At 40.5% G+C, this 508659-nt stretch overlaps 3 protein-coding genes across 13 annotated transcripts; 1 reads left to right on the forward strand and 2 right to left on the reverse strand.

The window, feature by feature from the left end:
* The first annotated feature begins 59231 nt into the window (after nt 1-59231).
* IMPG1 (interphotoreceptor matrix proteoglycan 1) lies at nt 59232-190831 on the forward strand. 7 transcript variants are annotated; one of them, XM_089530885.1, is made up of 20 exons: nt 59232-59798; nt 74021-74086; nt 83090-83323; nt 103910-104076; nt 104388-104416; nt 106264-106331; nt 110482-110540; nt 114049-114204; nt 127617-127675; nt 137298-137318; nt 143720-143967; nt 145142-145206; nt 147323-147404; nt 175271-175806; nt 178339-178558; nt 183636-183846; nt 186453-186620; nt 186737-186918; nt 187233-187309; nt 188613-190831. In XM_089530885.1, the coding sequence occupies exons 1-19, from the start codon at nt 59732-59734 to the stop codon at nt 187256-187258; spliced, it is 2664 nt and encodes an 887-aa protein (XP_089387011.1). In that variant the 5' UTR covers nt 59232-59731; the 3' UTR covers nt 187259-187309; nt 188613-190831. The 7 variants fall into 7 exon arrangements, with proteins under 7 accessions (XP_089387011.1, XP_089387012.1, XP_089387013.1 ...); XM_089530886.1 differs by having other exon boundaries at nt 188619-190831; XM_089530887.1 differs by having other exon boundaries at nt 110485-110540.
* Nucleotides 190832-191723: 892 nt separating this feature from the next.
* MYO6 (myosin VI) lies at nt 191724-352524 on the reverse strand. Of its 3 annotated transcripts, XM_089530893.1 has the most exons (35): nt 352477-352524; nt 299870-300002; nt 288055-288124; nt 286260-286333; nt 284009-284138; nt 283173-283278; nt 282194-282249; nt 276835-276932; nt 274193-274357; nt 272393-272473; nt 267555-267735; nt 263937-264081; nt 258616-258773; nt 257805-257896; nt 253119-253191; nt 251150-251277; nt 248860-248955; nt 242210-242383; nt 239384-239422; nt 237227-237320; nt 227112-227242; nt 225606-225683; nt 224231-224360; nt 223219-223309; nt 222168-222318; nt 220036-220244; nt 219155-219233; nt 213938-214098; nt 212882-212911; nt 212382-212420; nt 207224-207327; nt 203873-204004; nt 201344-201370; nt 198503-198724; nt 191724-197496 (listed from the first exon to the last, which is right to left on the reverse strand). In XM_089530893.1, exons 2-35 carry the CDS (start codon nt 299984-299986, stop codon nt 197297-197299), a joined length of 3861 nt encoding a protein of 1286 aa, XP_089387019.1. In that variant the 5' UTR covers nt 299987-300002; nt 352477-352524; the 3' UTR covers nt 191724-197296. The 3 variants fall into 3 exon arrangements, with proteins under 3 accessions (XP_089387019.1, XP_089387020.1, XP_089387021.1); XM_089530894.1 differs by lacking the exons at nt 212382-212420; nt 212882-212911; XM_089530895.1 differs by lacking the exons at nt 201344-201370; nt 212382-212420; nt 212882-212911.
* Nucleotides 352525-360599: 8075 nt separating this feature from the next.
* Nucleotides 360600-468142, reverse strand: SENP6 (SUMO specific peptidase 6). 3 transcript variants are annotated; one of them, XM_089530898.1, is made up of 24 exons: nt 467430-468142; nt 453906-453999; nt 446306-446369; nt 444076-444215; nt 443040-443141; nt 439312-439332; nt 430460-430530; nt 425279-425424; nt 413424-413802; nt 412110-412342; nt 409422-409589; nt 407467-407500; nt 404968-405153; nt 403181-403407; nt 402096-402178; nt 401898-402014; nt 399918-400040; nt 393930-394022; nt 392685-392938; nt 390609-390712; nt 370860-370957; nt 365297-365365; nt 365064-365214; nt 360600-364474 (listed from the first exon to the last, which is right to left on the reverse strand). In XM_089530898.1, exons 1-24 carry the CDS (start codon nt 467521-467523, stop codon nt 364265-364267), a joined length of 3261 nt encoding a protein of 1086 aa, XP_089387024.1. In that variant the 5' UTR covers nt 467524-468142; the 3' UTR covers nt 360600-364264. The 3 variants fall into 3 exon arrangements, with proteins under 3 accessions (XP_089387024.1, XP_089387022.1, XP_089387023.1); XM_089530896.1 differs by having other exon boundaries at nt 392505-392938; XM_089530897.1 differs by lacking the exon at nt 439312-439332 and having other exon boundaries at nt 392505-392938.
* Between the last annotated feature and the right edge of the window lie 40517 nt (nt 468143-508659).

Below are 508659 nucleotides of genomic sequence, written 5' to 3' on the forward strand. Positions count from 1 at the left end.
TGGCTACACTGAAGACTGTATTTCTAAAAGGGTGTCTAATGAAAGAAATTGGTCAGGTGCAAGACTGTCACTTTCCTTATCTTCTAATATGGATAGGGAATCTTAGTTCTCTAGAGATTTGGACTGCAGTTCCCACAATCCCTTACCATCAGCCATATTGAATGCTTGTGAATAGAAAGAAAGATACTAAGGAGTTTATCACACTAGCAAGATCCTGCAGGAAAACGGGAGTTAAACACGATTTAAAGTACATTTGAATGTAAATAAAACTTTCAAATTTGGTGAGTTTATCACACCAAATTGCTTCTAAACCGAAATAATGTGAAGTTAAACCACAGTTAAAAAGGAGAAAGGGGGCATCTTTTTACTTTTGGGATGTTCTAGAGGTAAAAAGATGCCATTTTTCTCCACTTTAACTGCGATTTAACCTTGCATTATTTCACGTTAACTGCCATGTCGTGTGATAAACTTCAGGCATTTCTGGGTTTTCTTCACTTCAAATCGTGTTTAAATCCCATTTGCCCACTGGATCTCACTAGTGTGATAAAGTCCGAAGAAACTGAGCCTAGGCCATAAGGAAGACAGTTTTAGCCACACTGATGAGCAGCTTAATAGCTCATAGGAAGGGTATTTTCTAGCTTGCAGGCTGAGGTCTAATCTATACTGCAGAAGCAATGTAGTTTGACACTGCTTTAACCGCCATGGCTCACTGGTAAGGAATCCTGTTGGAGTACCAGACCTCTTATAAAGAAAGCTAAGTATCTCACAGAACTACAAATCCAAGAATTCCACAGTCACAGCAGTTAAAGTGATGTCAAACTATCATTTCTGATATTCAGTAATGAATATCTTGTATAGTCAGACAGAAGAGGTGGTTGCAGACAGTACACACCTCTCTGTGTTTTGGGGAATGTTAAGTAGCAGTGGCCTCACAGCATCTAATCTGAATGCATTCTTTCCCTTTCATCCATTTTTAATTCTTCCACTAAATCTCCCCCACTATTATAATGATGGGAATTTTGCTCTCGATATGTAAGCACATTCAATGTCTAAAATCATTTTATATCTCCTGTGAAGTAGGACATTATTACTTTTATTGTACATAGTAGGAGTCTGAGTTAATGAGACCATTACCTTTTCATGCCTGCTTGCTAAGTCCAAGACTCACCATGTGAGTAAGTGAAGACACAAGCTAATTGTATATGGTGTAGGGTAATTGATAGAGAGGCTGTGTGAATCTTCACAAACACAAAACCTTTGTGAAGCTTTGAAAGTCACCCTTTGCTACCTCTGCCTTGTTTTATTAGCACAGAAAGGCACTGTTTCTTTCTCTTCAGGGGTAGGCAAAGTGCAACTTTGAGAATACATGTGGCCCCCCAAGTTGCTTTTGTGGCCCTGTGATAAATGGGAGTCCCTCCATTTATCAGAACCTTCTCCCCAGATAACAAAGAGTTAAATGTGGGAGGAGGTACAGTTAGATTTTAATAAAGGTCTACATTACAAGTGATGAGATAGCAACTGTCCCATGTGATGGGCAGTGGGGGAGAAATGCAAACCTTCAAGATGGTTCTGAGCAGAGGTTTTTAAAACATTGGGAGCAACAGGAGGCTTTTGGTCAGTCTGTCTACCTTCGTCTCTGTCTCGGTCTTGGCAGACCATGAGGAGCTTCTAACCAGAAGCTCTGGCAGTGGGAGGCTGGTGGAGCTGGACAATGGAGTCCAAATTCCCAGATCGCAGAAATATCAAGGACTATAAATCCAATATGTGAGTAAGATTATGAAAATGTACCAGTCAGTGGCATTAAGGATTGTGATTTCCTTTTGGACTGAATTGATTTGGCTCTGTAACTTTTACTTTCTGTCTGTGCCTGGAAGGCAAGCTGGACCTTCATGTAGTAATATCCTTTTGCTATAGAATTTTCCTACTTAGAATAAAGTTTTTCTTTAAGGTACTCTGTCTCTCTTGTACTCCTTTTTCACATGCCTTAGCTTGGTCAGTTCTTAGCAAGGTCAGCAAGGGAAATGCCTGGGGAATTGCTAAGGTGGGAAGGAGTTGATCATCAGGTGGTAAGTTCTTTAGATAAAATATGGTCTCAAGAGGTCTCATCCAGCTCAGGCAAGAGAAGGGAAGGGGAACTCAGAGAAACTCCTCAAAGGCCCACAGGCCCCCTCCCATTGTTTCACATCAATTCACAAACTTGTATGCCATTTATTTGTGATTCCTCTCCCCATGTTTTTTTCTTCACAGTTTATATTAACCCTAGAGGGTTTCAGGGAAAAGAAATGGGTTCCCAGACCTGCTGAAATGGCCATGTTCTTGTGCATGTACACATAATTTGAACTATCTTCTAAATACACTAACATTAATTATTTAATTAATTCATTAATATTTATTAATGCAACTTGCTTAGGTCTGGGGGATGCTCAATATACAGACATTAGGGTGTCAAAGAACTGGGTTTTTCATATACATGGATATAAATAGATAGATAAAAATACATATATGCCAGAATCTGTTGGGTATTATGTATGCGCAAACACTGTACTTAAAGTACTATACAGTGAATCCTGTCCCAATCTCTCAAATTCACGCTACTTTACAGAATCTGCTTCAATTGGTGGGGGTCTGTCCCCTGTTATTTAGGAAGCAACTGGCTGTCATTTCCACCATCTCCAATGAGTGATCTCTGGCATGACAGGCAAAAACAGGGTCCATCTGGTACTAGAGATCACTCACATGACGGGAGGTGGGACAGTCAGTCAGCTGTTTCCTGATCCACAGGGGAAGAGACCCTCCCCCATTTATTGCAACAGCTGCTTTCAAATAAGTGGGGACTGGGGAATTTCCATGGTCCCTACATAGCCCCTAATCTAGGGGCTACATAGGGGTTAATAAATACAAATAGTCATGAGTGCATAAGTCTAGGTTACACATTCATAAATGCCCAACAGAATTATAGCCATAGATACACCATATATACTCAGCTATAAATCAACTTCACGTATAAGTTGAGGGAAGAGTTTGGGGCCAAAATTATGGATTTTGATATAATAATAATAATAACAATAATAATAATAATAATAATAATAATAATAATAAATTTTATTTTTATCCCACTTTTCCGCAATGATCAAAGTGGCATACAGATTAAAATTCCAACATAAAAATACATACGTGTCAATATAAGTAATTAACATATCATATTAAAAACTATTACACAGCCAGCTAAGTTGAAGATCCAAAAAACATTGCAAAAGTCAGTGCAAGTAGGGGGGAAAGGGCATAATATCACATCTCATGGGGGGAAAGCTTGGTGAAAGAAAAAGGTCTTAAGGTTCTTTTTGAAAAGACCCAGGGAGGTGGTGGAACGGAGCTCGTCTTACCCAAGGATAAGTCAAGAGTAAAACGTAGCAGTACATAACAAAAGATGTAAAGGATGAAGCAAAAGAAAATGATGCTAAAGAACTTATTTTTTTCTGACAAGCATAACTGTACTCACCCGCTGGATGGATGAGACAGTAAAGGGGATTGATGCTTCTTTTAGGTGCTCTGAGAAGGGATTAAGCTCTCACCTTTCACCAGGGGATGATTCCTTTTTTTGATAAGAGTTAAAGTACAGTACTTACATTGACCTGTGGATAAGTGGATCCAGGTTTTGGGGGCCAATTTTTTGACTAAAATTTCTAGACTTATGCATGAGTATATACAGTAGATATCATTATCATCATATTTATTTCTTACTCGTCTCTTCCTGTGGAATGAGGCAGGGAACAACAAATTAAAATAAAGCAACAAAAAGACACATAAGAGTTAAAAGATGAACACCAATTAAAATAAATAATCAGTTAAAGAAATATTGGCATCCGTTTAAAAAAGCATACATATTAAAAAACAATTTATAATTTAAAAATAATCTTGATAGGCCTGCCAAAAGAGTATGTCTTTAATGTTGTTTTAAACTCAGACAAAGTATATAGCTGTTGAATCTCTTCCAGCAGATCATTCCACAATTTAAGGGTGGCTGAAGAAAAAGTCTTCCGTTTAACAGTTGCCAAATGTTTGTTTGTTTGTTTGTTTGTTTGTTTGTTTGTTTGTTTCAATTGTGTGCCTCTTTTCTCCCAGAAGGGACCTAAGGTGGCTCACAGAGAAAAGACATTTTAAAAATTCAATAACATTCAAAACCATTAAAATAATCTATAAATTCACATTAAAATATACAAAAGTTAAAAGCATAACTAAAACCTACTTGCTCCATAAAAACCACCCTGATATCAAATGCCTGCTTAAATAAATAAGTCTTGGGTTACCTAGGAAAAGCAAGTGGGGAAGGGGCCAGCCTAGCTTCCCATGGAAGAACATTCCAGAGAGTAGGAGCAGCCACCGAGAAGCCTCCTCTCATGTCCTCACCAAGTGAGCCTGTGATCTTGGTGGGACCAAGAGAATCCTCCTGGAGATCTTAGGGCTCTGACTGGTTCGTATGGGAAGATACAGTCTCTCAGCCAGACTAGTCCTGGCTGGCTGAGGTAAATGTCCCCCAGAAGACCAGAGTGTACAAGGTGGGTTATATGGAAGGTGATCTGGTAAGTAGCTTGGACCCAAGCCACATAGAGCACATAGAGCAACAACCCACACTTTGTACCTTGTCCAGGTATATAATCAATATTTTATATAAATCAATATATATCTAAAATGTTCTAGTTTTATCTTTTGAGTGGAACAACAAAGGTGGTCTCACAAATTTGTTTCAGATCTTTTGCTTACTATAAGGCAAGGAATTCTTAAGTGAGAATCATATATGTCTCCTAATGGGAAACATTTGGTGGCTGTGAGATCCCCATGTTTTCAAGTTACTTTAACTGGGGCAGAGGACAGAGAATTCAGACAGTGGGGAGTTACAGATGAAATATTTTCTTATTGCCATGCTGAGGAAAGAAATTTACATACACTTGAGACCAGAAGAATAAGATCATCCTAAAAGTAATGAATGGTATAAAGCAGTGGGTAGAACAATTGTCTAAAACTATTGGACAGATTGCCAGTAAACAGCAGCCGCTTGTCTCTGATTCTCACTCTTCTACTGATTTCACTTCAGTGCAGACTTCCCATTCATTGGCTTTACAGCCTATTTACCTCTCTGTCTCAGCATTCTTCAAACTACAGTCCATTTAAGCATTTGTAAATTAGTTGCAGAAATAACACTATATAATGAACATTGGTTGCATAATTGCTCATGCACACATACTCTACCTCTGAGGAGAAAACAGATATATTGATAGTGTGAAATGTGAAACACATTCCAAAATTGTTTCAATCAGTGCAATTTAAATATATTTGATTTTGATTGCACCTCCAAATTAACAAAAGTAAGATTTCCTTCAATAGTAGCCCTTTCACATTACACAATTATAGCACTATGGGTCTTATCACACAGCTAAATAAATTGCCTTATGCTGCTGAATTCAATTTGAATTCAAGATACATCCGGATTTTACCACACACGTTTTTGCCACTGATGCCACTGGGCATGTGCATCCCGGGTAACATTAGGCTAGAATCCGATGACTTTGAAAATTGGCCTGCTGAACTCAGATTCTAGCTGGATGTTACCTGGGATGCATGTGCCCAGTGGAGTCAGTGGCAAAAATGTGTGCAGTAAAATCTGGATTTATCCCGAATTTGAATTAAATTTGGCAGTGGTAAAGCAATTTATTTAGCTGTGCAATAAGCCCCTATGATTCTATTTTAACTGCAATACTCTATTCTATGGGATCCTGGGATTTGCAGTTACTGCAGAAGCATATTTAGGATTCTCAGTCAGAGAACTCCTCTTGTGCCTCTGGCAGTTAAAGTGGAAGCATAGTGCTATAAATGTTTAGTATGAAAGGATTGCAGATCAGTAGGGAGAGTGCTGGAGATCCTGAGTATGTGAAGGGACAAGTGTTCCCACTTCCAGCATGACAGCAAGAATTATCACTTAACTAGGCAAGTCAAGAGTGGGAAATATGCAGCGTTCCAGAACGTGTTAGCTGCCAGTCCTCCAAGAATATCTAGAGAGTCACATATTGTCCTACCTCTGTTGCAAGGTCAACAGAACTATGGGGGAAATGGAGCAAAGACTGAAAAGTAGAAAGGCCAGTGATGCACAGAATCAGAGTATACTTCAAAGACCTATGTGCCAATGAAAAATAAGCCTTCAACATGAGTAATGTGGAAATGGTCTGTGTGTTTCTCGTGTAGTATATTCAGTCTTTGTGTTGTTGTGTTTTTTATGTAAAATTAACTGTAACTTCATCCCAGTCCTAAAATCATCTTAAATCCAGGTTATTTGAAGGCCTATTATCTCTCTTATAAACCTGCCCTCCTCTCTTTCCCTCAACCTCAGAGGTATATTTGGTGGAAACATGAAAGAAGGGCTTCTGCATGGCTGTTTCCAGGCTCAGGAACTTCCTTCTCAGAAAGACATGCATCCTCCTTACTATCTTTCTACAGCAACGTATTGTTCTGGCAGGTCTTTAAGAACTGGAATTTTATGTGGAACCAGGCCTTGTACAACACACTGGATTTTTAAATTTGTTTTTAATGGTTTATGTTTTTCCACTGTTTTTTATATTTTGATATTCCAATTACCTTTACATTTTTGTATACTCTGAATTTTTTTCATCTATGTTTGTTTCCAAATGTTGTAAGCCACCATGAGTCCATGAGAAAAAAGGTGAGATGATAACAACAACAATAATAACAGCCTATTCCATGGAGCTTCATGAAGAATAGGTGACTGATGCTTTTAGGAGTCTGTAGAAGGAGGGAGAGAAGAAACTCTTGAGAAGGAGGCTGGTTCTACCAATTGCCTATAGGTCTGTTTTTATAATCTAAAATATTTTTGTTCACCTGTAAATGTTAAGATGGCTTTTAAACTACTCTGCAGCAGATAAAAATGGGGCAACGTATGAATCTCAGTGTACCTAAACTAGATAAGACTAGTTGTGCTTTGCCTGCTTTGACAGCAAGTAAGTGTTATAAATAGGTTTACCAACTGCTGTGAAAATCTGCAGGGCAATGCCCACAATGACACAAAGCTAACCGTGAAAAATCACAGGTCAAGATTAGAACAGCTGAAAGGCAATCCACAGGGGCTTACTGAAATGTATGTTACAAATTTTAATTTAAATTAAAAAAAGCTTCCCTTCCTCCCAAGTCACAATTTGTACTGCTACTAGGCTTCTCTCACTGAATACTCCAAACATATCATACTATTTGTGTTAAGACATTCACCTTTAAAATGAATGTTCACTACAAACATTTAAGAAGCAGTTTTCACTTTTCCAAAACTAGTGATCAGAAGTAGTGTTCTCAGTGTGAGATGGAGGTGTTTTCTCCCTCTAAATCATGAAATTATATTTCACCAATATAGAGATGTGTTTATGGTATGAGCACTTGTTTTTTAGATATTCTTCTCACATGACACTAAGAATGGAAATAATGTTGAAAAGGTTTTTTTAAAACAAGTTTTATGAAAAACAAATTTCATATACAGAAAACAAGCTTTCTATGCAGAAAGCAGAATTTTTTGTTTTGCTGTTTTATGAGCAGAAAATGTTGCCTGTGTGAAAAATGCATTTTTCTACCCTATGTGCATTTTATTTACAGAATAACTTGAAATAGTCCTCAGAAACTGGTTTTCAATTATTTTATTGCAGCAAGAAGAAAATGATAAAATGCTTCTTTCTTGACTGCATGAAGACTATAAAGATTTGTATCCTACATGATACAGAAAGTAGGGAACTAGTCTGGATGCAGGTGTGTGACAAAGAGAGACAAAAAGGCACCAAAAATTACCAAGAAAGATGAAGAGAAGAAAGGGAAAATGGAGCAGATTGTGCAAAGGTGATATCAAATAAGAAGTGATATGAAAGGGAACAAGAGAAAGCAATTCCCAGCCCCCTTTTCAGTCTTTATGGAGTTTCCTTTAGGGATGTTTGAGGTGCAGAGATACAGGTTGGGTCCAGCTCAGGATCTGCTGCCTCCTGGGATAGCAGGAAAATTACACACACACTGTGCATCATGTGGGTTCCTTGGTCTCCATCCTTCAGTGGCCTTGTCATGTGGGTTAGAGCAGACACCCTGATCACATGACACTATGGGGTTTACCACACAGAGCTCCAAACGTCGCAAACATCATCAAAATGGGGCAGAAGCGTCAGCAATGTGATCATGCCTGGCACTTCTAAAGTGAAATGGAAGAGTTATCACCATGGAATCATCAGCGGAGAAGCCCTTTTCTTATTATTAATGGATTAATCTGTTAATAAGAAAAGGGCTGTTTCCCTGACAATTCCATGGTGATTCCATGGTGACAACGCTTCTGTTCCACTTTAGGAGCCCCTGTGGCATAATCACACCGGTGACGTTTCCCCCCATTTGATGACGTTTGGGCGAGGGAAGCACCGCGTGTGATAAACTCCATGCAGGTGTAGCAATAAAAGTTGTAGTCTTTTTATTCCCAGCTTGTGCTGTCTGCAAATCTTGTGTGGCTATTCCCTCTGTCAGTGCCAGCCTTTCAATACTAGACCTGCACGCTACTTTTTTGGATTTTAACTCTCAGAATCTCTCACCTGCCATGGTCACTCTAACCTGGGAGTTACAATCTCCCCCCCCCCCAAAAAAAAAAAAACATTTTCAAACTCTTGTTTTGGAGTTGGCCTATTACTGCAAACATAGGGGACTTGTGGCCCTCTATATGTTGCTGGATACCAATGACAGGCTTGGCCCATGCTCAAACATGATTCTAGCTGGAGTCCAATGATATAGTCTCCCAAATTCTATGGTACACTGTAGCTAACAACACTTTGTCCAGGCTCAGACCTATGTTTAAGTTGCCATTTGTTAAACACAGAATCAAGTACTTCTAATCTCCTATATTTAGAGAAGGATACTCTCAGGCTCTTTCACATGACAATAATAAACCATAGATTATTATTACAAGTAATGTTATTATTACAAAGATAAAAGCAAAGTTAAATTTGCATGCATGCCTGTCTTGCTCACCTCTTTGCCCCCTCCCCATGAATATAGGTTTTTAAAACCTAAAAGCTTTTTCTGCTGAATATCTTGATGTTTAGTTGCTTAAAAGCATCTTTACTTCTTATGCAGCAAAAAATAAAAGAAATATAGGGAGCTTTTATAAATATTACTAAGATAATGAAGAAACCTTCTCATCCATAATGTATCACAGTACAATGGAAAATAACAAAGAAGTCAATCCTAACTCTGAAACTTTTCTTTCAAGTATAAATTCAGTCCCTGTCCCACCTTCTAAATACAAGGTTTCAGTGCTTCCAATTAAATATTGATATAAGTATCTAATCGGGTCCTTACCAGAAAATGTGTCTGTATACAATAGAGTGGTTCTTCCATATGGTGCTCAGAGCTTAAGCAGCTTTATATTGTATCTTCCTCCCTCTCCCCTTCCCACCAAAAATATTTTTGCAATATTGAGGGAAATCGAGCATTGCCATCCTTGTAGTGTCAGCTGCCTTACAGACAACATGAGAGCCTTTCAGTTTGGTACAATGTACCAAAATTTGAATAACAGAAACAGCTATGCAGTGAGTTTTAACTGTGAAAAAGAGAGAGATTTTTTTTTCATGCATAAGTCATGTTTTCCTGATAGCTGTTGAAATTATGCTATATTAACCTATGCTTCCCCCTCCTACTTTGTATGCAATATATGACTGGGGAAGGATATTGCTTTAGCATATTGACTGTTTCCTACTAGAAGTACTGAGGGCTTTCTGAGCAGAGCCAGGAAATACATGTTCATAATTCTCCAGATGTTGTTGGACTGCAGCTCCCAGCAGCCCTGATCTATTGCTGATGGGAAACAGTAGTCTAGCAACATCTGGAGAACCATATGTTACTATCCTTTGTTGGGGACCAAACATCATTTAAACAAATTTTATATCATCAAGTTTCTTGGTTTCTTTGGGAAAAAAATTATCCTAACATGTCAGAGATTTTAATCCCAAAAAAGATATGCACCAAGTTTCAGCTGCAATCCTACACACACCTACCTGAGAGTAGTTTACGCTCTCTTAAACTTGTTTCTGAATAAACATATGTAGGATTGCCCTCTGCAGTTTCTCTCAGTTTACTTACTTACCAAATACCAACCAACCTACTTGTCTCATGCTTGCCATGGAAACACCCCAAGGGATGACAACATGTTTTAAAATATGTGCAACGTGTTGTAATTCACAGTGTGCCAAGAGCGTGTGTTGACTTTGTTGTGTGAATGCAATGACATTGCAAAAGTGGTTGGTGGAGCTGCATTAAAAATAAGGCTGCTGTCATATTGGATTCACTCATCAGAGAAATGTATTAAACCTTTTAATGTTGCAGTTTGTCTCTGCTCTGGAATATACAGCAAAGGTCAAAGCAAATATAATTCCCCCACGAGGTCTGTCACCCTCTTCTTTATAACCCCTCCTTATATTGCGTGAGATAGCAGCTCTTCTTGGCAACTTGTTCTGAGACAATTTCAGTTCATGTGGAGACAGCACATTCTGAGAAAATTCAGTACTCTGTACCCTTCTGATCCATACATATTAATTCTAACATCAGCAATAAGTTGAGGTGAATTTTCATCCCAGCTATTTGGCCTGGACAGTGCTGATTATTTCTCCCCAGTCCCACTTGTTCACCTTCTTTTAAAATGTCCCAGTTTCTCTCTCCTCCTCCCACATTTCCTCTTTGTCCTCTGTTTAATTCCATTGCTGCAAACTGAGTTCAAAGCACAAAAGTAGTTTGCACTCAATTAACTCATCTGAGGGGAAGAGAGAGGAGGAGGTGGAGTAAAGCTTGAATGGAGTAGTTGTCTCAGGCAAACGGAAATTGCTGCACCTTCTCCTAATTTGTGTCTTCTTCCTCATTCATACATTTTGCCATATTGACCACACTCATTTTAATTCATTTTAAAAGTGATGAATGTTAGTGGTCATATCCACTCATTGATTGTAAATTTCACATGTTAAATATGGATTCTGCACCCTTTTATACTCCTTCAGACTCTTCTCAAATAAACATTATTAAGTCCCTCAGAATTCAGTGGTAATTACTTTCAAATAAGTATTACAGTCCTAAATGGGTAGATTATACTGTAACTGCATTTAAGATGAAGTTGGATGCCACTGATCTTAGATATGTGGCTCTTATTCCACGTGAGTTCTGTGCCACTCATTTCTATTTTATTGTTGAATTAATACTGCTTGCTGGCTAGGAAACCAACCATTGTAACTCAGTTTCATGACATATTGCTATTCCATTCACTTTACATTCTCCAGAGTCTCTCCCAAGTACCTTATGTGCTCTCTCTATGAAAGAATTTCATTAAATTTGTATCATGCACTGAGAATGATGAAATAATTTTTGTGTTCTGAGATACTGATGAGTTTTCTACTTTGTAAAATGCTGTTGCAATACAGTTAGACACATAGGAAAACACTTTCCTCTGAAAATAAAACACATTTAAACATTTTCTAAGAAATAGTTTTAAAAACAAGTACCCATTAGCAGATATATACTATTTATCTGCTACATTACAACTACCCGTCTTTTTCCTTTCAACTGCCTTTTCCGAGCTCCCCCCAAATATATCAAAGCTATCCACCTGCAGCCTGTGTATTCAATAAGGAATTGCCTTCATTTGAGGGAAATGAGCACACATGCCTTGCCACACAGGGAAGACCAGCCAAAAAAGTCTTCATCAGTTCAGTAAATTTCACCATCTTTGAAATAAAGAGCATGTAAATATTTTAAGGCTATTTTTCAGAGGCCCTGAACAACATGCAGTCAGGACTTGCAAAGTGGTACTGAGCAGCCAGTGAGTGAGAACTATACTTACAGCAGAACATCTATCAGCTGAAGCTCAAATGTCTAGGGCAGGAGTGCAGAAAGTGTGATCTATATACCCCCAACTCCCCTCTTTTTTGCACCCCCACAAAGCCAAGAACATTATCCAATCCCCTAGACTTCCCCCATTAATTCCCCCCCCCCATGATACTTTGCCCTACATTTGTGGGAGGGGGGGAGAGACACTGGGAAAATACCATAATTTTCTTTCCATCTCCCTCAAACCTAAACAAAATTAAGAAAATTGACACACATCCCATCCCCTCCACAAAAAAAAAAAAAAAAACCCTAGATGTTATGTCACATCGCTTCCAGTTTTTGCATTGTGGTGTAGTGTGCCCTATCAGGAAGGCAGGATATGTGTGAAAAACACTGTCCAAGCACTGTAGAACACCCCTACTTTAGGGGGTATATGGAACTGTTCTCCAGCTGGAGTAGACCCAGGGAACTGATGGAACTTATATAACTATTGATCCATCAAAATTCCCTTTGATTTCCCTTTGCTGGAAAAAGTGAAGTCTGCAGGCCCTATATGTCCCCAAGGCTATTTTTGTGCCCCCTCAGACTCCCCAGGGTCAAACATTTCCCTAAAGTGCCCTCTAGGGTGCAGTGACATTTTCAGCACTTTTTTTGCCCCTCTCTGGGATAATTTAGGCACAGAAGACACTCTTTTTTGAAGCCAAGAGTGACTTCTGCTCACTTTATTCTTGCCTCTCCTTGGCCTAAAATGGTCCCAGGGACTGAAAATACAGCACAAACAGGGGGTATTTGGGAGCACTTAGGGTTAAATCTGGGGGGGTCTCAACCCTTCAAAGTTTCCAGGCAGGGGGCTAATGTGGCTCCCTAGTCTCCCACAGTTGCCCACCTGTGGTTTGATGTGTCTACTCTTGTTGGGACTAAAATTTGGATTTATGACTAGAATAGCTTAACCTAACTGCCCAACTAAATATTGGCCAACAACAACAAAAAAGATGACGGAGGAAGAGGGTAGGCCCTTGTTATCAGTGTCACATCTTGGTTAATTTTTATCTTACTTTATGGTTTAATGTCTGGTGTGTGCTAATGATTCACTAAGCAGCTGAAGCTTCATTTAGTATTTGAGACATGGAACATGGACATGGAATTCAGTTAATTCTGGTCAGCAGATCTTTCAAGCCAGGTGAGGGAAGCCTGGGTTGCATGTCCTTGTGCCCTTCCAGCATTAATGGCTGCTACTACACCGCAGAATGAATGCAATTTGATACCACTTTAACTGCTATGGCTCCATCCAACGGAATCCTAGGATTTGTAGTTTGTTGTGGCACCAGAGCTCTCTGGAGACTAACATTTCACAAAACTACAAACCCAGAATTTCATAACATTGAGCCATGGCAGTTAATGTGGTATTAAACTGCATTAATTCTGCAGTATGGCAGCCAACATGTTCAGCTAAAGGTCTAAATAGAGCCAACGTGTTTAAACTATACATGTTAACCTTTTTTAATTATAATTAGGAAGTCTTAAAACATTTGTTTCTCTTCACACAGAAGACCAACTTCTGAATGGAGTGGCTTACAGTTTCCATGTGCCTTCAGAACGAGATGTTTTCCATCAATATGCTGACTCAAATGTCTATGGTAAAATGGTTCCAAAAAATACCTTAGCATGAAAGAACATGTATTTGTGGTGCTCCAGCTGTAGAGGATATTATACATATCTGGTTTGACTGTTGTTTATATGATAAGGAGAGATCCCATTTCTTACAACCATTTTTTGTTAGAATGACCAACTGGGATCCTATTGTTAAATTGTCCCATTTTCTTTCTGGTGAGAATTTATATCTAGTGTGATGTGTAGCAAAATTTATTGTTAAAGCTGCTTGTCTGAGAGATCAATTTATCTTACAAAATGGGGTCCCGTGCCATGGAGATGAGTTTATTTAAATACTCCTACTGATTTCCTCCACCCTGTTTTAGATGGTTTTACTTTATTTAATTTATTCTGTATCCTATCCTATTAAATCTGCTTTTATTCAATTTTCTATTTGTTTTAACTTCCTAGTTAAAAAAAATTTATGCGCCTCAAGCGTGATCAAGTTTTTAACTTTGTATGTATTTTGATACCCTGATATTTTGTACTTTGTTTTTCATTGATATGGCCTGTTGACTAATCAATAAATTTTGTTGTTGACTCAAATGTCCTTAGTTACTCTTTCAGTCTCAGAATTCAGAGCTGACTGTTTCTGTTTCCTATGGCGTGCCCTTTTCAGATGAATTAATCCCAAGGATTTTTAAAAACCTAAGCCTTACAGAATGGATATTAAAGAGTTTTGCTTTTGGGGTTTTTCCCCCTCTGAACTATCAGTCCTTCTGTGTCTCTTGACTTGATGTGATCTGATTTAGCTTCTGAGCAATCTAGGTCAATAGAAATATACAGCTTTCTTGTTTACAGTTTATTTTAAAAATGCATTGTTGGCATATTGGTAAATAAATAATGGTAACTTTTTTTAAAAAAAAAAAGTTCCCAATTCAAGGTTGAATATTCAAAATGTCAAGAACAATACCCAGGAGTAGACAGCACAGCCAGTAATCCTGGACCATCTGTATATTCTTTTCATTTTCCATTGTATGCATTTTTCCTTCTAGAATCCCTGGTGGACACAAGCAAATGACTTCTGGAGTCCACAGACAAAAGTAACAGCAGCCTTGCCACATTTTTCTTCTTTTGCTTCTATAGAATTCCATTTATCCAATTTGACTAAATTGGATAAATATAAATGTTCTATTACATAATAGATACAAGATAGCTACTGCAACTGGTCACACATTTCACGTTATCTCTTTTCCATCCCATAATGCCCAGGAACTCCTTTTTATTCTATAATGCATCGGGAAGGGGAGATTTTTTTAAAATACCCAATCCTCCTCCACAATACTGAATAAATTCACAACTAAGTCAGAGTCTGGAAAGTTATTTTTGAGAAGCAAATAGTTGCAGTCACTGTTCCAAGCTCCCAGTCCCATTGTAGTCAGTCATTGCTACATACAACTGCATTTTTAAAAAAGAATTTAGTTTCACATTTCTCAAAAGTAGATAGAACATATGCTTTTAGATACACAAAAAATCTGAATGCTGCAAACTTAAGGCCTACACAACAAGCATATTCTTCTCCCATCCACATGTTGTCACCTCAATACCACAAAAGAGCATGAGGCGGCAGCATATGCCATGTTATATCCTTCTTCTACTGCTTAGTTATGTCAGACTCCATATTTGTACAAGTAACTAGAAAGTGCATTTACACTGCAAAAGCCCTGAAACCATTTGGCATGAATCCTAGTGTTAATTCCAACTAGTCCCATTGAATGAATGTGATTTATCTTCTCTTTCTTTGGACATTATCACGTGAGCCCTGTTCTCCCCATGATCACGCTAATTAACAAAATTGAAAACATATTGGATTGAGAGCCGACATTATTGAATGTCATCACAATCATGCAACTGCAGCTGCTGGGGTCATCACACTCTGTTCCCCACTCCCCCTTAACCTTGCTTCCCTGCCCTGTATCCTATCCTATCTATTTCAGTTTTTTCATTTTATTTTATTTTTTACTTTTTTACTACAGTTCAAATAATAATAGGAATCAGGCTGCTTAGGAATAGCAAGAGGGAGGAAGGAACAATAGGAGAGGAGGAGACTGTGACATGTTGTGACTGTCAGTATTGGAAGTCCCACAGCAGTGATGTTTTGCACATGAAAAGTACTGGCACTACTGTGTGATAGGGAGCTATTGATAGGTTTTCCCATCAATGAAAAGGGACATCCTAACCATCCATCACAGACACACAGCAGCTACAGATTGGAGGTGACATTATGTGATAAGTATCATCATAGGCTCTATTTTAAACCTCTAATTGTGGTTTAAAGCTGTGCATGATAATGCCCTTTCTTTCATTTTTATCCACCTTTTCCCTCAGAAGAGACCCAAAGCAGCTCACAACCTACTTTAACAGTTAAAAACATTCTGAAATACAATGTTCTTACAAAAATAAGCATTAAATACAAGCCACTTAAAACATTAGTTTAAAACAATTAAAAAGCAAACTAAAGCCTACCCACTGTACTACCCCAACCAGTTAAAAACTGAAGGCTTGTTTAAGTAGAAAAGTGTATGACTCGCCATTCACCAATTGATTTTATGGTTCTACACTAATTTTGATTAGCCATTAGGATTCCAGCTATTATTTGTCATTAAATTTCAAATTTAGCCCTCAAAGCCAACATCTCTTCATTTTCATGTAAATATCCATATGTGAACCTACTTTGAGCTATATATCACTTACTATAAAGCTCACACAGCCATACCATGCTACAAGATGAACATGCAGGATCAGAGAAGGTTTGGCTACCTCCTTGCAATAGCCAGACACATAATTTTGACATCAGCGCGGAGATCCACAGGGATCACCCAGGGATCTCAGTGCTTTTGTGACCATTGTGCATTTGACAGGGGTGGGGAATAACGCTCTGATCTTGCCTGCTCAGCTTGGGCTTCACAGTAAGTTGGGAAGGGTGCTCTGGCTACTGCACAGAGAGGATGGGAATGCAAACTCCTACAGCAGCTAAAAAAGCACATCCACATTCATAAAGGTCACTTATATGGGTCACAACTTGGGAGAAAGGCGGGATAAAAATAAATAAATATATATATATATACTCTGGGTATACCTTAAATTAATGGGGGGAAGCAATTACTAGTGGTAATTTACGGGTTTTAGTACCAAACTAAGTATTTGGTACTACAGGTTGTACAGTGAGCCCATGCCATATGTGGGCTTCACTTCCATGGCTTTTAGGATATGCTGAAGCCACGGGACAATCTAGTGAATGGTTCGCGAGCACAAGCATACGTGATTTTCCCCTTACACAGGAGGGAGGGAGTCCAGAATGGATTTCCCACGTAAGTGAAGAGACGACCGTATCACGCTCAACCAAAATGCTTAGAACTCAAGTATTTTTATTTGGTTGGTTGTTGTTTTTTTGTTTTGTTTGTTTGTTTGTTTTGAAATACCTGTACACTGGTACCTCGGGTTACGAAATTAATTCGTTCTGCTATTCCTTTCGTAAGCCGAAAATTTCGTAACCCGAAACACATTTTCCATTGAAAATAACTAATGCGTTCTATGACCTCAGACTGAACCTGCAAGTCAAAACAAAGGCACAATAGAGGCCTATTAAGCTAAGTACCCTACAATACAAGTTGCCTGAGGCACTAAAGAGCTTAACAATGACTGGCAGGTCCATTCTAAACTTTCTAATGATCTTAACAATGACTGGCAGGTCCATTCTAAACTTTCTAATGATCTTAACAATGACTGGCAGGTCCATTCTAAACTTTCTAAAGGATAAAGAAAAAAAGTTTTTTTCTTATCTTTGATGGTTCTGGCATCTCAGAGTGAGGCAGGAGGAGGAGGAGGAGCTCTCAAATCATCACACCCATGACCAAAGCAACCCCATGGTCACACTCTCTGGCCCACATCAAATCAAGGCCAAACATGCAAACCTCACATCCCACACTCTCAAATCATCACAGCCATGACCAAACCACCCCAGAACCCAAACCCAAAGGCCAGAAACCCCAAATCTGAACATGCAACCCCATGGTCACACTCTCTGGCCCACATCAAATCAAGGCCAAACATGCAAACCTCACATCCCACACTCTCAAATCATCACAGCCATGACCAAACCACCCCAGAACCCAAACTCAAAGGCCAGAAACCCCAAATCTAAAAAAGCAACCCCATGGTCACACTCTCTGGCCCACATCAAATCAAGGCCAAACATGCAAACCTCACATCCCACACTCTCAAATCATCACAGCCATGACCAAACCACCCCAGAACCCAAACTCAAAGGCCAGAAACCCCAAATCTAAAAAAGCAACCCCATGGTCACACTCTCTGGCCCACATCAAATCAAGGCCAAACATGCAAACCTCACATCCCACACTCTCAAATCATCACAGCCATGACCAAACCACCCCAGAACCCAAACTCAAAGGCCAGAAACCCCAAATCTGAAAATGCCACCCCATGGTCACACTCTCTGGCCCACATCAAATCAAGGCCAAACTTGCAAAAATCGATGCCCACACTTTCAAATCATCACACCCATGACCAAACCACCCCAGAACCCAAACCCAAAGGCCAGAAACCCCAAATCTAAAAAAGCAACCCCATGGTCAGGCCCATTCTAAAGGATAAAGAAAAAAAGTGTTTTTCTTATCTTTGCTGGTCTTGGCATCAGAGTGAGGCAGGAGAAGGAGGAGCTCTCAAATCATCATAGCCATGACCAAAGCAACCCCAAATCTAAAAATGCCACCCCATGGTCACACTCTCTGGCCCACATCAAATCAAGGCCAAACTTGCAAAAATCGATGCCCACACTTTCAAATCATCACACCCATGACCAAACCACCCCAGAACCCAAACTCAAAGGCCAGAAACCCCAAATCTGAAAATGCCACCCCATGGTCACACTCTCTGGCCCACATCAAATCAAGGCCAAACATGCAAACCTCACATCCCACACTCTCAAATCATCACACCCATGACCAAACCACCCCAGAACCCAAACTCAAAGGCCAGAAACCCCAAATCTAAAAAAGCAACCCCATGGTCACACTCTCTGGCCCACATCAAATCAAGGCCAAACATGCAAACCTCACATCCCACACTCTCAAATCATCACAGCCATGACCAAACCACCCCAGAACCCAAACTCAAAGGCCAGAAACCCCAAATCTAAAAAAGCAACCCCATGGTCACACTCTCTGGCCCACATCAAATCAAGGCCAAACATGCAAACCTCACATCTCACACTCTCAAATCATCACACCCATGACCATACAAAAGTGTTTTTCTTATCTTTGCTGGTCTTGGCATCTGGTCCTGGCATCTCGGAGTGAGGCAGGAGGAGGAGGAGGAGGAGAGGGGCAGCCCAAAAAGCCAAATTTAAACCAATTCAAGCAATTTAACCACTTCAGCCAATTCAAGCAATTTAACCACTTCAGCCAATTTATCCAATTCAAGCAATTTAACCAATTCAGCCAATTTAGCCAATTCAAGCAATTTAACCAATTCAGCCAATTTAGCCAATTCAAGCAATTTAACCAATTCAGCCAATTTAGCCAATGCCACCAATTTAACAAAGTTAACCTTTTTTTTTAAAAGAATTTGGTGTTTTTTTTAAGGGTCACCTTTTTTTTAAGGGTCACCTTTTGCCTTCTTGGATGACGGTTCTCCCTCTCTAGTGAAGAACTGGTCCAAGGATGTCTGCTTTTGCCGGCCCTTAAGCAGGTTCTTAAAATGGCTAAGGCAGACATTATCAAAATGGGCAATGGCATGGCTGGTGAGCACCTTCTCAGGGTGGTGCTTCTCCACATATGAAGACACATTGTGGAATTGCCGCAAAATGTCTTTAATTTCTGCCGTTGGCAAAGATGCCCCCGCAGCCTCCTCCTCCTGGCCCCTGTCGAAATGGAGCACGTCTTCATCCACGGCCGAGTGTTGCATCGCCGCCAAGGCCTTCAGGTCCTCTGTTGTCAGGTCCTCGTTGTGCTCCTCGATGAGTTCCTCCACGTCCTCGTTGTCCACGTCGAGTCCCAGGGACCTTGCGATGGAGACGATCTCGTGCACCTCTTCCTCTTCACCTGGCTCAGCACCCTCGGACTGTGACCCTTCCAAGGAAGAAGCATCAGGCCACAGCTTCCTCCACGCAGCAATCAGGTTGCGCCTGGTGATCTCCTGCCAGGCCAAGTCCACCATCTTCAAGCACACCACGATATCAAAATGCTGCTTCCAGAACTCTCGAAGGGTCAGCTGTGTGCTCTCCGTCACATCGAAGCAACGCTTGAACATGTGCTTGGTGTAGATCTTCTTGAAGTTGGCGATCACCTGCTGGTCCATGGGTTGCAAGAGGGAGGTCGTGTTGGGTGGCAGAAACTGGACCTTGATGAAGGAGAACTCCGCGAGGATGTCCTTCTCCAGGCCATGCGGGTGCGCAGGAGCATTGTCCAAGAGGAGGAGGCACTTCAAGGGCAAATCTTCTTCCTCCAGGTACCGCTTCACTGTCGGGGCGAAGACACTGTTGATCCACTCGACGAAAAGGAGGCGTGTGACCCATGCGCGGCCATTGGAGCGCCACATCACTGGCAACCTGTCCTTCTGGATGTTGTGTGCCTTGAAAGCCCTTGGATTTTCGGAGTGGTACACCAACAGGGGCTTGACCTTACAGTCCCCGCTGGCATTGGCACACAACGCAAGTGTGAAGCGGTCCTTCATAGGCTTGTGGCCTGGCTGTCTCCTCTCCTCCTGGGTGATGTAGGTGCGGCGAGGCATCTTCTTCCAGAAGAGGCCCGTCTCGTCGCAATTGAAGACTTGCTGCGGGACGTAGCCTTCCTCCTCCACCATGGCCTTGAACTCGACGACGAATGCTTCGGCGGCCTGGTGGTCTGCGCTGGACGCCTCGCCGTGACGGACGACAGAGTGGATCCCGGTCCTCCTCTTGAACTTCTCGAACCAGCCACGTGATGCTTTGAAGTCCGGGGTGGCTGGCTCCTCCTGCGAAGAAGTTCCTTCGCCTGCCTCCCTGCTGGCCAGGTCTTCGAAAATGGTGATGGCCTTCTCGCAGATGACCGAGGTGGTCACAGTGTCCCCGACTCGCTCCTTTTCCTTGATCCAGAGGAGAAGCAGGCGCTCCATCTCCTCGTGCTTCGGTGTCCTCTGCTTGGCAATCGTCGTCACGCCTTTCGCTGGAGCCACAACAGCTCTGATGGCCTCCTTCTGCTTGAGGACAGTGCCAATTGTCGAAGGGTTTCGTCCATACTCCTTGGCAATGTCCACCAAGCGCACGCCCCTCTCGTGCTTGGCGATGATGTCCTTCTTGTCCTCCAAGGACAAGGGAGCCCTCTTCTTTTTCTCACCGCTTGGCTTGGGAGCCATAGCTCAAGCCTAAAAAGGACAAAAGGCACAGGCACTGAGCAAAAGCCACAATTGGAAACCACCCCCACCCCCATGGTCACACTCTCTGGCCCAAACTTGCAAAAGTCCCACCCCACACTCTCAAATCATCACAGCCATGGCCAAAGCACACAAGAACACAAGCCCATAGGCCAGAAACCCAAAATCTGAAAATGCCACCCCTATGGTGGGACTCTCTGGCCCACATGGGACCATGGCCAAAGTTTCAAAACCCACACTCCACACTTTGAAAACAGAAAAAAAAACCCAGCACGTCAAGCCCATAATCCACACATCTGAACATGCCACCCTAAAAGGAAAAGAAGCCAAAAAAGGCAAGCCAGCATGTGAAGCCCATAATCCACACATCTGAACATGCCACCCTAAAAGGAAAAAAAGCCAAAAAAGGCAAGCCAGCATGTGAAGCCCATAATCCACACATCTGAACATGCCACCCTAAAAGGAAAAAAAGCCAAAAAAGGCAAGCCAGCATGTCAAGCCCATAATCCACACATCTGAACATGCCACCCTAAAAGGGAAAAAAGCCAAAAAAGGCAAGCCAGCATGTCAAGCCCATAATCCACACATCTGAACATGCCACCCTAAAAGGAAAAAAAGCTAAAAAAGGCAAGCCAGCATGTCAAGCCCATAATCCACACATCTGAACATGCCACCCTAAAAGGAAAAAAAGCTAAAAAAGGCAAGCCAGCATGTCAAGCCCATAATCCACACATCTGAACATGCCACCCTAAAAGGAAAAAAAGCCAAAAAAGGCAAGCCAGCATGTCAAGCCCATAATCCACACATCTGAACATGCCACCCTAAAAGGAAAAAAAGCCAAAAAAGGCAAGCCAGCATGTCAAGCCCATAATCCACACATCTGAACATGCCACCCTAAAAGGAAAAAAAGCCAAAAAAGGCAAGCCAGCATGTCAAGCCCATAATCCACACATCTGAACATGCCACCCTAAAAGGAAAAAAAGCCAAAAAAGGCAAGCCAGCATGTCAAGCCCATAATCCACACATCTGAACATGCCACCCTAAAAGGAAAAAAAGCCAAAAAAGGCAAGCCAGCATGTCAAGCCCATAATCCACACATCTGAACATGCCACCCTAAAAGGAAAAAAAGCCAAAAAAGGCAAGCCAGCATGTCAAGCCCATAATCCACACATCTGAACATGCCACCCTAAAAGGAAAAAAAGCCAAAAAAGGCAAGCCAGCATGTCAAGCCCATAATCCACACATCTGAACATGCCACCCTAAAAGGAAAAAAAGCCAAAAAAGGCAAGCCAGCATGTCAAGCCCATAATCCACACATCTGAACATGCCACCCTAAAAGGAAAAAAAGCCAAAAAAGGCAAGCCAGCATGTCAAGCCCATAATCCACACATCTGAACATGCCACCCTAAAAGGAAAAAAAGCCAAAAAAGGCAAGCTAGCATGTCAAGCCCATAATCCACACATCTGAACATGCCACCCTAAAAGGAAAAAAAGCCAAAAAAAGCAAGCTAGCATGTCAAGCCCATAATCCACACATCTGAACATGCCACCCTAAAAGGAAAAAAAGCCAAAAAAGGCAAGCCAGCACGTCAAGCCCATAATCCACACATCTGAACATGCCACCCTAAAAGGAAAAAAAGCCAAAAAAGGCAAGCCAGCACGTCAAGCCCATAATCCACACATCTGAACATGCCACCCTAAAAGGAAAAAAAGCCAAAAAAGGCAAGCCAGCATGTCAAGCCCATAATCCACACATCTGAACATGCCACCCTAAAAGGAAAAAAAGCCAAAAAAGGCAAGCCAGCATGTCAAGCCCATAATCCACACATCTGAACATGCCACCCTAAAAGGAAAAAAAGCCAAAAAAGGCAAGCTAGCATGTCAAGCCCATAATCCACACATCTGAACATGCCACCCTAAAAGGAAAAAAAGCCAAAAAAAGCAAGCTAGCATGTCAAGCCCATAATCCACACATCTGAACATGCCAGTAGCAAAACCCACAATCCACACTTTGAAAACACAAAAAAAAAAAACAAAACAAAAAACCCAGCACCCCACAGCAAAAGCATGGTCACACTGTCTCACCCCAGCCCACCCCACAAGAAGAAGGTAAAAATCCATCAACCTACCTGTAGAGAAATTCCTGATGGCCGGTCTTGATCCGAAGATACACCTGGCAAAGGCAGCAAAAGTCCAAAGCCAGGCAAAGTCCGAACCGCAAGTGAACCCAAGAGTCAGAGCTCAAAATATCAACTCTTCCTCACACAGTCCACAGGGCCAGACAAAGGAGCAGATCAATGGAAGCCGGCTTTTGTACCTCAAGCCAGGCCACCCCCCCCAATTTCGTTAGCCAATACAGTTGATCAGCTTGATTTCTCAAGCCAATCACTGCTGCTAACGAAATTCAAAATTCGCGCCAAAGCTAACCCCTAACCCAGCCCCCTTAGGTTTCCGTTAGCCCTGGAAATCCCTGGAAAATCTGTACGTTGCACTTTGCATCATTTGAATTTCGCGCCAAAACGAATTTCGTAACCCGAAAAATAATTCGTAACCCGAAACAGTTTTTTCCAATCCACGTTTTTCGTATCCCGAAAATTTCGTAACCTGGGTATTTCGTATCCCGAGGTACCAGTGTATTTGTATATTCATAGATAATGAGATATCATGGAGATGGGACCCAAACTTAAACACAAAATTCATTGATGTTTCATGCTCACCTTGTACATATAGCCTGAAGGTAATTTTATACAATATTTTAATTGCATGAAACTAGGTTTGTCTACACTGAACCATCAGAAAGGAAAGATGTCACTCATGAAAAAAGTTTTGATTTTTTAAATATTTCAGATTTTGGAATTCCAGATAAGGGATACTCAACCTGAGCTTACTTCAAAGCTCTACACTAAATAACCAACTTCCTCAGCCACTACTGCTGTACAACAATTGCATTATTGTGCTAGACTGCTAAGAATCAAAGTTATGTAATCAGGAAGTTACTTATCTAGCCCTTGAGCTCAGCAATCTCATTCTATTGTACTACAGAAAGGGAAAATTACTAATTTCCTAACTGTTCTATGTTTTATTTACAAAACAAGCAAGCATAACATGGTTTTCTCAGTTGTTTATCTCTCACACTCACCCTGCAGTCATGAATCTACACAGGCACCATGTTGTTCATCACAGTGTTTAAAACGACTTGCAGTTTGCAACAGGAAATGAAAATGCTTATCCTGAATATTTTCTTCTCATACAGACATCCTCTATAAACACTGGGAGCCTTTTTTTTCCCCTGTCCTTTCATGCTGTGAACTTACTTCTATGCAGTGCCATCTTCTCCTACCATTCAAAGGTAACACAAAACATCCACAGTCCATTTGGGAGAAGCCACCATATGAAGGTCCCCAACATAATTTGGGATTTCTGGCCTTCTCGTGCAAGTGGGCATACTCTCCAGATGTCCTGATTTGGCAGGGACAATCCCGATTAATCCTCTGTCCCACTTTCTCCATAGTGTAGGGTCACATGTGGATATTTTTAAAATATTTACTTCACTTAGAATCATAGAATCATAGTTGGAAGAGACCACTAGGGCCATCCAGTCCAACCCCTGCCATGCAGTAACTCTCAAGCAAAGCATCCTTGACAGATAGCCATCAAGCCTCTGCTTAAAGACCTCCAAGGGGGGAGACTCCACCACTCTCCAAGGGAGTGTGTTCCACTGTCGAACAGCCCGTACTATCAGGAAGTTCCTCCTAATGTTGAGGTGGAATCTCTTTACCTGCGGCTTGGATCCATTGTTCCAGGTCCTGTTCTCTGGAGCAGCAGAAAACAAGCTTGTTCGCTCCTCAATGACATCCCTTCAAATATTTAAACAGGGCTATCATATCACCTCTTAACCTCCTCTTCTCCAGCTCCCTAAGTCGTTCCTCATAGGTCATGGTTTGCAGACCTTTCACCATTTTAGTCGCCCTCCTTTGGACACACTCCAGTTTCCCAATATCCTTTTTGAATTGTGGTGCCCAGAACTGGACACAATATTCCAAGTGGGGCCTGACCAGAGCAGAATACAGTGGCACTATTACTTCTCTTGATCTAGACACTATATTTTTATTGATGCAGCCTAAAACTGCATCAGCCTTTTTAGCTGCCACATCATACTGTTGACTCATGTTCAACTTGTGGTCTACATGGACTCCTAGATCCTTTTCACATGTAGTCTCGTTCATCCAGGTGTCCCCCATCCTATATCTGTGCATTTCATTTTTCCGCTCTAAGTGCAGTACCTTACATTTCTCCCTGTTGAATTTCATTTTGTTAGCTTTGGCCCAGCTTTCTAGTCTATTCAAGTCGTTTTGAATTTTGATCCTGTCCTCTGGAGTATTAGCTCTTCCTCCTAATTTGGTGTCATCTGCAAATTTGATAAGTATGCCCCCAATTCTTTCATCCAAGTCATTGATAAAGATGTTGAATAACACTGGCCCCAGAAGAGAGCCCTGTGGGATGCCACTGGTCACTTCTCTCCAGGATGAAGAGGAGCCATTACTGAGCACCCTTTGGGTTCGGCCAGTCAACCAATTACAAATCCATATAACAGTTACCTTGTCTAGCCCACATTTTACAAGCTTGTTTGCAAGAATGTCATGGGAAACTTTGTCAAAGGCCTTACTGAAATCAAGATATACTATATCCACAGAAAACAGTGCAAACAGAGTTCAAACTACAGACGTCATTTCCGCTGACTTAACCTACTGGGGAGAATGGGTAGGAGGCAGTAGAATCTTGCCTTTCTCAGTATGCTCAGGAAAAAGCAAACTGTTGCAACCACTCCAACTTATATGTCCTTCTTCATAAATAACTTCTGCCGTCTTGCCCACACACACGTGTGGAGAGTATTAGAGGGCCTTACAGAGTTTGCCATTTCCCATCAGCACGGGACCAATTTTCTCAAGTGGAAGTTGTGTCATGGGAAGGTGCTGCAATCTGCACTTCTTCCATGTGACTCTGGGCTGCTTCTTCATAGCATGGGACTGCTCCAGGCTTTCAGATATTGTGCAGGTAATGTGCTTAGGGGAACGAGGCATGTATGAATGTTAGCTTAGGTGACATATTGAGAAAAAACCCAAAAATTATTAGAACAACTCAACTACTTTTTACTGATGGTTGTACTATGATTCATTTCTGCATTGCTTTTTTTATAAAAACTCCCTTTGCATCATTATTCATGGGCACAAACCTTGACTCATATAGTGATTGCAGGAAAAGATGAACACGAATAGTATAAATTGGACTACCTGCTAGGCATTATAAACTTATATGCATTCACCCATTTTGTTCCAAAGAAAACGTTGTCATTCTCCTATAATTGCCACAAAATAGCTTGCATAAGAAACTCAACAGTGAGTAGGTAAGATTATTCCCCACCTATTGCCAAAATCTCAATATGATACTAGAACTGCATTCACTTTTATGGGAAGATGTGTATTTGCATAATGGATTTTTCTATCCATGGTAGGGAAGTCTTGGGTAATATAAGTGTCATCTGCTTATGTATGATAGGGAAACACTAATTATATGGGGGGGGGGATATTTTTTTTATCGTTCTTATAGATGAGAAGTTTATCCCAATGCACAGAGATAAATTACTGCCATGACAAATGATTGCTTGAACAAACAAGCAGTTCAATCTAAGTCCTTCCTCAGTAGGCAGCAAGGATTCCGATTGTGAAGAGTGTTGAAGTGGTTTCTTTCAGAGCTGGGTAGCGCTTCCTGTAATTAGTTCCCAGCTGCACCAGACTGTGAAACTCATAATTTCTTAAAGTGGCTCTGCATGTGTGTGTGTGTGCTTATGTTATGTTCCTTCAAATCATTTCTGACTTATGGTGATACTAAGGCAAACCAATCATGGGGTTTTCTTGGCAAGATTTTTTTTCAGAGGTTTGCCAATGCTTTCCCCTGAGGCTGAGAGCATGTGACTTGCTCAAGGTCACCCAGTGAGTTTCATGACTGAATGGGAATCAAACTCTGTAATTCAGAATAATAGTCCAACACTCAAACTACTATGCCACGCTGGCTCACGCTGTCTGGCAAAAACATTACTCCTGTGCATGAATCTCTGATGGCTTGTCTACACTGCTGAACAAAATCATACTCACATCATACAGTGGGCACTCTTGATGTTTCACTTTAAATGCAATTCTTTTTGGTGCTTGTGGGCCTTAATATGACTTTTAGAAACTTTCCTTTTACCTCACACTTTATGAGAAAATCTGGATAATCAATTGTGTGGCTGGCTCTCTGAGGTAACATCGCTGTGAAGCCAAAAGGAGGAGTTTTTGGTGGGCAGAACAGGTTGGTGGGCAGTGACCTGAGTCACTTGGTCATGGCCTGATCATCATTGGTAAAAGCTCTCCTATAAAAATGCAGATGCATGGGACAAAAAAGGCATTTGGCTCCTTACACTTTAAGTGGAAATACATATATTCACATGTATGACAGGAAGGGGGGGAAGCCATGGAAATGCTGCTATCTGGCCAAAAATAATGTGAAGGATCAGAGATATTAAATACCCCTTTGCACTAAAGCAAGTTCACCAGGGGAAAATGAGTGGCTGGTAATGCTGATCTCACCTTAATTTGTGTGGTGTTAAATGGAGTCATTGCAGACTAAGCAAATATGATGCAAAACAGAATTTTTTTGGTCAATGTAGACAATCTCCAAGCGATGTTAAAGTACAACTCTGAAAGTGCTACTGTAGGTAGCAACTCAACTAGGATTACCATAAATTACCAACTTTTTCTCAGATGTGTCCTCTTTCTCACAGGTAAAATTACTGTGTGGGGAGGGGGCTTTTTCAAATGTGTAGGTTTTGTAAACCTTTGTAAATCTAGTTCTTGTGAATGCATGAAGTGCCATATGGATAATATTCTCCCACTTAGAATGACCAAATTTATATTTTGTGAATCCTCCCCCCCACCCCCCACCCCCCCGGTAATTTAACATCATCACTTTACTCTGGTGGGACTCATGGAGAGAGAGGCAAGCGGGATGGTCTAACTCAGCTCCCTCCTGCCCCGAACCAGATCCTTGAACCTTCCAAGGCCTGCTGTGACCGATTTAACAACTTCTTCGCGGATAAAATCTCTCGGATAAGCAAAGGTATGGATGCCAGTATTAGAGCAGAAACCAGAGTAGAGGCGTCCAGAGCTTCCGTGGACCTGGTTAAACTGGATCACTTTGAGTCTGTAAGTACCGAGGATGTGGACAGGATCCTTAGGAGTGTTAGGAAGACGACCTGCTCTCTCGATCCCTGTCCCTCATGGCTGGCGGCTCAGGGGGGACCGGTAGTAACTTCAATGTTACACCGGATTATTAATACATCTTTCAGGGATGGGCAATTTCCTTCGAATTTAAAATTGGCCACTGTAAGACCTTTATTAAAAAAGCCCTCCCTTGACCCCCTGATGCATAATAATTATCGGCCTGTATCGCTGTTGCCATTTTTGGGTAAGGTGATCGAGAGGGCGGTTGCGATCCAGCTCCAATCGATCCTGGATGAAACGGATTATCTAGACCCATTTCAAACCGGCTTTCGGGAGGGTTACGGGGTTGAGACTGCCATGGTCGCCTTGGTCGATGACCTCCGTCTGGGCATTGACGGGGAAGCGTGTCCCTGTTGGTGCTCTTGGACATCTCACCGGCTTTCGATACCATAGACCATGGTATCCTTCTGGAGCGCCTGGTAGAGGTGGGAGTCGGGGGCACTGCGCTCCAGTGGTTCTGGTCCTACCTCTCTGGGAGGTTCCAGATGGTGCAGCTGGGAGACGTGTGCTCCGACAAGAGACCCCTAACATCTGGGGTCCCTCAAGGAGCCATTCTGTCTCCCATGCTTTTCAACATTTACATGAAACCGCTGGGAGAGATCATCCGGAGACATGGGGCACGGGGTTATCAGTACGCTGATGACACCCAAATAATTTTCTCTATGTCTCCGACTGATGCAGTGACCGGGGATGGCATCTCTCCTCTCGTGGCCTGTTTGGAGTCGGTAATGGGCTGGATGAGGGAAAACAGACTCAGCTTGAATCCAGAGAAAACGGAAGTACTTGTGATAGGTTCTCCTGGCCCTGGGATGGCGGTGGTTCCACCTGTCCTGAATGGGATCACGCTTCCCATGAGGGACTCTGTACGCAGTCTGGGGGTGCTCCTCGACTCGTCGCTCCACCTTACATCTCAGGTGGACGCGACGGTCAGGAGCACCTGTTATCAGCTTCGGCGGATACGCCAGCTGCGTCCCTACCTGAGCCAGGGGGACCTAGAAACAGTGGTACACGCTCTGGTAACCTCTCGGTTGGATTTCTGCAATGCGCTCTACATGGGGCAACCCTTGTACCATACCCGGAAGCTGCAATTAGTTTAGAATATGGCAGCAAGACTGGTCACCAATACATCTAGGACCAGTCATATAACACCGGTCTTAAAAGACCTACATTGGCTGCCTATTCGCTTCCGGGCGCAATACAAGGTGTTGGTTATAACCTATAAAGCCCTAAATGGCTTGGGCCCAGGGTACTTAAAGGACCGCCTCTCTCCGTACAATCCGCCCCGCACACTCAGATCCACCGGGCAGCATTTGTTAAGAGTTCCAGAGGCTAGATTGGTTAACACCACTAGAAGGGCCTTTTCCATCTCGGCCCCCACCCTCTGGAACTTGCTGCCCATCGAGCTCCGTTCAGCAACCTCCCTGGCCCAATTTAAGAAGGGGCTAAAAACATTCTTTTTCAAGCAGGCTTACCCCTGATTCTTTGCCCTGAGAGTCCTCTTCCCCCCTCTGTCAGTTATTTGTGATCTGGCACAAGTTCTTTTATTACTGTTTTAATGGTATTGTTTTTATAAATTGTATTGAATATTGCTGTTAACCGCCCTGATGTTTCGAAGGGCGGTATATAAATAAAGTTATTTATTTTATTTATTTAAATGGTCTGATTCAATTCACAATTCAGTTGAATCTCTGGCACAATTCTGCTACCAATACCAATCTCCTTGAGGGTATATGAGAGAAGGGGGCATAATGTTTTCATTCACCATAATTTAATATTATGCCTGAAGACAGCCACTGTTAGCCATTCTTGTTCACTTTCTAAAAACCAGCATGTTTTATTAAGTGAAGAAAACAGTGGTTGCAATTATTTCCATATAAGTTTCCATTCTGTGCTGTAAAAACAGCAGCTCTATACCCATCTCCAGTGGGTATAAAGAGAGCACTTAAACACTGTTTAAGGATGTAAACAGTTGGATAAATACACACTTAATAAAATGTGAAAGTACAGGTTTATTGGTCCATCCATCGAACAGCAATAATGGTAATCTCCAAAATTACTAAATAGCAGCTGGAGTCTGCTTTTATGAGGGAAAACAAAGGCTATAACTAGCAATGGACAATTATGTGTTGGAAGGTGCAGGCTACCCTTCATCAACATTGTGTCATCCCAATGTTTGTAACTATAGCTCTCATCTTAACTGAACTTTGGCTATGTTGGTTGTGGCTGAGAGTTACTGAATTCTAAAACATTTGGAAAATACCAGGATGCAGAAGGCTGGCATAGCATGGGTGTGTGCCTATTTGATTCTTCCTTCTTTTTTATTGTAGAAATTTTGTTGCTGCTCATTTTGCAAAATTCTGCTGTGTTTACTGTTACCAAAAATATTTTGGCAACAGAAAACGGTGCACAATAGGGACTTAATCTGTTGACCCATAAATTTAGTCCAGTAAATTAAGGTTGTGAGCACATTTTGACTTTTGAAAATGGCACTGGAAGTGCACATTGGAATTAACTATGCTGAGTGGGTTTAAAGTTTAGTCTGCATTACAGCTGTTTACTGGGATTTTTTCTTGCATCACTGAAATACATCAGTTTTGATTAAGCTAGCTGGTACATAAGTGTGGTTAGCTTTTTTTTATTGTGGATGAGTCCCTGTAAATCCAAATCAGAAGCCTCAGATCCTGCACAAATATACATACCCTTTATGTTGTTAGGTAACTGAGTCTGTGTGGCATGTAAAACATTTTAGAACATCCTTTGGACTGCCTCTCCTATCATATCTCACTAGTGAAAATGTAGGCTGGCATTTATGGGAACTGTAGCCCAAAACATTTGCAGTGCAGGTGATTGGGAAAAGCTGTTTTAGAAGATTTAGGTTCTCACCAGATTTTTCTGTCAGGGTGTAACAGGCCTATGGAGATTATCACACTCCTTTTAAACTGACTTATCCCTGACAGAATAAAGTTGAATTTAAATTTAAAAGTGGTGTTTTCACACTGAACCAGAGCTGGGCAAGTGCAACACATCTGCAGCCTGGACCCCAGCTGCGGTTATTCAGAGGGTTTTCAAAAACAGCAAGCTCCTGTTTTGAAAAATCTCTGGATAAGTGTGGGTGGGATCTGGGTTGCAGTTGGGTTGCACTCACCCAGCCCCGGCTGAGTGTGATAACACCTGCTTTTAAATTTAAATTCAACTTTATATTGTTGGGAATGTCAATTTAAAAGGAGTGCAATAATCTTCTATATATTTCTGTAATAAAGTTGACATCGCAGTGCCTCAAAGCTCTTAACTTCAAATTTCTTCTTGATTCCCTTAAATATTAGAGATCTTGGGCTGATGATATTGTCTCTGAAGCAGCCCTGGCTCTGCAAATCCCAAATGTTGGTTCAGCCATCTTCTGTCTCCACCAGACATGTTCTGCCTTTTTAAAAAATAGACTTTAGTTGTAAATCCTGTTGGCTGGCATAATTACAGCACCATAGATGGTATAGGTAGGGCAACAGCATAGGTAGCTGCATTTAAAGTTAATGACATAGGAAGCAATCTCTATTAAGAAAGAAAAGTACCCAGAGAATGCAACTTGCATAGCGGATGTGAAGGTTGAATGTGGTAGCTCTGCCCTTATTGCCTCTGCACACTTGGATAGAATCATAGAGCTGGAAGAGACCTCAAGGGCCATCCAGTCCAACCCCATTCTGCAGGAGCTCACAATCAGATGGCCATCCAGCCCCTGTTTAAAGACCTCCAAAGAAAGAGACTCCACCACACTCCGAAGGAGTGTGAAAAGCCCTTACTGTCAGGAAGCTCCTCCTAATATTTAGGTGGAATCTCTTTTCCTATAGCTTGCATCCATTGCTCTGTGTTCTAATCTCTGGAGTAGCAGAAAACAAGCTTATTCCATCCTCATTATGACACCCTTTCAAATACTTAAACAGGGCTATCATACCATATTTTAACCATCTCTTCTCCAGGCTAAACATATCCAGCTCCCTAATTCTCTCCTCATAAAGCATGGTTTCCAGCTCCTTCACCATTTTTGTTGCCTTTCTCTGGACCCACTCCAGCTTGTCAACATCCTTTTTGAATTGTGGTGCCCCAAATTGGACACAGTATTCTAGGTAAGGCCTGACCAAAGCAGAATAAAGTGACATTATTACTGTCCTTGATCTAGACACTATCTTTCTATTGATGCAGCCTAGAATCACATTGGCCTTTTTAGCTGCTGCATCACATTTTTGGCTCATGTTCAACTTATGGCCTACTAGGACTCCTAGATCCCTTTCACATGTACTGTTGTCAAGCCAGGTGTCCCCCATCCTATATCTGTGCATTTCATTTTATTCTGCCAAAGTGCAGTATATTAAATTTCTTTCTGCTCAAATTCATTTTGTTAGTTTTGGCCCAGCTTTCTAATCTGTTATGGTCATTTTTAATTTTGATCCCCTCCTCTGGGGATATTAGCTATTCCTCCTAATTTGGTGTCATCTGCAAACATGATAAGCATGCCCCTATTCTTTCATTCAAGTCATTGATAAAGATGTTGAATAGCACTGTACATGCTGTCTTCTCTTTGCTCCCTTTATCCACACAGCAACCCTGTGAGGTAGTTCACCCAGCGATTTTCATGGCCTGTTCTTGGGAGTTGAACATCAGCCACGGAATCCAACACTGTACCCCCATTGGCTCTCATATGTTTGGGAGAAAATAATGTAGCTCTGGTGCATTACAGACCGCCCAAAACGGGCGGTCTTGCACCGCTGCCGGTTGCTATGTCCAGGAACCGCAGCAGCCAAACCGCGCGGTTTCCGGGCACAGCAAGAAAAAGCGCCAAAATGGCACTTCTTCCTGCGACCCAGAAGAGGCGCCACAAGGTGCGAGGCATGCACTCGCGGCGCCATTTCTGGTGCACGATGTCCAGACACTGTGCATCCGCGACGTCAAAATGGCAGTGCCCATCTGTATGTGGCGCCGCCATTTTGACGTACTCATTACACGTGAGGGGCAAGGCGCATCAGGAAGTGCCGCCCCTCACGCGTAACGACGGCGCCCCATAGGGACCATCCGGAACGCACCTCAGTTTCCTTTATTGACTATGAATGAAATGGATAAATCCATTAAATGATTTCTCATATGAATATTTGAGTTTAATAAACAGCATGCTAATTTAAATTACTCTAGATAGATCACTTGCTGGTTGCCAGTTAAACAGTTGCCAATAATAACAGGGAAGGTATATGCACTTCTTTTGTTAACAAAATCAAAATTGCAGCAGGTCTTTGTATCATTATCAAAATAATCCTCTTTCTCATTAATAGATCTGGCCAAAACAAAGTAATTTGTCATCATTTGGGCTATTTGAATATTGGTTATTAGATGCCTACTGTTTTTGTATGAATTTTAAATGAATACAATTAGAGGCGATGGGGACACTTTAAATTTCTATGGATGGTATCATAAAACATTCAGAAACCTTGTCATTTTGAAAAGCAATACATAAATACATGCTGACAAGCATTATCAAGACTCATAACTTAATCCTGCATTTGAGTTTACAAGTTCTGACATAAGGAAATAAGTTGCAATCTTTTCACAATATATGGGATTTTTAAAATATGGAACTGCATAATCCATAGCTTTACAAACATTAGTAGGATCCCTGGGGAACTGGCATCTGCATTTATTTGGCATATAAGACTATTTTAGTGCCTAGGCAAATATTGCTTACATCAAAAGTTTTCCAAAGATCTACTTGAACCTGTCCTCCTTCTCCCTGCTGCCCCCTCCCCAAAAAATCTTTAGATTAATACATATGATGATGCCTGAAGCTAAGAATGAAATGATATCCCCTTTCCATTCCATATACTAGCTGGACTTCCTCTTAAGACTTACATCAACAATGGAATAATATCACCCAGCCCACCTGAGGCATCAGGTTAGTTTAGGGGTCATGAGTAATAATAATAAAAATAAAAATAATATGATAATAATATTTATTTCTTACCTGTCTCTCCCCATGGAGCAAGGTGGGGAACAACAATAATTAACAAATACATGATGTCCGTTAAAAACAGTTAAAATACACATCAGTTTTAATGGACAAATAAGATGTACACATACAAAAAACAATCTATATTGAAAATGCATCATTTAAAATTCACAATTGAAAATCATCTGGATAAGCCTGCTGGAAGAGACTGGTCTTTAATGCTCTTTTAAATTCAGACCGCGTATTCAGATGTTGAATCTCTTCTGGGAGGTCATTCCGCAGTCTAGGAGTAAGCTATGTGGCATAAAGAACTATGGGCTGATACAGGGGCAGCTTGACACATCCCCTTTGAGTGCCAGATTGGGGCTGCGGCAACCACATGCCATGGCCCCAATCGGGCTTTTTTCCAATGCAAAAAGAGGTGGCAAAATGCCGTTCCTTTTAGCAGCAGAAAAGGGGTGGCTTTTCTACCATCTCCTTAAATAAATGAATAGTTTAATAAGATATGGTATTTGGTTTTGATTATGAAACTGATGTAATTTCAGCTGTCTGATAACATGAAACCACAAGAACCCACTGACTCAAGGGGGAAAATATTTTTTTTAAAGATAAATGTTGATTCCATATTTTTCCTATATCAGCTGTTTGCAGTAGCATAATCAATGTATACAAAACCTCTTTGCTACCAATACATAAATTTTCAATTGAGAATTGGTATAGGTTATCTATTGTAAATGTTACATTTTGTAAAGTATGCTGTTAAAGTGTTCAGTTATATTAATATAGAAAGAGAAATGACCTTCTGCAACAGTTAAGAAAAACTAGAAAATAACCTTTAAGAATTATAACTTCAGATAGTTGTGTTTAAGATCAGCATTAAATCAGAGTATCAGGTTGGTTGCTGTTTGGTTTGTGGTTTTTGTTTTTCAATCAGTGATATGTTCTGTTTTTCTGAGTAACTCTTGTTTCTGTTTAGCACTTCTTTGTTTACCTCTTGGTCATTATTGAGTTAGAAGCTTACTAAACCAGCAAATTACATTTCATTATGTATAATGCAAAGAAAGGCATGTAGAACATTAGAAAGCCAGAGGAGCTGTATAAGAGAAATCTATATAGAATGGCATCAAGTGAAATACTGACTGCCTGTTTAAAGAAATAGAGCAGCAATTAGATTTGGGCTCCAGGCTGAAATCTATTTGCCCTGCCCTCTTGTTTAAAAGTGGTAAAACATAACTAACCATAGGAGTTTTGAGGCTATGTTTTTGGTCTACAGGTGGGTAGGACTCAAGTTTTGGTGCTGATAGGCTGCACTACCCAATTTGGGGGAACTCCGGAGAACCACAGCACATGACATTGGCTGCCATTTCTGGTGACTGGCAGTGGTGTCACCAGTGGAGCCATTAAGGTGGATGGCAACGAGTACATAACTCATGGTGTGACACACATCCCAGTAATGGTCCGTTAAGAGATACATGACAATAAGTGTGTGTGTGCGCGCAAGGGGAATTCAGGGGTGTTGGCAGAACATTCATTGCAAATACCACACCATATAGTAATGTCCTTAGTAATGTTTTTTGTACTAATCTTACTCATAAATTGTAATTCCCATAGATCATTAGATGTAATGGCAATAGTTGTGACACAAACAATTAGCAAAATTAAAATTATATCTTTAAATTGCAATATTGTATGCACAGCCTAAATGTATTTACATAGTTCCATGTAGTTAAAGTGAATATCTGGTAAGATGTGATGTTTTTAAAAGATTTTTTTTAAGGGGTGGTGGTAAAAATTGAGGTCTTTTTTCCTCTTGGTGAGCCTCACTCCATTCAGCCTTCTCATCTGCTGAGATACAGGGTTTTAAAGGAACACAGCCCAATAACATATCCCATTTCTGCCAAAAAGCAGACATTAGGGGAGTAGTAGTATCGTTCCCATTAGGATGTCATTTGACATAGCCTGCACCTCCCTAGTGATGCTCCTAGTGCTCCCTCTGGCCGTCCCTTTCTTCTAATCTGTACAGACCCTATGTGTGTTTTATTGTACTCTCTGCCTTTTTGTAAGCCACCTTGAGTCCCATCTTGAGAGGGGGGGGGTATAAATAAAGAAATGGGAGGGAGGGATGTGAGGAATATCCTAGAGCTGCTTTGTTTAGGTAACAGGGTTACCAAAAAGCAGAGTTTTTTCAGCTAGATCTGTTTTTCAGGATAGCAGCCAGGAGGGGGAGGTTAAAGGGAAACCTGGCTCCATATGATCTGAAAACCATATTTTATCCACCCTTGGATTTTGAAAATGATCCTTCAGAGATTGCACCTAGACATGGGCCCGGAACAAATGGGCCTTTGAGGCGCCCTCATCACATGTGAGGGCTGCCTGCTGGTTGGAGTGCCCACACGCCCGGCAACCCTCACATGTGATGAGGGCACTGCAGCTATGGCGCACCCACCAGGCATTCCACATAACGGTGACATCACAGCTGTGCCACCTCCAAACGGTGGCACTTTGGGGCGGCAGAATTGCTCCACAAAAAGGAGCGCTCCTTTTTTACTCCACAGCAGCGCTGTGCAATTTGGTTGCTGCGGCGCTCCTGCGGAGCAAAGAGAGGCACCGGGGATGCGCCTCTTTCTGGCGGTCTGTGCCCCACCATAGAGGCTTAGATGTATAGATGCTGGCAGAAGATATTTGCTGTCTAATGCAGAGAACAACATGGTGAACACACACACACACCTTTGATGTACAGAATTTCATGGGACTGGCAGTTGAAATCTTTCTTAAATACTGCCAATGGGAGAGCATCCTTTGCTGCATCTGAAGATAGCAGATTAGCTGAGGAAGCTGAGAGAAAGCTAATGCAGGGCTATCTCCTCTGACACCTTTCTGCTGCCTCCCAGTATCTGCTGTCTGAGGGGACTGAGGTTTAAAGTAGTGGAATGCAACTGTTGGGGGTGAGGATCCCAGGAGAGTGGCATGGATCTTCCTGCAAAACTATTTTTAAATTTTTGTGCCACAAATTCTCCAAACCGTCCTCTGGGGGCACAATTCTGCCAAGGAAGGCTTTTTTTAATATAATATTAAGTAACCTTGCAATCAACTTACAGTTCAATTAGTCTTACAAAAAAAGTCTCCTCTTTGTCAGAAATATGGCAAAACTGCACCGACATGTTTGGGTGCATTTGGGAGCAAACGTTTTTTTAAAAACTGGACTTAGAGCCATAAAAGTGGCCTATAGACCATACTTTCCCCATCCTTGGCCTAAGCACAGGACTACCCCCAATGTGTATGGAGAACTATGCTGTCTTCCAGAACTCCCTACCTATTTCACAGAGGTGCATGCATAGAGTTTTCTTCTGCATTAAAATAAATGGCTTATACATGGGAGCTCTGTGTGTTCTCGGTGGAGTGTATGTTATCTGGATAGGTACCACTTGAGCATCCACAGATGGCAAGTCCATGTTGTCCCCAATGGTGGCACATGCACATGGTGTAACTAAGAACCACTAGGGGAATTTTATTAGCTCAAGTAGTGGACTGAGTTACAAGCACTCCTGGGATCTTCCCACCTGTATACCAAGGTATAGAGACGAGGATTACAGAGGATTGCACCACTGGAGAGGCAGGATTCTCTTTATGAATTATGTTTATTAAGGGGGGAAACACACACACAAATGCACATACACACACACTTGCACAAGAGCTGAGAAATAAAGAGGTGAGCATTGGAATAGATTCAAAGGCTCCCCTAACTGTGATAATTACCAAAGATGTGGTTGCTCAGGGCTACGTGACCTGATGCTTTGAGGCTTATGGCTGCTATTTAAGGTACATTTAGGGTCATGGAGGGGCGCACACACACCACAGAATTGGAAGACTTCCTGTAATTGTAACAAAGGCTGCACCGCCATTAGGAACACCCCCATTGTCCTCAGTGGCGGTGCATGCATGTGGCCTTGCCACCATTGGAGACAACAGGACTTCACTCTAATGGCAGCGCTGCCATGTGCACACACTGCCATTGGGTACAATGCAGGCTTGAGCATCTGCAGATTTTGGTATCTTTTTGGAATGGATCCCCTGCAGATACCGAAGTCCCACTATATGTATGTGTGTATGTGTATGTGTATATATAATTTATTTACCTTTTAAAAATCTTTACCTATGTTTGTAGATTGGTTAATAAAAGGAATGTGGATTACTATTACAGAATATAGCTAGATCAGATAAGGATAATAACAATCAAGGGAGATAATAATTTGAGAATATGTGGGAAGTCTTATGCTTTTTTTAATTTTTATTTTCTTTTTAATGGGGAGAGGAAGAGGAAGGGATTGAAATTTGAATAGTCATGTGTTTAGATGTCCAAATATGTGTTGTTAGGTTTCTTTTTGTATATGTCTCATCAAGACATATCATTGATTGTGCCTTCCCAAGATCATCTGAAATATGTATATATACAGAAATGCTACAGTGTCTGTTCCCTTTATCTCTATGGTCCTGTATTTTGGAAAATGTTCACAACTCCAGTGAATTCTTTTGAAGGGTATGTATTACTTTGTTTAGAACTATATGAATATTTTTGTATCACAATTTGATAAGTGTTGTCCTGTCTTTTTATATATTATATCTTAAGTGTATTTATATTGTTTTCATTCCCTGAGGAAGGCCTAGGGCGGCCAAAATGTGTTGGGCTTTTTAAACACTAATAAAAAGTTGACCATCTTTTAGCATGTGGAGTTTGTCTCCTCATTGTTTACTCCTTTTATTATATGCATGTTGGTGTAGTGTTTTTCTCTGTGTTTATGAATTTAACCAAGTGTTAAATAAAATAAAAAAGAGAAGAAATATAGAAGAAGATGACAGAAGTAGTTACATATGTTCATTTCTCTACATACAAGTTTTAGGAAAATTTGTGGTGAAGAAAGAAGGCATGGCAAATGAAGTATCCTACCAATATTTTAAAATTTAATAAAGCAACATGCAGGATGTTGATGAATGACAAGGGATTCCTGATATCAGATGGCTTTTCTAACAGATATCTCTGCGAAATTCATATATGTAGTTGTGGCGGGGGGGGGGGGTGTCCTGTAACCCCTGTGAAAGATATTAAAAATGAAGCGATAAAACAAGGTGTGTTGTGTTGTTTTAACATCCCATTCCCTTGAAATACCTTGTAGCAATTCCCACTGATGGTAAAGCAATTCCTTTTGGTGGACAGAATTGACTGGCTGTAAGACACTGTCATGCTGTCTGATAGTATTCTACTCAGCCAACCTGGAGCTTACAGTTTTAAGCTGACATTTCTGATTCTTTGTGAATGAAAGCCTCAAGGAACCTTCTCTTTTGCTCACAGAAACAGATGTTACAAACTCACTAATCCACAGTTTGAACAGATTATTCTGCCAAATGAGATTATCAGTTGGGAGTGAAAACAAACTTATTTGACTGAAGAGAGCAGAAAGCAGGAGCTTAACTCTACATGTTACCAGCAGTGACAAGACTTTGGGGGAAATGTCCTTGATCCCATCCAACAGGTGAGAGTAAACCTTCACATTTAGAAGGAAGTACAGTGGGCCCTTGCTATCAACTGGGGTTTGGTTCCAGGACTCCCCATGGATACTAAAATCCTTAGGTGCTCAAGTAATTAAATATAGTGGGATAGTGAAATTGAATCCCTTATGTAAAATGGAAAAATCAAGGTTTGCTTTTAGAAATTTATATATTTTTGGACTATTTTCAAACAGTGGATGCTTGAATTCGTAGATAATCTGTAAATATGGAGGGACAACTGTAGTGCATACTAGCATTTAAATAGAAAGGCCATAAATTCATTACATCCAGTCTAAAACTACTCAGTCAAGTCCTTTTGGCATGTATATGGGCAATCAGGAATGGCCTAAGATATTTTGCTGTTCAAGTCAAAAGACAAGATGGCAGCTCTCCCCAGTCACCCACCCAGCTGCCATTCCAATACAATGATCAGACAGGGCTATGAATTTAACAATAGCAATAGGGCAGAGTCCTCCACTGCAGCCACAGGCACCAGGATAGGTTAGTAGTCACACGTAGCTGGCCAGATGGCCCACAATTCTCTTTCATCTCTCTGCCCTTGGATATCTACAACCAAAAGTGGCTATCTGATTCTGAAGTTGGGCTGAGCTAGCTTTATATGCCTATTTTCTCCATTATCCTGAAGAAAAGGGAGAAGTCATTCTGTTTTGTTCTCTATGTATTATAGATATGGGAGTGTTGCTGAAGATGAAAGCAAGTGACTCAGCTAGAGGCCCACTGTGAACACCTCAGATGGAATTCCTGCTGCTTGTGATCTCAGCATCCTATTCCTGGTCTCAAAACAGCAAAATATCATGCGGCATGATTTTACATTCTGCAACTAGGGCAACGTGGGGAGAGTGTTCTCTCTGTCGTTGCAGAGACAAGTGACAGAACACAGACAAGGCAGCAGGAGCAAGAGAGGAAGGCCATCACGTCTATCCTAAGTTGCATCCCTCCTCTTCCTATTATTATTATTATTATTATTATTATGACTTTTGGTTTCAATATATACTGTTGGTGATCTTAAAGACTTTTCTTTTAGCATTTTTATATTACTGGGCAACATGTGTACACTGCCAGAGAATTTTGGTTATTGGTTGGCTCTGAAGTGTAATGGATAGATCAATTTTTTTATTATTTCATTCCTACAAGAATGAATAATTTCATAAATTTTCTTCCCATTCAGTTAGATTATGAGGGTTTCTGTGTGATTTTTGAGCACCACTAATAATGCAAAAATTTATTTGGGAAAATCTCTTTGTACAGAAATACAAGGGTTGGGAGTTGCATGAGAAAGATCCTTTCAGACAAAAAATGTGTTTCCTGTACAAACAATGCTATTATTGTTTATGAGACACTGGTTAATGTGTATTTGTGCAAACTACATAAATATTCTGGTATCCAAATAGGAAATATGTTTCTTGTGCAAAAAAGTAAAAAGTAATGTGCAGGAGTCTTTGTAGCTGATGCAGAAATGCTGTTTGTTTGTTTTTTGCCCAGGAAATATGTTTTCTGTCCACACACACACACAAAAAAAAGCTTTCTGCACAGACAAACCATGTATATCTTTGTACAAACTAATTTTCTCCAACAAAGTATCAAACTGCAAAAAAATCATGACCATTCTCCTTTTCCTTGGCCTAGTGTTTCAAGTGTTGAGACACTTCTGTTTCATTGAGAATGTGAATATTAAGAAGTATTCTTCATGTCTTCAGTTCAGATTACCGATAGAATTCAAGTCTCAACCTGTTAAAAGGGATGTGGGTATAAGCAATGTAAAAATAAGATAGCTATACCCATTTTTAAAGGGGAATGGACTTCTATATTATCAACAAAGGGTTCCTGTTCCCCCAGTTATGCCCAGTGTGTGAACTGATTTATTTATATGTGCAAATGAATTACTTCCTATGTGGGATTATAGAAAAGCTATTCATTAATAACATACACAGCTAAACTGACAACCATATTTGCTTAGAATTATCTACACAAGAAAATGCAATTGTGCAAACAGCAATAAAACTGAAGATATTTTTATATGTATTAGATACCAATGCTGCAGTCTAAAGTGTATGAATTTGAAGTTAGCTTCACAAACAACAACTGGCTTTCCCTCTGAATAAACACCATTATCATTAGCCTACAAATTGCATTTAGGAACAGGGCAAGTAGTAGGCTTGCCAAATATCTACCCATTTACCTATCTATCTATCGTTAAATGGCTCCCTCTGGAAGTGATTAAAATGCAATCTAGCAAGTCAGGGCAGCCAGGTTAAAACTTCATGGGTTATGAGAAGAGCAGATGAAGAGCAATGAGTTGGCAGAATATGGTGTTTCTGAACTTCAGACCCCAATAGTGGCTTATTAGTCAAACCAGTCAAGGAGTTGCTGGTTAGAAAAGGTGGGAAAGAGGATTGCCAGCTGTTCAAGAGGCTGCTATAATTCATGAGATTTTCCCAACAAATCCCATCCTTGTCCAAAGATAAAGCTACAGGAAAGATTTAGAAAGATGTTGATTGTAACCTTAATGAAAATCACCTATTTATATTGTTCCATTAAATTCATGGTGATTTCAATCAATTGCTTATATTAGTGATTCAATCCACCTTCATTGTAATCAATGCAGCTTGGTTAGGAGGCAACCAAGGAAGAAAATGTCCCTGATTTGAACACCAGTTATGAAAAAGAACTCTTGCTTTTGCATACAAGACTAGTGTGCCTGTTTTGTTGACATATATCAGCAGATGTCACTCCAGCCTCCTGGATTATGCAAATGATGACCCTCCCCAAGTCACTCCACTTATTCATGCTGTCATTTTCAATGTTCCAACCATTTAAAAAGGGGGGAGAGTTGTCTGATTTTATTTGGTTCCAAGCATATGGCACTTGTGCTTCCATCCCCTTTGTTTCATTTTGCATACTCAAAATCATTCCCTATATAAACTGAATAACTTTTTCTACATGAGAGAACTAGAATTTTGCTTGCCATGGCCCATGTACATAAAACCATATCTTCTTTTGCTCTGTCTTCAAAGGGCCTTTGAAGAAGGTGAAAGTGTGAAAGCTTCATTACTACTATAGGCTTTCTGTAACTGTGTTATGCTAACCTATGAACCTGCCTTCTGGCTAAGACCACTTGAAACCTTTGGTCTGACCAAGCAGGACTCTTCATACATTCTAATGAGTCAAAATGGTTGAGTGAACTATATTATATTTGTTTCAAATGTCATCTCTTCTCATTCAAGTCATGGACATGAATCTCAGCTCAAGGAAAGCACAAGAAGCACCCCCAAGTTTGTGAGAGTATCTTGGACAGCAAGAGCCTTCAATGAAAAAACATTTTCAGTACTTCTACAGGGCCCTCTAGTCTGTAGAATAACTGCATATGGTGTTCATGCAAGACCATCTCCACATTTGTGAAGGCTCCCAGAGAAGTGTTCTCTATCAGCTGAGCACCAATACCAGGTGAGAAAGCCAAGCTGAGAGATAGTACCCAGACAAAAATTAGCTTCTTCATTTATATCCCTCTTTATCCCAAAGCAAATACTCAAGGCAATGTACAAATACAAATAAATGCAACATAATGAAAACATATGAGAGAATAACATTATAATGAAATTAAATTATTAATAACATTAACACAAATTTTAAAAATACAATTAAAATGATTTTAAAAATCAGTTGAAATAGCCATACAATTAAAACAGTAAAAGCTGTGGCCAGAATCCTGTTAGGCAATAATAATAATAATAATTTTATTTATATCTTCCCACCTCTCCCAGGTGGATCGAAGCGGGATTACAACATAATTAACATACAGAACAGTAATAAAATACAATAAAAATTTAACAATAATCCATTAAAACAGATTCTATCAAAAAGCGATGGTGGAATAGAAATATAGAGATATAGATCATAATCAAGAAGAAAGGATAATATTTCTTATATAAGGTCAGGTGCATAAGCTCGCCGGAAGAGATCCATCTTTACTGCCTTCTTAAAAGCATCCAAGGAGGTAATAAGACGGATCTCTTCCAGGAGACTGTTCCACAATTTTGGAGCTGCTAAGGTGAAAGTTCTCTGGGAAGTAGAAACTAACGTAGTTGTCTGTGCTTCTAACAAATTCTTCCCACTTAATCTGAGAGTGTGGGGTGGATTATGTAGGGAGAGGCGTTCCCGCAAGTAACTCAGGCCCAAGCCACGTAGGACTTTAAAGGTAATAACCAACACCTTGTATTGTGCCCGGAAGCTAATTGGTAGCCAGTGAAGATCTTTTAAAACTGGTGTAATATTGTCGGTCCTTAAGGAGCCTGTGACCAACCTGGCTGCCATGTTTTGAACTAACCGAACTTGGTACAAGGGTACCAAGACAAGAGATTACCAGTGCATGTACCACAGCTTCAAGGTCCTTTTGGTCCAGATAGGGAAGCAGTTGGCGTATCCAACGGAGTTGATACCAAGCACTCCTGGCTGTTGCATCCACTTGAGATGACAATTGTAGGGACATGTCCAGGAGTACTCCCAAGCTGCGAACTTCATCCTTTAGGGGAAATGTGACCCTGTCCAGGACTGGTGTATAAATCTCCTTCCCTGGACTAAGGGTACCTATCACAAGTACCTCCTTTTTCTCTGGATTCAGCTTGAGTTTGTTTTCTCTCATTCAGCCCATTACTGACTCAAGGCAAACATTCAGAGGAGAGACGCCATCCTTAGTCACTGCAAGAATCGGAGACATAGAGAAACATATTTGGGTGTCATCAGCAACCTGATAACACCACGCCCCATGTCTCCGGACGATTTCACCCAGCGGCTTCATGGGTAGTAGTTTTGCATGGTGTAGTAGTTTTGAGCACTGGACTATGACTCTGGAGAACAGGGTTCAAATTCCTGCTCAGCCATGAAACCCATTGGGTGACCCTGACAACTCACATGCACTCATCCTCAGATGATGGCAATGACAACCCCCCTCTGAAGAAACTTGCCAAGAAATCCCCATGATAGATTCACCTTAGGGTCATCATAAATTGGAAATGGCTTGAAGGCATACAATAACAACAATCTACCTTATGGTTTTTTGTGGGGGTTTTGGGCTATGTGGCCATGTTCTAGAAGAGTTTCTTCTTGATGTTTCACCAGCATCTGTGGCTGGCATCTTCAGTGACTCCACAATCTACCTTATGCTTTTATAACTTTAATATTAATGATTCCTAAATAGCCCCTAGTAAAAATCCCCGAAATCCCACTTACTGCTAAGCAGCCACTGGGATCAATGGGGGTCCGTTCCCCTGTTGATCAAAAAGCAGCTGCCTGATGTTCTCACCCACCCCTCGCACAAGTGATACCTGGGCTGAAGGGGATTTGCAACTGGCCTCCTTTTTATGCCTGTTTCTATGGTTTCTATGAACCAGAAAGGTGCATCCCATTCATTGTACAAGGCAACGTTCTAGTTCACTTTCTGTCACTCTAGACATTCTTGTGAGGAACCAGTATTTTGCAGTAATGATTCCAAGTAAATCTTGGAAGACTTCCTTTTTGGGGGAATGACAACCAAACTTTTCCAAGCTCAGGGGGTGGGTTTGTACAGTCATTTTCCTAGGAATGTTTGCAATTGTTCCTGTACTGACCTCAGCAGTCATTGCCCTCCTATAAGTATAGGGACCCTTTAACATCTTGCTCTGGAGCTAATGAGATCTGCTTGTTGAAACACATGGACTGATACATACTTCTAAGACACAAAAGTTTATTTATTTGTTATTTTACATAAATAAATTTGATAGGACTTTTCAGCATGTAATCTGTTTAGATCTGAAGGCACAGGGAGCGAGTATCTCAATCGTTTCAACTTCTTCTAGGAACATAGGGTCGCACTGCCTGACTGTGAGCAGCAGATGGTGCCCAAAATCAAGGTCCAGATTTTACAGGCAAAACCTGCTGATAGAGGGTTTGGAAAATGGAAGGGGAATCCAGGCTGGGAGATCTCCAAGACAAGGAGAAGAGAGGACACTAGAACCAACACCAAGAAGGTAAGCGTGTGCATTCCTTCATCCCAATAAAAGAAAGGGGAAGGCTGTGCTGAAGGAACAGCCTTGAAATGGAGGATGCATCTAAGCTTTCATGTCTGGGTTCTTTGTTGGTCCACTGCTGAACAAAGGGAGGTATTTCTCAACAAGTACCAGGAAGTTAAGACATTACTACAGGATTTCCTAGGTCACGTTAACCATCCATTAAAAACTGTGAAAGTTCAACTAAGAGAGGAGCGGGAGGGAGAGAAGTGACCCCAGAATTTTCTTTCATATGCACACAATGAAGAAGCATAGCTGGATTTTGAATCTGTTACTGATTTCACAGAGAAATTCAGGTATTCATTGCCACTTCTGGGCTGCACTGTGATTAAACAATAAGCCCAGCTTAACCTGGATGCTACCAATGACAGCTCACTGAGGGAACCCTCCACCACCATTCAGTCCACAAGCTGCCTCTGGATGCTACTGATGTCAGTATTTTAGTTTATCTGAATAGTTGTACCTTTAATGGATTGATTTATAGCAATTAGCAGGTTTCTGTGTATCAGGTCTCTGCATATTGAACTCAGAGCTTGGAATAGTTACTAGTGAGGAAGCAACAACAGCAGCCATGCTGGCTGGAGGATCTGGGGAGCTATAAAGATAACAAGGGGCTCATTCCCACTATGAAGATTTTCACACCTGGGTGCATTGCTGCTATAACATCATCCAAACATCCCTAAAAGGTGGGGGAAGCATCTGTGTCTGAAAGCCAGGCACACTTCCTGAATCCCCATGGAAACGTGCCTCCCTCCTTTACATCCCTGAATCGTTGCTCTCTCCAGGAACAGTTCAGGGATGCAAAGGAGGGAGGCACATTTCTATGGCAATTCAGGAAGCGTGCCTGGCTTTCAGACACAGGTGCTTCCCCCCACCTTTTAGGGATGTTTCAATGACGTTTTAGCAGCAATGCAGCCAGGTGTGAAAATCTCCTATGATTTAAAGGAAATTACTGATCACTTTATATGAATGTTGTTCCCATTTTAAACTGGTTCCAATCCAAAATACATCCAGAGATGACTTGTTCTTTCACTAGCTTTGATTTTTCTTGTGATTTTCTCTTTGGGGGCCAGGCTTATGTTTTCAACAGGTTAAGGTAGCTGGGGAGGCAGGATTATCTGCTCTGCTCTTTCTGTGTTGTTGTACTTTGCATGCTCAGAAAGGGATTCTGGAGACAGCAGCTGCTTACCTTGCTTGCTATGAACAGGACCACCAACATCTATAAGGTCAGCAACATTAAAATCCCATTCTTTTAGTTTTTCACGCCACCTTTATTTTTACTGCATTGTTCCCTCTAGATACTCTGCTGCATCCCCACACTGAAAATCTGGGATTCTCCAGCCTTCCTTCATCATTTACCCAGTGCTGAGTCTGCTACTAAACTTCTAGCTACACAGAAGACGAGGAGAAAAAGTAGGGGCTGGGTTGGTGTTTAAAAAATTGTAAAAAGCAGCTTCATTGTCAGAGGCTTTGTTAACAGAGCTATGCCTGTTGAAGGCTTCTGTAGTTACCATGCACATGTGTCCGTTTCACCTCACATAAATCCAACATAGTAATTTCTTCCCTTTGAACTGTGCCTTCTCTGCACAGTATCAAGGAAGATAATGCTCACTGGAGAAAGAGGATTTGAGTAAGACAATAGTCTGGCAGGTCTTACGTTTGGCTCTATAGCCACATAATTATGTCACAAAGAACAGGCTCATCTTCCCTTCCTCTGGTAAACTGGAACACCGGTTATGTAGCAAACGTAATCCAACTTCCTTCAGCCTCTAATAATGTATCTATGTGTGCCTATTATCTCCCTTTTACATTTCTGTTCTCTCTTTCCTCTAATGCTGAAAGAAGGAAGTGTTTGTTACAACAGCTAAAGCTGCCCAGTAAAGTTGCAATCTAAAAGCTCAAACAAATGGAAAAACTATTCCATGTTAGAAGTACCCATGCATCTTTTGAAACTGATGGCTATCAGCATTTGTAAATGGATGAGCACAACAGTGTTTTTTGAGTTTTTATGTGCTAAACAATTAGGATTTATGAGTTAGGAATATTTTAGAAATGGTGATTTATCTTATGGGTGTATTTTAGCAGTTGTTCTTGTTTTTATGCCTATATACTATGAGCTGCTTTCCCCAACACCCCATTTGGGGATGAAAATTCTACATGAAAACGGAGGGGGAGAATACTTACTAAGCAAATACAAAAAAGGTAGCTGATAATAAATCAATTATTTACAAGATCTTCAAGCATCACAAGGAGATCTTTAAAACGTCAAACCTAGAAATCCCATGAACCTTTGAAAGGCTTAAAGCCTTCAGAAGCTCCTAAAACCTTTTATTTTTTTAGGCCTTGGAAAATTACCTTGAGCCACATAGAATACAGAAAGAGTACAGACTCAGGGGAAGAGACACAACTATGTTAAAAATAGAATAGTAAAATATATTAAAACAATGGGATCATGAACAAAATATGGGAACCATATGACAGAGGGAGGACACATACATTAGAACAGTCAACCCAAATAATGTTGGGTAGTTATAAGTGCATAACCAAGAGTTACACATTTGTACTTACTTCGTATTCACGATCCCTACATAGCCTGTTATTTAGGGGCAACATAAAGATCATGAAAGTCCTACAGTTCCCATTTACTAGTGAACAGCCACTGTGACTGACAGGGGTCTGTTCTCCTGTCACTCAAGAAGTGGCTAACTGATATTCTCACTCTTCCTCATGTGAGCAATATCCACTGTAAAAGGGGATTACAACATGGCCCCTGCTTCTGCCTATCTCAATGAATATCACTTGTACAAGGAGGTGGGAATGTTAGTCTACCACTTCATGGGCAACAGGGGAGCAGACTGCCACTGAATGCAGCAGCTGCTGACTGGTAAGTGGGAATTGCAGGTGTTGCACCAGGATTCACTATGTAGCTACATAACTAATGTGGTTTCAACATATTGCATAGAGGATTCTAGCCATCTTCTCCAGTCTGATACCCTCCACTTGTGTTGCACTACAACTATCATCATCCCTCAGACAACATCAACTTGAGAAAAACTGGACTGGCAAAACACTAGGAAAGATGTATGCAGTACTTTGAATGTAATGCTGATAACCAAAATACATTTAAAAAAATAATCAGGTGTTGCACATCTATCATTTAATTAAATTGGTGAAAGGTAGAAAAAGATGTGCCACTTGATGTGGGCACTCAGTACATATTGACACAGCCTACATTACTATTCTGAATCTTGGTCAGCATCCCAGGCTTCACATCTGAAAGGACACTCGGAAGAACATTAATAGGATTTAAGATATAAATACCTCCATGTGCCATCACTTTGCTGGCTTCAGGAACATGAATAACAAGCACACTAGCACTAAGATCTAGGATAAAATAAATTTAATTAATAATGATATATCAGAGATCTGGAAAACTAAATATCTATCTGGATTTATGCTAATACCACTTTGAGGAAAGCAATAATGAAGTTTAGTGGTGATACAACAACCTAATCTCAAGGTTAACAGGGTCACATCTCAAAAGCAAACAGAAATGTGGAAATAAAAGTAGACTACAGAAATATATAAGCTACTGGTATGACTGGAACGATAGGAAGTTTTAGCTTATTTGAAGAGAAATTAAAATGGAAAATATTATTCTACATGGAGATGGAGAATGCTGGGTAACTAGAATCTGCAAAATTAAAACAGAGAGTATTTCACACAAACCTTTGATGGATCAAGTGTTTTGTGTAATTTCCACAGTGTAGGTCTGTGATTCTTAACCTTGGGTTCCCCAACCTTGGAAATATTCACACTTCTACAGTTTTCATAGATGGGCTCCAGAGGGCCCATGAATTGGGTGCAAAAGGTGTTTTTTCCTTTCAGTTTTGTTAATATTGTGTTAATTTTTAGGTAAAAAATCAAGTGTACTATGAAATCATTTCTTATGTGAAGGAAAGAAATATTCATTGCAATAAAATAAATTGTTTGCAAATTTTTATGGGCTTATTTTTATGTGTATTTTTCAGGAGTGGCAGTCCATACATTTCTTCAGATTCTCCAAGGTTCTGTGAGCTAAAAAAAAATAAGGTGAAGAACCACTACTGTTGATTTGCCATCTTAAATCAGCTGATGGGAAGAGAAAACACACACATTTCATATAAAGCAAAAGATAAGAAAACATTTTTCACGTAATATTTGCAAAAATGTGCAAAGGAAAGGGTTGCTAAGGCCAAAATCCAAAATCTTTTGCAACTTATCAAGACAGCTGATGCAGGGGAAGGATCATAGTAGCATCAGCATCACGCAGCATTCCAGTGAACAACACAGGATCAGAGGCCAGGACTCATATGCTGTCATCTATGTTGACAAGTCTCAGCAACTCATGAAATCACTCACACACAACAGTTATTAGACTGATCAGTGGAGACATGTCCCTGGCAGATGGAAAGTAGAAATCCCATAGGCCAACCTTGCTAGTAGGCTTTTAGTTGTAGTCCCAGCTAGTATAGACCCATTAAATCAACGAGATTTATCAAAATATTGTCTCTCTGTTAAATAAACAACTGGTTAAATGGGTCTATTGTAGTAAGGACTACCACAAGGATTTGTTCAGTTACAACAGAATAATGGGGGGCGGGAGATAGAGATCAGTGCGATCTTATACATGTCTACTCAGATGTTTATTCCAATGGAACTTAGGATGCAAGTACACTGCAGAATGAATACAATTTGACTCCACTTTAACTGCCATGAGTTCATCCAATGAATACTAGGATTTGTAGTTTGTTGTGGCACCATAGCTCTCTGACTGTGAAAGCTAAGTATCTCACAAAACTGCAAATCCCAGAATTCTGTAGCATTGAGCCATGGCAGTTAAAGTAGCCAGACAGCATGGCATAGTCATTTGATCTATAACTCTGGAGACAAGGGTTTGATTCCACACTCAGCCATGAAACCACTGGGTAGCCTTGGGCAAGTCATTTGCTCTCAGCCTCAGGGCAAAGCAATGGCAAACCCCCTTTGAACAAATCTTGCCAAGAAAATCCCATGATTGACCTTAAGCCAGAAATGACTTGAAGGCATACAACACAGAGAGAGAGAGTTAAAGCAGTGTCAAACTGCATTAATTCTTCAGTGTAGATGCAGCCTTATTCCCATTGACAGTATCCTCAATAATCTTTTATTATTATTATTTGCCTATGCACAGTTAGGCCATGTACAACTTTTCCCTTTTTGCTCTTTGTTATTCTCACCACTGCAGATTAGCACTACTTAACTGGAATGTCATATAACCATCCAATAAGTGCTAATAAAAATACCTCCACTGCTGCAAAAGAGGAATAAATAGCAGTTGAAGCAGTCTTCGAACACTCAGAGAAACATCTTCTGGTTCATTAGTTACCTTATATTTATAAACATGTCTTGAAATGACACAGCTGTCAAGAAGGTTTGTAGGGGGAAATGAAAATCTATACAAATAACCAAATAAGCATTTTCACTACAGAAAACATGAGCGGGCACCATGACCTATTCAAAATTAAGTCTCTTTGAATTCAAAGATACTTACCTTCATTTGGTAAGGGGGTATAGGATTGTAGGCTGAAATAGACAATCTGCTTAAATTAGACAATCTGCTAAATGTCTATTTCCAAACTTTAAGGGACATTCTTGACAACTGCCATTTAAAGTCTGACACAACACACCAGTTAGCTGTCACATAGTATCCTTTTTCTCTTCCCCACTAAGTTTGGTTTCTGCTTAGTTAATGCATACAATGTGGTGATGGAGAAATATCAGCTGTTGAATATCTCAGTTAGTTGCAAAATTATTAAGAGCACAAAAGCTGAGAACAAAAGGTGACAATTTGACTTCATATTTGATGGTTGTCTCCAATCAACAAGTTGTTAGGCATTAGCAAATAATAGCTGTGCGCTGAAAATTCTCTTCCCATACCTTCCTGCAGTAACTTCATGCTAGAAAAATAAAAGGTAACTGTGTTAAATCTCTTGAAGTGTATTATTCAAGCTTCAGCAGTTCAGTATGACTTAGGATGTTGATAAGGAGCAATAATTAATATAATGTTATGGAACAGAAATGTTAATGAACAGAAATGTGCTTATATGTTTAGTGCCTTTTGCAATTATGTGAATACCAGTTTGCATCCTAATGCGTTGCAACAGGCAAGAAAGATAAAACGGCGTCAAAAGCTCTGTTGCTAAATGTTCTTTTCCAGTCATCCTTTTTAAGGCATCACATCATATTCATATGTTCATATGTCCTTTCATATGTTCTTGTGGTAGGTATAATGAATATATCTGTCAAGACACCAGAGTTATGCTAGCTTTGCCTTCTGCCTCATGGCCAATGCGTGCTGAGGATGAACTTTTTCAGTGGTGAGGCTCTTCCTGACCATGGGGAAAGTTATTTTTTGGGGGAGTGACAACACCAAGAATCTCTCAGCATGGCCATGGTGCTTGCAAGATTCTGAGAGTTGTAAACCAAGAAAGTCATTTTCTCAAGTCCTGGCCTTTTCCCTTCACATTATAATATTTCTTGTCATTTAAATTAAAATTCAGAGCCAGCATGACAGAGTGGCTTGATCATTGGACTATGACTGGAGACCATGGTTTGATTCCTGCCTCAGCCATGAAAGCCACTTGGGCAAATCACATGATCTCAGCCTCAGGGGCAGGCAAGGGGAAACACTAACCTCCTCTGTATCAATCTTGCCAAGAAAACCCCATGATAGATTCACCTTAGGACCATCGTAAATCAGAAACGACTTAAAGGCACACAACAATAACTCTCAAATTATCTGGGCACCTGGAATAATAGGAAACGCTCTCCGACCCCATATGTGGAGGGTGATCAGAGAGCAGACAAAACTAATAGGCTCATCCCTGCTCTCCCTTCTCGTGTGTTCATTGTCACTACGGCAAGAGCACAAACCTAGGATGAGCATTTGCCCTGCTAAAGGAAAGTTTTAATTCTCCTTTTACTCCTGCTGCATAGTGCATTAGCACTCCCCAACCCTTCATATATTTGAAATATATTTCATATAGTCATAGAAGATTTTCACACAACATCATTATATCGTTCCTTTATCGTCCCAAAGTGTAGTGGAATTGTCATAACAGATAGACAATTCCAAAAGATTTTCACATGGGGCTGTTAGTGTTCTTAAAACATTGATATATCAGAATTCAACAATTCAGCTGTTTTGAAATCATTTTGTAATCTTTAATGCTGAATTCTGATATATCAATAAGAACACCAACAGCCTCATGTGAAAATATTTTGGAATCGTCTATCTGTTCTGACAATTCCACTACATTTTGGGATGATAAAGGAACAATATAACGAAGGTGTGTGAAAATCTTCATACTCTCTACTGACTGATAAATAATACCACTTGATGACCAGATGGTCATAATTAAATTATTTAACTCTTTTCCAACTCTGAGTCAGATTACTTAATGAGTGAAATGATCCTTATATATTAGTGTTTCCCCTTGATTCAGAACTCTGCCTGTCAATTTATGAATGACTGTTGTAACCTGCAGAGGGAGAGAAGAAATGCAACGGAAGACATTGTTCTTGCTACCTCTGATGCAGGAGGGTTTCTACAAACCATTGACAAAAATGCCCAGAGATGTACCTCAATATAATTCCGGTATACTGTTGTTTAATAAATAAAAATTAATACATCACAAGCATATCTCAGTTAACAAAGTGTCTGACAGATAAGCTCCTTTTTACACAGTCTTTTTACACATATCCAGCCTCCCTTTGTCTTCCTTGTCCTCTGTGTAGCTGGATAATTTTTAGCAGCATTGACACTGGGAGCATGGTGAAGGAGGGCTGAAGAAACTCAGATGTTTGGTATCAGGTTGTAGCAATCTGCAGCGTTACCCAAAAGGGGGGGCTTGGGGTCCCACCAACAGTGACAGAATCTCCTTGGTATTTGGGGGAATTTAGCTGAAAAGTAGTCCTGTAAGAAGTTGGGTAACTTTAAGGGATGTTTTAACCTATATATACCAGAACCATTCATTCTTTCTTGCACCATGGTGCACCTCAGGGAGGGAGAGGGGCCAGTGCCCCCCATCCCTGCACCAGCAGCTTTACTTGCAAGTAAAACCACGTGGGAGAGGGCCTGGAGCCCCCTGTCCCTGCCTCAAGTGGTTTTACTCATGAGGGAATTGGGTGGGTGCCCTTTTGGCTCCACCCCTGAAGCCCCACCCCCCTGCACCAGGTGATGCCCTGGTATGGAATGCCACTGACACTGTAGAACCTTAGCTCAAACCTGGCTCACCAAGGCATGAACAAAAGCTCTGAAATGGGTATTCCATGCTTTTTGTGAATAGGCAATGTCTAGGTGAGGATTCCTCTACATTAAGCAATCAATCCTGTCACACATAAATGGAGGGCATAAAGCTACATTTCCTTTGATTATTGCTTTTGTCATTGCTAACTGCTGCCAAGTCAACTTTGACTTATGGTGACCTTATGAATGAGAAAGGAAAGATAAAATGGTAACTTGGACAGCACAAGTGAGAAGAATGGCTACTTACCAGAGCCTGGTAAATTTCTTTGAAGACAGTTCCCTCTATCTGTCAGTGTCCATTACAATCATAGCTTATTGGGAGGTGTAATCCAAAAAGAAATTTTCTCTATATATATTTTTTCTAACTACTGGATAGACTCATATATAAGTCTAGAAATTTTAGTCAAAAAATCAACCCACAAAACTTGGGTCAACTCATCCATGGGTCCATGTAGTAAAGACTGTACCTTAACTCTCATCAAAAATGGAACCAGGACAGTTCTCTGACTAGAGTGGTGAAAGCAAGAACTTAGTCCATCCCAGGAACACTTAAAAGTGGCACGGACCCCTCTACTCCCTCTGATGCACTGTTGCTTCTGAGTTCTTTGAATGCCAAGGCAGAAAAATGTCAGGTCACTGGCACTTCTCCTCAAAGAAGCACTGAGAGAGTAGACATGTGAGCATTTTGTTACCCCCACCCATAACTGCTCTCTCTCTCTCTTTCTCTCTCTCTCTCTCTCACTCACACACACACACACACATATTGCACAGCCACCTTTTACTATTGTACATTCCTCATTTAGCCAGCCTTTAAACACAAACAGTTATGCCTGCCAGAATTTTGTAAGTTCTTTGGCATTGTTTTCCTTTTCTTCATCCTTTATATTCTTTGTTACATGCCCCTAGATTTTACTCTTGGTTTATCAATGGGTCATATCAAAACCCATAATATTGGTCCCAAAGCCTGCCTTCAACTTATATATGAGGTCAACACAATTATATACAGTACTTTCAGGTGTTGGTCAGTTGGGACATAGATGACAATAAATGTGTGTGTGTGCAAGTTCAGGGGAAAGTCGGGGCACTGTCAGGACATCAAATGCAAATTATGTGATCCTACATCATAGGACTAGTTACAAATGTGTAACTATCCTTCATCTCACAACCTGACTCTGCAGATCTACCTTAACAGCCAACAGCTACACTGATCCACAGAGGTCTGTTCTGTTGGCAACTAGGTTGCAGCAGGATAATGTTTCAGCCCCCTGGAAAGGCTTGAGAGGACATTTGAAATAGTGTCAATAGTGCTGTGTTTGTGAATAGAGAGGATAGCTGAATATGGAGCGGTTGCAGATATGTAACTCTAGGCCGCAAATCCATAACTGCACTGTAGGATGCCAGTCAATATATTTGGCAAGGAATCAGATTTGCTATAGGTTTCTCAAATGTCACCCCCTACACTATGCATCTTAGTGTCTTTATTATCTTATATGCATAGCTGGTATTACCACATCACCACTTTGAGATGGTATTTTTACTTTTCAGATGCACAGAAACATGAAAACAGAGGACAAGCTGCTACACATTTCCCACCCTGTTTCTGCACAGTTCTGTTACTAGTTATTTATTTTTATTGATTGATTGATTGATTGATTGATTGATTGATGGTATTTATACCCCGCTCTTCATGTAAAGGCTCTCAGAGCAGCTTACAGATAGTTATGCTAGATATTAATTATGAAACCCCATATCCAGCAAGAGGGGTGTAGAGTATGCTAACAACACTGCTGAATTAATGCAGTTTAATACCACTTTAACTGCCATGGCTCAATGCTATGGAATTCTGGGATTTTTAGTTTTGCGAGATATTTAGCTATCTCTGTCAAACAGCTCTGGTACCACAGCCATTCCTTCTAGACCCTTTCTGTCCAATTCTGCTTTAATTGCCATGGCTCCATCCTGGAGTTTGTAGTCTGGGGAGCCCCTAGAATACTACTTCCAAGAATTCTAAGTGCTCTTCCCTAATCAGCAAATCCCAGGATATCATAAGATTTTGCTATAGCAATTAAAAGTGGGATCATGTTGCTCTATATTGCTATAATTGTGTAGCGTGTAAAGGCCCCAGGTGACGACAAGACAACCTTGTATCTGAATTTGAAATGCTTCTCTGGCTGAAAAATAAATACAAAACTACTTTGTGTGAGCATGTGATTGTTGCAGGTATATCTTATTTGAGCAATGTAGCTCCATTCTCCACAGTGAGAAGTGAAATGCTCCAGCATTCTGGCCATGTCCCCCTCTTGGATGAATGGGTGCCTCAGCTCAAAGCATGGTCCTTTTCTGCTTCTCTTGTAAGTTTATGAAGCGTTATTGAAATGCAGCAAATTCTTTTTTTTAATGCCTCTTTTAAGATTATATAATTGTTTTCGACAGCAAACCGTCTAGAAGAAGCACTTCTGGATTAATTAACAGTGACCTATAATTAAACACAGCAGTACTTAGAGAAGCAACAGTCCCCTGATAGCATTGCTTTAGCTATAATGAGTATTTGTCATCCTTGTTTGCTTCCACAGTGGCAGTTATCAACTTTGGTTGCCACATTTTTAATTAAGTGGAACTACAGATAAGGCACCGCAATATATTCATGATTTACAGATAGCTCTCAAGGCACAAATCCTATCAGGAAAACATATGTGAGGTTCAATGCTACCCATGTTTATCAAGGGATAAGCCTCACTGAGTTCAGTGGGGTTCATTTCTATGTATATTTGCACCCCAGGCTCTCATTAGCTGTGAATTGTAAGTCAGCAGTATAAACATTTTGCAGAGTATTTTCTTGGGTTTTGTGCCATGATACTACACTTAAAATCTTAAAGACAGAGTTTCTCTGGCATATACCAGTGCAAGGATTTTTGTGTGATACCATATATAATACAGACAATTTATTATAGGCAGGTTTTCTCTTGTAAACATCTATTGAGTAAACATGTTCAGTGGGCCTTTGGTATCTGCTAGGGCTTGGTTCCAGGACCCCCTGTGGATACCAAAATCTGTGGATGCTTAAGTCCCATTATATACAGTGGTGTAGTAAAATGGTGTCCCTTATATAAAATGGCAAAATCAAGGTTTGTTTTTTTAGGATTTTTTAAAATACTTTCAAGTAATAGATGGCTGAATCCATGGATAAAGAATCTGTGGATACAGAGGGCCAATTGTATTATAATGATTAAGTGTGTAAGTTAATATATCACACATTATGTTTTCATTATGTTTTGCTTTTTTCTTGTTAACCATGATAATGTTCCCCTGATTTGTTCATTATCTTTTCATAATTGATGTCTTGGCTACAGGGCAAAGGAAGACAAGAAAAAAATAACTGAATTGAATTATATTTACCAATCTCAGTCCATTAGCAAAGGTATGAACAAAGAGAATGGCTTCATGGCACACTACATATATTCACAGAAAAGTCCTCACTACTGTAACAAAAGGTATCTTCTCATCCAAGGAACTGACTTTTGGTAAGCAAGTGTACCCTAACTGACCACTGTAAAGATCTGAAACACCTGTATATCTGCACACAGCCCTTTGAGAATGTAGGACAAATGTCATAATTTCCATCCTTTTGAATCCTATCACACTTCACTGAAGTGTGTGTGTGTGTGTGTGTGTATATATATATATATATATATATATATATATATATGCTTTACACCTAAACATTTATTATCACTCTGTAAGCATCCAAAGAAGTAGGTTTATATGCATGAAAGCTCATTCAAAAACAAAAACCAGTAAGTCTTAAAAGTGTTGCTACATTCCTTTTCCCTCTCTTCCTTTTTACATAGCGATAGTGATGATGATATTATTCGCTTGCCTTAGAATACATCTAGAGCTGTTTTGTTCAGGTTTTCTGATTTGCTGGAACAGACATTTCTCTTTATATCCAGAAGGTTGTAAGAAATGTTTGCTAGGGAAATAAAAATCAATACCCCTAAAAACTATTTTAAAAAGCACATGCAGAGAGATAAACCAATAGGAAAGAAAGGCAGGTCAAATGTTGGTCTCAGTCAGCAGCTTTGCAATTGTGGCTCCAAGCAGATAGAAGAGGAAGATCTTTGTTTTCTTTTGCCATTGTTTAAATCCCAGGTAAAAAATAGAACCCTGACCGGGTTCAAATGAAGGTTGCTCTTAGAGCAACTTCTTCCTGCAGAGCTAGGGAAGGGTTTTGCTGGCAGTGAATAACCTCACAGTGTGAAGCCTGCTTATGACAAAGAAGATATGCAAGAAACGGAAAACGCCAGTTCCATGGTTATCCCTGATTATCTGGAAAATGTGCAACCCATTTTTGATCAAACCAAACTGAGAGACCTAGTATGATGGAAACACACACACACACACATTGCAATAGTCCTACTTATAATTATTCACTGAGATATTCAAAGGCATAGTTGTATTTGTCAGTATCAGTATACAAAGGGATCTTGTAGCACCTTTGAAATGGAGAGAAAGACATCTGTAGAATAAGCTTTCATAGACTCAGTTGCTCCATCAGATGGATCTGATAGAGTAGACCAAGTCCACGAAAGTTTATTTTATAAATTTCTTTTTCTCAATTAGTTTCAAAGGTACTACAAGATCCCTTTGTTCACTGGAATGTTTATTTATGGAAGGAAATGCTTATTTTGAGTAGTTGTTTTTTGTTTCTGTTTTCTTGTGTTTTATATTCTGCAATGCATCCAGCTAATGCAAGGTACATTTCTTTCACTATCATTGCTCTCCCCTCCCCTCCAGGCCCCACTCATGCATCCGTATCCCCCATCTCTCCCTTCCCACTTCTGTAATCTAATTTGGAATTGGATGTTCCAAGTTGTGATTATTACAGAACTTTCCTGCTGAGTAATGACATTGCTTGTTTGGACGTTGCGAAAGCAGCCTTTTCAGAGTTTTCAAACCGCAAGCCTCCGCACCATTAGCTTACCAAAGGAAAGTTCATGAGTAATGAATGCATCTCATCGAAGTAAGCAAACTCAGCTGCTGTCCTTTAATGATGCATCTCAGTGTGGCATAGGCCACATGACTAGAATGTCCAAATGGCAAGGGTTGAGAAGTAATGGTCAGGAGAAGAAGACTTCTGTTGTTTACCATGGTGCTACTGAACGTCTTCTGGGGCTGACAGATGCCACTCCAGAAGGTTAATAAGATGAAGGCAGCTCTCCCAGCTGGACCATAAGAGGGATTATGTCTGAGCAGCAGATAAACAGCTTATTCCAGAAACAGACACTGCTTTTTTTGTTGTTGTTTAAACTTCGTCACTCTTCTCAGAATTCTCACTCCAGTCCTACTTTCGTTCTCTTTGGGTGAGAGGTGGGATGAGCTGGAGGGTTTGTTCAACTCTTGGATCCTCCATCTGTTGCTACATAGCGAATGAGAGGACATTCTGAACACCTTGGTTTTGGGACACAGCTGGTACGACATTTGAGTGGTGTCAACTCCTTAAAAACAACTTATTCAGCCAAACCTACTTCTTCATAGCCTGCATAACCATCCTTGAAAACTGTGAATGGTTTAAAAAAGCACCATGAATTTAAAAACAGGATTCATATTTCTCATAGTTTGCCTAGCACTCCAAGTCCAAGGAAGTACAGGTAAGTGTCCTTTAAAATGTATTGTTGCTTGACATTGCTTCATCGGTCAATGGGTGGGTGGAATTTCAGCAGGAGAATTAAGGGAACAGAAAATGACATGATTCACTTCTTAGAGCTGCATGACTATAAAAATAAAGCTTTTATCCTAGCCCTGAACCTTTCTGCTTTAAACTAAGAGTAATCATTACAATAGAATTTAACAGATGTTTATATTAGTTATGATTATTCCATATATATTTTATGCTGCCCTTCATTAAAAATTCCCAGGGTGATTCTGAGTACACATAGGATGATTGCTTTATATAGGCATAAGAGTTGTATAGCTTGACTCAAGTAGATTGGCCTCTGAAGAATACACATTGCAGTTTAGATTTCTCAGTAATACTCTTGCAATTTCATACATACAGACACACCAAAAACAACACACCTGAGCCAAAAAGTAAGTATGCATGACTTTTCAGAAGTTCAGCTAGAGGTAGCAAATGACTACATACCATTACAAACATTTGCCTTTGGTTTCTACAGAAAGTTATGCTCATATTTAGCTGGATTGGGACCCCTGCACAATGTGTTTCTCCTTCATGAACTGACACTTCTGTAGATTAAAATTTAAAAAGATGTACTTAAAAGCAAAAAGTGAATACACACATGCACACATTTGTAAATAACAGTAATAATAAATCAGCAGAGCACAGGAAGTATAAAAATATTGGTTTGTATCTGGATTTAGCCATGGTAATTATCAATGGGATTCATACAGAATCTTGTCTAATTTAAGTCCCATTGATTTCACTGAGCCTGTTTAAAGTATGACCAAATCTAGAGTCAATCCACTGTGATGGTGTTTGCTGAAAAAGACAAGAATTTTGGTGAAGATAATAGAATGGTATGAGTATGTAGGGGTTTTGTGATGAAGTAATGTGTACAAACACTGAAATGAAGGATCACTTTGTTATGTTATCTAGCATAGAACCATTTCATGGTATTAAATATGCTTCAGAAATGAATATTTTCCCGTTCTGGTTTTCTGAAAAATCTCACACAGCCTGATGTCATTTCTCTACTAAGTAATATGTATGTGTTGCATTGTTATATTTTACTATTGCTTTTTTGGCAGAAAATTGTCATATTTAGGGTGGGATACTGTTTGCTTTGCTACTGAGCTAATTTTCCTTTTATCCTTTTTCTTAAAAATCATCCCACTCTAAATGAACATATTAGGTCTCAAATATCCAGCAGGTTCCTGCCAAAACAAAACAAAAATTGAAGTAATCTAGAAATACATATTCACTACTTATATTTCATATATCCAGATAAAATTCAAAAGTCAAATACATTCTTATTGCCATTTCAGAATGAGTAGAGATATATGAACAATGAGATTGTATTGACAACAGTATTTTAAAAACATGTTTGCAGATGGAGTTGTGTACCCATTAGGTTTTGTTTTTTTAAGATGCCCGTTAGGTAATGAGAAATGATTTAATCAACTGTGGAGGCCATTTGTTGAGAGGAGAGTATAATTTGGCTAAGTGATAAGGACATTTATAGCTGACTTTTTAGGCCATTGTTTGTTATTCTTTCTTTCATTTTTTAGAATCCCTTTAATGTAATCCTTTAATACTATTTTAAAAATTGGGACATATGGGTGGCAAGGAAAAGTGAATGTTTATCTGTGGCAAGAACTCAAAGCAAAACGTGGCTAGGAAGCTAATGCCTTTGCATTTACATGGATATTTTACAGCAATTAAGATGCACTTACTTGACAGACTGAGAGTCAACCATAGTATAAATTATATATTAGCCAAGATTAAGAAAAAAGGGAAGTTACTACACGGAAATAAATGGCTGATCATTCTCTCCCTCCGTGTTGTTGGTGGGAATATCAGCTCAATCAAAACCAGATGTAATTAGATGCGGTGGGCGGGGGGTTGGAAGAAGGATTCATGATGCAAGAGGTGGGAATTAAGAGGCTGGACTGGATAGCTCTTATGGTCTGTTCTAACTCTATGATTCCATGTTTCTATATGGCTCTCCAGATGTTGGTGAACTGAAATATCCAGTAGACCTAGCCAGCATAACCAATATTGAGGAATGCTAGGAGATGCAGTTGAAGAACATTTGAAGGGTCACACAGAGCCCACCACTGGGTTAAAGACAAGCAGCAATGGCGCAGCTGCTATTGAATGAACTCTAATATGGATTGCCTTCTCACACACCTGTCTGTGGACGGTTTCTATACCAGCAGTGGTAATAATAATAATAATAAAATTTATTTTTATACCGCTCTTCCAGAAGACCAAAGCGGTGTACACAAAACTCAAAACCAGTTACAAACACATCATAAAATAAAATAGATAAAACCAATAACACAATATACAATATACAAATCTAAAACAATCATTCGAAAGGGTGAGGCAGAAGGTTGATGGAATCAAAATACACAACTTCATTTTCCAGAGGGGAAGGCTTGACAGTAGAGGAAAGTTTTTAGCCTCTTTTTGAATGTTTCTAGGGGGGTGATCAGGCGGAGTTCCTCGGGAAGACTGTTCCAGATTTGTGGGGCCGCTACTGAGAAGGCCCTCTGGGATGTAGTAGCATATTTAGGTGATGGAATTTCTAGCAAGTTCTTCCCGGTTTTTCTGAGTATGCGGGGTGGATTATATAGGGAGATGTGGTCCCTCAAGTAACTCGGGCCCAACTCGGGCAGATGTTCTGATAGGTTCCAGAACATCTGCCAGTGATTTGTACATTGCCAATGGGATGTGAAGTATCCACATGGCAAACCACATCAGATGCCATAAGGGTTATGGCAAAGTTGCTATTGAAGTAAAGTGGTGTGCAGACTACTTTATAACAAGAGAAAAATATTGCAATCTAAAATATAATCTAGAAGTCACTTCCTCATGTTGAGGTTACCTATCATTTTTGCTAACCATTGGCTTTATAATTTATTTATTCAGTTAGTTAGTTAGTTTATGTAATATTTAATATCACACATTTTCCCCATATTGTACCGAAGGCAGTTCTCAGTTAAAATAAAAGCCAGTTAAAACAATGGATAATACAGAGGTTTAAAAACAGATATTAAACAATCATATTAAAAATATTAATTTAAAACAGTTTTACATATGTCATTAAAATATCATAAAATGATCTTACAATAGAAGTCAATACACCCCAATTAAATGACCTTCTGCAACAGACAGTTAATTTTTATTTCATTGTATTTTATTGTATTGGTTTTGGAACTCAGTTGCCCTTAGAAATGGTCTTACAGCTTTCAGCCTTCCAAGAGGAATTTGACATGCACCTTTGCAGGGGGAAAATGCACACCTATTGTGTTATTTTATGGCTGCATCAAATTTTTGAAGCACAGTTACAAGAGAAATGCATTCTCCAATCCTATACCATCCAAGTGCTAGCAAGGCATAAATGTGCTTCTTTTATTATAAATAAAATTTCAGAATATTAAATGCTATATAACCACTGGGGTGTAGTTTTTAAGCACTGGACTACAACTCTAGGGTTCAATTCCCCACTCAGCCATCGAAACCCAATGGGTAACCTTGGCCAAGTCACACTCTCAACCCCAGAAACCCCCATGATAAGTTCTCTTTAGGGTTGCCATAAGTTGGAAATGGCTTGAAGGCACATAACAACAATAATATAGATTGTTATATTTCCAACAGCATGCAGAAGACATTCTCTTGTGAAGGGGTAGACAGCTTCCAGGGCCCAGGGATATTTTATTCTGCTCCACCCCCAGGATCTATTCTGATTTGACATCCCCTTCTGGTTTATTTGGAAATGGTGGAGCAATTGGTGGGAAATTGCTATTGCTAGAAAATGAGCTTTGGGTCGAGGAACGATTGTGGGAGACCTGGAGGAGTCAACCACATTTTCCCCTCCCATACAGTAGCACTTCCCACCTTTACTTCATCAAGAAAAACTTGGGCTCTCATTTTGTGGCAGCCAGAAATGGACATTTCATCCATCTCTTCTAAGTGTCATAAAAATGCTGTATCACATAGTTTCTTGGCTTGAAGGCAACACTTCAATGATTTTCCAAATGCCAGCATAAGTTGGATCTTACTTATCCAAAATGGTTGGGGCCAGAAGTGTTAAGGATTTTGGATTTTGTAAAATTTGGAATACCTATGTTTGTTTATACATAAAGATGGGATCCAAGTCTATAAACACCACACTAATTTATGTTTCATAACCTTATACACATACCCTGAAGGAAATTTTATATGCAATATTTGTAATAATTTTGTGTATGAAGCAGAGTTTGTGTATATTGAACCATCAGAAAGCAAAAATATCACTCTCTCAGCCACCCATGAATAAAGTTTTGGAAGATTTTTAATTTCGGCATTCTGGATAAGGGACACTAAACCTGTACCAGGATATAAAGAAACTAGGCTTTCTCTTGTGTTTTGTAGTTCCCCTCCAAGCAATCATCTCATCTCATCCATTTATTAATACACATATGTCCCACATTTCTGCTAAAAAAATGATACTCAGGTTAACTAACTGTAATAGCATTCAAAATAAAACAAATATAAATAAAATATATTTTTAAAATTAAAACGTATGAATAAAAATAAATAAATAAGAACACCCAATCATGAAGATCCCTTGAATGGTAAAAAACCAAGGACCTGCCACAGTCAAAAGTCCTTCAGGTGCCATGCCAGTGTAAACCATACTGCTTAAGAAAGTGAAAGAAATATCCCATTCTTAGAATATTTCTGGATGATTTCACTCACATTAGGAATGTAGGGCTACATCTTACATCAAGAACACAGGTCTTTGATACTATCTATCCTAACTGTCAGTGCTGACATGGGGGGGAGGGGGCAATTCTCAATCCTACTTGAAGATGCCACAAATTGAACGTATACCTTTCTGTCTGGAAACTGTATCCTCTGTTACTGAGTTATGTGATCCATCTTTCCTTGGTCTAGACTATGGTGGGGGGGGGGGGGAATCTATTAATATTACCTTTTATATTTGGAGTACTTGTCAAAACACAGCTGAATTGTTTGGTCAAAACCAAATGGCTCAAACTACCAAGGGTGTACAGAAATGAAAGGGCACACATTCCCACCACCATTTGCTTCTATGGATACAGTGCCAGGGCTTGCCCCACCATTACACAAAGGGAAGTAACAGTCTGGTGTAAGACATTTTGGATTTCAAGAAAAGGTATTTAATTTATTGCCAGAGATGGGGAGAGGTGCTTGTACAATATTTATTTGTTCATTCATTCATTCATTCATTCATTCATTCGGGCCTCCCATTCTAAAACCATTTACCTGGCTTTAGGTAATGACTTGGGAGAGTCAGGATGCAGACAAGGCAGCAAAATGTCTTGTGCCACCCCTGACAGTGTGTGTGTGTGTGTGTGTGTGTGAGAGAGAGAGAGAGAGAGAGAGAGAGATTGGCAATGAATGCCAAGCTTCAAGGTGCCACTCATGGGGCAAATAGGCAAAATCTCTGTAACAGTGCTACATTTACTCCATAGAACATGCCAATGCCTTAAGGACCACTTGAAATTTACCAAATGTAAATAGTTCTGTTATAATATATAATGGTGAAAACATGTATTCATTAATGGAACTTTCAATTACATATCATGCACAATTCAACCATTTACTGATGTCTCATCACTTGATGATTTATCAGAAACTGACCAGTTTCCTCTGAAAAATCTTAAGGCATGGCATGCCATCCAAGGTTTTGGCTGACATTTGTTCCAAATGTTGTCTTTTCTGGGATAGCACTTCCTGAGTAATGAATACAAATGTGTGGCGTTTTCCTTTGCCTAATTTTCTTATGCCTTGAGATCATCTCCTTCTTACTCTTTTCAGAAAGAATAGGAGGGCCATGCAACATTTATTAACAGAGGCATAATGTGGATTTTAGTTCAGAGAATAGATATTCACCAGTTTATTCAGTCAGACAGACAAAAGCTTTCTATGTGCTCTGAGAAATCATCCTAATTACTTCTGGCTTTCCACTTCCCATCATCATGCTCTAACTCAGCTGTGTGTAGCAACTATTAAAGATCTCTGTTTATATAACTGGCCTGGAGTAGAAGGTTAAATATATTTGTACCAAGACATCCTCAACCAGAATTTTTTCTTGGTTTTTCCATGCCATAGAGATTTAAATTGCCCCGAGTTGGTTTATGAGTTAAATTTTCTCCTCACAAGTGAAATGCTGTCAGCAAGAGAATTTGCTAAATTACATACATGGAACCACTTCTATGTTATAAGAATTAGGACCGACTTGTCTGTTTTCTTGAATTGTGACTTCTGGAAATGTCCCCATCTCTGAGAAAGGGAATGAACTGGCCATAATGATGTATCTTATAATAATATTTAAACCAGTAATCTGCTGGAAAAGTCTTTAAATATTTAAAACCATTTTTACAGATATGGAATATGTCTGTACAGTCTCTGTTTAGCAACTACTTTAGACAGATATGGCTATATTGTGTGTTGATACCTTGATACTACAATGTTTCCTGCTTTATGGTTCTGAGAAAAATAGGGTATATAACAGCAGAGAAAACTAAAAGAAAAGAAAGCAGTCTGGAGAGCAGGACAGTTACCACCAGTAAAGGGCTCTCTGCCCAGTAATGTTCCAAATTAATAGGTCACAATCAAATGATGGTGTCCTAAATTACTGTACTCTTGGCAGAAAACTGCTGTTGCTCACTATGTTCTTGATTATACTGTCTGTGTTTAAAACTGATAATTTTAAGAGTTTCTGAGTTTTCAGCGGGGTGTGAAGGAATGTGACTGTCACATTTAGTGTGCTTTTTCACCAAGGCAATATGTGCATTTAATGTAGATTTGGTTTAAGCTATTTTTTACACATATAAAAACATGACAGCTTGGGTCATAAGATAATTTGACTCAGGCTACACCCCTATGGATGCCAGGATGTGTTTCTAGGGCCACAGGACTGAGGGTAAATCTTGCTCGAAGGAAGGGGAAGCCTGCTCTCAAGGGTCCCTCCTGTCCATACCCAGCATTATAGAGGTTTCTACAGAGACTCTGACCTCAGAGGGGAGATCAGATCATAGTCTCCCTTCTGTCTTATCCCTGGCACTGTAAGTGTTTCTCCAGGGCCTTTCTGCTTTGATCCTAGAACAATGGTTCCCAACATTTGGTCTTCCAGGTGATTTGGACTTCAGCTCCTATAATTCCTGACAGTTGGCCAAGTTGGCTGGGGCTTCTGGGAGCAGTAGCTCAAAATAAATGGAGGTCCAAAGGTGCACCCTGGAACAGAACTTCAGCCTCATGGAGGGAAAAAGAGGAGGAACAAGTGTCTACTGAGGTGCAGTAGTCAGGCAAGAAAGTGAATCATACCAGCTTCCAATCTCATTTCCAAAAACCAAGGTTCATCTGAATGAATTCTACCCCACTGCTTCCATCTTGTTGGCAGCCATGCAGAGATTTGTGTGTTGATTTCAAGCCATTTCTAGATCAAGCCTGTAGTCAATTTAATGTGGCACATTGTTAGTAAGAGACACCAGTGATGATTTGTAAGACTAAGGTTAAATGGTTGCCCTCATACCCTTACTATACTATTCAATGGCTGCAGTGTGTGTAGACTGAGTAGAGAGAATTTCACTCTGCAGGTTCCAGCTAAGGCTGATAAAGGAAGATAATAAATAATAGAAGTCATGTAAAGTTATCAAAATGAGCATAAACAGTTTCCCAAAACAGAATTACTTGTAGTAAAATTAATGTAGTTAATCTGTCTCCTGTGCCTTCCCCTATTTTTCATCCAAAAAAAGGAAAGATGCTTGTGATGCACTGTTCTTAGACTGAGCAGGACTCCTTGAGACCTCAACACTGGTCTTATATTTCCCCTTAGTATCTGAAACATTAAGGTCTATCTGATGGCCTGTTGCTTCAGCACATCTAGTTGAGCTGAGGACTAGCTATGTAAAATGGAAGGTTTAACCATCTGTCCATCCAGAGAAGCAGGGTTAAATATTTATAAGGCTGGCTTGACATCTTAGTTCTAATCTGGCCGGTCCATTGAATGTCACAGGTACAAAGCTCTAAACAAGGAGAAGCACAGGCATTAACTTTGAAGTTTATCGCATGGGGCATAAACCGTTCCCCAGCGCGTTCTAACGGGGACGAGCGTGGGCGCGCATGGAGCGCGATGGGCACCGGTTGGGGCCCAAAACGCGACTTTATCGCACGGAGGAACGCCGCCACCGCCGCACGTTCCCATTGCGTCCCAATTCTGTTCCAGGAACGGGGAACGGTTTATGCCCCATGCGATAAACTTCTTTGAATGGGAATATCTGGGCATGAAGCTTCTCCCTCCATTGGATTGAACAGGGAACACACTTATCCTATAACTAGGAATACAAGAGCAAACTGGAGTAGCCACTGAACCCAAAATGAGCAGTTTCATTTAGCATATGATTAGCACTGGTATGTGTTCTTTTTCAGCAGGCAGGTTCATGTATTATCTCTTTGTTCAGGCTCTGTTCCAGGGTGCATATTGTAATATAAGCATATGCTTGATTGGATATATCCATCTACCATATTTAAATACCAATCTGAATTTAATTATTTTGCCTTCTTGGTATAAATATCAGCAGTACCTTGCTGAAAATTTAATTCTGGTTTTCAGATTGCTTGGTCGCAAGTATAAAAAAGGTAATAAAATTATCCACTTGATAATTGTTATAAAAGGGGGATTGTGATCCAATACTGCTTTTCTCCCTGAATTTATCTAACTTGTCAAATGTGTTACTGGTCTTCTCAAAAAGCAATCTGACACATTTATCAATCAAGCATTCCCCTCTGTAACTTGAAAGTATCTTATAGTATAGAAATAATGTGCTTTTCCCATAGCTTTCCATCCTTGGATTAATTTTCAGAAAATTATTCCCCTTTTCCTCTAGAATTATTCAGTACCAGTGCACTCATTTTACCCTCTTGCTTATTGCAAATTATGGTATTCCTCTACATTACCTGCATATGTATTATCACTCTTTATGCTATAACTCATATTTCAGTCTAACCAGGTATGAAAGCTCAGTGCAAAAGCTCACTACACAGTTGTAACACCATGATTCCACTTTAACTGGTGTGGTTGAATCCTGCTGAATCCTGGCATTAGTAATTTGAAGAGATGCTAGACAAGCTCTCTGGCTGAGAATTCTAAATTCCTCTCTCTAAACTTCAAACCCCGGGATTTAACAGGATGATATTAAGGCAGTTAAAGTGGAACCAAGATGTTACAATTGCATTGTGTGAAAGAGTCCTAGGAACATCCTGTTCTGGTGAGACATAAACTCAACTTTTCTGAAGCCTTCCAGGAGAAGGAAATGGCCCTCTCTTTTGGAGTGGGGCTTTTGGCAGGGACAAAGGGCCACAGAAATGGGCTTGGGATCACAAACAACCTAGGGACTGCACTGCCCACCCCAGCTTTAGCCCCTAAAGGCATTTATCTGCATACATGAGGGTTAAAACTGTGGACTGGGGGCACAGGTGTAGATGCAAGCCCTAGTATAGCAGCTTTTCTAAAGACATTTCTGTGTTGAGCAGGAAAAATTCATGAAGGGATTTTTACTCATGTCAGCCAAGCATACTTAGAAGTCTCTGCATAATCTAAAAGTCTAATAAGGCAGGGAAGATGGAAAGTTTGGAAAAGAAAAGATTGGCAGCTAAACAGGTCAATCTCCTGCCTCCATGTAGAGTTGCAAATCATCACATTGTTTATTCTTGTTTGCAAGAATGAAAAATTCCTGAAATATCTGGATGAGAACATGAAGATTTTAGTGCAGTTTCTGATCACTGTTTGTGCTTCAGAAAGTATTAATCTTTATAAAAATATGTTTTTTTCCTATGCAGAAACATACTTTCTATGCAGAAAACATGCTTTCTGTCCAATATGCATGACTTTTCTGCACAGAAATAATATTCTATCCATCCATCCATGTCTCCAAATTCTCACACATATTAGAATGTATCCAGGAGTTTAATTGGCTCATAAAGGTGCAAAAGATGCATCCCTGCCTTTACAACCCAAGGAGAGGGCTGCCTAATTTTGTTCTGATTTGTAAAGCCCCTTGAGAAAGCTAGGCTCCAGTAGCTCAGATGTTGAAGAATGTGTCCCATTGAATTTGCCATAAATTACTGTCATAAATTGCATACACTATGCACTGAAGATGCCAGCCACAGATGCTGGCGAAACGTCAGGAAGAAACTTTTCTAGAACATGGCCACATAGCCCGAAAAACCCACAAAAAACTATGCATACACTATGTTTGTCCTAAAGTACCCACCTAGGACACCTAGGATGGCTGGCAGTTATCTCAGTTTCTGATATAAATAGAATGCTAATATTGAGGGCTGTTGACCAAAGAAAATGGCTGACTCTGGTACTGGACAGCACTGTATGTGGCAGGAGTTAGCATTGAGGGGAAATAGTGAATTAATATTTACACAGAAATGTGAAGAATAAAAAAATAAAATGACAAAAATGTTCAGTATTAAAGGATGACTGGAGTGTGACAGATGTCTGGTTATCTACAATTGAAGAATAATGAAAAGGTGGTATATGTCTACAGTTTTTGCACAGCAAAAAACAAACAACAAAAAACTGTTACCTGCTACTGCAGCAGTTGTTATAAAGTAAAATAGAATATTTGTTCTAAGTTTCACATCCAGACTGGGGGGGGGGGGGGGATCAAGTCAACTATTAATGCTTCTGGGGTTATTACTTACTGGAAAATAGGAGTGTTCCTTTACATGGTGCTTCAGAAACAGGAATGCTGAGGCCCAGGATTGATTGGAAGACCTGTCATTAGCTATAGAAACACCAAGGTAGAGGTTGGGTGGTGGTGATGGAGTTCAGCTGTGATTATTCAGTACAGGATACCCAGATAAAATTTTATTTATTATTACTTTACATCAGGAGAAAGAACTGTGCCATTCCCTGGATGTTATTGGATTGCAACTTCCAGCATACCTCACCATTGGCTATGTTGGCAAGGGCTGATTCGAGCTGCAGCCCAACAACATCTGAAGGGCTGCATGATGCCCATCCATACTTCACATGTTCCATGATTCAACCCTTGTCCTAAAACTAGGTTCTACAACTGTCCAGATATGAATGACGCCACGTTTGCTTAGAATATAATTTAATCTTTAAGTAATATTTTCAAAGGGTCAGCCCAGCCATTAGGCAAAATAAGACAAATGGTGGTGTAGTAGTAACAGCCTTCACTCTTCCCAAAGCATTTCCATCCCTTTGACCCTTGGTGAGTACTGCTCTGTGTGCTTCATGGTCTGGCCTATACTGCTAAGCTAGTTTACTATCTTGAGGTGCATTAAAGAACTCTGTCCTCTTGGCACAAAGAGTGAACTGCCCTTTTTAATTTTTTTAATTTTTATTTTATTTTTTTGCTTCTGTATCTGGAATAGAAGAGGGTGTGATCTTGCCCTTTACCTCAGGCAGAAAAAGGTCTTGGTCTGACCCGAAACTTTCCTAGAGCATAAGTGTCTTAGCCATAGCTATGGAATGTGTCCATGTTCAGGAGATAGCAGTGATGTATTCAAGTCTGTTACTCCAGGTCTCAAGTCATGTCTCAAATCTGGGAGCCAACTTTAACAGAAAAAAGGAGGTAGGGTGCATTCCTCAGAGGGGAACAGCAAACACATTGGGCAATGGGCTTGAGGCAGGGGTTGAGGTCTACTTGACAATCTAATCCTGCTATACATTGGAGAAGAATGGCAGTGCATGCCTTATTTTTGAACCATTACAAATTCAGGTGCTACCAATCCAGCTCTCATTATAATATTTCCCCAAATCAGTGGCATACCAATATATTTGACACCCAGTGCGAATCATTTTTAAATACCTCCATCCTCTCTTCAACAGCCTTTTCTGGGTCTGGCAGAGCTATTGGTCATGTGGGACAAGGAGGCAATTCTCCTTAGCACCTGGCCAGCAGAGCCACCAGACCCAGAAGGCAGCCAAGTCCCGCCAGCAGCCACTGGTGAGAGTAAGCTGCTCCTGCTGCCCTGAAGCCTTTTCTGAGTCTGGTGGAGCTGCTGAGTGTGGGAGAAGACTTGCTTTCTCCAGGTGACCAGCAGAGCTACCAGACCCAGAAGGTAGCCCTTTCCCACCAGCACAACAGATGATACCACCCTCTGATGTGTCACCTGATGTAGTCAGCACCCTCCTCTACTGAAACCCCTGCCCCACTTTAACAGTCTTACTAGGTAAGTACCAGCAGTTCCCCAATGGTTTAAAAAAAAATTTATATGAAAGGTTTCTTTTTCTTAACATCTAGTGCCTGCCATATTGCCAGGACACAAGGTCCACAGGTGTCTTGGGAAGTGCAGTTTCCTCAAGGGCTGTCACGAAGGAAAGGAATGGAGGGGGGGTGAGACCTCCCTGTTTTATTCTTCCTACTGCTACTGAGGCACCACGACTATATTGCCACCATGGCTTATTGCCAAGAGGGGGGTTATTTGATGGGTTAAGTTGCCAAGTCTCAGAGCCTTTCCCTCTTCTCCAGTCTTTGTGGTAAAGGAGATGAATCAAAGGGTAAAAGTGCAGCCATTAGATTTGTGGTTATACAGTCATACCTTTCCATCTGTGGGCTTACTATCTGTTGAGTGGAGCATCCGCAGATGTTCCCAATGGCAGTGCATGCATGTGGCCACACTAAGATACCCATCACATGTGCTACCATTGAAAAGAATGGGACTTGAAGTCCCATGATATTTGGCATCCACAGGGGGGTGAAGTCTGGAATGGAACCCCCTCGGATATAAAGGGCCAACTGTATATTTTTTCCTTAGTTGCTATACTTGGTGGTTTTCAGTTGGATGATGCTAAATGTATCATATCTAGAGGCATCACTAGGGGCTGCCTCTTTTTAAAGTCACCAAAAATCACCAGGGCCAACCTCTTGTGGCATCACAAGGGGCTTGGCCCAGAAATCTGAAGGCTTAACATAGTCCTGACCTGGTTATGGGGGCTGACCAAATTGGGGGGGGGGGACATAAATTTGGAAACATACATCTGGATCTAAAGCATGGTGAATTCCCTTGGCCCCCCTGTAATCAAATCCTGGTTGTTTGCTTCCCGTAAATTGGAAAATAATGTTATTCTAAGCAGTCCTTACAGAGTTGGCATAGAGTAGTGGATAGAGTGTTGGACTACAAACCTGGAGACCAGATTTCGATTCCCTGCTCAGCCGTGGAAACCCATTGGGTGACCTTGGGAGAATCACACACTCTTAGCCCAAGAAACAACTTGAAGGCACACAGCAACAATCAACATTAACCTGATTCAGCAACATATTTCATCTTGTTCTGATTTATTTATTTGTTATTTTATTTATTTGCTGGATTTATATCCTGCCTTCCTCCACAATGGGATTCAAGACAGGCTTTCTTACTACGTATAAATGCCATTTCTGCATACTGACTGTCTACTTCATATTTCAGTATCAGTTGATATTGCTCTGGGAAAAATGGAGTTCCTGGAAATAACTTCCCTGTCCTATCTGTCTACTTTGAGAACCATTCAAAATTCTGCCTCCACCTGAATTGTTGTTGTTGTTGTTTCTATTATTATTATCATTATCATAATTATCATTAGCAATCCCTCTCCCCCCCCCCCCCAAAAAAAAAACAACCCCTCAGGATGGAATGAGATGAACTGTAGTAAAGCAGGGCAAGGGGGAAAGAGGAGTTTCTCAAAATCAAGCAGGTACACCTTGTGAAGCTCCCACTTGTGGAAGATGCCTCCACACAATTTTGGGACATCCCGCTCTCCCCCTGAATTCCTTGTTCCACAAGCTGTCCCCACTCAGAATGCGATCCTGACTTTTTGTATAACAGCTGGTGAGGCTTCTTTGGGCTGCTAAGGGAAGGGAATGGGTAACATTAGTTTCTCTGCCAGTGTGGAAATGCCCTCCTTCACATTATCCCTGCATGGTACTACACTTGTCCCTGTGATTGTGTCACTCTGATCTAGGTGGAATATGTGAACAAAGAGTGGGCTCTGTTCCACCAGTATATTTTACAGGATAGCCATTTGGTCTTTCCCAGCTTTTGAATGAAACTTGTTTAGCTGACCTTAGAACATAGAATGAGTGTATTATTTGTTTGTTTATTAATTTTTTTATCTTTTTATCCCATCTTCACTCCAAGATGCTCAAGACAACCCACACAACTGTCCTCTTCTCCACTTTACCAGACATCAGGCCTGTGAAGTAGGTGAGGCTGAGAGAGGCCAATGTACCCTAAAGATCCACCAGAATATTTACACCAGGATAAGAGCAGTGGGTGCCCTAGGCAGCATGTGGAAACCATGCCCTATGAGAAGAGGCCTAGGGAGCTGGGTAGGTTTAGCCTGGAGAAGAAAAGGTTAAGAGGTGATATGATAACCTTGTTTAAATATTTGAAAAGATGTCATATTGAAGATGAAGCAAGTTTGTCTTCTTCTGCTCCAGAGACTATAACCTGGAGCAATGGATTCAAACTACAGGAAAAGAGATTTCTCCGCCACATTTGGAAGAATTTCCTGACAGTAAGAGCTGTTCAACAATGGGATCTGCTGCCTCAGAGTGTGGTGGAGTCTCCTTCTTCTGAGGTTTTTAAACAGAGGCTGAATGGCCATCTGTCAGGGGTGCTTAGGTTCTGTATTCCTGCATGGCAAGGGGTTGAATTTGATGGACCTTGAGGTCTCTTCTGTGATTCTATGGTCTCAGTTGTGCAACAAGGAGAAAGGAAGAGTGTTCATTTTCCCAGATCTCCACACTAGCATACTCTGGAGGTTCCAGGGGGTAGGTTGGTGGCTGTTCCATTCTTCTGGCTTTTTATTGCAGCTAGATCCTGCTTCAGCACCCCACATGCACACACAGACACCTGCCCCTGGCCACTATTCCAAAGACATGAAAGTATGTCTTGGAAGCTATCATTTTGCAGTTGTGTGAACTGAGCAAGGAGGTACTGCAGAAATCCTATAGTGTGCTATCTTGACCTCTGGATGTGTCATGCATACACCACTTCCAGGATTTCAGCAACACTGCAGCTGGGCCAAGGCCATATGGTGACTTTCATGGCTCAGTGGGGAGTAGAACCTACATCTCTCAGGTGCCAGACCAATACCCTAATAACAACATTACACTGCCTTATTTCTAATATGTAATATTATGTAAGAGAATGGTTTGCAGACACATGACTATTTTTCTTCCTCTAGCCGACACATCTTTTTAAAATTATTTTGTGGTGCCTTGTACAAATGGGAATGGATCACCAGTTCCCATCTAATAAACTCCTGTTGACTCAATATAAAGCAAAGGTATTGAACTTCACCTGTCAAATGTTGGAGTGGTTGGGAGCTGTGTGAAGCTAAGATGAGTCAACTGTAATTGCTTACAGAGGGAATGAAAGGGAAGACGTATAGGAGAAAGAGCAATTTTCATGTCACAAGACTTCTTAAAAGATATATTGTTATTGAACAGCTATAGAACATGGCAAGGAAGAAATTTTAAAAGGTTTCAGCATGGTGGCAAAGATTTTAAAAAGTTTGCACATCTTATTCATTTTGCTCTTTGGCAAAATTGCTAAATGTGTTACTAAGAACTGCCATAATGGTAAGATGTAGAGAGCTCTAATAAGCGAACAATTTTCAAAAAGAATGAGGTAGCCTTCCATCATTGTCCCACAAACCATAGAAAATGTGAAGGCATGAGATGCAAATATACCTCGGTTAATTTAGTAGATGTATTCCTGGGCATGACTTCTTTAACAGAAACTTTGGTACTAGAGACAGAAATTGCATGGAAAGATTAGGGATAAGTTCCTCTATTATAAGAAAGAAGAGCAGTCTGACATCTTTCAGCAAAATTCTTCAAAACTAACATTATGCACATGTGAAAGGAAACAACCAGATCAAGTAAGCCATTCATCAGTAAACAAAAGCATTTTGAATCTTCTAGAGACACTTAAATACTTCTTCCAAAATGCATCCTAGGATGACTTTCTTCTCCTTCAACAGTCTCCAGTTGTCTAATGACTTGATCTAGGATTTTCCAACATGTCAGGGTAGCTGGTGAGGCAAGCTAATTGGCTTTTGCCTTTTCTTTCTGTTTTGTTTTTCACACATACAGCCAGCCCTTATATCCAAGAATTCCATATCCATGGATTAATATCTACAACTTGAAAATATATTTCAAAATACATAAATATAAAATACACCATTTCACTATGCCATTTTGTTGAAAGGCTCTTGAGCATCCATGGATTTTGGTATCCGTGAAGGGGGGGGGGCAGTTTCCTAGAACCAAACCTCAGTGGAAAGCAAGGACCCACTGTATTCAGTAAGTTATTCTGGAGGCATCTGTTTATCATGCCTGTTGTATGTAAGCACCCACAGCTAAAAATAGATCACTTAGGGTAGAATGTCATTCTCTCCCAGGTCAGGCTTTACTGTATTGTTTTCTGTAGATGCACTACTACAATTCAGTCCTGAAACTCTGTTTTTCTTACCATCCTCCCAATGCCAATGCTGGAAAAAATAGTCATAATAAATAAAACTTCAGGTTAGGCAGAAGGCAATAAAAAAGTGTTTGGACTGTCTTTTGTACATCTCTTTTCATCCTCAGTTATGGCAGCTGAAGCATCTAAAAATAAAAAGTCCAGTAACATTTGGTGATTCAGGGCTGTGAATGACTCTAGTAGATGAAGGTTGTTCTTGCTGTGATGGGAAATCGAGATGTAATTACAGAAATAGGTTGCAGCAGAGATGAGAGTGATGTGGCACTCCAGACATCATAGGACTTCAAGTCCCAACATTTCTCACCATTGGCTATGTTGGCTTCGGTTACTGGACCTGAAGTCCAACAAGAATCAGGGACCACATGATTCCCATTTCTATTTTATGGATGAAGTGTGAGTCTCTGTTGGTGTACTTAAGGAAGGTGACTCTCTTCCTGGCTCTTTCTCTTTGACTACAAGACAAGTTGGAAGAGCTCTGGGTACAGTTCCCCTTTCCTGGCCACTTACCAGCCACAGAAGTGTGCCCGAGCTTGCTCTAGATGCTCTTGAGCATGGAGTGAAAAGGGAATAAACTTCCAGGCCCTTTGTATTCAAGAGCAGCTGAAACAAATCTGGTTACACATCCCACAGCTGATCAGGGGCTAGGGAGAGGGAGCTTGGCTAGCTGTTCTTGCATGCCAGACAGAGGCCATGTGGAAGGAGAACTGACATCCCTTTCAGCAAGGTCTGAAAACGTCCTTACACCGGCACTATCCCCAGTTATGCCTGCAAATGCCACCAAATGAGTGCCAGCCATGATGTCCCTGAAAGATGGGCAAAGCAAGGTAGCAGAGGCAAAGGGAAAGTTGTGAAACAGCTAAGTAGTCGTGTCCTCCAACTGTCCCAATTTGACAGGGATGGTCTCAATTAAGTCTCTGCTCTTCCCCTTTTTCCAGCTGTTTTTAAAATGTCCCATTTTCTTCCTCTTCTTCCCATTTCCCTCTTTGGTCTCACCTTACTTCAGCTGCTGCAAACTGAAACCAAAGTTCAAATGTAGTTTGCACTCAGTTAGCCCAGCCGGAGAAAGAGAGGAGAAGGGGTGGAGTCTTGCTGTTCCCTGCAAGCTCCAGTAAAAAGAAACTGCTACATCCTCTTCTAGCTTGTGTGTTCTTCCTCATGTATAGCTTTTCTCACCTTGACTACACTCTGATGTTGTTTGATCACACATCTCCTGGTTTTTATTCATATAATGTTGTAGGGTATGAGTAGTACAGGCAGAGCCCTGCCGTCAGTTACCTTCTTTATGGTTATTCTGCCATACAGTTTGGCAAGTACTTCCATGTTGATGCTATGGAGCTCTGTGTTCCAGCAGTTCTGTTCACTAGTCTGCTTCAGGCTTCTTTCTCAGTAGAACTGCAACACAGGAAAAGTACTCAAGTAGTGGGGATCTCTTTCTGTCCCATGTCCTGAAAGGGCACAACACCAATGGCAAGACCAAAATAAATACATTCAAGATAATATTTTATAAAAAATAAATAAATATGGATTTTTAGAAGCTGCAGTTTAGATAATGACATTTTGACAAATACCATGATGGCTGGTGGATCCAGATGTAATCCAAGAAGTAACTTGCTCAGACTCTGAGAAAAATAAGGAAGAAATAAACAGAATAGATTATCTCTTCCCTCTGGACAAAGGAAGTAGGTGCTAGACAAAGGAAGTAGGTGAGGTACGCTGTCACACTGCTATACAGATGGCTAAACAGCATAAAAACAGGAGTTAACAACCCTGCTGCAAATCAGTTTAGGGATTCACAAAATTGCCCATGCTTTAGTCCTTCATTCCACCCTTGGCACTTTCTGTTCCACATTAGTGTCTTGTGGCTAAAACATATTGCACAGTGCTTCTTTTCCAGCTTGTACACTTAAACTGTTAAACAGAAAATTCACTCCTGTTAAAAACATACCCAATTTTTGATCGGCATTTGTTGAAAATCTAATCTGTTTCTGCCTGCTAAGAATTTTGTATATTTTGGTACAAAATGTTTGACCATTTTACCTTGTCACAGATTAGTGACAAACAAGAAGTGATCAATGGAAATGGAACTAGTAGATACGTTAGGTCATTTTGCTGCTTTCTTGCTGACAATTTGGTATTAGGAACTCAATGTATAAATAAAACATTTGCCCCCTTGCAACTGACAGAACCCTTTTTGCAACTTGCAGGAAAGAATCGTTATGAACCACTTTCATTTTCATGTGTTTTATTTCCTTCATGCAAGAGTGCTTACAGCATGTGCTTTCTAAAATAGATTTGCTACAAAGCCATGTAATAACTGTTCCCAGCTTTTGTGCTTTGAGAAGGACAGTTCACTGGAATGTTAATTAGAAATTCCTACAATAGGCTGACGTAGAACAGGGGCTACTTATTCTCTATCATCTTGCTAGAAGAGGCTCTTCTTTTCCTTTTCTTTGTCTGCTCAGATTCAGTTCAGTCAGTTCCAAATTGTCAGGATGAACCATCTTTCCTCTCTTATTTTCTTTTCATCTGTTTAACAACTCTCGACATAATAATTAATGTTTATGGCTTTGCTCGAAGCTATATTCCTCATTTCACGGAAGAAAAAGAAACAGACGCAAATTATTCCTGCTACATTGAAACTTGTCATGCTCCACTAAATATTTAGCCCTTAATTTTTGTAATATTCTTATTCTTTTGTAAGCTGATTCTCTTGAAAGACATTTGATTTCTTTTCAACGCCCCTTGGTGAAATTCTATCTTTTCCAAACACAATTGCTATCTACAATCAGATGATCAGAATCCAAGCTATATTCATTTTCTTGGCCTCTTACAAAAAATATTTTCTGTCTCAGAAAGTTTACAAATCATCTACACATTTCACCACTTTCTTTTAACAATTCTTTAAACAAACCCTTTATTTTGTTTACCTTTTGGTTCTTTTCAAGTTGCTTGTAAAAGAGAAAAGATGCACACAACATGTAACTACAGAAATGCTTCCAAAACATCTTGAAAAGTTCATTTAACATCAACATTATAATTGCTTTAATGCTGCCAAAACATCTTGAAAAGTTCATTTAAAATCAACATAATTTCTTTAAGCATTAGTGAATAGAAGTTAAAATATAATTACTTCACCAACTGCTCTTTCATTATCTCCATGAAAATGAATTTGTTGCTTTCTTTTCAAGTTATTGAAATTCAAAGCTTTCAGGGGTTCCTTTGCTGTTAGCTTTCATAAAATTTCGAATTGTTGTGTCATGTAAAATGATGTAAAGCATAATATTCTTGGCCAGCGAAACAGACAGTGCAAATTTTACTCTCATCAAATGAAAGCAGTTTGATGATCTAATTTGCCACACAATGTATGGAGAGCACCATATATTTCTCTGTATTTTACTAATGTATTTTGGCCCTATATTCATATTTTTTATAAATATCAGCACATTCTATCTTTTGGGAATACATCTAAAATGTAAAATGTATCTACAACAAATGACGACCAATTCCCAGAAAGCATGTGTGGACACAGAGGTAGCCTATGGTGTGTTAGTGTTCTGGGTGGGGAACAAAGCTGAGAAGAATGCATTAAAGGCCTAGACCTTAGAAATTCATGCTTTTGCTCCACAACGATGCAGAAAAGTGTTGGATCTGTGATTTTTTGTGATTGTGGTCTGTAATCTAATAGGGTTTGGGGGAATCCACATTTTAAAAAATCTTCTTCAAGGGACCAGTTTTACTGGACCAAACTCTTACCTCTGCTTGTCCATATGTGTGCACTTTGCTTTGCTCTCACCTTGCTACTCTTCCCTCCCAACTTGTCAATGCAGTTACTCTCCCCCTTTCACACCCAAACACATCATGCTCTCACTCTCTCAAACTTTGCTCTCTATCCCTTCTGATTCCCTTGCCATCCCACCTTTTCCTCTCCCACTCCTTAGTCACTCTTCTTTCTCTTATTGCCTCCATTCCCATGTCATTGTACTTTTTATCCTCTCCATGCCACTTCTAGGGAGATGTCTACACAGGCCAAATGAACTGGTTTCCCACTGCCCTCACCATAACTTGTCTTTACAATGCAGAGCCAAAGCCCCAATTTGACCACACTCTGTCTTCATGACTTGAGGCCAGTTTCCCATTGAATTTGAACCATGCCTGCCTTAAACTGCATTAAAAAGACTTACCTTCTTCTCCATATTTTCCAGGAAAATCCTGAGCACTTTGTAGCAATGCTGGGTGACTGTTTACATAGTGTCCTGCTGTACAATATGGGTACATCACCATTGGTGGGAGTGATGATGCACATCATCCATTGAAATCACAACAAGGTGTTCAGCCATGTGATCGACACTGAGCACCTTGTTTTGAACTTCAGTGTGGCAGTCCCAGATGGAATAGCGGGATGTGTGTGTGTGTGTGTGTGTGTGTGTGTGTGTGTGTGTGTGTCATGGGCCTTCAAATCATTTCTGACTTATGGTGACCCAAGATGAACCTAAGATGGAGTTTTCTTGGCAGGTTTTGTTCAAAGGAGGTTTGTCCTAATCTTCCCCTGAAGCTGAGAGAATGCGACTTTCCCAGGGGTTTCATGGCTGAGCAGGGTCTCCAGAGTCTTAGCCCAAGACTCAAACCACTGCAACATGCTGGCTCCTAAGAAATAATAATGTATTAATAGAAGGGACAAGGCCCTTGTGGCCACTTAAAGAAAAATGTATTGCTGCATCGGAAAAGGTTGTCTTAGGATATATCTGTATCACAAGGTTGTATCTGGTCCATCTTATCTGTCATTTCTCCATCCTAAAGAAGCCAGTAGTTTGGTGAGGTACTTAGAATGCTCTGCCATAATATTCCAACGGCTATGAAAAATATAACTACCTCACCAAATACAAATCCTAAGATTCCATAAGATTTGTGTGTTCCGTGCTTTCAAGTCATTTTCAATTTATGGCAACCCTAAGATAAACCTATCATGGGGTTTTCTTGGCAAGATTTGTTCAGAGGAGGTTTTGTCATTGCCTTCCCCTGAGGCTGAGAGCAAGTGACTTGCCCAAGTTCACCCAGTGGGTTTCATGGCTCAGCTGGGATACTGTCATGATAATTAAAATACTCTAAGGAATGAAGCCGACAGGCAGGAAGGAGTGTACAAAAGCTGCTCCCAGCCCAATTGCCATGGGACCATGGCAAACACACACCATGGCCCTGAAGGTACTTCCTGATCTAATCCCCAAAGGAGCAGAAAAGATCTTCTCCTTTTGGGGCTGATTTTGGGCTGCTTTAGGTGGCACTGGGACAGCCCTGGGCAGCTTCTAGTCACTCTGGGGGTGTGCGTCATGTAAACTCCATGCCCCCAGAAAGGCCAGAAGCTAACCCCATCTACACGTCTGTTTCAGGCCTAAATCTGCTATAACTGTGTCATGCAGATGTGTCCCTTATACAGGGCAGGGGGCATGTGTCCCCTTTCAAATATGCAAGATCCAATTATCCAATGATATAATCATGAACCTCTGAGCCCTAATGAAAGAAGCATATGTGTACATTAGGAAGTAAAACGTGTGGAGAACAAACAGTTTGATATGACTCAAGCCAGGAAGCCTGGCAGAAGCTACAGCAGTAGTTCTCAACCTGTGGGTTGCGATCCCTTTGGGGGTTGAATGACCCTTTCACAGGGATCACCTAAGACCATTGGAAAACACATATTTTTCATGGTCTTTGGAACCGATTTTATGGTTGGGGGTCACCACAAGATGAGGAACTGTATTAAAGGGTCACGGCATTAGGAAGGTTGAGAATCACTGAGCTACAGAATGAAACAACAGGCAAGCTCCTTCTGCAGAGAGAGACAGGGAACTGCTTTCAGCCTTTTTAAAATCATGGAGAAGGAACTGTTCTATCTGAGAAACCACTAAATTATGGAGACTTTAGTGGAAGTGTAAAAAATATTATTCCAACCAAGATAAAAAAACAACAACAACAGGTATTCCAATAGTTGGGAACCCCTGTCAAGAATAACTGAACAACAGAACTTTTGCACAATTTTCTCCTGTTATTCAAGGTCCAGAAATTTTGTGGGGGAATTATTATATGTACAAACAACAACCTACCCCCATTCTGTTTTCTGTGCAGAAAACAGTATTTCTTTGACAGAAAACATTTTCCTTCTTCACAGAAAGCAAGTTTTGCACAAAACCCACATATTTTTCACAGGGGAATAATTCCTGTGCGGCACTTTGGGAAGTTTGAATATGGTGAAAATGCTGCAAAAGAACATTTGTTTTTTCTTGCAGCATGGAGAAAGCTACTATTCATCATGCAAGGACAAAAAGTCAAGGGGAAGGGACCATGGCCATCTGTGATCACCCAGAGGGCTGGGTTGGGACCCCATGAGTGCCAGACTTGTGATCTGTTTACATTACATAATTAATTGTGTAATTAACTATAACTGAATAGTCTGAAAGGGTCCCTGGCCTCAGGTTCTGATACTACCTACATTTAGTTTAGGGGTTTGACTTGAAGGGAAATTCATTTCTAACTCTTGTAAATCTTAGAACATATTCTGTCACTGAAAATTATTCAGTACCTGGTTCTTTACAGAAGAGGCAAATTGTGTTTGTCATGCCATCAATATTTTGCGGTCTTGGTCTACTCTTTAGAAAAAATAAATAATCTATTTTCTGTTTCGTAGCTAACTGAACAGTCTGTTTCTCTTCATCTTTCCTCTTGCAGAAACTCCAAATAAAATTAATCACGATGAAGCCAAACTTCTTGCAGATGCTTCTGGGTCTGAAAAGTCGGAGAGAACTACAAAGAGGTCTAGAGTATCAACTATTCGGAGAATATTTGATATGGCCAAGCATCGAACAAAGAGATCTTCTTTTTTCCCAACTGGAGTGAAGGTTTGCCCTCAAGAGTCAGTGAAGCAGATTTTAGCAAGCCATCAAGCTTATTATCGGCTAAGAGGTGAGATACAATTATTTCCTTCCTGCTCTTTCCATAGCCTTTCTTTATTTCTGTCACAGTCACTCACAACCTCTTGACCAATAATTTGTTTTTTCTTGCATTAAAGAAATTCAGCCACTGCTCCTTAGTTGGTGGATGGCTTTAGGCATGTGACTGTAAATTAGATTCAATCAAGAGTTCACAGGGCTCTTTCATTTACTGCAAGTTTTTTTTTTTAAATCTCCATTCCTCAAAAGAGGAATGCTCTAAAAATTACAATAAAGCTCTATTCCATGAACAGTTTTTCAAAAAGACTCTGAGGGTTGTTAACAAGGGTGTCTGTTCATTTATCCCCCACTACAAAAATCCTATGGAGTAGGTTAGGCTGATATGGTAAGTGACTGACACTGTGCTGTTTTCTGCACTGAAAATGCTGTAGTTTAAGAGTATTCTGCACAAAAATATCTTTTGCACAATTTGCACTGAATAAGTCCCAAACTGTCAATTCTTTTTTAAAACTGCAAAGTTTTTGAGTACTTTGTTATAGTGAGAAGAAAATTTCTCAGAATGACCACTGTTTCCTATGAGAGCAATATTGTTGAAGAAATACATCCCTGCAGCTCACTAGTGTGTTTTCTCTATTTGTAGACTTGGATGAAATTTGCCAATATGGAAACCCCTTAGTAAGACACACAATAGGTATAGTGAGTTTTGTGCTACATGACTGTAATTTGGATTTTTAAAAAGGGGGTTACCATTGGTAAATTATTTTTATTTCATGGTGTAAGTGGATGAAATTTGGGGGGGTGGTATTTGCCCGTCCTGAGAAAATCAAGCCTCCCAAGTTTCAGAAGAATAGATTTAGGAAGCTTTATACCAAAACATTCTTAAGGTTTGGAGGTTTCCAAAGCAGGACATTCTTACCATCACCCTTACAATTTTATACACATAACAGACTATTATGAAAATGATAGCATGGTGTTAGTGGTGCTTCTCATTGATAAACCTGAAAGCATAGTGGTGCTTCTCATCAAAAAATCTGAAAACGTACAAGTATAACAACAGCATTTTTGTGGAAAGGAAATGTTTAATTTAATGTTTATGAAGGACCAATGATTACCTGTCTATTAGTCCACTCCATGTGGTTTTTGACAATTTATATTAAAATGAAGTATCACATAGAGCCAGCCCTAGGTAAGAAATTTGCAAAATTTCAGAGAGATGGTTGCAAGGACTGAGGGGTAATAATAAATGGGAAAAGATGTTAAGACTTTTTAGCTGCCTTGAGTCCCATATGAGAAGAAAGGTGGGATAAACAGATAATATTTCACTCTATGTTTGGGACCAGTATCTCAGCAAGAATGATAACACAAGAGGTATGGAGCCTACAGTGACAGAGGTAGAAGTACTTGAAGATCCTATATTTTCCAGATAAGCAGCCAATGCCCCCCAAGTCCACAAGGTCAACCCAAACTGTTTTGCCATCAGTAATCTCCGAAGGGAAACCCACCAAAGTGGCCTACTGAGCCCTAGAGAGGTTCTCAGATCCATTTCTGCAATATCTTTTCCTCAAAAGCACTCAGATTGGAGTGTCATTGTGAAACCATTGATTGTAATTAGAAGCTGAAACTACCAGTCAGCAGCAACAACAAAAAACCTTCTTCTTTTCCTTCTCTCCTCATTGTGTTCCACTTATGAAGAGTCTGCAAAGGGGTTTTGGAGATAGACTGTATGTGCTAGTGTGACCCTCGGCATTCAAATGGCTTACAAATTTTTGGAAGTGTCTAGTTTCAGATTAAGGACACTCTTGTGTTCTTGTATGCTTTGATTGTGATTTCCTGCATGGCAGGGGGTTGGACTGGATGGCCCTTGTGGTCTCTTCCAACTCTATGATTCTATGATTCTAAACATTTCCAATACCTGACTGAATCAGTCCAATTTTGTTTGGGATTTGGCCAAATCTAAGGCACACCTCTTTTCTTTTCTTTTTTTAATGGAATGTATGTGTTAGTATTCAGAGAAACCACTGTTCCATATTTGGAGCAGATGAACATATTGGCCTTCATCAAGACAACAATGTAGCCATGCCAATGTAGTTACATCTTCCGAAGTACCTTTTAAGCCATGCAGCCCCTACTGGGTTGTGGAGACTGGGGCAGTGAACCATGATGTATCCAGCCCTCGGATTGAATGCAACCCAAGGGCTGGATACAATGGTGCAAAGGGCAGTTGCAACAAGATCCCATAGGGGTTCCTACCATTGCCTACCACAGCGCATCACACTTACTGAGAGAAGTAGTGTAGCATCATCACTCACCATCCTTTCCATATCTCAAGTTTTTCCCAAGTCTTCCACTTTCAGTATATCAAATTTCCTGCTTGTACTTCTTGGTTTATAAAGTTTTCACTGTTTTTTGAAGTCATTAAATGAGTTTAAAACCTGTAAATATGTACAATATTTTTATACTTGAGTGGATGTAAATTGTGATGCCAATATATATTTGAAAGAAATTGGTTTTATATATTTAGAGTGCCAACACTTATGAAGATTTGTATATATAGTTGTAACTACTTTAATGCAGTTATTTTGCCCACTTTGTCTCTTCCTTTTTTCTTTTCATACGGCAGGCTTACAACATTGTAGTTATTGAACAGGATGGCAACTCATATTTTTGTTAAGCATTACTCTACATGCTTTCAAAGACAAATTTGACTTACTAACTCAAAGCACGCTTTTCACTGTGTGAAATGCATGCTGATGGCCTCTAGGCTAGATAATTTCAGAAGGAAATCATACAATTTGATACAGATGGCTTCTAAAGTGGCATCGAAGACCAGTGGCAACTATTTATGATAACTCTATAAGGGGCAGCTTACTCATCAAATAACAATTGCAGCAACAGAAGAAGGCTATTGAGTCCATATCTTCCTTGTGGGTTTCCCCAGTGGAAAACAGGATTCTGGACTAGAACTAGAATAAGATGAGGGACCTTTAGCCTTCCAGATGAAGTTTTCTTCATATCATACCTCACCATTGGCCAGGCTGTAGTTCACTAGTGCCTAGAGAGCCCAAATCAACCCAGCACTAAATGGACCCTCAGTCTGATTCAGCAAAGTCATCTTAAATTTTTATATACTTGTATTGCAACGTAATCTATTCTAGAAGATGCTGTATTACACTGTACAGGCAACATGTGACCCTCCAGGTGTTGTTGTATTGCAGCTCTCTCATCAGTCCTACCCAGTTGCCTATACTAAACATAATCCAAGAGCTTGTTTATGTACATATAATCCCTCCAGAACACTTTGAGATGTTCAAAGAGAAAAATGCACAAAACTGTCACTGGTCTATCGTTCTTCCAGACAGGTTTTCTTCTCCATTGAAAACCCAATATTTTAACCTGGCCAAAAAAAAAAAAAAAATTCTACTAATTTCCATCTCTACCAATCATAAAAACAAAATCCAAATTCTGTATAATGGTGATATCTTTGTTAGATCATCCAAAGGGCACAAAATTACACTGGTTTTCAGACTTCTTCATTCATAGTAAAAGGGGGAAAATACAGTAATAATAAAAATAAAAAAGAAATATACAGAGGAAAGAAAATGCCAGCATTAGCATCATGGAGTATATTTTTTCCTTGGAGATATTGTAGAGGAAGGGTCTCCATAGACGATAAAATCTGGTCACAAATTCCAATGGCCATCAGCTGTTTGGGAAGAATAGTAAGAGAAAGACAACAAAGCCCAGCTGACTCATGTCCATTGTAGTTCATGGCCTAAGTCTGTAGTCTACACAGACTGTATGAACTTTATGTGGATTAATACAGAACCTAGACAGTAAGGAAACTGAAATAGTCAAAGAATTCCGATATCTAGGGAACACACTCCCTCGGAGTGTAGTGGAATCTCCCTCCTTGGAGGTCTTTAAACAGAGGCTGGATGGCCATTTGTCGGGGATGCTTTGATTTGGATTTCCTGCGTGGCAGAATGGGGTTGGACTGGATGACCCTTGTGGTCCCTTCCAATTCTATTATTCTATGATTCTATGAAACATTGACCAGAGTGGTGACTGCAGTCAAGAAATAAGTAGAAGACTAGGAATGGGTAGGCAGCTATGAAAAAACTAGAAAAGATCCTGAAGAGTAAAGATATACAAATGATCACTAAAGTCAGAATCGTTCACGCCATTATATTCCCCATCGCCATGTACAGATGTGAGAGTTGGACAGTAAAGGAAGCAGACAGAAAGAAAATCAATGCATTTGAGATGTGGTTCTGGAGAAGAGTGCTGAGGATACTGTGGATATCCAAAAAGACAAACAAATGGGTTCTTGAACAGATCAAACTAGAAGTCTTGAAAATCAAGATGATCAAACTAAGGCTGTTGTACTTTGGCCACATAATGAGAAAGCATAGATAACTAGAAAAAACAATAATGCTATGAAAGGTAGAGGGCAGAAGAAGGAGAGGAATACCACATGCCAGATAGATGGACTCAGTCAGGGGTGTTACAGGCAGAGGTTTGCAGGGCCTGAGCAAAGCAGTGGAAGACAAGGTGTCTTGGAGGCATTTCATCCACAAGGTCACCATGAGAGAGTTGACTTGAAGGTTGCTAACAACAAACAACAATATAGAAACTGGATATTAATCAAAACATATTTAACAGGGTTTAGTGAAACTAGCTGAGTTAATCTATTAGGTATGAGAAATTGAATGTCTCTTTCAGAGCATCAGAAAGTACAAAGAACTGACCATCCACTTCCCTAGATTTATGCATCTTTTTCATACTTTCATGTACGTGAGAATGTAAAAATCCTTTGTAAAAATATGTGTAGATTGTATGTCACATATATCCAGAATAATGCACCAGTAGTGGTGATATAAGTTTGGTGAAACATAAGTTTTGAAACAAGATTCAAATTGTCCATACTTGCCAAGAATGTAAACTGTTTGCATGGTCTCCTAACGAATAAATGCTTTTGTTACTATATTTGGAGAAAGGAGTCAATTTAATCAAGATGCAAACAAACAAAACTAGTAACTTACAGGATATGGTGTATGTTTGGAGTGTTAGTGGATATGTCTAAACTATTTTGTTAGACAGAAAGTGGGCTGAGATTTGGTTCAAATTCCAAAAATGAATTGTGTTAATGCATCAGAAGCCATGTGGTTTCAGTGTGCCAATATTGTGCCTTGGTTAGAGTATTGGACTAGGGTTGGTGAGATCTGAGTTTAAGGCCCCATACAGACAGGCCAAAATAAAGCTGCTTCTAGTCACTTTGGAGGTATGCTGTTTAAATGATGCATGCGTACTAAGAGTCTGGAAGCTGCTCCAAAGCTGTGCTCCAGTCCTTAGGACTGGATCATGGCTTTGGTGTGGCTTCCGGACTCTTAGTACACATGCATCATTTAAACAGCATACCTCCAAAGTGACTCGAAGCAGCTTTATTTTGGCCTGTCTGTATGGGGCCTAAGCTCTCCAAAGTGACTTTGGAACTGACTGAGTGAACTTTGGCTAATAACCGTTTCCAACCTAACCTACTTTACAGTGTTGTTGTAAGGATAAAAATGGGGAGGGAGATAATCTACCACATATTGAATTCTTGTGGGGAAGGTAGAATATAACAGGATAACACAAAGAAATAAGTACTTCGGAAATAAATATTTCCTAAAGGTGCTGCTTAGGTGAATTATTGAAACAAATAAGTTTGAAGCTTATAAATATTTTAAGGCTTCCTGCAGGAAGCTATACAAAGGATAATGTGTATGTACATAATAAAAGATCATAAAGTATAAAACCATTTTGATCGTTGTCAGTTGCACATAGTCTGGACATATTTACATAAAGCAAAGGTCTGTGGAATTTTTTGCTTCAGTAAACACCAGAATTATTTACTGGCAAAATAATTTAGTGGTAAATAATTTACTGATAAATGATTTTGGAATTTTCTTGTTTAGAAATTTCCTTTAATTGTCTTCAGGCTATGTGCCATGCACAAGGATCAAAAAGATGTGTGTGTGTTTGTGTGTGTGTGTGTGTGGGTGGGTGGGTGGGTGGGTAGGCCTTTGCGTTGTTTTTTGTTTTCGCTATATACTCCCCCTTGCAGAAGACTACATTCTAAAATATATCAAGCTTTTTAGCTAATAAACATCAGCCAAGATTCTGCATCAAGAGACATCGCTCCAGAAATGTCTCCTGCTGATATGCTCCAAAATGCTACCACTGAAGCCTCACACTGTCCCTTTAACTGGTCAAAACAACTATTGGAGATCAGTGTGATGAGTAAGGACAAGTCCAGCCCTCTCCTAGTAATGGAGCACACTGACATAGACAGCTGCTGAGGCCTCTGGGAGTACTTTTTGGATCCTATCTCAGCACACCCTGAAACCAGGAGAGGGCTAGATGTTTTATCATTCACTACTGCACTCTTCAGCACTCTTGGGCATGGCTGTGTTGCAGGACTCTGAGGCTTCAAAGGCAGGATTTGAGGGGCACTCTTGGCCATTCCGGTTGTGCAATGACAAAAAATCAGGATAATTTTAGCCAGGATTACAGCATTGTAGTTACTGAACAGAATGCCAAATATTATTTTTCCTCCACTTTATGAAGTGTGCCCCCTCCCTCTCATGTGTTTTATTCATTGGTCTTTAATTTTATTTATTTTTTCCTTTTGAGAAAAAGTCTAGGTCAGCTTTTCCTCACAGTGCAATGGCCTGCTAAAACGTTGCCCTAGACAACTATTTAGTGTCATTCAGAGGTGTTAGACAGCAACACTCATTGACTATGCTAGATGTGGATGATGCAAATTGTAGTCTAACTCACCTGGAGTGCCCTAAAATAACCTAATAAATGAGTTTGTGGTTATGATCCCCAGTAATAAACATGATTTGACCCCCAAATTCCCTTCTTCCCTCAATGTCCCTAAAACCTTTTTTTTCCCCATAGCCAGCTCTCCCCCAGGCACTTGGCCAACTTCACTTTTTGATCAGTACCCAGAGGTTGCCTCCTCTTCTGCCACATGCTTCTCAGGCAATCCTGGCCAGCCAGATATATTCAGGAGCTGTTCTGGGGGCAGAGATGTTGGAGAAGAATTGGGAGAGCTGCTCACTCCGCCCATGGAGGGGGGAGCACTACCGCTGCTGCTGCTGCTGCTGCTGTGCTCTTCCTCCTCTTCATCTGAGCAGCTGAGGCCACAGTGGTCTGATCACCTCCAGTTCTCTGTTTCTGCTGGTGAGCTAACAATTATTGTTCAGTAACAGAACTCATACAAAAAAATTAGGGAGCAGTAGAGGGGGGGTTGTATTTCATCACAATCATCCCATGAATATTTGTCCAATATAGTAATCTTAGAAGTTTATTGCACAGCCTTTTTTGCCCCATCTGGGCACAGAACGGGGTCAGGCTTGAATGACCTTGAATGGGTGTTATTGCACACAAAAAAGCAGACTGTGTTGCTGAGTGACTACAAGCCTCCCCCCCCCCCAGCCACACTTAGCCAGTCAATTTTGAGGAATGGAAAGCATTTGTCCCTCAAAATCAGGTGACTAAGCGCAGCTGGGGGACAGCTTGTAGTCGCCCTGCAACAAAGGGCCTGGACAGACTGGCACTTTGTGCTGGCCTGGGCCCAAACTAGGGTTGTGCGGAGAAACCCTACTGTGCACCCTGGGTGCCATCTTGACATGTTTCCGTACAGACAGAGCGCACCATGTTGACACCACTCGTGTGCAGCACTTAAATGGCACTGCATATGAGGGGCATCATAAGGGCGTGCCGTGGCGCTTATGGCACCCATTCCAGGGCACAAATAGGAGCTGTGTTTCACGGCTTCTACTTGTACCAGGTTGGGGGTGTGATGTGTGGCTGCCATGTCCCTGACCCATTTAGGGGTGGCATAAATGGATTGCCTGTCCCTGAACGGATTGCCTGTCGAGCCCCAAAGTCTGCTTTTTTGTATGAGATGACACCTGTTCAAAGCCATTCAAGCCCAATCCCATAAATTATCCCATAAATAAAATCATTATACCATAAATAAAGAGGAATTCTAGCACTGCTTTTCATTCACAGGAATGTCTTGAGAATAAAAAGTGGCGCTAGAATTCCTCTTTATTAGCAGGATAATAACCGATAATAAATCAGGATAATAAATTCTATCACTTTTGCCTGTGGGAAAATCTCCTTCCTCATAGAACATGGCTTCATGAGGGAGCTGGGTATGTTTAGCCTGGAGAAGAGATGGTTAGGAAGTGGCATGATAGCCATGTCTAAATATTTGAAGGAACCTCATATTGTGAATCGAGAAATCTTGTTTTCCATGGCTCAAGAGATTAGGACAAGGAGCAATGGATGTAAACTACAGGAAAAGTGATCATCTAAACATTAGGAAGAACTTCCGATGGTAAGAGCTGTTTGACAGTGGAATACACTGCTTCAGGGTGTGGTAGAAACTTCTCCTTTGGAGGTTTTTAAACATAGGCTGGATGGCCAACTTTTGGGGTTACTTTGACTGTGTTTTCCTGCATGATAGGGGGTTGGACTTGATGGCCCTTGTGGTGTTATCCAACTCTATGATTCTATGAAAATTTCAGTAAAAAAACCCCAAATATGGAAAAAGCTTGCAGTGCTTGCCCAGTTTTATGGAGAGTCTTGATGTACCAGTGTGTTAAGAGAGAAACCCTATCTTGTCAATGATGAAAAGATGTCTTCTTTACAATTCTGCAGTTCACTAATAGGAAAGTGACCTTTCCTGTCTAACAGTGATGTAAGAATATGATCCTACCTAAAACATTTTTCTAAGCAGTAATGACATATATGTATCAAGTTGACTATATTAAAATTTGTTGTTTATCTGGTATTCTGGCAGTTTTTTAAAGAAAATTATAAATGTACACAGCATTCTCATTAAAACTTGTCACGTTGGTGCTATTTTTTACCTGTTGTCTTATTTATATTAATAAGCATGCATCTGTTCAGTTTTTCCTCTTTGTTATTTTTCCAGAGTAAATCCAGTTTCTTTTACAATCCTTTTCTCTTTCTACTCTGTTAATGCATGAATATATAAATCAATTGGATATCTTTTCCTTTTCGCTCCTCGTATTTCCCTATCTTTTCATTGTTCCCTTTCTTGATGTAAGTTACTTTAATTGTAGAAATTTATTGTCCATGTTTATTGGGTCTGTTTTGGAAGTATTCTGTTTCTCAAGCTCCTTAGTTTTAGTTTTTCCATATGCCTGTGTGTCATAATATTTTGTATTGTGGTTGATCTTATACCATTCTGCTGTATTTCACCCCTACAGCCTTCCCTTACCATCTCAGGAAATTGACCTCAGGTTTGAGTGTAGTATGTTGAGTGTTGAACTACAGCTCTGGCGACCAGAGTTAGATTCAGCCATGGAGACCCACTGGGTGACCTTGGGTGAGTCACACATTCTTGGTCCCAAAAAACTCCATGATAAGTTCACCTTAGGGTCACCATAAGTCAGAAACAACATGAAGGCACAGAACAACTCTCATTTCTCTAACAATATCAAAGGTTGTGGAGTTTCTCAGACCAGCTGTCCTTTTCAGATGTGTCTTTTCAGCTGTGTCTTTAAAAAACATATCTAGCTTTCCAACACATCACATAAAACTGGGGATATGTGATGAGCAAAACTTGAATTCGTCTTAAGCTCCCACTTCTGCCTTTAATTTCATTCTCACCCAGGTTCACAAAGGGCTGTGGCATGTGTTTTCTCTACTTCCCAAAATTCATACGTATTCCTCTGCACCTTTTTCCAAATAGCAGATTTTGGTACACATTGTTAATATATATTTTTCCTCCCACTTATGAAAGTATCTTTATGTGCATGTTTTAAGTGTGTTGCATACATTTCTACAATATACACATTCATCATGTATATTGGCCAAGATCCTGCATCAGGAGACACACTATGTTATGACTTTTCCTGATGCTACCCTCCAAAATCTTACTTTTGAAGCCACGCAGCCTCCACCCCAACACAGCCATGTCCAAGACACCGGAGAGCAGGACAGTAAGCCCTCTCCAGCTCATGGGGCATAGTGAGGAAGCTTAAGAATCCTAGGACCCTATTACAGGTGCCTGTCTCAGAGCTCTCTGGGATGGTGAGATGGTTGAATATGGCATTACTCGCTGCCCCACTTTCCATTGGCTTAAAAATACTTTTTGTTGGGCTACAAGGTTTCAAAGGTAGGATTTGGGGAAGGCACTTTGGGTCATAGTGATTGTGCAACAACTATAAACATGATTTGGAATAATTATAGTGTTATTAGTCAGGCTCACAACAACATAATTACTGAACAGGATGCCAGCCTGCATTTATTTAGAAATCAGATTGCAGGCTTGTAAATTTTCCATCACAAATTAAATTTGGATTTGTGTTCCGTTTCAGGAGTTCATATACAACTCAGACCCAATGAATTTGTCCTCCATGCATATGTAAAACTCATTCAAAGGTGCCCATTTCTAGTCAGTCTAGTCAAGCAGCATTATTTGTACAGCACAGGCTGCATCGACACTGCACAATTAATGGAATTTGACACCTTATTAACAGCCATGGCTCAATGCTATAGGATTCTGGGATTTGTAGTTTTGTGAGATTGAAAGCTCTGGTGCGACAACATACTACAAATCCCAGCATCTCATCGTATGGAGCCATGGTAGTTAAAGCGGTGTCAAGCTGCATTGATTCGGCAGTGTGGCAGCAGCCACAGCAATAATCTTTGAGAACTCCTGGATAACAGGAGAAGTCCCAGCAGACAGGAGGAGGGCAAACGTTGCCCCGATCTTCAAAAAAAAAAGGGGGGGGAGAGGATCCCAACAATTATTATCCAGTTAGTCTGGCATCAATTCCAGGAAAGATTCTAGAGCAGATCATTAAACAGAGAGTCTGTGAACATTTAGAAGGCAATTCCATAATCACAAAAAGTAAATATGGGTTTCAGAGAAACAAGTCATGCCAGAGAAATCTTATCTTTCTTTGATAAAATTACCAGCTTGGTAAATGAAGGGAAAGCTGTGGATATAGTATATCTTCATTTCAGTAAGGACTTTGACAAGGTTCCCCATGACATTCTTGCAAACAAGCTAGAGAAATGTGGGCTAGACAAAGTAGCGGTTACATGGATTTGAAATTGGTTGACTGGCTGAACCCAAAGGGTGCTCAACAATGGCTCCTTTTATCCTGGAGAGAAGTGACCAGTGGGGTCCCACAGGGATCTGTCCTGGGCTCAGTGCTATTCAACATCTTTATCAATGACTTGGAGGACAAAATTGGGAGCATACTTATCAAATTTGCAGATGACACCAAATTAGGAGGCATAGCTAATACTCCAGAGGACAGAATCAAAATTCAAAATGACCTGAATAGACTAGAAAGCTGGGCCAAAGCTAATAAAATGAAATTCAGCAGGGTGGAAAATGAAATGCACAGATATAGGATGGGGGACACTTGGCTTAAGGAGACTACATGTGAAAGGGATCTAGGAGTCCAAGTAGACCACAAGTTGAACATGAGTCAACAGTGTGATGCGGCAGCTAACAAGGCCAATGCAATTTTAGGCTGCATCAATAGAAGTATAGTGTCTAGATCAAGGGAAGTAATAGTGTCAGTCTATTCTGCTCTGGTCAGGCCCCACCTGGAATATTGGGTCCAGTTCTGGGCACTACAATTCAAAAAGGACATTGAGAAACTAGACCGTGTCCAAAAGTGGGTGACTAAAATGGTGAAGGATCTGGAAACCATGCCCTATGAGGAAAGACTCAGGGAGCTGGGGATGTTTAGTCTAGAGAAGAGAAGGTTAAGAGGTGATATGATAGCCCTGTTTAAATATTTGAAGGGATGTCATATTGAGAAGGGAGCAAGCTTGTTTTCTGCTGCTCCAGAGACTAGGGAGATTACCACACTGCGTTCTGAGAACATTCTCAGAACGTGATGAGAACGGAACATATTTAAGAATACCGCACATCTGTGTTCCAATCGGGTTCTCAGAACATTCTAAATGTGTTCTACATGTGTTCCAGGAGGGGACGGATTGAATGTGTTCCCAGTGAGCTGTAATGTGATGAGAACGTTCCAACAGAGGTCTGTGCGGTATTCTTATCCGTTCTCAAATCCGTTCTCTCATTCCTCCGTCTCCTGATTGGCTGAAAGAATGACAGGCAGGGAGGCAGGAAGGCGAGCAACTGCAGTGAGGGAAGGGGTGTGTGTGTGAGGGGGGAAAGAAGGAGGGAGGGAAGGGAGGAAAGTTGGGACAAGGGAGAGAAGAGGAAAGGAGCGAAAGAGAAAGAGAGAGGGAAACAGGGGGCCAGGGCAGAGAGCAAGAGGGAGAGGGTCTGGCTGCTTCTGTGGGGGGGGGCCTCTGGTGTCATGTCCAGCGGGGCTCCTGTGCTGGCAGCCTGCAGGAGGCAGGGATGGCAGGGATGCCCAGGACCTTCTCCTCCTTCCCTCCATGAAGGAACCCACAAAAGCTCCTCTGTTTGGAGCACCACACAAAAGCAAGCAAACAACTCCTAGAATTCCATAGCAAAGAGCCAGACAAGAATTAAAGCGGGGAGGGAAGCTCACAGGCCCCACCTGGAATATTGTGTCCAGTTCTGGGCACCACAATTCAAAAAGGACACTGAGAAACTGGAGCGTGTCCAAAGGAGGGCGAGTAAAATGGTGAAAGGTCTGGAAACCATGCCCTACGAGGAATGACTTAGGGAGCTGGGGATGTTTAGTCTGGAGAAGAGAAGATTAAGAGGTGATATGATAGCCCTGTTTAAATATTTGAAGGGATGTCATATTGAGGAGGGAGCAAGCTTGTTTTCTACTGCTCCAGAGACTAGGACCCAGAGCAATGGATGCAAGCTACAGGAAAAGAGATTCCAGCTCAACATTAGGAGGAACTTCCTGACAGTAAGGGCTGTTCGACAGTGGAACAAACTCCCCCAGAGTGTAGTGGAGTCTCCTTCCTTGGAGGTCTTCAAACGAAGGCTGGATGGCCATCTGTCGGGGATGCTTTGATTGTGATTTCCTGCATGGCAGAATGGGGTTGGACTGGATGGCCCTTGTGGTCTCTTCCAACTCTATGATTCTATGATTCTATGAAGGCACACATTACATGCGCACACACACAGGAGGCAAAAGGGTGACAAGCTGCCAAAAAGGGGAATTGAGATGACAGCAGAGGACTCTTCTTTTCTAACCGGTTTAAAGAGCTGCTATGGCTGCCCGGGCTCTGCCCTTGGCCCAGTCCCCTCCCTGGCAACTTGCTTTCCTTCAGCTTGAAGAGACCTGCATGGAGCTCCTCCTTCTTTCCTCCCTCTCTCTCTCACACACACACCTTCCCTCACTGCAGTCGTTCGCCCGCCTGCCTCCCTGCCTGTCATTCTTTCAGCCAATCAGGAGACGGAGGAATGAGAGAATGGATTTCTCTCGGCCTTGGTGGAATATGTTCTGGGAACGGTTTCAAGAAAAAGGAAGCGCTGTGCGGTAAAATGCGTTCTCATCACGTTCTGATCATGTTCTAGTTTGCTAATGCGGTAATATCCGTTCCAGGAACGTTCTCATCACGTTACGACATGGAACGTTCTCAGAACGCAGTGCGGTAATCTCCTAGGACCCGGAGCAGTGGATGCAAGCTACAGGAAAAGAAATTCCACCTCAACATTAGGAGGAACGTCCTGACATTAAGGGCTGTTCGACAGTGGAACACACTCCCTTGGAGTGTAGTGGAGTCTCCTTCCTTGGAGGTCTTTAAGCAGAGGCTGGATGGCCATCTGTCGGGGATACTTTGATTGTGAGTTCCTGCATGGCAGGGGGTTGGACTGAAAGGTCCTTGTGGTCTCTTCCAACGCTATAATTCTCTGATTCTCTGATTCTCTGAAATGTTTCTTCACATTCTTTGTATAGTTTTATTGAGTGGGAGGGAGAATAAATGTCATATCTTTACTTGTTGTCCATTTAGGGCCTTTCAGATTATCATTTTAGTGTGTACTGAGTGTAAAGCAAGGAAGAAGGTTTTTTCCCCCCTCAGTTACTAAAGGGTTGATTTAATCATTGCTTCTTCCCATCATTCAAGCAGCAAAGTATTACTGCTGGTGCTTCCCTTCTTGTTAGCAGTCTGGTACAATGAATACAAGTAGTGCAAGCAGGGCCAGCAGACACACAAAGGTTTCACTGCCTACTGTGCAAAATCAAACACTTCTCCCAGGCAGGTTGGTGGTTTGGGAGTGCTATGTAGAAATACCTGTATAAGTATCATACTATTTTATTGTACAAGCCTAACACTATATTACAGATGCTTTGGCCTAAATCTAATTAGCCGTCATAGCTACTGTAAATCTATCGAAACAATCATAGGTCTACACTTATGTAAATTCCTTTTTAATGGGTATCTTCCTGACAATATAAATAACAAATGTCTGCATGTAATTGGTAGTGCCACCTAGAATAGACCCATTCAATCAATTGCAGAATAAGTCACCACTTATGTAAATCCTATTGGTTTAGTTGATATACTCTATCTAGGACTAACCATTGGATTTAGGCCCTTATCAACTGGTGTCTTGTTGACAACAAGAGTAGCAAACAATGCATTCTCTTGCACCAACTTTGTGGATTCCCCTCTTTAGGGTTTTGTTCTAGGCTGTGTTTGCTTTTCTTCCGATAGTGTTGCATGTCATTTAATTTTTTTAATTCGCATCACAGCCAAAGCATGGTTGTTCCCCTCCAGCCAACTGTCCTTGACATACCAAGGTAAAAGGAGCTAGGGCCTCTTCACACTATACAGTAATGCTGCTAGGCTGCTGCCACACTGCAGAAATAAATCAGTTTGACACCACGTTAACTGTCATGACTCAATGCCTTTAAATTCTGGGGTTTGTAGTTTAGTAAGACATTTAGCCTTCCCTGTCTGCGAACTTTGGTGACCCACCAAACTACAAATTCCATAATTCCATAGCATTAAGCTAGGGTCGTTAAAGTGCTATCAAAGTGCTTTATTTCTGCGGTGTGGGATCAGCTTGTTATTACATTTTAATGGCCATGGTTCCATTCTTTGGAAGCCTGGGGTTGCTGATTTATGGAGAGGCACTTGCAATTCTCAACCAGGAGGCTCCTCTAGGACCTCAAAAAACTCCCAGTCCCAGGATTCCATAGGATGGAATCATGGCAATTAAAGGGGAATAACAACACTATAATTACCAGTAGGACCCAGCTGGCATATAATGGAAAAGATCTTTGCTTATGACCCTGGAGATCATAAGCAAATGAACCTGGAGATTCCTTGTCATAAAAGCAGATCATGCTGCAGGCCAGTCCCAGGATTTTTTGCTGCTAGAGATGCCATTTTCTATTATACACATCAGGTTCTTGTATATTCTTTCAGCTCTGGTGATGACATAAGGTGCATCTCCACTGCTAAAAGAATGTGCTTTAATAATAATAATAATAATTTGTTTTATTTATATACCACTATTCCAAAGATCATAGCGGTGAACAGCAAGTAAGCTAATTAGCAAGTAAGCTAATTTGCCCCCAACAGTCTGGGTACTCATTTTAGCGACCTTGGAAGGATGCAAGCCTGAGTCGAGCTTGGGCCCTTTTGCTGGTCTTGAACTCGCAACCTTGTGGTTTTGAGTGATACCACTTTAACTGGTCTAGCTCCGTCCTGTAGGATTTGGAGCTTTACAAGGTCTTTAGCCTTCTCTGCCAAAGAGTGCTTGTGCCTCACCAAACTATAAATCTCAAGGTTCTGTAGGAAGGAGCCATGGCAGTAAAATGTCAAACTGCACTATTTCTACAGTGGAGATGTACCCATAATATGCTGCACACCCCTTGAAACTTGCACTTAGGTTAGAGGTTACAGGATATAGAGATCACTCTCCTCCAATGTCCTTTGAGTACCTCCCAGTGCCAGCCACTGAAGCTCACCCTGCAGATTTTACTGGGGAATAGCCTTTAATATATTTTTAGCATTTGTATATCTTCATGTAATATAAACAGAGCTTTTTTTTTCTTTAAAAAGGAGGATTAGATTTGTTTTCATTTTGGTCCCCTTCAAAAGTCCCTTAGACCCCTAGACTTGTTGGGCTCATTAAATTCTGCCAGTGAAGTGCCTGCCTCCCTCTTCAAACAATTCAAGCTGGTCCAAGAGATATAGCACAAAAACAAACAAACAAAAAAGCAAAATGCACTGTTTTCTTTCATTTGGAATGGATTAATAGGCTTGTATGGTCTGACGTGCACGTATCCCGTTCTGAACAGCAGGCTGTTAAATATGTGCACGCACTTTAGTCCTCCTTGTATTAATTGCACGAGACTGTGAACAGAGTCCAGCGAGCGGAGGGAACTATTGGCAGCATTCCATGTGGCCCTGAGATTTCAACCTACTGAGTGTTTGTTCTGAAGTCTGTTTTCAGCCTTATTAGCTGTGTGCGCTTGCATGTGTTTGCTTTTATTTCCCCAAATGATACAGATGCTGGCAGTTGTTCCACAGCTGTGAAGGCTATTATATTGCACCATCATTTGGGCTGTTTTGGCTTGCAGTTGAGTTGTTCATCATCAGGAGCACTTTAACTTGTAACAAACTAGAACCAAGAGAGAAAAGAAGAGAGCTGTTTCCATGGGGACTCTGGCTAAACTAAAGTAGAATTCTGTTTTTTCTTTCTCTTTTTTCTATAGAATCATTTGAGGGGGGGGGACTCTATTCTGCTTTGTTCAAACCTCACCTGAACACTGTGTCCAATTCTGGGTCCACAATTCAAAAAGAATGTTGACAAGCTGGAACATGTCCAGAGGAGGGATCTGGGTATGTTTTGCCCAGAGAGATAAGGTTATGAGGTGATATGATAGTCCTGTTTAAATATTTAAAGGGATGTCATACTGAAGATGGAGCAAGCTTGTTTTCTGCTGACTAGGACACCGAGCAAGGGATGCAAGCTACAGGAAAAGAAATTCCACCTCAACATTAGGAAGAACCTCTTGACAATAAGAGCTGTTCAACACTGGAGCACATTCCCTCGAAGTGTGGTGGAGTTTTCCTCTTTGGGGGTTTATAAACAGAGGCTGGATGGCCATCTGTTGGGGGTGCTTTAATTATGTATTCCTGCATGGCAGGGGGTTGGATTCGATGGCCCTTCAGGCATCGTCAAACTCTAGGAATCGATGATTCTATTATTCTAATCTTAGAAGCCAAGGCCCAGTTCACGCTACATTTTAAACTGGGCTCCAAACTGCTTTAAATTGGGATCGTTCACACTTAAGCTGGGTTTTCCTGACCCGAATTAGGGAGTCGTTCAGTTGGTAATCATGGTGTGAGGAGGATGGCATATCCACCCCCTCCTGTCAGTAAGCAAGGTCCTGAGTCTAATTGTCATTGCCTCACTCACTCAATCCAGCTGCAGGCTGTTAGTGTGGAGTTTGGGAAGATCTGGCCAGAACACATTAGATAAGTAACTGGTGTAGAATGCCTACATAAAAACAAATACCTTGAAATAGTGTAGAATATCAACAAACATCTTGAAATAGTGGCTGCTTCCTTTATTGGAGTGAGTGGCTTTGCATTATTAAAGGGTTGTATGGGCACCCATGGGGATTTGTAGATAGGTACTGACAATTCAATGTAGTTTTAAAAATTATTTTAAAATAATTCCAAATATGATTTGGGCAGTGAGTGTGAGATTTTACTTTCACTAAGTGTGTAAGTTTTATTCCCAGTGTAGACCAAACAGGATTACACCCATTTATTTCACTAGAACTGGTATATTATGTTATTTATGTTAGCAACCAATTCCAGCTTTTATAGAGTACAGTCTGATATCCTGAAAACATGATTTCATCAAAATACAAAAACTGAATGAGTGTATGTACTCAAGATGCATTTACAAAATTGTCTCCAGATATCGTGGACAGGGAGATATATCTGTGTACAGCCCACATCTCTTTATGTGCTTTTTGTAATCATTTTGCCCTACCTGAACAGTGCAGCTCTTTGCAAATAGCAGTCTTGTTTATACAAATCTCTGACTATTTAAATATTTTGGATTTCCTGATCTGAACAAATACACCATTTACAATCGTAGGAAAATAAGGCATGTTTTGAGTAAGATGTGAATTAGTTTTATAATCAGCACCGTAATTATTGTTAGAAAGCCTGTACCTAAAAGCAGCGTGTTAGGTAGAATATAATAGGTAAAGCATTTCCCATGACTGCATTTCCATGCGAGGAAATGCTCTATCTATGACATCTCTTTGCCACTGTCTTTCTGTGGATAAACTTACAGCCATAGGTCTTTTTCTTTTCACCATGTATCTTCTCTTATTCATTTCCCTTACAGTAGACTTTATGTACTAGTTACTGTTAGCAAAGGATGCCAGCAATCTCTGGTCCAGTGCCTTTCACCATAGGTTGACCTGAAGATAATAGCAGGACATGATTTCCAAGGCTTGAAAATAATAACCAGCTAATTCAGAGATGACAAACATGGCCTTGTTCTTTTTTTTATTTATCATGAAAAATACTGTGTTCCATGACTTCTACCTGCTGAGCTGGAGTGTCATTCCAAGAAACAATATTTTAAAAGAAATGGCTAACAAAGTAGAGTTGCATTTTCAAGCAATCATAATAAAGGAGAAAGAGAGACTACACTTCTAGGCACATTTCCTTTACTATAAGTTGAATTGGGAAGCTTTCCAACTATTTTGGACTTCAATACCCCAAAAACCCAACCAGCATTGCCAGGATTCTGACAGATGTAGTCCAAAACAACTCAAAACAGTTTCCCCCCAAAACAAAGTTCCCCACATCTCCTATAAGCCCTATGGAAGGAGGAGACTTTCTCGGAATCTCTCTTTTAGGCTTTCACTCCTAAACATATCTCATAGAGATTAAGTTATATTGAATGGCTTGTGACCTGCACACTTCAAGGGCAAATATTTTCCATGTATTTTTACACGTCTTCTCAAAGTTATAGCTATTCCTAAAGGCTTTTATTTTTTTTTTCTTTTGGTTTTGTTATTTTAGTCCTGTTCCTCCAAATATAGATATATTCTGCTACTTGATTTTTGTTTCTTTAAATTTACTTTTTAAATTGTATTTTGAATACACTAGAACCTGTGTCATCTAGTGAATGGCAGTGCATCTTTAAACTGCAGGATTTAATGCTTCAGGATGTAGTGATGGCTGCCAATTTAGATGGATTAGAAGAGGGATTAGACAGGTAAATGGAGGCTAAGGCTAACAGTGGCTACAAATCATGATAGATATGAATTATCTTCACTATCATGGGAAATATGATGCTGAACACCAGTTGTTCAGGAAGAAGTCTGATGCCATCAAATCCATGGGCATTACTTGATAATCATGGGAGCAGAATGTTGCACTAGATAGGGCTTTTGGTTTTACCCAACAGGATGGTTCTTAGGTTTGTAGGTATTGCACAATGTTTATTTGCTGTAAGATACTTTGAGATCAACTGTGAAAACAATATGGGCCAGGATCCTGCATCAAGCATCTAATCATAATGTCTTAGCTATGCTTTTAACTTGTCAGCCAGCCTCTGAAACCAATGTTAAAAGCTAGTCAGCTATTCAGAGCAATGAATAGCTCCCTCAGAGCTCCCTCAGAGGGAGCGACCAGGCAGACCCAGCAACATCAGGGACTGCCTGAAGGAAGAGGCCCCTCCCTCCTTAACTGTCATCTTGGCCTCAGAGGGAGCGATCAGGCAGACCCAGCAACATCAGGGACTGCCTGAAGGACGAGACTTCTCCCTGCTTTAACTGTCACCTTGTATTTTGTATTGTATTACAATTTTTACTGTACACCGCTATGATCATCGCGGAATAGCGGTCTATAAATAAAACTTATTATTATTATTATTATTATTATTATTATTATTGGAGGTCTGTACTGCTGCTGCTGAGTGGGATATTGCAGGATGACCTGACCAGCCTCCTCTCACCAGTGAGTGATGCTAGATGGGGCTGGTCATGTTCTTCTGCAATATCTCACTCAGTGGCAGCACAGACCTCAATTACTCAGGATGGCTGACTGGCTTTTAAGGTGGGTTTCAGCAAATGACAATATGAAACACATACTGTATGATATCCTAAATCTAATTTAGGACATCTTAACTGACTACAGATGCCAGCCATCATATGGTAAATATATGGCATACATTTTCAAAGTGAAATAAAATCAAAAATCATACTTTGTGTTTATGATCACACTGCACATTTATTTCTGAAATGAAAAGAGTGGATATGGATCCCTCAGCCTAGATTTCCAGTTGCTGAACAGTTCTGAGATAAAGGAAGGCCCCTGATTCTCCTTCTCCTTCACAAAATAGGTGATACTAGGAGGCCATTGGCTATCTGTCAGATAGTGATTTGACTGCATGGAATAGAAGAGATGAAAAGCCCCTTTGTGGGACACAGAGCTTCATGTGGCCCAACAAAACTAATACACACAAAACAGAATGAATCACTTATTGAGATGCCATAATTGCTTTGGAAATCTTCATAAAATTTATTATGAAACTAAGACTAAAGAACTCTGTTCAGTAAAATGCATATGGGTTTGTTTGTTTTTTCTTTTGCCTTAGTTTGCCAAGAAGCCGTATGGGAAGCTTTCCGAATTTTTCTGGATCGGATTCCAGATGCAACAGAATATCAGAATTGGGTCACTGCCTGTCAGCGGGAAACATTTTGTATATTCGATATTGGGAAAAATTTCAGTAATTCTCAGGAGCATCTAGAAATAATTCAACGGGTAAGGCCTGAAGAATTCATTTTCTAACATGTAGCAAACTTCATTTTTAAAAGACCAGATATATCAGAAGTCATTAAAAGGTTCACTGAGAAGGAAAAATGTAACAATAAAAGTAGACAAGAGAGCTATTATATAATAAATGTTTTACTACCAAAGTAATAATAATAATACCTCATCATCATAACAACATAATAAAATAGTAGAATATTATTATCATGTAATAATAATTGTAGGTGAAAGAAAGAATGTTTTTCATTTTGTGGCTGAATTAACTTTGGGATGATCATTTGCCTCTCTGTATATTTTTGCAGCGAGTAAAACACAGAACCTTCCAGGATAGGTAAGTAAACCAAAAATAGAGTACTCACCAGTTGCTACTGCTGCCTTTCATTAGCAAAATGTAAGAGGTATGTGAGGATTTATTAAAGTTTTTCCATTGTGACATACTGTGACATATGAATCTTGTACCTTTTCAGTTTTGGTTAAGAAGAGTGCCAAAATGCCCCTAGATCTGAAACCCATAAGTACTTGGTCATTACACAATTCTATCTAGACTGCAAAAACTGTCCATAATACTCATTCTTGTCCCTGCTCCATCTTTCCACCATTAGACACAGAGCTTTGTGGAGTGAGCATTTAGTAGAGTATTCAGCCCTTTGCATTTCTACACTGAATGAATGATCGCTTTCAGATTTAAACAGGCTGAAAATTTAACAAATGAACTGAAATATATAAGCTGAAGGCCATTGTTAATGTCAAATTTCCTACTTCTGACTGCATGTACGTGGGTTTTTCCCCTCACCTGCATGAAATTAGACCAAGGCCCATAGCTTCCTAACCCAGATGTAAAAAATAGAAACTACCTTGTACATTTTCTAAAAATAACTATTCCAAGATTTCATTACCAATACAGCTGAGAATTAAGTGAGGTGTATTATGTATGTGAATCTACCACGTTTCTATAAGTCTTTACAGCTTTGCCTCACCTGATCTTTCTGCCCTTATTTCTCACTATATTCCTGTGTCTTACCTTTCACTTCTGCCATCCTCAGCTGCTTAAAGTGTCAGACGTATAGTGGGGGAGTTGCCCATGTTTCTTTATTGCCCCTAGGACTGAATTCTTTCCTTGGATATGTATATAGCTCTGCCACTTAAAACTCTTTCATCCTTCAGATCCCTTCTTAAAAAACAAAAGCAAAACCCCTTTCCTGTTTCATAAGATATTTGGCTGAACCCCTAAATGTTGCTCCCCAGCCATAGCCTAGCTTGAGTCCATTTAACAGTATTTGCTCACATTTAATCCTTATTGTCCCTTTCTTTCTCTGCCCTCTTTTCGTTGGCTTCTCCAATGCTGAATTTAGACAGGAGACCCCTGGATAAAGGGACCAATCTGTTTTATTTATGAAACTCTCAAATAATAATATATGTACACATTATTAAACACCAATAATGGCAATACAGATTAAGTCTCCCTTATCCAAAATGCTTCGACTCAGAAGAATTTTGGGTTTTGCAGTTTTTCAAATTTCGGAATATTTTCATATACATAATGAGATATCTTGGAGATGGGACCCAAGTCTAAACTTAAAATTCATTTCTGTTTCATCTACACCTTTTACATATAGCCTGAAGGAAAGGTTATACACAATGTTTTTAATACTTTTGTTCATGAAACAAAAATTATGTACACTGAATCATCAGGAAGCAAAAATGTCACTATCTCAAGCCACTCATTCTGAGGAAGTAGACTGAAGTCTACAAAAGTTCATTCTGCCAACTTCTTCTTTTCAGTTAGTCTCAAAGTGCTACAAATCTCTCTACAAACTCAAGCCACTCATGTGGACATTTTTGCAATATTTTGGATTTTAGAATTCAAACCTGTACGTTTTCTTGTTGGCTTCTGAAAGGAACAAAAAGTGGTGGCTTGGTTTTGGAAACAATGTCATATAAAAATGTGAAATATTTATTTGATTTCTTAGGCAAATTTTATAGATCTAAATCTCGATAGACACACACCTAAGCAGTTTAAATTCCCCAAATTTCATTGTGGGTGGTTTTATCAGAAGATTAATTTTATATTGAAAGCAATATATCTTGGGCCATATGTTTAAGTTAGAGAAAAATTAATCCCTGATCTTTTCATGTTCCTGGCACAATTTACAGTGTTCCTTATTTCTTTCTTGATAGAAAAGAGGAAATTTCTACAGAGAAAACCAGTGGCAAAAAACCTGAAGAATCGCCTTCCCTTGCTACAGGTAAAATTAAACATGTGTTGTGCTTCTTTCCCTTAAAACTGGGGTAGCCAGTTGTGAGGTGTCTGAGGCTACAGTAATTGTGTGCCTCAGGACAGGAACCCCAGAATTGTTTTTAATGGGGGGTGCTCAACATTGACAAGCAGAACGTTATTCATCTTTCTTAATTTGTAAGGTACTTTTTTTTTTTTACAAAACAATGACATTTAATGCATTGCATTAAAATAACAGCAACAACCAACTGAAACAGGAAGCAATTTGACTACAATGAAAACAGCAGCAATATAATAAAAATAAATAATAAAATAAAATAAATAAAATAAATATTATAAAATAATAATAAAAAACACCCCACACTTGATATATCAAGCATATACAGTACACACACACACACACACACATTCTATTAGGTGAATGCAAATATGCCTACAGTGTGCCCTTAGTATCTGCTGGGGTTTGGTTCCAGGACCCCCTGTGGATACCAACATTTGTGGATGCTAAAGTCTCATTAAATACAATGGCACAATAAAATTGTGTCCCTTATATAAAATAGCAAAATCAAGGTTTGCTTTAGATGTGTGTGTGTGTGTGTGTGTGTGTGTGTATTAAAGTTGTGGATAGTTGAATCCATGGATAAAGAATCCATGGATACGGAGAAACACCTGTACAAGATCCCCTATCATATCTCTCCCTTTACTACACTACTTTAAAAATAACAGCTTCAGAGACATGTCGGAAGACATAGTATTTACAGACATAATACTCTCAAAAGAAAATGTGAAAATATGTTTATCTACCAAGGTTGAAATGGTGGAGAATCAGGTGTAGGGTACAGTCAGGGGAGGGCAAATTATGTCTCCTGTCTGTTATCATTCACTCGTTCTTAAATATGAAAACTTTTACAAACACAAATGTCTACTTAGAACTGTCCTCCATGTGTTCAGTATAGCGTACTCCCAAGCAAGCATACATACATAGTGTAGAATGAAGGCAGCTTTTGTTATTCCTGGGAGGGTTATTAATCTACAATAACTGCCCGAAATTTTGTGTGTATGTTCTCAGTGGTGTCACCAGCTAGGGTATCAACTGATGTGGTGGGCTGTCAGTGGTGGTGGTGGGTTGCCTGCCCCATTCCCTCCTGCTAAACTCCCCACCTGGGGAGGGAGTACAGGTGAGCAAGTTAACAGTAGGAGATAGGGTGGGCCACCCCCTCTGCCAGCAGTCCTCCACATTGGGTGACATCATAGCTGTTGAAACCACTGAAAACATACACATAAGGTGGCTGGGCAAGTGATGCAGTGGGAGGGAACAGCAGGGGCACGTTCACCCCTCCTGCTCCACCATTGCCAGAGAGAAAGCTTAGTGATGGAGCAGCCTAGAAGGACACACATTTGCCCCTCCTGCTCCTCTCTCTGGGTTCCTCAAGAGGCAAGTGACACAGTGGGATGAAACAGAAAGGGCACATGCTGCCTCTCTACATCTTCTGCTTAGCCTTCCTCCTCACAAAGCATGCCAGAGCAGCAGGTACCAGGTGTGCACACATACACACTGAAGGAGGAGGAGGGCCCAAACAGGTGTCACCCCCTCCTCTCGAGTATCCGGTGCGGTCTGAAACACCATACCACACCACACACACACACACACACACACACACAGTCATGCCACTGTAAGTTCTTGATCATTCAGTACACTTCTGATTCCTCAGAGGGCTCAATGACAGAAACGGGCAGGGGGGATGTGCAACCTATTTAAAAAGTGAATTGCTACTCCTTGAGACTTCCAGGAAAGATAATACACTCTTTTTTTCAGAAAATGGGCAGTATAGGCAGTACAGAGGGATTTAAGAACTGCAAAAATAGCTTAGAGAAGCAGTTGTACTTTGCTTACCTAGCTACTCCTCTTAACACTGAAGAATGTGATCTTGTTGTCATCACTATATAGTATTCAGAACAAAGCTTAGAAATGTTAGTGTTAAGGCAGTAATGCTAATTCATCAAAATAAGTTGATTTGTTCAGATCAAACAGTTAAGAAAAGTTTATAAAATGAATTTCTTGATTAATTTGCTAAGTTGTTAAATTAAATGCACTTTTAAAAAATTACCAGTATCATCTCACAGTAATGAGAACCATTAATCGTTCCTGAAAAATATTCCTGTTGCTATGTAACAATTCATTTTAAAAAATTAAATTGTAAAAAAATTAAAGGTAACCAAATGTTACATAGTTAGATTTGTTGGCATGTAACAAATTTTAATTGTTACATGGCAACAGGATTATTTTTCAGGGATGATTAATGATTTTCATTACTGTGAGTTAACACTGGTGGTGGAGCTTTTAGTAATTTTAAGTCCATTTAATTTTAACTGAAAATTTCAAAAATTGATGGAGCAAGAGGTTAATTTCCATGCTCTGTTCAGAATTCTGAAACATAACAAAATGATGGATGTCATCCTGTTTATTTGTCCTAGCTAGAATAGACTAATTCAGTCATTGAATGGTGATCCAACATGCAGCTAAATCTCATGGATTCAAGACGAACAACAGGATGTAGGCCAAAATGAGTTAACGAGTTGTTAAACACATTTCCAGAGAGCAGCTAAAGTATAATAACAGAAATGAGCAGACAAGAAATGGGCAACATTCCGTTTTGAAGTATGATACTCTTACCACATGAAAACATGCATTCATTCTGTATGATACTGTAAAATTCTTTCACCCACAAGCAAAGACTGTATGTAAAGGAATGGCATTGCAGGGCCAAAGTAGATAGAAAAGTATTAATGTAATGTAAATAGCAGGTTCAGTGTGGGTTCTTGTTTGGATCAGGGCCAGAGGAAGGAAGGGAGCATTACCGCTGTGCTCTCTGTTGTTGTCCCAGCCTGAATCACATATAGCTCATATTTTCTTATGCTTTTAAAAAGCTTTTTTTTAAAAAAAAAATCCAATAGTCTTGCTTTCTGAAGGATTGTGGGAGTTGTATTTCAAAGAGGGAACTTTTCCAGATCATGACTGTATGCAGTGGACGACGGGTTTCCATTTTTTACAGATGAAATTTTAACTTCAGATGCAAACAAACCTGCAGTGTCTATCTCCTCCCTCCCTAAAATTGCGGCCCCAGTATCCGCTGTTTATTTTATTTTTTTCAAATCACCAATTGTTAATTGTATGAATGACACCATGGAGTTTATCACATGGAGGCAGAAACTAGATTTAAAGTCAAAACAACCTGCTTTTGCATATGACATTCAGGGTTAATCAGAACAGAAAGTAGGAAAAACCTGCAAATGCAGGTTATTTTTCAGACGACATTTGGATGAAAGAGAAATGACAGAAAAATAAACCAAACTTCGGAAAGTAAAAAGGAGTGGGCTTTGGCGACTTTCTGTTCAGGTTAATGTCATGTTATTTCTTCTTTACACAAACACATCTGAAAAACAACCCGCGTTTGCAGATTTTTTACAGACTTTTGAACCCTGTTTCTGCATGGGATTTAAGCAATTTGTCTCCGTGTGATAAACTCCTATGTCTAGTTTTGGTCCTTAGCAATGTGCACATTTACTCAGAACTAACTCCAAGTGAATTCAAGAGGGCTTACTCAACAATAAGTGTGTATGTGATTGGACACCCAAATTGTGCCTTTGTAGCATTATTATTATTATTATTATACAGAAAACAAAATCTGGGTTTATTATTTTGTTTTCATTGAAGATTTACAGACCAGCACTTAAGCGCTTGTAAAATGCTGCTAAATCGTTTAGGAAGCGCATGTGTGTGAAAGCCTGACTTGCTTCCTAACCATGAGGGGATCATCGGCTCCCCACCAGCATCCCTGCATCGTTCAGGTAGAGGCAAATTCTTATGAACAGAAACTTTGCATTCATAGGAATTTGCCTCTCCCTGAATGATTTAGGGATGCTGGAGGGGAGCCGATGATCCCCTGACATTTAGGAAACACATCAGGCTTTCACACATGTGTGCTTCCTAAACGATTTAGCAGCATTTTACCAGTGCTTAAGTGCTGGTCTGAAAATCTTCATTGTTTCAGACAGAAATTCTTCGGTTTTGTTATTTTGTTATGCTGTTGATACTGGGCGCATGCATACTCACAAAATTAAACTCCATCTTCTTCATCCCTCTCTACCTTTGTACCCAGCAGCCCCTACAGGCACCCTGGTGAATGAAATCGTCAATGACACCAAGATTCCTGTGAAGGTGAGGAAGTATTTTTACATTCCATCTAGCTAGGCAATTGCTCCTGGTTTTCTGACTCAGTAACTTGCAGAGTGCTTTCATTCAATGCCATTAGGCTTTCTTTACATCCACTTCAGTTATGATGTAAATGTTTTATTAGTGTCTTTCCACTGAGCTAATTGTGAATGATGTTTCCTGCCCAGGCTTATGGAAAATAAATGGCACTTTGAGGTGTCTGTAAAGCAAAGATTCTGTTCACATCTGTTAATCACCTCTTTAAGTCCCATAATCTATTTCCATTACGCAATAGGAATTCATGTGTTGTTTTAGAAGTATTGGGGATAATATTTCTAAGGTTTTCTAAGGAAAGTATTAAGAGCAGTGTACTGGTTTTACTGGTTTGTTGAGGGGGGGGGAGTTCTTCCAGGCACTAACTCTCTGCAAGACCTTACAGGCTGAAAGTTTTAAAAGTGTAACCAAGTGAGAATGAGGTAGAAGGACAAGCTGATTTTACAACAAAACCAATTATTTCTTTAAAATTAAAAAGACAGAAAAAGATAGCAGCAGAAACCAACAAAAGTCTGTACTCGATACTTTTCTCAAAGTAAAAGAAGAGTTCAGCAGCATAGAAGCCAAAACTCTACTGATGAACCTAAGTGGGCTAGAGAGGTGTAGCTAAGTTTAAGGGATTACACATAGATTTTCTCACCCTCCAATGTGAAGAAGGTAACTGGAGATTGGAACAGCAGAGGCAAGTCTCAGAGAGAGACTCTCTGTCTCTGTATTTAACCTAACCTGAAGGCTGTTAAAGGGAACACCTTTAAGTGGAGCAAAACATGACCTCAGCGCTGTTCTATGGAAGATTAAAACAAAAACAAAAAGCATGTGCAGAGGTGAACAACCCTTTCAGGCACTGGCAAAGACTTTTAGATGGTCTGGCCAGTACAGAACAATGGGCTGCATGCACAAGACAAAAGCCAATTAAGTATAAATATATACCCTCTTTCAAATCTAGATGGATTTCTCAACCTCTCTGGATGCTGCACAGTCCCTCACAATGGGAGGTGTACCAGTCTGAGCCAGTTTCACAGATTTCCATTTAGTGGAGGGAAACAAGACAGTTAAGGATCGATTGCTGTCAATAATGAAACTATTTCCTTGTCATCAATAGGGAAGGAGTTGGAAAGAATATCCAGTTAGCACTTTAACATAAGGCTTGGCTTTTTTTTTCCAAAGATGGACAAGGGTCCAGACCACCAGCAGCCCTATCTGTCCGGTATGCTTTTTTAACAGTTCATATGGATTCTGGCAACAGACAGCTTTCCTGCTATATGCATCAAAGTCTAATACTCATATTTATTGAGTATAACATGTACGAGAAGGAGAAAGATTAAGGAAGAAATGGGTAGACCAAGGATGGGCAACAGTGAGAGGGGCCAATATTTATCACAACAGAAGTCTACACTATCACATTTTTGACTAACAATTAGCCAAAAGTCAGAAGCAGAAGCCACTTGTATTTCTGATTTCCAAGTGTGTTGGCAAGTTTTTGAAGGTTTGTTTTTAATAAATCTACGCTTCCAGGATTAATGATTGATACTTAGAATCATAGAATCGTAGAGTTGAAAGAGACCCCAAGGGCCATCCAGTCCAACCCCCTGCCATGCAAGAAATCTCAATCAAAGCACCCCCAACAGATGGCAATCCAGCCTCTGTTTAAAGACTTCTAAGGAAGCAGACTCCACTACACTCTGAGGGAGTGTATTCCACTCTCAAACAACCATTACTGTCAGGAAGTTCCTCCTAATGTTGAGGTGGAATCTCTTTTCCTGTAGCTTGCATCCATTGCTCCAGGTCCTGTTCTCTGGAGCAGCAGAAAACAAGCTTGCTCCCTTCTCAATATGACATCCTTTTTGCGGGGAGAGGGTTCACCTGCAAGAATTTGTGGGTGTAGAAGTTTTGGAAGCTGTCAGAGGGCTTGGGGGGCAGTCCTGGGGTTGCGTGCAGCTCATGGGCCACAGTTTACCTACCCCTGGTGTAGAATGCGAGACTCCTATCAAGATCATTTCGATGCTGTTTTTACACCACTGAAGACTAAAATACTGTATGTTTTAGAGGCTCAACTCGCACTGTAAACTGATCCTCTAAAATATATTTTAATCCATGGATGGTCCTCCAGAAGATTTGGCTTTTAGCTTCCAACACAATGCTAAGAGATTGTGGGAGTTTCAGTCCAAAACATCTGGAGGACCACAGTTCATGACCAGCCATACTGTACATGTGATCCATACAATTACTTGAGGGGGGTTTGTGGGAAAGATAACAGATCTCTAGCCACACTGGCCTTAAGACAAATTCCCAAAATACATAATGTGGTAATATTTTTGTTGTCTTTTGTTGCCTTCAGATCACCTAATGACTTATTAGACCAACAAAAAAAAAAGGGGGGGGGGATATTTGCAGGTTTTCAAAAATCTCCAGCCTTCTTCATCACACAACATGTTACCAAAATCATGGGGGGAAGGACAGTGGTGTGGGGACTGGAGCTAAAGTCACATAATCTGCATGTTGCCTTGAGATGTATTGAGCTGAAAAATTCTGCAAACTGTCAAAGGGGGTATTGCCTTTTTTCCTAGGTGAGTCCATAGGTTTGCTGGGAGCAGGAAAACAGCAACATGTGATTTTCTAGTTTGAAAATACGTTACTCCACTGTAAACACTCCATATTGAGGAAAGCTGTCAAGGTCCATTCTCATTGGGAAATAGATTAGCCAGCCTTTATATTGACAAAGCTGGAGATAATTTGAGGTGATGGTTTATGGAAAGATTGTTCATATGACCCAAATCGGGTAGCCTTACCTAATGAGATTGGAAGAGTGGAAAGCATATAGCCTCTAGGCCCTGTGTGGCCCCAAACCCGATTTTCTGATACTTGAGAAATAGCTGCATATTCTGATGGTTCACTCAGGAATTAGGATTTCCCCCCTTCTATATGGGGCAAATTATGGTGGAGCAGAATATCTTAACAAATCTCTTCAGGGACAGCCTCATCCCTGTGTAAGAAGGAAGACGAGAGAGCAAAGCATTCTCAAGAAAGGGAGTCCCATTTATATCCAGGAAGTATAGCTCTGGATCAAAATGAACTTCTCCACCAAAACAGAATTATGTTGCCCCAGTGTAATTGTTTCTTTAGTTCCCATATTTCTAGCATTTGTGACAGTGAAACAATGAACATTCTTTACACCTCAAACTCCTCTATTGGCCGTGTTCGCATTCCCTGAGTTACTTTGCCCTCCCATTTTCTTTGGATGCCTACATTCTGTTTCTAGATGCTCAACTGATGTTGTTACTGCACTATCAGAAATCTGGGATATCTGATTAGTGATTCATGATCCTCTTCCCCAGCTAGGATGAGCAGGAATTTAGGAGTCTCAATAAAAACTGACACTTGGAGAATTAATTTACTTGCATGTGGGATATTAGCCTTTTATTTAATGGGATGCAAACTTTTTTTCCTCCTATTCTCTCAGGAGATAAAGCCAGAGGTTCCAAACATAGTTTCTGAACATCCTGTGGAACAGATGGTGGAATTCAGTGTCACCCTCACCAACCAGGAATACACCCCCGAACTGAGTGACCCTACAACTCCTCAGTACCAGAAACTAGCTGCAAAATTCCAGCTTCAAGTAAGAGCACACACTTATCTCATAGCAACAAAAGCTACACAAAAGCTATGCTTGTTTGATGAGATGGTCAGTTGGTTAGTCTAGTAATGGTAGAACATTAAAGACACACTGCAGTGTATTTAATACAAATAAAACAGCTGCTGTCTGCTTAGAAATAACAATTACATAATGTTTAATAAGAAAGGTGGAATTATACTTTAGAACAGTGATTTCCACCCAGAGTTTGGGAATCTCTGTTTTAGACAGTAATCCTATGGGTGTGGCCCATTAAACTCCATGAACAGCTGAAGAAGCATGCTAAGACTAAGGTTTATGAATGCTTTAGGTTTCCAAATAAGTATAAAAAATAAAGGGAGGGGGAGAGGGCCATCCAGCCAAAGTTAATGACCTCTCAATCCCACTATTGATTCAACATGGGAAATCCATGAGCTTCAATCTCTCCCACTGATACAAGTAGCACTACTAACTTGTTGTGATTCAGATCCTGTCATCAGTTTCATACATAATTCATTCTTATGAGTTGCCTCCTAAAATGTCATGCTGGTATCTTTACGCTAAGTACCATAGAACCTTTACCTTGACTTCAACACTGTGCCATCTGCCTAAAAGGGATATATTCACATGGTCTCCCAACATATGTGTCATAGTCTATCAGGTCCGTTGCAAGAGTTGGCCATGTGCTTCTCTACTGCCTGTGCTACAAGGACATTCATCCTTTACAAATTGCTCAGTTTTAGCAGCTTTTCTGGGCAAATCCAATAATTTTTATTGTACTTCATTCAGATTTTGTTAATGAAAAAAAAATGTTTTGTATATTCCAATAATAGCCAGCTGATTAAACCTGCTTAGTAATTTGATCAGTAGTAGCAGGCTCCACTAGGTTTATTATGGAATACACCAATATTTCTGTTGTGGGCCTGGTACATACCGGCCTTTCAGGTGCCTTTGTCACGTGCAAGGGTTGCCTGTGGGGCAGAGCTCCCACACACCCCGCAACCCTTGCACGTTACAAGGGTGTAACAATGGCAGCGCCCTGTTTTCATGGGCGCCGCCATTGTTACGTAAGTGATGCGCAGCATCTGAACGGCACTTATGTAATGAGTGCGCCAGTGGCGCACTCGTTACGCTGCCGCCACGGCTTCAAAAGAACCCGCTTTTTGCGAGTTCTTTTTCCACTGGTGGGAAGCCTCGCCATTTGGCGGCTGAGGCTTCCCTCTGGCAGAAAAACAGGCGCCAGCAGGCTGCCCTTTTTGGGTGGTCTGTACCATGCCATAGTTATGCACATGTGCTGGACATTTCCTGGACTTGTAATATGTATCTGGGCAATTTGTATTTGTTTGTTTTCTAAGTATAAAAGCTGGTCTATAACTGTACTAAAATTATGTATGTAGTGTTAGCAAAACACCATTCTCACATTCACTGCACTGAAAAGCCAGGAGCATATCAAACCAGTGGCAGAGGTTGAATCAACAAGTTATAGAAACAGGTTTCACTCTACTGATGGGGCCATATTTGTTATGAACAGGTGCAGTAACAGTGATGGTGTTGGTGTTCTTCCCATATTATGATTTCAAGAGAGATGGCTGTGTTAGGCTTTACTTTGCTAGAAGACTATTTGTTGTATTCACTGCAAAAGACAAACAGATTTATTATGGTAGAAATGTTCATAGATACCTTATCAGATGCTTGAACATTGTCATATGTTACAGGTATATGCACGTATATTGTTGGGTAACGAGCATAAACAATGATGTCAAGAGAAAAAAATGCAGGAACTACAGGCAGTGATTTGTAATTTTCTCTAGCGGGGGGCAGGGGACAGGATATAAATGGATGATGGATGGAGGCATGATAATTATGTTATTAATAGTAGCCTTTGTGAAAAGTGGGGAAAACTTGTTAATGATGGCATAAGTATCCTGGCACTGGTAAACCAAATTATACTTCTAGTGATTAAAAACAAAACTATAACCTTCAAATGAGACTTTTAAAATACAATCACCCTGTGTCATTCATAGAATTTAATAAGACCCAGATGACATTGTATTTCATCTGTATGTTTTCTCATTACTTCTTTCATCATCTTCTTGCCCTACCACAATCTGTGGCTGTACTATCTGTTGGTTGTATTCAGTGTTGTGAGATATAAGATGTGCAAGTCTATGCTAAAAACAGGAAATGTAAATCCTTCATGGTTGCCCACGTGGAAGGGGGCAGGGAGAGATGCTATGCACATTACAAAAGGGGTGGACAAAGTGGAGCCTCCCAGTGGCTGTAATGCAGCCTGTGAGGTCCCTGGCCCTTTCCACCCTGACACATACACATACACCTTTGAAAATAACAACTTGCACTTGTTGGGGGGCATGGCATGGCATTTTGCAGTATTTTCATGTGTAGCAGCATCTATGAGGCTGATGTAGGGCCTCCCCCCCCCCCCCCCCGAAAAAAAGTGGAAATAACCCTCCAATTATTCCTGATTTTGCAGGAAAGGCATCTACAGGTTAAATTAAGTAGTGGGTGAAATGAAGATGCTAATTTTGTCCCTGGAGGGTGTAACAAGCAATTTGGGATGTCCCCAAATTTAAGGGATAGGGGCTCAGAGGGGTGGGTGAAGATCATTGAGGTCCTGGTGGGATGACTCTAGAAGCTACTGAGCCCTGACTTCCAGGAGGAGAAATGAACTGACACTGAAGGATCTCACAATGACCCACTTCATTTCTGCCATAGTAGCAAGGCAATGGTAGATTCAGTTCTACAATGTGGACCAGTCAGTTCCTATGGTGTGATATTCCATTGTGTTTTAGGAAAACTGGCCCAAACAAAAGTTTTATAAGTGCCAACTTAAGAGCCACAAAGATATACTAGTAATATGTAAGCGTGATACATATTAAGATTAAATAAATAAAATGTAAAATAATTCTCCATATAATTATAACCCTTAAGAGTTACAGTACTTCTATGGGACAATCTCTCTATATATGTTTGGGGAAGCTTGCACATCAAGGAAGAAGCTTGTCGCTTCAGCCGTTAAGTGCATTCTGAGATGTTAACAGGCCTATGAGAAGCCTAAATATTACTCAGTTGTACACCATCTCCAATGTTCTTGGCTGAGCAGTGGAAGTTGGTGGCTCTGACATCAGTGGAGTTGCGAATCTGCATTGCATTTTAGGCTTGACTTTACAAGTGTTATCCAAGGTTCTGAATCTAAAACATATTCACCACCTTGGATAGTTCCTTTAAAGTTTGGCTGGGTGTGACATCTGTTCCCCCACTGGACTAAAGAGCATTTCCAGGATCTCTTCAGCAACATAAGGCAGACTGCAGAGATACCCAGTCAGCAGACAGCATGAGCCATACCACACACCATTAAGAAAAGTCATTTGAGTCTAATCAGGAGTTAATGGACAGTACTTTGTAGTGATTTCATTTCAACAATAAATATAATGAGCAATTTAAATACAAATGCTGAATGAAATTAACCACTGTTGTCTGAGCTACTTTTCAAAGAGAGCTACCAAGGGACCCAAAAGCATGCAATCTCCTCTAGTCATTTGGGCATTATCCCTCTTCCCTAAGAGTTAGAGCAGCAAAGGCATGTTTATATCATTACCACATCTAACTGCATGCTTCATTAGCTATTTAGTAGTCAGCAATTAATGATCTGAAGGTTGCTTAGTTGAAAGTTAAGCAAAAGTCAGCATGGCAAGTAGGGAGAGCAAGAATGCAGGAATGCTCCTTGGAGTATTCTCTTTGCCTTTTGAATTCTAACATCAATTGCACATGTAATGCTCATCCCAGGAGCACTGAAAGAACTATCAGATAATCTTTTCCTGAGCCATAACATGAATTTTCATGCAATGTTATGAGCAATGGCCTGTATCCGACTGGTGTTGTAGTTGTTAACTGCCTTTGTGCCGATCTTGACCCATAGCAACCCTATGGATGAGACATGTCCGGGTCTCCATGTCCTCTACTGCTCTGCCCAGCTCCTGCACCCTCATATTTGTGGTCTCTTTAATAAAGTCCATCCACCTAGCATATGGCCTTCCTCTCTTTCTACATCCCTCCACCTTTCCTAATATTATTGCCTTTTCCAATGATTCATTCCTTCTCATGTGTCCAAAGTATGACAGCCTAAGTCTTGTCATCTTGGTTTCTAGTGATATTTCTGACTTGATCTGCTCTAGGACCCATTTGTTTGTTGTTTTGGCTGCACCACATCTCAAATGAACTAATTTTCCTCTTCTTTCTTGACTGTCCAGCTCTCACATCCATACATGGTAATAGGGAATACAATGACTTGTATGATTCTGACTTTTGTGCTGAGTTGTATGTCTTTGCATTTTAGGGTCTTTTCTAGTTATTTGTTCTTTTTGCTGTCCATGGTATCATCAGCACTCTTATACTTGGGATCATAAATCAGAATGGGGACTGCAGTCAAGAAATCAGAAAAAGACTAAGAATGGGGAGGACAGCCATAAAAGAACTAGAAAAGGTCCTAAAGAGCAAAGACATACAACCAAGCATGAAAGTCAGAATCGTACAAACAATTGTATTCCCCATTACCATGTATGGATGTGAGAGTTGGACAATTAAGAAAATGGACAAAAAGAAAATAAATTAATAATAATAATAATAGTTTTTATTTTTACCCCGCCTTTCCAATTGCATGATCAAGGCGGCTTACAGGACAAAGAATAATAAAATACAGTTAAAAACATTACAATATAAATTTAAAAACATCATTACAAGGGGTATGAACGGGAATCTATAAAAATCGCAATTCACTAGGGGCAAGAAATGGACAATATATTGCACTAGTCTGGGGTCGAAAAACAAAGAACAAGGAGCAGAGAAAAAACACTATTACCTAAAGTGAAAAAGCCAGCTGGAATAGATGCGTTTTTAATTGTTTCTTGAAAGAAACTAAAGATGCAGAGGAACGGAGCTCTACAGGGAGCTTATTCCACAATGAGGGGGCGACGATAGTAAAAGCCCTCTGTGAGGTCCTCGCCAAGTGGGATTTAGGGACCTCCATCAAATTTGTCCCAGATGTTCTGAGTGTGCGGGGCGGATTATATGGGGAGAGACGGTCCTCCAAGTACCCTGGGCTCAAGCCATTTAGGGCTTTATAGGTCAAAACCAACACCTTGTTGTTGTTTTTTTGTTTTGTTTTTTTTTTAAATCTTTATTTGAAATATAAAAGACAAATATACATATATGTACAAAAAGATATATATACAAACATAAGTCAAAAATAACACATAATTATACCAATTATTCATCTTACTATCCACCAACTTCCAAATCTCCCTTCCAATACCAGGTTACATATATTCCACAAGAGGTTCACTCAAAACTAATAAAAAGAAAAACCCTCCATTGACTACATCATTTTGATTCAAAAAAAGTAACACCAATAATTGCGAAAAGAGGAAAACATTAATAAATAAAAAAGCAAAATTTTTAAATTGCTGGTGTATGCCTATAAAGTACTTATTATATACATATATTCAAATATTGATCTACATGATACCATTCTTCTATCACATTTTCCATCGCCTTATCCTGCAAAGCGGCTGTTAACAAATCAAGATTTCTTGTTTCTCTCAACTTAGATAACCAAACTTCTATTTTAGGACATTGTGGATTTTTCCAACATTGTGCAAATAATAATCTAGCTAATGTAATCATATATAAGATTATCCTAGAGTATTTCTTCTCTATCACATTATCTAATTTATTGGTCATATTAAGCAAAAATAATAACGGATCCAAAGGGATATTGGTACATAATATCTCCACCATTTTCTCATAAATATTTTTCCAGTATTCTATAGATATTGAACAAGCCCACCATATATGAAAGAAAGTGCCTTCTTTAACCCCACATTTCCAACATTTAACGCATCCTGTTTTATAAATCTTATTAATCTTGGTAGGAGTCATATACCACCTGAATAGCATCTTCATATAATTCTCCTTATAATTTTGACAGGCGGTAAATTTTTTTGTTACCCTCCAGGATTTTTCCCAGTTTTCCAATTTGATAGGGCTCCCCACATCTTGAGCCCATCTTATCATTGAGTGTTTTATGATCTCATTCTCTAAGTCCCTTTCTTTAAGAGATTTATAATACTTTGACAGATGTTTCCCTTTTTTATCTTCAACAATGTTATCCACAGTAGTAAAACCCATTTTATCTGAGTCAGTTTTAAATCTACTACATAATTGGAAATACAAATACCAATCAATCTCGAATCCCAATCAACTTAATTGTTCCCTGGTTTTCATGACCAATACCCTTTTATTATTCATTTCTAATAAATCTCCATATTTTAACCATTCTGTCGAATTAGCCTTGGTCCTATTATAGAAAGCTTCTTGGGGAGATACCCAATAAGGCAATTTAACATAGTACATTTTTTTAATTCTGGTCCATACCCATAACAGGGACCTTCTAATAAAATGATGTCCAAACTCTCTGTTTTCATTACTTTTTCCAAACCATAAATAAGCATGTAAACCATATCTCAAGTCACAGCTTTCTAAATTCAGCATTTTATCATTAGTTAAGGAAATCCAATTCTCTAACCAACATAAACATGCAGCAAAATAATATAGTTTGAGATTTGGGAGTGCACAACCCCCTCTTTCCCAATCATCTGTCAAAATTTTCCATTTTACTCTAGCGCGTTTCCCTTCCCACAAAAATTTAGAGTGTTCCTTCTGCCATGTTGCAAAAAAGTTTTCAGCTGAGATAATCGGGAGATTTAGAAAGAGATATATAAATCTTGGGAGAATATTCATTTTTATGGCAGCTATTCTACCAGAAAGAGAAAGGTGCAGCTTAGACCAAGTAATCAAATCACTTTTAATATTCTTCCAAAGTTTACCATAATTATTAGGAAACAGATCAATATTCCTATTAGTCAGTTATATTCCTAAATATTTTGCTTTTTTACTCACTTTAAAACCTGATAAATTAGTTAACACACTGTCCTCCTCAGCTGAAAGATTTTTGGTTATAAATGTGGTTTTTGCCTGATTAATTTTTAAGCCTGAATAGCCTGCAAAGATCTCTAATGTCTTTTTAAGGTGTTCAACACAATATAACGGATCTTCCAAAAAGCAAATCAAGTCGTCCGCAAATGCCCTTACTTTATACGTGAAATTTTTGATTTTTACTCCCTTTATTAAAGAGTCCTCTCTGATTATATTAAGCAGGACTTCGAAAGCCATAATAAATAAAATAGGAGACAAAGGACATCCCTGTCTAGTGCCACGTTCAATACTGAAAGCTTCTGTTTTTTCATTATTCACAAGGAGTTGAGCTCTTTGTTTCTGATATATTGAGGAGATCCACATATACATATTTGGCCCCAAATTTATATTATTCAACAATTCAAGTAAAAAAGGCCAACTTAGCCTATCAAAAGCTTTTTCCTCGTCTATTAATAATAATGCTAATTTTTTATCATTGTGACGCTCGAAATAATCTATAATATTTATTACCACCCTCACATTATCTTTAATCTGATGTTTAGGAAGGAACCCACATTGGTCCTCGTGGATGTGATTGACTAATACTTTCTTGAGTCTTTCCGCCAGCACCTTGGTATAAATTTTGTAGTCTGAGTTAGTTAGGGAGATTGGCCTATAATTACCTAATTCAGATTTGTTAACCTCGCTTTTGGAAATTAAAGTGATTGTCGCATCTTTCCAAGAATCAGGTATACCATTTATATGGATATCATTTATGGTCTCTTTTAAATAAGGGACGAGGATCTCTTCCATCTTTTTATAGTAGGTCATTGATAACCCATCAGGTCCGGGGGCTTTATCAGTTTTCATACTCCTAATTACAGAGGAGATTTCTTCTGCTGTAATCTCTAAGTCTAGGTAATTCCTTTCAAATTCATTCAATTTCATCATTTTTTGTTTCTTAATATAATCCTTAATATTCTCTCTTTTACCCTGATCAAATTCAAAGTTACCATAAATTCCTTCATAATAGTTCTTAAACAATTTCTTAATGTCCTCTTGATGTGTATAAGTTTTACCTGAATGCTTAATTTCCGTTATAATTCTATTATCCCTCAATTTTCTTAACTTAGAGGCTAATAACTTCCCAGCTTTATCTCCACTCTCAAAATATTTTTGTCTCACATAGAGTAGCTTTTTCTTTACCTCCTCAATTTCCAATACTTTCAGATCTTGCTTAATTGCTTCAACTTTAATTTTTAGATTTTTATCACCACTAAGTTTCCAGTGTTTCTCAATCTCTTCTAAAGCTTCTTTTAGATCTATAATCCTTTTAAGATTTTTCTTCCTTTTTTCCGAATTTAATTGAATTAAAATACCCCGTATAACCGCCTTGCTAGCATCCCATAAAATATTACTTCTAATGTTCTCCGTCTTATTTTCTTTGAAATATAATTTCAGCGATTGCTTAACCTTCTCATTAACGACCTCATCATTCAATAGATCCCTTGGTAGTTTCCAAAAATATTCTGTTCTTTTTTCAAAAAGTCTCATATTTAATAGATTGTGGTCAGAGAGAGTGTTTGGTTCAATATCCATGGCTTGGATATAAGGAAGAATCTTTTTGGACGCTAACATAAGATCAATTCTAGACCACGAATCGTGTACCTCTGAGTAGTAAGTATAGTTTTTACTTTCTTGATATTTGTACCTCCAAATATCTTCCATCTCGTAATCATCTTTAAGACAAAAAAAAGACTTAGGTAATCTACCTTGATTTTTCTTAATCATATTATTTCTATTTGATTTCCTATCAACCTCTGGACAAATCACAGCATTAAAGTCTCCCAGCATAAGGACATTTTCATAGTCAATTTGCTTCAGGTCTTTATGTAATCTTGCATAAAAGTTATCTTTATTATCGCTTGGGCCATAAACTCCGACAACCAAAGCTGTCATACCCTTTAACTTAACTTCTACGGCTACATACGATCCATTATTATCCTTGAAAATCTCTTTTGATTCTAATTTTTTATTAACAAAGATTGTGATTCCTCTTCTCTTACCATCTAATAAAGAACAAAAACAGCTCCCTAACTTGGGGTTTCTTAAAAGTCGTTCTTCCTTCTTTTTAATTTTAATTTCCTGTATACAGATTATATCTCCCTTAAGTTTTTCCAATGCATGAAATACACGGCTTCTTTTAAATTTTGAATTAATTCCTTTAACATTCCAAGAAATGATTTTTATCGCCATTTTAGATAATACTTACTAATCAAATAATGACCAGCAAAGGAAAAAAGTAGAAGAAAAAAATTTTTTTATTAGAAAAGTAAAATTACTTATCAACTCAACACAATTCCTTCTTACAGTCTTCTGAGAGCTTCTTTTGGAGAATTAGTTAATTAAATCAAGAATTGGAGATCTAAAAAGTACTTCCTTTAAGTCTCTTATTATTCCTTCTTAAAAAGTTCCTAATAAGTTTCCACTTGTTTCCAATGTGCCTATTTCTTTATTATCCTGACTCTCTTGATCTTTAGTGTTCTCTAGATCGTTTCCACTGCTACTTCCCTCTTTAGGTTCAGTATTACATACTTGTATTGAGCTCGGAAGCGAACGGGTAGCCAGTGGCGATCTTTTAAAATAGGTGTGATGTGGTCCATCCTGGAACTACCAGCGACCAGTCTGGCTGCGATATTCTGCACCAGTTGAAGCTTCTGGGTTTGGTACAAGGGTTGCCCCATGTAGAGCGCATTGCAGAAATCCAATCGAGAGGTTACCAAAGCATGTACAACAGTTTCAAGGTCCCGATGGTCCAGGTAGGGGCGCAGCTGGCGTATCAGCCGAAGCTGATGACAAGCACTCCTGACCGTCGCATCCACCTGAGATGTTAGCTGGAGCGACGAATCAAGGAGTACTCCCAAGCTGTGCACCGAGTCCCTCAAGGGGAGCGTGACCCCATTCAGGACAGGCTGACAAACCTCACCACCTGGAACCGAGGGACCTATCACCAGTACTTCCATTTTCCCTGGATTCACACTGAGTTTGTTCTCCCTCATCCAGCCCATTACCGACGCCAAGCAGGCATCTAGAGGAGAGATGCCATCCTTAGTTACTGCATCAGTCGGAGACACAGAGAAAATTATTTGGGTGTCATCAGCGTACTGATAACACCGCGCCCCGTGTCTCCGGATGATCTCTCCCAGCGGTTTCATGTAGATGTTAAAAAGCATAGGGGACAAAATCGCTCCCTGAGGGACACCAGATGTAAGGGCCCTCTTATCGGAGCGACAGTCCCCCAGCTCCACCATCTGGAATCTACCTGAGAGGTAGGACCGGAACCACTGCAAAGCAGTGCCCCCGATACCCAACTCCCCCAGGCGTTCCAGAAGGATACCATGGTCGATGGTATCGAAAGCCGCTGAGATGTCCAAGAGCACTAACAGGGACACGCTTCCCCTGTCCATGCTCAGACGGAGGTCATCAACTAAGGCGACCATGGCAGTCTCAACTCCATAGCCCGCCCGGAAGCCAGTTTGAAATGGGTCCAGAAAATCGGTGTCATCCAAGATCGATTGAAGCTGGAAGGCGACTGCTCTCTCGATCACCTTCCCCAAAAAAGGTAGCAGCGAGATGGGCCGATAGTTGTTATGAATCAGGGGGTCTAAGGAGGGTTTCTTGAGCAAGGGTTTAACCACTGCCACTTTCAATTTGGATGGAAACCGACCCTCTCTTAGAGATGTGTTAACGATGCGGTGCAACATAGTCAACACCGCGTCTCCCCCCTGAGCTGCCAACCATGAGGGACAGGGATCAAGAGAGCATGTCGTCTTCCTAACGCTTTGAAGGATCTTGTCCACTTCATCGGTACTAACAAACTCAAAGTGATCCAGTATAACTGGGGCCACGGACGCTTTGGACGCTTCTCTTACAGGATCTGCATAAGTACTGGCGTCAAGATCAGCCCTAATCTGAGAGATTTTATCCGCAAAGAAGTTGTTAAAATCGTCACAGCAGGCTTTAGATGGTACCAGAATAGGGCTCAGGGAGGGAGGGAGCTGAGTCAGCTCTCTCACAACCCTGAACAGCTCTGCTGGACGCGACTCTGCGGATGCAATACGTGCAGCATAGAACGAATTCTTAGCTGCACCTATTGCCACTCCATAGGCCTTCAAATGAGAGCGAAGGAGTGTCCTGTCAGATAAGCGCTGATATCTTCGCCAGTTACGCTCTAGTCGTTGCACAGCCCGCTTCCTTACCCTGAGGTCTTCCGTATACCAAGGTTGTTTACTGGGAGCAGGCCGGTAAGGACGCTTGGGAGCGACACTGTGTATAGCCCTGGAAAGATTATTATCCCAGATGTTAGCCAGGGCATCAACAGAATCGCCGTCAGCACCAGTCGTATACCCCTCTAGGGCTTCTTGGAACCTTTTGGGTTCCATCAGCCTTCGAGGGTGGACCATCCTAATGGGTCCGCCACCCCCGGGGGAGCTTAAGGTAGAAGCCTTGATTCGAGCCTCAACCAAGAAGTGATCCGTCCATGACAAGGGAGAGATGTTTGAGATCTCTACCCACGGAGCCTCCATGTCCGTACTAAAGATCACATCAAGGGTATTACCAGCGCAGTGCGTAGGCCCTGAGACTAGTTGAGACAGGCCCATGGCTGTCATGGTAGTCATGAACTCCCGAGCAGCACCTGTTGGAACTTCACTGGCCTCGAAAGGGATGTTGAGGTCTCCCAAGACAAGAAGTCTTGGGGACTCCAACACCAGTTCCGAGACCAGCTGTGTGAGCTCGGCCAGGGAGTCTGTTAGCGCACGGGGTGGCCTGTAGACCAACAGGATCCCCAGACTGTCTCTAGCCCTCAGGGACAGGTAAATGCACTCGATGTGATCCGTTTTCCGGACTGGGATCCTGGTTAAGGAGAAGGTGTTTTTATGGACCAAGGCAACACCGCCCCCCCGTCCACCTAACCTGATCTGGTCCTTAACTGAGAACTGAGAATTCATTTGAGATGTGGTGCCGCAGAAGAGTGCTGAGGATACCATGGACAGCAAAAAAAACACAAATAGGTTGGTCCTAGAGCAGATCAAGCCTGAAATTTCCCTGGAGGCAAAGATGACTAAACTGAGGCTGTCCTACTTTGGTCACATCATGAGAAGACACAACTCAGTAAAGAAAATATTGTTGGGCAAAATGGAGGGAGTTAGGAAGAGAGGAAGATCACATGTTAGATGGATGGACTGAATTAAGGAGGTCACAGGTATGAATCTGCAGAAACTGGGAAGAATAGTGGAGGATAGGGGGTCTTGGAGATGTCTCATCCACAGGGTTGCTCTGAGGTGAGATTGACTTGAAGATAGTTAACAACAACAACAAAGTAGAGAGAAGGGGAACTGTTTTAACTGGAATATTCCCTCCATGATACTTATATGTGATAATAATGGCATAAATACGTTTTTTGGACTACAATTGGACCACAAACTCGCCAATCAGCACGACAAGCAGCCATGTTAGTTGGAAGATTCTTGGAGTTATAGTTCCAGAAGGAAGGTTTCCAGGCTCTACATGAATCACCAGAGGGGGTGGCTGCACTTCTTTTGACCATTCAATGGTATAGTAATTATCTGTAGTGTTTGACAGAATGACACTGCCTGATCTAGACCATTATATGGATGGGAGGGAATGTGTTCCTGCATGCCCTACTCCAACCCTGTAATCTCTCCCTGTGCAGGCTGGATCAGAACATCCCAATATCAACAGGATGACAATAGCATATCAAGAGCACAGGTCAATGGCACTGTTGATTGTTAGGTTCCTCCTGCTTGGTGACTGACAATGTGATTTTGACCTAGTTGTGTTGAATTATGCACACACAAACCTAAATTTAGACATTTGGCATTTAGATGTACATATGGATGCAGTGGATGGTAAGTGTATGGGATGGCAAAGATCCTATGTATAGAAGTCAAAATTAAACAGTTTAATATTAGTTCCATGACCACTATCCTTGGTGATTGACCATTTTATCCTGATCTACTTTCTTTGTTTTTGGCTGTCTTTGGCTGTCTTGTCTCCATATGGATGTTTGGGATGGCAGTGGCAAGTAGGCTGATACACAATCAACCTGAACCAGGTTCATAGGATGTGCCCCAAACTCATTTGGTGGGAAGAGATGAAACATTGTCTAGGTTTTTATCCATTAATCCAAGCAATATTTAAGCATGTTTGCATTAAAATGCTAAATTAAAATCTCTACCAGGTGTAAGGCTGTTGTGAATTTTCCAATGTTCTTCCAAAGTACCACAGTTTTGTTTCACAAATGCTAGAACAGAACATTTGTTAATTTCTGTGTCAGAAAAAATGAATATATGATTAAAGCAATCCTACTGTCCCACTGACTTCTTGTCTTTCTTTCTCTCTAACAGATGCAAAAAATATTTGAGAAACTTGCAGGATTCAAAGAAATCCGTGTGTTAGGATTTAGGTAAGTGCTAACATAATTCCAGGTAAAGATAAATATCCTCTCATATCACTAAGACAACAAATAAAATACTGTTATAGAGCAACATTTGAGAATTCCCTGGGAATGAGGGGAGGTTGGCCTGGGAGACATTATGGTGGTTGCATAGCTAAGTAGTTGGTTGTGAATTCTGGCCTATATCTCCAGCTTTAAAAAAAAAGTTTATTTTTTTCAGTCATGATCTGTCACAGAATCCCTAATGACCTCCCAGGGAAGCTTGAGTTCCAGTGAACCCTGGCTAAGAAACCATGACTTAATATATTTGCTATATCTAACTGCTGTTATTGTATTTTGTAGAATGTACGTCATTGGCAGGTTTCATTTTTATAGATTTTAGTATTTGTATTTACAGCAGTATGTAAATCTACAGCACTATATAAATAAAGTATAATAATAATAATATTCTATTGTGGTCAAAAAGCACAAATACTTTTTGAATACACACATAAAAAAGTCACAAATGAAGCCAGCCCTATATTCCTCTGGAGATAAACCATAGGTTTGTAGCAGGTGCCCACCCTAATGTGACTATGCAGAATAAGTCATGTACATGAAGCACACTTTTGTAGTAAAATTAAAAACTATTCATAACCCAAGTGTAATTTGGAAAAGCAGGGGAGGAAAAGAGCAACCATTAATCACCCTCATTATCATTCCAGTCAGTGGGCATGATGTAGAATCTAGATGGTGCCCTCTGCTTGAGGAAAAAGAGTTCATAGAGCCAGTGGGAAAGCAACTACGCCAATATGCAATGGTCTATATTGAAAGGGGGATGAAACTGCTTCCATCACCTGAATATGAAGTGGGAATGATTTCCACTTCCCATTGCAAACCCTCTTGATCTGATTTTTGGATGGCTGAAGGCTGTAGAAGGGTGGAGTGGAAGAGAAAGCTCCTTCTGCTGGATCTACACTGCCAATACGGCATTTGCCAGTATGACAACATCAATGGTTTTAAGCAAGTTCCTTTTCTACAGAGGGAAGCATTCCCTAAGCAGTAGCCTTTAAGTTGACTCCAACCTATGGCAACCCTATCATTCAATTTTCTCTATGGAGGAGGTTTGCCATTTCCATCTTCTTAAACTGAGAGAGTGTGGCTTACCCAAGGTCACCCAGTTTCTATGGTTTCTATGGCCGAGCAGGGATTTGAATCCTGGTCTCTTAAAATCCTAGTATAACACTGAAATCACTACACCATGCTGGCTCATTGAGCAGTATTCATAAAGTTTCCACTGGTAGAAAAGATAGATAAACAATCTTTACAGTTCCTCCTTCATATCCAGGCCATATTGCTATCTCCCCCATATTGCTATCTCCTGATGCCCCTCCAAAGAAGATTGGAGATGGCATAGAGGACATATAGGGGGTGAGAGAGCAACATTGCCCCCTTCTCCATTCTGCCACTGGAGCAGAAGCATATTGACATTAGAAGGAACCCCGGGAGACAGTTTCTGGATCATTTTTCCTTCTGTTATGCTTCCTTTCATAGACAGGAAAGAAAAATCCTCTACAGATTAAAGTTTCTGGTTTATATACTTAACATTCCACATGATGTTCATTGAAACAGATTTTTTCATTATATTATTCAGTCAAATCACTTATTCTATGTTAGGGTGATGTATTTAAATGATATACTAAAATGGGAAATGTTTGAGTAGGTGAACTGAAGATTGCAGGTTTGCTTTGAAAGGAGGCACAACACAACTTGTATTGAACATTTGAGCACTCTCTCTATATGTCTGTGTGTGTGTGTGTGTGTGTGTGTTACTAAGATCAACAAAATGATTTTCCCATATTCCCACCCTTTTTTCCACTTAAAGAAACAGCCAACCATTTCACAGTCATATATGTGAAAACATGCTTCTAAGTTCCACTTTCATATCACATCTTAGCATCACATTCTGATATGAACAAGAAAAGGACACTATGCTTTAGCTAACCAGATAATCGATAATCATAGAATGTTTTCAATGTTTCCATAAAATATTATGGGACAATGATGTGGATCCTATTGGTTAATTCCACCTATAGTATACAATTTCATCAGCTGTTGATTGGTAAACTGACATGCAGATGAATCGAACTCACTAAATAAATATTCTCTAGTTGGAAAGATCAATAGGAACTAAGTGCTGGTAGAGGATTTCCAAACGATTCCTTGCATAAAGGAAAGAGGGAAAGCTGATTCTCTGTGGCCATTTGGCTGGGTGAGTTCTTAAACCTTTTAGACTGAGTCACTTCTGTGGGTCACTGGGGAGGCAGAGCTAGAAGCCAAGTTCTATATAACTTCTGGCAGAGAATTTTTTTATATATAGTCAAGGAGGCTTTGGAGTACAGAGGATAAGGTGACCTAGGGACAGTGTTCTCCTTTAATTTTTCACTTTTTCTCATTCACTTTTTTCCTTAAGGGGCTTGTGGGGACTTTTGCTCAGAGGAAGTGAGTCAGAGATTTCCCTCCAGAAGGAGCTAGTAGCCAGGAGCTCTCTAGATAACTATAGGCCCAGTTGATTGAGTTCACTAACAGAGCTTGGGGACAAAAGCCAAGTCAACAGGGGTCCTTTATGATGGTGCTTAACAAGGGAAGCCCATAGTTGAAGGGGAATCCCACAGTCTTGTGTCAGTGTCTTTTTAAGATTTCTCAGTATGGATACTGAGGGACCTTCTGCAATCACGTGCAACACTTGTGGGATGTCTGTCTTCTTGCCTATGGATGTGGGGAATCTCACCTGCACCAAGTGCAAATTGGTAGTCCTCTTGCAAGAGAAAGTCCAGCAGTTGGAAATTGGAAAGTCCAGCAGCTGGAGATACACTTCAGCATCTTAGGGAGCAAGAGGCTTTCCTAGACAGGACAGACTAGATAGTCTTGGATGGGAAACACACAGAGGAAGTTGCTGGGAAGGGGGTCAATTCACATACAACAGAGGTAGATAGTTGGAGGAACGTCACATACAAAAGTGGGGAAACCAGGGATCGTTCTGTGAGCTTGCAGCTATAGAATCAATTTGAAGCTCTCTCCCTTATCAGGGATGATGAGGAACAATAGCAGGGACAGGCTTCAGGGACAGAGCAGGGGAGCCTGAAAGTACCACCAAAGGGTATAGTCACTGCTAAGCCTCAGAAGAGGCATGTGGTTCTGGTGGGGGACTCCTTGCTAAGGGGTACAGAAGCAGTGGTTTGTGGCCCTGACAAGATGTCTCGGAAGTTGTGTTGTCTCCCTGGGGCAAAAATCTGTGATGTGACAAGAGAGGCTGACAAGACTTGTCAAGCCTACAGATCATTACTCCTTCCTTTTGGTCCTTATGAGAACTAATGATACTGCAAGGCACAGCCTTCAGAATATCATAAGGGATTATGAGGCTCTGGGTAGAAAGCTGAAAGAGCTGGATGCACAGGTTTGTCATCTCATCTCTTCTCCTAGTTGAAAGGCATGGTCCAGGAAGGAAGAGGAAAATAGCAGATATAAATAACTGGCTCCACAGATGGTGCTGCCAAGAACTATTTGGATTCTTGGATCATGGTCTGTGGTACCAGGAGGAGGACTTCTGGCAAGGGATATGTTGCATCTCATACCAGTTGGCAGAAACGTTCTTGCCAGTAGTCTCAAAAATCTGATCAGGAGGGCTTTAAACTGAGTTATGTGGGGGAGGGAGACAGTATTCTAGAATGCAAAAGGGCTGGAGAAAATAGTCATACTGTAATAGAGGAAACAAGGCCAACAGTGCAAGGACCCAACAGTGGAAGGCAAAAAAAAAAAAAAAAAAAAGGCAGCAAGTAGTGGGGGGCACATGGTCTTAGATGTCTCCACACTAATGCACAGAGCATAGAAAATGAGCAAGATGAATTTGAACTCCTAGCACATCAAAGCAAATATGATACAGTGAGCCCTTGGTATACATGGGGGATCAGTTCCGCCTACCCCCCCCCCCCGCACATACCAAACTCCGCGTATGCTCAAGTCCCATTGTCACCAATGGCGGCGTGCGTGCATGTGCGCCGCCATTGGGGACAACTTCCCTCCCCTCCCCAAATCTTTCCTTCCCTCCCTCCCTCCCTCCCTCCCTCCTTACTTACATTTTCTTCGCCGGTGCCATGGAACTGCCTCGTGGCTGCTGCTGCCGCCGCCACCTCAACCATAGCCAGGGGAAAGGCCGGGTGGGGGTTTTGGAGGCCAAGAAGCCTCCAGCCTGCCACCTGGCCCTAGCGCAGAGGTGGCGGCGGCAGCGGCAGCAGAGGACCAGCGCCAAAGGCCTCCTTGGCCTCCTCTCAGCCGCTGCCACCGGCACTTCCGCACAGGGGCCGAGTGACGGGTTGGAGGCCAAGAGGCCTCCAACACCCTCACCCGGCCCTTCTGTGGCAGCGGTGGTGGCGAGGAGGCCAAGGAGGCCTCTGGCACTGGTCCTCCGCCGCCTTGGCCTCCTCGCTGCCGCTACAGCCAGGGGAAAGGCCGGGTGCTGCTCCTGGAAGCCTCCAGGAGCAGCACCCAGCCTTTCCTCCAGCAGTGGCGGCAGAGAGGAGGCGGAGGACGAGTGCCTGAGGCCTCCTCCGCCTCCTCTCCTCCGCCGCCACCAGCACCTCTGTGCAAGGGCCGGGTGGTGGGCTGGAGGCCTCTTGGCCTCCAGTCCGCCACTTGGCCCCTACACCGAGGTGCTGGCGGCGGTGGCGGCGGCAGCGGCGGTGAAGAGGAGGTGGAGGACGATCGCCTGAGGCCTCCTCAGCATCCTCTCCGCTGGCGCCACCTCTGCAGAAAGGCCGGGTGCTGCTCCTGGAGGCCTCCAGGCGCAGCACCCGGCCTTTCCCCTGGCTGTAGCGGCGGCGAGGTGGCTGAGGAGGCCTCTGGTGCTGGTCTTCCGCCACCTTGGCCTCCTCTCCACTGCCACTGCCAGGGGAAAGGCCAGGTGCTGCTCCTGGAGGCCTCCAGGAGCAGCACCCGGCCTTTCCCCTGGCTGTAGCCGCAGCAAGGAGGCCGAGGCAGCGGAGGACCAGTGCCAGAGGCCTCCTCAACCTCCTCGCCGCCACCACTGCCGCAGAAGGGCTGGGTGAGGGTGTTGGAGGCCTCTTGCAGGTGCCGGTGGCAGCGGCAGAGAGGAGGCCAAGGAGGTCTCTGGTGTTGGTCCTCTGCTGCCGCCGCCGCTGCCACCTCTGCGCAAGGGCCGGGTGGCAGGCTGGCAGCTTCTTGGCCTCCAAACCCCCCACCCGGCCTTGCCCCCGGCTATGGCTGAGGTGGTGGTGGCGGCGGCAGCGACGAGACAGTTCTACGGCACCAGCGAAGAAAAGGTAAGTAGGGAGGGAGGGAGGGAGGGAGGGAGGGAAAGAGTTGGGGAGGAGGGGAGGGGAGGGGAGGGAAGTTGTTCCCAATGGTGGCTCGCGTGCATGCACACCACCATTGGGGACAACTTCCGGATTTGCCATGCACGTATGCTCAAATCCACGCATGGCAAATCTGCGTATAAAGAGGGCTGACTGTATAACAGACATCATGGAAACCTGGTGGGATGAGTCTAATGATTGGAATGTAGTAATAGAGGGGTATAACCTTTTTAAAAGAAATGGGCCAATCAGGAGGAATAGCATTATATGTCAAGGATATTTACATCAGTGAAGAGATACAGGACATCAGTCCTGGAAGCCAGGTGGAGAGCATCTGGATAAAAATTAAAGGAGAGGGAAACAATAAAAAGGGCTTTTTTTGGGTATGTCCACAGAAAAAGGAAGAAAAAGGAAAGGGTAGGGCCGCTGTGTGGAGAAGATGGCAAAATGCTAACAGGGGACAGAAAAGGCAGAATTACTCAACACCTTTTTTGCTTCAGTCTTCTCAGAAGAGGAAAAGGGTGGTCAAGCTGAGGAAAATGGAGCAGAGGATGGAATAGAGGAAATTCAGTACATAATAAATAAAGACATGATACGAATACCTGGTTAATCTAAATGAATATAAGTCTCCAGGACCAGATGAATTACACCCAAGGATATTAAAAGAACTGGCAAATGTAATATCGGAGCCATTGGCAATAATCTTTGAGAACTCCTGGAGAACAGGAGAAGTCCCAGCAGACTGGAGGAAGGCAAACATTGTCCCCATCTTCAAAAAGGGGGAAAGAGAGGATCCCAACAATTATCGTCCAGTTAGGCTGACATCAATACCAGGAAAGATTCTAGAGCAGATCATTAAATAGAGAGTCTGTGAACATCTAGAAGGCAATTCCATAATCACAAAAAGTCAACATGGGTTTCAGACAAACAAGTCATGACAGACAAATCTCTTTTTTTGAGCAATTTATCAGTTTAGTAGATGAAGAGAATGCTGTGGATATAGCATATCTTCATTTCAGTAAGGCCTTTGACAAGGTTTCCCATGACATTTTTGCAAACAAGCTTGTAAAATGTGGGTTAGACAAGGTAACTGTTACATGGATTAGTAATTGATTTACTGGCTGAACCCAAAGGGTGCTCAATAATGGCTCTTTTTCAGCCTGGAGAGAAGTGACCAGTGGGGTCCCAAAGGGCTCTGTCCTGGGCCCAGTGTTATTCAACATCTTTATCAATGACTTGGATGACAGAATTGGGAGCATACTCAATTTGCAGATGACACCAAATTAGGAGGAATAGCTAATACCCCAGAGGACAGGATCAAAATTCAAAATGACCTGAATAAACTAGAAAGCTGGGCCAAAGCTAACAAAATGAAATTCAACACGGAGAAATGTAAGGTACTACACTTAGGGCGAAAAAATGAAATGCACAGATATAGGATGGGGGACACCTGGCTGAATGAAACTACATGTGAAAGGGATCTGGGAGTCCAAGTAGACCACAAGTTGAACATGAGTCAACAGTGCGATGTGGCAGCTAAAAGGACCAATGCAATTTTATGCTGTATCTATAGAAATATAGTATCTAGACCAAGAGAAGTAATAGTGTCACTGTATACTTCTTTAGTCATGCCTCACCTAGAATACTGTGTCCAGTTCTGAGCACCACAATTCAAAAAAGACGTTGAGAAACTGGAGCATGTCCAAAGGAAGGTGACTAAAATGGTGAAGGTTTTGGAAACCATGCCCTATGAGGAACAACTTAAGGAGCTGAGGATGTATAGCCTGGTAAAGAGAATTTTAAGAAGTGATATGATAGCCTTGTTTAAATATTTGAAGGGATGTCATAGTCAGGAGGGAGCAAGCTTGTTTTCTACTGCTCTGGAGAACAGAACAATGGCTGCAAGCTACAGGAAAAGACATTCCACCTAAACATTAGGAGGGACTTCCTGACGGTAAGGGCTATTTGACAGTGGAACACACTCCCGCAGAGTATGGTGGAGACCCCTTTCTTGGAGGTCTTTAAACAGAGGCTGGATGGCCATCTGTTGGGTATGCTTTGATTCAGAGTTCCTGCATGGCAGGGAGGTAGTTTAGATGGCCCTTGTGGTATTTTCCAGCTCTATGATTGTATGATTCTATCAATATCAACAGATTTTAGACTACAATGGACCCACTGGGGTTTGGTTCCAGGATCCCCCAGATACCAAAATCCATGGGTGCTCAAGTCCCATTAAATACAATGGCATAGTAAATTTGATAAAATCAAGGTTTGCATTTTCTAATTTATATATTTTAGAATATTTTCTGGATACAGAATTTGTGGATATGGAGGGCCAACTGTACAAAACTATTAGGAGAATAGAAAGACCTGTTGTAAGAACTTGGAAATCCAAGCTATGTATAATGTATTTTCCAGTTATAAATTACTTTTTGGGGTGGAAGATAATTAGAGTAGAACAGAATTAAATTTCAAAATTTTACATAATGACAAGCTGGGAAAACTGAAGCTGGCATCCAGTTAGTGATTTATATGTGCATAAGTGAAGCATATTATTATTATTATTATTATTATTATTATTATTATTATTATTCATTGTTGTTGTTGTTGTTACATTTCTTACAGTTACACCACTTAGTGTCAATCTGCATTATTTCCACAATGTAAATGCACTCTATATGTACATAGCTATGCAAAGACTGAGGATCTGAGCCTGTATCTCTCAGCTACCATTTCTCCTAGCCATTCCTCATAGTGTTTTTTTTCCAAACCCCTCACCATCTTGATCACCCTTCTATGGACAGATTCTAGCTTCATGATAACCTTCTTAAACTGTGATGCCCAGAACTGAACAGTTCATAGTTCTTCTCTATAATAGCAATACATAGCAGTGTGTTCTTGGCTATTTCTTTCAAAGTGAAGAGAGTGGGAGAGTAAGGCAGTGGAAAACAAGTGTAGTTACTATGGAGCAAAGACCAATCCCTGGTTTCCTGGTCTTGTCACAGTTATACAGTAAGGCAGGGTGTTAATACTAGTAGGGAGGGTTGACAATATCCAGCACATCTTGGGTGCAACTTCTCTGGCACGCTGATTATTTTCTAATATTTTACTGAAGAACATAACCTCTTGCAGCAGCATCTGTTTCTCTGCCCCTTTTTGGTTTTGAAATGAGTGGTTTGTTAAGGTTCCTGAGACTGTATTTATATGCCTTTCATTTCAACACACACAAAGATTGTTCTGTTCGGAGAACATAAAAGAACTGTAAGTGAATGTCATAAAGGTGATTTTCTTTTGAATCACAAGTAAAGCAGAAACATCTGCTGTTGTCTTCTTCTTTTGGGGCATGCTGTTGCTTAGCATTTTGTGTAAACTTAGAACAAGTGGATTTAAGAAGGAGGAGGAGGAGGAGGAGGAGGAGGAGATAGTACCCTTGCATTCCACTCAAGCTTGCAACCAAGAAGCCAAGCTGCAATAACAAAGAAGAGAAGAGCTTTTAAGCTTAGCCAGATGTGATATAGTAAGAAGAAATAATCATGACGTTTTACCAAACTGATCCCCAGGGAGTCATCTGATGTTGCAACTATTACCTGAAGCCTCAACTAATTTTAATAAATCATTGCCAAATGGAAATGATATGTATGTTTAGGGAAGAGTGCTTCAGTTGCGATGAAGATTCTCATAGCAGATGGTGCATATTATTTATTTATTGGTGACATTTATATCCCGCCTCAGTTGGTACAGGCAAAGTTGTTCTCCTAAGGCAGTGGGTGTATGCATAGGCAACTAAATAACTCCATATTTGGCATGTAAGAGCCATGAGGCAAACAAAGAGAGGACAGTATTACAAAGTGTCACTGCAGGACATGGCCTCGAGAGAAGTGTGCATCGTCAGTATAATTATTAGGTCAGGTTACTATGGCCTCAATTTGAATGACAGCCAAGCCAAGTCGATCCCAGCTTCTTCATGGGCACGGGAAAGGAACAGATTAGCAGCCTCTGTGATGCAAATGGTGACTCTGGATGGGGAGGGGGACTGGACGAAAGAGGAGAAAACATCTAAAGAGCTTCTGTTTCATGGAAAGTTTGCTACAGGAAGGGGGTGGAGACAGTTATAAAGAATTGTAATGAGGGTATCCATTGAAATAGCAATGAGGAATAGTAAAGAGTATATCAGTAAGTTGATATGTTTTATAAATGCTTACTTTTGTTGAATTTTTCTCTCTCTCCTTTCCCATTTCTGAAATGCTGCAACTTGTCTTTCTTTAAATGCTGAACTGAAGACAGAAGAAGGAAAAAGATGGGTAATGTTTCCTGTTTGCTTAAATATATGATAGTCAATATAATATGAAATGTTCTGTAAAAACAACCGTGTCAAGGTAAAATAATTTTCCTAATGTTAAGATACATATCCTAGAAAGCACAGGTAGGCCACTTTACCCTAAGACTCTTGACAGTGTGTGCAGAATTATACTGATATGAACAGCAAAATAGACATTGGCCAGGTTCACATGTGATATTAAGCCACCGTTTTGTGCAGTGTGGATGAACATTTGTGTGCCTCAGCTCATGCTGAAATAGCAATAGCAAGTACATATCTATACTGCTTATCAGTGCACTTAAGCACTCCCTAAGCGGTTTACAATGTGTAAGCTAATTTCCCCCAATAACCACAGTTGTGACCATTCCTTGAAGTGTGGTTGAACAGGCACTGGAGCCTTTTTTCTGTTCAATCCTACCAAGAAGCAAGGAAGCCAAGAAATCTACTTTTATGGTAGGCTTTCCTGGCATGGACTCTTCACTGCCTGGCTGCCCATCCTCAGTTGTCTGCAGCCAGTTTGCCTGTCTTCTTGCGGAGGAAGAGAAGGAGGATGAGGCAGCAAGCAAGTGGGCAGGTAGTGAAGAGTTCATCTAGGAAGAGCTGACTATAAAAGAAGCACCAACACATATTCACCAGCCTTGGCAGTGGCTCTTTCGGAGTTCACTGCTGAGGCAGGGAGTGGGTGATTAGTGTTTCTGTTAAAGAAGCACCAATTCCCCCCCTCCCTGCTTCTTTTGGAACACCCTCTGCTCTCTCCACCATGGCAGAGAAATCCGAAAGTGCCGCTGCCATTTTTCTGGTCAGTATTACCATATTGACATCTCTATAAGTCAACCCATGATTCTAGGGTCAGTTTTTGGCATAAATATTTTGATTTATAGATTAGTATTTACAGTATTCAAAGAATCTAGGGGGTTTATTTGTTTGTTTGTTTGTTTAATTGCTTTTTTAGCAATAGGCAATGAAGATTGCCAGTTTCCATGTCAATGAATCAGTGAATCCACCCTGCGTTTTAGACTGAAATTTAAAGGTGCTATCCAAGGGGCTGAACCTGTTTTGGAAAATGGTTTCAGCAGATCTGATAGCTCCTATAAAGTTCAAACCAAACTCCAGAGTGGATACACTATCCCATTGTCATGGATAATGTTCTTTAAACCATGGTTCCTACTTTGTATGGAGCAAAAAGATCAAAACCAAAGAAAGCAAATCTAATTGTGAGTAAGTTCTCCTCCTTCTCAACAATACAGGAGGTGGGGCAGAAGGGGGAGGAGAACATGTCAACCCTGAACTTTGGCAGGGCTTGCATTTATATTAATTTGAAAATGCCTGATTCCCCAACCCCACCCCTTTTTTAATTATATGGTCACACACACACAAATCACAAAACACTTCTAATATACACCGTGTGTTCAGGTTAAGTTTACAAGCACTAACAATGAGAAACAACCAAGATAAATATATGTATAGACCTCCTTAGAACATGCGTTGCTAGGAAAGAAATGGATTTCCAGGCTACCTTTGAAATGGAAGGTGAATTCTCATTTGACTCACAAGAGGAATTGTTCAAGAGAAAGAGGCTGGTTTTTTCCCAGAGCTCTTAGGTGCCTACCAAGTAACTATTGATTTACAATGTATGATATAAGTCTGAATTATTTTTCAAGCTTGCTTTTTCTCTCTCAGCAACAGCAAGATTTTTGTCATGGAGTGCAAGAAACATAGCACATTCTAGTGTCTCCCCCTCCCTTCTGATGATTGCCATTGCAGAGAAATTTAAAACAAAAGTAATTAAGGCAAGAAAAAAGCCTAGGTATTTCTGTTCTAACTGAGAAGTATAGAAATTAAACGGCTTGACATTTCAATTAATGTAATTGCTTGTGAGACTGATATGATTGCAACCCTGACATGGTGGCACATTTCATACTGTTCTACACTGGCTGTTTAATCTGGGGCCAGTCCACACCATTATGCCCTGGACTGGCCTCAGACCAACCACAGTAGCAACCACATGCTGAATCTGTTGCAATGCCACATTGTGCACACAGGCCAACCAGGCCAACACCACAATGGCCCTACTGGCCCATTCTCTTGTCTCTGGTACCGATGCTGGCACTGCCTTGCTGACCAAGCAACTCCCTGAAAGATACTGGCTGGTGCCATCACTTTTGCTAAGATCAGAACCTTAGACTTCCTTAACTTTTAAAAGAAGTCTTGCCACTTTCCTGGAATCCTTTATCTGTATAAATCATATTTTATGGCTGGATATGATTATTTAGTGGTTAAAATTATCATATTCACTCTTTCCTAACAGGACCAATACAAGGAATTTAGCTGCATAAGGTCACCTTAATGAAATTGAAGGTGCATTGTACCTCGGCTTGCCATATCCCGCCTGGGGGGCGGGACTTTCCCGGTTTGGGGCGGGTCCACACAGTCCCGCCCCGGTTTGGCCCCGCCCCCGGGACACCCCCCCTCCCAGCGAGGCCCTGGAGGCTGGGGCTTGGGAGAAGCTGTCCCCAGGCCCCTTTGGAGGCCGTGGAAGCGGCTCCGCGATTGCGGAGCACTCCTCCAAGGCCTCTGGGGCTTGGGAGAAGCTGTCCCCAGGCCCCTTTGGAGGCCGTGGAAGCGGCTCCGCAATTGCGGAGCACTCCTCCAAGGCCTCTGGGGCTTGGGAGAAGCTGTCCCCAGGCCCCAGGGAGGCCTTGGAAGCGGCTCCGCGATCGCAGAGCACTCCTCCAAGGCCTCTGGGGCTTGAGAGAAGCTGTCCCCAGGCCCCTGTGGAGGCCAAGGAAGCGGCTCCGCGATCGCGGAGCACTCCTCCAACGCCTCTGGGGCTTGGGAGAAGCTGTCCCCAGGCCCCATTGGAGGCCCTGGAAGCGGCTCCACGGTCAGAGCTCCGGCTGCGGGGTCCTCCAAGGCCTCTGCAAGGCCGAGGAGGAGGCTGCTTGCCACTGCGGCGATGGCCGTGATGACAGGCGGCCCCCACGCTCCTTCCCGGCCTGGGAGCAGGCCGAGGCTTCCTCCCAAGCCGGGAAGGAGAAGGAGGACAAGGTTCAAAAATGTGGGACCTTTTTTTTAAATTTCCTGGCCAGGAAATTTTTTTTAAAAAGGTCCTACATTTTTGAACCTTGTCCTACATTTGTCCCGGTTTGGAGGTCCTCAGCTATGGCAACCCTAATTGTACCCCAAGCCAGCCAAATTATTTTGGTACAAGCTGCAGAAAACCACTCCAGCCCTTTCTTTCCTCCAGCTTTCTCTAACATAAGATAAATTGGAGCCCTTTCATGATGCCCAAAACCTGCTGTCTTATTCAGCCTAAATTTAGGGCTGTTTCCTATATTGGAATTTACCCACACTGAGGTCCCACAGAGGAGATGCAGTGTAAAAAGCAGAAGAACTACAGCATGTCCCTTGTCTCCTCTCCCTGTAAGCCACATTTGTCATGCTGCCCACCTCTGACATGATCATGATCATACAGTGGCCACTGGAGAGCAGGGGAGTCTGAGAAGATTTTGGCTACATTCCTATAGCCAAATGCCTGAAAGTGAAAGCATTATCTGGGACTCCCAAAGATCCGAGAAGATGGTATAATCATTATTATCTGTCTATACCAGGATGTGCATGTGTAGAAGGCTAGGAGGGCTCATTAATGTCCTCTTTAGAGTGCTGCACCTACCCTGCAAAAAAAAATTAAAAAATACTTCATGGCATTTCTGCCATGTTTTAGGCCTCTCTGTGGCATTTTATGCTCAGAAGAGGCCATTTTTAAACAACAGGAAAATGTTCACATCTTGGTTTGTTTGTTTTAAGGCCTCTTCTAGGTCTAAATTGGTCCAGGGCTCATTATGTTTCCTAGAGGACATTTGGTAGCAAAAAAATTGCAAAAAATATCTCTCTTTTTTATATCTTGGTGTCCTTGAGGACCAGAAAACAGCCCTGGGTGCCACATGCAATCCACAGGTCGCCCCTTTCCCATCTCAGGCTACATGGACATAGCCAGACACTTCTCGAACATCCCCAGCTCTCCACCAACAACTCTGTGGCTGTGTCAGGGGCAGGCAGCAAAAAAAAATATGGTCTTCTGCAATGACCAAGAATGAGTTAAACAGATATAAATTAAACTGAGACGCTGTATATATAGGCAAGGAAGCGCCGCACCTCTTTGCTGCAGAGCGTTGCCTCAGAAACCAAATGGGGCAACAATGCTACGCAGGAAAAAAGGAGCTACCTAGAGCGGCTTCTTTTTTGTGCTGTCATAAGGGCTGCAATGCAGCCCTTATGACGGCTCTTCTGCCCACAGGCGTGTGGGCGCTCGGGCTTCCGCACATCATGTATGTGTGCCCCATGTGGGTGGGGCTGCGCAATTATGGCACAGCCCACATGTCATAGGGCTTGGGAGCGTGCGGTTGGTGTGCAGTCCCGAGCCCTACTGTTGCTGCCAGGACACCACTTCCTGGTAGTGTGTACCAGGCCTAACAGGAGTCCAGCCATTGAATAGCTCTATTATCCTACTAGCCCTCAATTGGCCTGCAAAACTGGACCAGCTGCCTAGCCATGCTCCATGGTTTTGACTATGTGTTCCCTATTCTTCTTTTGCCCCCCCCCTTTTTTTTTCTCCCCTCTTTTTTGTATTGGGTTTCTAGAACTTCTGTGCATTTTTTTGCATCTGGAAAAATAAAATTTAGTTATAATTAAAAAAAACCTTAGTACTCATGTATTTCTTCAGCAAGGCAGATAGAAATACAGTTGCATCTATTTTACTGCTGAACTGTCACTCTTTAATCTGCATCTAATTATTACAATTTATACACAATTTATAAACAATAGCTCCAGTTTAACAAAATTACTGTAGTAACTGAGCCAGATGCAGAAAGTTTACTTGGTATGGGATTCCCTGTTTGCTGGGTTTAACAACAACTAATAATGGAAGATGCATGCTTTGTCACTGGAAGGACAAGCTTTCCTAATGTTTGACAGCTGTGCCCCCCACCTTTAAGCACTACTAAGTCCTTTTGTGCTTAAAAGGTGCTCTGCCCCCAGAGAGATTTTTTATTTCAATCCCCAAAATATCCCAAGGAAGTGATGCTGGAGAGGGAAGAGTTCCTATTTACTTACTTACTTACTTACTTACTTACTTACTTATTTACTGGTTGTACAGTAGATGCTATCATGGTCAACAGCCCAAGCCATTTTGCAATGCAGATAAAAAAACAACAATGGATGTACTGAAAAGAGAAAGATTTCGGGGAGGGAGGCGGATTACTTCCCCCAGTAAAAACAACAAATATATTCAAAATAGTGAAGGAAATGTACTGTTTCAGTTTAGAAATTATTATTTGGGGGAAGAGTTCTACACAGATAATCAGTGTTTTTATGCTTCATAAATTGTTTTTTTTTTAAACATTTTAAAGGGGTTTGCAGAGGGACAATTCTCTCAAGATGTCTTCCTCTTTATCAGCACCTATGTCCCTGCCAAGTCTGTCAGGAGAAAACTATATCTGTATTTATATTTTGTCATTATATTATATAATGTGTCATGCTGTATAAGTTAAATGCCCTTTCACCTTGTTGTGTAGGTTATCTGGGGAAGAACTTGCAATAGCATAGTCAAATTGTAAGACTGAGGTGAGTCATACAAGACCTTCTGTAAAACTGAATCAATGGCAATGGCTTCTAACCTGTGCCTGTCACCATATGTGCTGTGACTAGATTTAATACAGAGACCAGGCTGGAAGTTGTTGTTTCTTTTGACTACATAAATCAGCAAGTCAGCTACTAAAATAAATTACCTAACTATAGAGAGTTCTACCATGTCTTTCCCCATTGCTGAACCAATCTCAATGAAGTAAGTACTAAGGACACATAAAAGTATATGCCAGAATCCTAGCTGGGAGTAGAAACACGATCCACTTTGTACTCCAACTGGAAGCTGAACAGACCTACTTTGCCTGATCTTAAGATGGACTGAGATGGTATTTACATGGGTTTTCAGTAAGACTATGTAGGCTTATTGAATGAAGACCAGTTACAGATCTGTAACTCTAGCTTATGCATCTGTAACTGCAATACTGAATATCAGTTGTAGATATTTTGCTACCTATGGCAAAAATAAAGATAAGCTCTTCATTTGATCTTCATAAGATCTTCAGTGTGGAATGTTATTTCCACACTGGCTACAGAACAAAATCTTCCACCACACTTGAAGGATGCAGGCTAGCTGAGGGTGTGTGGAGCAAGTGGTGTGCACCACACAGTTCCAGCAACTTGCAGTTAATTGTCTCCTCCAGTGTCTGCTGCCTGAGGCAGATACCTCTCCAGCACCCACCTGGTAGAGTAGACCCTGTTGAATCATTTCTGAAATACCATTTCCTTCTTCATTCACTACAGGTCAAGCAGCACCGTGGCACGGTATGTTGTCAACTTTGAGAGAGATGAAAGTGAAGTGAAAGGCCTTGCGGATGACATCTCAACTATTGGCTCCAACAAAGTTGAAAATGAAAAAGTTCCCCTTAGTACAGAGGGGGAGATACCAGCAGTCAAGCCAAAAGTGACAGAACTTCAGCAGATGGTTGCCATGGCACTACAAGAAGATAAATCATTATCCATGGACCTTGGGACGCTTCAGTTTACTGATGGTCAGTTGGTCAGATTTTGGCCTTTGTGAACTAGGGGCTCTAGACACAGAACATGGATAAGTGACCTTTCAGAATCCCCCAAAATCCTAAATCCTAGGCAGCATAGCCACCAGTGGCCAAGCTGGCTGGGGGGTTCAAAAAAGTGTCTTTTGTAAGCTCTGCTAATATGCAGCTTCCCTGCTGCCCGGGCTATCGGAAGCCCACCAAAGGAATGGGATAATCACATGGCTCCTGGCTACGCACACAACGTGACTAGAACTAGAATTGTTTGACTATAGGATTTCCTGCCTCAGAGTGTGATGGAGTTTCCTTCTTTGGAGATTTTAAAACAGAGGCTGGATGGCCATCTGCCAGGAGTGCACTGATTGTGCCTTTCTGCATTGCAGTGGGTTGGACTGGATGGACAGGTCTCTTCCAGCTCTGTGATTCTGTTATATTTTTCCCCTCAGAAAACGAGATTGTTGTTTTTCTCATCCCACCCACTCACCTCATGAAAGAAAGAAAGGTCATTTCATAGGCTTTTCTCCAGTTTTCATGGCAAGTGACATTCCTCCCACGTGCCCATAGTGGCCCAGGATGACACTGTGAAGGATGCAAAAGGGAGTCCAGGAGCCTTTTCACAAATTATAGCACTATGATTACTTTATCATCCATAGCTCCATCCTGTGGAATCTTGGGATTTATAATTTACAGAATGGTGTTTAGAAGCAGGCAGTTTTTGTTTACCAAATTACAAACCCAAGGATTTGTTTTTAGTTTTCAAGGATCCTCTGATGTGCAGCAGAGATGGGCTGCTGAATAGACCTCAGTTAGTCCTCAAGCGGTCCACTGCCTAACACATTTGCTGTCCTTTTCTTCCTGGAACTATGGATGTTAAAGTAATCATTGTGCTATAATTTGTGAAAAGGCCCCTGGACTCCATTTTTGCATCCTTCACAGTGCTCACAGTGTCATCCTGGGCCACTATGAGGATGTGGGATAGATGTCAAAAGAGACTTCAACACAGCAGGAGTAAGTCAGGGGTTTTTAGCAGTGCAGTAAATTCAATGGTTTAAGTTTACCACTCATCATCTGATAGAGCATCACTTTCAACACTTTGGTCAGTAATCAGCTTATTTGTACATAACTTAAGTGGGTTTACAGAACAATGATCCTTTGTGTTTGTCTCTAACAGCAGAGCTTAGGCCATCTAGTGACTCAGACAATATTATCACCGATGCTGTGGCTGGACTTGGATTGGTGAGTAAATGTCTTCATACCTTTTCCCCCACAAGGTAAGCTTTTGAAATATACACGTCTGTCTCAAGAGCACAATAAAATCATTACAAACAAAAAACTTTGATTGTAAATATGATTCACATCCCAGAGACACAGACAGTGGTCTACAATGTTGTCTTTGAGAAAGGACACTACTTCTTCTCTTTTATCTATACCTTCTTTCCCTTCATCTTCTCTCTGCTTTATTGTTATTGTTTACTGCTGTTATTTTTACTAATAATCATTATTATTTTATTCATATATATGCTGCATTTTAATCATTATTACTTTATTCATATGTATGCTGCCTTTTCCCTCATTAATGAAACTCTAAGTAACTTACAAATGACTAAAAGCAGCACAGATTAAAACCATATAAAAATTAGTGTTTATATAATGTTATTTTTGAGTGTGTGTGTGTGTGTGTGTGTGTGTGTATAAACAATTAACTGTCTTTGGAATTAAAGCAATATAAAACTTATTAAAAGACAGAATATAAAAATCAATATTATTATTTTATTTAAAGTAATATATTGTTATCCTAATCAATGTTATTGCTTTATTATTATTTTATTCTATATTGCAATTTTCTTACTTTTTTAAAAAATATATATATTTTTAAAAAGGCCTTGGCGGCCACATACTTCTGTCCCAAGGGTCTCTCCACATGCAAGTCTCCTTCTATCTCCTGCTGTCTCTCCCCTACTCTTACCTCCAATGGCTTTGTGGATTCTTGCTTTGCAAACCTTTATGTTCTATTTTCTACTGATTTTCATTACATGCTCATCTATCCTTGTGTTAAAAAACAGAAAGTGGGAAGAGAGAGCCATCAGGTTTTTCTTCTTTTCCTCACCACTTCACGATTTTGTGAACCTATTGCTCATTCCAAAAGTTGTGACACCCACATTTATTACCAGGGGGCAGGTGGTCAAATATTTATTTCAATTGGCTGTCTGTAACTTTTTGCAGAAAAAAGAAAAATGTTTTCATGACACAGGAATTTCTTTTTATCCTATGAAACTACTTTGCAGGATTTTAACTCTTTTCTTCCAATGGATATGTGTCTGTCTGTACATATGTAACTCACAACTGATCTTCATACTTTTACACAGAGACAACACCTGGGACCCATTCACACTACAGAATTTGAGTGTTATGATTCCACTTTAACTGCCATGGTTCCAGTCTATGAAATCCTGAAACCTGAGATTAGGGCAAAAGACATTTCAAATTCTCAGCCAGAGCAGTTCTTTAGTGCCTCACCAAACTACTAGTCCCAGAATTCCATAGGGAGCAGCCATGCCAGTTAAAGTGGAACCATAGTGCTATAACTGTGTAGTGTGGAAGGACTCCTGGTTTACAGCAGCACAGGATGTAGAAAGCAAAGCTTGGTAATATTACTAATCATGCTGGCTGGAGGTTTCAGAGTTATAGTTCAAAACCATAATGTTTTCAAGTTCTTTTGGCACTCTAGAGCAAATTAAAACTCCTTGACAAATTTAGCTGCTCTATCTATCTAGGTTTATTTACAGAATACGTATGTTACCTGTACATGTAAAGCAGGGGCAGGAGTCATGTAGTCCTCAAGATGTTGTTGGACTATAAGTCCCATCAGCCTTAGATAGCATATTCAGTAGCAAGGAATGCTGGGAGTTACAGTCAAAAAATATCTGGAGAGCCATGTGATTTTCACCCTGACTGAAAGCATCTGAGTCTTAAAATAATGTATGATGTGGCCCTTATTTCTAGTACATTTAAGTGAGTATTAGCTGCTGCTCTTTGCTCTCTACTCTTCACTTCTTTCTTCTATTTTTCTTTCTGGTAGACATCTGACGTACCACTGGTTTATGCAAGTCCAGCAACAGTCACAGAATCTTTTAATGAGATTGAGGATACAAACCTTATGATAGATTATTCAGTGCCCACAGTGCCTTTCAATGCCTTGGACGGTACTGGGGTTCCTCCTTTCAGACCAGGAGATCTTGATGCACCTCCTCCAGCAGATCAATCAGCCAGCAATGAGTTAATCCCAGAATATTCAGAGATGCCAACTGAACAGTCACTCACATCTGCAACATTTACTGCTGGTATCTTTCAGGAAGTTAGTGATCAGAAGAGTGAAGATGAGCGGATGCAAGACCAGATCTCTATCATAGACTCACAGATCCTCCCTGGGGAAGGTAAGGTGTCATGTACCTTGCTGAGCAGGAAATCCCTCTGCTATCCTCTTGAACAGAAGATAGAAAAGAGGTGCCATCCTTACATTTAGAATGTGAATTTACTTTCATAGGTGTAAAGTGTCTTCCCATCAGTTTTACTGAATTAAGGTAATAACAATGTTTCCTCTGTATAAATATTCCAGAGCCTTGACATAAAATGATCTCAGTGAAAGTTGGAATATCCTGAAAAGGTGAGCAATTATAATTCTCACCATATAAGAAATATAGTATGCATGAGTATCCACAAGTATGTGCACTAACAGCCTAATCACATGAGAAAGGAAAAGAGAAGCTGTGCTGGAGAGTAATGCCTTTCTCTGTGACTTACCACATGACGTTGTAGTGCTTCAGTTCTCTTCCCATGGGAGACAGTTATCAAAGCATGTCTTTTGTTGTATTGATTTTTCTGGCTTTAAAAAAATGCACTTTTACATCCGTCTACCATGAGAAGAGAACTGAAGTGTTACAGCATCATGCGGTAAGACACAGAGAAAGTCCCTCCTCTCTAAGTCCATTTCTGCTTTGTTCTCTTGTGCAATAAGGCAGACAAAAATGGTGCTCCTCAGCACTAGACGGGGACAGCCTGGCGCTGGGTGCCGGAATGTGGCCTTTTTGAGGATGCATTGGTGTGTGATAAAATCTGTTTTTTCTCGGTCACACGCGCCCACAAGCATCCCCTTCCCGTGCCCATAATGGGGGGGGGGGGGATGGGTGCAATAAACTTTTAGGTGTGTGCAACCAATTCAGCTGAACTCTAAATAAGGGAGTTACAGATTTACACAGAGGTTGCACAACTTGTGACACTGTGAAACCAAATGCACAATTGAATGTGGATGCATATGTATCTGCAATGCCAGACAATAATGTACCGTGGTTTAATTGGGAAGCGATACATGCAGATAGGGATTCTGCCCATTATCTTCTTCAGCATTTGTGAAAGAGCTAGGGTGAGAGGGATCTAAGGTTACTTATTGTTATTTGAGTTGGTTTTACTGACTTTCTTTTTCCTCTTTTAATTTCCTTTTGTTTTGTTGAATAGATTAGCTTAATCTTCTGTTTGCTTTTCTTGCTAATTTGAGTGTTAACAAGTCTCTCTGTGTTTTCAAACTTATTTTCCTCAAGCTGTCTCTACTTGTTGTTACTTAGGTGTTAAATAGAAGGCAGGTGGTCTGAGACATCACAGAAAATCAGAGCATTGTTTGGGGGCATTTTGATGTGAGACTGGATCCCAGGGGTTCTGTCTGCCTTCACTGCAGGCAGCAAATGAGTCAAGCTAAAGTAGATTAGAATATCAGATGCTTACTACAACACTTTATGAAGCAACATCAGACAATCTTGTTCAGGGTAGAGGCCGAAGAAAAGTTCCAGCTTCAGACAGTAGGGGAAAGATACATAGGGCAGAGACAAAGTGTGAGGTGTGAATTCACCACTAGCACTTACTTTCTCCATCCCCAAGGTGAAGAGCCTTAAGCAGGGAACTCTGGAAAAGATATAATAGAGGAAATTTAGAGTTCATGAGAGGAAAGTCTCCAACACCAGCCCAGATTGCTAAATAAACACACACACATATTCTACTTCCTTATGCTGAAGGAACTGAATTTCACTAATTGCATTGCTGGCAAATGAAACCCTCTCTTCAAATATGTAGTCATTTTATTATCATTTTGAGTATCAGTACGATTCTGACTGTCATTTATCTTAGGTAAAAATACAATAGACATGGCTGACACATGTTCCAGAGGAATAGTGTCAGGATGAAAGCAGCGTGAAATGCCAAGGCAGTGGTCAAGAACAGCTTATAATGTTTTTTTTCCCCAAAAACAGCAGACTTTAGAGTTGCCTATCACAAAAATGTCTTGAGCTACCTTCCTGAAACTAGACTGATTTATCTCCTCTATAAGGTCCAACGTGCCCTCAAATGTTATGTAAATGTGTTAAAAACATACATTAAATTCTGTGATGCAAGTCAACATGGGAGGACTGATGATCTAGATCCCCAAATGTCAATTCTGATTTGGAATCTGAATCAATAGAGACCAAACCATTCAACCAGGTTCTAAATTAAATCAGGAGCCTTGTGCACAGCCCCAGTGAACAAACCCATGTCCAAGTAAAGGAGGTCAATAATTGAGGGTGGACATTAGATCTTTGGCCAAGTTGCCTAATTTAGGCACATTTCCAGCTCATACATTAAGTTACTGTGGCCCAAAACACATGGACCAAAAGTTCAGGCTTCAGGCCACATTGGGGGCATGACATTTATACGATGCATGCCCTGAACATGGCCCGAATCTATATAGAGAGCGTGCCAACTTGGAAGAGCCGGAACAAAAAGGAGCAATGAAAAGCTACTCCTGCTGGCTTCAGAAGTGGACCTGTGTGGTCACCACAGTCCCGGCACGATCAGGGTGGGAGTGGTCTCTGGCTGTCCCTTTTGACCCCATCTGCAAGACCCCTGTGTCATAACTTCTGCCTAGGATAGCTTTGAGATTAAGACAGTCATAACCTCCTGACCACTACTATAAGCATATCCAATTTTGGGAATTCAGACTTGAATACTTAGAAATCCTAAGATCGTGACAAAAAAGAGACACAGAAATGCATTTGGGGATTTTGTTAGAAATATTATACTTCTTGCATACATTTGACAAATGGGTTCGGTGACCAATTGGTGTACTGTGGAAGTAAGCACCTGTCTTTGAAATGTGGAGAAAAAAGAACTTATTGATTCAATACTGGCCCTTGGTTTGACAGATGCTTAGTATGTATTCCACTTCATCCACTCCAATTAGTGCAGGAGACAAGCAGGCCCAACATCTTGTAAGAGTTTGGTTTCTGTAGATAAGCCAGTGCGTGAGAACTCTCCACACTGAACTGGAGAGAAGATGGAGGTGTCAGGAATGCCAGCAGTGTGAAACAGATGCAGTATCACATCTGGGGAAGAAGAGGGGGCAGCGGCAATAAGACAGTACTGGCCCATTGGCAATTACCCACCCAATCCACTGGGCTTCCCTGGAGTGTCTTATTGTTATGAACAAACAGTGTTCTCAGTTTTCTGGAAATTAGTGTATAGGAAAATTCATTTTTCTAAAAGGTAACGCTAACTTCATGATCAGTTATGGATTTTGGTTTGTGGACACCTTCTTATTTGAACATTAAATGGGAAAAGTCACAGATGCCATTGAGATGCTGTCCTTAAGTTCTAAACATATTTTGTAGAATGGTTGGTGTGCTTATTTATGGATCATGCTGGAAGGAATGAGCTGCAGTTGCAAATATACATGAATCTTTTCACCCAGAAAGGAATGATTTGTCTAATAGATCCCAAAAAGAGTGTGTGTGTGTGTGTGTGTGTGTGTGTGTGTGTGTGTGTGTTTGGTAAGGCACCCTAGATGAACTGTTCATTTTTAAGACTACCTGATCTGCCTAACCCAAATGTCATACTTGTTATCTCTCCCCTGCTCCCATATATTCTGAAACCATGAGCCCAGATTAGTCTGTCTAAACTGTGCTGTAGAATTTTTCCAGACAGGATCTATATGCCAGCTTTTCTTCTTTCCTATAGTTGTGTTGAGAAGCAGTGTGTTATAATGATTTGAGTGTTGGACTATGACTTTGTAGACCAGGGTTTGAATCCCTGCTTGGTCATGGAAACCCACTGCGTGGCCTTGGGTAAGTCACATTCTCTGATTGTCAGAGGAAGGCAAAGGCAAACCCCTCTGAAAACATTATGATAGCCTTAGGGCTGTCATAAGTTGGAATGACTTTAAGGCATATAACAACAAAAAATAGTTGCCTTCAAATCTAGGATATTTATTTGGGGGTATCTGTGTTGGCCAGTTAGTGAAGTACAACAAAATCTACAAAACAGCAATACTTTTATTGGCTGCCAGAAATGCACAAATGCTTTCAAAGCACCATTGGCTTCTTAATCAAGCAAAAGATGTTTGAAAATCACACTGGAGAAGAAAATTGACTGTGGTAGAGTCACAATCCTACATTTTGCCTTTGCCTGCACTGAGATCCCTCTAGAACAACTGGGCTACAACAGAAACAACATATATAGGCTGGTGACTCCACCATCATCACCTTTCTTCTCTTGTATGACATTTAAACATCTTTTGCCTGATGAAGAAACCCCTCCCCCCCAAAAAAAGCTTGCTTCAAAAAGCTTCGAAAGCTTGCACAATGTAGTTTGTGAATTTTGATTGGCCAATAATGGTATCTTGTGTGTGTGTGTGTATGTGTATTTTGTATTTTGTTTAACAAATAGTTGTGCTGCTATATTTAATACCTTGCCTGTCTTGTTTTTTTCATCATACTGTGTGTCTGCATAGAGAATGCACACCCTCCCCAAGATCCTTTCGATCCTTTGAACCAAAGATTTAAGGTATCCCCTTTTAGAGAAGTAAGGAATGTGGCGATGTAGTGATTAAGATGCAATGTATTTTCTTAAAAGTATGAGATGTCCCAATGTATACATATGGAAAAGCACCAATCCACTGCACCAGAAGAGAGGCAAATTGCATGCAAGGACACCTTCCTTGGCCTTGGCCTGCTTATTTATGAAGAACCCAAGGTGAGCACAGTCCCTTACAGAATAAGGTTTACAGGGAGGTTGGAGTAGAAAACTGGCTTTTGTAGAATGTTAATTGCTTGTACAAGAGAAAGGGAGCCCAGGCACAGTTTGTTAGGGCTTGTGTGACAAAGGCTCTGACAGCAAGTGATGAAATGGAAGTTACACACTCTGGGAGCTGGAAGGGATCTGCTTTAACTCATTCCACTGACAACAAATTGACAGCAAGTCCCCGTACGGCTTTGTCTGAGATACATTAGCCTCATTTCCCTTATCTGACTTTCTGGTCTGGCAATGTATCAGGTAAAAAGGCTCCATCAAACTTTCTCTGTTCCCCACCAGATGTTTCCTCTGTCTGAGTACAGGCAGATGATAAGAAGCAGCTAATATTGCATGCCTCTATGCTCTGTACCTTTGAAAAGAATAAGAACGAATCCTTATTAGAAACCTTACATTTTGAACAAGATATCACTAGCCACTCCTGTAACCTCTCTCTTCCATATATTTGCCACTGACCCAGAACATGGAACTATAATTGATGCTGACCACATTTTATTAGTTTTATTCTGGTCGTTATAAACATCTGCATTTATAACCATCAACACATAGCAATCTGTTTAGCCCAGATGTCAGTGTAAAGATCAAAGCAGCATAGTACAAATGCCAGAGTATTCCATGCTTTTTCACCCTGCTGTCAGGGGCAACCCTTGATGTGAACACTGTCAAGAACCCTTCAGTCATGCTGCCCATTCTTACTCTGACAATTTCACTCTTTAGTGTAGCCTTTTGAAACAAAAGAAATCTGCATTTCTGGCAAGCGCAGTGGCCTGCAAGTTCTACAGATAAGAAGCATTCATCTGCACAAACTGATAGTTACTGGAGAATGAAGAGCTGTTCAAATAATGGATATTTATCAATAATAATTTGATTTTTCAAAGCATACATCCCAGTTTAGTCATGCAAAGGACCCCATCTCTTGCCACTCACAAAATGCTGAGCAGATCAAAACAAACATAATTTTCTTATAAACAACATGGGCATTGCCAGTGGATAAAGGCAGCCTTCAACTCTATCTCATTAATCTCTAGACATAGTCACAAATTTGTTTCATATTCCAGATTGGTGGATTTTAGTCATTTCCTTTGTTTTATTTTGTTTCAAACAGGCTGGCAGATTTTAATGGCTTTGGCTATTTAACCAAAGAAGCATAAGGGGGTTATTTTCAAGACATACTTTGGGAGAAATATTTTGCTGAGACTTTTGCTTCCATTCTGTTCCGATTTGCTTTTGATCTGTGAGTTTTTCGGGCTATGCGGCCATGTTCTAGAAGATTTTCTTCCTGATGTTTCACCAGCATCTGTGGCTGGCATCTTCAGAGAATGCTTGCCTGAAAAAAAGTGGGTGTATATATACTGTGTGAGCCTTGGAATGCAGGAATGATTTGCATGTGTATTGTACTGTGCTGATGGCTGGCCTCAGGCTGGGACACTAATGCAAAAGAGGATTAATGTCTGCTAATTGGTGATCATTATCTGCTGGGAAAGCCCCTGGCTCTGAGTGGTTTCCCATTTTCATTTGCTGAGTCCTTATTTTGCTATTCCTCAGGACTGGTAGCCAAACTTTGTTCACTTTAAGGGTTTCTTCTTTCTGGTTGAAATTATCCAGATGTTTGTGGATTTCAATGGCTTCCCTGTTCGTCCTGACATGGTAGATGCCAGCCACAGATGCTGGATGGCCATCTTTCGGGGATGCTTGGATTGTATCTGCCTGCATGGCAGGGTGTTGGATTACATGGCCCTTGGGGTTTCTTCCACCTCTATGATTATATGATTCTAGATATCATTGATATATACACAATACACACACACACACAAGCAGCCTTGGTTCCTAGAGACAGAGGAATCAGTTTTAGTTTAGCTCTTTTTCCCTTTTTGTCCACTGTTACATTTTTTCATTTTATGCCACATCAATCTGAATGAAAATCTATACACACATTTCTCACAGCACACACATTTTTGTACGCAGTATTGCCTGATTTTGCAAGCCATTTATACTGCTTTTTAAATATATATATACAGGAGAGAGTTCTTCTGGCTCCTGGTCCATTAGGTTTAATACTGCAGGAAAGAATTGGGAAAAAACTAACCACATTACCATACTACATTCTTATAGTGCAGCTATTCCACTTTTACTGCTCTGGCTGCCTCCTGTTGCATTCTGAGACTTGTAGTTCAGTGAGACCTAAGAGCTCTTTGGCTAAGAATCCTAAATGCCTCTCCTTAAACTCCAAATCCCAGAATGCAACAGGAGGCAGCCAGAGGAGTTAAAGTGGAATAGCAGTGCTATAGGAGTGCAGTGCTGTAATTTAGACTGTCTGCAGCCAAAAAGAAAAAGAAGTTTCAATGGATGACAAAAGAAACTCTTTGAGCATTTACGGGCAGACAGCAAGCAAAATTAAAAGATGACAAAAATAGGGTCAGAACCCTGAATGCCACTGTTCAGCATCTTGTGCACAGGGACAAAAAGAACTACTATAATAATGAATGCACAGAAGCAGAAGATGACAAAAAAAAAGGGAAGAAGAGAACTCCCACAAGAGCCAAGAAATCAAAGGGAAACATAAACCAAGAGTGGGAAAGCTATGCAATCATCAAGGGAACATTTTACAAAGACAATGGAAACAATACATGGAAGAACTATAGAAAAGAGAATCAATGAAGGATTAATTGAAGAAAGAACCGTTTTAAGATGAACCTACAATTTTAGAAAATGAAGTCGAAACTATATTTAGAGCACTTGCGAGAAATAAATCACCAGGAAAGAATGGCACATTGATAGAACTGCTCCAGGCTACAGAGACAGAATCTGCTCTAGTTACATCTAAATTTGGTAAACAAATATGGAAAACAAGACAGATTGGAAATATTATACATTCCAATCCTCCAAGAAAAGAGAACCGGAGATTACAGAAACTACAGGACCATTGCATTGATTTGCCACGCAAGCAACATGCTGCTCAAAATTCTATAACAAAGACTTCTGCTATATACAGAGTGAGAAATGTCAAATGTCTAAACTGGGTTCAGGACAGAAAGAGGCACGAGGGGTCATATTACAAACACATGTTGGATAATGGAGCAAACCAAAGAATTTCAGAAGATAATCAGCCTGTGCTTTATAGATTATAGCAAAGCCTTTTATTATGTTGATAATGAAAAACTCACTCTCAAATAAATGGGTGTGCCACAATATTTCATTGTCCTGATGAATAACATGTACTAAGAAGAAAAAGCTACTGTCAGGACAGTATACGGAGAAATGGAATACTGTAGTTTCCAATTGGCAAGGAGGTGAGGTATGGCTGCATTTTATCACCCTATCTGTTTAACATGCATCCTTAACATAACATTAACTTGTATCCTGAACAAAAAGCAGGATTAGACTCAAAGGAAGGTGTGAAAATTGAGGAAGGAACATCAACAGTTTAAGATATGCAGACGATATCATAATACTATCAGAAAATAGCAAAGAATTGGAATGTGAGCTGAGAAAATCAACAGAGAAAATGTAAAGGCAGGTGTGCAACTGAACATTAAGAAAATTGTGACATCAAATTATTTACATAACCTTAAAGAAGACAATAAAGACATTGAGGTAGTCAAAGTTTGTGTATACCTTGGCTCAGTCGTTAATTAAAATGGAGACTGCAGTCAAGAAATCAGAAGACTAGGACTTGGAAGGGCAGCTATGAAGGAACTAGACAAGATCCTCAAGTGTAAAGATATATCACTGAATACCAAAGGCAGGACTTTCCATGTATTTCCAGTTTTTATGTAAAGTTGTGAAAGTGAAGAAGATTGATAGGAAAAGAATCAACTCATTCAAAATGTAGTTCTGTGGGAGAGTTTGGTTGATACCTTGGACTGCCAAATAAATGAGGCATAGAACAAATCTGGCCTGAACTCTCCCTAGATGCCAAGATCACTTCATGGGAAGACATGACTCACTGGAAAAGACAATAATGCTTGATAAAGTAGAAAGCAGCAGGAAAAGAGGAAGACCACATTGCAGGTGGACAGACTCACAACACTGAACTTGTGGGACCTGAGCAGGACTGTTGATGATAGGGTGACTGGAAGGTCTCTCATTTATAGGGTTGCATTAAGTCAAAGTTGACTTGATGGAAGTTAATAACAACAATCCATGTCTCTCTATATATGTTGCTTTGAGGCTAGAGTGCTTTTCCACATCAATGGTTGAAACACTGGAGGTGGTATGAAATTGTTTTTACTCTACTGGTTTTGTGAAACAACTGCAAGCAATTTTATCAGCATCATTGCTATTAGATAATAGATTTTGGGGAAAAGGTACTGAAGCTGAGTTTCAGATTACCTACATTTCTGTGTTTGGATATTCATATTTTTCATTCGTATTTTTTTCCTGGTTTTACAGTACAGTGGGCCCTTGATATCAACTGGGGTTTGGTTCCAGGACCTCCATGGATACCAAAATCAATAGATACTTAAGTCCCATTACATACTGTGGCATAGTAAAATGGCATCCCTTATATAAAATGACAAAAGCAAGGTTTGCTTTTTGAAATTTATATATTTTTGGAATATTTTCAAGCTGTGGATAGTTGAATAAAAGATTCATGGTTAAGGAGGGCTGACTATGGCCCAGTACAGACGGGCCCTGGAGCACGTACTGATGACGTGCTAGGGTTGCCTTGGGGCAGCGCTTGCAGATGCCCCTTAACCCTAGCATGTCATCATTGCATCAAAATGGCAGTGCCCTGTAGAGATGGGTGCCACCATTGTTATGCAAGCATCACACGGCATCCGCATGGTGCCACATGGCGCTTGTGTAACGAGTGTGCCATTGGCACACTTGTTATGCCACCGTCACAGCATAAAAAGAACCTGCTTTTTGCAGGTTCTTTTTCTGCCAGTGGGAAGCCATGCCATTTAGTGGCTGCGGTTTCCCGCCAGCAGAATAACTGCCGTCACCAGCCCAGACTACATCACAGGTATGTACCGGGCCTATATAAGCTTTTTTTTCTGTACCTAAGAAAACTGATATTTGATTGCTCTAGAATGAAATGATTTTGTATAGGTTTGTTTCAGATACAAAGTCACAAACAACAAATAATTTATGTTTAAAAGAATAAATATATTTTGCAAAATTTAGTTGCACTCTTATCCAAAGAGGTACTAGCGAATTCATAGCAAAACCCTACACATGATTAGTCAGAGGTAAGTCTCACTGGGTTTATGGACAGCTCTGAATTTCACATAAATGTGCATTAAAAATACAGCCACTAGTCACTGTCTTGCTGTTCACTTTAGCTTATAGGCCCAAATTAAAAATAACTTTCTACTAAAAAGGTGTTGTGTTGAAAGTCCATTAACCAAGCCTGATAATACAACTTTTTCTCCTCCGTATTGTCATCACAAATATATAATTGCCTTCCATATTTCTGTTCTCTCTTTATCTCAAACATACACACAGTGCAGATAAATTCTCTATCTATCTAGCTATCTAGACAGATAGCTAGTCAACTTTTTATTCATTTATATGTTTCAGCTATTTATATCCATCCTTCCATCTCATTAATGCAGGGATGGGCAAACTGAAGCCCTAGAGACACATGGAGGCCTCAACCTAATTGCATACAGTTCTAGGCTTAATTTCAAAAGCCTTCTGCTAGTTATCAGTTCAGGCCTCTGGCAAGAGCACATTGTCCTCCTGGCAATCCACAGAGGACAGAGGGAGAAAAAGTGAGAAAGAAAGAGAATACTTTTTGAGTTCTGGTTCTGCCTACTACAAACTTCAGCCCCACCCCTCATCCTAACAGATTATACCCAGGAGAATGTGATCCTTGGAAGATGAAAGACTCTTCATCCTTGGATCAATATGATGACCAAAGCAGTTAATCTCACACCTAATGGCACATCTGGATGTCCCATAAACATCCATGCTTGTGACAGTGTAATTGTATACTAAAAGTCTCACCAGGAAGCATTCCTGGATATGTCTACTGAGATATGAGACCCATTGATTTTACACTTATAATCCCAAACAGTTTCCCCTAATGGTTTGATGTAGATATTAAGTATAAAAGATAATTTGAATCCTGTGGAAGACCTCTAGCCAGCTTTCTCCAACCTGAAGGGATTTTGAAGTATAAGTGCCAGCATGGTCAATGGTGACTAGGGTGACCTCCAGAATATTTGGAGGGGTGCTATAATAGTACTGAGCAGATGTTCCACCCCATCCTACATTCTGAAACCTACCCTCTAATCCTAGGGTAGGAACTGTGTGCCCTTCAGAAGTTGTTTGACAGCCATTCCCAACAGCACTTGCAAGCATAGTGAAGAATGCTGGGAGTTGCAGTTCAACATCATCTGGAAAGCTGAATGATTACCATCCCTACTTCAGGGATTGGATAGGGGTTAGAAACATTGCAAATTATACTCTCAAACCTTTCTGCAGATAAAGCAATTCAGAAGGACATTGTATTTAAAAAATACATAAGATTGCCGTGGAAAGGTCCAGCATTTTCAAGAGTGATGCATTCCCTCTGGCAGCTTCCCAGTTAATAGGATCCAAGGCTGTTCCTGAAATTGGGCTCCAAACCAGATTTCTCCTTTGTTAACCATGCATATATTTAATATACCTCTGACCTTTAGTTCTGAAAAAATAGCATAGATAAATGGAACAATTAGTAAGTCAATGCTTAGTTCACTTTCACATTACACAATTATAGGGCTATGATCCCACTTTTACTGTTATGGCTCCGTCTTGTGGAATCCTTGAATTTGTACTTGTGAGACTTATTTGGAATTTTCTGAGAGAGATCTCTAGTATCCCAACAAACTACAAATCCCCAGTTTCCTAGAATGCAGTCCTGACAGTTAAAGTGATATTAAAGTGTACCATCAAAGCAATCTTTGGAAGGAGGTCCCATTTAATTCCAAGGAAAATATGCTTAGAATTAGGGTGGAAGTTCAGAGTGCAATTAAATAATTTTACATCATTTGAATCGAACTTTACAGATTAGAAGCATTTGGCTTTGGGGTGTATCCATTTTAGTGGTGATTTTTAGATCAGTGTGCCATTTTTCATTTATGTTGAAATTTATCTCATTTACAATTATTTTCCCCAAATAAAGACATTTTCTTCCTATTAAAGACACCTAGAAATTTGTGTCTGAAAGAAAGATGGTTCAAGATGTTACAAGTTAGCCTCTGACATGTGAAAGTATTTAAAAGATATAATCAGAACTGCAAGGCAGGATATCTCACAACCAAATATATTTTGTAGCTTGTCCCCAACCCCTGGAAATGGGAGCAGGGGGTTGAAGCTCACTCAAAGGCTAGGCTGGGGAGGGGGCTGAACACCTTCTGAAATGATCAGACCCCAAGGATTGAGACCACCAAGGCTCCTGTGTAATTGAGCTCCCTGAGGAAAAAACAGTCAGATAGGCTGTCCCTGCATTCACTTAGTAGGACCTTATATCTTTTCCCTTTTCCTTGATATATAAATTAAACAGTTTTAAAATGTTCTTTTGTCATTGTCTTCATGTTAGTCATCTTGTTAACTGCTTTAACTGGTGCGATGATGATGATGATGATGATGATGATGATGATGATGATGATGATTGGCCTAAATACTGTTTTACTCCTGAAATATGTAAATACGTATTTATGTACTGAAACCATTAGATTTACCTGTGTTTTGATGCACCATTCAACAGAATGCCAGTGTATTTTGTGTTTTGACTGACTCACTGACTGCCTATCTTGAATTCCACCACATCTAAAACACTTCTGTGCTCTTTGAGTTTGTCCCATAAATCTACATTAAAACCAATTAACGTATGCCATGACTGAGTATTGTGAGTACATCAGTACTGTTAGGCTGGGTAATTGACGAGAAATAGGCCTTATAATTGGACTAGTACTACTGATATTATTTTCATTTTCTGATTCTCTGTTTGGTTTTTTCTTTTCTTCTCTTTTCTTTTTAAAGGAATCTGGGGAGCTTTCTAGACCAGCGCTTTGCGCCAGCCTGGATATGTGCTAGGATTGCCTCAGAGCATCCCTTACAGATGCCCCGTAACCCTAGCATGTACCTGCAGCATGATGTATACACGGGCGCCACCATTATGACATCACAGCCGTGCCACAGCGAAACAGCACGGCATGGGCGTGATGTGCTCTCACCACTGCAGGGGACTTGTGGTGCCCTTTCAGCGGTGCTGGAAGGAGCTCCGAAACAGAGCTCCTTTTCGCCGTGCATATCGCTGGCGCAGCGTTTACACAGCCGCACCAGCAATATGGAAGAGAAAAGGGCTGAGCGGCCCCTTTCTCTCTTTCCCCACAGCTGGCGGGGTGTCCTTGGGGCATGAAGCCCCAAGGACACCCCTTTCCAGGCCAGGGGAAAGAGGTGTTTTGCCGTTTCCCCGAGGCCTGGAGAAGCGGCAGATTGGGGCCTCTAGGGCTGCCGCTGCGTATGCCCAGGCCCCGATCCGGTGGGGAAAGGCGTGGGTGCAGGCCGCCTCAAAGGGGGGGTGGTCTGTATCCTGCCTCAGATTCAAAAGCTTTCATGGCCGGCATCCATAGGTTTTTGTGGGTTTTTCGGGCTATGTGGCCATGTTCTAGAAGTCTGAATAACACAAAAAAAAATGTGAATCTTCCTTTACAAAATTCTGGCACACTTTGTGCTTTCTCAGTTCTAGTCATTTCACTGTCTAATAAATACTGGTACCACAAAACTGTGTTTCTGAGAATTAAATTAGCATATGAAAGGATTTGTCATAATGTCTAATCTGTCATATAGCATACATTAGCAGATGGGAACCTCAGAGTTTAAGCATCTTATTTAGGATTTAATTTAGATTCATTTCTCTCCACTTAGAGAGAACATGCATTTTTGTGTATTGAGTTTGTCAGAATCTAGTTTTAAAACACTGCCAAGCAGTACACTTAAACTCTCTCACACAGAGAGAATATACACTAACATAATAATTTTCATTCTTTATCCCATGATACAAAAAGTACTAAAATGCAAATAACATTTCAGCTAGATTTTAGATATCAGTTGCCCATTTTTTTTGCCTTGTCTAGATATAATCTGTGCCTACTATAAACTTTTTTTTCATTTTGACAGAGTTAAATATGCTGAGAATCAAGTATCTTGAGTTTTATACCTGTTTTAAGGTCTGTCTTAGCTGTTTGGCTCTAAACTGCTCTGCACCTCTGGGACATTAGATCAGATAAGCCAGTATCATCCAGGTAGGCCAAGAATCTCTAAAAAATGTAGAAGCTATGCTTTCAAAATAATATTTTTGTTGTTAACTGACCCTGTGTATGAGACATCTCCAAGCTCCCCTGTCCTCCACAGCTCTGCTTAAGTCTTGTAGATCCATCCCCTTACCATCTTGTATGTGGTCTTCCTGTCTTTCTATCTTTCCCAGCATTATTTTCATAATGAGTCATGCCTTCTCATGATGTGGCCAAAGTACAACAGATTCACTTCAATCATCTTGGCTTCCAGGGAAATTTCTGGCTTTATCTGTTCAAGGACCCACATGTTTGTTTTTTTGGCTGTCCACAGTATCTTTAGCACTTTTCTCCAGCACCACACCTCAAACAAGTTTATTTCCCTCTCTTATCCGATTTCTTCACTGTCCAGATCTCACATTTGTACATGGTGACAGGGAAAAGAATGGATTGGACAATTATAACTTTAGCATTCAGTTATATATCTGAATGATCTTGTCTAGTTCCTTCATAATTGCCAATCCCGTTTTCAATCTTCTGATTTCCTGACTGCAGTCTCCATTCTGTTTGATCCAAAGTACAGAAAATCTTTATTTTGCTATAGCTGTATCCTTTCCCTCACAGGTTAAAAACAACTAACTACCAGGGGTGGGGATAGGAGTAGAAAGCCAGCAGAGGGAGTTGTATTCATATACCTTCTTATCTTCTATGCTGATATCCAATTGGACTTAGTAGCCTAGAAAATATTGAAACAAGAATGAAATTGCAAGTATTGACATTGTGTGCAGACAGTGACAAAAACAAGTGACTGAATTTGGCTTTTCACACCCAGATGCATCATGCTTGGGTTGATTTAATCTTATCTTAAATTTTCATGCACATTTGCTGGTCATGTTTTTTGTTGATGTCCAGAAGATTGAAGTTAGACACATTGCATATTGATTTCTTATGTCTAGTGTGATGCTAAAAGTGTGAGTTTAAAAACCACATCCTCAGCCACAAACTACTCAGCCAACTTGAGGCAAAACATTTTTCTTAGTATCCCTTTGCCTATCTTTTTATTATGGTATTAAGTAATCTCTGACTTATTGTTATCTTCTCCTGGAGCTTTAGACAGTGTGACTTTTCCAAGGCCCACACTGGTGGGTTCCATGGTTGAACAGGAATCTGATCTATGGCATCCCTAAGACAATCTTATCATCAAGCCTTTCTTGGCAAGATATGTTCAGAGGATGTTTGGCATTGCCTTCTTTTGATGATGTGAGAATGTGACTTGTCCAAGGCTACCCATCATCCTAATGCATTAGTCAAACAACTACACCAGCCTGGCTCTGTTTATGTCTAAGCAGACATGACCTTCACTTCATATATATGGCTCATGTGCTAGGGTTGTTGTTGTTAGTCAGGGGTGAGCAATGCTGTAATGGCCATTCCCTCCCCCTGCCTCCATCCTTTCTGGAAGGGGGAAAGAACTACAAGCTGGAAGATAACTTCTAATTTTCATTTTTTTAAGGTATATTTTTCATCTAAACCCAGCTGTGGGGGCTTCTTTTAGAGGAGAATCATGACCCTTCAGGGGGCCTTCTAGGGAAACAGTTGTCATTTATTTACAAATGATGGAGTGATATAGGAACCACAAAAAATAATCCCACTCCTGCTGTCAATGAAAGCCAGAAGATAATCTGAAAAGCAGATGGAGAAAAACAGTTGTAAAATGAACTGAAGAGTCCATTCTCAGTTGTTTAGCATAAATATCAGCCTAGTTGCTTATCTATAAGAGGCATTTGTTGCTGACACTCTCCCTCCACACTTTCTTAGCAAGCTAGACACATGTCCAAGCCCTAGTTGCTTATCTATAAGCAGAAGGGAAGCAACCCCTAAATTCTTGTCTATAAACAAATAGGGGATTGGACTATATTGGACTTGCAGTCCCTGCCAACTCTATGATCCTATGTATACAGTGGGCCCTTGGTATCCACTGGGTTTTGGTTCCTCGTGGATGTCAAAATCCATGGATGCTCCAGTCCCATTATATACAGTGGTGTAATAAAATGATATCCCTTATATAAAATGACAAAATCAAGGTTTACTTTTGTTGTGGAGAAACTGTGGGGGAGCAATATTTTCAAACCATGGATGTTCAAATCTGTGGATGCCAAATATGTCTGCCAAATCTGTGGATAGGGAAGGCTGACTAACTATCACATTTTAAGGGTACAAAATTCTAATTAAAATGTCATTTTCATATTATTGCAAACTCACTTATATATTGTAAATCACATGAATTAACCTGTGCTGTTCCAGTCGTATCCTTGGTTGGATGAGGGTCACTACCCAGTTCCAGGTTTAGCTTGCCTAACATAATGAGTCTACATGTGTCTACTGAGAAGTAAAAGCTACTGGGTCAGCTGAAGCTTACTCCTAGGAAAATGGGTTTAATACTGCAACCTAACCTTGTTGAAAAGAATACAAACATATGCTCAGATGTAAGACCCATTTACTTCAGTCTAACCCTTAGGTAAGAGGATATCAGACTGTACCTTTAACTGTGGGCTATTCCTCATTGGTCTTTACTCACATAGCACTTTTGATATTGAATTGGCATTTCCTTACAATTTTTTAAAATAGCACTTGAGGAGCAATACAGTTTTTTAAAGTGGAGGAAGTTGAATTATATATGGATTAAGGATTTAGTAAAGAGGAAACTTGACCTTTTTCCATATGACTTCTCTACATTGACCTGCCATTGCCCTCCTGTCATATTAACTATCTAATTAGACTCATGCTGTGTAGGTGCTCTTATAGAATACAGAACCCTGCTCTTACTTTATAATCCTCTCATTAGGAAACACTAATTCCATAAGCTGCCTAAAATAGTTAAAATACAAGTAAGCAAAAAGATGCTACATTTCCATCCCTGAGGCTCTGGGAAATGTGATTGCACCAAAAAACTGCAGCATGGTATTTGAATAATGAAATGGAATTCTTTATTGGGCTTCTGGCAGATTGAGTATTCATAGTAAAAGGGAATTCCTTCCTTCTGTGGTTTTATATATAGACATGATTTAAAGGGAGTTGACATGAATCTACTATTGGCAGAAGTACCTAGGTGTTCCAGAATGGGATAAATATTCTCCCAACCTGACACTTATGTTCTACCCACCCCAAATCGATAGACTCCTGTAGTTACATAAAAGAAAGTAGTGATGAAAAGAACACTTGAAAATGTTGTGTGTGGTTTTTTTTTTTGTTTTTGTTTTTAAATGGCCAAAAACACAGTTTCTCAAAGAATGGAAAATCTTGATATGAAGAATCCTGGACTGACAAGAATCTTTCCAGTTCAGAATTTACTCTGTGTAAACTTTTCACACTTTGTTTCTGCATGTGTGTGCATAAAACAGTATGTTCTTCACATGAAACAGTATCTGCTTGATTTTTTTGCTGTTTTGTGCACCAATACCCTCGCTATGTGTGAATTTAAACATTCCTGAATTGCAAACAGTCCTCAAAAACAGCATAGTTTTTCATGACATGGTCACAAAAGGGAGAAAATTGCAAAAATTATTTGTTGTTTCCTTTGAGAAAAATATTAGCAAAGAACACCCCTAAAGGAAAACCATTTTCACTCACTTGACACTGCCAGAAATCCAATTGCTCCTTTTGTGGACCCTCCAAGCCATATAGTTCCAGCTTGTATTGATTTTCTGGTGACACTCTTTGAGGATGTTTGGTTACCCCTTCTGTAGTATAATATAGTACCTTTGAGACTAACTGCGGGAAAGAAGTTGTAGCATAAGCTTTCATACATTTGGTCTGCTTCTTCAGATACATGGAGTGAATTGGCTCCCAGGAAAGACCTAAATAATCAGACTGTATAAATAGCCATAGAAATGCAAAACTTGTGGGTATTCTGATGAGGTGACAAGTTAAGCATTAACTATGGTGATTGAGAGACAAAAGCAGGAGGAATGATGTTGCTTAAGGCCAGGGTGGGTGGATTTCTATGGCTATTTATACAGTCTGATTATAAAGGTCCTTTCTGGGCACCAGTTCACTGCATGCATCTGACAAAGTAGACCAAGGCCCTATTCACACTACAGAAATAAACCAGTGTGGAACCAGTTTATTTCTATGAAATAAAACTCCACTCAGTGCAGTTTGCAAGGGGGCAGCTAAAAAGCCCACTTAAACCAGTGCATTTGGCACCAGACCCCTTAGCGGTTCTTTTTCTAAGCACCATAGTGATGCACATCTTTGGTAGTGTGCCCACACTACCAAATTGATTCGGATCGGGTTGCATCATTTCCGAAAATGGAGGCACCTCTATTTTAAATCGATACGGTAGCAAAATGTGAATGGCAACAGGGTTAAAATGGCACAGAGAGATTCAACCACAGTAAACGTAATGGGAACTCCGAAACGATTCTGAATCAGTTCTGAATCGGTGTGCAGATGCGAATCTCTTCATTCAAAAAAAGCAAGTCTGGATTACCTATGAAAGCTTATTCTACAACTTCTTTCACACAGTTAGTTTCAAAGATGCTACAAGATCTGTTTCTTACTGATATTCCAGACTAACACTGCTATGACTCAGGTCTTTGTCTGAAATCTCCTTTAGGATTCGCACCAGATAACCTAAGAGCTTCAGTTCAGCATGTGGAGAACTGCACAGTTCCTTCCTCTGTCCTATATAGGCTGTTTATATAGCTCTTCCATGTAAAAAAATGCTTGGGAAATTGTATTTAGATAGAAGGTATCTGATCCATATGTGCTGTGTGTAGAGTCTTCCCAACCTCACCCATCATTGAGCCCACATATCTTCAGAACAGTACCTGTAACCCAAACTTTTTTCCATTTGCAATTATGGTGAGGGGAATGTTAAACTTACAGAACTACAGCCCTTCAAGTCATCCTTTACTGTCTGGCAGAGGTGTGTGTGTGTGTGTGTGTGTGTGTGTGTGCGCGTTTAGGATGTGTTCGGTAAAAAAAATGCAAGTGAAAAATATGTAGCTGGAAATCCAGTTGGAGGATGGGAAGGAGTTTGGCATGTGTTATGCACTACAGATGGAGCATTGGAATGGAAATTTTTAACAATCTAAGTGTGCAGAAACCCTTAAAGAAGCTTTAACGGCACTTAGATGAATATGACACTAGATGCAAAATAGTGTTTGAGAGGTACCAGTTGGTAGTAGTGCAAGTCTGATGAGACAGCAGGAGCAGATAGTTAATTCTGTTACTGAATAAAGATAGACTTATAAATGAGAACATATGACATAGTATTATTGTTGTGTGTATTAAAGTCAGTTTTAGTTTATGGCAAGCCTATCATGGAGGGGGGTTGATGAGATTTGTTCAGAGGAACTTTGCCATAGCCTACCTCTGAGGCTGTGAAAGTGTGACTTGTCCAAGGTCATCCAGTGAGATTCCATGGCTGAGCAAGGATTTGAACCCTGCTCTCCTAGAGTTCTAGCACTCCAATCATTGTACAATGCTGGCTCTCAGTCATGACACAGTAGCTGACAGATAATGATTCCTGTCCAAAATCCACTACATATACAAGGACCAGCAATGTTTTGCATTACATCTTGTTGTTAATTTAGTGCAACAGGGAAATTCTACTTTTTAAAAAAAAAAACAAAACACCACCACCTTTTTAATATACAGATCTGTATATTAAAGTTTAATTTGCTTGCTCGGCTTTAACTTTGAGTTTATCTTTAAAGGGGACTAATACTGCATTTCAAAAGGATCCAATTAAATTAAAGACTTCTCCTAGCGGGAGTACTTGAACACTAACAGTGGATGTAAGAAGAAATAGCTGTGGTTACAGATAAAAATATCCATTATATTTGTTGACTCTTGAGGGAAAGGATGAAGTTGAGAAGAGGTTTCAACAAATGCAAAAGAAAGTCCCCATAGACTCATGTTGGGTTTCTTGGCTGCTGCATCACATTGCTGACTCATGTTCAGCTTGTGGTCTTCTAAGGCATCTAGATCCCTTTCACATGAACTGTTGTCTAGCCAGGTATCTCCCAGCCTATATCTGTGCATTTTAAAAAAAAATTCTGCACAAATGTAGTACCTTACATTTCTCCCTATTGAAATTCATCTTGTGAACGTTAGCCCAGCCCTCTAATCTGTGAAAGTCATTTTGAATTTTAATCCCCTCCTCTGGGGAATTAACAACCCCTCCCAGTTTGGTATCATCTGCAAATTTAATCAGCATGCTGCCTATTCTTTCATCCAAGTCAGTGATAAAGATGTTGAAGAGCATAGGGTCCAGTACAGATCCCTGTGACACTCCACTAGTCACCTAACTCCAGGATGAAGAGAAGCCATTGGTGAGCACTCTTTGGGTTTGGTCAGTTGGCCAATTACAAATCCATAAACAGAAGCACTGTCTAGGCCACATTTTACTAGCTTTTTTGCAAGAATATCGTAAGGAACCTTGTCAAAATCCTTACTGAAATCAAGATATGCTACATCCACAGAATTCCCTTCATCTATCAAGCCTGTAACTATATATATATGTGTGTGTGTGTGTGTGTGTGTGTATGATCAAATTAGTCTGGCGTTATTTGTTTTTGAGAAACCTGTGTTGACTCTTACTGATGACTGCATTGTTTTCTAAGTAATTACAAACCATCTGTTTAATGATAAGCTCTAGAATCTTTCCTGGTATTGATATCAGGCTGACTGGGTGATAATTATTTGGGTCCTCTTTTTTCCCTTTTTTGATGATAGGGACAATATTTGTCCTGCTCCAGTCTTTGGGGATTTCTCCTGTTCACCATGAATTCTCAAAGATTATTGTCAGTGATTCTAAAATTATTTCTGCCAGCACAGCATGTAAAGGCTCAGCCCTCGCTGAACCCTAGTTCGGGTCCAGGATGGCACAAAGTGCTGGTCTGTACACCCTCTTTAATTCATTTAGAGTAGCAAGCTTTATTCCTGTACTACTTCTCTACCTATTCTGTGCTGCATTTCCCCCACTACACCACCTAATCCTCGCTCTTCAGGTTGTGAACTGCTTTCATTTTTAGAGGAAACTGAGGCAAAGAAGGTTTTGAATTATTCTGCTTTTTCTCTATTCCCAACTAGTACTTGGCAATCTTCTCACCATTTTTCCCCTTTTGCTGTGGACATTACTTTAAAAAGCCCTTTTTATTGTTTTTAATCTGTCTGGCAAGCCTAAATTCATTTCATGCTTCAGCTTTTCTTACCTTCCCCCTACATATATTGGCTATATGCTGCTTGAATTCTTCTTTTTTCCATTTCTTGTACATGTTTTTTTTAAAACAACAACAACAACACTTAGCTCAGTTGAAATTTGTTTAGTTAACTATTCTGGTTTCTTTAGACAGCTCCCATTTTTCCTTCTTATTGGAACAGTTTTAGTTTGTGCCTTTAGTATCACACTTTTAAGGGTCCATCCTGAACTCCCTTCTCTTTCAGTATCCTTGTCTATCGAATTACAGTCAGTAATTACCTAGGTTTACAGAAATCGGCTTTATTAAAGTCTAGAATGCATGTCCTGCTGTGTGGTTGGGCAGGAGGTGTGAGGGAAGTATCAGGTGTGCAGGGTCCAAACATCACACCCCCATGCCACCCCCACGCCAGCGCTTCAAGCCAGTCTGTACAGCCTCTGAGTGAAATAAATTGTAGCATTAGCTTTCATAGACTTAGGGGCAGTCCAGATCGGCATTTTGTGCCAGCCTGACCATGAACTAGGGCTACAGTAGGGTGGAGCATTCACTCGCTTCCAAACCCTACTGCACGCCCCAGGCACCATCTTGGTACGCATCCGTCCAGAGGGTGCACACCATGACATCCCTCATGTGCAGCGTCCAAACAGCGCTGTGCATGAGGGGCGTCATAAGGCCGCGCTGCAGCCCTTATGGTGCCCCTTCTAGGGTGCAAATACAAGCCGCGTTTCACAGCTTCTACATTTGCACTGGTTTGGGGTTGTGGCATGAGGCTACTGCGTCCCCAACCCAGCGCATCCAGGGTTGGTACAGAGCTGCCTCAGAAAGGATTGTTTGTACAGCCCCTTAGTCCACATGCATTTGAGGAACTAAATCTACAAAAAATAATGATACAACTTCTTTCACTCAGTTAGTCTCCAAGATACCACAATATCCCTTTGCAACTTACATTAGTGTTTTTATACTGTGGGGAAATATGGTAAAAGTCTTACCAGGGGATGCAAATTGAAAATAAATGATTTCTGAGAAAAGATCACAGGGAACAAATTCTTTGGAGAATTGTTAAGTGTAGAATTACCACATAGGCAAGACTTCAGAAGCACGCATAGGGGAGATATGGAATTAACCCTGTGAATCCTATTCAAATGCTTTTTACACTACACTTTGCTGGTAGGAAAGACCTAGATGGATCATCATTCGGTGCTCCCTAGAATCTCAGAATTCCTTTGTTTGGTGTGGCTGTCTGGTTTCTAAGGTGGTGTTTGGGAGGATGGAATCCAAAGGATCAGATATAGCTCCAATGGTTCCAAAGTGTAGGAACTCTGTCATAGCTGCTATACCTGATGATGACACAGGATCTTGTCTTACATTTTCATGTTCGATAAATATCTTTGAAATGACATTCTGAGCAAATCTTAGTTAGGCAATCCACGATGAAAAAGTATTGGTGTTGATAGCTTGAACATCTTGATAGCTACAACTCAAGCAGACACACTGAATCAGTTGCTAACAAATGAGTCAAATATGTGAATCCACTTGACTCAATTGATCTACTCTAGCTGGAACTACAAATAGGATTCAGGTCAATGAGTGACTGCATAAGCATGATGAACGTAAAGTAACTGGTATTTTAATAAATCAATAGCACCACAGTAGAAGAAGTTGCTAATATAAGGGGGTAATGATGGCAGACACAGGCCAAGATCAAGCATAAGGCAGTGCCCATGTAGTTCCACATCCACCACCCTTGTGTATGTCTCCTTTACTTGGATGGGGTAGAAGGGGCTATCCTCTAGCCCTTTCTGTCTGGTCCAAAATAGTTGTCAAACCCCAGGAAGAGCTGTAGCTGCTGTCTCTACTTATTGGTGGGGAGGAGAGGGAGCAGGGAAGCAAGTCATATGATGAACTGGTTTGCCTCAGCTCAAAAGGGGGAAGAAATAGGAGTGTGTTCACAGTTGCAGAGCACTCTCCTTTTCCTTCCCCTCGGAGCCCAGACCAGCCACATTGTCATCATCTGAACTGCCCTCACCCCCCACAGTTCCGTGAAGCAGTCTTCTGTATTTCAAACAGCAAGAACTTTATTCCAGTAACTGTAGATGTTAGCAGGAATATGTTTAAAGACATAACTGCTATCATCCCCAAACACAAACCCAATATTCACAATAACTACCACCACCCTAAAACTTTATGTGCTTCACTATCCACTATGGTCTAATCCTCCAACTCCCCTTAAACACTTTCAATTTTAGCAATAGCAATAGCAAGTACATTTCTATGCCACTTATTAGTGAACTAACACTCCCTCAGCAGTTTACAATGTGTAAGTCAATGGCCCCCAAAAAGCTGGGTATTCATGTTACCAACCTAAGAAGGTGGACCCTGGGGCCCTGTCTGGGATGGAATAGTTTTCCCTCTACATCTTGTTTCCCATGAGAAACAGCATCCCCATACATCTATGCATTCCTGAATCAAGCTGTTATCTTCACTGTGAACCACCAACAAGAATTTCTCCAACACTACACCTTCAATCATATCTGATGTCCCCAATACATACATGCTATGCAACTCTAAAATCCACTTTAATAAACAATGAATTCAATACATTGTTATTGTGTGCCTTCAAGTCATTTCCTACTAATGGCGACCCTAAGGGCACAAAGAGCTGCAGAGTGTCACATTGCAATCCATCCAAAAAGAGACATATGCACATGTAAGCCATAGGTATGTGCCCATTTCACTAACAGGATTCCAGTCACATAGTTCTTGAATATGGAGGGTCCCACTGGACTGCGGAAACAGTGTACAAAGTTAGACCTGGATCTGTTCACAGAATGCAAGTTAGCCACTTTATAGAACTTAAATTTAACAGTTATGGAATAGAAAATTTGTTCCAGAGGGTTTTCTAGTCATCTACAGCAGGTTTTCAGGGTGCTCTGGAGCAGGAGGAGGAGGACAGACTGACCTCCACCCCCAGCCACTGATGTTGAATTCTGCTCTTCTAGAAGTGTAGCACTGAATACAACCCATATGTTCTAAACAAAATGTGTATCATTCTGTGTTCATTCATTTATTAAGATTATTAATCAGTCAGGCCCATTCAATCTCAAACATGAAAATGTAATTATTGAACATTACTACCCCACCCCCCCTCACCCCCGATACACACGCACGCTGTGCCTTGTTACCATCCAGTCTTAAATCAGGGGTGTATTGGCAAACTTTCAAGGAAATATAGGATCAATATATTTATAAACTAACAGACATATATGAAGGGAGAATTAACAAATTAGAGTTGAATATTTTTATGAAACTCAAATCAAAGTCACCTCATTGTAATCTAATCTGCCATTAATTGCCATTTATAAATGTATGATAATTCTTCAAACCAATTACTTGGGAAATGTGTAATGATAATATGCATGTACCTTCCAAGTAATAAATGTTTATTGGAACTTGCAGGACACGACCTTACTCACTTGAATTATTGTTGAAGCTGCTATAATCGGCCCTTATTCTTCATGCTGTGTTCCTAAATTCCTTTCCTGACATTATCACCATTACATTTCTTTCAGAACATGGAGTTTCAGACTGTTGGAGACAAGACACTTTGTCTTTCTGTATATCGCACAATGTTGTTGGGTACATTTAGGAGAAAATGTCATAGTCTCTAGTAGGTTACCAATGGTCCTGATAACAGTTTCAGATACCCAAGGTGATTGTTTAGAATTAGTTTTTGTTCAAGAGGATGACTACTACAGAAGGAATATTGGTTATGGAAAGAGTCCAGAATGGTTATTTAGTCCTCCTTATGTTTTATGGAATGGGAAAAAGGACAACACGTGCTGGCTATATCTGTGATGTGCACTGTGCCGTGCCACATTTCACATAAGGGAACCTGGGCACATGTAGCTGCACTAATTTATATAAGTGAGCCTGGGGATATATACTGACACATATTTATATACAGGAACCCGAGCATATATAGCGACACGTATTTATATAAGTGATCCTGGGCACATATAATGGCACATATTTATCTAAGGGAGCCTGGGCACATGCTGGACATAGACTCGCCCCCAACCACTCAGAGCTCCCAGTCATGCACACAGCTAAACACATGGATATTACATACAGCTATTCATCTTTATACAGTTCCCTTTACTAGACATTACACAAAACATGTCACCTCAGTGGTCTGAGTGACACTGGGATCCTTTCCATTACTATGCATGTACTAAATGGCATTATTGACTAAAGAGAACAGTATCCATAGGAGTGCCTACCCACATATTAAGTTCCTCCTTAGAAGCTCAATTTCCTACATTTCCTCTAGAGGGCTAGATGAGGAAAAACAAACTCAAGTTGAATCCAGAGAAAACACAAGTACTCGTGATAGGTACCCCAAGTCCAGATAGAGAAATTTGCCACCCAGTCCTGGATGGGGTCACACTTCCCCTAAAGGACAAAGTTCATAGTTTGGGAGTACTCCTGGACTCATCCCTTCAGTTATCATCCCAAGTGGATGTGATGGCCAGGAATGCTTGGTACCAGCTTCGGCTGACATGCCAACTGCGCCCCGGTCTGGACCAAAAGGACCTTGAAACAGTAGTAACCTCACGTTTAGATTTCTGTAATGCGCTCTACATGGAGCTACCTTTGTACCAAGTTCAGAAGCTTCAGCTAGTTCAAAATGCTCCAGCCAGATTGGTCGCCGGAACCTCAAGGTCAGACCATATAACACTTGTATTAAAATCTCTTCACTGGCTGCCAATTAGCTTCCGGGCAGTGTTGGTTATTACCTTTAAAGCCCTACATGGCTTGGGCCCGAGTTACTTGAGGGAACGCCTCTCCCTACACAATTCGCCCCGCACTCTCAGAACAACAGAGAAGTATTTACTTGAACATCCCAAAGTGTGATTAACAACTACTCACCAAAGAGCATTTACGGCTATGGCCCTCACACACAAGGAACAATCTCCCGGAAGAGATTCGACTTATTTCTACTCTGGATGCCTTTAAGAAGGCCTTGAAAACTTACCTCTTCCGATTAGCATACCCTCCTGACTCTTTATAAAGAATATTATTCCCTAACAGAAGTTTACCCCAAGATATTAATCAGGATCGGCATATCACATGTTTTTAGATAGAAGATTGTTTTTATATTTTGTTTTTAATGATTGTTGTTAGAATTACTGTACTTGTATTTGTATTTGTAACTGCACTTGTATTGTATTGTTCCATTATATACTCTGACTGTAATCCCGCTTCGATCCACCGGGAGAAGCGGGAAAATATAAATAAAACGTATTATTATTATTATTATTATTATTATTAGAGGAATGGAGCAAGGGACTACATTGTGATGTAGTGGCTCTGACACTGTGGAACTCCCTACCTAAGAATGGGCACCTCTCTTCTTATTGATTGTCATATAGCCGATTGACAAAGGGAGTTGTTCTATTGCCCTTTGGCACAATGAATCTAGACTGAACATTGATCTCTTTATTTGCTGCTGTTTTTTCTTGGCATTCCTGGATGCTGCTACAACTGCTTTTGATCTGCTTGTTTTTATTATGTTGCCATTTTAATTTACATTAGATTTTAATTAGTCAAATTGTGGGGTGGGGGGGAGAAGTCTGCACATGAAGAGGGAAGAAACTTACACCATACTGAGCACTGCCATGGAGTGTTAGAAAATGGTGCTGCCAGCTGTCTAGTGGTTTGCAAACGTTGATCCTCCAGATGTTTTGGACTTGAGTTCCCAGAATTTCAGACTGTTGTCCAAGCTGGCTGGGACTTCAAAGCAGCAGGAGGACCAAAGTTTAGGAGCCACTGCAACTCAGACCACCAGTATTCCCAAAGAGGGAAGAACTGGGAAAAAGAAATAATCCTTACTGACACTATTCTGAACTAGTCAATAGGCTATTTCCCCCAATTCTAGTCCTGGTTTTTCTGATTGCCTAATTCAATTATGTATCTGAGGGAATAGACCAAGGAGATAATTCTTGGGGAAAATTGTTTTTCGACCAATCTGGGCATGGGTTGAGCACAGGCTTAAACAGGTGAAAACGGATCTTATTGCATGCCTCCTTGCCCAATTCAGCCATATCACGTACCCAATCCAGACTCCTGGCATACTTTTCTAAGAATGGGAAAGTAACATTCATTTGGAAAGTACACCAGGAGTCTGGATTGCGCATGCAATGCAGCTAAGTTAAGAAAAGAGGTGTGCAATAAAATTTGTTTTCACCTGTTTAAGACTGTGCCTGGATTGGGCAAAAAGGGCATGCAATAATCTCTCAAGTCTCTGAAAGCTCATGCTACAACTTCTTTGGCACAGTTAGTGTCTCAAAGGTGCTACAAGATCCCTTTGCATTCCAGACTAACATGGCTGTGTACTGTAATGCAATCTTTTCTCTTCTCTTGTGTATATGTGCCTTCAAATCATCTGTTGAGTTGTGGTGATGCCATGAATTTCATAGGGTTTTCTTAGGCAAGGGATACTGAGTTGGTCTTATTAGTTCCTTTCTCTGAAAAATAGCCTAAAGCACCTGAGGTTCACTGGTAGTTTCCCATCCAAGTACTAACCAGGGCTGACTCTTCTTAGCTTCCAAGCTCAGACAGGATCTGGTGCCTTTAAAGTATTTAGGCTCCACCTTCACTACCAATATTAAAAACTTTCTCACCTCAGTTCTGCTAGTGAGTGATTTTGTTAAAGGCTGCATGCTGCTTAGTATTAACATTAATTTCTTTCTCCAGACATAAAGATTGCAGGCCAGCTGGAATCTTCTGGCGATGACATTTTTGCCACATTGAGCACAATGCCCTACTTCATTGGTTCCCCCGGCCTGCCCACTTCTGTTCCTGAAGATGATATTTTGGGCCCCACAGAACAAATCATTTTGCTGCCAGCTACCAGTGGCCCCTCAGCTGTCATAGACCAGTCTTTTGAAGCAACAAGTTCTGTATGGACAGCAGCAACTGATGGCGGCATCCCTACAGGATTTGATGTGGGAGTGCAGGACATTGCCACTGAACTGGGCCCAATTGACATGATGAGCCCAGCAACGGTGGAGGAGGAGGGAAGCGGCTACTATGCCATGCCAGAAATCCCAGACATGACCCCAGCTCCTCCACTGGAATATGTGACTACAAGCTCCATGACAACGGCAGCCAAAGGCAAAGAGTTGGTGGTGTTCTTCAGCCTGAGAGTCACCAACATGCGCTTCTCTGATGACCTCTTCAATCGGAGTTCTGCAGAATACAAGGCACTTGAACAGCAGTTCATGCAGCTGGTAGGTTGATATTTTAGAAAGAAAATCTTATCACATTTAGCTTTTTCAGCCCAAGTTTGAATAGTAAACACAAATCAGCAAGGGTGGGGAATGTGTGATCCTCCAGATATTGCTGGATTAGCCATCAAGCATGCTAGCAGAGACTGATGGGAGTTGAAATCCAACAGCATCCAGAGATCCCATTCCTGCTACAATTAAAATGATACATAACTGACATCCTGTCTTCTTCTCCTTTGCCATTCATGTGCATCCAATTACTCCAGTTTTGACTGAACATTACCTTCCAAGAAAGCACATGCAGAACTGCAGCCTGCTTTCAATTACCTATGCAAACAAGGGGACACAACTAGAGTCCAAGAACCTGCATTGCAGTTCTGTCTGATGCAATTCTTCTTGAAGGACAGGCAGACACTCCCACAGCTGTTTAGTGATCAGGTGAGCATTTGAGGTGTTCAGGAACCATCTGAGTGTTCTGCAGCCAAGAGAAAACAGCAGCTCTTCCTCTTTCTGATCTTCAGTGCGTACGTTAGAAATCCAGGAGAGAGAATTCTGCTTTTTTTCCCAGCTGATTCTGAGGGGTGCGCATGCACACACACATACGCATGCACACAGACCAAGTTAAAAATAAAGCAATAGCATCACTACCTAAGGTGACACCCAGTTCAGAGGGCTGCCAGCAGTAGGGCAGCAGCCACCTGCTGCTAACTCATTCACCCCATCCGGGCCTTCCAGTTGCCCATGGCAGTTAAAATGCTTTAAAACTACAGTATGGCCACATTCAAGGTCATTGGAGTATCCGCTGCAATGGCAGCAGGAATGATCACACTGGTTTCTGTGCCTGGGGAAAGGGGTGATATTTAGAGATTTCCTCTGGCAGAGCTTGGTAAGACATTAATGCTATAGAACTCTCGTTATATAGGAACAGTCTGAGAAACACCCAGGAAAAGATATTGCCTCTCCAGACAGTGTTGTCACCGAGGTTGGTGTCACCTGGTGTGTGGGGGGGATCATCTTGCTCCACCCTCAGCCACCACCTGTCCAAACTGCTGCAGAGGGAGGCAGTGCTGCAGCCTATGGAGTGCTCATTCAGTATCCAGTGTGGTTGCTCTCTGAGCAACCATGCCAGACCCTGAAAGTATGCCCCCCGCAAAAGGCCTTCAGAGTCCACTTGGAGAGCAGCCACATTCATTTTGATCTTTCAAAATAGCATTTGTTTAAAACAGAATGGCTCAATAGCCTGGAAAAACATACAGTCAGCCCTCCATATCCACAGAGTCTGCATCCATTGAGTTAACCATCCACAACTTGACAATCTCCCCCCACCCCACCCCACCCCCCACCCCCCCCCAAAAAAGCAAATCTTGATTTTGTCATTTTATATAAGGGATGCCACTTTAGTATATCATTGTATATACAATGGGACTTAAGCAGCCATAGATTTCGGTATCCAGGAAGGGTCCTAGAATCAAACCCCAGCATTTACCAAGGGCCCACTCTACCCATGCAATATCATTTACTGCAACACCTCAAACACATATTGGCTCACTTCCTGTTAGGGACATATCTCTTAGAATCATAGAATCATAGAGTTGGAAGAGACCACAAGGGCCATCCAGTCCAGCCCCCCCGCCATGCAGGAACACACAGTCAAAGCACTCCTGACAGATAGCCATCCAGGCTCTGTTTAAAGACCTCCAAAGAAGGAGACTTCACCACTCTCACTCTTATTGGAGAAAAGGTGTTTTCTGGGTCTGTAGAGGTTGGTATTCCTTTCTTCAATCTGAATCACCTAAATTTCCCCCCTCCCTTATTAAAAAACCTCTGAAGCCCTCTTCCCAGCCGTTTCTAGTTTCATGGACATGATCACAGAAGCAGCTCACCAAAGCCAGATGCAAAATGATGACATCAGCACAAAGGTCACCTGGGGTCTGCCAGCACTACTCATTTCATGACTGGCTATGCTGACATAACCAAGTGCATCTGCAACCCTGTCCAATCCCCATAAAGCAGGGAATGGCTGAGCTGGGTTTGGGGGCTTTGGAGGCTGTTCTGGTGTGATATTTGGTCTGCATACAGATCTACTACACTATGCTGAATCATTCAGCATTGCAGCCTTTGTGGAATTGCATAAATTTCCAGGTGTCTTCCTTTTCTTTTGTATAGCCAACTATGGGCAAAACCCACAGGAAGCTATGAGGATCCTTCACCTACCACTACAATTCACTTTAGGCACGTTTAAGTCCCACTGATTTCTTTTTAAATGGACTGCACCCTATGAATTAAATTAGAAAAAAACTGCACTCAATCTATTTTAATAGATTATTTAAAAAGATCTTTCTAGAGAGGTTGACACTGAACACTTAACTGAGAAACATGACCTGATAGCAAAGGTAAAATTGGTTAATACAGTGAAACAGAACAGAGGATTTATGTCCCCCCCCCCCCCCCCATGAAAAGTGTCTGTAAGTGGAATTAATGACATGGAGGAAGGAGCTTACAATAAAACTGCATCCTTTTTATTTTTTGTTGCAGCTGCTTCCCTACCTACAGTCCAACCTCACAGGGTTTAAACAACTGGAAATACTCAATTTCCGCAATGGAAGTGTGATTGTCAACAGTAAAATGAAGTTTGCCAAGTCGGTGCCATACAACATCACAGAGGCTGTCCATTGTGTATTGGAGGACTTTTGCGATGCAGCAGCTCAGCGTCTTAATCTTGAAATTGACAGCTATTCACTTGATATTGAGCCAGGTGATGTAAAAGATGGGATGGAGGGGAGAGAGAAACCAAAGGGACTGCTCTTCTGTAAGCATTTGGTCATGTCACCAGTTCCCATGCTGTCTTCCAAGTGTAGAAACAGGCCTTCTCTCTGAGAACTGCTTCTCACTCTGTACAGACCCCAGGATATCAAGTACTGTAGGTGTGGGTTGTATACACTGAAATGTTTAGTCCACAACAAAGGTTTTAGTCCACACAAAAATCAAGAACTGGGGGAAAAGTACAATTTGGGCAGGGAACATAGACATTAGAGATGCATGATTTCACTTATTTAATTCTTATATATGGAAATTAATAGCTTCAAACATTTAACCCCTGGGGCTGAGTGAGATTATGAGATTTTTTTTTTGCATGTTTTTCCATTATTTTTCTCACAGGACAATTTCAGTTAAATCATTGGATCCATTCTTAGGTTATTGTTCTGTGTTCTGTTTGATGGCTGGAGAAGCACCATGTGGATTATTGCAAAGAACTAAGTGGCTCTTTAATTAACTTACTTTCTTGCAAGGAAATCTAAAGCATAGATTTTCTCAGGATGTGGTACTGTAAACTGTCACTCCCAGCCTCAGAAAAAAGATTTGGTGGTAACACAGCCTAACTTCATTACTGGCCTATCCAGGGGTAGCCGTGTTGGCCATATAGCAAAGTAGAATAACATCTGAAATCTACAAAACGGTGATACCCTTTTTATAATACTTGGAAAGCTTGTGACTAACATCATCACAATTCTTTTCTCCAGTATGATTTTTAACACCTTGCCTGATGAAGAAGTCAGTGGAGCTTTGAAAGTTTGCAACATATACTTGGTGCATTTTTGGTTGGCCCAAAAGCGGAATCACTGTTTTGTGGATCTTGGATGTTACTGTACATCATTACTGGCAGTTGGTTTTGTACAGCATGCTGCTGCTGACAGAGACTGTGATTGCGCTGATCTTAAGAATCACACACAGCTGTTGCAGGAACATCTGTTCAGTTGGTCTCCCATTCCCTAGAACTGATGAATTTGTTCCCACAGCATTGAGTTTCTGAGTTTTCCTCCCACCCACTCTGACTTTTTTGGCATTTCACTCTTAAAGAACATGACATAATGGGATATTAGCACCCTGCTGTGATATAAGTACACATTAAGTAGGGATTATCTGCTTGGGTGGAGTAGGAAACAGTGTTCTTAATGGTAGAAAACTAGCTGCAGTTTGGAAATAGGAGAGCAGGGAAGAGGCACAGAAAGTGGCAGGCAACCTATGGGAAATGAAAGCTCCTGAACACACATGTAAGCAGAATGAAATATTACAGTGACAACTATCTAAAAATGACAAGCCAGTTATATGATGTAAACTATTTAGCTGAAGTTGTGATTTTATGAGTGGTTGTAGGTGGTTCTGCTTTCAAGACCTATGGGTTACCTTATCACTGAAATCAAAGAAAGCTGTACACATAGTTCTCATCATGAACAGAAGTTCTCCACTTTCCCACAGATCAAAGATATCAGAACACCATGTTCTGCTGGAATATGTTGGAGTATGTTGACATGGCAAAGCAATGACTCTTCATCTATTGCCAACATCATAACTAAACACGTTGTCTTGACAACAGTCTTCAAGGCTCCTTTTCCTTAACATCCTACAAGCTTAGATAGAATGTGGATGCTGTATTGAATGAGACACAATAGGGTCAAGTTTATAAAGGCTTGATTTTTCTACGGGGAATGGTCGTTGATTAAAATGGAAGCTTTCATACTACATAAAGTACTGCTAGCAAAACCAGCCCAAAAGAGGTCAGAACAGGTTGTGTTCCCATCTGACCATTCAGTAATGCATCCAAGAGTCCTAGTCTAAGAGGCAAATCTTCCAAGACAGCATTCTTTCTGATGTGTGTACATACCACAGATGTGTGTATGTGTGTGGGGGGTGGGGGAGGGAATGGACCCCCAGATAGTCCATCTCAGCTCAGGGCAACAGCCTATTAAGGAGCCTCCAATCCCTAGCATCTAGCATCTTTCTCGTTCTGTAGTTAGGAAGATGAAAGCAGCAAGCACAACAGGAGAGGCCAATTGCTCAAAAAAGACACAAACAACTCATTTGACATCACTGTTTTTTAAACTGACCAAACAAGGGAACATTTATCAGAGTTTCCAATTCTGTGCTGCAGGAATGTACAAAACTCAAGTCTCAAAAATGTACAAAATGTCTCTGAAATGGGATGAGGAGATTATAACTCACTGTGTTGCAGTGAGATTGTTTTCTTTCCTGGCATTTTGTCATTTCTCATGAGGATGAACCATATCAGCATTTGCACACACAAACATACTCAAGAGCCTTTGGCATTTATCAAGTAATAATGTATATTGCCTGTCACATATTGCTATTGGGCATATTTTTTTACCCCTCCATATTGCTGAGCTTCTGTTCTTCATCTTTCAGCACTTTCTCCCCACTCACTGTACTATTTCTACTCTGTATGCAGTTTTTGCTAGACTGGAGTGGGGTACAGCAGAGAGGCTCATGTTTTCATGCATACCCTACTTCAGTAGTATGTGGGATACAGGCGAAACACTCCTTGAGAGCAAGTCCTAATTTTTAAGTCAATCCAAGGTTTGCTGCTTGAGTTTTTAGAATTTCCCCCCCACAATTACACTTCTGAAATTTTCAGATAACTAAAAAATAAATGTTATAAAAGGAAACTAGAGGCAGTGTAAAGAGGAGAAACAAATCCAATCTCTTGCATGAGATTTCGCAGCATAGAATTCAGACATACACCTTCTTTCTGATGTGCTATTGATATTTGCTCTCTGAATGAGCACTGTTCCTTGCTATGTTTTTCTTCATCCCTGGAATACATCTTGCAGCCATGGTGACCTAGAATGGAAAAAGTTCATCCAGATCTCTTGCTAGGGTTGGAACAGAACACCAGGCTTGCTTGATGGAATGAAGCCTAAAATAGTTTGGAAAATAGTTTAAAATGGCACTGAACCTTTGTGTAGCCTCATTTTGAAAACACACATTCAAATATAGGGCACTGTAATAACTGAATTTTGTGGAAGGGATGTAAAGCTACTTTTTATTGTGTCCTTCAACTATACCACAAGTGGGGCATGTGATCTCTCTTGATCTTTTACCATTACTGTGGGGCCAATAGGACTTGAAGACCCATCTCTCCACCAGGCTATCTGCCTGTCCGTCTTCCAGTCTACTGATCTACCTATCTCTCTACCTATGTGCATTGGGTTCTTTTCTGTAAACCTCTCAGCATTTGCCCTTGATGTTATGCCTAAACAATTGCAGGTGTATATTCGTTCCAGGAAAAGTTAACTAGAGCAAGTCTGAATTTTACTCTGAGATATTACTGTAGTGTCTGACACACTAATCTGCCAGAGAGCATTGAATCCACTGGCACTACAGTAAGACAAACTGACGTAGCAACTTTTCTCTGTTTTAAATTTTGTCATAGTGAGATTGTTTGGAATTTTTGCCATAGCCTTTCATGTTAATGATTCTTTAATTGAACAGATACACTTTTATGGGCAGCGCTAACGTGCGTGTGCAGGACATATTCACGAATCTGATTACTACAACAAAATTACAGGAATATGAAACTGAAATTAGTAGAGGTTTTACTGCTATTTTATCTTTCGGAGAAGAGCTGGGAATCCTGTTCTCTGAACACATTGGGACAATGAGGGTGAACTTTGGTGCAAATAAGAATAGTAAATGGCAACAGTGCGTTCTCTTCCTTCCCCTCAGTAGATGTGTGTGTAATTTGCCCCATGTCCTGACATCATTTATCTGCCATGTTCTACACTGTTGGCTGCTAGGGGCAGGTAAACATTTGGTGTAATGACATCAGAACATGGGATTGGTTTGAGCTTATGAAGAGAAAAACTAGGCTTCAGATCATTGTTTCCAACAGTGGCCCATAATATTTGTAATTGATACTTTGCTTTCCATCCCCCCCCCCCCCACTCATCAAGCAAGACAGAGACCATGGACAGAGACCTGTTGAGGACATGTGATCCAGCAGGAACTATGGGGCAGATTCTTTTAAGTTTCCTTTACCATCTGCAGCCACCAAACCACTTTAGTTCTGTTCTGGTGGTTTCCTCTGAAACATCAGGAATTAGAAGAGAAGGGAAATCAGCAAAGATGGCTTCCTCCCCTAGTCCACAAACAGAAATTTACTCACAGAGAGAGCTCTGTCTACTCCATCACATGATCCGAGTGGTCCCGTCCTCTTCCATCACCACATTACTGATGTAGAAAGTTAGGCGTCTGTCAAGAAGAGGTTTCTGTTCACAAGAAGGCTTTCTGTGTGAAGCAAGATCCCTAATCTTGAATTTTTTTCCGAATGCTAGAATAGACTCATTAAATCATGGGATTTACATAAGTCTTAATCTATGATTCAGACATTGATTTAACAGGTTTACACCAGTTGAGATTAGCAATTGGATCTGGACCATTGTTGATTAGCATTTTGCCATTGATTCATATCAATGATGATAATGATGACTTGGTAATGGTTTATTTTACTTTGATGGCTAATTGAATTTTAACTTTTTATGGAAGCTAACTTGAAATAGTGTTTCCCCTAAATGGTGGCTTACAAACATTTGAAATAATGTATGAAGAAAACATATAATTGATGTTTGTGAATGTAAAAAAAAGAGACAATGTTGTTTCTAAGGTATGTGCATGCCTGTTGACTTATGGCAGCCCCATGAATGTCATAGGGTTTTCTTAGGCAAGCAATACCAGAGGTGGTTTTGTCAGTTACTTTCTCTGAGGTATAGCCTACAGTACCTGGTATTCATTGGCTGTCTCCCATGCAAAGACCAACCAGAGCAGTCCCTGCTTAACTTTCAAGGTCAGAGAGGATTTGGTGCCTTTAGGATAGGTCATTTGCTTCTAAGATATGCAGTATATTACATGACAGACACAGCGGTAGTGCTATATACCTGTGGCAAGTCTCTTCTGTAGCCTCAGTAAATGTTTGCCAAATTACATGAGGCACTGTATCAATCAATCCACTTTAAAAACTTTCTTCCTTCCTATTACAGCTGATCAAGCGGACCCTTGCAAGTTCATGGCATGTGATGAATTTTCACACTGCGTAAAGAATGACTGGACTAAAGAAGCAGATTGTCTTTGCAAACCTGGCTATGTACGAAAAGATGGACGGCCATGCCAGAGTCTGTGCGAGATTGAACCCCACCTGTGTGTTAATGGTGACAAGTGTGAATTGGTCCCGGGAAGAGGGGCAGTCTGTAGGTAGGTAAATGACTCCAAACACAATCAGGCCTATTGATACTGCTGTGCAACTGATAGATATGAAATATAATGCAACTATGGGTAAGAAAATCCAGAGAGGGAACACAGTTCAAGAAGAGAGTTCAGAACATTTCCTGTCAAACCCTGTTTTCCCAGGTAAAGATTTTCGGACAGCAGGATTGGAAAGATCCTCCCTGGAGACACAGTACTTATCGGAGTAACAATGCTGACATACATGGACATATTTCAGTGTCATCTTGTGCTTTTTCTATATCATGCCATTAACTCTGCTTCATACACACATAAATTAGAAGCTACAGCATGAAACTTAGTGGAAGCGCCTTATTAAGCATCTGCTTTTACATACTTGTAAGCTGTACAATGGATCTGATTTTACTTAGATTTAGTGTATTTCAAGAGTACAGTGTATACAATCCAGAATGTAATCTAGGGGTGTGGAAACTGGTTTTCCAGGTACTTTGAGTTACAACTGATACAGGCCTTCACCTAGAACAGATGGGAGTTGAAGGACCAAAGGTTGCTTATCCCTTGGGTGATCTCGAAAAGCTACTGACAGTTAATGTTTCAGTTATCTCAGCAGATAGTATACAGTAGATTGAATTGGATGTTAATGGAACTACATATTCTCCTTAGGGAGAAAGGAATGCGGATACTGCTGCTATGTTTTAAGACTTTCAGACAACCCCTTCCCCAGCACACACTCACCCCCACCCACACACCACTTGTGGGGAAGAAGAGGTACAGTTTATTTTCTTTATAGGACCTTCCACCAGCTCGAGTACATGGAGTTTTCTGAGGTACGTATCTGATAATTCACTGTGCATGTGATGGGAGACAGAGCTGTACATGTTTCTATGTAAAAAATGAGGCTGAGTGAAAGGATGCTGGTCAGATACTTGCCCAAGTTACAGAAGATTACTGTGGCGGGATACAAACCGCCATATAGTACGTATAGGATATGTACTAGGGTTAGGAAGGGGCGGTGCTTCCGCACCCCCCTAACCCTAGTACGTATCCTATACGTACAAGATGGCGGCGCCCCTTCTACATGGGCGCCGCCATCTTTACGTACTGGACGCATAGCGTCCAGACGTGTCGCGGCGCCTATGACGTCGCGAGTCCGTGCCAGGCGCCTCGTGATGTCATAGAGACGCCGCAAGAAGAAGCTCCGAAATGGAGCTTCTTTTTTGCTCCGCGCGGGAGCCGCACGGTTTGACTGCTGCAGCTCCCGCGCGGGGCGGCGGCGGGGAAGCGCCGCAAAGCGGCGGTTTGTATCCCGCCTGTGATTCTCATTATTGTTCACTTTTTAAATAGCATTTATTGGGTGCCCGATAAGTTTTTGAGGTCATTCACAAGAAAAATATGACAATATAGTATTAAACATAGTACTGTATTGCATAAAATTATTTGTTGCATGCCTTAAAGCAATCTCTGACTTATGCTGACCCTAAGGCTACCACAGGGTTTTCTCAGCAAGATTTATTCAGAGTGGGTTTGCCATTGGCTTCCTCTAGGGCTGAAAGCGTGTGGTTTTCCCAAGGTCACTCAGTGGGTTTCCGTGGTTAAGCAGGGATTCAAACTCTGGTCTCCAGAGTCCTAGACCAATGTTCAAACCACTACATCACACTGCCTCTCGGCTTAGACTGTATATATACTGTATAGCCTTAAATATAGTATAAAAACAGCTTAATCAGATATATTTAAAGGTCTGTTGCTGAAATGACATCAAAATAGGGACATCTGTCATCCTATATGAATGGAAGTGATGCCCTGCTCCTGGTGTCTCAGGTGTGACTCATGCATGACTGTTTTCTGGTAGTGTACCTTCAAATCATTAATGACTTGTGGCAACCCCCAGGGGCTTTCTTGGCAAGATTTGTTCACAGGTTTGCCATGCCTTCTTCAGAAGATGAAAGAGTGGAACTTTCCCAAGATCACACAGTGACTCAGCAGGGATTCAAACCCTGGTCTCCAGAGTCATAATCCAATGTTCAAACCACTACACCATGCTGGCTACATTAAGCCTTTGCTATGTGCATTCATCTAGGCTTGGTGTCACCTGGTGCAATAAACCATGATGTCATTCCACATTGACTTCCTCCTGTACTACACCATACAGAATCCTTAGTAATGTTTTTTGTACTAATGTTACTCATAAATCACAATTCACTGAATGTAATGGCAATAGTGAAAAAAGCAACTGGCAAAATTAAAATTACACCATTAAATTACAACGTCATACAGCATGAGTATGATATCCAGCATTTTAAAGAGATGCAGGCAAACAAATGCCACAGTCCATGTCTGCCAAAAGGCAGACTACAGATTGGGAAGCAATGGTGTCACCCCCACTTAGGATGTCATTCAGTGCAGTCCACATACCTCACACACTCCTAGTGATGCCCCTGCATGAATCAAACAAAGGGCAAATCCCTCCTGCCCTGTTCCCTTTGAACAATGAAACTCCTTAAGGGTATGCTCACTTACATGGTTTCTTCTGAGTTATAAGTAGTTTGGTTTTTGCGCCCTTCTTGTTTTACTTTTTTACATATACTGCTTTGCTTTGCTTTCCCTCCACATTTTAGATGCCCAGTACGTAGAAACAGAGGAGAGCGTTGCACAAAATACACTCCAGCACCTGCCCGATCCAACATCTCCAAAGCTGTGATGCTAGGCTTACTATGCCTCATTTTCCTCCTCATCACTTTAATAATTAAATTACGATGGAAATGCAAAAGCAGGACTAATGTGGAGTAAGCAGCTCAACCCTTCCTGTTACCTTTTCTTCCTTCCTTTCTTTCAAATTTTGACCTGTTAAAAGCTGCAAATAGGAAGTCTAATAATAAAACAAACATCTTCTACTCTATAGCGGCCCTCCTCTCAGCCCATACAGTGCGGAGAACAATGTAAGAATTAATCCTGCTTTTGATCACGATGAACCCATCAGTAGTTTCTGCCGTGGGCCGTGTAGCGTAAGTGCTTGCAGCAATTCCTCCGAGAGCAGTGATCAAGGGGCATTGCAAAATAATGAACACACAACAGAGCATGGAGGTAAAATGCATGCATGTAGTCCTCCTCCTCCTTCTCTTCCTCTTCAAAACATGCCTTCTCTAAATCGTAAAATTCTTCCCTCGCTCATCACAATAAACTTTTCTATTACCAGCTATGTTGCCTTTGGTATTCCAGGACTAAACATTACTAATCCTCACTGTCACTAATCCACTGTAACACACATCTCTGTAGCAGAATGTTTCCATTAGTGGAGATCGTCCGATAAGCTGCCTGCATGGTATGTCCGGACTAGCTTCTTGGTCCTGATGGTGCTGATAGCAAGTAGCAAACATATGTCTTTCTTTTCATCATAGGCCACCAGACGCAAAACAAAGACTGACAAGTTAGTGTATGAAGCCGCAGATTCCAGCCACAGCCAGAGGATCTAAAGGTTTGTGCAGCAGGGTGGGGTTGTTTCATTTTTATTTTTTACTTTTATTTATAAATTATAGTCTGTATTCTTGGCAATGGAAGGAACTTCCCCCAATTTTATCATCTTAAATTTACTGTAATTTTTTAATGTCAACGAAGAGCCCTTCAGTTACATTCCTTATGCATTTCTGAATGGAAATGCACCTTTTAACACCCTCTATTTTGTCAACAGCCAAACTTGTCACAGAAAAGTGTTGTGAAAGTGAAATGTCACTCTGAGCTCCAAAAGGCTTGATACAACTTAAAGAAAAGGCTATCTCCTATAAGAGAGTAAATTTAGGAGCCCCTACCCTATTTTCCAGTTTGTGAGCTTAAAAGAGAAGGATTCCCCTACAAAAAATATTTGTCAGGTGGAGTGGAATTCTTATCTCGAAGTAAATCCAAAAATGTTCTGAAAACGCTGAGAAACTTCACTTCAATTTAAAACAGAATGAAACTACAATATATTAGTGTGCTGCGTCATACACAGGTGCACTTTACGCAGTTTTCAGCATATGCTGAAAGCCGCATGGGGAGGAAGGGGCGGCGTGTCCCATAAGGACAAATGGGTGTGTGCCTGTGGCGTGCGCGTGCCGCCACGCACACAAACACCGTTCATTTAAATGGGGCTCAAGCATAGGCGGTATTTGTTTTACGTGGGGGAGTCTGGAACGGATCCCCCGCATAAAGAAAGGGCAGACTTTATTATGTTGTACTGGGGATGAAACAAGCAATGAACAGAGCTAAGAGGAATAGCAGCCAAGCTGATTATTTCAGCAATGCTGAGATGGCATTAAATAAGAAAATCTGGACCAGAGGAGCCCTCCAAATTGTCCTGTTAGCAAGTGACAAAAGGTGGATGGGAGGACTACTGCTGAATATTCTCACAGTTGGCAACCTGTTGGTTAGTTTCAACTAGAGTAGACCCATTCAATCAGTAGTTGAATGATTATCAACCCATAGGTAAGTCCCACTGATTCAATGATTTTACTTTAATCAGATTGAACAACAGCATTTAGGACAGTATGTGTGTAAGAAATTCCCCAGCTTCTCAGGGAATCTAGAAAAAAATAAAAAGGGAAATACCTGGGCATAAGACTTTATCCCAACAGCAACCTCGAGTTTCGGTCCACAAATTTACACTTTTCTAAATGATTTTGGAATCAGAGTTGGTTTAAAGCTTTCCAAAATGGTTTTGACAGGCTTTTTTCCCTATTTCCTCTCCCTCCCTCCTCTTTCTTTCTTTCTCTTTCTTTTTTTCCTTCCTCCCTTCCTTTTTGTAGCAACAGGACTTCCTCGTGTGATATTCACTCACCAATTGAGTCTTTGAGAAGACCAGCATCAAAGACTTCAGAAGGCTACCAATCTATTTTCCCCCCATAAAGGCAAAGAACACTTTAACTGAAGTTTATTTTTGCTAAGAAAAAAGAAAACGGTGGCTGCATCTACTTTCCTCAGAACTGCTGAATTTCATTACCTGTAATACATATTATCAAGAATACAGTGCTAAATGTATTTAATAACTGTACAGTGTTTATATAATGAATATTTTTTGTTATCTTTAAGCTTAGATGCATATGCAGAAGTTTGTGCTGGAAATGTTAAAACCTGTGGTGTTCTATCCTGAATTTTGAAAGGGACAGCAAAATGGCTGGCATGCATACTAAATAATGGGACAAGAGTCAGAAATGTATTAGTAACTGTTATAGGTGTAATAACTGGAGATGCATAATGAGGGAGCTTATTCAAGGCTTACAATAGGAAACAATGGCCCGTTACAAACGGGTACCCTAGCACGGACTCAGTCCGTACTAGGGTTAGAAAGGGGTGTCTGGAAGAGACGCCCCTAACCCTAGTACGGACTGAGTCCATATGAAATGGCGGCAGCCGTTCCACACGGCCGGCGCCATCTTGACATAGCGGACGCACTGCGTCCGCATGTTGCGCCCCGGAAATGACGCCGTGAGTGCGCACTTCGGCACTTGCGGCATCTCTTCCAGGGCGCAGGAAGGAGCACGATTTTCGTGCTCCTTCTTTGCAGCATCCGGGAACCGTGCCGTTTGGCTGCTGCGGTTCCCGGATGCTGCAACTGGCGGCGGCAGCAGACTGCCACTTTTCGGCGGTCTGTAACCCGCCAAAGCTTAGTTTTCTAGCCAGTTGTCAGGTTTTAGTCTTAGTACCCAATGATATCTAATAAAATAGAATAGATTCTCAAAATTATTGCACTTCTTTACCTGAAACAAATGGATGCAGCTTTCTATAAAGTACTATTTTAAGAATTAACCGACATACTTTGTGTTCTATATAAGACATATTTGCTGTTACCTATACCCTGGAAAAGATAAGGTTGGGAAAGCTGCAACAGACCATAAAATACAGTCTTCACAGTATCGCAACCACTACTGTACAAGACTTCTCAGCTAGCAACATTTGGGCACAGCTAATATATATTTTTTTAAAAACCAAATATAGTACTGTATACTAAACACTACATAATACAAAATAACCCATTCTACTTTTAAAAAATCAAGTGTTTCAGATGCTTGAAACAAAGTGGGTAGTACAGGAAAGAAAGATACAGGTTAAGAGAGGCTGGAATACAAAGTCACTTCAGATAGTCTAAAGAGGCAACATAAAAGGAAACACCACAGCTCCTGTTATACTACCTTTCTCTCTCCATTTGTATAGAATATCCAAAGCCACAATTACTTTCTCGAGTAGATGTGCTTAGGAACAGCACTCTTTAAGTGGCAGTATTTTACTGCAGTTTAACATTGCTTCCTTCCTTACTGAACAGCAGGTCTTTTTACTTCAATTTATCAAGTGCATTTCTGCTCTGGGTATAATCCATGGTACCCCGAACCACCTCCTCCCTGTGTGCATTTAGGTGTTACAGCTTATCTAAGCAATAAAATGGTTAATTGCTTTTAACACGTTTACCGTTCGGTACGTAAAAGTTGAGCTAATCTTCATCTATTTATTTTGCTGTGATGTGAAGAAAATTGCCTAACAAGAAGTTACATTCTCACGTGGCTCATAGATGGTGCATTAGAAATGCATGTCCCAGAAAGTTGTTGTTTGTTGGTGTTTTTGAGTTTTACAGTGCTTAGTGGTGTAACATTCCTTATGTGTAAATGGAGAATCTTGAAATCACTGGGGAGCCTACATGGAAGCCAAGGTACTATTTCACAACTTAGATAACATTTTTAGGGAATGCCTGCGGAGACATCCAATCACATACACACCAGACACTATTGGTGGTTGTATAAATTAGACTTCTCATTGTAGTCACTATATTTTCATTTCAGAACTATATATTTTTTTGTATGTGCTTATTCATATAAATTTCTACTAGTCAAGCAATAGAAACCATTTTTACACTTTGATTTTCATTATGAAACAGATGTTCTTGACCATAACTTATCAATATCCAATATAAATTACCAAATATCTTTGCTGGATGAGAATGTTTTGTATTTCAATAAAACAATAAAATTATTTAACTGGGTCTTTGTGTAAAAGCATTGCTTCTATTATGTTCCATACTGCATACATGCCTGTGTTTTTAAAAAATCTTAACCATTACTATAGTTAAGTTTCCAAAAAAAAAAATAAAACAGTAATTAAATAAATACTAAGGACATTGGGAAAAATATTTCACAATCTCAACAAGAAATATTACTATTGTTCTAGATTTTTAAATAAATATATGCCACATCTGCTCTCCTTTATTCATTGAAGACATGACTGACTTTTTTTCCCCCAAAGTGAATGATAACATTTTTCCTCCAACCATTTTAAACCAAAGAAGGTGGGGCATCCTTCTCTGGATGTCTTCAAAAAGAGGCCGGTGAGATACCTGCTGGGGGCGCACTAGGTCAGTGTTTCCCAGACTTTGTTCCTACAGATATTTTGGATTTCATCTCCCAGAATTTGCCAAACTGGCTAGGGTTTCGGGACTTGGAAGTCCAAAATATCTGGAGTATCAAAGTTTGGGAAACACTGCTCTAGATGGAGTTCCTGCACTGACCAGGGGATTGGACTTGTTGTTCTATGGTGCCACTTCCATCTTTCTGACTTAGTGATTCTAAAACCAGCTTTGTTTTGTATTTCATGTAACAAATCTAAGCAGCACCTTCACCACATTTCTAGAAGTTCTAAAGCATTCTCTTTTCTATTTAGCATAGCATTATAAACCAAACAGTTTATGAAACTAATTTTAAAAAGAAGCTACTATCCTTTCCTATCCAATATTCCCATTTATTTCCTTTAACTTGAACATCAAATTGAAAAAAGCCAATGGAGTTTACAGAACTCCCCAGTTATTCCCATTCTTTCTTAAACAAATAAAACTCCAGAGAGAGATCAGCAGAGTAAATTTATTTTGCTGCAATTTTCAGTACATAATTAAGGTAATTTGACAAACTACTTGAAATGGTTTAGGAGGAAATAAAGCCAGAGATAAAAAGATATAATTAAAGAAGATTAGTAGAATGGAATGGAAAGTTCATGACATTTGGGTTGTTTTCTGAAGGACAATAGAGGTGCAGATCTTGGTCCTATAACTTGGGCTGCATAGACACTGCAGAAATAATCTAGTCTGACACTGCTTTAACTGCCACGGCTAAATACTATGGAATTCTGGAAATTGTAGTTTGTTGTGGCACCAGAGCTCTGTCAGAGAAAGCTAAATGTCCCACAAAACTAGTTTCTAGAATTCCAGAGCACTAAGCCATGGCAGTAAAAGTGGTGTCAAACTAGATTATTTCTGCAATGTGGATGCAGCCTTGGACTGCTACATCTTGAAACTTAGCCTAGGTTCACACCAGCATTTTCATCATCAAATGGCTGTAACCAGAATGTGATGGCTTTTAAATGCAAAACAACCATCACAGTCCAAACACTACAAGGACATTTCTATATCATATTAAATACCCTCAAAACAAAATGTGTCACACATTCAGGTTTAATCAAATGATGTACATGCATTTGTCAGTCAATCTTCCTGTTGTTGTTTTTTTAAACAGCACATAGATCATGAATACAAAAATAGCAGGAAACATTTCCTAATTCCAATTTATACAAGATTAGCTCCCCTTGAGTAAAACACATTTGCTATTCATTTTCATGCTAAAACATCAAGTAGGATTATATGAAAGATATGAGATGCTATATTCAACAATTCAACTAACTCAGTGTTAGTAATGTTAATATGGCATCCCATTTAAATATTTCTTGTTTTATTTGATGACCCACATCTTACCTTGTTTTTCTTCATAGGCGGAGGAAAATGAACACTTTTTTTCCAATTATAATTTTTGCACACCTCTATAAATCTTAGAGCACACACCCCATTTTTGAAAATTCTTACGGATAAATTACAACGGAAAAAGGAAATTAAACTACAGCTGTATACATGTTACCTTTCTCTTTTTACCTGTGGCACTTATCAATTTGACGGGGTGTTTGGTTCAAGTGTGGATGGTTTCTTACAAAGAGAGTGAGTGGCAGAGGTCAGCTAAAACCATTCTACAGACTGAAGCAAGTGGTTCAAGTTCTGCTCAAAAAATAGTCTGAGAAGACACAGAAGATATATAGAAAATGTATAGAAATGAGCATAAAAGAACTAGGAGTGCATCTCTCCCTTAATAGGGAATTGAGAGAAACATAGCTGTATCCAGCATACACAGAAAAATAGTTCATCAGTGCCCGCCCCCCCCCCCCGATTATTTTTGTCCCTTTCCTTAAACAACACCATACAAATGGCTATTATATCCAAGAGAGGTAACTGATAACAAGCCAAATGAATTCACTACTTCAATTGAATGTGATTCAAAGCTATCATCAAAAGTTCTCAACCAGCCAAACTCAGAAACAATTTGGGGGCAAACCAGGATCCTAGACATTAGTAGTTGCTATTCAAGCTGTGTGACTGGAGCAGCAGTGGGAGGAAAGGTGACTTAACTCTGACGGCCACTTTTGCAATTGATGTTGTCCTCCATGCTGCACTCTAACCCAAATAAAGTAAAATATGAAGGTGGCGTATCCTTTTCCAGCTGGGAGAAAAACTGTTTGTGGTGGGCAAATGTTCTGGGAAACATGACTTGCAAAGAGGAGGTTGTGCAACCTTTCCCCTCTACTGTTGCTCCAATTTTATTTCCCTTCATCTACATTTCACTGTTGAAATAAAACACACAAGGTCAAAAAACCTTCTGTAATTTTGGTCCAAAGTCCCACTTAAAACCAGTCAAAAAGCCAAGTTGATCAAGGACACCTTTAGCTGGAATTCACCAGTTTTGACTACAGAGCTTATCTCATTAACAAATAAGCCATCTTACCTCTTCCAGCTTGAATTCAGGATCTAGGATGCCCTCAGATGTTATCATACCTAAATCGCCACCTATCTACCCGGGATGCATCCTGAGTCGAAGCCTCGCTCAGCCAGCACTTTTTTTGAAGTTGGGGAGTTTCTGACATCAAAAATTGGCCAGCTGAGTGAGGCTTTGAAACGGGATGGTGGTGGCCTCTTGGCTAGATAGGTAGCTATTTAGGTATGATAACATCCGGGGATATCCCAGATCGGGAATTCAAGCCAGAAGAGGTAAGTCGGCTTATTTGTTAATGAGATAAGCTCCCATATTAGCTGTAACCAAATGTGATAACAAATAAAGCACAGGCAAAATGTACTTCCTGGATGCTTTTGTGAGTCCCAGGGATCGGTCTCAGAACGGAACAGAAGGGGCTGGGAATGAGTGAGGGATGAGTGAGGAATGCATTTTATCACACATACAAATCCCTCACTCCTTCCGTTCCATTCCCCATCTGTTCCTCATCTGTTCCAGAGGAGATTTTTGAGAACTGTTCAAAATAGTTCTCGAAAATCTCCTCCGCTCTGAAACAGACTGGGAACGGAAGGGCAGGGAACGGAATGAATGAGGGACTCTGTGTGCAGTAAAATGCATCCCCCACTCATTCCATTCCATTCCTGGCTCCTTTGGGACCATCCTCGTTGCATCCCAGGAGCCCTGTGCGATAAAGTCCCAGGATTCATCCTCCCCCAGCTCACTGCTCAGTTGTCCAGTAGACTGAGGAGAGCAGGATCACAAAAGAGAGGGTGGCACAGTGGAAAGAGCATCCTTATTCACCATCTTCCTAATTAATTTACTCTTTCCTGATGGACTAAGCTGATGTGATGACCTGCCTGGTCACAACCAAACTCTCCCCAGGACACAGAACAGCTGTTCTTTAGCTGTTTGGTGGATGCAGTGTAGATGGGGAAGATGACACATCGGTCAAGTTATGCCTGTGTGCCAGTCTCCCTCTCCCCAGTTGATGGGCCCTAGAAAAAATCCTACAGTGCCAGTCAGCTGAGGAGGGGAGATTGTGATGGAATTTCAGTGCAGAAAGAGAGGCAAGGTTTAAGGCAGGGTGTTTGTGCACAGGGAAAGGGTAAGTATGGGAAGCATGGGGAGGGGTACCAAGACTAGCCAAACCCTCTGTTCATTCTTACATGTCCCCAACTCACCTCCCATCACTGCATTCGGGCAAAAAGGTTGCCTGGTCCTGTACCTTGGGCTCACTTCAACATTATTCAACAAGATTTCTAATTTACTAATTTATGTTTTATTTCACCTTAATTTAACCCAACGAAAAAACCCCTGAATTAAGCCTTACATAGACAAAAGAGACAAGACTCCTCTTGTCGGATGTGTATGTCCAAAACCCACTTGAACTTGGATCTCGAAAAATGATCCAAGAGAAGTTCCATTCACACTATTCTGTGGGATGCCAACCTAATCAGCTTTATATTTCATCCACATGGCTTCTTTTTGAGGGCCAAAATGCCATTCCTGGGGATCATGGTACCTCTGGAATGCCTTGCAGTGTAGCATTGGAAACTAAGGCTCAAGGAAGTGGAAAACAGTAGAAATCAAAGCTTTTCTCCTTGAGTGAGAACTATTTTCTCCTCGAGGAAGAAGTTTTTAGATACAAGCACTGGTTCTCAATGTTTTATCAAATCTCCATATGCAACCTCTGATGGATTTTGACAGTAGACACAACCAATAAAAAGCTGGAGCAGAAACAGACTAAACTGAACCCAAATGCCAGCTACATCAACCACCTGCTTGTTGGTCTGAGTGCAGGTGGATGCAGGAAGCCATTTCAACAGTGTGAGGATGGGAATGGAAGACTATCTTCATGAGCCCAAAAGATGTTCAGATTTCAATGGGTGTTATAAATATGTTAAATTTTTACATCCTCCCACCCTGGCTGAACCTTAGAAGGCACAGAGACACTTTTTTCTTACACTTGCTACAATCTGGATATTATTTCTGCCCACTGGCATGCTGTGACAGAAGATGATGATAACTCTGTATCTGAAAAGTACATTTGAAGATTTAAAAATTAGAAACCACAAGTGTAATTAGTTTTTTTAAAAATATATAATAAAGGAATGAAATCTTCCCCAAGTGTGGTCTGTATTTAGGGCTTTAAAAAAAACCTGCAGACAATGTTGCTTTATTTCCACAAATCTCCTAACACTGAGATAAAACCAAGGCTTAGTCTGCTGATATGAACAAGCAATAGGGGCTATCCAGCAATATCTAAAAGGTAACTTAAATCTGTATGAAACCAGTAATTGTTATACATTAAAATTTTAATTACCATCAAGGATAGCATGGTCAAAAAAGAGGAACCTACAAAGTCTGAAATTGGAAGATTAGCTAAAAATAATCTGCAAGATTAGAAGAAATGGTTTATTACTTTTACACTATGAAGTCAAATTATTTGAAGCAGAACATCATGTCTGGAAATGCCAATGCTGTGCCACTCATCAAGAATCTGAAAAAAGTCTGAGAAAAGCTACAGAATCCATGTGCATTTCATGAAAGTACAAAGGAAGTACAAAATTCAGATTAGTATAGTCCAATCAGGTTTTTGTTCTCTTGAAAAATGGAAGCCATTTCCCTTATCCTCTAAGTGGATCTAGTGATATATTTTAGGTAACATTTGTGAAGTAACATTTGAAAGACTGTGAAAGGATTTCTAAGAAACTTATGACAGAAAAATAAAAACAAAATCACTTGAAGGAATTCATGTTGTAAAAAATAAAGTTATTTAAAAAAGGAAAAACACACAAATTCAACTACTTAAATATGCACCAAAATGTTTCAGTGTTTCCATTATTATTAATGTACTTCATACAGAATTGTTCTGCTTTCAACAAGTGAAATCCTGCAATTCACCCAAGACATGTCCTCAAATATTTTTTTCATAATTGAATGTATATAGATACCAAACATTTCAGACTCTACACATGTACTCCTTTGTCTCATAAAAGTTTGCTTTAACTTCTAAACAAAAGAAGTTAACATTAAGGCCTCACAATTCCAGTTAGAAGGTGCAATGTTGCCTTCATATTACACCTACTAGCCTCAACTCGGTGCCTTCCAGATGTATTGGATAGCAACGCCACTGGTCCGCTTATGGGGGCTGACAGAAGCTGTAGCCACAAGTATCTGGAAGGCTCCATGGTGAGGAACACTGTGCTATGTTATCCTGAAGAAACTAACGTTCTGAGTATTACAAAGGAGGTACTCTATAGGCAGAAAAGAAAATGCAGCTCATCGTAGCTATGTACTTAGATCCTCATAATACATTATCCTACGTTACAGCATTAGTGTCATGAGAAATGCTATATGAAAAAGAGTCAATGTATGAACAAAAGCAAACAACATACTTCACTGAAACAAATGCTTAGATCCAAGGAACTAATGAATTCACTACACAAACATCAGAAGTACAAATTAAAACCGCCACATTAATAAAATCTGTTTATATTAAATATATCTATATGATTATAGAATGCATAAGAGTCCTCTGTTACTCAGAGGCACTATTTCCCTTTATTGTTAAGGTGGGAGAAGGTTTCAAAACACCAAATGTGAATGTGCAAAGTGACTATTTATTTCAACAGGTTCTGCAACATAGCAGTTGCATAAGTAGGCCGTGCTTGTTTGCTCTCAATTGCATTTTGAAGATACTGGATTCCCCCACAGCGCTCCCAAATCTCTTCAAACTGTCTCGGCAAAATTTCAGCACCACGCTTACGAGTCAGGCCAGTCTCTTCAAGATTCAGCTCACACATCTCCATATCATCTTTGCCTGAAATTCAGAAAAGGCTGTATTTCATATAGTGCACCTTGGGTTTCTAATTTCTGCTATGCTGGACTAAACCAACAGCTATTTTAGCTAAGAACACATTTTGCTTAAAACATATCCCTAAAAGATTGGGAATGGAGTCACAGTGAAAATAGGCATCACTTCCATCTTAAGCATATTGTCTGAGCACCAAAAGAAGAGTGTGTGTGTGTGTGTGTACATAGAAATAGCTTTTTGAGGCAGTAGCTCACCTCACCACCCAAAATGCTGTATTTAGATTTCCAAGAACCTTTAAGGGCTCATCTGTGATGCAAAGCAAAATGCTAAGTGATAGAAACTCCAAACAATGGGTTGCTGACATTGTTTTGAATACGGAATGGGTATTCCTAACAGAACCTGGGGTGGGGAATGGGAGATTGTTGGGCTGAGACTTCCATTATCTCTCACCACTAATGAGAGTTGACTAGATATGACAGGAGTTGTAGTCAAACAGTGTCTGAGGTCCATGTTTCTCACCCATTTACAGCTATCCTAGCTTTACAGAGAAAAGCAAGACATCTATATTTAAAATAAGATTCAGTGTCTTACATATATAGTCAGCCCTCCATATCCATGGATTCTTTAACCATGGATTCAAGCATCAATGGTTTGAAAATATTCAACACACACACACACACATATATATACACACATACATACACACACACACACACACACACATCCAAAAAGCAAACCTTGATTTTGTCATTTTATACAAGGGACACCATTTTACTATGCTACTGTATTTAATGGAACTTGAGCATCCATAGATTTTGGTATACACGCGCACACGCACGCGCGCGTGTGTGTGTGCGCGTGCTGGAATCAAACCTCAGCGGATACCAAGGGGCCACTGTAAATACCAATCTGAATTCAAACAGGTGACTAATTTCCTGCTTCAAAACCCCCTGTCACGTGAAAAGCTAGCATGGCATTCTAAATCTAATACAAAATTAAACCAAATACCAACCAGCCACTAGCAAGATGGGTGGCTTATCTGGATGAAGCTCCATCTGACGAGCAATCCATGGTCCATCGAAGTGGGCATACCACCAGCCTTTCTTCTTGTTCTGGGGATCCTTGTATTGGTCTGCTGGGCGGATGAAGGGAATGCGGAAGTAACGTTGCTGCCGATTCACTTCAGTCTCCGGCTGCTGCCTAGCAGCTAACTGACTTGCTGCATTCTGTTGAGCTATGAGAAATAACCAGTGTGAATATAGATAACTATCAAAAGCATCAAAATCAGTCTTCAGAGTCTTCCCTTTATTTTATTTTAATTTAATTTGTGCAAAAAGCAGGAAAAGTCTGAAAATATCATCATATATTTGAGGGCAGAAGAGGAAATAAAAACAGACTATTTCTTACATTTCCCATCATGTTTTCAGTCATCACAACTGCAGGGGAGCTTGAAGTCAGGACTGCTGAGGTTGTCTGCCTGTGCACTATAATACCTTTCTAGTGAGTCTAGCCCAAGCAACAATTCAGATCCATGCTGACTTGGTGAACATGAAAAGGGCCTTCTGAATTACATCAAGAATCTCAAATGAACAATAGTTTATTGAGAATTATTGAAAGCACTTATTAAAAATCCAGGCAATGCACCTTAAATGATGTGGTGGATGCAAATGTAATGTAAAAAAGTGAGGAATGAGAAAGAATTGAGAAAGCCTCCAATCTCATATTCTAACATAAAGAAGGACATGACAGTTTTTTGAATATCAAAGACCTGAGTTTTGCAAAAATGCCACTAAAATATTTAATTATACAGTCAGCCCTTCATATCTGTGCAGGTTCCATTCCAGACCACTGCCTGCAGACAGCAAAAAACATGGGACCTTAAGTCCCATTACTGTCAATGAATACACAATAGGCACGTGGCCGCATTTGGCATGGCCATGAACATGAGCTGCCATTGACAATAATAGGGCAGGGCCATCCAGTGCTCCAATCCATGGATGGCAAGCCTGCTGATATGGAGGGCTGATTGAAGTTGAGACTGGGGCTACATCTATATTCAGAATTAATGCAGTTTGGCATCACTTTAACTGCCATGGTTCAGTGTTATGGAATTCTGGGACCTGTATTTTGTGCAACATTTAGCCTTCTCTGCCAGAGGGTTCTGGCGCCATAACAAACTACAAATCCCAGGATCCCAAATGATAGAGCGATGCCAGTTAAAACAGTATCAAACTGCATTAATTCTGCAGTGTGCCAGCAGCCTATAATAGCAGTTTAAAATAGGATAGCATTACAAGTTTCTGATGCACTACTAGAAACATGCTCATGAGAGTCCATCCCCACCAAAACCTGCTAGAGGTAATGTTTAGGTAACTGAGCTTGAGTAGTTTATTCTAGATCAATTTGTCTTTTTTGCATTCACCCAAGAAAGGACTACAATCAACCCTCCTTATCCATGGATTTTTTATCCACAGATTCAAGCATCCATGACTTGAAAATATTTTTTAAAATAGTAAAAATTCCAAATAGCAAATCTTGATTTTGCCACTGTATATAAGGGACACCATTTTGCTATGCCATTGCATTTAATGGGACTTGAGCATCCACAGATTTTGTTATCCACAGGGGGTCCTGGAACCAAACCCCAGCGGATAACAAGGGCCCACTGTATTACGTGGTTTTAAAAAGGCAAGAGTTATGAACTTCAGTTTGTTATGATCAACTAACATAAAACACAGATAAGTAATTAGATATAAAGGAAAAATTAACACCACATTGTTCTGACTGCAAGTCAATTGACCATTAAGTAGTAAATATGGCTTTGAATTTGGGTTAAGGTGACACAGAGGAAACTGCTGTCACATGCAATTTATTTATGTTCCCTCTATATCTACAGACAGGATGTTTGTAACTATGAACAGAAAGAAAAATGTCAATTGCTACAAATATTGTATGTATACATGTAGAAATGACAACTGTTTAGCCCAGAGCAGAAAGTAGTATCTGATGAAATATTTCCCATCATTAGTACCATTGGAGAATAAAGCCACATATCCATAAGAAGAAAGTAAGGAAATGAGGAAAAAGACCTGGGGGGGGGGGGGGAGACACCTTCCAGGTTTTGATCATAATTATCTACCATTTAGCAATCAACATTAACAGAAAACATTATACTCTAGACAATTTTACCTAGGAAAATTCTAGATAAAAATGGAGTTCTGTTTAATTCTATTTGAATTACCTGGCCTTAGAAACAATTTAATCAATCTCTATAAAGAATCTCTATGTACTTTGCAGAAAATTGAGGCTTTGGCTTCACTAGCACAGTAGTGAAGCATGAGGGCTAAGAATTAAGGAGCCTTTTCAGGGAATTAGATGGTATATGACAGGTCTTTTTCTTGCATACACCTGCACTCTCCCCCTTAAAGATCAACTACACCGTGAACCAAGTGCCTTCCCTGCAACAGAGGCAGTAAATCTCTTTTATATTGAGCCCATTAGACATTAGTTTTTGTTCTAAAGGTTAGTTCATTAATGACAATAGTAGTGTTTTGCTACAGGTATCTAAGACGAACAAATGGTCGACTGAAAGGGCATGCAGATTTATAATTCAGATTAATTACTCTTTTCTGTAATTACTACAATAGGACAATCTAGGACAATTTGTATATCTTCTTCAGTCACTGTTTCCCCACAATCACCGCTATTTCTTGAGCAATTTTAGACCACAAAACTATTATTGAATAGATCCTGATTTACATAAATGTAGCAAAACACTATTGTATTAGTAAAACAGAGCCTACATTTGCCCATCCTTTAAAATTAGTTGAAAGATACCATTTCCCTCACTTACTTGAGTTGTTCATAAATGGTGCAAAATCTGCAAACAAACATTTGATACTGAAGACACCAGACAACATTCCAGCCTGAGCAATGTGGAAAATTTAACATTTCCAATAATTCAATGAAAAGTGTCATTAGTCGTACTCAACCAACCAATGGGAAGGACATGAAACAGGAAACAAATTGGATATAATGTAAGGGTTCATCCTGTTCTAGGAAAGCCTGCCTTTTGGGTTTCTGCTTCTCTCACATGCACATAAGGTCAGAAAGTTTTATAGTGGAAAGGGGGAGAAGTCTGTTTTAGACATGGAATGTCAAAGCCAACATAACAGTAAACCATAGCTAACTTGGGAATCTGCAAGGAATGAAACACAGATGGGCAGTAAGAGAAGCCAGTGGAGGAGTGGATCTCTGGTGGTCCAAACCACCTGCCTAGTCCATTCATGACTATCTCATGGAAGCCAAAGTTCTCAATTTTTAACTTTTCTTGAGAGCTATCTGTTACATCCAATAATGAATGCAGAGCAACCTTTGCTGCAGAACAACAATGGACCAGAGCAATTTCTCTCAGGTCCTGATTTTAGGCTTCCCATAAGCATCTGGTTGGAAACTACAAGAAGAAAATACTGGACCTGATACTCATTGACTGGTGCTTAACCTGTTTGCTTCTATCTTTACGTCAATGTAGTCTTCTGTTGGATAACTGTAGATCTCATGCATAAGCCGAGGGCAGGTTTTGGGGCCAAAATTATGGATTTGCCATGACCCAAGGATGTCAAAGGTAAGACTTGGAGGCTCCTTCAGTGTGTGTATGTCTGCATGCAGCAAGAGGGACTCTAACTGAAGCTTTCTGCTTCAGTGTTTCAGCCTTTGTTTCAACTTTCACTCCCCAGACATTGGCAGCATGGGCAGGAAAGGGACTCTGTTTGTTTAACAGCAATCAATCACCCAGGATTCTTTCTGCTTGGCTCAAGAGAGAAAGAAACTCCTTTCCTGCACAGCATGGGGAAATCTGGAGATGCATAGTTCCACACTGCTCTGTTTCCTAAAAAGATGTTTCAATGAATATCATATCTAGCATATCAAATCTAGCAAGATATTTCCCTGCTATGGTTTGGAGAAGGCTCAGACCAATAGCACTCTGAAAAAGCAAAAATATGTCTCGGCCAGCCAAGGAAGAATAGGTTTAAGACATCCTCTACTCAAAGTTTATTCTTTGAATGAAATAAACAGGCAGCTTGCACAGGAATGTCCATCATAACTGCAGTAGCTGTAAAATGACATACACTTGTAAATAATTAAAGTAGTTGTATATCATGAACATCCAGTAATTCCTGCCTCTCTGTAGAAAAAGAATGAGAGAATGTTTCTTTCCATTTGTTTACTGCTTACAACATCTGGGATAAAACGTATCTGGTTTCTTGTATGGTTTTCATATCTTTATTAACAACATGTCTCTGATCTGCCAACCTACCTAGAAGGCATTTCAAGATTAAGATCTGGAAACACCAAGCTTTGCTAAGAACTGGAATACTTTGGGGGCAAGTGTTCTTGAGCCAATATATGCTTCAGAACAGAGACTCTAATGAGCTTTATATTAAAACTGAAAATGGAAAGCACAACCAGTACTGTTCACCCCTAATAAAAATTATCAGCATTAACCAACTCCTTGGGACAATCCCCCCTAAGTACAAAACATCCAACTAGTGGCAAGTGTGAACTAACTGCATCTGCCAAGCCAGGCAGATATCTTACTTCTGCTAGCAGAATTAGCAGGAATCTTTCTATAAATGAAACACTCTGCCAATGTTTTTATTTACACATTCACCAAGTTTAGAGTCTACAAAAAACAAACCAACTGGGTATTGCTCTTTTCCCCTCTCATTACAGAGTGCAGAACGTTTGGCCCAAAGACTCTGCTTGCCCAGTGGAGGCTACAAATGAGTATGCCACACACAAATTTGAGAATATGTATCAGGCCTGGAAGAGAGGAGGGTATACACCAGGGTGAGCAGAGGTCATAACCAGGAAAGAGGACAAAGCATCACTAAATGTAGGACATTCAAGGCAAATGTAGGACACTGCCAAATCTAAGTTGAAAACACTAATGTAACTATAACTTCATGCTGCCTGGTCATGCTTAAAATAGAGAACATTTGAAATTTCTCCTGGACAGAAAGTTGAAATGGGGGACATGTCCTGGAAAAGAAGGATGCCTGGTCACTCTGGTATACACCCTTGACACAAACTATTTCAGCTTTCCAACGTATGCCCTACTATTTGTTTTGCAGACACAATTCTGTCATGTACCTGGCCTGCTTTTAACACATTTTGCTCTGGATTACACAAGAAAATGGATACAAATAGTATATGCTGCCTATTAAAATATTCTGTTGGAGAGGTTTTTATAAAGGATTTGGCATGGTAAATGCTAGCTTTCTCGGGAGCATTGCTGACAAGATACTTTTAAGACACATTTAGATGTCTGCTATGTCCTTAAATTTTCTCTGCTTTTCAGAAACAAAGCATTTGCGCTCACCATAGTCAGTCACTGATTTTGGAGCACGCTGTTCTGTTTCTGCATTGCGCTTCTTATTCTTGGATTTCCAAGCATGGTAAACTTTTAGTCGCCTGTGAAACTCTTCTCTGCAAGCTGCCAGCAGTTCAATATCTATTTCAAACAAACACAGCAGGAGTGGAATAAGTGAGAAAAAGGTAAACAAATGTTTATGGGTTTTCTTGAAATAAACACATGGGTAAAATTATTTCAGAGCAATTTATACTTGTATCACTGCTTCTTACATGGTAAACAAATTGACATTTACAAACGTAAATGGGGAAGGAGCTTGTTTTTTTTTTAATCACTTATAAGATATTTTATTAAACGTACGGGTGCTAAGAAACTCAAACAGTTCAGCTTAAAAACACACTGTCTGTATGGCTATCTTATAGAGTTTAGACTGACTCTGCAGGAATGGATGGCTGATTAAGATTCTCCACTCACAGAAGCTAATGCACCCAGATGGCCTCCTAACAACATTTGGAGATTTTCCTGATGCTTCAAACAAACAGTTCTGTTGAAGCTATGGTTGACCTTTGGAGTGAGGAAATAACCAGGGACGTGAAGCCCTCTTCCATGGAGCATAGACAAACAATATCTTTGTTTTCATAATAATAATTAATAATAATAATAATAATAATAATAATAATAATAATAATTTTATTTATATTTTCCCACCTCTCCCAGATGGATTGAGGCAGGATTATAACCTGATAAAATATACAAAACACAATAATAAAATACAATAACAGTTTACAAATAGTTCCTTTAAAACAGGTTCTATCAAAGAGTGAGGGAGGAATAGAGATATTCAAATCTTAGTCAAGAATGGAACAATATTTCTTATACTAGGTCAGGTGGGTATGCTTGCTGGAAGAGATCCATCTTAATTGCCCTCTTAAAAGCATCCAAGTAGGTGATAAGACGGATCTCTGCTGGGACACTGTTCCAGAATTTCGGAGCCGCTACAGTGAAAGTTCTTTGGGAATTTAAGACTAATCTAATCGTTTGTAGTTCTAGCAAGTTCTTCCTAGATGTTCTGAGTGTGCAGGGCGGATTATGTAGGGAGAGGCGTTCCCGGAAGTAACTCGGGCCCAAAGGTAATAACCAACACTAGGGAATCAATGTTGATGAAACTATTGGTATGGTAATTAGTGTGAAAATGGCAGAAAAATCAGACCATGGGCAACAGCTGAAAGGGTTATTTCATGGAGGTAAATGCGCCAATAGAAGGGATAAAAAGAAAAAAGTGAGACAAAGCATTTTTCTCTTCCAGCATTGCATCTGCTCAGATGTCCAAAGGACTAGTCTTCTATGTAGAAAGGCCTATTATATTTTGATCCGCAAGAGAAGAGCGTAGACTTAGCCTGCTGTGAACAATTTACACAGCACTCTACAGATAAAATTGCTCAGATCTATCCAACTTGGATGGTCTAGCTGATACAGTCCTGGCTGGTGTATCTTTAAGGCTTGCTTCTCCAGGAATAATTGACATTTTTCAGCCTAAGCAAGTAGATCTATCATGCAGACACTGGATTTTTGCCTTTCTTGGCTTATAAAAGTGGCTGGGGGATTGGCCAACTAGTTATAGTAAATGGTGAATGCCTTCTACTACATGATTTCACCATGCCTAAAAGCAGCTGTTGCATAACCACTGCTTAAAAAGTCTTCCCTGGATAATTACCAGCCTGTCACCATTACTCCATTCTCAAGGAAGATCTTTGTGTGTGTGCTGGCTTCTCAGGTCCAGAGCTTCCTGGAGGAAACAGATTATCTACACCCCTTTCAATCTTGCTTCACACTGGTTACAGGACAAAGATACCTTTGGTTGACATTATGAACAAACTGCACAAAGAGGCAGATTAGAGGAGTGTACCCCTGTTAGTTTTTTTGGATATCCCAGCAATTTTTAATACTGTCAGTCATGCTATTGTTCTTCATTGCTTCCATGGGATGTAACCTGGAGTCACTGGTGTGTAGTGCTTTTGCTTCTTCCTGGAAGAATGGCTTTAGAAGATAGTGCTGGGGGAACCCTGTTTTTGGCCAATAGCTCTTGGTTCTCTGTCTGGTTCAACCCGGTGATATTTAATATGTACACCACTGGGAGGCCTTGTCAAGACACTAGGGGTTTGGTACCACCAATATGCTGATAGTTCCCATTTCTAACTCTTCAGTCAGTCAGTCAGTCAATCAACTAGTTAGACACATGTTCAAAAATGCCACCTTTCCAGTCAAAATAGGACTGAAAATCACATCTACTATCAGCTTTGCAGTGTTTTCTTTCTTTACACAATAGGATCTGGTGTATATGTATAAATGTTTATATTGTGTATTGTAACAAGGCTGTAGATTTCTCCGGGATCACTTGTTCTCTTACTCTCAGTCCTTGATTTATGCACACTGCTTATCTTCTATGTGGCAAATCCAGCAATCAGGAATTTGGAGCTTTTCAACAAGATTCCTTCTAAGAATTCATGGACTCCCCAAGACAGCTTCACAATTCGGTTTTTCTGCTGGGCACTTCCTATAGACTCTTCGCAAGATTGGTTCCATATATACTGTTCAGTGTTGGTCTCAATAAATGTATTAGTCATTTGTGGTCTCTATTGTGATATATTAGAGCTTTGTCATTTTGTTTATGTAATATTATGCCTTTTACATCTTTTAATAGTGCATACCTGTTTTTGTTTAGCAGTCAGTAAAGAAAAATGTACGTAACCAAAGGCCAATCTTGAAAATAGCATTGGAACAAGTTTTTTCCTCAGTTCATGCATTGCAGAATTGGCACATAATAAAGCCCTTCCCATTTCTTCTACATACCAGTGTTAGTGGCACTTTTAGGAAACTGCACTACTGAATACAAAGATGTTGATATTTACAAATAATAAATTAGGCAATCATAATATGGAGACTTATTTTATTTAGTTTTATTTGTATTGGCAATTAAAAATCCTATTGGCTTTGATAGTTAGATTATTTTTCAGTGTTAGCTGGTTTCTCCTTCCCACTCCTGGGGGAGTTGGTTGTTCAGATAGTCTGTGTAGCTTTGATTGTTTATATTTCCTTTTCCTATGAACCTGAATGAAACAGCATTTATTTCTCTACTAGTGTCAACTAAGAAGCACTTAAAGAATAAACGACCCACTATTATTAGGTTTGTATCAGGGACTTAATTATTGAGACAAGAGTTTCAGAATTCTGTCCAAGTAAATAATAAATAATAAATAAACTTTAGTCTTATACCCCACCTTTCTGCTGCAGCAATCAAAATGAATCAAAACTGCTACTGTATGAATTCTTCTCACCCCAGTGAAAGGAACCATTACTTACCACAAGAGGTATTGATTGTGTCACGTAACTCGGCATACTTCCACTTGCTAAGGTCATGTTTTTTAGTGCCAACGGCAGCTTTTGTGGCTTGAACTGCAGGTCCCCTATAAATGTTGATTAAAAGTTATAGGAACATGAAAGATAGGACTGAGTGAAGTCAGCAAATCAAAGGACAAAAAGGCTCTAAAATCAAGGGTAGACAGGCACACAGCCACAAGAAAGGCACCTACGAAATAAAGAGACAGATGTACATAATAGTATTCAACATAGTTGTTAAAAGTATTTCTTTAATCAAAAGTAACATTTTTGGACTCCTCAATGGAGAGGGTGAAGAAAAAGTTCTGGACCCTCAGATGTTTTGGGCTTTCAAAAAGTCCAAACCAACATGCCTAATAAAAAACAAGACATTTTGTCCAAACCAACTGGAGGGGGAAAGGCCCCCCATGCTTGCCTTAATGATAACTGGATGGAAACATGCAAACACACTTTACCAATGTATGCAACTTTAGAGGTGTGTTGCTCTTAATAAAAGAGTAGTAGTCCAATCCTTTCCTGGCATCTGCTTCATTCACAGTTTTAAAGAGGGGGGTGTACCTTTTTATTTTACATAACTGTGTCCTTCGCAATTGGCAGGATATGAACACAAAGCCTAATAAGTGCTTCTCATAGTTTCATAACTTTGTAAAATACAGCTGTATTGTCCAGGATACATATGGAAGATAACAATCCTTTACTGAAAGGGAAGTATAACTGGATCAATGAGAACTTCGAAGTTGCTATAGAAAGAGAAGAATGCGACTACCAATCGGGGAAAAAAACATAACTGAGGAAAGCTATTTTCATCACTGTATCCCTGGACATTCAAGGATGGCTCCATGTCCTCAAGGCTAAGAGCTGCAGCAGAAATGAGTCACATCTTTGATGCAAATACACACTCCTGCACAACCCCATTTCTAACTCCTCAAAGCTAGCTCTCACAGCTTTCATCATACCCCCTTCCCCAGCCTCCAAAAGGCTAACCCAAGTTTTTCCTCAGCTCAGCATTAGCATTTTACACTCTCTCTTGCTGTCTCCAGTCCTTTAGGTTTTCTTTTTATTCCTACCTTTTCCTTTCCTGATCACTCTACCGCATCTGAACATCTACCCTTTTCGACCCTGACTAGAAAACTGAGTTGGACTCAACAGTATTGACAGCAGTAGCACTTTCACACCTCCTGAGACTTGAGCAAAAAGGGTATGGCTCATCTTGTATTGAATATGCATATTTGCAAGGCTTACAGGGCATTTCTACAAAATATAGGGCTTATAAAAAAACAGAACTATGAATGGCTAAAATATGCAGATTTTTTTTCATACATATAAACACTTCCCACTTAGGTCAACAGAAAAATGTTGCATTATGTTAGTTAAGGTGTACAAATTAGGATAAAACTGTGCAAATTAGAATCAATTAGGCTCAATGAGGGGGGAAACTTTGTACATTTCAGTGCTGAAAGAAAAAAGGAAGGCTTTGTAACCCGATACCCAACAAAAATGGGAGGAAAATGCAATCAAAATTCAAAGGAACTGTGCAATACTGAGGCACAGATTTTCACATTCCAAGCCTATGTTCTCTGGGTGTCTCCTACTTTGGGGCCCTGTTTATGAAGTCATGCCCCCTCCTGACTCTATTTCCACCCATATCTTATGATCTTTTCTTCCCAAGGTTCATCACTAAGTGCAGACTTTACAATGTAGAACTTCAAATTTGGTTTTTAAAAAAGAGTAACAGACCTGATAAGTTAACTAACATTCAATTTCTTCAAGTGGTAAAATTCAAAGATATAGCCATGCTAGTCTGTAGAATCAGTATGTGGAGAGATCTTGTAGCATTTTTGAGACTAACTGAAAGAAAGAAATTGACAGCATGAGCTTTCGTAGACTGAAGTCTATGAAAGCTCTTGCTGTCTACGTCTTTCTTTCAGTTAGTCTCAGAGGTGCTACAAGATCTCTCTACATTCAATTTCTTTAACAGTAACAGTAACAAAGTTATAACTACAGTACCTTACAATTTTAACCTAACAACTGAATAACTTTACACCTTTTTTTACAAGGATATTTGTAAAAGCTCTGTTGTGAGAAGGTGGGAAACTATGATGACAAGGGCAGGTCTTTCCAACTGTCTCATTATTCAGTTGCCCTGAACAACATATGGCTCCAGATGCATGATCTGCAGCACAGTAAAAGCAGTTAAGTCAGCCCATCACAAAATTAATCATGGCAGGCAAGGTCATCATTTAAGCAGGAGATCAGCATGGGGAAAGACTGTGTTACCTGAGCACTGTAAGTAACATTTAAGAACAAATTAATATTTGACATTACTGTCCTGTAATGAAAGGAAACCTGGATGGTAGTCTTGCTTCGCTATTCCAACACTTCTCTTCCCATTTATGTCAGGCTCACCTCCCACTGCCAGGACCCACTGCACTGCACCTCCCAAATTAAAAATGAAAAAACAGAACTTGGAAGTGGCCTTGGAGAAAAGGGCTTTACAAAAACAAAATGTTTTAAAGGCAGTGATTACAACTTGTTTAAAAATGAAATCACTGTTTCTGAAGTGAGGTGTTGTCAGATTCCCCCCCCCCCCCAGCTATAATCTATACCTCCCCATAGAGAGCAGATAGAAGAAACTGCATGTTTCTGGAAAGGGATAGGTTCATTCCATCTGAATCACCAACATTTTAAATTCACTCTCTTTTTTACAAAATCAAATTTCATTTTGTTTCTCTTTACAAATATTATTGTCTGAATAAAACTGCCTTATTCTGTTAGATCTAATGTGATAGTTAAAGGTAATTCTACTAAAAGCAAACCCCTACTCTTGGTTAGAATTTTGTTAGAACTAGACAAAATTCTCCAAAGTTATTATCTAGCAGACAGAATAAAACTGGCAATAGTGATCCAACTATCTCTGCCAACAGGGACTCAATTTTCAATATTAAAATATTAATGGTGGATTCTGTTCCTTGCCAATTAATGTGATCTCAAATGTGGCATTTGGCCTTTTGCTGAAAAATCAATAGCCTTCTTATTGCAGTCATTACATTAGGGCATGTCACAAAGGTACAGCTTAGAAGACAAACATATTCCCCATGCGCTATTTAACCAATTTGAAACTCAAATGAATTTTAGGATTTCATTGTCCTTACAACTACAGAAGGCAAGTGAAAATAATCTGTCCTGTAAGGGCACAATGAAATGTAAAGGTTAAGTTTCAAATTGCTGGCCCAGTACCTGTTAGATACTAAAGGGTGCCTAGTTATATTGAATTTCTTCAGTATAATGGCTAAGCTTCTTGAACAATTAATGTGACAAATCTAGAGGATTTTCTTTATTTAGCTGCATTGTCCATCAGCCTAACAGAACTGAGCACAAAGATCTGGGGTAAAAGGAGAAATGTTTAAGAATGGTGGCCTGTTACAGACTGCCAAAATAAAGCTGCTTTGGGTCTCTTTGGAGTTATGCTGTTTAAATGATGCATGCATCCTAAGAATCCGGAAGCTGCACCAAAGCTGCACTCCAGTGCTTAGGAATGGAGTGTGGCTTTCGCATCATTTAAATAGCATACCTCCAAAGAGACCCGAAGCAGCTTTATTTTGACAGTCTGTAACAGGCCGGTAATTCAATTGTGTAACTTAGCTTTTCTGTGATGGTTCTATGAAAATCAATCTTTTGTTTATTTTTCTTATATGACTTTACAGCTTGATTTCTCTACAGGGTCTTGATGTAAGTGTTCAACTTTCTTTTTAAAACTCCCCCCCCCCCCGCATAATCCCACCTTCAAGTGATCCCACCTGCCCAAACTATATCACAAACCTGATATCCCCTTTATTTCCTTGTGCTGTTTCTCAAGCAGTATGTTCTGTTGGAGGAAGAAATGGGGGCACTGCCCACCCACAAAGTAGGAATTCTGTCCCCCACTGAATTTTTCTTCAATCCCCAAATCTCTAGCATTGCAGTAACAGAAAACTTCAGTTGAGCATTAAGAAATATAGCATCCAAAGAAAAGGGGAAGTTGAAATACCAGGGGAATGCAAATATAACAGTTCAATGTCTCATTCTCTGCAGTGCTAGAAATTTGGGGACTGATGGAAATTTTTGTATTTGAGGGGGCAGTGCCCCCCTTCTCTGTAGCTATACCCCCATGTATTCTGCTATTTAGAAATTTATGTCTAAATCCCCCTCCCTTTAATCACTAGCAGACAAAAGGAAGAGTTAAGACAGCTGTTTAGATTTGGTCATTATATAAAATCCAAGCCTTGCTTCTGTACTGCATGAAGAAAACAACTCTTGGGAACGTAACACAGAGAGGGGGGATTTTATGGATTTAAAAGTAATATATAAATAGCTTAACATCAATTATTTAATCAATTGTTCGGTGATATTCTTTTTTTAAAAAAAAACACATTCCAAAGAAAGTAATGCTTCATCTTAGCTTCTTGCTACAAGGGTACATCTGTTCTAGTGGAAAGAAAGACATTTTTTTAATTTGCTGCTCATAAAAGCCTTACTGAAGTCCTAGAAAAGAATACTAACATTATTCACACAAGGCTACTGAATATATGGCATCTGTCTATTAGCATTCCAGCTAATAGTAGTTAAAGGATGCTGTCAACAAAGTAAGTTTCCAGTCTCATCATTCTTTAAAATAGATTTGTCTTAATTGATTTTCAATAGCTACATACGTAAATGTAATATCAAAAAGAGACCTATAGGGTCTCCATCTCAAAATACATGATACCAAAGACACCTGAACTCTTGGTTTTGAGGAAAAGGTGAAAAGATGGAGTGTAAAGTTTAACAACAACAACAACATTAGTAATGACAACATAAAATAGTGAAATCTGTTGAAATAATGTAAGTCCACAATCTTGTAGAACTTTACTGAAAATTAATGTCTCTTCATGCAACTGATATAACAAAGGGTGAAATTATTAGAAAAAGAAATAATCTAGTTGCAAATTGGTACTAAATTTGTACAGTGATTGCATCTTGATTTGAAGTTATTTATTCATGTTCTCAAACCAATTCAAATGAATTGAACTGCCTTTTATTTTAGCTTATGATTCTTTGATGTGGTGATTAAATTGATTTACCGGTGGCATCCTGTTACACCCACCTAGACAAAAGTGCTGATATTTCTGTAGCCATTTGCTCCCTATAAAAGAAGTAAGTGCATGTGAGGAAGGGAGGCACAGTACAATGTTCAAAAGAGTTTTACTATAGTAATGTTAGTAAATGTATAAAATCTAATACTGGTTCAGCAGTCAGGTATCCTGCCCTAAAACATATGCTGTATTAAACCAATCCCAGTAAAAAAAAGAATCATTCATGCTGAACATATATTCATGTTCAGAATATATACATTGAATTAAACACCCTACTTTTGTCAGATCCCATTCCTATGTGACATTTAGATTATAACCAACTGTAACTTCATATAAGCAGTCTGAAAGATTGACAGTTAAATAGGATGTATTGACTGCATGCTCAAATTATGTGTATTTGAGGGTAAAGAATGAAGGTGGCTTATCATGTGAAAATTATTCTAATTTTTTAAACCCACAGATTTTGATAGAATGCCCCAAAGCAGAAAGAAAATGAAAGAAAATGTCATACGCAGTCATTTGACAGCTTGCTCCATTGGGTCTGCAAACAGAAGACATTTAAATTAGTTTAGCCTTTTCCTAAGTAGTTTTGTACCAATTTGCAACATTAAAAAAGGCAGGTTACATAAAAGAAAAGTTACTCTGCAGATTAACAGAAGCCTGGTTTCCATTTATTTACACATTATATTTCTATCCCATCATTCTTTGGAAGGGTTACATACATGGTTCTTCTTCTCTTCCCATTTTATCCATACAAGGCCCCACAAGGGATACATGGTGAGAGAGGATAACTGGGCTAAAGGTACCCTGTTAGCTTCTCTTTTTTATTATTAAATTTTAATACACATAATACAAACCAAACCAACAGACAACAGCCAAACAACAGCCGAACAGTCAAAAACAATAAAAAAAACCCAGAAAAATGAACTATATCATCTCCATCTGTACATATCCCCCTTTTAACCATATAAATTTTCTTGCAACATTTAAATCCTTTAAGTCATTCACCTTTACTTTCCCATCTTCTCATGCATACTTTCTAAATATAGTAAAATATTCTCCTATATTTTTTCCATACAACACGCACTGACTTCCTTTTTCTTCTCGTCCTGGGTAAACCTTTGCTGCTCTAATTTGTCTTATATCCTCTTATGTTCAATCTTTACTTAAATTTGTCCTGCTCTTCTATGAATCTTTATCTTCCTCATCTTTTTTCCAATTCCCATGAAGGTTCATCACTGGTGGTGATAATGGGCATCCCTGACAGGTTCCCTTTTGAATTTTTATTGTTTTTGTCCTCTCTCCGTTTATAATAATTCTCACATGTTAGTTTGTATATATTGCTTTAATCCAGTCTATAAATTTATTACCTATATCCATTCTCAGTCCAGACAGCATCTGGAACAACATGGCATCTAGATTAGAAGTTTTTGTGTGTAGGGTGGAGACTGATGGACTTGTCTTTATTAAAAAAAAGGCATAACAGTGTTTTTAAATAACATATTGTATATATATCCTCTGAATGGAAATGTATTTTTCAAAGAGCAGAACCAAAAAAGTGCTGTACCTGCGTAGTCCCAAATCTAGCTGAGATTCATCATTGATGAGTTCCGATTCACTCTGGGCAATTCTCATGGCCAGCTCATGATCTCTGCGTTCTTGCTCCAGAACTGCTTGCTGCTGGCTGGCTTCTTCACGCTCTCTGGCAAGCTGAGCCTCAACTTCAGCCTGCACAATGATGAAGAACATGTTTCATGCAAGTTTACAAGTCCACTTACCCAGTGGTGTTCATAAAAGAAATTAGACCAGTTTGGGGCAGGGGGACATCCAAAGCAAAGGTGGAGGGTGTTTGGGGGCCAGGTGAACCTCTCTAACTTTGCAAACTTATGAGAAGCAGGTAAATACAATGAAATAAAATCAGCAAAAAATCATCACCATTACAAAAATGAAGAAAATTATTATTCTGGTGGTTCATAGTGCCAAGCAGACATAAAGCACTCATTCCCACCAAAAGAACTGGAAAAGGGAACCCAAGACCAGAAATTGCAATGATGTCAAATACAGTACATGTTCTTCCATGAAAGTCTACCTGCTACTCAGATTTTAGAAATAATTTGGGAGCAGTAAATATAGGAACACCTTGACTTAAATATTTTATTCATTATTTTAAGGGAAAATATTCCATAACCCATTTCCCCCCCATTTTGGGGGAGAGAGGCAGGGAAAATCCTAGGTTTTGCCCATTAAATTACACCAGTTTTTTTCACAGCAACAGCACACCTAACTGTAGGTTTCCACTCAGTTTTATGGAGGGTATATTAAAAATCCACCAATCATTGCTCAGAGGTATGTAGACAGAGCATGAAGGGTAGAGGTTTTTGACCCCTGTCTTAAATCATCTGTGTCCAAATGGGCACTACAACCCATTTGTAGTGATTCAGAGCAGTGTGAATCAAGGCAAGCAAGTAATACAATAAGAAAAGCAGTATCTGTTTTAGTGATATGAAGACCTTCATGTTAAGAGTAACCAAGGGCCTGTATACATGGGTCAAAAGGCCTGTGCTCTCCCCAGACATATGTTATCCTGTCTGGACAACAAAGGCCATTAGCACCGGGCCAGGGCCAGGCAGACCAGTCATGGATCCAGTGGATCCTGCCTGGTCCAGCCCAAAGGGGCCTTAAACCAGTCTAAAAAGATCAGCTGTTTGCCGTGGAGTATCTAGGAAACTCTTCAGTGACAACCAGCAAACCAGACAGCCTCAAGTACCCCGTACCTACCTCCATCATTGTGTGTGATGAGAAGACCCCCATTGTGGCTTCTGAGATGAGGGCACCTGGCCAGATGGATGTAGCCAGATACCCTGCTTCCACCCTTACAGGCCTCAACGAGGATCTTCTCAGCAGACCCAACAACAAAGGAAGGAGTGTAAATACCCGTCTGTTACTGTGCTGGCCCGGGGACTGACCCAGGTCTGGACCCAGATCAAGATAGCATGGGCTTGGCCCCTGTCATCCTGCCCATCTGCTTAGGGCCCAAGTTTTTAAAATGACAGAAACAAGATGTCTAGAAAATGAGTTAGATTACTAAATTGTTTACTCAAAAGCAAGCATTTTTCAAAAGTTCAAAATAATGCCAGCTGTTTTAATTTTTAAGAATGCCAGAATGGTCTAAGATCCAAGGAGCCAAGACATGACAGAAATGATTACTGAATATATTTCTCAAAGCACTTACAATACGTTGCTCTTTTGTATATCAGATTCTCAAGCAGCATGTCAAGAAGTTATTTTTGCTTTTCTCGAGAACAGGTTATTTTGAAGTTTTGTTTCTTGGCCATTTCAGAATAATTCAGCAAGAGTCTCACAGTTTTCTGCAGGACTTAATATAATTTACATAGATGGAACCCTCATTAAAACTCATGAACCTTTGTATTTTCAACCAAATTTATACAGCTATTTTCTATGCTAATTTTCTGTGGCTTCAAGTCCTAAGTAGCCACATGCTAACACACTACTACCAATGTAGTCTGAAGATTCAATTTTAAGCTGTCTAATCCAACAATTCCTTCCCATAGCAGTGGGCTGAAACAATTGACATGAATGGGCAATGGCACTCATTCCCATTATGATATTATCAAGTAATCTTTCTTTCTGATATGGAGGATTTCCTATGCAGATCCCTAATTTAGTTTAACCAGTAGTAACAGTCACCAGAAGGAATGCCAATTGGAGGTGGCCTAAGAGAGAAAGCCTTCCTAAAAGAAACATCTGCTCTGCTGCCATCAGAAAATGAAAGGAAATGGAATCCAACAGATATAGATCAGGGGTGAGGAAAGGGTGCCTCATGCATGGCATAAAGCCCCCTAATTTGTGCTCAGCAGCCCTCAAGTTTCCCAGGAAATCGCCAAAACAGTCATAAAGGCTCAAACTACCCCTATTACCCAGTATTATTCACTAAACCCCCTCTAAATGGCCAGCTTTCAGCCAAAACAAGAAGTGACATCACTTCACTTCTGTGTTGGTCATGGTATGTCCCTGAAGTCCACTAAAGGAACACAGGGGCAAACATTAGCTTTGGACCTCAATGCAATCGGCTCTCCCTGGTATGCAATTTAACAAAGCACTTTTATGTCTCTCACCAGCCAAGAAATCCTGTACCTATAAATTCAACCCTCCCCTCTGGTGCAAACTTCATTACCAGGCCAGAAAATGGGATAAAATGATGTGGCGTAAATATGAAAGATTAACATTGATCATATTCTAGTACATTGGAATTGTGTGATTTTAACCTCAAAATCTGTAAAGGATGTGCTATTAATCTCTGCCTACTAGCATTTAGACTGCATCATCTGAGACAAACATGCCATCCTTCAATTTCATCTGAACACAACCCCAAGTTCATTATACAGTTAACTCTCCATGCCACGAAGACCACCAACATTTTGGTATATAAAGACAAAGCTGCAGCTGATAATAACTGATAATAAGCCGATTCTTTTCCCATGGCTCTTGAAATATATCTAACTAAGATTATAAATAGGTAAAATAGCACAGAACTCTTTGACTGAACAACATTAAAAAAACCAAATGTCATAACTATGGTAGGTAATATGTTAAATAACTTTTCAAATATATAAAAGCAATAAATACTAAGGGCCCAAACAGACAGGCCAAAATAAAGCTACTGTGGGCCACTTTGGAAGTGTGCTGTTTAAATCATGCATGCATCTAAAGAGGCTGGAAGTCACACCAAAACCATGCTCCATTCCTAAGGACTGGGGCACACCTTTGGCGCAGCTTCTGGCCTCTTAAGATGTGTGTATCATTTAAACAGCATACCTCCAAAGTGGCCTGAAGCAGCTTTATTTTGGCCTGTCTGTTCAGGTACTTTGTTTCAGTCTACAATAGGGTTCCAAGCACAGCAAATACATACGTATTTTTTGTAGATTTTGCGTTTTTTTTCCAAATGGGATTCAGGTTCTGTATATTCTGTAAAATCTCTGAAATCGCAAGGCTTCACCTATGTTATATATTCTTTCATATGTCTCATTCATTAGTTATACAAACATTTGGAACACACAGATTATCTGGAAATTCATTGGTAAAGATACCAACAACCATCTTTTACTTCTTGTAATTTAAAACAGTTTAGAAAGTTCATAAAAAGTCACATTACAAAACAAAGAACACATCAATGAAATGTTCATAATAAAAGCAAAATTCAGCGATCAAGCAATATATTTTGTCACTGAGATGCTATTAGATTTAGACTATAACTAAAAGCTTCAGCAGATTAATATTACTTTGCAAAGAATCTTTTCCAAAGCTTGACATCTAGATCATGGCTTCATTATTCTGTCATATCCATGAATAGTAAAAGCTGTCTTATGAAACCTCAGTTCTCAAACCTGACACCTTTCTCCTAACAAGTACTTTTCTCTTTCACGCACCGGAACTTCTTTCTCCTTCAAATTCGCTTAACATTCATATTGGATTGAAAGCAGACCAGTAAATTTACAGTCTAAAATCTAGCACTCCTGCATGCACTATATGAACTACAATTGTCTATTTTAAAATGAATGCTCAGAAGGATCTTTGAAGAACTTGCAATTTGTACCTGTTCCCTTAGAGAGCTCTCCTCTCTGCCTCTCTTCCTCTTCAAACTATGCCTCTACACTATCATTGAGTGTAGAATAAAAATTCTGCAGCTAGAACTACACTACAGCTCCCTCCTCCAGGAGTCAGCATTTTGCTGTGATAGCCCCTACTTCACAGCCATTCAGTGGCTGCTGAAGAGCAGTGGAGGGGGAATGAAAACACCTTTGGTCATGTTCCCATGGCCAGATGTAGTCTGATGTCCTTATCCACTTAGATGTGCCAGGGTGCTCTTGAGGTCTTGGCAGAGCCAGACAGGGTTTTTTTTTAGTCCTCCCAGCCCTCCACTGATTATCTCAGTGAAAGGTGAGAAGGTGGAATAGGTGAGCCTTTGGTCATTTTTGAAGCAAGAAGAGAATACAAACCTTGGCAACAATAAAAAAAAGAGATAACGAGAAGTATGTCGGACTTGCAGATGTCACTGACAGGATGCTGGCCTATAACATCTAGATGCCACATATACACACACCCACATACACTCCATCTCAACAGTCTGTGAAACAGAAGGACTTCTTTAGTACAAAAGTGCAAATCATCCAGTCCTCCAAATGTGTTTGAACTGTAGTTTCCATCATTCCTCAACACTGACAATACTAAGCTTGCTGAAAGCTGCAGTCCAACAACATCTGAAAGGCTGTATAATCTCCACCCCCTTTTTTTAGAATTAAAAATTATTGCCATCTTTAACACTAAAAAAAAAAAGGGGGGGTGAGAAATCTGACAGGATGCCATGCATAAGATGGAGCGAGCTTGTTTTCTGCTGTTCCCATAGACTAAAACATAGCCAAATGGATTCAAGTTACAAAAAAAAAAGAGATTCCAACTAAATATTAAGATGAACTTATTCAATGTAAGAATTGTTCAATAATAGAATAGATTGCCTCAGAGGGTGATGGACTCTCCATGTGTGGGTCTTTAAACACAGGTTAGTAGCCATCTTATAAGATTGCTTTAGCCTTTTATTTCTGTACGGCAAGGTGGACTAGATTGCCTCTACAGTGCCTTACAACTTTATGATTCTATATATTTCAATAAGTTTCAGCCCCAGATTTTAGTGTGTCTACAATGGAAGCATTAGGATAATGCTGCAAGATACACAAAGTGTAACAACTATAGTTACCATGACACACACCTGAATTCGCCTTTCTTCTTCTTCCCTTTTTTTCCTCTCCTCTTCCTCCTGTTTTCTCTTTGCTTCAATCTCATATTTTCTAGAAAAATAAAATTGATAGTTATAGAAAGAAAGGTTGAGCTGTTACATGCCTTCTCCTCACTTTCTTGTTACCATACAATTCCAATAATCCTTTACCATTGGCTATGCCTGCTGAGGTTTATGGATGCTGCAGTCATAGTCATCTGCAGTGCACTGTGTTACCTGCATTGAGGATAGAGTTGTCCAAAATTTAAAGTCACAATAAGAATGTTGCACTGCATTGTATTTGGGGTTCCAACAAAGCAGTTACGCTGTCTCCCAGGATATTTCACTCCAATTCCCTCCACATGCCAGCTTTCCTCTCTCAGCAATCAGCATTCCACCACCACACGACATGCTCTCTTCTAATTGGATTGTTTTGGAGGGGGTTTTCTACTTAATTTTCAAAATGTTCTCTTGTACTTCTACAAGGCTGGTTCTCCCACACACCTGATATCTCCTTCCAGTACACAAGGGACACACACACACACACACACACACACACACACACACACGTGTGATTATGAAACAATTAATACATTTACTTTCTGGACAAAGAATCACCTTTTCCCCAGCAGAAAGCCTTGCTCTCTGAGTGCCCGGAAATTAAGATCTGTCTGCATTTAGTACAGGCTGGAGAGAAGATATGTGGGAAAAGCCATCTGAATCAGAAATACTGGTGGTGTTTCAAAAGTGAAAAGGATTTACAATCTCTGTTTTAAATGTGGTTCTCTCTACAATTCTGACAAAGAATATTCACTAGTTTCTTCATGCCATTTTTCCCCATTAACCTCAGACCTAGAGCTGATGATTTCACTCACAGTCTCCTTTCCTCCTCTTCCTTCTTCCGACGTTGTTCCTCTTCCTCACGCCTCTTTCTTTCTTTTTCCATCTCTTCCTGGATACGTCGCAACCTTTCTGCCTCTTCTTCCTGTTGCTTCCTCTTCTGTAGGGAACCCAGAAGTTGTTCTGAGCTTTTGACTAATGCATCATACTCCTTCTGTATCTGTTGTCTAGGCATTTCAGTGGCCTGCAAAATAAAATAATTGAAATACACACAGATATTATTTATTTGAGTTTGCTTGTTTGTTTTCTATTTTTATGCCAACTTGCTCCTAAACTGGACCCAAGGTGGTTCACAAAGAAACTTTTTAGAAAGTATAATTTAAAAAAACACAATTTGAGGAGACCTTTCTGGCCATTTTTGGCTAGAATAAACCCTTTTTAACAACAGGAAGTGAGCAGAAGTTCACTTCCTGTTTATTTATTTTTAAGTCCTTCTGGGGCTATATTTGCCCAGAGGGGCTTAAAAATGTGGTTGAATTGCTCCCATGCCACCCTTGAGGGCTTCTAGGGCAAACAAAATTGAAATCTTTTTGAAGTTTATCACATCAAAGCCTGTAACATTCCCATTGAGTTCTGAAACGGTTACGAGCAGAAACGCTTTGGGAATAGGAATTATCGCATTGGAGAAGTTATAACAGGATGATAACGTTATGGGAATGCATTTTGCCACACAGTACCTTCCTTTTTATCTGAGTACGTTCTCATATCGTTCCGCTATTCCGCATGCGTATTTAATTTGGAGGGGAGTGATACCATGACTTCATCACTCAATCGTCTTTTTGACCCGGAAATCTTCTTACATGCATACGCATAACACACACATATGTACAAAACAACATATGTGTGTGTGTGTGTGTCCATAAACAAAAAGATATACGTGTGTATGTGTGCGTGTGAATATATATACATATGTATGTATCCATACCTATTATATATATAAACAAACACACACGCACGCAGGCACACACACACACACACACACACACACACACACACACATCGAGATAGACATATAGATATACATGCATACACATATCACTCACATATTTAAAAACACATATATATATATATATATATATATATATATATATATGTCCATAAACAAAAAGATATATGAGCGTATGCGTATGTGTGAATACAGTGGACCCTTGTTATACGCTGGGGTTTGGTTCCAAGATCTACCGTGTATAACAAAATCCGTGTATGCTCAAGTCCCATTAAATATAATGACATAGCAAAATGGCGTCCCTTATAAAAAATGGAAAACCAAGGTTTGATATTTGAAATTTATATATATTTTGAACATTTTCAAACCGTGTATGCTTGAATCCGTGTATAAAAAATCCGTGTATAAGAAGGGCCGACTGTATATATACATATGTATCTATGTAAACAAACAAAAAAACATAAACATGTGTGTGTGTGTGTGTGTGTGTGTGTGTATATATCCATAAGAAATTAACAAATAAACATTTTTTAAATGTGATGTGGAGAAAAACCATTTCTGCTTTGAGGAAAATCATTCCTCTATGGTCACATGGCGCCATGTCATACTCAGAAGAGCATTAGGCTTTTTGGACGCTCTAAGACTGCAGAGGAGGAAATTGTCTCAGACAATCAGGACATGAGGACTGACAGAACAGATATAAGAACGGATAGGATTACTGCAATAACTTTTCATGTAACGGTATGATAACGTTTCATCTGTCGGAGAACTGTTTTTCATCATTTTCACCCTGGAACGCTATTGGAACACTTTGGAACACTTTGGGCTCGGAATGAGAACTCAATGCGAACCATACTGTGCGATAAACTTCACTACGTTCCGTTCTCATTCCATTCCCGGAATGTTATCATTACACTGTACGGTAAACTTCTTCGATTCCTGGATGACCCAGGGAGTCTCTAAACGTAATGAAAAGGCCCTCCACAACCCCTAGTGTTTATTGGGGTATCCTGGAACAATCTGTGACCCCTGGGAAACTCTGGGGGGTTACAAAAAATGGCACTGAGTGTGACATGTAATCTTGCAGACCACACTTTGACCTCTTTTGTTCTACAGAAAGTAATTATGTTCCTTTTCCCCTGCCCAAGTGTTACATCTTACCTTGATCTTGACCATCAGAGCATCAATAGACATTTCAAGGTCGTTGACCTGCTTGCTCATTTCTGCTTTTCCCTCTTTCAGAGCACTCACTACTTCATTGAATTTGTCAAGCCTTGTCTTCAGTGTTCGAACCTTGATTAGACCATCTATGCTGTGAAAGGAATATCTAAGTTTCAGATAAATTCTTGCATGTAAGAAGCAGCGAGCTGAGGGCAAACAGGGGCTAAAAACCTGTACTATGCTGTGCAACAACACAGAAAGTGTAATATGGTAATAGCAAAAGTAAATTTATTCTATTTTAGGTACCAAGAGAAATGAATGTTAGGATGGGAGAAACGTTCAATAAGACTGATTCTGGAAGTTGCCTCAAGACCGTGGAAACTTTCTCAATATGACAGAGTGGTGCTAGAAAAAAGTACACTTGATCTGTTCAATAATATTTTGTCTTCCTGTTTCAGATAATTACAGGTATAACAGGTACATAAGTCTGTAGATATAATGGCTCTTTGAAGACCTAACATTTGGCTAAGTAAAAAGATAAAGGAAACACTAAGAGCATAAAGGGCATGATAGGAAATGTATTGAGGACTGGTCCATTCACTTCCCATCCCACCACCGTTTCCACTGAATGCTGCCATGTTCTCTCCATTAAATCTTTAAAGACAGGGATTGGGGACATAGAATCATAGAATAGAATCATAGAATCATAGAGTTGGAAGAGATCACAAGGGCCATCCAGTCCAACCCCCTGCTCTCCAGCTGTTGTTAAACTGTAATGTGTATCTGCCACCGCCCACATGGCTCATGGCCAAGATGTGATTCCCATTGCAGTCCAACAGCATCTGGAAGATGACTCATTCCATACTCCTGCCTTAAATTAGGCTCAGAGAGCAAGGGTGTGGTAGAAGTATCATCCTTTCCTTCCTGTTTCTCAGTATCTTAAGGCATGAAGATTTTTACCAGCACCAATACCATGCAGCTAATTTGGTTTACCAGCAAAGATATTTAGGAATGGGATACAAGACTTGATACAACTCTTGCTTCTTCTTACCGTGGTTGATGCTTTCTCTTGCACAGCCACATACGGATAGTCTTTTGTATTTTGATGCAGGCACTTGCTCTGTATTTTATTTTGTTTTTCACTGTAATAAACAAGGAAAAAATAGACATTTTCAGAATCTGACAATACCACACACATTTGCAGAAAGGATGTTTTTCAATGGAAGGGGTAAGTAATAGTTCAGGTAGATTACAAAGGCCTGCTTAACCTTCCTGTCACCACAGCGTTCCCAGGCATTGCGTAATTATCATTTGCTATTTGATATTCTTTTTTGTTGCCTGTTTTATTGAACCATTTCCTGTATTGCTATGTATTTTATATGTATTATCCTATTATTTCTTATATTGTACACCATAGGCAGGTTTACTCTTATATATTTATTGTTTTTATGTACAGCGCTGTGAAAATCTACAGAGCTATATTAATAATAATAATAATAATAATAAAGTTATGCAGGGCTTTGTGGTGTAGGAGACCACCCTAGTACCTTCATGCCCAATAGAGAGTTGCGGCCATTGCTTCTGAATTTGTAGCAGTTGTAATTGTGGTGGCACCAGTCAAATTTTGGTGATGGCAGTGGCATGATGGTATTAATATGGCCCCTGATAAATTCCATGGGGGCAACATAAGCATCTTCAAATCAAGAGAATTGAGCATCCTTGGAATAATGGGTGATGTCTCCATTCTCTCTGATGCAGTTAAGATGCAGAGGCTGGCAACAATTTTTGTACAAGTGGGATTTACACTTCAAACATTTGCCTAATGATAAGGCTTGGCAATTTCTGTGGAACTTCAGTAAAACATTCAATCAAACTAAAATTCCATCAAGACAAGCATTCCTGCAAATCCCATCAGCCCTACACACAATACAGCCAATGAAATCAGGTGGATAGGTGCTGCATGAGTGCTACATGTTGCTCCACTCTGCGTTAGCACTTTAAGCAACTTTGAACATTTGGCTCAGAAAATTCCCACCCCCCTTACAAGGTACTTAAATACATACATTTAATGACCGACAGAGAGCACCACTGAATCTTCTTCCAGCGACTACAGATAAGCCAATGGTTGACTCGTTTAACCAACTCAGCAAGATGATCTGGATCAGACTTCATGATTTGATCAAACTCTGCAAACTAAAAATCAAAACCAGCTTCACACAAGGGATGGGGATTTAGAAGGCATTCTTCATGGAATGTTAAAGAACAAAGTGCTCTGTTATAAGTAGAATGTTGTAACCCTGACAACATGAATGGTGGCTAAACTAGCAGCTGGCCAGCTTCTGTGGTCTAAACAAGGTGCTGTTGTATGTGTGTGCCTCCAAGTTGCCTGTTGACTTATGATGACCCCATGAACCTGATAGGGTTTTCTTACGCAAGGAATACTCAGAGGGTTTTTTGCCAGTTAACTTTCTCTAAAATCCAACCTACAGCAGCTGGTATTCATTTGCAGTCTCCCATCCAAGTACTAACCAGGGCTGACCCTGCTTACCTGCCAAGATCAGATGATATCTGGCACCTTTAGGGTATTTAGGCTACATGAGGTGCTAGTACTAGCCTTTAAAACCACCCAGGATCTAGGACGTGAATAATTTCATGTATAATTTCTCACTTGGTGGTCTGGCAGAAGTTTCCAACTCTAGATTTGATGACTGATATATAGACATCTACATATCAATATATACAGACCAATGTGGTGTTTTTGTGCTGGACTAGGACTCCAGGAGACTAGCATGCAAATCTCTCCTTGGCCACATAAAGCGATTGGTTGATTTGAGTAAGACAAGCTCTCTCAACTTGATAGCACGTCCCCTCCGAACAAATTTTGTCAGGAAAACCCTGTGATAGGTTTGCCTTGGGGTCTCACTTATGGGGTCGCCACACACAACAACAAATACTGTTAAAAAAATGAATAGGCCTCCTGCAACCATGGAGGCTTAGCACTATCCAAAAAGCTCCATAAAGCTTCTTCTCTCTCTCTTGGCCTTTAGGAAAAGATGTAAGGCCTATTTCTTTGCAAATGCTTTTCGATTACAACACTGCATCATCAACTGTGGAGGTTTAAAGGTTTGTCCAACTTTATGACTTTCCAAATTGCAGAGATGTATCTTTTAAATCTGGCATAAGCCCCCATGAGCAAGGAGAGAGCTGGAGTTGAAATATTTTAAATAAATAGAGAAATAAAACATGAAGACAGCCAGGTCAATTTGTGTATTTGCATCATCAACACAGACAAGATTAAATTGAGTTTTCTTACAACCCAGCTTTCAAGTAAAGCAGAACTACCTTAGCTATCAATTACTTTGCAAAAAGGATGGAGAGAAAATATTAATCATGCCATTTCACCTTCATCAGTTCTTCATGGATAGCTGTAATGCTTACCTTGCCGGGTCTAAAAAACACTTTGGTTAATCCAAATTTATAGTCATTTTCATTCAATCCAAGAGCTTTGAAGAGTGCCTAACAGAAAAGAAAAACACATGTGTTCATAAAACAAATCTTTTGAGAGATTAAAGGTTACAACAAGAGCTTGGAAATAATTTACTTAAAAGTTCAGTGGACCCTTCCCATCTACAATGGTTTGGTTCCAGGACAAACCACAGATGTGGATGCTCAAGTCTCATACTATTCAGTGGGTGGCAATGTGTTTGCAACATGTTAGCCAAAGTGCATTTTTCTGAATTTTGGTGTGCATGTGGTATTCCACATGACCCCAGTGGACCCTGTCATGCAGTCCACCATAATCCCCAGAGGGATGGGACATGTACGCACTACACCCAGGTGAGGTCAATCTAATGGGACCTTTTGGGAACAATACCCCAGCAGGTAGTTTGGAAGTTGCAAATGGGATCCTCATCATCTCCATAATCAGAAGAATGGGTGATGACTGCCAAGATATCTCACCTGATGAGTGGCTAACACCTTAACTCTCTTCCCATTTCCCTTGAATATTGTCAGACCAGATTACCTCACCCCATACAGTCTAAGACTTTGACCTGCAGCTAGTTTTAGCCTTCAAAAACCCCTGGAAATCCCCCTCAGTGTGCTAGTTTGGAGTTCATGGGGACACTACATCACTGTGATCTCTAGTCTTGCTCCAGCACTTCCGTTCAACTAACGCTCTCAGAACAACTGTGTCTCAACTCACTTCACCCAAGTGGACTCCGGAAGCAAGCCCAGCTATTAGTAAGTATAACCCGTAGTTCTGCCTCAAACCCTATACCAAGCTAATCCCTGATTTCCTGAGCCTTGAATGAATGAATGTGTGATAGTGAAATACTGTTTAAATAAAAATATACTTAATTGGAGACTTCTGCCTCTGCATCATTTCTTGGATCTACCGGCCCCTCGGTATACAGGCGGGAGACAGTTTCATAGAGTCCTTGTAGCCGGCCCCCACTCAATTTGAGCTAAGTAAAATTCCTCTATATAGATTTTAGCTACAAACTGCATCAGCGCATCTGCCTGCACATGTTTGGGATCCGAAGGTAGTCAAATCCATGGATTCCTAGCCTGCCGATAGGGCAGGCCCACTGTAACTTATTAGCCCTAATTAATTTTTTAAAATTTAACTATGATTTTAAAATTTGTTATTTCAATCATTAAATGCTAATGATGTTACTTCTGAGTAAAGGGTAATGCTTTGCTTTAATACATTACTGAACATTTTTAGTCATTTTAAATTATATTTTTATTGTAATGTTTTAACAAATTTAATATTTAAAAAATGCTTGACAGTTTAATGTTTTCAAATTAATTTCTTCACAAATTAATGTTAACAAGTTAATGTTAATGCAAACATTTGTAAGCTCGGTATCAATTAATACCAGTTTGTGATGACACATAACACATAAAAGCAACATATTTCAGCCTTCTCAACATTAGTACCTTGCAGAAGAGTCTCGGATCCAAACGAGTCAGCTTTGGAGGCATGTACTTTTTGTACATATTATATAGTTCGTGGAAAGAAGCACGCGATGGGAAGCCACCTTGCATCAAATCCAAAACAGACACCATACCTAGAGTAACAAACATAGAATTAAATGCCACAAAGGAAATTAAGGAGACACAGCTGTCATTCTCTCAGTGGATTCAGATGAGTGTCAAAAACATAATAACCATGTTACAGTTTCATCTTGAGACGTAGTGACTGGCTAAAGGTCATCTAAGGACATTCATGGCTGGTTCTCCCCATTCTTGTCTGACATATTAGTCACAATACTACCTGTGGCCCATAATAATAACAACAACAATTTTCTATCCTGCCTTTTTCCCAGTTCAGACTCAGAGTGGCTTACAACAAGTTAATAAAAACATTATTAAAAATTCACAAAACACACTAAACAGATTAAACAATTAAAAAAACAGATTAAAACATAGATCACAAGAGTTAGCAGAATTCAGCACATTGTTTAGGTGAGACAGGTCTTATGCAGTCGCTCATCAAATGCCTGTCAAAACAGAAAAGCCTTTATTTGTCTGCAAAAAAAAAAAGCAGGGAGGGTGCCAGTCTAATTATCTTGGAAGGGAGTTCCAAAGCCTGGGGGCAGCCACTGAGAAAGCCCTTTCTCTCACATTCTCACCAGAGTCTGCACCTTTGTCCAAGCTTATCTCTCGGTCACACTGAAAGTGGATGAGAAAAAATATTTACTACCATTCTCTAAGGTGGTGCAAGGCAGTGCTTCTTGACCTTTTTACTTTAGAGATGTTTTGGATTTCACCATCCAGAATCCCTAAACACTGATTCTGGTGCCTGGAGCTTTTGGCAGTTGAAGTCCAAACCAACTGAAAGTCTAAAGGTAGAGAACTACTTCTCATAGACTTTTCCATAAACATTGTATTTATTTATTATACTTATTTATATCCCATGCCTTTCCCAGTCTGGGATTCAAGGTGGCTTACAACAGTTAAATAAAACAAAATTTACATCATACAAAGGTTTAAAATAAAATTAAAAAGTTTAAAACACAGCTTTTAAAAAAACACAAACAGACAGTATTGCACACTGTGCATGTTCAATTCCTCCTGAGCAGTAATGTCTTCAGAGGCCGCCTAAACAAACAAGCAAGCAAGCAAGCAAGAAGTCTTGCTTGTAGAAACACAGCAGGAAAGGTGCCAGGCTGGTCTCTCTAGGAAGGAGCCTGGGAACAGATACAGAGAAAGCCCTCTCTCCTATGTCCCCACCAAATGTATATGTGAGGCTTGAGATAGAGAGAAAGGCCTACCTGGATATCAAAACAAGGGCAGGCACATATAGGGAAATATATTTCTTCAGGTAACATGGACCTGAGTTGTACAGAGCTTTACAGGTTATAACCAGCACTTTGAATTGTGGCCAGAAACACACTGGCAGCCAGCAGAGCTGTTATTAACAAGGGAGTTACTGTATATACTCATGTATAAGTCTAGAATTGTTAGTTTAAAAATTGACCCAAAAAATCTGAGTCCACTTATCCATAGGTCAATGTAAGTACTGTATCTTAACTCTCATAAAAACAGAAACCATCCCCTGGTGTAATCTGTACTAGAAGTGCTGCCCGCCTCTCTACTGTTTAATCCATCCAAACCTTCACTGTGAACACAAAGTTATACCTCCTGCAATTTTGTATGTTCTTTGGCATTGTTTTCCATTGCTTCATCTTTTAGATCCTTTGCTACATGACCCAAAATCTTACTTTTGAATTTTCCACAGGTCATATCAAAATCCATCATTTTGGCCCAAAGATCTGCCCTTGACTTATACATGAGATATAGTTGAGTATATATGGTATGTCCTTCCTGGCTGCAGCTCTTTGGACCAGCTGATGTTTCCAAACACTTTTCAAAGGCTGATCCACCTTTTACAGTAAATCCAGACAGAATGTAAACAAGGCATGGGTCACAGCTGCCAGATCTGAAACCTCTAGGAACAGGCATAGATAGTGCACAACCCTTAACTGGGCCTAGGCTATTTGAAGGACCATATCTTCCTTTATGAACCCACTAGAACACTGAGATTGTCTGGATAGATGCTCCTCTTTGTCCCATTACCCTATCATAACAGATAGACGATTCCAAAAGGTTTTTCACATGAGGCTGTTAGCGTTCTTAAAACGTTGATATATCAGAATTCAGCAATTCAACTGTTTTGAAATCGTTTTGTAATCATTTATTGCTGAATTCTGATATATCAACATTTTAAGAAGACTAACAGTCTCATGTGAAAATCTTTTGGAATCGTCTGTTATGATGATTCCACTACATTTTGGGACAATAAAGGAACGATATAACGATGTCGTGTGAAAATCTTCATTGTGTCATTCACATACTGATAGTACTGATCTCCTAAACCCTGAACAACCTCACCCCAAAGTTCCATGTATATGATAAACAGCATGTGAGACAGAACTGACCTCTGAAGGAACCCACAGACCACAGACCAAGGGGCTGAACAGGAGTCCCTCGGCATCACATTCTGGGTACTCTTCCAGGAAGGAAGATATCCACAGTAAAACAGTGCTATAAGTCCTATGCCAGCAAGGTAGCTATCAAAGGCCACCAAGGGGTGGGGTGGCAAAACTAACAGAGGACATTTTCACACAGGCAAAAGTGATAGGACCATATCCTGTCACTATCACACAATTGTGCAAAGATTACAACATCACAATAATTGTGTCATTATCCTGTGAATAAAGAAGAATTCTAGTATCAATCCTGTGAATAAAGAAGAATTCTAGTATCACTTTTGATTCATGGGAAAGTCCCTTGAATAAAAAGTGATGGGAGAATTCCTCTTTATTCATGGGATAATGACACGGTTATCGCAAGGTCGTCTGAGAATCTTTGCGCAATTTCATGATAGTAACAGGAGCACCCTGCTATGCTCCCATTACTTTAGCCCATGTGATAATCTCCAGAGACCTGCTTCTCGTGTCCAGTTCCCAGCAATGCTCCCAATCACTTTTGCCCATGTGAAAATCTTCAGAGATTTGCTTCTCGTGTCTAGTTCCCAGCATATATCATACCAATGTGACCAAAGCTGTCTCTGCCACACAACCAGACAAGAACCAGATTGAAATGGATCTAGATAATATGCCTCATCCAGAAATCCCTGGAACAGGCCACTACATACTCCACTACCTTGCCCAAAAATGAAATGTTGGAAACTCGCTGATAATTACCCAGTATGATGGGATTCAAGGAGGGCTTTTTCACCAAAGTTCTCATAAATGCCTCCTTCAGGCATGCTGAAATTCTGCCTTGTTTTAGCTAGGCACTGACCATTCCCTCTACCCACTTTTAGTAAGCCAGGACGGCCAAGGCTCTAACAAACATAGGGTGGCTCTCCCCTCCCCAGGAATCCTATTTACATTATTGGATTGTACAAACTGAAAAATATGTATTATCACTGGACAAGAAAGGACCAAAGTTACATCAATTTGACCTGTATTGATAATAGCATCCATATCAGAGTGGATTTAAGCAATTTTATCTGCAAAGAACCAGGCAAATTGTTCACTGAGGGCTATGCTTGAGTACTCTGGATTCTTCTCTCATAGGCCCATATGTACAAGACCTCTGGCCACTTGAAATAGTTTTACTGGCCAACTCTTTGCAGATACAATTGTGGCAAAAAGAAATTCATTTTTGCTGCCCAGATTGTCCCAGAGTAGGTGTTCAGATAAGCTCTAGCCTACCATCCATCAGACCTGCTCTTCTGCCAGATCACACTACTTATTGTCTGTCTCACTTAAACTGGACTCCTCAAAAATCAGCTCCTCATATTGCAAAAACACATCACCAGCACTCCCATAATCAATAAAATAACAGCAACAAGTACAACTGCTCAATCTGATCTCTAAGGGACACACATCAGACATAAGCAGTTTCTCTAACAAAGCCAGCCCAAACAGCAAGGAAGAAGGAATCAAGAAACTGAATGAAAGCCCAAATGGGTGAGAATGATAACTGAATGTAGATCTTTTCCTAAGCCTTTATAGATATAGGCTAGGATCTTATAGAGCCAAAACATTCACACAATGTACTACAGCATGAGTGTGTTGACGTTTTTGCTACTGCACAATGATATATCCAAGACCTCATTTTGTGACCAGAACTAGGTCTGAAGAGGAAGAACCCTCCCCTCCCTCCTTCCAACTGTCATCTTCTGGCCTTAGAGGGAATGAAAGGACAGGCCCAACGCCATCGAGCCTGAAGAGGAAGAGCCCTCCCCTCTCTCCTTCCAACTGTCATCTTCTGGCCTGGGAGGGAGTAAAAGGACAGGCCCAACGCCTTCGGGCCTGGCCTCAATTAAGAAAAAGAGCCCTTCCTCCAGTCCATCTGCCTTGGTCCAGGCCTCAGAGGGAGAGAAGAATGGTGGACCTGATTCCCTCCCCTCCCCATTCCCTTCTCCTTTTGTGTCGTATCATTTTAGATTGTAAGCATGAGGGCAGGGAACCATCTATTATCCCCTCTGTTGTAAGCCGCCTAGATCCCCAGGGATTGGGCGGCATATAAATAAATCCTATTATTATTATTATTATTATTATTATTATTATTTCAAATTGGTATTGGTGCATGCACAACCACAAACAGTTGTGTTCCTGCATTATGATTCTGTTTTCTACTCCATCAGCATTCAACCAGATCTTGGCAAAAACTGTCACCAGGAGGTTATGTCTGGAGTGCTTGGGTCAGGTAGAAAGTTAAACAGATACCAAATAACCAAATACTTCCTTAGCTTCCTAAGTGACATATCAAATTAAATTACCTTTTTCCTGCTAGAGTTCCCTTTAGACTAACTTTTAATAAGGAGTGTGTACACGTTAGCACATGTATGCACTGAGTATCAGTATAATCCTATTTATTTATTTATTTTTCAAAAATACACTGAAGATTCTTACTCAATGTGCTATGCACTATATTACTACTATTTAGATTTTTATGCTTCAAGTTTTGAAATGCAAATTTGTGGGATAAAGCATAAATAAATATAAAATGTGCAGACAACAGTTCTTTTGGGAGGAGGGAAACAAAAGCTATGTCACACATTGCTATACATATTCTTGGAGACATTCACATTATTTTATTTTCTTCCTCACTCTCTCTCACAGACACTCCCAATATTAATAAGGTTTTTACTTTTAGCATTTTAAAACTTTAAGGTTTTCTCTATCCTTTTAAACATGTTTCCCATCCAGTAGATAAAAACAGATGCCTGTAAAACACAACCATGACTCATGAGTAACACAAAAATAAGGAGCTTCATTACTTCTCCCACCTCTTTTGTAATATTGCCAAGAGCAATCAGATTTCAGATTATCAGCCAAAAATGGTGTCAATAGAATCCTAATTAAAGCAAAGTTGTTAAGCGTTGCTAAATTAAACTCCAAATGTAACTTGACATGACAAGCATTAGGGGCATTTGCCAAAAAGAACCAGATGCTTAAAGCCTCAGGGCCAACCAATATGCTAAAATTAGCAGGAAATTAAGGGACAAGCCAAGGTGGCAGCTACTGACAACAGGAAATAAGCCTCATTTCAGAACAAATTAAAGTATCTGATGCCAAAGTGGTGCTGTGACCCAGATTTTCTGATATCTATCTGAATCTTCATTTGTTGTCTACATGGCTGCCATTTTTAAATGGCATATGCTTGTAAGAAAGTCATCTGATGTAAAGACTGGTGAGAACACCAGATGGACAAACAATTCCCACATTTGACACACTAGCTGAATGAGGTCTGGATGTCCTGGACGACAGGTCCTGCCAAGAGAGAAGAGCTCTTAGGGGTGTGTTCGTACTAATACTAATATTTTTAAGCTGGGCACTAGTGATGGAGTTAAGGAGCATCCACCTCCATTGCTTCCTACTTTGGGAAGAATTAAATTAAGAATCTCTTGATCTGGAACGCCCAACAGAATCACCCTTTCTGTCTTCTAACATAGCAGGGTTTGAGATGAGGCAACAGGTCTACAATTTCATTCTTTCCTGACCCTACTTAGAACTGGACTGTGAGGATGCAATCCTACATACTAGAGTTGGATGACTGTGGGTTGCATGCAATCTCCAAGGGCCATTTTTGTGAGACCCTGGGGAGATGTACCCACACCTTATGCCTGCAAAAAAATTTTTAAAATCCATCAAATGCCCATTAGGAGACATGGGGGGCACAAAATGTGACCAGAAGTAATTTCCTGTTTTGGGAATGGCCCAGAGAAACTAAAACCATGCCCTCAAATGCTGTAACACCCACTAGAGAGAGTTGCAGAGCATTTGGGGGCAATTTTTTTTTATTGTAGTGGGTGTATAGTGGGAGCAGCAGTCCCCAAACTACTCCTGCAGGTTAATGCAACCTCCTGCTGTTGTCGTTGTCTGCCTTCAAGTTGTTTCCAACTTTTGGTGAACCTATGACGGGATTTTCTTGGCAAGTTTCATCAGAGGGGGTTTGTCATTGCCTTCCCTGGAAACTGAGAGCATCGCTTGCCCATGGTCACCAGTGGGTTTCATGGCCAAGTGGGGATTTGAATCCTGGTCTCCAGAGTCCTAGTCCAATACCCAAACCACCACACCACTCTGGCTCTCTATGTTGTAACTCCCTAGACTCCCATAGTAGCACGCCTCTGGTATATACGAGTATCTGGGAGTAAATCCTACTGAAAGTCAACAGAGATGATGCAGATTTTGGGAATTCTGAGGGGATTGTAGGTGGAAGGGAAAATCTGTCCTGCCAGTGTTGTCTGTGCCACTGGCAGATGAGTGCTGCTGGAAACAAACAGTACTCCTTTCAAATAGAAGGAAAAACACACAGAAAAGAAAAGTCCATCACTAGTTTTAGCATTACAGTGGACCCTTGTTATACGCTGGGGTTTGGTTCCAAGATCCCCCGTGTATAACAAAATCTGTGTATGCTCAAGTCCCATTAAATAAAGTGGCATAGCAAAATGGTGTCCCTTATAAAAATGGAAAATCAAGGTTTGATATTTGAAATTTATACTTTTTTTGAACATTTTTAAACTTTGTATGCTTGAATCCATGTATAAAAAATCACTGTATGAGAAGGGCCAACTGTATTTTCCTCCCTTCCAAAAAATAATTGGCAATGGAGCATACAGGATACGTATACCTTTGATTTTGTTTCAGGAATGACTATCTTGGGAACGTGCCTTGAAAACAGTTTCATATGAATCATAGTAAACTAGAGTTTACTGCAGTCCACTCTTATATCAATACAGCCTCTAAGATTCCTGACACAGATCACCCAGCAGGAGGCAGAGAAGAGACAATGGTAAAATCAATATCACTTTCTTTTTTAAAGGTGCTATGGAGGAACCTGAACAAATCAAGCAAGACCTGCAATGCCTACCTCTCTATTACACTATAGTGCCACTCTACAAACAATGGCCATTTCTCTGGGTCCATGAAATACCAACATACCACTAAAGACTTCACAAATTGTACAGGCATCTTAGATTACTCCAGTTTTCTCAAAGGGTGGGGCAAGGCCCCCAGGGAGGGCGTGAGAGTTGCTCAACGGGAGTGCAAGACTCCCTAAACTTTTTTAAGTGATAAAATTTACACGTTTTCAGTTAAATATTGAATTTACTCAAATAAAACTGTTCTAATTTGAACAATGTTATTTCCCTATAAAATGTTAAAATATGTATACACACGAATGTGTGAATGAAAATCTTTATACAAATTAAATAAACTAAATACTTTAATTCATATACTACATCGAGTGGGAGGACACGACATCTGTCTGTTGATATCGCTTCTTGGCGATATGGGTTAAAAGTTTGAGTAGCACTGGAATATCCAATTCAAATTAACCATTACATCAGGGTAGGCAAAGTATAGCCCAAAGGCTGCATGTGGCCCCCAAAGCTATTTTTGTGACAGGGGTAAAAAAAAATGCCCCCAAATGTTCCCTAGGGAGTATGGAAGCATTGCGACTCCATTCCCCTGCCCCAGCCAGTTTAATCCAGCAAGTGAAAAGGAAGTGACTTCTATTCACTTCACTTCCCATTGCTTAAAAAATGCCTCTGAGGCCCTAAAATGCCAAAGGGAATGAAAATGCCCGATATGCATTATTATTATTATTATTATTAATGGTATTTATACCCACTTTTCTCCCAAGGCGGCTCACAATATAAAAACACATTAAAACAACATTTTAAAAAACAATTAAAAAAAATTAAACATGCAAAATGTAAAACATACAAAGATTAAAAAATAATCTAAACTAACCCCCCACAATAAAATCAGGCCTGCATGATTTCAAAAAGCTTGTTGGAATAAAAATGTTTTTGCTTGCCAGCGAAAGGCCAGCAGCGAGGGGGTCAGCCTAGCTTCCCACGGAAGGGAGGTTCATATGGGGAGATACGGTCTCTCAAATAGTCTGGACCTAAGCCATGTAGGGCTTTATAGGTCATGACCAGCACTTTGAATTGCGAAGCTGTTTCAATACAAGAGTTATATGCTCCCTGTAACTGGCTCCGGTCAGCATTCTAACTGTGGTGTTCTGGACCCGCTGATGTTTCTGAACTGTTTCCAAAGGCAGCCCCACACAGTGTGTGTTACAGTAGTCCAAGCAGGATGTAACCAAGGCATGTGTCACCATAGCCAGATCTGATGTCTCAAGGAATGGGCGCAGCTGGCATACTAGTTTTAACTGTGCTCTCCTGGCCACTGCTGAAACCTGGCAGTGGACATCCAAGCTCAGAGTGGAGTCCAGCAGCACATCCAAGCTGCAAGCTTGAGATTTCAGGGGAATGTAACCCCATCCAGCTCAGGAAAAGCCCCAATTCCCTGATCTGCCCTACAACTGACCAGGAGTACCTCTGTCTTGTCTGGATTAAGCTTCAATTTGTTTGCCTTCATCCAGTCCATTTCTGATTGCAGACACTGGTTCAGCACAGAGAAAGCTTTTTTGGAATCAAATGGAAAGAAGAGATAGAGTTGGGTGTCATCCGCATACTGATGACATCGCACCCAAAAACTCCAGATGACCTCTCCCAGCGTTTTCATGTAGCTGTTAAACAACATGAGGGACAACACAGAACCCTGTGGGACCCCACAGGCCAGCAGCCAAGAAATCAACAGGAGTCCATGAATATCACCTTCAGGGTCTGCCCCTCCAAGACAGACCAGAACTACTGCATAGCAGTGGCCCCAAGTCCCCTCCCAGAAAGGCGACACAGAAGTATACTATGGTCAATGATATCGAAGGCCACTGAGAGATCTAGCAGGACCAACAGGAACATACACACCCTGTCCAGTTCCCTGAGTAGGGCAGCCTGAGCAAAAAAACTTTTTATAGGAGATTGTGTTGTGGAATGCAGTCCTCCAAGGCTTCCTGGGGGACTAATGCAGCCTCCTAGCCTCCCACAGTTGCTCACCCCAGCAATATAAGTATGCTATCTTTCTTTTGGTGGAATCAAGATGAACATCTACAAAAATTTCAAAACATCAGTTTGATCAGTACTTTTTACTTAGTAATGGCATAATGATGCTACTGCAAGGCAGACAGTTAATATGGTAGCCACTGTGCAATAATTAAAGCAGAATACAGTATTAGCAAAGGTGGGGAAGACTGTATTAGAAGATTTAAAAAGATCTCCAGTGGTGATTGTTTGATGGGTCCCTTTTTAATTAGATAATGCATTTATGTTCAGAAGCTGGCATTTAAATTTCATTTTCACTGCAGACACTAATTTCTGAAGCACACAGAATGCCAAGCTCACTCTCTCTCTCTCTCTCTCTCTTTAAACCTTGAAATAAATTTAAGTGGCTTCCATCCGTTCAAAATTCTGTTAACAAAGATTCAGTACAGGCTGCTGCTTATTGCTATGCACAGTAATCTCACAGCATTGACAAGAACATTGAAAAAAATGTTTAAAAATAATCATATTTTTCTAAACAATGAATGCTTCTTGATAGCACTGTTCCTTCAACTCTGCATGAATCCTTTCATGCCCAGGATAATAGTGCAATTTGATCTCTGAGTAAGACATACCATATTACCTGAACACTGAAGCTGAGAGAGGATCTGGGCACCTTCAAAATGGTGACTTGTCATCTTTAAATTAGGCTTGATACAGCGAATAAAGCTAGACCCCTAGTGGAAAAACAACAGATTGACATCATCATAAAAATATCTGTGAATCACTTGAAAGTAAAACTATAGATTCTTAAGCTTCAGCCTCTTCTCTCTTGTTATCCATTCATTGTGCTGGCAACAGAGCATTAAGGCTCAAGCTGTCTATTAAATTCATTAAATGTCCACCAAAGGAAGAGAGACAGTTTTTTTTTAAAACAACAACAACAACCCAAAACCTTTCTAGTCAAAGCCCTGCAATCTTGACATATGTTATCAAAAAAGCAATTTGTGATAAGCTGGTAAAATTTCAGAAGCCATGAAGCAGCATCCAAAAAAGCCAATAATCATTCATTTATCAAGGCTACATTTAATAAAAACATGAACTGAAAAGTCTGGGTGAAATGACTCTCTGAAGGGTTCTCAAATTGGCTTATAATGATGTAGAGTTTACGAGCCAGAAACTCTTACACACTTATTCCAAACATCCTTATGAACTAAATGAAAAGAAAAAGCAAACCAAGCTGCAATAACTGAATAACTCTGTCAAAATACAATCCAAAATTCTGAAAAACATTTATTCCTCCTCTAGAATATCAGTTTTCCCCTTGCTAAGTTTCCATCTGATTTTGAAGTGCACATTATATCTAAGAAAAAGAGACAGATAAATGCTTAAAACCAGAGCTTGTTATTTCACTGCATTTGCTCATAGTTATTAGAGAAGCATTCAACTGAACTGTCTGTGCTGTTTCAGATACACTTGAAGTGGCTGCTTTAATCAAGCCACTTTGGGTCAGTGACTGAAAAGGCAATAGGTCACTCTGAACTATCTATTATTCCAAGCCCAGCAGAGAACCTGGAGCGCTAGGGCATGGCCACTTCTCTCTCTCTCTCTCTCTCTCTCTCTCACACACACACACACACACACAACCAATGTCTTGCCGGTTTACCTAATGCAACCACTCCCTTTCCAAAAAGAAGAGGTTACCTTTGCCACCTCATTCCCCTGTTGTGGCAGAATGGAGAAATGTGACCGTGTTTCCCATTTTGGGAGAAGTCAGCCAATGAAGGGATTGTCACACATGTTTTTCCACCAACCCTGCTGATAGAAAAATGTGGCTCCCTTTTGCAGCAGCATATGATAGGCCAAAGTGGGGATTTAAGTTTGCACATCTTGAGGATATTACGAGATGAAGGACTTGTCCATCTCTCCTTTTTACCTGTGCTGGTCTATGAACTGAACTGAACTGTCCACCTCTTCACATCCACTGAATGACTTATCTGCTCACATAAATTAACTCAGCTGGCAACTGTAGAAAATTCTTCAATTAATATATGGAGAATCTGGGAATCAGAATAAGGGCCAGGCTTACCATGAAGCAAAGTGAAGCAGCCACCTCAGGCAGCAGGGTTTTGATATGTTGTCGGATGGTATCACATTTTGAGTTTATTTTGTTAGTTGTTTAGGAAATGGGTGAGGAAAGCTGTTTGTGGACTTTTCTGTCTCAAGCACCTTTGGACCTTTCAGCTCTAAGGAATATGGTTCAAGCCCCACCCCCCACCCAAGATGCCAAAAAAGTGGACAATTAAGCTCCATTTTATTCAGTGGTCGCAGCATGAATGCCCATGCTTCATTGTGTCTGTGTTTACATCACCACCATCGAATAATATGGGGCGTAGCAATCTGGGGATGGTCAAATTCACAGATCCAAAACCTGCAAATCTGGAGAGACCACTGTATTTTAAAGGAGAAACAAGCCCTTTGAAAAAGGGTTTGTGTGACAGAGAAAATCCAGTACATTCAGGAGGCTACTGCTCCCCAGCCAAAATGGTACAACTGATGCACAAAGAGGTTATTCTGGTTTTTTTGAGTCTAAATTTAGCTATAACAAACTAAATAATCAACATGGATCATGGAACCTCCATGTTATAGCAAAGAGCAACTCATCTTCCTACAACATGAAATCTGCAAAACATTGTTCCTGCAGTAAGCTACTTGAAAGTTATAACAGATTTAGAGCTGAAATACAGATAAATGAGAGTTCACCACAGAAAGCACAGAAGCATTACTAATATTTACTTACAGTACTACGGAGCTTTTCCAGTAGCAGGTTTAGCTGAGTCTGTAAAAGCAAAAGTATATGTATCAATAAGAACTCCAAATTATGTACACAGCAGGACACATTACTGTTCACATGCATCACTGAGTACAAGCTCTCTCAACACACAAGCAGTTTCTTAAAGGGAGGTGTAAAGACAAACATGCATGGAGGGTCTGAACTGCCTCAGGAATGCCAACAGCTTTGCTTACTGCTTTTGGCTAAACAACCCTGCCAACAAAGAGATGACAACTGTCTTGATGTAGTACTGGCAGTGAAACACAACATGGTGCAATGGTCAGAGTGTTGGACTAGGACCAGGTTGATATCTCTACTCAGCCATGAAGCTCAGTGACTTTGGGCTAGTTACTGCCTTTCAACCTACCTTTGCCTGGTTGTGAAGATAAAAATGGCTCTCTAGACTAGAAAACGTGGGATTACAATGGGATACAATTGAACTACTAAATAATCTGGGTGCTAGGAAGAAAGCTGTGCATGTGAAAGCTAAGGCCTAGTATGGACAGAACCAGAAAGTTCATCACATGACAAAGCTACAGTTGGGGAAATATATGGGTGCAGAGAGAAGACCTATACTAGGGTGGGCTTTAGAAGACTAAAACTTACTTTATCCAGCCAGTCATTTGAGAAGAACTGAGATTTTAGTAGTTTTGCTGTCAATTCTAGATTTTGTAAATGGGAGGTTTTAATGAATTAGCTTTTTCTCAATTATTGTTTATTGCACCCTATGTTAAATTTTAAAGTCTGTAGCTAGCATGATCAATAGTAGAGAAAACCTAGTGAATGCTGTAAATATATATCTTTTTCTATACACAGGGAGGTCTTCACCACCACCATGAAGGAATTCAAATGTTTGATTGTTGATCTGCACAACCTGAAGTTCTAAAATCCAGGAACTATTCTGCCATATGGACAGCTATCTATCTAGACTAGGCCTCAGACAGGCAGACCTTGTTGAAGTGACTGAGCTTCTCCACATTAATATCTCCCAATGACCATGAAGAACTGGTCCAGCTAGCTTACTACTGTCTTCATGGACTGTCAGTCCCTCTTCATGTTTTCAAGTATGACCCTTACCTAGCACTTCTTGGAGATGCCAGAAATTGAACCCAGGACCATTTCACATGCAAGGCAGGTACTCTGCCATGGAACTATGGCCTTTCCTAAATCCTCTGAAAAGACTTATTCATGCTACTTAATACATGGATTGATGGGGAGAAATCAGTACAGAAATAAAAGCCCTGCTGTAGAATAGAAATATTTTCTCAATGCTACACAAAGCAGAACTGATAAACTGGAAATAAAGAGGTCTGACTGAACATAACAGCAGTTCGATAAATAATGAGTCCACAAAGGTTTACCTGCAGCCCTTGGTTTTGCCTTTGCCTGCTTTTCCTCTCAACTTCCCTATAGCTCCCTCCAGCCATCCTGAGCTGGTAAAAGCCAACTAAAATAAAAACTGATGAATGGGGAAAGGAAGCAGAAAAACAGAGAAGGCTTAACATATGAAGAGCAGAAGGCACAGAGGTCAGTTTTAAAGCTAAGTACAAAAGGAAAAAATTAGGAAAAGTATCAGATACTGTAGTTGGTTAGGAAGAAAAGAGAACGGGGCTACCCAGAACTCAAGGAAAGTTTGTTCTGATCAAAAACATTAATACTGAATTAGAACAAAATGATAATGTTTTAGATTCACAGATACCAACAGTACTGTCTCAGTGGAACATCCACAGCTCATCAACTGAGGAGCTCAGTTTTTAAAAAATAAAGCTTTTGAACATAAAACATTCCCATTTGGCTGAAGTATAAATAAAACTACTTCAGTATCTCTGTTTAATACAGATTCTATCTTTTAGATATTAACCAATATAGATTATTGTTGTACAGCTATTCAGTCCTAGTGTGACATGCCAAACATTCATGACTGATGACAATTTTGTCTGCTACAGCCCAAGACTAAGGTGCATGACAAGAAGGCAGTGGAAATGTGCTGCACAAGTGTAAGTGTGTGACAGAAAAGACCACAAAGAAGGCCCACCAAAAATATTTAAAATACTGTTTAAAAAGTGGAGGAAACACTGCTCAAATTGTGCATATGCATAAAAGAAGACAAAAGGGATAGTGGTGAATCAGAATCAGAAAGGCAGTTATCTAGAGATCTCACAAACTGATCTGAAGCTGGAACACAGATAAAAAGGAGGAATGCCCTGGAAGAACAGGACTCCAATCCCTGGTATCTTGCATGGCATAGAGGAAAGGTGCTTCAATATCAAGGAATAGGCACCTTCAATACCATAAAATTCAGAATACATGAGCTACACCACCCCAATCACAAAGTTGTTTATTGCTACAATTTGGAACCTTGAGACGAAAAATGTAAGTCTCATTGTAATCACTGCAATCAGCCAGAAGAGGAGGGGCCAACCTGCTAAAGATACCTTCCCCATACCATCTTAACAAAGGAAAGAAACAACAAAATGCAGCCACCTTACTAATATCTCTAATTTTTCTTCTGTTTGGTATGTAACATCTTGCCTGATGAAGAAGCCAGTGGAGCTCCGAAACAAGCTTTGTAGCAAGTATATTGTGCATTTTGGTTGGTCACAAAAGGTATCACTGTTTGGTGTAATCAGTGGGAGTTTGTTTTAAGTAAATATGTTTAAGTGTGGGGGTCTGGCAAGAGGGAGACATGAAAGCAAACACATTACATTAATTTCTATCTTTACAATCCCACTGTTTTCATATAAAAAGGAGGAAAGCAATTGTGTAAAACTGGTAAGTTCTCCATGCTCATACCTTGAATTTGTTTCCCACACTGATGAAACTGAGTTTTCCTGCTTTTTGCTTATGGTCCTTGTTGTTATTAGTGTTAGATTCAAAGAGCTGCCGGACAAATTTATCTTTGGATTCACATATAAGGGACTCCAGAGACATATGCAGAGCATCATTGTTCTTCTCGACAAACTGGGTCTGAGGAAAATAACACATCAGTTAAGGAAGAGGAGGAACTCACACACAGCTGCCCCACCATTTGAATGAGTAGTAACTTATATGTGTGAACAGACACTAAACTAAAACCTCTCTTTCATGTCAAATGCAATGCTTTTGACAAGAGAGTTAATTAATTCACTGAGTTTTCAAGAATACGGTTAGAGCTCACAGAAACCTAACATACAAATGTATAAACTATCCCAATAACATACAAACCTTGCCTTAATTCAGACATAGGATAACCCCAACATCTCAATAATCTCATTTGCACTGAATTCATTTTATTTAGTCATGTTATGCAGTGCATAACACAACCCAGTGACAAAGGAATATAAAATTAATCTTTGCAATGTTGCTCACTATAATAGAAAAAAATGGAACAGCATATGAACATAACAGAACAGCCCACTAAATCAGGGATTCTATAGTCTTATGCTTTCAGATCACCTGATGACTACCTCTGGACTTCCTTCATCATATTTAACCCACCTCTAATGGGTCTACACACAAGGATTTGATCATATCATAACATTTACATGAAGCCACTAGGAGAGATCATCCAGAGATATGGAGCGTGGTGTTATCAATATGCCGATGACACCCAAATTCATTTCTCTATGTCTCCGACTGCTGCAGTGACTAAGGATGGCATCTCTCCTCTGAATGCCTGCCTTGAGTCAGTAATGGGCTGGATGAGGGAAAACAAACTCAAGCTGAATCCAGAAAAAACAGAGGTGCTCGTGATAGGTGCCCTTGGTCCAGGGAAGGAGATTTTCCAACCCATCCTTGACGGGGTCACACTTCCCCTGAAGAATGAAGTCCACAGTTTGGGAGTACTCCTGGACTCGTCACTACAGTCGACATCTCAGATAATAATAATAATAATAATAATAGTAGGTTTTATTTATAAACCGCTCTTCCGTGTTGATCATAGCGGTGTACAGGTAAAAATTGCAATATCAAATACAAAATACAAGATAAAAATTGCAATGCATAAATAAAACTTCAATAAAAGCATTTCAAAATACAGATTAAAACCATACATCAAATCCATACATCAAATCCAGGCCAGCTAAATGTGCTCGATAATGCTGTACATATAGGGAGGAGTCTTACATCATCAAGGAGCATCGGGGAAGGCTTGCCGAAACAGGAAGGTCTTAAGTCTCTTTTTAAAGAGATCCAGGGAGGTGGCGGAGCAGAGGTCCTCAGGAAGGGTGTTCCAGATCCCATGGGCCGAAATAGAAAAGGCCCTTTGTGAGGTTGATACATATCTCGTTATCGGGATCCTCAACAGATTCTTCCCAGACGACCTGAGTATGCGAGGCGGACTATATGGGGAGAGGCGGTCCTCCAAGTACCCTGGGCCCAAGCCATTTAGGGCTTTATAGGTTATAACCAACACCTTGTATTGTGCCCAGAAGCGAACAGGCAGCCAATGGAGATCATGCAGAATCGGTGTTATATGGTCGGCCCTGGGACATCCAGTGACCAACCTAGCTGCCATATTCTGCACTAGCTGAAGCTTCCGGGTTTGGTACAAGAGTTGCCCCATGTAGAGCGCATTACAGAAATCCAACTGAGAGGTTACAAGAGCATGTACCACTGTTTCAAGGTCTGCCCGGCCTAGAAAGGGTCGCAGCTGGCATATCAGCCGAAGCTGGTAACAGGTGCTTCTGACCGTCGCATCCACCTGAGAAGTCAGCTGGAGCGACGAGTCCAAAAGCACCCGCAGACTGCGAACTGAGTCCTTCAGGGGGAGCGTGACCCCATTCAGGACAGGTGGACAAATTTCACCACCCAGACCGGGCGAACCTATCACTAGTACTTCCGTTTTCTCTGGATTCAAGCTGAGTTTGTTTTCCCCCATCCAGCCCATTACCGACTCCAAGCAGGCATTTAAAGGAGAGATGCCATCCCTAGTTACTGCATCAGTCGGGGACACAGAGAAGCATATTTGGGTATCATCAGTGTACTGTTAACACCGCGCCCCGTGTCTCCGGATGATCTCTCCCAGTGGTTTCATGTAAATGTTAAATAGCATGGGGGACAGAATAGCTCCTTGAGGGACACCAGATGTAAGCGCCCTCTTATCGGAGCAAACGTCCCCCAGCTGCACTATCTGGAATCTACCCGAGAGGTAGGAACGGAACCACTGGAGCGCAGTGCCCCCGATACCTAACTCCCTCAGGCGTTCCAGGAGGATACCGTGGTCAATGGTATCGAAAGCCGCTGAGATGTCCAAAAGCACTAACAGGGACATGCTTCCCCTGTCCATGCCCAGACCGAGATCATCAACTAAGGCGACCATGGCAGTCTCAACTCCATAGCCTGCCCGGAAGCCGGTTTGAAATGGGTCTAGAAAATCTGTTTCTTCCAAGATCCCTTGAAGCTGAAAAGCAACTGCTCTCTCGATCACCTTCCCTAAAAAAGGCAGCAGCAAAACAGGCCGATAATTATTCCGAATCAGGGGGTCCAGGGAGGGCTTTTTTAGCAGAGGTTTTACTACTGCTGATTTTGAACTCGATGGAAAACGCACCTCCCTGAAGGATGAATTAATTATACGGCGTAACATAGAGGTTACCGCCGTTCCCCCCTGGGCCACCAGCCATGAAGGACAGGGATCGAGAGAGCATGTTGTCTTCCTAACACTTAGAAGAATCTTGTCCACTTCCTCAGTACTCACAAACTCAAAATGATCCAGTCTAATGGAGTCCACGGAAGCTCTGGAGACCTCTCTTATAGGATCTGAAGAAATACTGGCGTCGAGATCAGCCCTTAGCCGAGAGATTTTATCCGCGAAGAAGTTGTTAAATTCATCACAGCAGGCTTTAGATGGTTCTAAAATAGGGTTCAGGGAGGGGGCAGTTGTGTTAGCTCCCTCACTACCCTGAACAGCTCTGCCGGACGCAACTCCGCAGACGCAATACGTGCAGCATAAAACAAATGTTTAGCTGCACTTATTGCCACTCCGTAAGCCTTCAAAAGAGACTCAAAGAGTGCCTTGTCGGCTAAGTGATGATGTCTTCGCCAGTTGCGCTCTAGTCGTTGCACGGCCCACTTCCTTTCCCTGAGGTCTTCCGTATACCAGGGTTGCTTACTGGAAGCAGGCCGGAAAGGACGCTTGGGAGCGATACCGTGTATAGCCCTGGAGAGATCTCTATCCCATGTATTAGTCAAGGCATTGACAGAGTCGCCGTCAGTTCCACCCATATAGCCCTCTAGGGCTTCTTGGAACCTTTTGGGTTCCATCAGCCTTCGAGGGTGGACCATCCTAATAGGTCCTCCACCCCCGGGGGGCTTAAGGTAGAAGCCTTGATTAGAGCCTCGACCAGGAAATGGTCCGTCCATGATAGGGCAGAGACATTAAAGACCTCTGCCCACGGAGTATCCATGTCCGTACTAAAGACAACGTTGAGAGTATTACCAGCGCAATGCGTGGGCCCTGAAACCAATTGGGACAGGCCCATGGCAGTCATGGTAGCCATGAACTCCTGAGCCGCACCTGTTAGACCATGGCTGTCCTCAAAAGGGATGTTGAGGTCCCCCAGAACAAGAAGCCTAGGAGACTCCAACACCAGTTCTGAGACCAGTTGTGTCAGCTAAACCAGGGAGTCTGTTAGCGCACGGGGTGGACGGTAGACCAACAGAATCCCCAGTCTGTCCCTGGCATTCAGAGTCAGGTAAATACACTTGATGAAATCAGTTTTACGGACATGGTTCCTGGTCAAAGGAAGGGTGTTCTTATAGACCAAGGCAACACCACCCCGCCCCCCGCCCACCTAACCTGATCTGGTCCTTAACTGAGTACCCGGCTGGGAGGGCCTGTGCCCACACTGTTTCCCTCTCAGGCCCGAGCCAGGTCTCAGTAATGCAAGCCAGGTCGCAGTTCTTATCTTGAATGAGATCGTAAATTATGTGGGTCTTATTCCTAACTGACCTGGCATTGCACAGGAGCAGAGACAGGGTTTGTGGTACAGTTGGACTGACCCTCAGTTCTCTTTGGTTAGGAGAGTGGATGGAAGGAGAGATAGATATTAAGCATCAATCTCGCCTTCCTTTCCTTTGTAATTCCACTCTCCTACCGCCATATCTCCCCCTGCCCCACACTACTCCGATGGGAGCTCCAATTACAACCTCACAATTACCACCCACCTCCCCATGCAAACCAACCCCCATGTCCATTGTCTCTCCCCCTAATGACAACAAGGAGCCAAGACAGAGGAAGACTAACAGCAATGTCATTCCTCTGATACTATGGCTCAGCTAGCAGTACACCAACCCCCTTATCCCCACTACACAACTGCGCAGCTGCGGCGCTGCAGATGGTCCGGCAGGCGTCCTCCAGGCTGCGCTGTTGCGCAGGGTCGACAGATCACAAACCAAGGCCCTGGAGGCGCAGCACAGCAACAACAACAACGTCCACTGGCCTCTCTTGGGGGCGGGGCGGGGAGGGAACCGGCTTGCCGGCTTTATGGTGTGCTGCTCTCACCAGGTCACCAGATGGAGGTGATAGCCAGGAGTGCTTGGTGATACACCAACTGTGTCCCTACTGGCTCAGGGGGACCTTGAAACAGTAGCACAGTGCGCCCGTGCTATACGTAGGCACGCTTTACGCAGTCTTGAATGGGCACACGCGCCCATGGTGCCCTACGCGCCACCGTACACGAGCCCCATTGTTTCTAATGGGGCTTGAGCATAGGCGGAATTCGCCTTACGCAGGGGGGTCTGGAAGGGATCCCCCACGTAAAGAAACAGCCGACTGTACATGCACTGGTAACCTCTCGTTTAGACTTCTGTAATGTGCTCTACCTTTGTACCAAGTTCAGAAGCTCCAAATGATTCAGAACGCTGCAGCCAGACTGATCACTAGGACACCGAGATCAGAGCATATTACACTGGTATTGAAATCTCTACATTGGCTGCCGATTAGCTTCCGGGTGCAATACAAAGTGTCAGTTATTACCTACAAAGCCCTACATGGCCTGGGCCTGAGTAACTTAAGGGAACACCTCTCCCTACATAATCCGCCCCGTACTCTCAGAACATCTGGCACAAAAATATTTGAACATCCCAAAACCAGGTTGAAAACCACCTCTTGTAGAATGTTTTCTGCAATGGCCCCTAGACTTTGGAACAACTTACTGGAAGAGATCCGTCTTATGCCTTCTTTGGAAGCCTTCAAGAGGGCACTGAAGATGGATCTCTTCTGGCGGGCCTATCCAATGGATCTCCTCTAACTGATTTTGAACATCTGAATACGATGATTCGATTCCTATGACTGTGAGCAATACTGTAACAATTCCTTCCTTTTTATTTTTGATTGGTGTATTTTGTATAGTCTATGTATTTTATGATGTTTTTACCGCTGTAATCCCGCTTCGATTTGAAGGGAGAAGCGGGAGATATAAATAAAAAATATTATTATTATTATTATTATTATTATTATATAAAAAAGTCTGAGGAGTCAGAAGATTCTTGTTCCCTAAAGTAGTGCCATAAAATGCCCTCTTTCATGGAACAGCAGAAAACTATAAGTTTGGAGTTCAGTTCCTCAGTGTACTGCTCTTCCTGTTACAGCCAGAAATAGAAAAGGAATTGCTCATAATGAACAAAAGCAGGGTATGTCGAAAAGTAAGTAAGAAGTATGTATTTTAATGAACAGGGTGATCTCCTCAAAGTCATAGCCTTCATGGCTGAACCACAAGGTCACCACCAAACCATTAGGTAAAGAACATGCTCCCATTTTGCCAAAAAGTACTGTAGAAGTTCACTGGGTTGATAATTAGACATTCTGTGTTTATTGGCTAGGCCAAGCAGGCCAAGATTTCTCATTGGCCCATTCAATTAATAAACCAGAACCAAATGTTACTTGACTTTACAAAGTAAATAATTTCCTCAGAAAATACGACTTACTCCCAGAAAAATGCTGCTAGAGAAGGCCCTTTTCCAGCAGAACATATTCAGCACTCAAATTATCTAGTTAAGAAGAGATTGGAATCCAAAGAGAACAGGACCTTCTCTGTGGTGGTACCCTGATTTGTCATGAGCAATAACCGATCTGAAAATAAGAGAAGCCTTTGGTTTCACAAGGCTTTAATGTTTTACTTGCTTTGAGCTGTAACACTTGACATCTTAATACTTGAATTAATTTCCAGAGAAGAGCTACTGCCTTTGTTGTTAATATTTGAATGAACTTTTGTTTTAACAAATGATGGTTGCTCAGGAAAAAAGAAGAATAAGCTAAAAGTGTTAAAATAAAAGCGTACAATATTGTTCAGTAAAATCAAATCAATGCAGCAATAAGTATTATAAAAACATAATAATCCGTGGACTTTCAATATGTAGGTAAATATACTTTATCTGCTCAGCTATGCCAACAATAATCTACCATTTAAGTTTACTATTTAAAAATCAATACAGAACTTGTACAAAGAAAATCATGTCTCATTTACCGTCTCATAGCATACTGCTCCAGCAAAATGTCTGACAATAAAACCCTCATCATCTCGGATATTTCTGTGAACAGCCAGTTTAGACTTCCTGGGTATCTGAAAGGTAGAAGACAGCTTGAAATTCTGCAAATAAAGAAAGCCTGCAAATAGAGCAGGTAATCAAAAACTACTATTTCTTATGAATCACACAGCTTAATACAGAATATTTAACATGCAAACTCCAGTGTAGATTGACTTTGGTAGAACATTTTGGCATGTTCTGATTTCAGCTCCACACTGCCACTATCAGGACATGGAACATTTCTTTTATTTTATTTCTATTACAGCTCCCAGAATCCCTCAGCTATAATGGTCAACATTCATCTTCATAAATATTTATTATTTCCATTTTTATATAAAATATTTCTGTACTGCCCTATATCACAAGATTTCTGGGTAGAATACAAATGAAAAAAAAAAATTAAAATAATACAGATAAGTTAAGTAGACAAAAAAGTATTAGACACCTTAATAAACTGAAACAAGTTTAAAAAGGTACACAGTTAAAACCATGAAAGCATTTTAGAGTAGATGGGACTGGTGATGGGATCGCATCCTCCCACACACCTGAGATAGAATCATAGAATCATAGAATCGTAGAGTTGGAAGAGACCACTAGGGCCATCCAGTCCAACCCCCTGCCATGCAGGAAATCCAAATCAAAGCATCCCTGACAGATGGCCATCCAGCCACCTCCAAGGAAGGAGACTCTATCACCTTCCGAGGAAGTGCATTCCACTGCCGAACAGCCCTTACTGTCAGGAAGTTCCTCCTAATGTTCAGGTGGAATCTCTTTTCCTGTAGCTTGCATCCATTGTTCCGGGTCCTGTTCTCTGGAGCAGCAGAAAACAAGCTTGCTCCCTCCTCAATATGACATCCTTTCAAATATTGAAACAGGGCTATCATATCACCTCTTAACCTTCTTTTCTCCAGGCTAAACATCCCCAGCTCCCTAAGTCGTTCCTCATAGGGCATGGTCTCCAGACCCTTCACCATTTTTGTCGCACTCCTTTGGACATGCTCCAGTTTCTCAATGTCCTTTTTGAATTGTGGCGCCCAGAACTGGACACAATATTCTAGGTGGGGCCTGACCAAAGCAGAATACAGTGGCACTATTACTTCTCTTGATCTAGACACTATACTTCTATTGATGCAGCCTAAAATAGCATTGGCCTTTTTAGCTGCCGCATCACACTGTTCACTCATGTTCAACTTGTGGTCTACTTGGACTCCTAGATCCCTTTCACACGTAGTTTCATTCAGCCAGGTGTCACCCATCCTATATCTGTGCATTTTATTTTTCCGCCCTAAGTGCAATACCTTACATTTCTCTGTGTTGAATTTCATTCTGTTAGCTTTGGCCCAGCTTTCTAGTCTATTCAGGTCATTTTGAATCTTGATCCTGTCCTCTGGGGTATTAGCTATTCCCCCTAATTTGGTGTCATCTGCAAATTTGATAAGTATGCTCCCAATTCTGTCATCCAGGTCATTGATAAAGATGTTGAATAGCACTGGGCCCAGGACAGAGCCCTGTGGGACCCCACTGGTCACTTCTCTCCAGGATGAAAAGGAGCCATTGTTGAGCACCCTTTGGGTTCGGCCGGTCAACCAATTACAGATCCATTTAACAGTTCCTTTGTCTAGCCCACATTTTACAAGCTTGTTTGCAAGAATGTCATGGGAAACCTTGTCAAAGGCCTTACTGAAATCAAGATATACTATATCCACAGCATTCCCTTCATCTACCAAGCTGGTAATTTTGTCAAAGAAAGAGATTAGATTTGTCTGGCATGACTTGTTTCTCTGAAACCCATGTTGACTTTTTGTGATTATGGCATTGCCTTCTAGATGTTCACAATGGTAAGGAAGTCTTCACACTAGCTTTCCAGCAACTATTTCCTGAAGCCACCACCTCTCTCTTCTCCATAGTTGGGCCTCCTCTTGGGTACGTGTCTTCATAATGGCAGCAGCATGTTAATAAGAATGTGAAAAGTTGTTGCTTTTCCCATGAAGTCAGGCAAATTAATTTTTCACAGTCCCTTCTGCAATCTCCCTGCTAATCCTGGTTTACTGAATTGACTCATGACAACACAAAACCTAAGCAAATACACATGTAGTCTTATTTCCATATTCCTTCCTGAGCAAATGGGACAAGGTTTTGTTACATATGAGAACTCCTAGACACACACACACACACACACACACACACGTATTCCCAAACTGGGAATTTTAATATCAAAAATAAACCTACTGAGAGTCTGAAGTGGTCTTTGTGTTTCTGGTGGATCACTGAAGTAAAGTGCTGATCGCTCGGCTGGGGAAGACGATTTTCTTCATCCAAGATATCAAGAATGCCTACCAATTTCCCTTCTATCAAATCTGTTTGTAAGACAGAATCCAGGCAGTTAATATATGATTTAAAAAAAAAAAAAAAACCTTAACAAACAATACAAAACTTGCACCAATTCCAAAAACAATTTCTCAAGAATGTCTGTAAAAGGTTCATGCTACTATTAACCAGGATATCAAGTTGTGTAGTAGCAAATGTCTGCCACTTAAACAGCATTCTCTATTACACAACACTAATGTTTAATTTAATTTATTAGCCATTTTATTAAACTAATTCAAAGTTAATTTCAACAAAAAAGACAAAATTAAAATCCATTTTAAATTCAATTTTTTTAAAAGTTTGTAAAATGGAAAAAGCAGGAATAACTGTTTGAGAAATAAACTATTGCGAACCAGGAGAGAAGTTTTTGCAACACAAGACACTTTGGGCCAAAACACACTGCAAAAATAATCCAGTTTAAGACCACTTTAAGTGCCCTGGCTCAATGCTAGGGAATTCTGAGAACTGTAGTTTTGTGAGATATTTCGCCTTCTCTTTTGGAGAACTCTGGTGCCACAATACACTACAATTCCCAGGACTCCCTAGAACTGAGCCAGGGCAGTCTCAAACTGTATTATTTCTACAGTGTGTTTTGACCCTATGGCCCTTTGTTAAAGACATAACTATAAGTTCTCAATAGATGGAGAATGTCATAATGTGAGCACTACTGAGAAGGCCAATTATTAGCAGGTTACCAGAATGCCTTTTTAAAAGTCACAGTATCACTGCTTTTTAAAAGCCACAGTATGTTAAACCAGCAAAACAGACTGATAATAAAATAATGCCTAGGATTCCCCAGAGTTTGCCTTGCTCCAGTAAGTTTCAAGTCATTGGATTACATTATGGCTTTGATTAATTATGGGTTCAATCCAGAGTTGCATAAAGAACAGCATTGTTCATGACCAGAAGTAGAGATGCTTTTAGTCACTGGCAGTCCTCTTTGTTCCCCTAAAAAATCAGCTCAGGCACCCTCCAGAATAGCATGGAATATGGCATTCAGAGCTCCAGAGGAAAAGGGATCATTTCTGAAAATGCCATTGCAAAATAGAAGCCTTCACTAGATCCAGTTCACATTTCTTCCAGGCCCAGATCCAGCCCTATACACTTGACTGGTTTACAACTGCATTGCTCAATGCAACCTAAAAGTAACAATCTGCAATTCAAGTAAATATGCTAAGACAATTTCCTGAGCATTCAGAGGAGGATACCTAAGAATCTATTAGGAAAAGAGAGGTCACAGCAGTGCTTTTAAATGTATACACTAGAGAACCTTTTGAGCATCTTTATTTACTTAGTAACAATCTCTAACTACTTGGCTGTTATGTTCTCACATCAATCCTCCTTAGGATCAAAACTTCCAATGCAAGTTATGTTTGCCTTATAGGTAACACGAGATTCCCCCTTCCCCCCACCATGTCTTAAACTTTGTTGGAAAATCTGCTCAATTTCAACAGTGTCTCCATGGTGCAGTACTCTCTGAAGCCAAAGGAAAGGCCATAATGGTGATTTGACAATGCTCTATGAATTTACACACACTAGCAAACCACAATTATGAAAAACTGAAGTATGTGAAACACCTTCAAATTGTGCTCCTAAAATTTTCGTTTATTAGGTGTAAAGAAACCAGATCTGAAGACAGGCTTAGGTTGAAAGTAGTGTGATATATTCTGGCATGCACAGACAGACAGACAGATAATTTAAAATTGGGCGTCCCGATTTTTCCCTAGACATGCTTCTAGGACAGAGTGCTATCCATTTCCAATGCAAACTACAAAGTATAAAAACTATTTTAAAAAAATATAAGCAGTATCCCAGTTTTCAAGACACATACCTATACAGTCTTGATTATCTACATAGTGAACTTCATTGACACCTAAACCTTCTTTCTGGTAGAGTTCTTGCTCCTGAAAAAGAAACAAAGACATTGTCATATAGGTAAAAATTTGCTTAATTGTCCACTTTCACATCTTCCTTGTTTGGGTGTTGAGGTGATTTGACAGCAATGTCACACACCAGTACCAGCACTACCATTGTTTCTGTGTTGGTTGTATTGTATCCAGGCAAGGTGATCATTCCATCTATGCCAAAGTATATGACTAATGGTCATCAATGGCTTTTATTACTAGGCTGCTATTTTTGGTTAATTTTTTAAAACATAGCAACAACACAAAAACATTTGAATATGTGGGATAGGCTTTGAACCCAAGGATTTACGACTTTTGAGTTTTGACAGTGTAAGTTAGGAAATTTCATAATTAAACAAGAAAAATCAGACATCTAGTAAACTTTGATATATGAATTAAATAACGTAGAGGTAGTTTCAATGACAGTGATATAATAATCAGTGACTAAGCACAGATGTTAACTCTGAGATGTTACAAGGAGCAAATGGCTTGAAACAAAAGACAGGAGTCCCGAGGGTTGGAGCTCTCTTTTCTTGGGTTATTGGTGTTTTAAACTGTTTAGCAATGGGCTAGAATTCTACTAGCCATTCTACTTTTCGAATATTTTTAGCTATTGTTCCTGGGGATTTTCTATTAAAACTTTTTCTCCTAAGGGTTGAAATACACTTACATTTCCAGAGAAAACTATGGCGGGTTACAGACCGTCATAAGGGACGTCCTTAGGACATTCCATTTTGAAAAAGGGGCGTCTCTTCCAGATGCCCTTACTCCTATTACGGACAGAGTCTGTAACAAATGGCAGCGGCCTTTCCACACTGCTGCCGCCATATTGACGTAGCAGATGCTGCGTGTCCGCACGTCACGCCCCGGAAGCGATGCTGCGAGGGTGCGACTAGCGCCTTGCGATGTCTTTTCCAGGGCCCAGGAAGGAGCGCGATTTCCGCACTCCTTCATCGGAGCGTCCGGGAGCTGCACGGTTTGGCCGCTGCGGCTCCCGGACACTGCAAGTGGTGGTGGCGGGAGACCGCCGCAATCCAGCGGTATGTAACACGCCCATGTTTCTTTTACCTTTCCTAGCTTTGTTGATTTTTGATCTTTTAAAAAACTTCTTGTGGAAAAACTTACTTTTCCAGACTTTTAAGATGTTGTGTCTTTGTGTGCTAGAACTATGTGTGATAGAATGATGGACTGTCTAGAGCAGGGATCGGCAACCTCCGGCCCACGGGCCGGATGCGGCCCGCGGAGGCCTTTCAGCCGGCCCCTGCACAGTCCTGCCACCAATTGCTGCCCCACTTCCTCACCGCTCCAGGCGCCATTTTGTTTTTCAAAATGGCGGCCGAAGTCTCGCCTGACCTTTCCCGTTGCGGGCTCCGGCGGCCGCATCAGGCCTCCTGCCCTTTCCCTCTCTTCCCACGGCTGTGACAGCCACGGGGAGGGAAGGAAGGGGCGGGGGTCCTCCTGCCCTTTCCTTCCCTTCCCGCGGCTCCAGGCAGCCGTGGTCAGGGCAGGAAGGGGCGGGGGGTCCTCCTCCTCCTTCCCTCCCTACCCTCGGCTGCCCTTCCCACGGGGGAAGAGGAGGAGGAAGAGAAGGAGGAGAGAAGAAGGAAGGAGCAGGAGGAGGAGGGAGGAAGGAAGGAAAGAAGGAAGGAGGAGGAAGGAGGGAGGAAGGAAGGAGCAGGAGGAGGAGGAGGAGGAAGAAGAAGACTCTTTCTGAAGGTGAGACAGTGTGACTTTCCAAAGTGCATTTCTGTGTATTTTCGGTGCTTTTAATGCTAAAAGGTCTGCTTTAACAATGATAGTGGTGGTGATGATGATGATGATGATGATGATGATGATGATGATGATATCAGTCAGTTTCTGAGACATGCACTCACTTTTTCTGAAGGTGAGACAGTGTGACTTTCCAAAGTGCATTTCTGTGTATTTTCGGTGCTTTTAATGCTAAAAGGTCTGCTTTAACAATTATAGTGGTTTCGGCCGAAGGGAATGGCCTGGGACGGGTGCCTAAGCCCTTCCCTTCAGACTCCCTCCCCTTTGGCCGAACGGGCCCCTTGGAGCCCGTTCGGCCGAAGGAAGGGGCCAAGGAGGAGAGGGTGGGCACATGCCTCCTCCTCCCCACAGGGCTTCAGCAGACCTGAGGTGTCCTTTAGAGGACACCTCAGGCCTGGCAAAGCCCCGAGGAAAGGAGCAGGGGCCGCACGCCTGTTGCTCCTGTCCCTCACGGGCCCTTACTGGTCCCCAGCTGTCTCTGAGAGGCAGCTGGGGGCCAAGGAAGGGCAGGAGGAGCAGGCGTGCGCCTGTCACCCCCTCTCCCAATCCCCCCTTACTTCTAGCTGTCTGTCAGACAGTTGGAGGTCGGGAAAGGGAGCAGAGAAAGCCCTGCCTCTGGAGGGTGGAGGCTCCGCCCCCGGCATGCAGCTCCTCCCCCGGCATGCGGCCCCACCCCCGGAGGGTGGAAGCTCCCCCCCGGCTTCGGCCCCCCAGTTGTGAGGGACAGCAACCCGGCCCCCGGCTCAAAAAGGTTGCCTACCCCTGGTCTAGAGTAGTGGTGGATATGGTTAAAATGTCTTTTAGAGTAGAGTAGATGTTAGACCAAGGGGATCTAATCTGCATTTAATGTTTAATGTTTCTTTTAATTTTACTTATTTACTATTTGCCATTCATTTTGTCTTGATTACTATTTCATTCGTTATTCCATCATAAAGTTTTACACATTTACAAGACACATTATAACTGCTTTAATTACTATGCTTTGTGTTAGGCTGTATCTGCAGTACAGAAATAATCCACGTTGACACTACTTTAACTGCCATGGCTCAATGCTATGGAATTTTGGGAAATTTGGTTTGTTGTGGCACCAGAGCTCTCTGATAGAGGAGGCTAAATGCCTCACAAAACTAAAATTCCCAGAAATTCACACCACTGAGCTATGGCAGTTAAAGTAGTGTCAACCTGGATTATTTCTGCACTGCAGATGCAGCCATATAAGCTTATCTCACAGGGCTAGGGGAATGGGAATGGGGCAGAACGGAAGGGAATGAAAACGAGGCAGAACAGGGAAAAATGCATACATTCTTCAAAATCAGCAGCTGTGGGACAGATGGGGAACGGATCGCTGGCGTTCTCCCATGTGATAATATAATTTTCCCCCATTCCCATTTCCCAAGCCCCATGCAATAAGCTTAAAAGTTACATGGTCACTATTTCAGTAGTTATCAAGGCTGTGGAGTTGGAGTCTGAGTTGGAAGCAACATTGGGTGAAGTCAGAATTATAATCTGTACTCTGGCTTCAAAATGAAAACTTATATTATAACAATATATTATGAATATATAATTTTAGACTTACATTTTAGACTTAATCAAATAAGCGTATTTTATGGTCTATCAATCTGACTAGTCTGACGTTTCATGTGGTCATCATGAAATGCCTTTTGCTAATGTTTTACTGCAATAAATTTGCCATTACAATTTAATATATATTTGCCATTTATGAAGCAGCCAGAGTCAGAAAGGAGAAAAATAGAGAAGTCGGAGGTGAAAGTTGGGTGTAACAACTCCACAATCCTGGTACCATCATCATCCCTCCCACTCTCACTTCATTTTCACAGCATACCATGTGTTACTGAAAATAATTATTCTGTTTCTATCCAAGAATCATTATTATTACATCAAACAGTGATAATTCCATTTTTTTAGTTTTCAGTGATTGTGACCTTTGTGGCATAAAACAGGTATGAAAAGAACTCTGAGCTTTCAGATAAAGCTGTCCTATATTTTTCTGGGAAACAGCCACCGCCTAAATACCCTAAAGGCACCAGATCCTATCTGCTCTTGGAAGCTAAGCAGGATCAGCACCAAAGAATACCAGGTGCTGTAGGGTATAATTCAGAGGAAGGAACTGCAAAACCACCTGAGCATTCCTTCATTAAGAAAACACTATGAAATTGATAGAGCCGCCAGAAGTCAACAGGCGACTTGAAGATACAGATACACACACACACACACACACACACACACAGTTCAACCTCCCATCTGGTATGCTTCATTCTTTTCTATCAGGTGAATATTAGGTATCTTGAACAATCATGCCCTCGTTTGATTGCTCGAAATCCTATTAAGGTTGACCTTCTTCAAACAATTCCATCACTGCATTCTGATTAATAGCTGCACAGTTCCCTTTTCTCCTTGTATGCTCAATTTGAAACTGATGAATTTAAAAAAAAAATTAATACTGCCATTTCAAAGTTTTCCTTTACCATTCTGTAGGATTTTCAAGCACTGAAATCACTCATATGCTCAAAAGGTGGATCGGAAAATAATGAAGTCAGTTCTGACATAACTCTTTTACATATATTTAAAAGGAGATTTATAGAATACTATATAAGAACAAAACATTATGCACATACAGTTTCTTTGGATGACCAAAGTTGTACACCATTTGTATAAGACTACTTAGAATTACATACAGTCAATATTGAGTAGAACATATCAAGATCTATATGGGCAATAGAAGAAGAGTCACAGAAATTGTTATTATTACAACAAGTTGTAGGGAAATTATTACAGTATGTTCCTGAATCAATAGATTGCATAGCATATTCTAAGTTAGATACCTCTTTGAGAATCCTCTCATTAAAGAACTGCTGAAGCTTCTCATTGCAGTAGTTAATGCAGAACTGTTCAAAGCTGTTGTGTTCAAAATATTCTGCAAAACAAAGAGATGAACAACTTTAGAGTGAAAGAAATCAGTTTGCAGAATATACTTACAATCATGATTTAAATCACCATGAGAAAACTCAGATTTAAAACATCAATTTAAATAAAGTTTCACTGGGCTCATCTTCTGATATTTTTTGGTACAATGGTGTAAATCTGATCACCAAAGTATGTTATTTTACAACTCAGAAAAGTAGTGAATTCGGAAAGAGAGGGAGAGCTGGAGAGGAGATGAGCTGTAATTGCCAGGGATAAGAAGTAAAGCTTTTGTAAAACTTTGAATGAGGGCTTTAAGATTTGCATCCAAATGTTGCAGTACAGCTGAGTTGCACAGGCAGAATATAATTTGTTGTAATGTTGTTAAAAATACATACTGGGACTTAAACCATGTTGTACACCACAGTCTTACACCACAGCTTTATCCCCCTCATACACACACTTTTTTCTCAATCACATGGGTGTATTCAGACACAGTCAGGAATTACATATGGAATATTCACTTCACTTTTTATATTAGTGGCTTCCTACCTGCAATACAGCACTAACACAGATTCAGTATTAATGTCAACACATATAATGAATGCTCACTAATAGAATACAAACACTTAATCACATCCCAGGGTACAGTCTTATGGTACAACAGCTACTTCTAAGCAAATATTGACCTAGTTAAAATCTGGCTAAATGGCTAAAGTACAAAGCACTCACCAAACCCCGCAATGTCCAGCACTCCAATAAAAAAAGATGACGTCTCAAAAGGAAAACACTGGTTTACTCGGTTTACCACATGATCAAAGAGGTGGCTGTAGACAGTTTTTGCTAAAGCATCACGTGCATTGTTTGCCTGTTCTACTTTCAAAGGTACTCTGTGGAGGGGAAAAAAACATTCCTGTTATTATTAATTATTTCTAGGCCACCTTGAAAACGACAACGACTGAATGGATAGTACATCAGCTTAGAAAACCATAACTATGGATGGCTTCACAAAAATTTGTAAGAATACTACAGCCTTTGTAGGGCCTTTTTAAACCCCAAAAAAGAGAGGGCAAAGCTAAGATCTTGTGAAAAGGAATTCCATGTATGGAGCCAAATCCTGGACCAACACATCTCTCTTTTATGCACTATTTGGAAGAGGGGGAAATAGTGTAGTAGTCACTTGCGTTAAAGGCTGTAAAGGTGACTTTTTGGATTACAACACCCAGCACTCCCTCGCCAGTGTGGCCATATTGGCTGAGGGATTCTGGAAGCTGTAGTCCATCAAATAACTTTTCAAGCTTCCAACCTGCATACCTTCTATTTCCATTCTACAGACAGCTACCTCAGTGCTCTCTTTAAAATAAGAAAATACTATTCTAATATAGGAAACTATGCATGATGAACCAGGTTTATTAAAAATCGCTTAAAATGTATAATTTCATGCATACACATTCATAGCCAGTATCTTCACATTGCACAAAGCCAAGAATACCTACCTAATCTGCCACAGATAAGACAAGACAAGGACTGTGGGGACAGAAAAAAGTAATTGTGTTGTTTGTAATTAGCTACTTCTAAGTGCTGCTGAAAACTGACAGGAGAGATGTCCCTTTTGTGAAAAATGTATTCCCATCAGCCTCAACCTCATCTTTACAACAACCATGCATGTTGAGAATGGGAAATAACTGCACATAGGAAGCAATTCAGCCACGATAGCCATTATGACTGCACCATTAACAAAACAATGGATGATGCACAGTAACAAAATGTCTGATATCAAAAATTGTAGCCATTACATTGTAAAATAAAAATAATTAAATGATTTAAAAAATAATTTCTTCCTCTGTCCCTTTCCTCGGAGTTTATTTTAAAACAAATCATGAGGGAACAGCGGGAATAACTGAGTGTTGTGAAGTGAATCTTTAATGTTTGAGCCAACCTAAGCCCTTCCAATTGAAAAGCACAATCCCATTTGAACTGATACTCTGACACTGTCCAAGAAAAGGATTAACCACTGAAGTCATGCCCTAGATGTGTTGTTCTCTAGGTCAGCCCTGACAGGAACTGTAGAGAGCCTGCAGGGCAGCTGCCCAATGCTACATCATCCTGAGAAGTAAGACAGCGGTTCCTCTGCTCTGGAAGAATGTTTCTGCTTAGTTAAAATGCCATTTAAAAGCAAGCTTCAATAAAATAGCAACACTGTGTGATTACTTGGAAATCTCCTGCTATTGCAAATGATCCATCCAGGAAGTAAAGGCTCTGTTTATTAAGTATAATGGCACTATGTTACATTAGAGTGTAATTAGCCTTAATGTACAATCTCTTGATTTATCTTACGGTAATCGGCACTGACAGGAATCTTATCTTATAAATAGAGAGAAGGTTCCTTTACATTCCCCTTCTGATACGTTTAAGAGCTCAGCACACCATAATCCCCACAGTTCATGTCAACTGCCAATCATTTACATAAGACATTGTGCACACTATAATTTTAGGTTTTGAAAAAAATAATAACTAAAACTGAAAACTAAAGGAATAATCAAGGAGGAACAGATCTGTCTGCACCTGCATTTAACCAACAAGTACAGAAAACTATTCAACAAAGTATACTATGGAGGTCAACAAGTTCAGAAGCTATATACAGATGTAGATCGATTAATGTTTTGTACCTGATCAGAGAAACTGAACATGGTGTAGTGGTTTAAGTGCTGGACTCAAGGCTCCAGGAGACCAGTTTAAATCCCTACTCAGCCATGGGAATACCCTGACACTCTCTCACCTTCATAGGAAACCCCCTCTGAAGAAATCTGGCCAAGAAAACTTTGTGATAATGTTGCCTCGGGTTGCCATAGGTCAGAAATGACTTGAAGGCACACCACTGCCACAACAATGGCCCAATCAAGAGCCCTATACCCCTCCAAACATTTAGGTTGTCAAGTACATTGCACTGGATGATTTTTTTTTAAAAAAAAATGTGCAGTTAAAGGCAGATGATTTTACATCCCCAGAATTTGTGTGCCAATTTGTTTTTAGGGTAACCTTAAGGGGAACCTATGAGTCCAAAGAGCTTTTGCCATTGCCTCCCACTGGGTCTCACCATCCCTACCAACTCCTAGTTTTAGCTACATCATGTTGTCACCACTTCCCAATAGCCAGAGACAAACAGTAGGTAAGAGGATAGCCTCACTTACAGAAGAACAGATTTCACTGCATCTCAACCACTGTTCACCCCTCCCCTTTTGTCAATGTCACCAACCAGCAATGGGTCTTCCACATCTATGTTCCCACTGCCATTTTAACCCAGTGTCCTTCCAAGCGAATAGTGTACCCTAAGAACACTAAAGACAAACAGTGGGAGACAGAGGATGAGGTGGGACATAGCCCTAATTCAAATATATGCCCTCCTACAGCAATCCTACCACAACAATTACAGAAATAGTCCATTTTCATCTCACCAAGCTCATGTCTATGAAGCAACTTGTTCTTCTTATATCTTAATAGAAATCTGTAGCATTTCCTTATCATTTCAATGGGAGAAATGTAGAATTTCCCCCTGTTTTCAGCCATTTCAAGACAACTGGCATGCATTTTCAACACTGTATAGTTCTGAGTGCCAGACAGAGAGGAAAATGTTTCTACTCTCCACAGGAATAAAAATCTGTTCCCACCTCTTCTCCTGAGTCACCTGCATGTATGCAAAAGGCAGCAATGACGACAGACATGGATCATATCCGCAGTGCATGTCACAGAAATTTTATTCCTCCAGTACACTAATGCAACACCTATAATTTTCCAGCAGAGAAAGCACACATCTCTGCACGTCCACATTACATGGCTCTCCCACATCTGTTAAGGCAAACTCCATATGCCTTACTTTGTGAGTAAGGGATATATTTAAAAAAAGGATGTGCTCAGTGACCAACAGTCTTCAAATTATAGTTATGGGAATTATGTACTGTGAATTGTGACCTCTCCTGTTCTGTTTTACCAGCAAACATTAAATTAGCAGCTCCAAGTTTCTAACAGGACACAGTGACTGTCTATCTCTGATCATGTTTGTTTCCCCCCAAACTACAACACGGTATCAGAGCAATGAATAACACTGCAGATATCTTATAATACATTCCCCTGTCACTCACAACCAAGACTCTTAATCTTGCAGTCTCTTTCTTATATGCTCAGTACCCTCTCTTTTCTGATATTTTATGTGAAATGATAAGCTAGTGCCTAGACGCAACTGTATTAAAATCCTGCATTCTCTAATTATTTTAAATATGTAGTTTTGCTGGGGGAGGGGAGTTCTGATGAATACGTATCCCAGTCTATGATTTGCATCATTTTATAGAGTCTATTGTTGATCTTTGCCACACTGGAATATTAAATAAGCAGACATCACATGGGTGTCTTTGGGAGATATTCCAATAAAAATGGATTGCAATCAGGTATGAACAGTTAAACAGCTTAAATCACAGTAAGCCAACACCTCTGATGCATCAAAGCCAGCTTTAAAAAAGTGATTAATAAAATGCCAAAGCCAAAGAAAATGCCAGTTAATTTATTACCATAAGCCACTACAATATTAAGGTAACCGAAGGTTCCTTTAATACAGCAATAGAGTTAATGCCTGCTGTTGTATATTCATAGGTGACATGGTTTTTACCATTGGACTATGACTCTGGAAACCAGGGTCTGAATCCTCACTCAGCCATGGGAATTCATTGGGTGGCCTTAGGTGAGTCACACTCTTTCAGCCTCAGAAGAAGGCAAAGGCAAACCCCGTGAACAAATTGCCAAGAAGACCTTGTGATAGATTTCTCCTTAGGGTTACCATAAGTTGTAAATGACTTGAAGGCACACAGCAACTACAAAACTGTATATCCACAGGCTTTCTTTTTATGCAAATAATTTATCTTCCTGCCTACACCCACAAAAAGAATGTTTGTGATTAGAAATAAATTTTCTGCAAAGTCCTGTATTTTCATTATTATGTTCACCGTCTTTCTCTCCTGGGGTTTGTGCCTTTTCATTCTGAGGGGCAGGGAAGCAGATTTCATTAGAGAAAGGGATAATAAGGGGTTTCAAGGGTATGAACTAGGTAAATCTTTGTTCGTAATTAATTAAGTTGGAAATAGAGGCCATGAAAAATCTGGATGGTACATTTAGAGCACTGAAAATGTCTTGAAAAGGAAATTGTCCTGCTTCTCATCACTAATTAGATGAAGGATCTTGAGTGTGAACTGCTGAGAGCTTGAAAAAGTTTTCTTTTTGGGCTACAACTCCCGTGGCCATTGGAACACTGTGAGGTCATTCAAACAATGTCACTTCTGAAATACTAGATCAGCTAAATGGCCAACACTGAATAGACCTAGTCTTGAAGGGCATGTCACAAGAGCCAAACAGTTAATGCAGGACACCACATGCCTAAAAAACTGCAGTTTCAATGCACCATGAATCATACTGTGAAAAGACAAAATGATAGTGCTGAAACAATGAGATTTTTCTACTTCCGTCTCTAAGATCTTCCAAAGAGACATGCAGATTGCACACTTCGTACAAACATCATGCTTACTCTTAGCTTTTAAGTAATTATTGTTATACGAGTATGGATTCAAGCTGTGCTGAGACATGCTGTAGGGCATTTTCACTTCTGCTAACATCTGACAGCTTAATCATTAACAAAACCATCAGGCAATTTTTCCTTCCTTACTGTTATTGTATGGATACATTTTCTCTTGCACACTAGGATGAAAAGGAAGCAAAATAAATTTGGTATAGCGACAGATGTTTTATTACACTAAGGAAAGTGCCATTCATCTTGCAGAACAAAGCACATTTTAAAAAAAGCCAGCAAAGAGACCCTATATTTCCATTTCTTCATAAAGAAATGCAACTTAGACATCTCGGAATAGCTCAAAGACAGGATTTTATAGTCAATATTTACCATCTGAGTTTTTTTTTTGGGGGGGGGGCAACATGACAAGCTGGGGAGACATGGGAGAAGAAAGAGAGAAAGAGAAATCAGTTTTTTCTCTCCTCTCTTTTGAGCAACTCACTTGATAACTGTTCCTTTGGTGCCCCCTGCTGTTGTCAACATGACTCTTGTGGTTAAGCTAACCCGCAGATCATCCTGGTCTAGCCCAAGCAGCTCTGCACAGTATTCTAGCGATTGGGTAGATTTATTCTTCAGTGTGCATCCACCTGGTTTTAAGGAAAGGAACAGATAGAAATGAGATAAAAAAAACAAACCACAACAATTTTTGTTAAAGCAAGTTATTGGAAACTGGCAGATAAAACTCTTTATAACTCTTCATAACAAAATTATTTTGTAAAGCTTGAATAATTGATATGGAATCATAGATATGAATATTCTGAACACAGATTTTGCAGCATATGATTTGGCAAGAAATCCTTTTTAACTATTTTGAGTTATTTAAGTTTGAAGGAGCTGCAGTAGAATTTATTTTACCCTACCAACCTCAAAAATAAAGCCAAGAAAGAGAAATTCTGATGTGCATTGTGCAGATATTTACCAATGTTTACATGACGTAGATATACTGGTAATGCTATGCAAATCTTTAGTAAAGTAGCTTTGGTAGTGCAGTTGTTGAATGTCTGTACTGCAGCCACTCACTCACAAACCACAAGGTTGTGAGTTCAATACTAGCCAGAGGCTCAGGACTGACTCAGTCTGGCATCCTTCCTTCAGTCACTAAAATAAGTACCCAGCTTGTTGGGGGAAATTAACTTACACATTGTAAACCGCTTAGGGAGTTCTTAAGTGAACTGATAAGCAGTGTAGTAATGTATTTACTATTGCTAAGTATACTGAAGGCCCATAGTTCATTACTAATTACTTCTGTTCTGTGTACATAAGATTGCGAGCATCTACAGTTTAAAAAAAAAACCAAAACACCTGGGGAAGAGCAGGGACGTAGCTAGGATTTTAGGAAGGGGGGGGGGGGGTCCAGACTAAGTGCCACCATTATAATGGGGCTTGGGTGCAGTGGCGCAGCAGCAGCAGCACACCATTCATTTTTCTAATGGAAGGGGGGTCCGGACCCCAAGAAACCCCCCCCCCGGGATACATCCCTGGGAAGAGGTGTCGCAAATGATCCCTACATGAAACCCTGGTAAAGTAGAGCTAAAGCAGTCACTACTGGGCAGCTAACAGGACCAGTAATCTGACTTGACCTCAGGCAGTTCCCTGTGTTCTGGTCAACAGCCTGAAGTCTACACACCTGCTGCTCCAAGCTCCTCAAAAGAGAGACAAAGAACACTGTTGTTGTCATGGTTCTTCAAGTTATTTGCAACTTCTAGTGAGACTATCATAGGCTTTTCTTGGCAAAATTTATTCATAAGAAATTTGGCATTGTCGTTCTCTGACTGGAAGCGTGTGACTTGCTCATCCAGTGGGCTTCCAGGGCTGAGAGGGGATTGAAACCCCCATCTCCTGAGGTCCTAGTCACTTAAACACTTAAACCACTCAACTACCAGCCTAACAATGTTATCACACCAGCTTAAGAATGTCTTCCCATTTGTTCATGCAAGAGTTACATAACATCCTGTTATTTTTTTCTTCAAGGTTCCCAAAACTGACAACAAAATGAACCAAAGGAATTATTTCAAAACATTGGTTAATGTAAACATGCACTTGCTTCATGTATTTAATAGGCCTTTTTTGTATCTTGATGCACTTTATCATTGAAATAATACAGAGAATAATTACTGAAACAATATATGGACCTTTGTCACTTATGGCTGCCATGTTCTCATGAGATCCTAAGAAATTCCTGGTGTCTATAAGCAGACACAACCTTTTACTTCACTAGATAAACCTGTCTTCTCATCTGTTACAGAATTCACTTGAGGTACACAGTGTACTGTAATGTGTATGACTAAAACTTTAATGTGTAAAATGACCCACAAAGATAGTATTCACAGATGCTTGCCTTTTCACTTTACACTGCAAGTATCAATTGATCACTGTTTGCTACTTGTCTGGAGAATACATGTGGCATAGGTCTCAGTCTATTTCGGCCATATTAGCACACTCTGCTTACTCATGGTAAGATAACTTACGTGTACATCTGGTAAGAGAACAGGTACTACAATGCGTCCTTGGTATACGCAGGGGATCCGTTCTGGACCCCCCCGCGTATACCAAAATCCGCGTATGCTCAAGTCCCGTTGTCCCCAATGGCGGCACGCGTGCACACGCGCCGCCATTGGGGACAACTTCCCTCCCTCCCCTCTCCTCCCCCCAACTCTTTCCTTCTCTCCCTCCCTCCCTCCCTCCCTCCTTACTTACCTTTTCGTCGCCGGTGCTGCGTCGCTGCTGCCGCCGCCGCCGCCTCAGCCAGAGCCGGGGAGAAGGCCAGGTGGGGGTTTTGGAGGCCAAGAAGCCTCCAGCCTGCCACCCGGCCCTTCTGCGGCAGCGGCGGAGGCAGCGGAGCACCAGCGCCCAAGGCCTCTTCGGCCTCCTCTCCACTGCCGCCGCCGCCAGCACCTCTGTGCAAGGGCCGGGTGGTGGGCTGGAGGCCTCTTGGCCTCCCGTGCGCCACTCGGCCCCTGCATCGAGGTGCAGGCACCGGCGGCGGCGGAGAGGGGGCCGAAGAGGCCCCAGGCACTCGGCCTCCTCCTCCTCCTCCTCTCCGCGCCGCCGCCACCACTGCCAGGAGAAAGGCACCAGCAACGAAAAGGTAAGGAAGGAAGGAAGGAAGGAGGGAGGGAAGGAAAGAGTTGGGGGGAGGAGAGGGGAGGGAGGGAAGTTGTCCCCAATGGCGGCGCGTGTGCACGTGTGCCGCCATTGGGGACAAAATCCCCGGGTTTGCCATGCACGTATGCTTAAATCGGCGCATGGCAAATCCGCGTATAAGGAGGACCGACTGTAAAATCCCATAGGTAAGCAGTGACTAGAATTGTGTATACAGATAGATTTTATAATCATCATGTGCTGGGGCCTAAATTTTCCTGTTTTACTCATGATTTTAATTTGTTTTACTTTGTGCATTGCTCAGAGAGCTTTAATTTCTGTTGTCTGATAAGCTGAAAGAGTGAGTGAATACATAAATTGACAGATAGAAAGAGAGATACCATAAACAGCATCGTTCTTGCACTCTTTGTCAAATTGATCATTTACTTAATGGTTTTAAATCTTCTTGCTTAAAAATCTCCAAACAGCATGTATCTTTGGTCACCATATGCTGCATACATTTCCTTCCTCTCCCCACCCTGACAGAAGGAAGAACATTTCCCGTTACCAAAATAAACATTGTAATAAATTGGACTGTTGGGCCAAGCCATTTCAGAAGCATGAATCATGTAACAGACTAGACCTGTTTCTTCCTCCCCGCCTCAAAAGAGCTCTAGAATTACTTTAATCTATTTCTCATTTTCAAAATGTTCAAATATAATTCCACCTAGTACCAGTGTTGTTGTTTTTAATTCAGACTCCCAGAAATAGTTTGTCCTTTCTGGTGCTACATTAGGACAAGTAACAGATGCTACAGAACAGAAACTCCAAGCATGTTGGCAATGCTGGGGGCAGTAATTCAAGAGAATGACATGATTCTCATTCCTGTACTAAGGGTTGCTTTACTCAATTTCTAACTCTTCCAATGAACTAGTGACGCTGGTCAAAGTACAAAGAATTTAGTGGTAACTGAACTAACCAGATGTGCTCCCAGCTTCTTCAAAGTTAATGTTTCCAAGGTGTAAAACACCAGCCACTACACGGAAGAGATCCAGCTTCTCTTCATCATCTAAACCAATCTTCTTCATTGCAGTGCACATTCTGTTGAAGTCTCCATGGTCATCCAGCAGAGGATCTTTTAGAGAGCCTAATTTCAGGTACTAAGAGAAGAAAAACAGATAAGCTTTCTCAAAACCATGAGAAAGAACATTTCTTTTTGTGAACACATAGCCAACCTAAACAAAACATTCTGAAGTAAGAAAAGAAACACCCCTAAACACACACAATGCTAAGGGTCGTGTAATGTGGATTACAGCAACTTAAAGGAAAGAGGAAAACAGGATGAACATGGACAAAATTAGATGAGTGTGGAGTAATAAGTGAGAGGAGAATATTGATTCATAATTTCAGACAGAGTCTATTGGAACAAGATGTCAGTACTGTAGTGTTAGCTAGGGGCAAATCCAAATGGAATGGGATTATGAGTGCTTTCACTTTATGTGAGAAGTCTGATCCTTTTCAGAAAAGGTTATAGGAGGCCACAAATAGGGTTCACTTGGAAATTGCTGCTTTCCCTCTGAGTCGGCTCCATAGCATTGTGACATGATACAATCTGACATCGTCATGCTGGTACATGATGCCCAAACACTTGAAATCCCATAGTTGAGTCAAAATTAATAGTGCCAAATTAAACAAACAGTAAGTGCCCAAACAGCTGCCATTTAAGTAATAATCAAATAGGCCATGAGCAGTGGATATAAATTTATCTGCCTTATACAGAGATCAGTATTACATCTAGGTCAATATTGTCCACATTGATTAGAAGAGACTCTTTCAGGAAGGAATTCTTTTCAGTTTATCAGGAGATGCCAGGGATTGAATCCAATACCATCTTGATATACAATACAGTGGACCCTTGTTATACGCTGTGGTTTGGTTCCAAGATCCCCTGTGAATAACAAAATCCGTGGATGCTCAAGTCTCATTAAATATAATGACAAAGCAAAATGGTGTCCCGTATAAAAATGGAAAATCAAGGTTTGATATTTGAAATTTATACTTTTTTTAACATTTTCAAACCATGGATGCTTGAATCCGTGTATAAAAAATCTGCGTATAAGAAGAGCTGACTGTATATGCTTCTCTCATGATCTACAGTTCTCCCTAATTTTGACTCCATTAAAGAAAAAATTTAATGCATGCTTGTGAATATCTGATTTTGTGTTAGCCTTTTGTTTTAGTGTGCCACACAAAAACAGGCAAGAGTAACTTCAGCAATGTTTGCAGATTACAAGCAAAGTGTGAAATTGTAAAATTTAGCAGAAAACAAACACTAGTACTGGCAGATAGAACTGGGTACAGGAACATATAACCCGGTGCTCACTTTACTCAGATAATGCATAAATTTCACCAGTGAACATTTTATACATGCCTAGTTTTGGCTATTCAGCTGTTTGAGCTCTAACACCACACACCACTATCAATTCAGAGATCTAAAAAAATTAATGAAAAAAGCAAACTGGCTACTCTACATGCAAGGAGAAAAAAGCATGCATAATATTATTTGTAATTATTTTAAAAAATTAGTATAAAACTGAAGATAAGATACAGTTGGACACACAGTTTATCCAGTTTAATCCCAGATGAGGGACCAACACTGTTCTAAGAAACCTAAAAACAGAAGGGCTAACATGCATCTGAAAAATTCACATCACATAGAAATTTGATAAAAGTAAAATTTCAAATTATGCAAAGTGATCACCTCATCTTCCTGACAGGAAAAGGACAAAAATAATGTAAGCATTAATTTATTGTTCCACTTTCTATTATTAAATATGTTCAGTGAGGTTCAGCATTGGAAAAACAATTATCTCTATAGTGGACTGCAGGAAAATGACCTCTATGGTAGACTAGATTGAGGCTAGAAAGCATAGCATCTGCTTAGAAAAGGGAGGTGATATTCTTGCAGATCAGTTCCAAACGCCATACTAAGTCCAGCAGCTCTGTTTTTTCATGAATATTTTTTTCTAAGAGCTCATGCCCAGGTGAAATTATTAAAACACAAAGTTACAAAGACACCCCTGGACTCTGTGCCCACTGCAGGTTACACCTGACATTGTGAATGCAGAAAGTAATTTGATACAGCCAATTTTAGGAGACACCCACATCTCCCCTGCATTTCCCTAGAACACAAAACATAAGGTTTAGTAAATCCTCCCCCTTCGCTATGCTAAGGAATGGGGTGAGATAGAAGATCACAGGAGGTGGTGTGAAAAGGAAATACTGATTATGCAAAGCTTTCTCCCACCTTACAAGTGTGAAAATACATTTTTATAGTTTATCATCATATATCCGTACCAGTGCCTCTCCAGTAGTAGTGGTGAAAGCATGCAAAAAGACAACCTGGGCTCAGTTCATTAATTCTGCATGGTTTTCCGGAGCAGTTACTTTAAAAGCCACTGCAGCCATGGGTTCAAAATGACTGCATGAATGAGCCTGTAGTTTATAAAGGGTTCCTAGCCATATCCATTCTGGCTTGAAGAAAATGACTCACAGCATTATGTATTCTTTACACACTTGAATGTTCGAAAGATAGCACAAGGTTCGTATTTAAAAACATCTTTATAGTAATTTGCATGACTTTCAATACAATATTAGTAGGAAACTACTGTCCACCAACTACTACACTGCAATCATGTAAGTGTCCAAAATATTTCCAGGTAAGAAATTAATAAATTATCGTTCTCTGTAGGCACTAAGTCATCATCCTATGTTGATATGCTTTCTAAAGTACTAACAGCTTTTTCTCTGTTCCAGGGCTGGGAATCTTTCAGCCCTCCAGATAAACTACCATATATACTCGACTATAAGTTGACCTCATGTATATGTTGAGAGCAAGTTTTGGGGCCAAAATTATGGATTTTGACATGACCTGCGGATAGGTTGAGTGTGAAGAGGCCCCTTCAGTGTGTGTATGTGAGGGGCAAAGGGGAAGCAGAAATCAATATAAGGCTTCAGTGTTTCAGCCTTCACTCACGAGACACCTAAGCTCACGGGTGGGAGAGGGACTGTTAAACAAACAGCAATCAATCAGTCACCAAGAACTCTATCTGCTTGGCTCAGGACAGAAAAAAACTGCATGGGGAAATCTGAAAAAGCTGCTATCACATTACCATACTGACCTGTAAATAGGATTTTGGGGTCAGTTTTTGGGCATAAATTTTTAGACTTATAGATGAGTATATATACTACAGTGGGCCCTTGGTATCTGTTTAGGTTTGGCTCCAGCCCCCGTCCCCATGGTTACCAAAATCCATGGATGTTCAAATCCCATTATATACAGTGGCCTAGTAAAATTATGTACCTTATATAAAATATAATATTATTTTATTATGAATATATTCAAGCCATGGATGATTGAATCTATGAATGCAGAATCCGTGGATACAGATACTAGCCAAACTGGTTAATATTGATGGAAATGGGAGCTCAACTCCATCTGGGGAGCCACATGTTTCATAGCCCAAAGCCCTTGGCAAAGTACAGCCAGAAACCAAGGGTAGGTACTGGCAGGGAAGAAACATAAGCCATCTACTGTACCAGCTCAGTGCCACACAAAGGTGTCATTTAGGATTTGCCAAATTGTCATTGCAAATAGATCCACCAAATTCACACTGACATGTGAATTTGTGTGAATTCACATATAAAAGCTACTACAGAATGATGGGACATCCCTGCAGATGAGATCCACCTACATGTGATGAGTATGATTTGTATGAACTGGCACCTCAATATTTTTGTTTGCTCGAAACCCAATCAAGTATTTCATTAAAATAGTACTCATGTGAAAGCAGTTGAAAAGCATTTAAAATACAACGAGGATAAAAGTGCTGCACCTACAAGGTTCAGTAGTTTAGGGAGAAGCATTTAACTGTCATAGCTCCATCCTATGGAATGTTGGGATTTGTAGTTTAGGGAAGAATAACCACCATGGCTACATCCTAAGGAAATTTGGGGTTTATAATCTAGGGAGGAATATTGAACTTTCATGGTTCCATACTATGGAATTGTGAAATATGTAGTTTCAGAAGAGGTCTTTAGAATCTGTCCTATGGAGTCTTGGGATTTGTTGCTCAGGGAAGAATATCTGCCATGGCTACATCCTAAGGAAAACTGGGGTTTATAGTCTAGGGAGGAATATTGAATTTCCATGGTTCCATACTATGGAATCGGGGGATTTGTAGTTTCAGAAGAGGTCTTTAGAACTGTCAACCAGAGAGCTCTAGTCCCTCAACACATGCCAAGATTCCATGAATTGTTGCTATGACACTTAATGTGGTATCAAAGTGCTAGAATAGTGTACAATGAAAGGGACCAGGTAAGAATCCAAGGAGAGATTACAGTTACAGTTCTGATTTTCTCTAGAACATTGATGCTAAGATTCTTACCAGTTTAACTCATATAAACATTAGTCAGGCCCTGCTTCTTCAGGAAAGGAACAGATAAAACAACTGGCTCCTGGCTGAAATATATTAGAAGACTAGTAGAAAACATGTGTCCCAGCCACATGAGGATCTGTGCACATATGAAGATTCGCACTGACTATCAAGATGGCTGATGCCAGTTTTTGACAGTGGTGAACATTTGTTTGGTGAAACAGTAGTAATGAGATTCAGCTGCTCTTCCTAAACAACACTTTCAAAGCTACTTGGCATGTAAAGACAAGTAAAAGTATTGAGTGAAACAGGTTTTAGATATACCATGTTGCATAGCACAATGTTTTTCAAAGAAAGCAAAATGTATGAAGAAATCTCATACCTCAGGACTTTTGCGATTCTGTAAAATTTGCTTATCAGTTTCTTTGGTAGCAAAATATTGGGTACATCCACGATTTAAGTACTGTTGGAACACAGAAGGAAACACAGAGGTATGAGATTAAGCACAAGAACTACAGAAGAAACTAGAAGAGGTGAGTCACCATCACAATCACAATAGAAAGGAAACATTACTATATTTTCCCTGAAGTTTAGTTTATGACCCCATTTAGGTTCTATTAAGTTTGAATATATTGCTTCTATAGGTTGAGTTTTCCTCATCCAGAAAGTCTGAGGTACTCCAAAATCCAAAACTTTTTGAGCTACAACACAAGTAGCATAGTACATAACTGTACTGTATTTGCAAAACTGGAGAGAAACAGAGCTGGAGAAAGATATGAGGATCTCTGACATGGCAAGAATCCATGCCTCCTGTCATTTCACAGATCCTCAGTCTCTCCAGCTTCATAATGTCTCATTATGTATATACAAATGCAGATATCCCAAAAATCCCATAAGAATTCAAAACACAAAACTGGTCCCATTCATTTAAGAGAAGGGATACTCAACCTGCATTTTTATATTTATTTTTAATTAAAATTTTATTTATATATTTTTTAAAAACCAGAATAAATGGCCCCCTAAAAAGAAATTGGTTGAGCAAAATGTTTCTTACAGATGTAAATCTGGAAGGAGCTATTTGATATTAAATATTACCTGGATTATGGGCAACCAAATTATTTTTAAAATAACTGCAGAAAATAGGCCTATATGCTAGAAATGAATTAGAGCAAAACAAGAAAAATATTCTAAGAAATGATGTCATAGGAAATATTTCCATCATAATTTTACAACATCCAGTTGTACTGCTTAATGCATATAGTAAACACTAAAGTGGTTCAACAGCTGAATTACATACAGAGTAAAGATACTTAAAAGATTCTGAAGTATGCATAAATCTCGGTGCTGTGTTTGGAAATCACAATAAGCTATTGTTTATTGTGACAAAATCACCCTAGTCTTTCTCATGCTCACATGCTCACCCTTCACCCTCTGCTGCAGTCCTAAGACATCAGCTTCTCTCAATATTCACATTTACAGAGTAGTACTATATGGTAATACTCAAAGGTAGGATTTGCAACATTATTCTGTTTTTCTGTAATACTAAAGGTAGTGAGGTAGATATTATTCACTTGCAGACTTGCTATTGCTTTCCAGAAACCCTGAAAGACCTAAAAAAAATTGTTGGGTTTAGATGTACAAAGTTTAGGTTTCACATATCTTAAGTTTTATTCTGGTTTCACTTTTTTCTTTTTGTGGTAGACTGCAGATCATTGTAAAAAAAACAATAGCTTCATTTATATACCACTTCATACTGAACTAAAAGTGTCTACGTGGTTTACAACTTTAAGCTAATTGCCCCCCAACAATCTGGGTACTCAGAGATATGTCAAAATAAATACAATACTGGTTTGCATGAAAAGTTCTAATGGATTAAGCTACATTAAAAGAAGATGTTGACATATGAGGGTAAGATTCAAATACAGTTGGCTCAAATAAAAAAAATTGTATGTTTCATAACTCTGTAAGACTGGTCCCAGAAATAATCATATTTATAGTAGACCTATAAACGTCAGTAGGACTCCAGGAAGTCATAACTATTTAAATCGATCTACTTTACATATGACTGAATCCAACCCTTTGTAAGTATTTTGAAAAAAGAATGGAAAGGAAGATTAGTGTTGAATCCCAGCTTTGGGGGAAGTATTGGGCTATAAATCCAATGAATATTAAATAAACTCACCCTAAAATTATCTGGTGAACTTAAGTACAGTTTCTCTCTTATATCTTCCGGGGCTCCAGCACACAGCCGATAGAAAATATGATAATTTCGTTCTTCTTTGCCTTGAACACAAATCCTGGATTTCTCTAGCAAATAGTGTGATACAAATCCACCAACCACTGAATTCTAGAAGAAAAAACAAAGCACATTATCAAAGGAGGAAAACTACATGTTTGGATATAATTATGTGTATGTCTTGATTTACATGATGACCTCACTGATATAAACAAAAATGGAAGAAAGGGAATAAAAAAGGCTAAGCTAAACATTGTCACAAAACAATGTCTGAAATACAATTCTTTTATCAAAATTAAATGCACATAGTTTTAATTTTGTGGCAATCAGCCAAGAAATGCAACTTAGCTAAAAATGTGGACACTGCTCTATTGTTATCCCACAAATATACTGCTGCAGCTGCAGTACTAGGCACAATTACTAGGAAGTGAGCTCTGATAAACACAGTGCTTTGAATACATGGACATAGGACTGTGGAACATGGTTGGTCAAACATCAGTTCAACCACTACTGAACCCACTTTGGGCTCAATGAAACTATCCAAGACTATCCAAAAGCTTCCAATTTCCTAACAGATAGAGAAGTGGACATGAATTTTTAAGGCTGAACTACAATTTAATGTTTTAACAGAAATGGGTTAGCCAAAGACACTTTGCTATCTAAGGCCATGTCTGCACAGACCAAATGAAGTGGGTTTCCCCCTCACTCTCAACATGACCTGTCTTCACAACATAGGGTCAAAGCCCTGATCCAACTGCAGACTGTTTTCATGACATGAGGCCAGTTCTGTATCAAATCCAGGCCATCCTTGTCTTAAACTGCCTTAAAAAGACTTACTTTTTGCTCAGGATTTTCCAGAAAAATTCAGAGCACTCTGGAGTGACCCACTGGTGTGAGTTGCTCTCTCTTAGATCACAACAAGTCACCAGGCTGTGTGACTGATGTTGAGTGACCCATTTTCAACCTCAGAGGGAGCAACTAATACTAGTAGAGCCAGGCAGCACAGCAGGACACGTGTGTAAACAGCCACCCAGTATCACTCCAGAATGTGGAGGTGACGGTGGCAATTTGGGGCAGATCTGGAGCCAGAAAACTCCAGTAGCAGCATCACAGAGTATTCTGGCCAGTGTAGACCCAGACTGAGACAGTCACAAATAGTGCCACAAATAGTGCATCACCATCCAAGTCAAGGTGTATAGCATCAAAAGCTAGTTAAAGTATTTAGGCACATGAAGTAGAAAAATCACACAAGCAGCTCTCTCTGTCCATGACAGTAAGCCAGTAAGTTGTATAGGTTAAAGTGGTACACTTGGACTTGGGAGGGCTGGATTCAAATCTGTGCTTGGTTACATCATGATCCTGGGCACTATTGGACTATCTCACAAGGTTGTTATGGGGATAAAAATCAAGAAAGCCATCTTGAGTAAACATACAACAACTTAGTAGGCTTTTGTTTGGCACCCTAAAAATTGGTGCCTAAGACAGCCATATCACTACTCCAACATCTGAACTCAGCCAGGGGAAAGGAATCACTGAAATAGGCAATATTAGTTTTTCCAGAAACCTTACCAGGAATATACCAGCATATTGTGAACCTACCTCATGTTTCTTTCATCAAATTTCTTTCCTAGAAAAAAAAAACTTATTGTGGGAGAATGGGGCACTGAAATGAGCACACGAGGCCCCAAAATGTCCAATCAGATTAAATTAGATGGTTAAAACAAAACTCAATAGTAAAAATAGTAAGCATGGAAGCTTATGACAAGCTTTAAATTTAAAATGGTAGCAGACAGGCACATTTAACTTGTATTTGATCCTGGGATACTACTATCCCAGTAGTATTAAAGAACCCAATACTACTACTATCTCAATAGTATTGGGGTTGGGGAACCTTTGGACTTCCAGATGTTTGGGCCTACAACTCCACCAGTTCCACCCAGCATGGGGACACAGTTGTAGTCCAATGGTAAGATGTAGTTCAAACATCTCAAGGACCAATCTAGAAGACCTGCTTTGGCCACTAATTAAAAAATAAAATAAAGAAAAACTTGAATTACACAGACAACTTTGAAGTCATGCCAGCCTTTCATTTGTTGTATTTGTTACAGGTCTGTTTGATTGCTTAAAATGTATAAGCTCAATTACCAGAATAAAAAGCCTCACAGTATGGCATAGTATGTAAATAATAATGTGCACACCATTGTTTTCTCAACTTGCAAAGTATTAATATAACTTTGCTTCAGTTCTTTGATTCACAGAACTAAAGAGTTTGGGCCAAGGAGGGGGGGGGGGGAGATTATGAATGTTCAAGTCATGTCCTGGAGCATTTCTACAAGAGCACTTTGACTTTACTGTCTCTTGTCTATATTTATATCCTTCTGTGAGTATAGAATCATTAAAATCAGAAGACAGATGACTTGTTCAGCTACATGAAAAAAACATATCCTTGCACTGCAAGATGATCCATATGAAATATATAGAGAAAGTAAAAAGGCCAAAGGGCCAAAAGGCAAGGATTTCTCAAGTCAAATTCCAGAAAGGAATAGGAAATTTCTGCATACCTATGACAAACAAAAAAGTACTGGTACCTTTTCATTGAAATGGATTTCTACAAATTTTCCAAATCGGCTACTGTTGTTGTTACGAACTGTCTTCGCATTGCCAAACGCTTCTAGAAGTGGGTTGGCTATTAAAGCAAAAATAAAACAAGCTTCTTAAGAAATTTATTAAGCAAACCAGAAGAAAATAACTCACATTGTTTAGTATTGGGAAGCCCAGAGAAACAAAAGAAAATGGTTGAATCTAGAATCTGTAGCTCATGAATGGAGCAGCCTTTATGTAAGGCTTCTGATCCAGTGGAATACTTTTGGAAGTGGAAACTGGGGGGGGGGGGAGGAGTTTAACTAGTTCTTGCTTCCCTTATGCCTTCTGAAGATCCGCTCCAAAGGGCTGGAGCATGGTACTGTGTGAGTTGCACGAAAAGGAGGAAATTGGCTAAAGTCAGCTCTACTTCTTCCTTTCACCTGGCATACCATGAGCAGAACATGCTCTGCCAGTAGCAGCAAACTCTGGATCCAACTTGTAATTTAAAAATTACTTTTTCCAAACCATCTGAAAAAACTATTATTATCATAAAACCACATGACATGGGATCCAAAACAGCATTTAGATAGTTTCCCGTATTCTTGTGAGAAGAGGAATAATTTTTGTGATTTCAAACATCAAAGGTCCATGTCAAGCAACATATTCCTTTTAAAACTGAATTGAAAATTCAATGAGAAATTTTGAAAGTAATTTTAGTTATTCAGTTAAGGACGAATGGTTTGTTTGGAGGGGAGAGTAAAAGAATTCTACTTGGCAAGAGCACAGTTAATTTAGCTCTTTGGCTTCTGGCCATAGTTTTACTAGCAATTCTTCCACAAGTTTGAAATGCCTACTTATATATCATAATAACAACCAACAGCTGTTGAAATACATAAGTAAGTCCCTAATAAAATATTTATAGATGAACTGCATTGCCTTTCCCAACTCAACATTCTCCAGATGTGTTGAAATACAAACTCCCATCATTTCCAATGTTGATGATATGAGCACTTGCAGTCCAAGATACCTAGAAAGTGTCAGCCAGGAGATACTTGCATTATACTAATAAATATCAACATTTCTTGAACTAATAATTTAGGCAAGAAATACAGGTTACTTCAGCTCTTATTTGTTTATATATAAATACAGACATACAACCAATCCCTCTCCCAAGATCTGCTTCTGAATACACAATTCAAGCAAAACATCAAAGAAAAAAGCAGGTGAGGACTTCTCCTCTAATCCAGACAATACAGTCTATATGTGAGTTAGCAGTGTCAGATGTGCCCAAAAAGCTGGCTTCAGGCAGGAAAAATAAATTTCAAGTTGCTTAACCTGTTTAATATGTCCACCCATGCATATCGAACCACATACATTCTCTCCTTGTGAACACAATGCACCAATCTTTCTAATTGCTTCTGTGACCCCCTGGATCAAAGCAACTGGCAGAGGAAAAGGAGACAAAAGCCCTGAACTAATGGTGCAGCTAGAAACACAGACACTGTCAGCAGCCTTGAAACAAGCAGATGCCTGGAGTTGTGCCCAGACTATGTGGACTCAGCTCATCTCCCACATCACTGGCTAGCAGGAACCACACTCTTCAATGACCATGTCCAAAACTAACCCATCAAAATGATCATTCATTATGCTTATGCATGTGGTCATATTAACCTGCTATAGTTTCCCAGTTGGTAAGAACACTTCCACTCAATGCACATAGATAGCACATAGATGGCACATGGACACTATAAGCAGACAATGACATCATTAGCAAAGCTATCAAGACTGCATAATGCTTGCAGCAATTGGCTTGCTACAAACTAGCCAGCCCAGTGTTATGTTTCCAAAAGCAGCCAAATTAAAAGCTTCTGGAAACTGATAACAAGGGCATGAGGCTGTTCCATCCTTTTATATTTAACATGGTGGTTCAGTGGAGGTTTAGGTTTTGCTGTCACTGAGCCTTATCACACATGGGAGGTTTGCAGCTCAGATCCGCAGTCACTCCTGTTCTAACAACATGAAACGTGATGTTTTTTCACACCAAATCCGCAGTCACTTCTTTCTAGCAATGCAAATTCACGTTAAATCGTGATGTTTTATCACAACTGGTTGCCTTTCAGTTGCTCTTCCGAATCGAGGGGGAAGCAGAGTCAGTTTGATTCCAGACAAATCATGTGATGCGGATTCAAACAAAGCGTGGTGAGTGCATATTGTATTAACACACCAGAGGGTTCAACTATTTGAATCGGCACCCTTGCACATGCTTAATGGGGCTCTGGATGCTGTCCTCCTTCCCTGCCCCCTCCTTAGCTGTCATCCTTCATCGGGGTGAAGGAGCAGTCAGAGGATGATGTGATAGGTCATAGGGGGTCACTGGGGCCAGGATCGGGGGGAAGGAGCAGTCAGGGGATGATGGGGCAGGTCGCAGGGGGTCACTGGGGCCAGGATTGGGGTGAAGGAGCAGTCAGGCGATGATGGGACAGGTCGTAAGGGGTCACTGGGGCCAGGATTGGGGTGAAGGAGCAGTCAGGGGATGATGGGACAAGTCGTAGGGGGGTCACTGGGGCCAGGATCGGGGTGAAGGAGCAGTCAGGGGATGATGGGCAGGTCTCACGGGGTCACTGGGGCCAGGATCGGGGTGAAGGAGCAGTCAGGGGATGATGGGGCAGGTCGCAGGGGGTCACTGGGGCCAGGATTGGGGTGAAGGAGCAGTCAGGGGATGATGGGGCAGGTCACAGGGGGTCACTGGGGCCAGGATTGGGGTGAAGGGGCAGTCAGGCGATGATGGGACAGGTCGTAAGGGGTCACTGGGGCCAGGATTGGGGTGAAGGAGCAGTCAGGGGCTGATGGGGCAGGTCTCAGGGGGTCACAGAGGCCAGGATCGGGGTGAAAGAGCAGTCAAGGGATGATGGGGCAGGTCTCAGGGGGTCACTGGAGCCAGGATTGGGGTGAAGGAGCAGTCAGGGGATGATGGGGCAGGTCGCAGGGGGTCACTGGGGCCAGGATTGGGGTTAAGGAGCAGTCAGGGGATGATGGGATAGGCAGCAGGGTGAAGGAGGGGCAGATCAGGGTGTAGGAGCAGGCAGGGGATGATGGGATAGGTGGCAGGGTGGCAGAGGGGGTGAGATGGGGTGAAGGAGGAGAAGGGGGATGATGGGGCAGGTCGCAGGGGGTCACTGGGGCCAGGATTGGGGTTAAGGAGCAGTCAGGGGATGATGGGATAGGCAGCAGGGTGAAGGAGGGGGCAGATCGGGGTGTAGGAGCAGTCAGGGGATGATGGGATAGGTGGCAGGGTGGCAGAGGGGGCGAGATGGGGTGAAGGAGGAGGAGGGGGATGAAGGAGAAGGATGTAGGGGACCAAGGGGGGCGACATCGGAGTGATCTTCCACACCAGACCAATTCGAAATGAAATCGAAATGAGATTAGAAGCAGATTTGGTGACTTCGCTTGTTTCCGAATTCACCAAAATGAGGAGTCAGTGCCGACTGAATGCAGAAGTGCCTCGTAAGAACCCCCGCATAGAAAGCAATCACATGAGATAACACATCATGTTTTAGCGTGAATTGGCATCGTTGGACCCACAGTCATGTCAGAACTGAGCTGCAAAAACCTGCAAAAACCTCTGTGTGATAAACACCACTGTGGTTCTATTTGCTCAGCATTTTTAATAAAATTGCCCTACTTATTCTTTGATAATTCTATATTTAAAACTGGACTTTATCTCAAAACAAAACATTTTAAAATGCACTTAGTTCCAACAATATGTAAGGAACTCTGGAAAGAAGTGAAGTAGAAGCAGACATTAGCAAGTAATTTTTAAAAAGTGTTTTTAAAAACTGAGTATTATGGAAAAACAAAGATATCAATTAATTACTCTCGGACAACTTTTGTACTGTCTTAATATTTTTCTTCTTGTTGTCATTGCTGGTTTGTAACACTCAGAACAATTTGAGCTGGTACATGACCAACTCAAGTTATCCAGTTTGTCAAGAAAATGTACAACAGATTCACAAGAAAGACACAATGTTTACAGGTAGTTCAAATAGGGGGAGTTTCAAAAAGCTACCAAAAAAGGCTATGTGTTTAAATCTTTTTGCTGTAGCAATGCAGCCACACTGCGTACATGCATGTTAAGATGTGCTCAACAACTGCAGGGTGAAAACAAAAACCAGTGCAAGTGTGTAGTAGCAGCTGGCCTGGGTAAAATATTTATTTCAAAGCTTCATTCACTTTTTAAAAAAAAGATACCTACAGGTACCAGTGTTAAGGAATGTAGCCTCAGACAATGTGTCCAACTGTCAGCCACTTTCTGAGATGTCACGGATATGGAATATTTATATGTTCCGCTGTAATTAAGCAACATCATTCTCAGTTATTCGATTATCTATTAAAGAAGGAATTACTGTTCTGCATGTGATACTGACTAAGAAGCCCATAAAACAACAGTAAGATTTCTGAGTCTACCTTATTGTTCAGTTGCGAAAAAGGCAATGTGCCACTTACTGTTCCCGATATAACTCCTGTTCCTAGCCATGGAGAACAGGGCAGTGGGGCCACATTATTGGTCATAGTCCTCTCAAGCCCTGTGTGGCAGGAACCCTGCCTCCCTGGAGTCTCACTTACTGGCAGGTGTTCTTATGTGGTCTAACCCTATGGAGAGGTCAATGGTGAAGAACATCTGAAAAGGATTTTAGTAGATGGAAGGGGAATGGGTAAATTTATTTCATTTATTACGGCAAATAGCCAGCATAACAGGAAAAGTAACTGCAGTTTTAGAGAACTTTTTGCTTATGTCTATGAACACCACTCTGCAGAAGCCGATGCCAGATCTTCATCTCTCTAGTTAAACCTGGCACACTATGCTTCTCATTCTATAATCCAACCCTCATTCACCCCGGTGCTATGCTGTGAAGAATATTCTACCACCTCTTGCACAAAACAGTTCCATGAATTAGAGTTTCATGGAACTCTAATGAAAGAAGCACTCCTTAACTAAACCATACCGTTTAGTGAAGGATTTTCAGCTTTTAAAGAGAGCTATGCAATAATATTCTGTTCCTCTAGGGAGGGTGTTGAAAGAGCATCAGTAAGAGTGGTCCTTTGTTAACAAAGTTTTGATAGGACCTAGATGATATCTTCACTTTTGGGTATTTTGGAAAGATAATTGGGCATAATCCAACAGTACATTTTTCAGGTCCATGCCATTGAAAACGCCCATAAACTAAAAGATGCTACACAACACTGACATATTTGAACAGCACTTTCATGAAATAAATGTCTGGGTCATGATGCCCCTTGTGTGCCTCTGATTACTTTTTTAAAAAATTCATACAAAAGAAATCAAAATTAGGTATGATGCAGTACCTTCTACAATTCTTTCATCAATATCTTGTCCACTGCCATAGGATTCAGTCAGATACCTTTAAGAGATAGAAAACATAATATGTAGTTGTTCTTTGTAATCATCTTTCCTGGTATATATACAATATCACAGGCTTAAGAAAATCCAGGTATATTCCCCATCCCAGTAACAAACTGGTAAACCAGAACAGGGTTTTACTGGGAAGACCTTGGTACCAAAATGACTAACCTTCTATGAAATTCATTGGGAACTATAGAGCATTCATTATTTCTCAACCTAATCTGCATCACAGGGTTGTTTGGAGAATAGAATGAGGTGAAACCTAGTGGCATCACTAAGAGGACATGGTGAGTGTAGACCACACTGGGTGACACCCCAGAAGATTGGGGCCCTCTTCCTGCTGCAAGGTGAAGAAGGGCGAGTGCACCCCTCCGAGTTTCACTATTACAGTGGCAGACTCCTCCATACCCCTGACCTCACTCCTGCAGCACCACTCTATTCATGAGGAGAACAGTGCCACAGGAGCAAAGGAGAGGGCCAAGCACAGCCCTCCCAACCTCACTTCCAGGGCACCTCTATACTCACAAGTAGTTTATGAGCCACAGCAAATGAGAAGAAAGGAGCACACCCTTTTGACCCCGGAAGCCCCACCCCTTCCACCAGGTGACACCAGAGGTGGGGATGCCAGTGGTGAAACACATGCATAGCATCCCCACTATACTGGTGCACTTGCACAATGAGGGAATCATCAAAGATCTTCAGAAAGCTTCCTCTGACAAAAATCACCAAGAAGGTATGTGGAACTTCTTACCATAATCTCTTCAAGAACTGCAACTTGAGTTACTTGCATTTCAAACCTCATTGATATTTTCATAGTTCTGGGCTATACACGTTAGGAAGTTTAATGTTTCTACAGAGAGATTAAAATGGCTAGAGGACAACTTTTATTCAGAAGAAACATTTTCAACCAATGATACAAACCGTAAAACAAATTTAGTGTTTTCTGTCTTCCCAGCTCCTGATTCTCCAGACACAATGATGGACTGACTCATCTTGAGTACTTTCATGTCCCGGAATGCTTTATCGGCTGAAGTAAACATTTAAGAGGGCATTAAAATTGATAGGTAACAGCACACAGATTAATGTTTTCATTAGCCATTTGAATGCTATGCAATGTTCTTGGGAATGAACCATTTGAAGTAATGAAATCAAAATTTAGCTGTATATATTAACTGCCTGAGCATGGCATGTACAGGAAGAATAAATGGCATGCTGGTCGGAAAATAAGTTTTTTTTAATTAACAGGGTTGATCCAAGAAATTTTGCTGTATGAGAACATGCTTCCTCGTTGACCTTTTGGATACCACCATTTGAATCTACTTTAATACTGGGAATGGGATAACATTTCCCACTGCAACTGAGAGCAGCAAGCCAGATTAGAAGACATAAAAGAGGACACAAAGCACAGATTCTGCCTTTCAACAAAGGAGATGTGGCTTAGAAGGGCCAAGTGGTCACTGCTACTCCTCATTCTCTGTCATGAGGTAGAGGCCTCCCTGTACTTGCATGGGTCCAAATCTTGTTTCAAATGAATTTCAGTTTTAATTCTGATAAAGTCCATTTCTGATACTTATTTGGGACATCTACCAGCATATATTTAAAAAGAAAAAAGAAAGGCAAGTACCTGTTTGGTTTTTCAATTTTCCTCAAGGGAGGTAGCACACTATATAAAATTAAAACTTCCAATATTGAGCAACACATAAAGCAAAAACACTTCATTTTTTTTTAATCCAGCAGTAAAATGGTGTATTCCTTACCAATTGCATAAACATGTGGTGGCAGTGTCCCAAGTGATTTACCCTGATACTTCTTAATAGCGTCAGAGGAATAAAGTTTCAGTATATCAAAGTAAGGGTTCACTGCTATCAGGATGTTGGCTACATATGTCTGCAAAGAAAAGTCATCACAAACTCATCAAAATCTGATTTTTTTATCAAAAATGTCTAGAAACCTACAAGAAAACAACAGAGACAGTACACTGGTACATTGCCAGGCCAGTCTCCCAGAAATTCAAATCACTTTGAATTCAAAATCAAACATTTCCATTATTGCTTTGCTAGTTTAATCATGTAGTTTGTTACAGGTTGAGTCTCCCTTAACCTTGGTACCAGACGTGTTTTGGATGTCGGTTTCTTTGGGATTTTGGAATAACTGTATTTGCATATACATACACTGAAATATTTTGGAGATGGGACCCAAGTTTAAACACAAAATTCCTTTATGTTTTATATACATCTTATACACATAGCCTCAAAGTATTTTATACAATATTTTAAATATTTTTGTTCATGAAACAGTTTGTGTACAGTGAACCATCAGAAAGCAAAGGTGCCACTATCCCAGCTACTTATGAAATAAAGCTTTGGTTTTTGGAATATTTTGGATTTCAGAATTCTGGATAAGGAAGACACAACCTGCATTTATTTCTTACATGGTTGGTATTCTCCTCACAGCCATGAAATCCACTGGGTGACCTTGGGTAAGTCATATGTTCTCAGCCTCAGGGGAAGGCAACGGCAAACCTCCTCTGAACAAATCTTGCCAAAAAAATCCCATGATAGGATCAACTTAGGATCACCATATGTCAGAAATGACTTGAAAGCACACACAACAATATTTTTTATTGTTTTATATATTAAATTTCATTGTAAACAATGGCCAAAATTCTGTATCACAGTTACAAACGAGTAACCTGGAGTTACGTACTCATGACTGATAACATATTCACAACCCCGTGTAAGTCCCCTAATTTCCACCTACCAGGAAGTGGTCACTGCAATCAAAGGGGGTCAATCTCCGTTGCTCAGGAAACAGCTGGCTGCCGTTCCCATCCACTCTTGTGCACGTGTCTGGTATGAGGAGTGATCACAGCAGGGGACCTGTTTCTGTCTGTTCTGCCACAGATTGTTCATGGGATAGGATGGGAATGGTAGCCCTCCACCTCCTAAGTGATCACAATAGCTGCTGCCTGATAAGTGAGAATGAGGAAGTTGGACTGGGATTCATAGTTATGGTACGACTTAGTACGTAAGTTTCATAGAGGATTCCAGCCTTTGTTGCTGTTGGGTACCTTCAATTCATTTCAACTCATGGTAACCCAAAGGTGAAGCCATCAAAGGATTTTCTTGGCAAAATCTTTTCAAAGGCCTTTCCATTGCCTTTATCTGAGGCTGAGAGAGTATGACTTCCCTGAGGGTACACAGTGATGTCCATGGATGAGCAGGGATTTAAACACTCAAAGTAATAAACTATGCCGGCTCTAGGATGCTATACTGGTACCTTGAATAAATTAATCATAACCACATCATTACCAATTCAAAACTTCTTTTTGTAAATTTATAAGAAGCAAATTGGCTAATGAGTATGTAACTGGTAGTTAAGAATCACTTCCAAAACTGTGTAAATATACACCTAAACATTTTTGTTTGAAAACAGGCATATACCAATTGCCCAATGCAGACAAGCATGTAAATTAACACTTAAAAGACCTGGGGTTTGGGGAGAGGTAGATCTTAACATAATTGCATATCTGTTTCTGGCATGCCTTGTAAAAGTTTCTTCCTTCTATTTCACAGCTGTCACTTGCCAGAGCAGATGGCAAGGACTCAATATAATTTAGTCAGAATCCATTACATACAATCAGGCAATCTGATAGCTACATAAAAGATTAAGGCAGTCATTTGAGCTTGGAAGTGTCAGAAGAGACTGGCATTTTCCTCCTCCAAAGAGGAAGAAGAAAATGCATCTTTGCTTTTACTACACCTTTTTACTAAGCCAGTTACTTGGAAACTTCAGTGTTATTTATGCATTTATCTACATGTGGAAGACAGATGATATTCACATAGCTTCATGATCCTAAACTCTTTTGTTTCCTAAGGAGGTGGTCAGTGACTGGGGAGACAATTATTTCCAAACAAACAATGACAATTCAAAGTAAATCTTCATCTCAATTATTTTATCAAAAAAAAAAAAAACCCATCCCCTTTTTATGGGTAGGACAGTACTTACATAAATTCTGTCTTTACTGTATCGAACTTTTATATTATGTAACAGGGTGGCTTCATTTAGATACATTAGTGAACCTATAATAAAAACAGAGCACTGGTTTACATAAACCCCCAAAAGAACCATCATAGTTTTATAATCTACTTTCACCAACACAGAGACAAATGTGTTTTGTATCACAGGTCGGCAGCTTGCAGCATTTAGATTTTTGGAAGAAAAATAACATTCTTAATTATAGTACTTTGACAAATGGGAGAGTAAAGAGTTGTTTTTTAAATATTATAAATGGAAGTGCCACTAACTACAGTTTTATCTGGCTACCAGAATTAGAACTGGAACTGACTATTTTTTTAAATGAGTTTTCCAATCTTTGAAAGAACACTGGAAACACTGAAGTAGGAAAGCCATGGCAATACTACTGGGGGTAGTACTAATGGAGTAGTATTCAGTGGTAATGTCTAGAAATCTATATGAGGAATTTCATTCAGCTCACTTTTCCTAATGCTACCACCATTTTAGTAGCACTAGGCATGATGGGATAATATGTTTTAAATGGCCAATATATATACAGTCTGCTCTAATGCGTGCATGTGTGTGTGTCCAGAACGGTTCGCCACGTATGGTAAATTTTGCGTATGCCGGAGTCCCATTGATTTTAACGGCCTCCGGCAGGTGTGCCATTATGTCTCTCACCACTTGCCGTCCATGTAAACTTAAATTTGCATATGGCAAGGGCGTGTATGCCAAGGGTGGACTGTATACGGCAGCCCCTTGAGAGACAATTTGACATACGGTTCCATTTTGAAACACATATCACAAGGAGAGATCATTATTTATTCATTTATGAACTGCAATAGTATCGACAATAGCATTGTCTTGAGAGCCATGGTACCTTAGGGAAAGCAGTAGCACTGAGCTCTACCACTTGGTCTTAAACTGAAACTTAAATCCTGGGGCAAAACTCGAGTCATAACTCTCTTTGCATGCTCTTTTCACCAAGAAGTGATTCCAACAAAATATATGAGACTTGTCTGTTCTGTTAACGACAAAATATGTCCTCGGGTAATATATATTTCACCATTTTCCCAAGTTTGATAAAATATCTAACTTGTCAGGCCAAGAACTCCATTATTTAGTAACTCTGTCCCATCCTGAATTCACTTGATTTTGTTTGACATAAAAAAAAACTAGACAAGGCCAGATCTGGTTAATATCCGGATGGGGAACATTAGTTAAATACCAGAGAGCTTCAGATAGGGCTAAGAAAGAATCCTGTCAGATCGACCGTCTGACTAGGTATAAAATAGCTTCTGTGTTTCTGTCATTCATAGTTAGGAACAAAATCTGCACTGCTGATTCTAATGCTTTCACTTCCAGTAAAGAAACAAATGCTCTTTTAGGTTCCTTCTGAAAAACAGAACATGTCGCCCAGACCTTATGGTCTTGCTTACAAAATATTCCCACCCCACCCCTGAGCTTGGAAGTATAAGTTTTGGACTGTATTTCCCCGAATCCCCTAGCCATGAGCCATACTGGCTGGAGGATTCTGGAAGTTGTAACATGCGAAGAAATGAAGAAAAGGTAAAATTGTGGACTCAAGAGTCTAATCTTTCCTTTGAGCAAAGACTAGATCACTGGAAGACCCAGAACTTGTTTCTTTTAAGTTCATTTACCATATTATGTACAAAGTGGGATGGGCAGTCACAGCTTCCAATATGTCATCTTGCAAAAATAAGAAATTTCCTAAACAATGTAATTACTGTCTGCTATCCAAGCCAGACTCTATATTTTCACTTACAGTTATCTTCCACATCCTTCTTACTGTCTTCCTCTGCAGGAAATACTTGGTTGATAGCAGCGAGAAAGGTCTGTAACAGACAAGGAAACAGACAGTTTTGGGTTCAAGCACAGACTGAAAAGGTGATCTAGAAATAAATATATTTATTTATTTAACGCTGCGAGTGCAAGATGGAGGAGGTTCAGGCATAATTGTTTGGTTTTCCTGACCCGTTTCCACATTCTTTTCCAACAGTGTTCAGTTCCCTTCAAAGTAATTATAGAAAGGAAGAATTCATAAACTTGTATGCATCCACTTATCTGAGGCCACCTGGCCAAAATATCCTGAATATGTACATGAAATCCTTTGGTTCTCTCAATCCTCCCAGTTCATACTGGACAGATTTAGTGTATTTTCATTTACCTTTTCTATTTTTTAAGCTAAGAAAATCCAGTTCCCCTTTCTTGATTCTCTTAAGGTTGAGTGTATATTAAGTGAGTCAAGTCTGATATGTTGCTTATATCCACACCTGACAATATTCTGTCACTTGCAGTATTGTATTACTTTATGCTGTTGCAGAATTTTGATTAATTTAAATACAATAGAATGTTCTATCACTATTTTATTATTTTATTACTTGATCCTCTTGTATTTAGCCACTGTATTTCACAATATTATAAACCTTTTTGGAATAAAAATTTGTAAAAAAAACATTTTCATGAATAAATAAATACAGGTGAAAAAGTCTTTAAAGGCTTCTCTCAGTCTGAATGGGGTAATGTTTATCTAATCTATATATTCTTTAAGGACATGGCTTACACAATCGACAGTATCAACGGAACAAATGACTATATCCAATCCACCACAGATTGCCATCCACATGGAGAAAGGCAAAGTTTTTGAACAGATTAGATATCTATTCATGATTATGAATATGCCTCAGATGACAGAAATTACTCTTCCACTTCACAGCCAGCAAATAATATTTTATTGACAAATATCACAACTACTATATTATACTACTGTATAAAAACATGGAAAACATGTCAAATTTACAAATGCACAAATATATCAGAAACATAGGCCTAAAACTAATTGGTCCAACAGAAGAAGACTCACTAAATCAATGCCATTTACACAAGCACTGGCTTACCAACTTCCTACTGATCCAATGTTAGTTAGAAATAAATTTTTGATTTAGGCTATAATTATAACATTTATACGATTCTTAAGTTGCATTTATCTAAATTCCTTTTCTAAATTCTTCTTATATACTATCTTAACTATTAATAATCTAGTTCATAATAAGAGTTAATTTAAATAACTTAATACAGTTCACTGCAGCCACAGTGATGGGGTGATATATTTATACAAATCCTCTTATTTCTTCATTTTTACTTTTTTCTTTTCTTCATCAAGTTAATCAATGTTAATATTTAGGGTGCCATTATAAAGTCCCATGGAGTATATCAGCTTTCAGATGTTCAAATTACCAGCATGAAGAAAATATACTTCATATGGTTAAGCTTCTATGGAATAATGTACCATCTGGTGAATGTTTTAGTAATTTTCTATCCAGCTGATGTTTAATATAATCTGCATACCTTTCCCTCAGATCTATACCCAATATTTTATCGGAGATAACTTATTTAGCTCAGCAGACTGTTTAGGCAATATCAATTTATCTTTCATTTATACTTCAGACAATCAATACTCTTTTATCTGTCCTGCAAAGTGGGGGATTCTCCTCTTAATTCATCTGCAGTGAATTTACACTTGATCACAGTTCCTTAATTGAAGACATCAACGTCTAAAGCAAAAAATTAACTAGCTGACCATACATGATTGCCTTATGACTGTGGCATTTTAGCTTCTTGATTCGATTTGCCTCAATTTTTAATTAAAATATATTCCCAGTAACTCAATATAAAATGATTTCCTAGGGAATACATATTGTAAAGTTTTAAAACAGATTTTACTACTGGCTTTACTACTTTTGTCCCCTCCTCTTATTGATTTTGCCAATAATATAAAGTATTCAACTGTATAAAGTTAAGAACTTATATCATATTAAAGGGAAATTCTCATTCACCACTATCAACGCAAATATTGTATGCTAACACGTGAAATAAAATGAATGGAGTGAGCTGGGGAAATCCATTCTCTCGTCTATTTTCTCCTTACCATACTTTGTACTCCCATCTTTCTTTCCATGCAAACAGAAATTTTTGATAATTCATTGCTATCCACTTAGTTTTTCTGATAATTCAACAGTCAAGTTTAGAAAAAGAAATGTTGGAAATATCATAGAAGCATAGAGTTGAAAGGGGCATCAAAAGTCCTAAATCCAGCCCCTGCTCAATGCAGAAAATCCAGCTAGTGCATCCCCAGCAGGCAGCAATCTACCCTTTTTTCAAGACATCCAGAGACTCCAATACCTTTCTGGGTAATTGGTTCCATTGTCACAAATCTTCCATTTCCAGATATTTACATTTTTCTGTACTAAAAATAAAAATCCTTCTGATTTTTAGAACAAATGATTTAAAGATCATAAAGACTATTTAATCAAATTTAGGAATATTTGTTTATTTGTTTCTCATATTTTCCCCCAGAGTGGCTTACATCACCTAGAACAAACATTATTCAAACATAGCAGCCTGCAAAACATAAAAAGCAATTAAACCACATAAAAGTAAAATCAAGTTAAAACAAATTAAAACAATGATGACAAATAAAAGTCAAGCACATTATACACGGTTGTATCACATAATATACCTGTTATAATAAATCTATTGATCAGATAATCATAGCTCTCATCTCTGTATACCAAGAACATGGGAGGGGGGCACAAGTTGTGCAATGGGAAAAGGAAGAACAAGCCGACAGAGCCTTGTGAAATACTAGAATTCGTGGATTTTGATGGGGTTTTTCTAAGTGAGGGTGTGTCTAGATTGAGCTCTAACTGTTATGGTTTTCATTTTCTGAGTACTACATATGGCCAAGCTTTCAATAAATACTCAAAAAAGCTGAATGAGAAAGGACACTCCTGTCATGGCTTTCTTTCCAGACACATCACACCTATCCAGAAGTAGAGGGCATGGCTTGGATGTCATATAGGTTTTATACCAGGGCTCTTTCCGACTCCATTACAGCACAATAATTCTAGTTTAATTGCTATGACTGCATCCAGTGAAACCCTGGGATTTGTAGCTTGCAGTTTGATAAGTAATCAGAAGAACAGCCTGGCTAAGAATTCTAAGTAAACTATAAACTCCAGGATTCCATAGGATGGAACCAAGACCATTAAAATGGAATCAAAATGCTATTACTGTGTTGTGTGAAAAAGCTTTTGGTCTTTGAGGAGAAGAAAAAAGTACACTGGGCCCTTGGTATCTGCTGGGGTTTGATTCCAGGATGCCATGTGGATAGAAAAATCTGTGGATGTTCAAATCCCATTAACTACAATGGCATAGTAAAATTGTATCTTTATATAAAATATTAAAATCAGGGTTTGCTTTTTGGAATGTATATATTTTTAAAAATATTTTCAAACTGTGGATAGCTGAATCCATGGATAAAGAATCTGTGGATACGGGTGGCCAACCGTAGTAAGAGTTTTGCTGCCACTGCCCATCTTTAAACCTAAATAAGAATAGGTAAAATAAGAGACAGACCCACTCACTCACACTGAGAATTCAGATAGTGGAGACCAAGATGCTAGCAAAAGGGAGATCACACAGACAAATATCTAACTTCTGAACTAGATTCCTAAATTAATGAACCTCTGAATTCATCTCCCTTAGGAAGGGAGAAGATTTCACATATTGCTGCATATACCAAACATTCAAATTCTTATAGAGAACAAGGAAGCTCCTACCTATGCATTTCTCTAGAAACATGCTAGGCCCACAGAAAACACAGCCAATGTACTTTATGAGAGCTAAGTACAACCCTATGTAGCCATTCAGACAGCACAGCCATATGTTTGAGATTAAAATCCTTAAAGAGGATCAGTTTTAGCCAGAAGACAGCAGAAAAGATGGATGGGGGGGGGGGGGGTAAATAATATAGCCAATCCAACTGTCTTAGTATATATGTTTACATACAGAGAGAGGTTAGACAGCTGTATTCCAGTTTCCTATTTTACACACATTCACAAACATAAATGTACACACCGAGCATTATTTACATGTGTATATCAGCTGACTGTTTGCCTCATAGAGAACAGGGCAACTGCAATGGAAAGGAAGTTGATTTGCTTTCAAGTACCATGCACACCTTTTTGAAAACAAAAAAAAGGTACAAAAGAATATATACAGTCGCTCCTCCATTTCTGCTGCCTTGGAATTCGCACCCTCACTTATGTGTGAGTGGCAAACAGAAGGGGAACATAATGGGGCATATGAGTGTGGCGCACACCCACACTGCCGCCATTCAAGCCTATGGGGCTTGAATATCAGAGTATTTCTTATTTCGCAAGGGGGGAGTCCAGAACAGATTATTTAAACAATTTTATACCACTTTTCCAACCTATCAATAGCTTAGAAACAAAAGGGTTGGAAGCAGGATAGCTGTTATCCTTATTTTTATTTTTTTAAAGATCTGATATACCAATAAATGCCTTGAAAATGGGTTATCAGTACTGACTGTGCACACCTAGGCTTTGGGCAGAATTGGTCACAAGTACAGTCAAAATGTGATGAATAGGTCTGAAGCATAGCTCTGCACTTTATGTTCACTGACTCCAGGAGGACTTGGGGCACAAGTTTTGCCTGACGGCTACCAGATAACTACAGTTTTCATATAAACAGAAACCTTGTATTAATTTACTGTTTCACACCCACTGTCTTATAATGCAACTGCTGTTCATGCACAAAAAGGACATAAGAATGTGGTTGATTCTTACTCAAGTCCAGGTTTCTGTTCCCACAGTGGCCAAGCAAATGCCTGTGGGTAGCCCTTAAGGAGGACATTGGAGAATGGTATCTTTCCGCTGGCATCCTGCAGTTATTGGTTTGAATACTAGAGATAATATACAACCATCATGACTAGGTAGCATTGACTAGACATAGTTACTATGCAGTACTATATATTTCTTTAGTGCTTTATTTTATTCACACAGCTTCATCTTGTCTTAATCCTTCCAATAGTGTGGTATGGTAAAGCAGCATTTCCATTATATGAAAGATAAAGTGACTTCTTTCTTTGTGACTCACATAACCATCTTAAACTAATATTATCAGCCCTTTGTATCCATGGATTCAACCGTCCATGGCTTGAAAATATTAACAAAAATATAAATTCCAAAAAGCAAACTTTAATTTTGCAATTTTATATAAAGCACACCGCTTTACTATGCCATTGCATAAAATGGGACTTGCGCATCCATGGATTTTGGTGTCCATGGGGGTCTAGGAACTAAATCCCAGCAGATGCCAAGGGCCCATGGTACTCAGATTTCAGTCCCATTAGAGTCAATGGACCTTTACCCTATGTCAGGCTTCAATCCTATATCCAGTTTTGTTGTTGTTAAGTGCCATCAAGTCAACTTTGACCCATGGTGACCCTATGCATGAGAGACCTCCAAGTTACCCTATCATCAACAGCCCTGCTCAGGTCTTGCATACTTATGAATGTAGCTTTCTTGACTGCATTTGGAATGCAGTCTTCCTCTTTTCCTACTGCCATATCAAACATTATTGCTTTTTCTAGTGAGTCCTATCTTCTCATGATATTGTTACCGAGTTTGGTTTTATATAAATTTTGGGTGACATGCAATCTGAATCTATGACCCCTGACTGACCCCATCGCTAGCCACCATTACCCTAAGAGCGAGCTGACCACGTAGCCAGCTGCCTTGCTAGGCTTGGTCACAAGAAAAAGATAGCTCTAAACAGTTGTGGGAGTTGCCATACTAGTTTCGCAAGCTGCCCAAAGCAGGAGGACAATAGCAGTAGCTCCCTCCTTAATGAGCTAGTGATTAACTTAACGGCTCAGCCATCGAGATATTTGTCCCCTCCTGAAAAGTGCCAGACCTCTTCTTTGTGTATCCATTGTGTAAGCTTCAGCTTAAACAAAGATAAAGTCATCAAGCCTTTGTTTGCCAGGCTGCCATAGCCTGAGGTTATGTTTAGGGGTATAAAAGGACCCCACTTCCAGCCCTCCAGTGGGCTTGTTGAGCAGTTGTTCCTTGCTTGTAGAGCATCTCGCTACAAGCTTGCGTTCCTTGAGCCTTGGGCTCCGCTGAAATCACTTGAGCTAAGCCAAAGCTCACTGTCTCTCGGGCCTCTTGTTAGCTTTGCCCGCTGGAACTCAGCTCCTAGCCACCGCAGTCACCGCTTTCTTTTCCGTTCCCGTGGCCGTGTCTCACAATCCACTATCCCTCACATCCGTCGCTTTGGAGAAGACTCCTAAGGTAAATATCCCAACGGTGCCTCTATCCTTTCTCCTTTACCCCCGAACTCACCCCTCCCTTGCTTTAGCACTGAATGTCTGATCCCTTTTGTTGTGTGGCTTTAATAAATGTTTATATTTTAATTGCACCTCCTTTGGCATTCGAGTCTCTGTCTCTAGGGGTTGGACTAGATGACCTCTGGTATACACATAGGGACCCGACCCTGCTGCGTGCATTGTTAGAACACGCCTCTCGTAATATCTGAGCTAATTAAATTCCCCTAATTCGATCCTTCCTAACAATATGACCAAAGTACAACATTCTCAGTTTAGTCAACTTGGCTTATAGGGAGAATACAGGCTTAATTTGTTCCAGAGCAAATCTGTTTGTCTTCTTAGCAGTTCATGGTATCTGTGGAACTCTCCTCCACTTACTTGACAGTAAGCCTCCCTGAATTCAATGCAACTTCCTTCTGGATATATGGATTACACATATAATATGTTTACAATGCATAATACTGAAAAAATTAGTGACAACATGTTTCCATAACAAAGTGAACAATGAAGAACTAGTCTCCATCTAGTAATTAGGGAGGATTTTTAGCGAGCAAAATGTTGTTTGTTTTAGTTTGTTTTGGTTTGTCCAGCCAGATATTCCTCTAGAATCTGCCAGGGGTTAAGGGCCTCAGCAAGTCTGTAATTGTAGATTTGGGGGGACAAGGAGAAACCAACCATCATATTTTAATTAAATCCACCATTGTTTTTTTCCCCATTTGTTTTCCAATGGAACAAAAAAAAAAGATATATAAACAGTTTGTTGGATGAGTTCCCAGAGATTTGTTTATTTATTCTGAAGGAAGATGAGATGAAATTACTTAAAACAAGATGGGAGGTATCTGACAGTTGGGAAGGGGGGAATCTCAAGAAACCAAGCAGGAACTCTACCCTCTCACATCCTTATTTTCCTACAAACCAGTTAATACGTTGTCAAATGTTATCTCACTATAATACCTCCTGAAAGTTTCTATATACAGATTGAGCACCCCTAATCTGGAAGTCGTGAATGAACAAGACATGAGGCTGGAGAGAGAAGAACAAGCGGGAGTGTCAGCACCTTAAGGGTGGAAAGCAGGCTGGTAGTGGCAAAAAACAGTTTTAATCTAAATTAGACATTAGAACTAGACATAGAGAACCTCTGACCAACTAGATGTTTTGTACTACAACTGCCCAGACAATGGTAAGGGGCTGTAGAAACTGCAGTTTAAAGCACCTGGATAGCCACAGGGTCTTCACCCCTATTCTAAAAGCCCAAGTGCAACTGAAAGTGGCAGTCATCTGCCCAGTTCCCCCAGTAATCCTCAACAATGTGCTCTGTACTCTGTCTTCACAATGAGGTTGTAGAGAGATTGAGAAACTGTGAAATGGCAGGAATCCAAGCATAGTACTCAGCATGAGTACCTCCCACCATTTCACAGATTCTCGTGTCTCTCTCCAGTCTTGCAAACACTATACAGGTAGGTGCTACATGTGTATTCCAAAATCAGAAAAAATCCCAGCTTCAAAACACTTCTGATTCCATGCATTTGGGTTAGGGATCTTCAACCTGTACTGAGAAAGAAAGTGATCAAATTTACAAATCCGTGAGGTTTCACCTCACAGAAATAAATGAGACATTATTATATTTGGTACTGCATTATTCCTGAGGAAAACCCACCAATCCTCTCATTAAACCAGACTTCTGGAGATACGCTGAGGTTCCCCAGAAGAGGGAAGCCTGTGACTTCACCTCCTGACCTACAAACAAGGGATTTTCACTACCGTTGTATAGAAAAATCTGTGCATGACCTTTTTTAGAAGTTACTTCCTTTAGGCTGTCTTATACTTATTTAAATTTTATGAAGTTAAGGGACAAACTATAATTCTTGCATACTTGAACGCACAAATTATTTTTCTTTTATTGTTGCTGCTGATGGATATAGTTTCTCTTCACATAATTATTGGAAATACTGCAGTTTTCTCCTGCTAGCCATAAGAATGTTGTGGTATAGTAGTCCTAAACAGTTTTAATCTAAAATAGAAATTACTCTCAACTAGACATGGAGAACCTCTGAGCTACTAGATGTCTTGTACTACAACTGCCCAGCCAGTGATAAGGGACTGTAGAAATTACATTTTAAAGCCCCTGGATAGCCACAAGGTCTTCAGCCCTATTCTAAAGGTCCAAGTGCAACTGAAAGTGGCAGTCATCTGCCCAGTTCCTCCAATAATCTTAAACAACTTGCTCTGCGCTGTGTCTTCACAATTTTCTCTATTTTGCAACTGCCACCCGTTCTAGCAACAACTAATGATGCAAAGTACACTCTTGAAGTTACACTAGATCAGTTATTACCAAACTTTTGTCCTCCAGGTGTTACTGACTTCAGCTCCCAGAACCCTTAGCCAGCTTGGCTAACATTCAGGAATTCTGGGTGCTGAAGTCAACAACATCTGGAGGACAAAAGTTTGGGAACCACTGTACTAGATGTTATGCTGGTAGTGAAAACAGAAGCATGGCCACAATTTTGAGCAGCAATCATATTATGCTTATCAAATTTGTAGATGACACCAAATTAGAAGGAATAGATAATACCCCAGAGGAAAGGATCAAAATTCAAAATGACTTCAATATATTAGAAAGCTGGGCCAAAAATAATAAAATGAATTTTAACACAGAAAAATGTAAGGCACTGCATTTAGGCAGAACAAATGAAATGCATAGATATAGGATGGAGGACACCTGGCCTGACTGTACATGTGAATAGACCACAAGTTGAATATGAATTAATAGTGTGCTGCAGCAGCTAAAAGGGCCAATGTGTTTCTAGGCTGCATCAATAGAAGCACAGTATCTAGATCATATTGAGGATTTTATTTATTTATTTTTTGCTGCTCCAGAGAATAGATATGGAGCAATGGATTCAAACTACAGGAAAAGAGATTCCATCTAAACATTAGGAGGAACTTCTTAACAGTTAGAGCTGTTTGACAGTGGAACATACTTTCTCACAGTGTGGTGGAGTGTCCTTCCTTGGAGGTATTTAAACAGAGGCTGGATGGCCATCTGTCAGGGGTGCTTTGATTGTGAGTTCCTGCATGGCAGGGGATTGGACTGGATGGCCCTTGAGGTCTCTTTCAACTCTGTGATTCTACAATTCTGTTCATTTATAGAGAGCCTTAAATGCTTCCTAAAATAAATTAGATCCCAGAAATATGCAATACAAAAAATAGACAAAATGATATTTTTTTAGATACAGGTGCAAAAGCAGTCAGACATAGAAGGAACGATTTCACAGAACAATTAGCCATTATGAATTACATTAAATACACTATTACTATCCGAAGTCCCTGTTGAATTAATCTGTCTTCTTTTACACTGAACTGAATTATAATAAAGGGGGGGCTGCCATAACAGATACGTAATCATTTTGGTTTTCTGTTGCCTGCATCTGAAGAGTCACTAAAAATTATTAGAAAGACCTGTTGAAACCACAGCTAGGAAGCTTCTTAATGGGCCTCTTCCAGCCATTGCTCACTTTCTGACCCCCTCTCAAGCATGCTTGTATGGCATTAATGGTGCTTGAACATGATGGATTACACCCACAGTTATACATCTCAATGGAAATAATCTTAAATTGTTTTCCCCAAAGTACCCACATTATTTTGATAATTTAAGATTGCTCACCAATGTTTTACATACTCTTAAGTCTTAACTAGGAGCAGTATGCTAATGCCTTACTAATGCTTCCAAAGCATTATATGTAGCATTATTCATCTGGAAATTCATATGATGTGATACAGTCAATATTTTTATGTTCTTGCTTCCCAAATTATATGTCAAGTAGTTTAATTCACTTCAATATTTAACCAAATGAGCATTTTTCATTATATAAATTAAATTCAAACTGTCACCAAAGAAGAAATTTGTGGAACAGACAAGATTTAGATTCAAAAATCATGCTTTTCAGCATGCAATAGTTATTTTAAAGTAGAGATTATATGGAGCATATTTCTTGTGGGTAATAACTACATATACTTTGACAACTTGAAATTCTGTTAATAGAATTCATCAATTTTTATCATCATTCAATTGGGGCAACAAGTTAAAAGACAACAATAACAAAGATAATTGCTAATATAAAAGCACAGAGCTACTCAGAAGATGGGACTGTGTCAGTGATATATACATGCATAAGTCACACAATGTATGGCAGGCAAATTATTTGCCATGGTGCAACAGACATATTCTGCTGAGAGTGGTAGAAGTGGCGTTGTGTGTACAGCAATGTTGTGCTACCAGAATAGTACTTTAACTTTGGGAGGCATTTTGGTAACAGTTTCTAATAGTATTTTGGTATTGTGTCTTTCTAACAGTTATCTACAAAGCACAGTGAAACACTTTTCTAATTGAGAATAGTTTTAGGAGTAATTTTTTATGTGTCATGAAGGTTCCACGTCAAGCAATGTGCAGAATTCATATATCCTTTCACTTGAGGCTACAGATCTTTCAATTTGGGGGCTATAGTTTAGAAAGCATGAGACAAGTTTTAGTTTGTAGTTCAGGAAAACCTAGAAACAAAAATGGTCAATGAGGAGCAGCTTAGGGAGCTGAGTATGTTTAGCTTGGAGAAGAGAAAGTGAAGAGGTGACACAATAGCCTTGTTTAAATATTTGAAAGGATGTTATATTGAGGATGGAGCAAGCTTGTTTTCTGTTGCTCCAGAGACTACAGCCAGAAACAGATAAACTGAATAGACTGACGTGAGGCAGCGCTGGTGCCATTCATGCCGGACCACAGCAGTGACATGCACCTGGTCCCAATCCAGGCCACCACCACAGGTCTGAGCTTGGTCACAGGAAGGAGCAGATTCTATCTGCTCCTTCTTGACCCGGTTCTTTCCAGATGATGCAAGCTCGGCCCAGCTTCTAGCACACTCAAGGCATGCATCATCTGAACACTATGCCTCAAACACAACTGGAATCTTTGTCATTTGGTGCATGTGTCTGGGGCCTAGGACATGGAGCAACAGATTCAAGCTACAGGAAAAGGGATTCCACCTAAACATTAGGAAGAACTTCCTGACAGTAAGAGCTGTTCAACAGTGAAATACACTCCCTCAGAGAGTGGAGGAGTCTCCTTCTTTGGAGGTTTGCTAACAGAGGCTGGATGGTCATCTGTTGGGAATGCTTAGACTGTATATTCCTGAATGGCAGGGGGTTGGACTGGATGGTCCTTGTGGTTTCCTCCAACTTTATGATTCTATGAAATGGCTGAAAATATTTACAAACTCTAAATAGGAACAATGCTATGAACCTCTCAATAAATAGTTTCTTACTTCTTGAATACATCTTTCCTTCTAGTGAAGCAATATCCTAAAAGAATTAGTAACTTTTTGGAATCACTCACCTTGCCTTTCTGATTTATGGGTTCAATAGTTAAGCTGTCAGGCCCAATATCGACAATGGTTCCCATCTGAAATCCATCAGTTGGGTGTGGAGCCCAAACTGGCTTCCCATCCTCCATTTTGAGGGGCTATTTCCTACAGAGAGAAGAAATCATTGTTGGTAAATTTGTTACAGTAAACTATGCATGTATCTCTACAGAAATTTGGCATCCTCATCATCCTCATCATCCTTTATCTATTTATAGAGCACCATCACTTTACATAGTATTTACAAGAAAAAGAACAAGAAAAAAACAGTTCCATGGATTTTCCCCATAAATATTTTCCATGCACTTTATTGAGCAGTGTCCCCAGGCAATTCATGATCTGTTGTGCTACAGATACACATTTACAGAGGTAGTGCAAGGACAGATCCAGCTCAAACTGAAGTGCAAGAAATTCCATGTCTGTATGGCCTCTTGCCTCACCATGTGCACAAAAGATAAATCCAATGCACCTGCACTAGCACAGGTTGTTGTTGTTTTGTTTTGTTTTTGGTAACTCTAGCATCACACTGGGTCTGGACCAAGTATTTGGAGGAAAGAATTCCATATCAAGCATGTCTAGACCCATATCTTCACACTGCTTTCTTATCAGACACTTTTTTCATGAAAACTTCTGAACATAATATTGTACAATATTCCATAAAGTATAAAAGTATGAAATAACTTATTATGTAGAAGGGGAGGACAGTGGAGTACCCAAAACTGAAGCACTGGAGACCATTTATCTATACATTGGCTGGAAGAGCCACTGCAAGATTCTGATGTTGCCCTCTGAATCAATCAGTAGACACCTTGGCTCATGAGGAGGAGAAGCTGTACTCAACTACCTTGTAAGCTTTCTCTGGGGGGAAAAGAACAGTAAAGAAGTAGTGGATGCCTTCTAAGCAAACAAACACAGATTGGGTAAATGCAGAGCAACTACCAGATTTGAGTCATAATATTTTTTATTATTCCAAGATTTGGGATTTTTAAAAAATTATTTCCCGTTTGCTTGACTTTCTTTCCCCCTCCTTTTTAAATTAATAATATAACCTACACAAAATAATATTGAAAAATGCCTTTTACATAATATTCCACATACAATATGTAATAAATCACATTAATTATCCATTCTTAATTACCTTACCTGAATCTTATTCATATTAAGCCATTTATTAACTAAACCAATAATTAAAAAAACATGAAATTATTATTGATATCATTCTTATCACTATCTTCTTTTCAACTATTTATAAAATATACTATCCACTAAAATATAATACGATTAATTTATCATTAATTAACTCTCCCCCCCACCCAGTGCTCCCCATCACCAGAGCCTAATATCTTCATATTATTCTATCCTCCAAAATTGTAACTCTTCTTGTGGAGGTAAACCACTTTCCTCTTTTACTAAAGCCTTTTGTACAAATATTTTCCATATTGTTTCAAAATCATTCCTCTTCATTATTCCCTTTTTTTACCATGATTTCACATGTTAACGTATCATTAATTGCCATTTGCCAAATTTCTTTATACCAACCTTGTATTTGCAGATCTCCCTGATCTTTCCATTTTTTTTGCTATAATTAGTCTTGCTGCTGTTAATAGATTTGTAATTAAGTCCTTCAAAGCCTGGGTGCAGTTGATGTTGTCATATATAGACAATAATGCTACCTTTGCTTGACTTTCAGTCCCAGTTTATAAAGATCCAGAACAGTCTCAGTTCAGGGGTTTGGAGACAGCATGCTAATGGGTCGAGAAAACAGTATGACAATCTCTCTGAAACTCAACATATTTGGTAGGAGTTGATACAGATGTATCAAAGTCTGTGAATCTATGGCCCTGTCTGCACTGCAGAAATCGCGCAGTCTGACAACAATAATTGCCATGGCTCCATATTCTGAGATTTGTAGTTTGTTGTGATGCCAGAGCTCTCTGAGGCTAAATATCTCACAAAACTACAAACTCCAGAATTTCACAGCACTGACTGATGACAGTTAAAGTGGTGTCAAATAACAGTATTTCTGCATTGCTGAAATAGCCTAAGACTGAAATCCTCAGCATACTTGCTGGATACTCCCATTAAACTCAAAGCAATACTTTTGAGCAAGTCTTTTCTTGATTGTGACCGTTTCAATGGGGATGTTAAAGGGGAAATAAGGGCACAAAACAAAGTTTTATCTAAGCATGTTTCTAGACAATCTGTAACACAAGACTGTGTTACAAGCTATAATATCCACTTTGGATCAAGATTATACAGCTTGACAATAATACATCTATATTTAGAACACTATTTATTTATTCATTTGTATCCATACTATTAAAACTAAAACTCCTTGCAATAAGGTTCCATTGGAAATTAAATACAGGCATTCCTCAGTTAACAAAACCTCTGACAAAAAAAAAAGCTCCTTTTTACAGTCTTTTAATGCCTGCTTAGTCTCCTTTTTCCTTCTAATCCATGTCTCTAACTGCAAATGTTTTAGCAGCATCAAGCACAGGGGAAAGTGAAGGAGGGCGGGACAAAATGCAGATCTGGAAGAAACTTTCAAGCAGTCTCTATAAGTTTCAAAATGTTTTTGTTTACTTATGCAAAATTCAACTGAGCCTGTTATTTCATTTCACATGTGCATATTATTAGTTTTGGATAAAAACTTGGCTGAAACTTGTTCAACTGCTCTTCTTTTTTGCGATTCAGGAATCGATCACTATGCTTTCCTTGTTATTCCTGCCTTGGGAACCAAGTTTTGTAATAAAGAAGTAATGTCTACCAACACATCTGCAGTGGGCCCTTTGGATCCACTGGTGCTCCAATACATACACACAACACACACACACATGCACACAGAGGGATAGAAAGAAATATGGATTGTCATGTAGAAGCTGTTTTTGATCAGGATAGACAATAGCTATGACAAAAAAAAAATGAAAAAGGAAATGCCTAGATATTTCATCAGTTTTCCTGTCACAGTTGTGGTAGGTGGGTTATGTTCTCATAGAATCATAGAATCACAGAGTTGGAAGAGACCACAAGGGCCATCCAGTCCAACCCCCTGCCATGCAGGAACTCTCAATCAAAGCATCCCTGACAGATGGCCATCCAGCCTCTGCTTAAAGACCTCCAAAGAAGGAGACTCCACTACACTCCGAGGGAGTTTATTCCACTGTCGAACAGCCTTTACTGTCAGGAAGTTCCTCCTAATGTTGAGATGGAATCTCTTTTCCTGCAGCTTGCTTCCATTGCTCTGGGTTCTAATCTCTGGAGCAGCAGAAAACAAGCTTGCTCCCTCCTCAATGTGACATCCCTTCAAGTATTTAAATACGGCTAGCATATCACCTCTTAAACTTTTCTTCTCCAGGCTAAACATCCTCAGCTCCCTAAGTCGTTCCTCATAGCACATGGTTTCCAGACCCTTCACCATTTTAGTCGCCCTCCTTTGGACACGCTCCAGTTTCTCAATGTCCTTTTTGAATTGTGGTGCCCAGAACTGGACACAATACTCCAGGTGGGTCCTGACCAGAGCAGAATACAGTGGCACTATTACTTCCCTTGATCTAGACACCATACAGTATGTCCTTGGTTTATGTGGGGGATCCGTTCCGGACCCCCCTCCCACGTAAGCCAAATACCACGCATGCTCTAGCCCCATTCAAGTAAATGGGGCTGGTGCATGTGGCGGCGGTGCACATGCACCGCCCTGCACACCCCATTCATCCAAATAGGATGTGCCACCCCACGTGCAGCTTTCAACATATGCTGAAAGCCACGTATGACGCGGGCACACTGTACTTCTATTGATGCAGCCTAAAATCGCATTGGCCTTGTTACAGTAGCTGCCGCATCACACTGTTGACTCATGTTCAACTTATAGTCTACTTGGACTCCCAGATCCTTTTCACATGTCATCTCGTTCAGCCAGGTGTCACCCATCCTATATCTATGCATTTCATTTTTCCGCCCTAAGTGCAGTACCTTACATTTCTCCATGTTGAAATTCATTTTGTTAGCTTTGGCCCAGCTTTCTAATCTATTAAGGTCATTTTGAATTTTGATCCTGTCCTCCTACTCCTCCTAGTTTGGTGTAATCTGCAAAGTTGATAAATATACCCCCAATTCTGTCATCTAAGTCATTGATAAAGATGTTGAATAGCACTGGGCCCAGGACAGAGCCCTGCGGGACCCCGCTGGTCACTTCTCTCCAGAATGAAAAGGAGCCATTGTTGAGCATCCTTTGGGTCCGGCCAATCAACCAGTTACAAATCCATGTAACAGCTATTTTGTCTAGCCCACATTTCACTAGCTTGTTTGCTAAAATGTCGGAACCCTGTCAAAGGCCTTACTGAAATCAAGATATACTATATCCACAGCATTCCCATCATCTAACAAGCTGGTAATTTTATAAAAAAGAGAGAGAGAGATTAGGTTTGTCTGGCCTGATTTGTTTCTCTGAAACCCATGTTGACTTTTTGTGATTATGGAATTGCCTTCTAGATGTTCACAGACTCTCTGTTTAATGATCTGCTCTAGAATCTTTCCTGGTATAGATGTCAGACTAACTGGATGATAATTGTTGGGATCCTCCTTTTTCCCTTTTTTGAAGATGGGGACAACGTTTGCCCTCCTCCAGTCTGCTGGGACCGCTCCTGTTCTCCAGGAGTTCTCAAATGTTATTGCCAATGGCTCCGATATTACATTAGCCAGTTCTTTTAATATTATTGGATGTAGCTCATCTAGTCATGGAGACTTATATCCTTTTACAGGCCAAGGCTAATGGCCTTTACTCTGTTCTCATCCTTCTTGATCTGTCTGCAGCCTTTGACACCGTTGATCACTGTCTTCTAGTTGATATCCTCTCTGATCTTGGGTTCTCAGACTCTGTTCTCAACTGGTTTAGATCTTACTTGTCTGGCAGATCTTTTGCAGTAGTTGCAGGGGGCCAGACTTCTTCTCCTGTTCCCTTATCTGTTGGAGTTCCCCAGGGCTCTGTTCTGGGTCCCCTTCTGTTTTCTCTCTACACACTGTCCTTAGGAAAACTCATCAGCTCTTTTGGCTTTTCCTACCATCTGTATGCCGATGACACCCAGCTGTATCTTTCCGCCCCTGACCTTTCTCCAAGGCTTGAACAGCAAGTTTCGTCTTGCCTCACAGCTGTCTCGCAGTGGATGCGCCATCGGCGTTTGAAGCTCAACATGTCCAAGACGGAGCTTCTTGTCTTTCCTCCTAAGCCCGTCCTTCAACACTCCTTTTCTGTCTCTGTGGACAACATTTCTATTCAACCAGTCCAGCAAGCCCGCAGTCTTGGTTTTATCTTTAACTCTTCTCTGTCGTGTATCCCTCAGATCCAGACCACAGCCAAGGCTTGTAGATTCTTTTTATACAATATTGCCAAAATCCGACCATATCTCTCCGCCTCTACTGCCAAGATCCTGGTCCATGCCCTAGTGGTCTCACGACTTGATTACTGTAATGTCCTCCTGGCTGGGCTTCCTCTTTCTCACCTCCGTCCTTTAATCTCTGTTCAGCATTCAGCTGCACGCATTATCACTTCCACCCACCGCTCTGACCACATCTCTCCTGTGTTGGCATCCCTTCACTGGCTCCCCCTCCCTTTCCGCATTCAGTATAAGCTCCTGCTGTCCACGTTTAAAGCCCTCCACGGACTGGCCCCTCCCTACTTATCAGACCTTCTTTCTCCTCACCTTTCCACTAGGGCCCTCCGTTCTAGTAGTCAAGGTCTGCTGTCTCAGCCCAGGATTTCCTCTGCCCCTTCCCGGATTCGCCCCTTTTCACTTGCTGCCCCTCACTCCTGGAACCTTCTTCCCCCACAAGCAAGAGCCATCACTTCTTTAACCAGCTTCAAAACGGAGTTGAAAACCATCCTGTTCAGAGAAGCGTTCCCAGGCATTGCATAATTGTCGCTCACTATTTGATGTTCTTGTGGTGCCTGTTTATTAAACCCTTTCCTGTATTGCTATGTACTGTATATGTATTATCCTACTTGTGAGTATGTATTTTCCCTGGAAAATGATTAACCATCCATTATGAAGCCTCCCCCTCCCTCCAGTCCATCTGCCTTGGTCCAGGCCTTGGAGGTGGAGGCCCTTTCCCTCCACCACTCCCTCCTCCTTCTGTATCATGTCTTTTTAGATTGTAAGCCCGAGGGCAGGGAATCGTCTAACTAAAAGATTGTATGTACAGCGCTGTGTAAATTTACAGCGCTTCATAAATAAAGGTTAAAAAAAAAAATTTAGATTAACCAGGTATTCCTGTACTATCTCCTTACTTATTCTGTGCTGAAATTCCCCAATTCTGTCCTCTGCTCCATTATCCTCAGGTTGAGCACCCTTTGCCTTTTCTGAGAAGACTGAAGCAAAGAAGGTGTTGAATAATTCTGCCTTTTCTCTGTCCTCTGTTAGCATTTTGCCATCTTCTCCACGCAGTGAACCTACCATTTCCTTCTTCTTCCTTTTGCTGTGGACATATCCAAAAAAGTAATAAATGTTGTATTTTATTTCCCATGTTCAGCTATTGTCTGTCCTGATCAAAAACAACTACGACTACTATTACTGTTACTACTACTATTTCCATTATGCCTTTTCCCCAATTACATTAAAATGGAATTGAACTATTCACAGTATTAAAACAATTTAAACCTACACTTAAAAAGCTAACACGCAAAAGATAAAAAGCAAGTAAAAATATCTAAGTCTATCAGAATAAAAAGGATTTGCCAGCCGACAGAAGGACATCAAGGAAGGAGCCATTTTTGCTTTCCACAGGAGGGAGTTCTAGAGTCTAGGGGCAGCCAGCAAGAAGGCCCTCTCTCGCATGCCCACCAGCCATGCCTATGATGGCTATGTTAAGGTAGAAATAAAAATGAAATTTTAGCCCATCTACAACTTCCTCTTCAGAAATCTTAGTGCAATATATGAAAGCAAAAGTATATTTCTGAACTGTATCCACAGTCATTTTTCAGGGCACACAGGGGGCAGGGAAGAGAAGGAACAAGTGCATGCCTGTTCCTCCTTTTCCCAGGCCTTCAGCTGCCTTTGGAGAGGCTCCCAGGAAGGCAGTGGTGGAGGGAGATGTCCCACCCCAGAAGTCCCACCTCCGGAATGTAGAAGTCCCGCCTGGTGCTGGAAAGCCTTTTAATTTGGTCATTAAGTCCCTAAAAGGTTCGCCATCACTGGTATATAGTCATACAAAAGTATGGAGACTCTGTGCACTATCTGAATAATACAGATAGTCCAACAATGGAGAATGTATGAACTACACTTTCAAGAGTGCCACAACCATCATTGTTATACTACATTGGGATGATCAACTTGTCGCCCTCCCTCACAAAATGAGGAGGGATGACAGGAGCTACATTCCAACAGCATCTGTGGGGTCACAAGTTGAGGAACCCATCAAGCATTCTCCACTTAATTCACATTAACTACACTGCATGTAAAATTACTCATGGATTACTCTTTTCACCCTCCACATCCTAGCTGGTTGCTTCTTCTCATTAGATTATTCCTCCTTCTAATTCAGCCAGCTATGCTAAACATGCCTCTTCTGTAATTCAAAATTTTAGAATTGGCTGTGATGCTAAACTACAATTTAGAGCTATGTGCTTCACCAGAAAGGATCTTCTATGTTCTTCTGTACAATCAGGAAGAAGAGGAAGAATTAATTTAGCAAAGCCAGGAAGTTTAGCTAATACCTGGTTTGCTATTATGGATGAATGAGAAATCATTCTTTAAAACAGGCTTGCACAACATACGACCCAGGGCCCGCATGCAGCCCACCAATGATTTCAGGCGACCTGTGAGGATGTGGAACAACTTCAAGGGTCTTTCGCTGCTTGGCTTTCTCCCAAGGAGAAGGCCAGGCAGAGGAGTACGAGGACAGGCAAATGCTTTCCCTGCAAGGCTCGCTCACTGCCCCACTTTCTCCTGAGGAGAAAGCTGGGCGGTGGAGGGGGAGGATGGGTGAACACTCCCCTGCTTCAAGGCTCCTCCGCTGATCAGCTTTTTCCCAAGGAGAAGGATGGATAGATTAGGAGGATGGGCAAACACTCACCTTACAAGGCTCTGAAGAGGGGCAAACACTTGCCCCTCAAGGCTCCTCCATTACTTGGCCTTCTCCCGAAGAGAGGTCCAGGCAGAGGAGGAGAAAGACATACAAGACTCCTCCACCGCTTGGCTTTCTCCTGAGGAGAGGGGCTGCACAGAAGAAGAGGGGGAGGACAAAATTAATATTAATTAATCCTAATTAATAGCATTAATTAATAAATATTTAGTTAAAACCTTTCTGCTGCCCTAAGAAGTTTAGCCTAGTTTAATTTTGGCTCCAACCTATAGCCAAGCTGTGTAGGCCTGATTTAAAATAAACTTTTACCTTTAAGCAAACATGCAAAAAAAAACCACAAAAAAACTGAGTTATTGGTAGCTTGTCGTAGAAACTGATTAGCTTCTTGTAAAAAAAAAAATCCTAATTTTACACAATGACAAGCCAAGAATCTGCTGGAGTGAAAATGAATGTGGGTTTTTCCAGCCCCAGACAAAGGCAGAAAGAGTTGGGAGAGGATCTCATGTGAGTTTGAGGACTTGCACAGATGCCATTCTGCTTTGACACATGGCACTAAAACATGGCTTAGGGCTATGTGCAAATGTGGCCATGTTGTTCCAGAACATACATTTCTAATTATCCCTGTACAGAATAACTATTCACATCTATTACACATAAAATTATCTCATTTAGCGCAATTCAATATGAATGTCATATTAAATGTGTCAAGTCTAGCCTTTTTCTGATGGATGGAGGATTTAGCTGAGCAGAACTGTTCCTGTGGAACAATGAGAGTTATTTTCCTTTACTTAAGGAGTGGGCATCTTGTCACTTGCTGGGTATGTTTCAATGGAATTCCCATCTACTCTCACCATGAGTTATCCTGACCAGGGAAGTTGAGAGCTGCAATCAAGAATCATCTGGGGTGGGAGCAGATTCTTTTACAAAGAACTGTGTAAACTAGCTCTTGGAATATGTCTTTTCAGTGGTAAAACCCCAACTTTGGAAAGCTCTGGCCAGAGAAGTTCACATGCTGGCATATTTCCTGTACAAGAGAAACTGCAGGATCCAGTGACGAACTTCTGCTGGCCGAACAGCTAAATTCAGCAGAAATGGAAGAACTACCCAATCAGAACTACCCTATATCCCTAATATTGGCTTTGAGAGGGGTCTAGTAAACCCTCCAGAACTGTTTTTTGCAGCAATATTGCTGTTGTGTCCCTTCAAGTCAATTCCAACTTATCATGACCCTGTGAACTTATCATAGGGTTTTCTTGGCCAGATTTGTTCAGAAGGGGCTTGCCTTTGCCTTCGTCTGAGGCTGAGAAGGTGTGACATGGGTTTCCATGGCCAAGCAGGGATTCAAATCCTGGTCTCAAGAGTCATATTCCAATGCTCAAGCCACTACACCATGCTGGGTCTCCCTTTAACTTATCATGAGTAAATTAAGTTTCAGTTCCTAAACAGTCACCTTTTCCTATATCTTTTGGCATCCAGACCCTACTAACAGAAAATCTCCATGCTAACATTTATCAGAGTCACGTATGGGAAGCAAAGGGAAAAGTACAGCACCTGCACAACTTGAAACTGGATTTTAAGGCCTTAATTCGTTTGATATTAATTATTAAAAAGTTGGCAGTGAAGACAAGAATAGGTGGACACCGCTGATGATGAAATGAGAACTGGCACACTACACTTGATATTGGGTATTGCTTTTCAATCTATCAGTTGCAGATCTATTCAGCAGGAATGGGAATGAACTCAGCTTTTCCAGTCCTTTAAAACTGCAAGAATCCAGCCTTCTGCACATGCAAATAAAGAGGTCTATGCATCACAGTGGGAGCATTTCAATGCAAACACTTTCTTAGTAAAACAACAAAAAAGGTTGGGCATCTCAAATATGAAGTTTGGCTTACATTAACAGTGAAGCCCTCAGCTACATTCCAAGAAGTCCACAACACCCGATTATCCAGGTCATGTGTGCTGAGTAACATAAAGCAAATCCTTCTGAACAACATCTGTATTCAGTCAGAGTTGGCTAGTGGCCACACTTATTTCTTTATTTAGAATTGTACATATCTGACCCAAGCCATTCAGAACATGTATAAGAAAATATTTTGAAATTAGCCTTTATTTTGGATTCCAGATGTTATCAGAAGGTCAGACACATGGTAGCTGCCATAACTAGCAGAGTTCCAAGGTCAAAATGCATATTTCTTTTGTTATGCTCCTAAAAACTAAACCAGCAATAAAGTTTTGCAAAACACCCAGCCAAACTTGCAGGCATATGAATGATTATAGGTTGCTGAATTGCATGAACTTAAGAACCCGTAACTTTCTCCGGCCTCTCATTTATTTTGAACATTCTGGAGGATCAGTATTCATGTCAGACAACTACCAATAAAAAAAACCCTCTGGAGTACATGACCAACCATTTAACTAGGCTGTACTAAGCAACACCCTGAAATTAACACTGTATGGTCTCATACCCAGGCCTACAATAAAAGCTCAGTTGCCTAAGGAAGTGGTTACTTGTTAAATTCCAGTTCCAGAAAGAAGTTTCTCTCCTTCTTGGATTCATTTGTTTACTCAGGAGAACTCTTTTTCACAGAAGAAACAAGCCATTTCTTTCTCTGTCACCACATCTGCATTCAACAGTTGAGTCATCAGCTACCAAAATTACACCAAGGTGTCCACACTGGTTTCTTTAGCCTTGCTTTAACCTTACCAAAAAAGGGGGGGTTGCTCTTTGTGCTTTTCAAAGTAGCTCCATTCATACACTAATCTGAACACCAAAAGGCTGTAAGTGGATGAAGTAAGTCACTTAGCAGTAGGATGTGTTCTCTACTTCCAGCTTTCATATATTCAGGCAAACAGCAGAACATTTTCCAGTCTTTTCATAATGTTGCCAGGATTAACCAATACTGAACATTTAGAGGTGGTTCAAAGAAAAAGAGAAAGAAAATATTATGAAGTAAACTCGTTGCTTTCTATTGGTTACAATTGCTAACAATGTCTGTGGGCACATTTCACCACAGCTCATTTTAGATGGCCTCTTCTACAGGCATTTCATTAACTTTTAACTTACATGTGGATTAGACAACACATGTAAGTATCTCATTCACTGTGAAGAGAGTAATATGTAGAACTGGAAGCTACTTTTTTGGCCTATCAAACCCAGAATCCCCCAGCTAGCAACTCCACTGCCCATGCTGGTCAGAGGATTCTGGGAATTATAGTCCCAAGAAACCATTTTTTTCAAGCTCTATATGCAAACCTCCTCTGATCAGCTACTCATGCACAAATAGAAGATGGTCAAAAGAGCCACCTACCTGAAACGTGGGTAAAACAGCCAGCTCTACACTTTGTTGTTGCGTATCTTTTAAGTTCTCTCCATGTTATGGCAACCCTAAGGTTTTAATGGGGTTTTCTTGGCAAGATTTATTCAGAGGAGGTTCTCCACTGGCTTCATATGAGCATGTGACTTGCCCAAGGTCACCCAGTGGATTTCATGGCCAAGCAGGGACTCGAACTCTGGTCTCCGGAGTCATAGTCCAACACTTAAACAGCTACACCATGCACTACACCTTCTTATGAACTGTAGCATTATCCTTCAGCAATTAATTCCACATGTAACTACATTGTGTGCAAGAAATTAGTATATTTTTGCTTGCTTTATACCAAGCTCCTTTTAATACAGGAGGGAAAAAAGTGAGGCAGTAAGAGGATTTATTATTATTATTATTATTGTGGAAAAAAGTAAACACATTAACTTTACTAAATCCAGAGATAAGAAAATTACAGGCAACCATCCATTTGGCTCTGGTGAATTATGTGGGATGGGGAGGGAACCCTGAAAATTAAAAGCAATTATTCTTTCCTATGGAGCTCTCCAGTATATCCTGTAACTCCCTAATTGGCTCTGATATAATCTAGCTCAAATGCAGCTCACCTAGGATAATTTTCTAGTGTACACATGGAAGAGTTTACATTTCCATTCATTTTCAAAGACATCTTTTCAAGCAGTCAGTCAGACGTCTCCATCTTTATATATTATTCAACCATGCATAGCTTTATTCGTTATTTGAAAGTGTGTCATGCTTTTTTAATAGGTTGTCATGAATGATAAAACTGAATGGTAATGCTTGAAATGGCAAGTCAAATTTTGCTGTCTTGTGTGGTACATTTCTATCAAGCATTCATCAAAATAGTAGAGAAGTATTTTTCACAATCCTGGCAATGGTTGTGCTATCAAATGCTCTAAAGGTAAATGAAAGAGAACATAATGGGTATTGAGGGGTGGCTATCTCCTTCTCTCTTTGATATAAGCAACAGGGACATTGTTTTACAGTTGTATTGAAAATATTATATAGCATTAGAGCATATTGTACTGCATTATTTATGAATTCCCTGGGCTACGGCCCTAATGTTATGCTACCATAAACCACAGTAATTTGTACTACAGTGTTCATTCACATTCCATTGTTTTCATTTGAATGCACTTCCCTAAGATTTCTATGAAAATGAATAGTACATATATGGTAATATAATAGTACAATATAAATCTATGATGTTAAATGTTTTTGTTTTTAAAAAAATTGTATCACTTTATCTTTAAAGAGAAACCAGAGGTTGACACTTAATAAAAATATTTTGTATCACTTGATGTGGGGGCAGAGCTTCTGGTGGTGGGGCTCCCCCATGCGCACTATCACCCTCCTGTGATGTTCCCATGTTCCCCCCCCCCCCCGTTCCAGATGGCGCAGCACAGGAGTGGAAGTGAGTGCACTCTCTGGGATGGCACAACAGGGAGAGTGTGCGTGGGGGCACAGGAGGGTGGGAGCACACACAGGGACAGCACAGGAAGGTGGGCACGCTTGTGAGGGGTGTTGGAGAATGGACACATGCACAGGAATGGTGCAGTGCGGGAGGCCCCAACCAGGTGTCACCCCCCCTTCTGGGGTGTCTCTCCTGGTGTAGGCCACACCACCGCACCCCCCTAGTGACACCACACAAAAAGTGGCCCAAAACTATGTCTTCCAATTTTCTTTGCACCTTGTTCTTTAAATTAAAGTATTTCTCATAATAATATAATATAATAAAAATTTATTTGTATCCCGCCCCTCTGAGAACAATCGGGGCGGCTAACAAAGTTAAAAATACAGAACATCCTCACTGTAATTCAGAACAGAAGAGGGAATAGGTTACACTTTCTATTAATCTCCCCACAGCTAACTGGACTCTTCAACTGAGTGAAATACAGTAACATATCTTTCCATAATGGTGTGTTTGCCCCGGGCAGGTGTTACAAACACTAATTTCATGACATCAAGAGGATTCATTCCAATATAAACCTTGGCACATTTGTGGAAATTGCTTTTGGCATCCAAACATCCGTAACACCTTTTTTTCAACCAAAGCCCATTACTACCATGTCTTTGAATTCAGGCAGAATCCAAGATCTTTTCCACAGCTGACAAATGTTGCTTTTGTTAATGCCCTCGAGTCAACTCTGACTCATGGTGACCCTGTGGATGAGATATCTCCAAGACCTCCTATTCTCCACTGCTCTGTCTATGTCCTGTAGATTCAAGTCCATGGCCTCCCTGATTGAGCCTAGCCATCTCATGATCTTCCTCTCCTTCTACTGCCTTCTATCTTCCCTAGCATTATCATCTTTTCTAATGATTCATGCCTTCCCATTATGTGTACAAAGTACAACAGCCTCAGTTTCATCATCTTGACTTCCAGGGAGAGTTCAGGTTTAATCTGTTCAAAGACCCATTTGTTTGTATTTTTGTCTGTCCACAGTATCTTAAACACTCTTCTCCAGCACCAGATCGCTGGGGAATATAATGATTTGGACAATTCTGAACTTAGTGCTCAGATGTGTATCTTTATACTTCAGGATCTTATCTAGTTCCTTCATGGCTGCCATTTCCATTCCTAGCCTTCTTATTTCTTGACTACAGTCTCCATTTTGATCAGTGATAAAACAAGGAGAGTTTTCTCCTCTCACCAAAAAAAGGAAAAGTGGTCATTAGTCCCATTGCTAGAAATTCTTACCTATGGCAGCTTGTGAAAACACTGCACTGATACAATAGCTTGATCTCAAACAAGTCTGTCATTCACTGCTAATTTTAGTTTCTTCCTGTTAAGGGATGCCCTGCCTATTTGACATAGTAGGAATACATGTGAGGTGGAGGAGAAATCTGCCACCTCATAAGACATGAAGCCATTTTATATTAAGGTGGTATCAATAAAAGTCCAGATGACAGCATGCAATTTGACTCCAAAGAAGGTATAGCTCTTAGTTGGTGGACAGTAAAAGCTAAGTAACGGGATGCTAATTGACACACATAAATTATTTCCAATATAGCTATCAAATTCAAGTGTACTGCGGCAGACAACTGGTCAACCAACATGAAAACACTTTTCAAAGCAACAATCAACTAAGGCACTCTACCTCTTCTGCAGTGCAGCTATGACTCAAGGTCTATAGTAGGCAGTGGATGGTTACCCAGTGTACTAGATGTTTCACCAAGTGGAACTCCATCACACTGAAAGTCTGCCAGACTCTGATTCAAGTCAATGGCAGACATTGATGAGGAGGGGGGAGGAGGAGGGAGAATATGAACAGCAAAAAAGGAAAGCATTGACTTAAATACCTGGAAGCCACAACCTATAAAATAAACTGTATACCTTTCTAGCAGTTAAGTACTGCTTTATTCTGAGATGAACAAGATTAAAAGTTCAATCAGTAGGAGTTGTAGACATCTTGAGTCTCACTGAGTAGTTCACCTAAAGGTAACTGATAGCATAGCTGATATCAATAATCTCAAGATTCACCACTGACACCTGGATGCAGAGGATGTTTACTGTTATACATAAGGCCAAATGTACTGTCTGTGTATTTTCAGGCACACATAAACAGGTTCCCCAAATAATTTGTTAACCATTGTGTGACTTCCAGAATGAGGATAAGGATCATGTGGTTCTTCAAATGATGATGGATGGCAATTCTCACCGCTCCTGGACAACTTATCTACTGGTAAGGGCTGATGGGAGTTGAAGTCCAACAAATTTAGAGGGCCATGTGTTCCTTACTCCTGACCTAACAATTACAGAAATTCACCATTGCCCCTAGTCCTTCCATGTAAGAAAACCTCAGAATCAGCAGCCAGTACAATCAGACAAATGCTGAGTATCGCTCCAGCACTGATACTGGTCTCCTCTTTAAACAAAGTCCAAAAGGTAAGCCACTAAGACCTGCACATTACTGCAAGGTGAAGCAGCTTCAGATGCTACTTCAGCTATCCTCTTGGTTTCCTTCAATACCTCCAAGGCACTGAGCCTGAGGAACACTTCAGGGCAAGTTCCCAGAGAAAACAAGGGAAAAGAAGAGGATAAGAGTATGGTAACAGCACTGCCAGGGTAGAAATTGAGTGGTATTACCTCTATTTGAGCTGGTGGGTGTGGGTGGCAACAGCAGGACTCAGTCAGGGAGTGATAATTTTTCTCATATTTTCCTGGCCACTGCTCATTTTGTTGCCCCACCTGCCCAGAGTGAAATGGTTGGGAAACATCACCACCTGTGATCCTGCACCTGTACCCACCATTTTCTCTTTAGTTCTGCTTCATCTCATCTATATATAATAATAAAATAAAATATCTGCATGTCTGTCTGTGACAGCCATAACTCATTGAGACATCATGCTGTATGGCTCAGAATTTGGTATAACGGTTTTGGTCATTGTCCAAGAGGCTGAGCAAATTTCAAATTTCCAACACATGGTGGTTTGTTATAATCAAAAGGGAAGCCCAGCCACAACTCATCCAGAAATCACAACGTAGCAAATGCCCCTAATTTGAAATGTACGTTTGGTTATAATCCAAACTCAGTGCCAAGTTTCAAGCCAACATTCCAAAAAGAGTTCACTGTCACTCAAAGCAAAAGGGGAGCCACCATAACTCATCAGGAAATCATCCTACATACCTCAAAATCTGACAAGGGTGTTCTTAGTTATCATCCAGGTCACAGTGAACTTTCTAAATCAGAAGTTTAAATTAAAGGCGGGTGGATTTCTGATATAATGCCTCAGGAAATAATTTATTTTTTAGAAGGACTACTGGTTCAACCATGGAAACCCACTGGGTAACCTTGGGCAAGTCAACACTCTCTCGGCATCAGAGGACAGCAATAGCAAACCCTGTCTGAAGAAACTTGTCAAGAAAACTCTATGATAGGGGTAATAACTGACTGGGTAAAAGAAGTGATGAATGCTTCTTTGCAACCAGGAAGGGTTTCACTGCATCTAAAAGAGACAGTTGTAAGACTATTGGCTTAAGAATACTACTACCACCCCAAACCTCACTATCCTGGATGATTACCAACCACTCTCCAGTGTCCGTAAGTCAGTGTGGTGTGGTGGGTTGAGTATTGGATCATGACTCTGAGGACCAGAGGACTCTGTTACGACCATGTGGTGACATCTCAGAGGTTCTTAGAGGAGATTGGTTATGTAGATCCATTTTAATATGGCTTCAGGCTGTTTATAGAAAGCAGGTAGCTATCATCACACAGCTGGATAACATATGATGGGACCAGGATAGGAGAACTGTGTCCCTGTTATTGTGTTGAATTACACAGCAACTTTTTTTACTGTCAACCATAATACAGCGTGCCCGCGCCATACACGGGCACGCCATACACGGCCTTGAGCATACGCGCTCAAGCCACGGGGTGCGCGCGGGGCGGAAGGGGAGGCGCGGCCCATTCAATTGAATGGGTGCGTGCGCCCGTTGCGCCCCGCACGCTCCCACGCTGCCATGCACGAGCCCCATTGTTTCCAATGGGGCTCGAGCATAGGTGGAATTCACCTTACGCGGCGGGATCCGGAACGGATCCCCCGCGTAAGGCGAGGACGGACTGTATTATTCTGTATAACCTTTTCTGGGATGGGACTCGGAAGGACTGTTACTCAGTGGCTTCTGTTCTTGAAGAATGGTTTTGGAAGATGGTACTGAGGAATTCCTGCTCAACTCCTTGAGCTTTGGTCCATGCAGTCCATTAGGACTCTGTTTTGTCCCCCATGTTATTTAATACATACAAGAAAGATGTTGGATAGTTTGGATATCTGAGGTTCAAAGCCATCAATAGGCTGATGATACCCATCTCCACTTTTCTTTTATCCAGAAAACGCTGCTTCAGTTCCAAACCACTAACTGATGTCAGTAATAAATGGGGGTGAGAAAAAGAAAACCCTGAACCTTAATCCAGGCAAAGTAATGGTGTTCCTGCCCACTGGAAAGGCAGATGGAAAAGGGTCCAGACCAGGGGTAGGCAACCTTTTTGAGCCGGGGGCCAGGTTGCTGTCCCTCAGGCAACTTGGGGGCCAAAGCCAAAAAATAAATAATTAAATATTTTTTTTAAAAAAATTAAATAAATAAATAAACAGGGACAAATGTAGGACAACATTTTCAAATGGTGGACACTTTTTTTAAAAAAGTGGAGGACACACAAAAAAATTTGATTTTTTAAAAAATGTTAATATAAATGCATGTTTCTGAGGCGTCTATAGACGATTGCCCCCCTTGCCCCTGCGCGCGAGAGGTCAAAGGCCCCGGCGGCAATCGGTGGCAAGACCGGGCTGGGGCCGGTCCCAAGGCCTCGCTGGGCCGCATCCGGCCCGCGGGCCACAGGTTGCCTACCCCTGGTCCAGACTATTTGAAAGGTCATGAAAGCTTATCAGAACATTGAGATCTGAAGGGAAGGTCTTCCCTCTTTCAGAGTCTGAGAGATGGCCTTCTCAGAAGCTACATTCAGATTATAAAACTCTCCAGTAATACTATGCCAGCTTTTACCTGTGGTTTTTCTACTGGCAGGTAAAGCCTTTTCTCTTTAGGCAGGCCATCACCAAACAACAAACTAATACAGATGGGGGGTTTAAAAAAGCTTTTAATACATTGTTTTTAATCAATTGTTTCAAACCCTTAAAACTGGGAAAAAAAATAATTTTGAACATTATGGCTAGCCAAATTTGTGTACAGATAGATAGATAAGATATTTTTGTTTTTGTTTTTATTGGTAGATTTTTTTAATCTATGTCAGAAGACAGATGTTTTATATCCCAGAGAGGGGATTCAGAGTGTAAATCTAATAAATAAATAAAAATAATAATTAATCTGCATTCTAATGCTGGAGTGCTTTGCAGGAATTCTTTTGCCGGTGTGATAATGGCCTTCAGAGAGCATCTTACAGGAAAGAGATTGCATCACTTCAACATTCATGTGATTAAGAATATTGTTTGTTCAATGGCTTTGTATTTTCTTAAGGTAGGTTACATTTAGAACAACACTGAAGAATAGCAAATAAGGATTTGCACATATAATCTCACAGTAAATAGAACCAGCTTTCCTGCCTTTATAGTTTAAAACATTAACAAACCACAAATAATGTACACATATGTTCTTGTCCAACGCTGAAACTCTAGAAGAAGTGGGGATGGGGCTTACAGTTGCATAGAAGCAATGCAATGGCAATCAAAAAGGACAGCTTTGGAACCCCCTAATCATCCCTAGATGCAAAGATGGCTAAGCTGAGGTTGCTGTACTTTGACCACATCATGACAAGGCATGACTCATTAGAAAAAACAATGAGACTAGGAAAAGTAGAAGGGAGCAGGAAGAGAGGATGACTGTTCTGGGCACCACAATTCAGAAAGGACATTGAGAAACTAGAGCATGTCTAAAGGAGAGCGATTAAAATGGTGAAGGGTCTGGAAACCATGTGCTACGAGGAACGACTTAGGGAGCTGGGGATGTTTAGCCTGGAGAAGAGAAGGTTAAGAGGTGATATGATAGTCCTGTTTAAATATTTGAAGGGATGTCATATTGAGGAGGAAGCAACCTTGTTTTCTGCTGCTCCAGAGACTAGGGCCTGGAGCAATGGATGCAAGCTGCAGGAAAAGAGATGCCACCTCAACATTATGAGGAACTTCCTGACAGTAAGGGCTGTCCGACAGTGGAACAAACTCCCTCGGAGTGTAGTGGAGTCTCTTTCCTTGGAGGTCTTTAAGCAGAGGCTGGATAGCCATCGGTCAGGGATGCTCTGATTTGGATTTCCTGCATGGCAGGGGGTTGGAGTGGATGGCCCTTGTGGTCTCTTCCAACTTTAAGATTCTATGATTCTATTATTCTATGCATGCCAGATGAATAGACTCAACCAAGGAGGTCATAGGCATGAACCTTCATGAGCTGTGTAGAGTTGTTGAGTATAGAGAGACTTGGAGATGTCTCATTCACAGACCTTGCAATGCGTTGAGGTCTACACAAAAGCAGTTAACAATAACAATCATCGATGTATGGAGATTCTCAATAAATTACTAGGGACACTGAGGGAATGCATTCTTCATTGATTCTTACAAACAGGAATTCAGTACAGTACTAGCAAGATGATAACCCAAGTCAAGTGGGGGAAAGCCTAGATGGAGTGTCTATGCACATTGTTTTAACGTTTTCAGTTCAGGCCACCACAAAGATGATGGTGAGCTTTAAAAATAAAAGCAGGAAAGGACATAAAAGCTCCTGCGGGAAAAATATTCAAGAAAATGTGACAAAGGTCATTACTTTCCACTGGAGGTGGGAGATCAAGGAGTTAACAAGGCATACAGGTTGAGTCTCCCTTTTCACAAACTCTTGGGACCTGAAATGTTTTGGATTTGTTGGGTTGGGGTTTTTGTTTTGTTTTGTTTTGTTTTGTTTTTTTGGATTTCAGAATAACTGTATTTGCATATACGTACATAATGAGAGATCTTGGAGAAGAGACCAATGTCTAAACGTAAAATTCATTTATATTTTATATATACCTTATACACATAGCCTGCAGATAACTTTATGATATTTTTAAAATAATTTTGTATATTAAACAAAGTTTGTGTACACTGAACCATCAGAAAGCAAAGATCTCACCATTCCAGCCACTCATGAAAAATGTTTTGGTTTTTAGAATATTTTGGATTTTAGAATTCCAGATAAGGAATTACTCAACATGTACTAGAATTAAAAATATGTTAAAAGATGTTGAGGTGAGTTTCCATCTGCCATGTGCATCAATTTCAACCAATTTTGCTTAAGTTCTCAGTTATTCCATGTGATGCAAATGTTTTATAAGCATTCACACCTCCCTTACGACACAGTAAATGAACAAGATGACTGAAGAAGGAAATCATTCTAATAAAAAAGAATGGAGAAAGCAGTTTCAATTCCTGATATTCAATTACACACATTTCTCTTGATCACTGTAACAGGTTCCTTTGTGCTGGGTTTTGGGGACCCTGTAAAGCAATTACAATCTCTTGCTCCTCTCAAATATATCCAAAGCTCAGTGTGATGAAGTAAAAAAATGGAGCCCTCCCTCTCCTAACTACTTTGACATGTGTAGAGAAGCAGAAAGGGAAACAGGATCCATTTCTTCTTTCCAGCACAAAGTAACACAAAGAGTTATCTGTGAGAACTCAGGGAAAGAAAAAGGATTGCATTTTATGTGGGCCATCAGAGAAGGAGCGGCCCAGAAAGATCAATATACAGGTATTTTTTTGCCATTTGTCAAACCCTACCCTTTGTCTAAAGTCTCACGTTTATTCAACATGTATATTAAAATGTATCTAGAACAAAGTGGAGAGAAAATTGCCTTAAAAATACATATGCCGAGTAATTGTTCGTAATTATTCTACTGCCTTCGTTATCAGGGCAACCTAATTAATTGCTACTTTAATGGTTTCCCCAGGAGAAAAACAGTGGTTCTAAAACCTTTTCTCAAAACATAATTAGATCAGCAGCTAACAGTTGCTGCAGCATCTCTATGTTTTGTTATTTGCTACATTTAAACCTATTATCTAGTTACTCAATCCATTAGTGAGGAGGATAAAGTCAAAATAATTCTTAAACACGCTTCAAAGAAACTTAAGTGGCTTATCCTCACTTTAAACCGGGACTTTCATAAATGTTACATGTAGAAATGTTCATTTGAACACAAACACACAATTCTAAAATTTCAAAAATATCTCCCTTCTAATACAATAACAAGCTGTTTGTCATCGGTTTTATCATCCCAAAGCAATTTATTCCAGTGTTGCTGTAGTCCTAGATGACATCTGAGAAGTCATCCTGAAGAACCTTCACTATACAGAATTCTTATGAGCTCTTCCAAAGACATTCCCTTTTATTTAGTAAAAATGGCCAACTGGGTGGACCACTTCTCTCCAAAGAATCAAGCAATTTTATGTATGTCTTTGCCTCTGGCAGCCCTATTAACTCCAGCATACAATTTGGGAACCACAGAAAGCTTGCCAGCAACTGCATCCTAAAACACACCTTCACCTTAATGACATCAAGTGCTTAAATTTTGGGTATTCTGCCCCAGATATGTCAGAAATATATATCTTTTGCAACCTTGGTAGCAATGTTATTCTGCAGTTTGGTAACTTATAGGATACGGAGATATGTTTTGAAGCTCTTAGAGGGCATTTTGAGGCAAAAAAAAAATCTTTTTGAAAAAAAATTACAAAATTTTGTTTTGAAATCTGGCAATACAAGGGGGCTCCAAATATGTGGAAAGCACTCTACATCCACTAGAGATCATTTTCTGGGCATTCTGAAGCAAACAAAACAATTAATTGCAACACACTTACATACACACCTACCTCAGGGCTGCATGTGGTCTGTGGGCTGCACTTTGCCATCCTTTAGTACTGGGGTAGGCAAAGTGGACAAATGCTGTATATTCAAAATCTTGTACAAAAAGGCTCACTACAACTGGAGTGGAGCCAAGTCCACCTCAAACCTTCTGTAAATGTTCACACAGTTACATAATTTCAACCTGTCCCCATGTTGTTTGGAACACTTGTCAGACTCCTGCACATTTGGATCCTTTCTGTAGGTTCTAGGTAAACTTAGACACAATCACAGAATTCATTGATTAGAAGACAAGCTACTCAAGCCAAAATTGGGCACCTATCTTAGGCAAGTCAGCTTCAGGGGAAGGCAATGGCAAACCTCCTCTGAACAAATCTCACCAAGAAAACCCCATGATAGGTTCAGGGTTGCCATACGTTGAAAATGACTTGAAGGCACGTAACACGCACACATCCAAATTTACCTTTCTGAAATCCACTAAATTTGCAATTTCTCAGGAATTTTAATCTGCGAATACTTTGCAATTCTCTCCCTGAAAATGAGTCATGTCCTGCAATAATTGTGCAGTGGTTTGTGATAACAAATAAGGAGCCTCTGCGTTCATCAGTTCAGACAATTTAGCCCTACCTATAAACCAGAATAACAAAACAAGTCTATTAATATGACTAAGCAGGCATCGCTAGCTCACTCTGTTTATGCCATGGAACCGATTCTAGAGTTTCTACCCACTGTTCCTTGTGATTTAGAAGTAATCTCTAAGATTACACCCTCACTTGGAATAAAATGATCCCAACACAGACCAAGAGGTGAGGATATAATTATTTTAACTAAATAATAATAATAATAATAATAATAATCCATCATCTATGAGCCATATTCATCTAAAGCTTACTGAAGCTGACATCAGAAGCAATGAACAAGCTTCTTTGACACTTTCCTACATAACAAGGAGTGTTGGATGTGTTCTAGGATATGTGAGATACATGGAGTCCTCCATGAGAGGTTATTATGTACCTAGAATGTCCACCCATGTGTCAAAATGGAGGATGGAAATGTTACTTCTTGATTCACCATCTCCCAGATTGTCAATAACTGCCCTCTCCCCCATAGTTCAGTAAATCAGTATTCTGTATTCGAAGAGCAAGAACTTTTATTTCAGTAACTGCAGGTCTTAGCAGGAAGACGTTTGCACACAGAACTGCCATCATCCACAAACATCAGCATAAACTTAAGAATGCCGCAACCCAAAACTTTAGGGGCTTTACCTTGATTTATTTACAATTCAAAACATACCTACCCTCCCAACCATATTTGCCTTTGTCCAGCCCCCTCATACCCTTTTGGTCTTGTCTCTACTTTCCATTTCCCATGAACAAGCTCTGAGAAAAATCCTCCCACACACATCTGCACATTCTTGTGCCAGGCTACAATCATCCCTTTGAACTGCCACTAATTGTTTATACTAGCACTATGCCTCCCATCATTCCCATCAAATCCCAATAACATGTTATACAACTTTCATACTCCAATAATTCTAAAACATTAGATATATATATATATATACACACACACACACACACACATCCGTCAGCCCATCTTATCCACTGATTCAAGCATCCACAGCTTGGAAATATTCAAAACAACCATAAATTCCAAAAAACAAGCCTTGATTTTGCCACTTTATACAAGGGGCACCAATTTACTATGCCACTATATTAAATGGATTTTGGTATCTATGGGGGATCCTGGAATCAAATCTCAGTGGATATCCAGGGCTCACTATACTATAATAATCAATTTAACATGTTTTTACATAACAATAACATACATCCATGACAGAATATGCTAGATTCCGACAAGAATCCACCATCCTAGCTGGGCATTCTGGGAGTTATAGTCACAAAGAAGAAAATTTCTCAAGCTCTGTGCCAGGATTACATAGCAACTAAATTGGCAAGGGCAAGTTCCCCAAGGTAACACCAATGTATATTTATCACTGTAAAATCTGAATAGTCTGTACACGTTATAACCCACATTTTATTCATATTAATTCAGTGGAACAAGATGTAAATCATTTTCAGCCATATCATTTATTTGTGTCTTTTCTCAAACAGCTGCATATATTTTCAGATTTAGGCATCAATCCAAATCATAAACATGTGGAACAACACTCACAGACATGCTCAAGAAATCCAACAGACCAAGAGGCATACAAATCAATCACTCTATATATTTTCCATGGAATGAGCAAAGTAAATTCATCATGTAGGTCTACTTCTACAACAGGATCTATTAATGAAAAGGCCCATTTCTCCACTTTGGAAATGCTATAGTTCAGTTTCCATTATACTGTATCCTCCATTAATCTTAAGGATCATGGCTACCCTCAGAAAATGGCTGCCCTCCAAAAACAGTAAATGGGACCATATATTTGTTCACTTCACTTTCCACCAGCAAGACAGCAGCATTGTTGGCTGGTGTTGGGAGAAAAGGTGCTCAGCCAAGGACCAGAGAGACCCTCTCACAGCCACAACAGTTTATCGCATACCATGCAGCTGCGGACAAGTCTACATAGGGACCACCAAATGCAGTGTGCAAACAAGAATCAAGGAACACGAGAGGCACTACAGACTGGGCCAGCCAGAAAAATCAGCAGTAGCAGAACTTGCCACAAACCATCCTGGGCATAAAATACTGTTTGAAAACACTGAAATTCTGGACCATGCCAACCACTACCATGTCAGGATGCACAGGGAAGCCATTGAAATCCACAAACACCTGGACAATTTCAACCGGAAAGTAGAAACCCTTAAAGTGAACAAAATTTGGCTACCAGTCCTGAGGAATAGCAAAATAAGGACTCAGCAAATGCAAATGGGAAACCACTCACAGTCAGGGGCTTTCCCAGCAAATAATGATCATCAATTAGCAGACATTAATCCTCTTTTGCATTAGCCTCCCAGCCTGAGGCCAGCCATCAGCACAGAACAATACACATGCAAATCACTCCTGCATTCCCAGGCTCACACAGTATATATACACCCAACTTTTTCCAGGCAAAGCATTCTCTGAAGATGCCAGCCACAGATGCTGGCGAAACGTCAGGAAGAAACTCTTCTAGAACATGGCCACATAGCCCGAAAAACCCACAAAAACTATGGATGCCGGCCATGAAAGCCTTCAACTTCACAGTAAGGAGAGTATTTACACCACATCTGGAGGCCCTTTGGACTCACCCCTCAGATAAAAACAATTTTTTGCTATTTTTTTTCAAAAATCATTTTTGCCCCAAAATGCCTTCTAGGGACCCAGTAAGGGCAACAATGTCCCCATGTTCCCCAGAGTGTGTTTGCAGGCAATTTTTGCAGGAGTAGATTGGGGGTCCTACAAGATCTCCTAGGGTGCTGATGCCTTCCCCAGTTATCAGAGATTCATGGTCCCTCATCTGTCAAAGATTAAAGCTACAGCAGCCCTGCCTCACATCCAGTCTGGCAGTTCTTTATGGGATCAAACATGATCCCAGAATGGCTTGATTTAGCTTTCTGCTGCCTGAGATCTACTCTTCTAGGTTGAAGAGAACAGCCAGTGATGGTTGTTAACTAAAAAGCAGACAATAGGAAACCTTTTGAAGGCCATTTTTCAAAAAATGGATATCACATCATAACATAGGTTAGTTTCACATGCAGCACTAATCATAGTTAAGCTTGAAGTGAGCAATATGCTTGTGCATTCCACTTGTGCCCTCCCACATTACACAAATTATTATGAATAAATACTAGATTTCAGGAACTAACAAGACTATATCCTAGATCTCAGCAAGACAATCTATTAAGTTTTCCAGGTGATCTTTATTACTCTTTTGTGCCTTCTTTAATTATGTGAGCCCTATGAATGCTCAGAAGAATATTTGTGATGCTAAACACCATAGATGTTTGTACTGCAACTCAGGGAAAAATACTGATCCCTACTTATACAAAATCATTGCCTCTTAATCTGAAGTTTATTAATTCTGCAATTCCCACCCTCCTGTTTCAAAAGAAGCAGCATTCTGCCAACAGCACACAAATGCATGAGCAAAAGTTTTGAATTACTCTTGTAAATCAATACACTTTAGTCATTCCAGCAACCAATTAGTATGCACATTTCTTCACAAGATACATGAACTGCAAAAGTATTTGTCTTAAATTAATTGGTTTAAAGTAATTTATTCAATATGGAGTTTTTAATCGCTGTGGTTTAAAATAAATCCATCCTGATTTAAAGAGCAAATACTCCCCCTCCCAAAGGGACACTTACAGTTGAATCCTAACACGTATAGTGAAGATTTAAAAGAGTTTCTGATGGAATCATCCACTGTTTCTTACATGAATCTACTTCAGTCAGAACAAAAATAATGTCTTAGAAGAGGAATGAGCAAATTATGCCATGGGGGCCAGTTGTGGCTTCTGGACCCCCCTTTTGTTGCCATTGAAGCCCCTACTAATCCTCCCAAGCCCCCTGAAAAATTAAACATTTTTGGCATGATTGAGGATGGCACTTTTTTGCCTCAAAACCACACAGACAGTTCCCAAACTGTGTGAAAATATGCGAAAATTTCCCCAATCCACAGACACCTCAGAACCCTGTTGTAGTCATTGTTGCTGTGTGTCTTCAAATCATTTCTGACTAATGGCAACCCTAACACAAACCTATCACAAGCTTTTCTAGGGGTGAGAATGTGTGACTTACCCAAGGTCACCCAGTGGGTTTCCATGGCCGAGTGGGGAAACTGAACTCTGATCTCCAGAGTCATAGTCCAATGCTCACCATGCTGGATCTCTCCAAATCCCCATGCAACCCTCAATATTTCAATATTCCTCTGAAACTCCTCTCAAAATGGTACCAGGAAGTGGTGTAATAGAGTCCTTTCACCATTTTGAGAGGTACTGCAAAGGAAAAGAGAGACATTTGAGCTTTTGGGGGGCTGCAGCTTACTGATTGGGGGGTGGCCCCATGTAGAGTTGCCAGGCTGGGAAGCAATTGGTTGTTGCCCCCATGCAGTTTATCCAACTCTGTCTTAGAATCATAAAAAAGTACAGTTAGAAGGTTCCACCAATGGTCATCTAGTCCAACCCTACTGGTGCTGAACGTCCACAGCTAAAGCATCCCCCTGCCAGATGGCCTTCTAGCCTCTGGAGATTATCACATGGGAGGGACATGGGAGGGACAGCATCCTTCTCCCATCCTTAAACTGGACTAATCGCACGATCAGGGGTCCCATACGCCTCTGCCGTCCTCCTCCTGTGGGTAAAATATAATGGAGCTTTTTTTACCATGTGTAAAGTGTCATGGAGCCATCATTTGGTATTAATGGGAACTTCTCCCATGTGTTAAGATCATCTTCGTTTGGCCCCCAATCGCGCAATTAGCCCAGTTTAAGAATGGGAGAAGGACGGCAGAAGAATGCTGTCACTCCCATGTGATAATCTCCTGAAATTAAAAACTTGCAATATAGGAGATTGCAACACATTGCAAAGTACTACGTTTCACTGTCAAATAGTTCCTACTATCAGAAGGTTCTTATTAATGTATAACTGGAATTGTCTTTCCTTGTCATTTGAATAATTCTGTCATACAGACAAGAGTAGAGTGGGAAGGGATTTATCCTTTAGAACAAGGAAGAGGTAAACTAATGGCATTCTAGATACTAAATTGCAACTCTCATCACCTTTCCCCACTTAGTTTGGCTCAGGGTGATGGGAAGTGTATGCTGAATGGGGAAACACAATCTATGTCACTTATCACTGCAACAAGGATGTTTTGAACTAGGCTGTTACAGAGCCATTTCATGGGTGGGAGGAATAATACTCCTTTAGTGCAGAGTAGTGGTTAAGGTGTTGCATTGGGACCTAGGAGATCCAGGTCAAGTCCTCATGTAGCCATGCAAATCACTGGGTGATTTCAGTAATAACATTGACACCTACCTTACAGGGTTATTGTGAAGATAAAGTTGGTGGAAGAGAGGTACATATGCTGCCTAGAGCTCACTGGAGGAAAGGCAAGATGTAAATGTTTGTAGCAAATGAAATAAGATGACTTCCTTAATTTTAGTATTACATACAAAAGCATTATATGCCTACATAGGAACTCAACCCAAATACCATCATTATACACCTCTTGGGCAAGTCACATGCTCTCAGCCCCAGGGGAAGGCAATGGCAAACATCCTCTGAACAAATCTTGGGGGGGGGGGGGGGGACAACAACCATGATGCCTTAGGGTTGCCTTAAAGTCTGAAACAACGTGAAGGCACACAACAACCACAAACAAAAAGAATAGCAAGAAAATCATAGAAGACAAGTTATATTTAAAGAAGGTTTGTCATAAAGAAGTACAATATTGGCTTGTGTTTTTTTAAAAACAGAACAAACGTTTTCTCAATGCTACCTTTGTACAAGAATAGGCTAGTCTTTTCCAGTAGCAATACACAAACAAGAATATTTATATATCAACATATATACAATTAACATGTAAAAACAATCACCAAGAGCCAAAGAGCTAGGTGTGCCTAGAGATCATCTTGGGCATGTATAGTGGGCAGGGCTTTTTCTTTTTAATTTGTCCTTGCTCCTGCTCTTTGAACAGAAGGTCATCAGTAGTGTATCATAAATGGCTATTGAAATTTCCCTCAATTTCAAAACTTGTGTGACAGCTGTTCAAGAAACACAAGCCCAAACAGAGTGTGTGTGTGTGTGTGTGTGTGTGTGTGTAAGTAGCTGTCCAGGATACAAAGACCTCCACAATACGTTGATTTGCTGGGGGTGGGAATTATTTCAATTTCTCACTCAGGTGTTCTTCTAACAGGCTAGAATGGTTTAACTATCAAAGTGCATCCCAACAATGTCTACTGAATAGACCTTCTAATATAGGATGTAGTCACTAAAGGTCCTGAAATGCAACTCTGTCAAATAAAGCAGTGACATGTATAGGTTATGTATAGGATAGAAAAGAATATTAAAGAGAAGAGAAGGTTGGTTATCTTTCACTTTTTTAATTTTGAATTTATTTTTTATGACTTTTTTATGTTTTAAAATGTGTATGTCTATATTTGTCCTTTTAAACTGTTGGGATGTTTTAACTGATGTTGTTCATTGTTGATCTGTTGTTGTTCCCCGGCAAAGTGGGTAAGAAATAATAATAATAATAATAATAATAATAATAATAATAATAATTCATAAAGCCTCACCTTAGGATGTCCTGTTACATTCAGTAATATTTCAGTTGACAATTTTTCCAAGCAACTCAAACCAAGGTTTATTTAACTTCATCCTTGGAACCATGTGTAAACTTTACACAAGAGACTAAAGTTGAAATCCTACTGCTAGTCCCAACCAGTGCAGACCCACTGAATCACTTCTAAGTGGCAAGTTACCACTTATTTTAAGTTTTGCTGGTTCAACAGATCTACCCTACTTGGGACTAGAAAATGGATTTAGGACTACAGGAACTGACAAAGGTCACCAAATCTTACATTTTTAACCCATACAAAAATCTATGAATGATCGCATATCAAAACCAGGCTATGGTGGATTCTTTTTTCTTTTCTTTTTTGGCCGGGGGGGGGGGGGGGAAGTATAGTTCCCAAAATCCCAGCCAGCCTGGCTATAGAGCATGTTGGCTAGGGATTCTGGGAGCTGTAGTCTCCCAAACTAGCTTTTCCACGTATACAGGCAGCCCATTTAAAAGACATACTAAGCATTAACTTTAAAATTACCACAACACACAAGGTAGGGAAAGGGAAGAACCTAACATGGAACAAAATTTAATGGATTAGGAGATGTCTGGTTTGAATCCTCTCTTGGCCATGGACTTACTAGGTGGTCTTGAGCTGAAAGACCACTTCTTCCCTCTGCCTCAGTAGTTCCATCTAAAATAATGGGTACATAATACTGGCCTGGGACAGACCACCTGAAAAGGGCGGCCTGCCAGCAACCTACTTTCCTCCGGAGGGAAGCCGCAGCTGCCAAATCGCACGGCTTCCCTCCGGAGGAAAAAGAACCTGGGAAAAGCAGGTTATTTTTCCGGCACAGGATGGATGTAACAAGTACGTCAACGGCGCACTCATTACATAAGCAATGTGCAAAAGTCGTGCATCATTTGTGTCACAATGGCGGCACCCATGTACACGGGGCGCCAGCACTGTAACGCCACTGCGGGGTATTAGGCTTAGGGATCATACGGTTGCCACACAGTCCCCAACCCAAAAATTGGTGCTGGTACGCCGCTTGTTGGCGGTATGTACCATGCCACTGACATCTTTTGTGATTTGTTATAAGGATTACAACTGGAAAACACATGTACAGTGCTTTGGATGCTTGAAACTGATATGCTAATGTTTGCTTGTTCATTTTTTCAGACCTATTCTATTCTATTTATCAGTAATTCAAAGTACATTTGTGAAATAAATTACATTATTATGTCTACTTTTGTAAATAATAAATTCTATTATTATTATTATAGTTCATATATATAGCATTGTACGTTTACACAGCGCTTTACATAGTCATCAACCAAGATAAAACCTGACTATGGCGTACAATCTAAAATCAAAAGCAGCAAAAATGATAAAATAACAACTTATAATATAATATGTAAAAATTACATAACAAATAACAATAAGAATCAAATAACATGGCAAATCATACTAACAATAAAAAGGAAAGAAATAGATAGCAGTTCACAACAACAGTAAAAAAAAATGCATAGCAATTAACATGGCAAAACAAATACAACAGGATATTAATCCGCATTCTCAATCCCCCCCATCCTGATCCTGTTTCTACTTATAAGATTATACTTACATTATTGATACATTATCAGACACCATTTTCTGCAGCAAAATACATATTTTTCAGTAAGATTCACAACTATATCCAACCCTGATGCAATTCAAATCAGTTCCCCCACAAAATCCAAATTTGGCCTCAGATGAGTTGTGCCAAGCCAAACAAGGAATTTCCTGTGTAGTCTTCTTGTGTTAATATTCCACTCTTCAACCATAAACAGAATCCAAGAATAGAGATGACTCTTGTACACTTTTTTAATGTTGAAATTTTAGTCCACTTGGGATTACTAAAACTTAGCAGAAGTATAATTCAAAATTAACTCCTATTTATTCCTTGTAGATGGAACAAATCAGCTTCTTGTTTCTATGCATCCTTCAGTCCTGTTAATTTTCTTTCATTAAAAACTGAACACACTAAAATATACCCTTTCTACCTTTGGGGGCCTAAAGAGATAACCAGCAAAATGCAAGTTTATGACCAACATCTTCAAAAAAAGTTCTCCTGTTTGGTTTGTAACACCTTGCCTGATGAAGAAGCCAGTGAAGCTACAAAAGCTTGCAACATGTATATTGTGCATTTTGGTTGGCCAATAAAGGTATCATTGTTTGGTGGATTTTTTATTCGATTTGTTATATGGCCAACATAGCTACCCCTGGATGTTTCCTGGTCTCCAGAGTTGTAGTCCAATGCTCAAACTACGACACGAGGCTGGCTCCATACAGAAGACATATTAGGAGGAGTTTGTTCTCCTACTTATGCTTACCAGAGAGTGACTTATTTCCTGGTAGACATTCATAGCATGTGGTAGTAACTGCTGAATTAAATAACAGAATGTATTTTATTCTGACACATTATGTACAAGAATAAGAGATCCTTTCACACTACACAGTTAGAGAGAATAGAATGCAGTAATTCCCATTACTGCATTCTATGCAAGCCTTGGGTTGTAGTTTGGAAGGGCACTGCAAATAAAAGTCTAAAAACCAGTGACAACTGTGGTGCTCCTGGAATATTACACAGACAATAAAAAGAGTCTGAATTCAGCAGCATAAATGTTTGGAATCTGGATTTGATTTAGGAAAATTTTCCTCTGCAAGTTTTGTCTACGTACATGTGCCAGAATATCTTTTCTCAGTCCCTCTTCTTTGGAATACACAAGGCATTTGCTAGGTATATTAATCCTACTTCCCTGTGTCTTGCCACATTTTGGTGTTGCAGGACATAATTGGAATGTACAGTGGACCCTTGTTATACACTGGGGTTTGGTTCCAAGATCCCCCGTGTATAACAAAATCCATGTATGCTCAAGTCCCATTAAATATAATGACATAGCAAAATGGTGTCCCTAATAAAAAATGGAACATCAAGGTAAATTTATACTTTTTTGGAACATTTTCAAACCGTGTATGCTTGAATCCGTGTATAAAAAATCCGTGTATAAGAAGGGCCGACTGTAATTTTTTTTCAGGGCTACAGAATGCCATCCAGTTGTGCAACCCAAAAGCAAGTTTGGCCAGTATATGTGCAGAATTCCATGCTAATTACTATGACCCTATGGCTTAATTACTACTAGCAGTCAAAGAGCAAAAACAATGTAGTATTTAAGATATGGAGCTGTGAACCAGGATGCCTGGTTTTGGCTTTTATCTGTAATTTTCTATGCATTTCTCACTTTGTAATTACAGTACATTTATCTGGTATTACTTGTGTTAAATCTATATACAATATATTGCTTTTCCATTTAAATTCTCTTATTACTGACATCCTCCTTGTTCATTTAGTATTGCGGTTGAGTGCTCTCCAGACCCTTTTGGACCTTGGAGAACTGTGTTAAGCTCCCTGATCATCATACTCCAGTTCCCATTATTCTCAAATGGGTGGGGATGATGACAGTAGTGCTAGAATACACAAAGTTGGGGAGCCTATCACAAAGCATTATATCTGGACTGGGAGACTGTGGAAGGGTAGGGTGCTGAATTAGCCACAGTCACTCAGTGCACCAGCTCCCCCCACAAAAAAAAAAATCAATAACATTTTTGCCCCAAAATGCCCTCTACCATGTGGGCATTTTCAATGTGTTTTGGAGCCTTCATGCCTTTTTTTCAACAGCAAGTGAGTGGAAGTAACTTTCTGTTTCAAAAAAAGCCTCTCCTAGTCATAAATTGGGCCAGGGAACTCAAAATGAGGTAGAAATCCCCCTCTATCTAATTATAGATAGACTGCAGCTTAGCAATCATCTTATCCATGCTAAACGCAGAGTCTGGGAATTAAACATAATACAGTTACCTAAAACTAGCTACTTTACTGATAAGAAGGTTTCCTGGGAGTTACATTTCAAATGTAACAAGCAAGAGGGAAATTACTACTGAAAATCCTATAAAATTACTGGGATCACCTTATGTTGTTGGGTGACTTGAAAGCACAAATATAAAGAATAACAAGTTTTAGTTACTTTCAAGGCATATTTTGTCCTGTCACATCACAGAAATAAAGCTGTTTTGCACCACTTTAACTTCCATGGCTCAATGCTATGAAATTCTGGGATTTCTCATTTGGTGATGCACCAAAGCTCTGTGACAGGGAAGGCTAAGTATCTCACAATCCTACAAATCCCAGAGTCCCACAGAACTGAGCTATGACATTTAAAGCTGTGTCAAACGGGACTTTTGACAGAAACTTGCAAATTTGATGCCATTCTCTTACCAATCCCAAAGTTCTTCAGCTCTCAAAAAAGTAATGGAAAGTAACAGAAAAGTCATAACCATGCAACAAATAATGTAACAAGCCACTTTTCAGCAACCAATCACTTTTAAAACTCTGTAACAAATAGAGGGAACATTTTTAAAAAACATTTTAAATTCTGGCTAAAAGCAGAGGTAGTTTGCTGATTACAAGAATTGTTCCAAACTCCTTACTAGGGTAATTTTTATTTGATTGACTGAATTTTATTCAGTCAAATAAAAAGTTTATTTAAAAATGTGTGTGGATTTTCATGAGGGAAAAAGAAGTCCTGATCTCAAAAATAACTGACCTGATGTTAGGGTCATAGCATCCATATGGATATGGAATTGGGGAGGCAGGTCTCCAGATATTAACATTAGGCTTTATCAGGTGATGGAAAGCTTTTAAGTTTCACTTGGAACAATCTCTAGGAGCCCTTTCACACTACACAATTATATCACTTTGATTCTACTTCAACTGTTTTGATCACATCCTGTGGAATCTTGAGGTCTGTCAATTTATGAAGTGCTAGAGGAGCTCTCTGGCCAGTAATTCTAAATACTCTTCCTCAAACTGCAAATCCCAGGATTCCACAGGATGATGCTCTGTCAGTTAAAGTATAATAATTGTGCAGTGTAAAGGGAGCCTAGCCATGGGAGTGGGCAGCCACTGGGGATCCAAGAACCATTTCAGATCTTCCAGATTATGCTGGGTAATTCCCACAACTACTGAAGAGAAGAAAATTCTCTGAATACTCTGCCTAGCTCTGAATGCTGTGCCCTCTCCCACAGTGCAAAATAAATTATGCAGAAAATACACATCATGCAAATTGCTGTGTCTACATAAATTACATATGCTCTAGAATCCAATCTTATTGCTTGCAGAATCTGGGCTACCCAGGCATAGAATTGTGATTTATTTTCAAGGTAAGACTGTATCCAAGAAATGCATGAGAAAACATCCAAAAATAATTATTTCCATCAGTCCCAGAAATGAATATGCACAACTCTGTCTATAAACTTTTGCAAAAACTGACAGTACATTGCTTTAACAGATACATGAAATTTTATTTGGACATTTTCCCCCAAGTTCCATCTCTCTTTTCTTTTTTTAAATCAAAATCCAAAATTAAGTTCAAAGCAGTCCTTTATGTTAGCATCGAGTGTGTACAGATCTTTAAACCACAGCATCCAGGCTCAGAAATCTTCCACAGCATTTAATAATGAAACAGGCACATTTACTAGCTGAAGGATACACCTATTATCACTTACTCAAAACAACTTAAGCTTAGCTGACGTATGGGCAAAGCATGAAAAGGCATGTGCTAAAATGCAATGCTGTGCAACAGCCACTTGGAGAATGTACTCTGACTGGAAGCCATTTCCCCCCTAGTAAAAATGAGGTCACAGAAATTTAAGGACTGACCCGCCCCTTTAAATCATCTCATGAGAGGACAACTGCAATTTTGTTCAAACTCTGTGATCTCATCAGGAATAGGGAATCCACAACACTCCAGTGTTATTAAACTGCAGCTCCCACTATCCTTCATCACTGACTTTGTTCTCCATCCCTGACCTACAACAAAATAAGTTTGCCTAACCTAAAAAACCCAGCCACCCTAAGGTTGAAGAGGAATCACAAAATGTCCTGCTTTTCTCACAGTTCTTGCAGTTAAAATAATCTTCATGTTGAACATAAACAATAGAGAGAGCATCCATGTGTCTACAAGCAGCAGAGATAAGGCTGTTCCCCAGTGGCTACCACACAATGACCTTGCCTGAACAAATGTGGAGAAATACAACCTATCTTTATGAACCAGAGATTAAGAATTTGGGATAAGGAGGGGTAGAATTTATCCGAAGTGCCTTGCCTTCCTAATTCACTGCTTCTTGCACTCCCGGTATCCATAAATATAAGCTAGGCGGGTTATAGACCGCCCATTTGGGGCGGTCTGGACCCGCCCCTTTCCCCAGAGTATCGGGGCCTCAGTGGCCAGAACGGCAGCCGCTGAGGCCCCGATCCGCCGCTTTTCAGGCTGCGGGGAAGCAGCAAAACGCCCAAGGACACCCCGTGGCGGCGGGGAGAAGAGAAAGGGGCCGCTTGGCCCCTTTCTCTTTTAGTCCGCTGGGCGCAGCCGTCTGAAGGCTGCGCCCAGCGGACTAAACCAGGAAGGAGCTCTGAAACGGAGCTCCTTCCTGCTCCGTGTTCAGGGCACACTAAGCGCCCTGGCGCGGAGCAACGACGTCACATCCGCGCCGCCCCATCTAGAGGCGGCACGGCCGTGACGTCCTCACGGCGGCGGCCGTATGAAAGGGCCGCCGCCGTTTAGTGCGTGACGAGCACGCACTAGGGTTAGGGCGGTGCAGAACCTTTCCTCTGGGGAAAGGTTGTATCCAAGAGTATCCAGGAGGATATCTTGGGATAACTTTGGCCGGTTACAGACCGGCACTTTAGTGCGTGACGAGCACGCACTAGGGTTACAAAAGGGCGGTGCTTCCGCACCTCCCTAACCCTAGTGCGTGCTCGTCACGCACTAAACGGCGGCGGCCCTTCCATACGGCCGCCGTCGTGAGGACGTCATGGCCGCGCCGCCTCTAGATGGGGCAGCGCGGACGTGACGTCCTTGCTCCGCGCCAGGGTGCTTAGCGCGCCCTGAACATGGAGCAGGAAGGAGCTCCGTTTCGGAGCTCCTTCCTGGTTTAGTCCGCTGGGCGCAGCCTTCAGACAGCTGCGCCCAGCGGACTAAAAGAGAAAGGGGCCAAGCGGCCCCTTTCTCTTCTCCCCGCCGCCACGGGGTGTCCTTGGGGCTTGAAGCCCCAGGGACACCCCTTTTCAGGCTGCGGGGAAGCAGCGTTTTGCTGCTTCCCCACAGCCTGAAAAGCGGCGGATCGGGGCCTCAGCGGCTGCCGTTCTGAACACTGAGGCCCCGATACTCCGGGGAAAGGGGCGGGTCCAGACCGCCCCAAATGGGCGGTCTATAACCCGCCTTTGTTACACCAGCAGCAGAATTTTTACAGGGAAAAAAAGAGTTCTCGGAAGAAACTCCAGAAACTGAAAAGACAGGTCAACACAGAGGACAGCAGCCTCCTCTCACTCCCAGCTGCTTTAGCATTGTTTGTGCATGTATTCTGTGCCTTCAAGTTGTTTCCGACTTACGACAACTCTAAGACTCATGGGATTTTCTTAGCAAGATTTGTTCAGAGGACGTTGGCCATTGCCTTCCCCTGAAGCTGAGAGGATATGGCTTGCCTAAGGTCACCCAATGGTTTTCCATGCCTGAGCCAAGATTCAAACCCTGGTCTCCAGAGTCATAGTACAACACCCAAAACACTACACCATGCTGGCTCTCGTTTTGTCATTATGTCATTCAAACAACAACAAAATAAAATGGCCAGGTACAAAGAAGGCCAGAGAAAGATTCCATTTCCTTCAGGAGTCATGCAAGAGAGAATTTGGGCAGTAGCACCTTGCAACACAGGGATGGGGGGAAGGCTGCATGTGTCAAAGTTCACAGAAAATTCTCAGTCAAGGTCTTAGGGAACTGACAACATGTAGGTTTAATTCCAGGACAGCAAAGTGTGGCTCTCCACATGTTACCAGAATGCAGTCCCCAGCTTTCCTCACCACTGGATATACTGGTTAGAAGTGGCAAGACTTCCAATCAAGTAACATCTGGAGAGCCACATTTTGTCCATCCCAAGTTTACTTTCTGAATCTAGCAAGGAAGAAACCAAAAACAAGAGAAGCCAAAACATGGAATGAAACTGGGTGGGTTCTCTGTGCCATTCTGGTAGTATCACGGTGCGTACACCTCCCAATCTTCAGTGTTTCCACATAACGATCAATCAATCAATCAGGGACAGTTTCCCACTTGAAAGGGGAAACTCACAAACACTTCCCTAAATAATCATGAAACCACCTATTTTTCAACAATGCATATAATATGGTCAAGGTATTTCTAAACCTCTGGGGAAAGGTTGTATCCAAGAGTCCAGGACCCTTGAGATAACTTTGTTTCACTGGCTGCAAAAAGTTTTTACAGGAAAATAAGGGGTTCTCCAGAGATTCTGATGATTCCAGGAAAAGAGAACCCAGAAAGTGAAGGGACAGGTCAACACAGATAGGAGCAGGCTCCTCCTGCTCCTAGCCCCTTTAGCATTACCTCTTCAGCAGTACTGACTTTACCCAGATTTTAAGAAGCTGAAAACAAAAAAAATCTCACCTTTGATCACCCAGTCTAGACCTGCTGAAGAAGACATTCTTTGTAGTGCTTCCTTGAAGAGGAAGAACTTTTATTCACAAAGCTATTCACAAAGCAAAACATTTTGATTTCATCATTCTCTTTGGGGAAGAAAGTTTACACCAAGGGATGAGTCCTGTAAGCTTCTAGAAATCACTCTGGGCTGGCAATGTACAAATGTAATAGGTAAAAATGATGTGAGGGATGATGGATTTTTAGGCTTCAGTAGCTTTGAGGGCAGGACAAAAACTAATGAGTCATGTCTGCTGGATGATTCAGTTCTGTTCATCACTCCACGCATCAGTTTCCCAGTGCAATGCTTTGATACAGCTAAAGTGAACGCACCACAGATATAGAGTTATACCTCAGCCAACAAAGTAGATGTGTTCCTGGACAGTACCAGAGGCAGAGGCAACATGCAGTAAAATAGATTTCTATACTACAAAAACAATAAAATATATTTCAAGAAACCTTTTATCCAAAGCTAACAATATGTACATGTGTAATTAAACAACTAAGGCTGCATCCACACTGCAGAAATAATTCAGTTTGATACTACTTTAACTGTCATGGCTCAATGCAATGAAATTCTGGGAATTGTAGTCTCTTGTGGCATCAGTGCTCTCTGACAGAGAAAGCTAAATGTCTCACAAAACTACAAATAAAGTAGTGTCAGACTGGATTATTTCTCCAGTGCAGGTGCAGCCTAGATTAGGTAAACCTTGCATAATTAAACAAAGACTGTCAAGAGACTTCTTCCAAAAGTGATTCAGGAAAAAAAATTATTTCACAAGGCTTGGTTTTTCTTATGCTTTCCATTTTAGTGGTCAAACTTATACATCTATTCCTTCATATACTGGAGACAGCTGTTGTTTATGCTGCTTGTTGCAGGCAAGGCACACACAGCTATAGGAGGATTGGTTAGAGTATAATCTTGCTCTTTTTCAGCTCAAACTGGGTTGCACTGTTTACTGTAGACACACTGCTGTATCCCATCACCAGGTCCTCCACCAACCACCCATTGCCAATGCTGCTAAAAAACAACCCTCCAATTAGACCGAGGACAAGGAGAGGATGTGTGTATCAAAAAGACTTTATAAAAAGGAGCTTCTTTGTCAGAAGCTGTGTTAAAAGAGGCATGCCTATACTTGTATGGGCTGGCTGTAACTCACCAATGAATGTCAACTCTACATCAAACATCAACAATATGTAAGATCAGATCATATATGAACATTCCAACACATTTTAATTTATCACTTTACAGAGAACCATAAGGTCACTGATCATGAATACATGAACTTTCTCAACTTAGAGGCTAAATATATATTGCAATCCAACATCTGGCAAACATGGTTGCTTCAGTTAAGGCTGCTCAGAGCTGCAATCTGGCAACATCTGGCAGGCCATATGTTTCCCACCACTGGCTTATGATACTATCCTTTATCAGGTAAGAAAATACAGTCTACCTCCTGCAGACATAATGCTCAAACAGGTATATTAATGATGCAATTTTATATACTGATGCAATTTTAGGCTGCATCAACAGAAGTATAGTCAAGGGAAGTAATAGTACCACTCTATTCTGCTTTGGTCAGGCCTCACCTGAAATATTGTGTCCAGTTCTGGGCACCACAATTAAAAAAGGATATTGAGAAACTAGAGCATGTCCGAGGGAGGACAACTAAGATGGTGACGGGTCTGGAAACCATGTCCTATGAGGTACGATTTAGGGAGCTGGGGATGTTTAGCCTGGAGAAGAGAAGGTTAAGAGGTGATAGGATAGCCCTGTTTAAATATTTGAAGGGATGTCATATTGAGGAGGAAGCAAGCTTGTTTTCTGCTGCTCCAGAGACTAGAACGCGGAACAATGGATTCAGACTTCAGAAAAAGAGATTCCACCTCAACATTAGGAGGAACTTCCTGACAGTAAGAGCTGTTGGACAGGGGAACACAGTCCCTTGGAGAGTGGTGGAGTCTCCTTCCTTGGAAGTCTTTAAACAGAGGCTGGATGGCCATCTGTCGGTTATGCTTTGATTGAAAGTTCCTGCATGGCAGGGGGTTGGACTGGATGGCCCTTGTGGTCTCTTCCAACTCTATGATTCTAATCTATGAAAATCCAGAATATATTTGCAGCTTGCTTAGAAGCAAATTTCATTTCTGTGCCAGATCCAAAATTCCAGCACTAAGAAGGATCTGGTGCCTAGCCAAGAAAAACTTTGTTCTTGGATAGTGTCAGAATGGGCATCATGAAAATTTTACACAAAACACATTCTTAATTAGTTAATTTGATGATTTTGCTAGTTCTCATAGGCACTATGAGAAGGTACTTTATAAAGGTGACATAGGCACATGTCACCTTTATAAAGTACAGGTGATTTGTACCCAGTTCAAATCACTCTGCTCGGTTCTGTTCTGCTTTGTGCATAGCTTACTTTAACAAGGACAACTCGGAAGGAACATACCAGAATGATGTCATGTGAACTCATTTTTAATAGCATGGATGCTACCCTTTGAAGTAATTATTCGATTTTTAAATGTCTTCACATTCAAAAAGTCTTTTTCATATGTTTTAATTATTTATTTGCTTGGTTATGTTAAACTAGAGCAGATACACATCATAGGATCATTTACGGGGCTGAAAAAACACAAAGAATTCCTGTGACATAGCATTACAATGTCCTTAGTTACTTGGTATAAGCTCTCCAGAGACCTGAGAACATTTGCAAATACCTTCATGACAGCGAAAAATATTTACCTCCCTAATGGGGCCACGTGCAGGGTGTTCAGATGTCATAACCTCAAAGGAGGACAAGGCCCCTCAAAATGTTGAATATTCAAGAAAAATGTAGGACATTTTTTTTAAAAAAGCTACAAACACTAATTTAAATGTAAATTCATGCTCCATATAATGCCCCAAATAGAGGACATTTTGGAATTCCTTCTGGACAGAAGATCAAAATGAAGAACATGTCCTGGAAAAGAAGAATGTCTGGTCATCTTGGTCAAGTGCCTAAGCCTTTCCCAGTACCAGTAATTCAAACTATTCTGATCAAACTCTACTGTCTTCAGTTTTTATGAATAAGAATGTTTTCACTCTCATTATCCACCTGTCAACAACCCATAGTTTACAACTGTTTGTTGCCATGTCCAACATATAGTGACCCTAAGGCAAACATATCACAGGGTTTTCTTGGCAAGATTTATTTTAGGATGGGGGTTGCCCTTGCCTTCCTCTGGGGTTGAGAGGATCTGATTTGCCCAGAGTCACCCAGTGGGTTTCCATGGACGAGTGGGGATTCAAACCCTGGTCTCTATCATCGTTGTCAACACTCAAACCATTACACCACCCTGGCTCTAGCCATTCATTATAACTCCACAGCTAGTGAAAAAGACGTCTGGCTTCCATTGACATTGTTATTGAGTGTGCGACTTCAAAACCACTCTGACTCATGGTATTTTCCTGGGAAGATTTGGTTAGAGGGTCTTTTGGGCTCTTAGGCTGAGAGAATGTCATTTGCCCAAGGTCACCCAGTGGGTTTCCATGGCTAAGCAAGGACTTGAATCCTGGTTTCTTGGAGTCCTGGGCCAGCATTCAAACCACTACACCACACTGGTTCTCTTGCTTACACAGGTGCCTTGATTAAATCCCAGCTTTCCCCAGCTGGAAGGATTTTGACTGATGAAGAATAAAAAGGCCCATGACCTGAGAGAACCACTTGCAATTAGTGGAGAAGACTAAATTAAATGTTCTTCTGATATGTGAGCCACCAGTTGCCTTTTGTATCAGCTGCAGATAGTTTTATGTGTCCAAGAGAAACAGGAGTTCTTCTCAAACTAAATGAGCTGCCTTCATGCAGAAGCACATTGAAATCAAATTCATTTGACATTAATGTATTATTATTATTATTAAGCTTTATTTATGAAGCGCTGTAAATTTACACAGCGCTGTACATACAATCTTTTTAATTGGACGGTTCCCTGCCCTCGGGTTTACAATCTAAAAAGACATGACACAAAAGGAGAAGGGAAAGATGGTGGGGAGGGGGCCTCTCTAGTAGGATAATACATATAAAATACATAGCAATACAGGAAGTGATTCAATAAAACAGACAACAAAAGAACATCAAATAGCAAGTGACAATTATGCAATGACTGGGAACGCTTCTCTGAACAGGATGGTCTTCAGCTCCGTTTTGAAGCTGGTTAAAGAAGTGATGGCTCTTGCTTGTGGGGGAAGAAGGTTCCAGGAGTGAGGGGCAGCAAGTGAAAGGAGGTGAATCCGGGATGGGGCAGAGGAAATCCTGGGCTGTGACAGCAGACCTTGACTACCAGAACGGAGGGCCCTAGTGGGAAGGTGAGGAGAAATAAGGTCTGATAAGTAAGGAGGGGCCAGTCCATGGAGGGCTTTAAATGTCGACAGCAGGAGCTTATACTGAATGCGGAAAGGGAGGGGGAGCCAGTGAAGGGATGCCAACACAGGAGAGATGTGGTCAGAGAGGTGGGTGGAAGTGATAATGCGTGCAGCTGAATGCTGGACAGAGATTAAAGGGCGGAGGTGAGAAAGAGGAAGCCCAGCCAGGAGGACGTTATAGTAATCGAGTCGTGAGATCACTAGGGCATGGACCAGGATCTTGGCAGTAGAGGCAGAGAGATATGGTCGGATTTTGGCAATATTGTACAAAAAGAATGTACAAGCCTTGGCTGTGGATCTGAGGGATACACGACAGAGAAGAATCCAAGATGAAACCAAGACTGTGGGCTTGCTGGACTGGTTGAATAGAAATATTGTCCACAGAGACAGAAAAGGAGTGTTGAAGGGTGGGCTTAGGAGGAAAGACAAGAAGCTCCGTCTTGGACATGTTGAGTTTCAAACGCCGATGGCGCATCCACTGCGAGACAGCTGTGAGACAAGACGAACGGTCAGGGGTGGAAAGATACAACTGAGTGTCATCGGCATACAGATGGTAGGAGAAACCAAAAGAGCTAATGAGTTTTCCTAAGGACAGTGTGTAGAGAGAAAACAGAAGGGGACCCAGAACAGAGCCCTGGGGAACTCCAACAGATAAGGGAACAGGTGAAGAAGTCTGACCACCTGCAACTACTGCAAAAGATCTGCCAGACAAGTAAGATCTAAACCAGTCAAGAACAGAGTCTGAGAACCCAAGGTCAGAGAGTATGTCAACTAGGAGACAGTGATCAACGGTGTCAAAGGCTGCAGACAGATCGAGAAGGATGAGAACAGAGTAAAGGCCATTAGCCTTGGCCTGCAAAAGGTCATTCGAGATCTTAGTGAGAGCTGTCTCTGTGGAATGCCTTGGGCGGAAACCAGACTGAAAGGGATCGAGAATGGAGTTGGCTTCAAGAAACTCAAGACAGCGAGAATAAACAACCCATTCCAAAACCTTAGAAAGAAAGGGAAGAAGTGAAATCGGACGATAGCTAGACAAAGAGGAGGGGTCAAGAGAAGATTTTTTCAGAATTGGGGAAATGAGAGCATGTTTGAGGTCCGACGGGAAGGAGCCTGTAGAGAGAGAGAGATTGAAGATATGGAGAAGCGAGGGCAGAAAAGAGGGAGCTACAGAAATTAGAAGACGAGTAGGAATTGGGTCAAGCGGGCAGGTTGCAGGTTTGGAAGAGTTCAGAAGTGTAGATAGTTCATCCAAAGAAGCAGGAGGAAACACAGAAAATTTGTTAGGCGAGGGCGATAGAAGATTATGAGCAGAAGAAGAATCGGGGGGAACTATCTCAGAGCGAATTTCTTAGAATTGCATCACTCTAGACCAGGGATGGGGAAACTGTTGCCCACAGGCCACTTTTGCTGCTACTGAAGCCCCTATCAGTCCTCCAAATCCCCCAAAACCTCTCTTTTGGAATGATTTTGGGGCATTTGGGAAAGTACGAAACTGGTATCCAAAGCTCACACAGTTTTTCCACCCCTGCTTAAAACCATGGCTGGGACACATTTGGCCCTCCTGGTTTTGTTGGATTACAACTCCCATCAATCCTAGCTAGCATAGCCAATAATGAGGAGTCAAGGGAACTGAAATCTAACATCATCTGCATTGCCACATGTTCCTCGTTTCTGCTCTAGAGTCAATAGGACGCTGCTACCACAGTATTAAAAGCAATTTATATCCATTTACACCAGCACCTTTCACATGATTTTATAAAGCGGAGGAGTTCAGAGCCATAAATTACTTTGTTCTGCTATTTATTACAGGTGGATTAAGAATCATTTGCAAACCCTAACGCTGCATCTCCAACTTCACTGGCTTATCTCCTAAACATAGGGCACTACCATGCTGGCAGGACCACCTGCTGCAGCCATGACCCAGGCTGACTCTGGTATCTTTAAAAAGAAGGTTAAAAGGAATATCCACTAGACACAACATTTCTGGTAGTGGAACATCCTGGGGAATACTATGCCTGCTGAAATTCTAACTTTTCTGTCATCCTTATAGAAATGGAAAACTCAGGCCCTGGCCTTTGCAACTGCAGCTGATAACCATGGCAAGGAGCCTTCATGTTTAACCACAAGGCCTTTACACAGGGAGAGAGAGAAACAGTAGGTATCCTATTAAGCCCCACCCTACAAGCTTCTGATTACCAGAAGGTATGAAAATGCCTATGACTAACAAGATCATGATGCACAGAGGTCTCAATGGGCAGAGCAAGCAATTCCTTGCTGCCTGGTAGCTAATAACAGGTAAGTACTACCTACAGCTACTTGGTATCAGGTGTTTCTGTGCTCCACTTCACCTGGTAGTTCAGTGCAGGGCCAGGTGCCAATTAATGCCTTCTCATACCAGCACATGTTACAGACAACATGGATCTTAGAATTGCATCCTTTTTTATGTTAGTTTAGTTTTTATTTAAGCAGCTGTTTGATATAATGTGTGTGTGTGTGTATCATATCAGAGTGGTTTTCATGAGTATGTGTGTTTTAGTCGTGTTTTTAACTTTTGTATATTTTTATGTAATTTTATACTGTTTTAAGATTATTTTAATTGTTTTAAATGTTACTGTAATTTTAAAAAAAATGTTTTTATCTGTGAGCTGCCTGGGGCCCCTTCTGGGAGGAAGGCAGCATACAAATAAAATATATAAATAAAAAATCCTCAATGTAAGGAGTCAGTAAGAGGCTCCTAGGTTTAGGTCTGTGGATATGCAAACATAGTCAATACATTATGCTGTCGAAGCAGCAAATGGCACCCTTTCCCATCATCCTCAAGGCCAGCTGAGTTATTATGCATATGAAGGGGAAAAATACTCATGTGACTTTCTCCATCCCTAACAGTGAAAATATCAGACTCATACATTATTGGCTAAAAAATAATTTATAGGATACCCCTAAACTGCTGCCTAGGGCCAGCCCTGATGCGTACAGCTATTGCTTTAATGGTACTGAGGCCACTCCCAAATTTCTTTTCTTGTTCCTGTTCTTGTAAGTCAGGTGGCTTGACCATGTCCATTTATGTCCTATTAAGATTTGTTCATTATTATTATCACACAACACTGACTCATCTGTGCATACCCTTCCATAAAACAGAATTTGTATCTTTTGTACATGTGTGTTTCTCCAAAGTACAACCAAAAGGGGAAACAGAATACAACTTCCCTTCACTCAGTGAAACTTTGTAGAGACAAAATACCAGACACCTTAGGAAAATTACTTAATGTTCAGTTTCAACAGAAATATGGTTCAGGGTTTTCTCTTCACCACTGAAGAAGTCAAAGGCAACGCACCATGTTTTGTTTCTGAATCAGTACACTGCTCCTGCTTTGGCCTACTGGAGGTTAAGGTAATATACACTCGTTCAACCAGACCTAAATAATAAGCTAATTTGATAAAAACATCCAGCAAGCAATGGAAATCTTCAGCCAATCCATGCTATTCCTGACCTCCATTTCAAATGAAATCACACAAGCAGAATAAATCCTTTTTGCTTCTCCTCCTTACAGATGCAGAATATAGAATAATTAGTGCTCTCTTTATTATTTTCTCCAATGATCAAGAAAAACAATTTCTCCCCTTGACATAGGAACACTAGGAACTGAATTAGTTTGCAATCTATTCCAAGAGTGTCTCTTTCACCCAAAAGACTCCAGTACTTTCCTATTTAAGAACTGCCACTTTCTTACTAATATAATACTAATTGTTCCTTGAAACAGCTAAGGAGATGGGAAGACAAAGAACAGATCTGGCACATTTTAAAACAGCTGCCATCAACAATTTATGATGTACTTGGGGACTGGCAGACCTCTGTTACTGAGACTAGGTTGAAGCACAAGTCTCATTTTTCACCTCCCTGTTAATGTGTCATACTTCCAGCCTAAGAAATCTTAACTGAGTTGTCAACCTTTGTACTCTCCTGAACTTCAGATCAGGTTCACAGGTCATTTTACAACGTAATGATTTCAAGAACTGTGTGAGAAATTAGCTCACTTTCCAAGAAGGCTCCTTACCCCCTTTTCACTAAGCAACCAGCAGCAAAGATATGAGATGTCTTTCTGCTCCAATTCAGAATCTGTTTGTTAATTATTCAACAATATTTTCCCCTTTAGTGAAAGCATATTCACCAGATCTACTCTCTGCTGCTTTGACAACAACTTAAAGGGTGAAAGCAATAACATTTACTGGAAGCTTTCTGAACTACATGCAAGGTGCTATGGCTCATGAGGTCGTCTTGGATCTGTTGTGCTATTTGGGTCATGTGGCTTGGGTGCACTAGGGGGACATACAGTGCCCATTTGCAGCCTCCTAGACTCCTCCATCAAGCATATCAGATATATAGAATCATGGGAACTGGGGGAAAGTAATGTTTTTATACTGGAATATGTATATGAGATGCCATACAATGGAACATAAATACTTTTACTAGTCAGACAGCCATTCTTGCAATTTCCTTTCTTTGTGATCCAAGTATCATAGGTCAGTGCTACTTAAAGCAGTGATTGGTCCTAGTCCCCAAGCCATCCACTGCTGGTCCTTTGAAGAATTTCCAGAAAAGGAAGAAACATTTGTACCCAATTGACACAAATATGGTACCAGACCTATGCCTATTTGGGGGGGGGGGGGGGGATTGCTGATCACCTGAAAAGCACTGTCCTAGCTGAGCGTGCAGCCTCCTTAAGAATTGTTCTCACTCATCCTTCCAAAATATCCAACACATTAGTCTCTAAAATATCCAGCTAGTTTGTTTCTTTGGTTTTACTCTTGTGAATTTTACTGTGCTTTATTACTGGGATGTTTTTATGATGTTTTTATATTGTATATTGCTTACATTTATGCTGTACCCTGCTTTGATCATTTTTTGGAAAAGTGGGCTATAAATAAACAGTATTATTATTATTTATTATCCAACACCTTTGGACAAAGTTAGGCACAAGGACAATCTTTTAAGTTAGGCACAAGGACAATCTTTTGAATTTGGTTGAGAAGTGTTAACACATTTTATAGCAAGTGACCTTTACAATTCTGAGTAGTCGTCTTTTGAGAAGTGGCCACTGCTTTTTTGGGACAGAGCCAAAGAGTGACATAAGTTTGTTAGCAGCTTGGACTCACCCAATGAAAAGTGTGATTTGCTTCCTCTGAGCAGACTATAATGTGTTCAGTTTTTCCCAGTTTTAGAAAAATGCCTTGTAGGACAGAAAACTGCAGGAGGAGAGACACTGCCTAATATCTCTTGCTGAATGTGTTGGTTCCATAATTCTTTGGCTCTGTACATGTCAATATAATTAATATAAATTAATGTAACTAACATAATTTTGTAAACTACTTTGGATCCCATACTGGGAGAAAAGAGGTATATAAACTGAATAAAATAAATAAACAAATCTTGCCCAGAAAACTTAATGATATGTTCACCTTAGGGTTGTCATAATCAGGAAGCATGTTAAAGGTGCACAGCAACAACAAAGCTTGCCAATAATGACTCTCTTTAGCATTATTTTATTATTATTTTATCAAAATATAGCTTATATTTTAAAAATAATGAGTAAACCCAAGTTGGAAATTGTGACCATCAGCCCACTAAAATACGCCAACCCAGTGTGGTGGTTTAAGTGTTGGACTAGGAATTTGGAGAACAGGGTTCAAATCCCTGCTCAGCCATAGACGCCTACAGGATGACCTTGGCAAGTCACATGCTCTCAGCCTCAGAAGGCTGCAATGGCACTATGAACAAATGTGGCCAAGAAAACCCTGTGTTAGGTTCACTTTAGAGTTGCTATAAATTTGAAAAGACTTGAACACACACAACAACAACAACAAACTATTTTGTAACCAACATCTACAGACCATCTCTCTGTTAGACAAGACCAGCGTCTCACTTTCCTGACACTACGACACAACTTTCCTCAAGTTCCATATAAAATTTAAGCCACTTAGGGCAAAGTATAGATTACTGAAGCAGGGATCATCTTACATGAACTGAACTGTAGTACTAGCAGCGGTACTGCTCAGAAGCAGGATTTTTTCAAAGCTCATGCATAACTGACTCTCTTACCTTCTGTACCGATCCAGATTAAATTTATATTCACATTTCACAGTCCCTCTGTCAGGATGGGTCCTTTGAATTCCTGTTATCTCTAGTTCTCACACTGTAAGACTGTGCACTACAGTGCAAGATACAGTTGTTACAGAGACACTACCGAAAATTACCTCCATTGTGTCTTGGAACAATTGTTGCACAGAACTCATCTCTTATGTTCTGAATCTCTATCCTCATTTCATTTTCATTGTGATTCTTGGAACAGTTGTGGAGGCTCTCCTTGTGTACTGTTAGCTCTATATACATTTGAGCACTTATATTAGCTCTTAAATATACAAGTGGCTGTTTGTATATAAGCTGTCCCCTACGGTGACTGTAGTAGGTGCTCAGACACCTTTTAAATCACCAGTTATGCTGCTTCCATATGGCATCCTTGGAACATTGTCTTTAAGAAGAGTGAATCTGTTATATTATTATTATTTTATTTGTGTCTATCCCACATTTTTCCCAGAGTGTCATACTGAAAACATCCATAACAGAGCAGTGGTAGGATGATATTCTAGATCTTAGACCATCAGACAATTACTGTTGAGTTGCACAGGGCTTCAGCCATCACTATATTAATCAGTCTTGAAGTAGTTTAACAAATGTTCATATAGGCCTGTTACAGACTGCCAAAATAAAGCTGCTTCGGGTCTCTTTGGAGGTATGCTATTTAAATGATGCATGGGTCCTAGGAGTCCGGAGGTCGCGCCAAAGCCACACTCCATTCCTAAGCACTGGACTGCAGCTTTGGTGCAGCTTCCGGATTCTTAGGATGCATGCATCATTTAAACAGCATACCTCCAAAGAGACCCGAAACAGCTTTATTCTGGCAGTCTGTAACAGGCCATAGAATCATGGTTCGCTCAGAGAATTTGAGATGTTCTATAAAGAAGCAAGCAAACAATGGCAAGTAGGACCAGGGACCACTTGCTCTTCACAACTACAGGGCTATAATTCCACTTTAACTGTCATGGTGTTGGTCTATGGAATATTGGGATTTGTAGTTTGGGGGGTATTGTGAATTGTTAGCCAGAGAGCTTCTCCATTGCCTCCTCAAACAGCAAACCCTAGGATTCCACTGAATGCAGTCTATGGCATTTAAAACAGAATCACAGGGCTGCAGTTGTGTAGTATTAAAGAGCCCTCAGACTCACAAGTCACCATCTTCCCCAAAGGGCAGGAATGGAAAAGGTTTGTTGTTGTTGTTTCCCTTCAAGTCATTTCCAATTTATGGTGACCTTAAGGTAAAGCTATCATGCCATTTTCTTGGCAAGTTTCTTTAGTGCTGGGCCACAACACTTATATTCCCTTACCAATGACCATACCAGTTAGGGCTTTGCAGCCCAAAAACATCTCGAGGATGACACATTTCTCATCTTTGCCAGAGGGAAATGTGAGCACTGCCCTTGTTTCTAGATTATGCATTTTCCTCATGTGCCTCAAGTATTTGACTGAAGTAAAAGACAACAACAACCATGATCACTTATTCTCCACGTCACCAGCCTCACTTGTATTCTCTGTCCATTTCACATATCTTGGACAACAGGCTTTTGCCTTCTGCTCATGCTACTTGGTTTTTACTTATTTTATTTTTAAAGAGAACACTGTTCAAGGCCTCATGGGACTTTGCCTTTTTTACTGTAGCAGACAAACACAGCAATTCTCCTGCAATGTGTCTTAAACTCAGGTGTGCACCTGAAGTGAGAGGGGGAGAAAAGAAACTTTCAAACAAATGCTTATCTGTACTTACCTGCTCTTCACTGTGTTGAGAAAAGTTTATTCTACAATAAATCTGAAGAGAGGAAAGCCTCACTTCCTCCCACAATAAATCACACAATATTTCCTCTTCCCTTCCTTCCCTGCTTTATTTTTCACTCTGCTTGATTAAAATAGACTGCTATGTTAAGGACCCAGGGTTCTCTGTTAACACACTAGAGCCTCATGTTTCACACAAATCATCACATTTTAAATTAATTAACAAGTGGCATATTAATTTAATGAAAGAACCCAGCAAGGTAACACCAGCATGTAAAAAAAACCCAACAACAACACACATACAGGACAACCACTGCCTTGAATAAGCATGGATCTTTGTATTTAAATTGTTGTTGTTATGTCAGATGTTACAACAGCTACGCTCACACATTATATGGCAACACACACACACACAATGCATTTTATCCCTATACATACATACAAATTAATGCCAGGTGAGCACTTGAAGAAAGCAAATTAAAAAGCAGTGGGAAAGGAGTTATTTTTCAGAACTGGAAAAGCGACCTAAATTCTTTTTAGTTCAGCCCTTCTGCCACCTCTGAGAGTCACAATTGCTTCCTACAGAGGCCAATTATGGCAGTTAAGCAAAGGTCAGAAATTAAGTGGCAACAACTGCCACCCATGGGTCCCATTACAGAGTGGAAGGGAGATCACCTCCCCTCCCAGCAGGCACTGAATCGGGAACAAAATGAACATCCATATTTAGGATGCAAAGGTATCTCCTCTAGAGAAATAATCCAGTTTGACACCCCTTTCACTGCCATGGCTCAATGCTATGAAATTCTGGGAATTGTAGTTTGGTATGGCATCAGAGCTCTCTGACAGAGGTTAAATGCCTACAATTTCCAGAATACCATAGCACTGAGCCACAGCAATTAAAGTGGTGTCAAACTGGTAGGAATGCATTCTAACTGAAAGAGAGAAGCTGGTAATGTGAGCTTTCCATATGTGTGAGGCTTACAAATAAATTTGATCCAATCCAGACTGATTAGAGGAGGCCCACTGAAAGCGATGGGACTTAAAAGTTTGGCACAAACAACTGAAGCCCCACTCATTTCAGTGGATTCAACTGACTAAACCAGGGAACAAAATTCCAGCCTGGTGTAGTGGTTTCAGTGTTGGAGAGCAGGGTTTAAATCCCAGCAGGGACCTGGAGACCCACTGGGTGACTTTGGGCAAGTCACACTCTCTCAGCCTCAGAGGATGGCAAGGGCAAACCCCCTCTGAAGAAACTTGCCAATAAAATCCAGTGACAGGATCACTTTAGGGTCACCTTAAGTCAGAAATGATTTGAAGGTAACAAACAACAATAAGCAATTGAACCCCCACTGATTCCAGTGGGTTTGCTGGATGTATGACTAAATCAGGGGTCCTAAAGATGTGCACAAAAAGAGGAGTCGGGTGCACTTGTCCATATAGGCACATATTGTGTGCCAGCATAAAAGGGTCTCTCTCTCTCTCTCTCTCTCTCACACACACACAAAGTTACTGATATGTGCACACATTGTGCACCTGCACAGGTGGGATTCACTTATGCACACGCTTACCTATATAGGCACATATTGTGCACTTGCACAAAGAAGATTCACATATCCACATGCACACACACACTTATCCATACAGGAACACATTGTGTGCCTGCACAGGAAACATTCTTTCTCTTGCGCATGCACACACACACAAGGTTACCCATATAGGTACAAACTGTGCGCCTGCACAGGTGGGATTCACATACACACACTTACCTATATAGGCATACAATGTGCACATGCACAGAAGAGATTCACATTCACATGCACATACACACACACACACACACACTTAGCCATATAGGCACACATTGTGCACTTGCACAATGGAGATTCACATACACACACATACCTATATAGAAACACATTGTGCATCTGTACAGGAGATATTCTCTCTCTCTCTCTCTCTCATACACACGTACACAAAGTTACCAATAGGGGCACACATAGTGCATCTGCACATACGAGTTTCACACACACATGAGGTTATCCATATAGGCAGGGATTCATACCTAGACAGGCACACATTGTGCAGTTGCACAGAGGAGATTCACACACACACACACACACGGCTACCCATATAGGCACACACACTGAGCGCCTTCACGGGAGATTTACACACATACACAAACACACCCATCCCTATGGGCACATACTGTGCGCCTGCCCAGGAAGGATTCTTCCTCCTCCTCCTCCTTCACACAACTCCCCACATAGTCACCTCCCCAGTCTGCCTTTGGGGAGATGCTCTTGGGAAAGTGCGCCACAACAACAACAACAGCAACAACTTTTTCCCAGAGCCCAACCTTGGCAGGAGGCAGGGGGACTCTTTGAGGGATTGGCTTGCAAGCCCAGATTCCTCCAAAGAGTCAGGGAAGACTAGGGACCCATCTGCACTAATGGACTAATCCGGTTTGGTACCCTTTTGGGTTGCCAGGGCTCCAGGCTAGGGAATTCTTGTAACTGGCATCTTTGGATTGGCACCTTCGGTGCCACAAACAAACTACCCTTCCCAGAATTCCCTAGCCTGGAGTCCTCGCAGCCCAAATGGATACCAAACCGGATTAGTCCTCCGGTGAAGATGCACCCTAGAGCTTCCCAGCAACAAACCTAGGCAGAGAAAAGCAGGAGTAGAGGAAGGTCCAGGGAAGGGGTGAAACTGGGGATGGGGAGATAGGAGAAAGCATGCAAAGGGGACCCTACCTTTCCAAAGCAGCCTTCTCCCTCTTCTTCCTTGCTGCTGCTGCTGCTGCTGCTTCCTCCCAGTCCCTGCCTCCTCCTCCTCTCTCTCAGCTGCTCCCTCCCAGCCCCGCCCCTGCGTTCCAAAGGTGCCAAGTCCGGCCGGGATTGGGTGGAGCCTCTGCTGACGTCACCGAAGGAGCAATCCCCCCCCCTTGTCCACTGGTCCAGCAGGTCCTGGCTGGAATCCCCATCTTAGGCGGTGCTGAGCATGCTCAGTGGGAGACATGAAGGCAGCTGCCCTTTCCTGGCTGCCCTACTCTGGGAAACCTAGCCAGGGGGAGCAAGCTGTGGAGTGGGTACACTAGCAACCCAAATCCAGAAAAGAAAAACCATGATGCTATTTATTTATTTATTTATTTATTTCAGCAAAGTACACTAATATCCCAAATACACAAAACAGGGATAGCTTTAATGCAAAAAAATGCATGGTGCAAGGTTTTGTGGCCAAAGGAAAGTAATATCCCAAATCCACCAAAAATATATATCAGGCATTGCTTTATTAGGACAAGCAAAGTGCACAAGGTACATGGTACATAGCTTTTGTAGCAAAGTAGAGCAACCTCAATAAATAAATAAACCAATAAACCCCACCAAAACAGGGATCGCTTTATTGGACCAACCAAAATGGACAAAATTCATGGTGCAAGCTTTTGTGTGGCAGTGGTCCCCCAAACTGCTCTTAAAGAGATTATGGACTTCAGCTCCCAGAAACCTTAGCCATGTTGGCCTGGGATTCTGGGAGATGAAGTCCAAAATCCCTTAAAGAGGGTTTTTTGTGGCAAGGTACACTAACATCTAAAATCCACGAAATGGGAATAGCTTTATTGAGCCAACCCAAATGGGGGAAAAATACATGGTGCAAGGTTTTGTAGCAAAGTAGAATAATATCCAAAATCCACAAAAGAGGGATAATGTGGGCTGGGTGAACCAAAATGGACAAAATGCATGATTCAAGGTTTTGTAGCAAAGCACACTAGAATCCCAAATCCACAAAAGAGGGATAGCTTTATGGGACTAACTAAATGCAAAAAAAAACTGGGAAGTGGGTTGTGATTTAATATCCTAATTGAAGATTTTGTCTGAGATTGGATACATCTGTGTCTCATTGTAGAGATATTTTCTTTGTTCTTCCCCCTACTTCCCAAATTTCCCTCCCACTTGTGCAGCATATTAGGGTAAGACAGGGTAAATGTATATTGTATATAATCATGAAAAGGGGAGTACAAAGAACAGAAAGATGATCGAAGTAGGCAAACAATCTACAGAACGGGGTGAAGATAAATCCCTTGCCCTGTCCAGAATTTCCTGTTATTTAAACCAGTTCTGAACAAGTTTGTTTTCTTTACTCTTCACATGTGTGACTCAAGAAAGCCACTTTCAGCCGCACAGCTGACATGCACATTTTTCTGTAATGGCAGATAATGGCACCTCTTTCACCCAGAGCACAAGGTAGCAGCCTTGAAAGCGCAGTTCCCTTTGACACATATAACTGGAGCAGCAATCCCATTTCAGAAAACCCACAACAGAGAGGAAATCGAGTCAAATTAACCATTAATTGTATGAATGGTTTCACTCCAGGCATTTTATTTTTAAACTGTTTCAAAGGTGTGTGTTGGGCAGGGCTCTTGCATCAAGCCAGGCATCCTTCGCCAATTACATTGCTCATTCATGTGGCATGCCCCGGATATTTATCTGAGGTGAGGAAAACATAAAATTATTCTTGCCGGAACAATTATGGCCAATCACGCCTGTGACTGCGCCTATGTTTAGGTCCACTTTGGTTGTCAGACCACTCCCATTTGTCTACTTAAGCTGCCTTAAACAAAGGCATTCGTCAACAAGCCAGGCTGCCAAGAGTAAGACTGATTTTGATCTTGGTTATGAATGTTCAGGCCAGCAAGTTGCATTATTCCAGATATATTAGCCTACCAGACCAAGTTGGAACAGAATTTCGTCGGGTTTTCCCCCCCATGTATTTTGAACAGCAAAAGCAACTATTTCAACTACTATTTCTTTTCCCAGAATACTATGATCTCCAGTGTACCCATTGGCTATCACTAGTCCAGCAGGACCCAGTTGAAGGGCACAAAGCCCTAAGTGGCTTAAGACCTAGGTGTTTCAAGGACCATTTCAGACAGTACTAACCAGGGACGCCCTGCTTGTGATGTCGTGGAACTTTATGGCCTGTAGCGAAGGGCAGCTATGAAAGAACTAGACAAGATCCTATAGTGAAAAGATATAACACTGAATGCTAATGTTAGGAGCGTCCAAGCCATTGTATTCCCCATCATCGTGTACGAATGTGAAAGCAGGACAGGGAAGAAAGCCGACAAAAAGAAAATCAACTAATTTGAGAGGTGGTGCTAGAGAAGAGGGCTAAGGATAGCATGGTTGGCCAGAAAGACAAACAAACAGGTCGAGCCTGAGGAGGCCAAGATGATTAAAGTGAGGCTGTCATACTTTGGCCACATTATGAGAAGAGATGACTTGCTAGGAAAGACAATAATGCTAGGCAAGAGGGAGGATGGTAAAGAGAGAAAGACCACATACCAGATTGGTAGACTGAGGGAGACCATGACCATGAGCCTGCAGGGCTTGAGCAGAGCAGCTGAGGACAGGGGGGCTTTGAGATGACTCATGCAGACAGGGCTGCCATGAGTTGAAGTCAACTCAAAGGCAGCTAACAAGGGCTATGCCATGTTTAAACCTTTCCCAGTGGCAGCACCATCAGTTACAGAACTTTCCCCAGACTTTTAGTTTACCTCCCCCAAGAGCCTTGTCTTTCAGTGCTAGTTAAAACATATCAATTTGTGCAATATTTTGTGGAATAAGCAAGTGTTTAACATGTCTTTGCTGCTATGATAAATTCATTAACAATGGTAATTCATGAATAGTGTAATTAGTCAATGTGATTATTTCAGTACCTAAGCATTTTTTAAAAACTTGTGTTGTTTTCACTTACAGGATTGCTTGTAGCATGAGCGGGTAGGAATAGAAACAAAACCAGTGTAGCCTGGAGAGATTTTTTGGCAGTCAGTGTTGCCCAAAGAAAGCACCAGAAAGGACACACTGAAACAGTCCTACTTGCATTTGTAGAGCAGGTTCCGGTGGTCCATGGTGCTAACCTCTTGCTGGCAAGGGAAAATGCTAGACAGATTGGAAGAAGCCTTTCAAGAACAAACTGTAATCTGAAAAACTCTCTGTTCCTCTCTTTTTTTCTATCTCAGAACATTTAAATTAACAGGAACTTTTATGCCTCACAATTAGTGTTACTTGTAAAAGAATGTAACTATGGAGTGGCACAGATATCACACAGTGTAAAGTTTCAAGCAAACTATCTTTTTTTGGATTACAAAACAGGGGGAGGGGCATTAGTTTTTAGTCTCTCCACACAGATTTCATTTTTCCGCAGTTCTATGAGCATTCTTGACAAATAAAATAAAATAGGGGGCTGGATCCTAAGGGCTGTTGACCTGACTAGAATAAATGTTTAATCACATAATCATGCTCTCCATTTTCAGCAGGCACACCTCCTTGCTCTCTTGCCACTATCACATGTTACTGAATCATAGAATTGGAAGGAGCCTCATCAAAAGCAACCCCATGCTTAGTGCAGGTTATTGGGGTTTGGTTTTGGTTGTCTGCTACAATTCTGGGCAGTACAACATTCTTTTTCCTCTGCTAATAAAGAGCACCTCTGACAGTAAAACATGGAGGAAGTTATTAACATACACCCCTAGATCTGTCCTAGGATCCAGTGACCCCCACCCCCCCACCCCCAGGTCCAATGGCAGAAGGAGAAAAGCACTGCAAATCACTTTCTCCCAGTTTCTCTGATGAATGTTGTCAGTGAGGGAACACTAATATTAAACTGTCAGCAATGTTAAACATAAAGACATTGGGTTTTGTGTGTTTTTCAGGCTATCAGTTTATTCCTAATGTTTTGCCAGCAGCTGTGGCTGGCATCTTCAGGGAATGCTGGCACGGAAGAGAGTGGGGCATATATACTGTTGGTTGAGGAGAAGCAATCTGCATGTTAATCTGTGTATTGTTCTGTTGTTGAATGGCAAGGTCTCAGGGTGTCTATTTAATTAATTAATTAATTAAATGATCCATTGTCTGCCGGGAACCTCCCCCCCTCCTCCCCCTGGGTGGTTTTCATTTGCATTGACTGGGTCTTGATTTTGATGTTTTTCAGGACTGGTAGCCAAACTTTGGGCCTGGACAGACAGGCCAAATAAAGCTGCTTCGGGTCACTTTGGAAGTATGCTACTTAAATGCTGCATGCATCCTAAGAGGCTGGAAGTCATGCCAAAACCATGCTCCAGTCCTAAGGACTGGAGCGCAGCTTCTGGCCTCTTAAGATGCAAGTGTCATTTAAACAGCGTAACTCCAAAGTGACCTGAAGCAGCTTTATTTTGGTCTGTCCAGGTCCTTTGTTTACTTTAAGGATTTATTCTTTCCTACTGAAATTGTCCAGGTACTTATGGATTTCAATGGCTTCCTTGTGCATTCTGATCTGATAGTTGTCTGCATGGTCCAGAATTTCAGTGTTTTCAAACAGCATTTTATGCCCAGAAAAAAATACAGAATTTATGCAAAACACTGACTGGCCACATGTTTCTATATTAGAAATGCGCTTCTAAATTAGTTTTAAAACACCGAAAAGAAAAATAGAATAATTCAGACTTGTGCAGTCATCTCAAGATGTCTTTGGAATGTGATAAGGAATTATAAGGTATAGTAGCTGCATCACAACTTGTTCTGCAGTGAGCCTACAGCTGTCTGCTGCTGAAGATAGTGAGTTGACCTAGAAATTTCAGTCAAAAAATTGACCCCAACAACCTGGGTTGACTTATGCATGGGTCAATGTAAGTACTGTAGAAATAGCAATAGCAGCTTCATTTATATACTGCTTCATACCACACTAAGCAGTCTCCAAGTGGTTTACAACTGTAAGCTAATTGCCCCCAACAAGCTGGGTACTCAATTTAGTAACCTCAGAAGAATGCAAGGCTGTCAAAACCTGAGCCCCTGGCTGGGATTGAACTTACAACCATGTACTTTAACTTTTAACTAAAAAGGAACCATCCCCTTCTCTAAGCGGAGGAGCAAAAGGCAAGAACTGTCTGTCCTGGGAGAACCTAAAAGCATCAACCCAATTTACTCTCACCACTGTGGCACCATTTCTGACCTTTTTAAATGCCTGGGTGGCAAAATGGCAGCAGTGGCACTCTTTGGTGCTTCCCCTCAAAGGAGTGCCAAGAGGAACCAGGTTCTGTCTTCATTCATCCATCCTTGAGGGTGAGCACAAACAATTATGTCTGCTGGAATTTTCTAAGTAATTTTCCTTTGCTTCATCCTTTATATCCTTTGTTATATGCCCCTAAATTTTACCCTCGACTTATTCACAGGTTGTATCAAAATCCTTAATTTTGACCCCCAAGCATGCCCTCATGTTATACATGACGTTGACTTATAGAATGTCTGGTTTCTGTCCATAGGTCACAATGTCATATTTTCTGCATATTACTTGAAAACAACCAGAGGATAAAACTACAAGGCAAAAGAATTATTAGTAAAATGGAAAAAGTGAAAAACATAATTTCCCAGATAAATTTTAACTTACACCTCTTATCACTACAGGATGCATTTAAAGTACATACATGTATGCTTACAATAATCTTTAGGTTTTAACCACTGTAGAACAAACATTCCAACTTCTTTTTTAAAGATAAACAGTATTTGCTATGGACAAGCCTATCTAATTATCCAGCAGATGTATCTAAGCTATAAGATTATTATTATTATTATTATTTGCACTGATACAAACTATAATTAATAAACTGGGGAAAAGGCATGTAAGCTGTTTTGGGAAGTCCACAGGAGTGGAAGAAACAAAGGCCTTGGTCCTGTACCACCAAACAAAAAGTATGCTCCTAATCATAAATACACATACTTACAACCCACAAAGTATGAAGGAATGGGGTTTTTGATTCTTCAGCTATAGTTTTAAATAGGGCGACCTGGTAGTAACGTTTGACAAAAACCACTGCTTCCCAATAAAATGTGTTTACATTAGTCTATTTATCTGCAGGGTGGGCAAAATATGGTTCTCCAGATGTTGTTGATATAAACGTATTAATTGAGCCTGCCCAAACCAGAACATTTAAAGTATGTCACAGGCAAAGTACTGGAAGTCCAAAGTCCCTTTCCCTTATGCATATGAAGTAATAAGCAATTACTGCTGGCTGTTTCAGAATGTGTGCCCAAGTAGTTGCTGTTATAACAACTTGAGACAAATAATGAAAAAGAGGGTACTCCACTATAAAAGTTTAACCACAGGAGAAATGTAGGAAATCATCTGCTATAGAGGACAAACAGACCAAAATTAGATAACCTTAATTTATGAAATTTTCAGATCCTTGAGGAATCATATTGCTGGCATTTACCTTATTTCTCTTAAAGAATTAATAATCTCCACTGTAGTGTACAGCACATAACAGGAAGCCCAGCTCAGCCCGCTCAGATGTTAAATTAAAGAAAACCTCCCTTCATTTTAGCTAATTATCTGTAAAGCAGGATTTAGAAAGGATTATTGAACTGGACTATTGCAGATATAAGGTATAAGACAGTTTAACTGCATATAGAAAACAGGCATCATGGAGAAAATTTAATCTTCAGCCACACTGCTCTTGTTTAAATCTCAAGCATTCCAGTCAAAGAGATTTGACAGGACATAAATGATGCAAAAGAGGCTAAGATAAAGGTCCTGCGTAATTATTATTTTCTGAATTCACAGAAAATATGGGCTCAACTGAGAAAAGAAGGAAAACATCCAAATGATTGCAGAATTTTTGAAAGTCACAGAAATGCAAGATTTCAGTGAGTACTCCCCACACCTTGAGAGGTTTATCCTCCTTCTGTCCTGTGTTACACAATTTTAAGAAACTACTTCCAGTTTCTCTTGATTGAAAAGGGAATGCCTAAAGCAGTTCTTCAACAGAAAGGGCCACTGAACTCTTGGAGAAGAACAATACAAATATCTCAATATAAAGGAAAGTCCTGTTAACAGAGAAATAACATGGGTCTACTTTTAGAATATTCTCCTGACACCCTTTTACTTCTTATGGTAAGCTGGCAACTCTCAGCAAGAAAAACATAGAATGCCACAAGGGAATATTAAATGTCATCTCTTCCTCTTGCAAATGTTTACCAGAAAGTCATGCATTTTTCATGCTGAGTAACTTAAAACTTTTATAAGAATTCTTAACAGCCATTCTACCCAACATGAAAACCAATACAAGAGATACTTCTAATTAGTCAGCAACCTGATAGCTTTGTCTAAATAACTCATTCATACTACTTTTAATGAGTACTGGTCATACACAGTACCATCTTAATGGCATGTGCTTCTGACAACTTCCATGTAAAAATCTATTTTGACGAACATCCACAAATAGTAGAAGCCAGTAAATCAACCCTGATGTAAGCTCCAATGGCTTCAATGGGATTTACTTCCAGGATGGGTGGGGAGATGAAATCATAAGGAGTACAAACATTTCATTGGCTTAATGAGCTTTGAACTGAAACCTCTCTTTAGGAAAATATAAATAATTACAATTTACATTATATATATATATAATATATATATATAATATATATTATAACCATTCAAATACTTATGTAAATGCTAAAATATACAAACACATAATGGTTCAAATTCAGATTTACAGTGGGCCCTTGGTATCCACTGGGGTTCAGTTCCAAGACTCCTGTGAATATCAAAATCCAAGGATGCTCAGGTCCCATTATATACAATGGCATTGTAAAATGATGTACCTTATATAAAATGGCAAAATCAAGGTTTACCTTTAGGAATTTACATTTTTAAAAAATATTTTCAAGCCGTGGATAGCTTTGGATATGGAGGTCCAACTGTAGTTATAAAGCAGAAGCATTTAAATCGATGGGGCTCAACAAGCCATGACTTACATTAGTGAAGTTTTAAAAATAAACAACTGTGCACATAAGTTGCCAAACATACCTGTGAAAGCTAACAAAAAATGTAATACCCAGCGAAGAAGAAAAGCAAAATTAATTTAAAGCAATGGAAAGAAAGTCTACATCTTCACTCCAAATGACTGTTACTGAGCTACAATACATAAAGAAAACATCCAACACATTTCCCTTCTTCATAAATCCAATGTCGGGATTGTTTTCTATTACTCAGAATGAGAAACCTTGAACTGTTTCTATCACACAAAATTATTCATGGGGTGAGTGGGGACAAATCATGCCTTGTAGACCTTGCTTAGGTTTTCTGGAATGCTTTTTCATGTTGTGAAGTCGAAGGCTTTCATGACCGGCATCCATGGTTTTTTGTGGGTTTTTCGGGCTATGTGGCCATGTTCTAGCAGTTTCTTCCTGATGTTTTGCTAGCATCTGTGGCTGGCATCTTCAGAGAATGTCTGCCTAGAAAGGACTTGGCTGTATATATTGTGTGACCTGGAAAGGCCACATAGCCCAAATAACCCACAAAAAAACTTTTTCATGTTCTTATAATTTCAGCAACATACAATTTGTCACAAGGATATTTGATTATATAAATTGCCACTGCTACCGCAGGTAGTACACTGTCTACACTTGTAGTTTAAAATCCACATGGCTGCAAAACAGCACCTTGCTAATAAACTTGCCATATTTACTGTATCCACAAGGATGCTATTTCCATGTGGGAATTATGAACCCACTAGCATAAACAACTTACTCTATGGATCATCTTAGTGGCTCTCAATATATAATTTCTGTAATCTTTTATCATTCGAATGCAAGATTCTTCAGATGTGTCAAATTAGGGCAAATTGTTCACTCTCAGGGTCCTATTACAACCTTGGGATCTCATCCCTCCCCTATTTCCTCCACCCCCTCATTTGTACTTTACAGATTCACATCCTAACTTTTATATTTGCTCACTAATCTCACCTTGGGCAAGTGCTTTTGATTTTTTAAAATATACTGTTGCAAATACATCAGTATAAGACTAGGCACCATACATTATGAATACTCAATGTCTTGACACTTGTTTTCCATCATTTTATTAAAAAAATAGATCTATATCAACATGTGTATCAGCTTGCTGCACGACTGATCCTTTTCCATAAGATTAAGAGAGAAACATTGCATTCTTCACATCTTGAAAAGGAATTTAAGCTCCAGGCCATTTTCAGGAATAGAATCAAATAAACAGAAACTAAGATACACCACAACCTGTTTTTTAAAATGTAAAAACAAAATTCTTATTTCAACCAAATCAAGATATTGCAACAAACAACCTTGCACTGGAAAGTATGTTTTACCTAGATAACTGCTCTAAATAATGTATTCAAGTAGTACTATTTTTTAAAGGTGCAAAATGAAACAATGTATACATTTCTTACCAACACCTTAAGTTTACTTTGTTTGTTTCAATTCCTAGTATTTGTCAGACAATTCAGGTATATCCAGAGTATATACCTGAATTGTCTGATAGTTAAGCTTCCTTTGTTTCAATTCCTAGTAACTGTCAGACAATTTAGGAATATACGTTGGATAATTTAACATCAATGAGGTTATTCCTTTCTAAAAAAGAACTACCATCTGAATTCGAAGGAAAAACTGGTGTTGATGGTTTTCATCTGAGTAACACTGACAATGCCAAAGGAGTGTGAGTCACATGGTACTACAGATACTGTTTGATTCAAATCCTAGCAAGCCTCAGATAGCACAGTCTAATGGTGAGGAATGCCAGAACACCTGCTCTAACAAAACAAACATATGGGGAAAACCCACCAGGCTTCAGTCCCAGGTAGCTTCTTAAAGTAAGCATCCACTGGGCAGCTAATGGACTGAATCCTAATGCTTGTCTCAACCAGAGTAGACCTACTGGTTCAATGGGATCTAGAAAAGTGTAGAATTATAGTGAACCCATCGTATCAGCAGGCTAGCCAAATGCAGACTGGTGCTCCCATGGATTGGCCTGCCCCATATTAGCTAATGGAGGCATGTACAATGGGCTTGCTGGCATGTCACCACCTACTGACTAACATGGGCTTGAGCTCACACATTTTATCCTATCCACAATGTGGGGGTTAGAACCAAACCCCCACGGATAGGAAGGGCCCTTGTACCACTCAGTAATTGCTCCAGTCTACTCTGGTTGGGACTACTGTCCATGGATTTCTTCTAAGTAATACTGACAGTGTCATGAAGATTCTTTGCTCATTGTCTAACACTTCCAATTATGTCTCTGTGATAAAACTACAGCCCCAAATGGTACAGCCTGCTTTCTTTAGGCTTTGGTCTTTAGGATACTTTTGGAAAGCAATTTGAGAGCTAGCTGTCCATATCTGATATGATTACTGAGCAGGTGAGACCAGCCTAAGAACCAAACATTGGTGCAAAGATGTATGATTCTATACAAACTTCTCTTGTAAACAGGAAGTAGATAGGAAGTCCATAGTTCATCTAGTCCTCCACCTCACAGATTCTATCCTTCCCCACAGCAGAACACATAGGTCTCTTTTCAAGAAAGGCATTGTTACATACACAAATGTGTTTTCAAAGGAGTTTCTACCCCATCTTTTTGAATACAATACCTTCTGATAGTTTCTTTCAAAGTTAAGAAAGGTAGTTGCCTTCTTTGGAATTTTAGAGTGGCTGGTATCATAAGGCTGTATGTCTTACATAATTTAAAAAATCAAAGCACACTGTGTAAATCTGCCAACATGATTGAGTCATATTAGACGGTTCTACTTAAAATTAAGAAGCAAGCAAGCAATGAAATCCAACAATATTTTGGTTTTCCAGGCATTACAAAATATAGTACTTATACATTTTTAAAAAATGTTCATCAGATAAAGCACATATGAATGTAACATTCAGAATTTTGACAGAGAAAATGTAATGCGGGCAATTTGCTGCTATTTTAAGCACACTTACCAAAAATACAATTTTATAATGAAAGAATTGTCAAAATACAGTTGAACAACATTCAGGAACCACAAAAAAGGATCCAACAGTATTACTTAAGCCGACTGTATTTGAGACTGTGTTAAAACACTGCTTGGGTAAGACGTGTGGTCAGAAAGCAGCATTATCCCAAGCACTTGTGAAGTTCTATCTTTTAGTATTGGAAGCGTTCCCTACCAAAGATTACATTGCCTGCACTTGGATTTTAAATGCAAACCACTCACCTTGGAAACACAATGCATTTAGACATATTTTTACATTGTTGTACATAGCTGAAGCAGAACGTCTTGTAATGGTAACTGTAAATCAAACTATGGGTTTGATTACTTGCTACATAAGGATTCCCCATGCATTATAGAACTCTTACTGGGAAATGTTCAATGACAACTTTACTTAATACAGAAAAAGTTAACCAATTCATCCTATAAATATTCTCTTTATTTGCTTTGTGTCTAGAACTTGCTATTAGGTTCTATGAACAGAAATACATAACAAAGGTTTCCTAAGTAGTGAAAAACTTAATTACAAATGTTGAAAAAAGTTGGCCTAATCAACATATGTACAGATTTGTCTAGTTAATACATTGAGGGCAGACTGTAGAATTAATGACACACATTTGTAAGCATCAACAGCAAGTCTGAACTGATAATACTCCAAGTCTGTAGTTTGGGTAGAGAAGGCATGGTAAATCTCAGGTTGTTTTCTGTAAAGTGTATGAACCACATGCAACATCAAAATATCAGTCTGAACAGCTGCTGATAAATTGTTCTGTTCCTTCCTCAACAGATTTTTCTGTCAAATTAATGTCCTTCTGTCCCTTTTTCTCTTTGTTCTGCTGTTCCTGGAGTTTCAGGATTATGTTCCTTATTTCTTCTCTTTTTGTTTTCATTCTTGGGCGGGGAAACCAGTTTGTTAAATTCATTGGTAATTCAAAATTTATAATGGGTGTCTAGTGGGGGGGAAAAGACATGGGTTTATAACAATAATATACAAAGACTATATACAAAGTCTAAATAATAGTACTGGCACATGTACTAAAAAGCAGGAATTAAAAAAACCAAAAATGCTACTTTTTCCTAGTCCCCATGTTAGTACACACAGTTTTAACTACACTAAACTTTTACCTACATAACCTGGATTTCTAGAAAGAGCAGTTTTAATTTCACAGTAGTCTGACTCTGTAATCTCCTGATAGCAAGGTGCTTCTGCTAAGGCAAGTATCTTCATAGGCTGTGTTGCTTTATAGGGTATCCTACACTAAGTGTGACACTGGAAGTCGAGCTCTTACCTCCCTTTCTATCAAATCTGGGCAACTTACCCAATATGTGGCTCTCCTACTTTGAATGAATGAAGTTTTTTAATTTAATGGTAAGCTGCTCAGAAAACTTTATTCCAGGAGAGAGGAGATATACTATTTAAGTAATAAAAAAATCCAATGCCACATCCCACAAATAATTGAGTAAGAAAGGAAAAGGCTCTAGGAATTTGCTTGGTATTCTGAAGCCAAATACAATGTAAATCTTAACCAGTAAGCTCACCTCAAAAAAGCTTTCCACATACTGTAGCACATAAACTCCGCAATCACTGAAGTTGTTCTGCTGGGGCACTTTAGGGTTTGAGCCTTTCATGACTTCTTTGGAAAAACTTCTTTTGCTACCTTTCCTTACTTCCCACTCCACTTGCAAGTATCTGCAATACAAAAGTGAGAGTCAGAAGAATGTTCTTATGGATTAATGAAAGGTTCTACCTACATTAGATGTTAAGTACTCACTCTCTTAATGTTCTGACGACATTTGATCGGGATGGGCCTCTCAGTGAATCCATGAGAAGAATACAAGGTCTACAAGAAAAAACAGTGTTTTGTCGGTTAGCCTTTCATATATGCCACTTTGTTCAAATTGGGAAACAGGATTAAAGAAATGCTTCACAGGATAGAGAGGAGATGCACAAATTAGATGAGTGATAGGAACAAAGAAGTATTCCTTATGACCCTTTGTAAAATAGTGTTTATTTCACCTACAGTCTTCTAGACTTTACAGCCAGGTATGGGTATCAGACATGGAAATATTTATTTGCCTACCACCATACCTAAACTCGGTTCTTGTCTGAAGCTCTAAAGCCATATGGGACTTTGCTTTCATTGAGTTCTGTACAAATGCAAATTAAAGTGAGATTTTATATGTGCCTAAATACAGATAGTGTGAAAGCTATTTACACACCCTTCTAAATATTGTTACATTATTGTATTGTAATATTATAAACTATGCTTGGATTCATGTAGAATAAATTATAACACACCAAAACTCAGAGAAACATTTTCTTTGCATTTCTCCTTCAATTTGTCTGAAGTACATTTTTCTAATCAATAGGTAATTTAGGATACACACATAGACACATATATATACAGTTGGCCCTTAACTTTCATGAGGGTTGGGGTATAGATATTTCCAGACACCCCAAATGTATTTAACACAGAGAAAAAGTACCTGGTCCTTGGCTGCTTCTCTTCACTTTTCTGGGTTTTACCATACATCAAAGGAGTCACAGACAGAATAGGCAAAGTAGTGAGGAAGCACAACCTTCAAATGGTTTACAAACCGTCGAAGAAAATCCAGCAAATGCTTCCCTCAGTCAAGGACCAGAGAGACCCTCTCACAGCCGCAGAGTTTACTGCATACCATCTAGCTGTGTACAAGTCTACATAGGGACCACCAAACGCAGTGTGCAAACAAGAATCAACGAACACGAGAGACACTGCAGACTGGGTCAGCCAGAAAAATCAGCAGTAGCAGAATATGTTACAAATTATCCTGGGCACAAAATACTATTTGAAAACACTGAAATTCTGGACCATGCCAACCACCACCATGTCAGGATGCACAGAGAAGCCATTGATATCCATAAACATTTGGATAATTTCAACCGGAAAGAAGAAACCCTTAAAGTGAACAAAATTTGGCTACCAGTCCTGAGGAATAGCAAAATAAGGACTCAGCAAATGCGAATAGGAAACCACTCAGAGTCAGGGGCTTTCCCAGCAGATAATGATCACCAATTAGCAGACATTAATCTTCTTTTGCATTAGCCTCCCAGCCTGAGGCCAGCCATCAGCAGAGAACAATACACATGCAAATCACTCCTGCATTCCCAGGCTCACACAGTAGATATATACCCACTTTTTCCAGGCAAGCATTCTCTGGAGATGCCAGCCACAGATGCCGGCGAAATGTCAGGAAGAAAAACTTCTAGAACATGGCCGCATAGCCCGAAAAACTCACAAAAAACCATTGATGGCATTTGTTTTTCCATCTGATCTCCAAATTTGGAAATGACCAAAAAAGGGAGGGAAATGTAGAAATCCTATTTTGTTGTTGTTCAGAAAACACTATAGAAAAGTCAACTAGCCTTGATCAGACAAATTTAGAATCAAGGTAATATTTCAGTTACACAGTTATCCCTTCATATTTGCAGGTTAAGCTAGGGGTTGGCCATCCCCGGCCCGCTTAGGCCGGGGGACCAGCCCGAGCCCGGTGCTGCCGCCGATTGCCAAAGGCCCCGTGCCGGCGGCAATCGGTGGCAGCACCAGGCCCTTCACGCGGGGTCTTTGGGGGGCCGCCGGCCTCTGCTCGCTCGCGTGAGAGGCCAAAGGTCTGTCGTGCAAGCGGGCAGGGCCTTTGGGGGGCCGCCGGCCTCCTCACTCTCGCATGAGCTGCCACTGCGCCAGAGGCCAGAGGCCCCGCTCGCTCGTGCGAGAGGCCAAAGCCTTTGGGGGGCCGCCGGCCTCCTCCCTCCTGGACCTCTGCCTCCAGCAGGAGAGTGAAGGAAGGAGGGAAGGGAGGAAAGGAAGGAAGGAGAGAGAGTGGAAGGGAGAGAAAGAAAGAAAGGGGAATGGAGAAAGATAGGGAAAGAAGAAGAGATGGAAGGAAGGAAGGCGAGTGGAAAGGAGGGAAGGAAAGAAAGAGGTGTAGAGGGAGAGATGGGGAGAAGGGAGAAAGAGAAAGGGAGGAAGGAAGGAAAAGGAAGAGACGGGAGGAAGGAAAGAAAGCAAAAAAGAAAAGGGGGTGTGGAGGGACAGACAGGGAAGGAAGGCAAGGGGAGAGTGAGAAAGGGAGGGAGGAAAAGAAAGAGAGAAGGAAGGAAGGTGTGGAGGGAGAGATGGGGAGGAAGAAGGAGAAGGGAGAATGAGAAAGGAAGGGTGGGAGGAAAAGGAAGAGAGAGACGGATGGAAGGAAAGAAAGGAAGGAAGAGAGGTGGAGGGAGGGAGAGATGGGGAAAGGGGAAAAGAGAGAATGAGAAAGGGAGGGTGGGAGGAAAAGGAAGAGAGAGACGGATGAAAGGAAAGAAAGGAAGGAAGGAAGAGAGGTGGAGGGAGGGAGAGATGGGGAAAGGGGAAGAGAGAGAATGAGAAAGGGAGGGGGAGGAAGGAAAAGGAAGAGAGAGATGGGTGGAAAGAAGGAAAGAGATGAAAGGAAGGAGAGAGTGGAAGGGATGGAAAGAAAGAAAGAAAGAAAGAAAGAAAGAAAGAAAGAAAGAAAGAGCGGTGTGGAGGTAGAGATGAAGAGAAGAGAGCCAGGAAGGAAGAAGAAAGGAAGGGGGAAATGAAGGAGAGAGGGATTGAAAGAGGTGTGGAGGGAGAGATGGGGGAGGGATGGAGGAAGAGACACATGAGGGAAAGAGGGATGTGAAGGGAGACAAAGGGGAAGGAAGGAAGGAGAAAGAGAAGGGGAGATGGGAAGGAAGAAGGGATGGACGTCTGCCTCCAGCAGGAAGGGAAGGAAGGAAGGAAAGAGGTGTGGAGGGAGAGATGGGGAGAAGGGAAGGGAGCTAGGAAGACAGGAGGGAGGGAAGGAAGGAAGAAGGAAGGGGGATGAGAAAGGGAGAGGGAAATAGAAGATGAGGTGGAAGGGAGGGAAGGAAGAAAGGGGAAATAAAGGAAAGGGAGGAAGAAAGATGAATGGAAGGAAAGAAAGAAAGGGTAAAAGGGAGAGTGAGAGAGGGGGAAAAAAGGAAATGGAGGAAGAAAGGCATGGAAGGGTAGTAAGAAGGTGAAAGGGAAATAGAAAGGGAGGAATAAGGAAAAGGGAGGAAGAGAGAGATGGATGGAAAAAGAGTGGGAGGGAGAGAAGGAAGTGGGAGAATGAGAAAAGGAGATGGAATAAGGAAAAGGGAGGAAGAAAAGAGAATGAATGTGAGATGGGGGGCCGGCAGGGCCGGCAAAGAGGGGGAGGCCTCCAGCGCTGGCGCCCCCGTTGACTTTTTTGCCAGCCTCTGACAGGGCCTGGGGCCCCATCAGGGGCTGGCAAAGAGGGCGAGGCCTCTAGCGCTGGCGCCCCAGTTGGCTTTTTTGCTGGCCTCTGACGGGGCCTGGGGCCCCGTCAGGGCCCCAGAAAGAGGGTGAGGCCTCCAGCGCTGGCCCCGCCCCTGGAGGGTGGAAGCTCCACCCCCAGTGTGTGGCATTGCCCCCGGAGGGTGGAAGCTCCACCCCCAGCATGTGGCCCCGCCCCCGGAGAGTGGAAGCTCCTCCCTGGCTTCGGCTCCCCAGTTGTCTGAGGGACAGAAGCCCGGCCCCCGGCTCAAAAAGGTTGCCTACCCCTGGGTTAAGCAAATGATTTAATTATCCGAGGATTGCCTCTGCCTCTCTAGGCATCTGTAGGACAATCCTATGGTCAATTTCTGCCAGAAGAAGTAGAATTACTCTGGAGAACCTATCAACTGCTAGATATAATACTCTTCTAGGCATTTGTAGGTGTTCCAGCACAATTTTATGGTCAGCTTTCACTAGTAGCTGACCATAGAGTTGTGCTAGAGGACCTACAGATGCCTAAAAAGGTTTCTCTCGGGTAAAAATAAATAAATAGTGGACCTATATTAATGGTTTTTCCACTTTCATGAATGAGTTGCACCTTAACCCCCACAAAACTGAGGGCTGACTGTACTTGGTATTTTGACTAAAATAAACACACAAAAATGCTAGAGATTTAAGAGCCATTTGAAGTGGGGCCAGTGCAGCTTGTAGGATCCATGCAGTCCCTCAAGACTACTTTTGTAGCCTCCTTATGAGCCCATTTTCCACCTCAGGACACACAGTGAGGGGAAAAAATGAAGGTAATCTTGGCCCAAAAGCTAATCACAACCGTAAGCTTCTGGAGGCCACTTAACCACAAATTCAGATGTTTCATCTTTGGTTTTTTTTTTTTTAAGGCTTCTAAAGGCCTTTCTTTGGATGCAATCAGACATCTTTGCACAATCACTTTATTTGAATAAAACCTTTTATACATCGAAGGTGGGCCACTATAACCCTTTAAAAAGGTGATTCCCTTTGCCCAGGTTTGGAAAAATGGCCAACTACACCAATCCAGAGAATTGAGAGCACTATTGGCTACTATAATAGACCCATTATTTTGTAGGGGAAGGCAATAGGGGAGAGTATCCTTCCAAAGCCCTGTGGGAAGCTAATGTATTCTTCAGCCCAATCCATCAAAGTTGCCAACCTAAACCAGGCCAAAATCAAAAGATCTTTGTTAAACATCTCTAAAGTGTTAAAACCTTCTAGGGCAGTTTTTCTCCATTTTTTAAAGAGCATAAACTCATTTCCACCTCTATTTCACAAGCTACTTGATCTTAATTTCAGAACAAATTTGTCTACTAGAATAAAGGTTGCTATTAAAATATGTTACAAAATGAGGGCCACCGTAATAGAAGCTGAACACTGTGTGCAGATTTTCCAAATCTAAAGAGATCACTATACAGTGGGCCCTTGGTATCCGCTGGGGTTTTGTTTCAGGTTTCCTTATGGATACCAAAAACCGTGGATATTCACATTCCAGTAAATGAAATGGCACATTGAGATGATGTTCCTTGTATAAAATGGCAAAATCAGTGTTTGCCATTGGAAATTATATATTTTTCAAGTATTTTCAAACTGTGAATGCCTGAATCCATGGATAAAAAAAACTGTGGATAAGAAGGGCTGACATTTCAAGAAATCATTCCACCACAGGAAGAAAACAGCAGAACACTCCTTCATATGATGTAACTTGCATATTTATCCAGCACAGGAACAGTTAGTGAATGTAGCGCTAGTTTTGATTATGAAAATATGGTCTTTGCAATTGCCTTCCTCTGCAACCCTCCAGCACCACTTCTCATGCTGTTACTCAGTCGAGTGCATCTCCAAAGACTGAACTGAGCTCTACAGCTTGAGGCTTAGTCCAAAAACAGTTTTACAGAAAGTTAGCACCTAAACGGCTAGTATTTCTCAACTCAACAACTTAATTCTACAATGCATCTGTCATACATACAGAAAACAATCAATATCTTACATTAAAACTTACTGTTTACATATAGTGGGCTTCAGATGCCACTGTCCTAATTCTGAATTACAATTATCATCTGCAAAGTCGTCGTCATCATCATCACCACTGCTATTGTCCTAAAAGGAAAAAAAATAAGGTTATTTTATAAAAGATTTCCTAAGATTTTCAACTATAACAGAACAGGACATTTCCTACTGGCCTGAGCAAATAAAAGACATCTCAATATACTGACAACTATTGTCATATCAAAGTAATATTCATCTGCATATCATCAGGTTCCTTGCACTGAGAAACAGGTTCCTAGCACTGAGAAACATGCAAACAGTATGGTTAACATAGCAAGGTTTAAGAACTGTTTTGCTTCAAAAAATTGCCTAGTATTCATCTTTCCTTCCTGTGGAGCAATCAATTTCATAATGTTTGAAGAACAGAATATCTGAAAGAAAGATGTTCATAGTACAGGAAATTACTATTTGCTTGTTTCTTTTAAACACTATTTTAAGCCAGACTAACAGAACATTTGAGGTGTTTGACCCTGTTTAAATGCTCCTCCCCCACCACCACCACAATGGATTGTTCCTGGAGAAATATCAAGAATATACCTAGGGCTTTTGTGAATTTATATATCCCATCCTATTCATTTTACTTTTTTCAGTAAGAAAAAAAAAAGAGTCAGCAATGTATATTTTTTCAGCTCTTCGCTTATATTGCCAAATTGAACCCTATTATCTTACATTATCAATATTACCAAACGGCAGAATCCTAAAATATCCCAAACTGAAATGTCATGATAGCCATTCATTTCTATCAGCAGCAAGGAAGTATACAATTGTAAGGTCTTTTCTCTGTCTCTCCCGGCTTGATCACACCGCCCCTTTCTCGCTACAATCATGAAAAACAATTAAAATGGCAATGTACCACTTTTATTGCTTTTACTGTATTGTATTTCTCCCTCGCTCCCCAGCATACCTGTTTTTGTGTTTTTATTCCCCCCCCCAACTTTTCTAGCATAATTTCAAAGCTATGACACTCCAATTTAACATTTTAATATATTAAAAAAAAACAACATTAAGGCTGTGAGGTCTGAAATAGTGCAAAAACCTGAGGGGGGAAAAAAGATTAAAATAGCGAGGGGCAGGGGGTGACACTATGTAGCTGCCAATTGCGCAAATGCCCCGGGAATGGCTTTTTGCACCCGAGGCATTGCACAATTGGCAGCTCATTCCTGGGTTTCCCTCGTAAATGAGAAGGGATGACTGAAGGACAGGACTTGTATGGGAGGGAAGTGGCACTGTGCAATCAGCATCACCAATACCACTTTCCTCCCATTTAAATCACTGTTTAAAAGCCATGTGTGATAAAACCCTAAGACACTACAGTCTTAAAAAAGAACCATGTACATGCCCTTTTATTTCTCAATCAATCAAGTACCAATGTTTATATTTACCCTGAACTTAACATTTTATTATGCTAAGGGATCTTGTAGCACCTTTGAGACTAACTGAAAGAAGTTGGTAGCATGAATTTTTGTAGACTTCAGCCTACTTCCACAGATGCAGGCTACCAACTTTTTTCTTTCAGTTAGACTCAAAGATACTGCAAGATCCCTTTGCATACTGACTTTCCAGATTAACAGGGCTATACCTTTGAATTTTAACATTTTATTGTAACTGTACGGTTCTGATAAGAAGGCAGCATTGACCCTCTACATCAAGGTGGGTAACTATAGGAGTCCATGGGGCCACATTAGCCCCAAAGGAGATTTGGGGGATCACACCTTCCACCACATACCCACCAATAAAAACAAAACCCATCATCATTTTTACTCTCAAATGTTCCCCCTTTTAACCACGTTTTAAGTCCCACCCAGGCAAGGCTTTTTTCATCCAAAATAGGAAGTGATTGGAAGTCACTGAAGATTTAACTTCTGATTTTAAAAAAGCATTTCCTGGGCCTACAATTGGCCAGGCAGGTCCCAAAAATGTTGAAAATTCCCCCATGCTCTTAAGGAGTGTTTGGAGATAAAAAAAACAAAAACAACAACAAAAACAAAAACAAACACAAAAAAAACCCAGAAAGATCTGTTACCCCTGGGGGGCCTTTAGGGCCATAAAAACAGCTCTGGGGCCACATGTGGCCCACAGGCTACACTTTGCCCACCAACCCTATTCTACATGCTTATATCACAAATTGTTTTGTATCATTCAACCTTAACATACTCCATAAGCCTATATGGTACCTTCAAACCAGTCTTTCAATTCAGCAATGCCTTCTAACAGAAGCAGTACAATGGGACCTTGGTATCTGCTGGGGCTTGATTCCAGAACCTCTCATGGATATCAAAATCCAAGGAAGTTCAAGTTCCATTACATACAGTGGCATATTAAATTGGTGTCCTTTATATAAAATGGCAAAATCAATGGATATTGTTGTTGAATATTTTCAAGCCATGAATGGTTGACTGTGTATCCAGAATCCATGGATATGAAGAGCCGACTGTAACAGCATCAGATTAGCATAGTGTGCCTCTGCTAAATGAATGCCTAATAGGTTGGATGAGGAAAAACAAATGAAGCTAAATCCTAACTAGACTGAGATGCTTGCTGTCAACTGTCTGGAGATATGTCAATCAGTCCTGGATGGGGTTACTCTCCCCTGGAAAGACTGTGTTTACAGGTTATTTATTATTATTATTATTATTATTATTATTATTATTATTATTATTAAACTTTATAAAGCGCTGTAGGTTTACACAGTGCTGTACATAATATAAAATAAAATGTAACTGCCAGTGGCATACATTCTAAAAAATGGAATACAATATAAAATTGATACACAATATCATTAAATATATATATACAAACAACAGATTAAAGTAAACATTGAATAACCATCAAGTAATGTCTGAGAATGCTTCCCTGAACAAAATGGTCTTTAGCTCAGTTTTAAAGTTAGGTAAAGAGGAGATGAACCATGCTCAAGAGGGAAGGAGATTCCAGGAGTAGGGGGCAGCCAAAGAAAGGGGGTGGATCTGAGCTGGAGAAATTGAAAACCTTGGCTGGGACAACGATCCTTGGCTGCTAGAATAGAGGGTGCGAGTGGGAAGGTACAGAGAAAGAAGATGCGATAAATAAGGAGGGGCCAGCCCATGCAGGGCTTTAAAAGTCACAAATAGGAGTTTATAATTAATATGGAGGGGGAGAGAGAGCCAGTGGAGGGATAGCAACAGATATAATCGTAATGGTGAGCCAATGCTGGACAGAAATCAAAGGAGGGAGATGAGAAAGAGGAAGCCCCACCAGAAGAAGGTTGTAGAAATTCACTCGTGAGATTATTAAGGCATGGACTAAAATCATGGCAGTGGAGGCTGAAAGAAATGGTCACATTTTAGCTATATTATAAAGAAAAAATCTACATGTCTTAGCTATAGCTTGAATCTGGGGGGTACATGACAGAGAAGATTAAAAAATGAAACCAAGACTGCGGGCTTCCAGCACAGGTCAAATAGAGATGCTGTCGACAAGAATTGAAAAGGAGTACTCTGTAGGAAAAATAAGTAGCCTCTGGAGGAAAAATAAGCTCAAGTCAAGTATTGAGCTTTACGCACCAGTGCCGCGTACACTGAGAAATAGTGTTGAGACAAGAAGATACTTGCTGTTCAAGACCCAAGGAAAGATCAGGGGTTGAAAGATACAGCTGGGTGGCATCAGCATACAGATGATAAGAAAAGCCAAAGGAACTTATGAGCTTACCTAAAGACAGTGTGTAGCAAGAAAACAATAGGGGACCCGAACCAGAGCCCTGTGGAACTCCAACAGAGAGTAGGACAGAAGACGAAACCTGACCATCAGTGACCACTGTGAAATATCTGTCAGACTTTGCATATTCTGTCTGTGACTCCTTTGATGTATGGTAAAACCCAGAGAAGTGAAGACAAGCAGCTAGGACCAGGTCAAATGATACGACAAGGAGGTGGTGTATGAGCAAGAGTAAAAGACATTAAATAGTGATCCGATAATGGGAAATCGTTGGCAAGGTAGATAGAGATGACACATTTTGCAGCAAGAACTAGATCAAGACAGTGTCCAGGTGAATGAGTGGCAAAATCAGAATGAAGTCGAAGGTTAAAACTGTCAACTGTCATCTCGGCCTCAGAGGGAGCCATCAGGCAGACCAGCAACATCTTGGACTGCCTGAAGGAAGAGGCCCCTCCCTCCTCAACTGTCATCTCGGCCTCAGAGGGAGCCATCAGGCAGACACAGCAACATCGGGGACTGCCTGAAGGAAGAGGCCCCTCCCTCCTCAACTGTCATCTCGGCCTCAGAGGGAGCCATCAGGCAGACCCAGCAACATCTTGGACTGCCTGAAGGACGAGACTTCTCCCTCCTTTAACTGTATTTTGTATTGTATTACGATTTTACTGTACACCGCTATGATCATCGCGGAATAGCGGTCTATAAATAAACCGTATTATTATTATTATTATTATTATTATTATTATTATTATTATTAAAACAGGCTAAGAGAGAACAAAAGCAAGAGGTTGTCGGATTGTTAAAATTGGCCAAATGGATATTAAAGACACCTAAGATCAGAGAGGGGATGGAATCGGATAAAAAGAATGTCAGCCATGACTTAAAGTCAGAGAGGAACTGAGTAGCAGAACTGGGTGGACTATAGATAACAGCAACCCACAACTGTAAAGGAAGAAAAAGTCTAATAGAATGAAACTCAAACAAAGAGAAGCAGTAGTTTGGGGGAAAAGACAGCACTTGAAACTGGCAGGAATCAGACAGTAAGATGCTGACCCCTCCTCTTCTACCCTCAGAACGACTAGTATGGGTGAAAAAGAGACTACCAAAAGAGAGGGCTGCAAAGGTAGCAGTATCATGGACCAGAAGTCAAGTTTCAGTAAGAGCAAGGTGATTGAGAAAAAGGTCATGAATTGCTGCCGTTTTAGGGGCCGTGGAATGACAATTCCAAAGTGAACAGAAGAATGGAAACTGAGAAAGAGGAAGAGGCCGGATGGAGATCAGATTAGGAGAGATGGAGTGGGCCATGAAAGGAAATGGATTCTCGACCCAAAAATCAGCAGCACAAAATGTAACAATGACAAATATGGAAAAATAATAGCTAATAGTGTTTAGTAACATTGCCTGTCACCATAAGGAGCCAGGAGTCTGATGGATAAAATAGTCAGATTAGAAAGGAACTTATAGAAGGTTACACTAAGTCCAGTTTCTAGTAGGTGAACTAACCTCTGAGTAGCTGCAAAAGCTACAAAAAGGTAGTCTAAATTTCTGAGGTTAATTCAAGGAAATTAGAAATGAAGTTCAGGCAGTAATGGCTTCCAAGCCTCTAAAGCTCCTCCTCTGCTGCAGGTGACTCAAAGAAAGTGAAGGGTGGCTGGCTAAGAGGCCTCTGAAGCTCCTTGAAGCTCCTTGAAGCTCCTCCACTCCTGCAGGTGGCTCAGATGTGGGTTTCAGCCAAGAAAAGTTAATGACATCAGATAAAGAAGCCAAGAAAGGTGTCCGGGAAAACAGCCAAAGGGCTGATAAGGCAGCTAGTTCTCAAACAAAAAACCCCCTCCCAGCACAGCAAAGTCAGTGTAAGCTACACAGTCCTGGAGATTCACAGTAGTTGTACCAAAAGGGATTACCAAGAGAATTGTCAGATGGTCCGAGGTTCAGGGTAACAGCTAGGCAGGTCGATAAAGCAGTCCAAGGTCAAGGTTTCCGAGTAGTCAAGACAAGAAGCCAAAGGAGCCAGAGACAGAGTCTTTCCTCTAAAAGAGTCAGATATCCACTGGCAAAGAACCACCCATGCTCCAGGTGCTTAAGAAGGCAAGGAGCCGGCCTTCAGCTGTGTCTGATTACGAACACGCTTCTGATAAAGCTTCCGAGATCTTCGAAGGCCCTCTCTTTCTGCTCAACGCTCCTTGAAGGTAGACACACTGCCCCGATCCTCCTCCATGTCCACAGCCTCGGCACCAGGCAAACTTGACTGCTGAACCTCTGGAGGGGCCACAGACTCTGCTCCAGTAGAACTGGTGGCGCAGTGGTTAAATGCCTGTACTGCAGCCATTCACTCGAAACCACAAGGTTGCGAGTTCAAGACCAGCAAAAGGGCCCAAGCTTGACTCAGGCTTGCATCCTTCCGAGGTCGCTAAAATGAGTACCCAGATTGTTGGGGGCAAATTAGCTTACTTGCTAATTAGCTTACTTGCTGTTCACCGCTATGATCTTTGGAATAGCGGTATATAAATAAAAACAAAACAAAACAAACAAAACAAACTAGGGCCAGCCTCTGGCTCCTCCATTACAGGTTCAAGCCCCAGGGGCTCTGGCTCCTCCATTACAGGTTCAGGTCCCAGGGGCTCTAGCTCATCCTCTGAGTCCTCCAAGCCGTCCTCCAGGCTGGGCATGACAAAAGGAAGGATAGCTGGTAAAACTGCAGTGGTATCAACAATCTTAAAAACAGGGTCTCTTGGTAGTTTGGGAGCCTCATCAACCTGGAGGCCTAAAGCCCGAGCCACTCTCTGGACCACATTCGAGAAGAGCTGAACATCTATCTTCATTTGGAAATTGAGGTGTAGTGTCTTCAACTTCTTCCTGTGGAGATGCAATGACAGGAGAGGGAGAGGCTGGTGACATTTCTGTGTCATAGGCAGATTCATCAGTAGACTGTAGAGGAAGAGTAGGTGTGACAAGATGAGATATCTGTGTAACAACAGGAGGAGGCATGGCTTGGCATGTTGGTACTGAAGACACAAGTGGGATGGCAGCAGGGATTGGTGTCATTACCGATGTCGACAACGGAATTTGAGCCACTGGCATCGATTGAATAGGTGATGCAGGGAGTCGAGAGACTGTAGCCGTGGTGTGAGGGAAGGTGAAGGCAGTCTGGTGGCATCATATTCGAGATGAGACTTATGAGCACGTTGTGGAGAGCAGGGCCGAAAATGAGAGGGAGCTTGATATCGAGAGAGAGATTCATAGTAAGGCTCCCTATAGTGGCAATGATCCCTGTAAGATGGAGAGTAGGATCGATAGGAAGAAGGGCGTTCTCTCCAATATTATTCTGCACGATACTGTCTGATATATGATGCTGAGGATTAGGATGAATCCTGGTAGTAGTGGCGGGAGGTTGATGCTGACAATTCAACATGGTCTTTAGATGATGTCGGAGACCTGTGAGATTTGGCAAGAGACACGTCAGTGTCAAGGGGTTGATGGAGACAATGAAAGTCTGTAAGCCCGTGCCGGCGAGACAAATATCTGCATCAGAACCAATGTAGGAACCAGTGGCAGTGAAGAGACCATTGGTGGCATAGATGGAGTGTTGGGGCCAAAGGCAATGGAGCACTCAACAATGCCGAGGTCAAGACCCCCAACGTCGAGTCTGAAACAGTGACCGAGATGGGGGGGCTGTATAGCCACCGATGGTGTCGGCGGTGGAAGCAAGAAAGTCATAGTAGTATTCAATGTTGATGCCACTGTAGAGACCAGTGTCGAGATCGAAGCAGATATCGAGGACAAAGCAGCAGTAGGCTGAATGGAAGCCTTAGACTTATGCTTCTTTTCAGATCTCATGACATTGAGATCACTCGAGACGTCAGGCCTCTTTTTGGCTTTCTGAGGATGCTTTGCCTGTGAGGCAGAGAAAACCTCCCGTAATGGAGGAGACTAGGCAGTAGATGGTGTCTGCGACATCGATGGAGCAGGTTCCAATGCTCTCAGTGTCGATGGCCTCGAAGTCAAGGCAGGCTCTGTAAATTGCAAAGCCTTCAATGCCAATGGGGTTGAGGTCGAGCCTGATGTTGATGCCAAAGGCTTAGAAATCTTTGGGATCCTTGGAAGCTTGGAAATAGGAATCAATGCCAAAGGATCAGTTTGGGAAGATTTTTCAGCCACTGAGAGGGAGCGCTCCCAAAAAATCATTACAATCACTGGGCTCTATTATGAAGAGTCGTGGAAGTAAAAGAGTAGTAAATGGAACAATGGCCAGTGATATGGTCACCCAAACAAAAAAGGTATTTAGAATGTCCATTGGTGAGGACAACTTTATGACCACAATCAATACAGAGCTTAAACAAAGATTTGGGGGCCATAGGAGGCCCAGAAGCGAGAAGCCTGTCCGGGCTAAAATAGACAAAAAAATACTCACCTTCAAAGCTCTGCCAGGGCAATGCTCAACAAGAAAAAACAAGAAAAAGAAGAAAAAGAATAAGAAAAATTAAAATCTACCATACAATCCAAAGGAGTGTTTCTCTTGCAGCGGACGAAAGAGAACTGAAGGTGGAGCTAGACATGCTCAATACACGGGAGAGAGTGGGGCCTCCCCCCAATCTGCTCAGCTTTTCAGCTTTCAAATGGAGTCTCTGCGCAGGCACAAACCCTATTGTGTGAGGCACAGAGACCACGAAAAAGAACTCCTTGTTACTAGGAGCACTGAAGGAAGCAAAATCCAAATAAAAACTAAAACTACCTCATTAAACTGACAAATCCCAAACGACTCATATGCTACAATGAAGTTACAATGGCTAGCAACACTGTCAGATGAAATAGGTTATCTTATTACAACATTCCTGGAAATGTGGATCAAGGCTCATGGCTAGCGGCTCAGGGGGGACCGGTGGTAACCTCGTTGTTACACCGGATTATAAATACATCCTTGAGGGATGGGCAATTTCCAACCAGCTTAAAATTGGCCATTGTAAAACCGCTGTTAAAAAAGCCCTCCCTCGACCCCCTGATGCATAACAATTATCGGCCAGTTTCACTGCTGCCATTTTTGGGGAAGGTGATTGAGAGGGCGGCTGCAATCCAGCTTCAATCGATCTTGGATGATACGGATTATCTGGACCCATTTCAAACTGGCTTTCGGGCGGGCTATGGGGTTGAGACTGCCATGGTCGCCTTGGTCGATGATCTCCGTCTGGGCATCGACAGGGGAAGCGTGTCCCTGTTGGTGCTCTTGGACATCTCAGCGGCTTTTGATACCATAGACCATGGTATCCTTCTGGAGCGCCTGGCAGAGGTGGGAATTGGGGGCACTGCACTCCAGTGGTTCCGATCCTACCTCTCCGGGAGGTTCCAGATGGTGCAGCTGGGAGACGTGCGCTCTGATAAGAGGGCCCTCGTATTGTGGTGGAAATATTCCTTGTTGAAATAAAAAGCTATAGAAAAATGGAGTTACCTTTGTCAGCCAGAGAGATAGTTTTTAAATAAAGGCTTGGAGTTACTAGAGCAAAGGAATAGTGAGTGCATCTTGACCTGAATGGAAGCTGGCACCAGTAAGAAAGACATAACATAAACTACTGAGATAAGGACATCCAGAAGCAAGGTTAGGAAGGAAGGCCACTGAATTCCTACAGGAGGGGTAAAGAGTGATGATGCAGTTTTAATGTATGCATGTATTTCTGTTCTGATTGTAAGAATTCTATATGTTTAAATTGTAATTCGCCAATCAGGTGTATTGAAGAAGCTCCTTTGTCTTGAATAATATAAAAAGAGCCATTTTGTCTTGTTCGGGGTTCTCAGCTTTTGGAACTTGAATTCCACTGAGTTCAATGTTTTCCTTTGTCGACAACTGGAAATAAACTTATGGATTTTCAATTATTAGGTCCTCTTGCTGATCCTTTTGTTCTGCAAAAACCTAGAAATCTAAGTATCCTGAAATTTCTATTACATATTTGGCGAGCCAGGCAGGAGGCAAGGCAAGCAGGAATTGGCAAAGAGTGGGAGAAATTAACTCCTTCCTGGCTGTACATGTTTCTACCTACTGAGTAGATTCTTATCAATGCCCTGCGCGCACTTCAATACCTTTTGATTGAAGAGGGATAAGATAAGGATTGGCTCAAGTGGTGGAGTCAGAGTCTAGCCAAGGAGACCACTTAATAATTTGAAAATTCACTGGGGGGAAAAGGAAAGGGAAAAGTAAAAATAAAAAGAAGAATCATCTCTTCAGGAACAGGTATAGTATAAAATATAGGGAAAAGTGCACTAAAAAGGGAGCCTCGTTGACCGGTCCAAATCTTTGGATGCGAGTGGGAGAAAGGACCCCCTCCCTGTGTTAGCTGAGCCAGTAGCAAAGGTTCTGCCCAGAGAAGCCTTCTTGCCAAAACTCAGGAACCGGGCCCCTAGGGAACATAAGTAAGGAACTGGGAACTGAAACATTGTGATGTAAGAATTGATTGCCAAAGTGTGGAATTAGTGTGGAGAAGTATAAGGCACTTGCTCAGTTGTGCTGGGGGTAGTTAATCTACTGATCTCCAAGTGCCAATACATTGTTGACCTTTTGTGTGGTGGCAAACCTTTCCCTTCTGTGGTGTTTTGTTTTAAATAGCTAGAAGTTAGGTGCTGGTGGAGAGTTGGAGGAGAGCATTGGTCTATTGTGAGTATAAATTGTGGTTGTGGTATTTTGTTTCATTCTGTCTGGTTGTGGTGGATGCTCCAGTAAAGACTGTTGAGTTCCAGTAAAGAGTAAAACGTGGGTTGAAAACGTGTGGAATTTGTCTGCTGATTAGTGTCTGATATTTGTGGGTTTTGCAATCTGTCCAGTGTGTACTTTTAAATCCTAATCCTATAGTGTTTGTGCCTGTTGAAATTGTGCTTGTGGTCATTTTGGTTGTTAAGTGTCTAAGGATGGCTGAGGGAGGTAAAACTCCTTTGGATTACATGGTTGGTCATTTTGATGAATGTTTTAGGAAAGGCATGGGGAAACATTTGAAAAAGGAGCGGTTAATCTTTTTGTGTAAAGATGTTTGGAGTCAGATTTTGCCAAATTGGCCGAGAGAGGGTAGTATAGACATTGACATTGTCTTGCAGTTGTATTCTAAAACATTGGAGTCAGAAAGAGGGTTACTCGATGATTATTTGTATATTTTCTATTGGTATAAGACTGTTGAGAAGAGCCCACCTGGGTTGAATAGTTGCAGAGAATTGGTGTTTAGAAAGGATGAGAGATTAACTGGTATTAAAGAAGCTGTGTTCAAGATTCAGATTGATTTGGCTCAGATTGTGGAAGAGATAGAAAGGATAGAGATAGACTCTGTAGAGAGAGGTGCAAATCAGGGAAGAAGGCCCTCACATGACAAGAAAAGTTGTATTTTGAATTAGCTTTGTGTGTTAGATAGTGGCCAGGAGCAACCCAGAGATAGAAACTTGTTGTTTGGGAAATTGAAATTGCTTAAATTATAAAATTGGAAATTGCCTTTGTGTATATTGTGGATAAATTTTGGGGAAATTGGTGTTTTAACTTGAGGTTTTTCATGATTTTAAATGATCAGTGCCTTTGGGAAAGTTCTGCCCTAAATTTGAATGCATACCCATTTAAAGCCAAAAGAAATAAGTGCTTTCTAAATTGAATATTAAGCCTGTGCCTTCCCAAAGACATTGCAAATTCTTTTGTTAGTGAAAGTTTTAACAAGATGGGCAGAAATAAGTGCTTTATAGTGTTGTTGTTATGGCCTAGTAATAAAATAGTGAGTTTTAAGCTTAGCTAGTAAGCTTCAGCTGTGGCCTGATTTTGTGAACTGGACTGTGGTTGGAAGTTATCTAAAAGAGGAGAAAATTGTGAGAAAGATAAAAGAAAGTGTTTGAAGGTATGAGGATGTGAAAATGATGGTGTGTGAAAGTTGAAAGCTTATGGAGCGAGTAGCAAGTGGATAATGGTTGGAATGCTTACAGAGGAAAGTATAAACAAGGTTTGAATTGAAATTGAAGGCTCAAGAATGTTGCAGAAGGTTTGAGTATGTTTAAGTGGCTGAGAAAGATTTAGAAATGAGTTTGGTGCAGAAGGACAAAGTGGTTTGAGTTCTGGCTGGAGTTAGAGAGAGAAAGGGGGGTTAGGGAAAGCCCACGGTTTGCATTTTAAAACTTTTCCTTTGGCTAAGGCTAGAATAGTAGAAGCTATGTTGGAAAGAAAACCTGGAATGGAGTTTTGTGTTGCCAATGTGATGACTTTCACACCAACTTTTCAGAGCCTTTGGTGTGATTTTGGTGATTGGTTTTAATAGTAATTGTGAAAGTTAAATATTTGGTGAGTTTTGGCCAAACGTTTGGGGAATTATCTTTGAGGCCTGTTGGCTACACTGTGTGAGGTTTTTTCCTGGCTGTGGCTAAAGGAGATGGAGCAGCAGCACAGCGTTGTAAGTTCAAAGCTTGTTTTTTTTTAAAAAATTTTCTTCCCCTCTGGCTGAGATTTTTGTAGACTATTTTTAAAGGCAAAGGATTTTTTCTTAAGTTCATAGAATAGATGTTGTGCTTTAGACTTAGATGAAAAAATAGTAAATGTCTTGTTAAGGGTGATCTATGAAGATGCTTGTTAAAAGAGATTGCATTAAGATGGTTTGTTTTTCTTTGAGTGGGAAGTGTGTGTGTGTTTGTAGAGAGAGTTCATATTACATCAATAGCAGCCAGACTGGATCCTATCTGACCAGAGAGATGCAAGCTTGTTTTTGAGATTTTTTTAAATTTACAGACAAGCAGCTTTTTATTTTCTGGCCTCAAGATGCTCTCATGGGTTTTTTAAAATGAAGTTTAAGTTGTCCCTTTGGGAATTTGTATATGTTTTTTAAATGCAATTGTTTTTAAGTGAAGACCAAAGAAATTTTTGTTTTGGAGCATTGTGCTTTTGGGGTTTTTGAATTATAAACCTGCAATCTTCTGATTGGCAATCCAGCTAAATTATTTTTCCAATTAAAGTTGATAAGATTAGTGTTGTTAGGCCTGAATTCTTTTGAAGCCTGAGGTCATGTAAAGTTTTGCTGCTACCTGGTTATTTTTTATTTTTTGAGTTTTAAGTTGTGATCCATGAGTTTCCTGGCCTGTTTCCTGGCCTATTGAATTTTTGCTTTTATCTGAATATTGTGTGCTGATTTTGTGCTTATTTCAACTGCTAATTTTTGAGGCCATATCATGAGCTAGCTTTTGTATTTTTGAGCTCAAAGATGCCTGCAAAGTCTTGCCAATGTCATGTTAAATTGGCTTGTTTTAAATCATTTTTTTGTTCCTGGTTTTAATTTTTGATTTTGCTCTTGCATATTTTGATTTGTTTTGATTCTTGATTATTGACTGCAATAATTGTTTTTTGTTTTAAATTCCTGGCCAAAAGTTTTTGAAATGATTTTTGTTATAACAGATGCTGAGATATTTTTTTGAGAATGGCCCATCCAAGAGGTTTTTGATTTTGTATATTGTTTTAGCTTGAATTTTTATTTTTATAATATCTAAATGTATTTTTGATTCACCCGAAGTGTCTTTTTGTGATTTTGGAACCCAGAGATCCAGAATATAATTGTTATATTCTGGTTAATTAGTGATTGTCAATTTGATTCACACTCATTGAAATTTATAATTTTTGTTATTTTGAAAAAATAACATGGCGAGCCAGTTGATCCTATGTTGAATTATTATGAGGTTCTGGAATGGAATAAGGATATGAAAGTATTAAAGAGATTGGTATTCTATTATATTGTAGCAAGAGAAAATTTGGAAACACTTTACAGATTCAAATTCTGGTTTCCACTGCCAGACGTAATCAAAATTAATCAAGTTAAACTCAAGCCAACATGTGTGAAATTGTATCCTAATTCCAAGCTAGAATATATCATTTTGGCCTGAGAGGAGTGACTAAAAAGAGCATGAACTGATTTTTGAGTCCTGAGTAAAAAGCAAAGAAGTCACTCTATCAGTTTTGTTTTTCCTGTTCCCTGTTCTGTTGTCAAACTGTTGTGGATTCAAATGAGATAAAGCTGTGAGTACATTGGGTCAGAGTTAAAGTTTCATATTCAGTATGTACATGTAAATGCAGTCTGTAAAAATAAAGATATATGTATTATTTTTTAAAAAAAAAAAACATTCAAAAAGTCCAAAGATGCAGGCATAGATAAAAACCTAAAGCATAAAGAGCTCAGGGTGACCCAAGAATGATCCAGGGATCTGTTGTTAGTTAGGGTTAGCAGTGAGACATAAATTCTAGAAGAGAAATATGTTAGCAAAGCCTATAAGGGGGAGTTAATGAAATGTGGCTAAAGTATACCTTTAATGTATTCATAACATTCTAATAACTTGTCAATTAGTATTTTTCAGTGTTTTTGCTTTTCCTTTGCCTGAGAAAAGGGGGGGGGGGGCACAGATAAAGACAAGAGGAGCGAAGTTTAAGCCCCACTTACAACCGGAAGCTGAGTGGGCTCTACTTTGCCATCAATCAAGAAAAGCTAGGCTGCACCTTTCCAGGACTTCAGGTGCTCTACGCCAGCTCCTCTGAAAGAAAGATTTCAAATGCTCTCTATCACCCCTTTTCTCTTTTATGATTTCCTATATGTTTGTTATAAGTGATACACAAAATAATAATAAGAATACACATACAGGTGCATGTCCCATTTTCACACCCCGGAAGCTGAAATGGGCACCACCTTGGACTTCAATCAAGTTTGAGCTAAAGCTCCAGCAAAATATTTTTTCCAGAGACATTGCCTCTTTTTCTTGTCTATATTCCTTGTTTGTGTTCTTTATTCATGTTTCTGTTTGTTGTCTGAGGTTTTTATAAGTGATTAATGCTAAAAGTGATAAAGTTCAATCATACATATTCTCAAATCAAATCACATCCCAAAACATAAGCCTACATATACATGCACATATGTTCCTGACATAAGCAATAAACATATAATTTTCACAATAAAGTTAATAAAGCAATCCTATTGAAAAGAAGAAATAAGCTCATCAAGCTCCATGATCAAAGACATAATTGTGTTTGTCGTCAGGATTCCTATTGTTAACTGTGGAATTGGCATGAAATTCAAGTCAAGCATGGTAAGTTTTTTCTTTCTCAGGACGCTCTTTGAAAGGAGGGAGACTTTTATACATCTGGAGATAGTCTTAAAGTGTGAAGGCCAGATCTATTCTGATTAAATGGCATTACACAACAAGAGCTATTCCATAGTGATCTCCCTGAGGAAACGTGAGATGGAAGATGCCCCTGGAGTGGAAGAACATCTGAAACATGGCGACACCCTGGGCATTCCTATTCTGTTATGAGAGTAGTCCAGAGAAGCACAGTAACAGTTGCTTGGCAAGAGTCTGTAACATCAGGCTAAAAATTATAGTTTCTCAATGAGAGGTGATTCTGACAGCAGATACAATATTCTTTATAGTGGAGTTTTCCTACTGAATCATGAAACTAATACACAATACATCACTATTAGAAGATTAGCTTGGTGTCCAGAGTAAACTCCAGAGAATCAGATCCAACAAAAGTGTCAAAGGGTTAAAAGCAATGAGAATATGTGTGTTTAATTAATGCTATACACTGTCTTTCTGAAATTGGACGCCTGGAAGATGTTATTGCCTGGTGATGGTAAGAATATTAATATTTTGGTAACTGCTAGACAGGTTTGTTTTGTTCTGAGTTTAGAGTGTCATATAAACATAGTTAATAGTTGATAGTATCATGCAATATGAATATTGATGAAACATCAAAAGGGGGGAATGTGGTGGAAATATTCCTTGTTGAAATAAAAAGCTATAGAAAAATGGAGTTACCTTTGTCAGCCAGAGAGATAGTTTTTAAATAAAGGCTTGGAGTTACTAGAGCAAAGGAATAGTGAGTGCATCTTGACCTGAATGGAAGCTGGCACCAGTAAGAAAGACATAACATAAACTACTGAGATAAGGACATCCAGAAGCAAGGTTAGGAAGGAAGGCCACTGAATTCCTACAGGAGGGGTAAAGAGTGATGATGCAGTTTTAATGTATGCATGTATTTCTGTTCTGATTGTAAGAATTCTATATGTTTAAATTGTAATTCGCCAATCAGGTGTATTGAAGAAGCTCCTTTGTCTTGAATAATATAAAAAGAGCCATTTTGTCTTGTTCGGGGTTCTCAGCTTTTGGAACTTGAATTCCACTGAGTTCAATGTTTTCCTTTGTCGACAACTGGAAATAAACTTATGGATTTTCAATTATTAGGTCCTCTTGCTGATCCTTTTGTTCTGCAAAAACCTAGAAATCTAAGTATCCTGAAATTTCTATTACAGTATCAGGGGTCCCTCAAGGAGCCATTCTGTCTCCCATGCTTTTCAACATTTACATGAAACCGCTGGGAGAGATCATCCGGAGACATGGGGCGCGGGGTTATCAGTACGCTGATGACACCCAAATAGTCTTCTCTATGTCTCCGACTGATGCAGTGACCGGGAATGGCATCTCTCCTCTCGTGGCCTGTCGGTAATGGGCTGGATGAGGAAAAACCGACTCAGTCTGAATCCAGAGTAAACGGAGGTACTCGTGATAGGTTCCCCCGGTCCGGGGATGGCAGTGGTTCCACCTGTCCTGAACGGGATCACGCTTCCCGTGAAGGACTCGGTACGCAGTCTGGGGGTGCTCCTTGACTCGTCCCTCCACCTTACAGCTCAGGTGGATGCGACGGTCAGGAGCACCTGTTATCAGCTTCAGCTGATCCACCAACAGCGTCCCTTCCTAGACCGGGGACACCTTGAAACAGTAGTACATGCTCTGGTAACCTCTCGTTTGGACTTCTGCAATGCGCTCTACATGGGGCAGCCCTTGTACCATACCCAGAAGCTACAATTAGTGCAAAATATGGCGGCCAGGCTGGTTGCTGGCACGTCCAGAGCCAGCCATATAACACCAGTGCTTAAGGATCTGCACTGGCTGCCTATTCGCTTCCGGGCGCAATACAAGGTGCTGGTTATAACCTATAAAGCCCTAAATGGCTTGGGCCCAGGATACCTTGAGGACCGCCTCTCCCCATACAATCCGCCCCACTCTCTCAGGACATCTGGGCAGCAGCTATTGAGGGTCCCAGGGGCTAGGCTAGCCTCCACATCTAGGAGAGCCTTTACCATCTCGGTCCCGACCCTCTGGAATTTGCTGCCCAATGAGCTCTGCTCGGCCACCTCCCTGGCCCAGTTTAAAAAGGGGCTAAAAACCTTTCTGTTTAGGTCTGCATTCCCTGATAGTTGCCCCAATTAGTTCTTCCCCACCCCAAGCCAACAGTGGCAAGTTGGTTTTGATTGTTTTGATGTTGATGTATTTTAACCTTAACTGTATGTATGTATATGTATATTGAGGACTGTTTTGTAATGTTTTATGATGTTGTACACCGCCCTGATTGCACAGAAGGGCGGTATAGAAATAAATTTTTTATTATTATTATAAGGTTGTAAGCATAGCAGCTAAACATCCTTTAAAAAAGAGAAAAAGCCAAGTTCAGAGAAATGTGCTGGAGAAAAAGAATGTTAACTACTTATACTTTTGCTGGACTATATCTTCCAAATAAGTCATTTTATCCTTGTATAGGAAGATTCCAACCAAATCCAGTATGCAGTTTTGTCACTGATAGTTCTACCTAAATCAATCCTTGTAAAAAAAAATCAGGAAATAATTTTAATACATATGAATAGATCTATCTAGAGAAATGGAACCTGGCAGCTAAAATTTACCTATCATATAATGACCAGAAAGAATGCTAAATTGGGAGGGGGGAGGCAGAAAAGATCATAGTTACCCACTTTGCAGTGATCTCAGGTCCAAAACAGAGGGGCCAAAAGGACTGGCTTTGGGCCTTCAGGTGAAAATCCACTCCTTGCTGGCAGCCCATTTGGGACCGTGACAGTGGCCCGCTTTCAGAGCGAGTCGTCCAGTTGCCAAAGTCCCAGCCAATCATGGGGCGATTGCAGGCAGAGTGGCCAGAGGCCACTTCTGCATACCCATCTGCTTCTCTCCTCAGTTGTCAATGAAGTAATGAAAGGGGGCATCCCTAAATAAATAAGAACCTGAACCAATTGTGAGAGCAAACCAAAACTCTGTGGTCACATTTGGGCAGAATACACAGCACTACCACCTAGTCAACAGCACTGCCTTCAGTTCTGAAAACATAACACAAAAGGTATAAGAAAGACTAGAAAAAACCCTGTGAGATATTCTAAGCACATATAAAGAGACCGCATAGATGCATGGCAACAAAAACTAAGCTATCTTGCCATTTGGGAGCCAAAGAAAGCACTACAGAATAGTTAATACTCTGCTCCATTGTAGCTCTGGATGAACTACAAGGATAGAGTTTCCTTCACAACCATGTTACTTATTATTATTAACCTTTATTTATAAAGCGCTGTAAATTTACACAGCACTGTACATACAATCTTTTTGTGGAGAAAGAATCTACAGGCCTTGGCAGTGGCCTGGATCTGGGGAATAAACGACAGAGAAGAGTCAAAAATGAAGCCAAGACTGTGGGCATGATGAACCGGTTGAATAGAAGTGTCGTCGACAGAAACAGAAAAGGAATATTGAAGGGTGGGTTTAGGTGGAAAGACAAGAAGCTCAGTCTTAGACATGTTGAGCTTCAAGCGCCGAAGCCACATCCAATGAGAGATGGCAGTCAGACAAGAAACAACTTGCTGTTCAAGCCCCGTCGAAAGGTCTGGGGTGGAGAGATACAGCTGAGTGTCAGCAGCGTACAGATGATAGGAGAAACCAAAAGAACTGATGAGTTTACCTAGAGACAGTGTGTATAGAGAGAACAGAAGGGGACCCAAGACAGAGCCCTGGGGAACTCTAACAGATAGGGGAACAGAGGATGAAGTCTGACCACCCGTGACCACTGCAAAAGATCTATCTGACAAGTAAGATTTAAACCAGTCGAGAGCAGTCGGAGAACCCAAGGTCAGAAAGTAAATCAACCAGGAGACAGCGATCCACAGTGTCGAAGGCCACAGACAAACCAAGAAAATGAGAATAGAGGCCATTCACCTTGGCCCGCAAGAGATCGTTTGAGATCTTGATGAGGGATGTCTCTGTAGAGTGCCGTGGGCAGAAGCCAGACTGGAAAGGGTCCAGGATCGAGTTGGCTTCTCAGACACCCCCTAGCATTGTTTTTTAAAAGGCTGATAGGTCCCTCTATGGAAAAATTACTGCCTTGTATCCATTCTCACCATGCTCACATATAAAGCTTGTGAAAAGGGGGGAAAAGGAACAATCAGGACGAATTTTTATTACTCTGCCAAAGTCTTTGAATGAAAGCACCCTGTCAGTAACTGCTGAAATTAAGATGCTATCTGGCCTCTATACCAAACTGCAAGACTTGAAGAACGGACGATAAAAGCAGAGGAGGAACAGTATTTACTTGCTAGCAAGCAATGAGTGTCCTAAACTTATTTATAATAAAGTCCTAAATTCTGCTAAACAAACAAAAATTCATGCTTTCACAGCATGGAGATAAAGAAACACCTACGGATACAGCTTGCCTTCTAGTGGATGAAATTGGAAATTAACTGTGACTTGCTATCCACACAAGATTGTGCTCATTTCTACTGCTGTGCAAAGAAGCTGATCCTTGTGGCACTGGAGAACAAGTATAATTTTTACACATCATCAAGCAGGTATGAGCAACACATAAACACCAGTTAAAGTATGCTTCGATTTCCCAGTGCAAAATGATACAGACATGAAAATGTAGTAAAATATCAGAATCCCACTGAAGCAATGACTACTAGGTTGGTGGAGGCACAGAATACTTGCAGTACAGTTTCCTATATGTGTACATTAAGACACTTTCAACTTCTTAAATGCCAAAATGAAAATGACATTGAGTACCTTAAAAACACAATTATAAGATGTTAAAAAGTGTTAAACAGGCTAGCTCCTCCCCTTGCTCTCACTGGGCTTTTTGAACAGTTAAAACAGTTCAGTTTAACCCTAAAATATTAGTTATTAATGTAATGCTGTTTAAATGTGTTACCTGGTTATCCTGATCTTCAGAAAAATCTATGAGCTCATCTTCATTTATTTTACTGCTGTCAGCTGAGTCTTCACTATAGTTTAGCTTGATTTTCTGTAGACCATCTGTATTGTCAATAAAGATTAGTAAAATTAAAAAACAAAAATAGCAAGATATCAGTTTCCTTCTCTTAGATGGCTGACCTTACAGGGTTAGACGAGCACCATCTGCCCGGGTTTGGGGTTAGAGTTTTCCTTCTCCTAGGATGGTTGCCATAAGGCTAGAGAGCCCATCCTGCCCTTTGGTGCTCTTGGCCAGACCCTTCAGTTTTGACCTGTCTGGCATGAGAGGCCTTACCGGTAGCTATTATACCACCACCAACATAGCTCACAACTTCATTAGGGTACGCAAGCCTCTCCCCCACGACAAGGGGGTGTCAATGGAAAGGACAAGATATCACAGATATATTATATTATATTATATATCCTCTCCCACATAGAAAGCAAATAGCAAAAGCATTGTTGTATGCTTTCAAATTGTTCCTGATTTATGGCAACCTTAAGGCAAACCTATCATGGGCTTTCCTTGGTAAGATTTGTTCAGAGGGGGTTGACCTTTGCCTTCCTCTGAGGCTGAGTGTGACTCGTACAAGGGCACCCAGTGGGTTTCCATGGCTGAGTGGGGGTTTGAAACCTGGTCTCCAGAGTCATAGTCCAATGCTCAATTCACTACACCACACAGAATACCTGAGAATAACTGTTCAAATGAATTAATTCCCCACAAAAAGATTTTAGATCACGGCTGGCATCGTGTTCTTGTAAGATCATAAACTGGGCTTAAGATCTATAACTTGGGGGGATTCACTTTTACAGTCATTGCTGACTGAGCATGACCCCTCTCAAAGCCTACCTTTTCAGCCTAGCAGAGCCCCAATTGAAGGGTTCTTGAGGTGCTCCAGATCTCTCCCTAACTACCTACCCTCATCTTTCTCCAAAAGCTTGTACCCAAGGCAGCTAACAAGATAAAAGAAATAAACTCTCATTGTGAACCAAATGAAATGGTTTTATATACCTCTGAAGAAAAATGTATAAAAACCAAAGCAAGGAAATGGCAGAATCAATTTAGCAAAATGCTTTAAACTAAGGCCACTTTAAACTTAGAACACTGTATCATCTATTCTAACTGGCAACTGTTTTCTAAACTGGGAAAAGCAACAGCGGTGATGGAGGGTAAGGTCCAGTTCTGGTCCACAAGGCTGAAAAAGCTTAAAATGCAACCTGGAAGTGATCAGAAATCATTTCTCATTTGCACTCTGTAGGGACTGAACCTTCTCCATGAAGAGTATAAGTAATCGACTAGCATCTCTCTGTGAGGACAGGCACAGTGCAGGAAAACAAAAATTAAAACTGTGAACAGTATGTTTTTGGACTATACTTTCCAATGGTGGTTGAGGATTCTGGGAATTGAGGTCCAAAAAGGAACTTACCAAACTCCAGCAAAGACTATTTTTACAACTTCAAAAGAGGCACATTTTAAATACCATTGTTTCTTTTACAAATTTAAATATTTTTAGAACAGCAACCTAATTATAATCCTCTGTATATTTAAGTGTGACAAACTGCATCATGCATCACAAAAAAACAAAAACTGCTCTATTTCAGATTTTTTTTAAAAAAAAAAATGCAGTTACACTATCTTCTTCCTGTAGTAGTCTCAGAACAGTTTATATATGGCTCTTACATTTCTAATATTTTTTCAAGATGCAACTCTGGCTACACTTCCTCTAGCAGTTTAAAACAGTTTATATAAGGTTTCCAGCATTTCCCTTTTGAGCACTGATTAGATCCAGTGCCACATAATTTCAAAGATCATTTATAAAGAAAAAGCCACAAAAATACAGTAGACAGAAGTACACACCAGTAGCATGGACATGAGTTTTATGTTCACACTGTACGCCATTTGTCTCTGAAGTCCTATAGTCCTGTTTATGACATACAGGTTCCATAGTTCTCGATTCTTCTGTTGTGTTGTGTAACTGATTTAGTTTTTTAAAACCACCTTTCAAAGAAGAATTTCTTTTGCAATACAGTGACTCACTTTCCTCAGCTTCTGTACTTGGGTCAGTTAAAGCTGCGATATGCTTCTTGCTCAGCACTTTCTTTGTTACTGCTGCAGGTGAGGACTGGTGTAACAGATCTGAATCACTAGGTAAAGGAGATGAAATGCTTCCATCTTGATCTAAGGAGGAAGATTTAACCTGTGCAGATGCATTTTCCTGGTAGCACGGATTGGCCTCATATATTGGTTTCTGTAAACCTGGAAAACAGATGACAGCCAAAAACCAATGTGCCCTGCAATAAAAACACACAAAACAAACGGATAATTCCAAAGCTACATTCAATAATGTATTATCATATTAAGCACAGAAGCCACAATTTTTAGGAAGTCTACTCGGAGGGGGGGCTGTCAGTGCCTCCTTCCTCTTAGCTGCAGCTCAGAGTTGGAATATGCTAACTTGACTCTGCACAACTAAGGCATACAAAAAATGTAGGCAGAGATGAAAGCCCATGTATCTCGGTCTTTCTGCCCCAGATCCAAAGCAAAATGAATAACTGAAGATGAAGCTGTTTTATCTCTCTATCTAGAGTGCCATGCTCACAGTATTTATCAGACAGAAAGGCAGGTTTGCTTGCTATGGTCTCCCCATCTAGCTAAGCTGGAAGTGAAAAGCAAAGGCAGGCTGTCTTGCTTTTCTTGCTTACATGACAGAGCTTGAAGGACTCCTCTGGCACATGGCTTTATTTCGCCTCCTCAAGCTCAGAACCAACAATAGAGGCAGGGACTTTTCTGTGCCCAGCAAACAAAGAGCAAAACAAATTCCAGGTTAGAGTAAGAGTTGAATCCTCTTTGCACTTTATCCTCTCTCCACTTTAATTCCTAGATTGGAAGAAGACTTCAGCTCATCCTACTCCAGAAAGCCAACCTCCTGTCTTAAAAAGACTGCAAAACCCTGATTAAGCTTCCAGTACATACCTCACTACTTTGTTTTTAAAAATCTGGCTCTTGAACTTCTTTGGCCACATTTAAGACAAATGACAATACAAGCTAACTTTGGTTTGCCCAAAGTACAAATTGAAAACTTAAAAATTTCCTCTCACATACACGAAAAAGGTAGAAAAGAAAGAGTACACACACATGCATTGTCATGTTTTGTTGCAACATGTGAAAGCAGCTAATAAATAACATGAAAGGGGAAACCAGGATTCTTTGAAGTCTCCACTACATGAGATTCAACAGAAATGAAATTCCAGTGCTACATACAGTGGTTCAGGTCCTACTTACGCTTCATTAAGGGGGACAAAAATAAAATCTTTTTCAAAGATATCAACATGTCGGGTCCATGTTTTCACTCGACCGTGCCGTTTCTGCTGGATTCTGTAAACACAATGATAGGAAATAAAATGAATGAATTTTATAATACTTGGTATTTACAAGACAATTTATTCTCTTCTTCTACAAGAGGTGAATTATCCTCAGTCTTGTGGCAACCATTATTTGAAGGATAGGCTAGGCTGACCCCTTTCCTCCTTTCCTTTCATTAATAAGTAAGAACATTTTTATTCAGGCAAACTTTTTAAAATCATGACAGGGTAGGTTTTATATGAGGTGTCTGATTTAGTCATGTTTTTAACTTTTGTGTATTTTTAATATTAATTTTATACTGTTTTAACTGAATTATTTCAATTGTTTTCAATTTTTTGTTAGAAAGTTTTTAATGCGTTGTTATCTTGTGAGCTGCCTTGAGTCCCTTTTTGGGAGAAAGGCAGCATAAAAATTAAATCAATAAATACATATATAAGTAAGACATTTAGGAATTATCTTGTATCTGGCTTAGACAGTAACATTTTTTTAAACATTTAAAATGAGCAGCCACATAGACATACTAGCTTTAGCTTTCAGTTGTTTCCTTATATATCAAACCAGTCATTATCATCAGCATAATGTCATTGTGGCTGGCATCCTGTCAGTAGGTTATGCCACCATCAACCACTTTATGATCACATCAAGTTGAAAAGCTCCATTGTGCAATGTTTATATACTCCATCCGAGACTATTGTGCAAGAGGAGACAGAAGTGTGGAAACTGTGCTACTACATCTGGGGAAGATGGCAGGCTGAAGCTATCACACTTTGTGGGGCTTCATGGAGGCTTTTAAGCAACTGAAGATACACTTGGTAATTTATCTTCCTGGATCAAGGAAAGATCAAAAGACTCTATTACCAAGCAGTTGTTATGGAAACCACAAGAAGCGATTAGCAAAATTGCACACAGGGGGCTGGAATTCATCATCATGCCTGACTGCCATCTGCAATGCCTGAAGAGACTGAAGAGATCAACAGTTGACGGTGGAAAGCAGCTCTTTATGGACACTGGACCCGAAATATTTGCTTTCTTTATTTAATACCTAGTGTCTTGCCAAGAAACCCCTGTGACAGGTTCACTTTAGGGTCACGGTAAGTCAGAAATGACTTAGGACACACTACTACTATTCCTACTACTAATACAGTACTACTGCCATTTGCAATTTTGCTTTTAACATTTAGATTTTTAAAAAACCTGGGAATCAGCTGGGATACTTTTGCCTTCAGCAAACTGCCTAATTTTAAAAGAGAGGCTTGGTTAACATTTCATTTTGGTTGTGTTCTTTATCAGAAAAAAAGCTTAAATAGAATCAGAAATAACAAGCTTGAAATGATCAAAAGGTTAGCAACAACACTATTTGAAAATCTACTGATTTCGTTTTATACTGGATTTAATTAATTGGGATTTATTAAGTTTGGATTATAAAATAGAGATGCTGTGAGAAACTGGATTTGACAAAAGGAGGTACTGGATTCGTAAAGCTAAAGGTAAAGTTTCCCCTTGAAATGAATGTCTAGTCACAACTGACTATAGAGGGCAGTGCTCATCTTCGTTACTAAGCCGAAGAGCCAGGGTTGTCAAAGACAACTCCTATGGTCATATGGCCAACTCCATTCTCGATCCCTTTCAGTCTGGCTTCCGCCCACGGCACTCTACAGAGACAGCCCTCACCAAGATCTCAAACGATCTTTTACTGGCCAAGGCAAATGGCCTTTACTCTGTTGTCATCCTTCTTGATCTGTCTGCAGCCTCTGACACTGTTGATCACTCTCTTCTAGTTAATATACTTTCTGACCTTGGGTTCTCAGACTCTGTTCTCAACTGGTTTCGATCTTATTTGTCTGGCAGATCTTTTGCAGTGTTTGCTGGCGGTCAGACTTCTTCTCCTGTTCCCTTATCTGTTGGAGTTCCCCAGGGCTCTGTTCTGGGTCCCCTTCTGTTTTCTCTCTACACACTGTCCTTAGGTAAACTCATTAGCTCTTTTGGTTTTTCCTACCATCTGTATGCCGATGACACCCAGTTGTATCTTTCCACCCCCGACCTTTCTCCAAGGCTTGAACAGCAAGTTTCATCATGTCTCACAGCTGTCTCGCAGTGGATGCGCCATCGGCGTTTGAAGCTCAACATGTCCAAGACGGAGCTTCTTGTCTTTCTTCCTAAGCCCACCCTTCCACACTCCTTTTCTGTCTCTGTGGACAACATTTCTATTCAACCAGTCCAGCAAGCCCGCAGTCTTGGTTTCATCTTGGATTCTTCTCTGTCGTGTATCCCTCAGATCCACAGCCAAGGCTTGTCGATTCTTTTTGTACAATATTGCTAAAATCCGACCATATCTCTCCACCTCTACTGCCAAGATCCTGGTCCATGCCCTAGTGATCTCACGACTCGATTACTGTAACGTCCTCCTGGCTGGGCTTCCTCTTTCTCACCTCCGTCCTTTAATCTCTGTCCAGCATTCAGCTGCACGCATTATCACATCTGCCCACCGCTCTGACCACATCTCTCCTGTCTTGGCATCCCTTCACTGGCTCCCCCTCCCTTTCCGTATTCAGTACAAGCTCCTGCTGTCGATGTTTAAAGCCCTCCATGGGCTGGCCCCTCCTTACTTATCAGACCTTCTTTCTCCTCACCTTCCCACCAGGGCCCTCCGTTCTGGTAGTCGAGGTCTGCTGTCCCAGCCCAGGATTTCCTCTGCCCCATCTCGGATTCGCCCCTTTTCACTCGCTGTCCCTCACTCCTGGAACCTTCTTCCCCCGCGAGCAAGGGCCATCACTTCTTTAACCAGCTTCAAAACAGAGTTGAAGACCATCCTGTTCAGAGAAGCGTTCCCAGGCATTGCATAATTGTCGCTTGCTATTTGATGTTCTTTTGATGCCTGTTTTATCGAACCATTTCCTGTATTGCTATGTACTTTATATGTATTAGCCTACTAGCCCCACCACCTTTCCCTTCTCCTTTTATGTCATGTCTTTTTAGATTGTAAGCCTGAGGGCAGGGAACCGTCTAATTAAAAAGATTGTATGTACAGCGCTGTGTAAATTTACAGCGCTTTATAAATAAAGGTTAATAATAATAATAATAAATGTGGCCACCATGACTGCATAGAATGCTGTTACCTTCCCACAGAAGTGGTACCTATTTACCTACTTGCATTTGCATCCTTTCAAAGTGCTATGTTGGCAGATGTTGGAAATAGTGACAAGAGCTAACTCTGTCACACGGTGCCTGGGCCTTGAACTGCCAACCTTCAGACTGTCAGAACTGGCATCTTAACCGCTAAACCATCGTGTCCTTTACTGGACTGGACAATTTAAAAAAACACTTCATAAGATTGGCTCTTGCTTACCGGGTGCTTCAGTTTTGGATCTGGAGAAAAATCTGTGCTTCAAAAAAGGATGGGTGGCACCTCTTGGAGGCCAGCATAGTCACCTTTTTTTTGGCTCCTGTTTACTGGGTGCTTCATATAAAAAAAATGCTAAGATGTCATATAACCCGTTGATAATGAGATCAGGAAATAAAATGACACTGAATGTTTTGGAGAATCTTAGTAGTACAGAGTGGAAAAGGTGAACCAATTGTTCCAGGATTTTGATGCTGAGACATGTATATGTGGCAAGATATATTGTCACAGGATGGAAAGGAAAAGAAAGATGATTTTGTGCTACTGATATCAGATGAGGAATCTAAAATTAAATGTTTGGAGAGAGATGCAGGAGGCTGCACAATGTTGACGTTGGGTGAAGAAGATGTTTCCTGTAAGCAGGTGAATCAAGATCAGTATGGCAGAATATTAGAAGTACATGTCATATGCGGGTGCGATATATATGCAGCTTTCATGCATACAGTGAAAGCTGTGCTGGAAGAAGCGGCACCATGTGCCAGAAAGAATAATGACCTGTATTCTGTGGTATGCGCACTGCCACGGGCATGAGCCCCGTTGTCTTTAATGGGGGTCGAGCATAGGTGGAATTTTCCTTGCGTGGTGTGTGTGTGTTCCAGAACGGATCCACTATGTAAGGGAAGGGACCATTGTATACAAATTATGAATGACAAAGTTGAAACTGTAATGGGATGAGACTAGGGAAGATACTGGCAACTGGTCATTAAGGAGGCTGAGAGCAATTGGGGGACAGTTATGGAAAATTGTACCAAAGGTAATGTTAACTGTGAGGGGTTTGCCTCAATTCCTATTTTGTCAATTTTTTGCAGGGGAGGGGGGAAGACTGGTGTCAAGATTAAGGTTTAAAATAGTTTAAATAAGGTTTATGGTTTAAATGTGGCTGACATGGGATTGATTTATGCATTAATCTTCATGAGAAGATTAACCAACATGATACTGCTTGATTTAAAAAGAGAAAGAGAAAATATGTTTTTCTTTTATGAAGCATATCAAGTTTTGAGGTCATGGTATGAAAAAAACCTGGAGCTATAAAATGTGGATAGTAGATTTGCCTAATGGTTAATTTTTATTTTTAAATATTAAATTTTAGGGAAGCAAAGATAGTCAATGATGAAGCCTATTATTTGGACTTAGAAGAGTGGAGAAACATTTTGTTTAAATGGAATCCATTATTATTATTATTATTATTATTGGACAGATATCGGGGAAAGCTAACTTTGTATTGACTCTTTGTAATGCAATTATTTATAATGGTGATTTTTACTTTATGTCTGTACTAATTCAACATTGATAAGACTATAGAAAGAAGTGTATTTTTGTCTTTTTAGATGGAGAAGGCTTAATTAGGATTAAGAAAGAACACCTGAGGAAAAAATAGAAAGTCACTTTTATTTCTTATTGTTATTCTTTATTTCTCTATTGTTTATTCTTGCTTTCATTTCTCTTTTTTCATTTATGTTAGACTCCTTTTTTCTATTATTCTTTTATTCTGTATTGTTTGTGTTGTGAGCCTTCAACTCGTTTCTGACTTATGGTGACCCCAAGGTGAACCTATCCTGGGATTTTCTTGGCAAGATTTGTTCCGAAGTTTTGCCACTGCCTTTTCCTGAGACTGAGAATGGAACTTGTTCAAGGTCACCCAGTGGGTTTTTCATGGCTGAACTGGGAATCAAACCCTGATCTCCAGAATCTTAATCCAACACTCAAACCACTATGCTACGCTGGCTCCCTTATTCTGTATTTTATAATTCAAATAATAATATTCTTTTTATAAAAAGAAGTGTGGTCATTTTGCAGTGTTTCTCAGTGTTCAACGCCACACCATACATGGTCTCCTAATGCACATCATTGCAATTCATTAGAAGGGCTGCATATTATATCAGAGATGTGGCTATGTCATTATAAAGTTATGCACTGTAGCCACTGATTTAGTCCTACATCTTTTTTGTTAATGTATATTACATAAACCTGTCAATATTGATCTTGTTCAGATATAACACTCAAATATGGTTTAGTGCTCTGCGAACTACCCGCAGCTTCTGCATTGCTTTTCCCAATACAGTTATAAGTCGGGGAGACCTTTGTTTCTATTTCCAATTAACAATGGACTGTTGTTTCTAGCAGTTGCTGAACTGCAATTCCCATCATCCCAGCCAGTACGGCCAAAGGCCAAGGATTATGTGATTAGTACATCAACAACATATGGTGATCCTCAATTAGAAAATGCTATTTCAGAAGGGAGGCGAACCATGATTGGAAGCCACAGCTCTGAAGATGACTTTCCCTGAACATAATAATAATAAAAACCACAGCTTCCCCAGGTTAAAATCAAAAAATTAACTTTGGATAATTAATGCACTTTTCAATTCCTTACAGCTGCAGAAAAGAGGTATTCATTCACTCAAAGCTCATTCACATGCACTCCATCTAAACAAAGCCACCTTCTTTATAAGGGATGGAAAAGATACTATTTAGAATTATACAGTAATAATCCTAATCAAACTTACGTAAGGGTTGAAGTTTCTTGAGGGTTTCTCCTCTCTCTTTGATTAAGGCGTTTATAGAAAAAAGAACTGAATACATGAATCCTATCAGCATCTTCTTGTTTCAATTTTTCAAGAACTAGATACCTTTAAAGGGAAGCAACATATTTAGGTTTGTATTTTCCACTAGCTTTAATTCTCTGGGGTTTTTTTTCCTGGAAAATATTCTAGAAAAGATTTTATTTTTTTCTTGACAAGCCTGCCACATGCTGGCTATCCCATTCAGACCAAAAGAGCTTATGAAAAGGGTACAGAATTTCACACCAAATTAAGATCAAGAAAACCATAATGAGCTTCAAATTAAATTTATACAGACTAAAAGGTAAAGGCAGTCCCTCGATGTGAATGTCTAGTTGTAACCAACTCTAGGGGGTGCTGTTCATCTCTGTTTCTAGACCGAAGAGCCAGCGTTGTTTGAGGACTGCTCTGGTGGTCATGTGGCCAGCATGACTGCACTGAACGCTATTACCTTTCCACTGAAGTGGTGTCTATTTATCTACTTGCATTTCCATGCTTTCCAACTGCTAGGCTGGCAGAAGCTGGGACTAGCGACAGGAGCTCACCCCATCATGCAGCACTCATGCCTCGAATTGCCAACCTTCTAATCTTCCGATAGTCAGACCTGGCATCTTAACCACTAAGCCACCGCATGCTATATAGACTACCTTATATGAATTACTATAAAGCTGATGCAGACAATTTTGAGGGGGCTTTTTTGTAGGGTTTTTTTTTTTTTTTTTGGCATAACACAGTAAAAAAAAGTTTAAACTTTATTGAGAGACCATTAGAAAAGAGAATTATTCATCATAACCCAAGCGGAAAAACATGCATTGTGCAGACTTTAGAACTACTGCCATAAATAGAAGGCCAGTTTCAACTTCACCACACCCTTCTTCTTCTGTAATATCTAATATACCCTATATCCAAATCATCACATCTCTGTTTTACATCATTAATAAGGGGTCATGGAAATGCACAGTAATGCTATCAAGAAAGGGGAAGACATGCAATATTATACAAGGAGTAGGAAGATGGGATTTGATTTATACCTCCACTTGATTAGCAAGATTCCATGGATTCAACTAACAACAGAAATAAAGTGCCTTCCCATCACCCTAAATTATACTGTAGAAGCCAAGTGTAAAAGGGACAGAATGAAAATATCTTTGGGGTTTCATAGGAAGAATTAGCTTCCAAGATTGGTAAAAGACTTTTTAAACAACCACAATTAATCCTATCAAAGGAAAGTTAAATGCAAGTAGAGTTGAAACACAGGCTAATATAAAGATATGTAGCCATACTGGTTAATTGTGATTCTTGAAAAGAGTAAAAAGAGGGAGTTTAACTGATCATTCAACTAGTGTTTGCAAACAGATGTTCTAATGACTATATGATATATATTCCCATAAAATCCCATGAATTTTTGTCATGAATACAGTGAAATTTTGAAAGAAGTCTGAAAATCAGTAGGGAAAATGTGGCTTGTAGGCAGCACATACCTACACCCACATACACCTGTCTCCAACACCTACAGAACTATTGTAGGCATGTGAGGGCATTTTTCAAAATTGAAAGTGACTTCTACTCCGTTCCTGTTTAGCAAAAAGATAAAAGATTCTTAGGCCTGAAACAGCACTCCTGGGGGCACCGGCAAAAATTACCCCCACAGTCCTATTCAGATAGGAGCCTTTTATAACCCACAGAGCTGTGGAATTTGCATGCCCATAATCTCAATTATTTATTTAGTAATATTAGCTAGACCTAAATATTCCTGGAAGTGCTGTTTTTCATGCATCTGCTATTCATTTAGCATTCTATAAAAAATCATGCTTTTTGAGACAATGGACGAAGTGGAGATAATCTTTTAAGTCATTTTTCTCAGAATAGGAGGGGTTTCTCAATGATCATCAATTGCTTAAGTGAAACAGATTCCACACAACTTACTTTAAATAAAAATCAATGATTACATCGTTTAAAAATTCCCCTTCATTTAAACAATGGAGATCTTCATTAGTCACAGAAATACCACCCTTTGCCGGAGGAGGAGGATAAACGATCAACCTGCAATGAAAAATAAGTTGAATAAATTCAGAACTTGTATCATGTGGGCAAAAGTTACAACATGCAGAAAAGACTTCTTACTTTTCTATGGGACCAATGAAGACTGTTTGGGGCTCCCCGCTTTCATCATCATCAAAAAACTGGAACTGCAATGTATTTCGCAACTGCATTTTAGATTCAGAGAAAAATTAATATGTAATAGAAAAATCATAATGTCTCTTTCAAGACAAACAATATAGCATGCTCCTCTTTTTCTAGAAATATTTATTTAAAACCAACAGAATGCACAATCTATCACAGTGGGCTAGTGCAGACACAATAGTTTGTTCTATGTATTATGAAACACATTCCTCGTTTTTCTTCCCCCTCTTGTTTAAACTTCAGCTTTGGCACAGAAAAATCTGGTTTAAATTTAATTTACTAAGGTTTTGGACATAGCCATGCTAAAATGCTGAAAAGTGAAAATCCATGGCTTCCACTAGCCTGTGTCAACCAGAGTGGAAAGGACGTGTGCCAATGTGAGGAAGGATAGTGTCAGACAAAAAGTCCCAGCAGACAGACACACTCTCTCTTTGGAACTGGCAAGAAATTACTTGCTCCAAAGCTACCAGACCTTTTCAAGGTCTAGAGCTGGTGCAGATTTAGGGATAAAGATTTTTGTGCAGATACAACTACCCTCACCATCTGAATTACTCTCTGCTAAAGAAGAACTTCCTTCTCAACTAATCTTTTGATCTACAGGTTAGGACTCCATAATAAATCAGAATCAGATACTGATATCTAATATGGTTAGTAAACAGGTAGTAAATAAGAATTCATATTTGTGATATAAAAAAGAAATGTGGCTCAAACAAAACAAGGTTATTCCTAGCTTTGAAAACTCTGCTTTAGAAGGCCCAGAAAATAACCTCTGAAGCAGCCCAAATTTTCAGATAATGATAGCAAAACCATACTGTTAGCTGAAGTACCAAATGAACAATACGATAAATCAAATTTTAGATTTTAAAATATATTTCTACTTTTGCAGTTTTATAGTCTTATGTAAAAAAAGTTGACCCTCTCTTTTTTGTTGATAATTTTTTAACTAGAAAATATGAGCAACATATTTTTAAATAAAGATATCACAAATCATGTAACATATATCCAAATATTTTAAAAATTAGTACATGTTTTGTTTTGCCTTCTTTTTGACTGATGCCTCCTCTGGAAGTGTCTTCAAAGGATTTTGTGAAGGCCACAAGCCTACTGTTTGCTTCTTCAAAAGTAATTTTTACAAAAAAATTAGTAATATTGTTCCTGATCCCAATATCAGAGATTATTTTTTCAAATATTGAATTTGCATGATGATCCAGGCCTGTCTCAAATATTAAAATGATGTATTGTTCTTCTGGATCTATGAGGGGGAAAAAGAAAGTTTATTTTAACACCCAATGAAAGTATACACTGAAAGTACAAGCATTATGCAACTGAGATTCCTCAACTCAAGTCTGTATACTGTTTAGTAACTGTTTTGTTGTGTGCCTTCAAGTCATTTCCGACTTATGGCAACACTAAGGCAAACCTATCATGCAGTTTTCCTGGCAAGATTTGTTCAGAGGAGGCTTGTCATGGCCCTCCCCTGAGGCTGAGAGAGTATGACTTGCCCAAGGTCAGTGGGTTTCCATGGGCAAGCTGGAAATCAAATCCTGTTCTCCAGAGTCACAGTTCAAAACTCAAACCACTACGCCATGCTGGCTCTCTTAGTAATTAGGAATAAACAAATACATATTTTTGGCAAAAAGGTGTTCAACACATTAAAGATAGGAAATCTTCCTATAAAAAATGGCATCACAACAGTGATCATCAGGATGGGTGAGGAAAAGTGGCATATAGAAACTGTTAATGTTTTATGACAGAACAGTGCACATAATATAGTTTTCTACAGTACTCAGGTATCTCACATCTGAAGTCTAATATGAGGAAAAATGATCTGAGTCTCTCCCCCCACCATTTACTGGCTATGGTTATTAATATGCTGGTTTTCTCTCTGAAAATCCAACTGTCTTCTACAAAAATTCTGCTTTTTCAAAATAACTTGGTTATATCAAAGGATACAAAAAAGACCCCATTCACAGTTTCGTCAGAAGTTAGTCATGTCCTAAATCTAACAGAAAATATTTGCTGACAGAACTGTTTCTGTGACTGAAATTGGGAGGAGGGTAATATCTTTACCCCAATGCAGCACCCATATACCTGCTCCAATGGTTTTAAATGCCCCACTGTAGTTATTTTGCAGATGGTGTTGAGAACTGTGGGGTGGGATGGGGGAGAAAATTCTGTTGTGCTGACACTGAAGCCACTCTTTCTTTGTGGCTTTAAGAAAATAAGCAATGAATCAAGGTTTTAAGATAAGTTTGTTTCATTTTTTGGTTTCGGGAGATTTTTTTTTCCTTGCAGAGGAATGCAGAGGGGTTGTGGCGCTCCAAGGACTATTAAGGGGAGGCAATGCAACCTATTAACCAGTGGCAGTCCCCTCCCCCCGTGTCAAATATTGTATGTTGTATATGTTACTTCAGATGCACAACTGTATGCCTAACATCTGTTCATCAATCAGAAGATCTGGTTTAAACTGCAACTGCGAAATCTGTATATTTTTCTGGTTTAGCTAGGACTGTCCCAGAGATCATCCAATTAAAATCTAATCTGGAGCAGAATCTCGCTTTAGGCATTTCAAAACTTTATGCCTTGCCACTGACTGCCAGCTGGAAAGTAACAAATAGCTATAACCTTTTCATTTCCTTGAACACCTGACTGAAATGTGCAAATACAGTTGCACTTTTTGAAGGGATAAAGCTTATCAAATCTCACACAAATAGATCTAGAATGTTTTGTGCATGGTTTACTACTGCAAAAATATTTTCTACTACTGCTCATTGTTTAAAAAGTTGATTCATGTGGAAAATCGTTCACTTACTTGCTCCTTTACAATCATACCAGACATTATCTTTCTCTTTGTTCATCTTAAGATGGGATCTCAGGGTTTGGCAGGCTGCAGGTATAGTTTGCAGGAAAACTACTGGTAACTTGCGTACACCACACCATTCGCATTTTGTAAGTTCAGAGGTTTTTAATTGAATCTCCCTAGTATCATTTTCGGATTCTGGAAAATGGGGTGGGGGGTGGGGGGAACGTTCTTTCAGTCAATATTATTAAGATTTCTCTAGAACGTAACAGTTGAGAACATAACTGTTCTAAAACACAATAGATACAAACATAACATATGTATCTGCTGTAGATAAAATGACCCTGGTATCCATAGAAGCAACACCTGTGAGTATCTTCAACTAGCATGACAAGTTTCAATACCAAAACCCATTACATAAATCCATGATTAACATATCTTCAAAATCCTTTTCTAAGAAAAAAAATTAAAAGGAGAGAAAATTATGAAAACAATGAGCTCAACTTCTTTTTTAAAGAGTCAGGAACAGTTTACATAAATGAGATGAATTGAACTAAAACCCTCAAAACATCAAAATGCGTCAAACAGGGAGGGAAAAATTCTCTCTCCCACCTGCAGCAGGAGTACAAAGGGAGGGAAAGTACCATTCTGCAAGCAGAACTCAACTCACATGACAGTGGATCTTGCCCTATGAAATTAACTTGAGGTTTGGGGTCAAAAACAATGCATGACCAGATGTAGTGCAAAGAGTGTCTTTTGTTGCTTCCTGTTTGTCACTAATTTTAAATCTCACGACAGAAATCTACTGGCAAGTATCATCAAGGAAGATTTAACATTTGCCCCTCTTAAAAAAATTTAATATGTCCATCTGCCATCCTGAGAATGTGATATACCACACCATTCTAGAGGAGTGCAGTGAAGAAAAGAGAGTTAAAAAATCCTGTTGTATGAGTTCTCCTCACACATTTTTGGACCCATGACAGGATTTTCAATCCTTTGTCTGCCTCTGGTGTGTAAATCAGGGAAAAACATATTGTTTGAATGGGGAAATTGGTAAGTGGGAAGAAGAAATGTGCAATCCTCCCCTTACCTGCCCCCTTTTTCCTAACATCAAAAATACTTTCCCCTGTTTTTATATCAATCTAGAGAACCTAGCTGTGCAAAGGGAGAAAAAAAGTCATATGCAGCAAAGATCATGCCTTTTTAGAGAGACCATAAAGTGTCCACGTTGAAACAGTTCCACTCGCTGCCAGTATTTTCCCAGGCACAATTCAAAATACTAGTTATGACTATAAAGCCCTATATGGCTTGGATCCTGGCTATTTGGCAGACAATATTTCCCTATATGAGCCAACCTAAACTCTGAGATCATCAGGAGAGGTCCTTCTCTCAGTCGCCTCACCATCACCAGCAAGGTTGGTGGGGACATGAGAGAGGGCTTTCTTAGTGGCTGCCCCTAGACTCTGGAACTCCCTTCCCAGGGAATTTTTTACTGTAATTTTAAAATTACAAGCTGCTTTGAGGCCCAATTTCTGGAGAAAAGCACAATAAAAATAAACAAACCTACCACAGCCATAGCCCTGAGCAACAATGCGGTCCCCATAAATAAATACAACAAGGCACATTTCCTCTTGTCTTTAGAAAGATGAATAAAGCTCATTTGTAAGGCAAAGCATTAGGGGACTTTCTACTGTCCTATATTTCAAACATTTTATTAAAGTTAAAATACTATAGTGTGAACAATACTATAATGTGAAATTATTATTATGCTGTTATAGTACTTTGTGCTACAGTGCACCTGCGTCATACGTGGGTGCGTTTTACGCAGCTTTCAACATATGCTGAAAGCTGTGTGGGAGTGCGTGGGGTACAGCGTCCCATTAGAATGAATGGGGCATGTGCCCGTGGTGCACATGTGCCACAGTGCCAACACACGTACAAGCACCATTCATTTGAATGGGGCTTGAGCATGGACAGTATTTGACTTACAAGGGGGGGGGGGGGGCGGAACGGATCCCCTGCGTAAGCCAAGGGCAGACTGTATTTTAAATCATACTTCTGGATAGCACAGTGGTATATACAAGGGTGAGTGCTTTCATAAAGAAACATCAAGACATAAATTTGCTATTTTTCTTTTATAATTATTGTAAAGCAATTTACCCCAAGCAAAGGAAAATATATGAGGTAAAGTTCCTAGCATTTCAAGTTATCATCAGTCCTGTGTGCAGAATTATTGAGAAAACCAGAAAAGCAATTCCTAATTAGACTCTACTACTGCCCAAACTCTTTGCAGTGGAATGTTCCAATACCAGTTTCCTGCTGACTGGGCAAGGTGTAGAGACAAAAACAAAAAACAAAACACAGATGTAACATACTGTCATTTTGATATTATGATTTTTAATGATCTTACAATCAATCACACTGGAAGAGAATCGAAAGTACAGTAGCCACAGAACATCCTATTCAACAAATACAGGCACAACCAAATGGAGAAGGGAGAAAATTACTAACCTTCCAAATTGATCTTGATATAGTCTAGGCAAAACTGAAAAAAAAAAGATAATATAACACAATTTGTCAGTGACAGCCTTCCCAACCTATGCATTTTTTAATAAATAAAAAAATTTAGTGAAAATTTAGTGAAAATTGTGAGCACTGCTCAAAAACACCTAACACATAGGAAATCTGAGCCTGCAATTCCTTTAAAATAAACCAGCTGTGGTGAAACTAAGGTTCAGGGCAGTATTCATTGTGTTACATTTTGTATGTGATTAAGTGCATTTAGTGAATTTGACTGAGTAGCCACTCTTATTTGCATCTCCAGATTGTTGAATTACATACATAAACTGCATCTGCACTGCAGAAATTATCCAGTTTGGCACCACTTTAACTGCCACGACTCAATGCTATAAAACTGGGCGAACTGCAGTTTTATGAGACATTTAGCCTTCTCTGTACGAAAGCTGTGGTGTCACAAGAAGTTACCATTCCCAGAATTCCACAGCATTGAGCCATGACAGTTAAAGTGGTATCAAACTGGATTATTTCTGCAGTGTGGATTTTTTTTTTTATATACCGCTATTCCAAAGATCATAGCGGTGAACAGCAAGTAAGCTAATTAGCAAGTAAGCTAATTTGCCCCCAACAGTCTGGGTACTCATTTTAGCGACCTCGGAAGGATGCAAGCCTGAGTCGAGCTTGGGCCCTTTTGCTGGTCTTGAACTCGCAACCTTGTGGTTTTGAGTGAATGGCTGCAGTACAGGCATTTAACCACTGCGCCACCAGGGCTCCTCATAGGATGGCCTCATAGTCATCTTAATTCAATCTTCCCCTGATTATTTGGTTTTTCTCCTTTCTCTCCCCCAACTCTCTCTGACATAGGATATGACAGGTGATATGATACCCTGTTTAAGCATTTGATCGGGTGTCACATTGAGGAAGGAGCAAGTTTGCAATGGATGCAAGCTACAGGAAAAGAGACTCCACCTCAACATTAGGAGGAACTTCCTGACAGTAAGAGCTGTTCTGCAGTGGAACAGACTTCCTCAGAGTGTGATGGAGCTCCTTCTTTGGGGGTCTTTAAACAGAAGTTGGTTGTTAGAAGATGTGTGAAGGAGGAAAAGGATTAAGTAAGTGAGGAAGGTTAGAGTAGGTATGAATGAAGAGGGAGAGGAATGGGCCAATAGGAATGTGTGGTTAGTTAAACGAGTGAGGTAAGAAAGAAAATAGGAATGGGAAATTGCAGTGAAGAGGGCTAGAGATAGAAGGATTTAGAGAGCTGGATGTAGAATTTTAAGTAACTCCAAACAAGTGTTGATATACTATGTAACTTCTCAATGTGTTGATATGTTTGTATGATGGTGTATATGATTGTATGTGTTTGTCATTTCTTTTAAAATTCAATAAACTTTTTCTTAAAAAAAAAAAAGAAGTTGGATGCCCATCTATCAAGGATGCTTTGATTGAGAGTTCCTGCATGGCAGGGGGTTGGAATGAATGGCCCTTGTGGTCTCTTCCAACTCAATGATTCTATGAACATTATTTTACCATGTTTTTCAATTACTTTAACCTTCGTATTACTTATCTATCTGTGTCCTGCTCCCCTTCCATATCTCCTTCAGGCACCAGATTTTATACAGATTCCTCATTTACTGCTTTTGTCATTCTAGAGAACATATTTTTAGTTACTGCTGTTGTGGACTTCTCTACTCCAGAAATCTCTGTGTCTGACATCACCTTGTCTCTTTCAAATATTGCTACTTCCCACACCAGTAACTCCTTCCAAGACTCAATACAGTCCCCTAGAGGCATGGTCCCTCTTCATTTCTGATAGATATATCCATTTCTTAAATGCTTCATGTTTCACCTTCAGCTCTTTTCTACCTCCAATTTTCAGCTCATATCCCCTGCAATGCCTTCTTATAAAAGAGGAAGTGACAAAGCACAAAAATGATCATTTTACTTACAATTACAGGCTCCACGACCATTCTTCGCAGAGTTCCTATTCTTATGCTTCGACAATTTAGGATGACACTTTCAAAAGTGTTTTGATATTTTAAGGGTACCTCTGTTGCAATTTCTTGGGGAATAACTTTACGACGTTTTACTGGAGCACTGGGTACAACATTGCCAAACTGCAAAGTAATTATCACAGTCATCACTTAGCAAAACTTTTGTTATCTAAAAGTTATTTTTTAAAAGCTGGTGTTATCCTTAAGAAAAGGTGGAAGAGAACAGGTATTAAAAATACAATATATGCAAGTGAAGCTTTTAATGAAAATAAACCCAGGAAGCAATGAAAATAATGGAAATATGCAAGACACCTGGCAAATATTTGTAATTTGAAATCTGATCTAAATGTCTTCCTACCACATGCATTATTTGTCTATTTATTTAGGAAAAATAATTTGGTTAGTTGTAGCCAACAGTAAAGTCCCAGTCTGCTAACTCACATCCATACATTACTTTTGTATATTTCACGACAAAATATTCAAAAGTGAGGATATTGCTATAATTCAACTGACACAGATCAAGTGTTTCTTAAAGTACAGCTACCTTGCATACAGGAACTTCCGTGAACATTTTAAACCCCAGTATGTCTTTGTTACACTGCAGAACAGACAAGAAGATGGGAAGCCTGTGCAACCAGAGGATGAATCAATCTAAGTATACTGTAGATTCTTTAAAATGTTCCACTTACTTAAGTAGGAACATGTTTGCCCCAAACTAGAGTTTATTCTGTGCCTGCCTCCCAACCTCAGGATGAGAGTTAACTTCAGTCTAAAGTAAATAAACAAACAAAGGAACAAGTTTGATACAATTAATCCATAGGGAATTCTGTTTTTTTAACAAAGACTGCCATCTTGTTGTTAACTTTGACTTATGGGGACCCTATGAATGAGAGACTTCAGCCCTGAGCAAGTCTTGCAAACTCAGGGCTGTGGTTTCCTTGACTGATATTTTGGATACTCTATTTAAAACCTTGCCTTCTTATCAGTGCATGTTTGTACACCCTCCATTTCATTTGATAAACCTTTGAAAAAAATGTTTTGCATGTTCCACATGTATTCCTTACACAAATCTGAGGAAACTAGGTAAGAGCTTTGAACAACTTCACAAGTTTGAAGATCAACTGTTATAGTGAATATACCCTTTTAAAGAATTGCTGCCATGACTATTAAGTCATTAGATTAACATACCGTGAAAGTTGTCCCCTTTGACAGCACTTAAGGAAGCCTGCTCATGGTGCATTTTTATCTTTGATTATCCAATTCTTGCAGTGATGCTCAAACTAAAAAACAAAAATCCCTACTATGAAATCCTTACAGTAAAGTGCTATTAATTGGGACAATTTTCAATGTATTTTAATGTTAAGGAATTACCATCCTTTTCAGGCAGTTACCTTTTTACCTTTGACACCTACCAGTGGGAGCCACTTTACCGGGGCTGCTTTTCATACTTCTCTGCTAAAAGAAATATGGGGGAGTTGGGTCACCTGGAAGAAACATCCTCTTCCTCAGCTCTCAATAATTCAACTTCAAACACTAATATGATCCTACTCATCTAATATGGTTCTGATTTAAACCATCAAAGCAGCATGGAAAGCAGACACAGGAATTGGCTCACACCGTTGAGGCAAGTATTAACTAAGATCTCAAACTACAGAACTCCCCTGATTAATACTGGCGCGTTACAGACGCGCCTTTAGTACGTCCCCAGGACGTACTAGAGTTAGGAAGGCGCGTCACTTCCTGATGCCCCTAACCCCAGTATGGACTGGGTCTGTACAAAATGGCAGCACCCTATATACATGGGCGCCGCCATTGCTACGTCACGACCGCGCCGTCTCCAAACGGGGTGGCGCAGAAGTGACGTACTGGGGCCATGCGAGGGCCTGGTGCGCCCTTTCCATGGCCCTGGAAGGAGCTCCGTTTCGGAGCTCCTTCCACCTTTGCGTCGCTGGGCGCAGCCTTTACATGGCTGCGCTAGCGACGCAAAGCAGAAAGGAGCCAAGCGGCCCCTTTCTCCTCCTCCCCGCCACCGCTGGGTGTCCTTGGGGCTCAAAGCCCCAAGGACACCCCTTTCCAGGCCGTGGGGAAGCGGCCGTTTGCCGCTTCCCCGCCGCCTGGAAAGCGGCGGATCGGGGCCTCAGAGGCTGCCGTTGTGGCAGCTGAGGCTCTGATCTGGCGGGGAAAGGGTAGGATACAGGCCGCCCCAAATGGGCGGTCTGTAACGCGCCACTGTATCCTATTTTCCCCCAAAACCAGCAGGGACCCAATGCAGGTTTTAGAACTTCTATTGAGGGTATGTTTTTAGCCACACAATTCTCCAAATTGTGATGTAGGTTGGTTTGTCAATGTGCAAAGATGTTAGGAGAATCCAATATATATAGGTGCTGGATCCAGAAGAAGCTAGTCATGCATTAGGATCATACTGAAATCAACAGAATAAGTTAGTTCCAACCAGTACAACCTTTTGATCTAACTAAAAAAGAGAAGATATGATAATGCCATGTTTAGAATCAATGAGGAGGCTAAACTATGTTTCCATCAACATATTATAATGTACATTCATGCACTAGGATACTTTCACACGTATCTATAGGTACTGCATGGGTTATATGCTCTTTTTGAAATTATATACAAAGAGGCTACCTGGTCTTTCATTCTCGCTTTTCTTGGTAATATGACTGCAGATTCTGTTTCTGCCGTAACGCTGGTTAACCTTTGTTGCAGCTCACAGGTATTCTCCTTCAAAGCTGCTTCCACCTTTCCTGAGGAAGGTGCAGGAGATGAACAGGCTGAATCGGCTGGACGTGGTGATATGCTCTCCATTTGGTTATTTCTGCCAATCTCATTCTCTTCATCATCATCACTGGACAAAACAACTGAAAGGAAAAAGTATTTCTCAAGCCTTACATTTAAGTAAATGAAACGGATCTTCTCAGATTTATGCTGTGAGGTCCATTTTCCCCCTGTAGTCCTTGTTCAGTCAGAGGTAGGAAAAATGCAGCTCTAAAGACCATTTCTGTATACACCTCCGAGGATATCTACAGCCCCTTCCCTAAAGTATTTTATTTGCCTAGATAATGGTCAATAGCCCTCCCAAGCATCTGGGAGGGCACTGTGGACTGTTACTCTGTTTGGGGGCAGGAGGGCTTTTTGCATCCTCCACTTTTTACACTGTTCACCCTGTCCACAACCCTGGAAGGATTCCGCCCCCCCCCCCCCCAAACAGGAGGGAAATGCAAATGGTTCCCCAAACAGTGAAATAATAATAAAAAAATCTTCCCTCCCACTAAGTCTCAAGGCATTACGCATCAGAAAGAAAAATCGCTCTCTCGTTGGGGAGGAAAGGAAGTACTGCATTCCAAGATGATGGAGTGGGGTGGGGAGTGAATGCAGCCTTGACAGTTGCCCACTCCTGTTTTAGGCTTAAAAATCCACTTCATCCTAAGACTGGTGCCAAAGATATTTGCTCAAGAATCCTTTCTACTTTCTGGACTATTTCCTAGCTCTTATGGGGGAAGGGGGATTACATTTCCCCTACAACAGTATCTCTGCATTAAGGGACAGGCAATATTATGGTTTTTGTTTGTTTTTTCACTAAAAGGCACACAATTTACCTGTGCATTTTGCCTGGTGTCTTTTCATTTCCAAAACAAAAGACAATTATTCTGCCGTACTAAAGCACATTTCCCAATAGGTAAGCAGTAATTACATCAATATTAGTAAATTACATTTATAAACCACTGTTCTTCCCTAGAATTCATGTTGGAATACCTAGGCTTCCTGAAAGATCCACTCCACTGGAAAAGTCTAGAATGGCATAGCTTCTACAAGGCTTTCAGATCATGTTCCAATTTAGAATTACCTGTCATTTTGTTTATTCCTCAGAAGTATCTCCAGTAGGGTGACATTTTGTCATTAATTTACATCCAGCTTAAAGGTCTTTAAAAATAAACTTACTTGGATCATTTAGTTCAGGTGCTGTTGTATTCCTCTGTCTTACATTTCCTGTAATTTTGGAACAAATTTTTCCATTTGGCCGTAGCATAGTAGGTCCTACATTGCGTCTCACCATGAAATCAACAGAAACTGCCTCAGGAGAAGATCCATAAAACTTTTTTGCATTTAGTCCTGTACTTAAGGATTTCTGCCCTGCTGAATTCTCATGTATTGACTCTCGTGCTAAAGATCGAAATGTATCACTTAATGTTATGCTTTGAACTGACTGTCTGTGCAAGCCGTCAATACAACACTTGTCACAAATATTGCATTTGGTCTGGCTTTCATTTGTTTTCCCGGAACATAAGCAAACTGTGGAGTAACTTTTCTGTTCCAAACCCTAAGAGAGAAGAAAAACAGGGTAACTATGCATGTCTTTTTGTCATTTTAGAATGTAATACCTGAGATAAGCAATAAAATGTGCACAAATCCTTTAGAAGAAAGAACATAGATAGGAATCAGGGTGATGGAAATCTTTGAAAGCTTCTAGAGTTGCATTTTGATGGTAACCCTGCTCCCTTGCCCACATGCATAAGCAATGCATTCTTGCCTAAATCTAGTTCCAAGTCCATAATCAGAAGACCTAGAGAAAGAGACAGCTTGAAAAAGGGAGAGGAGCAGGTTGTTTCTCATGAAGAACCACAGTTACAGGTAGGTAACCTCTTCTTTTTTGTGGCCTCTGTGACTCATAGATATGCGAGAATAGCTAAACTGGATAAAAATGGTGGGCCATGCCAGGACATATGACAGCACTGTCCTACCAAATGGCACATCAGCTTGGGACTGAGCCTTCAGTCTGTAATGAAACAGAAACATAGACAGCTGCGGCCATGTAACCATTTGGCAGAACTCCATGAGAGGAATCACTCAGAGATTCATTGATGAGATGGCCACTGACTGAGTCATGTGAGCTTTGACCCTTTGCAGAAGAGGTTTCTCAGCAAGGGAGCAAGGGAGGTGGACACAGGAAAAATGGTGAGGTGAGATTTCCCCTTCTTATGCATACTATAGGTGGCAAACAGCTGAGACAACTTCCTAAATTGTCTTAGTTAAGAGACATACAACAGATATGGTCATATAACATCTAGTGTATGAAGGGTGCATTCAAGATTGGAAGAAGGAGCTTGCATAAAGGTGGGAAGCACCAGCCACTGGTTAAGATGGAAAGGAGAAACCATCTTTGGGAGAAAAGAAATGTCTGCGGAGAGGACCACCTTATCCCTATGATAGAGGAAGTTAGAAGAATCCTTTCTGAGCTCTGCTAATTCACTGGTCCTATGAGCAGATGTGATAATCCACATCAGATAGTCCAGAAGATAGTGCAGAAGAGCAAGTGAAGATCATCACTGGGTTTGAAGGGATGGACAACGAATTTAACAATTACCAACAACGGGCCCCACATATATAGTAGTCTGTGATTGTGTATGAGATATATGTAGTCCTTCAAGGAAACCTTTACTTTTGGGTGCACCAACCAAGAGAGGACATCCTGCATCTTAGAATAAGTGGAAATGGCCACCAGGTAAATCTTCAGGGAAAGTGCAAGAGGTCCTTAATTTGAAGAGATAGAAGTGAGTAAACAAAGCACATGTTGAGCAAGAAGCTGTCTGACACAATGCCCTCGGTCTGCAGGAAAAATAGACAGGAGGCCCACCTGGCTGCATAAGAAGGCGTCATTGATTGTTTGCAAGCTGCAGACTTCATGCTATTGTCCAACAGGTCTGACATGGGTGAAATTTTCAAGTGATTAGCCTGAGAGTAACCACATCTGGGTAGAGAATTCTAGTGTGCCATTTGAAGAGAAGATCAGAGCACTTCAGAAAGCAATGGATTGCTGTCGGACAGCTTGAGAAGCCTGAAGAACCACAGATTATAAGAGTAGTATCTGCATTGTCCTTCTCAATCTTTGTGATGAGTCCCCATAAGAAGAGGAAACAGGTGAAAGGTATATAATCTAGGTCCATCCCATGAGAAAAGAAATGTTATTCCTACAGAGCCTAAGCTTCAACAGCCCCTGCTGCAGAACTGAGTGCACTGAGCATTTGCCAGGGTTGCAGAGATCTATTTCAGGTATTCCCCAATAACAGAATTATTGACAGAAGAAGGCTGAGTCTATCTTCGACTTGTAGGAACATGCAATCATTCTGCTGAAATATTCAGCAAAGACACTGGTGCCGCTGTGGTGAGGCACTGCCACGAGCGATATGCCCTGCATAAGCACCAGTCCCATATCCTGAGGGTAAGCTGAAGGTTGTGCTGGCCATAGCCACCTGGATGGTCCTATGTCAAAATAATCTTTAGAATGCACAGAGCTTTCCAAACTGCAGGCAGTTCAAGGACACTGATATGACACATCTTTTCAGTATTGGACCACCAGCCCTGGCCTCTCAACCCATCATAACATGTCTGTGGTGAGAATCAGAGAAGGCATGAAGTAGGTGAAATGCATGCCTCACAGTGTTTGAAAGGTCAGTCCATCAGTGGAGGGTGTGAAGAACTGAGCAGGGTACTGAGAGAACATATTCAGACCATGTTGCTTGGGATTAAAGTGACCCAGAAACCACTCCTGAAGACATTTCCCAATTTACCATACCATGAAGCCTGAAGAAAAGACAGCGAGAGATGGAAAGAAAGAGTACTGTGAGATGGAAATCTTGAAGGGCCTGGGGGAAAAAATGAGACTGTCAGTGAGTCAATGGAACACGTTCCCTCTGAGTATGGTGGAGTTTCTTTCTATGGAGGTCTTTAAAGAGAGGTTGGATGGCCATCTGTCGGAGGTGCTTTGATTGTGAGTTCCTGCATGGCAGGGGGTTGGACTGGATGGCCCATGTGGTTCGAAGTCTAAGATTCTATGGAATACAGGAAGACAGAGACTCCTTTAGCCCTTAGCTGCTACCACAGCCACACATTTCATGAAGACTCTTAGGCCCATTGGAAAACTGAATGGCAGGATATTAAATTGGTAATGCTCTATCTCAGGCCCAGCCTCAGGGTTATGCAGTAGCTGTTTGATGAAGCCTTTCCACAACCAAGCTGGTGTCACTGTTTATTGAGACAGTCTCAACAGCTACCAGCCTGTTCCAACCTAAGACTTTAGCCTGATACATATGAGCTTCAATCTATGAATTGATATTTTTCTTTCTTTTTCCTATTTATTTTATTATCTCTTCTCCCATTTTCTTTCATCCTTTATCTGCTTTACACATTTTATTGCATTTTATTAATTCAAGTCTTTATTATATTCATTCTATCCTCCCCCCCTTCCAATTGAGTGTTCTGTGAGACAAATTAATTAAGGGAAGGGAGAGCAGTGAAGAACAACTGGAAGTCCATGAGGTTTTTTTTTCTTTTCCTTTTTTTTACTATCTTCACATTTTGGGGTTTTTACATTTTGTTTTTTGAATTTAAGTGTTTTGGGGAAATTCCATGGCTTGAGATGTTCATTTTCTATATTTTTCTTTCCTTTATTTACTTTGATTTGACTTTATAAGGCTTCTCAGTGTTTGTAGGATGTGGTTAGTAAGTCCAGAGACAGACCTATATAAGCAGGCTGTGTGAGAGAATGTCAATGGAAATGCAAAACCTTGTGGATATGAAGATGAGGTGGCAAGTTCAGTTTTAATGATGGTCACTGGGGGACAAGGGCAGGGGGAAAAATGTTGCCAAAACCCAAGGTAAGTAGATAACCATACGGATGAGTACTGGTATGTAGTGTGGGAACCAGGTAGGAGATCTGATGAACTGGCCAAGGGAATTCTCAGGAGGCTGGGTGGCTAGCTAGCGTTATAATGTATGTAGCATTCCAGGAAACCATTATCTCTGTTCAACCCACTGCTGATGGACTGGAGTTTGCGTATACATTCCAATTCTGCCATTATTCTTTCCAATCTTCCTTTGTAGTTTTTTTGCTCAAGGACTGTTGTTCTGGGGTCTGAGAAGGTATGTCCAGGAAGACTGAAGTGTTCTGCAACTGGTTTTTATATTTCTGATTGGGCTCAGGAGACAATGAGGAAATAGCAGGGGGATAAGAATATGCAACGAGGATGGGCGGGGCTCTTGAGTGGAAGAATCCAATGTAACTGGATGTTGCAGGAAGGGTTTTGAAGGCTGATTCTTATTCTTCTTTTGCTCTGCCAAAATTGAAGCGGACAAATGTTTTTCTTTTTTAAAAAAGTTGTTTCTCTAGAGGTTTCGCTAGGTATAAGCGGAACATCTGTAGATTTTTGAGTCCTGGAAGTGGGGTTAGGAGCCTCTTCTGGTGTTGGAAATGATGGTGCCAATTTGTCCTCCAAGGAAGCTTGAAGTCGGGCCTAAGGGATCTGGATCACCAAGCGCTCTGACTGTTGTTCCAAGGCAGACTAACCGCCAAAAACTTATGAAGCAGCTTACTCTGGGCTGCAAGGGCCACAGTCTGGAGGGCCCATTCCCACTGAAAAGCCTTAAGACAGGAAACCCTGCTATGCCCTGTATGCCAAATAAAGGTCTGGCAAAATGGCCACGAATCAACCACGTGATTCTTACCCAAACAAAGCAGACAATATGTGAACCTATCTGAAAACAAGATTTTTTTAGCCTAGACACTTCTAAGACTGCTAAGACTGAAAAGATAAACTGATGAACCGAGAACTGCCAAAACACTGAGACTTCCTAACAGTCCTACCATTATGGTGGACAAAAAGGAAACAGGAATGTATAGCTTATATGTATACGGGTGAGTTGGTGAGGTCACTGTCAAAACACAGCTCTAGATACTTCCAAAGATCTCCACACAGGCACATAATGACTCATATGTGTGAGTCAAAGAGACCATGAATGAAGAACTGTATTTGCTTCACAGTAAAATTCCTGCTACATCTATACATAACTCAAAGTTATGGGTCAAACTCAGCTCATTTCTCTTTACCATAGACCTCTCCATCATTCCCAATCTTCCTACAAGTCTTTCATTTTCAGCCTTCTGTATACTTTTGTCACAATTCCCAAGTTCATTAGTCATTACATCCCATCACACATTCCACTACTAATTTACCTAGTCTAATGTGTTACTGTCTGCCTGCTGCCACTTGACAGATCTGGGAGCAGATTTACTGAGTAGCACTTGTTTAAAACAGTATCAAGATTAATTATATTTATCAACATCTTATCACTTTCCCATATGGTATGGACAGGTTGCTTACCTGTAACAGTATTTCTTCGAGTGGTCATCTGCGAATACATACAAATGGGTTTCACTGCGCCTGCGCAGTGCTGTTCGGAAACTTCTAGAATCACTGGGCAAAGTTTACTTTGCAACATATAGAAACTTTTTGGCGGTAACCCCGCCCACCCGTTATAAGGCCCCTGCCTTCCCGCTCTTTCCCCAGTTCCGCAATTTTTTCCGCCAAGCAGGCGATGGAAAGAGCCAATAAGAGCAGGACACTGAGGGGATGGACGGGTGGGATTTGTATGTATTCGCAGATGACCACTCGAAGAAATACTGTTACAGGTAAGCAACCTGTCCTTCTTCTTCGTGGTCTCTGCGAATCATACAAATGGATCTAGACTGACAAGCTTAGGTATGCGGCGGAGGGAGTGTCCTGAAACCAAAGCTGTGGTAAACCAAGGCATATTTATTGAAACAATAAACACCTTGAACCATAAAAAGAGTCAGTCTTTTTGGTGATGCACAGACCAAACATAGCAATAACATTGCTAAACCTGAGAAGGGAACAAGAGGTCGTACAAGACCAATCCCATAGAAATTGTGCAAACCATCATTCAACAAATTGAAAACAATGGCATATGTACATAAGTGATGAAATACAAATCATCAGTAGTGCAATCAATGCAACCCTGAAACCAACACAGCCCTCCCGAAGGCTGCATCTCGGATGGCTCTGGTGTCCAACCTATAATGCTTAATAAAAGTCAGAGGTTGGGACCAGACAGCAGCCTTGCAGACGTCCTCCAAGGGAATCCCTGACAGGAATGCAGAGGATGCTGACACTGCCCTTGTGGAATGAGACCGAACCCTGCCCGGGAGAGGTTTGCCCAAAAGTTCATAGCAGAGGTGGATGGTACCGGCCACCCATTTGGAAAGCCTCTGCGCAGACACAGGCAACCCTTTCTTCGGCTCCGAGTAGCACTGAAAGAGTCTTTCGGAGCGACTGGTGGCAGCAGTTCTGTCCAAATAAAAAGCCAGCGCTCTCCTGACATCAAGAGAGTGCAGGCTTCGCTCCGCATCCGAAGTCGGGTTGGATGCGAGAGTAGGCAACACAATGTCCTGGCACATGTGGAAAGCAGACACAACCTTCGGCAAGAAAGTAATGTCTGTCCGAAGGACCACCTTGTCCTTGTGAAACCTCAGGAAGGGCTGGTCCCTCCGCAAGGCACAGAGTTCGCCCGCACGGCGGGCAGAGGTGATGGCCACAAGAAAAGCGGTTTTCCAAGTCAGTAGTCTTAAGTCCGCAGTGGCCATTGGCTCGAAGGGCTTGGACTGGAGCGCGGACAGTACCGCCTCCAAGCTCCAAGCCGGTGCCGGTACCGACACAGGAGGATGCAAGTTGGCACATCCCTTAAGGAACCCCTGCACCAAGGGATCCCTAAAAAAGGAAGCCCTCCCCCCGAATTGGTACTTGGCACAAATGGCAGACAAATAGCACTTGATGGATGCGAGGCACAGCCCCTCATCCAAAAGCGCCATCAAAAATTCCAGCACCACTGGAGTGGACACTTGAGCAGGAGACAAGCCCTTTCGATCAAGGAAGAGGCTAAACCGCTTCCATTTCAGGGCATAGGACCGCTGAGTAGAAGGTTTCCTTGCAGCCAAGATCACTGTCCTCACCGGCTCCGGCAGGGCGGTTAGGGCTGTATCTTCCAGGCCACCAGCGGCAGGTTCACGATGTCCGGGTGCAAGATCTGGCCGTCCTGGATCGACAACAGGTCGGGACGGAAGTCGAGGCGGAGGAAGCATCTCCTGGAGAGGTGGAGAAGGGATGCGAACCAAGGCTGTCTGGGCCACCACGGGGTGATCAGGATCGCATGCGAATGGTCCGTTGTCATCTTGGACACCACCCTGGTGATGAGAGGGAAGGGAGGAAAGGCGTAAAGCAGCTCTCCCGTCCAAAGGAAGGTGAACGCGTCTCCGAGGGATCCGTCCATTAGCCTTCTGGAGCAGAACTGGGGACAGTGGCTGTTCCACTCGGTCGCGAAGAGGTCGATCCAGGGGGTTCCCCACCGCTCGAACAGGTCGCTGACCATCTTCGGATGGAGCCTCCACTCGTGGCACACCGAAGAGGATCTGCTTAGGCGATCTGCCAACTCGTTGTCCTCTCCTGGGAGGTGAATCGCCTGGAGGAGCACCTGTCTCTGGATGCACCAGTCCCAGATGCGAAGAGTGATCTCGAGCAGAGTCCTGGACTTGGTGCCTCCTTGCTTGTTGATGTAATACATCACGGTAGTATTGTCCGTCCTGAGGAGGACCACGTTGCCTGTGACAGTGAGCTCGAATGCCCTCAGAGCCTTCTCGACTGCGAGCATCTCCAAAGCATTGATGTGGAGATGTTTGTCCTGGGCCGACCACTTGTCCTTGACAACCAAGTCGAGCAGGTGGGCGCCCCAGCCTTCCAGAGAAGCATCGGTTGTCAAAGTCAATTGAGGCTGAGGCTGATGGAAGGGCATCCCGATACAGACGTTGCGATCGTCCAACCACCATCTCAGGGAGGCGGCCACCGGCCTCGGTACCGTGAGCCACTTTGACGGAGGGTCTTCCATCGGGGAGAAGACTGAGAGGAACCAGGACTGTAGCGGGCGTAGGCGAAGCTGTGCCCACGGTGTCACGAAGGTCGTTGACGCCATGTGTCCCAGAGCAACTTGGACGTCCCTGGCCCTCACCCTTCTGTGGGAAATGCAAGGCTTCAGTGACGCTACTAACGCCTGGAAGCGGTCCGTAGTTAGGAAGGCGGAGCATCTTTCGGAGTCGAGGATGGCTCCGATGAACTTGGCCTGCCTGGCTGGAGTGAAGTGAGACTTCTCCTTGTTGACGACCAGTCCGAGAGAGTCCAACAGATGCAAGGCGAACGAGATTGCCTCTCGGAGGTCCTGTTGTGAGTCGGCGACAAACAGCCAGTCGTCTAGGTAAGGGAAGACCCTGTAGCCTTTCTGGTGGAGGTATGCTACCACTGGAGCCATGCACTTTGTAAAGACCCGTGGAGCCGTGGCAAGGCCAAAGGGAAGCACGTTGTAGTGGTACGCGGTGGAGCCGACGGCGAAGGCGAGGAATCTCCTGTGGGACTCCCGAATTCCAATGTGGAAGTAGGCATCCTTCAAGTCGACCGTTGCAAACCACAGGCCCTGGTATAGGAGAGGCAAAATAGAAGCCAAGGTTACCATCCGGAACCGGCGGTATTCGAGGAAGAGTTTCAATTCTCTTAAGTCCAAAATGGGTCTGATGCCGCCATCTGCCTTCGGTACCATGAAGTACCTGGAGAAAAAGGCCCTGGAACAGTGTTCGGGGGGTAACGGAGAGACTGCCCCTTTGAGAAGCAAAGCGCGCACTTCATCGAGAAGGGTGTCCGAGGGGGGTGGTGGAAATAAAAGCTCCGGTGGGCGGGAGCTCTTCGAACTCGAGGGAATAGCCCCTACAGACAATGTCTAGTACCCAGGAGTCGGAAGAAATAGAGGCCCAAACGTTGGCAAAGGGCCTAAGGATGTCCAAAAAGCACAGAGGAGAGGCGAAGTGCGCGGGAAGTTTTCATGCCCTCTTTTTGCCTTGGTCGGGGTCTTGCCGGCGGTTTTTACGGTACCGGGAAGACTGATTACGGCGGCCAGAAGACAAAGAGGACTGGGACGGGTACCTCTGGCGCTGAGAGCCCTGCTGATGAAACTGGCGGTCCTGATAGGAGGACCTATGAAATTGACCTTGTTGCTGTTGCCAAGGGCGAAATCGCTTGCAGAAAGGGGATGGAACGGGGGCCGACATACCATGTTTTCTCGCCGCCGCCTTCATCCTGAACTTTCGATTAAGTCTATCGTCAGTCTCGGCATGGAAGAGGCCCGAGTCATCAATGGGCATGTCTTCAATGGTGGCTCTGACGCTAGAATTGAGGTCCGAGCCCCTTTGCCAGGCGTGCCTCCTTAGGGCGAGGGATGCTGCCATGGCCCTGCCCGAGCACTCCACGACATTCCTGGACGCCGTGATGAGCCAGGCGCCAATGGAATGGGCCTCATCTCTGATTTCAGTCAGTGTCCGTTGCACCCCATCCAGGACGTCCGGCACGATCGGGGAGATGCCCTCCATCAGGGTTTGGACATAGGCGCCCATACAGGCAGTGTAGTTGGTCGCCTTCACCGCCAACGCAGCCGCTGCATAAGCTTTTCTAGCCAAGGCATCAATCTTCTTGGCCTCCTTGTCCATTGGTGACGCGCCTGACGCTGCGTGGAGACCTGCTGGGCGCCCTCAACGATAGCCGAATTCTGACGAGGGTGTGAGGTCAACCATGGTGAGTTTGGAGCCGAAACCCTGTATAGGGACTCGATTTTGCGTGGCAGGCCAAGGAGTGAAGAAGGGGCGTCCCAGGAGCGCTTGACCAAAGTCTCTAGAGACGGCAGGAACGGAACGGAGGGTGTCGCGTGGACCCGACCGCGAACCCTGCGCTCAACTGGGTCCTTGGCTTCCTCCTCAGGATATGAGAGCTCGATGTCCAGAGCCCTGGACATCTTAATAACATGTTCTGCAAACGACCTCACATCATCCGTCGGGGAGGCTATCTCCGGGTGGTGAAGGAATTGAGGGGAATCCCGAGCAAGCTCCTCTTCACCCGAGGCGTCATCAGAACCGATGGGATCTGGTTCAGAATCCGAAGAGACCAGCTCAACAGCAGCCACAGGCCTGGTGCGTTCAGTCGGTCGGGTCACGGGCAGCAAGGAAGGTGCTGAAGACGGCCCTGGTCGGTCGGTGCGTTCCTCGGGTCGGTGTCGATCCTGGCCATGAGCACGGTCTTGTTCACGAATGCGGTCCTGAACCGAAGTGGGCTTAGCCAAGGCGACCTCTCTCGGGACTGGCAAAAAGAACTGGTCAGTTTCCGAGTCGTAGAAATATGTAGCATCATCGAGTTCCCGAGCCGGTGAACGCGGAGCAGGTGAGGGGGACCTCGCTGGAAGGTCACAAGGGTCCTCATCATCTGAAAGGAGAAAAGGGAGCGCTGTCGAAGCTGACGGAGCTGGAACCGAAGATGATTGGACGGCGGTCCCACGGTCACGATCCCTTACAGGAGAGTGGACCTCGACAGACGGTGTGGCGAGGGAAGCAACCATCACCGGGGAGTCGGGACGAGGACGGTCTCGATGATGGGCCTTGCGGGACCCAGCAGCCTCCTTGGGTGCGGCCAGCCTCTTGGATGGAGATCCTGACTGAGAACTTGGGTGACCACTAGATGACTTGGCCTTCTTAGCAGAAGAAGATGTCGAGACCAGGGCCGATGATTGCCTCTTTTTGCCAGACTTAGGGCGAGCAGGTGCATCCAGGGGAAAGAAGAGGATCGGTGACTCCGAGATCCTAGCTACCTGTCCGGCTCCATCTCTTTTCCCGGAGGTGGACTCCTTCGGGCCCGAGGCATCGGGTTCGGAGGCGGCCCTTCTCGAGACGGAGTCATCAGGTTTGGAGGGCTTGGAATGGTCCAATGATCCCGACTTGGCTTTGGCCTTCTTGGAGCTGGAAGATGTCGCCGAAGCCGCCTTATGGGACCTCTGGTCGGAGGCCGCTCGCTGGGATGACCCCAATGTTTCGGAGGGAGCACCCTCTTCGCGAGGTGGAGCAGAGGCGGCAGCAGAACCCAATGACCCTGATTTATGAGGGTGCTTAGTGGGTTTGGAGGTGGCACTGGGCTTAGTGGAGCCGCGGGCCACAGGGGGTGCGGCATCAGAAGCCCCCGAATCCAGCACCAGCGAAGTAGAAGGAGGTGCGCTGGCCGGGCCATCACGGGCCGGGAGAGAAGGAGTCACAGCAGAAGCCGAGGGGGCCGAGGCAGGGCGAGAATCCCCCTCCCGAATCTTGCCCTGGGCTATTGCGGACGTCAGCCGCGATTCCCGGTTCTTCCGGGCTTGGGAAGACATAGACTTACAGAGGCTGCAAGCCCTGGGGTCGTGGTCTCGGCCGAGACACAGCAGGCAAGAGGAATGCGGGTCCTGTACAGGAACTTTTCCTCCACAGACGTCGCATTTCTTGAAAGGAGGAGACATCCTCTATCGAAGTCGACAAGCCAAAACGAGATCAGAGATCCAAATCGAAGTACACGGTCCGAGGTCAAAAACACGGGGGAAGAAGAGAAGCCAAAGTCCAGAAAAAACAGTCCGAGTCAAATAGAACCAGTGATCCAAACGAGCTAGCAAGAGCGAAGTTCCAAACAGCAACCAGCACGGCGGAAAAAAGGAACTGGGGAAAGAGCAGGAAGGCAGGGGCCTTATAACGGGTGGGTGGGGTTACCGCCAAAAAGTTTCTATATGTTGCAAAGTAAACTTTGCCCAGTGATTCTAGAAGTTTCCGAACAGCACTGCGCAGGCGCAGTGAAACCCATTTGTATGATTCGCAGAGACCACGAAGAAGAAACTATGTATATGTGTAGCTCATTACTTCATTAGGGAACAGTAATGATAAAGCAATCTATTTAATTTTCTAGTTATGTTCACACAAATACATTTCATTTTTCAAAAAGCAAAATACAAGGGCAGTTTCTGGAAGCAGAGACGTGCAGGTAGATTATCCCAAGACATGAAAATGCAGTTTAATCTTTTAACAATGTCAACTTTAAAATTTAATACAGCTTCAATATATAACCCACCTCTAGGTGGGTTGCACATCTCTTTGTAGCAGGAGTTGGAAGCAAACCAGACGGATATAAAGCGCAGTGACGTTTCAGTTGTACCTTCCTTGTAATTCCTGAATCTGACTCTGATCCAGACTCTTCCCTATTTTCTGTCACACTTTCTGGAAGGAGAGAGAGAAATCAATACCAGTAAATGAAAAACTGGTAAGGACTGGGTTTTTAACGTCATACAATATAAATTTTAATGGTTTGTATTTTAACATGTTGTATTTTAATTTATAACTGTTTTAACTCGCAAACTTGCTCAATTGTTTTTAAATTTTTAAATGTATATATTTTAAAACTGTTGTACTGTTTTTAAATTGTATTGTTTTATACTTGTTGTTCGCCACCTTGAGTCCCTATATTGGAGAAAGGCAGGATAATAACAACAACAACAACAACAACAACAATAATAATATCTGTGAAAATTTGAAAACGTCATTATAGTTGCTCCCAATAATAATAATAATAATAATAATAATAGGATTTATTTATATACCGCCCAATCACTGGGAATCCGGGTGGCTTACAACAGAGGGGATAATAGACGGTTCCCTGCCCTCAGGCTTACAATCTAAAAAGACACGACACAAAAGGAGAAGGGAATGGTGAGGACGGGGAGGGGATCAGGTCCAGCATTCTTCTCTCCCTCTGAGGCCTGGACCAAGGCAGATGGACTGGAAGGAGGGCTCTTCTTTTTCAGGCTAGCCCTGATGGAGCTGGGCCTGCCTGGTCAACTCCCTTGCAGGCCGGAAGATGACAGTTATGGAGGGAAGAGTCTCTTCTTCCAGGCTAGCCCTGATGAAGCTATCTCCAAATTTCAGCACTACTGATAATGCTGAAATCTGTCTTTTTTAAAGTATTTGGTCTTAGACCCTTATTTATTCCTTCTTGTAAAAATAGTAAAACATGCTTTAATTCTATATTTTGAAAATCAATTTGTTCTTTATTGCACCAGTCAATAAACACTTTCCACGTACAGCTGTATATATTTTGTGTTGTCATTCTCATTGAAGCCATTATAGTATTAATTACTTGTGTTGTGTATCCACATCTTTCTAATTTTAACCTCTCAATTCTCATGCAGTTAGATGCAATCATGCTGGGTTCGAGTGACATACTGGGCCTTGTTTTACTAAGTCTGGTCATTTTGTTAGTTTTACTGGTCGATTTACTAACAATTTTTTAATTAATGGATACCATGGCCCTCTAGGCCAAATCTCTTTTGTTATCAGGTATGCAACTAACGGAATCAGGATTTTCGTGAATACCTGCTGAAGCCAGCCCAAATGGTAGTGCTCTGAATTGGTAATGTTGGGTTTTGTATGAAAATCTGAGATATCTTCTGCTGATTTTGTCCATTGGCATATGAAAATAAGCTTCTTTGAGGTTGATAGGAACCATTACATTCCTCTTCCTTAAATTCTCCCTTATTGTTTGCAGAGTTTCCATTTTGAACTTGTAGTATCTTACATATGTGTTGAGATATTTCAAGTTCAGTACTGATCTGTAACCTCCCTTGTTTTTGGGTACCATAAAAAACATTGAGTATACCCCTAGAAATCTTTGGTGATGTGGGACCTCTTCTATTGCCTGTATATTTAAAAGATGGTCTATTTCTTGCTTTTCCTGATTTTTTAGCTCTGGTCAAAGAAGGTAACTGTTCTTTGGCTTTTTTTGAAATAATATTTTGTAACCTGATGTTTGTAGAACCCACAAATTCATTGTTATTTCTTGCCAAAGGTGTCCATATTGTAATAACCATCCTCCTACCGCTATACTTATCATGTCAATATTGTTGTCTTCCACATTTTGCAGTTGTATTTATCCTTCTTTGATTTTGTTTGTTTTGGAAATTTTGTTTTCCATATACTTGTCAAGACCTGTACCACTGTTGCCTCTGTGGTCTGAAGTCTGTTTGCCGGATCATTCCTCTTTGCCCTCAAAAGGAATTGTATGTGTCATAATTTTTGCATTGCTTCCTATCTGTATGTTTTCTTTGCCATGTGGGCATTACATATTTTTTTATCTGTAGTCTCAACTAACACGTTTTCTCCAAATAATTTGGAACCTGTGAATGGGACATAAGCCAAGTTATTCCTTGACTTTTGGTCCGCTTCCCAGTGCTTAAACCATAGTGAACATCTAGCTATTGTTAATGCATTTATTGTTCTGGCTGAAAATGCTCCAGGATCGTGTTCTGCATCTGCTATATACTGGAGGACAGTGCTTATCCTTTCTAAGGCTTTATGTAAAGTACAGTGGACCGTTGTTATACGCTGGGGTTTGGTTCCAAGATCCCCCATGAATAACAAAATCCGTGGATGCTCAAGTCTCATTAAATATAGTGACATAGCAAAATGGTGTCCGTTATAAAAAATGGAAAATCAAGCTTTGATATTTGAAATGTATACTTTTTTTGAACATTTTCAAACCGTAGATGCTTGAATCGGTGTATAAAAAAATCCATGTATAAGGCGAGCTGACTGTATATAGAAATACATTTCAAAATTTCTACTGACCTTTATAAATGAATCAGTTTGCCTTAATATATGGTTCATCATTAACCTATTGGTATAAGAAGAGCCAACTGTACCAACATCCAGTTCTTCAGCACACTAAATGTCTTGAATCCATACAACTGCTCTGGAGAACACAGAAGCAGCTAATGATGCCCTCATTGCCATGGCTGCACTATCATCTGCCCTTCTTGAGGCTGAATCAGCTCTTTTCTCACCTAATTCCTTTAGCGTGGTGTCCCCTTGTCGCAGCACTATAGCTCCCGATATAAGGGCTGCAATAGGTCCATCAACTAAGGATAACTTTAACATTTCTGTTTTATCTTTATCAAATGTGTACAGCTTATGTTCATAACCCATATATTTTTGGTGTCTATTGGTGATTTTCATTCTATTACAATTAAATCTTTAAATATTTCAGGCACTGGAATAATTTATCCTTGTACAGTCTGTTTTTTTAATTACTGAAGCTAATTTGCTTTGTTTATCCTTATTTTCCTTTAGATTTTCTTCTTGCAAGCCTATGGTTATTAAGACTCTCTTTAACAAACTTTTAAATTTGTCTGTTTGAAATAATCTCTCTGTCACTATTTCATCTTGCTATTCTACATCTGAAGAATCGTATCCTTCTATGTCATCATGTTGTCCTTCATCTACTGATCTATCATTGCCTGAGTCATTTCATGTTTCCTCCATGTGTTTTTGTCTTTTTTGTGTGTTTGTATGGAATTTGTTCCTCATGAATTTCATTGAAATGTCTTTTCTTGTTTTGCCTATAATTATTATTAGTTCCTATCTATTTTGTACCTGCTGAGTTTTTATCCACTGTCTACGTTGGTTGATTTTTTTCATTGGTTTTGTCCAGTCTGATGCTACTTAATTCAGGTGTTACAGTATCTTTTACAATTTTTATTATTTTCAGCAGTAACTCTTTTGAATTAGTATTTTCTGAATGATACATGCCAGAAGTATGTGGCTCTTGCTGATTTCAGGTGTAGTCCATGAGCTGTTCAGTTATATTCTGCCCTGCCATTTCCTTGATTAAATTTATTAAGGAATACATTACACTCATCCCTCCACATTCCCTGGTATTAGAGGCATAGGACCACCATGAATGTGGAAAAACCACAAATAACAAAAACACTGTGTTTTTATTTGAGATAACACTTCTCTAAGAATCTGTAAGTCCTGCAGTGCAACTTTGTGGTCAACATCTGCCAGACATTGATCACAGAATTGCACTGGAGAAGCTACACATGCCTAGTGAAGTGTTCCCTCTAGGAACCTCTAGGTCCTTCAGTGTAACGTTTAGTTAAAGCTGACCATAGAGTTGTGCTGGAGGACCTAAATATTCCTAGAGAAAACATATTAATAAAATCTGTGAATAATCAAAGCTGCAAATGTGGAGGGACAAATGTATTTCTTTTTGTACTTTACTCTCTGCATGAACTGCCTCAATTGATTGTACTGGCATTACTACAGTAGTTTCATTAGAATTGGTAGACTTTAAAGTCCCATTCTTTTCAGTGTTCATTTTAATTTGTTTTCTTTTTCTTTTTCTTTTTAGAGGGAGGTTCTGTGGTTGCCGCCGCTTGATTCTCCTCCCTTTCTCCCAAGCAGTCTCCACCTCCTTTGGTAGTTGCAGTAGCTGCTTGCAACTCAAAATAGCAGTTTGGGCTGTTTGTAGTAATGTAACTACTGATCTCTGACATAGGAGAAGCTAGTGCCACCACAACTCTTTTGTTCCTGGTATTCACCTGGTAAGAATCATTACGTTTATTAGATCTTCTAATTTATTTCCAAGGTTTTTAATGGGAACAGAGCCTGGTCACCGCCCGGACTCTTGTTCCCCACCACAGCCAGCTGTATTATCCTCTGCTTCACTTTCACTGGAGGATAAAAATATCTGTTTAATCTGATTGATCTGAGTATCATCTCCAGAGACACGTTTGGCAACGGTCATCTGGGAGGGCTGCATCACCTTTTTTGCTGTTAATTTAATTTCCCCTGCTGCTGCTGCTGTTTGATGATCCTTTTTTTCTTTCTCTTTAGTATTTTTATTTAGTTTAGCTTCTTTTCCTTCCATTCTAAGTTAATTTAACTAGAAAAACCTTGGAGAAGAGGTTGCCTCTGACCAGATGGCAGGACAGGCAGTTAAAAAACTGAAGGAGAAGGTGGTTAGGAGTCTTAAGAAAAGAAAAAAGATCATGGACTCCTGTCTCGCAGATGAGGCATGAGGTTAAACCCAAGAGGACAGTGGAATACTTTGCTTGCCATCCCGAGAATGCTTCTTGGCATGGTTGCACTAGATCTCAGTTACTTGTTTGTTTTTTACCTTTTTTGATCTTCTGTCCACGGTGGGTTAAATCCATGGATCCAGAGTCTATGGAAGCAGAGGGCCCATTGTACATATAATTCCTTAGACAGATCACAGGACTTATTTCACACAAGAGGAGTGCTTCCACTCCCATAGTCAAAAATGAGAATATGGGTAACACCTATATCACCAGATACAAATACAATTTACAAACCTACAAACCCACCCTTCCACCACAGATAAACAAATCAATATTCAAATATTCCATATATAATGTAATTTGACATGGGTGGCTAATGAAAATAAAAACAAACTTACTCATCTCTGGAGACTGAGACAATCTAATGCATTCGCTGTCTATCTTCAGAATGTTAGGGGGATATTCTTTTCTGAGAAAAATGAATCAAGAGTTGTGTTCAGCAGAACTACATTTACAATTCAACTACTTCACAAATAATCAAATGTAATATATTTATTCATGTATACATTAGCCTACTGAAGTCTGACACCTTCAAAAATAAGTCTTATATACTGAAACCTATCATAAATAGATGTTTTAATACAGCAGAGATGAAATCCCACACCTATAATGTTAAGTGTTCCATTGATCATCAGGAACTGCTTCAAAACAGTTTGAACAACCAAATACAAATTATTTTCCATCATACAGAGCCATAAAATGAAAATAAAGTTTAGCATGCAAAAGACAGCTTCTACCTTTGTCTTGATAACTGTCTATTACAGGGGGAGCGGAGGGGTATAGAACAAGAAAAGTATCCTATAATATACAGTATTTCAAAATTTCATTGAATAATGTCTGCCATTAATTATGGAAATGGCAACAACCATACAGGAAACTGCTTTATACCAAGTCAGATTTTTGTACTCTAGTTCAATACTATCCAGACTGTCAGAAGCAACACTCCAGGATTTCACACAGTTACCTTTTGCAGCCTTGTCTAACACACACGTTCCTCACTAATGTTTCCTGAATAAATGTAGGAGTCATAAGATATAAAATGAAGTCCTCTTATTTATAGCTGGTTTAAAAACAGGAAGTGAATACCACAAATACAGGATCAGTTGTTTCAATTGAGAGATATGAACAGTGGGGTCCCTCAGAAATTCGGACTGGGACCCATGATTTTAAACTTGTTTATAAATGGTCTGGAGTTAGGGAAGACCAGTGAGAGCCATGTTTGCTAAAATATTTGCTGAAATAAATATTCAGATCTATTTAGTTTTTTTAATAAGTCAAGTAAGGAGAAGCATGATATAGGCATGTAAATTATGCATGGTATGAAAAATGTGGGTAAGGAGCTCTTCTCTTCGACTTGCAATATTTGAAACTGGACTCCTCTACTGAAGCTGAATAATGAGGGATTTACAATAGAAAAACTGAACATTAATTCATCCAAAAGTTCGACTCTATAGCCTGTGGTTCCACAGGGGCAATGGCTTTTTATCTCAATGAATTAATGAGCAAATACGTTTATCTATGTAAAAGTGTATGCACTGCTAGTCAACATTTGCTTTATTAGCACTGTTAGGGTGGTTTTCATGGCCAGTAGTTTCTGTCTTTCTATTACAGTGCGCCCACGTTATACGCAGCTTTGAGCATATGCTCAAAGCTACACGGGAGCGCGCAGGGCGCGTGGGGCAGCACATCCCATTGACATGAATGGGGTGTGCTCCCATGGCGTGTGCCCCGCACTTGAGCATCTGCATTTTTTCTCTCACGTGGGGGGTCCGGAACGGATCCCTGCGTAAGAGAAGGGCAGACTATACTTATGTCTTTCTACTACATACTTCCAAGGCTTCTGATCAGAATTCCTCATCCACATCTAGGTTAAAATATCACTTCTATTTGAAGTGGACATTGCTACACACGTGAATGTGCTGCCTTTTAGTAAATGGTGCTGGCCTTCTCTCAAAGACTATTTGTTAAACAACTACTATTAAGAAAAATTATCCATGTTGGCACCTTGTATATGCCTACTGAGTTAACATGAACCCCATGCCTGCTAGTAGGCATGAAAGGCAATATTGCCTTTTTAGTCATCCCTGGACTATCTTGTATCTTGTACTCAGTCACTTCCTATTGGAAAAAGCATTCTCTCCTGGGCCTAAAATGGCCCAGAGGCCCTACTTTCTCCACTACTTCTTCACACAATTTCTAGTTAAAACAATGGAATTTGCTACGACAGGAAATGACCACTGTCAACTTGGGGAGCTTTTTAACACTAAATGGAAAATTCATGAAGGATGGGATAATCATGACAGATTTATAACCCCCGCCCCCCGTACCAGAGACAGTATGTCTCCAGACATTTCCTGGGGAGTCTAAGATGCAGGATGCTTTTTGCACTTACATCTTGTTGTGGGTTTCCCACAAACAGCTGATAGGCTGTTGAATGAGAAAAATGTTGGACCACAAAGAATTTTGCTCTGAGCAGCAGCACTCTTCCTGTGTTCTTACCTGAAGCTCCCAAGAACTGAGTATGACCCAAAACAAACAGGCCCAAAAGAGCAGTGCATGGCCACACTGGTGTCAATCGTGTCAGGGCCGCAGCAACCATACACGGCCAGCCCTGCTCCAGGCCACCACCGCAGTCCTGAATCGGCCTGTCAGAAGGAGCAGATCTTTTCCGCTCCTTCTTGGACTGGTTCTTCCTGGATGGCACTGTGTCAGCGCAGCATCCAGCAGCACTTGGAGCATGCATCATCTGAAAGCTACACCCGGAACGCGGTCAGAATCTGCTTCATTTGGCCCATGTGTTTTAGCCCTATAACACCAAACGGAATACTTAGACCAGTGGTGGCGAACCTATGGCACGAGGTGGCACTCAGAGCCCTCTCTGTGGGCACACATGCCATCACCCCAGCACAGAGTTTGCCAGAGTTTGTAACTAGAAAGCCAGAGGGACATGGCACTTTGCAATAAATAAGTGGATTTGAGGTTGCAGTTTGGGCACTCAGCCTCTAAAACGTTCACCATCACTGACTTAGACATTCTGTTTGGTATTCTCTAGCTAACTCATATCCCATTGTTGTCCTACTAGTACCATACATCCCTGTAGGGATTATTCAGGATTAACATATAGTTTTGTGAGAACCAGGGTGGTGTAAGTAACAACAACAACATATAGGCTTTGCTTTATCTGTGTTAGCTGCATGTTTAACTAAACAGGCACTCATTTATTTTATTTACTTCTTATCCTGTCCTTCTCTCAATATAGGATCCAAGGCAGTTAAAACCACAGTTCTTTGTCTAAATATTAAGGTCTTTGACTGACAACAAAATGTGAGCAAAAGGCCACTAGCTTAGTGTTCTGTGGGACATAGCCTGAGAGCATCCACCAAGGAGGGCGTGTTCTCATTAAACATGTCTGTTACAGTGGTGGGACCAATAGAAAACTACTGTATATAGTCATGTATAAGTCTAGAAATTTAGGTCAAAAATAACCCAAAAAACCTGAGTCAACTTATCCATGGGTCAATGTGGGTTCTGTACTTTAACTCTCATTAAAAAAGAACCATCCCTAGTGAAAGGCAAGAGTGACAACTGCCCTGGAATCACTGAACCCCTCTATTTTCTCATCCATGCAGCTTTTAGTAAGAGCAGAAACAGTTATGCCTGCTGGAATTTTATAAGGTCCTTTGTCATTGTTTTCTTTTGCTTCATCCTTTACATCCTTTGTTAGCTGCCCCTAAGTTTTATACCTTATACCAAAATTATCCATAATTTTGGTCCCAAAACCTGCCCTTATACATGATATCGACTTATATTCAAGTATATACTGTACAGTGGGCCCTTTTTATCCACTGGGGTTTGGTTCCAGGATTCCCCGTGGATAACAAAATCTGTGGATGCTCAAAACCCATTAAATACAATGGCATAATAAAATGGTGACCCTTAAATAAAATGGAAAATCAGGATTTGCTATTTGGAATTTACACTTTTTTGTAATATTTTCAAATAGTACAATGGATGCTTGAATCTGTGAATAAAAAATCTGTGGATAAGGCCGACTGTATATAAAAATACATTTCAAAATTTCTATTGACCTTTATAAAATGAATCAATTTGCCTTAATATCTGGTTCATCATTAACCTTCAGAACTTTGCAAGTCTCCTTCTAGTATTTTTGCATGTTATCTTTGTATATTAGAGTACTAAACAGGAATGCTATGCAATATCAAAAGTAAACGATGAAAAGGTAACTTTTAGAACATTATTAATACCAGAACTTATCTATGGCCTGAAACACATGGGCCAAAAGAAACGGCTTCTGGCTGTGTTGGAGGCTCACAGTTTATACAACATACTTTTTCCAACGTGGCTGGAAGCTGTGCCAAAGCCACACTCCAGTCCTTAAAACTGGAGCAAAAAAGAGCCAGGATAATCCAGCTCCTGGCAGTGCAGCTTGGGTCTGCCACCATGGCCTGCTTTCGGAGTGGGCTGTGCAGTCACCATAGACCAATCGGCTTGTGGACAGAGCAGCCTTGGGCTGCACTTTCTGAGCCATCTGCTTCACATCTATTTTCACAGCCACATATTTTGTTGTTCACTATTAAAGTTTCCACTTATTACTAAAGAAAATAACTATTCTCAAAGCCAAACTGAATAGTTTTGTAGACACATTAAATAAAACAAAAACAGATGGCTGCATAAAAATGATACCTAGAAAGGAAAAATGTCCACTTATTTACAGAAATAATTTTCCTATATCAAAGCAGACTAAAATTCATTAATTGTTCACTATACCCCTAACATATTTGGAAAATCCCAGATTCATGTTCCTCCTTAACACCAGCTAGCCTATGAACTCGACTCTAGGTAGACACTCCAAAGTCATATCCACTCTTCACACTATGCCACTGTTAATCATGGTAAAGACAAGTTTGAAACAACTCCACCCTCAGGCCTCTCCATAAGAGGTTTGGAAACTTTGCTTCTGTGTCACATGAATCACAATTCTTTGTCATCCAAACCTGATAAATGGCTTAAGTTCTACTTCGTGAAATTATTGTCAAAAATGAAACCTGAGTATTTGCACTACACATCTGAAATCTGAACTATGGTTAATCTTAACAGATTAGTGGAAGGAAGCTACCTTTGTAAACCAGGATTTGAAGAGTGCTGAGGATACTGTGGACAGTCAAAAAGACAAACAAATGATCATAGAACAGATCAAGTCTGAACTGTCCCTAGAATCCAAAATGATGAAACTGAAGCTGTTGTACCTTACTCACATCATGAGAAGGCACAAATCACTAGAAAAGACAGTAATGCTGGGAAAGGTAGAAGAAAGACCACTGGCCAGATGGATAGACTCAATCAGAGGGGTCATGGTCCTGAATCTGCAGGACCTAAGCAGAGCAGGGGAGGACGGGGAACTTGAATATATCTCATCCACAAGGTTGCCACGAATCGGGGTCTACTCAAGGGCAGTTAACATCAAACAAAAATTTGAAGTTGCTTTAGGAGAACAAAACTAACTTCAAACAGTGGGTTTACAATTAAGGTTTAATTAACCAAAGTTCAGATTTCAGATGCAAACGTTCATGTTTCCTATTCGATAACACATCTGCAAAGTAAACTCAAGCGTGGTACAGACCACCAAAAAATGGCAGCCTCCCGATGCCTGTTTTTCTGCCAGAGGGAAGCCGTAGCCGCCAAACCACACAGCTTCCCTCCGGCGGAAAAAGAGCCCACAAAAAGCGGGTTCTTTTTACGTCACAAGAGCAGCGTAACAAGTGTGCCACTGGCGCACTCGTTACATAAGCACCGCATGGCGCTTACGTAACAATGGCGGCACCCGTGTATACAAGGCACTGCCATTATTATGTCCTCGTCACATGCTAGGGTTGTGGGCCATGTGGGTGCTCTGCCCCGAGGCAATCCTAGCACGTGACAAGTCCAAACCCTGAAAAAGCCAACTCTTCCCTTTACCTCAGGATCATAACCTTAGTTTAGTGCTTAGTTAACACTGGGGCTTCTTGGGGAGATGGAAGTATATGTTAATAGCACATACACAAAAAAATCTAGCATAAGGACAGCATTCCCTCCTGCACACACAAAGCTAAGTAAATGCAGGGTTGGCAGTAACATCAGAAGGAATTAACTTTGTAGAGTGCTCCTCAGAGGTCAATCTCAAGAAACTTCCATTAGTCAATCCCAATTTAAGTTTTTTCTCCTGTAGATCTCAACAAGCAATGGCCCAAGTGCCCAAAACAAGGAACCAAGAAGACATGGCTATGAGTTTAGATAGAAGTGTGATCATAACAGTCGCTAAATCAGATGCTTTTGTTTTGTGGATTTTGTATTTTAAGTTATTGTTCTGGTTTAGCTGCAGCACTCACTTCCTTTCTATTTATCTCTAGATAGAAAACTAGTTCAGGGCCTGCTGAACTTAACTGTAGATTACTCCCATCAATCCTCACTAGCATCAGTAATCATCAGGGATGACAAGAACTATACTTCAAAACACCTGGAGAATATTAAAGTGGGGAATATTGTCCAAGATAAAATTAAGCCTACAGACATTCTCTGACAGGTACCTTAATCCTTTCCCCTTTCTCTGCAGTAAAAGGATCATCTAGCACCAGGATATCATAACAGGATACAAAGCTAAATGCACTCAATCTAACAAGCAGAACTGGAGGCAAAAGATGAGCACATCAACCTAAGGCTTGGTGAGGCTCTTTCTCAACTATGCAGCCCATACAAACTGAATTATAGCTTATAAGGAGAGGCTTTCCCCCCTGCAAAGAACACATGATTTTAAAACCAGATCCTATCCCGCTAAAAGGTCACCCCTGCCTTCATGATATCACCCTATCTATACCATTTTGGTTGCTATTTAGATAGACTGAGTCATGTACCTGCTTCACATACCAATCAGCAATCAAGCTGGGATAGTGGGAGGCATGAGAAGCAGAATAGCAATAGCAACTAAATTTCTATACTGCCTATCAGTGCACTAAAGCACTCCCGAAGTGGTTTACAACGTGTAAGCTAATTGCCCCCAACAAGCTGGGTACTCATTTTAGTGACCTCAGAAGTATGCAAGCCTGAGCTGACCCTGAGCCCATGGCTGGTATCCAACTCACAACCTTTGTGACTATGCGCGAGTGACTGCAGTACCAGCATTTAACCACTGCACCACCAGGGCTTCAGGCAACAATAAGAAATAAGAGTGGAGATACTACACTCTTACCTCGGGTTACGAAATTAATCCGTTCCGCCGCCATTTTCGTAACCCGGAAGTCTTCGTAAGCCGAGAAAGCCATAGGCGCTAATGGAGAGAAGCCGCGATTTGGTGCGAAATAGCGCCGAAAAGCACCAAAAGGTTATTCGTAACCCGGAATAACCTTCGTAACCCGGAAATATTTTTTATTTTTTTATTTTTTTTCGTAACCCGAAAATTTCGTATCCCGGCGCATTCGTATCCCGAGGTAAGAGTGTACTACCACTGGAACAAGAACCAGATGGACAGTCCCATCTCTGGTTTAGCAGAATGCCAGAAAACTGTCAGCATGTAAATAAGCTATAGGAGATTCAGCGGAATTTAGATATGCTTATTGTTTTTATCTACCCATATTTCTTTCAATCCAGGTCCTGAACAAAAATTAATATTTTTAAATTTAATTTAATTTTTTAAAAAGTCAAAATAGAAGGAAGAGGGAGGGGGAAAAAGACCTTAAAATTGGGTTTCTTCTACCCAATTGGCAGATATGCCATTGGACTACTGTGTGACATAATTTATACAAAAACCTATTTCAATTCCAGAAGTTAAATTAAAGTAAATGCAAGAAGGTATCTTCTTCCTGTGAGCTTGTGTGTCTAAAATCATGCATCTCTGTCTGAGATTTGTATCACATTTTTTCCTCATACTCAATTATTCAATTACTGCCCAGCATGAAAAAGCATATACAAAATCATCTTCTTTTTCAAAATACATAATGTATAATATTTTTATTTCTTGCCACAAGGTACATTTACTCCACTTAATATTAAAAGTGATTATTTGGGTAATATTTCAAGTGTGGTTCCTTATGTTCACAAGAGGCCAGAAAAATTAACATGTTTCCATGAGAAAATAGAAAAATTAATCTTTCTAAAAAATTACAACTCCTCAGAATCTTTATCTTACAGCCCCAGCTGAAGATTAAAGAAAGCCAGAAGAATGACATACAGTCCTCCCTTGCCATACACGGGGGACCCATTCTGGACTCCCCCCCAGCATATGGCAAATTTCGCTTGAGTCCCATTTAATTGAAAAGTGAGTAAGCTCCTGTTGCACACCACTGCACATTTGACCTCCTTATCATAATCTAAAAATCATGTGTGCGTCTCTCTCTCTCTCTCTCTCTCTCTCTCTCTCTCTCTCTCTCTCTCTGTATACGTGTGTGTGTGTGCGCGTGCTATTATGAAAAAGGCCCACTCCCTGGTCTCATAGAGTGATATGTCTCTCCCCTCAATTACATCTGACACAAAAATTTCTATTCCTCTCAATGGCCAAAAGAGGCATCATATTGAAAACACTTGCCCTCAAAATAGGTTCTGAAGAAAAACAGTACTATTTTAATGGAGAAAACAGTTGTTACAAATGATTGCAACTATCACTCCCCATTTGCACTAAAAACTAAGTCTGGTGCTAGCCAGAAAAGTTGCCTAGGACAATAATAAGCCACCAATTTCATGATCAAATCATAAACAATGCATATTTTACTGCCAATCAGCCTTGCATTTACCAATAAAAATATAACTCTAGTGATCTCAGTAATAACCACCCAAAGTTGATGGATGATTGGGCTTGAAGACTAAGGCTTCCAAGTTCATACCGTCTTTAGCTCCCAACTATCTCAACAATTGCTTTGACTAATACTGCCCTCTTTTTGCCCACTATCTGTCCCAAAACAATGGACACATTTTACTCCTCCTCCTTTTCTATTGCTGCAAAGCAACCCAAATTCAGCATGAATGCATTTATGTGCATTAAATCAGGAAAACAATCTCCTGTGCTAATGTAAACTGAAATCAACAATTAACACAACTCAATGTGTAAATACATTCCAATAGCTTTCCTAGTTAAAAAAAAGGCTTAAATTCATCATTTTCATAGCATTTTTGTTTACCATGCTCATTTCACTATTGAGCTTACCTTTCCTTTCGATCCAGATTGCTTAAAATATGAAAGAGAGAAAGATCATAAGATACAAGTCCCTTCAACATCAATAGGTCTTTAAAAATATTTCTTTGTTTTAATCAAATAGAATTCTTATTAACTGTAAGTAATATTATACTCACAAAAACAAGTGCTTGAAACTATTAAATAAGCAAGAACTAGATGCAGTTGATCCTCAATAAAAGACATACCATAACACCCCAAAAGCATGGAGATTTTGGCTGACCTTGGTTGGCAAAGGCAAAAGTTGTATCTTTCAGGTCAACCTTCCTCCCAGCCTTTCCTTTGGAAAAGGCCAGAGAGTTCATCATATTGGGTTCTGCTGTCAAAAAGGCAATTTATACATACCTTTAGGTAGCAGAGCCTAACACACCCTCTCTCCATTAATTCTTTCCTGATGAAAAGACCAGGTAGGGAGAAGAAGTGGCTTCCTCCACCAGACTTGCTTTCTCTAAAGCAGGAATAGCTGAGGGGAAGGGTACAAGTTGGGCCCTTGCTGCCTTTGGTCCCATCCAGGAGGCAAACCACACTCCTGTCAGCTCTAGAGCATGAAGAGGTGCAGGAGCTACTGCACAACTGTGTAGACAATTCCTGTCCTCTTCTCAGATTCGAAAAATTGTCCATTTATCATTCTCACCAACAGGCAGTGCCACAAACTGGTTATGGTAAAAAATGGTGAGCGCAATCCCTGAAGCAGCATGCCATTTCATCGTTTTGTTCAAGAGGTTATTTAAACAATAGGCCCCATACAGACAGGCCAAAATAAAGCTGCTTTGGATCACTTTGGAGGTATGCTGTTTAAATGATGCATGCGTCCTAAGAGTCCAGAGGCCATGACGAAGCCACGCTCCAGACCTAAGGACTGATTGTGGCTTTGGTGCGGCAAAGTTCCCAAAGCCTTAAAAATAAAGAGACTTAGGCCCAGAAGACAACTGGTGTAGTATAATATAAAAGAAGCATACAATTTGAATATATATGCAAGACAAAAAGGTCTACATGGCCACAGATGAGGCAACTATAATAAAGTTTGGCATTCTGAAAGCATGGACACTTAAGCAACAGAGACATGATCAATCATGGAAACATTTCAAGTAGAGCCTTGATGAAAAACAACTAGCAGACCCTTGAGGAAAAATAAAGACACAATGAAGCAGATCAATTCTTTTTCCAGTTGGCTGTACCCCATATTTTCCCTTTAGTTACTCTTTGCCTCCAGTCCCTTCTTTTCATCTGTTTCCTGCCCACCCACTGCCCTTCTCCTAAAGCTTCCACATGCTGATCCACAGCTTCCACCCTCCTGTTTTAGATCACTTCTTTTCTTTTTTTAAAAAAAATCCTTTTTGTCCCATTTGTGCATAAAATACTTCAATTTAAAAATGGTAAAACAATACTTTCAGTACTGACTTCTTTTTTTAAAAAAAGTGGAAAGTCTTAATCCCTTTCCTTGCCCTTCACCTGCTCTTTAGAAAAACTAACTCCACCAAGAGCATCTAAATGTGATTTAAAAACCCCAATACAATCCAACAGTTTTGATTGTAAAAAGCTAAATAAGACAAAAATTTGGGGACTCCTTTTCAAGTAAAACATTTATAGGATTTTTTTTAAAAAGCAAAGAGTTTCAGGAAGTCTTGAGAAATATCAGAAGTAGGCTATATATTTCAAAAACCAATTCTCTTCTGAACACAATGAGTTTGAGCTGCTTTACTATATAAATAAAGAGCAAATCACAGCAAAACATGTCTGAATATTTTTAATGGGAGACATCACTGTTATATAGCTCCAGTGAACAGTCTGAAAGCATCTATTATTGAAAACACAGTTACAAATTAAAGCAAATCATGTGGACTATCAGTGCTTGAATAAGAGAATAGTATCAGCTTTCTCATAGCTGTTCTGAGCTTTCTAAACTTTCTAAACACAAAATTTTTCACTGTTATCTCTATTCAGACAGGATATTTCAGTGCAAAAGCAATGTGGACTCTACAAATAATGTTCTAAATTACTCTCCCACATAGTAAAAGTGCTATTTACAAGCAAAAGGCACACACCTGTTTAAATACAATCTGAAGTATTTAAAATCTACCATAAACTGAATTATAATTGAAATGAATTCATTCAGCTATTTCCAAATGCTGGTTAAATCATCCAGGAACAAAACAAGCGTTCAGTATAAAACATCCCTAATGGAAGTTTCAGGTATATCTTCCAAAACTACAAGCAATGTTGGAAACAAAACTGCACAAATGATACTTTCTGCCTTGTGATCACAAAATGAAAGTCTCCCTAAGAGTCAAGCTTCCATTGTTATTGGGTCTGTGCCTCATTTTTTTTAAAAAAGGAAATAACTAGCTCTCAGGAGTAAATTCACAAACGTACCACCAATTAAAAAAAACCTTAGAACTATATTCTTGGTCAAAGACCAAAGCTCTAGGCCAGAAATGACTTCACAAGATGAGACAAGCACAGTATTAAAACCTCAGATTCACTTATAAGTCAGCAGAAAGACATCAAAGCCACCCAGTCTTCAATTAGCACTTATGCTTAGGTTCTTTTCAGGCTCAGAATGACAAAATTATAATCAGACACAACACAACATAAGACAAAAGAAAGGACAGGTTAAAAACCAAAAGTAAAGATACAGTAATAAGCAACAATGCTAGGATGATCTCAAGCATTTTTTGCTTCCTGGAAACCTCCAAATATAAGTTCTCCAGGATTGCTGAAAGAATCTAAATTCAGCAGAATCTTGAAATCATCGGCAACTGAGGCATCCACATGCTAGCTGACAGGCAGCAGAAAGAGGACATAAGAAAGCAGAGACAGTAAGAGACAAAGGACTGGACATAATCCAAATGGCTAGCATGTACAAAGCTGTTGCATGGAAAGTGGGAGCAGGACAAAAAGAAGCAAAAACAATAAGAAAGAGAGGACTGAACAGAAATCAGGTGTGTCAAAATATGATAAGCTACCTGCTTCTCACATCCAGAGGGCCATTGTTTATTCTCTAAACAAATTTTAACCTATTTAATGTAAGCAGGAAGGCAACTGTGGCTGCCTTGGGGTTATTTCTCTTTAGGTTCAAAATTATGTTCTCCAAAAATAATATTCACATTAAAACCCAATCTTGACTTCATAATTCCATCTCTATAAAAGACAGAGATCCCCTAACTTTCACAAAGTAAAGCTTTTTTGTTAGGTCGAGGCATTCACCATCCTCACCTCGAGGACCAAGGTGAAGTATGCATAAAGTGAGGGGTCAGTTAGCAGCAAACACAACTTGTGACATCACAGAACATTATTACTAATCATATGACATGTCTGTTAAGGAATCAGATTTAGCTTCCCATTTCTTAGCTTTGTGAAGTTTCAGCCAGCCTTTGCTCCAGTCCTAAACTAGTATGCTTCTAATAACTAAATTATCTGTATTCCTCTATGCATTCAATGGAATACAAAAATTTCAAGAGAGAAACAGCATACTTGACTGCCCTATACGTCTTTCTACAAATCTTTATACATGGAATATCTTTATCAATGTCACTACCTGCATTCTTCAAGCTATTGAAGTAAATATCATATATTTCTTATAAAAACAAATAAGGTTTTCAGGAAATAAAAGTTTAAAAGAAAAGGAAATGGTACAAAACTTGAGTGTACAGTATATACAGTGATTATGGGAGAGAGAGAAAGGGTATTTAACATCTTACCTCTGTGCTGCTGTTTTTACTACAGGTGTTTGTGCATGGGCATGAGGACAACGTCTAGTCTGTCCTACTGTTCCGGAGCAAGACATATTCTGAATATTTTCACTGCAAATTTAAAAATCAGACAGTAAACATATTAGTATTTATGGCATGGCTAAATTATAACTTTGCTTAGAAAAGTTATCTATCACTTCATTTTCTATTTTATTTTGAGCTTCCATGTGCTGAGATGTTTTGTTAATGTGAAGCAATAGCAGAAAAAAGAGTCCTTTTCAGCTAGCAGGTGTGATCCTGTTCCTTCATAGTGAATAAGCAACAATGCATGAACTGTCCTTGCATTGGAAATAATTGATATTAAAGCCTACCTAAATACATGTAACCAACATTTAGAAACATATAGGATTTTATGATTATTATTATTACAAATTGTCTTCTTCACCTAACTAAACAAAATCAATAGGAAGGCAATACTTTTGCAGCATTCAACTATAATTTCAAAATAATGTGCTAGTATTCAGGTTCTCCAAAACACTTCCTCAGGTTAGGTAACGGGAAGGGGCTGAGCTCAGAGATCTAAAAACTTGTCAAGATGTCTACACCTAAATTAAGCATCAAAGTAGAAAAGGTAGGCCAGAGGAGTGCAGGTTATCACATGGCACCTACTAATGCCTGCTGGGACTCTAAGCCCCATCTCTAAAAACACAAAATTGCTTGTAGCCCAAAGATATGCTTTGTGCCTTAAACAACACATACTAACAACACCAACCTTGCCTCAGTTTCCCAGAATGCTGGGAATTAAAAAAAAATTACAGTGTAACAAACATATGGCAGCCAGCTAAAATCCTACAATAACAAAATCCCAAATCTTACACCACAAGAACTCTTGAATATTATTAATAAGAGAATTTAAAGTATTCTCTGAACATGTCAACGAAGTAGAAACGCAATCATCTTAACATCACTTACAAGCAGCATCCTTATTACTTCCAGAAACATGCCACTGATTAAACATGTCTAAGTGCATTTGGAAGCACTGTACCTTATTCTTTTGCTGTTTGTCAACATATTGAGTCCGACTGGGTTTCCTTTTAACATTCTAGAAGTCTCAGTTTTGCTTCGTCTAGCGTATGTTCTTAAAGAATCAGCTCTGGCACCAAAAATTGAATGATAATGCAGTGACTGAAATGGAACAATTAACAAAAACTTAAATATTAATAGCAATGATCACATGACAGAATTTTACTTTACATTTCTATTAAGACCTGCTTAAATATTTTTATCCATTCTTCAAATAGTTGTACTGTTCCAAATGTAATTGACATGAAATAGTTCTAACACAAATACCTTCAAAATGAAATATCACCAGAAAAACTTACAATATGAATCTTATCCCTGGTCTTCTACTATTTAGGTGAGATTTGTGCATTCCAATTCAAGATGTGATCTATTAGTCCTGACTCATATCTGGCCTGCTGTGTTTTTTACGAATTTTAGCTACACCCATCCTGGAGGAAGCTTTAAAAAATTAAGGCACACTCACAACTTTAAGTCATGAAACACTCTTTAATACTCTAGTTGTCAGCTTTAACATCCTTATAGTAAAAAATGAACTCTCCAGGATTGAAATCAGTGACAGTTGGCCTTCAAAACTACTGTACTATGGGCCATCTTTGCTTGTATATTCAACCTAAAGCAGCCTTAGTCCACTGTCAACCTAAATTAGTAAGGGAAGACATAACAAGATGTTGTTTTTCTGTAAGGCATAAAAATAACAAATGTTTTAAGCTTAACATGGCTTCAAAGCTACATAGAAGACATGGGGGAAATTTTCAAGAAAGTATAATGAAAAACTATAAGGCCAAAATCCGGTCCCACAGAAATATTACCTTTCGAGAACCACAATCACAGTCACTAATTACTGAAAACTATACATAACAAAACAAAAACCTAAACTTGGGAAGAGTGAACTGATCACCAAACTAAGTACAACTTACTGGATATACTGAAAATGCCCTAGGAAAGGGGGCATGAAAAAGAGAGAGCTACACTGAAACAATCCTTTTTTTTTTTTTTTTTTTTTGCCATTCTGCTTTTCCATAATTTTATTCTAAGTGTAACCTTTTCATTGGTTACAATGTTTATAGACACATATCCAAACTCTTTGACATTTAGTACATGTTATGGCAAAAACAGATTGATATCCTAAACATACTAGAAATAAATCCTCACTGAACACAAGACTTCTTAATAATATACACAAGACAACACTGTAAATTACATGACATTACAGAACTTTCAACTATAAATATAAGCTGCAATTCCTATATGCATTTTCTTAGGTATGGCAGAAAATGCATGTAAACACTATTTATTACATTCTAGGATGTTCAACTGTGTTAGGCTTTTTGCACTCAGGGTATCATATCCATGAACTGTTTTTTCTGCTTTCTTAGGCTCAGTTCAGAAGTAATGAACAGCCACTATCATTACCAGACTGAGCAGTAGTAAGCATTGTTGTGCTCATGTTTTCTCCTTCTTTTCATTCAAGTACAAGACAAGGAGATAAGCAGTTTCCACTTCTAGTGTGTGACAAACTACAGTTCATCCAAACTATGGTTTATGAAAATCTTCATCTCAAACTCCATGGCTAAACCACCAAGACAATGTTTATTTTTATTTTTAACTCCTAATCCCCTGCTGGGGGAGAATAAAGGAAATAATTCCAAAGCTCACAGCACCTTATTTTCATACAGCTTTTAAATTCATGAGAATAAAGTAAACTACTGCTTTTTTTGCTATTTCACATCCAGTTAACACAAATGCACTTACAATTCTTCTGAACACATACACATCCATGTATCCAATGGTTCAGTTTACCAAGTCTTCTAGATTTAGAGCTCCAGGGGCCAAAGATGTGTATAAAGCACCAGTAAAAAATTTAAAATATTGCATATGGCTTTTATGGTATATACACATATAAACTAAAAGTTTGCAGCACCTCATTGCACTCATTTAAAAAATGAGTAATTGAAATATTAAGATATAGCTGTGTTAGTCTGTAGAGTCAGTACTTAGAAAGATCTTGTAGCACCTTTGAGACTAACTGAAAGAAAAATGCCACCAAATGCATCTAAGGAAATAAAATGAAGTCTACGAAAGCTCATGCAGCCAATTTATTTCTTTCAGTTAGTCTCAAAGGTGCATCAGATTAAGTTTAAAGCATAAAATATCCATCTTATGTACATCACATTTTATATATAAATACGTACTTTTTTTGCACCATCAGGACTGTAGGTTCCATCACTCTCATCTACACTCAGCAAACTGGCTTCACTAAACAAGTAAAGAAGAAGAAAAAATACATTACAATTTAAAAGCAGCAATACTATACAAGGTTTCAGTAACTACTTTAATAGGATCATCATGATTACACAATGCTCCTTTGATGCGACAATCTAATTCACACATTCCCTATAATATTATGGCACTATATCAACTTCAAAATAAAGCATACAGGCATACCTTAGTTAACAAAGCCTCTGATAAAGAAGGCTCTTTTTTCATCTCACCGGTCCCCCCTTTTTTGCTTTTTGTCATCTGTCTAGCTGGGAGGTTTTAGCAATATTAACATTGGGAGAATGGTAAAAGAGGCCAGGAGAAATACAAAACTTTCAGTATCTGGTTTCAGGAGCATGTCTGCAGTTTAAAAATGCACTAAAGTTTGAGCTGTGAATGAATGGAATTCCTTCTGTAGATATGTGTGGCTGCCTAGAACAATCAAGGTAACAAGTAGCTGCTTCCAGAATCCCTTAATGAGAATGCACGAGCAGGAAAACAGAGAAAGGGGGAAAGCAGATAAGCCTGCCCCATCACCTATCCCTCCAGGATGTTAAAGAACCATAGATCTATATATCTGGTCACAAAAAGTGAAATTGTAAGAAAAGTGAAGTCAGGTTAAAGAATAAAAAGTATCCCTAGTTGTATGTTAGAAGAAGCCTTGGAAAAGGTCTCTAGAAAATTTAAAATGCTTGTTCACTTATGCAAGACTTAGTTGACCTTACTTTCACATGTGCACATTGCTCATTTTAGATAAAAAGTTTGCTTGAAACATATTGAATTACTCTTCTTTTTTTGTGTTGCAGGAACCTATCCCAATTCTTTCTATTTTAGTTTAGCCTCTGGTACTAAATGTTTTGTTAGAGAAAGCAATCCAGACAAGACAAGACAGAGGTACTTATTGTCAAGGGTCCTAGCCTGGGTTTGGAGGTGTGTCAACCAGTCCTGGATGGGGCTACACTCCCTGGAAAGACTATGTTTGTAGCTTGGGGGTGCTTCTGGATCTGTCACTCCAAATGACAGGTCAGATAGCTGGACAGCCGAGAGTGCTTATTATCAGCTTCGGCTGTTATGCCAGCTGCGACCCTAACTAGAGCTGCAGGACCTAAGGATGGTAGTGCAAACACTGGTAACTTCATGGCGGGACTTTTGCAATGCACTGTACAATGGGCTACCTCTGTGCCAAGTTTGGAAATTTCAATTAGTTCAAAACATGGCATACAGATTGATTATTGGGACATCCAGGAGTGATCATATTACACCAATATTAAAATCACTCCTTTGGTTGCCAGTTAGTTTCTGGGCATGGTACAAAGTGTTGGTTATTATTTTTAGAGCCCTACATGGTTTGGGTCCAGGTTACCTACATGATAGCCTCCTCCCATATAACCCACCCCATACATTCAGGTCATCGGGTGGATATTTACTCCAATTAGTCAGGATTAGGTTGGCAACTGTCGGACACAGGACTTCAGCCGCCCCTGGACTGTGGAATGACCTGCTGGAAGAGATTTGACAGCTAAATACAGTGTCCAAATCTAAAACAGCACTGAAGACCAATTTCACACAGCAATCTTATCCAGACAATTCTTAAATTGTGAATTTAGATGCCGAATTTTAAATACGGACTGTTTTAAGTTGTATACGTCCTTTTAAACTGCTTTAATTAATGCATTTTAAGTTATGTTCTTCATTGTTAATTTGTTGTTGTTCCCTGCCTTGATCCATGAGGAAAGGCAGGTAAGAAATTGTTGTTGTTGTTGCCCAGAAACACATTACTTCATAAATTGAGGTATACCTGCATATACAATTCTGATACAAAGAACAGAGAAAGGGTAACAGGAGAGAAACAATTTTGTGAAACAAATGAGAAAATGCAAACTGCGTTAGGATATGGATGCTCACAAGCTGTCTTTTATATGAATTTTAGTAATTTTAGGCTACATTAAGTGTTCCTTAAAGCAAGTATAATGTAACCAGAACATTAATAGACCTCTGGATCAAATACTTTTACTATTCAGTTATAAATCAAGTGAGCACAAATCACTTCAGAACACACAGAAATAGCTAACAACTCTGTGATGTTATGCTGATATTTTTTCTCTAAGTCTAAATCTGTCGTAGGAGTATTTCATTTTTCCAGGAATACCTTGTAGTTTTTGTCTCAACTCCTTCATCATTTAGTAAATCCACTGGAAATAGTGATCTCTGTACCAGGGACAACCACCAGGTGTATACGGATACACTGACCCCATCTTAGAGGGCCATACACCCCTACGTTTCCCCAAATTAGCCAAGAGGACTTGCAGATCTGACACATGGGCCACCTCCTCATGTCTTCATGAGATTATTATTATTATTAACCTTTATTTATGAAGCATTGTAAATTTACACAGCGCTGTACATACAATCTTTTTAGTTAGACGGTTCCCTGCCCTCGGACTAACAATCTAAAAGATTTCACACACACACACACACTTTTTTAGGTGTCCATAAGCCTTTCCCCCCTGAAACCACGAAGTGACTTGACTCACATCTTTTATGTAGTTGTAGCAGTAGTAGTAGTAATAATAATAATTATTATTATTATTATTATTATTTGTATTCCGGTTTTTCACAAAGGAATCAAAGCGGATTCCAACAATATAAGATCTGTCTTAATAGCCTTTTTAAAGGCTTCCAAGGTGGTAATATGGCAGATCTCGCCCAGCAGGTTGTTCCAGAGCCTGGGAGCGGCTAATGAGAAGGTCCTCTGGGTCACTGCTGAAAGTCTGGTCTTCTTATGCTGTAGCAGATTCCTTCCAGAGGATCGAAGTGTGAGGGGTGGATTGAATGGAAGTAGGTGCTCCTACAAGTAGTCAGGACCCAAGCCATGTAGGGCTTTAAAGGTTAGAACCAACACCTTGTACCTTGCCCAGAAACTGTCATTCCCCCCAGTATTTGGAAATCAACCATTGTGGCATGCCATAGTCATTTGTTAAGGACCCACTTCTTCAGCCAAGCCTTCTTAAATGAATTGGGATACCCAGTTTGAGAACTATGTTCCAATCCTCTGGTTTTAATTTTTCTGACTACTTACTATTATTACATTGTCATTTAATATTTTACATTTTGATGCTTATATTTTAATATGTTTTACATGGGGAGGTTGGCTGTACACTACTTCACAATTTTATTAGATATGAAACACAGCAGATAAATTTGATTATTTGGGGTGAAATGAAGCTTGAGAGCCAGTTGCCGGGCAACAAACATCACAGTATACAGTCCTGGTGAGAGGGGGCATTTTTAAAAAGCAGAGTTCAATTTTGATAATCTGGTTGGTGGTTCTAGTAAGCGATGAGGGGGCAAAAGAGTTGGGGTAGCTAAGGAGCTGTGCATCTAGAGGGAGTTGGATAAAGAATGGCTAAATTCTGCAAAGTCTTTGATTATAACATAACTATAATGAGCTTGAAGCTAATTTTACATAAGATACTTCATTTCTATGCATTTCTCAATAAAATTTACTGTTTGTTTTACAGCAGTTGACTTTGACTGATTTGATTGTTAGAAACGGGAAAGAAGAGAGAACACATTACCTGAACTATTGAAACTGGTTCATCCAGAAACATGGGACCCTAGCCTTTCTACATTTAAAGACAGCCTCAAAAGAGTGAAAGTAGGACAAAGTGTTAGTGATCTTCTGAGGTTGGAAGGTGGAATCAACCCAAGTCTTAAAGGAGGTCTTGTCACACTTGGATTTTAATATTCTTTAAGTAGGAGAGATTGGCTATACAATCATCCCTCCATATTTGCAGCTTTGATATTTGCGGCTTTGATTATTCACGGATTTCATTAATATGTTCTCTCTAGGAATCTCTAGGTCCTCCAGTGCAACTCTGTGGTCAACTTTAACTAAAAGTTGCACTGAAAGACCATTTGTAGCTACTCCAGTGCCATTCTATGGTCAGTGTATGTTGGACATTGACCACAGAGTTGCACTGGAGGACCTAGAGATTCCTAGAGAGGTGTCCTCTCAGGTAAAAAACTGTGTTTTTGTTATTTGCAGTTTTTCCATTTTCACGGGGGTCTTGTTCCCCTAACCCTAGCTAATATGGAGGGACAACGGTACACTGCTTCACAAGGTTATCAGATATGAAAAGCAGCACATAAATTTGTATCGACCCCTATTCTCCTCTTTCAACCACTACTACTTGGGTGCTTGTTTTTATTTTTTTCTCTCATTCAACTTGGCACCATCAATGTTCAGTCTTGCATTCACAAGCTAAAAAAGACTGGGCTCTCCTTTTCAACCAATTTCACTTTTTGATCCACGTTTTGATTTTCTGGTCCCCAACCCAACAGATAAGTGGGAGATTCCTGTATTCCATGATCCCATAAATACATACCGTATATACTTGTGTATAAGTTGACCTCATGTATAAGTCGAGAGAAGGTTTCAGGGTCAAAATCCTGGATTTTGATATGACTCGTGGATAGGTCAAGGGTAAAACTTAGGGGGCCATAAGGAAGGATGGAAAGGGGAAAATACCACTTCCGTCCCTCTGTCTCCTTCTCTGGACCTCTAGGAAGCAAGTGGATTTAAATGGAGATTTGTTTCCACAGGAAGCAAAGGCTTGCAAAACAGACCAGGCAATTGCTTTTCAATTGGGAGTTTTCTCCATTGGAAGCCAAGGCTTGCAAACAGACCAGGCAAGTGCTTTTAAATAGGGAGTTTTCTCCATAGGACACAAAGGCTTGCAAAGGGACCAGGCAAGTGCTTTTCAATGGGGAGTTTTCCCCATAGGATGCAAAAGGGACCAGGGAGGGAAGGCTTGCAAAGGGGACCAGAGAAGGGAAGCCTTGCAAAGGGCACCAGGGAAGGGAAGCCTTGCAAAGGGCACCAGGGAAGGAAAGCCTTGCAAACAGATCAGGCAAGTGCTTTTCGAAGGAATTTTTTTCCCGATAGGATGGAAAAACTTGCAAACGGACTGGAGGGGGAGGAATTCAATTGAGATTGGGGCATCAGGCTTTCTTGCTATAGGACCTTTCTAATCACTATTGCTGTGTTGACCCTTCTATAAGTCTACCCAAGATTTTGGGGGCAATTTTCAGGCATAAATGGCTCAACTGATAGTCGAGTATATACGGTACTTTGATTGTACAGTCAGCCCTTTGTATCCACAGATTCTTTATCCACAGCTTGAAAATCTTTTTTTTAAAAATATAATTTCCAAAAACAAACTTTGATTTTGCCATTTTATAAAAAGAATACCATTCTACTATGGCATTATTAATTTTAATGGATGTGAGCATTCACTGATTTTGGTATCCATGGGAGGGTCCTAGAACCAAACCCCAGCAGATACCAAGGACCTGCTGTATTTGTGGGTATAAATTACATAAATATTCTATCCAACTGAAGATTATGGACCTATTGCACAAAGCCAAAACTATCTGAGACAGGAAACCTTTGATTATAGTAGTTTATCTTCAACTATCATCCAGCAGAATAGTCGTAATTGCTGTGGAAAGCAGCTACCTATGACACTCTCATAAGCCCTTATAAAAGGGCTTATTCATGCAAGCAGATGTATTTACAGACATCTGTCCCACGCTTTTTTGTACTACCAAAAACTTCAGCCTTTCCCAAGAATCCCATTCTCTCTCTCTCTCTCTCTCTCTCTCTCTCTCGTTTCTCAACAACCCCATTTTAGCTACATTGTTATCAACACAACCTATCCAAGTTTGTTATTACAGGGAACAATATGCATCTGGCTCTAATCAAGTCCAAAGGTGCTTCTACATGCTTACTTTTATAAAACCTATCATTAACATCACTGGATTCTCTGGAGCAACATTTAATATAGTACATGAGATTGCACTGTGAGGGTTAGTGGGTGGGCTCCTGGTTACTGATGCTATCAGTCATTTCTACTACATAAAATATTTGCCTTATTAGAATAAATTTCAATCATTATCTCAATAACTGGATTTCATCCTTCATCTAATACAGTCGGCCATTCTTATACACAAATTTTTTATAAATGGATTCAAGCATACATGGTTTGGAAATGTTCAAAAAAAGTATAAATTTCAAATATCAAACCTTAATTTTCCATTTTTTATAAGGGACACCATTTTGCTATGTCATTACAGTGCACTCTTACTTTATGTGGGGGATCCGTTCCAGACTCCCCCGCGTAAAGCAAATACCACCTATGCTTGAGCCCCATTTAAATGAATGGGGCTCGTGCACACACTGGTGTGCCACGTTCATCTCTATGGGACGCGCCGCCCCTTCTCCCAGCATGGCTTTCAGCATATGCTGAAAACCACGTATGACGCGGACACACTGTATATTTAATAGGACTTGAGCATCCACTGAGTTTATTATCCATGGGGGATCTTGGAACCAAACCCCAGCATATAACAAGGGTCTACTGTACAAAGAACCATTTTTATGTTTTAACTCCAAAATGGTCTCTGTAGGGAAGGCGCCCTCCACCATGGGCCCAAATTGGAGCAGTAAAAAACACTCCTTTGGTGGCACAGTTTCTGCGGCCTGGATGCAATTCTGGCACATCTTCCATGTGTCTTGGGGGTGTGCATCATCTAATTGCCATGCCCCCAAGCCACACAGAAACCGGCTTTTTCAGCTCATCTATTCAATCCCACAGTCTCTTCTTGCTTCTTATTTCACTCATAGGTGTCATTAAAATAGCTACTAAAATAATATCATAGCTAAAAAGTAATTTTAAATTACATGAAATGAGACAAAATCTAGTATGCTATCATTTTCGTTACCCACATTATCCCTAGATTTTCCTTTATTTTACCAAACTATTAAGCCAGGAGGTGGAATCTCAGTTCATCACTTTATCATCAATTAGAATGACTATGACAAATTAAGTACTTCAAACTCACAAAGATTTCATTATATGAGAAAAACTCTCATGTATGCTTCCAAATTTGTTATTAATCAACCTCTTCACTTTTCCAAGTGAGGAACTTTACAAGATTCAGAACTAAGAATCTTGGTAAGATTCTTCAGTTAGACAAGTGACATAAACAAAGACCAAAATGGTCCCATCAAACTGACAGCTGCACAACAGCAATCATTTAATGTAGTTTTCTGTATTATCTACAGATTTTAGAGGGAGCAGATACCAAGAATAAATTCCCCTAGTATTACTATTACTAAAACTTAAATCCAACAAGTACTTCCAACTACATTAGACCTACTAGATTAATGGGAATTTAGTAAATGTGCATTTATATAGGTTATACTGACTGGAACTAGTGGGATTATTTATTTATTTATTGTTTAAACCATAAGTCTAAACAATACGTGTTTCATTTTTCCATGTCTGCTACTTTGATTCAAGGCATTGTAAAAGAAGAAAGATTATTATGCTAAGATTTATTTCTGGAATAATTCATGCCTAGTTTAGAAATGATTAGGCTAGGAACACTCTTCACCGTAGGAAAGTGTGTCTGCATATGCAAAAGATAACATTTTATTTTTAACAGCTTGTTTTAAAGTATCCTTACTCTTTCTCTGTATCTCCTTCACTTTCTTCTGAATGGTGAAAGCTCCAGTTATTTTTAAAACCTCCATCCCTCTTCGCATTTGATCTATCCAAAGCTGAAACAAAAATAAATTGGGATCAGTTTATGTTCTGAGGCAAATCACTAGTCAATACAACAAAAGAAAACGATCTGTACAGTTAATAATCCTACTCTTCACTAGACAAAAATCAGTCTTTTAAATGCTATTTCACTTTAGTCTTGTTTAACAGTTTAGTTAAAGTATTTATTTGCTTATAAAGTGGGTTAGATCGAAGACAAGTGATACACCTACAGTTCTGTAGCACACACACAACCAAATCCACCACTCAAGGGATAGCACTACACTATTTTTTTAAAAGGATGTCAATCTTCAAATATAAAACATTATAAAAATAAATGTAACATATTCACATCCAATTCCTGCTTCCTTTTTACATGTCTATTTGAAAAGAATGATCACAGGAAAAGTTGGCATTACCAAAGCTACACTGGAAAGAGCATTCAATAAAAGTGGTTTTGAGGATATTCACAAACGCTGACAAAATCTATTTAGTTATGACGCATCTTGCAAATCCCTAAAAATGAAGATTCATTACTGTACTGTTACATATACCCATTTATTTTGACAACAAGTAAAGTCATAGCAAATCTTTTTAACTGCATAGATCATGAAAGGCTATGGAATGCCCTTGAAGATGTGGGAGTGCCAACACATCTGATAGTCCTGATGAGGAATCTGTACTCAGGACAAGAAGCTACTATCGGAACAGAACACGGAGAAATAGAATGGTTCCCAATTGGTAAAGGGGTCAGACAAGGCTGCATCCTTTCACTCTATCTGCTCAACTTATATGCAGAATATATTATATGAAAAGCAGGCTTGGACATAGAAGTGTGAGATCCAAAAATAGGATGGAATATAAATAACCTAAGATACTGAAGAAAGTCAAAGGAAAAAATGTAAAGGCAAGCCTACCATTGATAATAAAGAAAACAAAAATAATGACCATGGAAGATATTCATAAATTCAACCTAGACAATGAGGAAATAAAAATAGTAAGAGTTCCTATGCCTTGGATCAAACATTGGTCAGAACGGGGACTGCAGTCAAAAAATCAGAAGAAGACCAAGAATGGGGAGGGCAGCAATGAAAGAACTAGAAAAGGTCATAAAGAGCAAAGACATACAACTAAGCACAAAAGAATCATACAAGCAACTGTGTTCCCCATTACCATGTGTGGATGCGAGAGCTAGACAATTAAAACAAATAAAAAGAAAATAAATTCATTCAAGACACGGTGCTGGAGAAGAGTGCTGAGGAAGTAATATTAATAATCTAAAATCAGCCCAAAAAACCCCACAAATAAACGAGTCCTAGAACAGACCTGAGAGTTCCCTGAAAGTAAAGTCAATTAAACTTAACCAGTATAGTCAATGGTGAGAAACACAGCGGATGCAATTCCAAACACATCTTGAGGATAGCATGAATCCCATCCTGCTCTAATAGAACATTCTTTAGAAGGCTGCAGTAACTGAACTTCATCTTTGTCTTGTTACACTTTTGGATGTGATATGCCACTCAGCTGGTTTGTGCATGAGAACTCAGAATATTTAGTTGTCTAAGCAACAAAAGTAATTTGCCATTAAATGGCTTTGAATGGAGAAATTATGTCAGTTTGACCCCAATTTTGAACTACATAGAGGGCAAACAGGGTTCCAGAAAGGGATCCACAATGACAGCAAGCTAAAAGACAGGAAATTCAAACCACAGAACATGGTGTCTGATTTCCATGTTTTTTTCAAATTTCATCCCTCACTCCCATACCAACCACAGATGATGAGCTTAAAACCTCAGGGGCTAGTACTGTATTAGATATCCTTCCTGCAATCTACCCTTCTTCCCATCTACCCTTCAGTGTACTCAGTTCATCTCCTTTCTCTTTTCATTTTCCAAATGGGCTAAGACTGGCAAAACTGAAGCCCAGAGTGAGGTATACGATTTTCCACATAAATTTGAATTACATACATCTATGGGGAAAATATTAAAAGCTGTATTTTTGGGAAATATATCTACAAAGAGTTTAAAATTCAAAATGTATTAACATGGCTCTTCAACAGAAATGTAGAGAATGCTATTGAAGTCATGTTTCTCAAAGAAGTCAGGTTTCCAAAATGTAAAATGGTTGCTAAGAGAAGTACTACCAGGCACAGAGACTATAGGCAGAATTTTTTTTAAAGAATACAATCTGCATGTTTAGTTATCCACTACTTCCAACATTAAAAACCTCAGAATTTCAAATTTCCTTTTTAGATATTATCAGCTTTTTTTTCTTTTTCTTTTGGATATCCTTGTCTTCTCCATCCTTAAGGGCATTAGCTCTAGCACAGAATGTAGCATGAGCATGACACACATGCAGCACATTGTGATAAAAGCATACTTTGCATCCCATTGACCCCAGCTCAAAAATATGTTTTAAACAGAACATAGTTGAATTGGGAGTAGGAACATGTCAGAAACCTGTTGCCAATCTATCCAAATGCTGAAGCAGTGGTAAGAAGGGATAATTTTCCCTCCTTCATGTCACCTGTCATAGGCAGCTAAGTAATCCAATGTCAGGAAAGTTGGGAAGGTTGTTCTTCCCCACAGTCAAAGTGATGGTTCAAGATTTTACAGAGATTCTGGTAATCTGATAACTGCACAAGAAAGCAAGATGTGGATTAATATTCACCATACAAAATCCCCCCCCCCCCCCACTTCATATCCAGTTCAACATTTCCCTAGCCAATTCTTCTCAGCCTAACTACTTGCAGATACAACCCATTCCTCCATTCCATGTTGAACAGATAGACAGAATGAGGCCCCTTTCATTCTGGATGCCAGAAAAAAAGAGAGAAGACACAAGCAAACAGCACTCCCAGCAGCTGTGTGAAGAGAAAAGAACTGCACTAAGAAAGTGGATGAGCACAAAAAAGTGGATGTCAAGAATGGAGAAAGCACTATACAAGGCTCCATGGAGCTGCCATACAGCTCACACATGGCTCAGCATTTTGGGGACGTGGGACAAGGTTAAATGCCCTTAAACACAAGCACAAGAGGCTCCATCAAGCAAGCCAGAATTGCAAGGGGAACAGGTCCAGCTGAAATGTGGCTTTTGTAGTGCCACAGTTCTAGAACAGATCTTGCCAGGCCTCCAAGAAAAAGGGGTCCAGAGAATTCTGTAAATGACCTTCTCTGAAGATGCCAGCCACAGATGCTGGGGAAACGTCAGGAAGAAACTCTGCTAGCATATGGCCACATAGCCCGAAAAACCCACAAAAAACTGGATACCGGCCATGAAAGCCTTCGACTTCACGTCCTTCGAGCCATCACTGAGCTTGTAACAAATGGCCTCTAGGGACTATGAATGTCAATTTCTCTTCATTAAGACCTGGAAGAGAAAGCAACAAAGAAAGCAGGTTTTTCAAGCAGACAGCAGTAAGCAAATGGGAAGAGCTGAAGAAAACACAGAGAGCTCCTTTATTCAAAACTAGAACACAAAATATGAGAATAGAGATCAAGGGAGCCTGTCCTACCCACCCACCCACACCACAAAGCAATCTGTTTATCTATACTTCTTCTGTTCTGGAGTTTCTTTCCACTGCTCCTCTGGGATCCTCAGCCTCCCTATATAACAGAAATTCAAAGTACAAAGCCATCCAATTGTCAGAAGGAAAATCCATGCTAGTGGCTTGCATTTCTGGCATTCCTGGATCTATAGGCTTCAGCTACAATCAGCGATCTGCCCTGGAGATTCACCTTAGCAACTTCTTCTCAGTGTTGTCTTGATTCTCTTTTTTTATCTCTCTGCACACAGTAACTTCACTGCATGGAGGGAGGGACTAAAACATTTGCTGATATAAGAGAAACAGAGTTTTATGAACCTCCATGTATTTTGCAAAGAGAAGACAACCAAGAGATTATATAACAGCAGGCAAAAAGGGGGTTAACTGCTGCTCTTGGCTCAAAAGTTGTGTGCACCTCTTTAAAGCTTTGCAGGGAGTGTATTAGCTTTCACTAGAAGGTGCTGGAGACATGATATTTAAAAATCCGTTTGCTTACGTTGGTCTGGTAAGTATATTATTTGGCTAAAAAAAGGAGGAATGCCCACATCCCACAAATATTTGAAAGTATATTTAATGTCAGGTATAATTTAATATTTATCCTGTTTTGAGGATTTGCTCTTTGCTCCATTGAGCACAAAGGGACTGACCTCTGAATAAACATACATAAAAGTCATCTGGAAGAACTGTCTCAAGGATAGGTGCCTTAGTAATTTCCTCCCCATAAAATTGCCACACAAGTAAAAATCAGCTTGTGTGGCAATTATTTCCAACACCAATTTCTGTTGAAAACAACAGCCTTCAATAATCTGTGTTAAGATGTTTATATAAATTAGCTTAGATGTTTTCTTTAAGACTATAATCCTGAAAACACTTTCCTATGAGTAAACCACACTAAAGTCAGTGGTACTTATGAGTAAAAATGTGTGCCATTAAGACCCTGCTGTATATAGAAGGCTGAGAGAACCTGAACTCTTTCTGTGGTTCCTAACATTCTGTGAGTTACCCTCTCTACTACAGTAGTTATTAGTGACATGCAACACCAACAGAGCAGTCATTCTATGACTGGTGTTCACGGGCCTCAAATGTTTTAAGACAGCAACTGAAAGATCACAGAATGTCAAAAAGTGTTTTACAGACTGACTCCAGGCACTTTCCCAAAACTACTCCAGGAGCAAGAAGTACTTGTAAGCAGAGTGCTATGATACTGGAGACTGTTTTAACATACTGGGGGAACTAAAATGTAATGGGGGGAATCAGATTCCACCACTTCAAGCCCTCCATAAAAACAGATGCTGTATGTACAAGTTACTACTATATGACTCAGGCTATTTGAAGGACTGCATGTTCCCAACCGGTGTAGTGGTTTGAGTGCTGGACGAGGACTCTGGAGACAAGGGTTTGATTCCCAGTTAAGCCACAAAAGTCGCTGGAGACTTCTCAGCCTCAGGGGAAGGCAATGGCAAGTCTTCTCTAAACAAATCTGGCCAATAAAACCCCATGATAGTTTGGGGTGGCTCAGCGGTTAAGACGCTGACTCTGACAATTGCAAGAAATGTGTTGTTGTTTAATTTTTTAGCTGCTCTGAGTTCCAGTCCTGAGAAAAGAGCGGGATACAAATAAATATAATAACTAAAATAAATAATAAGATCAGCAGGTCGGCAGTTAGAGGCCCAAGTGCCACCTCAGAGAAGTTAGGGTGGCTCTTTCCTTTTCTTTTCAGCAACAGATTGAGATTTTGGAAACTGATTTTAACAAAAATGATTTTTATGGTACTGTACTGATTTTAATCTGTTTTAAATTAATAATTTATTTTAATTCTGATGTTATTTTACATTGTTTTAATTTTGATTTTGTGTTTTTAACTATATGGCTGCATCTGCACTGCAGAAATAATGCAATTTGACACCACTTTAACTGTCATGGCTCTAATGCTATGGAATTCTGTGATTTGTAGTTTTGTGAGATATTTAGCCACCTGTCTGAGAGCTCTGGTGCCACAACAAACTACAATTCCTGGGTTACATAGCCATGACAGTTAAAGCAGTGTCAATCTGTATTAATTCTGCAGTGTCGAAGCAGATGTGGTATTTTATTGTATTCTGCCTTTTTGTAAGCCACCATGAGTCCCAATCTGGGAGAAAGGTGGGATATAAATAAAGGGATGGATGGATGACATCACAGGTCGGTGTAACACTGTGCACTGGCTTCCCCTGACTGTGATTTCTCCCACACTTGGTGGTCTGCAAAGCCATGGCCCATGTCAACTGTTACTCATCCAGTGAGTGCTTGATTCCAGGTGGTCAGATCATTGTGTCTGCTCTTCTGAGTCAGCATTCTCAGCCATTCTTGGGAGTATGACTTGCTTGATTCTGTGTGCAAAAAGAAGTACTGTAGAAGGGTGTTCTGCTTTCAGCTGGCACATTGAGTGCTGGCTGAGAAGCTGCTGAATCACTTTAGAAAACATTAAGTCATTACAGAATGTATGCATTCAAAAAAAGAAAGCCGTTGTCAATTAAAAAATAAGCATCACTTACAGAAAAACAACTAGAAGGCACTCACTCGTTTTCTATTATTCTCCCCCCCACCACACACACACACCCCAAAAAATCTGAGTTTCAAATCCCCTTTTATTAATTCCTGCTAGAAATGAAAACGTTTATTGGGAATCACACTGGAACAAGACAATATTGGGAACAAAACAGGCCCAACATTCTTGATGGACCAGCCACTATTGACAGGGACTACTGTATAAAATGTATACCATGGTCACGATCAGATTTACCCATACAACTACTGTCAAGTCACCACAAGCTGATGATCACTGTGATATACCTAAGTACATATATAAAGCCAGCAAAACTACAAGTTCCTAGCTATTCCTACCCTGTAATGAACCAATCCAAGTCTTAAAATGAACTCTCAGCTACAGGGTGACTGATATCATCTCCTAGAAGGCACACACAACATTTCATTGATTGACTTTATTAATACCAACATGTCCATGGCTTTCAGCAACAATAACACCAGCCTAAAGGAAGACCAGTGCCTTGTACTAATTTGTACTGATTTAGTGCAATTCTTTAAGGCAGCTTTCATTTTTTTAACCACCTTTACCACAACAATTGAGAAACCACTGGTCATTCCATTTTACTGAACTAAAATGAAAATCATAAAAAGACACATGGAATCCTCTCATACTGTTGTTGTTATGTGTCTTCAGGTTGACTCCAACTTATGACAACCCAATCAGAGGGTTGTCTTCACAAGACTGACTGAGTGGAGGTTTGTCATTGCTTTCCTCTAAGACAGAGAGAATGTGACTTGCTCAAGGTCACCTGGGGTGTTTCTATGGCTAAACAGGGATCTGAATCCTTGTCTCTCAAGAGTCCTGCTCCAGTACTCAAACCGCCTCACCATAATGGCTCTCAAACTATAAGAATGTATTGGAAGAGCTCATGACAACTTCAGTATAGAAACTTCACTGTCCAATCTGCACATCTCAAGCATTCTTCCCCCTTCCATTTGGCATCATTACTGTTCTACGAATAAAAGCACATCTACAGCAAAGCACCTGTTTTTTCCAAAGAACAGCTGGTGCATGCAGTATTTATTTATTTATTTATTTATTTATTTATTTATTTATTTCCCACTTTCCTTCCAAAATGGGATTCAAGGCAGTATGTACCTTTCTTACCTATCATTGACCCCCTTACAATTTTGCTTTAGATTTATTTATTTAACCTGAGATCTAACTTTCTTCAAGCATGAGACTCAAGGCAACTTACAGCGCAAATTAAAATAGAATATAGCTCAAATCAACCATAACAGTTAAACACAATTAAATAGCTACTTTTAGCTAATTAACCTAATCTGATCTAGCAAACCTACTACTAAGCATTGGTTTGCAAGGAATGAATATAATCACAATTCAAGAACAGTTTGTGGCAGAATATAAATGGAACTAATAAATAAGTAAAATCGTAAGTCCTAGTGTTCTGGATCAGTTATAGTCCAGCATTTTACTCCTTTTTTTATAAAAAAAAATTTATAATTACTGTGCTTTCATTATTTTAAAAAGAAAAGGGCATTTTATTCCTTCCATGTCCTGCCAGACACTTATTAGAAACATTCAAGCTAGGCTCTCCCACTGATGTTTCGCAGTAATTAAGTATAAAAAGGTAACGGTTTCCCCTTTTATAAGATTGTCTAGTTATGTCCTACTGTAGCAGGTGGTGTTCACCTCCATTACTAAGCTAGGGGAGCCAGCGTTGTCTAAGACAACTCTGTAGTCATGTATACAGAGGAATACAGCCTCTTACACTGGAGGTAATACACCATGATTGGCAGTGTATTTAATTCCATTTTTAAAGCTGTCTGTTAGCGGGCATCATTACAACCTTTGACAGCCCATGCCACAATTTAAATGTGTGAAATGTGAATCAGTACTTCCTTCCTATCACTAGTCTTCATCACTAGATGACATCAAGTTGCAAAGGAAGGAAGAACCTCTCCCTATCTGCTATTTCCCAAAATATTACATACCTTTACCCTTTTTTCTCTTTCTTCATGGTAAACTGTTCCAGCCCTTTGATCATTTTGGTTGCCCTTTGCTTCACCCCTTCCAACTCTACAACATTGTTTTTAGAAGCAGTTGAATAGCAACTCATTTCCTAGTTCAGATGCAACATGTGTGGTTTAAAAAGTTCAGAAGTCTTGGAGTAATGTATGTCAGAAAAGTGAATACTAGAGACATTCTTAACCTGATAAACCATTGTTTACTGAATTCAAATAATTTCATCTGAAGAGGTCAAGGACATCTCCACTTCCACATTTTAAACTAGAAAGTAAAAGTTCCACTGACAAAAACTGCAACACCTCCCTCACAATATTCTTCATGATGCTTCCCAAGACATTGCTAGACATGATATCCTTCTCACATAAACATGCTGCTTGAAATACCAGGTTGGATTAGTTCATTGTTTTAGTGGCCATCATCCTGCCAGCTGAAGTTGGTCTGCCCATATCAACCTGCTACTAATGTCAGCAGAATGAAAAGCTCTAAGTACAATTCATAAATGCAGGGCTGAAACCTGACAAGTTAAGTGGGATGGTACCTGATATGACTTGTAAATATGCTAACATCATTACAGGACCTTACTGTGACACAAAAATGAAAAGCAACAGAAATATTTCTGTCAGTGGTTATAATTTCCCATCTCATTAAATTATGATTTAGAGACATGAATGATTCTTATGAGTTTATGTACTATTACTCCTGTACAATCATTCATTTCCACTTCTGAAGCACAATTTGACATATACAAACTTGGAACCTTTGCTAATCTTTGTTGTTTGTTGTTAACTGTCCTTGAATCGACCCCAACCCATGGCAACCCTGTGGATGCGCCAACTCTAAGACACCACTATCTCATCCTCTACCTCTCTCCTCAGGTCTTGTAGGTTCAGAACTGTGACCTCCCTGAATGAGTGCATCCACTTGGTGTGCGGTCTTCCTCTTCTTCTACCCTTCCTAGCATTATTGTCTTTTATAATGCACCATGCTTTCTCATGATGTAGCTAAAGTACAACAGTCGTAGTTTCATCAGGCCTGTTACAGACAGCCAAAATAAAGCTGCTTCGAGTCACATTGGAGGTATGGTGTTTCAATGATGCCCTAAGGACTGGAGTGTGGCTTTGGTGTGGCTTCTGGACTCTTAGGATGCATGCATCACTGAAACACCATACCTCCACTGTGACTTGAAGCAGCTTTATTTTGGCTGTCTGTAACAGGCCATAGCTTCCAGAAAGATACAGACTTGATCTGTTAAAGGGCCCATTTACTTGTCTTTTTGGCTATCCAAAGTATCATCACTCTTCTCCAGCACCACACCTCTAATGAGTTGATTTTCTTCCTATCCGCCTTCTTCACTGTCCAGCTTCCACATCCATACATAGTGATGGGGAATACGATGGCTTGGACAATTCTAATTTTAGTGCACATTTATGTATCTTTACACTTTCAGATCTTCTCTAGTTCATTCATAGCTGTCCTTTCCATTCCTACTCATCTTCTGATTTCTTGACTGCAATCCCCATTCTGATCAAAATTTTATCCAAGGTGTAGGAATTCTTTTTCCCATTTTGATTTCCTCATTAACTAGGTTGATTTTACGTACATTATTTTTGTTCTCTTTATTGATCAGCAGTAAGCCAGCCTCTGCACTTTCCTTTTAACTTTCCTTAATAATTGTTCCACATCTCTAATATTTTCCACTAGTAGTACAGTATCATCTGCATATTTTAGATTGTTGATATTCCTTCCGCCTAACTTTACTCCTCCTTCTTGAGTCTAAACTTGCTCTTTGAATACCAGTTGAACAAGTAGGGAGGTAATATGCTGCACTGCCTGGCCTCCTTGCCAATCGGAAACCATTCTGTTTCTCCATATTCGTTTTAAACAGTAGCCTCTTGTTCAAAGAACAGATTCTTCATCAGGGCTATTAAATCTGCTGGCACTTCTATTTCTTTAAGATTATTTCATAGCTTTTGATGATATATGCAGTCAAAGACTTTGCTGTAGCCTAAAAAGCACATACTGATTTCCTTTTGGAATTTCTTGGTGTCTTCCATTAACCATAATATGCTTGCAATATAATCCCTAGTGCCTCTTCCTTACCTGGATCTTGCACGTCTGGGATTTTAATCTCCATGCATGATTGGAGTCTATGTTGTAAAATTTTGAGCTAATCTTAAGAATGATTAATTTAAACTTATTGCCTACCTAAGGCACAGTTCAAAATTGGTTTATCTAAAGCCAAACATAGTTAACATTGAATTTAATTGGGCAGGCTATGGGACACAGCAAAGCGTGTTTAATCCAAAGACAACACAGACACTTCTGAACTCTATGTGGTTGTACAGGAGGGGGGGATGTGTATATAAATCAGGTGGGGCAGCTAGATTCATTTATGGCAGTATCTGCACTGCGGAAATAATCCAGTTTTACCTCACTTTAACTGCCATTGTGCAATGCTATGGAATTCTGGGAATTGTAATTTTGTGAGACATTTAGCCTTTTCTATCTGCTACAATTCCTAGAATTCCATAGCACTGAGTCATGGTAGCTAAAATGGTGTCAAACTGGATTATTTCTGCAGTGCAGATGCAGCCTATGTCTCACTAAATGATACTTTAGCTTGACATTCAAGTGTAACTTTTTTACCTGAATATAAATCAGCTACTACTGATAGTACTGCCAGCAGCTTTCTTTTGCTTGTTACACTTTGATGGTACATAACTCACAGAGAATTATACACCTAATTTACACAGGCAGGCTTGTAGATCACAATGTGAACACACCTGCATTAAAGTTGCTACACCCCCATACACCACTGCAACAACTTTCACCCCCACTTTCACCCCATGAGTCCCTTTTGGGTATGCCATGGTTTACAATGTGATGGAACTGCCACAACAGCACAGATCATGTCATACAGATAGCTTTCCATATGGATTAGCCACCAGTGTGGGTGGCTGCACTGTGAGTCAAGCTGAAACCTTTCTTTCAGCCTGCTTCAATAATGCGCTGTCATTTTCCTGGTACTATGCTGTCACACTATCCCAAGCACTGCATTTCAGGAATCCTTCACACTTTAGTTACACGAAGCATGTACAAAAATGCACTGGAAGGACAGTGGACATTATCACTGAATTAAATACAAAGATAATAAACATGCTACCCAATTTTATAAATTTATGATAGAAAAAAGGCCATTTATTTCTCTTTGCAATGTCTTCCTACAAAGATCTTTGCATATAAATCTGCCTTCAGACTGTTCTTAATCTTATAGTTTGAACTATTAGCATGAAATCACACTATCCAATTTCAAGGAATGAATCATTCAAAATAATATACGCAAAATAATTACCAGTAATTAGTGAGAAAATACATCTGCTGTATAAATGCATGCTATTATAGAATATATGCAGTGGTTTGAAACTCTTCGGGGGGGGGGGGAGAGAGGACTGGGAAAATCATTCAAGTCGTACCCAACTTTCAGCAACCCTCACAGTGTTTTCTTGGCAATATTTATTCAGAGGAGGTTTACCATTGACATCCTCTGAAGCTGAGAGTGTGTGACTTGCTGAAGGTCACCCAGTGGATTTACATGTCCGAGCCAGATTCAAACCCTGGTCTGTAGACTTATAGTCTAACACTCAAACCATTATTGTAGGGGCAAATATTATTATTGTAGGGGCAAGCCAGATGTAGCCATAGGTATGCTTACCTAGCTTATTAAAATCTTTATATCATAAAAACACACACAACTGCACTTTCCAGGTACACCGGGTATGGGAGGAAAAAGCGCATTCAAATCAGTAGTGAGCATTGGGATTTCCCACCTTGGGACTCTTCTGCTAGTCCATCCCAACATCTTCAAGATAGCATTTTACCTTTTCAAAATATATGAATATAAAAAGAAACACAAAATAGGAGGAATGTATTGGAGGGAGGGGACAGCAAGGATGGAGGGCAAGCCACCACCTGCAGGACCTGACCATAGTGAGCAGCTAAACACAAAAGGTATCACTGTTTTGTGGATTTGAGGTGTTACTGTACTTTGCTATGAAAGTTTGCATCATGTATTTTGAGTATTTTGGTTGTCCAAATAAAAATACCACTGTTTTGTGGACTCTGGATGTTATTGTACTTTGCCACGAAAGCCTGTATCATGCATTTCATGCATTTTGGATGGCCTAATAAAGCTGTCACCATTTCGTGGATTTGGGATGTTACTGTGCTTTGCTATGCACCGTGTATTTTGTGTTTTTTGGTCGACCGAATAAAGGTATCGCTGCTTTGTGGATTTGGGATGTTATTGTACTTTGCTGTGAATGCTTGCATCCTATATTTTGTGCATTTTGGTTGGCCCAACATTGAAACCTTTATTGGACCAACGAAAATTTTTCCTCCCATACCTGATGCATCTGGAAAGTGCAGCCATGTGTGTTGTGTGTGTTGTGGATTTGGGATGATATTCTATTTTGCTATATGGCCAACACAGCTACCCCTGAGTACAAAAGTGTCTATTATTAAAGTCAATTGTAACATAAACATTACCCTTACCCTGCCAACCAACCCTACACTCTCTTTTGAACCCCAACATCCAGGTACATCCCCTCCCTCCTTCGTTTAAGGTAAAGGCCACATATTTAACATCTCATCTCCTTCTCCATACACCTTGGCCCTGGACTCAGACTACTTATAGAAACTATAGTGACCAGATGTCATACCTGCAAAGGAGGACAAGGCACCCCAAAATGTAGGACCTTCAAGAAAAATGGAGGAGACGACCGAACAGAAGCTGAAACCACTCACAGAAATACAAATTCATGCTTTGAGGTCCTGCTCAAAATGGAGGATATTTTGGAACTCCTCCTGGGCAGAAGCCTTGAAATGAAGGATAGGCCCTGAAAAAGGGGAAGATGCCTGGTCACCCTGAGCTCTAAAAACACTTCTAGAAATGTAAAGTGATGCTCAAAATGGAGGACATTTTGGAACTCCTCCTGGGCAGAAGCCGCCTTGAAACAGAGGACAAGCCCTGGAAAAGGAGGACGCCTGGTCAACCTGAGCTAAAACACCCACAGAAACGTGAAGTCATACTCTTTTTTTTAGTCCTGCTCAAAATGGAGGTCGTTCTGGAACAACTCCTGGGCAGAAGCCCTTGGAATGGAATGAGCATAAGCCCTGGAAAAGGAGGACACTAACCTGCCTCGGAGGAGGAGGAGAATGGGGGGGGGGGAATAAAAGACACCCAATTCGCCCTCAATGGAGAGGCCCTTCCTTCCACGAACCGAGCCTGCAAGGAGAGCCCTTCCCCGCCTTACAAAACCAATACTTACCCTCCAGAAAGTTGCTCTGCCTGGAGCCCCCGACACTCCGGCCGAGGCCTCCTCCATTGCCGCCGCCGCCGCCGCCGCCTCCTCCTCCGGCCATCTTCGCTTCCTTCCTTACACCATCACGCCGAACACAAACATATATATAGATATACAGATATATATATATATATATATATAGATATATATGTTAGTCTGGGTCCCAGGCTGCTGCTGCTGCTGCTCCTCCTCCTTAGAGCGGGGAGACGAGGCCTAATATATATATATATATATATATATATACGCGAGGAGACGAGGCCTAGCAATATAGATATATATGTGTGTGTGTGTGTTTATCTATATATATATGTATATATATAAAAGGACCACAATATGTCTCCCTCTCTCTCTCCTCTCTGCCCCGACTAGGCCTCTCCTCCTCCTAGCGTTGAGTTTGGGGACAGTCTCAGGAAAGGATATATGGACGCCTCCTCCTTTTTTTCCTCTCCTCCCCGCCTTCCTTTATGGCCTGGCGGCGTCGTCTTCAACGCTACCCCGGTGCTTCGGGAAGGAGACAAAAAGGAGGAGGCCTCAGTCAGCAAGGAAGGCTGGGCTTTCCTGTCTCTCTCTCTCTGTGTGCCTGTGCTCACTCCGCCTTCTGCCACCCCAAAAGGCGGGGAAAATGGACTCCCCCTCCCTCAGTCGCCACCTTTCCCTGGTGCTCAGTGCTTCCCTCACAACCGTCGCCCAGCCTTCATTACACACCGCCTCTTCCTCCTTTTCTTCCTTCCCTCTTTCCTTCCTTAAAAGAAGCCGGCCTTCTCTTCTTTTTCTTGTTCCCACACATACAAAAACACAATCCAGTTTTATGTGCCCACAAAAACGCAGCAACAACAACACCACCTTGGCCTCTATTTGTATGATTGTAAACCTGAGGGGCAAGGAACCGTGTAATTAATAAATAATAGTAATAATAATGATAGTAAGCCGCCCTGAGAGCCCTTTAAGGAATAAAGGGTGGGGGTATTAAATACTGTAAAATAAGCCCCCAGGCTTAAAATGGCCGCAGCTGAGGTGTCTTTTTTAGTCAGGAGAAGATGGCCCTGATGTAATGGCTCTTGGTTGTTTGATTTTTTTGCCTCCCTGGCTTTTCCTTCCCAGTTTCAGCCCTGTAGGTATAGGTACACACACACACACACACACACACACAGACACTTTTCATATATATGTATGTATATATATATATATATATATATATATGGGAAGCATCTATCTATATATGGAAAAAGCATACATACATATATATATGGAAAGGGTGTCTATATATATATATAGTAAGGAATGAGTATATACAGTGGGCCCTTGTTATCCGCTGGGGTTTGGTTACAGGAATCCTGTGAATAACAAAATCCGTGGATGCTCAAGTCCCATTAAATAACATGGCATATCAAAAATGGTGTCCCTTATATAAAATGGGAAAATCAAGATTTGATACTTGGAATTTATACTTTTTTAGGATATTTTCAAACCGTGGATGCTTGAATCTGTGTATAACAAATCCATGGATAAGGAGTGCCAACTATGTGTGTGTGTGAAAAGAGCATCTATCTATCTATATATGGACTTTCTTTACTATATATAGGTGCAGTCCAGACCAGTGCTTTGCGCCGGCCTGGCCACATATTAGGGTTGCGTGGCGGCTGCAGCTTCCTACTGGAGGAAAAACATGCGCCGGCAGGCTGCCATTTTTTGGCGGTCTGTAGTGCGCCATATATATGTATGGAAAGAGCGTCTATATATAGAGAGAGAGAGGGAGGGAGGGAGAGACGTTCTTTCATTATAATATATATATGGAGAGACATTATTTACATATTATATATATATATATATATATATTGAAAGAACATATGCGTGTTTATATATATCAGTGATGGTGAACCTTTTAGAGGCCAAGTGCCCAAACTGCAACCCAAAACCCACTTATTTATTGTAAAGTGCCGTGTCCCTCTGGCTTTCTAGTAGTAACAAACTCTGGCAAACTTTGTGTTGGGGCTATGGCACATGTGCCCACAGAGAGGGCTCTTAGTGCCACCTCTGGCACGCATGCCATAGGTTTGCCATCACTGATATATATAATAATTATGATGATGATTATTTAGAGCCCACCTCCCCCGAAGGATCGAGGTGGGTAACGATCATAAAATCACAATGACATTAATTAAGCATAATTCCCTAACCCCCAATTAAAATGGAAAACATCATAAAATACAATCAATTTACTAAAATCAATCTAAAATTAACCTTAATTAAAATGAGGCACTGTGGCATGAGTAAAGTAACCACAATTATGGGACAATGGGAGAGCCCGTCTATCAATCTGGGAATGCCTGCTGGAAGAGATCCATTATATATGCTGTGTGTGTGTGTGTGTGTGTGTGTATGCTCAATATATATACGTGCGGGGGGGGGGGTTATGTGTGCGTATTTAAATGAACATAAGCACTTGTTTGTTTAATTTATTAATTTATTTCATTTTTAAAATAAATAAACAAACCCAGCTTGGTGTAATGGTTTGAACAATGGATTAGGACACTGGGGGATCAGGGTTAAAATAACCACTTAGCCCTGCAAATCCATTGGGTGACCTTGGTTGAGTCACACTCTCAAAGCCCCAGAGGATGGCAATGGCAAACCCTCTTTGAACAAATCATGCCAAAAAAAAAAAAAAAAAACCATGATAGAGTTGCCACAAGTCAGAAACGTCTTGAAGGCACACAACAACAGAAATGTCTTGAAGGGTTTGGTCAAGACATCATTTTATTTCACATACTGTGCAGTCCAGGACAAGTTTGGGATGGCAATTTTCTGCTCCTGGGATGCTCTGGGGACCTCAGAGCATCCCATGTGCTAAAAATCACATTTTAAAAACCTTGAGAAAAACAAATGTGTCTGTGACCAGTAATGTTGAATTGTGCAGGGAGACCCCACAACCTATTTAAAAGGTGAATAGACACATCTGTGGGTTTCCAAGGGAGGCAGTTCACCCTACAAAACAAATAAAAAAGAGGTCACCCAAAAAAGCCTGAGCCATAGGGGTTGTCTACATGATTAAAATACTCCCCATTCTATTCAAATAAAATGTGAGCCCTCCACATGTCATTTAGAGGAATCCACACCTTTTTTAAAATTTATTTATTTATTTATTTATTTATTTTTGCAGGAAGAGGATTCTCAAACTGCAGAAAAAGGGATCGTGGTTTCAGCGAATTGAGGCACTTTGAGTACCAAGGCTCGGAAAAGAACGGGATGCAAATTATTATTAATAATAATACCAACAACAACAATATCTGCAAAGATGTGCATTATAGAACATGTGGCTGTCTGTCCAGATGGCTTCGCATGGCTGCACATTTTCATCAGAGTGCGGGCAAACAGATGTGAATTTGCACAGGGAAATAAAGACAATTAAGCATTGATGCAAATGTGTAAAATGTGTAGCAATTTGCATAATACACTCACATGTAGACTAGCCCATAACAAGCAGCCCCAACTCACACTTTTTCTATTCTATTGTGGGAGAATTCAGCAACATATCCATGTTAGTCTGGATGCATGCGTACGCAAAGGGATATTGTACTGCCTTTAAGAAAGAAGGTTCGAGCATAAGTTTTCATAGACAAGTCTGCCTAATCAGATGTATTAAAATGGAATCAAATTATTCACATTATTAAAACAATTCACACCTACACTTAAAAATATAAAAATGCAATTAAATTATAAAAATGTAGTCTAAAAGTTCAATTTAAGATAATACAGCATTTGTTGCTCATTATCTGAAAACTTTCTGTTTTAAAAGATGGTCAGGATTAAGAGATTTTTTGACAATGAGGAGCCCACTGGAAAAGGAGTTCCAGGTCCAAAACACACTGCAGAAATAATCCAGTTTTAAGGCCACTTTAAGAAAGGAGCTCGGTGCTAGGGAATCTTGGGAATTGTAGTTTATCGTGGCACCAGTCTTCTCTGTCAGAGGAGGATGAATGTCTCACAAAACCACAGTTTTCAGAATTCCTTAGCATTGAGCCAAGGCAGTTAAAGCAGTTTCATCACTCGTATCTCTCATCTCCACCAGCTGTGCTTGTGACTGGGAGATGGGCCTCTCTTTATATTTTCAGGGTCCAAGCAAACTGATACAGAGAGGTATGCTCGGCCTGATAACCTGGATTCAATCATCATATCCATTGATGCAAGATCATTAATGTTCCAATTCAACACCAAGGTCACAGTTACCCAATCCTGACATATTTCCCCATGTATGTACCCATATCCTTAAGTCAGGTTTCAAGATCTTCTTTCCAAATGGACTGATGCCCAAAGCTACAACAGAGAGGGCCTTCTCAGTTGTGACACTCCATTTACAGAATGCCCTCCCCCTGGAAACACAGCCAACATGTACTCTGCTGTTTTCTGTGACAGGTGAAAATATTCCTCTTATTTCAGGCATTTCAGATTCTAGATTTTACAGTTTAGATTCAACAGTTTTAAAACGGCCATAAAATAGGCACAGACATAAACCTCAGAGCTATAGAAGTATGGATCAGCACAGTAAGGTCTGACTTATCCAGAAAGAGGCAAAACCATCTACACAGTGAGTAGATGGAAGAAAGCACTGCTAGTAGCAACAAGTCCAACATGACATGACTCTCAAGAAACAGAAGTCAAAGGGTGCACATAGTATTTGCATCTGATCAGCTAGGGATACTATGGCCTTGTTTATTACAGGCACCCTTATTATTTCCAGGCCATGGCCATAGTTTCTCTTAATGGTGTAATACCTTAGAAAATATATGTTGCAGCAGAATCTAAATGTTTAGAACAAGAGTATTCACCAGACATGGCATATTACAGTTATCATAACGAGATATGCTGGTGCAAATATTAAAATCAGTGTGTTAAATGAGACGATTTTACTTCCATCAGGCTGCAAAAAGACAGGAAATAGCAGCTTGTAACAGTCATGTTCTTAGCAAAGATGCTATTCTAGCAATATGGATATGGTGGGATATTTATACTGTGAAAAGGAGAAAGGGAGGTGGAGAGAGGAATGTTGCAACACTTTTAAAACTAACTGGTTTGTTTTGTTTTGTTTTAGCTTGAGCTTTTGTAGATATAAACCCACTTCTTTAGATGCAGTACTCACTGCTATTAAGGCTTCAGGTATAAAGTACATTTATACAGTTGTGGGAATGGGATAGAATGCAATAGGATCCAGAAAGTTGCAAAACCTGTCCCTTGCCCTTATTTTTCAAAGGGCTGTGTGAGGTCATACAAGTCTTTCAGATCTATACAGTAGTTAGTGTTGATAGGTGAAAACAATACATCTATTTACCAAAAGTCAGTTTCCTTGTGTTCAAAACTCTAAGAATATTATTTTTGTTATATGTGCACTAATGAGTACTTTTATATTAATCTATGTAGTGTTCCATGAAACCATTATCTCTGTAGATACCTTTGCTAGTGGATTAGAATCTGTGAATTCAGTCCAGCTGTTTCTGTCTCTAGTCTTCCTTTGTAATTTCCTTGTTCAAAGACTGCAACTTTTAAATTTCTTACTCTATGTCCACTAAGGTTCAAATGTTCTGCAACTGGGAGTTTGGGTAATGCCATTTCAAATGTCAGATTTGTGTCCATTATAGAGGGGCTGTCTGCATGAGCCAAACCACATATTCCCCTTGGCCTCGCATTGTCTTGTTTGGAAAACACAGGCCAGATCTTAGCAGACCAGACACAGATCTGGCAGAGCCGACCTGATCCAGGACTAACCAGCCCTTAACACCAGTTAATTTGACCCCTGGTTTGCTGCAAAATTTCCTGGAAACTTTGCAGCAAACCCTGGCTGTTTAAACAGACCTCATTCACTCCTCACCATTCTGCACCATCGCTCCTACTAGGAAGCCTTTTTGCTGCATTTTATGTGGAAATGAGTGCCTGCCCACATGGGAACAAGCAGGTGCCTGGTTTCTGTGTCAGACGCGGTGGCGGGGCTCATTACAGTAGGAGTAACAGCACAGAAAGGTACGGAGCTCATGCGATAACCCAGGGACTGACCCAGGTGAGCAGCCAGACCAGAATAGCATGGGCTAAGCCTGTGCTTTTCTATCCCATCTCCTCAGGGCCATAGACTGCCCTGTTTGTCCAATGTAGACTGTCTAATGTAGAGTGTAGAATGTAAAAGAGCATTGCTGGTATAGGGTAATGTATATCACATTCAAATACTGTAAGAGCAAATACAGTTGGCCCTCCATATCAGCAGGGATTCAGTTTTGTACCTGCCTGCAGATACCTCAAGTCTCATTACTGTCAATGGACACCGACATGCGTATGTGTCGGCGTGGCTATGTGTATGTGCTGCCATTGATGATAATGCCATCCACAGATGCTTCAATCCATAGATGGCTAGCCCACTGATATGGAAGGCCAACTATAAATTTAAAAGTTTCTGCTACCAGTGGGAAGGTGGAGGTATTGCTCAGAGTGAGAGAGTTAGTTTGGACTATTGCCTGTCCTGTGGCACAGATAATTTTCCAGCCATCCCTCCCAGAGTACATTTGTTTGCCCTTGCACCCACAAAGCCATGAATTGGAGAAAATAGGAACTTAGTGGTGGCAGCCTTTTTTTCCCTATCTGCTCCTCCCTTTTCTCTCTGCATAGGACCAGAAAAAGTGCTACCATGATGGTAATGGACCATCATGCATGTGGTATATACCAAGAGGTTTTTGGCCACTACCAACTGAGGCTAGCATTCCATGTACAGTTGATACTATTCATCTATACACAATACTATACAATAGCAATGACATAGAAAAATAGAGTTGGAAGGCATGCTGAATTACAGCTGTAGTTTTCCAGCCTTTGGAATCTGAAGAAACAGGGAAAACAATCAACACAACATGTTAATCCCAAAAGTAGTCATTAATTAAATTTAATCTCCATGTTGCCTTGATCCTAAACCTTTCTGTTGATACATCAGTTTCCACACTACCATAATATCTCAGCAGTGCTATGAACACATTGTACTTTATGACATAGTAATTTCACTTCTTCAACCTCAGTACTTATGTGCAAGAATAACAAATGTTTAGGTTGAACCAGTAATTCCAAACAGATTTCCATAAATATTCTAAGTGTCTTCCCTAGAGAGCATTACTCTTCTGACATATGGCAGACAAAATATGGCTAATGGACAAATGTGAGACACTGACACTCAATGCTTCTTCTAAAATCTCTAGGATGCTTTACAGTTGTCAGAGCCTATATTACTACCATACACGTAAACACTCATATAAACTAATACCTTAACGCTATCACAAAATAGAGTATTTTAATTGTTATTCTTCTGAAAATGACTTAAAGAAGGCGAATGGGGGAAACAGTATCAACAGTAAATGAACCATCAACAGTTCTGTTATAACCATTAATGGACGCAGGATGTGAACATACAAAGCAGCACTATAAAGTACTCTGGAGTTTATAACATGGGAGGGAAGCGACCAAATCCCATGCAAAAACAGGGTTTAAATCTGGGGAAATCCCACAAAAGCGAGATTGTTTTCAGACGTCACACACATTGTGCATTAATGCAACATTAACCCATGCAGAAAGTGGGCAAAATCGGCTGCTTTTTACTTTCAGGAAAATTTGGGCACTTTGCCTCCCATGTGCTAAGGTCCTATGTCTTTTACAAAAAAAACCCCACCTTTTATTTTATATATATATTATATATATATAATTGTACAGTACTTTGTTTTAATCTATGATGTGAGCCACCTTGGGTTCCTGGTTTGGGGACAGGTAGTTTATAAAGTAAGTAAATGAATAACATCCTCAAGCATTAGACATCCATTGTATTTCTATTTTCAGACTTGAAGGCACACACCAACAAGTGTGATATATGGTGTGATATAACAAGTTATTCACACTATAGTTTTAAAGCAAGATATTTGGTGCTGTCTATGTTATCCAAATAGTCTGAAAATTTTGGCTAGTCCAACATGTAGATGGTAATACTTTTTATTTTACCTAAATTTGGGATTCCCTAAAATACCATGATACTTCCCTCTTGTTCTTAGTGGCCCTGTTTCAGCTGCAATCCTGACATCACTTATCACTTGAGTTTGCTGTTAGAAAGAATTATTCTATAATGTCTAAAATCAATGATGGGAAACGATGGCTCAGATAGACCATTATATCCCCTATAGAAAAGTTAATAGTGCCCCATACTCTTTGTATTTATACATGCTGTGGATGTGCATTAAATCCCATTTGTACCATGTTCATGTTCACTTATAGACACTGCAGTGATTTCTGTCACACAAAATTTCCCCCATGTCAGATGGGCTAAATTTAGCATGCCCTGTTGTTAAGGAATGCTAAAGGTAAAAATCTGATATATACACCTTTAGATATGTGTGTGCTCATCTAAAACTCAAGATATGTGAATACTTTTGAGAGAATAAGTTTACTCCTCTGAGATTTAGCCAGTACTTAGCATTTTTTGGCATTACTCCACCTTCCATCTAGGAGAAACTTTCCCCACAAGAACAAAGCTGAAAAAGTCCAGTTTTCCATTTATCTTTTCACCTAGTATTTACAAAGGCTACAAACAGATGTGTTAAGATGCTGGAGGTGCTTTTCCTGAAATGATTAAGAAAGGAACTGTGATAGGAAAGAAAATCTTGTAATCGTCCTTAAAATACTTATAAAATTATTAATTTATTCTTAATATTCAACTATTTGTTTTCACTACAGAATCACTATCTGTAGATAAATATAATTGGATTCAACCAGACTCCTTCAAAAAAATCAATATATCCTTGTTCTTTTTTGTCTGTATCTGCATATTCACAGGTTTTCCTACTCCTCCATCTAGTCTTTTCTTGAAATACTGTATATTTTGTTTCCCTCTTTATTGAATCTCAGTCTTGGAAACAAGAGCTATGTTTACTTGGTGGCTATCCTTACTAGTTAGAATCATAGAATCATAGAGTTGGAAGAGACCACTAGGGCCATCCAGTCCAACCCCCTGCCATGCAGGAAATCCAAATCAAAGCATCCCTGACAGATGGCCATCCAGCCTCTGTTTAAAGACCTCCAAGGAAGGAGACTCTATCACCCTCCGAGGGAGTGCATTCCACTGTCGAACAGTTCCAAGACAGTAGAAACACACATACATTTAATGGATCCATTTCATTTCCGAATGTACTGGGTTAAAAATAACCCTGTTAGCCAGTGAAACTGTTTTAACAAGGAACTTAAACACTTCCAATTACTGGCACTGGTCAGCATTCTGGCTACAGCGTTTTGGACCTGCTGAAGTTTCTGAAAAGTTTCCAAAGGAAGACCTACATTATTATTATTATTTTCTTAACATATTTATTTATATCCTACCCTTTTCCCAAAACCTGGATTCAGAGAGGCTTATAAGTTTAAAACAGTATAATTAAAAACATAGAAAAGTGTTATAGTAAAACAGAATTAATTATTACAATTACACATGAAGTGTGTGTTACAGCAGTAAGGAATGTGTCACTATAGCCAGATCTGAAGTTCCAAGGAATGGACACATCTAGCACACTAGTTTCAATGGTGTAAATGCACTTCTGGCCACTGCAGAAACCTGGGTGGCCAGGCTCAGAGTTGAGTCCAAGTTCTATGTGAAGATCATCCATGAAGGTGATAAAACCTGGCTCTGTTCCATAACCAAACCTAAAGCCAGACTTCAGTGGATCCAGAAACCCCTGGAGCTGGAAGGCCACCATTTGCTACAGAACCTTACCAAAAAATGGTAGGTTGGACACTGGCCAATAACAACCCCACCACAGGATCTTTTAGGCAGAAGGACAACTCCCCATTCTTCAGAGAAGCATTCATCACTCACCTTATTCATATGGCCAGTCGCTCACTAGCTGCTTTCAGGAGCCCAGGAAGGGCAAGAATCCAATATACACATGGTGGTTCTTAATTCTCTGGGGATACTATCCACAACCTCAGGCTACACATGCTCAGAATACATATGCATTCAATCATATAGAATAAGCATGCACCAAGATTACATCCACTGAACTTCTCTCAACAACAGCATCCAAGTCAGAGTGGATTTGAATGATTTTTTCTGCAAAGTGTCTTGCAAATTCTGCACAGGGGACTGTTGAATGGTCTATTCAGTGGTGGCGAACCTATGGCATGCGTGCCAGAGGTGGCACTTGGAGCACTCTCTGTGGGCACATGCACCATTGTCCCAACAGAGTTCACTAGAGTTTGTCACTAGAATGCCAGAGGGATGTGGCACTTTGCGATAAATAAGTGGGTTTTGGATTGCAGTTTGGGCACTCGGTCTCTAAAAGGTTCACCATCACTGGTCTATGTTCTCTTCTTGTGTGCCAGAGTAAAGGCTTGACAAAAGGTCTGATAACTTGACCCAACATTGTTGTGCCTTTATCAGCTAGATCTCAATGCAATGAATTTGACGCTCCCCCCCCCCCCCATGTAGATAATTGCTTCATTACATTTTTTTGCAATTTATGTTGTCGAAGCTACAGTGCCTTCCGTATAAAACCTGTGTTAAAAAATCTTTACTGGCTGCCGATTAGTTTCTGGGCGCAGTATAAAGTGTTGGTTATTATCTTTAAAGCCCTTCATGGCTTGGGCCCGAGTTACTTGAGGGAACGCCTCTCCCTACAGAATCTGCCCCACACTCTCAGAACATCTGGGAAGAATTTATTAGAATACCATAAGCCCAGGTTAATGTCAACTTCCCATAGATCGTTTACGGCCACAAACTATGGAATAGCCTACTGGAAGAGATCTGTCTTATCACCACCTTAGATGCCTTTAAGAAGGCACTTAAGACAGGTCTCTTTCGGCGGGGTTATTCATCTGACCTCTTATAGGAGATCTTTAAGGTAAAATGCTTCACTTCTGATTACGATGTATGTTTTGTAAATGTTTTAGATATTCTAGATATTTTAGCTATGTTATTGAATTAATACTAATGTCAGTGTTTTATTGATTGTATTTTATATCTGTAATGTGTTAATTCGTTGATGTAATCCCGACTTGATCTGCAGGGACAGGCGGGAAAATACAAATTATTATTATTATTATTACCCTTTATTTCACATTATATAGGCAATTCACATTATTTGTTCATTCATCACCCCTTATTTCATGTTATTTAGGCAATTCACCAATTCAAAATCAGTCCAAAGCAACCTTGTATTTGGTTTGAGCATTGGACTATGACTCTAGAAGGCAAGGATGGAATTCCACTGGGTGACCTGGTGCAAGTCACACTCTCTCAGCCTCCTCAGAAAATGGTAATGGCAAACCCTGTGACAGGGTCACGAGACAGAAAGAGAGAGCCAGTCCCTTCCTTCTAGTTGAAGAGGATGAGTTTGCAAAGCGAAAGAGCCGGAAAGGGCTGAGAAGAGGAGGAGGGAGGCAGTGTGTGTGTGTCTCTGTGGGGAGGGAGGGCTGCTTCATCCCCAAAACAGCTCCAGAAGTACTCTGAGAGGAGAGAAAAGACCCCCCACAGCCAGAGGGAGGGAGGGAGGAAAAAAATTGCAGCCAGCAAAGGAGCTTGGGAATTGTAGTCTGATTCGAAGGCAATCCAAGGGCGACCAAGACATGTGTTTCATACCTGCCAAATTCAAATTGAACGGAACTTTGGAGTGGAACAGGATTTGTAAATTCTATATTTCCCTGAATTTACACATTTCTCGGTTGACCCTGGATTGGGTTCAAATAGGAATGCCATATCCCGCCTGGGGGCGGGACTTTCCCAGTTTGGGGTAGGGCCACACGGTCCCACCCCAGTTTGGCCCCACCCCCAGGACTCCCCCCCCAGCGAGGCCCTGGAGGCAGCTCCACCCCTCCCCGTGGCTGTGTCCCACCCTCCCTGCCTGCCTGCCTGCCTGGCTCAGCCTAGAGAGCCGGTCTTCAGGACACCTGCCACTCAGAGCTATTGCCAGCCCACTTGGTATATATGTCTTGCAAAAGGCATTACTTTCCAGGTTACAGTGAGGGGGAAAAAAGGCCATAAATCGTTCATGTTTCACTGGGAGTCTAAATGCCTCATCTTTTAAATGTCTACCGCATCAGTATTCTTGTAATTCTTTATCACAGGATCGTTTTTTGAGGCCCTAAACACCTTTACTTGTAATATGCAAATTTCTCCCGAAGCTGACCAATGAGAAAGAAGCAATCAGCCCTCCCCTTGGGTTGGTTTTCAATGGCTTGGAAGGAAAAGATTTTGCCTTGCTTGTAAATAGGAAGGGCTTTGGGGTAGCAAAAGGCTGCAGAAATAGTTTGACCCCCCCCCCCTTAAACATCCATGGCTCAGTGCTATGGGATTCTGGGAATTGTAGTTTCTTGTGGCATCAGAGCTCTCTTGACAAAAGGAGGCTGAATAGTCCACAGAGCTGCAGTTTCCAGGATTCCATAGCCTTGAGGAGGAGGAGAAGGAGGAGGAGGAAGGGTGTCTTGAAGGGCAGAATTGGGGCAGAAGAGGAGGAGGAGGAGGAGTTGGAGGAAAGCTGAGTCAGTGGCCATTAGGTCTGCCTTGGTTTTTTGGGGTTTTTAAATTATTTTTAAAAATATAAAATACTTATTTTATTTTATTTTATTAATTTTTATTATTGCTTTTTATTTTTTATTTTATTAATTTTTATTATTGCTTGTTTTTATTTTATTTTATTAATTTTATTATTGCTTGTTTTTATTTTATTTCATTAATTTTTATTATTGCTTGTTTTATTTTATTTCATTAATTTTTATTATCGCTTGTTTTTTATTTTATTACATTAATTTTTATTATCAAATATATACACCCCTGCCTTGTTTTTTATTTATTTTTTCATTATTTTTTATTATTAAATATATGCAAGTGCATTTTTTGTGTATTTATGGTGCTTTGAATGCTAACAAGTCTGCCTTTCTTGGCCAATTATAGTGGTGATGATGATGATGATGGTGGTGATATTGATATCAACAAGCCTCTGAGGCACGGCCAATGTAACTTGCTGTGATTTTTACAAACTCATGCGCAGTGAAGAAAAACCACAGTCCCTTGCCCAAGTACACACTTCTCAGAAGTACAGTTGAACCCAAGGGCAAGTCCATTTCTGCCATGTGTCTAGGAATAATGCCAAAATGTCCTCCATTTTGATCATGCCTAAAAAACATGCATTTATATTAACATTTTTTAAAAAACCTCAATTTTTTCGCATGTCCTCCATTTTTTAAAAAACGTGTCCTACATTTGAAAATGTTGCCCTACATTTGTCCTACATTTGTCCCGGTTTGGAGGTCCTGACTTATGGCAACCCTAGGTTCAAACTGACCTAGCATTGACTTCGATTACGTGTGATAACATCTTGTGCGATAACATGAATCCACATGATTGCATCCGGGATCACACTGCATTGACCTTCCAATTTCCCCCATGTGATAACGTCCTTGGATAAATCTCTATGAGCTTTGTCCATATGGAACCTGAAGTTTTTGCCAGTTTTTCCTGGCAAAAGTGCTCCAACTCTGTCAGCAACAGCAACTTTCAAGTCTGCCACAGATTCTCAACTGAATTATGGTCTGGGCTTTGACTAGGCCAATCTAAAGAGATTATTACATCACCTTTCCTCCCAGGCCCTGCATGTCTTTCTCTATCACACCAGCCCCTGCATGTCTTTCTCTATTTATTTTTTTTAAAATTATATATTTTATATAGTTTTTTCTGGTCTCACTAGACCAGATAACCCTTTTCCCACATGTGTGATGTCTCCTCTATGTCTTTTTGAAAACTCCAAGGAGTCTTTAATAAGTGTTTTTTCCAGTAATGAGTTTCATCTCATCAGTCTTTCTGTGTCAACACTGGAAGAGATACAAATAAATACCTAGCGAGAGGTGCCTATATCTAATTTCCTTGGTATCTAAGCTTTGCAGTATAACCCAGCATCCTGCTTAGTTTGAACTTGTATGTGGCAAGTAGCATACAGTGTTGTTCCTTGTACATGTCAAAGCAGAATGGGCAGGATCACTATTCATATGAATTGAAACTACTTGGGCCACTGATAATTTATCAGATTTTATGGGTCCCCAACTCCCCACTGTTGATTGCTGAGGTTACTGGCAATATATAAATGCTTCCCAGAAATGCAGTAATGGCTACCAGTAGGGATGGGGGACTTTTTAAAAACAAATTATATTTCATCTGAAGTAATCAAGGATGTGGTTGTAATTTATCAAAATGACATCACCCAATGATGCTGCCATGTCTTCTGAGAATAATGACCTCGTGTTATGAGTGATCCTGTTTTTACAAAAGCCCGTTTTCAAAGTAACCATTTGCAAAGACATAGGAGAGAACATGGAACAGCAAGAACATCCAGGTAACTTTTCAAGGTAATTTATAAATTCCATTATCAGAAAATTGGTGGGAAACATTTGGGATAAGTTCTTTGTTTAAACTGAAGAATAAAGAAGTTTTAACTTTCAGACATTATTTTAAGTGAATGGATAGGCTTTAGGGGACACATGAATATTAAGCGATTGCTTATAGAGTGAGGTGAATATGTTCCTTGATTAGTAAATGCGTTCCTATGCTTCTGTTTTCATTTCATTTTTTCAAATGTGTGTGCTACTCTTCTAGTTCAAAACAAAACAAAACAAAATAGAAGAGTGCACTAAAGTAAAAATTAAAGAATAATTTATAATATTAAATATACCAGAAACCAATAAAATTGACAAACCATTTTGTCAAACAAACAAAAGGAGATTAAAGGAAGTATTTTGCCCTTATACACTGAAATTTTTCGCAAAAGGCCTTTCTGTTGGTTATTTATTAGTCTGGTATTTAGTATATTGTGTGAAGGGTATTTTGGTCTAAAAGGTATGTTATCTCTCTCTCTCTCTCTCTCTCTCTCTCTCTCTCTCTGTGTGTGTGTGTGTGTGTGTTTTACCAGTTTTTCTTCTGTGACATGGATATGTAGCTGTGCTTTGTGGTTGCACATGTGTAATTTGTTATTTGTGGTTTCAGACACGATCTCTTCCATGTAGTCATTTTATTGGACAAGTTACTTGGCTTTGCTTCATTCCTTTGCTTTCTCTGTTTTTCCTTTTATGAAATGGTTGTTTTGTTGTACTATTAAAAGTTCCAATCCATGGTTCACTACTGAAAACTCAGACCCAATCTCTGATCTGTACTCAAGTTTCCTGGGCAAGTTAGTTGCACTTTTTGACTAGCCAGTTCCACACAGCAGCCATTTTGCACCGTCCAGCTGCTCCACTTTGCAAGGACAGTTTCAATTAATATTTTCTAGTCCCACTGTTTCTGCTGCTTTTAAAATGTCCCAGTTTCTCTCCTCTTCTTCCATAATCCCCCTTTGTGCTTGGCTTACTCGATTTGCTGGAAATTGAGTTCAAAGTACAAAAGTAGTTGGAACTCAACTCAGCAGGGAAAGTGGAGACAAGGGGGCAGAACTTGCTGTTCCTAATAGACTCACGCAAAAGTAACTCTTGCAGCTTCTCCTAATTGTGTGTTCCTCATTAATAACTGTTGCCATCTTGACCACACTCTGATGTTTCTTGGCCACATATGTCCTGGTTTTCATGTGAGAAATGTTGGCTGGTATGCATTTTTTTTTTAACCATATCCAGTTTCAACTTTGCGCTAGGACTCAGGAGAACAGGGTCTGAATCCCTGTTCAGCCATGGAAACCTACTAGATGATCTGGGCAAGTCACACCCTGTCAACCTCCGAGAAAGGCAAACTCAAATCCTCTCTGAACAAATCTTGCCAAGAAAACCGTGTGACAGGTTCATCTTAGGGTCTCCATAATTCGAAAATAACTTGAAGGTACAGAACAACAACAGCACAGCAGTTTAGCAATTTAACTAGTTTGCTATGGGTCTGGGTCAGAAAAGGTGGGCGACCCACAAATAGAGGTTCTGGTTAGCATTTTAAAAGATCTACAAACAATGCTTTGTTTTTTGGACTATAGCTCCCACAGTCCTTCAGCCACCATTGTCTTATGCCTTCAACTTTCGAGAACTTCAAAAAGTTGCCTTTTTAGTTGACAAATCCCAACATTGTATAGAGCTAGGAAACATTATTCTTTAAGATTGCAACTAAAAAAATGCCTAGCCATTAACAACTCCTATTCTGACTGGGGTTATTATACGCTGCTTCTTCCATCATGCGCTGCCACGAGCACGAGCCCCTTTACTTGTAATAGGGCTTGAGCATACGCGCTTTTTGTTTTACATGGGGGGGGGTCTGGAATGGATCCCCCGCATAAAAGAAGGGCACACTATAATCTAAAAAGTATTTTCCAAGCTCTTCTCTAAACTTCATTTCATTTCAATTCAATTGTACTGCATTATGAGAGGGCCATTGCAAACAACAAAATACATTAAGTACTAGAAAACATAACAAAATTTCTTTAGAAAAATAAAGTATGTTATAATCATATGCCACGAAATACAGCATAGAACCATCTGGTTCTTTATAAACTTGACTATCTATCAGTATCTATTAAGAGGAGACTCAAAGTGAGTACTTGGGAAAAGACAGCAATAAACAAACTAGAAATAAAAAAAATAGTTTTTTGCTTTCTGATTTTTATTGTATGAACTTATGCCCTTTTCAAATAAACCTGTCTTGTTAAATCACATTATTTTTGTCACTGAATTATATGGATTATATCTATGGCCTAGTAAAGAACAAGCTCAACTGTGGGCTTTCCACATGTACCCAAAAGGTATGTTTATTATCACTCAATATATTGGGAGTTTAGCATTTAGAAGGAAGATACACAACATTTGTATATCTCCTCAAATATCTACCCACTGAGCCCCTGTGTTGGTTTTGAAAGTTCTAGAGGAAATCTAGAAACCTAGAGACATTTTTTTACTATTGCTTAATCATTTAAAGATCATGCATCAAAGTGGTTGTGCAAGGCCATGCATGAAAAGTGGTAGGTTTTGTCACACAAATTATCTGATCTTTGGATAGAATTGTAAGCTGTATAGATTTGTTTTTTAGAGATCATAAGAAATGCATGTTTTCTGGCATAATGCCCCTCCATAGGTACAAAGAATTCCTAATAAATACTTATTTACTGGACAGAAACTTCCATCTTCCTTATTGTAACATTGCCACAATGGAGGACTAAAGAGTAGGATATCTGTAGCACAATAATGTGGACTAATTTATTAATTACAACGGGAGAGCTGGACAACTTCCTAGGAGTAGTTATGTTACCTCCCAGCCACTGGGGACTTTACTGCTCTCGCTAGAAATAGTCATTTCAGTTTCCACAAAAAATTGGCAAGTGTGGGGGGCCCTCTGACATGCAGGAGACTAACAGAGCACACTTCCAAACTGTAGAGTCCTGTGTGTCTGCAAGATAGAACATCTTGATTCCAGTGGATGGGCTGTTGCTATGGCAGTTATTTTCCCAGCATGGTTTTGTTGACAGAAACCACGTTTTGTGTGCCAGTGGGTATAAATGGGAACACCCTTTAGAGAAGCATATATGACCCATCTGTGTTGTAAAGGCTTTGATGGCATTTTGACCTAGAGAATAAAGCCAGATAGCTCTGCCTTCCTTTTCAGAAGCTGAATGAAAGTCACTATTGCACTGCCCAGTTACCAAAATAGAATAGGAACCAAGTGTTGCTTGAAATGATTTGCATTGAAGTAAGTGAACTATTTCAGTGTCGATTGTGGAAAACTATGGATCATTGTTAAAGAAACGGGCGTGCCACAACACTTTATTGTCCTGATGCATACATAACCTGTTACTGTTAGGACAGAATATAAAAAAATGGAACAGTTTCCAATTGGCAAGGGAGTCAAGCAAGGCTGCATTTATTATCCTATCTGTTTAACTTATACACCAAATATATCATATGTAAAGCAAAATTAGATTTGGAGGTAGCATGTGTGAAATCAATTTAAGATATACAAATGACACCATACTAGTAGCTGAAAGTAGCAAAGATTTAAAACACTTACTGAAAGAAGTCAAGAACAAAAGTCCAATGACACGTTTACAATTAACATTAATAAAACAAAAATAATGTCCACAGATGACACATAACTTTAAAGTAGATGATGAAGACATTGAAATAAGTCTAGATTTTCCATACCATGGCTCAGTCATTAATCAGAATGGACACCACAGTCAAGTAATCAAAAGAAGATATCACATGGGGACTAATTTCGGCTTTAAAGAGAGATTAAAACGCATTTAAAGCATCCTGCAAATAAAGCATAAATGGCGAGTAATTGCACTAATGATTATCACACACAATTGTTCAAATAAAGTGATATCAGAAATGCATTGTTGCTGAAAGATGTACATTAATGCTTCTTAGTGACCACTTTAATGGCGGGTTTTTGCGACGTCGGGTAAAATCATTTCACATAATTATGCGATTTTCTGGGATATTCATGGGATAAACTCCCGATCTCCTTTGTGTGATAAACTCCTAAGACTTGGAAGGGGAACTATTTAGGAACTAGACAAGATCTTGAAGTGTAAAGATATATCACTGAATACTAAAGTTAGGATTGGCTGTGCCATTTTATTTCCAATTTCTATGTATGGTTGTGAAAGCTGAACAGTAAAGAAAGCTGATAGGGGAAAAAAACCAATTCATTTGAAATGTTGTACTGGAGAAATGTTTTGCAAATACCATGGATTGCCACAAAGATAAAATAAGTCCAAGATCAAATCAAGCCTGAACTCTCCCTGAAAGCCAAGATGACTAAGATGAGGCTATTGTAACTTAGGATCTATCATGAGAAGTTATGACTCACTAAAAAAGACAATAATGTTTGATAAGGTGAAAGGAGCAGAGGAAGACTGCATTCCAGATGGGTAGACTTAATCGAGGAAGCCATGGCTCTGCGTTTGCAAGACTTGAGCAGCTGTTGGTGATAGGGTGACTTAGTGTGCATCCATACTGCAGAAAGGATTCAGGTTGACACCACTTTAACAACCATGGCTCAATGCTATGGAATTCTGAGAACTGTAGTTTGTTGTGGCACCAGAGCTCTCACTGACAGGTGTTCCAAAACTGCACTTCCCAGAATCCCATAGCATTCAGCCATGGCACTAAAGTGGTGTCAAGCTGTAATATTTCTCCAGTGTGGATGCAGTTTTGGTGGTCTCTTGTTCATGGGGTTGCCATAAGTCAAAGTTGACTTGATGACAGTTAACAGCAATAGATTAAAATGATTTGTAGTGAAATCAGTGAACTTAGATAGAAGTAAATCTGCTATCATCTTTTCTGAATGCTGGTGCAGCAGGATTAGGGATACAATTATCTCTTTTAAGTTGATTTATCATTATTCTAATTGCAGTTACTTTTAAACTTCTTATTGTATATGCTAGTATCATATTTTAGAAATTGTTGTCATCAACATCACTATCACATACAATTAGGTTATTCTCATCTCTTTCCTCTCCTGCACCAAAAAAGTTAATATTGTAACACTCCCATTGAACATGTCAGTTATGTTTCCAAGACTTGCATGACAAAACGTCTAATGCTTTAGAATTAAGCATTTAAGAATGCTTTAATTATGTGAAACATTTATTCAGCAGGATTTATGCCTCCTGTTAAGAGCTTTGTTTTATTTTCTGTTTTTGGAACTTGATATAAGATAAAATTATGCATACTTTAGCTGTAGACAGTGCATCCCACACTTTAACAGAATAAAAGAATTCTTTCAGACCCACAGATCATTTGATAAACATCCTGAATGCTAGTATCTTTAGTTTTTACTCCAGTGTTTAGATATATCCTTCATAATTTGACTGTATTTACACTTTTTCGAGATTTCAGTTAAAACTTATATTTTGTTTGATGTGGAATTTAACAATAATGCCAGGACATTTTTGGAAGAATATCGCAATAGCTCTGGTAAGAGAAATTTCTTCATTCTGTCATTGGCAATACTAGAGCTCTTGCTTTGGGCTTTAAGCTATTGCTACAAAGTAGTAAATTCTATGCTTCAAGGTTTAAGTAATGACATGATTATGCATCAGAACATTACTTAGGTCTTTAATTAATAAGGTTATTTCAACTATAGTTTTTCTGGGTTGGGGTCTTAAAAATGCAAAGTGTTTTCCATACTGCTACTATAACAATGTGTAAGGAGAGTGCCTGAACTTATTAGTGCAAACAGCAAATGCACGGACTTATTAGTACAAACAGGGTGCACTAATACTGATGCAGTCACATTTCTTATAACATTAAGCAAGAAAATTGGAGAGAAAGGGTATGGAAGAAGCATGGAGTGTAGACCTTCTAGCAAGCGTAGCTTCTGAGAAAAATAAGGTGCATCTACACTGAAGAAATAATGCAGTTAGACATTTCTTTAAGCGTTGTAGCTCCATCCTATGGAACTGCGGCATCTGTAGTTTTACAAGGTCTTTAGCCTTTTCTGCCAAAGAGTGCTGGTGCTTCACAGAATTACAGGATTCTGTAGGATGATCCATGGCAATTAAACTGGTGTCAAACATCATTATTTCTGCAATGCAGATGCACCCTGTATTAAATATTCACTTCTAAATTCTAAGCTCTTCCTGTTGTCTTACTAGGATTCTTTAAATTTTTATAAACTTAGAAGGGCATCATTTCTGGTACGGGTATGAGTTGGTGGCACTGGGGACTGTGAAACTGTTACAGGGAAAAGAAAGAAAAAAGACCTTTACAGATATGTTACTGAATATTGCTTGTGTGAGTTAAACACTTGGGAATAACTGAAGGCAGATAGAGGGGGGGAAGTCTGTTAAAAGGTTGGTTGAGACTGTTGAGAGAGTTTGTTAAGACAGTCAGTTGGAAGTGGATGGAACTGGATGCTGTTGTGTGAATGAAATACTGATAGTACATAGCCTGAAGTCTGGTAGCTGTTTTGGCATTAAACACTGAACTCTGTCAAAGATTAAGCATTCTGTCTGGGATAATTAAAAGAAGTCAAATTGCTTGTGGGGGGGAGTTCTTTTTTATGATTTAAATTTTTTTATTGATTTTTACTTTTAAAACAAACAAACAAACAAGACACACAGTTAAAATAGCAACCATACCATATCATCAAACCCTGAGAGGTAGGTATCTGATCTATTGTACCATTTAGCACCAGACTCACTCAAATACATTCAAATGCGTCTCACTTTCATAAATTCTCCTTCTCCTTCATACCTTTTCTTACCTTGTATTTGTCCTCTTTCCTTTCATCTTCTTATATTCCTCACCTCTTCTTCCAACCACTGCTCTGATTTTTACTCTTCTTTCACCTTCTTTCTTGTCCCAACCACTCTTCTAACTTTACATTCGCAAACTTTCTTACACTTATTCCTACCCTCAACTACTTACTTTACCTTCTACCCATTCTCTTTTCTTTCCAATCTTCTTCCTAATCCCACTTAAAATAACAACGTACATCCTAACTTCCTCACTACCTATGTGTCTTTGTTCTTGTTGTTTTTATAATGACTTTCTTATTTGACCACTATCTTTCCACATTGTTACAATTCTTATCTTATATTTCTCTATACAATATCTTATTTGATCCTTGAATCTCCTATGTTTTGTATGCTATTCCATATCTATAATTTGTGTCCTGTATTATTATTATTATTATTATTATTATTATTAAACAATATATTATTATAAAAAAACAAAGACTTCTAGTGGATTTCTTATCTAATTAAATCATAATTAATTTGTTGATTGTGTTAAACAGCAACTTTGGGGAAGTTCTAAAACTGACTCCAACCAGCTTCACCCACCTTGACTCAAGGGGGTGTCGATGCTTATCATTAAAAAAACAACTTTTAAAACAAACTTATCCACACTGTTGTCACCTGGAGGCCCAGGACCCAAATCCAAAGAGGGATTTTAAAGGGGTGCAGGGCGAGAGGAGATTGGCAAGCTATTGTAACCTCCATTACCTCACAGAAGTACAGTTTATTGAATAGCCCGAGGGCCATTTCAAAATACTAGTAACGTAGTATTAAAGCAGTGCCACACACCTATATATAAAATGTAAATATAGTGCACTAGGTGCAATAAACCCCAATACAATATAGATACATATGAATAACCTGAGCATGCACCAGAACCAGAACATGCACCACTTGTATACAGCTTATACATATCTAAAAAGTATACAATATATGCTAAAAGATATACTAATCATTACCTCACAGCTATTGTAACCTCCATTACCCCTACTTGACCTTTGATATCATCTTGATAGTAAAAGGGATGTTTGGTCACACAGCCACCAGAGGTGCCCTATAAAAGAACAATATCCTGCCCCAACATGGAGATCTGGCAGATTTGGCTTGGAAGCACTAGTGCACACAGACAAGATAGGTCTTTTGAGGCTAGAATCTGTATGTAGTCCCTTTACACAGGTGTGTGTTGGAGGGCAAAGGTTGGGAATCAAAGAGTGCTTCTGTCTAGATCTGACACCTTTTTATGTGAAACATCTAGATTGATTGCCCTGCCATCTCCCCCAAACCATGGCCATTCTTCCCCATGGAAAAAGTCTTTTGAATCCTAGGAAACTGCCTCAGGTCCTGGTTCTCCCTATAAACATGGCTGTTTGGGACAGCTCCAATTTGGTCTCAGCTGGTCACAAACAGATGCTGTGTCTGCTTTTCTCTTGACTCTCTGGCATAAAGCCCTCTTCTACAATTAAAGGTACAGAATCCATCTCCAGTTTTCATTCTGGCAACCCCACTCCTCAGAGCAGATTTATTTGAAAATGATGACTTTAAATCTGATTATCTCTGGCAACATGGTAAATGTGTGTGTGTGAAAGCTAGTGGCATCATTGGGGGGGGGGGTGCAGGGGGTGCAGATTGCACCGGGTGACACCCCAGAGTAGGGGTGACTCCTAGTTGGGCCCTCTTCTCCCTTCGGTGCATGTCAGGTGCTGCTCCTTAGAGATCACCTGCCATGAATGTTTATACGTGATTGTGGGTGCTGGGATTGCAAGTTCCATGTTGTTATGGTTCATGCCTTGAGCCAGAGCTAAGAGAGTGTATGTGCAAATGGACTGATGGGTTAACTGACATGTAAATGTTAAGTGGATTAATGTTAAGGTATGTATGCCTGGATATTCATAAGAAGAGTTGATGGTATATATGATATGATGATAGTTATTAGTAGATTAATGTTAGAAGATGATGTATAGTTTAATCTAAGGGATTGGTGTGTGTTAAGCAATGTGACAGTTCACCCAGATCTGGCCACATAAAGTGAATTGTTTGTGAATCCACCAGGTGGGGTTATCACTGTGGAAAGAGGAAATTATTTATAGTTGTGGACCTCTGGAGACTCTGGGAGTTGAGAACAGGGAAAACATCCTGGGTAAAAGGCTGTGATGTTTGAGATTTGTACTGCAAACAATATGGTTATGGGAATGTGGTGAGAAAGCTGCTTGAATAGGAAATTCTGGATTGTGTTGTCCAATGGCTATTGATGCCTGGATGTGGGGTGGAACCCCTAATTGAACTGAATAAAAATGTATGTCTAACTGAATATGCCTCAGAGCTGACAATCTCCAAACGTCAATTAATTGCCTATGTCTTCTATTCTTCAATAAATCGTTGTGAGAAAACCTAGTTATTGAGACTTGGAAAAGCTTAGTTATTGGAAGAGAGGAGAGCTTGCTTAACAGTGAACTTGAAAGTGCAGGAGGAGCAAACATGTGCCCTTCCCGGCTGTTCCATTGCTGGGCTTTCACCTTTGGGATGAAGCCTAAGGACAGAAGAAGGGTGAATGTGCACCCTTCCCAGCTGCTCCATCACCAAGTTTTCTCCCTGGGAAGGAAGCCTAGTGATGGAGCAGCTCACATGCTCTCAGCCTCAGGAGAAGGCAGTGATAAATGTCCTCTGAACAAATCTTACCAATAAAACCTCATGATAGGTTCACCTTGGGATCGCCTCACCATAAATCTGAAACAACCTGAAGGTACACAACAACATAAGGACGGAGAGAGCTTTCCAAATACAGTGGACCCTTGTTATACGCTGGGGTTTGGCTCTAAGATCCCCCGTGGATAACAAAATCCATGAATGCTCAAGTCCCATTAAATATAATGACATAGCAAAATGGTGTCCCTTATAAAAAATGGAAAATCAAGGTTTCATATTTGAAATTTATACTTTTTTTGAACATTTTCAAACCGTGGATGCTTGAATCCGTGTATAAAAAATCTGTGTATAAGAAGGGCCGACTGTACACTTTGCCAAAAGGAGAGGCTTTTAGGCTGCAATGCTAAATATGCTTACCTGGCAGGAAGTACTATTAAACTCAATGGGACTTGCTCTCAATATTGTACTGCACTTTTAATATACAGTACTATGTATATAAAATTTTTCAATAGAACACCACAAGGTGGCATTGTCTTATTGCTTAGTAAGCTTGGAATAATAAATTGCAAGTAAAGCAGTTCTGTGAAAGATATGTAGTACAATAAGCAATTGATATGGCAGAGGCATGACTAACTGAAACTGATGGGATTCAAAAACAGAGGGGGGGGGGAATCAATGACATTTGTAGCCCAGTCCTAACAGTGTTCACTCTCTAGACATACAACAGGTTCAGGGCAGAGCTCATAACTCAACTATGTCTGGGGATTTTGGGAGTTGTAACCCCAAAAGAGTTCCCCCATCGTTTAGGTATGTATGCCTAAGTCTACAGCAGCAGTACAGGAGAAACTCTAGGGATTGTGAAACAGTAGTGGAGAAAGTAGTAAGAAGAAGTAACATAATGTAATCTAATTAACAGTAATAAAAGGGTGTTCAGAGGAGGAGTGTCTTCCTAATTCTAGTTTGACCAGAAAAGTTTCAATTCTGTGGTCCCTGAGAGGGCTGGGGATATTGTGGACCTCCCGCTCTGCATCTGGAAGACATCTGCCACCAGTGTCCTCCCTAACTACGACAGCAGCAAACTCTGCCAACATCACTCTCTTCTCCAGTTACCGTAAGAATAATTTGTTGTTGTATGCCTTCAAGTCATTTCTGATCTATAGCAGCCCTAAGGTGAACCTCTCATGGGGTTTTCTTGGCAGAATTTGTTCAGAGGGGGTTTGCTCTTGCCTCACTCTGAGGCCAAGAGAAGGTGATTTGGTCACTCAGTGGGTTTCCATGGCCAAGCGGGAATTTGAACCCTGGTTTCCCAGTGTCCTAGTCCAGGTTCCAGAAGTCTCAGCCCTTTGGCCATATTGTCTGCGTTTTCTGGGAGTTGTGAAAAACATGGCAAACAGGTAACAAGCAGTACTTGCTGAAATTCCCCTTGCTTTGCAACTGTTAAAGGTACAAGAGCCCTCTCTTGTTTCACTTTGGCAAGCCTACCTCATTCTGCTATCAGGCTTCCAAATGGGGCAAAACCTACAGCATTCCTGGAGCCAGACAGAGCTTAGGACCCAAGATCTTGAGCTGGCACAGAGAATTTCCATTCCACAGAAACCAGTGGGAGGGAAAAACTGAAGAAAAAATGGGGGAAAGTGCGGTAGGAGAAGGAAAACAACGGGCAGAAGAGAAATAAAGGACAAAATGGCTTCTGCTCTGGCTAGCATGGGCCTTGCAGGACTTGGAAGTGGCAGTTACCTTCCCATTTACTATTTTTACCATGCCCATCTCAGGCCTCTATTGTCAGGCCTCTATAGGACTGCTCTACCTATCTCTTTCACCTCATAAGCCATCCATCCTTGTCACAAGATGAAGACAATCAACCTATTGTTTTGATTGTCCAGAAACCAACCTGCTCACTCCACTTAACATAATTCCACTTTACTTACTGTAACTGGTTCTGTCCACAGATTTTAGAAAGGGCGATGCCCTCCTCTCAGTTTTCCCTCATACACCCTCAAAACAAGCTCTGGAGGACTAGGAAACTAGTGATGCATGGAGAATATAGAGATTATCACATGGGCTCAAAATGTCATTTTCCCATCATTTTCACCCCATAATTGTGCAATTGCACAGAAGATTATCACACGATGCCACATTGATCCCGTTCCTATCCTGTTAATAATGTGTGATGATTCCGTAAGTTTATATTCATGCTTTGTTCCGTTAATAGCCTGCTGATAGTGCAAATGGTGCGCTTTTACCGCAGGTGCAAAATTCATTGATGGTTTATTAGTGTTATAGAACTTCTTCTTCTTCTTCTTCTTTTTTTTTTTTTGCCACCATCGGTCTGTGGCCAATTTACTTCCTGTGTGTTAATTTGGAGTTGTACCCAACGTACATGTGAGCTCTCTCTCTCTCTCTCTCTATCTTTCAGTCCTATTTTTTAAAGTTGTTCAATTGGTGAAAATTTAATACTACATAATTGCTATTTTGATAATTGATAATTGTAATGTATGTATGTATTACTCTCCAGATATATTTAAATATTTAAATAGTTTTATAATGTAATTATTTTAATATTTATGTATTTATACACCCACTCATCTCCATGATATAAACACATAATATACACACAACTCATGTATATATTCAATCGTACACACATCAGAGTGTATACACACACACATACACACACTCATTGATCATGGGAGCCTAACACTTCAAACTGCTGAGGTGTGGAAAGTAGAAGCACTAATTTTTCATTGTGTGAAAAGATCGATTGTTGAATCATTAATGTCCCGTCATTAAACAATAACGGTATAATGGCATGATAATGGTGGGATTGAAATGGAATTGGCCATGGGTGATAATCACCCATGGTTCAAATCCCACCTCAGCTATGGAAAACCATTGGGTGACTTTGGGTAAGTCACACTATCTCATTCTCAAAGGAAGGCAATGGCAAACCCCCTGTGAACAAATCTTACCAAGAAAACCCCATGATAGGGTTGCCCTAAGTTGGAAATTGGACTTGAAGGCACTCAACAACAACAAGAAGAAAAGACAATATCAACAAATGCCCTCCTTTCGGCTCATATACCCTGAAAACAAGCTCTGGAGGACTAGGAAATTACCTTTGAAGGATTTGAGGGTGGTATGGAAGGCTGCTGAGATGGTGGTGAATTGCACTGGAAAGTATCTGTTACACTTCTGTGTCCAAATATTGCATACTACTAATGCTAAATGATGACCTTAGAGGGGAAAAGTCATAGACCATGGCTGGGATTGGACCCAAACTGTTTTTGAGCAGCAGTTGCTTATTTTAGCTTTTTCAAAGCATAACATGTGAGGTAATGGTACAAAACCTGACATAAACAGGACTGGGTGGTGACTCACAAAACATTCCAAAGATTATCAGCACCCTTTATAGTTTCCCAGTGTTCTGTGTCACAGTGCCCCTCCCTATTTACGTTGGCTTTGGTTGGCGCATGAAAGAGAATGGGGTTCACTTATCAAGCCACAGACTCAAGGCAAACATTTGAAAGCAATGTAATCTGTAGGTGACATCACAGGTAATTTTTAAAAAGCCAGTTTTGACAACAGATTAAATGAACAATAAAACCAACCAGGCACAAAAATGCACAACCAATTTTTCACTTGGGACTAATTCTCAGAATTAAATTTATATAGGTGTCTAGATTTCTTTCATGTTCACCCAACTGGAAGATGTTGTTGTTGATGATGATGATGATTATGATGGGTTTTTTTAGTTTTTAAAAATAATTTTATAAATGTTTGCATATTGCAAACATTAATATATGATTATATTAATTTGTATCTTGCTTTCCCCCCAAAATTAGGACTCAATTTAAAATTATTATTATTATTACTATTACTAGTACTTCTTACTCATCTACCTATGGATGGAGGCAGGGAACAACAACAATAAAAACAATTTAAAAGAACAATGCAAACATTAGAATAAAATTAAACTTATTACAAAATTAAAAGAATTCACCCTCTAGTTAAAAGAATGAAATACAATAAGAAAAGATTAAAACAGTTTTTAAAACAGTGCAGTTAAAACACCCTAGCTCATTCTGTTTTAAAACCCTGTTTGAATAAAAAGACAGCCTTTTCACAGAAGGACAGCAAGGGGGGGGGGCATTCTGGCCTCCCTAGGAAGGGAGATCCAGAGTATAGGGGCAGCCATTCAGGAGGCTTTTTCTTGTGTCCCTACCAACTGTGCTTCTGATGGTGGTGGGAGTGACAGAAGGCCCTCCTGATGATCTCAGAGTCCCAGCTGGCTACAGCTTTGATAGACTGGCATCAAAGCTGACATGGGGCAGAGTGGGGGTGTGACATCCGCACAGTGTACATCCCAACTCTGCCCCCATGCTGGTGTGATGCTGCATGCCCCGCTGCATGGCGGCATCATGAAGCTTCTCTGGCATGGCATTTAGTTGCTGCATCCCCGATTTGGCCTTTCTGTAATGCAAGAAGGAGCTGCAAAAAGCAGCTCCTTTTTGCACCATGGAAGGGGCACCATAGCTTCTGGTGCTGCAGCTTTTCGGTGCTCCTTTGGTGCTGCGTTATCTGGATACAGCGCCAGAGGAGCCCCATGATGCCACCCCGATCTGATGTTCAAAGGGGCGGCTGCAGGCTGCCCCTTAGGGGCTGTCTGTTCAGCCCCAAAGTTTGCCAAATAGTCTGGACCTGAGTCATAGAAGGTTTTAACCTTCTTTAAACCAGCACTTTAAATTGTGTCCAGAAACAAACTGGTAGCTAGTGAAGTTGTTTCAATAGAGCCGTAGGCTGACTGCAGTTTTTTGGACCATCTGAAGTTTATGAACATTCTTCAAATGCAGCCCCAAGTTCAAAGTGTTATAGTAGTCCCAATTGTTATTTAACTAAAACAGGTACCACAATGGCCAAACATGCATCTCAAGAAACAGGCACAGTTGGCACACATGCTTTAAATGTTCAAAAGCAGTCCTGGCCACTTCAGAAACCTAGGTCCCCAGGTTCAAAGCTGAGCCCAGGAGTACACTGAAACTGCAAACCTGCATCTTCAAGGACAGTCTAACCCAATCTAACACAGGCTGGATCCCATTTGATTGACCAAAAGCACCTCTATCTTATATGGGTTAAGTGTCAGTTTGTTTGCTCTCATCCAGTCTGTTACTGATGACAGACACTGGTTTAGGACCAGAACAACTTCCTTTGATTGGGATGGAAAGGAGTAGTAGAGTTGGGTGTTCATCCATATATTGATGGCACCAGATGCCAAAAACGACCTCAGATGACCCTCTCAGAGGTTTCATGTTGATGTTAAATAGCATGGCTGACAAAACAGAACCCTGAGGGTCTCCATAAGCCAATGGCCAGCAGGTCTTGTCAAACAGGAGTCTGCAGCATCACCCTCTGGTTATGCCCACTAGGAAGGAATGAAGCCACTGTAAAATAATGCCTGTAAGTCCCATCCCAGCAAGGCAGCCCAGGCGGATACCAGGAGGATTGAAATGGATCTAGATACCCCATTTCACCCAGGAACCCCTAGAGCTGGGGGCCACTACACATTCCAATACCTTGCTCAACAATGTTAGGCAGGACACTTGCTGATAATTATCCATTATAGAGACATTCAGGGATGGCTTTTTCAACAAAGGCCTCACAGCTGCCTCCTTTAGGCAAGTTGGAAAACTGCCTTGTTACAAGGGAGGCACTGACTACTCCCTTCACCTATTCAGCCAGTCCTTTCTGGCCTCGGATTTGGCTCTGGGTTGAAACAATGAGAATCAAATAGGGCTAAAGGCAGGAAATCTGAGTTGCTTCCTAGTGCTGCCAGTCCTTGGTTTACCCTTGTCAACTCAATCACAAATTCCCACTGCCTATTCACCTTTCTGTGGCTCTAGCTTTTTGTGGGTGTGTGCATCTCAATGTGTTTTATTAACACAGTAGATTCAACATAAACAAGTGGGAAATCATGTGCATTTCTCTTTCCCAATCACTCATAGTCAGTCATCACACCTTTTCTCCAGATATTTGAAATGGATGAAAGGGCACCAGGTTGCCTGCCTCCAGGGAGGAAATCTGAACATTTTATTCTGCCATTTAAATATATATATATATTAAAATGCTGTTTACATTTTCTGGCATTTAAAAAGTATTTTATTTTATTTTATATCCTGCCTTTGTCACAGTACAGGACCTAAGGCAGCTCACAACATGATTAGAACAAAACAGAGCTAAAAACAAATTGATTATAATGATATTGCTGATTACAATGCTAACAATAATTGTAATCAATCAACACCTAGTGTCCAGCGTTGTGCCCAATTTATGGCGAGCCTAGTGTCCAGCGTTACATATTGCTTATATAGTGAGATGAAGAAACCAAAAGATCCACTGATGAGAAGATAGTTGATGGGAATTCATATCTTTGTTTATAATGAAACAGCAATGATTGCCTACAGTCCTAAAGCCTAACGTGTGGAAGTGCCATCCAATTCACCATAGACATTGACTGCTATTACAAAAGTTTTCTGCTTGCAGGTAGCCATTTCATTCCGCTCAAAATGTTTAATTCTGTGTGTGTGTGCATGCATGCACACATTTGTGTGTGCACCTTCAAGTCTCCTGTTGACTTAAGAGGACCCATGAATTTCATAGGATTTCCTTAGGCAAGGAATGTTCAGAGGTGGTTTTGCCAGTTCCTTAATACTCTCCATTTTGGTAGCTCTGGATGGGAAATTATGACTCTTTATGTCTTTCAGTGTGAAAGAGAAAGCTAATTTTCGAGGAGTGATTTATAGGAGAGTCTGGTTTAGGAGCAAATACAGACTCCCGCTGTCCTTCAGAAATTAGATAGCTTGGCAAGAGAACTTTGGAGAGTCTCTGGAGCAGACTGCTTTACACTAGTGCTTGGCAGTGAATCCAGTGAGTGTTGAAAATAAGACCCAAGCCTCAGCATCTCATCTTGCTATGGTATGTGTCAGCTAGTTAGGAGAGCTGAAGGCAAATAAAGGCAAAAAGAAAACTGGTTGGTCTGATAGGAAAGTAGTGGAAAAAAAGCTGTTAAGAGCCCACACTTAAAGTACGATCAAGGCGATATGATGAAATGTTCTATATGTAGTAAAACATAAATTGCAACCAAGAGAAATGCAACTGTTGTTAAAAACAAAGAGACCAGTGGCATCTGAAAGTAGTTCTTGCACACAGTTATAATCCTATGATCCCATTTTCACTGGCATGGCAACATCTTATGGATTTCTAGAAATTGCAGTTTAGGGAGAAGCATTTTGAATCCTTAGTTCCACTGGGAGATTGTTTCCATGCAGGGTGAAAGCTGAGTCTCACGCCTGCTTCCCCTGAGGTTGAAGAGAGGGAGAAAAGCTGTAAAAGAAGGCTATAACATTTCAGTTCTCCATTGTAACCATACAGTCTCTCCCCTTGCAATCTGTTTAGAACCTGTCTGACAAAGCCTTGAAACCCCTGTTTTGGCAGTGATCTTCCCAAGGAGATCTCATGTTGCCAGGTCTGAACGAACAGAGTCATAAACTAGAAGACTGGGCTGAAATTAATAAAAATTAATAAAATGAAATCCAGTAGGGACAAATGCAAAATTCTGCATTTAGGCCACAAAAATCAGAAGGTATCCTAAGGGGGTTGGGTGACACCACTGCTCCCCAAACATCTGCCTTTTGTCAGAAATGAGAAGTGTGGCAGCAGCCTTATTTTTGTTGGAGGACTCTCCTTTAGTTATTATTTTTAGGAAAGTCATTTCAAAATTTAATATACAAATATTCATCATGGTCTTTCAGGCAACTGTGACACAATGATTTCAAACTGCCCCTTCATCTATTTTGTAGTCCCCACGTCCCTGAGCGTTCGGAGGCTAAAGGAACAGCTTTGTTTCATTGTGATGAGAACGTTATGGCAACTGATGGGTTTCTTTTGCAGCAAACAGTTCATTCCAACATGTCCAGGCTGAGCAGAGTACGCAAACGCAGGAAGTATGGTTCCAAAGAAAGCAACATCAGTTCAACACCTCAGTATGTTAAAAAGCTGCTTCTGCCAGATAGAAATGTCTTGGCAACCATTTGCACTTAAACATGGTTCTCTCTCTTCTTTCAATATTCAAACTGCAAATATTTAAGTCCTCACCCAAGCCGACATAGTCATGGTATTACACAAATTCCAGAATCTTTGCGTAACTGTTGGCCAGGAAAGACCATTATTCAGTATCCTATTGTCTACACCAAGTGCCAGAATATGCAGAAACTTAGGGAGAAAGATGGGGGTGGGGGGAAGGACATTTTGCATTATCAAAGTCTTTGGATTAAATCCAAACAAAGCTAATTGCCTTTAGATGCTAGTGAAAAGAATGGGGTACTGGGCATAACTAACCTGTCCCTATTGTGTCGTAACCATGTGCCTATTGATTTCAATGGAATCTAAGGGCATGCCTACACAGGCCATTTAAACTGCCCCCATATGATGCCCTATCTTCATGACACAGGGATATAGCTTCAATTCTGCAATTCAGTTCTTCACGACATGAGCCCAGTTCTGCACTGAATCCACTACAAAGCCCCGATTCAAGTGCGAACTGTGTTCATGATGTGAGGCCAGTTCCGCACCGAATCTGCCCCATCCCTGCCTTAAAACAGATTTAAAATACCTTTTGCTTTGGATTTTCCAGGAAAATCCGAACCACACCAGAACAATGTGGGGCAACTGTTCACACACGTGTCCCATTGTGTCACCCAGCACCAGCACCACTGGCACAAGTCACTGCCTCTGAGGTCATAATGAGGCACCCAGCCATGTGATACTGGGCACCTTGTTTTTGACCTTAGAGGGAGCAACTCACACCTGTGGTGGCAGTGCAAGGCAACAGCAGGGACATGTGTGTAGACAGCCTCCTGGCATTTCCCTGGAGTGCGGAGGTCATGGGAAGTATTTGAGGCAGTTTGGGGGCCAGAATACTTTTTGTTAAGCCAATTACTCTGAATCTAACTCTGGACATTATCACATGGGGGATGGGATGTCCCATGCCCGTGGGAAGGAGTTTCACATAAAATTGTGCTTATCGAGACTTTGTCCCGTCCAGAAAGTACGATTGAACATGATCATGCAAAAGGCTTTCTCACTAAATTGTGCTGGTCCCATGAATGTCCCATGAATCAAGTGGAATTGTCCACTCGATTCCCCATATTTTGTATTACTGAAAGATCCCGGTAATACAATTCCACTTCATTCACGGGATATTCACGGGATCAGCGCAATGTTGTGAGAAAACTTTTCGCACAATCACGTTCAATCACGCTTTCTAGATGGGATAAAGACACTCGTCCCCGTGTGATAAAGTCCTGTCTTGCAGTACTTGGAGATCTCCACATTACCTCCTGTATTATTGCTGCGACTTTTCCTTCTCTACCATGACCACCACCTTCTTCTTCCTCCCCCTTCTCCATAATTTCCTAGTTCTGCCATTTCTGTTCATTGCCTTCTTTTCTTTAAGACTCCCTTTCCTTCTCTGCTTTTTGGCACTACCTCAGTAAAACTTATTCCTGCATCTATATTACCAGGATTATTATTGAGATGTGTAGAAATGTAGATGGGGACAAGTCATTAGGAGTAGTTTGTGGGGCTTCACCGCTCACATTTGATGAAAATTATATGATGCCTCCCTGCTTTCCCAAGTCTTTAACTGTGACCTGTGTGTGAAAACAGACATCACTCATTCCTACTTGCTCACAGTCAAATGAAACGATAAGTTTAGCATATTTTTAGAAGAGGTCCTCATTCAAGTGGTAGAAGATATCTATTTGTTAGCCAGTGTTTTCCCTCAACAATGTATCTTGCATTTAGCATACTCAGTTTTGTGACTGGCCACTAAAAGGTAATAAAGGTCTTAACTTGCACTTCTGATTGCTATAGCATACATCCATCAGGAAAACTGACAAGCAGGATATAAATACAATAAATAAATAAAAAGAAATAAAATAAATGCCATCTGTAGGAGAAAAAGAGTTTTTATTGGAAGAAATACAAATCCTTGACCTCTTGTGTTGCCCATTTTCTGACTTGCCTGGTGAAGAGATTGCTACAGTCTCTGGGGCAAAACCATGGATGTTGGTAGATCTGTTCCAGAAGTAAGCGGGTGTACCACTTAACTGCATCAGATCACATTGTGGGTAATTTACAGCCACCAATTTCCCTTCACACTTTCCACATTAGCTTTTGTTTATTGGGGCACCAGTTTCCTGTGTTGCTACACAGGAAACATTGCAGAAATTAGACATTAACCAATTGTATATTGCTGATTGTTTGCACAGTTAAAGGAACTATGCCTGAACAAAGACAGGACATAATCCAACCAAAGTTTAGCACTCTTAAATTTCCTTGCAAGAAATCCTTTGTGTCTTTTTCTGAAATAAATATGGTTGTACATTTTCTCTGGTTGTGGGGTTTGTTATTCTTAATGCTTTCTTTTAATATGATAAACAGCAACACAGTTGGCTAAGTAATACAAACATTAATTTTAACTACAGCTCTATACAAAATAATTACACAGGATGACTTTAATAACATAACCAGCTTAGAGAGATGAGGATGAAAATAACAGGTGATGTAGTGATGAACCACCCCATAAATCTTGCTCATTTATTTGTTGAGATGAAAGTGACCCAGACTGTAGCAAATATGTCTTTTAAAGCTCCCCTTTAGCCAGTCAATCTTGGCTGCATCCACACTGCAAAAGTAATCCAGTTTGACACTACTTTAACTCCCATGGCTCAATGCTATGAAATTCTGGGAATTATCATTTCCTGAGAAATTTAGTCTTTTCTGTCAGAGAGGTCTGGTGCCACAACAAACTACAAATCCCAGTATTAAATAGCACTGAGCCATGGTAATTAAAGTCATGCCAAACTGGAATATTTCTGCAGTGTGGGTGCAGTCCCTACATGTTTCTTTTCTGAAGGAAATCTGATTGTGTATTCCCCCAGGCTACTAGTTATTTAAAATTTCAGCATGAACTATGTGTTTAACTCTTTCTCAAATAAAGAATATAAAATAGGTCATACCTGCAATGTTTTCAACAACATTACTGGAAACTTGCTAGTATAACCACTTCTCTCTATGTTATCTTACCCCTCCACCCCACCCCAGTATTGCAAAGATACAATTATTTTATTCTAAATGGACTCCATCCAGAGGAAGTTAGTTGTGCTTAAGTATAAATGAAGAAGAAGGAGGAGGAGGAGGAGGAGGAGAAGAAGAAGAAGTCGTCACCCCAGGGAATGAATTGGAATCTAAATCCAATTTTCTCTTGACTGTGGCAAATAAATATGCACACATTAATTACTACTGACACTAGACTTCATTTATACTATTTAATATTCATTAAGGAACAACTTTATACTAGGAAAGTTTAATAGTTAACACTATACTAGAAAGCCAGCATGGTGCAGTGGTTTGAGCATTGGATTATGGAGATTATCACACACAGATGGGATAGGAATGGGATCACTCCCCTGTCCTTATCCCATCATTAACCCATTTGTGACGGCAATGGGGAAAAATACTTTTATATCGTAGTGCTGATCCTGCCATTAACCCATCATTAAAGTGTCATTGCAATAATGTGAACTTCCATTAATGCAAAATGCCAGCTAATGCCACTTTAATGAAGGGTTAATGGTGGAATCTGTGCGACATCATCTGAAAGTCTTTTGTGTGATCATGGTCAATGGTCCTTTTCAGACAGATTAATGACGGGATCTGCTTGACGTTGTCTGAAAGTCTTTTCCGCAATTGTGTGGGAAGGACTCGACACGAACGGGGCAAGGATGGGATAACCCTCATGTGATAATCTCCTATGACCCTGGAGATTATCCCTGCTCAACCATGGAAACCTACTTTGTAACTTGGGCAAGTCACACTCTCTGAGCCACAGAGGAAGCCAAAGGCAAACCCCCTCTGAAAAATCTTACAAAGAAAACCATATCACCTCAGGGCTGCCATCAGGCGGAAATGACTCGAAGTCACACAACAAGTAATCCCAGCTAGAGTCCACTTATTGATTTAATTTCATTGGCTTCTGCTCTAGTTGGTCTAACAACAGAATTCAAGTCTAGGTTTCTACTACAGATCATTTACAATCCTAAGCAGAGAAGGATAACTTCTTTGGTTAGCTACTGAGTTGTTGTTCTGTTGCTATTGTGTCGGAGATAGTTTTAAAAGTGATTAATTCAATTATAGAACTCCTTTCCTGCTTACATTGCACAGTGATTTAAGTGTGAAATGTCAATTGTGCTTTTAGAGGAAGCCACTGTTTATCCTACAGGTTAAGGGACTGCAGCACTGTCAGAAATCAGAACTGATCAAAAAGCTAAACTCCCATATAATTTTTGGCCACTCCAAGACCTCCTCAGTATGTGTGAGGGGGGCATGCGTGCATACACATGCACACACATAGACAGTACCTCTCCAATCTCCAACCAAAGGACACAGCACCGTGGGACATGTAGCCCGAGGCAGCAGTGGAATAGAAGAAGGGTGGCCAAAGATTGGAATCAGGGCCTGGGCTGATGACAGTGGGCCAGTTTCTCCCAGTGCACAGACTCAGCAGCCTTCGCCATCTCTTGTGCTCTCCAGAGCCTTGTCATGAAGACCCACCAGGGAACTGATATGAAGGAAGGAATCCACCTCCCCCCCATATACCTCCTCTCCTTCCCTGGCCATCTCCATGTGTGCATACATGTGTACATGCCATCCATGCCCTACGGAGGTTCATTCAACATGAAGGTTGTTTGATAGGGCTTTAGCACTATCAGTCACTATAATCTCACAATAGTTATGAAGGTTCAGTAATAAGGAAAGCAATCCCACTTGAACGTTGTATTTTAGGACAATGTAATTGTAGCAGGAGAAGAGGCTTATGGGTTAAAGCACTAAGCTATTTATTTGTCATCCTCCACTGGACTCTTCCAAGCTAAGCATATGCTTCAGTCCACAAAATATTTAATCTGAATAGCCCATAAACTACCCTGCACCTGCTCCAGAATGAGTTGATTGTGGTTTTGCAGCCTTCTCTCCTTGCTGGTGTTTTATTCATGCCCAGCCTTATCACTGTGGGAAACAAGGAAGCTAATTGTGGCACCTTGTTACAAGAGGCAGCTCTTTGGTTTAGTTGGCAGGTGAAGGGAGCAATCTACTCCCAGAAACAGCAGCGTATAAAGGATGGGTGAAGTATCAGATTGGATAAAATTCTGTAGGGTTGTTTTTTTTTTTTTTTTTTTTTAACTATTGGAACATATTTTCCAGTAAAAGAGTTTCTTGGTTACAATAGAGTCAAGGACTGTGGACAATGGGTTCTTTCAATTGAAGGAACAGATCCAAGCAGCAGGATCTGGATTGAACTGGGAACCAGGGGCTAGGAGGTGCACTGGAGAAATAGAACAACAAGATGAAGCCAGAGGTTAAGACCAAAGAGCAAATAGGACTAAAGAAGGACAAATTGGGAGACAGAACTAAAGACCATGCAAGAAATAAGGACCAAAGAACAAGCAAGGAATACACGAACAGTCCAAACCTCAAGGGGGCTGAGTTTCAAAGGAGAGGTTTAATTAGAATGCAAAACTCTTTTTATACTTACTCTTGTCCAGGAGAATCCAGTAACCAGCCTCATGGTTATTTAACTACCTAGGAAGAAGCTGTAAGATGCAAGTCAATAGCATACAATGTGAAGTAGCCTCACACAATCCAAATTTTGAGTCATAACTGACAGCAAACATGTGTCCAACTTTCTCCAATATGGAAACTACCAAGTATGCTGGATTACAACTCCCATAACCTATGTTGTGCTAGCTCTTGGATTATGGGAATTGCAGTTCAACTTGTAAACAAATTGCCAGTCTTGGTGAAGCCATGTTGGGGAAGGCTGGTCTAGCCAATAAAAATTACTTTCTTATAAAGGGAATTATTTCTTTGATGTAGAGCAATGGTTCCCAAACTTTGGCCTTTTTGGACTTCAATTTCCGGGAGCCCCTGCCAGGTTGGCCTACTGTCAGGAATTCTGGGAGCTGAAGTCCAAAACATTTGGGGGATCAAAGTTTGGGGATCACTGAAGAGCCATGGACGTGAAATTTTGCCAGCTTCTTTTCCACAGCATCTCACTGTTGTCTCCTCCACTCCCAGGTCTGTATTCATTTGCAAGACTTTTTGTCTTCCCACACAGAAATCTATGGCGGGTTAGGGCCTCAGCTGCCAGAACGGCAGCCTCTGAGGCCCCGATCTGCCGCTTTCCAGGCCGCGGGGAAGCGGCAAAAGGCCGCTTCCCTGTGACCTGGAAAGGGGTGTCCTTGGGGCTTCAAGCCCCAAGGACACCCGGCAATGGTGGGGAGGAGGAGAAAGGGGCCACTTGGCCCCTTTCTCCTCTACGTCGCTGGCGCAGCCATGTAAAGGCTGCGCCAGTGACGCAAACCACAGAAGGAGCTCTGTTTTGGAGCTCCTTCTCGCGCTGCGGAAAGGGCGCTCTAGGCGCCCTCGTACGGCGTGACGATGTCACGTCCGCGCCGCCTCGGTTGGAGGCGGCACGTTCATGACATCATAATGGCGGCCCCCGTGTGGAACGGGCACCGCCATTTTGTACGGACTGGGTCCATACTAGGGTTAGGGGCGTCAAGAAGTATGGACCCAGTCCATACTATTATGTCAGTTTGTAACGGGCCTATGTATATTATGGTACATATTTTTCCTAAGCACTTTTGTATGCATTTCCCTAGTATATGAATTTTTATATATTGCTCCTTTAAAGTGTTCACTGAGCAGTAGAGAGCCAGTGTGGTTTGAGCACTGGATTACAGCTCTGAAAACCAGGGGTCCAATCCCCAGTTGGCCATGGAAACCCATTGGGTGACTTTAAGCAAGTCACACTCTCTCAGACTCTGAGGAAGACAAAGGCAAATCCCCTCTGAACAAATCTTGCTAAGAAACCCCCATGATAAATTCACTTTAGGATCACCATAAGTTGGAAATAACTTGAAGATACAGAACAACAAGCATTTTTAAAGTATTTTATTTTTAAAAAATCAAGCCGCTGAGGGAAGAATTTTGAGAGCTCACTCCAGCAGTGGCTGCAGCAGCACCAGCACCTCCCACACCCACCTGAGAGGCAGAGTGAGTTTGGAGCATAAAAACCTCCCTTCACCATCCACCTAGAGGCAAAGGCAGCAAAGGTCTTGCCCAACCTCATCCCACCCCACCCTGGCAGTGGAGCCAACACTGAGTGCACCTGGAGGGCTATTAAGCCCCACCCTTTCAATATCTCTATCACCATCTGAGTTGCCCTAGTGTCAGTCACTTTCTTGTTAGTGCTAAATAGCTCAGTAAATTTACTCCTAACAAATATCTGATTTAAACCCTTGAGTCCTACGGAAAACCCCTAAACTAAGCCATGGGAAAGAGAAAACGAAGAAAACAGTTGGGTGGGAGTCCAAACTCACTCCCTCATTCAAAACATTCTAAACAGCCCAGAACTGATGAATGTTTTGTAGGAAATGAGAATACAAGTAAATCAAATCCTATCATATTGTTAATGAACTTGAAACTTTGGGAGTTGGTTTCAGCCAGCGATAGGAGCAGAGCAGATCCTGGATCCTTCCCTACACTATAGTTTAGAGGTGGATGGTCAAGATTCCCCACATAGACTGTCAATTCAGGTTATTAGCCCTGATATCAATGGTAGGGATTCGGAAATAAAGACTAATATTGGTAGGACAGCTGATAAACATAATAAGGATCAGAAGGTGGAACAACAAACAGGAGAAGTCCCAACAGAACTTATGACTAAATACTGCTTGGTTACTACACAAACTGTAATTTTGATTTTTGAACAGTTATCAGAATTAAAACATAAGCTGGATAGGTTAAGTGGAGAAATGGAGATTTCTGAGAAAAAACTAATTACAAGACCTTTCAATAGTCTCTCCTGTCAGCAGCCCCAAGATACTATGCAATCAATATCTGGAAAGGTAATACAAGAAAACCATGTTTATACTAAGGTCGCCACAAAAACTAACAAACCAACATCTCTGATACACGGCTGTTCACTTCAACCGGAATGGATTGCCTTGAGTATCCATAAGAACAGATGTAATGATGGTTGCTGGATCTCCAAGAAAGCAATCAAAATCTCCTTGGGAAAGCTTCTCCACTGTCAACAAGGGCAGATAAAAAATCAAGCATACATCTTTTTTGGATATGCACTTTTTAGTCCTGTATGTTTTGCAAACATACAATGATATAATTTTTTAAAAAATTGAAGGGAAAGCTGTACTCAGGACAATTGGGAGGATTAAATCACCATGAACAGATGACATACCAAGAGAATTACTACTGTCTACAGAGGCAGAATCTGTTAACAAATATGGAAAACAAAACAATTACCCACAGATTGAAAACCATCACTATAAACCAGTGATGGTGAACCTTTTAGAGGCCAAGTGCCCAAACTGCAACGCAGATCCCACTTATTTACTGCAAAGTGCCGTGTCCTTCTGGCTTTCTAGTAACAAACTCTGGCAAACTCTGTGCTGGGACAACAGCACATGTGCGAACAGAGAGGGCTCTGAGCGCCACCTCTGGCACGCATGCCACAGGTTCGCCATCACTGCTATAAACCCCTATCCCCAAAAAGGAGACCACAGTAATAACAGGACCATTGCACTAATTTCCCACAAAAGCAAAATCATGGCCATTATTCTATAGTGAAGACTCCTACTATACATGAAGTGAGAAATTCCAGAAGTGCAAGCAGGGTTCAGGAAAGGAAGAGGAACTAGGAATCACATTGGAAACATATGCTGGGTAATGAAGTGCACCAGAAAATTGCAGAAGAAAATCATAATGTGCTTTATAGACTATAGAAAAGCCATAGATCACAAAAAGCTATGGATTATTCTCAGAGAGTTGGGTGTGATAATACATTTGATTCTGCTAATGTGCAACCTATACTCAGGATAAGAGGCTACCATAAGAACAAAGAAGGAGGAGAAAAGGATAGCCTTCCCAGTAAGTCTAGGCAAAAATGAACTGCTACAGCTTGTTCTAGCTGGCGTGTTCTTCACTGATAACCTTTTTCATCTTGACCACACTCTGATATTGCTTGGCCACACATGTCGCAATTTTCATTTGTGAAATGTTGGATGGTATGTTACTCACAGGAAAATGTGCTGCTCTATGAAAATGTGAACTCAGCTCAACAGTGATGATAATGCCAATACAGTTTCCAGGGTCACTAATCTAAAGCT

This window comes from Sceloporus occidentalis, unplaced genomic scaffold (genome assembly GCF_023333645.1).
Source record: "Sceloporus occidentalis isolate IW3139 unplaced genomic scaffold, rSceOcc1.0.p SCAF_6, whole genome shotgun sequence".
NCBI classification, from domain to species: domain Eukaryota; kingdom Metazoa; phylum Chordata; class Lepidosauria; order Squamata; family Phrynosomatidae; genus Sceloporus; species Sceloporus occidentalis.

What these genes read in the sequence shown, in the direction of transcription:
- IMPG1 (XM_089530885.1), top strand. Translation starts at nt 59,732, where the DNA reads ATGAATTTAAAAACAGGATTCATATTTCTCATAGTTTGCCTAGCACTC. An exon ending in GGAAGAGGGGCAGTCTGTAG is followed by an intron (nt 183,847 to 186,452) that starts GTAGGTAAATGA and finishes TCCACATTTTAG; the next exon opens with ATGCCCAGTACGTAGAAACA. An exon ending in ACACACAACAGAGCATGGAG is followed by an intron (nt 186,919 to 187,232) that starts GTAAAATGCATG and finishes TTTTCATCATAG; the next exon opens with GCCACCAGACGCAAAACAAA.
- MYO6 (XM_089530893.1), bottom strand. Translation starts at nt 299,986, where the DNA reads ATGGAGGATGGGAAGCCAGTTTGGGCTCCACACCCAACTGATGGATTT. An exon ending in GTTCACCAGATAATTTTAGG is followed by an intron (nt 272,474 to 274,192) that starts GTGAGTTTATTT and finishes GTGTTCCAACAG; the next exon opens with TACTTAAATCGTGGATGTAC. An exon ending in AAGAGAAAGCATCAACCACG is followed by an intron (nt 222,319 to 223,218) that starts GTAAGAAGAAGC and finishes TTCCTTTCACAG; the next exon opens with CATAGATGGTCTAATCAAGG.
- SENP6 (XM_089530896.1), bottom strand. Translation starts at nt 467,523, where the DNA reads ATGGCCGGAGGAGGAGGCGGCGGCGGCGGCGGCGGCAATGGAGGAGGC. An exon ending in CTGAAGATCAGGATAACCAG is followed by an intron (nt 370,958 to 390,608) that starts GTAACACATTTA and finishes TTTTCCTTTTAG; the next exon opens with GACAATAGCAGTGGTGATGA. An exon ending in AAGCCCACTATATGTAAACA is followed by an intron (nt 365,366 to 370,859) that starts GTAAGTTTTAAT and finishes TTTTTCTTGTAG; the next exon opens with ACCTTGTATTCTTCTCATGG.